The following is a 575018-nucleotide window of genomic DNA, read 5'->3' on the forward strand; positions in this document are numbered from 1 at the left end:
GAAATAAAATACTAGGATGCTGTATGCTGTATTACAGTGATCTGTTGTGATGTATTTACATTCACTATAAAGTGGATGAATTTGATTCATAACAAATGGGGCATCAAAGTTAATTCTAGACCTTCAAAGTGGCAGTCGAATGCCAGTTGAACAAATCTCTTTGCTTTTAAAGTCATAAATGCAAACATGAAAGCTCCACATGCACATTACATTGATGTGTAATTGTTGCTGTCACATTTGCATGTTTTCTAAGACTGAAAAACGCATATACCATGTTTTAAGTTACTAAGAACTACAGGGATTCTGTTGCAGTTTGTGGCATTGTCATATGCTACTTGCAAAAATGCATCTACATCTGCATTGTAACCCCGTTGTTAGTTTTAGAAATCAGCATTTTAACGCTGCACATTTCTGCCACCCACAAATATGAAGGGAGACATAATCATAATATCATAATCTTTTACAAACTCTAAACAAGTGTTTTTTGCATCTAAACCAAAGCACATCTTCAGCACAGCATTGTCTCAACATAATACTGAAAACTGAAACTTAAAGAAAAACAAAAGCTTCAACATATCAAATGGAGCTGTTTAAGTTCCAGCATATATATGTTGGAACTTAAACAGCTTCCTCTATGCTGGAATGTACCTATGACACCTTCCTTTATGTTGGAATGTCACATTCCAACATAAAGGAAGGTATCATAGCTTATATCATAGCTGTTATATTGTTCATTTTTCTTTAGCCCTCATCTGTTGGAACTTAAACAGCTCCACAAAAGGGATGCTTTGCAGACAGTCTCTTTCTAATCTCTTTATAGACTGTTTAGTCCTGAGAACAAATTGTCAGAATGAGTAAATGGCCTGGCAAAAAGAAAAGAAGTAGGGCGTTATTATTATTATTGTGGTGACAGATTCCTAGCATGTGCCAGCTGGCTAGCATGTTAGGTGCCAGCGACAGTCAGTGAACTGTGAGTTCACCAGCTAGCTCTGTGCGTGGTCACCAAGCATCTGGGTCTAAATATTTTGCAGACATGTCAACTGATTTTAAGGGATTAAGTGAACTTCACTGTACCACTCTCTGGTGTGAGCAGATGTTAATGTATGTCTGTCTGACTCAGAGGGCCTGATAATAGAGCACTTAAATAGAATGGAGATCTCATAAATGTGTTTAATTACAACTGTGGTCTATCTGTTATGACAAGTCAGAATTCTGAAGTTGCTCTTCTGGCTGTACAGGTTTGCTTCCCCCAACTGCTTCTCTTTGTGTATTCATGCACTCTTAAGATAGAGAAATAAAATCTAATAGATGACAATCTGTGATAACAAGCTATGTGAGTGGCAGACGAGGGTGCCATAAGAGCACCACAGTAGTGGTCAATACCTTTAAAGAGCTTTCATGACTTGATTTGTGCTTTCTTTGTTTTCTTTATATTGAGCTAAGACTGCAGGGCACATTCACCATCCTTGCATTGTATTGGTGACTATAAAATACAAGCATGATGTGTGGTGGTGGAAGACATTTGTCAATGGCCTATGCCCCCTAGAGGATCAAAGAGCTTATGTAAGTAAGTATGATGTATAGTGCATCATGCTGTATTTGTGAGTGCTGTTCACTGACAGGTACACAGTCTGCTCTTCAGTACTACCTGTAGTCCTCATACGGCTGCAACATGCGCAGCATTCATAGTGAAAGGATGGGTTGATGGGACCGTAACTTTCTGTATTCTTATCCATCCATAACTATTACCACACCAGTCCTCTGCCTCGCCTCTCCACACTGGAGAAAAAAAAAATCAAAGAGGGTATTAGGCAGCGGGGTTATTCCCGACACTTTGCTGGAGGCTGGCGTTAATCTGTGCGTTTTGGAGAAACGAGGTTAGTTAAGCATTTTAATGGCCCTAGCCCTGTGATAATTAGGCCTGCCCTGGAGGGAGCTCCAGTTGAGCCACTTGGGCCTTGAAATGGAGCCAGGGAACTAAAGCCCTGCACGCACACAATGATCCTGAACTAATTCCCTGAGTAAATATTTTCTCCCGTTCACTCCACAGCCTCTTTCTCTTTAAAGTTGTAAAAGGCCTGTTTCCTTTTTCTTCTTTTTCTCTCTCTTTTTTTCTGTCCTCCCTCCCTCCACAGATATTTTTAGTGGGAGGCACTTGGAGCAGTTTTCCAGAGATTTTATTCTATTCTTTCATTTTTTCCTGTTCTTTTTTCTTTTTTCTTTCGTTCTGTCATTGTGTCCCATTTCATCATGTGATAAAGCTTATACAACACAGTTTTAAACAGTTTCTCTGCATGCATTTTTACACAATCACCTCGCACGCAGAGACGAGTTTGTCTCTTCTGACTGGCGTGGCCCTTGACCCCTGGGCCCGCGAAGGGGCCCTCTGACTGATTGATCCGATCATCCTAAAGGGGATAGGTCTCTGAACATTGTGTATCGTCTTCTCTTCCTGCCTGTGTCTGGGGCTCCCACAACACAGAGAAGCCCCTGAGCTACAGCTGCTATTGTTTCCCAGCACAAAAGACAGACATCACATTAAAAGTCCTCTGCATCGTCTTGAACTCACATCGGTCTTTGTCAACAGAAGAATCAAAGGCAAGCATTGGCTCGGACAATTAAATGTAAAAAAATATATATTCATGAGTATCAGAGACATGTGGTAATAAGTCTATTCATGTGAAATAAATGCACAATTCCTGATTTGTTTTTGAATGAAAGCAGCAGTTTTTCATGTCTCTATTAGAACTCGTGATCTAGACTGAAGACATCCTGCCATTAAGTTGTCAATCTACAAGTTTGTGTCTGGGTGATAAAGTTCGTCAGCTTTCAAAGTGGTTGTTTGGAGGATGTTTTGACTGACACGTGGCCCTCGAGCTACAGAAGTCGGCATCCAGGTTTCCCAGGGACACTACTTGTTTGGCTCAGGGAACCTTTGTGAGAAGTATCTTCATCTCACTGCTGCTCAGTCAGCCCATTTCTCCAGGCCACAGTGTCAGGCATCATTTATCTCTGACAGTGAAGCTGTCTAGAGTGTGTGCATGTGTGTGTTTGCCTGTCTATGTGAGTGTGTGCGTGTGTGTTTGTGCATGTGGGTCCGCCTGTGTCTCTGCATTGGCTGGGTGCGTGTTTTCGCATGTCACATGGGTGTCCCAAGGACAATCCTCTGAGCAGGCCACACAGCGGAATGAGTAGACAAGATGAATGTTTTCTGAACATAGGAGAGTATCATTAAAGCTACCTGTGCTGCGCTTGATTGATTTGCTGAATCACAGTCACTGAATGTTAACATAAGACCTGCAAATGGCTTCAATTTAAATATGTAACTTATCAACACTCCACAGTCCATCAAAGTAAAAATCCTCCGGAAGCTTTAATGTAAAGGGAAGTGTGTCATTTTTCACAATACACTAATTAGATGATATTAATTACAAAACATCTGTTAACTTAGCTGACACGTGAAGGCTGCCAGAATGACTAATATATATGATTAGGTTCAACTCACCATACAGGATTGTAACCTTTAATGCAGATGTTTTCAAACTGTGGGGTGTGTGTGAGAGAGTTAAAAAGAGACCAGCTTTGACAGGGTCCTAAAACAAGTGCAAAATTACTGTTATTGTAGCTCAGCCTGCATACGGTTAGCAGGTGCAGCTCGTGGAGGCGTTTAAGGTGCTTTTATGTGATTGCTGAGATTTGTGTTAAAAACTGCACTCTTTCTCTGAGTCACAGGTCAGTCTGGTCTGACTACGTATTTTACATATTTTAAGACACAAATTCTGTGTAACTCCAGAATCCTCATAATTTTAAGTTCTCTTCAATATCAAAGTAATCCTTTGATGGTTTTCTGTACGTTAACAGCAAATTGCAAATAAGAAGTGCTGAGAGCTAATTCAGCTTAATTTTAACAGTGCCAGGCATAAGGGTGAAAAAACAGGGGTGCAGTTGTCTTGATTTTGTCTAAGCTGGTGGACCTGCCAGAATAGGACAGACATAGGAAACCTCACCTTAACAGTTTTAATTAACAGCTTGAAAATACTGAAGGCAGCTCTTTATGAACATACACGGCCACATCTTATCCCAGTATATTAGTCTAACCCTTGCCGTGCACATTCTCTCTTTGTCCTCCACTTTCTCTACAATCCCTCTATTACCCTGCATGTCCTCCGCACCCCACCTCTTTGTCCCGTCTCAAGGCCATGGCCAGTCATGGGCTCAGGTCCATGCTCCTAGCAGCTACTGACCCTTTGTGCCACCTTTATCACAGACTTCTTTACCGTGGGCTACTTAACCACAGCGCTAACTGCAGGTCCTGCGGGTCTCTGTGATTGTGCTCTGCATTGAGCAGAGAGATGAGGATTAACACCGACACTCGATAAAGGGGTCAGAGGTGTGCAGTGATTATTTGTGTGTGTGTATTACGGGAACGAGAGAGAGGAAAAGAGACACAGAGAGAGTGTGTGCAAGGTAAGCCTGTGTGTGTGTGTGTGTGTGTGTGTGGCTCTCACAGGGTAGAGGATGAAGCAGGTGGAAGGGGGTTGGGGACATGGCTGCAAGGTTGAGGTGAAATAGATGGATAAGGTTAGCTGAGTTATCAGACAGGAGCATCACAATCAAGCTGTCAGCTCAATGCCTCCCTCTCTCTGCTCTCTCCCTCTTTTTGATAAACAGAGGAATAGGATTACAATTTGGACTGGTCCCGGGGCAGCGAGGAAGCCTGCCCTGCCTTTCAGCTGCATTCTCTGCTCTATGAAAGGAGCACAAGAAAGGCACAAATCTGCCAAACAGGGCTTTCTGGGTGGGGAACCCTTGTGGAAGAGGGAAGAAGGGCATTTTGCCAAAGAACAAGGTGTGGAGGTTGGCTCCTAATAAAAAAAAAAGGCTCAATCCAACGCAATTATTGAAGTCTGGTTTACTGAAATTACAATATGAGAATTTCTCCCATCACCTCAAGTGGTATTTGGCCGTCCATACACAATATATCAACAAGGCTTTGAGATCACTCAGATCTCAGTGAAAGGAATGCAGTGATGTTTATAGGATTACAAAATAAAATAAAAAAAAATCAACGGCAGCATGGCTGTTTAACAGTGGTGTAATGTTACTAAGTACATCTATTCAAGTACTGCATTTTAGCAAAGTAACTCCATCTTATGTTGCTTGTGTCTGTAAGGACATTTCTATTTGAAATATGTGAGCTAGTTACTTTACAGATTATTGTAGGGGTTTTATATACTAAACATAACATGCATTGTTATGAACTAAACTACCAAATATATGTAAAATAATTCAAATCAGCTCCACCTCAACGAGCTGCAACATTAAAATGCAGATTACACATGGTGCATCAGTTATAATAACGCAATAATGTAATGTTCAATTAAATAAAAACAGTCAGCATTTTCTGTACATAGTACAATTCAGAAAATTACTGAATCTGAATCTTTATCTTGTCAAAAAGCTGGTAACAGCACTTCACTCATGAAAATCAACAATAATTTTACCTATAATAATGGAACTTACTTGTAATTAATTTTACTTTGTACCATTGTTTAAGGAAATAATCAAAATGTTTCCTCAACCACTATTTATTAAACGGAGCAAACTATTTAAACAAATGAGTACTAATCAACTTTAATTTGAAAATATTTTCAAACAATGGAAAATGTGACAGTCAAGATAAGATAAGATAAACCTTTATTAGTCCCGCACTGGGTAAATTCACAACAGCTAATATTTAAGAGACCAACTGTCTCCCACATTGTAATAAATGAGGATTAATTGGAAGTTGATTTTCTTTTGTAAAAGTAACAAACATTATTCCTGTGATGACAACACAAAGACCATGTTGTGGTTGTTTTGTCTACTTTGTTCAGGACACAAAAGGCTCGCTGTTCTTCCAGTCCCCCTGCCGACTGATCAGAGAGATTTTTTTTAATGTTAAATCTGCAGAGAGTGGAGAAATAATGTTGGGACAGCGACCAGAGCAGCAGGGCAATTAAGACAAATTAATTATGGTGGGGGCATGCGAGCAGTGCCCAGTTAAAGTGTGAGCCCACAGAGGTGTAAGAGCCACATATAAGAGCTCCCCAAGATAAGGGCTGTGGCACTTGCTCATTTGCTATCTCATTATCTACAAGGAGAGAAAACCCCACCTGACGTAAAGAGACCCCTGGTCTTTGACTGTAGTCACGGCGAGAGAGCAGCCGTCTGCTGTTCTGTCTGGTGAATGCATGGCTGAGCAGAAATTAAACTTGTGCTCCTGCTCCCTCAGCCAGGTTTCTTCTCCAAAAAGATGGTTCATCGCCGTCGCTGGCCCATTTTCTTCCCTCTCTTCTACATGTATATAAATTCCCCTTTCCTGCTTAGAATTGCTCACCGAAATATCTGTTATTCCTCCCTTGTTCCCTCGTCATTTCATTGGCTGGGGAGTCCAGGGAGCTGGATGACCTTCCCCTTTCTTGACTGTCTTGTCTGGAGTGCAGGAGAAAATCACACAAGTGTCCTCTCTTTCCTGGACAGCCAAACTCCCCAAAAGTTCGAGGAGCTATCTGACTTTTTACATACATTTTTTATATCTTAAACAGCGTGTCGTGTAAATATCTCCCATGTGCTGTATTGAAGTGAGGGATTGTGCAGTTGAAATAATGAAATGGTGAAGACTAAAGGGCACATTTTCTAATTTGTATTGCACTTTCCAAGCACTGATTCATGCAAATTAATTAGCATAGTAGTAGTAGCAGCTTTAAATGATCATATGCATGTTTTCTTGTGTTCCTGGAAGTGAAAACTTTTTATTTGGCAGCACTAACTCAGAGCAGTGACAATTGTTTTCTTCAAATAGGATCAGGAACAGGAAGAGAATCATAAACATCTCATCATAAGCTGAGGCAACAAGTGAAAACATCTCCAAAACCTGAATGAGCAGAGACACTGACACAGATCCATGCTCCATTCTGTTGTAAAAACCAAATCCCTCTTTTCCTCCTTTCTCAGCCATAATATGGCTTCCAAGCGAGGTCCAGCCAGAAATCTTGCGGCATGGCCATGAAATAAAGGAAGTGCTGCCATGCCTGACTATGCCAGTGAATAAAGCCAAAGCAAATTGCTTAGGGAGAGTTTGGTCCAATTGGATGCCATCCCCTGGTATGTAATTCCCATGGCACGTCGTTGGCAATGGCGTTGCACGCCTCAATCAGGTGTGGGGGCCTGGAGGAGGCCTGGCTCATTTGCATGTCCAAGTATGAGGGGAATTCCTCTTAGGAAGGAGCCAGGCTTTGATGTGGGCATTCCCACTTGGATTACAGGACTAAAATAGACAGTAATGGATCAGTGAAGTCATTCATCACCACTGTGCGGTTTGCCCAGGCCTCCTTCACCTCCTAAACCATGCTTGGCTTCAAAGAGAGCCGTCCATTGAGCTCCTTTTGCCAGACACTTACTGTAGATGAGATTGATGTAAACGAGCCAGGAAGTGATGACATTAATTTGAGAGTGGTTTGATGATCCATCACTGTCATGAGGTCACTTCCACATGTTGTTGGCAGAACTGGGACACATGGCTAATGCTGACTTACTAAAAGGGTAAAAATTACTGTGTTTAATGTCAGTTAAAGTTTTCTGCCTTGCAAAGGTTAACTTGCCAAGTTTCATGTTTAAACAATAACTGTATAAATTAGAAAACGTACTATCCATTGCTAGCTTGACGTAAAGAAACAAAGTGAAATTGTAGACTGCAGAAGTAAGAAAAAACACTTCAAATTCATGTCGACATTTCTATTAAAACAGAACTGCTCACAAATCACAATAATGTAACATTGCTGGTAACATAGTCAAAGTCAACACACACGACTTCCCAAAACTCCAAACTCATTTCAGGTAAAACAACACCAACCTGATGGACTACGGCCAGCGAAGTGAAGTTGTGAGAATGCACAAGACAGACAACAGCTAACAGGTAACAGTTGGAAACTGCCATTAGTGACAAACATACAGTGACATAGTGAACACATGATGCTCCTCCATTTTGTAGATGTGTAAATCATAGATCGGTTTAACAGAGATTAGCTTGGAGCACACAGTGGATTTGTCAGAGTTACCTGCCTTCTGTGACTGGAAACAGCAATGGTGAGAGCTGTGAGAGTGCACTACATCAGAAAGTTGAGGCCCGTAAAACCGTGAATAGTCACACATAGTCCTTTGACCTGATGACCTATAATCAGCAAATACAATGTCTACAAAATCCATTTCAGAATGCTAGCTCAGAAAATAACTTTTACCTTCATCTCTCTTTGCACAGTCTTGTGGCTCGTGCAGAATATGTGTGCAGGGTCATGACAGCTGACACACAGACAGCTGCTTATTTAACACCGCTCACTCATCCATGACAAAATGAATGCTTTATCACCGTTGAGCTGCTCTGCTTGAGACGCTCAGGACACAGGGGGGACGAGCACTTGTGCGTGTGACATTTCACTCACTGTTGTTTTAATGAATTAGGCGAGGAATGGTTGAGGGCCCACTTCTTGCTTTGGCGTCTTCGTTTGATAAGCTAACATATAAATAAGCATATTTCACTCGCTGTCAAAGCAAAGCAGTTCGCAGTTGAGAAGTTGTGTTTCACTGTTGCTCAGCCCAGCTGCATTATATTGGTTAAAACCTGCTGTTTTGATCTTTCACTGAATTTCTGTGAACATGAATCCTCCCGCTTTCCATACAGCTTCCAAAAGAGTTTTGTTGCTGTGGCTGTGTATCTCACCACAACAGGTAAACCGAGAGAGGACAGTTGTAGAAGAATGAAGGAGAGGGAGAGACATGGGAATAAAAAGATAAACAGTTTGACCTTCTGTTTCTGCCAATTTCCAGTGGTCGCCCCCCTCCTTAGCCTTCTCTTTCCCTCTTTCGCCCTCAGCCCTGTGTCGGACGAATCCTTTTTGGAGGGATAAATAGCACTGCTGCGCTTTGATAGCCCCAGTCCCAAACAGCAGCTACCGATAAATAAAAGGAACTTTCTCCATTTATCTCTGTGAGAAAGAAGTTCCTATTAGGGTCCCCATAGCCACGGGGCCTTTCCCTCCTTCACTGCACAGCTTTGTAGATTGCCTGCTTGGTTTAAGGTGCTATTGAGTGCTCACCAGGACAATTACATGCCAGGACCCCCCTCCGGAAATGTCCCTCCCCTCCACTTCCCTCGTCCGTCCTGTACCTCTGTGCCAGTGTTGCACGAGATGCTATCCGCGATAGGGCTGGATGGGGAATGGTGTGTGTGGTGCGTCGCGTAATTGCGTGCACATGTGTGTGTGTGAGCTCCCTGCTGGAAGAGGGGACAGGGGTGGTGGAGTGATAATGGCCCTCTGAATGGTATGGAATAAAGTATCATTGCTTAGTGCCTGGAGTCAGACAGTGATGCTAATGCAAATGGTTTTTACCCCCACCCTTCTGTCTGGTATAATGATAGCCCCATAAACAGTATGTATGAAGAAACAGAGCGAAGGAGGTATATAAATAAAAATAGAGCACACCTCAGTGAAAATGACTTTTTGTTGCCTTCAGGGAACTTAAGACACACCTTTACACTTTCCCTCCGGGCCTCCTCTATTTCCTACTTCTCTTGATATTTTTTTTTTATCATTTGATAACACATAAAGTAGAGATTTCTGCAAGGAGCAATATAGCAGTGAAAAAAAGAATCGTGCTGGGTTTTAGAAAGACTTGGCCCTCGACCGGCAATGTCAATCTCATTTCCAACAGCCACACAAAATCAAGGTGTTTTCAACACATAAAATGAGATGTGTGTATAGTTGTTATAGGGTGCAGAAGTCCAAGGCTTCACCTTGAGAAGATACTGATATTTTCCAGCATATTGTTAAAACATAAACAGCCAACTGGATGACACTGGTGTGCTTTTCAAACACAGCGTCTCGCCAGATGAATGGTCACAGGAGGAAATACTAAGAGTCCAAAGCCATTGTCTGTCTTTCAGCCAGAGTCTCTGAGGAAAGTATCGTCACAATCTTAAATGTGTGGAGTTTGAGCCAGAGGATATGCAGAAGAAGAGAGAGTGGGGGAGAACGATGCCGTAAATCTCTGACCACAGAGGAGAGCGCAGGAAGGCTGATCCAGGATCGAGCCGAGGATCTTAGATTCTAGAGAGCCACAAAAGCGTCTATCAGAACAAGGACAGCCTCTGCGCTCACAGATGCATCACGGGGAGGCTGAGAACACTGGTGCGTTGATTGGAGCAGCACCACCAGAGGAGGAGTCCACGGACCTGCTGCCGAGAGGTTTCTGCAGACGGACAGACTGTGAACTGATGGAGGGGGCATTGCTAATCAAGGAGCCTGCAGGCCCTGATGCTGCTGCTCAGGCCTCCTCTATATCCTAACTCCTCTGTTTGCTCCATTTACTCAGTTCTACTCTTGGAGCCTAAGCTCCTTTTATTTCATGGTGTCACTTTTCAAAGGCTTGTCTTTTGTCTTGTGAAAAGCTGTGCGACTTAGCAGTCCATTTGTGGGGTGGACTTATTGTTGAAATTGTGTCTGGTACAGAAACACGAGCTAAATCTTAAATGAAAGAAAATACACAGTGATATAATTCATTATTAGAATTAACTGTGTATTTGTATTGATTATTAGCACAATAAAAATTTTCTGTGTTACTTAGGCTAAAGGATAAAATGTCCACCTTTCTATTTCAGTTAAAGGCCAAAATAGCAACTCTTCTGAAAGCTGGGGCAGCCTTATATAAATACTATAAATGGTCACCCCTTCACACAATGCCTTTGTAATATATCATTTGGCTTCACAGTGTCCTAATATCTGGGTAAAGTTTCATAAGGGTGCCTTTTGGCGGCCTGAGCTAAGTGGTCTTAGCTGCCTGTGATAGGCCTGTGTGCTGAGCAGGTTCTGGAGATAGCAGCTCTCTGGTGGCATGGCTTCTCTCATAGGTCCCTCCCTGGCAGAAAGCAAAAGAAAGGGAATAAAGAGGGGCTGGGAGAGAAAGGAAAGAGGCAGGAGGGAATTGACACAGAGCTTGGCGAGGAGCCAGAGCCGGCCTCCTCGCGTCTAATGTACGAACGGGGATTTATTTAAACAGTGAGAAGAGAGGACAGCTTCACAGTGCCAGATTAATTCCGCTTTTTATTCAGAAAATAAAAGAGACTTTGAATTATTAAGAGATAGCGGGATTAGAGGCCTCTCTTTCCAACCCCAATCTACGCTCCTTTTAATTTCCACTTTATTAGAATTCTTTTTGAAGTATTTTAATGTGGACAAAAGGAGAAGAAGAGAGAGAAAGCAGAAAATATTAAATATCAGTTAAACTGCATTAAACATAAGCCCAAGCCTCCATTTTTTTCACAGTCATATTGATCCTACTCTTTCACTTCTCAATTATCAACTTTTATTGTAGGTTCAGCCAAGTGCAGAGGCCGATTTTGAAATGAAACGGCTTCTATCTTCTATTCATCCTCGGGGCTGTGGGGCTGTGGTGGGGTTTCTCGCTCCCTCACACTCTCTCTTCACTTCACTTCCTTAAACCCCACTCAAAATGTGTCAGCGAGGGCGATTGTGTAGCGCCTCGGAGGAGGAGTGGAGTGGGGGGGGGCAGGCGTTCTCACGTCTCCTCGGCTCGGGTCAGCACAGAGCGTGGGGGGGATCAACAGGAGAGGACAGACACAGGTCAAACTGTCTTGCATGGTGAAGTGCACTCCAGCGGACAGCAACAGCCGTAATGGTTAAAAAATAAAAAAACAAGTCAAACACCATCCTCCAGCTGCCATTCTCAGACACGATGCTATATTTTTAGTCACCCTGTGTTTACTTAATATGCACTTCATGCTATATTTGCTTCTTAGCTTTCCATCCAGGGAGCAGCTTGCCCTCACATTACTGAGTAGTACAGCATTGTGCCCTCTACAAATCTCAGCAGCCATAGGAATTTGATTGTGCCGGAGGATTCTCTCTGTCAGACAACCGGTCCATAATCTCTGGCAATTCTTTGTGCAGGAGGATTACCACTGAAAGTGTTACCACATATTTACAACTACTCCACTAACTCTCAACAGGCTCTCCTGCATCCAGGCCAGCCAAAGCTAAGCCACGGTTAACATAGGAAATCAAGCTGAGATTTAGGACATCTCTCTCTGAATCTAAGTGTGCGCTCTATCTGTACAAATAAGATGGCGCAGAGCGCTTTTTCACCGTTGAGTAGAGCACCGATTTAACCTCAAGGATTACCTGTGTTTAAAAAAAAGGAAACACATCTGTTTATGTGTAAAACACTCGACATGGCCCTCCCCAGGGATAGATCAGTTTCCCCACAGTAAACACAGAGCCATTCATGTGAAAATTATTGCCCTGGAATGAACAATTCAGGTTTACACAGGAATAAATTGGTAGAGAGGGTGCAATCCTTTCTCCCTCCCCTGATTTTGATTTCAGTACTCATTTTTTAAATAAATAAATGTGAATTACCAATAAATGATTAAATACACATGTGCAAAAAAAATAAACAAAAAAAAAACAAGTTTGACTAGCACCATAAAACTGTGTCAAGTTTCATTTGCTCTTCTTGATAATAAAGCAAGGCGAGGGTCAAGAGGCCGTTTTAGCCGTCCTCCTTTTTAGCATCTGTGTCTTATCGCTCCATCAGAGTCCAAGTGTTTCATTCAAAGTCTGACTAGATAGGCCTTGTGTCTGGCTGTTGTTATTGAAATAAACTGGGCCTGAGTTGCCACCCCGGCCTACCCCCCTCTTGCCCCTGTCTATTCTGAACAAGTGTATCTTCAGAAACACGCCAGCTTGTTATGGTAATGACCTGAATGTTCCCCCCCTTTTGTGTGTCTGTGTGTGTGTGTGTGTGTGTGTGTGCATAGTGTAGGGGTGAGGCTTCACTTTTGGGGGGGTTTAAAGGGGCAACCCCAACAGGATGTGGTGGGCAGGATGTTTCGTGACAAAACAAGGCACAAATTATCCAAGAAACCACATCCAATCAGTGTACATGTACACATATTGTTCTTTCAAGAGGCACTGAACATAAAATAGGATGTAAATTAATAACTTATACTAATAATCAATGCCTTTAAATTTACATAGAAAAAGTATAAATATGTAGTATGTTATCTATATAAATATTAAATCTCCTAATACCTTTTTGTTGTCACTGATAACTGCACCATCTCTCTGAAACACACACACACACACACAGACACACAAACACACAAACCAAACTATTATGTCAGCTAGACTTATGGCATATGTAAGATCTTATTTCCATCATTACAAAAATGCTGGGCACAAACTGACAAGCATAACCTGTGCACTAAATGGAAATCATCCAATATCTGATGCTAACAACAGCCAGCAGTGAGGGGAATAGTGTCGCTTCTTTGACAAGAGAAATCCCTGGCAAATAATCCGCTGGAATGTTGGCTGGATGGGTTTAGGAGGAAGAACTACAACTGTGGCCGGGCAAGAAATATTCCTCACACAGTGTGTCCTGCTGTACTGAGCGGCTGTAATTAAAATAGCAATGAATTCAACCTGTGGACAGGAGCCTCTCTAAAAGCCAATTGTGGTGCTAGATAGCATTAAAAATGAACTGTGTGCAAAGAAAAATAAACAGAGAACAATGTCAAAACTCTGTGTTGAAAGAATAGTGATAACAATCATCTATTTAAACAAACCTAATGCTTGACTGCTTGTTGTGAGCTACATTTCATACATAAAATATGTTCTGTCACTGATATTGGCCCTTATCTAAAGGGAGAGAGGCAGACGGAATTTGCAGCCTGTGTGCAAGCAATGGGCTGTTTGTGGAGAGTGATAGAGGCCCAGAGCTGGAGATGCACAGCAGATAGCATCTGTCTGTCTGTCAGGCGTGCAGGCGGGCTGGGGAAACACAGGGAGAGGGAGACAGAGGAGGGGGCAGGAAGCTGAGTGGAGGGGGCGCACACAGCGTGGACCGACACACCAAAAGGCCCTGCCTCCTGAGGAAATAGGTGACTCCCAACACACCACACCACCCCCTCCTCCCACATCATACAAGCCCTGTCAAATGCCAGTTCACTTGTAGGATATTCCCCAGTGGACCATGACAACAAAGAGAGGAGAGTAAACAATACGCAAGCTGCCAGTGCTCCGGTGGGCGGCACATAGGATGTTGTGAACTTAACAGAGACTGTGGGTCTTGTTCAGCGAAGTCACAGCGGTTGTGGGGTAAACCATAACGTGGTCATCTTTGAACCTTTGCTGAGATCCAGTCAGAGCTTTGCCTTTATCATGCTCACTTCACCTCATTAGGTAATTATGATTTCTAAATAGGGGCATTATCACAAAGCAAGTCACAAACATGCTTTATTGTTTGATGTTTTGCGTTTAATATATGTAGGTGTGTGAGAGGGCAAGGCTGCACACATGTATAAGTATGCATGTATATTCATTTAAATGCAATTGCTGCTCTTTCCCCACCTGGGCTGTGAAAACCAGGCTGGATATTTAAACAGGATTATCTGTTGGAATAAGGTCTGAGATGCAAGATGCTACCGTGCTGAAAATTTCTATTTGTCAGATCACTGGCTTTCATGAATACTTAAGAATGGAAGGGGAAAATCAACTGCTGAGTATCCCAGACTAATTACACTTGTAGAACACAGTGAGGCATATGAAAAATAAATATATGCACTTAATTTAAAGAAAGAGAAGCAGTTTAAAGTCAAATATGGTATACATTTAGAGGATTGTAGCTACTCGTGCTAACCACACAGGTGAATGACAGAGCAGGAGGGATTACCAGGCGATGTCACGTTGCGGATGATTGACCTGAAGATGAACACTGCTGCACTTCCTTCTTACCTATTTGCACATAAACTCTTAGCAGAAACTCAGCTGAGGAGCGAGCCTGATATAAGGGGTGTAGAAAAACTCATTGGTTATCAACATGCAAAGTACTGTGTGAAATCCTTTTGGCTACCATTGTATCACTATTGTCCAGTTAATTTGAGGCTGCTGGGGCAAATGCACCATGGTTTATCTGAAACATTGGCTGAACTGATCAATATTCACCTGCTCTCTTGTATAAATTCAGTTTCTTCCCAAGAATGTCAAAGTCGAACTGTGGAAACACAGCTATGCACATGAAAGTCACTTTAGCTGGTATTCAATACATCAGTCCACATTGATTAGACCTTGAATTGACATTCATACATTTTACACAACATAGCTGAGGACCTTAAACTTCAAGGAAAAAAAACCTTTGAGATTACTAAGATCTGATATGACAGCAATGCAAACAACTGCCTTAAAAATCAATATCATAGCTAAGCTCCAGTGAGTAATTATTTCTGTGATTAGTATTGATCAGCAGCACAGCTATTTCAAGTTTCCATTCTACTGGTAGAACAGTGCTGAGACACCTAAGACAGTGTTGGACACATGTGCTTGTGTGTGGCGGCATGCCAAGTAAAATCAAAAGCGTCTATAAGGAGGTTTTTTCTTATATGATGGCTTAAATGAGAATGTTTCAGCCACTCAGTTGTTTCTCACTCAAGTTTGTTTTCTTCTCTGTGCATTTAAGAAGACAAGGAGGCGCCACACTTATTTGTTTTACCAAATGTGCTTTGCAGAAAATTTATCTCTGCCCTGATTATTTTCACTGCCAACGTGAATCAAGAATTTCTGCACACTACATGAAAATGAGTGACCGGATAAAGGTCGAAGTGGACAGTGGGTGGGCAAAGCACAGGACTCTGGAGACTGAGGTTTACAACGTGAAGCTCTGTTTTCATAGCTTCAAAGCTTTTATAATATTCTTACTAAAATTAATAAAAATGTAAGTTGTGATAATAGTATAGCTAAAAACATTTATTGTTGGATTGGATCACAGGACATTTATAAGCACTTTTACATAGTTAAAAAGTTACTATAAACTGTAACTTTAAAACTTCAGTTTTAACCATAACTAATAAATAAAATAAATGCCTCATTGTTATATATTGAAGGTATGAAGACAGAATAGGGTCTCATTGCTGTTCCATCTCTGAGCCAGTAGCAGAGGCAGTAACAGCACAGAACTGGCAAACTGAACTGAAAAACAGTGAGGCTAGCCGACATGACGGGACAGGGGTATGATGTCTTGATAATGTGTTACGTGTATGACCCACCACCTGGGGGATAGAGCTAGCAGCTTCTGCAGCTTTTGCAGTTAACTAAAAGTAAAAGAACAGCATCATGTCAAAAATGTCAGCAGGAAGTGCAGTAGTTCCTACCCTCCCGGCTCAGGATGAGATTGTTAGTGCCATGTTATGCCATTGTTACTTTTTAGAATGCGACATGTATGTTATACTGTACATCTCACTAGACGCTGATGCTGTTGTGTCACGCAACTTCAGCTTCTAAAATTCCTACATATTATCTAAAATCACAAAAATTGGCTCTGTACAAAACAAAGCCTGTGTAATGATGATGATGATGATGGTCTTCATTGCAGCAGTATTGCATGATCACTGTGTAAAAAGGGCTGTTGATAAAAGTGTAAAAAAAAAGAAAAGATGCTTTAAAGTTCTATCGTTGTGCATTATTGCATTATTACTTTGTTCCACTATTAAGCGTATACTTCAAGGTTTGAGTCACACGAGCACACATTTCTCCTCCATCATTTTCCTCTGTGGTTTACGCTAAAGGGAGAAGAGGCCAAGATCAGTCAGACAAGTGGGTGATCTATAGTTTTTACTGAGACAGATTGTCTGGAAGGTTGCAGAGATTAGTCACATCTGGGGCTTTTAAGAATGCTGCAAATTGTGGCCTTTCTTTAACGCAGCCGATAAGGCATTAAATGAAGGGAGCTGCCTTATCAGCCCACTGCTACCCATAAATCACAATTGCCTGCTCCCCTCCTGTACCCCTGGTGGTTTCTATCTGCATCCTGGGGCTGGCAAGATCCCACCATCACCGCCACTACCACCACCACATCACAAAATAATCACACTATTTGCCTCCTAATTCACCCTCTACAGACAGTGCATTAGAAGCTTTCTTCCATTATGTTTCCCACTCATCCTTTCTCTCTCTGCCTCTCTTTCTGTCTGTTCTTCTCTGCCTTTTGCTGTCTGTCTTTCCTTGGGTGTATTCACAAGTCTTCAAACGGGGGAATCATTCTTCCTGCGAGTGCTATCAGACTTTAATCCACAGAAAAACACTGACACTTCAGTACCAATTCAAATGAATAGGATGTGGAAACAGCCTTTAATGGGATATTGTTCTCCCTTTGTCTCATTCAAACCGAAGGGAAAATAGAGTGGATAGCATAAGCTTTAATGAGCCTGTGTAAGTGAGTCACATTTAATTATTTCTTTCTTTCTTCCTCAATAATTATATGGCACTGACAGTGATTTTGTTGTGCTTGCCTTACAGTTTAAATTGCCTGAGCCCAGGAGTAACTGAAACAGAAATACACCAATACAGTTCATCCCAGGAACAATTTACAGGAGGAAATTCAGTTATAAATCTGGATTCTAATGAGAGACAGACATACAGAAATAGAGTAACTAATAAACCAAGCCGAAAGTTGGCCACCCTGTTTGATTCAATGAATCAAAAAAACTAAAAAAAAAATAAAAAAAATTACAGTTCACAACTTAAGAGGAACGGTTTAACATGGGGGGAAATATGATTATTTACTTTCTTGCCAAAAGATAGATGAGGCAATTAGGGTAGCTTAAGAGAAAGATGGCTAGCCTGGTTCTGTTATAAAATACATCAATGTGTTGTTGTAGGAGAGACACATGCTGGAACATTTTCTTGACCAACACTGGTTTATCCATCTGCCTGGCTGACGTTCATCAAGAAAAAGTGCACAAAACTCTCCATGAATCCACAAAATGTCTTCTGTTTGTTCATTCATTTAAAATGTGTAAATTACTGAGCTGTATAGGTTTTGGTTTGTTTGCTGCTGTATGGAGCCAGGCTCACCGTTGCCGTGCTAAGCTAATCATCATTTTGCATTTGAACTATAAAATGTTGGAAAACTGAAGCCCATATCAACCCAAAGTTATTCCATGAGCAATTGCAACAAGCAAAGAAAATAACCAAATCCTCACAGCTGAACAGAGTTGACTAATATGAGCTTAACTCATCCTAAATTGTATAAGAAAAGTGAAAAATTCAGAAGATATGGGTAAGCTGCTTCAATATTAACAGTCCACAATGTGTCTTCAGCAGTGGTGAAATAATGGACATGCACAAGAGCTCTAAAATTTCATCCTAATTACTGGGAGACCTTTCCATGGCTGTGTGTGTGCTTATCACTGTGTACCTGTGTGGCAGGTGATAGAGGTGAGAGCGGAGACAGCCTACATGGCGGCAGCAGCAGCTGATGGAGCAGCTAAGCCTGAGGAGGAGTTAAAGGCGCGGGCCTGGCCTGTGTTTTGTTGGTGGAGACCTAACTGGAGACAGATTAAGGACTGTGCATTTATCTTCGCTTGTAAATGAGTGACTGGCCAGTGTTGTTACTGCCAGGCCAGGGTATTGGAACAAGAGGCTTAAGATGTTATCAGAGAATGCTGTGCCTGCAGGCACTCTGAAGATTATAAGGCATGGAAAAAGACAGTGGGAAAAGTGTTGACAAACAACCAGGGGTTATTTAACATTAATTATATGCTAAGCTAACTCTCTCCCTGACCCATCAACACAAAGCTTATGAGACCGCAGGGGTTCAGCGTCCCTTTATCAAGGTCAGAAGTCATCAGTTCAGTTTGATTGGCTCTGAGCTCCATGTGTTAAATAGACAATGAGTATCATGATGTAATAAAACAACAGAGACACAACACAATTCATTTGACCACACAACATGTAAATCACGGCACAACTGAAAGCAGTGGTCATACATTGGGTCTATTATTTCCTAATAATTGCTTGTAAATAAACATATAACATTTAGTTCCAATTTGAAAGGAAGAAGAGGGAACGTTTGTTTTGTTTAGCTGTTCAGAACCCCCTCCCCCCCAAAAAAAATGAAATGCTGGTACCAATTGATCACTCAATAATAAATAGTGGACAGAGCAACCCCACTGGCTTGTGGATAATTGCTCGAAACCTTAAGTCTGTCACTATTCACTATTCACTAGTCACATCATTTGGACCAGAGGGTGAAGCAATGGTGGAACTATCCTTATCTGACTGAGAAGACAAGAACGTGCTGTGGCAGCAATTTGTCAACCAAGAGGTAGCCACGCCCTGAATCATACCTTGCTTGATGGTTGATTTTACTCTAAATGGGACCATCATTTACAAACAAACATCAAGCTGTATTGAGGAAGACTTAAAACTCGCAGCTGAGACCATAAACTCATTAGGAAAGTGTTTACTGAGGTAATACATCAAGTGAGAAGTGGGCCCTTTTTCTCTTAAGCTTATATACATATATGTGCAAGTTTAAGGCACTTTAACAATGGCTTTACTGTTCAGACCTGGAAGCTTTGTTTACTGTCTATGATCTGTATTTTATATACAACATTTATAATACAGTTACATAATATTAGATTATACATCCTTCCATTTTCTATACCGCTTATCCGTCAGGGTTGCGGGGGAGCTGGAGCCTATCCCAGCTGACTACGGGCGAGAGGCGGGGTTCACCCTGGACTGGTCGCCAGTCAATCGCAGGGCCAACACACAAAGACAGACAACCACACACTCTCACACTCACACCTAGGGGCAATGTAGAGTAGCCAATTAACCTAATGTGCATGTTTTTGGTATTGTGGGAGGAAGAAAACCCACGCAGGCACAGGGAGAACATGCAAACTCCACACAGAAGGGCCCATGTTCAACACATTTGAGCATACATTTTTAATACAATTGTTTCTTATTTCACCACCTGTTATAATATCATATCACCACAAGTCATAAATTAAAAGACTTCATACTGGACGCATTACATTAAATCTGATTTGCAATGCAACTTGAATTTAAACGCTCATGACTTACTTTGAGTTCAACATCAGCAGTGACACCTTGACACCTGTTCCTCCAATCTCCTTTTGCCTGGTAGATAAATAAAATTCTTTTTTTTTTCAGTTTCACATCCAGTCTAAACTAAAGCCACCAGCAGCCATTAAGAATAGAGAGTGTATCGAGATTACCTCCTGAAATCTCCTGTATCCCTTCTAGACACCACCCAGCTGCAGAGACAGCTACGAATTGGCATTTGGAAGACATGCTTCTGCAGATAATTAGCTTTACTTTCAAGGATTACACAGGAAACAACAAAACAAGAACTGCAATTTGTGAGACCTGAGGGTTGCAGATTGCATGCAGAAATGCAACAACTTCAAACTTTGTACCATTTAAGATTACATAAAGAAAAGTTAGACAGAAGGGCTACTTGATGAGGTGCATGAGTGAGAAACTGAGGTATACCTGTGCACCTGTCGTGACACAGCCCAAATTAAACAGCATCAATTTTTCCTTTGAGAAATAAGAACTTTCTTCTCACATTTTTTTTAGTAAAACACACCTACTCAATTGATTTAAATGTATGTTTGTTATTGACATTGCTCTGAATTATATTTACGAACATGAAGGGGGCAGAATATTAGATATGTATTTTAGTATAACACAGTATAGCATCCCCACTTCAACACAGAGTTGAATTAACATGTCTCTGAAAAACTCAACAAAACTGAATTTGTTGAGCACTTCATAATGCTTCATATTCATATTGCACCACAGTGGCTACTATATGAACTACAATCTCTGTTTAAAAAGCATTAAAGGCTGTATATGTTATACATTTGGAATAGGGTTTTATTTTGTGCGCATGGTCAACTTTCAGTTAACCTCAGCATGCTCTGTTTTTCCATGGTGCTGTTTCAGTACATATTTTATATTAGTGATTCTGTACAAAAAAAATGAAAATAATAACTTAAATAATTACGTTACAAAATTGTGTTTTTTTCTTCTGAAATGATGCACTTTTATTACGAAGATGAAAACCAAAGGGATGAAAGTTCCCCTCATTTCCACTGAAAAATTCTTCAAATGAAACAAACTGATAGAGAAAATTACTGGTTGATTGAAATTGCCTCATTTTAAGGAGTTACAATGCAGTGACAACAGTGATAACTCACAGCCACAGACACGAGGTAGCTCTCAGTTGTGGTCAAGACGTGTGGAAGCTGGAGGTGCGTCGCAGGGATGGAGTGGTGAGAGGGAGGGCTACGTGTATTCTGTGGTCATGTTTGGACACTACATTCATGTCATGACACTGGCTGACCTCAAACTGTAGGTAAGGACACAGATAACAGGAGAGATGAAAAAAGCAACAGATGTAAAACTCAGGGCTTGTGGGCATTCTGATTATGTTTGCACTTCCACCTGTGCCTTCCTCATTGCACTGTACTTCAAATAATCTTGCAGGAGACTGTTAGTTGTTAACTTTGCTGCTACTACTCCTTAAAAAGGGTTACAAACTCTGGGAGTGTAAGTCAATAGTGCAGCTTGGATGTGAATAACCGGGCTGACACTGTCAGGTTTTTAAAATTTTCATTACAGGTCACAGCAAAGCAGGAGGACATCAGTGTTAGATGTCATGTTTTGGTGTCTGCCCCGCACAGTCAAAGAGCAAGGACTTCTTCATACACTCACAGTACTCACAGCACAGTCTCACACAGGGAGGAAATCTGATTGATGGACACATACCAATTCCTGCACAGACTGCACCTTCAATAGACCATAATGCAATTCAGTCACAAGAAACTTTCTTTTCTCTTTTTATTTTTTTTGCAGTGTACCCAAGCTAGCTGGCCATATGAATTAGGCTTGTTGAGATTGTGTATGTGTAGCTCAAAGAATGAATTATATATATATATATCAGGAAAACTCAGTAGATCTAAATTGTATAGACATGTTTCTATTTCATTAATGTTTTTTATTATATTTCATCGTGGATGTTCACTGGCTTATTGAACATTTCATTTTTGCTTGTCTGTGAAATGGGATAGAAAATTATATGTGTGTATGTATAGATATACAAGATGGCCAGTGGATCAACCCTAATGACTTTCATGAGATATCTTAACATCTACCAAATGGATTGGCATTCATGGTTCTCTGATGATGAATCCTTAATGACTTCAGGGATCTCCTGATTTTCCCTTTAACACCACCATGAGATTGACATTTTTGTTTTTGAGGATGAATTGTCATGACATGTGGTACATGTGGTGGTACAGACATGTACTGCATGCCATGACAACCCATCCCTCTGCACTTCCTAGACCAGAGCCACCCCTAAGCATGGGCCATTTAGGTGGTTACCTAGTGGGAAACTGCGTGGAGGGGGCACCATGCATCAGACATTTTAAGAGATATGTGTTTGTACATTTGTATGTTTCATTTATCTGATATCAACATCTATTATGTTAAGATTACACTAGGCAACTTTCTTAGCAGGGGACGCTGCCAAACGAGAGACCACTGTTCAAGACCACTTCAGCCAAAAGCTGTGTCATTTTTTCCAGGTGCGTTTAGTGGCAACAAAAAAAAACAGATATTAAAACCAAATTGAAATATAAAAACAGATATATAACATAACCCTTTTTTAAAACATTAACCAAGTATTTTTTGTGCCTAACCAGACATTAAGCACAGCTTTGTCACAACATAAAATTTAAAATTCAACATAAAGATACATTAAGTTTAAAGATATGAGCCAGTGTTTGTCATTTATTATCTTACATTTCCAACTTCTATTCTGGAGATTCAACCCAGCTGCCAAAATAAATCCTGGCCCTCTGTATGCTTCTGCAACCATAGATTATATTCAAAATTTACATTTGAAGTTTTGAAACATTTTTAGTTACATTTCTGTTTTATGTAGGGACAACACTGACCTTAAGGTCCGGTTTGGTTTAGGTGCAAAAAAACACTTAACCCTCGCTGGATAATCTCCTCAAACATTGCTGGAAACCACTTGAACAATGTGTTCTTGAAAATATTTGTGTCAATTACTCCGAGCTGGGGGCTTTGGTAGTTTGCAGAAATGTAAAGTGCTGAAAAATACATTCTGGCAACTGACCTAGCCCTCTTGTAACTTCTGCCGTTCTTGCGGATATCATTTTGCATGTCTGTAGTGAGCCTCACTGAATGTTCAGAGAGCAGTGAAATGACAATAAGGATATTGTGGAGAACATATATACCAGTTATACTAAGCTCTGTTTATATGTTCACAAGCCCACCTTCATTCACATTGCATGACCTTCTTTCTTTTGCAGCTAGTCATTCTGTGAAACGTAGCGAATTACCAACTGTAGCGGGTAAGCCAGGCTAAGAGAAATATAACAAGCCGATTGAGACATAAGACTGTAACCACAGTCAAGACTGTGATGGTTGTGCAGAAAATGTTTTTATCTGAGCTCTAATCTGAAAAGTTTAATGTCTACTAAAAATCTGACAAATTTTATTGATCTTAAGTAAATAATTTTCTGCACCACACACAAAATGCAACTACAATAACTATCTGACAAGACAAATATTTAATTTACCATAGATACATACAGTGTAATTGTTAGCCTGGCTGAAATCCTGTTTGTTGTTGCATATTTTCCACAGCACAGACCTGATGAGGAGACGCGCTGGAACAAGAAGAAAGAGAAGAGGTGGTTTGGTCTGTGTCTTTGTCTACTGTTATGGAAATATTTATAGTAATTAGTATTTATTCTTTCCATCTAACCTTACTTAAGTTTTCCTTTCAGTTTTGATATGTGTGTCATTTATAACTATGAAAAAGATCTTTTAGAAAGTATTACCATTTTATGTTACTTTATACTTTTACATTTCAGAAGTACATATTTTAGACTTTAGTCTTTTTTTAATATGTACAGCATGTGTCTTACAAAATGCTTTTGTTTAGTTTATACAATCCATCAGTATGCATGTTGGTAAAAATCAAAAACTTGATTACATGCAGTAATATAACAGTACTCCAGCTGTCATAGTTTAAGGTGTATATTGGTTAGTTTCCTGTTTAATTTGTAGTTTTTCTGCCCTTGTGTCTCTTCTAGCTTTTCATTTCCTGTCTTTGTCTGTTTTCCCTCCATTTTTGATTGCTTGCCCCACCCAGATTGTTTTCACCTGTCCAGTCCCCTTTTGTCTATAAATACCTGTGCGTGCCTCATGTGTTCTGTCAGCTTGTCTGTGTTTGGAGTCCTGTTTGCTCTGTTATCCCCACATTTGTGTTTTGTTCCTTTGTCTTGAACTATTGCTGCCTGGACTCCACGCTTCCTTTAAGTGCTTCTATTCCTTTTTGAGTAAGTTTATTCATTAAAGTCTTTTGTTCACCTCACATTATGTCTCACATATGTCAATATCTGCACATTATGTCCTCTTTTTTGCAACTCTTAAAGCTGGTAATTAAAATCAGAAGATAATACTCAGAAATGGGCCACTCTGCGTAATGAGTGCCAATAATACTTTAGGTACTTTGATGTTAGTGTAATTAAGAATTGAGGACTTTTGAGTATTATGACACTGTGGTGTTAAGTGAAGTACCTGAATACTTCTTCCAACAAATGCTGTGAATATGAAAGCTTCTGAATGGGACTGAACCATGAACATACTGTCGACGCACAGAATCTGTAAAAAGGTGACAAGCAGGTGGCCGGGTTACTCATTTATAACATTTGCTGATGTTCTAACTGAATTATGCTCTTTATGGCTGGTATGAATTGAATCAAATGTGAAAAATCCTAGCAGTTAAACCAGGGGGATGTTTGTCAGTTTACGCATTTTGTGTTCAAGATGCAGCTTGATGTTGGTTGGCTGACTTGAAGAGAGCTGCTTGTTCTGATCAGAGCAGTGAAGCTTGCAGCCATGTTGACATGGGATCTGTAAACATAACCCTTACCTGCACTGACAAAAAGATTAGGCAGAGGTTTAAAAAGAAAATGCAAAAACTGTGTGCAATGCATTAAAAAAAAATGTAATCAAAATATTTCAGGAGGGTCAGTATCTCATTACGTAGTCGGTACATTTAGGCTTGTTTATATAAAACTGGAACAGCTACATGGAATTCAGCAATCATTCATTTTATTTATATCTGTGCTTTTTGTACTGTGACATGTAAAAATGCCTGCTGTGGAAAAGGTCCTATTTGCATTTTTAGGACCAATCAGAAGTCAACTGTTAATAAGTAACAGCAGCAGCATATTTAATGTATTTCCAGACTTTCTACAAAATATATTTCTGCTTTCATAACATCATTGAAATGAGAGGCTTGTGCTTCATCTCAGGTACATAAAGAAAAGTCTTTAATGTTTGACAGAACATGACGAACAAGCTGCATTTTCTTAACATTAAGTTAATTACTGTCATTTGTAACAAATACTGTAGGCTGGATAGGAACTCAGGTGGCTGTGAGGCAAATGGTAGATCCAGGTCCTGGCTGAATATGAGTAATCTTGCACAATATTAGCCATCATTTTTTTGACATGAAAAAGAAAATGAGAGATTAGAACCTACCGATGATGTTTTTTCATTACTCCCTTTTTATTTTTCAAAATTTCAACAATTGACATTTGAGATTTTGTGACTTTGGATTGTTATCTAGAAGGTTTTCATAATCATGATTTATTAATACCAAAATCTAGACAAGTCACTCAGCATAATATTTTGCACTTGTTTCATAAAACCACTGTACATGTGTAAAGGTTAGAGGATGTTATCAAGTTGTTTGCCCTCCTCAGGGGCAATCCTAAATTCATTTCAGCCCCTTGCAACCTTCAGCAACGCTCAGCTGCGTTTTCCTCACCCCTTTTTCTCTCAAAGCAACATGAAACAAACCAGAGAGCAAGCAATTTTATTGTTCAGTGGTATCTTTAATTGTGATGAAAAAGGATTATGTAGATTTCTGTAAGCCTCCCTGACAAGACATATTTTAAAGTGAATAGGCCATAGAACAGGAATATGTGTCAGTGGTGGAGGCTTAGTGGAACGTCTTCTCAATAATAGGGTAATCCCGGAGTCTAGGGATCCCTCATTTACCCTCTCAGCCGAGAGACGATGTGCACTGGCCTCCAATTATAGCCCATGGTCTCTTTAAAGACAAAGAAAAGGACTCAGACTGTGTGACTAAGCGTCATAAAGATATTGCCTTTATCTTTATTACTTCTTCTACTATAGAGCAGCTTTGCCAGGAAAAGCAATACAAATGTATCTCTTTCTAGAAAAACAAACCAAATAATAATTCAGTTTAGATTATATTTGGCAGACACATCTGTCCAAAAGGATTTACAACAAATACATTTAACTGCAGTAGGAACATGAGTTAGATGTCAAAACTCAGTCATGATTGGTATTTGTTACGTAAAAGCTGTTAAAGCTGTTCAGTTTGTGAACACTTTTTCAACTAAACAGATGATTTTATACCTCATGAGTAGCTCTTTAATCCCATCTATACAAACTTTACTCATCGTGCTCATTGAGATTTGTCACTGGATGAATTTCCTTCAGCCCTGTTGCCAGAATAAAAATTCAGTTCAAAGCGTGTATATGTAAGTTTGTGCATTTCATACATATATCAATATTTGTGCAATCGATATTACATTCTAAGTAACACTCTCTCGGGAGAAGGAGGGGACAACAGTGGTGTGAAACCTAGGTCATTAGTGATATTTCATCAGGACATGAACTGAAGTTGTAGAATTGTCATAAAGCAATTACCAGCTTCCTGATGTAGGTGTGGGCTGTTTACTCCTCCAACTACGCTGAAACAAAGAGTTTGAAATAAAGAATGAAAAGAGTGGTGTGATTTGTGTAAAGGATAAACAAAGACTAAAACTAATTGCTGCTGGAGGTCAGCATTCTGAATGCATATTCAAAGCACAAGGTGTTGATAGCAGTCACAGTTATTTAATAACCTGAATAGACAATTTCGCAGTGAATCTGCAGAGAAAGAGGACATGAAAGTTGTGAAGAATTAATGATGGACTCTTTGAGAGTGTGCGAGATAAAATTGACCATGAAATCTGAAGCTTGGAATTAAATTGGTTGGAAGACGAGGGGGTAAAGGTGTGAGATGTGATCACACACACAAGTATCTCTGTCAAAATGCCAAGGTTAATTTGCACGTATGTTAAATGTGTAATTAAATAGGGTAAGATCTGTGTGGACAGCGAAAACTAACAAAGTGAACTGTAGTCAATAGCTGAGATGGTTAAAGTGATTTGAGTTGAGTCTGACATTTTGACATCTTTGTATGTGGGCGTACACATCTCCCATTTGTGTAGATTCATCACAAGTTAAACAAATAAAACAATTTTGCAATGGATATAAGAACAAGAAGAGACAACAGCTTGTATTTAATGATCTGTGAGAGGTTGGCTGGGTTACAAAAAAATCTCTGCACTCTGAACTTGTAAATATTTGAGCTGTGAACAGATAAACAAGTAGCTCTTCTATCACATTTCTCAAGGCATTTTGCTGCCTGCTTCAGATGGAACCAAATGGACCATCTACTGGTCTCCATTAGCGCCAATCCCATATTAAAATCCACTTGTAGAAATTTGAAACTTAAACTTGCTTGAGACATTTGAATGGCACAACTTTTGCTTTTGCCAAGGTTACATTACAGTTAAAATCTTCAGGTGCTCTTTGGAAGATAAAAAAATGAAAAATATATTTTTTTTCTAAAAAAAAGGAGAAAACCAAACAATTATGTCTTTGCCCTGTGCAGTGATTGTTGAATCTCATATTGCAGTGGTGAATGACAGTCAGGCCAGCATCCGAAGTGTATTGGCAGCTTCACAGTGAGATGTAATGACTTTTACACTGACATTGTTAGCATGATGTCACTTTAAGTGACGATATGCTTTAAGAGCGTTCATTGTGTAACATGGGCTATTGATTTTGTGTGGGTTGGTGAAGGAATTTTGAACGACCAAGGATATCCACTGATATCATGATAATGACACTACAACAATGATTTTGTTAGAATGTAACAGGCTTCTGGTTTTGAAAACTGACAGGAAGTGCTGAACTTTTCAAACAGCAAAGTAGTCAGTGAGCCTTTAAAGTTCTGCTCCTCCAACACTTGAGGAAATGTGTTAAGCTCTCCAAAAACTATGATTGATCTTACAAGTTGTGCTGCAACTGTACCTAATAAATGTTAGCAATGGTGAATTTCAGTGCATTAGAATAATACCTCTCTGTCAAATTATTGCTGAACAGAGAAACCTTAACAGTGACAATAAGACTGCAAAAAAGGTAATGAGTAGAAAATGTTTCTATTATACCTTTATAAATTCTAAATGATCCTGCTGCATGGACAGAGAGTTTGACTTGTATTAAGTAATATTCTCCTTAAATTCAATGTTAATTTATTGTATTTTAGCTTTTTTGTAGTGTGTAATGATTAGGACCTTGAGATCTTGCTTTGCTGCACAAGCTGTAGGTCATATCTTGAAGAGAGACCCTGGATCAAAATGTAGTTTCAAGTCCATTACTGTGTCACCACATGAATATTCATTCATGTATTTCTAATATTTCATAGTAAGCATATTATAAACAATGTACAAACAAGGTACACTGCAAGGAGTCTATTGGGACCTTGCAGGTCATTTTTGCCTCAATGTGCAAAACTTACAGCTACAGCAGATGTAAGGTATTAAATCATTTTGCCCAATCACAGTTATCATACGCTGGAGGTATTGTGTACTGTATATACGGAGCAATTCACCCCAGTCAGATTGAGCAGAGTCAGAGATGGGCAATATCAACCAACTCATCCGAGATTGCTTGATTTAAAAATGGGTGTCTGACTGAGAATCAAATCAACCCTCTCATTGACATGAGACTTCGTCTACATCAAAGTCACTTCCTTGACTCACTTGAAAGAGTCTGGTTAGGACCAGGGTGTGATCCCTTGCCCGGGGAAGGCCCTTTGTGCATCATGGTAATAGAGAACAAAGAAGGCCAAAACCTTATGCTATTAAAATAGATTCACCAAAACCAATTGTAGTATATTAGCTTGGAAATGACACAGAGGAACTGACGAGGGTTTTTAGTGGCAGATGGAGTTTCCCCATACCATGAAATTTGTATACTTGGCTACTAAGAAAACAATTCTTGCTGGTACGTTGAGCAGCCTTCCTGTTTTTACTGAGCAAGTGACACTGGAAGAGTGAGAGAGTGTGAAGCCTCTTTAATTGCCTTTGGTCACCCACAACGTTGAACCGGAGCACCACGCAGCTTAGCAAAGGAACCGGGCAGAGGGCCTGATAGATATTTTATCGCTCGAGTTAACGGTTAATGAATTCCCAAAGTGAAATCTGTCACTTCAAAAATAAAGAGGAAGGCAAATTAAAGGGAGATAGAGAGAGACAGGGGAGGAAAGGGACTGGAGAGGGTGACACAGTTTTAAAATGCCCTATCTTTTGGCCATCCCCGGTTTTTCAATAGAATAAAGAAAACTCAGCCTCTTTCTTCTCCTCTTTTCTTTGCACACTTCTTTTTTTTCTCCCTCCCATCCTCCTATCTCTCACTCCGCTTTTCTCTGAAAAAATTCTCATGAATGATTTATATGTGTCTTGTTATCAGCAACGATTTCTATAGACCCCAACGCATTCACCAAGACATTTGTGGCGTAATTGTTAATTTTAATGCCATAATGGCTTCAGATGGGAGCTCTGATTAGACATTTATTACACAATTAAATGAAACATACTCAAGAATCACAAAAGCCTTCCGTAATTATTTCAGGCCATTAATAAAATGGGCATTAAATTATATTGGACACAAAAGAGAAGTGAAATAGATTTCCATTAGAGCAATAGAGGCAGAGAGGGGTAATAGATCCTGCCTGAATTCACTCTGAAATTAATTGTTGCCCGGCCTATTTCCACACACAGTGGAATAAATGAATGAGAAAAGAGAGGAAGAGAAGAACGAGTTGGTGGCCGTGAGAGTAAGGGGAGGGGGTTACATTAAGAGCCTCTGATAAAAACCTTTTGTTTGACATAATACAATGGACCCTCAATTCAAGAGAGAGAGAGAGAGAGAGTGAGAGTCAAACCAATTTCAATCTTTCAGTCCACCCCTCTAGAGTTCTGAGTCGAGGTTATATTCTCTTTTCAAGTTTGGTTTGCTTTTGAATAAACACCTATCAAAGATCGACCTGCCAATTCACACATCCAAATCTGACACTTATTAGAAAGGAGCCAGAGTGAGTGGAAGACAAAAAAAAAAAACAACAAAACAAAACAAACAAAGAAAAACATGGAACAAATGCATATGACAGAAAATCAATCTTTTCTTTGATTAATAAATGACTTGCTGGGTCCGAAGCAGAGTCTTTGACACGTTGACAGTAAGTCACCTTCCAGCTATAACATGATGGAGGTCAGGCAGCACAGACTAAATGTTAACTGTGATTCAATCAAAATTTTTATCTTTAAGCGAAAAGAGGTCAGTCTTTACAAAATTAGATTCAGCTAAGCTATGTAGAAGGAGAACTTTTCTGAAATAACAGAATTATGACCATTATATACTGTATGTACACTAGTTTAAACTTATCAATACCTTATGCTGTATATACTATGTACACCATAGAAAGAAAAACGTATACAAGCAACAAAAATAAATGTTTTATACTGATACTTCCATGGTTATCTTTTCATTTGGATGCATCTTAAATGTAACGTGAAATCAAGAAAAAAAAGCTTACAATGGAAAAATGTAACCAAATTTATTTTCCCCATCTCTGAACAGTAAGATTATGGCAGTTAAAACACATCAAAGCCCAACTAATGGCAAAGACTTTATGAAACCATTTCCAGTGGGAACTCTAAATTGAACTGTCTTTTGAACTAGCGGTCTCTTGAGATCTTCTGTGAAAGTGTAAAAGAAATGGAAACTGATATCTCACAAGGCTAGAACAGATCATTCAACAAAAATTAATTAATCATTCACTGATACTGATTTGTAGAATTGTGTTTTTTTTTTCTCTCCATCAGTCTGTCTGGCTTCAAAGGCTTCTACATTCTTTAATGGCCTATTTTTCATTATCTCACTTGTCTCTGTTTTTGATTTTACAAAATCTACTGTCCAGCTCAGATTTCACAAGCAGCTGTTTGTCCAACAAAGGTTGTCCCACTTCAATAGTTTAGGATGACAATTCTGTAAAGAGGGAGAAAAGGTACAAGAGGGGGTTGATTAATTTTGAGACATTCAAGAGCAGGACAGTGAATTCTGATTTTCAGTTTCGGTTTTGAATTCATCACCTGAGTCATGGGAGCTCTGCACCATGTCTTGAGGTTCAGGTCTCACACTTGAGCCACTGGCAGTCCTATGAAGAGAGATTAAAACAAGAAGTTGTATAAAAAGAAAGCTATTCACGATGTTAAAATGAATACAGGCATAGGATGTTCATATGTTTTCACTGAAAATATTGACCTATCCAAATATACTGTGATCTGGCTTTTATTTGACTCTTAGTATGTAACTCTCTTTACAGTTTCACATAACAGTTTATCACCCAGATGAGCTTTCCTAGTAAATGCCAAATTTGTTTTACCTCTGGGTGTCTACACTGTAATAAAACTACCAAGTCCAATTAGTCAAAACATTTACTTCACAATGTTCAGTGTTGTATTTATTAAAATGTATTTTTCCAATAATTAAAAAGGACTGACAGAGTCTGAATTTCAATGCTGGGCACACACTTCAACAGACAAATTATGTCCACTGATGAGATACAGCTTAAGGCTATAATGAGAGGTAATGAGTGAGCGACACTTATTGAGGCTTCCCCCCCTCGCTATAGCGTTTTATTTTCTGCGAGACAAGTAGGAGGAATAGCAACCATCTTTTCTAACTTGTTCACCTGCACTGAATGCACTTGCAGAGATTTTTCAGCCTTTGAATATTTAGCCATCTTATTAGAACTTAACAATAGACTCTAAAAGTGCACTTATTATATAAGTAATTTTAATGTGTGATTTTACCTTGCATTTAAAGGATGATCAGATTCTGAGAGCAATCGCATGTATTACTGCATTATGTACCTTGTTACTAGACTACATTTTACCCAACATGTAAAGAATGCCATTTATTTCCAACTATGGAAATACACTGGACCTACTTTTTACAAAGGAATTTAATCCTTATATATATATATATATATACTGTATATATATGTGCTTAGTTGATATACTCATTGAGCGCACATGGTGTATAACAAGTCAAGAGACCTCCTTGCCTGTGTTAAGCTTTAAGAAATATAAACATGCCTTCTCGGTTTCTAGGACAGCATATTCCTTTAACTTGGTTAAAATTAATAAAAACAATTCACACTTTTTCTACTTTTGCTAAACTCATAAAGGGCGACTTAGACCAACTCATCTTTTACTAAATGTTTCCAAACCTGAAAACTCCATATTAGATTTTTGGTGCTGTCATTCCAATGAGACTGCCTTGACCAGAGTAGTAGTCTTGCTTGGACTTACACCACCTTAATTATTTGAACTAATTACACTAGTATGGCTCCTTCACTCTTTTAATGCAGTACTCCTGAATATTCTTTCACTGAATCAGTATTTGATGTGACCTCCCTTTGCCCTCAAAACAGCATCAATTCTTCTAGATACACTTGAACACTTGAAGGAACTTGGCTGGTAGGTTGTTCCAAACATCTTGGAGAACAAGCCACAGATGATCTGTGGATGTAGGCTTCCTCAGATCCTTCTGTCTCTTCATGTAATCCCAGACAGACTCGATGATGTTGAGATCAGGACTCTGTGGTGGCCATACCATCACTTCCAGGACTTCTTGTTCTTCTTTGCGCTGAAGATAGTTTGGGGTCGTTATATAAATTTGAATAAGTAATAAATTTGGCACCAATCTTATGCCTCCCTGATGGTATAGCATGATAGATAAGTATCTGCCTACATATCTCAGCATTGAGGACACTATTAATCCTGACCAAATCTCCAATTCCATTTGCAGAAATGCAGCGCCAAACTTGCAAGGAACCTCCACCATGCTTCACTGTTGCCTGCAGACACTCATTATTGTACCACTCTCTAGCCCTTCAGCAAACAAAGCACCTACTGCCATTTTTCTGCACCCCAGTTCCTATGTTTTCATGCATAATTGAGTCACTTGGCTTTGTTTCCATGTCACATGTATGGCTTTTTGGCTACAACTCTTCCATGAAGACCACTTCTGGCCAGATTTCTCCAGACAGTAAATGGGTGTACCTGGGCCCCACTGGTTTCTGCCAGTTCTGAGCTGATGGCAGTGCTGGACATCTTCCGATTTTGAAGGGAAATAAGCTTGATGCATTTTTCATCTGCTGCATTAAGTTTCTTTGGCCAACCACTGCGTCTACGATCCTCAACGTTGCCCATTTCTTTGTGCTTCTTCAAAAGAGCTTGAACAGTACATCTTGAAACCCCAGTCTGCTTTGAAATCTTTGTGTGGAGGAGGCCTTGCTGATGCAGTATAACTGCCTTGTATCTGGTTGCTGTGCTCAGTCAGACCATGGTGTCTGACCTGTGACATGAACTGTCTTCCACAACCTCACCTTGGCAACAGAGTTTGGCTGTTCCTCTCCCAGTTTTAACCCTCCTACATAGCTGTTTCTGTTTCACTTAATGTCTGTGTTTCAACCTACACATGAAATTGATGATCATTACCACCTGCTTGGTATGATTGGTTGATCATACACCTAACTGTAATCCCACAACATCTCTGACTTTGTGCAAGTGTACTGATGCTGATTTGATATTTTTGACAGAATTCTTAGTTTACAGCACAGGCCTTTGAGAAGGTTATGTTACTCAAGTTAAAATTTTGCCACAGGCCAAGGCCTTTGCTCAACATCAAACTGTTTGTTTTTCAATGTGTATGTCTTTCGCAGAATTCTATCCCCACAATTGCAATAACAAAAACTATTTTTTTTATAATACTTTGACACACAGGACTCTCATTTGGTTGGCACTGTCATGACAAGAACCCTTCTCTGAAGCACATCATTCAAGAATTGTGATGGTTGCGGACCAGAGCTGCAAGCAAGGATCCTTTGGGACCATCAGTGAAGCAGGTATTGCAAATCCCTGTGTGCATCAGCTTTGCACCATCATCAGACAGCGGACAATATAGTTGGACTTACAGTTGATGAGGTGCGGTGGCAATGTTAGCTTAGGTTATTTAATTAGTTCAGGGAACTGGTGCAAACTCAGCCAGTTAAACAAGACAGTCACAAGAAATGAAAGGACAATTACAGATGTTTGGTGTAGACCTATGCCTTCACTCATGGACTAGGAAGATGTAGGAATACTCAGATTGTTGTTGAGGAGTATTAAGATCCTAGAGTTCATCTCTTCAAGTGATAGATTCTTGGACATCAGGAAGTAAAGAGTGCCCTCAAAGTCCTTGTTGTATTGTGCCACTAGGCTACTGGACTAGCTAAAGACATGGGAGATAAGAATGATGGAGGACCTCAAAAATCAGCAGAAGGCTTTGCAGAACCAACCTGTGCTGCATACAGTGTTAAGAGAAGATAATGTAAGAACATTTGATTGATTATGCGTTCGACTGCTTCACTGGCAGAAGAAAGCTAAAGGTTACAGAACTAAATGGCATAGCCTTTGAGGAGTTGATGATGGTGATATCTTGCAGAAGGCAGAAAACCAGAGAAAACCTCTATGGAGATGTAGGACCATCTGGGTAACACATCAGACAGAAGAAGTCTGGAAATATGAACCCACTGAACACCATCAAAACCATTGCAGGACAAAGTAACACATGTGACTGACAATGGGATAACAGGTGAGCTTAGAGACCCATTGGAGGGCCTCAGTTTGTACAGTTTTGGATCATGGGGGGAAAATGCATCAGGTTTCTGATTCCTGAACACTGTAAAATTAAAGTGGAATAGAGACCAAATGAAAAGAAAGCAACTTCTGGACCATAAGAGACTGTTATATAGGCAGAACCTTAATTAGAGGCATCCACCGCCACACAAAAACAAAACAAACAAACAAAAAAGTTAGGGCATCATATGCTCAGACTGCGGGTCCCTCTATATTGGTGAAAGTACCCTGAGTTATCACAGGGTGTGGCACCAGTGCAAAATCACAGACATAATGTGGTTCAGTAAATCTTCATTGTAGCCGCTCAGACATGTAGGCTTAATCCATTTTTCCCACTGCCCTCAGAAATCGTGTAACAGTAGAGGCATAGAAGTTAAGTCTCTAGTCCTTGAATCAAGCTTTCATGGGAGGATCTGCGGGGCCTTGCATAACTGTCAGTTATTCTCATCTGAGTGATCAAGATGTCAGCCATACAAACAAAAACACATATGCTGATGACACTCTAAAGACATCATCAGCCAGAGGCAGATGTGTCATGAAAAGTGAAAGGGATGGCCTAAAACTGATGAAAAAATCGGTGAAAAGCAGATTCTTCTTGTATGGAATGTCTTCGTGGAATAGTGTTTCTTCCAGGAGACAGAGATTGCCCAACTTTTCTTACCATATTAAGCTTGAAAAAGTTTGGTGTGTTGTTTGTTTCAGTGGGGATACTGACAAAGTAATGTTGCTAGAGGGCATAAGTCAACGACCTTAAAAGTTCTGTATATGAGATTTTGGACATTAATATAACAGCAAACTGCTATTTGCTATGTAAAGATTTAATGGGGTAATGGTGTCCTGACACCTCACAGTCCCTCTGTATGTGTCGCAATCTGACCTTCTCTGTTTTTTATTTTGGTGGTCCATCCTAACATGTGCATGTTAAAACATGTAACTCTCTACCCGTGAAACATCTGAGCCTCCTATACAGCATTGGAAAAGTTAAATATCCGAGAGCTGGACAAGCATTCAACTGAAGGCATTCACATTGAGTTGAAACCATCAAACTTTAGCCTGAAGCATATTTTACTCAGTGTTTCAGATAGCTAGCATAAGTGGGATAGCTGTCAAGCTAAGAATTAGATTTGGGGAAAAACAGCATGTAAGACCAGAATTTTCACATCGACCTCTGTGAATTAAGGGCTTGTTTGGGCTAAAGTAAAGTTGGAGTGACAGTTGGAATAGTTGAAAATTTTGGTTTTGGTGAATTTTATTTTGTCTCTGTCGAGTTTCAGTGAAGGTGAATTTAAAATGATCTGTGAAGTAAAATTACTGTTTTTGTGAATGGAGTCTGGTGGCTTTCATGAGAGCAAAATAAAGTCTATTTGTGGTTAGGAGGAGGTGTGGCCAATGTTCCCCATTGTTTTGGTCTGATATGCTGGTGCCTTAGTGTGGCATCTAGTGGCAGTGAGTGTCGCATATAGAGCTCTTAATGTCTGAACTATGTAAGTGTGAAAGACAGTTGCAAGAGTTTAAAAAAAATGCTTATAGCTATGTTTAAAAAATGGTTTAGTCAAGATCGGGATCAATGTTTGGTGTCCAAAATATATCTTAACAGTAAACTCTTGCTATGTATATAGCACAAAGTCTTATGAAATCAGTTTTTAAGAATTATTAAAAGGTATTTATTGCATGATTTATGTATACATGTGTCTTTCTATTATTGTAATGTTTCTTTCTGAAAGGATATTTTTTGTATTTGTTTAGGAGTACTGCAGATTCTCATTTATACATTTATATCTTATCTAGTGAGTCGCAGTCTCATGTGAAAGGCTCAAATCCCCCTGCAAAGAAGGCTAGCTCTAAATGAGTTTTTTTTCTCTTAATGAAGGTCAGGAGAGAGTCACATCTTTCCTTTTGTGATAATTTATCCCTATCTCCTGTTATCTCTTATGCCCCTTTAATCCTAATTGTATTGTATAATTGTGTGATGTGGACCTTGTGGTCTTTGAAGTATTGCCCCTATCCTTTCATTATTACCTGATGCCTTGAACCTTTGTTAATTTTTCTCTGCTCTGTTCCACTGTTAAATAATGGCACAATAAAAGCGAGAATAGCTTAAGTGTAGTCATTTTAAAAGATTTCATTCAAGTCTGATTTCACTGAAACTATCACCACAAAGATGTGATATATATATATTTATTTTTTTATCTGTAACATATGCCTCGTGTTGCAAAGACATCTGACATACTGCTCATTGCAGTTTTGATTGCCTCTCAGTATCAATGAATGGTATTTGTAAGCGGGTAATGTAAAAACATCTACAGTATTATGTGCAGAATCTGAGTTATGAAATTATTTCTGTATCTGTGAAAGGAAGTATTTTTCTCTTAACAGTGCAAGTATAAAGAGCAACAATTCACACATATGTATACAGTTATGTAGGAGGAAATATGCCTAGACAATGAACACTCAGTATTTTAATATGAAAACATAAATGAGGCAGATAGAGAACTTTCTGGAACCACTGCTGAAAAAGATGTGTTATGTACTCTGGCTTTTCAGTAGTCCCATTTCAAACTGAACAGAATCTGAGCAGTGTCATGTGAGGGCTCTGTATGTGTATGTTATGTTGTTCTTTGAAAAGTGTGGGTATAGCTCTGAGGTCAAAAATGGTAAAGATAACTACAAGTGAAGATTTGGTCTTTGTGTATACATGTGAAAAACTGTATCAAGTTCTTTCAGAGTTAGTTAAAAGTTAAGGTGTTGCACAGCACTTTGTAAATTTCATATATATATATATATAAAGCACTAATTCACACTGAATTCCACAGAAATGCAAAAACATACTTTCACACATAAAATGTGTTTATGATTTCTGAATTATGATATTATTTATTCATCTTCTTCTACAAGAAAAAAATCAGGCTTAAAAACATTCTGCTGAAGAAAAAAAAAAGTTAGGAAAGTTGTAGACCATGTGAGTTGTCTCAGTTTCTAATGTGTTATTTTTATAGAGAGCCATCACTAAATGGGATGGAAATACAATAAAAGGCATTGAAATGTCAACCCTAGCTTTTAAGAGTTTTGAGGGAGGACGCAAGTGTGCAGTAAAGAAAACCTCTTACCGCTTCAGCACCATGGACAGTTACGGTAGGGAGCTTACCTCAATGCTCTCCACGGGAGCCCAAGTTGGCTAATATGCTCTGTGTGTGTCAGGCCGCTCCCCATTCATTTTTTAAGGCGAGATGGATGGACATGTGTCCTAAGATTATCCTGGTTTTGTGTGTCTGTGTGCGCGTGTTTGTCGGAAGAGAGCGTCGGGCGCGCGCCAACGCGTATCTCTGTGACTTTGAGCTGTAATTGTTAACGTAAACTTTTATCAGTCAGTATTATAATTATTAATAGGGCTGTGACTGGCCAGTTGCTTTCAGTCTTTTCTAAACCAAATAAATTAAATAATGCATTTATATGGAGAATCTCTTATATCCTTATTGGTTTATATTCTCAGTTATATTTTCATTCTTTTCTTACTCTCGTAAGAGATCCAGTCGTTTCGTATTTCCTAATTCCTGAAGTTTGGAGATAAGTTTTCATGGTGACGCACACCCAGGTATAAACTAACAACTATTTTATTCATAAACCGTAAATTTACGTTTTTATCTCAGACAGTAGATCGTCTCATTTGCAGTAACGACTACATTTGTAACTGAAGAGAAGCTGCCGATGGAAAAATAATCATCTCAATCCTTGACAAATTAAAACCTATTGCATTTCTCATTATCCCGTTAAATTGTCGAGGGAACTTTCAGGCGTGTATTTATTAGACAATCCGATTTTGAATAAGAAACATAGTTGACTTCTCCCTCGTGAGTGGGAGGCTCAGCCCCTAAAATAATTTCCCGTTATCTAATTCATTGATCTCAAAATGAAGCCTAAGCTGGTGTAGGCTATAGCAGCCTGAGCGCTACATGTCAAATTGCATACGCTGTTCAGCAAAAGATAGTATAACACAATTTAAAACTTCAAAACACGCTGAAATATACAGTCCGAACATGCAGTATACTACCTCACGGTTACTGATGAACATCATAGGCTGTCGATTGGGAGGATTTGAGCAGCTTTTTCTTTTTGCAGGCATCCGGTCGGCGCTTGTATTAAAAAAAAAAAAAAAAAAAAGTCGGGGGCGTCCTCAGCTGTGGGCTAAATTGTTCTGTAGGTCGGTGCTAGGAGGATTACTCTGCCAAAACGAAAATTTTAACGATAATTTCAGGGTTTGTAAAGAAAGATATGATGGAAATCTTCTCGTTACAGGCTTCCTCTTGACGCATGCGTGTGTGGGGAGACGAGGAGCGGAGAGAGAGCGTGAGAAAGAGACACAGATGGTGTTAAAATATGGGAATATCACAGGCAGAAAAATCTGCTCCATTTTGTTCTAGTTTGGTTACCAAAATAAAGTGACTTTGATCTGCACAAGATAGCATCCCTCACTTTGTCCAGGATGATATCTTAATGTCAGTGCTGAAAATAATTGACCCACAAATGTGTATATCCTAAATACAGGGTTTTTGACTGAACGCAGCTTTTAAAGTGATTTCTTTATTTAGTCTTAGTAGGATATAGGGATATTAGCATGTGGGGATGTGATCATCTTTGAAGCGGTGTGTGGCCTATTTGTGTGCACGGGAAAGATGAGATGATAATTGCTATATATAAGGATGTGTTCCGCGTATACGTGGGTGCATGTGCGTATAGACTGGAGAGCCTTAAATAAACGTAGGCCTGCTTAGCGGTGTAACTAAGTGAAATTGACTGTGTTCATTGTAGCCTGCGTCTCCAATCACAGCGTTTTGACGGTGTGAAAAAAATCAGCTGTCTGCGTTTCGTTTAATAATCACAGCTGAAGGAATCATATATCAGGCACATTAGCCCGAGGGCTATAAGGCAATGGTCCTCACTGAAATTAGCATTTTAAAACGATCGCTCTGTGCGTCCTTAAAACCACACCGTCAAACTGATGTGAGCTAATGCAACAATTATAGGCTCACATCGATGCTTTTCTAAGCGTTTACAGTTGATGTAATATTTTCTTGGTGTTTGTAATTCTGTCATTACGCGCTCGAGCTTTACATAGGTTCGCTGTCAATGGCACGCACGGGCTTGAACTGCGCGCGCATGGGTTTGTGTGCATGTGCTCGCGCGTGTTTGTCTGGTGGGCCCTTTAAACTCGAAAAGAAATACTAGTTTGTTTGTTTGTTTGGAGTTGTTTTTTATAGTAAGTGTGACATTTTTTTTAGATTAAAGAGTTTAGAAAAGGTTACACTTGCAAAAATGCTGAAGCTAAATTAGACATCCCTTTCATCGCCGTGGTGCCCAAGGACAAGGGTTAAAGCCCTGCTGAAGTGTCCTTGAGCAAGACAAGCCCGGCGGGTACAGGTGCTTTGATTTTGACATCCAAATGAGGGAATCAAAATTTCTTTGATCACTTTCTTTAAGCATATTCATTATTGCTATTGTGATTATTATTGTTGTTGTTGTTGTTATTATACATATCGTCAAAACTAGACTAAAACAAACAAACAAACAAACAAAAAGCAGCTGGGTTAAGGCCTGTCTATGCATTTTGTCGACAAACCATAAAAGTGCTCCACTATTTTTCCCTGTAAAGCTATGCAGTAAATTGGTTGCACGGTATAGTCACCTCTCTGGATTGAAGTCAGGTTTTAAGTGGAAAAGAGGTTGAAGGTCCATGTTTGTTGCGATTCATTACATTAAATGGAATCAGGGAGGGATCCTGAGTATTACCCCCCTCCACACACACACACACACACACACACACACACACACACTCACACACACACACAGCCCTCTTTTCCTTATTTTTTTTTTCTTTCACTACCACCCGCTCTTTGTTTATGTTGTAATGTACATATATTTTTCGTGAAGGTATTATAATAGCCGGTCTTCGTGCTGATTGGGCGCTCAGGTTGGTGAGTGAACGCCCTGCAGATTATGTCAGATTGCGTGCAGAAACCAAACCAGCCCAGCCTTTGAACTTCACCGCTTTTGGCTCGTATTCACGCTCTTCCGCTCATTTCCAAGCCAGGTGCTTGACGACAAACCTCAGAGAGAGAGAGAGAGAGAGGGAGAGTGTATCGCAGAAAAAAAATAACACTTTTACGACTCCTGCTAACTGACTGCGGAACATTGCTTTCACCTTTGAGGATTTTCTTAACGTGTGTGCATTTTTTTTCCCTGTATTGCTCGCCGCAGGTCTGAACGAGAGTTGTTACCGGACTTGAACGAACGCGCGTCAGTGTTTTAACCCGGGAAAAGCAAATCGGGCTCTGGATTTTCATTTTGTTCTATTTTGTTTTTGCTGTCTTTCCAGACTCAGAACATTCCAGACGTGGCATGACTGGTATTTGGCATCTAGACAGGTGAATAGTTTCCCTTCCTTCCGATAAAGAACTTTTCCTCGTCATTAACACTGAGGATAAAATCCCACTTTAAAAGATGTCAAAGCCTGCTGATCATATCAAGAGACCCATGAACGCGTTCATGGTTTGGTCCCGGGGCCAGAGGAGGAAAATGGCACAGGAGAATCCCAAAATGCACAACTCGGAGATCAGCAAAAGACTGGGCGCCGAGTGGAAGCTGCTTTCAGAGTCTGAGAAGAGACCTTACATTGACGAGGCCAAGAGGCTGCGAGCTCAACACATGAAGGAGCACCCCGACTACAAGTACAGACCCAGGCGCAAACCCAAAAACCTGCTCAAGAAGGACAGGTACGTTTTCCCGTTGCCTTACCTCGGGGACACCGACCACTTGAAGGGACTTCCCGTGTCGGCCGCGGACTCTCTTTTGGGCCCTTCGGAGAAAGCCAGAGCGTTTCTGCCGCCGACGTCCGCTCCTTACTCCTTCCTCGACCCGAGTCAGTTCAGCTCCAGCGCCATCCAGAAGATGACGGAGATGCCCCACACGTTGAGCACAAGCACTTTGCCGTATGCGTCCTCGTTGGGATACCAGAACGGCGCGTTCGGCACCCTTGGGTGCCCCAGTCAGCACACCCACACCCACCCGTCGCCCACAAACCCGGGCTACGTCGTCCCGTGTAACTGCACAGCCTGGTCAGCGTCAAGTTTACAGCCCCCGGTGGCCTACATACTTTTTCCAGGTATGACCAAGACTGGGATAGACCCATATTCATCCGCACATGCCACTGCCATGTAACCCTCAAGACTCTTTTCTTTTTTTTTTTTTTAAATTCACTTGAATACTGAAATGCATGTAAATATATTAAGGACAGCGCGCCCCATTAAAAGGCATGAACAGTACTGACTGCCTTGGACTTGTTATTGCAACAAAAGAAAAAGAACAAACTTTTTCCAGAAATCCAACAAGTTTCTGACTTGAGCAGAGGAGCTGGGATTTGGTGTAAAGGACGGTGCCCTGTGAACTGTAAGAAATGTAAATGTTATAACGTTTATGGCAACCAGAAAAGGAGGCCTTTAACTTTATTTATTGTGTACATTTCAATGCTGAAATGCTGATTTGTGTTATTGATAGGGTACTCTTTTATTTTGAAAAATTGGCTTGCACAATTAGTATTCTTATTTCCTGTATAGGCCTAAGTAGTCTACATTTTGACACTCGTAATTTTATGATGTTCTGGATAGGGTCAAAATCAGGACCTATAGGCTGGATTATATACGGGTTATATTGTTTATATTTATCAAAAACTGGCACATAAAACTATTTAAGATGACAAAAAGAAGAAACGTCATTCACATCCAAATGTTTTTATTTCGCATTTTTACTGTGGTTCAGTGCTAATATAGTCACACGCGTCATTTTTGTTTTTTGTTTTTGAGGATAACTTCTATTTGAATTCAAGGAGGTATATGTGTATTATCATTTAAGATGGTAATTTAAAAACCTGTCATGTTATGGAAAGGATAATGTATCTAGAAGGTTGATACCTCCTGCTCTTTGTTCAATTGCTGAACAAAGACATTTGGAATAAAGACAATCTGTCTTCAACGCTATCAATTTCCTGTATTTGTAGGCTACTGGGTACTTGAGATGGCAAAGATAGTGAAATAATGTGTAGGTGCTGCGGGGATGGGTAGAACCTGCCAGAATAAAGGCCTCATTAAATAGATTTTAAATGGTAAGAGAATTTTAAGAAAGACTGAAACGGCAACTATAATTCACTAAAAAGCGAACTTAAGGTTTAAAAAAAAAAAAAACTTAAAAAAAAACAAATGAATTGAGAGAATTTTTCAAATGTTAGACTCAACTTGACCCCAAACTGATCAATACTGTTGATAGGCTAAAGACTGGCCATTAACAAGCCCGCCTTACAACGGGACAATAAGATGAAAAATCAATCAAATCAGTCGTGTCTCTCTCGGGTGTCGAACTCCTCCAGTCGGGTCGTTTCTTCCGCAAGGCGTAATAGCCTCCGCGTTTGGCTGCTGCTGCTGCTGTTTTGTTGTGTTTTTTTTTTTTTCTTCCTCTCAGTTTGGAACAGGTTTCAGACATGTTCAGCGGTACAGTACGGTGAAGGTGTTTTTGTGACACTGGGATGAACCGGTTGTGATCTTTTGATGTTTGACAGTTCAGGAGAGGCCTCCCTGGAGGGATTCCGCCCGTACGACTTGTCTGACTGCTTAATCACTTCAAGGAGGGGAGCCTTCTTCTTAATTATAGGTTTAACTAATGGAACAAACTGAATGTGGGGTGATTTTTTTTTTTTCTTTTGTAACTTACTGGCTGGCTGTAGAGCAGCCCACCACTAGGCTATAACGCGGTTTAAATATCTCTGCGTGTGTGTGTTTACTTTTCAAGAAGAAAAAAGGTTCTGCAGCCAAAACCCTCAGCTAAAGCCTATTATCATCAAGTCATCCACACGTGTTTCAACCTGTGTAAACCCGTGAACGATCGGCCCGACTCTCATTAAGACAATACAGACTGAACACAACCCAGAAACAGAAGGAATTATACGAGCATTTAAGGATTTAAATGTGGATTCAGCGCAGTTTTGTCTTCCACTCTCTTAATGGAGAAGATGATTTTGCGGACCGCGGTATGCAGCCCATACCCTCCTATTAGACGGCTGTAGTATTAATTAAAAAAATTCATTCCACATCCAAATTGTTTACTTATCTGCCAGGAACATGTGCTGAGAGAAGTTAAGATCCACGATTCTGCACTATTGCCCAAGGTGCAATTCAATCCTGGGAGGAAGGAAGGGAGGGAAGGAGGGAGGAAGAAGGGAGGAGGACGGGCAGATTTTTATGACAGACTTAGTCCTTATCTGGAACTGTAAATTAGGGTGATACTTCATTGAACCGAATGTGAAGTTTTACATCAAACCCCTAAAGCATCCTAATTCAACTTTGAAATGAGAAAATTCTAATTACTTTCAGGAGTAAGAGCAGACGTGGATGTTGTGTGTGTTTTGCTTTTTTCATGATGAAAATGAGGCGAATAAGCTTTCATATTGTTTCAAACCACTGCTAGGTTTTTCTTTTGTATTTTCTACATTTTATTAAAGCTGTTTCAAGTTTTGCCGAGCACAGTTCTCTCACTACCTGTAATTATTCAACTCAGTCACGGAAATTGACTGTGGTTACAACACCCTGAAATAAATAACCTCAACGATAAACGGCATCTGAGAGGTATAATGGGAGGGAAATTATGATTCGAAATTATAGGGTGGGTTTTAAATCTCTCTTTAACCCCCCTTCCCCCCCTTGACGTTTTTATTGGAGCACAACAGAGAGAATTCAATCTGCCTTATCTCTCCAGGACTCCTTTTCAGCGCCAGATCAGAGAAAAAGGAGAGGATAATTGTTCTTTATTTTATTTAATTTAACGCGACAGCCAGAGCTTTCAGGTCATTTATATGCTTCATTTAGTGATAAAAGTCAACGAGGAGGGAGACACCGAGTAAAGCAGGCGTTTTTACTTTTCTCTCCATCACACTTTAACCCCCCCACCCTCAAATAAAAAGGAGAAGAAGAAAGAAAAAAAAAAAGGAAAACGTAAAACAGATGAAACAAAACTAGTGATAGGAGTGCAGGACAAGACATTTTTAATTAAAAGCCATGGGTCATTTACATTATTGTCTCTTAATGTTACCCTGAAATCATCTTCAGTAAATGGAGTTTGATAAGTGGCTGTTGAGAATGTGGTTTTGTATTAAGGCGTACTAATTTCCCAAATCAAAAGGAAAAAGTCCCCTCGAGAAGAGAAGGGAAAAATACTATTGATGATGATGATGATGATGACAATATCACTGGCGTTGCTTCTCCTGATGATGACTTAGGAAAAGTGACGATTATATGCTAAACAAAGGCTCTCTTATCAGAGATGCATTCATTTTGGCTCGTGTCAACGCGAGATTTGGCACAAATGTATATTTTTTGTAGGTTTTTTTTTTTTTTTTGATGGGGGCGGGGATATAAACTGATCTCATTTCAGCATATTAAATATTGTCTCCGAAAGACCAAAAAAAAAAAAAAGAATCATCACTGGCTAAATCCCAGTCTATCTAAAATTGAATCTGGGATACCATTTTGACGGGAGAAAAAGTGAAACCGTACAGTTGTGTTGTTTGAAGACGCGGGGGCTTGAATTTGGGGGTCCCTGAATTCTCATTTGAAAGAAATGAAATCGTGAACGAGCTGATAAAGAAGAAAGGGAACGGATGAGCTGAGAGAAAAGGAATCATGCCACGCTTGTTTAATGTACTGTGCCAGACGGGGAAGTGATTTACACCAAGACTTTATTCCCTCCGACACACATAAAGACAGTGCATGTCTTTTTCTTATTTATCGGGCACGCACACACTCGCGCACGCACGTGGGCCTGTATGGTCAATTGAGCGGAGTTCATCGGACACAGATATGGAAAGCATCGGCAGGATACTATTACATGCTCCACTTAGAAGCGCGCCTGCACACTCGCTTCCGTCAGCTTCATTTTCTGTACGGGACGAAAGTTAACTCTGCACTTGTTTCGTGACTTCCAACACTGTTCCCAGCCTGATGCGCTTTGGTTAACTCGTTCTTTGTGGATGAAACTCCTCCGCATTCTGGCAGCTTTCCTGCAGCCGGTCAGGCCTTGAAAGCCAGAGCCCGGGCCGCCCTCAAAGAACACAAGAACACAATATTCACATGGTGTTTTTGTACTGCGAGTGTACTACACTACACTACAGTGCTACTGCAGAATATTTCCATTTGCTTAAAAAGTGCACAATTAATATCAAGTCTTGCTCTCTTCTTCAGTATTCAAATAATTAAAATTCCTCCTTATGTAAGTAAACTTTGAATAAAATTCGACCAAATGTTTTTTTGTTTGTTTTTTAAATCATATATGAAGTCCTCATAAAGAAGTGCTCCTTATTTTATTCTTGTTTTTTTTATCTCATTACTTTTGATCATTTAAAAAACAAAAAAAACAAAACAAAACAAAAACAAACACCTGAGAATCTGTCATTGAAGCCAATGGGTCGCACTGATGACTGCTGTCAGGTGGATGTCACTCACCTGCAAGACTGATCATAAAAATCCAAAATCTTCTAAACCAAATGTTTCCAACTTTTTTTTTTTTTTTTATATATCTAATCACCCCTTAAAATTAAGCAATGTCTACTTGTGACCCCCTCGCTGCAAATGTCAATGAGTTCTGTTCAGGTGCAGCACAGAGAGGTTTTATCTGCTCATGTTCTTTTATTTGAAAAGAGGTAAAATTATCCATTCAGATTAAATTAAAGTCAGGGAACATATTTTATAATTTTATGTAGCAGGACTAGGAATTTAGCCCTTTCTTATCTTATATGTCACAACCCCTCGGATTCATCACGTGACCTCTTGGAGGGGTTCTGACATTCAGGATGGGGACTGCTGTCTTCACCACATTCTGCATGTCTTATATGTTTAGGAAAGATTAACCTGTTTTTCCATGCAAGACCACAAGGTTAAACGCCTCATCGTACGACCCGACTTTTTGCTTGTAGCCCTTTAAATTTACTTCAGTCTCAGAAGATGCTGATTCAGAGGTGCGAAGCTTGTGATCACACTCTTCTCCACGTGTGACCACACACTCAGAGGTCACTTATCAGTCTACTTGATTTCCTCGTGCAAATTTATTATTGCGTGTGACGTGCTTGCTCAGACACTTTCCATCAAAATGTGTGTCATAATTTACAGTAAGTGTGGGTGTGTGAGGTGTGTATGTATGTGCGCTTCATTTACACACTCTGCTTTGAGTTATTGTGTTGTGTCTTTGTCGCTCATGCGCTCTCTGAATTTTTATGCGGCATAAACTTTCCATACATCAAGTCACGGGGATGAGTGAATGTTTTTTGTTGCTGTCTTTGCCCATTAACACTCTGCATGCCTCTTGAGTTATCAAGTTTTTTTTTCATATTCGTAAAACTTGAGGTCATTGATTAAAAAAAATAACTGCCAAATGCTCAGCACAGATATCAGGTGTCTACTAAATCACTGTAGTCAGTCATTCTTTAAAATAATTTAGTTTAAAGAGTTGCTGAGCTGGAGATGAAGTCATAGAATTCCAATAAGCTTCTTACTGGTGTATTTGTTTGGTCATGTTAGATACACCAAATCTGCATATTTAATTTGCAATAAACAGACGTTTCTACTTAGTAAAAACGATGAAAACTGGACCTCGATGAAAATGAAAATATACTGTGTTTATTCTAGGAGCTTAGAGGAAGTCAAGTTTAAAGCCGCAAGGTGTGTTGCAGGCATCAAAAAAGTTTGACAAAAAGGTTTCCATGACCACTGACCATTATCCATTCATCGTTACAGTCATAATTCTTTTATCTATTATTATAATTATTTATTTTTTTGATAAAATTCACGGCAATGAGTTTTTTCCTTGACACATTTAAGATATTTTTGAAAGATTTGTGGTGGTTGCATGTGATGAGGAGTGATATGTGGAGATGTGCTTTATTTGTGTAGTTGTTTGAACTGTGCAGAGCTCCTCACACATTACGTCAAAAACATTAATATTATCATTGGCGTGTTTTATTGAGCTTCTGAACAGTCTGAGCTTATGTGCTCACATGACTCTCTCTTTGTAAACTTCATCAGATCTTTACCAAACACACTGATGTATCACACCAGAATGAAATACTAAACAAATAATAAATAAAACATAACAGTGGAGTGAATGCTGAAAAGAAAGATGGATATAATCAGATCTATCAAGATTCAAACTGGAGTGAATTCCTCCGTTTATGGCCAGACGAGATGGTCACCATGTACAACCCACTGTGCAGGACTGTCGCTACCTCTGAGGACATCAAGGTCATGGCCTCAGTAATATTTCACTGAATTTACGGGGTTTAATGACATAAAACGGTGTTTACATTCAATGACTGCACACATGTTGCTAATGTTGGAGCTTTTTAAGGTTGATTCTGGCAGAATTTTTTTTCCCCAAATAAATAGCTTGATATTTGACTGTTTGACTGAATAAATTAAAATAAAGAAACTATAATTGTACATTCAATTGAGGAATTAATGATGTGACTGTGTCTCATCAATTATTTGATTTAATTTAATTTAATTTAATTTAATTTAATTTATTGTTTCTTTGGTGGCAATGATTCTGCTGAGGGAACTGTGGTATCATAAAATAGAGGGTTTTGGCAAAGCTGTCAATCAAATATATTTACACTGATATACCACAAAGAAGGTAAATGCAGGAAACATATTTCTAATATCAAGTTGTCAAATACACACCGATGAAGGTTGGATGCCAACACAGACACAGACACACACACACACACACACACACACACACACACACACAGAACTACCTGGCTGATTTAGTGCCTTCAGCGACTCAGGTTGAGGGCAGCACTGGCAGTCCAAGCCCATGGAATCCCTTGGTAAAGAGGATGCTAATCGTAGCTTCTTGTGCCTGAGCATGTCTTCCTGGGCCAAATGAGATTAGAAGGAGTGGGATATGGCGAAGCGACGTGCGTGGGGTTCTGGAGGTGAAAGGTAAAGGCACTTATCAGGAGGGTTCCCCTCGGGGTCCTCGACGGCTGACTCAATCAAAACCCTGCACGCACTTCTCACTGGATTAGACTAATCAGGAAGGAGCAGGGGATGTATAGACCACTTATCTGAAAAAAAAACATTGGGCTCTCTTTCCCTTTGAAAAGACCCTACAGAAATGTTTGTTAATTTTATTTATTACAGGATGCTTGTCGATGTGGCAATCTTCCATGGAATCATTAAAAAAGGCTCTTCCACTCACTGAAGGCACGCACTGTTTACATGCTACAAAGATAGAGAAGCCTTTGATGTTCCAAATTTCCCCCCGTTCACTCATTGTCATAATTATTTATATATTTACTCAGATTTTTTTCTTAATTTATTTTCTCCATTTGTGTTTCTCATGCCACAACAGATCAGACTGATGGAAGGTAGTCAACATAACAAAGCCCCTGAAAGGTATATGAATATTTATTACCAGGATGACTTCAGAGCCAGACAGGCCGTTAGCAGTCAAAGGAATAGTGAGAAGATAACAGCAATTTTCACACTTATGATTACCTTCAAATTAATCTCTATTTCTTGAAGGGATGTGGGATAGTTGACTAGCATATCTTTCATTTCTCCATTAAAAAAGTTATTTAATCCAAGTTTCAGCTACTTGTTAGACAAAATAATCCAAAAACAATTGTACATTTTAATGGGAGAACATGTAGAAAAGGGTAAAATACTGGGAAAAAATGATCAGGGCAATGGAAATCTCACAACACCCTAAACTCTTATTGAAGTGAGGCCTTTTAATTTATCAGTTATGACTGAAACATAGTTTATCATTTATTATGATGTGCAGCTTCTTACTAGATTTCAAATGTCTGTGTTTGAAAGCCAGTTTACGGAACCAAGTTTACATGGTCTGGTATAACCAATAGCTAATGGCGGCAAATGTTGAGCTCTCTATCAAGGCTTCAATACTGCCTTTTGTGGCAAATCCCTCTGCTCTCATCCAGACGCATGAGGTACTCTTGACCTTTGGATTTAATGTATCTTCAATGCAAACACGTCCATGTCAATACGAGATGATCAGAGCAACTGCACAATACAACGTCGTTTACAAAGCATGACACTCCTGAGAAGGGTAGAGGTGGGGGTTTAATTCTAGAGTTTGTGTCTTGTGTGAAATTAAGCACATGTCACCAATCTTTACCCAAACCTAGATATGCAGTTTTTTGTGCCAAAAACTTTAACCGAAGTGCTGTTTCAACTTAAGAATGTGTTAGAAAGGCTTTAAGGCAGGAATGCTTTGCACTTCAGGCACAGATACTGTGGCGGATGTGATACACATCCACCACAGCACAAGTGCATGACGATACATCAGTATGTGACGAGCTGAGATGAGGGAGTGCTGACATATTTGACTGCTAACGAGCTTTACTGAGTCAGGGAGTTCACAGACTGCATGACTCTTCTCTGTCTGTGCTACTCTGCTACATGGACAAAAGTATTGGGGCACCTCAACATTATGCCAACAGGGACTTCAGTGACATTGCAGCAATTATGCCATCACAGCACAATTACAGAAACAATTTCGTAATATGTAAACCTAATTCTGGTTGAATGGCCTGTTTTTCTTAACATTTAACATAACATTTAACCTTTAACATTTGCCTGTCTGGGAGTTATATGATTTGTAGCATATTAAACATTATAACCAAAAAAATAAATGTTAGCATTTGCACTGGCCATGCCACTATACATGGTCTGATGTGGTAACTTGTGCTTGTCCTTGCCTATTATTGCTTTATGTTCTAAGGAGTGGAAGTTGAACCGTGCAGCTGCAGCATTTCATGAAACCAAAGGAACGGCCTTGAGTGCCTCTAAGAGGTGGTTTATAATTACATTGGTCATTCTTAAATTGTTCATTGAGAATTCTTAAATATATTAGGACTGAATTTGCATGACATTTAGATAATTTGCAGGAAACCTTGTAGGGAAGCAATAATCTTTTGGTCCGCTGTATTGATTTACCTTGGCTCAGGAGCAAGAGTTTGAATGAGAGACGCTCCCTTTGCTTTCCATTCAGTCTATAGCAGCACAAAAAGATGTGCACTGTACAACACTGTTATCACCACAAAGCGGTACAGTGCTGATTATGCCAACTAATTACTCCAGCAAATACTTTAGGAAGCACAGAGCAGCAGATGAATAAGATATCAGCCTTGTAGAGAGGGTTGATTCGCTGTATTGTGGAATAATATAACATTCAGGTGCCTCCCAGTACCTGACATGATAGTGAGCGTCATACAAGATGCCTGGTTAATTTCACATTGTTTCAATTGTAACATTGTGTTTAGAGGCCACATCATCCCGTCACAATGTTCAAAGCTTATAACACACGTCGTGTTAAATATGGGCTGTAGTGTATGTTCCTGAGAGAGGCTGTGAGAGACACATAATTGTCTTTGTGGCAGTTTCTTCACGTGTCAGTGAATCCAGTCATACCCTGTAGCTATTACATGACTCAGAGAATCTGGTTCTACAGAATAGTTATGTTACTCCCACACATGTAATTTTGTTTAGTCAGGTAAGATACTGCTTTTAGATAGTAATATATAACGATAAAAAATAATAATTTTGAAAGTACAGTGTTTTTTTAATTTTTAAAAATATTGCTGGTAATAGTAAGCATGTCCACCCTTTAAGTAAAGCCAACCCCTGACAAATCCATTATGTCACTTGCACTGGTGAGATAAATAATTGCAGCATGTTCTGTCAAAATGAGCTCGACAGTGTTATAAGTTCTGTGTGTGACAAATGGACAAAAATTTAACTCTTAGCGAGACTATTAACTTAGTTCCTTCAGGGTTTGCCTGTTTGCATTCTCACCTACAGTAAGAATGCTGGAGTGGATCTTCGTGGTTCAGATGGAGGTTAGCAAAGCGACATCACTTCTGTACAGCAACAATTCAACAGTCCTTTGTGTTTTGTTCCATTTTTAAAGGCGAGAGTTACAAGTTTTTGTTTTCCTCATTTTATTCATGTTTATAACATTGGTGGCAGACAGTGCATATAGTGCCTGGACACTGCAATTATACTCCATTCTTCTTTGCAAAACTGCTGAAGTCTGTCAGGCTGCACAAGGACCAGGTGTGACCAGACCTTTTCAAGTGGGCCTGTAACTGAGAGGCATCCCCACAGCATGATGCTGCCACCACCATCTTTCACAGTGGGGAGTTTGTGTTTGTGGTGATGCACTCTTGTGTCCGCCAAACGTAGTGTCTAGTCTGATGGTCAAACAAGCTCTCATCAGGTTAAAACAACCTTCTTCCTGTTGACCTTGGAAGCTCCCACATGCCTTTGGGCAAACTCTAGTTGAGATTAAATATGAGTTTTTGTCAACAGTGGTTTTCTCTCATAAAGCATTGACTGGTGAAGAACCTGGACAGCAGTTGTTGTATGCAGAGCCTCTCCCATCTCAGCTGCTGAAGCTTTTAATTCCTTCAGACATAGACAGTCATAGGCCTCACCAGCCTCCTTCTCAGTTTGTGAGGAGGGCCTGCTCTAAGCAGATTCACACGTGTCATATTTCTTCCATTTCTTAATGATGGATTTAACTGAAATTCAAGGGATGTTCAGTCACTTGGAAATTTTTGGGATCCATCCACAATAACCTTTCCTCAGAATTGCTTGGAGTGTTCTTTTGTCTTCATGGTGTAATTGTAGCCAGGGATACTGATTAATCAGTAACTGGACCTTCCAGACACAAATGTCTTTATACTACAATTACTTGAAAAACATTCACTGTACTCAGGTGATCTCCACTTCACTAACCGTGAGACTACTTGCATCAGTTGGCTGGACCTCTGCTGAATTGGGTCAGTCACTTTAGAGGGGGTGAATATTTATGCACTCACTTATTTTATGTCATCCATATGTGTTAGATATACTATATATTTTTGATTTATTGACATTACTTTGTAGAAATCTGTTTTGACATTAAAGGGTTGTTTTTTGTAAATTTTTGTCAAAGGAGCTCAGTTATATTAAGGGAAAAATTTATTCTGTGGTATACATGATGGAAATTTCGATGATGTAGAGTATGATGCTGAAGATATTAAATCTTTAAAATTCTTGCCTTGCACTTAGACATTTTTAATATACAGTAAGGATGTAACTTCCCAGCCAAAAGTGTTGGTGACTTTTAAAGAAGCTGCAGTGGCCCACAGCACTACACCATCTTGGGGTATTATAAAGGCCTCTTTTGTCTCTGTGGAAAATGTCAGAGCGTAATTGATATATTTCTCACTGTGCCCTTTATCTTTGTACCATGTTTCAGGCTCTATGATCTGGGTTCATGCTGACCTTTACCAGTGCACTCTTTTCTCTCGCTTTTTGGGGGGCCTCACTGAAAATAGCTCAATAGGATTTCAATGGGATGTCTTTCATTTGAGACAATCTTCTCTTCCCTTTCCTACCCCCAGTTCCTTTGACAGTGGCTATTTATTTTGAGATCCAACTTTTCAGCATGTTGTTTGATGTGAGATTTACCCTGGACGCTTTGTCTACCTAGGTCTGAAAAAGTCATCCTGTTCCTCAGCGGTGATAGAGATGTGCTGATGCTACTGTCCTTGGCTGTTCATCTGTGTTAAATGTTGCATTATCACTCTAAACAAAGCTGCAATTATATTCAATAACTCATGGGGCAACAGTGAGACTGACACTTTTAGAAAGTAAAGATGCAAAACATGAGGACATTGCAACTCAGGCGCAATACAAAAAGAAAATGAAGAATAAAATTACTTGTTGTTGTCTGTTATTTCTTACTTTTTTATTGTGTTAAAGATTTGGTCTGACACCGTTCCTGCTATTTTCACAATAATATTTCATATTAATCAGTCTCTTTGTCTTCTTTTCCTTTCTAACCACCTGACCAAGGACTTGAAACTGAAACTATATTTATTTCCATGTGCTGAGAACCTCTATTTTTCGCCAGGTTAATAGAATTAAACAGATAAGCAGTAGCCTCCATGAGCCCTGTTGTATCACATTTCACTCACTTTGTGCAAGTTCTGGAAAGACAAAATAAAACAATACAATCACCCTTTTACAACATTACATTACTGTGGTTCAGTTTTCACCTTGATATTTCATTTTAATGAGTCTCTTTGTTTGCTTTTTTAACCACCTGACCAAGGACTTGAAACTGAAACTACATTTATTTCCATTTGCTGAGCACTTCCATTGTTCACGAGGTTAATAGAATTTAATAGAATTAAACAGAAAATCACTGGCCTCCATGAGCCCAATAGTGTCACACTTAGCTCACTTTGTGAAAGTTCCAGAAAGACTCAATAAAACGACATAATAACCCTCCTACAACTCTAACATTACTGTGGTTCAAACACAACCTAACCGTAAACTAACCAAAAATGTTTGAATTTCATTGCATTATTAACAAAAGGTTCAGAAAAGGTTAGGTAAGACAGATTTACAATGTGGTTAACTTCAACAAACTTCAACATTTTGGCTGGATGTTTTAGTGATTAGCGGTTGCAACATGTCCTACATCTGGCTTGATGGGACAAAAACAGGGCGTGTTAGCGTTTACCACTGAACCTGTAATCCGGAAGGAACAGCACAACGTTTGGCAGATCTGTGGATGAAATTACTGACTGTCAGTCAATTTTCAAACAGAAAAAAACACGGTGTCTGGTTTGACAGTGTGACCTTTTTTTTAATAAGAACTATCACAAAACTTCAAAGTGCAGCTTCAAAATCACACCTCATATTGCTCTGCTAGGAATTCCTCCTACTTCCAAGAGAACTACAAAACCCTATAATAACCTTCAAGTAGCCCTGCTATTGCATAGTAGCAGGAAAGCAATCATTAAGCTTTTCTGGATCACAAATATGCTCGAACACAATTGTAAAATGTACTGGACATTGTGACACTCAATTGGCAATTGATTAAAGAGAGAAAATCATATAAAGTTTCAGTAGATTGTTGACACTCTTCACCATGAACATCTACTGTTGCAGCAAACACTTTAAGCTGTTTGCTGACCATCCCTAACAGCCCTGTGCTGCTCTAATGTCTACAGATGTGGACTCATGTGTGTGACACAACACATAAAATGCTAAGGACAGCTTTTAGTCATCTGTACCATCAACAGTCAGTGCTGTTCTGGGTAGCTAAAAGACGCTCATCCGAGGCTATAGCTTCTGTCCTGCTGTGACTGAAGGAGCAGGTTTGACAGGATTGACCTTACAGGCATTTAGCGTAATTTTTGTCACAAATGTATAAAAAAAATAAGAAGTCAAAACAAAGGACACAGGAGTATATTTGACAGGTATACAAGAACAAGCCAGCCTTATTTACATTGTTTTAGGTGACTTAGCACCAGCACCATCTCAGACTTTCAAAGAAAAAAGAAAACGTTGTTGAATAAACTAGGAGATCTGAGGTTAGACAAATGAAAAGAGATCTCTCACTTGGATGCTTAGGCGTATTGTAGGTTTGGGGATGAATGTAAAAATGCACATCTGATCAGATGAGACAGTCAACTTCGGATTTTGTGAACACAGCATGAAATAAGTGGACACAAACTATGTGCAAATTAAAGATGAAGTTTGCAAATAGAAAGTACAGTAAATACTGAGCTACGTACACTGTTTCCTAACTGTGCGTGAGCATCTGACATTGCATCTGATGCTTGTTGTCCACACTTAATCTGTCAATATGCAGTTCTGATAGGTCAAACAAACAAACCTAATCCTACATTTGTACTTTCAGACAGGAGAAACAATTTTTTTGTGATATTAAGATATTTCCTTGATACAAGTGATATACATTGTAGCCAGCCGTTGGCAGGTTATTGATGGTGATGGTGTGTTTTCCAACCCAAACTTTAATCTTCCTGGTGATCTCTCTCTGCACCCAGCTGCCACCTTGTTTTGGTTTTGGTAGTAAAATGAGATAGTAGTGAAAAGGACTGAAACAAAGTTTCCATTGAAATTAAAAGTTCTTGTTACAGATAAAGTAGAAAATGTATTACTTAAAACTAAATTGCACCTTTTATTTCCATCGGTGTGTTTCTTTTAACTGATGATTTTGTTGTGGGTGCACATCATTTCTTTGTAGTTGTGAAGGTCTTTTAGCCCATTACTAAAACTAAAGCTAAGAATACACTACCGATTTCTTGTACATGACTCAAAGAACTCATCCCTCTGTCTCCTTCTTTACCAGTCACTACTTTCCGTAGCCTCTTGGTATCATACTAAGCGATAGGAAAGCTCGCAGTTGTTATTACCACTAGTAAAAAGTGATGCAGGATACTCACTTTCTCCACATCATCGCAGTCCTTAACTCATGGTTATCCACACAGACTCTAGCTGTACTGGATTCCCTCTACTGCAGCATTTCTTATGTGCTGGTGAACTTTAGCTGCATCCGAAAATCTTTATTCAAGCCACCAATGGGGAGATTCAGCTCTTTTGTTTGTGGGAAATAAATCTACAGCGGTTGCTGTAGTTAAATCTATCATTCAATAAGCATATTCTCAACAGACCAAGGTGTTGTTAAATCTGCCTTTAATATAAACCAAAATGCTGCTCAGACATAAACATTGAACTGAATAAGAACTGGTCTTAGATCTTTGAATATGTTTCAAATATTAATGTATTTGATACATTGTAAATATATTTTATTGTATGTTTAACGTATTGTTGATTACATATGGAACAGTATAATCAAAAGCAAAAAAATTACCACAATGTAAGGTTAAAATAAAGCCAATAAAGCATATGTTAGGGAAAGTTAATCATTGAGTCCAACCAAAGCACTTAACATTGCAAAGATAACAGTAGTGGCTTTACATACAATGGTAACTTTGTTTAACAACACTGTTTTGAATAGATAACTTAGGCAGAATCAGTCTTTGCTTGAACTGGTCAGATTTGGCACATTAGACATTTGAAATGCCTACTAGAGATCAGAGAGTAGTTATTGCTTTGTTTTAGGGTGTCACAAGTCAGAATCACTAGCAACCACTGACCCAACACACACACACACATACACACACACACACGCACACACACACACCTGTACAGAATATGATAAACAATTAAAATATTTAAGTCTGTATTACATGACTTGCAAATACATCTCTTGTATTGTATTACTTTATTCAGTGATCTAAATTGTTTATGTGGTATACCAAAATGCTAAGGTGTTGAAGACAAAATGTTTGTATTTCATTTATTTTATGACCGTGTATAGGGCTGGGAGACTGGCTGGACGAGCGAAACAGCAGAGAGAGCAGTTATTAGCGGATATAGGACTTGGGTCGCTTTGGTCTTCCAACCCTTAGCCTAGACTCATTTTGTGTTTCTCTGAAAACTATGAATGGATGAATTAATTCACATAAAGCAAAATCAATTTTGATGAAGATCATGTGATATGATAAAAAGTTTCAGAGTGGCTATCAAATGGACCTGGAAATTGTTTTGTTGGCTCAATAACATTACATTCAGTGAGGAATACTGGCAGATTTTTATTCTGAGGCATGTGCAACTGTTGTCATTTCTACAAGAGCTGATTGTGTAGTTGAATTTGTAATATTTGTAATCCCTTTTGAAATGCAAAAATACGGTTTATATATGATATGCTTGAATGCATCCAATTATGTCCTTTAATTTTTAAATGATTGCTCTTGAAACGTATTCCAGGCAAGTGTTTCTTGCTAAAGTTCTTGGTCTCTTTAATCTTGCTGAGAGTCTGAAATCAAGGGAAAACTACATGCAACCAAAAAGGGTTTTCACAACTTAAGTGAAAATCACCCAACCTCACAAAAGTGTTAGGCTGATGGCCTTGCAGTAGTGTGTCATTAGCATTCATTATAGCCCTATAAGCCAGAGTAATTACAGGCCCAAGTGCAGGGAGGAATAGCAGTTTACACTGCTAGTAATTTGATTTGCATCTACGCTAATAACTTCTTTTGTGTGTGTTTATGTGCCGTGTCAGAACACAAGTGCCATTTGGCTGCAGGCTGTATGAGAGGAAAAAAAAGCCTTTTAAATTCTAAGATTGAGTTGCCTTTGCTTTCAGCACTCGAAGCTCTCAATCTGCTAAGGCGTTCAGATTAGTGTGATCACAGAACAAGTGATACTGCATTTTTCTGAAAGTCATTTTGATGGGTTTTGAAGGAAATGTGGGGCAGTACAGGAACAGGAATGCAGATGGGCAGCTAAATGTTTCTCACTGCAGTTTCTCTGCACAGCCTTCAAAATGTTCAAATCGAACGGCGAGGTGAAATGGTATCTATAACCTGCTCAGAACAACATTGTGAATTAAAACATCTGATTATCATTGCAAAAAAAAAGCATAACCACACACAGGCATTTTCTTCAGAGGATTTCTTTGTACCTACCTGCTTTCTTTATGAAGCTGTTAAAGGCAATTAAAGCAAACACCAATGTTGCCAGAAGTTGCAGTGCTTGTATCCCGTTCTTCAAGAGCACCAGTTGGCCCTGAGGGAACTAATACCTGTGGTGTCTGGGCAGTGTCTTGAAAAGAGTCAGGCTCCCTCTTCTGATGACTGACTGAGAATAGAGAGGCATTCCCTGAAGCCGATGAGGTCACAGGGTTAAGATTATGCTTTTGTTGCGAGACAATGACATCCTATTTACCTGGCGGGGTCCTGCTTTCTTTTCCATGCAACTGTGACCTCGGCGGGAAAACCAGACCTTTGTCTCTTTGACAAATAGAGGCTCAACGTTCAGATTCGCTTGGTTACACCCCAGTGGCCCCTATCTGCAGGACCTACGGGCTCCTTATGTGGCCACAATGTTAGCCTTTGCTGGAAATCAACCTGGATTTTTCATTAGGTTTACAGGTTCAGGCAGCATACCCTAGAAACCCATATACATTTACCTTTAAGATCTTTTTAATGGTACTGGAAAACCAAACAGTCTGTACAAAGAGTATACTATAGGCTGCTTGACCCAATTCTTGGGTCTGTAGGAATCTTTTATGTTAAAGCTACTACAGTCACTAGTTTATATTTTTTTTTACATGTCATGCAAAATGTGGTGCTCACAACGTATCAGCAGAGAATTAGATGACTTTCTTCAGTAATGAAATGAAGTGTTTTTTGTGCCTAAACCTAAACAGACCATAAGCACAGCGGTGTGATAAAACTGAAATGTGAATAAGCACAGAGTTTCTGCGGATGCCTGATTTGCTGAAATGTACAATGCCAACATTTATTCCGGCAGCTGGGTTAAATAAACATACTTAATGCTGATTTCCAAGCATCAAACAGTAGTAACTAGCAGGTGAACATAATGAAGTACTTGTCAGCTAACAAGTCAGATGGTTCCCTCAGCAGTCAGTGGAGACCAAAAATGAAGTAAAATGAAAGCCATGACTGAATGGATGTGCATATAAGTTACTGTTTACCTTTTTTTGTTATCAGCATGCATATGCAGTTTTTCAAAGCCAGATAAACCCACTGAAATATACCTGTAGATATATTTGCCTTTCTGTTTTCTTTGGTGTGTCATATTCAATGCCACAAATGTACCAGGAAACAGTAGAAAGTAGGAGAGAGGCAGTGACAGTGTTAATGTCGTTACTTCTCTTTCAAATTTGGCACCAATGAAATGAGGGTACAGGAATTGAAATGGATGGAAAACAATTGCTAAATACACCAACATCCAGAACTTTAAACTATGCGAGAACATCAAGCTGGAAAACAGCAGAAATTAATGTATACATATTAATAATATAGGAAAACAGGCATATAGTGCCACATACCCAAATTAATGTGATTCAAGTCGACTAGTTATGTGAAAGCATACTGACTGTTAAATTGTGAGTCATAGCAAACAATGCAGTTTTACACACTAAAGTTGCTTGAACTGTGTTTTAAATGGGGTTTTAACACAATGATTGCACATTTCTGTTTTGCTAACATTTTTGGCAGCTTAATCTAGCAACATGGGGCAAAAGGCTAACTGTTAAATAAAACCACACTAACTGTTAGCTTGTAGAAGAGCAATATAATTTGTTTTCCTTAATCTTGCCATGGAATTACACAGAAAATATCATAATACAGAAGCTGGCACTGGGACTTCTAGTCACTTCTTTATTGTGCATACTTTTTCGCAGCTCCTACCAACTTGGGGCGTTCAGCGAACTCACTCACCCTGATATATAAAACCTCTCTGAGCTTGTTGGTTGTAGTAGCGAACAGAGCATTAGTCAGAGGTGTTTGGATATCAGTTGCCAAAAAAAATTACACAGGTATGTCACATTACAAAAGCTAAAGTTGTTCTAACAGCTGTTTCACTACAGACTGTAGTGAAGATTGTGGCTGAATTTGCTTCTCCATTGGTGCTTACTTTATTGACAGCTTCTCAAATAATTTCAAGACATGCTTTATCATTATTTCCTGTTACAAATGTATTATTTCATAAAGCTTTCAATTAATCTCCTCGTTAAAAGTCTGAGAAATATACCAGAGTAATACTGGATTGTTTACCAGATGCTAGTGATGGAGGCTTATGGACATTTAGGAACCAGTGCAATTGCCAGCAGTGAAGAGTCTTGTTAAATGGGCCGATGCTGTGACCATAAATTTAGCCTCCTATTTTGTCTTTATGCTCTGCTAATGTAGTGGCCGTGTCAGTGCCAGGATAAAAGTTAATGCACAGAAGGAATGCAGTCATTTCCCGTCAAGGTGAAACAGCTCATTCTCAAACTGTCTTTGACAACTTTCGTAACAATATATCAAAGATGACCACCTCTGCTCACTATTGTTTTCTGGTCTTTTTTCCTAGACTTTGACTGGATATCTCAATAAAGTTGATAACTTAAACCTAGTGCTGGTTTCTAACCCTTTATGGTCATCTGAGGTTGTCAGTTATGAAAGCCACCTGATAGCTTACCCCTGGAGCCTTTCCTTTTCCGTTTACCCGCTCTCCTAATCCGCCGCTAATGGTTAGCAATGGAGACCCTGAGGAAGATTCAACCGTTGGTGTGTGGAAATCCCTGCTGGAGTGGGAGTGTCGCGCTTGAGGAAGTACTCAGCGAAGCGCACCAGAGACAGTGACGGGACCCTTATGCCATGTGCACCAAAACGCTCAAGGTGACCCGACAACACAAATTTACCAACCACACACTCACATACACACACACACACAAAGGAGATGCTGGAACACAAAGAGACTCACTTTGATTGTGATCATTGGCAAAAGCTGTGCTGTGAAAAGGGGTCTTCTTTCCTAAAAATGTTCCAAATCTGACACATTGTTAGAGTAGAATTTAATTTGTTGTGTTCTCTCAGTTGTTGAAGTAGTTCTGAGTTTTCATGTATTCTGAAATGAGGTTATCTGAGACAAGAATCAACTTTAAGAGAGCCTTGACAATGAGCAAAAACCAATACAAACAGAAGGCCCTGAGAAAACTGTTCAGTATCAAGCCTACATTAAACTGCTCCAAGCATTTAGGGCAATTGTAGAGAAGTGGAGGCAGAGATGTGATATAGCATGATAGTACATAAACCGCTAATTAAATGTTTCAGGGTTGCAGCTGTGTAATTTCTTTCATCTGCTGATAAGAGACTTAAAGGTTTGTTCTCACCGTCTTCCTTGCAGTACTTTGGCCTCAGCTTTGTTAGCCTTTGATGGATGGTTTCATGTCATTATTTCACAGGGGAACTTTTCATATACCGTTATTGTCACATGCACACAGTGTTTAAGGAACCTGGCACAGGCCGTGTTGTTTCACCTCATTGTTTTAGCCACGGGGCTCAAGGTCATGCTTAGACACCATTTGTTAGTGTCTACACAAGTGTTGGAGGTCTGAACTTTGACCCTGCTTATGTCTGAGAGGGATGCTGGTGTCAGTGGTAAACAATGGCAGGGTGACAGGGGGACAGACTGATATGGTGATGTCGAGGATGTTGCCACAGGCCTTTTGACCAGCACCGCTGTCAGCATGTGAACACATACAGAAGCCATCTTTCAAGACAACCAGTGCTTCCCAATGAAATTTTGATTTTTTGATTTGATTTTCTTTTTTTACCCTTTAGGATGAAACTACTGTGTAATTGTGCATTATTTCCCAACTTGATAAACTTAGTACTTAGTACTATTAAAGCTGACTGCCACAAGAAGAAATACTGGACATGTTCCAGTTTTAAATGTTTATGTATGAAAGCATGATATAGAATTGATTTGCATGGCACAAACTTTATGTGCGCTTTAATTTTACATGTGTGCCAGCAAAAATACCAATTTATGGTTTTAATCTCTTAACAGCAAAATTTGTTACACACTGTTCTCCGCAAAACAACATTTATGTCAGCATGGAGGAAAAAAGAGATGTGTTAATCTCAATGAAGAGACGGGCAAAAAGAAGATTGATATTAATATCAAATCAGGGCACGTGTGGAAGAGCCAGCGTAGCGCGAAATGCTCAATCTAAACCACAGGGACGTCCGTCAAGGAAGCACTAAATGTGGACTGACCTCCTTAACCCATCCACCAGGATCCTTTTTGCTGTAATAAATAATAGAGGATTGGCTGGGTCAAGCAAAGCACCACTGGGTGCCCTCTCTTCCCACACGAGGTCCGTTTGCTGATCACCCCTGAAGACACAGTGCACAATGTGTCCCAGAAGCCTCAATCAATTATTGATGCTTGATGAGAGAAGAGCCAAGACAATCTTTTCACTTCTAACTTCTTGGTGATATGAAAGTGAGATTGAATGGTCCTAGAGTACACGGCACACCCTTCAGGTTAATTGTGGTTAAGCATCATTTGTGTGCACGCAGCATGATTGCTGCCCAGCACAGCTGAGATGAGACTGACCCCGAAATGGGTGCTTTGAAATTGGTTCCGAGCGCAGATTTTGTCTGGAGTCCTATTAAATTGTGAATTTATTTGAGCTCAATCCAGCGAGGGTGCATGCTAAAATCCTTCAGCTTGCTTGCAAGTTTCAGTTCTTCCCCTTCCTACCAACGTTTTCCTTTCTCTCTGCAACTGCCACACTCACTATTCATCCCAGAAACCTGTCACTGCCTGATACAAATGCTGAACAAACATGTACAGATCAAAAACAACTCCCATGTAGTCTCACATTTCAGCCTAAATGCATGTAGTGTCCAAAACAGAGATTATCTGGGCAGCTGATCTTGATTGTCTTCCCCTTTTCCCTCCCAGGTGGCGGAGCGAGGTCCACATGTTTGCACAGGCACAGCAGCAGTCCCTTGGGGGCAATGCTACTGCAGCTAAACTCTCTGATGCTTCTGATTGTGCATCACTCTGTGTGTGTGTGTGTGTGTGTTTAGCTATCTATGCATACAACACACAGACACAAGCGCACATTGACGGTGCAGTTGATAGACTATATCACACCCCATTATACCACAAAAGACTGAGATAGAACCTGGTTTGTACGATGCTAATCTCCTTCGTGGAAACACAGTCTTACCTGAAACTCACTAGATAATCAAACACGAGACTTCTTAATCTGGCTGTTAGATATAATAGATATAATATTATGATAAAGTAATGAACAATAAAATTGCATTAGTGGCTTTGTGCTGTGAAAGCTGACTGATTTGCCATCACTTGGATCCATGACAGTTGTTTATTGATGCCTTGGGGCCAGATGACAAAATGATGAATAGAGTGGAAGTAATCAGAAGCACTCTTGAGATGCACCACAGATACGCTCTCTCCACAGGGTCTGCTATACTGCTATATAACAATCAGACTGCAGGATGGTTTTGTTAGTGTTATTCACATTATAATTGTCAAAGAGAAAAAAAAAACATTCATATTGACCTGAATTTTCCTGCTTTCTTCTTAAAATCAAATTTAAAATCACGAGATTTAAAATCTACATGTGTACTGCACTGGAAACAATGTAGAAAAACCTGTTTATTTCCAATTTGCAAATAGCTACTTGTGCTACTTCCTATTTTGCCATCTTTTATCTTGAGGTCTCATGCAGCTCTGGTTTATATGGGGATATGGGTGCCCAAGGTTAAACACATTACATCTGTGTTCAGCAGCCAGTTTGCTCAGCTTTACACAATTAAAGAGAATTAAAGTCTGTTTTTTTTTCCCCAAACATAATTACAGCTTATGAAATGAGTCATAGCAGAGTGTTAGAGACTCAACAATGGTGAAGGAAAAACTTGTTCATCCGATTGTGACTGCCAGAACATTGCCCCGTGGAGACAGGAGGGAAACAAACACACACATGCAGAAATAAAAAGAAATCCAAATTCATATCCTCATTCTTTTATTTGAATACACATGTATTCAGTCCTGTGTTACCCTCTTTCAAAAATTCTCATTTTAACTTTCTTTTTAACAGTAAAGCTGTATTTACTGTTTAGGGGATACTGAATGCCAAAGATTTCGTCTTATTGTAACAAAGTGCAGAGTGCCCCCCTCCCCCCGACGTGAACTCCTTCTTTTCTCCAGTAAATAAGAAACACAAGGACACAACGTGTGTGTGTGTGTGTGTGTTTGTGTGTGTGTTGGGGGGGGGGGGTGTTGCGAGAGGTTGTTTGCCCTGTGGGAGGATTTGCCCATGAAAATATTTTGCAATCAAGAAGGAATCAAATAGATAATAAGTGTTTAAGAATCTGTGAAGCCTATGGAGAGTGTTCCCTTCCTTCTTATCTGATGCAACTATCGGTTGTCTTGTCTTTATCAGCTTACAGTATGGGATGCCACACAGCAGCAGCAACAGCGGCAAGAGCACATGTTGGAGTGGAAAATGCTTGGCAGCAGTGCCCTCTTGTGGCAGCTGTTGGCATTTGTGTTGGGGAAACTTTGGAGAAGTACTCAAAGAGAGTAACTTGAAGGAGTGCGGTCATGCATCAAGTTGTGTTCAGCCAGAAGAATAGTAAATATGTCAGAATGTCTACTTTTCTCAAACACAGAAACATATATTTAAAGTTTGCATTTTTTTGATCATCTCTTTTGGAATAGTTCCGTCTTGACGCTAAGATGCAGCAGATCACAAAGAGACGAGCGTTTCGGTCAAGTTTAAAGTGCTGAAGTCACCCTCTCCGAGCCAAAGCCTTGTTTGGATGCCTTTGTCCACCGTCTGCCCAAATGAGCCTCCCTGCCTGCCATGGGGATGAGAAGACAGGAGATAGGATTATGCGATGACTTGTGTTCGCCGATGATGAACAAGCCCTCGTTAGCGAGCACTTTAATGTGCGGACAGATAGCGCGCTCATTAGCTCTAGTAATGACCACTTCACAGTGTATTGCTGCTCTAATTGCGTGTTTTGTTCTCTGTGAGGCTTCGACGCTGCAGAGTGGAAGACGTCTCTTTGCTTCCTCTCCAAGAACTGGGTGCTATCGCTCTCTAACGCTCTTTTCTCTTCCTCTGCCTCAGCCATCTATCACAGTTTGGGAAAGCAAGCATATTTGTGGTCACCGTTCTGTCTGAATGAGGCATGGCAGATTAGAGGCTCCGAAAATCATGTCGGCTAAATGGAACAGATGAGACTGGATGAAAACCCTGGTATTGTCCCTGTAGCTAGGGCAACAGAGGTTCCAACTCAATTGTACTTCTGCCGATTAATTCAGTTATGCGGCAGTAATCATTTTTGAAGATACTGAACGATACCATGGAGCACTAGAAATATGAAAAACTTAAGATCTCACCTTTTGATGCAGAAAAAAAATATGACTAGCTTCCAGCATCAAAAGCCCTAATCACATCATATTTTCTGAACATAAAAGGAGCTCCCCTTTCCCCATTTTATTTCCTCTGCCGTAGTGATATGTCATGTCAATCGTTATATTATGCACAAGTGCTGTCTTTTTTATTGTGAATTCCAGATCGGGTGGGACATTTGATATGGAGGCTCTGAGGATTCTGATGCCCTTCTATTTTCCTTGATTTCGTTACCAGTGGGACATTTTTGCCTCCATATTCTTTCATGTCCCTCCCTTCTCTGAAAGTAAGTTGTTTATTCTCCATGATGACTATCTCTGGCTCAAAAAATATCTTCTGAAAAGACTTCTGAGCAAATCTGTCCAAGCTTGGTCCCTTTCTAAATCTAAAGCTTGGGTAGAAGCCTACAATGGCTTAGAGTCCTTGGAGGAGGCAGCTTTCTTTTACTCTCTTTCTCCATTCCCAGTCATCTTTGTGGTACTTGTGAACACACAGCTTTATGACAAGGAGCTAACTTAAATCAATTTAAAACAGCTTTTGAAATGCCTTTCGATATGCCATTGTGTTTACTTGAAAAAGAATGAAAAGAAAATCTGAATTGTAACATCTGTCATATTGGATGCCCCCCCCTCCCGTGCAGCTTTCGTCACACACACAATGAGGTATTGATCGATTCAAGTCCATTTTGGTTTTGAAATAAAAAAAAAAAACAAACAAACAAACAAACAAAAAAAAAAAACGTATAATCTATCCGGGCTAGAAAGCAGTCAAAGCAGGGAGAAAGAATCGGAGGGCCTGCAGGCAAACAAACGCATTAAAGACATCCAGAGCACAGAGGCAGCCAAGCTATGCTAAGCCAGCAGGATGATTCATTTAAGCACATCTCTCGTCTCTGTAAGCACCACAGTCATTGTTGCTCAGCTGTGTACACTGCGGCGAACAGCAGCTTTAAGTGCAAGAGAACTGCGGTGGTCATTCTTTGGAACAACAGTAAAAACTATCAAAGTTTGCTGAATAAAGAGCCACTCGCTCACTTCATCTGGATACTGTATTTTAGACCTATAGGCTTGAGCGCTTTTTGCTCCCTGAGAGGATCAAGTGCCTCTTGGAATCATAGGAGGTACTGACCATGAAAAAGACCTTAGCCTCATGTTCCACATTATATCTCGTGGACCATCAGCCTGGCACACAATGCAACTCAAGACCCTTCAAGTGACATCTTAGTACGAACAGAGTGGGAGAATTGCACCGAAATACCTCTTTGCAGAAGCCAACCTGAGCTACAAGCAAATCCTTTTAATCCAGTACAGTATACTTAAGGACTGACCATTGGTAAACCTTAGAGAAGAGAGAAGTATTAATAAGCTGTCACAAGGCTTACTCATTCTGTGATTTCCACAGACACTTAACTGCCATGGTGAGAGGCAGGGGAGGGCTCGGGGATGAGTGCTAACCCCTGATCTTTACCCCTCTTAAAGCAGTAGGGAAAATGGAGGCAGGCAGGGGATTATGGAGTGCAGTAATTGTGGAGAGGTGTTGGAGTCAGGATGCAGCGTTTCTGCTGGATTAAGACAAGAAGACAGGCTAATCTTGGATTGGGAGAGGAGACACAAGGGTCGGAGTTGTTCTGGAGCCCCAAGGCCGTTTGGAAAGCTTAAGTGGCAAAAAAAAGGGAGGGGACTGCTTATCCATACCTCTCTTGTGTTGCAAGACGGCCCTCTTTAAAATCATCTTTTAGCATATGAAATGCTTCCATACATTGTCATTTAGTATGATAGAAGCAGACTTGCACTGAAGTCTAATTTCCTTGCTTCTAATGTTGCTAATGCAAAGGCGAGGATGAGGTTTTGGAGAATGGTCACTTTCTTTTTTTCTGTATTTTATGCTCCTGCTGACATTCAGCAGCCCTTGATTCTTATTAGCAATAATAATAATGATGGAAAATGCTTGCAAATTGCATTTTTTCCTACTTTATTTCCTCCCCTTTTGCCTTCCTCTGGATGCCTTTGTGCCAGCACAGTCCCCGGTGCTTCCTCACTCCAGTTTGTTGTTGTGCTCCCATTGTCTCCCTGAGGGGAGGTGACCCCGTGTCTGTTGGTTGTATCAGCAGCCCTGCATTGTACTCAGGGGGGGATTTAGACTCTCAAAGCATCTTCCCGCTGCAGCTTTCCCAGCAAACACCCAAAGTGGTATCTCGCCTTTTCTCTCGCTCAGACATTAATCTTGCTCTACCCTTCTACATCAAAAATGCATGTATTGTCAGGGAGCGCTAATGTTTGCCTCCTATTCACTATATATACACATATATGTATTTTTGTGTCTGAGGGAATCAGTCGAATGCATTGTTCCCAAATCATTGTAATATCTATTTAGAGTGGCAACAGCACTGGCTGCCGATGCTCAGTATTCATGGAGCATAAACCAGCCTTAAGACTTAGAAAAGCTGAAAGGGCTTATCCCTATATTCTTAAACTCCCCTCTTTTATGTTGGTCTTAGGCATTAAGGATAGGATTGTGAATAGCAATTGTTCAACTGCTGCACTGAGAGTGAGTGTGTATATGTGGGTGGGGGTGTTTTATTCCCTGGCAAAATCCTTTCCTTTTTTCCCAATTTTTTCAACTGTAAATATTAACTGTGTTCTTAACTCTTAACGGTGTATGGGACAGAGTAATGTGCTTTTAAGGATATATTATGTGAAAGATTTTCCACTGCATACACTGCTGCTTGAAATAAGAAAAGGCTATTTTATGGAGCCTGAAAACAAATTTGCCACGGCAAAAGAAAAAGAAGGAGAGGAAGAAAAAATAGATAGAAGTTTGCAATATCAAGTCGTCAGCAAACAATGAAGGAGAGATCCCAAGGGGGCTGGGCGAATAAAAAATTATTGCATCCTGCTTTTCTTTCTTTCTTTCTTTCTCTTTTTTGTTCCATCGCTATGTTTCAAATCCGTGCTTGGTCTTTCTTCAGAAAGTGTCTAGTGCTAATGCATTTCAAAAGCCCTTTTTCAAAGCACAATAGAATATCGCCATAGAAGTTTAGTGGTTCCGCTAAAGAAAGTGGCTCAGTCATTGAGAGCTGTAGTCCATTGTGCCAGAGCCTAAGACATTATAGCCGAAAAGTCGCCATCATTTTTCAGTTTTCATAGTTGCTGCTGGAGTTAAAAGGTTGTCAAAAAAGCTTACATATTTCTGTGTTGCCTTATAACCTGTTATTATAATTATCTTTCTGAATCTAATTGTGTGTGGCATTACTGTGTATGAGGAAGTACAGTTTTCAAATAAAGTTAAGCACAAGGCAGAATCAGAATTATTGTTTTAGAGACTTAAACCCTGATCTGAGCCTTATCAGAAGATATTTCATTTATGTGTAAGAGAGGGATTGAGGAAACCATGACATATACTGCAAAGTGCAGTCACCTGCATATAATCAAAACAGAGAGCGGCACTTGGGGTATTGTGACAGCTGCAGCCACTCCTGTTGATATCAAATAAGACCTTTTGAAACCTTAAGGATGAGTTAGCATGTAACAAATTGCTCCTAATTGTCAAGAGGATAAATTGTGACTGTGAGCGTTTGTAATTCTGTCAGCTACCATTTGCCACCTCATCTCCATTTACCAGGGCCCAAGTGCTTTAATTGAGAGGGTCTAGACCGGCTGAGTGAAGTGGTAATAGAAATAAGGACCCAGTGTGGATATTTTAATCAGCACTGACTTCTGTACCGGAGCAGAAATGAGCCCGCGCACCACGAAGCAGCAGGCCATCCATCTCCAGACCCTCAGGTGGAGATGGAGGAGTGGCTTCTCCATTGGATGTGACAGTCACTCAGATGTGCTAATAGCTCAGCACTCACCACTGATGGTTATTGGGATTTATGCTCCCCATCAAAAACAATAAAGTTACCACTCTGATTCAGCACAGGCAGCACTATGAGGGATCCTCACGGTGAAACGCAGAAGGTGTGCTGATGCTACCCAGTGGTGTCATGTTACTACGTTTAGTCAAGCACTGTATGTAAATTTCAAAAGTACTTCCATTTTCTGCTGTCTTACAGACTGCTTGTACAACGTTTCACTGGGAAATATTGTACTTGAGCTACATTTATCTAAAAGCTCCAGTTACTCGTCAAAATTTTGCAAGCACAGCATGTGGTCAGATATGATGTGACGTTACCCAAGTAGTATATAAGATAAGTAATGTACTGTTCACCAGATGTTTGATGTTTTCAGACAGAGCCTTGACTTACCATTCTTTGTGCAATTCCAAATGTGAAATGAAGTTGGAAGTTGTTGCATCTTTGTCTGTAATTGCTAACCCTGTAATTGTCAAAGTAGAAGTCAGACTTTAAGAGGTGTACCTGAATGCACCATGGAGTCCCTGTGTGTGTACCAAACTCTGACACAGACAGACAGACAGACAGCAGAGGACAGAGGCAAGCGCACCTGTAAATGGCACCAAACTACCGTAGATACTCTCAGCTTTTTGGTACAAACATTCACCCACCAGTGTGTGACAGGTTTGATGACCAAGTGGAAAAAACTGTCACTTGGTGGAGGTTAATTTTGGACCCATGGGAAATGAAGGAAAGTAACCGATTTGCAGTGTGCTTTTTAAATAACATACTTTTTAATCTTTAGGCTGAAGGGAAGCTGTCAATATTTTCACATCACAATGGCCAAGCCCAAATGAAGTCACACGTCATTGATGTTAAAGTTCAGGTGGACGTGCAAGTCTTTTTTTTGATTTTATCAAGTCTAAAATTAACAAATTTGTGACTGGAGTCAACACCTCTCCATGACTGATATTACACTCGTGTCTTTAAGCAAAATTTGAAACTATGGCCAGGAGTTAGTTAGCTCAGCTTAACAGACAGACTAGGGGAAATGACAAGCCTGACTCTGTCCAAAGGTTAAAATAAACTACCACTTCTAAAGCAAATTAAATTGTTATGTGCTCGATTCATTCAAAATCTAAGTGTAAAGTGTTGGCTGGAGTGTTGGTGATGACAAGACAGGAACTCATTGCACCGGCTAAGACACTGACAAACAAGCCCTGTGTTATTATACTATCAAGACATCTTTATAGGATTACTTTTTCGTTTATTAGGAGCTTTCTTACCTCTATGCAGTGTTAGGTCATCTGTTTCCTACTCCCAGTGTTTAGGCTAAGCTAACATCTCCAGGTTGAAGCATCATTTAATGGGCAGATATTAGAGTGACACCAAACCAATTTCCAACAAAATAAAAAAATAATAACAACATATTTCCATTTCAAACTACTGTTGTAAGTATAGTTTTCAATACATGGACTTTTGTTAAATTGGTGCATTTTTACACAAGTAAATGATCTGAACTCACTGTTACTAGCTTAGTTATGGTTTAGTGGTGCTGACGGCTGGATATGTAATGTTAATCTTTCACTCCATGTCTGCAATTTTATTACAAATGACAGCTGAAGCTTTTGTCCATATAAAAACACATGCGCTAGTAGTCCATAAATAGGAAGACAGGACTATTTATAAAATTGGACAACAGGGAACAGATCAGAATGGATGTCTATTTATTTAGCTCCAGGATATTTGGTGTGGCCCACACATGCTAACTTCTGCATATTGTAATTTGTCCTTGTCATGTTTATCATTAATCTTTGGCCCTGGTTTGCTTGAGACATGGTGATTTGTTGAGATGTCCCTTGGGAGAACTAAAAACATTCTCCAGTATGATAATGGCATTATGCCTGCCTCAGTGAAAATGTGTCATATAAATTGTACATTATCAGTGACTACATGCATCATATATTGATATGACAGTACTCATTCTATGGCAAAACACTTGGATGTGTCACTTTTAATGCATTTTCACAATCCCTGGACTCCAGTTAGGTCACCTATCAAATCTCAGGTGAGCTCTTTGATTATAAATCATATAAACAAGTCATATTTATTCACTGAAGAATGCATAGACGTCAGTACAGCCAAATGACAATGCTAAAACATAAAATAATATACTCCAAGAATGTCACTGACATAGTTGGCTTTTTATCAAGCGGCGCACATGATTTCTTTAGCATTGAAAGTGATACACAATCCTAATTTTACTATTATGGGGTGAATATACTGACAACAACAACGCTTTAAGTTTTGGAGGTTGTTGGTAACAAACACGAGTCTGTTTGAGGTGATATTAGCTTCCTTTTCATTTATCACTCATTAGACAGACGCATAAACTGTTTTGGGCTGTCGCTTGACAAAACTCATCAATCAAATGATCCAGTACGGCACACTTGATATTATTGGGCATTTTTCACCATTGTCCCTCAGTGGCTACACTTTTTGAACATTGTAAGCTCATAAATCAATACCATGCATTGTTAACTGTTAACTAATGATTATTTACCAGCCAGAATCCTAAGATAAAGAAAGAATGGTTATTCATGAGTTTTTCTAGTTGTTGTTTCATAAGGCTGATGCAGATGTTTTTTTTTGTTGTTGTTGCTGTTGTTGTTTGTTTTGATCAGTGTTGTTTGTGTATAAAAAAAGCCAAAAGGCTCGTGTCTGGGTGAATCAGTGGACCTACAGGCCTCATTTTGGTGCATTGGGCAAGAAACCGAAAGTAGAGACAAGCTGCTGGCAGAGATGAATTAGAGCTGTGGAAAAGCACTCTGATACTAGCAGGTGACATTTTTCGCCCTGCCTTTCTGTTCTCTCTCTCTCTCTCGTCCATTTTCTCTCCACCAAAAAGGGAACAGAGGGTAAAAAGGGTTGCATTGTGAAAAATGGGACAAAGTATAAAACATACTCAAAGAAAGTATGAAATTCTCCAAACTTCAGAAAGCCATTTAGATCATCCATCCGAGTGACGTAAGGGAAAATAATATTCTTGACCCTTTTGTCTGTGCACTTTGAGAAGTTTGTTATAATGGCAAGCCCTGTAATAATTCACTGTACCTCATGTATATTAAGTAGAAATTCACTGGCTTTTATGATAAATTGCCAGGGTAACGCCAGGACACCTCTTTTGCATTTCAATGCGAGAGAGTGTCAGATTCTTATTTCATTACCAGGCGACACATTAGCTGATGGATTTTAATTTTCTTTTTTTTTTTTTTTTTTTTTCCTTCTGCAAGCAAGAATCCACAGAGACCAGGTCGAAACAGAAAGGGTTTGAGTATAAGGATAGGTAAGAAATGAAATAAATAAATACAAATCAGTGTCAAGAACCTTTATTGCAATTTTGAGACCATCACAGTCAAAAAAAAAGGAAGCTAGTTTATGTTCCTTTGCATAGCATACCTTTGCGGATTGCCTGTCCACAGCTTGAAATGATGTATCCCCAATATCACCAGGAGCTCTCTTGCTGAGTGGACAGAAAATCAAGGTTTAATTCATATTGTGATAAAAATCTGGATGTGGTTGAATCTAAGACATGCTGAGCAGGAGCTATGTGGAGCAGACGTGAGAGCGTAGCCTTTTCAGAGCGTCACACAGCAGGGTGCTGAGCTGCTCCTCAGCCCTCTCTGCCTTCACTGTAAAGCTAAAAACTCTGCTCAGGGATTCTTTCTGCTCGACTACAGGGAGAGGAGCACAAAACACAGGTACCAAAAGTAATTATCAAATTACCTCAGCCTTTCTTGCTCCCATTTAATCTGTTTGTAGCACATCAGGCTAATAATACATCAGGATATTAAATGTGGCCCTCTGCTGAGGTAATAATTACAGTGGCTTTAGTTTTCAATGAAAGGGAACAAATGAACAAAATTAGGTCAGTGTGAAAACTCTGCTAAAACATAAGTTCTCTTTCAGGTCTTGGTCTGTCTGGTGTTTGGTTTAATTTTACTGAGAGAGAAAAGTAAATGAGAAGGACTTTACAAGTCTATCAACAAAAACATTTAACGTTTAATAAGTTTGTTTGCACTATAGTAAAGCAGCATATTCTTGCCTCATACCTTTAACTGACAGCACATGACTAGTTACAGTATGCACATGTACAGCATGTATGTGTATTATTTTTAGCATATATCATGTAAAGGTGTTTTTCTATTTTTCCAACACAGGGAGTGGGCCAGTGGCACTCCATCAGTTGACACACACACTCTGCACACACTATACACACACTATGCTCCCACAAGCATATTGTTTGTCCTCACCTTAACTTTGACTGTGATGTTTCTAATAAATTCCATTGTATGCAACTCCTTCTCACCGTTTTACAACTGTCTTTAAATAACTGTGTATTAAAGTGATGATATATAAGGTGTGTAATGATAATGTACCATCAAATTTGATGCAGCAGACTGAGTTTATTCAGGCAGGGTTTCCTCATGTTTCTCACAACACAGTACATTTTAAGTTATATGACCCCTTGGGATTTTGTTTTACCATCTAAATTAAATGTAGTTTCAACAGTGTAATCTTTATCTCAAATATGTATAGCAGCTGAGTGCAGAGTGGCCAGTGCAGGTTAATTTTCTCAATCCCATTACCTGCTCCAATCCCAGATTGTAAGAAACTATACTGTACTTTGGTCTTCCCTAAAATATTTTGCTAAAGAGGTATGTAGCACAAATGCCACTGAATGATTACAGAAATATAGAACTGCTACAGACAGCAGTAAGTCTCCCCTCACTCCTTTGTGACTTCACATTGCTACTCGACACTTTGATCATGAAGGTGACTCTACTCCATAAAATACATGCTATAATATAGTATAGAATTAAGTATCTATAAGTAATTATAGTAGTATATTATAGATCCATGTCAAAACTGACAGAATGTCTGGACTGAGAGAAAAGAGCACGATTACAAATCTGCTACTTCAGCACCACTGCCATGGATTTATCAATGTGCTGCACACTTAAAGGAACAGTTCACCCAAAAATGAAAATAAAAATTCAGTTATTTTGTACTTGGTCCCAATGCCGATGAAATGATGAGTGAAATTTCTTAGTCCACAGAAACATTTCAGAAACTTCACAGCAAAACAGTTTTGTAGCCTTTTCTTAAACAAATGAAGAAGCTGAGGACTTTAAAACCTTTAAACAAAAATGAACAAACAAACAAATTTTTTTTTTCTTGGGGCTTCCAGAGACTTGGATTATGCCAAATGAGCTGAAGAAAGCCATTTTATATTTTATTTCAGTTTTATTTAAATTTGAACTTTAATTTGATTTTGACCCCTTAATAACACATCCCACAACCCATTTCTACTTACATTAACCTACAAGACTGGGTTGGACTAGTTGTTTATCGAACTGTTCCAAAGTTATGTATTACTGTTAAGTTAACTACTAAATTCAAAGTAGCCAGGTTGCACCATCAAAACATTAGAGATCTCTTTCAGACATTACTTTGTTTTATTTGTGCATACATGTGTACATGTTTCAGAATGAGCAATAAGCAATTAGCAATGCTCATGCAGTTTACAGTGTGTGGAAAACACTGTGCTAATATTATGCCATTATGCTAACCTAGCAACTGTTGGTTCATTTGGGCTAATGTTGCTTACTCTTCAATCTCAATGGGCCATTTCTTGGCAAAGCTAATGTACATATTAATGTCAATGCTAATATTAATTTAGCATATTCAGTAAGCCCTGTTAGCAACAGCTACAGCTGGTAGTTACTGTGTGTAAAAATAGCTGTACCTAACTGCTTTTTAGAGATGTGTGAATCTCCACTTAAATATTAAATATTTAATAATATTTATATTTATAACATATATTTATAACTGAACTTGTGGAGTAACTGGCTGAAGGTGCTTCATGGCCAAAGTCTTTTTTAACTGGACATGTCCAGTTGGATAGTGGGTCATCATCAATTCCATGTGTTTAGCTGTTGGTGTTTGGCCTAAAGCAGCTCTCTATGTTCAAAATTTCCATAACTGTATTCAGAGGAGCAGCATAGCAGCCTTTCTGCCTCCCATGTCTGAACATATTCACACTCAGTGACAACGAGAACCTTCCTCCTTTCATAACCATTCCTCCGTCTGTGGAACGCGTTCCTACCATCCATTGTCACTGCATTAACCGTAGGCTAGCATAAAAGTAATTGGAAACTGATGCAAGCCAAAGCTTCAATTAATGCACCACCAAAGTCCCCGTTCTGTGTAATCGGCAATAATGGTTTCATGTTTGGGAGGGCGTTTGGTCACTCGCATTCAGCACTCACCTCCTGACAGAGACTGTTAAACCCTGCTCAAAATCCCCACTCCACAGTAATCTTCATTTCAGTCATTTTCCTTCTTCTTCCATCTCTGATGACAGCTCTAGTGTCTTCGCATTGCTTGCAGTCAGATCGTGCGCCCGAGTGAACAGGAGGTGTAATTGACTACTGACAACTCAGCGACAGGATTCTTAATTATTACTCTAGGGTATGGTGGCTGGCTGGCCTGGGTTCAGCTCTCTTACTGAGTATGCTAACAGAGTCATTTTCCTCTTCTCTGTGAATATTGAAATGCAGTTTTGTTCGCTGCATGTCCGCGTCAGACCCCGAGACTTTTGAATTTAGAGGATGATTGCAAATGAAATGCATGTGCTGTTAGTTTAATGCTGCACAAATTTTACTCAAGTGCACTGCAGGCTATAGAAGTGGGTCTCTGGCACTGCAACCATATCATTTACTGACCCTATCAGTGCTGCTGCAACCTAGTGTATTACAGTTGCTCTTTGTGAGAATTCAGAATTTGATATACATGTTTTATTAGTGACTATTACTTAAAAATATATAATGTTTAGAGTCTACATGATACCTTTTGCTTGCTTTGCCTTTGTGTGTCAACATTTCATCTGCCCTGACAGTGATAGGACATTACAGTGACACTTCTTCTGTAACTAGTTCTAGACAAGAGCATAATTCCTCTGGTCCTTGCCTGTTTGTGCCTGCACTGGGCCTGCTCAGTGTGATAGTGCAGAGTAAAGCGGGTGAGCACTGCTTTGTGCTGCAGTCTGTATCTTTTGTGCGGGTGGATATGGAAGAGGGCGTGAAACAATTGGACAAAATGGCCCTAATGTGCTTAAAGAATCTTCTGTCTTTAATCAAAGCTCACACACATGCACCACAAAGGCAGACAGAGCAAACCCAATTCTCCGCTGCTTCTGCAGAGTGACTGTTCCTCTCCTGGCTTCAGTGCTTCTTGTCTTTGTGCTGGGAATCAGGATCAGGTTGGCTTTGTGTTTTGTTTTTTTTTTCCCCTCATCTGTCATTCTCATAGATTCATTGCCTCATCTCTTAAGGAAGAGACAACAGGGATTTGGCTTTAAGAACAGACAGCAAAGTGCAACTTTGTTTATGTGTTGTTATGACTATATCCCATTGTTTGATCCCTTGATCCACTCAGAAGCCATCATTTGCCAGAGAACTATTTCACATATTCATTACATCTTAAATAGCTGAAATTAAAAGTAAATACTGTCAGGATTTTAACTAAATTGACCATTAGCTAAAACCCTCATCTTAAAGGTGATTGTCTACTCAGACCTTTGCAGTGGTGTCTCAGTGGATAAGCTTAGGATTTCTGCATGTGCCAAAGCAGTGTGCCTGGGACTGAAATCAAAGTGGTACACTGCACTTAAACCTGCAGTGCGGGACTTTTACATATAAATTAACACCCGTTAAATTAAATCCCTTGCCAAATGAGTTCACACAATGCTGATTAAGCCAGTCACCATCATGCTTTACCTGAGTTTTTGAGCCTGTGGACACTTTTCTGCACTGGCACACTGGTAATGATCCTTTACATCAACCAGTAATGATTACTTTGCTGGAGCTGAATGGGGTAGCAATGTAGCAGTGGAGTAGGCAGGGCCTATGGTGTCATAAACATGTTGATAAGTCTGTGTAACCGCTTTCACTTTAAGTTCTGCACTGCAGGTTGAAAGAGTTTGAAAGGTAATGTCTTTTTCTTTAGCATTTCCAAAAGCAAAAACACAAGAGCAAAATGGCAAGAAATGAATTAAACACTTTGTTTGTCTGCTCTTACATAATTTGAGATTGTTAGCAAGTCTGTCTAATTAGCTTACTACCTGAAGTAACCTAAGAACCTTGCTGCCTCCAAGGCCGAGGAGAGCATGCAGCTGTGTGCTCCTGGATGTTGTCAGAGTTCAGGCTAATGTTAGCGGCCCTGTCCTGCTCCTAACTGGAGCTTTACACTTGAGGAACCACAGCCAAAATTACCCAATAACATGTATTTACCACCATCATCCTAAGAGCCTTAATTCTCTTCTAACATCAAAAGTGAAAAAAACATTTAATAAGAATGTAAGCCAACCAACAGGTGTATGTTAATACATTTGTATGTCCTGTCGTGGAAATTTTTCTCTTTGCTGCTGGTGAATAATGAAATAGAGACTTCTGCCGGCCGACAAGGTTTTATTTTCTTTGCAAAGAAAAGGTCAGTCAACACGCGAGCGGTCAAAGTGAAGAAAGACCCCGAGCATGGGGAGACCTAAACATTTATACATGAGGGACAGCCCCTCATCATGTGTTTTACAACCTTTTGTCTTAATTCGAGGGGCACCCCCCTCCTCTCCCAAGTTATGCTTCTGACCTCCTGCTGGTGTGCTTCACCCCAGGTTGTCCTGCATGACCTCGCACCTAGGTGCAAAAGTGGGTTTTAGGGTTCACATCCTACAGAGATAAGAGGATCTTGTACCTTATCTTAACAGCAGGGAGGTTGAGTGTCCCAAATAGGTTTGTGGGACTGTGGGAACGGGGAGGTTGTGTGTCTCTCGTGACTGAAACAATGAAAGCTGGATTTTTACCATTACAATTCTCCCTTTTGATTATTTAATAATCATTAACGAATTTGACCTGATCGCCAAATTTCAGGATACACGGTGCAGGTGAATGTTGTATTTTGTCCTTCTGTAAGAGTGACAGTTTTGGCAGGTTTGTAGGTGTAGGCTTCTGTTAGCACAGTCCAACATGCTAGGGTCAGGGTCAGGTGATACATGGTGTTTGTGTTGTTGATCAAACCGGGGGTCTAGTTGGTGGTTGCTGAATCTACGGAGTTATCCCTCGTGTCGTGCTTTTTTTGCGCTTGTTCGTCCTCGCGTTGTCCGTCTCCGCGGCGTCCGTCCTCACGTTGTTCAAGTCGACAGCTGGATTCCTCTGTTGGTTCAGGGACCTTTTTGCAGTGGCTGGCGTGAACCCACGTTGCTCTCTCAGCGACCTTCACTGCCGTGTGTGTTGTCAGGAGTACCTGGAATGGGCCTCGCCAGCGTTTGGAGTGCCAGTGTTTTCTCCTGAAATCTTTTATCACCACCCAGTCGCCAGGTTGGAAATCATGCAGTGGTGTGGAGGCTGGTTGTGGAAGGGCTGATTTCACCTGTTGAGAGATTTGAGAGAGAGTAGATGATAAGTTTTTGCAATATTGTAACATGTCATCGTCACATAAGCCGGTAGAGGGGAGTGGCCTGGTTACAGGTTCCACTCCTAGGGATGGGGGTCTGCCGAAAAGAATTTCGAAAGGGCTCATGTTCACTCTAGATCTTTTCCTCATTCTTATGTGTGTTAGAACAATAGGCAGAGCTTTTGTCCATGGCAGCCCCGTTTCCTCGCAACATTTTGCTAGTTTTGACTTCAACGTGCCATTTTCTCGTTCAACTGCACCTGCACTGGCAGGGTGGTAAGCACAATGTGTTCTGAGGTCGATGCCAAGAAATTCACTGATTTGGGTTATTGCAGTGTTGACAAAGGGTGTACCATTATCACTGCTTAGTTTAGTTGGTATTCCCCATCTGGGAATAATTTCTGTTAGCAGAGCCTTTGCTACCACTTGGCTGCTTTGGTATCTTGCTGGGAAAGCTTCAACCCATTTTGACCACATATCAACCATCACCAAGCAGTATTTCTTCCCTTCTGCTGGTGAAAGTTCTATGAAGTCCATCATCAAGTGTTCAAATGGCCTATCTGGTGGTGGGTGTGCGGCGTGTGTGATTGTTTTGGTTTTACCTGCGTTATGTGTTGCACAAACCATGCATGATTGACAAAACTTCTGTGCATGAACTGAAAAACCTTTGGTGAACCAGTGTCGAGTTATGATATCCAACATCCCCCCTTTTGACACGTGGTCCAACCCATGTGTCAACTTTGCAAAGTGAGGAAAGAAATGTTTGGGCAGACAAGGTTTGCCGTCGGGTCCTCGCCACACTTCTTCTTTCTGTGTGGCACCACAGCGTCTCCACAACGTCTTTTCTTGTGGTGTGGCAAAGGTTTGCATTGCTGTAAGAGAGCTTGGAATAGAGACGGGGGTTGAAGCAAGCAAAGGATTAAGGATGGTGGGCTGGAGTGCAGCTCTTTTTGCAGCAGCATCAGCTCTCGCATTCCCTAGGGAAACCAAATCTGAGTTGTTAGTATGGGCAGGGCATTTGCAAACAGCAATTGAAGTTGGGAGCAAAATGGCATCTAGAAGAGCTGCAACCTTGTCATGATGGAGAATGGGTTTTCCATCAGATTTTAAAAATTGTCTGTGTTTCCACAGAGTACCGAAATCATGTACCACACCAAATGCATATCTGGAATCAGTGTAGATGGTTACAGTCTTGTTGTTTGCCAGTTTGCATGCCTCTGTCAATGCTGTGAGTTCTGCTGCTTGTGCAGAATAGTGAGAGGGAAGTGAGCCTGAAACAAGAGTTTCATGATTAGTGACAACAGCAAATCCAACTCTGTTGCGACCTGTCTGTGGGTCACGGGAGGCAGATCCATCTACAAAAACAACCAAATCAGGATTAGTTAATGGAGTTTCTTGCAGGTCCGGTCTTGGAGAGCAGACCTGTTGGAGGACGGCAACACAGTTATGTTCTTGTCCATCGTCAGGTGTGGGAAGGAGAGTGGCAGGATTTAAAACATTGCATCTTTTTATAGTGATGTTAGGCATTTCTAAAAGCACAGTGTTGTATCTTAACCATCGTGCTGTGGAGAGATGAGAAGTTTTTTGTTCGAGCAAAATCATGGACACAGCATGTGGGACGAGGAGGGTCACATCAGAGTAGCTCACAATGTCTCGGGAGGCCATGATTGCCTTTTCAGCAGCAGCCACAGCTCTGAGACATCTTGGGAGGCCTGCAGCCACAGGATCTAGTTTTGAAGAAAAGTAAGCTACAGGCCTTAGTCTATTTCCGTGATCCTGCAGCAACACAGAAGTCATGTATCCATTTTTCTCGTCTACCGTTTGAGTGAAAGATTTGGTAGGATCAGGTAGACCTAATGTTGGGGCGGTCTGTAAGGCAAGTTTCAGCTCAGTGAAAGACTGTTCTGCTTCAAGAGTCCATGTGATCTTATCTTGTGATTGTAGACCTTTGCCATGAATGAGGGAGGAGAGTGGAGCTTCAAGAATGGCATAGTTTAAAATGAATTGTCTACAATAAGAACACATGTCCAGAAACGACATCATTTGTTTTTTTTGTGATGGGTTTTGGAATATTCTGAATTGCATCTACTCTTTTTGGTGAAAGAGTCTTCCCTTCAGAAGTGATGACGTGTCCTAAGAAAACAACCTTTTCCTGAACAAACTGAAGTTTGGACAGACTGGCTTTGTGACCAGTGTTAGCCAGATGCTTCAAGAGTTTTACTGTGTCGGCTTCACATTGCTCTTTGGTTGGGCTGCAGATCATAAGGTCATCAACATACTGTAACAAAGCAGAGCCTGGGGAGAGAACAAGAGGTGCAAGACTTTGTCTGAGAGCTTCATTATAAATGGTGGGGCTTTCACAGTAGCCTTGGCATAGGCGAGTGAATGTGTAGCCTCGTCCATTGAAATTGAAAGCAAACCAAAACTGGCTGTTAGGATGAACCGGAACACTGAAGAAGGCATTAGAAAGATCTACCACTGAAAAGAACTTTGCGTTAGATGGAACCTGAGACAGGATGGTATAAGGATTTGGGGCGTTTGGTGCTCTGGGTTGGACTGCTGCATTCACGGCTTGCAGGTCCTGAACGAAACGCCATTCCGTTGGTTGATCTTTATCTCTGATTTTCTTGACAGGGAACAGGGGTGTACGCACTGGGGAGTCATCACAGGGAACAATTACTCCTGCCGCTTTTAGAGACTCAAAAACGGGTGTTATGCCCTCAATGGCTTCTTGTTTAAGCGGGTATTGAGTCTTGCACGGTCTAAAGTCTGATTTCGGAGTAATCACAACAGGTTCACAATTTTTAATGAAACCAACATCATACTTACTAACAGCCCACAGTGTCTTAGGGACCTCCTGTAGGGCCGTAATAGTGTTTGCTTGTTCTTCAGACAGAAAAGAGAAAGATTTAGAAGCGCTTTTAGCTACCAGCTGGATTGTTCTTTGAGTGTGCACACTAGATGATAAACTCTTAGAAAAACACTGCAGTGTAGGTGAAAAAAAAAATCGATCGATCGGATGTTTCTTGCCAATCGGCTGCGCGCTGACATGATTTTACAAATGGGCCCAAATCTTCGCAATCATCGGGTGTGTGTTTTGTAAGTGTGATGTGTGGGACCGAATGGTCTATGGTATACATATCACATTGGGCTGGTGTGAGAGAAACTGATATAACACATTTGGGTTGTGTCCAATAAATGTGTGTCAGTGTGAGTTTATCAGACCTCTCTCTCAACCAGCCTTCCTCATATGGCTCATCAGGTCCTGTTGACACATGAGAGGTACAATGCAGATCCTCTGGTGTCATAAAGTCTATTGTCGCTGTTGGAACTATCTCCCTGGCTAAGGTGAGAAGCTCAGATGCAGTTGATGGCTGCAATTTCCATTGATATGCACATTGTAGATCTGGGGTGTGATGAACAAAGGAGTGTGAAAAGTTTTGCTCCAGATCAGATAATCTGTGAACTTTGACACCCTCTGGGGTTGAGATCAGACAAAGGCCTAATTTGCACATCAAGTCCCTTCCCATCAGGTTAATGGGACAGACTTTTGAGAGCAGAAATGCATGTTTAAAACTTATATCTGGCCCATCTGCACATTTGAGTGGGACAATAAAGTTCTCTTTAATTGTTTGACCTGATGAACCAATGGTGTACACGTAATATCCACTCATTTTTGGCTCTGTATCAAACTCTAACGTTTTTATCACAGAACGTGTGGCTCCCGAGTCAACTAAGAATGTAATCTTTTGTTCTGCAATGGTTAGCGTATGTTGAGGAAACCTCTCGAAATTAGCAGATGTGTACTGAACATACGTTAATGCCACTGCATGTCTATTGTCTGGATTTTCAGCAGATTGTATATTAATCTGCTCAGTATGTGTGAGTGAGTATGGTGCAGTACCTTCCTTCGATTTCACAAGTTGGTTTGGCTTGTCAGCAGGAGTCCATCCCTCTCCGACAGCCCTTGACCATTTTCAGTCCGATTTGTCCACTGGAATCGATGAAGTTTTTCTGGGACACTCATTTTTCCAGTGTCCATATTGACCACAGATGAAACAAGCATCCTGTGTAGGTCTTTTTCTATGTCTGTGTCGACCCTGTGCTCTTCCTTTTTGTTCATGGTTCGGTTGTTCACGTCCTTGGACTGTGTTATACATGGTCATTGCTGCCATGTGAAGCTCCTTCTGTGTTGTCTCTTCTTTTTTCTTTTTCTTTGAGAGTATTTGGTCGTGGGCGTGTATGGCATGTCTGCGAAGTTCTGACAGACGTGCGTCGTTCCATCCAATACAGGAACTTTTAACAGCTGAGGCAATGTCTGGTTTTAGTCCACTTAAGAAACTGTTGCAAAGATGAATTTCCCACACATCCGGAACATTGTTTGGTTCGTCAGGTAGTTGCAGGCCACTGTAGGTGTTGAATACCTCTGTCAGGCGGGTGAGATATTCGTCAGGGTTTTCATTATCCTTCTGCTTGCAGGCAGTGATTTTCTCCATGTTGATTTTTACAGGAAAAGCTTGAATAAATGCATCACAGAGAAGACGGACAACATCTCTATAGTGGGCATTAGATTCATGTTCCCAAGTGATGTGCTTACAACGGATATCAGCATCTGGGAATTTCCCAGCTATTTTTGCCAATCTGTGGGTTTCATCTTGGTGATTAGGAGTCTTTTTAGTTCATTTACGGTGGGTTTGAATTCTTGGCAAAATGTGGAGAATTGCTCAGCAAACATTTTGCCTGATGTTGTTGGGCTGGGTAGATGTTGTGAGGCTGCTGTGATGTCAGCAGAAGTCCATGGGCGGAAAACCAACGTTGTACCTTCTGGTCCAGATACTTCAACCATGGGCATGTTGAAGGCTGCATCTTGATTTGGATTACGTAGTCTGTGTGCTATTGGAGAAGCTGCTCCTGTGCTTGTCTGTGGCGTGATGGAGTTTGTTTCCCTTCCTTGGTTGGGTGTTGTAGTGTTGTATGGTGGTGGAGCTGAAAGATGGATGGGTGGGCTGCCGTCAAGGTCTGGGTCCAGCTTCAAAGCCGCCAACTGTGGAAACAAAGAAGAAGTCTGCGAGTCTTGTGTTCCTTTTGTGTGTTAGATTTGCTTTTCATTTGTTTCAGGGTATTCACATGGAAAAGGGAGTTGTTTCTGCACTGTTTTCCTACTTCGCATCTCTGCTTCCCCTTTCCACATCTGAAGACATTTTTTTTTTTTTTTTTTGATCTTCTATGTTTTCTAATTTCCTTACAGAAATCGTATTTTTCCTTCTCATTTCTTGTTCTTTTTTTTTTTTTTTTTTTTTTTTTCAGTTTTTCCTCTAATATCGATATGTTTTTTAAACTGAGAGATCCCCCTATTGGGAATCCAAACTCAGCTGTCCAGACATTCAAATATTTTAAACTTTTATCCTCATATTTCCTTCTCATGATATCCACAATCGGCCCCTCCGGAGGACCCACCTCAACAGAGCTTTTACTCCCCATCCCGAAATGGGGTTTGTGCACAACCAATTACGATACAGACGTCTCTGTAAAGGATCACTTCGTTTAAGGAACAAGTGATAAAGACCCGGTCACTTCGTTTAAGAAAAGACCTGACCACTTCGTTTAAGGAACAAGTGATAAAGACCTGGTCACTTCGTTTAGGCTACAAGTGAGAAAAACCAGTCACTTCGTTGTAAGGAACAAGCGAGAAAAACCTGGTGTCATTCGTCGTTTCGTTTGGGCTACAAGCGATAAAAGCCAATCACTTTGTTTCTGGACACAAGTGATTACAAAAGACCCCCCGCTTCGTTTAGGCTACAAGCGATTAAAAGCAGAACGATTGTGGATATGTGAGAAACAAACATGTAAAGCCAAATTTTACCCCAATTTATAAAAAAGAAATAAAAATAATTTGTCAATATTTCAGTGCTCACCAGATGAAATTTGCTGAATTTTGTTGTTGTTCGTGGAAATCCCAGCGGCGACGATCCGGGGCGTTTGCGGTCAGTCCTCCCTTCTCAGAAGAGGATTTTGAGGTTGGAGGCTGAGAAGTTTTGTCTCCCAGGATGGCCTGTCACTGTCCGCGTCCCGTCCCGGACGATCGCTCGAGGGATCCCACTTCTGACACCAAATTGTCGTGGAAATTTTTCTCTTTGCTGCTGGTGAATAATGAAATAGAGACTTCTGCCGGCCGACAAGGTTTTATTTTCTTTGCAAAGAAAAGGTCAGTCAACACGCGAGCGGTCAAAGTGAAGAAAGACCCCGAGCATGGGGAGACCTAAACATTTATACATGAGGGACAGCCCCTCATCATGTGTTTTACAACCTTTTGTCTTAATTCGAGGGGCACCCCCCTCCTCTCCCAAGTTATGCTTCTGACCTCCTGCTGGTGTGCTTCACCCCAGGTTGTCCTGCATGACCTCGCACCTAGGTGCAAAAGTGGGTTTTAGGGTTCACATCCTACAGAGATAAGAGGATCTTGTACCTTATCTTAACAGCAGGGAGGTTGAGTGTCCCAAATAGGTTTGTGGGACTGTGGGAACGGGGAGGTTGTGTGTCTCTCGTGACTGAAACAATGAAAGCTGGATTTTTACCATTACAGTCCATATCTCACATGGATCATCAACTGCATCAACTGCTGCCCTGGGATATGCAACGCTAGCTTCAAACTTTTAGTATGATATCATGTGCATATAACTAATAATGAAGACCCTCGCTGCGGATTGTTTTAAAACGAGTCAGCTACAACCATTCTCACAAGCATTTTCATACCTCTTAACTTCTGGATCTAGCTTAAATTACCAGAAACAGTTCAGTTGAAACAATGGTCATCAGCTAGAAATAAGAAGCTCCATTTCCTGTGTCTGTATGAAATCAACATGAAGCTGGGTGGGACGTCCGCAAATGGTCAAATGTGACTTTTAAACGTACTCAGGCTTTGTTTGTGATCACTGAGCACCATTCATGTGGTTACAGTGATTACCAGATGGCCCACTGACATCAAATTTCTTTAGTCCTGGTTCTGCCTATCCGGCACAGTTAAGAGATCAAGAGAGCGATCAGAAATGGCAGCTCATCTCATCTGTAATTTGACGAAGAAATAGATGGGAATGAAAGGAAAAAAGGGAGCATACCTAGGAGCATAAAAAGCATGATGGTTGCTTCATGACCGCTCTTCTTGCCCTTAGTGTAACATTCAGGGGAAGAGTGTCCCTTTGTTATCACCCCCCTCTCCCTGGCAATTATCACAAACTCCACTTCCCCTGCCCTCCGGAGCCCAGAGAACTGAGCGGCCGGAGTGGGAGAATAGCTACATTTATAATTTTTTTCTTCTCTTTCCATAGATTAATTTTCTAGGAAGCCCTGTCACTGCTGTACAGGAAAGCGGAGAGAGAGGAATAGAGCGTAAAAGGGGGAGATGGAGGGGTGGGGTGGAGAGATTGGGGCTACAGTGCACAAGCCTTCTCGCTTTTTTTTTTTTTTTTCTTGACAGATCATTTTCCATGCAGGGGTATCAGGGGGTCTGGCCGATAATTGGCATGCAGATTGCAGCTGATGGCGTCCCGCAACAGAAGAAAAGAACTGGCTAGTTAGAATAATGAGCCAGCCTGCCTGATGGATGGGCGAGGGAGGAGGTCATACAAAATGTTTCAGACACAATTCCTACCCCCCCTCGCCCCCCTGCACTGCTACCTGCACCTCCCATTTTTATTTTTCTATTTTTCACAAAGCCCCGATATTTCATTATTTCCACCTCTCTCTACCCTTCTAGGGCAATGAAAGCATCCCATCTTGCTTTTTCTTCCCCTCTCTCTCTTTATATTTTTTCCTCTTCCTCGCCCAGCAGTGAACACTTCCTTTGCGCAGGATGCGTATAGGTAGCGCACAGTGACAGTACAGTTTTGGGTACGCAGAGCCTCTATAATGTCACAACTCATTAGGAGCCTGACACTCTTAAGAGACTCCAGTGTTTTAATTACAGTAAAGGAGTTAATTACTGGCCTCTCAATGGATTTCTGTTTCTTACCCTCTGCTAGTTGGGAGAGTACAAGTTTACAGGAAGGAGGCCTAAATATAAGCTCACAAATGTGAATATACTTTTTTGTTGAAAACTTTCAATAGGATTTGCAGGTGGGTATGAATCTATGTTGCCTTTACTTGATTGTTATTCTTATTAATGAAGTTCCTGCATTGAAAACAGATCACCAAAGGAAATATATTAGCCATAATGAATACTCAGAGCACGGTAAAATCACAGTAAATTAAATATGATCTTTCACATGCAGATAAAAACCATTTGTTCAGATTTGAGGTTGACTTTTGATATGGTTCCTTTGTTTGGATGAGTCATTGTTAGTATTAGCTCCTAGGTCTTCCACTTAGAAAGCCTGTTTTACCTCTTCACCAGCCTCAGGGTTACATTTTATTGTGAATTCCTCTAATCCTTGCAGCTTTACAGATAATTAACCCAGACCGTCATTTTACCCTGCATGTCACTGCACTTTTGATCTACCTTCCACGTCAGGTAGCTAAGTAAACAGAGGAATATAACAGCCTGTAAGAGTTATTAAGCACCTCGTCGTGCATGAGAGGATCAAGCACTTTTGCTTGTTTTGTTTGTTTTACTGGCACATTATGCTGACTGATCTTTACCTCTGCCATGGCGCACCACCCCACACTGCACTGTGGTGTTTTAGGAAAGTATTAAAATAGAGTCAACATCAGTGTACAAATATGAGCAAACTACAGGTATGTTAAGCTGCACACCACAGTAATATGTGCAAAAAATACACCCAAACAATCCCCAAAACAAAACACGTATATTGCTTTGCTCCATTTTGTAAATGACAGGAGGCTTTTCAACAATTATAAGTGATAAATGATTACTTAGTTTATTGGCATTACTTAATTACAACATTATGACTACTAAAAAGAGCAAATAATAACTATAAGATTTGTTATCATACCACAGAGAGAAAAAGGAAAAGAAAAAGCACTTTGTTAATGTAGTTTTAAGACAATTTAAGACAATTTTTCTCTTCCCTGGAATATTTTGATACTTTATACCTTTGAGCTGAGTTTTTTTTTCCCTGGCAGGTCTGTCACCCTCCTCTAACACTTTGGCTGACCACAAAGAGAAACAACTTTGAAATGAAGTTTTTTATGAATGCGGGTAAACAAACTATGGTATCAACTCTGCCAACTTCTGCCAAACTGTTTGCAGTATGTCCCATATACTAACTGTCATAGTATTCTGTTAGTATTGATGTATAACTATTAATATGAGTTAGTATACAAAAGATATCAATAGACTCACATGCATATGCAATACACATGGACGTGGATTTTAAATAAACTCAACTCAATTTGATTTAAGTTTATTTCTTTAACTTTATTTAGATATATTTAAATGATATTTAGTGACTACTACCCAAGTCAATACACAAACACACACACACAACAATCCAGAAAAAGCAATAATCAGCTTCCATGGTAATAAATGTATTAATAATTCAATATGTGTGTAAATGAATAAATATAAACCTCAAGTCAATGAACCTTTGACTTAAAAACACCAATCCCAAATACCAATTTGTGCTTTGGGTTGGTGGCTGGGGCCAATCACCAACCCAAGCTGTCGTTAGGCCTATTTGAGGAACTGGGAATGAGACTCTACAAGTTATCTTACACACTCAGTCTTTAAATAAAAAGCTATTTAGTGGGGATTTGGGACACAACTCCTGTTTAGTCCTTTAATATCTATTTTTAAATGCTTTTTTGGCTGGCGTACTATGACGATATTGGCTGATCATGTTTGAAATGCATAAAACACAGGAGACTCTTTAAAATGCCAACATATAGAACATTCATGTTCTCATCAACATCAGTTCAGATGCACTGAACTGGAGAAACTCTGTTACAGTGAATGTAAAAAAAAAAAAAAAAAGATGAAAAAAGTCTTATGCTGGGATGAGCAAGACATCTCACCGTTGTTTGATCAAGTTCTGTGGCTGCAGCAGCTCTCCCAGCAGCTCTGCAAGCTTAATCTCACTTGCACCCTCATCAACACAACACAGAAGGGAACAAATTTACTGTTTCATCCTCATTCTTCCATGCACGCTAAGGAGCTGTATACAGTACACACCAGATCAAAGCCTTAATTGAAAAATAATTATAGGTACTTAATCACAGAAAGCACTGGGCTAATTGAAGTGAAAACAAGGAGGCAAACGCAGGCCCTCAGAATCGTGGCAGAAAGAGGATATTGTAAAAGCTTCTTCTTCAATCCCCATTGTCTTCCAGATTAAATAGGAGAGGGCTATTAGCAGAGTTAATTGGCTCTCTAATTTAGATCTCGCCCCACTGAAAGCATAACGGATGCGAGCCTGTCGACCAATGATGTGTGCACTCTGTCACACTGTCCTGCTGGACTGTGATTGGTTAATTGCTCAGGGATTTTTGAAGTTTTCTCTCATTCCTCAAATGTAACAGATGTGTGTGTGTGTGTGTGTGCGCGTGAGTGTGCATGTGCGTCTGTGTGTGTCTGTGTGCTGGACGAGGCTTCTACTCCCTGGCTGCCCAGGTAGTGTTCACTGGTTTGAGGTTTGTGCTGGGTGAGAGGGGGAACTCAGGTGACTCATTTACCACAACTAGATCACTCTAGCTCATATAACATATATATTATAATTCATACTGATTTCTGTCGCCCTTATGCACAAAAAGAAATAAACGCTGAAATCCTGATTGTCCTCCTCCTGACTTGCTCATATTTTGCAGAAGTTCCTGATGCCCTCAGAGAAATAGCGCATTCACTCCAAGCCTTGTAGTGTGAAAGGCCCTCTTATCACACTCCCAGCAAGTTTGCGCCCTGCTGCGACAGCCTCCTGTGTTGTCTGCACTCACTCTGCCCTCTAGTGTCCACTGAGCAGCAGTGCACTGATCAATGAATAAAAATCCATTTAGACACCCAAAAGGTGGAAGAAAGTAAATGGGCCATTTTTCTACAATTTTCCAGGACAGCCTTTCATCATTTCAGCACAGCTCTTTTCTAGTGTTTTCTTATTGTAGCCCGAGTGGTAATGGAGCTCTTGACTGGAGTTCAATGTGGAAATTTTCTTTCAAGGTCTGTCACCCAAACTTTTCTTTTTCTTTTTTTTAAACAAGAAAATGGTGGCAGATTTTACTATATACCACGATTATGAGATTTAATATAATTTTATCCACGTTTGTTTCCATTGAATTAGCTTTAAGCCTGGTTGGCTGTTCTGTTAGTCCGTTGGTTCACCACTTTGGTGCAGGATGACTTTCCATGAAATTTTGTACAGACATTTGTGGTCCCCAGACAATGTATCCTAATGACTTTGCTGATCCCTTGACTTCTCCGCTTGTACCACCTTAAAGTTGACATATACTGTATGTGTTTTGTAGAATGGAACAGCTGCTCGGGTTGCCATGGAATAACACACATTCATTCATTTTCTTCTCTGGATCAGCTGCAATCACTTTACCGAGCTCCTGGTTTTCATCACACCCCAGAGCCACAACCCACTAACCAATACTGCCGTCAACCTTGTGGTGAAGCATTTTGATACTAAAGAACTTAACATTTCTGGGAGATTCCTGACAGACAGCTACAACCTGCGAAGTGAGGGTTACATGACTTTGAGACACCCAGTGTCTTCAGTAGAAATTTTTATTCAGTTGTGGCCTTGCAAATTTTAGAAATGGCTCTATGCAATCAGTGAAAAATCACACAACTCAATTTGATAAAAGTCCTAACAGCAAAGACAAAAACACAAGACTGCACATGAAGTATTTCATTTACCCAAGATTCAGTCTGACATTTTCTGTATCTTTGAAAACTTTTGAATGTCTAAATTCAAGAGCACTGATTTACTTCCTGTACTTAAGAGAACGTTCTTATTCACAGTAAAACAAACATCTTTACAATGAATACATTGTATAATTGTAGCTACTTGGCAAATACACATATGAAGTAGCTTCTCTTTCATGTATATTTGTAAAGGCAGCTCACGATAAGTAAACAGTGGCTCCTACAGATGCTAGAAAGACTGTTTGCTTAAGGTTCAGCCTGCTGGGAGGCAAATGGCTTTGCACAGCAGACAGCAAAAATCATTAGCACAGCATGCTAATGTTATTCCTATAGACAGTGATCAAATCAGGTCACCTGTGTGTGTGTGCGTGGGAGAGAGAGAAAGAGAGAGAGAGAGAGAGATAAAGATAGTGTGTATACAAGCATACAAAAGTGTATGCTTCACTGGGTGGGTCATTTCAACTGCTTTCCCAATACTTTCATCAGTGATTCAGGCTGGTCTGACTTGCAATGGCTGATAAAACCAGAGTGGCCTGAGATGCCGAGTTTGCCTTAAAATACACTTGTATTCATTAAACTGTCATGAGGATTTTCCTCAGAGCAGCATGATTGTTTATTTGAGACTAGTTCTCGCACTCAGTGCATTATTATTCTCAAATTACTAAGCAATATTAGAATTTAAGTGAGAAAGTTAAAAAATATCGCAACTAACAGTCAAAAGGTTGTTGCTGTTCGTGTTCAAAAAGCAAAGGAAGAGGGGGAACTATACAAACTTGTAACACAGTTCTTACATGTCCCGAGACGTGTTAGAAAAGGCCCATTTCAGTGTGCTTGCTTTACGTAAATACTCGGTACAGACTGTGTGTGACAAGGCTGAATCCAACCCAGTTTCGATTCAGTCCCGGTGTCTCATATGTTCTCCTCAACATATCAGCCGCAGGCAAATTGGTTTCAGTTCACTACAATCATATCAGTATTTACTTTTGCCTGACTGGCTGCTGGTGCCACAACGATGCAGAGCACTCGCCCCAACAACAGAGTCATCTAGTATCGCTTAACACAGCTTAGAAATGATATACGTCAAAAACAAAACAAGGTTACAAAGTGCACATTATGAAAGAGACTGCATGACTGCCTCTGTTTAATACATCAAGATGTTGCCTACAATCACATTAGCGGCATGAACAAACCAACTGATCTAGGCCTTACATATATTTTTATGGTTTCAAGCTCATATTAATTATTTCAGGGTCTTTTTATAAACCTTCTTATCCTGGATCAAAACAGTGTAATGCCCAGAGTGTTACTCTGGAATTCTGCAAAGTAGACTGACAGAGAAAAAACAGCTTTAAATGGGGGAAAGTATTTTCACGTCTGTGTGTCCTGTGCAGTCTATCCCATCACATCCAGGTTTACCATCATTAGGGCATAACTCAACCGAGATGCTGTAAGCAGGATACAGGAAGCTTGATATACATGGTTTCTGTCAGACATTAAAAGATAGGACTGTGTGTGTAATGTCAGAAGATCAAAAAACAGTGGCAGCTGAAGAGAAGCTTTTCTAAAGCTAAAGTAAATCTTGTGCTGTGTACTTCTCTGTAACATTAAATATTCATGATTTAATAAGCAACAAAAATAAAGTTTATTAAAAGAATGGTTTGACATTTTGGGAACCATGCTTATTCACTTTCTAGGTAGGCTGGATGAGAAGACTGATACCACTTATGATTTGTATGGTAAATACAGGGCTACAGCCAGCAGCCGGTTAGCTTAGCTTAGCACAAAAACTGGAAACAGGGAAACTAAGGTCTCAAATGGACAAACAAGAGCCTCAAAAAGTCACACACACATTAAATATCATTTGTTTTGTCATCCACCTAATCCACCAGTACTAACTTATTGTTTCCTGGTTCTAAGAAAATGCCAGAGCCAAATAAAAAAAGTAAAAGAAAAATAGAAAATGTCAAGTCAGACTTCATGATGTTACTGGTGCCATCACAAATGTTGTAAAATGCATTTTTTTTTTTTTAATATAAGGATTAAGGAGGATGAGGTATCAGTCAAATGATCGACAACATAAACACACAACCACAAAATTGTAACATTTTGATTGTTTTACCAAATTATTATTCAAAAACAATGACAAGAACACGGACAATAAAACTAATATATCAGTATTTCATGTGAAATAACCAAGATGATGATTTTGGAAGGAAATTGTGCACCCATGCAGAATCCAATCACTCACAGTAAGAAGTTACAGGAAATAGGTCTTCATGGTCTTTAAGCCTGATGGTTTATATTAAAAACAGCTTCAAACAATTCAAACAGTTTGAATTTAAAGCAGAAGATTTCATATAAATCTGCTGACAGTACACGTGGGCAGCAGCTGTGCAACTGTAGTCGCAGTCATCAAAACTCTGTCCAGATTCAGGTGAAGGTTTTGGACAAGCACGTTGACATTTGGACAGATATTTGCAGTGCTCACGAGCAGAGAATTATCCATCCACACGTAGGGGCAATTTAGAGTAGCCAATTAACCTAATGTGCATGTTTTTAGTATTGTGGGAGGAAGCTGGAGTACCCGGAGAAAACCCACGCAGGCACAGGGAGAACATGCAAACTCCACATAGAAGGACCCAGACCGGGATTCGAACCTGGAACCCTCTTGCTATGAGGCTACAGTGCTAACCACTGCACCACCGTGCCGCCCGCAGAGAATTATATGACTGAACAAATAAATAAATACATGTTGATGGGAGTTACATTTGTTTAGTGACTCAGGTAATTAAATTATATTTTGTGTAGATCAGCACCAAAACTGCTAACTGCTTTGCTACTGTAATTCAAACCTGACATTCCTTGTACTTTCACATAAATAGCAGGGTATTTTATTTATTTATTTATTTATTTAGGTATATGACTTATAAACAAGTGGGCACTTTCTGGATTAAACTCAGCTGAGTGGCATTTTTTGCTGATGTGTGACTTGCATTAACAATTCTAAACACATGTATACATGTATGTATATGTATTATATTTTGTTGTACTTTCATGTAGTATGTGTGTTGTCTACTTTTCTTTGTAGCTTTAGTAAACCAAAGGAAACTTCTCCTTCCAGTATCTTTCCCAATGCTGAATATTTGCAATTTGAAAACAATAAAGTAGGTCCATTAATAATTCCTGGTTAGAGAACGACAACATAGACACCTCTTACCAACCAGAACTAGTAAGTAACATTAATCAGATTTTATCGATACTAATACGCTCCACCCAACTTCAGTACATGAAGGTGTGTGCAAACAACCAGGGTCACAGCTGAAGTCCTTCTTGACTTCATACCTGCTGATATCATATTCAAACACACAGTCGCAGTGCTGAGGCTGCCAGCTTTTTCAATCCAGAGCGTTTGAGAAAAGACAGCACCATGGCAGCTACTCTTTGTCAGGTGATGGGCTTCCTGCTGAGTATATTAGGGTTGGCGGGACTAATTGCAGCGACCGGGATGGACCAGTGGGCTACAGAGGACCTCTTTGACAACCCAGTGACGGCCGTGTACTCGTATTCAGGCCTGTGGAGGTCATGTGTCCGACAGAGCTCCGGCTTCACAGAGTGCCGACCGTATTTCACCATTCTGGGACTGCCAGGTATTTTTATCTTCCCATGTTTTATTGGGATGGTGTGAAGAAATATCATGACTGATCAATCAATCAAACAGTTGTTATTGTTAAGGTCTCAAAAGTAACACAGGAGCAACATGGACAAAAGACTTAACGGAATCAAAAATAATTAAATAAATCAATAGATTAAAAGATTTAGATTTATAGGTTGAAAGTGGAAAATCATCAAATGTAACTTTATTATCATTACTGAATGTAAAGAAAACAGGTCAGTAGGACTACATTTTTATGTTCTATTGTACAACTACTTATTTATGTTAAACTGAAATAATAGTTCATTTTACAAAATAAGCAGTTATATCATCAAATTGTCATGGGTAAAGAATTAATGGTCTGAGAGGAATAATATATCTAACCATTTCAGTTCCGCATTTCCTTTAAATGATGAGAAAATAAAGACAAAAGGTCAAGCCACACCCTTTGTTATTAACGGATGGAAAGTCTCAGCGCAACCGTTTCCTGAAACTGGGACTCATGAAAATTTGAGGTAAACATCTGATAAGGGCTGTTCCTTGTTGAAGCATGTATAATGATAAGCAGGAGCTCAGATGCTGCCATTTCATGACTCCACGACATTGACTGGCCAACTTTGTTTGAGCGGGACATCTAAAATGGCTGCCACAATGATTCAGTTAATTGGATTCATGCTGTCTGCACTGGGGCAGTTCTTAATATCAGCTGCAACGGCAATGGACATGTGGAGCTTACAGGACCGATCTTTTACAGTTGTAACAAACGTTTACACTTATTCTGGGTTATGGAACTCGTGTGTAGGGACAGCGTACGGGACAACACAGTGCAGGCCTTATTTTACCATACTGGGACTGCCAGGTAAGAGAATTACAAGTAGAGAGAAAGGGACATTTATCGAATATTTCTCCACATGTTGGATTAAGGAGAACATTTTCCAAAGGACCTTGGAAGGTACTTTAGAATATTTTGGAGGTTTTAGGGCAGATTTTCTCCACCTCCCCCACCCTTGCATAAAAATGCAGTCGACTGCAGAAAAGATGGTGTCTCTCGGGAATCAAATGGAAATTTGATGAGACATCCAAAGCTTAGCTGAGCAAGCACAAGCTTTAGCAGAGTGTCACACAATGTAAAGTACATTTCCACACTCTGTACTTAACAGCTGAAAGCAGTGTAGAGCATATTGTATATAAGGTCTTAAAGGCTTAAGTCTAGAATGGTACAGGTACAATATTTCAGACCATTGAAAGATAGCATTTAGGTCAGTATGTTTCATTACATGGTGCCTTTTTTTTATTAATTTTGATATCTCAGCTGCTGGAACAGTTTTGTTTTTCTTGCTTTCGTTTTTCTTAGTTGTGAACTAATGAGTGTTAAGCTGTATTAGGTTTTTTTCAAAATATATTTTTAATATATACATTAGTCTTTGCTGCCAATAATTTTCTTTGTAGATTCGGAAAACAAACAGTTTCAGAAGTAGTTCATTTCTGTTGATCATATGTTTGGTTTGTAAACAAAGTACTGTAAATTAACCAGTAACTAAAGTTGTCAACTAAATGTAGTGCAGTAAAAACATTTTCCACTGACATGTAGCAGAGTTAAATCATAAAGTAGAAAAAAACATACTCAAGGAAAGTACAAGGACCTCAAAAACTTTTTGGTTCACAACATATGCTGATGGAGGGTCAAAATTGTACAGTACAACACTTACGTTGTGGGTTGTATCAGTAACGGCATAAGAAATGTTCTAAATGATATAACTTTGACTTTCAGCTCTGCTCCAGGCTGTCCGGGCCCTGATGATTGTTGGTATTGTTCTTGGAGCCATCGGCTGCCTCATCGCCATATTTGCACTGAAGTGTTTGAAAATGGGGAACATGGAGGACAACATCAAAGCCACAATGACTCTGACGGCCGGAATCCTGTTTCTAGTAGCAGGTCCCAAAGTGCTTTGTTCACGATGTCTAGTTCTCTAACTGCAGTTAAACGGTTTGGTATTAACTTCGTCTGCTCTTCATTGTCAGGTGTCTGTGGCATTGCTGGAGTGTCTGCCTTTGCTAACTTGATTGTGCAAAGTTTTCGGTTCACAACGTATGCCGATGGAGGGTTTGGAATGTATGGATCAGGGAGTGTGGGTGGACTCACAGGAGCTCTGACTCCAAGGTAAGGTCCAACTAAGATGATGTTTTATCCTCTGCAGCTCTTTGCTATGTGCTCCTGTCATCATTGTCTTCTCTCAGGTACACTTTTGGCCCCGCTCTTTTCGTGGGCTGGATCGGCGGAGCTATCTTGTTCATTGGAGGCATCATGATGGCTCTGGCCTGCCGTGGAATGACTTCAGACAGTAAGCAAAGGTACGTTCCCTCATCGAAGGCAGCGATAGGCTGTGACATTTTCTGACCTGTAACGGAAACACTGGGGATGGCTGCAACTTTGGCAAAACTTCCCTCCTCCTGTACAGCAAAGCAACAGAGATGATTAAGCTGCTAAAGAGTAGTGATCCAACTGAAATGGAAATCTGGGTTTTTGACAAAGCTGACCAAAAATATAAAGCATCCTGCATGTATTTTCTTGTGCTGTGGGCAGTAACAATATTAGTTCTTTCAAATTTAAGAACACATATTCAGCGAAATGTAAATGACAGTCCTTTGGGGTGTTTCTCTTTTTTGGATAATGCAGAGTTGCAAATGCTTACATGGCTCCTCGCACAACGATACACAAAAGTCTTTACAATCTTCTCCTGGTCACACTTGTAGTTCCATTCCTTGTGATATGTTTTTAATTATGTTGTCTCTGATTATTTTAATATTCGCACAAAGAGGGTGAAGTTAGCGTCAGTGTGGATGTTAGAATTCCATCCAGAATCTTAACTGGCCTCAGACTAGATGCTTCTTTGTGTTTTTCTGTTTTGAATTTAAAGCTGGTTGTTTTCTAACGTTCTTCAGGTATGATGGGATGGCCTACAAAGCTGCCTCTCAACACACCATGTACAAGTCTGATGTCAGGTCCCGTCCAGTCTACAATGACTCCTACAAAGCCCAGAGTGTGGAGGGAAGGCAGTCCAACCAGAGATTTGACTACGTGTAGAATAATTTCACTCCATACTGTACCTCTTTTTTATGTTCTGCAGCTCTATTATGATCCATGAGTTTTTCACTTATTTTTTGCCTGCATTCATGGGAAGAATGGTTATTTTTTTTATTTCTCTGAACTTTAATCTGGAAGAAACATAAACCTTTTTAATAGCATCATATACTTCTAATTATGAAAAGCTGTTTTGTGATTTATTTTGTTGTTGTTGTTGGTGGTGTGTTATTTCTTTTTGTGTCAAATAAAAAACTGTGATTCTTAGTTTGTCTAATTCATCATTATAACCTGATGAAACACAAAATAAACATAATGACAGAATAATCAGAAGACACATCATTAAAATAAAAAGGGTTACACTAGTCCATATAAACTGGATAGACCTGACATTTTGTCAAAATGACCTTAACTTTTATGACATTTTCAAAAAAATGAATTCAGTGTGACTCAGGTTAAGAAACATAAATGACCAAATAACATGGGTTAGGTTAGCGTCATCAGATAAACCAATGTCTCCATGTTTTTCACTATCTATATATACATAAAACAAAGTCATGCTTACTTGATTTACCTGGTGATGTCTTTTGGTCTCTGTTTTATCAGGTCACTTACAGCTTGTGATGCTACAGTTAGTGTTTAGCGTAAGCTCGTTGATTTGAGGTCAATGTTAAAAAAAGGTGATGCCTTTTTTTCTCCACTGTTGGGTGTGTCATCCGTCTAATTACGTGCTGATAAACGTCACATGTGTAATTCATGGCACAGTTCAAAGTGGATGAAACAAGTTTCTCACCAGCAACTACACATTTTTTCTGAAATCCCAGAAATCCCATAGTGGCCTGCTGGAAGAATGGGATGGACTTCATCTCTCTGTGGATGCTTCCTAGTGATTTACAGTTAGGATGCACATTACTAAAGTCTTTACCAGCAAACACATTTCCTTAGTTTTTGCTTTGCAATTCAATTTATTAAATCGGTTTGAAACTAGCTTGGTGTTCCAGAGAACTTAGAAAGGACTTAACATGTGAACTTGGCAGTAGATTTATGATACCACCTGCAAGCCTGATAACTATGTTTGTGATGTGTGATGTGTATTACGTCATGTTTTTTTATAGGAGCGATTACACTCAAACACACATTATGTAGCTTCTGCCTCTCAATAATAACATTGTTAAACCACCACCACTGCTGATGAAAATCTACATGATGTGACTCAGACAGAAACATTCACTGACTTCCTTCCTCATTCTCTGACTCTCCCTGAAGTTTGAAACCCAGATTTCTCTAAAAATTGTGTATAATTTAACTACAAAACTCAACAAAATGCATAACAGCGGTCTAGCTGTTATATATAGCTGAGATGCCACATAATATAAAACATTTAACACATGTAAGAAAATAATATAGCTAACTCTCAGAATATAATTTAAAGTTGAGAGAAATGATTTAACACTGCACATTTGCAGAGAAAATATTAATTTAATCTGTGCATATCCTGTCATAAAAGAGAGGATCAAAACAACTGAAATAAATATCTGTATTGATTATTGTGTTGTTGTTTATCCTATTAGTGTTATCAACAGAAAATGAAGTGGTCATCGGTTTATCCATGGTAGTTACCTGTTATCTCTGGCCCCCCAGCACCATATGATAAATAAAATAATTGTCACATTGTTTCAGGGTAATTGAATAAAGTAAATGGCTCCGCTCAGATAGACAATGCCTCTTTGATGTAAGTCTTGCTCATTGGTCTGACGCTGTGCTCTGTATGTATCTGGACTGGTCTTTGATGCCAAGCCAGCACAGTTCCTGCTTTTCCTTTGGGATTTGTCTGTATTTCCCAGGGAACAGGCAGAAAAGGATTCAGATAATTTACATAAAATCATGTTTCTTGATAGTTCAATTAATGGAAGTAATAAATAGGTGGTAATGTTTTATCACGGTAAAAGTGAGTCATTAACTGTTTAATTAAATTGCAGCATAGTGATGGCTCTGCATAAAGACAGTGTGACAAAGCTCTCGTTCCTGTTAGAGGGGGGCCTTGGTCTGCAGTGAGCGCACTCTAAAATATTTGTACACAGTCTGTAACTCCAACTGCCTCCTATAAATAAGTTTTTGTTTTGTTTTGTTTTTTTTTTTAATATATTTTCATTGCATCTTAGATTGTAGGACAACTGATATTGACCTGGCTGCTTAAATCTCTTTATCATTAAATAAATCTGTAATGTTTCTCTAAGAGAAACATGTCATGAAGTTAATATCTATTATTTTTATCTGTCTCATATGGCTCACAGTTCTTCAGGAATTAACTTATTAATAAAAAAATGAAATAATTATTCTAACTTCTATTTGAATTTGTTTTTTGGTGGTCAAAAGTGGTGGCTCCATTCATACGAGTGAAGATCAGACCATCACATAGCCAAGAAGCCTCTTTTAGCTCAAGAAGGAAGTGGGTGTGTACAAAAGCAAATCCGCTTTTAATTGCCCCTGCTCTCACAGAAATGAAATTATAGCCCTTATGAATGAGATCCTGCAGCATGACATTCATTGCAGACATGTTCAGTTGATCTTAAGGTCAAACCTTGAAACTGTTTTGTTCCTTTAGTTTGCCACTGATTTTTAGTTCAAGCTCACTCTGAATATATATATATATAGTGTATATTTTGTGAGGTTGGACCTTGAAGATCCAACTGATGTCTCCTCATTCCTCATTCTTGGAACTCTGGCACCACCTACTGGCTGAGAGTTGCATCACTGCTCTGTTAGTGAAGTGGGGCGTGATTCAGTGCTCGTGATTCAGGGCACCGATGGAAAGTCATTTCCATAAGTTTGAGGTGCTCGTACTTTACAAACTACAGTTTAGAAGCAAATATTATGTTATACTATACTAAGTTCAAATTTACATGCATTTTTAAGTTCTTGTGGTTACTACTTTTACTTAAGTACTCAATTACCTCTGAGTATTTAACTTACACTGTATTTATGCAACAGAACTTCCAAAGTTGCACTCTGCTCAGATACAACAATAAAGAGGTGACGACTGGAGTCAGTTAGTATGTCAACTGTGCCTCAGTCTTTCTCACTTTCTCACTCGCAAAGTGTCAGGTCTTAGAAGCTGCAAGCAGCTGCCACAATTTGCATTGGGCAATGAGTCAAGTTCAGCCAACAGCTGTGTGCCAGGCAGGCAAAGACAGAGCAGAGTCTGAAGGTAAGTGGTGAAACAATGGAGCTGGGCAGCTGTGGGTGGAGCTAGGACACGCCACATCAAGCTTATCCACATTAATCCCTTCAATATGCACATTAAAAAGCAAGGAAGAAAAAAGTGATGATGTTGGAGCTGATATGTGCAATAATTATTGGCCTTTTAAAACAGCCCCAGAGGCTGACTTTTGCCAGTCAGTGTCAATTCCCTGGGAACGCAGATCTGCGTGGACAAGGGATCTGCACGGGCCAGTAATGATTCCATGTGATTTCTGTGCATCTTCAATGACACAGACAGGGCTGTTGTGAAATAAAGAACATCAAGGTAAGTTCGGTAATGTAACAGATTTGAAGCTGAATGAGTTTATTCCTTACACTAATACACAGACTTGTTAATTCTACTGCCATCTTGCATATTGACCAGAGACTGTTAGCTGATGTTAGGATGGCTGTGCAGGTGATGGACTCAAAAACAGGACCTTCATTACAATGTGCAAAAAAAATGAACACTCTGACCAGATTGTTTACCTCATTGGCATATTAGTACCCATGTGTGAATATCGTTGATTTGTATCAAAAGGGGAAATGAGGGGTCTGACATTGTCACATGCTGCCTCAGATAAAGAGATAGTTCTGCTTCATGTGGAAGAGTCAAATGCACATACTTTTTCATTTATTTGGATATAGACTTCTGGAAACTCTACAATAATAATAATAATAATAATAATGATAATATTAATAATAATAACAATAATAATAATAATAACGTTTCTGCTTCTTTATTTTTCTACTGCATTACAGTTTGGAGATGTATATTGTGCTTTTTACTGCACTGCATTCATTTGCCAACATTAGTAATTAGATTTTGATTATTAGTGCAAAATGTGTAAAGGAAATTCTGATTATTATTGTTACATATTATCTACCTGGCAAAACATGTTATGCTTACACAGTAGTCCATCAATAATTATAATCCTATATAATCATAAGCCTATATATTTTTCATTTTGGGCCATGCAAAATTGAAAGCAATTTTATTGCTGCTTTTAAATAAAAGATCTGAGTACTTCTTCCACCAATGTTTGTAACCAACCTGCCAACGTTTCTGTCCGAGTTCAATCTTTCATCTCATGTTTAGAAAGAGAAAAATCCATATAAACTCTAACTAAAAGGCTACTGTAAGAAAAACTGATGAGTCATCCTTTAACTATAAATATATTTTTCAGTAACATCCAATAATACTCAACCAACAACAGCTCACACAGACTATTACTCCACTGTACATACTATAAGTCCCCATCATTGGGTTATATTGGATTGTGATACTGTAGGTGAGGTGCAAAGCTGGAATTCAACAGTCTTGGAAGTCAAGCAAGGTCCATCGGTCAACTTGTAATGAATCACTTGATGGTGAAAATCTTTACGTATGAGGCGTACTATTTCTTTTTTCCAGTGGGCCTTACAGCTTGTGTATGTCACTCTCGTCATAAAATAGTGTCTGTGCAGTACTGTTCAAACCACATTTCTTTGTAATGTTGACAGTGTTCATAAAGCAGATCACAATTTGGGATCCAGAAAAAAATATAAAATAGGAAGAGAACTAATGCATCCCCAACTGTCTGATAATATTGTCTGGTATCTCAACATACTTCCCTCCTCACAGTGGATGAGGAAGCAAATACATCTGAGAATCACCTGCAATCAGTGGTGTAGATAGCAGAGTTTAAGCTTCTCCCTGTTGCCGTGCTGAACTGGACATTTGAGGTTTTGGATCAGGTGCTACGATAAAAGAAGGACTACACTGTCAATGATGTTCCTCTGACATCATTATCACAACAATAACTGTAAAATGTTTGTTGAAATTCATGTTGGGTGATTACAAAGTGCTGTCAATATTACCTGAGCTGCTCATAATTGTGTATTATATTATAGGTTGAGTGCCTAACAAAGACACATGTGACCTTGGTGTATTATGCAAATACAACAAGGTCTATATGCCCAATTCATGTTTTCCTTTGAAATCCCCTAACAAAAAACTAGCAAAGATTCAGAGTCATAAACAAACTATGGCTGTCATCTCAAATTGCAAGAATCATAGTTACATGTGTAGGTAATTTGTTCTATTTCATCAGTGCTGACCACCAGCAACAGTGCTTTTTCACCTCAAGGGCTTGCACAAATGTAATTATATTTAACGCTTGGGCACGTTTCGTGTCTGTTTTGATTGGAAAGAGACCTTCAAATCTGTGTCAGTGTTGTTAATTTACTGGAAGACTGAGAACATGCTCTGTATTTTAATAAATATAGAGATGGAGATGTGAGATAAGATTAATGAGGTAGGGCAGGAGCGGAGCTTAAAAAGACTGCTGAGAGCAGGTGATAGATCAAAGGAAATCAAAAGATTAAACGTGAGCTGACAGTGTGATATTTCTGGAGAGGATAAAAGGCTTAGACATATGTTCTATATTTTGTTTGTCGGGTTTTCACCCGCCCCACCGCCCCCTGCTCACAGTTTTTTTTTTTAATCAATTACTGCCGTGGGTACACACTTTGCTCCTGTAGGTGGCGATGAGCATTTATTTTTACATTGGTTTGTTACTTCCCTCAGTTAAGAAGAAGAAGAAGAAAAAGGAGAAGCAAAAAACAACGACGACGAAGAAGAAGAAGCAAAATTCCAGTGATGCTTTTTGCTGCAACAAGCTTCTGTACTCTTCTGTACATAACTATAGTTTGGAATATTTCCTTTATGTCGTATTTACATGGACAGGGCTTCCGGGACACTGTGGGCAGAGTTAAAAGAAGACTGAATTGACAATGTGGAGTCACTAACGTCTTTGATTTTTAAAGAAGACGTTAGCATAAGCTTTAAGTGGCTTCATAATGATAGCGCAGAAGCGAGCTAATGTTAGTTTGCTTGGCTAACGTTTCGTCAAATCAGTTGAGTATATCGACTAATGGCGCTAAACAGCTAACGTGAACGAAATTTATCATGATTTGCTTGATGTCATTCAACTCAGATTAGTCGGTCAGCAGTAAGCAGTTGCCCCTTTTCTGGATCAGCCATTAGCAGTGGATCTGAGGCATTTCACTGTTCAGTTGTATCCGCGGTATGATTCATCTGGTTGTTTGATGGGGCTTTTAAGGATCATGATGCCTCCCAAGTTCCAGCTTTTGGCTGTTTTGGCATTTGGAGTGGGGATGCTCTTTATTGAGAACCAGATTCAGAAACTGGAGGAGTCCAGAGCCAGACTCGGTAAGACCAAGACAAACTGTGTAAACATAGATTACTGTAGACCTCTCCTGTGCAAAGTGTTTGGTTGAAACTTTATAACAACATTCCAGTCGAAGATGGTGGTGACAAAGAGTGCAGTTGCATTTAATGTTAATGCTTGAGCAATATGACTGAATTGCCTGCTAATAATTTTCTTGCTCCAATTTTTATTTTATTGATGTGATTAGAAATTATACCTCCTGTCTTTGGCAAAATTCTCCAAGACAACCGTTTTCACTAATAAATATTTGAGAGAGCAGTTGTTAGAAAAGACAAAATGATACTCTGTCCAAGTTTGATCATGAGTTATTTCCATTTTTTTTTTCATAATCAGTTATTTCAACATGTCCTGCTTTGCTGTAGGATCAGTTTTTTAAAAAATAAAACTGCTAAATAGCAAACAGTGCATAAGTGTTCACTCAGATTTTAATCAGCTAATAAAATAAAATAAAATCAGCTAATGTTGACATACTGCACCATAGTACTTGTTAGAAGTAGCTCGGTGCAGAAAATTCTGTTTCTTAATGCTTGCCATATTGCAGGTGAGAAAGGTGAGGTGAATGGTGAGTGGATTGAGGCATGTTAGTGCATATCAGAATCAGAATCAGAATTCCTTTATTAATCCCTGGAGGGAAATTCTTGTTTCTACAGACAATTGCACATGCAGTATTCCCGACCAAGAAAGGAGAAAAGTGCAGAGTATAAAAATAGGATAAACAAAAACTGAAATCCCAAGTACAGGTATTTACAAAAACTGTATTCAAAATTTTTTTAAGAAAATTTAAAAATACAGGTATGTACAATGTGTAAAAGACACTGGAAGGAAAACAGTGATGTCTGTGAGAGTGTGTTATGCACACGACTGTACTGTGCTTTTAGAGAATAAGTGTTTGTGTTTAAGCATAACATAGTGAGCAGTAACTGACTGCACATTTGCTGCATAGTATTTGCTTTATGGCCAAGACGCCATCCATCAGCCTTCAAATGCAGACACGTGCTTCTCTCTCCTCATGGTGTCAGACACTGAAGGGCTGCCCAGGCAACAGGAAGCCTGCGCACAAGGCCATCCCTGTAATTTGTTTTAATTAACATTGCAATAGAGGAGAGCAGTGGGAAAATGCTTTTAATTATACCTCCTGTCAATATTACCATTGAAAGCTTAATTACTTTTTTTGTTATTGTGTTCTGAAGGCCTAAGTTGTTTTTCTTAATTAAGGAATGCTATGCAGCCTCACTGCCTTTTAAAATGCTTATTCATTTATACAGCTGATATACCTTTACCTTTGTGTTCAGTGTCGTGTTGGTGGCCTGTCACCTGCTGGGTGTGCTGCCAAATGAGTATAACAAGCCAACCAACTAACTTTTGGCTCACTAAAATCCAGAGAATACCAGCCAGTTCATCATCTTGTAAACTGAAGATTATAGTGATTCAGTCAGAAAGACTTGCCACAGACAGCCAAACGCTCCACATTTCTTTCAGTGCCATACATGTGTGATTGTAAATGTTAATCACACATTCTGCCTGTACAGAACGAACGATTGCGAGACACGAGGTGGCTGAAGTCGAGCAGCGTCACAACGAAGATGTTGGGCGAGATTTGTCACCGCTGGCAGACAAAGATGACACGGTCATCATCTACAACAGAGTACCCAAGACAGCCAGCACATCCTTCACTAACATCGCCTACGACCTGTGTGGAAAAAATCGCTTCCATGTCCTGCACATCAATACTACCAAAAACAATCCTGTCATGTCTCTACAAGACCAGGTGAGACCAGCCGCCGTTTGCATGTTTAGATGCAGTGGTACAAATTAATCCTGTTGCCATTAAACACGGAAAGTCTGTTTTATTGCTAGACAGAAACTTGACCCCATCTCTCACATGAGCATATTCCTGCCATTCTACTAATAATATTGCAACAGAGAAGCAAAAATAGAAGAGGCCTTTGCTGGCATAACAGATGCTCAGCTTATGACGGGCTTGTGGGCACTTTGATCAGAAAATCTGGAATTAAAAAGAGGCCAGTCTTGTGGACAGAGTTGTACTGGTTGTAACATGAAACACTTTCAGATGAATGTGGCTTTGATACTAGGAAATTTACATGGAGGCTTAGAGCCTGCTGCTCTGTCTATCACTGCAGAACAACCAGCAGTGTTTTGTAAGTCTTGGACTCTTTCTGTAATGTTCTGAATAGCACCCGCTTATTGCTCAGATCTGTCAGTGAATTATGGAGATGAATATGGAGGATGAAAGGGTGGAAATTTCTGTTAAACACTACAATTTCTTTAAATGCTACAAGATCTGCAAACAGACCAGTGATATTTGTGGTTTAGATGTTTTCAAAGCTTTACTCCACTGAAGGTCAAGAATGGATGGATTGATGGTCAGAAAGGAAATCGGAAAAGTCAGAAACAGGGCTGCCATGATTAGTTGATTCATCAGTTACTTAGACTGATTGCCAACTGTTTAATAAGCAGTTAATCGTTTTGTGTCATTTTGGCAAGAAACATCTTCAAATTCTTTGATTTAAGCTTCTTGAATGAGCGTATTATATGGTTCCTTTAGTCCTCTGTGTCAGTAAACTAAATATCTTTGGTCTGTGGACAAAACAAGACGTATGAGAATGTCACCTCGGGCTTTGGGGGGAAAGAGTTCATCATTTTTCTGGAACAAACAACTAACCAATTGATCAAGAAAATAGGGCTGGGCGATATTAGAAAAAATGATCATACGATTTTTTTTGTTCAAAATGTTCGATAACGATATATAAAACGATATACATGAAATCACTATTTTTTCATTCTTTTTTAATTGGATTGCTGTCTGCGAGAAGTGCTTGCGGCCTGGGAGTTGATAACGAGGGTCGATCACTTTCATTAGATTTTTAAACCCGGCTGTTTCGACAGTGCAAATTGGCTGCATGCCTTTTGCGATGAATTGTGTGATGGCATGTGTGATGTCATTGTGCCGTTTCGATGTTTTTTCATACACCATGGCGCTGGAAAGAGCGGACTGTATGGTTTGTTGATCAGCCTTCCTCTTATTGCTGGTCGAGGGGGCTTTACCGACCTGGCAGCACTCTGTGTGCTCTAATGGGTGATATTGTTTTAAATGCTGAAATAAGTTGCTGGTGTTTCCTGTTTTAGTAGGGACGTGACTTCTACACATTTTACACAGGACTTTGCTCTGTTGTTTATCCGATTTCAAATAGCCAAAGTACCTCCAGACAGCCGAGCCCTTCTGACCCTTCTTCTCAACGATTTCCTCCTGGGAAGAACTGAGGCTTAAATGCTGTGCAGAACTCTGCCCAGCCGAGTTTTCGCTCATTTTTATACAGTCTTGCCTGTTTGGTTGGAGACACGCCGTAGTGGCTGCAACCACTACGCTATAGAATCTTTGCCGCAAACTTTGATGAGATGCTTCTGTTCTGTTAGCCACCACAGCGGGCCGTGTGTGTATGTTTGTACACACAACCTAATGTGAGTGACGTGGTGGCTCTCTTCAAAAACTGATGGGCTACGTGCGTCAATTTTTAGTTATGATTGGCTACTCGCGTGCCCGTGTAAACGTTGGAGATTTTTTTTGTGAAGGCGTGCGCTATCGAATGTTATCGAATGTGTCTTAATTTCTAATCGTATTAATTATAAATCGCGCTTAAAATCGAAATCGAAAAATCGCCCAAGCCTACAAGAAAATGATAGATGGATTCATTGATAAATAAATAAAATAAATAATAATATTTTGCAGTTGCAGCTCTAGTCACAAACTATTCCAGCTTTTTGGATTTGATAGGAATAATGACTGGAGGTTTAGTTCTGATTTTGGCTTTGACGTTTATTGAACAACATTATTTATCCTTTGCAGCCACAGGCCTCAAGCTGCCTATAGACTGTGCCATGACAACAATCCTAAAAGTTTGTTTCATGTCTTATTGTGCAAAACTTTTAATAACGTCTAAGGCCCCAGTCTGTATGATATCAGTTTCATAGTATATCAGATGGTGCGATGAACTCCTGGTGAATGGTAGCATCGTGATGTAAATACATTTTTTTAAAAAGACGCAAGAGATGTGTCATCGACTCACATCATCCGTCTCCTCTAATCTTCACCTCAATGCATCATAAAACCTTAATGGAGGAGGAGGAGGACACACTGAAGCCCATTGCAGTCAGGAGAAGAGCAACATAAACTGCTGATGTGCTGCTTTTGTTTTGGCAGCCACAAAGTTCACCCCAGGAGTCAGCAAACACTGAGTGTCCTCCCTGATGATGCTCTGCCAGGCCTGAACTGCAAACATACTTTCTTATAGCTTCTCTTGGGAGATGTTTTTGCCACTAGTCTGGTCTGCAGCAGTAAAACAGAGGATCAGTTGGGTTGAGTTTATGTTACTCACTTGGCTCAAGAACCCTCCACATTGTCCTGCTGCACTGTTCAAAGGACTAGTGTCCAAAAATGGCCCTGAGTCTTTCACTGTTTGTAGGTATGTTAGCCTCAGTCTTTAGAATCAGAATCAGAATCGTCTTTATTGCCATGTAAGTGAAGAGGTTTCACATTACTAGGAATTTGTCTTGGTGATTGGTGCATACATAGAACGTAAGAACGAGTAACATATAATAGTAGAATAAAATAAAAAAGAATAAGGTAAAACAAAATAAAATAAGATTAAAGTAAAATAAATATGGTTCTGGAGGTAGTACAAAAGTGAGGTAGTACAGGGTGGAAGTATAGTGCAAGTAGGTGAGGTAAAGAGTGCAAATGGTCAACAGATGGATGATGACATGAGCATATATCAGTGCCTGTACTGAGGTAACTAAAGTGCAGAGCAGTATGTTAGTCAGTTGGTGTTCAACAGTCCAACAGCAGAGGGGAAGAAGCTGTTCTTGTGGCGTGAGGTTTTGGTCCGAAGGGAGTTTCTCTTACACTTTATCCTCATAGTTATTAGGGGTGTTTGCAAATACTGATACACTTAAATATTGTCATATTTTTTTTTCTGTTTACGTGCAAAGATTTGTGGTAGTGGCTCATTCTGTGTTGTTTAAATTGGTGATGGCTAGACAGCAGTCTGGTAATCAATCTTCAGCCGTTTCGAAGTTAAATACATACTGTATAGCTTGAGGAAACACAAAGCACACAGGCATATGGAACAGCATATTGCCCTACTTACACTATCGCAGTACATGGAATCGTAACCGCTGTAACTGTAACCGCAGATGAATCACATGAAAATTTAAAAAATTTTTATGAGTTGAGATTTTGTTTTACTTGTCTTTTTAGTAATGTCGTTCTCATGTTGTTAACTGCTTTCCTGCCTGTACAACATCCACTGCACGTCGGCCCGTCCTGGGTGAGGGATCCCTCCTCTGTTGCTCACCTTGAGGTTTCTTCCATTTTTTCCTGTTAAAGGTTTTTCTGGGAGTTTTTCCTTAGTCGATGTGAGGGTCGAAGGGCAGAGGATGTTGCTGATGTTATGTTAAGCCCTTTGAGACAGACTGCTTGTAAAAATGGGCTATACAAATAAAGTTGTCTTGTCTTGTATTGTGATATGTATCGCCGATCTATAACCCTTATAGTTTTGTCTTGTGTACGGACACAAACACACAATATACTTTCTGACTGCACTGCTGATGGATAAAGAAATAAAAGTGAATTAGCAGTGACTTCTGTCTCAGTACACTTGTATTCACAATGAAAAAGGTTGATATTTTGGTTTGAGATCTTTGTATCAGGAATCTGATGTGTCATATGCTCACTTTTGACCAGCTGGATAAAGTCAGTTTCAGCAAACCCCACACTTGGTGGTAGAAGTTTAGGGAACAGTAACAGTTTGAATGTTGTTTGAGCTGGGGTTCGTCAGACGTGTGTCTTTCTCCTGGAGGTGGACTCTGTGCATGTTTAAAAGCTGTTTACTGCCTGTTAGACTGGGTGCCTTCATATTGCTGCCAGTGCATCTCAGGACACGTAGTGTAAACCCCTCAAAGCTATGTTATTTTGGGCTGCTGGTGCCAAGGTTATATCCTGTCTCCCATCTCACAACAGGCAGCCTGTTTCCTCTGCACAACAGAGACGAGAGGGGAGAATCAGTCTCCTGACACATCATAGACCACCTCCTTGTACACCAACATTTGAACTCGTATCCAGTAATAGCATTTAGCTTAGCCAAAACTGGTCAGTATGTTTGACTTGGTCATATTTTAACTCTGTCAGACTGCAGAGTGTGTGTCATAGATAACAGTAAGAAATGGAGATGGTGTGCTGCTCTGTAGAAACGCCATTCACAACCAAAATAGCAGTAGGCTCTTCCACTCATTTGTGGTGAGAGAACATACAGCTGTTGAAATATGTCCACTTTATTTTGATGGAAGGATTAAAGTTTAAAAACATTTTAGAAGTTGAGATATTGTGGTTTTGATTTTATACCACTGACCAAGGGTGTTGTTTCCACATAAATCCTACTTTCACCTTATCCAACTTTTATACCTTCACTTAGATTTCTTAGAAAAATCTCTCTGAAAGCTCTTCTTTAATCTCTATCTGTATCGACCCTGAATAAACCATGTAAGTTGCTCCCTGCTTGTTACTGGCACAGGAAGTCTGTGACCTGTTCAGTCAGCTGATTGGTTACTTTTGCAGTGCACTGTGATCTCCATACAATGAATTTCTCATCTTTTGCAGCATCGACTGCAAAGACTCACTGCAGCCTTTAAAACGCATGTGAAGAGTCGGCGTCTTTTGAACAGAAACACAAATGCATCAGTGTTACCCAAAGTCTTGCACATTTTTTTGTTTTTGTTTTGCTGTTGCTGTGTTGTTCCATTTGCTGGAGTTTCCATGCTGCTCTATAATTAGTTTCCATTATCTTTGGCTACAGGTGCGCTTTGTCAGGAATGTCACCTCGTGGAGAGAGATGAAGCCTGGCTTCTACCACGGCCATGTAGCTTATCTGGACTTCTCAAAGTAAAGCCCTTCATTTCCTGCAATACCATTAATATCCAGATTAGTTACAAACAGCAGAGCAGATAAAGAGAGGTCATGTATTGATTGCTAACGTGTGCTTTAGTGCTGATTAAATGCATTGTTGTCCTTATCTCCCTTGACACTATCATTTCACTGATCACAGGTAATTATCCTAATGGTGTAAGTATTCCTCAGTGAGAGAGACCCTGTTAGCTCTCAGTATCAGTTCTCCCTGATGATGCCCAGTTTTCACTGATGGAAAAGCTGATTCTTTGGTGCAATGAACACCGCTAATTAGGTGCAGAAATGTGGCTTTACCATGCTGTTGGATTTGCAATTAGTCTTCTGTTAAGTGCCTCTTAAATGCAAATCAAATCTTCAACCCTTTCTTTTTGTTTAGATACGGGACAAAGAGTAAGCCGATGTATATAAATGTTGTGCGGGACCCCATAGAGCGCCTGGTGTCATACTATTACTTCTTACGCTTTGGAGACGACTACAGACCGGGTCTTCGGAGAAGGAAACAAGGGGACAAAAAGGTTTTTATTTCGAGCCCATCAGTCTTACTTAAATAAATCTTTATTGTTTGTGCTCACATAAATGAAGGCTAACAAATGTCCCTGTTGTCTTTCAGACCTTTGATGAGTGTGTGTCATCAGGGGGGTCTGACTGCGCTCCTGAGAAACTCTGGCTGCAGATCCCCTTCTTCTGTGGCCACCATTCAGAGTGCTGGTGAGTGTGCTGCACCTGCCTCATCACAAACAGAACACATGATGCTGGAGAAAATGTCTCTTTTTTTTCATATTACACTCTGCCTTTTATTTTGTCGCACCACAAATCACACTCTCTGTGGCAGTCAGTGAAGAATGAGGGGCAGGAAACCCCCCAGCCTTTAATGCCGTCCCAGACGAATGCGCTGCTTTTGGTGCGACTCCTCTTTGGAGTATGCCTGCTTGTGCTGTAGTTTCATAAAAGCTTGTGATTGTCCCTGGTTACTGCAATATCATTGAGTAGCACATTGTTTTGATTGTTTGTGTCTTTAACAACAAGGGTCCTCCGCGTGCAGCTCACCAGCTGCTGTCAAAACTGAACTGCAGGTTAAAAAAAAATGTTGATCGATTTTAAACATCCAGCTGATGAAGGAAGACAACAGAGCAGACAGAGAGACAGAGAGAGAGAGAGAGACATAGAGACATACACTGACACACACTGGTGTATGTATAGCAGATGTGTGGCATTATCTTGAAATAAGTTTTTACATTTAGGAAATATATCTTAATGCACTAAGAACAAGCACATTTGCCTACATGTTATACATAAGCGCTTATCCTTTGGAGGGATGCGGGTAGGCTGGAACTGATCCCAGCTGGAACTGGGAGGTGGGATATAACCAAGATGGGTTACCATCAGCAGCAGGTGGTTCCCAATGCCCGACTGTGTTGCTATGAGGTGATAGTGCTCATCTGTGTCACCGTTACTTCATGTCAAATTGAGTACAATCCAGTGCTATCATGGTTGTTTTAAAAGAAGCCACATACTCTGGAATATACTTATTTTAAGCACAGTATGTGCTGTTAGAAAATAAGTAAGTACAAATGTACTTGTCTAATACTAGAAATTAGATTGACAAGAAATCAGTCTCAGGCAATTAAGAAAATGTAAAACATATGGCAAGGTAAAAAATGTGTTTTAAAATTCCTAATAAAAACACCTCGTCTGTTTATCAAAGGATATCAGATCGCCTTTTTTTCTGTTCTTAATGTGTGAAGAGATGTGAAGGGCAAGATGCTCTAACCTAAAACCTGCCTGATAAGACAAATTAACTTGTCAGACAATTAAAGCAAGCCAATATTGCCTTGATGTTACCTATTTGGACTTACTTAGATCTCAGTTTTTTCAGTGTAGAAGGATTTCTTTTTTGATCATTTGACAGCAGCAGAAACCAGGTGTGAATACAACACTGACGTATCATCGCTTTCAGACTTTCTCTGATTGGATGATCAAAGGTCAGCGTGCTGATTGGCTAATCAGCTCAGGCATAAAAACAGGGTCAAAACTGGTGCTGGTAACTCGTAGCCTGTAAAGAGTCAGTGTCCTTCACACAGATCTGAGATTCGTATGTCTGTCTCTCAGACTTTGTGAAATCTCACCGTTGAAATTCATTTTAATTACACAAACAAAATATTTCAACAGCTTCAAAAACTTTAAGTTTAAAAATGTACTCATTCAGATGCATTTATGCAATTTTGTTTTTGTTTTGTTTTTTTTTTTTTTTAAACTTGTGATATACAACTGAAGGCTGCAATTTGTTCACATCATTTCACAAGCTCAAAATATTAATAAGCCTTTCTTGCTTCCATACAGGAAAGGCCCTTAACATTAAGCAACTGCATTACTTGTTGAGTTTGAGTTTGTGATTGTGCTTGGTACGGTTGTTTTTAAAGTAGATCACAAATACAGAAAACTGACATAGTAACAAGACAAAATACAGCTTAACTTGCAATCACAGTATTGATATTTTCCTCAAGTAGGTCAGCCCTACAGCACATGTTGAAACTTACCATAGAGCATTCAACAGCCGAAGCAAATCATTGACTTTTCCTGCCCTGTCTACAGTATGTTATGGCAGAAACACCAACTGATTGATCGCAGGCCTATTGATGATATATCATATGCTTTTCTGTGTGCAGGAATGCAGGCAGTAGATGGGCCCTGGAACAGGCCAAGTACAACTTGGTGAATGAGTACCTGTTAGTTGGAGTGACTGAGGAGCTGGAGGACTTCATCATGATCCTGGAGGCAGCACTGCCACGCTTCTTCAAAGGAGCCACAGAGCTCTACAAAACAGGTACCAGGACACAACACACACCCCTTCACATGAATTCAAAACAAGGATTTATGTTACTGATGTGTTTTTTGTTTAGATTAGTTTAGTTTTTTTTTTTTTTTGCTCACCAGCCTGTGGTAACCCTGTGTTGTCTAGACTGCCACACTCATTAAACCTTGATGTGTTCCTCCAGGAAAGAAGTCCCATCTGCGAAAGACCACCGAAAAGAAGTCCCCCACCAAAGAGACAATAACCAAGCTGCAGCAGTCCGACATCTGGAAGATCGAAAATGAGTTTTACGAGTTTGCACTTGAACAGTTTCAGTTTGTGCGTGCTCATGCTGTCAGGGAAAAGGATGGAGAACTTTATGTCCTGGCTCAGAGCTTCTTCTATGAAAAGATCTACCCCAAAGTGAACTAAAAGTGGAGCCAGAGAAGAGTGACAAGGGCTGCACAGGGACTCTATTAGAAGTCATTTACACTGGGAGGAAAAGGCACAGAAGTTCTGTTGAATGCTCAGATGCTTTTTCTGGGAATCAAATTTTGACCCCTACAGCACAGAAAATCACTTTCAGATGGTACTGTGGGATTTCTACAAAGAATGTGTCTAATTTTTTTTTTTTTTTTTTTTATTGCTGGTGCAGCTGTTGAGAAAACTTAACATGGATAAACTGTCATGCTGAACTGTGAGAAAGAATTCAAGCCCAGAGCAGGGTGAAATCGTGAATCTGATAAATCTTAAAATCCAAACACAAGCAGCCTTTCATTTACAAAGTGAGTTTGGTTTATTGGTTGAGCATCACGATAAAAGCAGCAAACCTCAACTAGTTCAGCAAACTTAAAAGCGTACTAAAATGTGCTTTTCTATCCCCTGACGGTTCTGAAAAGGAGTGAGCTCAGAAAGCTGTTCAGCTCCATGTTATATTATCGGTTTTTGCAAACCTCATTTTAGATGAACAAAATCTTGTTTACAAGTTACAGAAGGTAAAACTGTTAGAAAACAAAATGATCAGAGCTGCATTTGTATATATTGTATTAACATGCAGTGAACATGTTTTTGGACCAAATGGTAGCAAAGTAACATAGAATGGACCATTGCATCCTTTGGTGCGTGATGAGTAATTTTTTATTCCACTGAGATGTTGTCAATTTCTGACATGTTTAACACATTGATCAGTATTTTATCACAGATATCTTGTTGTACATCGTTGATACAGCTGAAAACTGCTGTTTTAGGCTGTAGAAGGACCACAGCTGCAGTAGGAGAAGAATACGAATCAAAAATGAATCTAATGTTTTGAGTACAGGGTTTACCAGAGTTTTGGCTTGGTCACAGGGTCATTTCAGCAGAGACGGGACCAGAGGTTGAACTGATAGTGCCTTTCTTACAACGTTTAGGACATTTTTTTTTTCTGTGTTCATTTTCCAGTCATCCCACAATGATGTTTTCTTGTTTTTGTGTATATTCTTACAAACTGCAGTTCTCATTTATCTTCTGTTTCTCACTTCCTTAACATAAAGACATAATTGCAAATTTCTCGTCTCACTTTATTCTTACTATTCTTACTTATTCTCTAATAAGAGCGTCTGATGTTGTCATGTTGCTCACTAATAAGCAGGATAGAGCTTGGCACATTGATGCCTTGCATTAGTTATCGCTGTGAGGCCGTTTCTATGAATTACTTCAGCTATTTTCAATTACACTTTCACAAAATTTATCAGAACTGCTGGTTCACTGACAGACAAATTGGCCAGTACTGTAGCAGCAGAGACTTTTAGACCCTGGTATGGATCAAGCACACAGACTGGATATAAAAAGGATGAAATTCCGCTCTGCTTGCCACTGGTTCATATATTTCCCATAGTGTAATTGGAAGCTTGTTTTGTTAGCCGACACCTACCCGGAAGTTTGATGTGAAGATATGATTGTTGAGCAGAAATAGTATTTTTCATCTCCAAACACTATGCCGTTATCAGTTAATTGTATAAAATTTCCTCATGACGATCTAACACCAGAATTAGACATTAACATTAACCATCATATCGTCTGTTATCAGTGATTTGATAAATATTTTCATTCCTCAAAGTTTAATCAGACAGAAGACTTTCAAAATAATCTTGTGTGCCTCATGAGCAAGCCTATGTGCCTGTAGGCAGCTCAGCACTGTCTTTCAATGTGTTCAATACTTTGAACTGAGCACACTGAAAAGATGAAAAGTGAAGGGGTCATATTAAGTAATTACGTTTCTTCCTGAAGCCAACAGGAATGCATGCAGAAAGTATCATAGCAAACCATGCAAGAGTTGTTGAAACATCTCACTCAAACTTGCACTAGAAGAAAAGTTAGGGGATCACCAAAGAATTCATACTCTGGGTGTCAAAGTATCCATCCATTCAATGGGATGGACTGTCTCTTCAGTCTCTTCAGGGCAAAACATCCTGACTTTTAGACAGTAAATCTGGTTGAGCTTCAAACACCCTGAATGCTATATTTCGCATAATGGGATTTCATAATTATTCAATTAATAAATCACTTAGTCAATAAACATATCTGACCATAGTGACAAATGATTGCTTGTTTTGTCTGACAGTCTAAAACCCAAAGATATTACAGTGATATAAAGATGAAAGCAAAAAATCTTCACGTTTGAGAAGCTCGAAATCAAGGGAGTGTTGTGCTCGAAATTATACTAATAAATGAATTATCAAAATAGTTGTTGTTTATTATATAATGCCCTATATACTGTTTATATTTAACTGCATTGTTTGATTAGGGATGTTTCAGTGGAGGTTGAGTATTTTTTTTGTTGTTGTTGTTGCTGTCAGGATAGTAGGTTTTATTTCATAGAGTGCATGGTGACTGCTCACATACGTGGACAACCAGGCTTGGTTTTTCACCTTTTTTCTCTTGCAGTGACTTGAGCCTGCTCACTCTTGATTTCTTGTGTTTTGGCTCCATAATTACAGAATAATTGCCTCGCTATATCTTACTCAACAGGGAGTACTTAACCACTGAAACCGTGAAATAACAGACTGGGGCGGGATGATCTGCTGAAGTCAGCGGTAATTCCAACTCTTGCCTCCTCTCTGATGGGAGAATAGACAGAAGGGAGAGAGAGCGAGTGTCTGCGGGGAGAAGCACTAGCACGCTCCACCAGTCCACAGCCTGTTCTTATGTCTACGCAGAGACGATCACAAAGGCCCCAACCCATATTTGACGCTTTGTGGCCATGGACACAAGGAGAGGCTGCCCGTCTCAGAAAATAGAACTCAATTAACAGTTTAGCTGCAGGCATATTGGAACATTGTTTCATTAACGAGATGAATACAGTCTGATAATTACTTCATCTCAATTAGAAAAAAGGCTACACTCGATATTGATTGTGGCTGATGAGCTTGAAGGTTAATTAGGAACACAATATTTCAAAAGTCTATCCAGCTTTGCTGCTGTGGGAACTGTTTGTTGGTGACTCTTTGCTTTTGCGGAGCAGCTTTTATGGACTGTGCAGGCCTCCCTGCTTGATTTTATCTATTAAACAAAAGATTTGTCTTTTGTTTCAGCAAAATAGCCTGCCCCATTACTAACCTTGACTCCAGCTTGTGTTTGAAGTGCACAGTTTTTGCATTAGTTTCTATCTGGCTCTTCTGCTTTGATCCACTAGAGGGAGCCATGGTCCTTCTGAAACGGTTCACCAAGCCCCCATTAATGCACCTGTGCAAAGCCAAATGGAACAAACTAATAGTGCATTACCATTAACAATACAAATTACACCATTAGGCATACTTGGCTCTTAGGCCTTGTGATCGCTATAAATAGTTACATTTGGTCTTGGACAATTTGTGCTGTACTTGCATAATGACAGCACTCAAATTAAATCATGATGTGCAAATAGTGTCCCTATATTACTGCTTGTTGTGAAAGTGGACATTCTGAGCCTTTTTAATGATGTACCTCTTCCTGCAGAGCCACCTTTGCAAGAGGAACTGATCAGCCCTAACATTAGTAAAGTGTCTCCATTACAATCCATCTAGAGCATTTGATCCTGTTATTGCTGAAGCTGTGCAGAGTAATGACCTCTTTTTGTCAATGAAAGTTGGCTGGACTACTAGAAATGGCCCTCTGGATTGGTTTTGGACCCTTTTTCAGCAGACCATAGGAGACCCAGCACAGTTTTTACAGCTAGCTGACCTCAAAGTGGTTTCACTACTGCTCCATAAAACAAACAGAGCAGAGCAGAGCAGAGGTAGCTTGACTGCCCCTCACTGGGACTGTGGACAGGACCTTAAAGCGCTTAGCCAAAGGCTGTCATTATGCATACTCCTTTTTGCTGTGTTTTATGTAAATGTGCCTTGCTGAAATGGAAGGTAAAATTAAGCCAGCATGTCAGAGGCACTGGGCCAAGAAAATTTTAAGTGATCCTGATATTCTTATTTTACTGGAGCCTGGTGCAGATGATGGATTGTAGCTGATGGGGGGAGAAAACGAAGGAAGCCATCACCATCGTAAAGCATTGCCAGATTCATCCATTAATGGTTTCTTGCCTTCTAGCCTGTTTAACATTGACATTTGACGATGTCAAAGGATAGTTAAACAAGGCTAAGAATCTACAGTCATGCTAGCAGCTCTGCATGGCTTCAGTACATACCTCTCACGCACCTCTAGAAAAGATAACATATGAAATACATGAATAGTGCAAGATGGGGCTCAGAACTTCAGTGCTCTGCTCACATACTCACAGTAACATTGCCAACATGCCGATCTTTAGCAAATATACCATGTTCACCATCTTAGTTACTTTATCTTGGCTTGAAGGTCAGGGCAAACCCAAGTTATTACAGTTCACCCTGAGGGAAACATGGACATCTGTACCAAATCTCATGGCAACCCGTCCAATAGTTGCTGACACTTTTCACTCAAAACCAGAAATGTGAACCTATGATGGTGATACTGGAAAAGCAATCGCAGTAGGATGTATCCTCTGGCAACCATGAATGTCTGTAAAAAATCAATGCTGAGATATTTCACTGAATAAGTCACTACTGTTAGGCCGTGGTACAAATCAGGGATCACAGTGAGCATGATTCATCCTCTGGGGACCTTAAATGTCTCTTCAAATTTTCATGAAGTCCATTCAATAGCTGTCATAACATTTCACTGAAAACCAAAAATATTAACTTTGTGTGGTGGCGCTAGAGGAAAAGTCAGGCCATTGCCCCAGTTATTTCAACTCATCCTCTGGGTACTATGAATGTCTCAACGAAATTTCATAGCAATCGATCCAATTGTTGAAATTGCTGGCCCCAAAAAAAATGGTCCCAACAACCCCAACAAATCACAGACAGCATCTTAACTGAGCAGTACATACGTACATACATACATACGATCAAAGAAAGCTAATAATGCTACTGTTTTCATAGATACACTCCTATCAATTAAAACAACACAGCCAGAGAGATCACAGCCTCACATCCATCATTTACATGTAGGAGAACATGATGTAATACATAATGGACAACATGAGCATGTGAGCACAACAGGGAGGTTGACCCTCTACAGGAAACTCTCTGATACTCTTAATTAGATTGCTGTATTATAGTTTGACCTTGGTGGAAGACACTCTACACTACTCTGTCTCTCCCCTGCTCTCTGTCTTTCTCCTGCTCTTCGTTGTGCTGGCAGGTTGAGAGCACATAGTGGTGTATGGGCATTTTCTTCTGGAGGGTAGGAGAGAAATGCAATCAGCAATTCAATCGTGGCCATTGTGTAGCAGTGCTGATGAGCTTTGCAGAGTAGATAATGGATTAAATTATTTATCCCCCCCACCCTCCTCCTCAGTGCTTATTGTTGCCTCCCCTTTGTGCTGCTACAGCAGTACACGGACGTAGGTTGAAGGCCGAGATCACTTGCTGCCTTTCACAGATCTAATTTTTCTAATTAGCGCTTGAATGCAGAATGTTCTCTCCGCCTTTACCCTCTGCCTCCGCTGCAGAGTTCATTGTCAGATATGTTCCACGAGGTGAGCATGTGAACCTATCAGCGTCCAATTCAATGACAGAGAATACCACTCAACCACCACATCACCGTCACTCCTCCCCATACTTCTCTTATTAAAACGCTAAGCGATGGTGATAATAACCTAATCAAGGACAGTTTCTTCAAATGAATGTTATTAAGCTACAGCAGCTGTGCAAAAGACTGGCTAATCTGAGATCAGGAACACTTTGACCAAAATGTCACTCCTCTAATTGTTTTTAATTAAGTGGTGACCATATGGAGGATCCAGATCATCTACAAATTGAAACATGGACAAACCGTACTTGTCATGATATTGATTATGGAGACCATCACCCCGAGCCTCAGTATACGACTGAGATCTTTGATGCTCTGAATTCATGATGTGGCAGTTGCTGACAGTAAACAACATTATCATTAGTAGTTCCTTAACTATTGTAATATGCTACTGATTGTTTCAGGTTTAACAAGTAAGTAATTAGATCAGTGATTAAAATCTGTCTTTCTGAGTTCTCTACCCTGTTATTGGCACTCAGCCTCATACCTGTAATTTCGTTAGTCAAACAGAAGCAAACAGTGTTGAGGGCTATTGATTAATACAAATGTAGTGAACTGGAGACTATTTAAGGGAGCAGGATGATGTATGTGGGATTTACTCAAACTACGGTGTGTGTTCATGGTAATGAGGGAACACGTCACCTAGTGCAACAATGTGGCTCACTGCTGCGTTTCAACTGTTCCTGGACAACAGTGGAGCTCTACGGCAGAGATAGCTTTAGCTAAACAGACTATACTTGGTAGTAAGATCAATTAATTGTTGTTTTGTTTCTTTTCTTTTCATGCTGACACTAGACAAATAGAGGGAATAGAGAATAGGGATATAGAATGTCATCAGACATTAAGATAGGTCGATGTTAACTCGTCCACCAAAATATGTCTACCAAAACTATACATATATAGATATCGTATAACAATATAGTATGAAAACTAAGGATAGCCTAGAAAACACAAAGAGAGACAGTGACATTTCATTTATCAGCATAATCTGATAATATATTCCTATCAAACTAAACCACATCTAGGTTTAAGTAATACAGTAGGAGACTTTGTGTTGCTGTTATTAGTACTATCAGTACAAGCAACAGTACAGTCCCTTATACATTTGCATATAAGCATTTGTCTCAGTGAACATGCAAACAAACAAATTCATCTTTCCACTGCTGATATCAGACCTGTGTAGCAGAGCTCATTGCTCTTCTCTAACAGTTATACAGGGCCATTTTAGAGTGATGACAGATGATGCAACTGTTGTGGTCACATCCAAAAAAAAAGTGCCACTAGTGTCTCACATGCAACAGCGATGCAGACTCTGTGTCTACAAACACTCCCTATTATTCTTGTTGTGGCCAGTGGAGGCTTGCATGTACTGTAAGTTCCATAGCAATGTGGCCTGCTTGTGTTACATACTTTTGTGGTCTGCGTCCCTGACAACTGGCAACAAAGGATCCATTGAGCAGAGGCAGCGACGACGGGCTTTGATGGGTAATCTGCATGCGTTTGTAGAGGGAAACTGGAGCTGGGTTAAAGGAAACAGGTGCAACTAATTACAATATCCCCAGTCCTCTTTTCCTCTGGATTTCCTCCTGCCTTCTCTCCTTCTTTCATTTTCTTCATCATTCTTGTTTTCCTTATTTCAAATTCTTTTACTGGGGTAAAATTCCCTATTGAGACTCCAGTCTATACACACACACACCTACCTCAATAACAGAGTGTGCAGCTTCATTTGCGTCTTCCTCGCAGGTCAGACATCAAAGGGGAGAGTTGAAATCTAAGAGGGAAGTAACAGGAAGACACTTTAATTTAATACATCACACCACACGTGTTACAGCTTTGTTCTTTGCACGTCATCAACATGCTTTCCAACCGTTGATAAAATGAAAGTGTGACATCCTCCTCGGGACAATCTGTTTTCTCGTTGTCGAAGTGCATGTATTTTGTGTGCAAAACTGTGTGCTTGCAAGCTGTCTACACATTGTAAAATAATCAGAATTTGAGAGGTTTTTCAAAAGCACCTGGCACTGTTACCTCTACAGAAGATGTGACTTTCAATAGTTCAAGTATCAAGCTCTCTGAGCCTAACTCAGTGTTCTAATACATGAGAATTCATCCTGTGTAGAAACACTAGATATAAATTTAAAACAGGATCTATGGTCAGACCTTTTGCTTCCAAATGTCGCCTTTCCTCCATTTTCCTCAGAACTTGACTTGAGCAGAGACCATTTGCCAAATCCATAGAGATAAATCATTAAAATAAGCTGCTCAATACATAATGCGTTATGTGTTTGGCATCATCTGTGACTATTTTAAAATCATAAGCAGATTTTTTAAGGAGTTATGGGCTGATCGGAAATTTGGCAGCATGAACCATATGAAGGATTTCCATGTTGATGCTGAGCCGGACATGAAATTGACATAAATTGACCATTCAACTGATAGCTCAGCAACTGTAACTTGGCAAGGCAGGTCTGTCAAGGTTTACATTTCTCCACTTGGCCACAGCGGAGAGGAAAAGCTTCCTTTTAGAAGGCAGAGACCTCAGAGAAGAGACCGGCCCTAGCTGGGCGGCCATTTGCCTTGACCATTTAGTCTAATGTTAGCGGGTTTCCTTTCTGCATCCTATCTTATGCATGTATGCTAAGCATCCAAGTGTGTTGAAACAGCATAGCACTCTGACTCTAAATTTATCTGCAGTATCCTATAAAACTAGGGCTAACCCCTGTAGTTAAAAAAATATTACATACTTCTACCTGACAGTTTTTTACTTTTCTCATGTTACTTACAGTTAGCCTCAGTCTTTTTGCATAAGATCAGATGCAGCCATCAAGTGCATATTTAAACACTCAGTATGTAACTTCTGCAGCTACGAGTCAAAACATTGAAAACATCATCTAAGTTTATGTCTTTACTGTGAACCACCACTGCTGATGAAAATCTATCAGCATGACTCATATTTAAAGTTTCGTTCACATTAAGTCCTGTTCATTGTCTTTCCTTCTCATTATGACGCTTTCTTGGAAGTTATAGCGAGAGGCAACCAAAGGAAATGCAACAATGAATACAATTACAGATTTCTCTGAGATTAAACATAAATAAAGGAATTCTGATTCTGATTGGAAACATTTTGAATAATTTAAGTACACAACTCAGCAAAATATATAACAAAGGTCTAGTTATTTTTTTTTGATATTTTAAAGCTAAAATGTTAGATATTATATCTTTAAGACCCGATAAATCAACTCAGGTATAAAAAATGACCATTGCCAGCTAGAATGCACAATTTGTTTTTGCCTACATCTAAGTGAAATGATGAACTCATTATTTCAAAAATCACAGAGAATTTTGGGCTGTGAATCTGCCTCTGTTAATATTTTAATGTGCGATGTGAGCACATAAAGCTTAATATTCATAGCAACAATTAAGGGCTAAGGGAGGGCAGTGCTTAGCGAACAGTCCACTCCATTTGTTTTTTTTGTTTTGATTGTCGAAAAAAATGTCCAGTGTGACTGACATGCGGCGTAAGAACCGAATACACTGTGATACAGTGGTATGTTGTTGTATAATGATACAACAATTGATACAACAGAACACTTCATAATTCATATGTTTGGACACATGTAAGTATATGCATTGATAGCTTTTAATAAGCACATTTTTTTTAGATATAATTGACACCATTGAGCATAATATCAAAGTTAGACTTATGTGTCAGTACAGTTGAAAAATGACTAACAGACATTTTGTTAGACTAGTCAATTTGACGAAAAAACTGTATCAGGTTGTTAACTGATGCCCTTAGAGCTCCATCCTTTGTTCTACTTTATCTCATTTATCTGGTCCTTGAGTTCTCCTTTATGTCTGTGTGCAATCAAAATATGGAGTCATTAACTTGCAATTCTGTGTCATGAGGCTTAATTTGCTCCAAATATATTCAGACATTCAATAAAACAAGGTGCTGTATGAGGGTTCTCTGTATATGTTGGAGAGCTCATGTAGTCTTGGCAGATACAAAAAAGTGACTCCGAAAGAAAAAAAAAAGCTGTTATTTAATTATACAGATCATTCAATTCATGGTTAGTGAGTCACATTTAGACAATTCAAAGCCTGCAATCTTGCAACAACACATTCCAAAGTCTGCGTTTCAGGCAGGGTGCAATATCTTCTCCTGCACCGCCACACCTCCAGGACAGATTAGCTCCTTCTATGTGTGTGTGGGGGGAGGAAAGGAAAACAATCTTGCACTAACAAAACCATTATTAGTTCATTATGAATTAGAGAGCCACATCTGCAACTAATACATGGCCAGGTGGGATTTGTAAAAAGAGTACAGTGTAGAGTTTGTTCCACTAATGCATTATAAACACTGTGAGAACATGTGGCCTTTGAGGTTACACTGAATATGGAGCTTGATGTTGCTCAGTTATAATGTTTCTCACTTGGGTCAACATTTTTCATTTAGGCAATCTGGGATGAAACGAAGCGGTGCCCTTGTTTTGGCTGACAGACAGCTTTTATTTCAGTTCTTTGGTCTTACTTTGTCCACTTTTTATGGATTTTCAGGGCTTGAATTCTCCTGTTTCTGTTTGCTTTTGTCACAGACTCTGTCCATTTGTGAATGAATAGAGCATTAATCAAATCCAGTGATAAAGACAAAAGAATGACCACAGCATAAAGACTCTTGATGAATGTTTTATCCTGCATAACAAGATGAAAAATATATCTATAAAAGAATCAGGAGTCTTTTCATGGCGACTAGAATTAAGACAAGAGCCATTTACTTAGTCTCAACATTCATCTAAATTCCATTTAGCTCTTAGTTGTCCTGTCAACTCTGTGACTTGGAAGGTGGGTAAAAGGCCATTTTCCCAGGCTGCTCAACCAGATTTTGGCTTGAAAGAGAAGCACCGCAATGAGAGAAAAGGGACATCAAAATTGGCCTCTTGTCATCAGGCTCCGGTATGATCCCCATTTGCCTTTCTCCAGGCGATCCGTCAGCAAGCCTTGATCAAAAAGGGATACGTCTTCAAGCATTCCCCCTTTGCAAGAGATGAGTGTCCCTCACTGTCCCGCTGCAATCACTTCCTGTGAGCCAGGAAGGCCCAAACAAAGGCCTGCCTCTTTCTCCTGACCAGCATGAGTGCAGAAAAAGAAATACAACACATATTTATGAGATTATCTGGCATCTCATGTTTCATTATAATGAAAGAAAGAATTGTTTCAGCCCCACAGAGTTGAAACATGTGACACCAGGAAATGGTTTGGTGCTGTTACTCTCTTGTCTGAGAAAAGGAGTGTATTTTTTTGGCCAGAGGAATACATGATGGTGCTAAATGGCTGGACAGGTTGGAATCGGCAGGGAAGAAAGTCCATATGGAGAAATATTAATATCCCATAAATAAGAACAATAACTGTATTTTCTACTGCCCTCACTCACTAAAACTTCTGAAATAAATTTAAAGTATATTTTGGATAAGTAATATGATTCTTTTTTTCTTGTTTTTTTTTTTTTGAACCAAGGCAGCAGTAGCCTAAAATTTGGAGAAGTGGGGTTTGTATCTGTTGGACTGTCCACATCAGCAAGGACATTCTCAGTGCTGAAAAGGAATTAGTAATGTTTCCTCCTCCAAAAACAACCACTTTGCCCCCATTTCTTCCACTAATGCTGCTCAAAGGCCAAATACTAGATGTCTGTGATTACAAGAGCAAGAAAATAATATGTATGCTTATTAAAACCTGTTCTATGATAAATAAATGTAAAACATCAGCAACCATAGAGGCAGTTATTCTGTCTGTGTTTGGTCTGGGTGTCTGAGCAGGACACAGGACTCACTTTCAGTGGGGTCATCTGAGGTAAAATCCTACAGTTTCACATACAGAGGAAATGAAATAATTGGTCTAAATAAAATTGTCCTTATTTAAAACTCCTCCATTAGCATACTGCATGAGCAGTGCAAAGAAATAACAGATTCCAGAATTTAACATGTGCCTGAGATGGGATTAAACTAACCAAAACTTAAAAAAAAAAAACTTTAGTTCTATCAGAAGCTGTATCATTATAATATAACCGTGTTATAACAGGATTATAACAACAATTGCTGAGATTTTTACCAACCCGGTCTCATGGTGTCTCATCCAGACACAGATGGTAACCTTTAGTGTCTGGATGAGACACATCAGAGAGACCAATCATACAGGTTGTAAATAAGCCCTGCCAGGTTAGCTACAATTTTATTCACAGAAAGTGAAAGTGATAATAATGTTGCTACAGCAGGAAAAGCGGAGGAAAACCGTGACTGTGCACAACTACTGCAAGTATAGTAGGTCAATAACATCACGTCAATAAAAATTGCTTTTCCAGGCACTCAAGCAATACAGATAATATTAAGTATAGTATGTTCGATGTTATCTTTATATGGTTTTTACACATATTATAGATTTTCAAAGATTAAAAACTCATAATGAAAACAGTAATAAATGATCTATGCATGCTGACTGGAACCCCTTGGGTGGATCAATCAATATTTTTCCGTAGTTCCAGGAAATACATGTGTGGCAATCAAAACAGCAATCCAAAAATCAAACAGACATATAGCCAGCTGCAAACTAGGAAGGGGAACTAGGAGGTGGGTACCTTGTTCTGTATCCTTGCAGCATGCTAGCGTCCAGAGGTTAACTGTAAGAGGTTACTGCATATACACATGCATTTCAAAAAGAGAAGGTATGCTAGAGAAAAGTATGCTTTGAAGCAACAGTCATGTCAGGTGTTCTTTATATTTCCATTAAAGATGCTAACATGGTCATTTTGCTCTTGTAGAAGGGTAAATGTGACAATGTAAAAGTAAGCAAGGCTGCAGCATGGAAAAGCATGCAGAGAAGGGCTGACCGATGTAGTGGTTGGTGTGTTGAGGTAAGATGTTTATTTTCTATAATCAAAAGCTTTCACTCAATGCTCTTCATTAAGAGTCTCATAGTAGAATTACTTGTGTGACTCTGATGTGGCAGACATAAGGTCTCCTTATGTCTTTTGAACACACATAGAAGGAGTTATCCAGCTCAGGAAAAATGAACTTGAAAGATTGAAGGATTTACATTACATAAAGGGCTGTGTTCAGAATGGAGCTGGAATTAAAGTGCTGTGAAAACTCATGCAACCTCCTTTGTAGCTCTACAGAGATGTTATGGGAGTTAAGGGTAACCATAAGTGACAGATAAAAGTTCAAAGTAACTAATTACTTTTACTCAGGTTCTGTACTTTCTTGTACAATTCTGAGGTCCGTACTAAAATTGAGTTGATTTCTTTTGCAGGGACTGCTGAATTCACTTCCATTTTTTAGGGTAAGATGACAAAATTGATACCATATCTCTGTGGTAAACACTAAGATACTTCTAGCAGCTGGTTAGCTAAGGTCAGCATAAAGACTGAAGACAGAGGAAATACAGAGAGCAGCCACTTAAACAGATTAAACATGTTAAATAACGAGCTTTGGAGGTGCTGGTAGGTAAATTTTGCTTCCTTTGGATGACACCTCTACAGCCATGAAAGTGGTGTGAGTCATCTCAAATGAAATCTAAAATGAATATGCATATTTCTCAAAATGTCAGACTATTTCTTAAGCAAACAAAACATACAATAGTATTATAAAATAAACAATTTTATCATACATTGACTAATGTTGTGTTACATTACAACTTTGAAGTTCCAATTTCAATTAGAATGCCCCCTGAAGTTGGATTTTCCATTTGGAAAGTTGGGGGAACCTCACCAGACGCAACCTAAAATTCCAAGATGGCTGCTCCATGCGTCAGCAGTGGTGAAAGCTGTAAAACATACTGTTTATTAGCTCTCCTGTCAATGTGTGCATATGTTGCTACAGGTGTTTGTATGTACTATAATACAGCAGAATGCATTATTATTGCTAACAATGGTTAACCCAGCTAGAGCAATCCATTTTCATCCTCCAACTCCTTGTTCTGAAACGAGGTCAACTCGGGTGTGACATCACTCCCAGCTCTGACTCCCAGCTTCCGTGGTAAATTGAACGTAGCATAACACTAGACATATTTTTGGATGCTGCTAAATGTTACATGTGTAAAGAGAGAGACAAATAGTCTGAATTATCCATGTAATTAGCTCTAATTTATATGACCACTAATGTTACTGACTAAAAATTTAAATCAAGAACACCAACTTAATCTACAAAGATTCTCAGATATGCGTATGAATGCAGTTCTTTTTTGTGGGCCATTACATTGACCAATGTTATTTTAAGTTTTTGCCTTTTTACTTGCAAGTCAGACATTAGATTAGATCTAATTCTAATCTAAATTCTAATCTACTGTATACAGGTCTGTCTGTTCCTCCATGCAGAGGGAGTGTTATTGTTTTCTTACTTTACATATATTTGTCTGTGTGTTCCCATCTCAAACACCTTGGGTACAAATTTACAACACAAAAGAGTATGTTTTTCATCCACTAATTGATTTTTCTTAAAAGCATTTATCTCGCCTCACTTATCCCAATCAGAAATCACACAGAAAACAGAAATATGCTTTCAGTGAGTAATTGCACTTTCTGACATGTCTGATTTTTCTGCAAATCCGATGGAGCATTCACTTTTGATGTGACACAAAAAATAATAGTCCAAGGTCTCCAGAGGGATGTTTTCCCTCGATCTGGGGAAAGAAGTGGAAGGGTGAATGTACACTGTTATCTGCTTTTCATCACAAGCAACCTAAGCGGCTATAAATGAGGCAGGGCAGTAGAGCTTTGCAATGGTAAATAAGGTGTCTGATTGAAAGATTGGCCCACCTGGCTGTGACTGTCAGGAGGCCTCATCCAAACGCAGGCAACCACAAAGCTCAGCCGGCACCCATTTCCCACTCTGTGTCGCCAAAATAGCCTGGGACGGGACCTGTGTCTGAGGAGATTGCTTTCGGAGCACTGTGACTGGACTCTGATAGAGGAACACTTATTGCTGGGTAATTACCCTCCATGCACAATGAATAAAATAAAAGACAGCTCAATAATCTAAGGTCTGGCAAGCTTGAAGATTACACAGCCAGTCATATTATTTGCCAAGACTAATATGCAATGATGATAAGTAAGTGAGGTTATCTTTGGCTTGTCTTAATATAGAGTGGGAGTTGTTCAGATTTATTTTACACTGAAATATATTTCATTTTAATTCGTGGAAAACACATATTTGGAAAACCACTCTTACTGGATCTGTAGTGTTCCCTTGGAAACATAAAATGACTTTGCTGTGTATGCCACAGGGAACTGAACCTGCAAACTTGTTTCAAGCCTAAAGTCCACCAACTTGGGCTATGTGCACACAAAAAATATTTGATTTCACTTCTGAGGATGGTGAGAGTGTTTTTGCAAAGTCACTTCATGCTTTTGGATATTTTGAGATCTCCATAGTCTCCTGTCTTTGTGGAGGGTATAAGACTTCACCACTCTATTGTTGAGCTTTGTAATTGGCTGTGTGTTCATGACAAAAGAGGCTCATAGAGGGACCCTGATGAGAAACTGCCTCAATCCAGTTCTTCTGTTTCTGGATGGGCTTAATTAGAATTGCTGCAAAGACCCTAAGGGCCAGAGAGAGGGCCTATTTCATTTTCCTGTTGTCTTTTGTCATCCTCACATCGTCTTCTCTAATTATTTCAGAGCCAAGAAAATCTGCTCAAAGGACTGGATAAGTGTCTGAAGAGGTCAGTCTACTAGATTACTCTGAAATGTATCATTATAAGAAATAAAGTTTTGGTAGAAAGGACACACATTCCAACAAGGTGCTGAAGAGATCTGTCATACATAATTATAGTGCTGTAGGGTTTAATCCATGGTATATCCCACAGTCCAACCAATAGAATTCACATATAGCCAAATATATTCATTATATAGATGATTCTCGTGGTTCCTGTAGTGTGAGTTGGATGATAAGACTGATATAAAATGATGCAGTAAATATGAAGCTACAGTTAGCAGCTGGCTAGCTTAGCTTATCACAAAGAGCACTGACATTGTCTTCTCTACGATGATGATAAGACACCAGGAAGTCTTCACAACTGCCCATAATAGGTCTGCACTTAAACAATAGTAAAATCACAATGTATTGTTTTTACAATATTGTACCTTTGAACATTGCAAGGCTAGTCTCTAGTTTCCTCATTTCCTACCTTTGTGCTAAGCTAAGCTAAGATAGCCAGCTGCTGACTGTAGTTTCATATTTATCATAACTGGACACTCAGCTAACCCTCTGCAAAAAAAATAAATAGGTGTTTTCCCCAAAATATCTGTTGCTATTCAGGGTTTAAATATATTTATTTCCTGAAGGTCAAACCCAAGCCAGTGAGAACTTTTGGTATCCCTTAGATAGGTTTTATCGCAAAACTAGATTTGTTGAATAGCCCTAACCAGCTATAACTGCTAACAAGTCAGGATGGATTCAAAACCAACTTGAGGATTTAAGAATAGTTTTTTGCAACCCACTCATTGTATTAACATGATGGGACTTGACATTACAGCACAGAGAGCTTTGTCTGAAACTGTATACACCCAAGGTGCAAAGAAGACAGACAGCAGTCAGCACAAATCCAGTCACATACGTGCTACATCTGCATACATGGAGTGAAAATGCATCCTGGCATAAATAGCCCCTGACTGTGCAATCTGGATCATGGCATTAATGAACACAGATCTAATGAAATGTGTGAAAGAGGCTGCAGTGCTATTACTGTACACAATATCACTGATTCAGTGAAATTGTTAGTTGGAGCAGTTAATCACTTGACATAAATAGCCTTAAGGGTAACAATTTACCTGCCGAATTTTACATGTAAAGTCAATCACATTCTTTCCTACTGAATGTACTGCCTGTACTGTAGTAAAAGCTGTTTAGTGGGGATGTTGCGCTGTATGAGGGTGATAGGAGTAATCAAGGAGGGGAGGGGGCTTCTCCATAGGAAGTTCCTGCAAACAGAGTGCACCCACTTTTTAAACCCCATTTGTCTTGTTAATGCTCCCCTCTGATTACCTGATTGCACTGGATGACTGTGGAGAAATCTGATTGCGTAAAATTATATAGAGCAAACTTTTGATTGGGGAGGGATCTGGCGAGCTTGCTGCCACCATTGACAGGCTTTGTGAAATTTGGCCTTGCTGATTTGAAATCAGCTAAGTGTCACGTCCCGTAATTGTAATCAGAACTTAATTTTTTATCCTTGTTCTCTTTCACAGCACAACTTTTCTCACGCAAACTTTTAAAGCTTGAACAATACAGCCGCTATGTTCTACATACAATAATGAAAAATACACTCATTCATTTCCGTGGTGATCTTTAACTGAGACACACTTTGTATCAACATGGGTCAAGGACAATGGAAACTCATTATGTTCTATCTTAAAGCAAAGTTCTATCTTAAACATAACAGATAATGGTTTCATAAGCTTCTTCTCCACTATTTAATCATATTGCTTTAACCAGTTTAGATGTCTATGGTCATTATATATGTGTGTATATATGATATATAATTAATACAGCTAATTCGCCTGTGTCTCACTGATTCAATCACCTTTGCAGTCCTCTCTCTCCTGTTTATCTCCCATTTGTCCTGTTTCAAGATTGAGGGTCCTTAATAAAAATTTATTACAAAAATTTTTAGCCATGACAGATTTCAACTTTATTCATCTATTTTTTTGCTCACAAGTCAAAGGGAGTTCAGAAAAAAATATTCAGTATGAGTGGTTGGTTGTCTGCAAAGCTAAATATTTTCCTTTATTAAATTAGAAATTCAAGGTAAATTAAAGGTAGGTTGATTTTCTATGAAATGTAATGTTGGTGACATTTCAATGATTGGAGCACAATCATAGGCAATCGGAAATCCATTCTTCACAACATTGCATACTCTTCATTAATTAACTTCCTATTGATCGCTGACCTTGCCACTTCAACTTATTTCCATTTCACGCGTGAGCTTACAATTCGGTTAATTGTGTTCTGGTAAAAGACACTGCATGAGTAAGACAAAGCGGTGACTGCAGGTGGAAATGAATTTAATGTCATTACATTCTTTTAGGTAGTCCCATCTTCAATTTGGAGATTTCAAATCTTGTTTTCATTAAAAATGCCAATAAGTTCATCCTGTTGATAATGGATTTTTCAGACATTTAAAGTGCAGGCTTTAGACTTCAGCTCAAGGACTCAGCCAATAGCATGTTCAAGAGGGTGGAGGATGTTATGAATTCTTTGCAGGGCTGACACTGTTTTGTTTCTACTCGTGATCAGAGCTCCATTTTCAAGATAAAATGTTGAATCCCACAAAACCAGAAAAATCTGATCTGATAATTTCAGGTAATATACACATGTCCAGCATGCTTTAATCTTATTACTTAAAACACACTGACATCAACTCAATAAAATCGCAGACATATTTATGGAGTAATTAAAAACCAAAACAAAAAGGAAAATTATAAGCTATGACGCTGTGTGATAAAAGAAAATGATTAAACAGTAACCAGTATGGGACGCTTCTCCTTCCTCATAACAACATCATAATGATGGGGTCTTAAAAGGGATCTTAAGAGCCCTTAAACTTATTACAACACACACACACACACACAGTTGTGTTTCCATCACTTTTGGGGACGTCACATAGACTTAAATTCATTTCCTGGAGGCGTAAAGCAACCTTAATATTTAAGGATTTACGTGGTGGGGACTTGCATTTTGTCCCCATAAATCACAATGTCATTGTGTTTACAGATTTTAGTCCCCACAACTACAGGAATATGCATACACACACACACACACAAAACAAAGCTTTTAAATCTATGAAACCTGATTTTTGATACAATTTATTATGCTATGTTTTTTTTTCAGCATTAGCCATTACAAATGTTTAGTACAAACAAATCTCTAGCCTTTGATTTTCAAATTGAGCTGTCAGTTGAAGATAATATATTCTGTCATTGTTAAAAGCTTATTTAAAGACACTGAACGCCACAGAGACAAACATAATATGCTAACTCTGTCACAAATAATTGGCTGCTGAACCATGAACATTACATAGTCAGAGAGTTGAATCTTAGGATCGCAATGATTCAAACAAACTTTCCGTTATCACCAGTAACCACATACTGTATATACTAACTAAAATCACATTTAGTCTTTCCTTTTTGTATAGTCAGATATAATCTCAATGTGTTTTTAAGTGCACTGTTAATATTTTTTATTATTAAGAGAATTGTCACAAATGTTCTGTTTCATCTCAGGCTACAGGTGGGGCATATCTGCGATTGACAGCAGCTGGCAGGCTGCCAATGTGCCAGTGTTACACTGTAGGGAATGAGGAAGAAAGTGAAGAAGCTGTAGTCTACCTGTTATGGGCAGACAGCAAGTTGTTATTGAAGAGTAAAGACAACACCAGCATCTCAATGGTCTGAAGTGACATTCACAGCTATGTTTACATGCTGTTTAATGTGCTGCAGCTGAGCAGCTAATCTTGCTATCTAGTGTCAAAATTGACATTAGACGTGTACTTTTCTTCTGTAAATGTTTGTCTGGCTGCTAATTCAATAAGCTGACAAACAAGATATGTGTTCTTTAGCAGGAAAGCTAATGACCATCTGCCCTGCCTATTTTTTTATTTTTTGACATTTTGACTTTTGATCAAAATTAGGTCTTCAACTATGCATATAGAACCCTTATTTTGATTTAAACATAAAAACTGAACCTTAGTCTTGAAAGAAAATAAAAGACTAATCAATAAAATATTAGTATCACATTTATAGCACATTTCAAAATAAGGGCCACTTGTCGATGGTTTGTAGAAGTACTTGGAATGTGAAAAAGGTAATAAAGCTGCTTGTTTCGAGTCCTAAATTACACAATGGATACTGTGATAGCATATACAATTTCCTGTATTTAGGATGGAGTTAGTTCAGGCTTTCACAAAGCCATAACCTTGGAGCCTTTAATCTGGGTTTGTTCACACCTTAAAGTCAAACATCAAGTCCACTGCAGTGCAGTGTTAGGTATTCTGTAGCAGGACAAAAACTGCTTGTTTTGTCCATTGTGCCTTTCCAGGTCTTTATGTTAGTTGTGAGTGTCCTAGTGACAGCTATACTGCACAGAGGAAACACCATTATAAACTCAACAGCTCCTCAACATTTTGGATCATCTCCATGCAGCATTCTTTTTGGCTTCTGAGCCTCCAGCCACCTGCACTAGTTGTAATAAAACTGTCACAAATGAATGAAAGTCTGGAGGAGGGGGTGGGGGGTTAGCACAGATGTCCAAATAAAGTGTGAATGATTCATTTTGCCAAGATTAGTGGCATTCTCCAGCAGAAACTTTCCCATGGCAAAGGAACTCTGCTGCTTTCATTACTGCCCTGTGGATTGTCATCATAAATTGATTTTCTCTCCGTAAGACAAATTAAATTGCATATGAAACACAACAGAAAGAACAAGAAAGTGTCTGTTTCTCAATTTTCTACCACAGCTCCCATTCCCTCCCTTCTCTTTGTTGTCCCCTTTTTGTCAATTTCCCATGTCTCTCACATCTAAGTGATCCAGAGTGTTCAAACTTAAATTAAGATCTCTGGCAAGATAAACAGTTAAAACCAGTTCCCATAGTTACAGCTCACACAGCGTGGTGATTGCATTATAATCCGACAGCAATCAACTCTAAATGAAACAGGGATGATAAGGGTGCTATTTTCTGTGTGTGTGTGCGCGTGTGCGTGCATGCGTGCGTGCATGCGTGCTTGAATGTAGCTTATTTCTTTCCTTTGTTCGACTTAGATTTTTATTACCTTCCAATCAGGTCAGCTCCACAGCAGAGGCTCTTTGGACAACATGGCCATGATGTGGACGGAATGTGATTAAGAAACTACAACAAGGCCTCAGTGAAGGGCCTTCTACTTTTGTGGAAAATTCAGTGTCCCCTGATAACTCAGAAAATGCTTCAATTGGTACTAAGTATGAAAGGGAGTTTGCCCTTCAAATTTAAGCAATGTCTCATCCTCCAATCCATTTGCTCAGAAAATGAAAAACATATCCCCATGACATCAGTCTGGACCTGCTAACATTACTGTCTCACAAAGACACAATAACTAGATTTCCAAAAATGTAATGTAATTTGCCTTCCTTATTGAATCTTATGAAACTAATGAAAAGATGTAAGTTTATTACATTTCTGCAGTGTGCTTAGTCCTTGGTAGTAAGTGTGCATAACATTTGAATTAAAATAACAGTTTTGCCAGAGAGGACAAGTTAATGGTACAAGATGCTTAAAATTATAAAATTAGAATACTGAAAAGTATTTCAAGGAAAATTGGCGTCCACGAGTCAAACCACAAGAACAAAGAGCAATAAATGGATAAGCGTAAAAACAAAACTCACATATTTACTTTGTTGACACACCAGCAAATCTACCCACATCTGAGACAGCACGACTGGAAGCCCTTTCATATTTTGCTTATAAAACAGCTAAAATAAATAGAAGGCCATATGCTAAGCTAATTAAATAAGTAACTGGGCGTAGTGGTGTGTTCGAAACAACTCAACTTGAGCACATTAGTGAGAAAATTTAACTCCACCTGAATCACTTTAGATGATGCTGTTGTAATAGTTGTCAAACAGTTGCTGTCACAAGAACTTTCAGCAGTTTAGTGCAGTGTTTCAGCATTTTATAAAGCTCTCAGACTCAAGGATCTATCATATTTTGATATTTCATTATTTCACCAATGCATCCTCTTGTTTTTTGATTCTTCTTTTAGACGGGGGGCTGTTTTCATCCAGTAATATACCAAAAAGGGTACCAAAATTGCACTTTGCTGCCTGATCTACATAAACTAATCTCCATGTGTGTCTCTCTATCCACCTTGGTATAAACAGCATGAATGAAGCCCTAAAAATACTAACAAGATGGCTTTTTGCTTGAAGAATGTTACACTGCTACTGTACTAAAGCACATACCAACAACTCCTCCAAAGTAAATGAATGATGAAATAAATCTACCAAAGTTAAGGTTTGGTTCGGTTTAGGAAAACAGTGTAGTTTGGGTTAAAGTAACCCCCTAAGTTACAGTCAGGGGGTTAGGGAGAAGTTACGGGACAATTGTTGTCATAATTTTAAAAAAGCCAGTGTTAACTGTTAAAGTAAACAGTTCTGTCATCTTAAATTCATATACTTTATTTCATATGCCCATCCAAACTGACTTATTCCCAGTAAGCTTGTGCTACAACAAGACAGAACACAGGCATCATTGAAAGCAAAGAAAAGTTCATTTTTAAAAAAAATAAAAAATAAATATGGGTCATAATATTTTTGATCACAGAGAAGGCTTTTTTCAAGAGAGGTGTTATTGAAAATCCGGAGCAATAAACTGCTGAAATTGTTTTGAAATGTCCACGCATACTGGAGGGTCAGAAGCCACCTTATTTGTCCTTGGCCTCTAGTCTTCACAAAATCCTGAGGCTCAATCAGTTCTCGAACCACCACAGTTACTCAGTACCATAAGTTTTCCAAGGCCTTGACACTAAAGAGACAAGCCTTCCTGTTCATTCTTAAATGTCTGAGACTTGGAGTCTCTGTGGGAAGAATGCCACTCATCTGAGATGTCCGCAGGTTGTCAGAGCATGAGGGAGAGGAGCAAGGGTAAGGCGAACCCCAAGGCAGCCCCAAGACAAACAAGAGAGACATCTGTGCGTGGAAGTCATCATCAGTCATCCTAAAGAAATTATCCCCTCTACCAAGAGCCACTGCTCAACAAAGAGCTGCAATGCTCAGACCACAGCCTCCTCACAAAAAGACAAAACCTTCTTTCATTATTGACTTGTTTTAATCTGCATTAAAGGGAGCAGATATCACTGCTTCTTAGGACTTCTTTCATTTGAAGTTTTAGATGAATCAATAAAAGATGGGCCAGGTAGATTTTGCCTTTTTGAAAGAAAGATGAGCATATTCTGAGAAGGTACAATAATACCATTCTGAAATATGCAGCCTAGTTTAAACAAAGCAACAACATAATCTCTCACACTGTACTGTATTGTGTAAGAGCAACTATATGCAGTACAGAGCATGGAGCTGTAAATAAAAAAGGGAAAGAGCAGTCATTCAGTAAAGTGGGGTTAGAGCCAAATGAAATATGCTCCCAATTATGGCAATGGGTGTAAGGAGCTAATAAAGTGAATGTCCCTACAAGACACTGAACCCTAATGGATCTCAACTAATTTGCTTTGACTGATGAATTTCCCAGTCAAGTTGTGTGGGGTTGAATAATTATGAAATTTATCACAAGACACTGAGACTCATTAAGGATTCACGACATTTCATTAAAGCAATGTTGTCAGAGGCAGCACATGGTGTTCTGTTTGTGTTTGTACGTGTGCACATGCAGAGAGTCTGAAATAGTGTGTAGAAGCAATTATCCAACGATTAAAGCACTTAAAGGAAAGGCTGTTTTTGCTTCTCTGTCATTTGGTTTCTGAATTCCATCAGTCCACATCTCTCACTGTGTATTGCTCAGATGTTTTCTGGCTGTGCTGTGCACATTCATTACTGTCAAGGGCTTCTCGTGTGTTTGAAAATGTTCACCCTGATTGTCAAAAACCTACAAAATCCATGACATTTATATGAAAATATCATGACAGACTTGACAGGTTCATTATATAGCTTTACAGGAAAAGTTTGCATTTGAAGTCCAAATCCTATACAAACATGGTCATACAGCAAAGTTATTTTGTGGGAACAAAGGTCCCTTTTCTTATAGATTGCTATCAAATGAGAAAAGCTTTGTGGAACTAAATTCACATTTTCTGTGAGATTGACAACCAGTGAAAATGCCACCAAGAAACTGTTATAGACAGTAACCATGATCCCCTCCATTGATGGGAAGTTGACTTAATTTGTTATTAACCCAAAATTCTGTAAAGCCTTTCAGTTCAGTCCCATTTTTCCAGTGGACAGCTCAAAAACCAGCTCCAAATGCAGCATACTGTATCTTGTTCCACACTACAGTGACTTGTTATGTAAAGACATATGGGAAAAATATACCATAAAGATATTTGTTTGATCTGCTGTAACACTGAAAAATGAAACTACAAGCAGGCAGTTAACATAGTAGAACATTTCTAAAAGAAATGGTTCTGAAAGTAAAGGTTCAACATTTTGGGAAACAGATGTATTTTCTTTCTTTTTGTGGTAAGTATTCAGATGGGACATGGTTCATCTAGTTTATTATAAAGACTGGAGGCAGCCTGTTGGTCATGCAGAAATAGGATGAAAACACTGACATAAATTTTAAATTGACATAGAGATTTTAGAGCAAACAATTACATATTTACACATCCTACACAGCACAGAACAACATCAGCATTCAATTGAACTCATGTCTATGTCCACCTAATGAGCTTAAGTCTAATATTCACTGTCATTTAGCTCTATTTTATCGTAACCCAGAGTCTGTGGAAAAATGGTTGGCTCTTTAGCTGCTAATGCTCTACTATGTTTACCAGGTAGTCGCTAATTTTTCCTGCCATTTGGTATTGGGCAGGTAGTTTGAAGTATGCTGGAATGAGAGCATGGTTCGTACTGACCATCAAACTTGTTTCCAGTCAGGGTTGTCCTTTGTCATCAGTTCTGTTCACAATCTTTATGGACAGAATTGACAGACAGGTGGCAGAGGGTGTCAGGTTTGGTGGCCTGAGGATCCATCTCTGCTTTTTGCAGATGATGTGGTCCTATTGGCGTCATCGAGCAGTGTCCTCCAGTTCACACTGGGACAGTTTGCATCTGTGTGTGAAGCGGCTGGGATGAAGATCAGCACCTCTTAATCCAAGGCCATGGTTCTCAGCTGGAAAAGGGTGGATTGCCCACTATAGGTCAGAGAAGAGTTGCTGCCCCAAGTGAAGGAGTTTAAGTATCTTGGGGTCTTGCTCATGAGTGAGGGTAAAATGGAACAGGAGAGTGACAGGTGGATCGGAGCAGCATCTGCTGTGATGCGGATGTGGTACTGGTCTGTTGTGGTGAAGAGAGAGTTGAGTAGAAAGGCGAAGCTCTCAATTTACCAGTCAGTCCACATTCCAACCCTCACCTACGGTCACGAGCTGTGGGTATGGACTGAAAGAACAATACCGCAGATACAAGTGGCCATAATGAGTTTCCTCCACAGGGTGGTCGGGCTCAGCCTTAGAGATAGGGTGAGGACATCCGGGAGGGTCTCAGAGTAGAGTCACTGCTCCTTCGCATAGAGAGAAGCCAGTTGAGGTGGTTTGGGCACCTGGTTAGGATGCCTCCTGGACATCTCCCTGGAGAGTTGTTTCAGGCATCTCCATTCAGGAGGAGACCCCAGGGCAGACCCAGGACACGTTGGAAGGATTATGGTATCCCCATGAGCTGGTGGAAGTGGTTGGGAAGAGTACAGTCTGAGCTTCCCTCCTGAGGCTGCTGCCCCCGCAAACCGGATTCGGATAAGCAGAGGGTGATGAGATGAAACGAGTTTGCAGTTGATTTAACATAGATATTTTGATGGTGTTGTTTAAAAACAGTTGCCTACTGTGGCAAACTGCGCCAATGAGAATGGTGAGACTGAGGCAAACCAGTTAAGTTGCAAGCCAAAACAATGAGCTGATACTAAAAGATGCTAAAATGCTCTGTAGAGCTGAGTGGAACTTTGGTAGCCTATCAGGACACAAACAGTTATGTCTGTGTCCATCACTACGGTGGACAATTTTAACATTACGCTTACTCACTTACTTAATTCATCCAATTTAATATAGAAAAATATTTTATAGCTGTTATAAGTTTTTGTTGTCACATTGAGCAGACCTAGCTAGGTTTCCCTGTGTTTCTAGTCTTTATGCTAAAATACAGTATGATAGAGATGTCATGACTTCAGCTCCATTTAATGCACAGATATGAACTTAATATCAATCTTCTTATTTTAATCTCTGGAAGAAAGCAAATAAATGTACCAGTATGTCCAATACAGGGAACCACATAGATTGTCAGACAGCTGTACTTGTTCTGATGCATTTACAGAGATGTTGCACTGGCTGCAGCTGGTAAAATCAAGGACTACGAGCACAGACTTTGAGGTAAATAGAAATCAACAAACAATTCAATAAATTCCCACTGTATATCATAGGGTTTATTTAAGCTTACTTGTTCTCTGTTTAATTTCAAGCAATAAATGAACAAGATCAATACCAAAAAATAAATGAGGCATTTTTTGAGAGGGGAATATTGAGCAAAACCCTTCTGGCTGTTTCAGTGTTTCGTGACCCAAGTCAAGCTGGAACCACATGGGAAAATGGAAGGAGTACAGAGAACATACCACAAGACAAAACAGCACAGCCATGAACTCAGATTGAAGGGTTTGATTACACTAATTAAGTCATTGTGAATGTGCCTGTTTTCATGCCATTTTGACACATTGCATGACTGTAGTCTCCCCAAACCATGAACCTCATAGCATCCAAGAAACTTTTGTTTCTTTTTTTCTTTTGTCTGTTAATTTTTTGTTATCGAATTTACTGCCAGACTTTAATATAAAAACTGTCATAATTTAAGTTGTCTGAATGCTGAGGAATGATTGAGCAAATTGTTTGATGTTTTGAATTATCCAGAGTTAGGTAGAAATTGATACCATTGTCATGTCTGCAGAGCAATTGTGAAGATCTACTGCCACCAGATGGCTAGCTTAGCTTAGCAATTAAGGTTGGAAAACATTAGAAAAAAGTTAGCAAAATGCAGCTACCAGCACCTCTAAAGCTCTGGAGGGCCAAGAAATAACACTGTACATAATCTGCATAATCATAATCATCACAATCATAAACCCTTAAAATGTTCAATTTTTTTTTACTTTGGCTTTTGTATGGATTAAACAAACAAGATAATCATCAATACCAGAGAGAGCTAGGTCAACTTTGTTTCTGTTTCCTTGTTTCCTGTCAGCTGTTAATGCTAAGCCAGGCTAATAAAGTCCTGACTCCAGTTAACAACTCACAGGTATGAAATTGATATCAAACCAGATTCCACCTTCTCTCTTTCTCTGTGTTCACTTTGTATGCTAATCTATGCTAACTGGTGGTTGGGTTTAGCTTCATATTTAAGTAACAGAAGAGTGGTATCAATCTTCTCATCTAGCTGTAGACTAGAAAGCGAATAGGTAGGTTTTCAAAAATGTTGAAATATTCCTAATGTGTTTTTAGGTGAGTTGCCAGTTACTTAGAAGATTTCATTTGGAGATCTTTCTGCCGAGTCTGCCATCCTCCGTTCAGTCACTCTCTATCTGTAGATAATCTGTATTCTAATCTTCCCCCATCAGTTGGCTCAGCTAAGTGAATATCATTCTCTCGAAAAGACAGCGTGCACACACAGACACACACGCACACACACAGTAAAGCAAGTATGACGCTGTATCACAAAGACAGGGCAAGGCCACACATTACTGTGGTAAACAAACCAATATGATCTTAAAAAATGAGTGTGAGAGAAAGTTATGGAGATCTGCATATTGTTTAGTCAGAGGATTGCCTGTGGTGTGTAAACTTGCAGACTGAAATGGACCTCTTTATGGTTCACTCTCATGTTAATAGAATATAAGAGAGTGAATCCCAATCTGAAGTTAACCACTGTGTTGAATGTGGCACTCTGCTTTTTCCCACAGGACAAGCAACTTCATTATGAAGCACCATAGTCTCCTTTTCATCTTGGTGAGATCACCCCTGTGGGGAGTATCAACACTGTGAGCCACATCTGACGGTCCCTTGTTCCTGTTTAAACATTAAAATAGTGTTCCGCCATATTGTTGTGTGTCAGTGTGTTTTTTTTTAATCTGGTCTGCTTCATAATGCAGCTGCCAGGAAACTGAAATAGGACTGGAAGATCTCAGTGGAGAAAAAAGATGATCAATTTCTGAGGGAACCCCCTCCCCATATCCAAACCCTCTCCCCCTTAAAGCTCCCTGACCCCCCCCCCAAACACACACACCAAATCCCACCACAAACACACACACACACACACTTCAACTAGCCATAATTATTTTGCAAAAGAGCTTCACAAAAAGAACACGCAGAGTAATTTCTCTTGCCCAGTTATGAAAAGCTCATTAAAATAGGCCCGGAACAAACAAAGCTTTTCCTGTGAGGCCCCTTTTCAAATTCATTTCATAATTTCCCACTGTTTTAATCATTTATATCAATTAATCATTCCTTGGTGGAAAAGATATTCTTTGCCATCTTCTGTGGTTTTTTGTTCTAGTGAGTGAGAAGCTTGATGAGAGTGTCAAGAGAACGTGGCTCAAACCAAGGTGGAGTAGCATTGGCTTTGCCAAAGGGAAATCAGCTTGATGCAGCACAATCTCTTTGGAGCTGCAAGAATAATTACACAATTAAAGTCAAGAAAAAGATCATCTTTATACATCTGATGTCTTTCTAATGAAGCCAGGGGCATCTTATAATGAAGCTGTTTTGTCATGTAAAACCACTCAACCCAGTGAATCTCAAACAACTTTTCTCTAAGGCAACTTTCCTCCAATAGGAACACTTTTTAAGTCTTAACAACACATCACTTGTTTGTTGCAGAACAGTTTTGGACTGCTACACTGCAGCACTTCGGCTTTTATTTTGGTATAAGCTGAATACAGAAGAGGAGGAGTTTCCTTCTCTTTCAACATCATGTCAGAAAACATGTCAACACCACATTATTTTTATTAAAAGGTGTTGCAATCACTTTCAATTTATCGTGTCTTTGAAGTCTCACATGATGGCGAAAAAGTAAACCTGTAAGACTGAATGAATTAAAGGATTTCAGCCAAATCGAGGTCATGCAGATTACCCTTAATAGGTGTTGAAATCAATGACCTAAGGCTTAATGAGGTTGTAAACGACAGCAGGCCTTGCTGCGATTATCTTCAGTGACAGACGATGGCGCCACTTCGCAGCTATTAGGCCATGATATTTCCCAGAGGTTGGAGTCACCCTCGGTAAACTAAGTAGTTATTGAATGTCAACTAATTAAACTCAGACGTGAGATGAATGCAGTTCACTGGATGTTGCCATGCCGCTAGTACGAAAAAAAAACTAGTCTGTTCCTATATGAAAATACTCAAAAAGGAGACCCACCTGTTTTATGATGTTTATATTACAGCAAATCACGCCCTTTGTGATTATTATCACAAGATTAGAGTGGGTAATAAATCATACAATTTATTGTTGAAAGTAGGCTAATTAAACTGGATACACACTTCGAATAAACTCATTACAAACGTTTTGATGTTTTGAAACCTCGTCCCTGCAAAATGTTTGTAAGAGTGTATACATTTGACACTCTTCTCTTCGCTGTTTCTGTCGCACCTCTGTGGTTCATCTATCCACTCCTCCGTTTCCATCCGTCTATGCGTGTCCAAGTTAATCTGACCTCCCTCTGATTGGCTGGATTTGTTATTCCTCTTAAATGGACTGCAACATGATTGGCTGCGACGGCACCTTCGTCACACGCTTAAAGGGGGTTTTTACTGGAGGTTTCTTCCTGTCAGCGACACATGTAGAACAAGCAGCTAACGGGATCCAGAGAGCAGACCGGAGGACAGTCAGTATCCCCTCTGCCAGCCTCGTTATTTCTTTTCCGTTTCTTTTGCCAGAACCCTTCTCGCTCAGAGGAAATTACGGCATGCGTAGACTCGTATTCACTTCTTGCAATGGACTCCTTTTGTTCCAGCGAAAAAAATAGCACTAAAGCAGCAACAGTAAAACGGGAACCGTCCAGTGGAAATACTATCTGATAACTCCATTTGCTCGGTCCTCCGCTTGTTGCCAGTCAATATCTCAAGCTCAAGTCGTCACTGAGGTTCGCTGTCGCGCGGAGCTGGAGGCCGACCGCGCGCGATAGTGTGTCCGCATTTTACCTGCACTTTTTGGGACTGTTGTAGCCTACGTGTTTACCTACCAACGCGTCAAGTCATTAACTTTACAGCCATTACCCTTAAAAGAGACAAACGAGGTGGGTGTTTGCTGATATTATAGCTATGTTGTATGGTGACTCGTTAAAATGTCTGTTTTATTTATTCTAATTGTGGGCAGGTTACACTATGAACTAGCCCCGTCGCTTGTAATTGTGTCTCTCTGGTATGTCTTTCTTTTAAGAACGCTAGCGGTGATATATGATAGTCTGTGTTATTCTTGCGACATTTTCCCCCTCCTTCTTATCCCCTACTAATGCATTTATCCCGCAATAACAACATCGTGATGTTACATTTGTTTCATTTTCCATTAAAAAGCATCAGTCACCGGACAGGACCTTTTAGCACATGGCTGACTGATATGGTTTTATCACCCCCTCCCTCTATTTCCATGACTTGGTCTCTGCGCCCAAATTGCCTGCCCGTGTAATTACTTGAGTTAGCCCATTTAAGTTAAAAGCCGCCCCCCTCCTCTTCCCCTTCCCCTCCTGTCCCCTCCATCCCTCAGCGGAAAAAAAAGAAACTCCTCTCTGAATGAAACTTGACGATGGTCCGTCTTGTTTATCTAGGGAGTCACTTTCAGGTCGGCCTTTTGATTCATCTCCTTTTAGATTTAATCAGCACTAAGGTACGCTGTGGTTTGTCCCTAAGAGCCATCGCTAATGGGCTTACTGAATGCTTTTCTGTGTGTACTCCACACCACCTCCACCACCCTACGCCCCAACTCTAATTAGCCTACCTGCCTTTCAACAAAGATTTGGCTTTATCCACGAAGTCTGCCTGACCAAATTGGAGAGGATTACATTTGAAAGAACCCACGTTAATTTTGTGGGTGAAAATGCCTGCAGTGCATTAGATTAGGACACTTAGTATCATTACAGCAGGTATGTGGTATATCATGTCCTGTTAAAGTACTGTTAAATGTTGGGTTTTAGTTCAAGAAAGAACATATTCATCGCTCAGGTCAAAGGCCAAGCAAGCACCAAGTGTTGGTAAACACAGAGCCAAGAAACCAAACTGTTTCACATGTCAGTTTGAAGTCATTTCTGTTTCAGCCTTTTCATACAGTATTCCTTTGTGTTTTGCAGTAGTCACCACCTTCCATCTATTCAAACTGCAATAGAGTGAGGAACTGTGTGGTGAAGTATTGTGCTATTTAGAATTTCTTAGGACAGCTCAACAAAAGCCCATGCTGCATAATAGTTCGCTTGGCTCCCGGTGTTATCAGCTAACAGACATTCATCATGAGAGATCCAATGAAGCAACAGCATGGGGATGAGACAGAGATCAAGGGCAGATTAGTTCACTAAATGACTCGTGGCTCTCTTGTAACAGAACAGGACACAGAACTGTTCCTTTTATGAGACCAGCTATTATGCTTTGGTACGAGTTGCAGTCTGCAGCTGCTTCAAGACCACAGTGATGCAACAAGATTTTCAAGGAGCTGGAATTTTAAATAGGGTAATTCATAAATTCACTTTTGGGGTGTGATATACATTATTTCAAGACTGTGCTGTATTGGGATCCAAGCCCCGTGACCTTGGCCTGGTCCTGACGCGACTGCATACAAAACCGTACATGCATGGTAAAAGTATGAACAAGAACGTTCTGGGTGTGACAACCAACGGACTGTTAGCTTCGACTCTTCTGTGTGTGTTTGTAGGGACAATGGTGAATCCAGGAGGCAGCAGCCAGCCACCAGCGGTGGGCACGGGTTCTCTGTCCTGGAAGCGGTGTGCAGGCTGCGGGGGCAAAATTGCAGACCGCTTCCTCCTTTACACCATGGACAGCTATTGGCACAGCCGATGCCTCAAGTGCTCCTGCTGCCAGGCCCAGCTGGGTGAAATCGGCACATCATGCTACACAAAAAGCGGCATGATCCTCTGCAGAAACGATTACATCAGGTGAGACTTTGTGACGCATGCTGTTATTTAGAATAATAATAATAGAGTACTAATTTTCAGGTGCTTGTCATTGATCGTTATTACCACAGGTTATGTGAAGTAATGGCTCTTCTCTTGTTACAGTAAGTTAGGTAATTCATTTCACATCTTACACGAATTTTTAAAGAAAACAAAGAAAATTGTGTTTCTCAGAAACCAGATAACTTTAAAAAGTCCTGGAATATATTAAGAGAGGATAATAAATCAAGTTAGAAACAGACAAAAACGGGCCTTTGAAACTGAATTAACGGAGATCTTTGCTGGTCATGCAATGATCAGTAAGATTGGATGTATTTCTGCGGAACATGTGTCTCAAATTGTACTAACATCATCAGCGTTCATTAAAGTCTCCTGGTTGAAGCCTCCCCCGTCTACCCTGAAGGAGGTCAAACACGCTGGCATGTTGACAGAGCACAAAGCAGAAGAGTTTTCCTGCAGGCCATCTGCATGTCGGTCCTGTTTGTTGTTCATGGTCAACTGAAGGACAGAAAATTTGTCTTGTAAGATTTATGTCTGCTCTGCATGACACGTGTACAGTGTTTGTGTTGGGCACAGATTATAATTTCTTTTTTTTGTTGTTTTTCTTATATAACAGAAAAGTACAATTTAATTAGCAAATAGAGCCTTTTTAAATATTCTAGTAGGTGTGCCAGACACCCAAGCAGAGCTTATTGATGACACTCTCACTCTGCTACTGCAGAGCAGTCTGACGTGACGGCACAAGGTGCAGTTTACTGAAAGTTCAAATAACTTTCTTGAATCACCCTTGAGCACGAGAACCGTGCTGACTTTTCATCTGTTTTGACTATTATTTTCTAACACATTTGATTGCTTTCATATTCAAGACATTTTTTCCAGTTGAATGTTTCTGTTTTTGGAAGTTTAAATACAAGCGAACGATTGTATCTAAGTTTGGATACAGTACATTTCTTTTGCGTTAATAATCTAAAAAAAATGGACCTGCACTACAGTCAATGTCAACATGCAACACTGCTATTAAATCTGCACGCATAATTTAGAATCTAAAATGTGCCTATGCGCTCTCACACCCACCTCATGAAAAAGATGAGGAAGTCAATGGGGTACTTCATTCATGATGGGACTATAACATAATTAAAATTGGAAGGGGAGGAAAATGTGGATAAACCTTTCCACTTGTAATGAAGAGCATGCTTGGTGGAAGAGCTAAAACGCATATTATGGAACCGTGAGATCTCTGTAGAGATAAAGATAGGAGCAGGGAAAAAAAACATCTGACAGTGAGTCTACACAATTAAATGCTTTAATTATAGTCCCCCTCCATTTCCTTTAGTCCTGATGGGTTTTATCTAATGAGATCTGGTCCCTGGCTTGTATCAGCTCCCAATGACGTGTCCGAAATGAATGAGAGCCACACTGCAAACAAAACATTTAATTAACCAAATTGGCTTTTGAGAGAGAGCAAGAGAGAAAGACAGATAGAGAAGGGGGATTATTGCGAAGGCCATTTGCTGTTGTTTTTTTTTTTTCTTCTCATCTTAAAGGGGCAGCCTCACTTTTGTAATAAACTGCTGAACTGCCCATACGACATAGATTTTAAGCTCCAAACTTGTATTAATACAGCTCATATGAAAAGGCATCACATCACAGCTATTGTGGGTGTATGTCTGGCCTGGGATGATACTCATCTCCCGTCAGTCAAGTAGGAATATTCACAGACATCATTGGACAAGCGCCATCCTTGTTTTTCATGCACCACTGCCACTCCAAAAGCTTTAATGTCAAACTTTAAGCCAAAGTTGCATTTGCTGTGGGGATCATGTTGTTTTAAGCTGGAGGTGATATTATTTTTGTGGGCTGCTAGTAGAGGGAGAATTAATTTACTTGTGGCTGCTGGATTCAGGGAGAATGCTGTCCCCTTAATTGAATAAGCCTAGGTAATTAAATGGCACTTTTCCAATAGAACGTGTGAGGTAAATCTAATGGTTGGTTATTTAATATCACTTTGAAGTCTGCCCACTCAAGCACTATGACAGCACAAGAGAATGTGAACTATTAGGCCAGGAAAAAACTGGGATCTCAGAAATTAATTAAATCGCATGCAATTTAGGGGAAACGTTTATCTTGATTTGTCATAACAGAATTAATTCAAGGCCTTCAATTCACTTGGGGCCAGATCTGTTACTCTGAATTAACCAAGTGTAATTTGGCTGATCCCCCACCGCCACCACCACCACCACCCACCCTCCACCCTTACACACACACCTCCCCATCCCCCTCTTCCCAAAACACACGCACGAACACAACACAGATCCATGTGCGCCCTCCCTCATCCTCACAATCTCCCCACCCCACCCCGTCCCTGGCCCCTCCACCCTTTTTCTCTAATGCAGCTCTTGCCATTATGCAAAGCCCCGCTTCAGTATCAATATGGCCTAGTGCTTTTAAGGTGCTTTGGCTGCTGATGTAGAGAAGCATTTTTAATGGACTGTGTTGCAGAAATCATTGTTGTGGGGTAATTTTACCCTACTCAAAGGCCTTGGTGAATGAGGTCTGCATTTACCAGACAGCCCAGCAGCAAGCCATGCTATATTTCACCTGGCAGTCATTGCTGAAATGAAATCCAATAGTCGTTGCCTGTATAGGCAACAGACAGCTCCAAATGTGTTTTTCTCTTTGTTATTTAATTTAATCAGACACGTTGGTCGTAGCAAAGTCAGATCCGTGGGGGAAGAAAACAGATGAATCAAGATAAAACCATCCTACAGAAACATGGCACAGATTTTGTTAGGAGGAAAGAAGCTGAAACCAGATGTGTCACTGCAATTAAAGAGTCCCTTGGCCTTAATTATACTGACCTGGGGTGTCTACTTCACCTCAGCGCTGTAGGTCTCTGGCAGAGGAGGCCATTAGTGCCCAAGTTCACACTGATATAGCAACTTAATTGAGCACCTAAAGGCTTTGACTCCTTAAATCAAACACTATCAAGAGCTATCCCCTGGTAAAATAATTAACCTAGTGGAGTTCCACACTGTGGTGAAATATAAAAGGCTCTGGTGAAAACGTCCTGTTGTCTTTGTTTCGGCACCTCTCAAACGCATTGACACTCCTGGAGGAATAAATTCGACGCGAACATGATGATGCCTTCTAATTTTGAGCAAAGTTTTTGATATGCAGAAATGTCTTTGTGAGAGAAGTTTAGTCTTGCTTTTGCACACACAGCAGGAACATAAGAGTCTTAAAGCAGGGCCTATATGTTCATTTCCACTACCATGTTTGTCCCAGTGAAAGCAGAGAATTGGCAGTGTTGTGACGACAGTCTCCAGTTAATTAGTTTCTGAAATGGAGTTTTGATGGAGCCTTTCCAAATGATGCCAAGACAAAATTTGCTTCTGCCTAGGCTGTCTTATTGAAAGCCATTTCTGTGTCCCTTTGCAAAGAGCTCTGGCTTGTTTGTTCGTCAATATATCTAACAACTGCTTGGGTTATGGTTGGGATGCTAGAAGCATTTATTCCCTCGCTCCGTCTCAGCGTGAATTTGTTAAATCCTTTTTGTAAAATAGTCATCAAGAATGTCTGAGCAGAACAAAAATGTATTTCTTACAACATTCTTTTTTTCTTTCCTCTTTCTAAATTTTAAGCCAAACAGCTTTATCTGATGCACACACACCAATGTTAACCACTCCCCCCTATCCCTTTCTCCTTCCATCCCTCTCTCCCCTCCTCTCCGGAGCATGTCAGATGCCGTGGTCTTATTTGATTGCTTAGGAAAAGTGCAGTGATAGAGCAAACACCCGGTGAGATATGATGACAAATGGGTCCAGATCCCAGTAAATTACTTTCTGCTCAAATCGAAATTTCATTCAGTTTGCTGCTCACCGAGATGAAGTAATCTAAATTGTGGACTCAGAAGGAAGATAGAAGGGAAGCTGGAGCAAGCATTTCATTATCAAGAGGCAGAGAGAGAGAGAGAGAGAGAGAGAGAAGGTTAGGGACGAAAGAGATGAGCAGAAGCAAATCTAAAGTGTTGACACCATGATTGAAAAGGTTAACCCATGCACATTATATATCAACCCGAGTAGCTACGGGTTTCTAATGGAAACACGGCACTGACAGAGCATTCACAGGAGTCCTAATGGCAAAAGCACTATGTCTCCGCCTGGATGTACAATCAAATCCTCTTAGGTGCTGATTGCTTATGTTCCAGGTTATTATTAGGTTGCAAAAAAATGTGCACCAAAAGTAATATGCGTTTTCAGTGCTAGAGTGCTGGGGGATTCATTTTTCTGTCAATATCGTGATGATTTTCTGTTTCTCTCCTCTTTTTCTCCTCTTGTATGTTTTCCCTTCAAGTTAGAAATGGAGCTGGGGAATAGTGACGTTAGCGTTGAATGTAGTTCTCAGTCAGTCAGACACTCAGCAGACAAAAAGTGTGGATGTTACAGTGCATTACACTAAGATAAATCTATGCAGATTCATACAGAGGTTTCAATAGTAACGACTGCCCTTCTCCCTCTTCCCGTCTCTCAGATTATTTGGAAACAGTGGAGCTTGCAGCGCTTGTGGTCAGTCCATTCCAGCCAGTGAACTGGTGATGAGGGCACAGGGCAACGTGTACCATCTCAAGGTAAACTCGAGTTTCCTCTATGGAGCACTGTCGGGATAAAGTAAGAATGCAGCGCACGCTTTCTAAGGGCATAGTCTTTGTGATTAACAGTATGTTTTGTTTTCCAATTCCTACTTAGCATGTGTATATCTGTTGATTTGGGTGGCAAGCTGCTGCATTCAGCAGCCCTTCCTGGGATAAATAAAGTTGTACTTGCATAGTATCACAATCAAAGTGCTGTCATCAAAGTAGCTGTAGACTGGCTCCAGTGCGGCGGCCTGTTGTCTGTAGTCACCATTCTGTGTTCTCACTCCATGTCCCACCCACAAGGCTATCTGATTGGTTACACATCACGGGTAATAACCTATCAACACTGAATAATCTGAATCAGCAAAGTAATTGATAGGTTTGACACCAAGATTTTTATTTTTACTGCAAATGTTTATTGAATGTATATCAAATATTACTTATTGGTCTCAGTATCATTAAAGCCCTGAAAAAATCCACATTATTTGATCCCTACATGAAGACATTATCGATGTCGTATGTGATAGTAAATTATATGTGTTGGATATTTTTGTTGGACAAACAAGACATTTGATCATTTTCTGACCGGTTATAGACCTAACCATTCAACTGTCAGTCAATAAAAGGCCTAAATTGCTGTTAATTAGCTGTAGCAGTATTTTCCTCTTTAAACTGCCCCTGACACCTGCACACACACAGTTGTGCAGGTGTGTGTGTATATGTCTGCATTGACAAGCCTGTGTGTTTGCTCCAAGGTGTTATTACATAATAGATTTGCGTGCTGCCTTGTGTTCCTCGGGCCTGTTTGCGATCACTTTTGTCTCTGCCCCCCCCCCCCCACACACAGTGTTTCACATGTTCCACCTGCCGGAACCGACTCGTCCCCGGGGATCGGTTCCACTACATCAACGGCAGCCTGTTCTGCGAACACGACAGACCCACAGCACTCATCAACGGCCATTTGAGTTCACTGCAGACGAACCCACTACTGTCCGATCAGAAGGTAAGACCACCAGCCGCCCTTCTCTCTGCATCAGTGAAACATGATGGGGAGGGCTCTCTGATGGTGGAGAGTGCTTAGCTCTCTCTGGAATCATTTAAGTGACATAAGGCTGATAACTTCAAAGTAAAGTACAAGTCAGTAAAACTTGTCATCAGTCAGTTGGAGTCATTAGCAGGAAAAGAAAAACATCTGTAATTTTCACACCAACATTTTTCACTCTGTTTATATTGATGTCGTCGATTCAGCATCACTGCAGGGCATGCAGTGGATATTAAATCTTACAGAGCAGAGATAAATTTTATTTTTAGACAGCCAATGGATTTTTCCATCATTCTTGTTGGAGGACACAGAAAATCTGTATTAACCGTCAGCAGAAAACATGTGAAAATGATTTTGTTTTTGTATCACTGTCCTCACACTCGGTTTGTTATGAGCACATACATATTTGACTCATCTTGAATTTATTTGCTGTCCCGAGCCAGACTTCCAATTCTGCCGAAAAATGAGGCTTGCTGCCATTAATACGGAGAGCTTAAAACAGCTTTTGAGTGCTGTATCAACAAGACTGGGATCACCTGGGCTAAGTTATCACTCCAAGGCCAAAAATATGTATCCAGGGCCCGAGGTTGAACACAGACAGCAAGCTCCAGCAGCCAGTATATCATGAAAGCTGTCATCATGGCTTTCTCTGATTTGATCTTGATGCCTCCAGTGAAAGCAAAACAGAAGGCCTAATCATATACGAAGGATAACTTCATTCTTCAGGATAGCTTCATTCTCTCCGTAGGAGATATCATCATTTTTGCCCCACAACAAGGAGCTTTATTGATACCTTGTCTGCACACACAGCACACAGAGAGATATGGGAGGTGTTTGGACTGTGTCTGACTCTGACTGAAAGAGGAATTATATTGTTGGGAGCATGCATTTCACCTTGAGTGGTTTTGTGAGTAGAGGAGTGGTAGAACTCCATTAAGCCCCCCCTCTCACCCCCCTCCCCTCCACGTCACAGGCCTTTTAAGGGCTTGTCACTTCTACAAATCAGCTCTTAGAGCTCTTAGAGCTCCTCACATTTAAATTGAAAGCCGTTGCATTATCTAGCTTAATTTTAAATGTCTGTTTAAGTCCTTACTCCCACCCTCAATGTCTCTTACAGCATGGCTGGTGTAGTAAATATGAGGCCTCATTGTTTATTTATGCGCTAACATCAATTGTAGTGAAAACTGCTGAATTATTGATGCTAAAATGCAATCTGAATATTGGCCCTGGCGCTTTAATTATAGCAGAGAGAATTATTAAATAAACAGAGACACATCCCTCAGTGGCAACAGTCTCAGGATGCTTTTGTTATCTCCACGAGTGAAATAAGGAGAATTATCCTGCTGCTGAAGCACTTCATCACACAAACATTCTCATTTCTTTTGCTCAAACAGAATTTGGTCGGCCGCAAATAGCACAGACGTTCAGAAGGATAAGAGCTTTCAAAATCAATATACCTCATGTATCCTCAACAGCACAACACAGGGAGAATAAAGAAACACAGAAAGGATGAATCAGTCAGTGCCTGAGCAGAAACACTGGGTTATATGCTGACCATTGTTTTGGTTATGCGCGATTTTGCCATGACATAATTGGTGTTGTCCGTTCATGGCACAAAACATTTGATGCTCAGTTATTAAGCTTTCTTCCCAGCTTCTTCCCAAAGTCTTTGTTCAAAACAAACAAATTACCTCTCTCATACGGAGCTGCTTTGACCCAGGGGAGTGAGACCCTCCCAGCGTCAGTCACTTTAATTAGCCCCCAAGTAGGAGTTTGCAATTGCTAATAGACTGAAGCCCTCCTAGTGATTTGGGGGATGAAGGGAAAAGTAAATCACCCTTAGAATCATAAAGGAAAAAAACATTTTTCTGTTTCACAGGACTGAACACCTCCTGCAGTTATGTTGGAGCATGGTTCTAATTATACCAAAGAGAATCACTTCATGGATGCACTTTTAAGTTAATGCAAAGTAAATGGGACACCAGATGGTTTTCAAAGCCTGGCTGATCAATAAATTAAACACTGGAGCTGCTGGAAGGTTGATTTATCAGGGTGAAACATTTATGGCATTTTGTAAACTAATAATGGCAGCCCAGATTTTTAAAATGCTTTATCTTTCATCTCTCACTATTCAGGTGTGTTAGGCAGGAGCCACGCAGGAAGCAGGATGTGTGCCTTCATTTTAGCCCTTACTCATTGTCACCTGAGACCGCGTGGATCAGCAGCCCCCCACCCCCACCCCCAGCCTTTTAGCTGTGCTCCCAGGCCCTCTACCCGAAAGGAATCCTCGACCCATCTTACCAGTAACTTGACATTTTTTCCTGCAACTCATGCCCAACTCTCAGCCTTCAACCTTGGCTTTCCCCCAAATATGGGTGGATTCTTGCACTTAACGCACCTGAATCGGGACGCTGAGGACTTCGTGACCTTGGAATTAAAAAAAAAAAAAAGGAGACGGATGAGAATCCAAGGGGACTCCCAGGATAGAGAAAATTAAATAACATTCAAGAGGATGTACTGACTGAAGTGAGGGAAAGAGAAAAAGACTAATGAGGTTAAAGAGATGCAGACTTTTCAAATCTGCATATTTGTTTAAAGACATTTGGGGGGAAAACTGGGACCTTTTCATTTTTCCTCTTTCTTTTCTGTCCTCAATTCCCAACAACATGGTGTTTCCACTTTTCCACTTTATATATTTTAAGTGTTGTCAAAGGGGAATATGTTGCTTTTGCTTCTTTTGTTTTTTTTTCTTCAGTGATATATACACACACGCACACATATATATGTATATATATGTGTGTATGTATGTGTGTGTGTGTGTGTGTGTGTGTATATATATATATATATATATATATGTGAAGGGGATTTCAAAACTGTGGATTTTTGTGGAAAACAAATCATGAACACTTTCTTGGTGTATTTGTAAATCTACCATGTATGTACAGTATGCATGTAAATGTCGTTGTCCAGGTGTGGCTACAGTACATCTGACCCTCAGCTCCAGTCCTCCCTCCTCCCCTCCAACCCTGAAACCATGGAAAACAGAAGAAATTTGCTCATAGTCAGTAATGTAGAGACCATCACCAACATATAAATGCTGAATGAAAGAGAAATTTATTTGTGATATTTTCCGAGACATTTGCTCCAGTATGGTGTATTTAATTAATAAAAATATTGAAGATTTAAAAGCCTCCTTAAATTTATTGTAAAGATTCAGAATCTGCCCTTAGGGTGTTGATTTGCTAAACAAAAATATGTTGTTTCTAGGTTTTGTTGTTGCTGAGAATTCTACTTCACATACTAAGCATTGTACTAATATCTTGAGTCGTGTGTTTTTACCAGTGAAGCATGTCAGGGGTGTCTTTATGTCTGACTTGCATAATTACTACAAGACTCCATTCATCAAGTGCCCAGGAATTTGTCTTTCATACAAAAGGCTGATATTTAGTGGAGAACTTGTCTGTCTTACTATTGAAAATCCTGCAGGGCTGCCATTCAATTTCCAGCCGCGCAATCATCAAGGCACATGACGAGCATCTTACTGAAAATGGATAAACATGTATCCTCTCCTTCTGTTCAAATGACCGTTTGCTATTCATCACTCTAATACCTGACAGAAATGGAGGAAAATGTCCCTTTGAAGATTCAATTACTGCAGAGAGGGAGAGAGGTGTCTCTCTTTGTCAGGCACAAATTGAATGGGCTATTTGCAGAACAAATTGGTGTTTGAAGTCCTTGCAAGACCTAATAGGTCTGAAGGAGGAACCCGGTAATGGCTGATGCGCTTATCAGTGCAGTCTGGGCCCCTCACGTGCCCGCCACTGTCGCTGAAACAATGCCGCCATACAGGATAGGACCTCCATGCAAAAATCAACTCGCATAGAAGAGAAATGGGCCGAAAGAGAAAACAGACTTTTGTGTTTTAAAATGGTACTTATACACAAACCTTGCAAAGCTAGACGAAACAGAGCTGTTCTGAATGCTAATGTTTCTGAAAGCATCTCTCTTAGTCAAACACTTAATATGATGCCTCCTAAATGCTGAAATATGAGGCCTGTAATATTTTCACAGGTGGTCAATGTTGGAGGACTTTTTATTTTGAATTACTGTGGATATGTCTGCAGCTTTTACATATATTTGCCCAAAATATCAGAAATGTCATCTTCATGGCACATATTGGTCAACATACAATAGGTTCTTATTTATGAGATCTGAGCACCTCGGTGTTCTGGAGGAAGAAAGCATGTCAGAAATGCATTTTGGCCAAGCTGTTGCAGAGAGAGCTTTCTAATTTGCATGGGTTTTTGTAAGTTTTTCAGATCATGTTTCAACAAGAGTTTCCCGTTGGATTTTTTTTAGGCTAATGCTGTAATGCGAAAAAGGCCGTGCGCAACACCTTAGCTAACAGCAACACCAACTATTTAAATTTAATACATTTAAGATAGAAGTTTGGAAAAAATTAAAAACATTGTTTTGCTTTGACAACAGTAAACAGCACTGTTGTTAAAGTGAACTCTTGGAATCTTATTGTAAATGTACAAAAGCAATATGGTCGGATTTCCGAAAAAAAAAAAAAAAAAAGAGACCCACTCACAGGATAATTCTGCTTTTTCACATGACATTTAAATGGAGCTTTGGCTGGAGGTTGTCAGAACCACTTAAAACTGGAATTTGGGGGAATAGCTATGTAAACACCATAAAAATGTTGTCAGCATTAATACTTAGATGACTGCAAAATGCTTCAAATACATCATCCTCATTGAGCTTAACTGCTGCATTTGATTTAAGGTCTTTTAGGATGATTTGAGCATGAATTATGAACCCTGTTACAGTCTGCATCCATGGTTGGTGTTTGGGAGGTGATAACCAGAGAACCATTCCACTTTCACCTGCTTATTAAATGACTCTCAGGCCAAAGAAGCCTTTGAGTATCAGATTTTTAAAAAATGAATTATCCTTTAAGTTGATTTTGCTTTTAAGTGACCTCAGTAATCCACATCTTAACAACACTATTCCGTGCTACACGAACGCTGGCCTGTCCCATTATGAAATCCTCTTGGTTCCATTAAGCTGTTTACTCACACACATGCACACATAAACACACACACATATGCACATAAATATAAATAAGCTGCGCTCATGTGACGAGCTCACACACTTTTAATACGTCATCAACTAATTGAACAAATCTAAACACTCAGTTTCAGACTCACTGATATTATATTTAAAAAAAACCCCCAAAACTATTTACACATAATCCATATGTGAGAATGTGCTTTGATGTGGTAAACCAGGGTGAGGGCTAATGGATCTCACCCACAACAATGGAGCACACTTAAATGGCATGTCTGCCTGAGGGAAATCACTCTGCTTCAACTCCAGCGCCTTCCTGCTCTCACTGGGGAGTCTGCTGATGCACCACAACTGTATTACTTATGATTAGTCACCTTGTATTTATTTGTAATTAGTTTAAGTCTTCATTCTGCCGCAAGTTTTTGATCATCAATAATCTCAGTGTGATTGAATGTTTTTAATGGATGCATGCCAGGCTGTGCATATTATATTCAGAAATCTGCCAAACTAGTTTTCTCTCTTTTTGTTTACTGTATCAAAAACCATGCTAGCATTGGACCATCTGCCCAAAACATAATATAATGATCTATTTATTTGGACTCATGATCCACACTCTAAATTGCCCTGTAGACTCCAGTCAGACTTGTAATAGCCTATAAATTTGCACCATTAAAACAATATTGCATTTAAGATTTTTTTGGCACGAGCTGCTAAACAGTCATACCGTATACTTTACATTACAATGTTTACTGCATCACTCTACCGGTTTGTTCACATAGTGCAGATCTGCTAGTCAATTAAGTCATATGAAGTTTGGAAACAAAAGTAAGAAGGCATTAAATACGGTAATCTCTGGATTCACCTGAAAAGTAGATTATGGATGCCTTCCAGATTCCTCACGCCTACAATACACATAACACCTTCCAGATGCCCCACGATAACAACTTGAACACATTTTGTAGATTTATTTACTGGACAGATTCAGGGTGTATGGCAGTGTTTTTCTCGAAAACTCATGTAACACAGGTCTTAGCACTTCCAAAACTATGAACTAGGGCTTCTATCGAATGTCAAGCCATCATATATATGATCCTGCCACTTATCATAACCTACCTCCATCTGAAAACAACTATTTAGACAGGAACAAATTAGCATCTTGGCACCACAAACTGCGCTCAGTTCTACCTTTTAGCATCAGGAGAGTGAGCTCACATTTTGTAACAAATATCCTGTTGTTGTTATTTATCTACTAAATGTTTAACATTAAAACTACTACTCTGTAAAAATGTTGAGAGAGAAGAATAGGTTTCAGGGCCTTTAAAACTGTTGTGCTAACAGCTACAGATTGATAAAGCAGTGAAGTAGTTAGCTGTGTGCTTGCAAACTTCTGGGTGGTTAACTGTTCATTTCATGTCATCTTATGTTTCCTAAAATGTACCTAAAATAAATACATGCTGTATCAGCCATTTGCTGTATTTTTTAAATAGATCTTCCTCCATACCGTCGTTCAAATTTCATTTCTTTATTTGTTCCTTCACTCGCTCATCCATCCATCTGTTTTCTTGGCCAGTCTTGATCAGATTTTGCCAAAACCTGTGAAAATTATGCATCTCACCATCGCGTTCCAACATTTCTGTAATTACACTGATTAGGTCCAAGGGGTGTTGTCTGTTCCTTTGTTCATTTGTATCTCATAAACCATTTATCAGGTTTTGACAAAACTTGGGCCAGTGAGGCATCCCATCACCACATCATAGTTTTCTCAGATTATAATACATACAGGTCAAAACATTACAATACTAAATAAAAAGTACAGTTGACTGACTGCCAGTCTGTTTCCATGTTCAGTAACTTCTCTTTCTCTCTTACATATCAAACAATAAATTATGAAATTAAATCTAGACAGGTCTAGATCATCTATGAGCATGATATTCAGCAGGTCAGAATCCAAGCTTTCAGTGAAACCTGAGGCCCTTTAAAACACCATAATGGTGTGAAATGTGGTTCATAATTGTCTTGTTTTAACCCACCATAGAATCAGCAAACAACTTAAAATAGTGCCTGGATTGGGGTGCTCAGTTACTTAGCAGGGTGTTCAATGACACTAAGAGGGACATGCAAATATTAGTGAGGCAATTATAGGCAGTCATGTTTGGCCTAAAGTAGCAGGTAACTCTATCCTCTCCATTATGTATGCTGTGAACTCTGGCGCAAGAAGCACCGTTAAAGCTTTGCTTTTTACTTTTAAAAGGCTTACCTCCTGATGAAAAGAGGCTCACTTTTCACTCAGATGTCCTTCGCAGTGGAAATGCACTTGTAATGCAACAAGAGAAACAAGGCACCTCCTGCCCTCAGGACTCTTGTCTTCTTAAAGCCACATTTACTCAGTGGAAATTGTTAACATGTGGTACCGTTTCTTGTAAGATCTATATAACCAACATATAAGTGAATCCATAAACATGCAAAAATATCTATTTTTTTCTTACACAGAACTTCCATATCATAATGGCAAAAGGCACAACTATTACAGGACAAAGACGTTTATATGGGTTTATAATCAAATAACCACTTCATCGTTTTCAGTGAAAAAAATAAATACGCAAATGCAATGGAAGCCACTCTTTCTCTATTAACACAAACGCTTATTTCACCTGAGTGAACACCACAAACATGACATGTGGGAATGCTTTTATGAGACATTACTGAAAAAAATGAGCATTAATACAAAAGGACAAAAGGAATGACATAGTCAACACACACACACACACACACACACACACACACACACACACACACACACATGTCTTCCCCTTTTACTGGTTTGACTTTTGAAAAGCATTCCTTGTTCCATTTTCCCCCATTCTCCTCAAGAATGTAGTAACAATAATAATGCATTAAGTGGACTGAGTACTCCAAACACTCAGAGCTTCCTCTCACAGTAAGTGCAGAACCAGTTTGCCTGCTGTTGAAAGCATCTTACATGGAGACCTACAGTGAAGAGTGCCCCCCCCCACACTTTTTTTTCTGTCTCACACACGCAAACATGCAAAAGACTCCTACGCACTGCCTGTGACACTGGATGATTAGCCCAAAACAGCGTCAGACTCAGGGTCTCGCACTGTCCAGTGAATCAGAGGGCCTCAACATTTGATGTCATCATTTTTGCACAGGCGCCCTGTGATGCCTGCAGAAAAAAAAATAAAAAAGTCCCATCTGAGTTCCAGCACACATCATGCTCCTGTCTGCTGGAGCCACCAGCATGGTGCAGCTCTGAGCAGGGGGTTAAATCCCCCATAAGAACACCAAAAGGTCACCAAATGCTGTTGTTTATCAGCCATCCTAAAATGAAGCGCAGGGTGGGTATCCTGTGGATTGATTTTAGCCTCTCTGTGCCTGCAGCTACGCAAACAAACCATAATGATGATTCCAGTAGTCCTGTTTACACAAATGCATTGTAAAAAAAATAAGCACAGATGTAAACTTAAAGGAATTTCATGAACTGACTATTGAAGGTGTTTAGTAGTCAGCACTTTGTTAATTGTTGATGACAATGACAATTATTACAATTCCAAGTAACAAAATAAATTCAATTACAATAACAATATAATGCCTTCAGTTAAAATTGTGGCACTCTGTTTTGTTACTGTTTATCAAATGGACAGAAAAGTTTGAATATGAAATATGGCAAATGCTGCTTCACAACTGAGAGCCTCACCAGAGGACAGAAATGAGTCTGAAGCTGTATGGTAGGCCTAGGACTTAATATATCATCATTTTTCTCAACTCAACAAAGAGGCCTACAATTTTCCTGTTACCAAGTGAACATAAAATATATTGCATCAGCACTTTTTTAAGCCTGAGACTGTGGGCCTGCCCTCAGACAACTTTTGAAAAAAGGTAAGCCCTCACCCACCTTAGTTCACTTGCTTAGTTTTGCTCAATTCCCAGATGCCTGTGGGATCATGATTATCTTTTTATCCCACAGTAACTCAACAGTTTAGTCAAGACAGCCTAATATTGCTGTGTGACAAAACTTCAGACTACACCAAATACATGAAAAAGAAAAAATACTGTATCTGGACTGTCTCTTTAACCAAATCACACACATTTACACGATTCTTTCCGATCCATCCTTTTGATAAATAATGTAATAACTAATGGGATATTTTTTCACTTCCACTCACTGGGCCTCTCTTAAAACAGTTTGGAACTCAGAAGGCCCACCACTCCGGTATCCCCTGTGTTACACCAATGTCTCGACAACAGACTCAACTTGTAATGATGTTATGTAAGAAGGTTCTCTGCTGATTTAGCATTGTACTGGACAGTGTCACAATATTTGAAAAAAAAAAAGTATAAAAATTGATGCAGAACCAGAGATGTCATCTTTTTTTATTCCACGCATTAGTCTTTTTTGTCAAAAGGAAGGCTTATTCGGCCTGTAGCCTGCAGCAGAGATGAGGAGTGGGACACGGTCTGGTCAGCTCACTTCTTTTTTAGCTCCACACCCCCATATTGGTTTCATTTTCTTTTAGTCTTCAGCCCCAGCAAACACAGACTCCAGTGACATTACTTGAGGACATTTATCAGATTTCACACAGCTCCCTCTGGAGACACAAAATGCTTTACACAACTTTTTCACGTATGTGTGGAATATATGGTAGAATTTTCAACACCTGTAAACACAAATCGGGACACTTCCTCTTTGAGATAATTAGCGTACTTCAGCTTCATGGGCACTCAGTTTGTTCACTGTAGATACTTTATTAGTAGCTACTTTGCTCACGGTAGCTTTACACGGTGGATTTAGACCTGAAGCTGGTAGTTTGGTGTTAGAGTTAGTGTCTGGATGGCGAACTAAACTGGAAAACTGCCAGACAACATCTCAGCAGGATTCACGTTGTTTTTATGACTCCTGCAACTTTTTGTTTAAATTAAATAATAAAAGACAAAAGTGATGGGAACTTGTAGTTTCATTCATTCTTTTCTAGAGGGAAGCATGAAACACATTATTTTTCAGTTGTTTCAAGTCCACATGAGTAGCTCAGCAGTACAAGAAGAAACAAGGAATTTCAGAGTCTTTAAAGTTGGAGCCATTAAAGAGCACTAAATCAAGTTGCCAGTTGTCTCAGCAAAGGACTGTGTGATTTGGCATTATCTTTGCAATTACAAGGAAGGGAGAAGGATCTGCGTAAGATCTCTGTCTATGCCCTTTACACACACACACACACACACACACACACAGGGAGGGAGAGAGAGAGAGAGAGTTAGTACTCCAGGCACAGAAAATATACCTGAAGGATATCCTCTGTCTTTGATTTCATAGCTCTGACTGCCTAACTCCTAAATTAACTTAAATACCACAGCATCATAAAAAAAGAGGGTGGGGCAATGGGATGTTGGTGGGGGCATTTTGTGTTCGTCTGATTTATGACTGTTAATCATTGCCGTTTTAGCCCAAAGCGTTGTTTCTTTTTGTTGCATGCGTCAAAGTATATTAAAGGCAGTACATCCTGAATGTAAAGAACAGCAGAGTTTACAAATACTCCAGACAAAAATGTAAAGCATAAGACCCGAAAGTGAAATTTCTATTCATCCCCCGGTCATTGACCTATACATGTAATTATGGGACCAGTTCAAGCAGCATTAGATATACCCTGAAGAATGTCCTGAACCATCACTTCATTGCCTCAGAACTGATGTTTTGTTTTGGGTTTTTTTTAGGCATTATAGTTTGCTGTTTCTTCATATGTCACAAAGATTCAGAATCTGTGACCTGAAACAGCCTGAGGGGAGCGACTTCACAGGCAGTTTCCTCGGGGACTAATGTGTTTTCAGAGCGGCGACCATCTTTTTTGCTGTTTAATGAGCTCAGTCATAAATAAATGCATGGCCTTAATTAGCCTGTGTGTGGCGGGGGCACTGGAATTAGTGTGGAGCTGTGGAGATGGAGGCTCTGTGCCTGCCCGAGTTCTTCTGGAGATGGTGATCCGGGCGTGGGGAGGTGGCCTTTGAGCAGATGCTCTCACTCTCTGCTGGTTGAGGCATCCATGATTCCCTCCTTTCATCTAAATCTATTAAGCTGCTTCTCACCGAGCTCTCCTTGGCCGGTGAAGAGGCTTATATCGGACAGTGTTCCAGACCTGGGCCAAAGACTAATCTTTTTTTAAGATGATTAGATTCAAATGATGAAATTAAGGAAGTTTAAAGTTTAAATCTCGACTATTTATGTAATGGGTATTTTTTTGTTTTTATTTATTTATCTGTTGTTTATCAAGGGAGAACAAGGGTGAACAATATAATTGTCACTTATCTGTCTGTTAATACATTTATGGGTCTTTACAATTTTTTTGATCAACTATAATATATTCAGCATTTGTACAATTTGGAAGACTATAATCATTTCATTTATAAACATTTAAAGTGTATAAATTGTCTGATTTGTACAAAATTGTTCTCTATTTGCTACTCATTGTGCACTGAACTTTACAACAAGTAATTTGTTGTTTGAGTGTTTGTGTTTTAGGTTCCTGGCTTGAAAATTTAAAATAGAACGAGCTGGAATTGACCTTGTCTGCAGTTGTGTGTCGTGTTGTGTCGCGTCAAGGACATGCATGTTATTATGGTGGTCTATGGGGGGGAAAAAAGCTTTTCTTTTTGAGGGGCAATGGACTTGTTTTGACAATTCCATAAGTGGCCACTGGGCAAAATTTGAAGCAAGGCTGAGAGGAGCCACCATATCCAGTCATAAATAATAAATTCTGTGTATCAGTGGCAAGTAATGCTAACCATGTGGAAACAGCATCTATTTTAACCTACCTGAAGTGCAAATATACCAACTTTATATTTAGTCAAGTATAGACTTGACTAAATACTGTGACATAGTAATCCTAGCCACAAACAGGTGGCCAGAAATACTAACATTGCTAATATGCTGACCATGTTAGCCTACCTGACAGACAAACTTAGCAACTTTTACTTCTTAAAGTGACAAATCTTCTGGAGAGTGAGTAAGAGACTAAGCATTATACACTCCACTCAGGGCATTTGACACTTAATGCACACAGATTAGGTTCCTGGGCTATGCTTCAAACAGTTTATTTACTTCTGTGTCAAAGCATGGGGAATTATGTCAGTCTGTTCAAAACTCCTGAACCAAATGATTCACGTGCTGCTTCATGAAAACTTTAATGTAGAGATTCTTAAATATATATCACTGATTGAAGGATAAATAGATAGATTGATTGACTTCAACCAAAAGTCCAGAAAGGAGATGAGTCTCTCAGGTCAGTACCAACAGGTGAGGTGGGCAGCTGCGATGAGAGACAGGACCATTTACAGTACACAGGTGGTGACAGAAGCATTACTAAAGTGGGCGAATGCCTGTTGGGGACGTGGTGACTAACTCCGCTCTCACATTGCATTCTAAGTTACAGTGCAACTGTGAGAAGGCTGGGGGCTCCGCCGATCTGACAATGGCTAAAACCTGAGCGCGCGCACACACACACACACATATACTGATGACTAACCAGCTTCGCTCTGATGAAAGCAGAGAGGGGTCTATCAGCTCTCTTGACCACTGCATCCACTGCCCTCAACATGACTGCTTTTGACCATGCAAACAGCTCGAGTGCTGTACAGTTTTGCCATCTCACCACACATCAACATTTGTCCAAAACAATTTGTAGAGAGTGGCCCTGGATCAGGATTGTAAAAATACATTAGGAACAGACATTAGTAATATTGCTGGGCCATATGTGTGGCAGACCACTGAGGTCACCTGACACTGAAGGTCACCTTTTTCAGTACAAATTATTAAGTGCTTCCCCTCTAATCAGATGAGACGTCCCACATACTGCCCATGCACACAGCAACCAGTTTATTTATAGGCTCCAAACTGAAATGACCAGTTGGTTTAATTTAATAGTGAGCAATAGGATTATACATGGAAACAAATTACCTAAGTGGGGGTACACGCTACCAAAATCTTTTAACAATGATGGAAACCACGGACATGATGTCTCCCAGTATTATTTCATTATTAGGTTTAGCCTCTGCATCTGTCAGCTAGGCCTGGCTTCTGGATGGGCCCAGCTTGTGTCCAGACTGATGCACAGCTGCTAGCAGCTCACATAGACCCACACCCCAGTCATCCCACACTCCAGGGTCATTAAGGGGAAGGGCAGCATCCTATCCCACCAGCAACCACAGACACAAGCCTGTTACCCAATTACAATTCAATTTCATAGCCTGCTGTGGTCAAAAGAAACTAGTCAGACGTGAAGGTTTGACATGTTTTCTGCCCTGTATATTAGGAGTGATGCTTGTCCAGCCAACAATGACTTTATCTGCACATCATGATATCTGTTATTGTGTCTTCCACATGCTCCTGGTAGAGAGCAGAGCGTCTCTTCTGATGTTGAGCCTTGTAAACGTGAGTAAGCGCAGACATTATTTAATCTGATGGAGTACAAGTGTCCAGCATTAGCGTATGGGCAGAAAGCTTAAAGATGTTGCAGTAAACCATTTCTCCACTAAAAGAGTTGTGCTGGTGACAAGATTTTTTTTTTTATATCAAGGAATGCAATTAGGCTTCAGCCTTAATATCTCAGAGGCTGTCTCATTCTCAAACTACTCTGCTATGCTTGCCAACTGCAATCAGAAATAACTCTGTCCCTTCAACTTAATGAAAAACAAGTACTTGGCTATAAACTTGTAGTCATCCTCTATCCAATCACATTGTCTTGAGTAATTAAAATGATTAGCTTAATTAGCTTAATTAACTAAATTTGACTACAGGACATGGCCATATGGTGAAGAAAAACAAAGATGGGAGCTAATTAAAGTTAAAATAATGCAGGTTTTAATTAACTCAACCCTTAGGCATCAACATTTTCAAATTTATCCAAGCTGATAATTAAAAAGTCCTCTTGCCCAAGCAACATTTCTTCTCTGAGCTAATTAAATCTGGAAATAAATTAGCAACATGACGCTCCAAATATTAATTCCTGCTAGAAGATGACTTCACTTTCTAATGAAATTAATTAGCTGCACTGGACCCTCAATCAGATGCCAGGCGCTGTCCATGAGCATAGACCTCATGTAATCTAGCGCCGGGCTAAGGGCCCGGGGGCAGAAATTTACAATTGTAATGAACACTCTTTAACTGTGTGTCTCTCTTAATATACCAAATGAACATGTAGATCTATTTATGCCAAGGGCTTCCTCATTTATAAAGGAGCGGTAAGACCAGCTAGTTAAAACTTTCTTTTTTCAGAAAGAATGTGTAGTGCGAGGGAGTGCATAGCTGCCAAAAGCAATGCCAAGACCAGCTTCAGCAGCCTGTAAGGTTCCACAGGCTGTGCCTGTGTGTGTGCCAGCCTATTACAGAAGACCCTCATGAATTCACCCCCCTACACTCACTTGGCAGCTTAAGGGGATGACACTGTGGACGGGGAAGATGCAGTAAAATGTATCCGTCTGCATTTTCTAGTCCTTACTGTCCCCATTGCTGATGCATATAATTTACGGGATATACTGGGGCAGTGTTGTAAAACAAACTTCATCATGGACCATTATGGCTCTGTTTGAACAGATGTCTGGTGTGTGAGGTGCCTTAAAAGGTCAGCAAAGGCATGATTTAACCTGATATTCTCATATATTTAAGGACACCTTAAGCATTAGAGTTGAGCATCAAATAGATACACTTTACTGCATCAGAGGAAAAGCAGGTTACAACATATTCAAACAGATCTTAAGATTATGATTAAGGAGATAAGATCAAGATGAAATTTTAATCAACCCCAAAGGGAAAGTGCATAAAAATTAAATAATTGCAGCAAAATTCTAAAGTCCTAGAACTCAGTGCCACTACAAGAAGTCAGGTATGATAGTTTGCTATGAGTAATAATAACGTAATGTAATAACTATTTTCCCCAACTACTGCAGTAAAATAACAATTTGTAATGATAATACAGATTACACAGTTGATTCTAAATATTTCTCATAATACCAACTGCAAACTCTGGTGGATGTCTTATGTTCACTCAGGAGAAACAATGTCTTCACAAGGCCTCTTCAATGTGCTTATGTTAACAGGAGAGTCTACCTAGAATAAACGTGCAGAGCTGTATCCACTTCCTTGTTAGCGCATTGCTTTATTTTCAGCAATGAAGTCATTTCGCACTAAGTGACACTGATGAATGTGATGCACTTTGTTATTATTCAGAGCCTGACACACAAACAGAGATGCAGGCTGTGCAGTAGGTGGCTCTCCAGAGGCTGTACCACGTCCCTTCTCAGACGCTTGTTACAGCCCATTGGGAAACAGCAGCATGAAAGGCAAACCTTCATTTTACCATGGTGACAGAAGATGCTGTGGCCTTTGTGTCGAGCATGTGCTCTCAAAACAGGCTGCAATGTCTTTAAAATTGAGATAATTGTGTTTACTGGGCATAGAGTGGCTTTCAGTCTGTGCAGACAACAAACTATGAAGAGGAAAAAGCTGCTCTTTTGATTCTGTCAGTTTTTCAATAATTAATGCTCTCCTCTGGCAATTTTGATCCGATATGTAAATAGTATCTCATCCCATTATGCAGAGCATTGATGAATATGACAAAATTCCAAGAGATGACAGTCCAGCTCGCACAGTTGTGGGCAAACACGACAATACACTAATGACCCGCGCCTTTAATGCCCTCCCATCTGAGACATTAGAGAATTTGAAATTAAAGGTACAGTTGGCACACACGACAAAGTGGCCCTCATCTAAGTGGAATACCCACATCAGTCAGGATGCAGCCATGATGCGCCCGAGCTGAGCTTAAAGCTAGTTATAGCTCACATCAAAGGAACGTCATCATGCCCAACAGCTACCCTTGCCATTTGGATCCCACTGAATCCGATCCTTTAGTTACATTTTTCAAGCTATCTCTCCTCCAGCTTCCACGCTTAAACACCATTAAAATGGAAAATATAGTGTTTTCTGCATCAGCCCTGGCCTTCGTTATTTCACAGACTTGTCCTTGTTATCTTGATCGCAGTAAACAAGCAGCATATACTCCTCTGAGTTCTCAGCTCTAGTGTGGAGTTGTCTGACAAAGTGGTCAAGAATGTAGACACAATTAGTGCTTCAAAGAAATGTCTAGATAGCAACGAGGTGGTGCAATGACCTTTAAAACAAAGGATTATAAACACGGGGATCATAGAAATGCACTGGATGCTACCATAAGGGTCTAACTCATTTATTTCAGGTGATCTTCATATGTTCTGCTTTGAGGAATAATAAATGGCAATGCTCTAATCATGCTGCTTGGGGCTCAGATTCTCCCTTCAGATATTAATAACAGAAAAATGTACACAAGCATCAGCGATTGGGTCAAATGCACACGCACACAACTTTTATAAAAAAAAAATAGTATCTGATGGTGATTGTTAATGTTCAGAGAGCTTCTTTCCTAATTATCCTGCTGTGGATTATATTATAGAGAGGTTCTTGCTTTTTTTTCCCCCTTTTTGACGCAGGTTCTCTTTAAACTGGGTGAATGGAGCATGTCTGTGATTAACTTTAAAAGGTCATCTAAAATAGCTTTCAGGAACAATGTGATGAAACCTGGTTGAACGTTCCTAAACGATGTACTCGAAGATGAAGACGCTACACCAGTCTTGCCCAGCGACCCCAAAAATAGACTTTATGCTTTAATAACCCCTGACAGCATACAGAAGCCATTTCCAGACCTCCTGGCACATGTACCTGCAGAAGAAACAAGCCATCTTCCAACAATAATACATCAAGATTCCCTTAAATGAGTCTTAACATGTCTCCAGCTGCACCTTTCGTGACCTACCTCAGACATGAGAGGTTAATCCATGACAGGGTTAAAAACTTATCTGGCCTTTCTGGTCACATAACATCCCAATTACTTTAACAATCTCACAGTGAACAGGGCGAGAGAGAGGGAATGAAAGAGATGGCAGAGAAGAAAAATACAATAGATAAAAGTCTGTCTCCGAGTAAAAGATAAGTTCTTATCTTAATCTAATGACTCCACAGCCTTAATTTGTCAGACCTGGCTTGCCTGGAAGGAAGGAAAAAAAGAGAGAGTTCCTTGTACACAGTGTTAATAAGGGACATCTCTCCAGTCTCGGTGTCTGCGAGCAGAGGAGGAAGGATCATTGGTGGAACATTCAGTTGCAACGGGGAGATGTGCTTCATTCTGCGTATGTAAGTTGTTTTTTTTTTTTTTAATTTCTGCTAACAGTTGCTAATTAGCACCTTATCACCCTCCAAGTAGCTCTATACTGTGGAGACGCCAAGCCCAGAGTATTTATAACCCAACTCCAGTGACTGCGGAGATAAACAGCTCAGTGTGGGCCAGTGGCCAGATCAAACATTTTGCTGGTGTTATGAAACTATTTTGCTGCATTATTCTACAAAAATGTGGGATTTATGAGGAAAATGATGTCTTTTAGATCAATTTTACATGAACTTACTGCTTCAAAGGGTACTCATTTACATTTAATATAAGCTACAACCCCAGTGATTAAAGATATAATATGCATTTCTGCCTGTCTAAAAATCACTAGACCTTCGTTATACACATTCTTGAACTGTGCACCAACATTATCCCAAATGTTCATTTCTGTGTGAACTTTTCTCCTGACTCACATCACCAACAATGGCAGCTATTTAACAACAAAGACAACAACTCCCATGATCCAACACTACTTGGGTCTTTTTTTAGTGTCTACTGAGAAACTACATACTATGCATTTAATTTCATTAATTATGCTTAAAACCAGAGAGTATTCACACCTTCAGAATATGTCACTAACATGATAAACCACTCCTGTGTTATTACCAGGCTTATGCTTTGAGTGTACTCATCTGTGGCACGGATGGTTCCTTTTGGTATCAAAACCCAAAACCTGGCAGTGGTGGTGACATGCTTTGCTAATGGAGCTACACAGAACCAGACTGACGGAAATGACACGGGGAAAAAAAAACATGCCTCTTGAGCTGCAGTTTCTTTAATGAGACAAAGAAAATAGAATGTGAGCGTTGTGTGAGAGCAAATCTCAATAGATTAATTTGAAGTGTTCACTGAATTGTGATTCCTTTTAATTAATGATAGAATTAACTGCTTTGTTAATGCGTTCCTGGAGGAAATGAGCTGCTGGCAAATTTGCAGTGAACAAAAGGAGGACACATCTCTCTTGACATTTATACAAGTCTAACTTTGCCAGTGTCAGGGTGCAACGGCTCATGTTGGGTGAAATTTATCTTGAAGGAATGTTTTTCTGCACTGTTAGAAGACAATGATTTGAAATCACGTCTGTATGTAAAATCAATAAAAACAAAGCTCCTAAAACTAACTGAGAATTTATGTTTTCTTGGTGGCTGAAGGTAAAACATGTTACAGGGAAGTTGATATCAATTCGAAAAAAACGTATACATACTGTTCAATCACAATAAAATATCTAAATTTTTGTTCAAATGAGGGGAAAAAAGTGGCGGCACGGAGGTGCAGCGGTTAGCACTGTGGATTCGAGTCTGGGTTGGGGCCCTTTTGTACAGAGTTTGCATGTTCTCCCCGTGCCTGTGTGGGTTTTCTTCCTCCCACAATCCCAAAAACACACACATTAGGTCAACCGGCTACTCTACATTGCCTCTAGGTGTGAGTGCGTGTGGTTGTCTGTCTTTGTGTATTTGCCCTGCAACTGTCTGGCGACCAGTGTGTACCCCGACTCTCACCTGTAGTCAGCTGGGATAGGCTCCAGCGCCCCGCAACCTTGACGGTTAAAGCCATATAGAAAACGGATGGATGGGTGGATGTGAGAAAAAAAACCTAATATGTAAGTATAAAAATGTAAAAGTTCCTGGTCTGAACAAAGAGGGCCAATGTGCTTTAAATCTGAATAATTTCTAATGGGCAGTAGAGGGCGATTCCTCTGGTTTCAAAAAGAAGACTGATTGTATATAAGCGTAAGAGAAAATTAGCCTACTTTTCACTTGATGTATTACCTCAGTAAACACTTTCCTAATAAGTTCATGTACTCGGGTGCTAGTTTGAACTCTTCTTCAATACAGCATGATGTTCATTTTGTAAATTATGGTCCCATTTAGAGTAAAATAGACCATAAAGCAGGGTATGATTCAGGGCGTGGCTTCCTTAGGATTGACAAATTGCCATTATGTCATATCTTTCTGAGTCAGTTCCAATCAGGATAGAACTCCACCTTCTCTTCCAAATATGGTCACATCTGGCTCAAAAATCCAAGATGGCCACTGCTGGAATGCCAACCTTGAGACTTCAAAACCATAAACCAGTGTGTGGATCTCAGTAGCTCCATGCACTAATTATTCTTAAGTCTGTGATACATGCTCAATAAGCCACGTGTTGCCCTCCAGCAGGGTACCGAAATTCTGAATTGGATTTAAATGACGTTAGTTTTCATTTGCTCACAGATGAAATTTTGAAAATGTGACATTCTTACATCTGGCCAAGTTGCTGGTTGGTTTACAGCTCATGTTTCTTGACCCACTGTAGCTATTTGGTTTAGCAAAACTGGTGAGCACAACATTACTGTATCAAAAAGTAAGAAAACCCTGAATTAAGATAACAACAGACCAGAATCATCCGTCAAGGTTCTCCCCACTGATTTCAATTTAAAAGCACAATGGCAATTAAAAAAAAAACTGTATTTAACATGTTTCTTCACACAAACATGTTATGTCCTGTGGCTGTGTGAAGATGGACCGATGTCACACTAAAAGGCTGTTAAGTCCACCTCACCTCCATATCTCAGTGTTCACTTAACCAAACACTGCCTTTGTAGGAAATGGCTTCAGCTTCTTTTGAGTGCCGATGCACTTCTAACATCTGACAGGCTTGACGTACTGATAGCCCACGAGGACAAAAAATCCTGATTACAAGGTAACACTACATGGACCAGAGAGTTCTCTTACATGCATAAGAACGACAAATGGCAATTTATGTGTTTTCTAACCATATGTATAGAAAAGGCAGTGAGCTAAAAGCACCAAAGAGTTTTCACTGAACAGCTCCTGACTTAATACTGCATCAGTGTTGACAACATCAGTACACTGTGTGCTCCCTGACAATAGCATCAAGATATGCTTGAGAGTGGATTCTATGTTTCAGAACATTTTCTTTTTGACAGCGTACTTTGTGATGATTCTGTGTTCGCCAAGACATGGAGACAGAAAATCACTACGATTTCAGAAACAGCGATATTGGAAGTGGAATTGAGCGAGTGTTCCGCGCTACATCCCTGCAGTGGCTTTTAACACGTACTAAATTACTCTGCGTCCACGCCCAAACCCCCATATAAATCCATCAAAAGCAAGAGAAAGAGAAAAAAAGCCTCTGTGTGAGAAGCGAACATGGCGCCGTATCTTTTCATCCAGTCATTCTTGGCGTTTAATGAGCTATTTGGAACGTGTCTCTCCAGTGAATTCGTTCAGGAACAGCAGCATGTCCCTCAATCCTCTACCACTGGGTGTAATATAACAAAACACGTCTAAATTAAAAAGGCTTTTCACTCATTTGAGCTTAAGCACGGGATGTTAATGAAGGAAAACCATTCCTGGCTCCTTCAGGGAACACGATTTCAAGATGGTTCGGCTATCAGGCTAAGAGGAGCACATGTTCACGGAAATGTCACCTTGTGTGAGTAGTGCTACCCCCACCGACCCTCCCAAAAACAAACAACAGCTGCATATTCTATTCAAGAGCAGGGCGACGGGGCATCCATACGAGTGTAATATCACAGAGCAGGCCATTCCCCGCCCAGGCCTGTCGAGCATGATGTACGCAACGCACCGGTATCTTCCCCACCAGAGCTCAGATTGTTTTGATATTTTTATTAACATGTCCTCAATCATAAATCACCCCGGGGACGGGAGGATGATCCCTCCTCTTTTCGCAGCATCAGATTACAGGTAGAAGACAAAGTTATCGGACACCTTGCCACGTGTCTTGCGTTTAGCTGCAACGCTTCTTCTCGTGTTCGCGTCCCCTGCAAGACTTAAATTCAGTTTACATTCAAACATTAGAACGGTGAGGAATACAATATACATAATATTATGTAAATAGACTTTCCCATATAGTGGCTAGCCTTCTAGCCTTCATCTGTTTTTATCAGAGCTGGAGACCAAAACCAGGACCTGGACAGGCAGTAAACATGTCTTGCAGTGTCAGGATTTGATGTCATATCGCTTTAAATAACCTCGCAGGACATCATTTTGATTATTGTGCATCTTGTGATTTTATCTGCTCAAAGGAGACGTATTAATGTATTGTTTAAGCCCAATACTGTGTCTATTTACATCACAATAAGATTCCATGCTGTTTTTTTGAACTAAAAAACTTCTCAGCAAGCCAACCACTCAGTGCCCCCCGACTCGACTCAGGCCAAGCAGCAGCTGAGCCGTTCTGGAGCCACACACATTTTCATGTCATACTAACTTGCCAGTGTGCGCAAAACTGTCAGGCTCTCTCAAAGGTTCTGGATGCTATGTGTAATTCCTTTAACACAAGGCCATGCAGATATCCTTATCATTGGTGTAATGGCGTGCTCATGCCACCCTGCATCCTGTGAGCTTGCACAAGGCAGCTGGTAATTCATTTAATTTATTCAAGTTGACCCACAGTGGATCAGACTGCGCTTGTGTTGTGTTGACGGCCAGAATACATGGCCAGACGCTCAGCAGCCTTCGTCCTTCAGAGGTGATCTCAGGGTCAAATGTGATCCTATCACGGGCCAGAAAAACACCATACATGACTTCCTATCTACAGCCATGGTCTCTGATTTCATGAAGGATAAATGTGAGAACACTCCTAGGAGAGAAAAGTCTTGATCAAAACCGGTGATTTATGAAGAGGTATAGAGTTGAGGAATCGCACTTTTAACTATGGCCTGTGCCGCTGAAAGCATTTTTTGCCATCATCACAACAGAGAATGCCTTGTTTGTTTAATATGTAAACACCATCTGTATTTTGTTTAATCCTCCTCAACAGGTAGCCAACTCTAAAGCAGATCCCCTGTCCCCCACAACCTAGGACATTTGGCACTCTGACACAATGATTCAAATCTGTGTGTTGGTGCTTCAAAGCAAATATCTTGTTCACATGTGGTCTGAAGCACTGCGGGTGTGTTCAAATGGATCTCAGTCAGCGCAGAGTGAGAGATTTATCTCTTCTGATGGATCTGGCCACTCATTATGAGGTGGACTAGTCTAATGAGCTCTGATTTCACAAAGGCCTTGGCTCGGGTTCAATCTGAGAGTGGGGCATTAATAAGTTGACTTGTGTTCAGCGTGCGCAATGAAAAATTAAATTTCACATTGGAATAATTTCAGCTTTTCAATTTAACAATATACATAATACATTTTACAGATAAACTTAGCAATTTGAAGATACATATGTCTGACTGTAACACAGATTGTATAAATGTAATGAAGTGGGTATAATGATGATGTGCTCATTGCTGAATAAAAGAACAATTACATGCAAACATGAAAAAGGTTGTTTATTACAGTCTGAAAGGTTGACAATATTTTTAAGGGTAAAGTTTTTTCTTTCAGTCTATTTACATTAAGTAATTATCTGTATATAGCAGTTTTCATTGTGAGTTCGCTATTTCCACACCGTATTCATACGCCTACTTATGCATGTACGTAATCAAAGCACGTAATCCACTTTTTGTAATTTTCTCTCGCTGATATCAGCCTCGCTGTTTACGGTTCCGTCCTCTCCTAACACTGTGTGAAGTCACTGCTAACACTGCTAAACTCAGCTGAGACACATTAACGTTGGACAGAGACACACGGTGGCCTTTGGTGTATGAGGTCACAAAAAATGCAATGTATTTGTCGCTGAGGGTCAATATAACTATTATTTTCATCATTGACAAATCTGTCAGAAAACAGTAAAAAACATTCATCACACTTTGCCAGAGTGGGAGGTGACCTCCTCAGACTGCCTCCATGCTTATATTAACAATGGGTCAAATCACTATGTGCAATGTGGAAAGTGAAGTGCTGTTTGTAGTGATTAACTTAGAGAGAATCACCACTCGGTGCCTCTCAGTCCGGTGGAGTTTCGCATCCTTCAGCTCACTGTTTAGGTTTAGCGGCACACAAGTGTACTGTTTACCGCTCTCATCAACGTCTTTTTCAGCAACAGCAGGCTGCTGTTTTCTGTGAAATACGTTGGAGAAGGTGAACGTAATACCTACCCAGCACCAAACAGCACATTAGCAAATAGCTGGTGAACAGTGGAGCATTTAACAGCTACTGAGCCAGATATTTTCTCAGGAGTTGAGAGAACAAAGCTAAAAGCAGAGTGAATATTTGACTTAGATTCATCAGATGGACACAAACACGCCTCCAAATGAATGCTAATCATCCTCTTTATATGCATGATGAATAATCAGGCAACCATTTGCTAACACGCTTGCCATATCAACTATATGAGGTGATAATATTCCAATGTTGTTCTTACAAGAGGCCAAAAAATGAATACTGCTTTATGCTGATTGACTAGATGATTAATTAACTAATTGTTTCAGTGCTGTTGCCTCTCGCAGTACAGTGTTGCTTTCTATTGTCTGCCTGCTAAACTGTCATGTGATCTGCTTGTCTGACCCAGAATCAGAAGGAATCAGAATATAATGCTGATGGTGGTGACATGTTCATATTACGGGCAGCTGTAGCTCAGGTAGTAGGCCATTAATCTTAGGAGTGGCAGCCCAATTGGCAGCTCCTCTTGCTTACATTACAAAATGTCCTTGACCAAAATGCTGCACCCCAAACCGCATCTGAAGTATGTGAGTGGGGGAAAAAAAATGCTTTGACCAAACTACCACATAAAGGACATGTAAGAACACAATAGTCACCTGTGATACCTGGAAACAGTAAGCTGTTGCTGTCACACTGAAAGTTAAGGACAAAAGAAGACACAATGTATGCCAGAATTCAGAGGAGCACTTGTCTTGCTGGATTGTCTAGTAACCTTTCGGTGTGCCACTTGCGGCGATGCCTTGTCGGTGGATATAGATGTAAGAGAGCCCACTGGAGGGGTGCCCGCCCCACGTGCCCACCTGCCTCTCTTACCGAAGTCTGCTGTACCATGTGGAGCCCCAGATGTAGCCGGCAGAATAATCCACACTCATACACTCATGAAAGTGTCCATCTGGCCCCGCACGCACACATTAAGCCCCCGGAACCATACAGGCACGGGGACACTGGGAAGCCTCTGCGGTCCTGTTGCTGTGGCATTTACCAGATACTGCAGTGTGAGATACCGCTGTACTTCTTCTATTCTGTCCATAGAAAGGCTCGAGCTGAGGTGGTGCACAGGTGAGAGTTATTTGGCTGTGACCGAAAGGTGAAACGGAGAGAGTCTGAGCAGGATAAGCCTGCGGAGCTCACTGCTAGCAGAGCAGAGCAGAGTGAGGAGGATCTTTTTACACTAGCTGTGCCTCAGGCACATGCAGATAAGAGCAAAGCTCCTGCCTGGCAGAAGAGGCACCAACACTACAGCCCTGCATCACAGCTGGCAATGTTTATCCAATCAAAATAAAAGATTTCTTTTTTATTTCAAGCTTTTCTTTGCAGATCTGAAAAATATCTTATGTATTTTCCTTTGACTAAATACAGATATTCCCGAAAAGCGTAAACATCAGATAGAGACCTGCCTCAGGTTTCATTTGTTTCCATATATAGATAGTTTTTGCAAAAATATTATATTTTAACAATTGTTTACAAGAGCACAACATTCAATTTTCCTAAATAACAATTTCATACACATCCATATAATTATTTAGATGATTATACAAACATTCCTTATTAAAGGGGAACTCATGTAAACATTTGAATGTCTTCTGTGGCTCTGCAGGAACGTCAAGTTCAGGAAAATAATCTGCACGTTGTCGTCGGGTTGTTCAGGTTGCGTCATTGATGATGCCAGCAGGATCCTGGCTTGTGTTTTCAGACTACAAGCCTAACAGGAAGATGCTCCGATGTATTATGAAATGTGGGGTTGATGCATATTTGGAGCAAGAATTAGAATAAGATAATTACAATAAGAATTTCTTCTAACCATATTTACAGGATATTGTGGTGATATACTGGTGATATTATATTTTTTATTATTGTCAACAAATTCATGCTCCATTATCCTTCATAAGCCTTATTCATTACACACCGTAGTTGGTACACTGTAGTTCATAAGAGTTTATTTAATTGCTTATTTAGTCTTCTGACATATACCATTCTGCTGTGTAAACGTGTGATAATCCCAGAGTGTAAAATTAAACCTGAGACCAAAATTTAAAACACAAAAAAATATTTGATGTTGACATAATGTAATGTATAATTTACTCAGTTTAACTGTTTCCTGACAGTTGAGCAAACCGATTACTTAATTTTGTGCTACATTACAAAAGAATATTTTCTTTTATTGACTCGGTCTAAATACTGAACCCACAAAATTGGTGCTTTAAAGTGTCACTTAATGAAATCATAAATTAGGAACACTGCAATAAGAATGTTTTCCTCTAATCAAACACATTGTCTCTTAATACCCACAGATATCCAAATAATGCTACTTAATGGTTTTAAGATGAGTATGTGAATGTCTCCAGCTCTCAAAAAGCTCCTGATGTGTAAAAGTGTGAAAATCTGATCTTTCTGCTGTACAAAACATATGCAGTGGAAATGTAGTCAGCACGCTGGCTGTACTTTGGCCTGTCAGGCTAGTAGTCCTGGGCAGACATGTTTGTAAATACTGCAGTGAAAATGCAGTCATGTAAGTGCAACCTCCAAGCTCTCATAAAGGGTCCAACGTCTTGGTTGTAGAAACAGTATAAAATTGAAGCACCAGCGGGAAAATAAAACCAAGCGAGTCTACTCCTCCTACTCTGTGCTGTACAGCTCGGTGCTCAAACTATTAACTTGGGGTCATCTTTTCTCCATTAAGCTCCATCAAGAACTTTGGCACAAATTGAACAAGGGCAAATGCAGTTAGTCTGTTCTTTTTTTTTTTTTTTTTTTTGGATATTTTATGCTGAGTGTGCATATGAGCCCGAAGAGCACAATAAAAGCTGATGCTACTGAAGGGCAACTCGTCCAGGACTTCTGTTCCTTTGGTGACTATCTTAATGTCTTTGGTGGATGGAAAGGATCCTGTTTAATTTTTGTTTGTTTTTTTTTTTACACTTAAAATAAAGATTTACTCTCATATGAGTCAAATTACTGAGCCTTTAAAAAAAATGTATATTTGTAACCTTAAACCTTAAATCTTAGATCTACTTGAGCTTGGGGCTGAGAGTCACAGACAGTACTGAGGTCAGTCAGTAATGAGAAACAGAGAGACTGCACTGTTTTTGGATTTGGTCTTTTCAGACTGAATAGAATACAACTTTATTTTCCATTAGAGTGGAAAATTGCCTTTGGTTCTTAATAACTGAGAAATATAAAAGCAGTAACAAAGTAACAAGAAATGTGGAAACACAGTACACAAGAAAAATTATATATGTATATATATATATAAAGCTTAAAACCGACACACAAAATAAGTTATATACAAAACACGTTTTTGAAAATATATTTTTTTAAAAATATTTTTGGCTGTCAAAGGTACCAAGAGTACAGAGTCTCATACTGAGAAAATAAAGGATGAGAACAGTCTGTCAGGATGCTTAAGGCTTTATCTCTTGTCCTAACAGTGTGCAGCCCAATTATTTTGTTGGCAATGCCAACTATTCCAGCAAACTAACTCTTAAGCCTGCAGTCCAGTCAAGTGGAATGTAAAAAACACTCTCAGTCAGGGTTTTGTAAACAATTTCTACAACTTACCAACTCACTCAGAAACTGTTAGGTAAGATGAAGCTGTTGTGCACATTTCTTTAAAATATCATTCAGGTATTAAGTATTTAGGTGCTTTCAGAGAAGTTTAGTTGGTAGTTCAGGGCTGCACTTTCAACAGTTTCAACACGTTGGCTGTCAAATACAATAGGCCCTATTGTGAAATCCTGCTTGGCAAAAATAATCATTTCTCCAGTCTTATCAACACTGATCTCCAAATTGCTACTTTTGAATCATGCCTGAGGAGTGTGTGTTCAGGCCAAATACTGAGCCACAGAGGAAGTTAGATGACAAGCTACAACTCTGCAAGTTTTCACAAAGGAAAGAAATGATGGCTATTAGTCAGAAGCCATTCAACATATTTCCTTTTGACTTTCTGGGCACAGGCTTAATGATAGAGAGCATCCATAATATAGGCAATACCTGGACAAGCGCTCCTGTTAATTGGAGGACACAGTCTGTAAGGACATGAGCCTTAAGTCCATCTGGGTCACTAGCCTTTTTTGACTGGCAGCAATCTTTTCCACTTCCACACTCCACACTACGAGTGAGGTTGATGGGATGCTGCTCCATAGTCTGTGTGTAATCCACACAGTCACATCTACTGTAATGAACATTCAGCTCATTAGCAAAGCACTGACTCTTACTGACACAACACTCGACCTTCATAAACACGGACAGTTTTTGCCTTACACACATTACTTCCACAGGATTCAATACAAGATCAAATATCACCACCATACTTTCACTAGTTTGCCCTATACTCAAGGAAAAGGTGAATAACAAAGTGGTCTAATCTCCCAAGTGGCGGGCTGCTAACAGCCTTATAGGTATCTGGGTTGTTCCCAAAGCAAAGATCAACTGTGTGTGTGAAATAAGTGGGACAGCCCATACATCGCTGGAGCATTAGTAAATACTCAGATAAATCACATGAATTAAAGCCTGCAAGAATAAAATCAGGTTGATCAACAGAGTGAGAATGTAACTCTCTGCTACAGCATTATGTGGACCAGGCACGTAAGTGAGAATGAGAGTGATCTGTCCAATCTCTCAGCTAAGACAGAAAGGTCTACAAGAGACTGATAAAATTTAGGCCTGGGAGTGCATACTTGCTTGCATATGCAGAAGTGTTTTACCAAGTTCTCGTACCCAAAGAGACACTACCCGCTTCCTATTGATTTTGTTGATCTATGTCCATCTCTGTCTGCTCTAATTGTTGTATGCCCCTTAGATATGCAGCTGTGTGACCTTTGAGCCATACCTCTGTAAGACAGGTAAGATTGCTTTGCCTGAATACTCTGTCATACTCAGCTCTGGCCATGATTTCATCCAGTTTGATAGCGTGATGACAGCCACGTTTTCAACCTCTGGAGCACCGTGTCTTTCTTTTCTTTGGCTGTCTTATGGATCTTAAGTCACTGCGCTCCCCTGGTAAACTTAGGTCCGAAACATCAGGTGTTCATGTGTGTAGACCAGGAAATCGTGCTGAATTGTCTCCAGACAGCAGGAACAGGCAAAGAATAATTCACTGTTGTGCTAAGTTCACTGTGATTCTGTATTAGGTCACTCCCAGTGGGTGTACGTTAATCCACAAACTCAGACAAACAAACAAAAGTCAGGTGAGCGCACAGGGTCAGCAGCAGAGCTGTGCCCCCGGAATTAATTTATCATCATCATCTTTTCAGAGTACGAAAAATCTAGAATTAGGTTAGAAACCTTTCCTAACCGTAAAGGGTTTGACATTTTCCGGGGGAAAAAAAGGAGTACTGACAGACAGCCCCCCCACACACACACTTTCCAGTTTGTGCAGAGCTAAGCTAACCAGCTGCTGGCTGTAGTGATCAGTTTTCTCATCTAAATTGCACAGAAGCATATTTCCCTCATTGTCAAACTTGTGCTTTAACTGTTACTCATACTTCAGTTGCCACGTGCAGCTGCTGTGGGAACACACAGCTGAAAACTGTTGGTGAATGTTTCATGGCTACTTCCAGTATGGACGGTCTGTCTCACACACTGTAGAAATGTGTGGTGTAGCATTTCATCCCCCTCCAAATATACAGGAAATGCTAATTCAAAGCTGTTACATATGAACATAATCTGTAGATGATATGATGCTAATACAACATGAGTGCTACTTGTCAGCACTTCTTCTATCTGTATGATAATGGTTTACGCTTTAAGAACAACAGCAGTGTCTCACTGGGAAGCTTCACTCTTTTTTCTGATTCTGAAGCAGCAGCGGGACAGACGTTGCTCTCACCCCCATCACCGTCACCACTTCACAGGCTATTCAATTAGCAGAAAAAGCATGGTAGATGGAGCCATAATGGAGCTGATGAGATGCACAAGGACAGGTGACACTAATCAGAATGGCGCCCCATTGTCTCTGTGTGGACATCATTAAAGAAAGAGAGTGATTTCAGGCTTTTTTTCTCCTCCGAGCCTGAATACACTCATGAGAGCTGCGTGCATTTTCTTCCTCATGATCAATTTGTGATATATGAGAATACATCCACTGAATAAAGTGAGAGCGTAAGGGTTTGACATAAAGGAAAACAAGAATATTTGACACTTGAAAAATAGGTTTTAAAGTGCAAGATCTCATATATGCCACGCTGATAAACTGATGTGATATCTTGAATGGCTATTAGAAACATCTAAAACCCAGAGGATTTACTCTCACCCCATATTCTGTAAACTCCTTCTGTTAGTGGTTCAGAAAAGGCTGAGAGACTGATTCTTCAACACATCCACTTTCCTTTCGTCCACTTGACTTGGTGAGGCCCCTGATGAAGTGTGGCCTGCCACTGCTGAAGTGGCCTCTGAGTGATCCCAGCGGCCCGGTCTGGTCATGTCCTCCTCAAAGCCTCTGGCCTGGACGGTGAAGGAGCTCTGCTCAGCCTGCCGGTAACGACTGCTGAGGTAGCTGGACAGACACCTGAGAAAACACCACGCAGGTACAAACACTAGATGAATACGCACTCAGGAAGTCCAGATCTCACCGCTTCATCCCACATATTTTTGTCCTGAGAGTCCAATTAGCTAAATTCATCCCAAATAACGTTAATGTAGTTAGTATAATAATATAATCCTAATCTCATGATCCCTCTCCTCCTATTAACAGAGTCTTTAGAGTGTGTGGGAAACTGAGTCCAGGGTGCTGTTTGGCCTCCTGATACGATGTACGTAACATATAGAATCGTATGCACATCTGCGGGGCATCTAATCTACATTTTTATATTAAACAATACATGAAATGAAGTGAAACACAAAGGTGTGTACTGTAGGGATGAAGCCACTCAGCTCTAATGGCATGGCAATGTCTACAGGATCCATCATTTCTATGCTTCCCATTCAGCACAACAGACGGTCACAGTGGCTGCTCCTCTTTTGCAAATCTGGATGATCCAGCTCAACTCACCACCTCTGGAAACTCCCAAATAGCTTTAAAACTAACCATTGTCTTTCTAAAATTAAGCAAATGCACGACTTATTTCTCGCCTCAAATATCAGGAACATTTCACTGATTTCAGTAACATTTCTCACATGACTCAGGCAGAAATGTTTAACAGCTTTATTCACTCTAGATTAGTCGTATTTGAGTACTCCCTTCCTCACTCTCCAGCTCTCCTGGAAGACAGAGCCACAGGTGACCAAATGAAACGTACCGATCTCTCTGGGGACTGAACATTAATGGAAACATATGGGATGATGTAAGTACAAAACTCAACAAAATATATAACAAAGATTGAATAATTTTTAGATATTTTAATGTGGAAATGGTTGGCCAAGAGGTTACCTCCACCTGGTCATTCCGCCGAAGTAATGAGCACATGCACTTAAACCCCCAAAAATGAACTAAAGGATAAAACTGTTCAACATCAAGGCCTTACAAAATGCATAGTGTTCTCTCAGCTGCTCTCATACTGGAATAATATTCATGTTATAGTCGTGTGGGAGGATAAGTGCTACCATGCTTCTTCACGTCGGTGCACACTATCACAGCAAAGAGCTAGATATCATGAGGTTCATGTGACTGATGTGGGAGCTAATCATGATAGCTTGACTCCGAGGCGGCTGGACAGCCTCATATTGTATCATTTTCTACAATCAGTGGCCACTTATTATCAAGACATACACCTTCCTGGCAACCTAACGGAGGACCTGAGGAATCAAGAATGATGCTCGTTATTTCCATCATCTCTTTACTGTTACAGTTAATAATACATTATAATCAATTTTAACTTGTTCAGAAATGCTGTGGTGCGGGCTAATACACTGGACAGAAAAGAAAAAAAAGTAAAACATCTACCGGCAGATCGACTGAACGCATAACCTCAGTCAGTCCACATAGTAATTGGCTGCTGAGGCAAATCAATGGCTCAGATCAGAATTGAAGCATTCTGCTTGTTTACAACATCTATCATTTGTTCTTATCAAGTGTGATCAGAGCAATTTTCCCTTCCTTAATATAGGTTTGATGGGACAAAGAAAAGCTCAATTCTCAGAGAATCGGAAAACACATTTCTTGTGCTTTGTGGTAACTAAACTGTCAACAGATAAGAGAGTCCATAGTATCAGCTCCAGGGTAATTCATCTCACAATTGTGCTGTTGTGTTTTCCTTTGGAACAGCTTGGAAATATGGTTTGAGGCCTTTGCTCAAATGTCACAGCAAATGCTTCATCCAAAATGCTCACACAAAGAAAAATACAAAGCAGAATGCAAATACTTTAAGCACTGTGCACTGTCTGAGCCCAAATTCTCTTATGTGTTGTTTTTACATGAAAAAAGCACATCTGCACCCTTTTGTACCCTTCAGTGTGCAAAAGGGCGATGAGCTACTCGTCCTGAGGCAGATCTGCAAACTGCTGTAGACAGTAGCGTGAGGTGAGAGAGCAGTGTAGGCCACTTTGTATCATGTCAGCGCTAGCGGTTAGACGCCATCTCCACAGTGTCCCTTGTCACCAATCACATCCTTTTAAACCACCCAGGGAGCTCGACACCCGCCCTCACACACACATACGCATACACACACTGCCTTATCTGTCAATGCTGCTTAAATAATGTAATTAATGACTTAATTAACATTTCCATAATCTATTTTAATAAATCTAACGCGGCATAATGAGAGTTTCTAACCTCCAGGCAATGGCATATAAAAATTCACAGTGCAGAGCTGCATGGTCAGGGCACTGTCTCAGCGCCCCAACTCTTACCATGACAGTAAAGGAAGGAGAGGATGCATATTGTGTGACAGCCCTCTGAAAGGCAGTTCAAGCCTGATAAATGTCATGTGACTTTGTGAATGTGTCCAATAAGAGACCTGCAGTACATGGAGGAGAGCAAAAAAAAAATCCTATCCTGGAGGTTCAAAATGTTGAAAGGAAGCCAGAGTGCAACAGATTTTCAAATGAGGATTTGTCTTGAAAAAAGTTTGTACACACACTGTGATGAAAAACACACGACACAATGTTGAGCGTGAACACAATTCACTGGGTCTCCTTTTACATTAATTTGTAGCTTTTAGCACTTGAGCCTAAAGCTGCTCTACTCTGTTTTCCTGCTTCTGCTAATGATGAAATGTCTTTATAACAGTAGGAAAATTACTTTCCATTTTCGAGAGACACAAAATTGAACAGAAACACAGTAATTACTACCAGTGATTAGTCTGACATTATTCAACAGTTCCCTTTTATGTCAACAAATTCCAAAAAGACAGTGGGTCCCCACACACACGGGCAATTATTAAAAACGGGCCACAAGTTACAGTTGATTCAAAAAAGGCCCAGTAACTTCATAAAACAACTGGGCACTGCAGTTTTTAGCAGACGTTACACAAACACATGGAAATGGTGCGTTAGTTGGTGATTATTTTCAGCCGTGGATTAATACACATTTGGTGCATTAGTGAGTATTTACACCAGCAGGATTGTGTAAGTGGGGCTGAGTCAAAATAAACTATGGTGTGTGTGTTCATGTTAATTAACAAACATGTCACCCAGTGCAACAGTGTGGCACACTGATGTGTTTTTAATAGTTTTTGGACAACAAGGGAGCTCTGTGGCACAGAGGAAGAAGGTATCGCAGGCTTTGGACACACAGATAATGCTGGCTATTAGGACACTGTTCATTTTAGCCTTTTCATGGGTTTTGTTGACAATACGAACAGTGCAGAATTTTACAATAAATAAAAAAGCCCACTTCACTAACAACAATGAGTAATAAAACATAAGCTCTCATTTTGGTGATAAGAGTCATTTGGATGGGAACACAATGCTTTAGCTCTCCCGTCAATAACAACACATCATAGCATACCATTTCATAAAGAGTGCAATTGAATGCATGAGTACATAACATGGATCCAACAGAATAAAAGGTCATTCTGAACTGTTTACTCGTTAGTCTTTGTCTCATCACCGTGGCAAAGACTTGCAGGCCATGCACTGGGTGAGAGACGAGGGGGTTGCTCCTTACAAGGACTTCCGCCCTCGGGCTGAAGAGTGACTGAAATGCACCCTGACATAGGGCAGCAGGAGGCTGGCACATCCCAGGCAGCAGAAGCACCATGGGGCACTAATCCTAATAAGGGCACCCACCAACCTTCCTATTGTACCAGTAATAATGACAGCATCCTTTGACAGAAAACCTGTTTGGTGCAGTGGGATACCTCCAATGTCACATGTTGCTCTCAAACCCCACAGTACAGTATATAATGTACACTATATAATGACTGTTTCTGTTCCATTTAATAATCAGTACCTACTGTATGAGAAATGGTTTTACTAAATTAATTCAAATCTAATATATATGTATGTATTTGTTTTCTGCTGCTGAGCCATCCTACACATCATTGGACAGCTGAGATTTGGCCTTTGAAGCTCCAAAACAGCCTTGTCTCGTCTCATCACCTTCTGCTTATCCCGTTCGGATTGCGGGGGCAGCAGCCTCAGCAGGGAAGCCCAGACTGTACTCTCCCCAGCCACTTCCACCAGTTAGTCCACGGGGATACCAGACAAGCGCTACAATCATGTCATCATGTCCTGGGTCTGCCTCGGTGTCTCCTCCCAGAAGAACATGCCCAAAACAACTCATTACATCTGGCAGGCATCCTAGCCAGGTGCTCAAACTACCTCAACTGGCTCCTCTCGATGTAAAGGAGCAGCGGCTTTACTCTGAGCCCTACTCGGCTACAAACTTTCTCAGTGACAGGTGGAGATCACTTCTCGATGACGCCAATAGGACCACATCATCCGCAAAAAGATGAGATGAAATCTTCCCCCCAAACCTGACACCCTCCGCCACTTGGCTGCACCTAGAAATTCTCTTCATAAACATTATGAACAGAACTGATGACAAACCCTGACAGAGTACAACCGTAACTGGAAACAAGTTTGACTTGTTGCTAGTAACCCAGCTCTCACTCTGGCAATACAATGATTGCACCCCATATTCTTGAAGAACCCCCACAGGATGCATCGAGGGATTCGGTCATAAGCCTTTTCCAAATCCACAAAACACATGTGGACTGGTTGGGAAAATTCCCACAACCCCTCCAGTACCCTTGCAAGGCTGCAGAGCTGGCCCAATGTTCTATGACAGGGACGAAAACTGCACTGTTCCTCTTGGATCCAAGTTTCGACTAATGGACAGTCTCTCCTTTTCAGTAGTAGCTTTTCCCAGGGAGGCTGAGGACTGTGATCCCTCAATAATTGGAACACACCCTCACCACCCTGGTTTGTCACTCCAAGGGCACCATCTCTGATGACTATCCAATGCCGCCAGGTTTATCTGGCTTCCTCCCCCGCCACCTGATCCAACTCACCACCAGGTGGTGTTCAGTTGACAGCTCTGCTCCTCTCTTCACCTGACTGTCCAGAAGATATGGCTGTTCTACAGCTACAATGATATATGACTACAAAGTCAACAATAGACCTGCGAGCCAGGGTTTCCTGGTGCCACTTATGGACACCCATGTTCGAACATGGTGTTAGTTATGGACAAACTGTGACTACCACAAAAGTCCAGTAACTGAACATCACTCAGGCAGGCTGTTCCTCCCAATCAAACCCTTCCAGATCACACTATCATTGCCCACGTGAGCCTTGAAGTCTCCTGGTAGAGCAATGGAATCCCCAGTAGGGGCATCTTCCAGCACCCATCCCAGGGACTCCAACAAGGATGGGCACTCTGAACTGTTACTTGGTGCATAAGCACAAACAACAGTCAGGATCCGTTTCCCAACCGGAAGGCGCAGGGAAGCAACCCTTCCATAACAGTATAAATATGAAAAAATAAGATACTGTATTTTGAATGCTTCATGGACATTCACAAAGTGTTAGTATTTTAACGGTATAGCTGTTAGCAAGACAACATATTTGAAGCTCTTTGAACTCAAACAATGAATACCTGCAGCTGAGATTTGCCAAGAATGTAGCTTGTCTGAAGCTGCTGAACGTGTTGTAAACAAACCAATATCCTGTCATAAAATTACAGCTCATTACTAGCGTGGATAAGGGCTTCAACAACATAATGATGCAGAAGCACATTACCAGTGCAACCACATTGATTAATTACCACCAGTTCACCAGCCGCATTCCTTACGAATGCAGTTAATGGGGGAAAAAAAGTTACGAGCCTTGTTGAGTTAATTACAAACAGCCTCTCTTATTTTAGTTAAGACAAATACTGCAGGAAGAACACATGCAGAACACAAAGTTTTAATTTTGCTACTGGCATAAAAAACAGTTTTGGTTAAGTGGAGGGTTACATCACTTCTACTGCTGCCATCACATTTTACAATGAATTTTATTAAAGAGGGGAGTTTGTCTAAATCCCAGCTTTCAATTGGTTAAGGTCTGTCAGTAACGTCACTTCACAAATGTGATTTTATTTTCAAATATTCTATTAGGACTACTGTAATCCATGAAGTTTTTTTTTTAAATTTGCAGCCTGATTGAATTACTGCTTTAGGTAATTACAGATTACATAACCTGTATTTGTAATCTGATTACCATGTTCGCCATTTGTTGCTTTCTAATCACAGAGTAGATATTGTTTATGCCAGGAATCTAATGCATTATTTACAAGCTAGATGTTCATAAAAACAGACTGTTCATTTACTAATGGTTTACAGTACCTCAGGCATCATTCCAATTAGCAATATCAAAATGGGAAAGAAGACTAAGTGAAAACAAGAGAGATGGGGGAGTGTCGGGGGTTGGACAACAGCATGTTTTCAGAAATGATTATCTGGTTGACATGGCCACTCACAGCTTCTTGTTTTGAAACTCACATAAAAGTGAAATGTTACTTGAAATTATTCTTTGCATTTGGCAATTGAAAACACATCTTACACCAGAATACAACCAAAATAGAGACACCATCATCACCATTTTAATCATTAATATTCTGACTATGTTTGGCATGTGATATGGAGTTCAGACCAACGGCACTTCAAATGTAAAATGTAAAGTAAAAAATAAAATACTCACATGATCAGCAGAAACTCTGCAAGCAGACCAAAAGAGACTGCTGCCAATTTATAGGTGATGGGAGGAGGAGGGTTGGTGAAGGCTGTCAGCATGCAGTGAACCACATAAGGCACCAGACCCAGCAGAACAAATTCAGTGATCAACAGGAGCCACGTCCGCCACTGGGACATCATGGACCACCATGGAGACCTTCTCTGGAGCTGGTACTGGACAAGAGAAAGAAAAAAACAAGCCTCATGACATCACACTGTTGTGTCTAATCATCGCAAAATCTTATTAATCATCAAAATAGTTCCCATTTCTCAACAACTACTGGATGGATTTCCATCAAATCGTGTACAGTCATGTGTGCCTCTTTGAATGAATCTGAAGAACTCTGATGATACCCTTAATTAATTTAATGGCATTGCCAAAAATTTACTTTGTCTGAGATTTGGGTTTAAGACACAATATCTGCAATACTACTGACATTCCCATCAGTCCCAATTAGCATGATAAACCAAGATGATGCCTATGGTGAATATTAGTTGGCAAACATCCACATTTCAATTGTTAGCATGCAGGCATTAAGACTTAGATCAACTCATCACTGCTAGCATGGCTGTAGATTCTTGGCCTGATAATCAGACTGAATTTCAAAGCACATTATTCAGCTTTTCATGATAATTAGTGAAATAATCCACTTTATGGGTTGTTATTTCTGTAACTGACTTACAACAACCCGTACCTGTATTTATGGAAGAAGGTGTAGGTAGCTATCTATATAGGAAGATGATTTAACCACTCTTTATCCGGCCCTCAGCATTCTGATCACCTGTCAGCCATGCCTCCAGCCAGCTGAAGTGGCCAATGATGGGCACAACATCTGACATATCTGAATCACTGAACAAACTGAAGAGCAGATTTGGCCTAATTAATGTCGACTTTTGGTGAAGTACGGCCACAGTAAAGTATGCTTAGATTTAGAACTGGGTATTGTTTGAATTTTATTTATTCTTATTATAGTTTTTCCGGTTCTCATTTGTCCCCACTTTTGAGTAGTAGTAGTATTAGCAGTAGTGGTACTATAACTATAAAGAGGTTGGTAACAAAAATATCATTATTATTCTAAGAGTTTACTTTGACTTTTTTGTTTTATTAAACTAAATTAGACTTCATTCATTAAATAATTTCCTCCCGTAACTGACTAAGGCAAGAATTTTGTACTATAATCCGTAACATTAGATGATAATGTACACTGACTGTCTATGGTGATCTGGTCTGTTTGTCACAGACTATGCAGTAACTAGTGTAGTGGCCACTGGGTTTAAAATAGTGTAGCATGATTCCAGTTTAAAACAACCAGTGTACACTGAGCTGCAGTGGCAACAACTAGTTACAATAAGACATGTTTCCTCCTCATAGATATCCTCGCAATTGTTGTATGACCCCATAATGAAGAGTAAACAAACCCCTATTGTTGGAATAAATTCAATAAGTCAATCTCACACCTGTTCTGTACAAGTAGTCCATTTTTACCTCTGGCTCAGCACTTCAAAAACTGCATGAAATAAACAGCTAAACAGAGAACAAAAAACAGCAACATAAATACCACACAGGCACATACATAACAGCACTGAAGCACGCAGTCATCAAGCCAGCGTGCAAACACCTTAAATCCTCGCCAAATATCGCCTTGCTCTGGAGACATACCAAACCACTTGAACGCCGTTTGATTAGAGTCTGGAATTCATCTGCAAATGCACACTTGCCTTGTCCTCTTTCATGGGTGCTATTCATTAATTAGATTCTTTGTGCAACTGAGCTATCCTCAATGTTTAAGGTTACATCAGGCCCCAGTAAGTGGCTGCCTGATAACAGAATGCATCCATCTTCATTATTCAGCCCTTTCTGTCTAGGCTTGCTCCTCCACAAGTGAGCTATGTCAGTAGGTTCTAAGGAACTGATACATTTCATTGCATTCAGATCTTGAACTTTTGCCTCCTTTGATTTTAGTCACTCTGATTAAATTACTGGGTTGTGGTTTCCACTCATATCGGGTTCTTTTGTGGTGATTTTTCTTTCTCCAGGTGGAAAGGTGGTGCAGCCATTGAAATCCAAACACTGTGTGTTTTCCAATTACAAACTCTCTTTATAAATGCATGGTAAGGGTTGTCAGATAAACATTAATTTGTAAATGCTATATTAATGTCATATTCCATCCTGTCCTACTGGATCAAATGGGTGTGAACCATTGTAGTCTTGCAAACCAGTAAAAAGAGTTTCTTTTTCAATTGAATCTGGTCTAATAAAACTATTTTAACTGGCTGGCTGATTTTTAACATCACTCTTGACAAGTCACAGCTGTAGATCAGGTTCACAGGTAGGATATTACATTTAAAAAATCCATATTAATTCATTTGAACCATGGCAAGTAATAATTCAGAAATGATTAAATCTGAAATTGGATTTCTATCAAATTAATTATTAAATTTATCATATATAAATCAAAAGCTAATTTTGAATTTAGAATCTTTTTACATTTTGTTTTATAATGCAAACCATTTTCTTCTCTCTGCTGGTACAAAGGCTGTTAGAGGGAAAGAGAAAAAAAACTGTATAACTGCTAGAGCTTATTCCATCCTTTCTGCCAAAGAAAGCCCAGACATTCAGATAAATGTCTTCACAACCCCAAAACACGTGTTTTTAATCTTAGAAGAAATATGAATAGAATCAGCTCCCAAGGTAGCAACAGAGAGAATGTGTTGCCACACAGTAAAGGTTTTTTTTATTTTTTTGTAATTTAGGAATGGAAGCTGATAACCTAACCTATTAAAAATGGCACTAAATATGGTGGTCAGTGCTCAAGGATTGGGAAACTCAAAGCAATTGAGCACATTTTCATGACAATCCTGAAAAGGCACATTTAAATGAAGCTGTTAGCATCCCATCCATCAGTAGAACTTTTAGTCATATCACAGCAAAGCCAGTTTGACTCAGGTTAAAAGCAACTCAGTATGTTTATCGTACCCCCACAGCCAAATTGAGTACTTGTGAAAAAGCTGAATAAACTAACCATAAGGAGACAGACCATCACATCTGTCTTGTCTCCACACGACTCTGAATGGAATGTGGGCAGGTTTTTATATTTCGGAGGCTAGTGGTTCTGAGGAAAAGGCGACACTACAGTCTATTTATTCTTTGAAGGACACCATGATTGAAGACACACTATGGATCAGACACTACAAGGACATGTATCATGGGCCTGGCAGACCTTCCTGTCCTTCTTGGTGAGGACCACTGCCTCATCAGTTCCCTCTGCACCTATTCAAATAACATATGGTAATTCAAACACCAGAGTGAGAAGCAAGCTATAACTTAAGTCAACAGACTAACCACTGGTTAAAAATCACAGTGTGTTAATTACATCCTGATGTTTTATGACTATGACCTTTATACATTATACCAATCAATCAATATAAGAGGGAAGCAGCCTATTGGGAATATTTAGATCCACGGATTCAGAAAGTAGGGCACTATTTATCCAAACACAATCATTATTAATATCCGGACAGTCAACCCAAATACATTTTCTGCATATTTTCCACATTACCCCCTCTCCCTCTAGAGGTACAACCACAACACATTGTCCAGCATGAAGATAATTAATTAACCAGAGCAGTCACAGTGGTGCAGCATAGGAGACAAAGGCACAAATACAATATTATTTTTTATAAATTCATGGTCATACATGTTTGACCCACTATTAAAATGACCATAACTGCTGGTCTGATATTTTAACAAACTCCAAAAAAAGGTATCGCATAGTCAGATTAATGACTGTTTCATCCTCCTTTGTTACTTAAGCTTTTAAGTTGAGGACAGTATGCATGCAGTTTACAGCCATAGAAGAGGAAGATTTACCGCTTAAAATTCAATGTAATTTTTTTAAACATTGTGTGCTTGATTTCAGACAGAGATAGACAAGAGCAGGCTTCTCATTTTCATTAAGTTGCTGTCACTGATGCCAGCTGAAATAACAGCTGTTGCAATCACATTATATCAAAAGTAACTAGCTAGCTAATTAAAGTTAACTCTCTAAGTTGTGTAGAAATTGAATCTCTGGCTGACTATTAATGTTTTCTGCTGACTCATTTGAAGATGAGAACCCTGTAAAAAAGGCAGGGACTCATGCTATTTAAGCGGTGCAAGCAAAAAATGCTGCTAGCAAAAGCTAACAGCTCCAAAGCAGAAAATCAATCTGGTTGTTTGGAAAAAACATTCAGCACACAGGTTAGATTTATGGGTCATTAACGGAAATACCGTTGATTTTGATAGTATTCTGAATAGCACAGCATGCTAACTTATAGCAACTTTTTAAAAGCAGACAAACACATGGCTCAACCAGTTCTTAAATTTTTTGTTTGCTTTTGTACTTTTGTTTTGGAAAATAAAAACATTAAAACTTGGCTAGCTATACATAGTTACTGTTGCTAAGCTATGGTTAAACATTCACTGTTTAGGGAAGATGTTTAGCTAAGGGCCATTTCCCCAATTCCTTCTTCAGGTGTCAACTATTACTGTACATGCATTCAGCTAAATAAGTAATCATACACATAAGTGAAAACTGCTGCGAGAATTTATACCATGAGGATCTTGTGCAGTAGAGATTTAAATTTGTTTTTTTTCACTCATTACCTCGTAACTGGTCATTATTGATGTATTGACAAACTTTTGTTAGACCACCTGATTTCAGCTGCAACACAAATTAACTGTGTAATGTGGAAATACCAAGCAGCTCCTGAGATTCTCTCACATACATGCTGCTTGTTTGCTAACAACAGGGATGAAGTTCTACTTAGCAGGACCGGACTGGAAAGTCTATTAACTTATTGAGATTAAAAGCCTGATGCCTTCCCTCCCACTCGACCCTCTGTGGCCTCTTCCCCCGGACAGCATCACACCTCCAAAGGAGAAAGGTGATTGATGAGAGCCATCAGGCAGCTTGGAATCTCTTCTCTCATTACACTCCTTATGCATCTAAGCTGTTTCAACACACACTGGGAGAGTAGGGCAGGGGGAAGGGAGTGAGGAGGAGTCCATCCTTTGACTTTTTAGAAGATAAGTACTCACACTAAAATATTTACCTTGTACATTAATCTCTGGGAAATTAATTTGCCATTACACTTTCTCCCTTTTTCCACAGAGAAGTGTGGTTTCCACTCCCTGCTCTTCATGCTCAGTGAGCTTTCTCTCTTTTGATTCACTCACGGGACTGCTTGGAAATTAATGTCCCTGAGGGAGCAGTGTTTGGACAGTCAGGGTGGATCTTATCATCGACCAGTCTCTTGATGAGGGTTAGCTGGAGTGGCAGAATAGAAAGAAAAGAATGCTACATATGCATATCCCTAAAGCAGACATGCTCAATCATATTAATGCAAGTGCAGCACATTATTATGCACTAATTGCCACTGGATAGCAGCATTACTATAATACGCTGCTGAGTGTATCACTGCAAACCAAGTGGGGTCCATTCTGTTCAGATAAATAACCTCATTGTATCTAAGACAATAAACAAGATAAACAGTCAGAATCAATGCCCTCTATGGAAACAATTTAGTTTGCTTCAGCTTATTGTGTTCACTTTTATTTTGCACACTTTTTGAATCAAGTGAAATGTTTTTGAGGCAGCACTTTTGATAAATTAAGCTAAAAGTGAATTGCAAATAACATGTTTGCCTTCAAATGGTCATGGTCTTCTCATGCCACTGGCACCAAACAGTGGTTGTCCGATAATAGCAAGTCCAAATAACTCATATGCTCATGCTCAAAAATTGTGTTTGGCGTCTGTTTTATATTTTTCTCTTTCCAGGGCAGACCTAGGACATGATGAGGGGATTATATCTCTTGTCTGGCCTGGAAATGGCTTGGTATCCCCCCCAGATGAGCTGGTGGAAGTGGCCTGGGAGAGGATGGTCTGGGCTTCCCTACTGAGACTGCTGTCCTGTGAGCCAGACCCAGAAAACCGGGAGACAACAAGACAAGGCTAGACTTTTTCTAAGCCAAATGCATAACAGCAACAATGTAAAGAATGGATTAAACAGTGTGTTTACCTGCTCTAATGTAAGCTAAAATGTTGGTTTGTCCATCTAACTATTTTACTACCCACAGTAGTAACTGCACCTAGAGTTACTTTCAAGGCCAAGACTTAGTATATCATTAGCTAATGTGATTCTTTATCAAACTTATAATACCTGGGCAAGTTACTGCTATTCTACAATGTCAGAGTGATGGTGTTTCTTTATATCCGTGTTTTCTAAATGTATTATCAACTGGAGAGCATAAAGCCTTTTTTCCCTTTGTCATTTAGCTTTAGCCTCAGCCTTTAGCTTGGTTTTATGCCATCCAGTGCATATTTAAAACTGTTTTACTGTGTTTTTGAATAGCTCACAGAGCTAAGATGAGCTTAATTAGCTAGCTACCTAGAGCGAGCTTCCATCAACAGTTGTCATTTCAGCCTGCAAAACTGAAGCTAGCTGACTAGAGATAAGAAACCTTCGATCATGTACCTCTATCTATTGCAAATATTGATAAGAATTTTGAGTGGTAAATCAATCCATTATCATTATAAATGACATGTGCCAAACAGGCACACTAACTGAGACTTGGCGAACGCTCAATTGTGGCTGCAAGTGTCCTTGAGGAGAAGTGTAAGACAGTGTGAGAGGATGTGCAGGAGTGCATGAGTGTATGTGAGTGGGAAAGACAGCGAATGCATTGTGTGAAACAGTTAGCGTGTCAGAGAGAGAAAGAGAGAGAGTTTGTCTGTGAAGGGTGGGGTTTTGGTCATCTGCCATCGGATAAGATATCCTGACAAGGCAATCAGAGAGAAACAAATTCTGCAGCCACACGGGTTCAACGCTCTCGTTCCTCACCCTGATGAGCTTTTGAAAAATGGAGTGCAGTTGAAATTGGTTTTGTATGAGAGGCTTCAGATGTGTCTCTTGTCAGGATCATTGCCACCTGTCTTCATTGGCTGCAAAGGTCTGTTAATTAATCTGCCTCTCCTTCTTAGTGGCCGGAGAGGACGGGGTGAACAGGGCACTGTCTTCTCTCCTCTGCACTGCTCCTCTGTGTGTGTCAGATATATTCCAAACAAATACACATCTACTTTGTGATAAGGGTTCTTTGATGTTAAGCAACAGCCCTAATCAGTATCATTAAAATACTACATCATGTCCTTCCTTTCTAATTTTGAGTGAAGCTCTTTGATTGGATATTTAATTTAATTTAGTTAATGAAGGTCTTGGGAAATTTTGTTTGAGGGACAGCGATATCTCTTGTGATCAATGAAGCTGCAAATAGAGCTCTCCAGAGATCCTTTCCCGACTAATCATGTCTATGTCTAACAGTGAAACTGCTTAGTACAGAATATTAATAAATACTGTTGCAAAAATGACTATTTGCTAATATGGAAACACACACACATAAACACACATATTGCATAGGAAGGTGATCCCTAGTAAAACATGTCAACTAAATGTAAGTGGAAGCCTGCAGTTAAAAGCACCAGCATGTGATCCAGCATTGATTAATTGGACACGGATAGATTAATATGCCACTGGATACCCATGCCAAGCTCATCAGAGTAAAAGTGTTATTACACAACCATCAGCTGTGATTCTATAAATGAGCAGGAGAGTGTGGAGGGATTTACTTAGCCAGGATACTGCAAGACCAGAGACAGGAGAGAGAGAGAAAAAACAGCTCTGACTTCTTTCTTTTGTTGCATGAGACCCATCACAATCCCACAGGAACTTGTCATTGCCCTCCAAAGTGTCAAATTGATCAAGTGTTAGCTGGGATTGACTGCTGCCGAGTGTCCGCACCTGTGCATTCCTCTAAGTGATGAGATCCCAGCGGTTCTTTAAGTGAAGTTTGAACTTGGCTTGCAGCTCAGGCGTACCCAGACTTGCCTGGCTGAGAGCAGCTTGTATTGTACACACTCTCCTGTCACTCTCCACTGTTCCTTTGGAATGTAAACCAGTAGTGTCACACCAGTGTGATATACTGGGGCTGCATGCTTTTTGTTGCAGTCCAGGTGCAGTTTGGAGTTCAGCACTGAAGTACTTTGCCAAGCTACAGCATGCAAATGTTAACAGTTACTTGAACTTAACTGCATGCACAAAAAAGTTTTTCTTTCCTTTACAAGTCTAAACAAAGAAAATCATCAGATAATGTTCATTACACTTCCCTCTGAATGCATGCCACAGTACTGTTAATCAGCAGCACTTTTACATATGTTTGATTAAAGCAGAAATGAGCTGTTGTTTCTCCAAGGACATCGTTTCATGTGAAGAATACTTTTTCATTTAGCAGATGCTTATATGCAGAACAGTGTTGTTGCCGCCCACAGGTATAATCAACCAGAAAATTAATAATCACTCTGCAGGACTACAATAAATCATTATGCTTTGGACAATTAATAATGGAGGTGAAGCTTGGGATGTCTGATTACAATAGTTATGATGCATATCATCAAGATTTAAATTTAACATTTCACAATGGAATTTCAGACACCAGTGCACATTACTGATGTTTAAATTTGGCATTAGGGCGTGTCAGGGGGTTGAGAGATGGTGTGCATCTCCATCTACCACTCTGACTAAACTGCTATTTCAAAAATTATAGTGTAGTACTTTCTGTAACTATAAATTTACATTTTATGGATAATATGAAAAGGCTTGACTAGCGATTAAAGGAAAAAGTTTAAATAAAGTTCTGTATGGAGCACCCTATCAGACACATTCTGTATAAGTGCATTAGGGATTAAAGGGACAGTTCACTACAAAATCAAACATACATATCCTCTTTCCTTCAGTGTTATTTTTCCATCCAGACTGCTTTGTGAGTTGTGTGAGTATAAGTCAGTAAGTTAATTGTAATATACAACCCCCATATTCATATATGATCAAAAATACTCCCTAATAAGACTAATCTAAAAATAAATATCCATCAGCTAAGCTATGACCAGCAACACAGCCATTCCAAACAATTATTTGCTAAATTTCATCATAGTCATTACAAAGCTTAACAAACAGCCATTATCATTACTGTTATAGTACTGTGGTGTGCTGCAGTTCTGCGCGTGGTTTGTCCAAGTGGTATGCCCACACTCCGGCATAAGATGTTGCCTGACTGCTGCAGGCAGGTACAATCAATGTCAAACACCATAGGCTATTGTCTCTCTATTTTGTTTCTACAACTTTACCCTTAAATGTAATATAAGACCATATCAAAGGAAATGAGGTTCTTTTTTTTTTTTTTTTTTTTTTGTCAGGGGGAGGCCTCCTGGCAGTTCAGATTTCAAGTTATGGACTTGCAACTTGGACTAACAACTAATGGGGATTAAAATGAACAATGAAAAAACAAACAATACCAGATTAAACAAAACTTTTAGATGAGATAAGATATGATGAAACTTTATTGATCCCCTAGGGGAAATTTGGTTTTTAAAAAGTTTATGTCGTTGTTGTTTTTCCACTCACTAGCTGCTAGCTGCCATCGCCTATAACAGAACCACGTGTCCAACAAAGCTTAACTTCATAACAAACATTGGCATTATTTTTGCACTGCTTTCCTAACACAGGTGTGCAGATAATTTGCATGCTGTGAGGCTAACTAACACTGGCTCAACTCAGTTTTGACATCCAGCTTTCAAGAAACAAAGAAGAAAGACTGAAAAGCACAGGGGTCTGATATCTGAGTGGGGTAGTTGGCTCACTGAGTGGACATAAACTTCCTTCACCTGACATGTGGTGGGAAGAGGATTAGTTGGACAGCTCAGGCTTGGCTGACTCACACTTTGTGGAATCACAAAGTAATCTTGAGGCACATTCACTTAGGAGGCAGCTTGATGATCCCAGGCCAGTGATTTATTCATCTTAGACATGTTGCGAGGCTGTAAGAATTTGTCAAGTTAGAATCCTAATTAAAACTGTTAATCACAAATTCCTGTTTGTTCAGCACTCGAGTGAAATGAAATATGTGATCAAATTATTCATTGCTCCCTTTCAGACAGGTAAGTCAGCACAGCTCCGAGCATCAATGTGTCGCAAGTTTTTTTTTTTTTCAACGCTTATGAAGACTTTAAGCCCTGACTTTTTAATTCATTTGATATATATACGGGCAGTGGTTAGCACTGTCGCCTCACAGCAAGAGGGTTACAGGTTCGAATCCCAGTCTGGGCCCTTCTGTTCAGAGTTTGCATGTTTTCCCTGTGCCTGTGTGGGTTTTCTCCAGGTACTCCGGCTTCCTCCCACAATCACAATTAGGTTACTGGACTGCTCTACATTGCTCCTAGGTGTAAGTGCGTGCGTGTGTGGTTGTCTGTCTTTGTGTATCAGCCCTGTGGTTGACTGGCGACCAGTCACCCCCCGTGACCCTGACAGACAAGTGGTAGAGAAAATGGATGGATGGATGGATCAAATACGTACAATTTTTAAGTTGACACCAGCAATTTAATCACCTGATCAGTTTGGAGTTATCTATTTGTGTTGATCAGCATAAATTGAGACATACAGAGAATGAGCTCCAGGCATTAAGAAGTATGCAGTGGACTAGATCAAAGCGCATGTTCAGAACTGCTGCTGCTCATATTGAGAGTGAAGCCTGGAGCAACATTATACAAAGGCAAAGTGACTGAGGAAAGACAGCTTTATTTTCTCAGATCTAATATTTCATACTGTTTACATACGTTTTGATTCTGTCAATCTAATGAAATATTCTATTTAAAAATATTGCCTTCACTTTTAATTTCATTTTCTTCAATCACTATTGGCAAGGGTTTTTAAGCACATGGAACAGTCAGAAAAACAATGATGATGACAGAACAATAATAATAATAATAATAAAGTTTATTTATAAAATTTAATAACAAATCTGAAAAAGTCTCTATGTCTGAAAGAATAAATCTTCCCTCAAAATCCACAATCGCACGGTTTATTTTGCTTAGTTGTGTCATAGACATGTACAGTACTCCTGATATAACAACATAACTGAACTGAATTGAACATATAGCCATCAAGCTTGAGGGAGAACCCTTATATTCTTCTAATTTTAGGGTAGAAAGGGAAAGCAAGAGACATCAGGGAGTCTTGAAGAAGGGCCGAGCAGCACAAATGGTTGTATCGCTGCCTGCTGTGAGGACCCTATTAAAAACAATGTGGACACCAGCAGGCAGTCAATCTAAAGACCACTAGTGAGACCCCTTTGATGCCCAGTAGCCGCCTGATAACAGCTCAGACAGTGTGACCAAGACATTCTTCTTCGTGTGAACACAATGTGTAGATAATTGAGAAAAATCTACACTTCATGACAAATTAATGGTGAAATTCTTAAATAAAGAATTGCATTATAGTTGGAAATGTATTCAATCCATGCACGAAGGTGTCACACAGAGTAAAACCTAAGAACTAAATGGTCTTGGCAACAATTCATTCATAACCAAATTTAAGTAATTCATATCAAAAATGTTAGTTCATGTCATACATTATTGTTGAAAAACAGTTACTGGATGACAAATATCTTATGTTTTCACTCTCAAATATTGGTATTGGTGTTGGTGTTCTAATTCTTGGTAAAGAGAAGGAAAACAAAGGCAGCTTTTGGCCATTTTTTTTGTCATGAACTATTCAGTTTGTGCAGGATGGACAAATTCCACCCTCTCAAGACAGTGGGGTCATTATCATGTTTTATATAAGTGTGGCACTACAAATTAGTCTCTGAGGCAATCAAGCTGATAAACACAGAATCTATACACCTCTTCAACTCACTTTGTCAGTTTGTAACAGATATGAGGGCTTCCACTAGTGATTGTAAGGATTTGAAAAAAAACAAAGAAAAAAAACAACGTGTCTTTATAAACAGACTTTTGGAGCCCATTGAAACCTGCCACCTGTGTAGATTTTAAAATGCATCACATTACCGATGTTAACACATTCGTGCATTGCTAATGTTAAGTGTTCAGTGCAAAATCCAGGTGAGACACAAACTGTGGATATGCTTAATCAGTCTGTATGCCTTCTGAGATGCCAAGTGCCTCTGATGTGGTACATAAATGTCCAATAGTCAGCTAAAATACATATGAGAGGTGTTTAATATTCTGATGTTTATTTAAAGTGGGCTGTATTCTAATGCTGACATTGTAACTCAGATGAACTGAGGAAAGGGACTGTTGATACCCTTAATACCAAGTATTATCAGTTTAGTTGTACACAACAGTACCAATTAACAGTAGCAAGTCATGGTGGTCAGAAAGAACAAAGAAGCGTGAAAATGTTAACTCTGCAACACGTGGGGAACAGTAATTTCAAATCAGTCAAAGGAACTGCCTTGGGCAAATGTGATTGCTAAACCTGGTTTGTTAGGTAGTTAAATTTTTGTTTGAGGTTGACATTACAGTATTGATTAGTTTTGCAGCCCAGTATGGTTAAACAGCTCCATTTGGTTCCTGATTAAACCAAATGGAGCAAAACTCATGTTGGGTTCAGTTGAATTGGACAGGTGACAACATTTAAACTCCAGAAACCACAAGATCCTCCTCCAAAGACATGGCTAAGACACTTACCGGAGACAAGCCAGGGACTCCACTTTGGGAAACACCTGGTTAGTGGATAATAGAGAAGAATGTGTGGGTGGTGGGTGCATGGTGGTGGTGGGGGCTGTAGTTTAATTGGCCTACTTCCTCCTCTGTGACATCCTGCTTCTTTCACCATAGAAACAAAGCTTTTGTAAAACTGTACAGGATAGGACTTGCGCAGAGAAAAACTCTGCCTCATCACCGCCATCCATAATGAAACCAAACACATACAGTAAAGGTACTCGAGGGGCCTGATGCTGTACCCTGAGTGCCTTTGATAAGATAGAAAGCATTACATCATGACACAGTGTGTTATCAACATGCAGGTTAATCTCTGTATTACTCTCCCCCCACATGAGGTAAAAGCCATTCCAGTGAAAACTATTAAAAGGACTAGATTTACATATATAGGGGTAAGTCTACCTATGACACAGTACACAGTAGACAGAGGTCTGAGGAGAGATGTGAAATTAAATACAATGGGATCACGTTTATGGATATCACTTAAGCAGTAGTGGAGTTCTGATGTAGACAATGAAGAGAGTTAAAAACTGAAAGCTTGTTTTACCCACATGTTAAAATCATCTCTTAGAAGGGAAATTTTAAAAAATGCTGTGGCCTGCGCTGGCTCTGTACACACTCCAGATTGTTCTCCACAGTTTGAGGGTTTGGCACTGCCTCTGAGTAAAGTTTTGGAGACTACTGACGACATAAAAAGACACTATGGTAGCCTACATAAACATCTACAGCCGTGCCTCATGGCTTTATAATTTAAAAACACCTGTAAAATATCAACAACAGCCTATTTGTAGTCTTCTCATCTGAATCATGATAATTTGACCATAATTGGAATCATAATTTTCATAATTATACAGGCACAATGAAGAAGAGCAAAAAAATTCCTTTACTGTTCCTTTTTTCTACTGTGCACAGAGGCAGCCATGGCCTAGAGGTTGGAGTGATTAATTAATGCCACCCACCCCCCACCACAATTAGTTGGCTTGAGCAAGACACTTAACCCCCAATTGCTTCCTGGGTGCCTGACAATGGCAGCCCACTGCTCCTGTGTGTTTCACTGCATGTTGCATGTGTGTGTTCAATCAGTGATGGGTTAAATGCAGAGAAGAATTTCAGTGTATGTAAAAAATATCCTGACTAAAACAAAGTTTGAAGTTTTGAAGTGAAGTTTATTAACAACAACTGAAAATCTAGTGTCAGCATGCTGACATAATCACAATTACAATGTTGATGTTTGGCAGGGTTTAATGTTTATCATGTTCACCATCTTAGCATGTTTTAGCAGTTTCACATTTGCTAATTAGCTCTAAACACACAGTACAGCCGAGGCTGATAGGAAGGGCATTAGATTTTTGGTTGACAAAACAGAAGTATGTTGTTCACTAAGGACGTTCATTCTAGACCTTGAAAACACTATGCATAACATAACAGATTTAAAGGTACAATTACTACATTTTTGGAGCTTTCAACTGCATCTCATATCTGTAACAGGAAGTGGAATAATCAAACAACCTAATGTCTGTATCTTACTCAGTCCCCTGAAAATGGAAACTTAGTCTTCCAGCTTATCAGACTGGATGGACAGATTTACATATTTAAATTTATTACAGAATACATTAATCTACATTAATCAGCTGGTGTGCTGCGCATTACCTGAAAGACTGTAAGTTACGCTACTTTAGCATTGCACTGGAGCTAGTAAGTTGGAGGTGTAACAAAAGAAAACTGTCTATTACCTAAAATCGGAACCAAATCACATAGTTGATTCGGTGAAACTTCTTTCTAAGTTATTGATTATTAGGAATTTGTGGACTTGTAAAATAAAGCAGGATTTTTTTCTTTACATGTTAATACTATCAAGAAATTGACAAGAAAGAAGTGAAAAATGTCTAAATATGTTAATATAATTTTGTGCAGCATAGCATGTTTTTGTTCTACTTTTGTACCCTATTAAGCGCTGACCTGGTCCCAAAGCTGAGAACCACTGGCAGAGTCAGTCATATATTACATGTCTGTCACCTAGAAGTCAGTGGCATTTTGAAATAGTCTGAGTCAGATAATATGTGCAACTCAAACTGTACTTATGAACAAAGCATCTAACTGTTGGAATAATTTTTAAATGGATGGTGTCCTTCATTTCAGTAATTAGTAAGAGCAGCTGTCATTCAAGTCCTCTTCATCTGTGGCAAATACCCTAGCCCTCAGTCATCTTAAGGTGTTCATTCTACCGTGTGACAGCACTGTAGGTGAGTGGGCCCCACTCTAAAAGCCCATCCAGACATAGATGCATAGCACTGGTGACCTTTAATTTCTTTCAGACTGTGTACAAATGACTTCAGCATAGCCCACTTAGGGGAAAAGCCTGTGAAAGAAAGTCTTTGCAAGATTGTAGCTACTTTGGGTTTCGGCACACTGGCATTATCTACTCCCTAGCTTTAATGACTTCCCGCCGAGAGGAGCCACGGTGAGAGCCTTGGCAGTCAGACTAAGAATAGCATTAGACACAAGGTTATCTGGGCATTACACTCACTGTAACATGCAATTAACTCTACTCCTCCATTTTCATTACACAATTATTCATTAATGTCAATTTAATTTTATGCATTGTTCTACATGACCAAAGCCTGATTACGGGGCCCTTGCACTCCAATATCCCAAGTTAACTGGTGCCAGCCTCACTTGCAGGCCGACTAATTGCAATTTAGCCCTAGACAGCACCTCCCTCTTTAGGCTGTCCTTAATGGAGCAACTGATTCACAGACAGGTAACGATTGGAAAGACAAAGTGCTTCTCTCTCTGAATAGAAAACAAATGCACTGCTGCTAAGCTGTTTTCTTTGTGATAGCACTAAGGTCTGCCCTTTGTATTCAGAGAAGGACAAGAGGTAATATGTTTCCTTAAATCCTATTTGTCTTCCAATTCTATCTCCATATAGGAATAAGAAGACCCCATTAAATCACACAGGAATGTCTATACAGCAGGAGAAATGGAATTTAGTTTATAGACAGATAACGATTTGCACTGCCATGTCAAGATTAAGGTACCATAAGTAAGTTCTTCATTATAAACAAGCCAAAAGTATTTGAGTATGGTCTAAAGTTAAGAGGAATAAAAACTGTTGCTGTTCCATATTCTCAGTGCGCAGTGGGTCATCAAAAAATGACTTCACCATAGTTGGAGCATCTCATGCTTCTTACAAAAATTCAACCTTCACCACCTCTTGGTAACAATGGTAATGTATTGTGTAGCGCAAACTAGAAAGCCAGTCTGGCATATAAAGGATTAAAAGTATGGTTTTGGTTGATACTGAGATGAGCCAATCAGGTGACTTCCTCAAGTCCAAGGTAACCAACCAAAAGAGATTATTCACACTTGTTGGCTTATTGAGGGCCAGTATGCAAGTGACTGCCATCCTGATGCTGCACAAAAGTCGTGTTGCTAAAGCTACTGATTTTTTTTTTTTCTTGAACAAAAGCTCAGAAATGGTTGAACAGTACTGTGCTGCTGGAGACTGCGATCTTTTATATTACTCTGCATTGAGTAGGCAAAAACTGTGCCTAAATGTGTTGAGTTGGTGTGATTTCTCATAGATGAATGTCAGCAATGTTAACATGTACTCGCAAATGAAAACGTGGTAGAAGGACTCACATCCACCAGCTGCTAGGCTAGTTTTTCGTGTAATTTCGTCATGTGGCCAATGTCAGGGTTTTTTTTAATGGTGGAAGAATGACTTTCAGACAAGTTGATCACTACGAAGAACATCCACTGAAGAACCAAGATGTCCAGTTGACTGGATGACCAGCCAACAGGTGACACCTGAAAGAGGAACTGAAGTGACTGTTCATGATGGATTCCAAAACTGACTGAACTGACTGAACTCAGGGATAAACAAAGAAGAAAGTTTTTTTTTTTTCCTTTTGTGTGCGCCCTTAATTATTTTTTCCATGCAATATGTTGTTACAGTTTATGTGTTTTATAATATATGTGTTCATGACAAAGGGTTAAAGGTTTTTTCTGGGAGTTTTTACTTAGTCGATGTGAGGGTCTAAGGGCAGAGGATGTTGCTATGATGTTATGTAAAGCCCTTTGAGACAAACAGCTTGTAAAAATGGGCTATACAAATAAGTTGTCTTGTCTTGTCTTTTACATACTTAAATGTAGATTTGGAATAACACCACTCAAAGGATGTTACAATTTCGTTGTATTCCTTGTACAATGACATTAAAGGCTTCTGATTCTGATTCCACTGGTGTTGAAATCTCAGTAGTGTTTCTCAGAAACCGGGGCTCCTGCCATCCTACTTTGTCTGTTACTGGTCCATAATCATTTCACAGGTAAATACTAAACAGAATTGGAAAGTATATCAGAAGATTAGGCAGAAAAAAGTTACATGCCTTACAAATTGCCACTAGCAAGGTCAAATAAAGATGGAGAAAACTAACGCAAGCCGAGGCAATGAATCTGATGTTGACTTGACTCACTTTTACAGATCTACTTTCTACTTAGTTTTTGCTAAGATAGCTAACATTGTGTTTGTTTCTGTACTGTAGTGGCAGGAAGCTGCTTTTGTTGTAGGGGGTTTCTACCATCATCTTGCTTTAGTCCTATTGTTCCCTGACAAATCGCTGAATGTTGTGTCATACCTTATTAAATAACTAACACTGACGTACACAGCGTTTCTTACAGTTGATAAAGTTTCTCCTAACGCAACAACTCATAATTGCGATATTTTTCAACAGATTCTGGGGACTGTCTCTTAGGACAACAAAGTAGCAGTCTGTATTGGTTACTGTTTACTGTATTTGTGTGACAACATTAAAATGTCCTCTTTCATAAAATTGCTTGAAAGATTATGTTCAAACAGTTGCTAAATGTCGGCAGGTAACTTAAGATGCTCTAAAGACATGGAGCTGACCGGCTGGTACAGTGATACAGCGACAATTTAATTGATACAGCAGCAAAATAATATAATGTATTGAGTTTAATACTGAAAAGCTGCTGTTCATGAGTGGTTGGATCACCCAAGAAACATGTCAATGCCAATTGTGAACAGTCTCTTTAGTGCAGTATTGTTGACTGACTAATTATAGATTCTAACTGGGCTAGCAGCCCATTCATGCAACACCAGTATGTTTACATGTGCAAGACTGAAAGACCCTGTTCAACATCTATCCCGAGTGATCCCATCACAAGTGGACAGCTGTGAATGCTGTCCACTTGTGATGAGGATGCACTGAGATCAAATGGTTCAGATCACATTTGCAGGTGGTCTGGGAAGCATATGGCAACATTCTTTCAGCCGTGTGTGCAAATGTGTCCTGGGTCACATTAAGGATCACCTTCTGAACCGATGTTTGCTATAAGTAGCATACACACAGTCTGATTTCCATTTGGTTAACTGTAATTCTGTAATTACCGTACATATTTTGTCTTTTTCAACTGATTGTACCTTTGGACCAGTAATAACAATATCTCCAGACTGCCTTAAAAATCACTGTTGAGTGAGGAAAAATGTAATAAATTATTTCTAAATCTCTACAGCAAACATTATTCGTGAATCATTCGTGCCTTCTTGTAAATTTAGCATTAAATGCAATACAATAAGTTGACTCTTTCTTTGTAAAAAGTGTCATTTTGTCAGGCACATCACTGTATCAGCTTGTGTCTGTCTTTCTTACCTGTTAATATTTAGCAACTGTTTGGACACACTATTTCAAATTATTTTACTATTTACACCAAATTTAGGGAAAAAAACATTTTAATGAAGGTAAACGTTAAACTTTAGAAATATAGTGAACAGTAACCAACACCCTGTCAACTATGAAAAAAGTCACTGCATTAAGAAAGTCTGCTATTTGATGAGAAACTTGAATGAATTTTGCGAAACACTGTCCATGACAAATTTATTACTCTTTGAGCCTTCTTGTAAATGTGCGTGTGTTTATTTGCATATAGACTTGGGAAGTGAGATCTGATTGCAAATGGTCACTTGACATGCATGTGGAGAAGCACTGCAATGCCAGGTGTGAACTGACCCACTTAAAGTTGTTCACTTGTGACTGGATCACCCAAGACACATGCTAATGCCAGGTATGAACAGTCTTTTTCTTGCTCTTAATTTAACTTTCATACCTAGTAGGACCAGAGAGCAGCTAGAGTGATCTTTATGCAGTTAATAATATAAAGAGCTATAACTGACCTTGTTTTCAGTTTGAGGTATCCACTCAAACTGAAGGTATGAATTCAATTCATAACATTTATATGTCAATGGGGAATATAATATATATATTATATTTTTGGGCAGCTGGGCATTTTTCTGTTGCAATACTGTAAGCAGCCCCTGGGTGAAACTGGCAGCAAGGCTGAGTGGCAGTGCTGCATCCAGCTTTCTTAATACATCTATGTTCACTAAGCTATGTTAGCATTAAACCCGAAATGACGTTGATGGGAAATTGTTCATTCTGCTGGACACGTGGAAATTTTAACCTGCTGAAAGCACCAGATGGAAGATAGAAATCCATCCAATCCTTTCATGTCGTTAAGATATTTTACTCGGGGAAAAAGTATTGAACCAAGGGATGGACAGCCCAACATCAAAATCCCTAGAGCTGTGCTGATAGCACGGCTAAAAAAGGCTACGACTGACCTTTCAGTTCCATCCATCTGATGGTAATTAGATGCTGCAATCTCATTGTTTATGAAGGTATTAACTCAACAACTGTTTGGGCTTTTGCTCCATCCTGTCTCTGTCCTCACTAATGTCTTTCACTGCAAGCAGCAGTGTTTTGTGTGATAACTTTAACCATATTTAGGGGCATCAAATTGTTTCACACTCTTCTGTCAGGAAATTTGCTCCATGCAATAATGGTAAAAAATTATTAACCACAAGGGACCATTTTTTTATACACCTGACATGGAAGACATGATTAAAGAGTGCAAATTTGAGGGTCACCCCAGGCCAATTGGACCTGTCTTTCATGCACTGATTCACATCAAAGAGTCTCAGGCAAGACTCCTTAAGGCATACGGTATGTGATCAAAGCACTCCCCTCTTTGTAAATTCTATTTTATCCATGTTGTTCATATTATGTTTCAGAGTAACCATACAAATCTCATGCATAATTGGGAGGGTAAAGGACATTTTAATTCTTCCAGAACCACATTCAATGCACAAAACAAGAAATTGTAATGTAAGATAATGATTAATGTACTTCTTTGTTGATTGACCATTGAAACGACTACTCTTTTATTCTTCTGTTCTGAGGACTTTGTAAGCAGTAGGGCAGCAATTATTGTTCATTTTCAGACCGGGAATAATCAAAGCCTTCAAAAGAAAATTAGATAATAAGCATATAAAATATGAAAGGAAAGAAACAGCCAACTAGAGTCTTCACTCAGAATAAAAGAAGATGTGATTAGCATGGCCAAAGGTTTACAACATTTTGTTTGAATATAATAGATATAATTACTTTCATGTTGAATTGAATTCACTTCATAACAATATATCAGAATTAGGTGAAGTATGTCTGGATTAAAAATGTGATATTCTTTGCTCATAGTGAATCTTTATCGTTTTGCAGTCTGTTGTTATTGTTATATTTTTTTTTATAACCATAGAAAAGTCTTTTAAAAAGTGTGATAATTAGATATTTTTTGTGTCTGCATCAGTATACATATACAAACTTTTGGAGGAAAATTACTTGGGTTCTGCATAGTTACTCAACATGTATGACATATATAAGGTATTTTAATGACCTAATGGGTGATCTTAATGAGGTTTGACAAACTTCCTCCCCCTCATATTTGCATTTATACCTAATTCTTCTCATGCAAGTGGGACCATTTAATTGAACAGTAGCACTTCAGATACATACTGTGTTTGAAATGTAGAACTAGCTTACAACTAATGCAGCTACAAGCAAAGTTTAAGTTGGTAAAGCTGCCACTTCCCAAAATATGACTGATTACAATCGCAATGACTGTAAATAATATAAACTCTGTACATATTCAGGCTAGCACACTACAGTGTGAAATTTCCAAAAACTCAAAAAAGAAATTCCAAACTCGTCTCATCTGTCTGAGCGAAACAATACTTTTCAATCAGTATTAACTTCCTCACATCCAACTCAAACTATATTGAGAAAAAAGTACATATTAGACATAAAAAGGTGTAAGAATAGCTGTTAGAAATTATAGGTAATACTTAATAAGGTTAACTAAATTCTGAAGAGTTACCAAAGAATGAGTATGGATATATAGTAGACGCAAACTTGAGAACAAACTGTTGCATATGGTGTTAAAGCAATATTTTAATGTTTTGAATAAATACTACAAAGATGAAACCAGTAGATGGTTAGCTTAGCTTATTAGAAAGACTGGAAACAGTGAAAACAAGCTACCTGGCTTAATTCATTTCTTATTATACTGTATTACTGGCTGCAAACCACATGAGAAGTTAGCAACCTAATTGATGAGCAGATATAAATTGTGGCAGACTATAAAGTCCATCATTCATTAAATGTTAATGTTCATTTTCTCTTAAACAATTTCATTTCTTTTTATTATTACCAACAGTGAACTTTTAGATATTATACACTGTAGTCTATGATTCTCTTTCCTTTGTTGCTACTTCTTTGCAGCTAATTCATGAGCATTTCATTTACTCATCAAACTACTCAAAATTTGTGCACCTTTCTTCAGTATTAACAAGTTAATTCAGATATTGACTGTCTTCTGATTTAAACAAGCCTTGCAAAAAAGTGCTTCCTATAGCTCCCTTCATCAGCTCTTTCTCTCAGTGTCTCTCATCTCTATAAAGCTAGAAAAGCGCACTCGATACAGTGCAGATCTCTGCCAGGTGTATCTGGCTGAAACAGAGGAAGATGACATAACAGATGGCAAAGCAACTACTGAAATGCTGCCACAACTGCCAGATGCAGCCAGTGAAGTTTGGCAAGGCTTTGAATAAGTTTTTAGTATTGAATAGTACAGGATAGTAGTATAATATGGTATAGTGTGGTAAAGGCCTGGTATAATATGGTATAGTATAGTGTAGTATAGTAAAGTATACTATAGTACAGTGAATGTTTTCTTGTTTAGATGGATGCAAAGTTTGAATATTTTTGAACAGTGTAATGATATTGTAACCAAGCTTCCGAGTTTGCCTAACCGTTTAAACGTAATAAGACACAATAAATGACAAAAGACAGTCAAGATGGCAGCAGAGTCAATAAAACCTGATATCACACCTGAATATAGTGGATCATAACATATTGGGTATGGAATTATTCTGCAGATGCTCCAGTTGAAGACTTTTCAACAATTTTGTGCTACAACAAAGGCCAAAATGTTGCCTGAAACAGGCTGGATAAAGCTTGTTTTTATTTTAATGATTTTTGCTACGTCACAATGAATATCGCAAATTACTTAATACAAGAGTCAAGGGGGGTATAAAACAGAGCAGTCAAAAAATTGCTTTTGCATAGTCATAACTGCCCACAAAAGAAAAATATTAGGCTGATGGGTCCAGTAGCATACGAGATTAGCTGCGGACAGATACACACACACACACACAAACACACGACCAAAGGTATGATTCCCTCTAGGCTTACACCTGGTGGAGATAATTCAGTTAAATCCTCTGAAAAGACCAAGACCAAAAAAAAAATGTTCGTCCATCCATCAATATTCCCTATCTGTCTGTGGCAATCAGCCTTTTTCTTTTTTCGAAATTAATTTTATTAGTAACACCTGTGTGCTTCCTAGTATGACATGTGAAAATGCCTTCCATGAAAACCTCTATGTAAGCAACTGTGACCTCCAAAATATCCAGTGCAATGTGATGAAATTAGTAAATTACAGTTTTCTGAGCATGGACATGAGTTTCATTAATCACAGGCACATTGCCAACTTTATTTATAGAGCACCTTTCAAAACATATTTACACCGTGCTTCACAAATGGGGTATACTGTTAAAACTGTGAAACAGGATTACGCAGTACATTTATATAGCAGACAGAAGTAAAACCAGTGAAAAAGAAGTGCAGTATGTAGAATGTGATGCTACGTCGGCAGAATATAACCTACAAAAAAGTGCTAATTTAGCAGACATAAAAGCTTTCATCATGACTGCAAATGTGGATTTAGATCAGTGAGGGAGAAAAAAAAGCAGTTATCAATGTGCGTGCTCACTAGTCACTTCATTCTGTTGACGGCTGTTGTGCCATCATCACTCTGACTGATTGATGGGGACTGATTAACAGTTTTTGCATCCTTCAACTTCTGATTTCTTTTTTTCTTTTAATTAAAACTTTCACTTCACCTCTGGCTGTATTGTGCCGCACTATAACAAAACTAAATGAAGTGAAGCCTAAGGGTAAGAGCACTCCTCATAAGATTATAATTGTCAAGATGAAACTCTCCTAAACAAGCTTCAACTAAACACATTTTCAGACATGAATTCAAATTAGTGCAATCCCTTGTACAGTGATTACATGCATCCAATATTTTGTTATTGTTACATTATTAATCCACACTATTAAATAATAAATGCCACTCTAAGTATCTTGGAGAATGAGACATTTTTCACAGATTTTTTCCCCCTCCGTCTTTCATATTTTACAAGCATTTGGATGAAACAATACAAAAAACATCCAAACCAACACAGACAATCTTTTTCATGACAAGCTGAAAAGCTTTAGCTACTTTATATAAAAAAAAAAATTAAAAAAAAATCACAATTCAGAGATGCAGAACGTTCTTGCAGATTTTCTGGGTAATCTTGGTAAGGACAATAGGATAATTACATCCAGAGGACAACGTGCTGCGTTTAAAATGCAGTGCTAACATTAGACAGCTCTTACGCCGCATATTAATGTTTCTGTACAATTAAAAGACATATGGGGAAGCATTAGTAAGAGCACAGGAGGCCCTGGATGCTAATGGGAGGCTGAACTGTCTCTGTACTCAGCTCTTCAGTTGGAGTGTTGAGATCGGTCTGCTGATTGTCCACTGAGAGTTGTTTACATTTCTTCAAAAGCTCCATTTAGTTTCCCCTGACAAGGTGGAATAAGTGACTTGGCCATGATGGATGAAGGCACCTGTCCTAATGGTGGCTCAAACTGTGCCCACTAGTGCACGATACATTGATAAATTGACAACAGTTGGGACATGCTCTGCTAGCAGGGAGAATGGGGCTACCAGGACATCCGACTGCTCCCCATGTTTCCATGTCGCTGTAGTGGAACCTCATTATGGGGAAGTCCCCAAACAGCTGCAATAGAGGAACAAGTGCTCGAAGGGGTTTTTGACAATTAATATTTGATCTTTGTCACTGCCAAAAGTTTTTAAGTAGTCTTGAACCATATTTGTGTGGAAAAAAACAGACTGAAATGTTCAATTGTTAGTGTGTTAGTGATTTGGTTCAGTCTCTCTCTCTCATCAGCAGCAGGAAGCCAATTACGAAACACCAAATGGTGGGCCAACATGAACATGATGGACATGATGGAGCTGTGGGCAGCTAAAAAGCCAAATATAAAAAACAGTTAGTTAAAGAAACTTTATCTGTGTTTACAGTCGGTATACAGTATACTGACAACAGGTACAGCAACAGCAAAAGCTAACAAACGGCAGAAGGAACAATCCAGATTATTAACATCTCAAATTTCATATTTGTTTCCAACAAGTTCTCATACCTAGACCTCAAACCAGGCCATTTGTCATGTTCTTCCAAAAAGCCTGATGGGCGCAGTTTCAGATTTGGCATCGCTATCATCCAACTCTTCAGTTTCCCTCAGCTCTACAGAAGGTGTCTTTCAGATCATTGTTTTATTTTTATCATTATTATTATTATTGTTATTCTTATTTTTTGGCTGGCAACTTTTCTGCATGGTTCCATCTGACTGCTCTGATAAACCTGTTTCCAGCTACAGTTGGTCAGCTCTGACATGCCCACTGCACACTACCTGCCCAGCACCAAACCACAAAGTTGGCAACTAGTTGATGAAAATAGATAACTAAACAGACAGAAGTTGACTGAGACAAAAACAGAGCTATAAAGAGAGTGAATACTGGATTACAGCAATTCTTTACAGACACTTTTGTCACAAATTCACAGGACGACAGGTCTGTGTTGGGTTTATAGCTTGTTTCACTACCCCAAGGCTGCCCAATAACAAAGAATCAAATAAAAAACAACTATTGCTGCTTTAATTGTTTGAAAAAAATGAACAACGTTGTAATTTTTTGAGTTAGGACAACTTTTTAAGTAAAGAGAAGTGAGTGACAATAGATTCAGACCTCCTCGTGGTTTGAGACATCATCACAAAATAAAAGCGTTTCCATAGAGAAATTGAGTTCTTCTAATAATGACTATACAAACTGAAAATGGTTGTTTAAAAAGCTCCAGATAGTTATGCAATCTGTAATGCTGACTATCTCTCAAACAACTCATACAGTTTATAATGAGCGTCAGTTCAGCTTACCTCAAATGAGACTCATAAAGCTTCCCCTGGCATCCTCCCTGCTGTCTGTTTTGCCTTAGTGTGATATGGGTTCCATAACAATCAGCACAGCCCTAATTATTTTTGGCACTGAAAACTTGCTCTGAAGGAGAAAAGACCAATTTGAGGCCTTTAAAATGCCTTAACCTTCTTTTAAAGAGCCAATTAGCCAGCATAAGCCCAGCATTACACCATTTCTGTCACTTCTTTGGCGAGAAACCTATTTTACACAATTAATGAGGATACTTTGCAGCTTGTATTTCAAGGTCCAAGCCCTATTGTTGTCTGTGTGAGTTTGTCTTTCAAAATCTCCCACTTGTGTGTCAGCACATATTCTCTTACTAACAACACAGACCCAGTTTTAAAGTGTGTTAAATTAAATTAGAACATGAACACGGAACTTTGAACATACATTCACGCCATCTGATAAGTTTCTAATAGCATATCCTTTTACAGACTGCGGCAGGTCATGCTACACTGACGAGAAGTAGGGAAATGAGATAGGTCAATCCTCCTATCACCCCTCATTATTGACAGAGTAACTTTGGCAAATTTAAACAAAGTTATTTGGAGTCAGTCTCAGCAATTATCTCACATCTGCAATAGCTTACTTGGGTTACTCTGGTGATTAGTCAGACTCCTCAGGCCGTATGAGATCAAATCCAGATGTTGCTGTTTGTTCACATCTATGAGTGCTTAACAGAAGAAAACATCTATCTATCTATCTATCTATCAAACTCTGATAAAGATCCCCATTTTTAAGAATAATTTTACTGCCCAAACTGTATACTGAAATGTAAAGAGTTTACTGATATTTCTAAGTATAATACTGTATCTGAGATGCTAAAGGCTATGATTTTTATAGCGTATCACAATACCATCACATTTGGAGGCTGTCTACACCAGAAGTGTCTCATGATTGTTAGTCATTTGTCTCATGGACATAAATGTCATAAATGCTATCATTTCAATTAAAGCTGTTGTCTCTTGGCTCTGTGCAGGCGTGCATTCAGCTCTGTCACACGTGCGTCACTGCAACCTGCAGCGTCTTGGAACACTTCAGTTGATACACAACACCAGTTTGTGTTTACCTATTTGTTCGAAATTTTCCATTTATGATTTAAGAGGCTGTGATGTTTTGTAACCCGGAGCGATGACTTTTGAAACAAAATGTCTTAGAAACAAGAAACCTCTCTCCTTTGTTTCTCTTTTCCTCCACTGCTCCACAAATGCAGATGCTTTTATTTTCAGTGATCAAATGAGCGCCATCTAAACTTCACGGAAACTAATTTCACATATGTATTAATTGGTTCTCCTTTGCAGCAGCAGTGCGTTCTGTTGGCAGACAGCATATCGCTGTAAATGAACTGAGAGAAATGTCAGTTTTAATGGGTCTCCAACAGATGTGACGCAAAATAAACGGTGTTACCTTTACCATTCTCACTTCAGCGTGTTGTGTTGCTAAAAACGTAATAAATGGAGAAATGGCTGACAATTTTGAATGTTTGGACTTGACAACTGTACTTGTTATTCAGTCTTAACAGGCCAGACAAGACAAACGCACATGAGAAGCAGCAAAATTATAATTTGAACTGTTTTGTCTTTCCTATTTTAATTTGCCTCCTCTTTCAAGTTTTTCTTTAATTGTTTTTTTTCTTTAGGAATCTTTGCTCTCCATACACAGTGGGCACTGTTTTCCCAATGTCAAAACGATTTTACATTACAAGTTCAATTTAACATTTTTTTTTCTTTTTTTTTGTGATACGTAATGATGGTATTCACCAAAGCTTTTTCAGCCTCAATGAGTGACTCAGATCAGATCACTGCAAGGATGTTATCTGAGAAGCAGTAATTGTTTTGCCTTATTGTTATTTGCTACCTACAATTAAAATTAAAGGATAACCATTACATTGTCACTCTTGTCACTTGTGTTTGTCACGGACCTTTTCCAGTAAAGTGTAAATTATACTATCTTTAAGCAAGATATCGTGTCAGTTAGGCTTCAAATAAATGCAAAGTGTCAACCAATGGAAAATTTGTGGATTTTTCATGTGTATGAAATCAAGACGAACACAGAGAGAAAGTGTGTGTTGGTGTATTTTAAGGAAGAGGTGTGTGTGCAATGTTAACGTCACACATTCATCCCCCCGAGCCTAAAATCATTATAGGCCCATGAGCAGTTTGCTTTTCTTCTGCCTGGCTTTTGTCATTTTAGTGATGTTGTCATCAGCTTAGCCTAGATGCTGGGAATTATTGGAAATTTTGAAAACATGTGGCAAGCTTTAAAGTAGCACTAATTCATCCTCTGAGCTTATCATACCTTTCACTTTTGTAAAGCCACATAACCTACACGATTATTCAGCATGTCAGACTCTTTAAGCTTTAGCAATCAAAGAGAAAATGCAGAAAGTATCTGGCTTTTAAAAAAAATGCAGAAAAATTAGAAATGGCATATGCATGAGCGAGGAGTCCCAGCTTGGTAAACCTGCACTGAATCAATCAAACCAAAAGAAGAGGTGATTGCCTATCTCATAGATAGCTGCAGGGCAAAAGTTGCAGAGCACAGGGCCAGGCAAAAACAGAATCTAAAGGCTGATCTATTTTCTTGTTTGGAAGTAATATGAGTTCCTACATACCTTCTTGTGATTTAAATCAAGGTCATTAACTGTGATGTGTTGGAGGATGCAGAAATTGGGACATTAATCCTGAGGAAATAGTTATCTGCCTGAGAAGGTGTGATCAGAATGCAATCAGACTGGATAGTAGTGGATGAAAAATGTGACAAAAAGTCTATGTCACCAGACATTATCTTCCACAAGTTCTGCACACAACTCCTGAACTATTCAAGATGTCACTGAGGGAGGAAAATCTAGGACCGTACCTCTTGTTCCCACGAGCCTCATTTTCTCAGCTATTTATTGTGCATTGCTGAAATACTAGGCATACTTCTCAAGACCCAAGACACATTAATGACAGAATTTACTTGCATTTTAGATAAGAGTAATGGTAGAATCAGAAATATGAAAGTCTTGAAACAGGGTTATATCAAAAAGACAGTTATTTCTAATTCTCCTTGTTTTGTTATATACTAGGAAGAAACTTTCTAATCCTAATGTTGCCTTCACAGTCTCCAGTATAATGTAGATGTCCACAGCACAAGGACAGAGTCATGATGCACTCAAAAAACGTTGGTACGTTGGGTGGTTGGTGGGTCCACCACTTAAGACTGACAACTATTAGTCGAATTGCTATGACATGTCGTATACATTCATAGTCTCTAGAGGATAATCTCTAATAGCATTGGAGATCTTTAGCATTTTCCCCAGCGCCAACAGAAGGTCAAAGTTTTAACATACCGTGTGAAATATTTCAACAGTATCTCCATTTACCACTGTGAAGTTGGTTTTAGGTTTTTATTGAAATACCTCAGCACCTATTGGTGCAGACAATCATGGCTCCCAGAGAACAAGCAGTAATAACTTTGATCTCCTGATCTTTCATCTGGTACCATAAGCCAGTTTGTGTAATTTACAACCTACAGAAATAATTTTCATCAGCCTCAGCTGTACTTTGTGTTTGCATGCTAACATGCTAACATCAACATGCTAGCATGCTGATATTAACATTGAGCTCAAAGTACCACTGTGCTTTACTTCTGTTTCACAAAGTCACTAGCATGGCTGCAGACTTGTAGCCTTGTTATGCACAAAATATTTCCATTTGTGGTTCCAGTTGTCCATTTTATTTTGTTGTTTTTTAGTTTTTTTTTTTTAAAAAAATCATGGTTTAGTTGCTGTCAAAGAAACCCAACACTTCCTTCACTGATGATTCACTTTTAAAACCGTCCAGCGACTCTAAAGGCACAATCCACTGCAGCGGCAGTAATTGGGATATAACAGTGATCTAAAATAGTAATTCTGCTAAGAAGAGAGCAGCAGAGTGAGTATGACATGATACTGCTGTTGTACTGTTGGATATAAAGCCCCATGTCACCAGCATGAGAGGGGCCGATGAGAGAAATACCTCTTTTGAGTAAAGTATGTGAACTGTCTTGTTAAACTTGAAGAGTGTAGAAGCAATGGTCTGTCAGTTAGCAGTTGAGACTGTTTCATAACTCTTTATTGATTTACATGATGATGCACAATCCTGAGTAAAATTTCAAAAATCTGATATACACATGCTGTAGGATTATTTCTGTTTCGCTATTTAAATACAAGATTAAAACTATACATCAAGAATCTCAATGACCCAGCCCTCACTAAAACGTGATCTGTAAATTAAATCCATTTTCTCTTCCTTCAGCTGCCTTTAAAATCACATAAGTCCATGTGTTACAGCCTCTTCTGTTTTTGCTCTATTGTAAGGAGATTTAGTTATTCTGTGCATGTATTAATTAGACTGGTGCATCTGCAGCTTGTGGCAAAGGTAAATCCCCTTGTTGGGAATTGGCAGGTGTATAAAATGTCTGAGAGCTCCTTGTGTTTTGCGTGAGTCACTTTACATTTCCTACATTTCTGTACTGTAGGTTAGAAAACCAGATTAGATCTGTGGATAAAATGGGATTTCTTTCCACATCAATCTTAAATTATGAGGCGAGGAGATTAGTAAAGCTAAACTCAATCTAATTTCAGCTTTGCTTTCAAATTTGCATATTCTGTAACTATAAGATAGGATGATTCACCTTTTACACTTCCACAGATGGGATCATCAAGGATCAACTGATGCATCAATGTATTTAGATTTTCTTTTTTTCATGTATTAAGTAGCTTTTGATAAAGTCTTAATTTCCTTACTACATCATTATTATCGTTTGATACCAACGTGCCATCTGGCAAATGTTAAAGCACAAGCAGATAAGAATTCATAATGAATATGGTTGACTCTCTGACAGATTGTAATAAAAGAGAGGGGCTGTGACAATTATCGCAGAGACGGAGCGTGAGGGCATTTGACAATGTGGCAGGCCTGCACTTGCTAATTGCAAAGCTGCTCGTACATTTCCACTATCTCACCGACCATCAGAATTCCTTTATGTGCAATCACATCTTTTTTTTTTTTCATGCTTCCACTCCTAAAATTCCACTCTCCTGCGGAAGTCAAGACTGTGTGTTTAAATGGATTTTTATTTAGTGGTTAAATTGAGTTCAGTGATATATAACAGAAGACCTATAACACTCTCCCACCTACACATGGTGAGAATGAATCCAAATCGTTCCATTTCGCAGCCATGTCAACTCCTCCCCAGCACCACCTGTCATCAGGATATTTTGCAGCAATATCAGAGGAAACACTTCTGAGATTGTGTGAGCTGTGTGCTTTCATCAGTGTCCCTTAATTAAATCTACCTTTCCCCAGGCTCTCCCATGATCTCTGCAAATAAAATACAGAGTAAACACACCTAATTAAAGAAGTTAAAACACAACCCAACCAGGTTCTGCCTCAGTGTCAGTGCCTGGCATATCTGCAGAGGCTCTGCACTGCACTGTAATTCCTCCCCGGCTCACAGTCAGTGCAGGCTAAAATCATGTGTCATTAGTAAATTACACAGGTGCCAGACTGAGTTATCATCTTGAGTATGAAAAGCTTCATAATAACCTAAGGAGGTGCTTCTAAAACGGTCCTATCTTTTAAGCTAAATGAACACGCCACACTGATATGAGATTATCCAGCTTTAGAGCAGACACTGTTGCCCCGAGGCCTGAAGCCAGTTTATGATGCACTATTTTCCCGTAATCTTTTTCAACCTCAACAAGCACAAGTACACGGTAAAAGGAAGAAGAGAAGAGAGAAAAATGTCTTGTATAGGTTTAGGTAAATTATAGTGTTTTTTAATGCTTTTTTAACTCACTGCTGTATCCAGAAAAGTCTTAATAGACTGTGGGAGTGGAAGGCTTCACTGTGCTGCTAAGCAGATGTTCAGTGCCTTTCATCCAGACGCCTCATGGAGGCATAGATGTTTAGCGCGTTGTTCGAGCAGTTGCATTATAGAAACAAAGCAATTTTTATTCTTATTTTATACCTACGTCATAAAAACTAATTTTGGGATCAATATTCTTGATCTGTCTTTGGTTTAAAAAAATTACTATATGAAATTAATCACACAGAAATGGAAATTATACTTAAGGAAATCTGTACTTCATGGGGATATGATATTCCTATAAGATATATTTATCTTGCACAAATTATCTGGGATGCCCATGTGTACTAAATACAAGGGATGTCAGAGGTGCTTGAAACACTTAGACTAATCATACAGCCAAGGCCCCCTAAAAATGTAAAAATGATTTTCAGATTTTTCATACATTTCAATTACATTCTATTTGCTGAAACTTGAAGTTTATTTTCATGTTGAAGGTGATGGTGTTGATGTTTTAAGGAGAGGAACTGTGTGACAGAGACCAGGCAGACAACAGCTTACATTGCTGGTGAAACACTAAGCTGGGGTTAAAGTCGTGCTTTAGAAATAGATAAATATATACATTTGCCTCATCGCTGCACAGGCTCACCAAAAGGGCTGGACAGGGCTGGAACCGCTCACTGTCATCACTACCTGCATTCAAACCTCATGTCTCATTCACAAAAGAAAACACCTAACATTATCATAATGAATGTAAACCTCGACCATGGCTATAGTACTCACAGCTGTCAAGATAGCATGTCAGTGTTGGGAAATTTTTGTGTAAGCCTTCGCTGTAAGCCTTAGCAATATTTCTACCTAGCCTTGAGGGTGACACGTGCAATGAGGGGCACAGATGGAGTACATGTGGGTAGGCAGGTAGGCCATCCAACATTTCCCCCAGGCTAAGGGAAATGATTCAGCAGTCAATCTGATCAAACCACACCCATAGAATCTGGAGATAAAAAGTACAATAAAATAAAAATTAATGCTTCCAAAATACACTACCAAAACTATATATACCTACACATTCATAACTAATGATGGAACAATCAAATCTGATGTGGAAAAACAAAAACAATGACAGAATGTGAAAGCAGCTGATCTGCTTCATCAGGACTGTGTGGGTGTGGTTTGTTCAGACTTGACTGAGAGTGCTGGCAATGTACTGTAAGCAAACAACCTCTCCAAATAAAAATCCTGTTGGTGCATAGAACTAGGCAACATCACCTTTTCCAGCTGATGCCATCTTATTTCAAACCAGTGAGAAGAGCACAGAAACAAAAAAATCTGTTGTTAGACATAACCCAAACTGTTCCAGCACAGGCAGAAAACGGCGTGTTCATACTTGACCTCATCACTCAGAGTGAGAAGCTGACTCAGGACCCTGAAAGTGAAATAAACTATCCTTATTAATGCCAAAAACTAACCAAAGAAATCAGTATATTAGTACACTTAATATAACTGCATAAAGATATATTTATTTGTCAGAACAGAAGATGTTAATGTATCTGTCTGATCAACAATTTGTGTACAGAAGAAACTAGGAACAATTCTTTGTACTTTTTAAATGAATTAATGGATATGATGTGAGTCAGCTGTAAGGTGAAAAAATGCGTGAGCAGATTAACAGTGCTTGCCCCTATCCGAGTCTGTATCTTATGAAAACATGTTGGCCTAGCAGTCTATAATTTACTCTACACTTCTATAGGCCTGGGTCCAGCAGCTCAAACACTGTCAAACAAAGATACTGCCATATTTAATCAAGATGAAAAGAGATAAAGTGGCACAGGTGACTGTGAAAGTACCCAGGACGTTTAGTTCAGTGCATAATTCATGACACTGCTGCAGCATGTCTGTTTTACAGTACAAATGTTAAAGCAAAAGATCTGTTTGTCCAAAATGTTTGTGTGACTTTCTTAGCTCACAATCATACATTCTTACAGTCTTTTAAGTAAGCCTTTATGCACACATCAATGAGAGCATATGTGGATGAGTTTCAGCACATCAAACTTCATTAAAGTTGACCCACATGTAAAAATTCCCAGTTGGGCTGGTAAAAATTGTAAAAATGTTAGAAACATCAGAATTAAGATGATGGATGCTACAAATGAGAAGTCTTCATGCTCAGTAAGTTTAATTGAGAAAGAATGCAACAAGTGCTGAAGGAAACTGGTCTTTCAGAATACAACTTTATGATGCACTACCTGCTACTGCTTCACCATAAAACAACATATTCAAACTGCCACTAACATCTTCAGACTTCTTATCCAAAACCAAAGAACACAAAGAGCTGGGATTGACTGGGGTTTATTTACTGTAACCAAACAGCTCTGTAACCGTCCCCTTGTATTACCACAGCAGCTGATGAAAATACTACAAGTGTACTTTTCACTCCACTACATTGATCTGAATTTACAGTTACTAGTTATCCGGAAGATCAAGATTTTACATGCGATCAGTAAAGTATGATGCATTATTATTGAGTAAAATTATATCGGACTTATAGCCACAAAAGTATATCCATTGCAACAGAATAATGAGAAGAAAGTAATGTAATATTCATAATCATATCAAAACAATAGCACAAGTACTTTTATTTTATCTTTTTTTAGCATTTAGACATATTTCGCAGATACTACGATAATCGACACTGCTGTATTACTGCTTCTATTTAAGTAAAAAGAGTTTAAAAAAAAAAAAAAACACTACGTGAACAGCAACATGTGTAAAAAGTTGTCTCCAACTTAGAAAAAAAAATAATAATAATTTGACTGTATACTTTTGTGTTTGTCAGTCGATTGCACTTCCACTTGCAAAGCCTCCAGTATGTGACTGTCTAAGGCTTATCTCTCCAGGACTTATAGGAGTTAATGAGAGCAGCTTGACAATGTGAGACTACCTGGAGCCTGAGGGTCTGTCGAGGAGTGAGTAAACCATTAGCCTTAGCCCCGGGGCAAACGGCTCCCCAAAAGTGGAGAGCTCTGCAACACCATTTTATTACTACATCTCCATGCAAAGGCTGATACTGTGCTGGTATTTAGTGGAGACAAGCTGCTCTGTCCTGTTACTGCCATTGCAGATATCTAATGCTGTGTACTGTCAGAAACCTGAAGCCCAAGCTGCTCAAAACATGCCAGAGATATGACAGACACTGAAATACAGTAATTCCTGCAACCAACACACATGCACTGTTTTTCTTAACAGGGCAGTGAGAGTTGATACAGACAGGAGTAATGGGTCTCTCACCTGTAACATGATTCTGTCTTTAGAAGGAGGCCTGAGGATGGGTGGGTGTGCCCACTCTCAGTCCTCCCAGTTGGACACTGCTATTTTGCAGCTCATTGTCTTTGTGTGATGGGTCAAGAAGATAAATCCTCTTAGCTCTCTGGTTTTGCAAACAGCCACAGAAAAATGATAGCCCTGGGAGCATATTTTTGGCATCATATAAATAAGAAATGAAAAAAAGAAAGAAATTATACCCCAGAAAGAGTCATCTGGTTTGTAATCTTTGTAGGTATTCACAATCATAGGCCGTGACTTACTTTTAGATACCAAAACATGTTGGTTACACTTTTATAAGCTGTGTAAGACTAAATTGGAACACATATTGCTGTAAGATGTAAGTGTTTATCTATGTATTTGTATTTAACAACTCCTACTTTAAAGCATTCATAACTGGTTTACACAATTTAACTCCATGTAGTATCCACGGAAACATTTCCTAATGTCTTACATTGATTTGTGTTGTATAAAAATTCTTGTTAACCATTTATTACCCTGAAAAATGGGGCCTAATGTAAATCCATGAGTCAAGACGCTTGAAACATCGGTTGTGTCATCAAAACCTATCAATGGAAACATGGGGTTTGAGTTCATGAAAATATTTAGAAATATAACTTGAATATAGCATAAACACATTTTTTCACTACTTATTTGCATAAAAACAAGTTAAGTGAAACTATCTTTCTTTTATTTTACAGTTCTTATAGACAGCCAATGGGAAAAGCACTGTAAAATGAATCAGTGTAAATTTTATTAATATGTAAGCACATAATATGAATGAGTAGCTCACGATGTAACTGAGCTCATGATGTATGTAACAAACAGAAAACAATTAAGGGCTCTTCAGGGTTTCCTCTGATCAAATTTACAGACATTAATAAACGTGGATGTGGACAGAAATTTACTTTGAAAACAAAAAAAGATCAATGAGGTGAAGTTATGAAGCAGTTTTTATCAACAGTTTATTTTACTTTATTTTGATTGAATTAAATGCACAACCTGCATTTGTTGTATAAAAAAAATCCATTTGGCCCAATGCAATTCTGACTTCTGATTTTCCAGCTATTTAAACCTTCTGTTGCATTTCCATTCTTTATTCCCACCATTTTCTATAAATAGATCATGAGTATTAAAAAAAAAAGCAATTTAGTGTGCACACAAGACATTTTGCAACAACTTCCTGTAGAAGCCATGGCCACTTCCAGCACAGTGTAAATCCAAATACTGACATTTTTGTGAAATAATCAGATGAAAATACTAGGTTTGAGTTATATCCATAATATACCCTACAAAAACATACAAAATTATAGTGTTATAAGCTATTTGATAATTATTTATATACTGGTTATAAATGATAAATGAGGGAGTTCATTTGAACCTCCATGTTGAACTGTAAAAACGTTCTATATAGCCAAGTGCAATTCTTACGGCAAGACATTCTTTGATGCAAGTGAAAAAGTTGAGTTAAACTTTCCAAATCTTGACTCTACAAAGGTTAAGAACATCAGCTGAACACCACACTTGGAGTCTTTTGAGTATATTACAATTATTCTAAAGCACATGAAACAATTCTAAACATGGAGGTGATTTATTACATTAGCGGCGAGCGGGAGGGACCAGCACAAAGGGAGATTGTATGAAGATTACCGTGATGAAATAGTCAAATTTATTATCTTGACAGCTGGATATTCCAATTTCTTTGCCGCTGAGCCATGTAGATTTTCCAGAGTGCAAACACGTTTAAGTACTTCTTCAGAGTCAATTAAATCAGATACTAGTTAAATTACCATTTTTATTAACCTACAGGTTCACATTTTTGTAATTTTAATCACTATTGGAAAGACTATTAGAACAGCTTTCCTATGAAGACAGAACGGAGGGTCATTTAGAGAGCGGCAGAATTAATCACACAATGTCACTTCGAATCTACCTTTCAATTCACTTTAAAGCTCGCTCTATGATTTACATGTGCATGGAGAATTATCTGTGGTTAGTTAAAGGACAGATTAGGAGTGGTGATGGACTGCAGCCACCTAAAGCTCCAGAAACTTGAGCATCACACCTGAGCCAAAGTAAGATTATTGAAATGAAGGCTGTACAGTATTTCAGAAGGCTTAGAGCATGGCCCTTAAATATCCAAAGTTCAACTACTGTCAATATAATGCTACAAATCATTTATCATCTCCCCCATACCTGTGGAGTCTCCTCTCCCTCCTCCACTGTGTGTGGTGTTGGCCTGCCTCTGGAGCGTGGACAGTAAATAATATACCAAGAGAACATTAACCTTTAGTTGCGGTGTTAAGATGGAGCCTCAATTAACAAGAGTAAATAATCCTTGTGATTACTTTTGGCTGGCCTTTATCTCATACATAACCTAATTAAATGGACCATCCAAACATAAAACCACAACTAATCAAGAACTTTGCTGAAGCATTGCAATATGACTGTGTGGGATTTTAAAAACACACCCACGCATGTGTGAGCGTTCATGTGTACCCTACACACACACACACAAAGTTTCAAAAGTCTTAATGGATAATGAAGAGTTTTTGTTTTGGAATACCAGTAACTCCTCACAGTTCAGTTAATTAAATCTTACAAGGCTTTTGTTTTAAAAATAAAACTACTTTTTTCAATGGGATCAAATTAAGTTCAATAAAAGTAGAGCAGAGTCAACCTTTGTGGTTTCAAACTAAATTAATTAATCCCAATTATTAAGATAGCTAATAAAATTACTCTACATACACACTCTTCTCTGAAGGTTGTTTCATTAATTTACTAACTAGCAGAATGACCTTAGGTGGTTAGTGGGCAAGTTGTTAATAGCAGAACCAATGACTTTGGCCTTCAAAATATATTGCTAAATCCATTGAAGAGATACAGAATTAATTTCAATTTAAACTAATTTAAACAAACAAGACCACAGGGTATTTGCAGCTGCAGTCTTACATCAGTGGTATTATACTGCAATAGAGCAGAAATTTACAGATAACGGTCATTTTGTTCAAGTCAGTATAAACTAAACAAAATATAAAATTCTTTTCAGTCTACATCCACTCTTGTGTTTCTGCCACATTGAGCCTTAATTCCAGATTTTCACTCAAAGCAACATGCAACAAGACGGTGCTCATGCTAATGCATTAATATTTACAATAAAGCTATTTAAAACACATTCTTCCACTCACTAGTCAATGCCGGATAAAATCAGCAAACAACAGGTAAGTATTGCTGTAAAGCTGACTTGAATGAGTGACTTCAGTGTCTTCATGACCTTCCTCTGTGTGTGCTGCTGTTACGTTGTTTCACCACTCACCATCATCACCATCAATTGTAACTTGTGACCACAATGTGCATGTAAGGTTGTTTAAATGATCTTTTTAAATTGTCTTCTTCACTTGTTCCAGCTTTTCATTGAAGCCATAAGACGCTTCCAGAAACAGTTAACTGAGTCGATCTATGGGAAATTAATTGCTTAAGCAAAAATGTCAACATGGCTTCAGCCTTTGAAATGTGAATATTTGCATGTTTCTTTTATCTTCCACTAAAGCAAATATCTCTGTGGAATGATTTTGTTTTAATATTGTTGTAGCTTTATGTACATTTTCTGAGGTACATCTATATTACCAATCTGACAGAGGAACATCCAGATTTGAAGTGAGGACACTGTCTTTCATGGATGGCAGACTAGCAGTTTGGGAGGATAATCAGCAGACTAACTGCTAATGTTAATAATCCTGAATTGCAGCTTTAAGTCAATCCAGCACTTCTTTATAATTTAGCAGAACAAAAAACTTAACCAGGCCTTATGACATTCTCATTGTAAGTCACTCTGTTAAAGAGTGACAATTAATATCTATATATAAATGTATATTACAGCAGCTGCTAACACTTAAGGCCGTTTGTGTAGGACAATGATGTGACTATAATGACTTACAGAATGTGATGACATTATGCAACTAAGGTAATTAATGTGATAAAACAGAGAAGGAAATGGCATCTAAGTAAGACATAGGAGGTGGATATGTTACACTTCCATATTATTTTTGAGAAAATTATTTTAATTGTGGATTGCAGTTATACAATCTGTAATCTTACTTACAACCGCTGTAGTGCTAAAACACTTAAAAACACTGAGCACATCTTAAACCTCCCAAAATGTTTCTTAACAGTTTCCCAGTGGAAAAGTTGAACTTATCTGAGGCCTTAATGCAGTAATATCAGATTTGGTTTCATGGTGTTTGCAGGTTGGAATTGGTTTAAATAGGCCATAGGAAATTGACTCCATTTCATCTGAGCATTGAAATGTAGACCGTGTAATCAGTTCTCGTTCACTTGTGGGCCAAGATAAGACCGGTTTTATTTGTGTGTAAATCTATCCTGAGAGGCCTCATTCTTGGCTGTGGCTTTAGTAAGCCATGCCTCCAAGCTATAACAGCGTGTGTGTGTGTGTGTGTGTGTGTGTGTGTGTGTGTGTGTGTGTATACATAACTGGTCCTTCACTTGGGTCCCCACCCTCTGCCTCAGGATCCTTGTGTAATTGAGAGATGATCTGGGCATCGCACACAAAGCATGGTCACACTGCCTCAGGAAGTGAGCACAATAATCTTTGTAACAAGGCAAGGAAGCCTCTTCCTCCCTCATTGTGGAAATAAGGAAATGTAACTCAAAGGGAGATAATATAATTCCATAAGTGTATTGTTCAATAAGAGAAGCAGTTCAGCAGAGGTTAACTTTAAGCAAACTAACGCTAACACCTCAGAATCACTATGAGCACTCTTTGTTTCACTAAAAGTTGCAGTGTAATACAATACGTGTATGCATTCTTAATCACGAGCATCCATATCTGTTACTTTCGCCTGGTAGTGGCACAATGCATTATGAACAAAACTTGATTGTGAGTTGTCACCTGAGCCTCATTCCCTTTAATTACATCTGTTGTGTGGACATATATGCATACAAATGGCTTATTTGAGGAGTGGATGAAAAGGAGTTCATTTGAAAAACTACAACAAAACCATTTGTTCCCAACAAAACAGCACTCGCTGTATGACAAATGATGCTTTAGTCTTATGAATAATTCTCAAATTCTAAGCAATCAAGTTTTAAAGATATCGTAAATCCTGTTTAAATGGCCTCATTCATTACACCGCGGATATGGGAGGGATGCTAATAAAGTGTTACGTCTGAAATTGTCACTGACTTCATGCGTCGCTGGGAGATATTCAGCTCAGAGCTGATGTATGGTGCGACTGACTGTATGGTGATGGAAATGTCGCTGTGGCCTCGTTAGCATTCTGCTGTAACCCTCGGGCAGGGGTGTCAGATTCTCTCAAAATTTACAGCTTGGTTTGGAACCGAAAGATTCTGTTCATAATGGCTGTGAGGAGCCCTTATAATGAAAATACTGATCCATACTAGCAAGTTCTGCTTTGAGACAGATGTTGATGAATGAACAGCTACGTATGTGAAAGGTTAGAACTGATCAAATGCAGCAAAAACGTGAAGCTGAAATAGCTGTCATTAAATACAGTTTATGTTGTTTTCCTTTCCTTACGTTATTTCAATCACTTCAGTCGCTGAGACAACTGCTCTGTGTAGTTATGTCCAACATCATATTCGAAGCTTGGGGCCTAGTGCACTAACTATCAAGCCAAGGTAGTTATCAGCAGGTTTTATGTGCAGTGTTTTTAATGCCTACAAATCATTATAATGAGGCCACCATCACACTGTCTCATATCTCATGTCTTATGTGTTGCTATAAGCAGAAAACAAAACCAAAACAGCTCATTTGACAGAAATAAGACTGAATAAACTTAACAAAAACCAATATCCTAATAATTAGGTTACAAATCATTGTTAAATGTTGAGGCTCGTTCTGTTTTTTAATTTTTTATATAAATATTTCACTATTGTCAACAAATCACATAAAAAGACAAAAAGGCTGCTGTGTGTCATGGAGTATCACCGTTGTCCAAGAATTATTAAAAACAAAAGATGAGCTATGCTGCTACACTGGGTGATGTGTTCCTTCATTCCTTCATTACCATGAACATGAACACACATACACACACACACACACACACACACACAAGCAAGCTTATTTTGACTCCATCCCACATGCACTGTTTTGTTTCAGAGCAGCGAGTGTGCCGTGGCAGTTGTCGGTTGTGCTGTGGGGGCCATCCGGCTTCACCCTATCGGCGCTCTGGGCGTGTGGGCGGCCTCACCCAGGACGGGCGGCCTCACCCAGGACGGGCAGACATGCAATGGATGTTGTACAACAAACATCAAAGTATATGACTGTGTTAAAGTCTTGAGTAAGAACCAATGAACTTGGGGTCACAGACAGGGCAGAGAAGTCAGAGGGTGTTAGGAGATGTGCTGAGACATTGTTAGGTTTGGTCTTTTCATTGAATATGTAGAATATAACCAAAATAAAAACTATTGCCGTCTTATTTCAATTCTAATTCCAGTTACACATATGGATTTATGTTACTGCTTTTGGTCACATGGTGACCTATATAAGACAAAGTTGTATATAAATGTAAAAAAAAAGGAACAAATCAATAAATAAATGTATTAAATAAATAAATTGTGAAGGCCTTGTGTATTTGTGACAGTGTGTAAATGTCGTCAGCTGTTCAAATGTTCCTGCATGCCGTGCTCACTCTTGCTTTAGACGTCTCATTCCATGAGCACTGTGCTAAGAAGGGTAGAAAATGTGAATTACAACTAAGCTACTTAACCACAATGAATTAAGGCCTAACATTTGAAAATTTGATACTGAAATTACTGTCATTATGGTGCATTATGTCTGAGCATAATGATTGCTTTGGCGCTGTTTGAAGACAAAGGCAGACTCTGGGGGGAAAGCACAGGCATGGGAAAAGTTGATTTCATGGCTGTTAATGATATGTGAACTTCAAACCTTAATTTTAGCAGCCATCATTTCCTGCCATTTCACAACTCATCTTTTGTTAGCTACCTAAATAGTAGTGCATCTGCAAATGATTTCTCTCTCTCTAGACACAGAGGGAGCCATACCAACAGAAAACTACTTGTTAGGGAAAAAATGACCTTTTTTTTTCTCTTTGTGCTTCAGTGAAGAACAAATAACAGAGAGCATACTGTAAAGGCTTAACATGGATTCATAGTGTTCTAACTTTTCATCACTAATGGATGGATTTGATGGGTTTAGAGAGCAGCATACATTTTTGAATCATATACATCTTTTAGCAAAAGTAGGAATAGTAAGATGTACTGTACGTGCACAGCTTTCTTTGGCCTGTGCTGTGTTTTTGTGGGTACAACGTTTGCACCAAACATTCAGGGTGTTGACAAAGAGATGAACTGCATATCAAGTTATGGGACCACACAGTAACTGTGACCACGCTTTCCCTCACAGCTGTATTACTGAACAACCAAAACAGACACATGGAAAATGGGACTGACTTAGCCTCCATTTTTTTTAAAGAATGTTTCCAAGGTTGCAAACAGTGCAGAGACCAATTGGAGCTGTTATTAATTCTCCATCAGTTTCAGTTTGGGTGCCTGAAAGCCAATTAAAGGAAACTTAATTGAATCAGCCGCAGGACCCTCCCAAACAAGGAACTCAAATGAAATGTGCTTGGGGACGGATAGCAGGAAAGAGAAGGAGGGCATGGAGGTTAAATAAAAAGGGTGAAATTACCCACAGTCCAAGTCTTTGCTTGGAATAATGGCTACAGACTGACCCTGCTCTGATGTAAATTAAATCTTGGTTGCAACCTTATCCCAACAAACCAGCCGCTGCAGTTTTTGTTTTTTGTCTGGTGACATCACGACTCTTCAGTTTAAACCTGAATATTTGTGGAGACCAGACATATTTACAGCAAGGAAAAAGGAAGCTTCACTTTTAAAGTTGAACTGAAATTAAAAATAATTTATTCTAGGAAATTACAATATACAACACATATCTTGGTGTTTTGTTTTTGTTTTTACGTAACTGTACTTTGTAATTAACTGGTCAGGAGCTACACTCAGTATTTTTCCAAAATAAATAAGGAAAAAAACAAAACATAATTTCAGCACTTAGGACTATGAGGTTGCCCCACTGTTTGTACATGCCAAGTACAAGGATGTCTTTGGTCACAATTGCAACAAAGAATGTAACAAAAAGTCCTTTACTGGGTTAACATTAAAAACATGGTGATTTGACTGGTTCAACATCAGCGTGGGTGGGCAGTCAATCCTGGCAAAACATGCAGCTGACCATTTGGGAGGTTATGGTTGTTAGCTCAATTACATCAGTGAATGAAGCATTGACTATATCTTTCTGTGTCATACTTCAAAATTCTGATGTAACATATATAGTGATGCATTGAGCTTTCACGGTCTGGTCGACACCTATTGCAACATCTGACCAATAAAAGAGGGACAGCTAACACTTGTGGGACCAATACAACACTAAAAATATGTGAAAAAAGTAATGTTTAGTGTAGAGGTGCTCAAACTTTATAGCTCGCAGGGCCAAAAGCAAACACCTATTGCATTGCGTTGTATTGTTAAGATACAAAACAGTACTAGGATCCAAGCTCCCTTAATTGACTTTCTGTGCAAAGTGTCACTCTGCCTGTTGTGCTCATATTCTAAAAAATATCCAGAAGTATGGCTAACTTCCACTTTCCAAATGAAACACAAATGTGATGGATCCTTTGGTGGATAACTAATATTTGATGGGCTTGTTGAAAAAAAGAGGAAAAAAACAACACAGTTACTAGAATACAAAATTCTCTGATTTAATCCTCATTCCATTCTCTCTTGCCAGTAGCAGATCACAGAACCTGACAGCATGTCTGCTAGCTGCATCTTCAAATGTCAAACACTGCCAAGAACACTTTTATTCTCTTTTGAAAACCAGAAAAGAAGCCAGGAACAGATATATAGTTCATATTTACTCACACAAAAAGTGAGAAGAAATACCCAGTTCAACTTTAAGAAAAATTATTTACATTTTCAAAAATAAATTGAAACATAAAAAAAAGTCTGTTCTATTAAGCAACACACACAGATGCACACTTACTACCTCAAGGCCATGTTCCATTGTCCTGGGAAAGCCATGAGGAGGAATTCCTTTCATCTGTCATCTCCTGTCACAGTACTGTCCTGACAGAGGCTTAGTGACATACAAGAGGCCTCGGCAGAATGTCCTGCTTTTAGTCAAATGAAGGGTCTGGCAGCTGCTGCATTCATCAAAATCAAAGGATAATCTGCTTTCCATATAAAATCAAGTGATGATTAACATTTTTTTTAAAAGAGGGGGATGGGAGTGAAATGCTAGCACCTTTAAGGAGACACTTGAGAGACATGGGGAGGGAAAGGTTCCTCAACAGTGCAGAATTGTGTCAGAAGATGTGAAGTTAAACAGAGCATAAAAAACTAAGCACTTGGGTTAGAGTGTTGGTCTGATTTCTATATTGTAACTTTAATTAACTACTGTCTTTAAAAATCTATTCATGTGTGTTACACTGTCACTTTGAAATACCATTCATTCTTAAAGCAGACATAAATCAGAGCATGCTGGCTGTGAAATCCTGAAACTACAATAAATTCTATTTTATTGTCTGCAATAGAATGTCTCAAAAATATATTTTTTTTTATAAATGCTCTAAATTTAGAATTACATTTATTCATTTGGTGTTACTTTCACTGTTCAACATTTCTTAATGCCTTATGCTCCAAGGGGAGGGACATATAAAAGGGAGATGTATTTTATTTTTGAGTTATAGACCATATTGTGTTAGAAATAACATCTATTATTAATAAAAGGACTATTGAAATGTATTTTACTCAACAAATGTGTTTCAGTTTTAATAATCAGAATAACAATTTGCCTGTTGATCTTGGCATTAGCATGTTGCACAGCTACTGTGTACTGTACAACTCTGTCTAAAATAATAAGTAATGACTGTTTTTTAATGTTATTTTTTGTGGAACTTCATACTGCACTGCTAGGTCAGCTAGGTCGTTAAGATTTGTTGTTATATAGAGAGTCATTTTGTTCTGAGATCCCTGCTGCTGAAACGTTTCGTGAAAAAGAAATTACAAAACTGCAAGAATTCATTTGGCAACTTTGATTATCATTTCGGATACCAGGTAGAGCAGACTCAGTCTACTGTGGCCAATCTAGAGAAAATGTGCAGACAAAAATGTTGATGGTCACTATGTGATTTAAAATAGTATTTATATTGCCGATTTAATAGACTCACATCAGCAGACCCCATAATTTTTAATATGGTCCCTACAGTTATCAGGTGAGAAACCCCTACTGGTTTCAAGAGTCCCTTTAATTTTTTTTAATTTTAAGAAGAGTGCATCATTGGACACATAGGGTTAATCAGGGCCCAGGAAGAGAACAGTGAATCTCTCTTCCTTCACAACTCCCCAGCAATGTCTTCTCCACCGGACTCCAATCAAAGGGAGTAGAGGTCATTAGGCAGCTCTGGACCTCCTTTTCTATATAATTACACCCTCCTGGATTGACCAAGCACCAGCTAGCCCTCTGCTATTTGCGGTAATTAGTCCAGAATGTGAGCTGTCAACATGCAAAAATCGTGCCAGTAGGCCCACAATGCCACAGCCACCCCCACTGTGTTTAACAACAAGCACCTAGCCTCGGCCACTGGAATGCATTAAGTTTCTCCTCTCTTTTTTTCCCTCGGCGACTCATGTCAAATCCAGGTCCCTCAGAACAAAATCTTAATAATTAACTGGCAAATTTTAACATGATTGCTTGTGACACACCTACTCTGGTAATTATTGCTTTGAGGCCATGTGCTAATGAAATTAATGCATTCATTGCCCCAACAAATTAGCATAACTCATACAAATGGCCCACATTTGAGACCCCGTTGCAAAAAGGGAAAACTACACACAAGAAAAAAAGCAGCATCAAAAAGAAAAAAAAAATGAAATGAAATGGTCGGCACACTGAACTGGAGACTGTATGATGAGCACTGCTTGCTAAAAGTCTTAATAGCTAAAGCCTCTTAACGTTAACCAAGGGTGATTGTAGTAATGCATTACAGAGTGATAGCAGCACAGGACCAAATGATTATCACTATCATCGTTATAGTCATTGCTGATCTACATATCCATCCCTCTCTGGACAAATATTAAATGGCGGTGCCACCAAAGACATTAAAATGTTATTATACTGATGCATTAACTTGCTGCAGCAAAGTTCATATCAATATACAGTAGGAGCTTCCCAACAATCATTCTCTAAATGGCACAGCTGCCACTTGCAGCATTCACTAGTCCTGCCACTAACCCCTGTTCATGGCTGTTTGGGCTCTCGGTGGGACGTCTCTCAGACATTCACTGCTCAGCATTAATAATTGATGATGATGCCATCGGTACAATGGACGAATACAAGTGCAATGGCCAGTTGAAGATGCTGCATAAGTGCAAGAAATGTCCCCTCTAAGGTAAAAGAAGAGCAGAGATGGATGCAACATCTAAAAAAAATGTGTTTGCCTGCAGCCAAACACTGTCAGGGGCAGAAAAAAAAGAGAAAACAGCTTCCATTTAAACACACTGAGGTACAGGTGAGAGTCTGCGGGTTAGCATGACAGCTCGTTGGTAGTATTTCTGTACCCTCCATGAGTTGGACCTCATTTTGTACAGAAAATCATTAAATTGCAGCACAGAATCACTCATGTTTATCTTAACTTTGAGCCAATAAATGATCATACCGATAACAGGGAATTGATATTGTCAGCTATTTATCAGCTATAGTGGAACTATAGTATAAAGCAACAATGCAAAGTGAAACTGCTTTCACTGCCGTGCTCCGATACAGCAGTTGGCGGTATGCACCACGTTAGTTTACGATCTGCCAATAAAATTAAAACATTAACAACCTGTGATCCTCCCTATTGTATTTGATATTTGTTTTCATTTGTTCTAATTTGTCAAAACTGTAATTGCTAGTAAAAATTAAGTTTTATGTATTTTTCTGCAGTGTCAGTGCCACTATAATAATGATGTTAATGGGGAAAACTCCTGAGTTTTGACGGTATAGTTATTTGTTGTCATAAAGACAGACAATAACAGCTAGCTACCGTCTCCTTCATCTAGTGCTGGAGGAAAACAACACAGAGTATGTGGGAGCTGCCAATTACTCAGCAGGCGGAGGAACAAAAATATATCTAAGTGGCATATACTGTATATCATTTGACATATATCTGTAGCACATGAAGGCAAAAAAGTTTGAAAAAAGCCCCCCAGATCCTCTACACAGCATCCACACTGCGTGGCACACTGTGCTCACCAGAGATACCACTGGCTGAGCTGCTCACCTCCGGTTTAGCCCTCTGCTAACGTTAACAAGGCTAAAACGATTAAGTCATTTGCATTTTCTAAACAAATATTACCATATTACCAGACAAAATGGATCAAATTATGTTACTGAAATGTTATTTTGTGGGGTTGTGAGTCCCAAAAAAAAAAAAATCCACAGCTGCTTCTTTCGTGATGTAAGTGGTTTGGCCTCTGTGTCAAAACGGCTTCAAAGCCTAGCGCTTCTCCCGAGGGCAAAACATTGAATGTTGCAAAGGGATGTATGTTAAATCATCATCAGAGTTCACAGGATAATGATGACGTTCTACACTCAGGAGAGCAGCATACAGGTTAACAGCACATCTCCTGCCAATTCTGGTTCTCAAATGTCAGTCAGCCTCTGCCACTGGACACACCCACCCTGACGCTTGAAGTTTAAATTTTGTTCATCAACAATTTTTGTCCTCTGTAGGAAAAGTTCAAAGTTCATTTAGATTTTCTGACCTGTGCCGTAAAAAACAGCCAACATTCATCACCGTGTTGGTAAAAAACTCCAGATCTCCACATCTTACTCTGCACAAAGTGCTCTTTGGCCCCAAATGAAGAAAATGTAGATGAATAACAACAATCAGCGCAGGCGTCCCCACAGACTTAATGTTTCATTTAACTTTCATCAGTGTGTGAATGTGTGTGTGGCTGTGCATGTGCATGATTTCATGTTTAAAATATCTTAAAATCCTGAAAGGTCGTTGTCAGAGTTACTGTGACATTTTCTTCCACAGAGTGAACCCCTCCCATACATACACACGAGAACAGACAGCAAAGATCACATTTTCAACCCGCCGCTGTAGAGAAAACAATGAATAAAACACTCAGTAGCCAGCTTTTGATGCTTTGACCCACGGCACAAGCATGAATACATACAACACATCAACAGCACACTTCCTAATCTGAGATGGTTAGTAATGTGGCCACCTTATCCAGTGTGCAACCCCATCTGTGATGACACATCAGCTCCACCATTTCATACAAATAAACTCACAAACACAAGACACAATGTGTTGACTGAAAATTTACATTAGGAACGTACCACAGGAAAGCGTGATTAATTTCTGCTCATGAAATGAATACAGATTTTGTCATTACATGGCTTGTATCCTTTGCCAAATATTATAATGTTTCTCCCTCCTTTTCCGCAGCGAATGTTCTGCTGCAATAATAAGAAATAAAAGACAGCTTACAGCTCATGAGCAAGACAACTGCTGGCAAACCAGCTAAATCACGGAGCAAAACAAAGACCTGATTGCTCATTAGTATTATGGATCTGCTCTGTTTAAATCTGTTTTGTGAGATGCATCCACTGTTTAATGACTTAAACAGTGTTTGTTTAAATGCTTGCTACCTACATTTCACACAGCAAGATTAAAAGAATGAGCCATCATCAAATACCTCATTGAATGTTTATAAAACCCCCTCTCAAACACATACACACACACACACACATCAATACACTTACCTTGGCTTTGCAGACAATGCATCGCAGCCTGTCTTTACTCCCACATCCCTGTAAGGAAGTAATATTTAAAAATAATTTAGTGAACTATCAAAACAACAGTTCTAAAGATGGACTTGCTGTAGAATGACATGCATGAGAGACAAATCATTTGTTTGTGTTTAGATCGATAAACTAATTACGTTTGTTTGGAAAATGTGATTGCATCTTTAACCCAAAGGTGCATTACACATAAAAACGCTAATTTAATTACAGTGATAAAAACCTGTATAGTACGGTGGCCCTGAGGCACAAAACAAAACATCTCACAAAACAGAAAACATTTTATAAAACACAACAACATTTCACATGACTGTAACTTTAAAATGTTGTGTTTTGCACTTCTGGGCTACCATAGAGCCAGAAATCAGTAATTTGTCATCCATACCAGATGCTGCTCAAAAGCCCAGACCTCATGTACCACTTCAGATGACAGAATTCCACATGAAACATAGATGTTGGTAATAATCTTCAAGCTGGTGCTAACTATCTGAAGATGCTAATAACAAGAAAAGCATTTGTACAAACACAAAGTGCCAAATCCATCGCTAATATATATGGCATGTAGGAGCACATTTTGATAGATGTTAATGGCATATAATTATAGAGCACTGCTATTAGGCCATGTGATTTTTATAAAGAGGACCATTGCCCCTGGCACTGTGGCCTGATTGCTGTGAGTGCTGGGCTAATGAATGTAAACCAAGTCTGTTTGCTGTGATGAGAATTATCAACCCATGAGAGAGAGACAGAGTGAGCAAGGGTGGTGTGTGTGTGTGTGTGTGTGGTGGGGAGGATGTGTAACTATTCACACCACTAGCAATTATAGAGAAATATAGGCATGCACGCTCACAGTCAAGGGCACTCACACTGACACACATACACAAAAACCCTTATATCACATATGAAAAACATATCTAATACATGTCAGCATGTAAATGCAGCTTCTCATTATGTTTTTCATCTGTTCACACTTTGGCCAATGGCTCAGTCCCCACTGAATCAATGCTATATTTAGCTAGCAAGTACTTAGCATTTTCAAAATCCCTCTTCTCGTTTCTTTTTTCCCTTTTCCCCCCAGCTATGTATTTTATTTCAGATGGATAGGATTACAAATTCTGAAGAGCATTTTTTTTCCACAATACCATTCTCATTAACTTCAATGGAGTGAAACCAGATGTATAAAATGAAAAACATATTTATCTGTCTGGAAAGCGAGTGTATACCATTACTTTCCAAAAGCCTGTGTCCTTGCTCTGCATATTCTCAAGTCGTTGTTGGGTTAGGCAGCGAGGCGCACCAGGCCACACACTCAGCTGGTGTGGTACGAGACTTACAGTCCTCCCATGCCCTTGTACTTTGTGCTGTGAGGGGTTTCACCCCTCCAGGAATGCACTCCCTATAATGAGGGTCAGGGGTCAAAGTGCTGCTACGCCTGGAGGCCAGGATCTCCTAGGCACACTCAGTCACTGACTCTGTCCCTATATTTAAATCCTGCCTCAGGACATGTTTTTCAAAGGGCATCTCCTAACTAGTTCCTGGTTACTAATTAGTTTTGTGCCATGCTATTTGTCTTTGGGAACCTGGGAAAGGGAGGGGGGTTGGTGGGTGGGGGGGCACAAATGAGGCACTCTAAAAAAAGATAGCGTATGGTTTGCCTCAGTGCAGATGATAATCACTCAGATAGCCCTCTACTGCATACGCGCTGAAGTATGTATCAACAGTTATGGAAATGAATGTCAGTGCTGTTTTGTTGTGTTTGAATTCAGCCTGCCCACTGTTTAGTGACAACATCTGTGTGATTCTCTTGTGGGTGAAATTAAATAAGGACGTGGAATTTGCCCTTTTTACTTCAAGCTGCTTTTAGCAGTGGTAACTGTACATGCTATCACTCCCAGCTGGCTAGCTTTCTCTCTCTCACAAGTCAAATCATTATTGGATTACATTTTCTGGCTTCATAAAATGCGGTTAAGAGGCACTTTAGACATATGTGCATGACCTGCTTTCCAGAGATGGCTATCAGAGCAAAAGTGACAGGTCAATTGCTGATTTCTGTTCCGTAAAAGGGAAAGGGCCTCCCTACTCTGAGCACTCTAAAAGGTCGCTCCCTCTCCCTCTCTCTTTCGCTCTGTCTGCTTTCTCACACACAAAATACTAAAGTAGCCTTGTAGTCTTGTGTCTATAGGTGTGTATTTGTGTGTGTATATGTGTGTGTGTGGACATGCTGGCGTCATGAGCCTGAGCTTGTGTGTCTGTATATAATTGTATAGTGGGAAGACACACACTTAATGGAAGTGGCTCTTCACTCTGACAGCTTGCTGGTGCAGCTGAAAGGTCTGCTGCACCATGTTACCCACCACTTGTGGAGTATCCAAAGAGACCCAGAGCTCAAAGGAGTGGATGGCATGACAGCAAATGATTCAACAACAGACCCACATTTAAGTCTTAATCAATATGCAAACATTGCATGTGATAACTAGCTCATACATTACATTATCATTTAGAACTGCACTCTGTCTGTACGTCATACAAGGCCAGGCATTCTGAAAAACCATACAGATAAGTTCAGATATTGTACAGCCCAGAAGGGCATGAGTGACAGAGACTGAATTAATTTTCAGTTAATCTGCTTTTTGGCTCTCTAGTCAAATCAGTGCACAAGCAATTTAATATTTCACTTCTACAGTATGAATCTGGATGACTTGTAAAATATAAATTTAAAACTTAATAGGCAAAACTGGTAGAGCAGACTCAAGATTTCCCGATTTTAAGACCCCCAACAAATATTAGATACTACCAAATACAACACCATCTCTTCATCAGACCCCGTCTCTCTAATGCACATATAACTCTGTGCCCCCAGTTTGTAACACAATCTTTGGTATTAAAAATGGCTTCTTTAAATCCAAGTCTAGATAACTCTGATGACCTCATCAGGGTTATTTATTCAGGCTTGCCAATGGTTCAACGGAGTGACAAAAGACAATATACTTTTTTCTCAGGCTGAATAGTACTCCCCCTGGCTAGTGAACTAATCTCGACTAATGAAATTGGTGTACTTCCCTTTACCTGCCTCTTTCATTATAGCAGCTAAACCACATATTAAAATTTGTGTCATTCAGTTTTTGAGACAGTTTAAGTTTTCAATAAAAAACCCCACTAAAAATCACATATGTTTGATTGGTTATTTGTTAGCCAACAAATGTCTGTTGATGCTCCATGTAAAATTATTAGTAATCACTTTGAAAGATGTAACCTGATAAATGTAATTACAATATTCAAACTCCTTTTAGCTCTGCTTTGGTCTCCACACACTCCTGAGAAAAAAGTCTGGCTTTTCTTTGTTTTGTCAGTCTGCCCTTTGCTGATAATAGGTTATGCTGAGTTTTGTTGCTGTTGTTGTTGATGATAATGATGATGACAGCTAGCTGCCTGCTGCTGCTGAAACAGGGTGGATTACAGAGGTGAACCAAACAGTAAAGTGGCTGGGAGTGCGCTAATAAAGGCTAAAAAGCTCAGTAGAGTTGAGGGGAACCACAGAGTTGGGTGATAAATCTCTGTGGGTGACTCATGACTACAAGCGACCATTTTCGTATTAGACTTAATCATTTGATCCATTGTTCATACAAAATAATGGATAGTGCAGCTTGATAGTACAGATTATTGCATGCTGTGTTGACCAGTGCTTTCAGACAGTGATTATTATGATGACCTCGAAGGTAGTTGAACAGTGTTACAGCATAGAATCTGTCCATACAAACTAACAGACTCATAAAGCACATTTTCATGTCTTCTGACATGAAAAAAAAAACAAAAACAAATTTGCATAAAGAGAAGGTTTAACGATTCTATGAAAAATTGCAGCTTAGGTCTAAAAATATGCAGTTAAATTTACATTTCCACATCAACACACCTCTTAACTCACTTTTTAGCTTTCCCGTTTCACTTCTGGGAAAATACTTATACAGAGGCAATTATACATTTTTACAATTCTGGCAGCAGCAGCACCAGTTGGCTGGGAATTAATGGAGTAAAAGTAATTAGCATGAGCAGCAATAAGCACCATGACTGAATGGGAAGAGATATGCATGCCACCTACAGAAACGTACATGTCATTAACTGAGAAGAGCATCAAGTGTTCTTTTTGGAGGTACAGTGCAAAAACTCTACATTAGTGACCGCTGTATAAGTACAACAACCGGTTCAAGCAGTGCTACAGATGTTGATGAGATATTCTGCAGTGGGTGACAGGTGTCAGGTGCATGGTAGCTTCCTGGATTCCTGCCAGTCCATTATGAGGCATTTCTCACTGTTTCAGCCTCTGTGTTACAACTGTTTAACGATGACGTGTTATCATTGTTAGCAACCCTCATTAAAACTAATTGGTATTGCTATTTGAAAGGTAGCTCATTACCTTGAGGCAAACAGCTACATTTTGTCTAAATAAGGAATGCAAACATGGAAAACACATTTATTCATTGTTAGATATCTAACACAGATCCCAGATCCCTCCCCCAACACACACACACACACACACACACACACAGTTCTTCCCTTTCACACTCTAAAAATGGATGATGAGGGAAAACATGTTAAAATAAACATGCTAAAATTCAAAATATCAAGGTTCTCGACATGGAAAGTATTTCTTACCCTCTGGATCCATGTAGACAGACACACGTGATGGGCAAGTAAATTCTTGCAGTCACAGAATTTCCTCAGTGGGTCACTGGCTTGAAGTTCAGCATCCCTGCATATAAAGCACTCTGAGGCCTCTGTAGAAGTAGAGGAGAAGATAGAGGTTATAAAATGGTTTAGTACTGATTCCACAATGCATCAAAGGCTAATCCCTGATTCACATTAATATGCACTGCTGGTCAGGAAGCTGTTAATTGGCTCAGAATTGGTCATAGTTGTAAATTGTGGCATTTTGAATGAATATTCCCATTTATACTAGCATTTATTTCGTCAAGCAGCAGTTAACACACAGTGAACGTCTCCCTGGAGTTTAGACCTTCATTTTGTCCCAGTGGGAGTGTGGGCTTATAAAGTAAATGTAGCAGAGTGACAAGACAATAAACCCTGAAGTGCAGAGGTGAATGATAATCAGAAATACAATTCTTTGCTGATGGTGCTGTTATTTTACTTACACAAAAAACAAGAAATTTGTATAGATTTTCTTTTTTTCATAAATTTCAGCAAAAACAAATGCAAACATCTCAAAATAAATACATCCTCAGAAGGAGAGGAGATTTTATATTTTGGCTCAGAGAGAGTGATCAGACTGATCAGACTCAATACCCAGCAACTGCAGAGAACTATATGTCATATGTGTTTTACTGCTTGCCATAAACAAGCATTTAGAAACAGTTTGAAAATTAAACCGACAAGCCAGATCACCCTGTGGCTGAATGTTGTACTGTTGATAAGTTAAAGGCAATGCAGCAAATACATGAAAATACATATAAGATGACTCAATAAAGAGATAACACAATAAAGCTGCCCTCCCACATCTTCCATACAGCAGTCATAAATCAAGAATCAAAGAATAAATGGGCTACTCTGTTCTATGAACACAACAATATGGAGAGTTTGGCTATTACTATCAATTAAATCAGAGTTTCTACAGTATGGTCTGGAGTCCACAAACTCACTCACTCATTTGGTACTGCACAATGGGTGGATGAGAGCTTTTTTGTTAAAAAAAAACCAAAAAAACAAAAACGGAAACAAAAACAATCAGCTTCCTGTGGCTGGAAACAAACTTGATGAGAGTCGTGGGCACTGACACCAATGAACTGGAAGCCACTTGACCCATTGTTCACATAAAAAAAATGGATAAGTGCAAGTTCAAGTGCCACTTACTCTTCCCTTCATCAGCATCACATTTACTTTGCTTAAAGTGTGGTGAGATTTTTAGTGAATATTCACAGCAGTAGGAATTAGACACACAATAACACTTATATCAGTGATGCACGGCCTTTAACGCCATCAACCACAAGACCATATGGAAATATCAAATCCACACTGCTCAGGGCCATGTGGGGCTAAAGTGCATCTCAGCATGCACCGGGTGAGAAGGGTCGCTTCTTGACGGGTTGCCAGTCTGGTCACTGACACTATAAAGTCAAGGATTTTCACCAATTTGTCTAAACACATTTCTTTAGTAAGCAAATTATCACACAAAGTAAAAACAAGACTTACAAAATGTACCAAAGCTTGACCTGATGTAAGATTGTGTTTGGCAGCAGTGTGAAAAAGAAGGATCAGAAACATTATTTTCTGCCTTCACAACGTACAACAGCTGCTTTGAACTCACAGCTGAAACCATGCCTAATATCTTGCAGTAAAATGATCCGTCGCAGTTCAATTAGGAGTGCACATAAAAGGTAAGCAGTGGAATATATCACGCACTAGCTGCCATGTGGTCCTAGCCCAGGGCTTTAGGTATCCACAAGATCCATTCACAGTTTTACGCTCCTTTGTGCTGCAACCAGCATCTCTGATGTAACCAGCAAACTTTGCCGATATCTCTATCACTGATAATGTTTGAAGCTAAATGGACAGTAGCTAGAAGCCATATAAGTAGGTTTCATCCCACAAAAACAATGGGAGACAGCAGTTAGAGTTAGCTGTCATCGGCACGCTTGCCTTACTGGGGAATAAACTGCTGCCTCAGAAGTTCCTGTCTCTTTTGGGCTTCTCGTTGAACCAGATTGCTTCAGGTGAAAATCCATCTTCAGATAAAAAATCTTTTAATCAAAGGGTGGGTTTTTAATGTAACCCATCAGATTCTGTGTAAGCAGATTTTATTACTGACCAGGCATATATCTCACCTTGCATTAATATCTCTGAGACAAGCTGTGAAACAGAAAAGCCAGATAAACTTTTTTTCTTTTCTCAACACCCAGTTTGGTGAAGTCGAAAACCAGATCATTTCCAGATAAATGTGTGGTGCCTGGCTGCCACCTCCTTACCTTCCTGTTACTGACACCAACCATCTGGCCTAAAAAAAAAATGAATGAATCATCATTCCAGTGAAACACTTTCCAAATACAACTGGGTGTCAAAATTCATATGTTTGCTTCCTTTCAGACTGCCTGTCTAACAGTACATCAGATTTAGTTAGTTTTCACTCATTGTCAGAATAACTATGTAGGAGATTTTGCAGAGAATAATGGAACCACACAGAGACATACATATTGAGCATGACAGCCTAGCTACCAGGCAGTCTGAGTCTTTCAACAGCCTGACTGAAAATATTTCCAAAGTTACTGTGATGGCAGGTTCACCAATTATACCCACAAGTCCTTTTTTTATCATTTCATTCCTCCAAATCTGTGCTGCTTTTACGATCATTATGGCAAGCCCTGAGGCACTTCTGGAGCTAAATAACGGATGCACCGCTGCTGTGAAAGTAACTAGAAAACAACATTACAACAGAGATGTAAACATGCGGCGTGTCAGTCGTAGCTGAGCTGACATGTCTGCGTGATCTGTGACTCCCATAATTAACTGTCAGCGGTGTCATTGTTCGGCAGGGTTTCACATGAAGGTGAATGCTCGACTAAGTGGCTGAAGTCACCATCTCTACATGTTTTAACAGCTCACAAAACTTCCTCTGTGCAGAGGCAGTGGCAGCAGCTCCGGGCTGTGTTGTTTCCATAGAGGGTGATGATGTTCAAAAACAATGTAGGAGTCAGTTGGAGATGTTGATCTCTCACTATCACAGAGGAACATGTAACAATAAGAACTCTGTCAAGGCCTCTGCTTATACTGCTATATTGTCTGAAAATGGCTTTAGTGGTGGGCGGATGTCAGCGATGTCTTAATTCCCTGCCGCACAGTATCATGGACATGAATCATAAGAAAGAAAAGAAAATTATAGAAGGACAGTCAAACTGAGCTGTTTGATGCAACGTATGGTACACCGTACAGTAAACAAATGAGGAAAGTGCCAGATTGAGATAATTTAATTGTCCGTTGCATTGCTAACGACCTCATTAACAAAAGAATGATGGGAAATCAGCATGGTCTGGGCAAGGAACCGCCTGTGTGACAGCCATCTGGCTACAATGGGGGGAGGGGTTATGTGGGGGTTGGGGAATTGGTAAGTTAACACCACGGCCGTCATGACTTCCAAGCACAGGCCAAGAGCACCTCTAGATGGAAGCAGGGATTAGTGTTTTACTGACCAATGTGACTTCCATTTTCATTTTTTCAATTAATTTGTTTCAACTATAATGTGATTCAAGTCCCAAAATAAAGAAAACTGAAGAAAATTGAAAGTAGAAAATAGTTTAAGACAAAAAGGTTTTTCCTATCACCTTGACCTTTAAAGCAGGAAACTTCTAAATAACATGCTTACAGTTCATTTATGTATGATGGGTCTGATTTAAGGAAGCATCTCACAGCAGAAATCAGTTCTTAAAAAAAAAAACCTTTTTTAACCTTTTGTGGGATGCAAAAAAAAAACCCCAAAACCTCTGCAAAAGAAGTCCTCACAACCTTACTACAGTGAAAGGACTACAGGACTACAGTGAAAATGCAGCTTTGCAAGATTTAGGTCTGCAACAAGCACAATTTCAGCTGTAGTGAATCAAACTTTGATCATCAGATAATATTTAAATCATTTCCACAAGCTGCACTCATGCAAGTCGTCAGTTAATTATCTATTTCTTTAAAATGACAGATTATGGGATAATGCTTGAAAGACAATACATATTATTCCAACGCATTATTACCAAGACTGTACCAAGACGGTACAAGAATAACATTTCCCGCTACTGTAAGGGGACTTAAGTTAAATGGCAATTTATGACTACACATCTATTAAGTTGTAAGACTTGTAATAAGCAGATTTTTTTTTTTTTTTTTTTTTTTTAAAAAGGTTTAAGTCAAAGAGACAGAAGACAATCCAATTCAATACCAGCATTCTGTTGGAAATTTGCAGTATCCAAGTCCATGTCAAAACAGTTTGTAGTTTCCTAACACGAGAAAGCTTCCTTTAGGGTCAGAAGCTATCACATAGGTTCACAGGCTGAGGAATAATCTCTGTGGTGAGCAAACTAAACCTGATGTGCAAAATCAGTGGAGTGCCCCTTTAGCAGGAAGTACTCCTGAGAGAAGATTGGCTGTTGTCCAGGAGAGGTGCTCCACTCAATAGCCATCTAAGGGTTTATTACTGTGTAATATAAGCACAGAAAAAGAATGTGAAGGCTGACTCAAAATATCCATTAAATATTAAACTATTTAAGCTAGCTTCTAATTCCTGTATAATTTTTACGTATATAACCTACATAATTTAGGCCCCAGTATTATTTGATTTCATAAAAACCTAATGGAAAAAAAGTGGTTTCTGAATTTCAAATTTTACAACTTTCAGAGAATATATACATGCAGCCTTTCTCATTGCTTAAAGGTACAGTTCACTACAAAATCAAAAACACATACTGTTCCTCTTACCTACATTGCTCTTTATGCAACACAGTTGCTTTGACATGAGTCACTAAGATTTGGTGATATGACCTGCAAATTCATGTAGGACATTTCTGTGCAATGATACAATGTAGTCTGGTTGAAAGAAAGTTTAATATATTAATAGTAAAATTTAAAGCTTTAATTGAAACTCACAACATGCTCTGTGGATTATCTTAAGTAACCAGTTTGTGAGGCTTTTGCTTGTGACAGGACAGAACATAAACAATAAGGGTGTCATCCACAGCTGAGCTGTAATTTAAGCTAGTTTAGTTAGCATTCAAGAGTAGATCCCTTTTTTCTTCTGTGTGATGATACAGAAAGAAAAACATTCATACATGAAACTGTTCACAACAGGATCTGTGGATTATTCTGAGTAACCGAGTCATGGCTTGTGGAAAGAGTCAAGTGTTTCAAGTGGTAGGCAGTGCCATCTTGTTCCATCATATATGAGAAAGTTGAAATCTCCAAAACTCAGAAACCCACACCAAAACAATCTAAATGCACAACAGGTGAGAGGAAAAATATGTATTTTTGATTCTGGGGTGAACTGTGAACTTAGTGCAGCAGGCTTTATAAATGATCCTAAAGTTCTGCTCTGATGTAAGTGGTTTGAGTCCTACTCTAACTTTCAACTGACACATACAGGCCCTCGTCTGCTACCTTCAGAGGGAAAGAAAACAGATATTTTTGGATGAAAAAAACAGTTAAATAATTAGCTTTTAACCATTAATGTATGGAAAAAAATATTCTTAAATGTAACATACTGTACATATGTTCCTAAGTAATGTAACACTTGAGGACATACATACCGATGAATAAACTTCTGCATGACTCTGCTGAAGACAGTGACTGGTACTCACTGCCCATATTTCACTCTTTGTTGTGGCTGAGAGACGACTTCTACCACTCAGTTCTGAGTATTTCCAGACACCAGCAGCTTCCTGTTCACATTCCTGTTTTCTCTCGCTGGGGTTATATGAACATTTAGAGACAAACCTGCTTGTCAAAACAGAAGTTTACCACTGTTTATCTGTACATTCTACTGCACACACTGCACCGTCAGCTGATCACTCTGGACATTTTTTGTTTATGAGGAAGTGATGAAACTGAACAGCCAATCACCGCTGCACCCCAGTGTGAGTCACAACAGGAAACTAAAGGGAGGAGGGGAAAAAAAAGAGAGAGAAAAAAAATTCCATTGCATTCGCTGTAAAAAGAATAGACATTGCAAGTCAGAAACTGCTAACTGTAAAATGCCACAAAGGTAGATGCTGTAATAAATTTCCACCACTGCATTGCTTTGTTTATAGAAAAGTGTTGTACAGGTGGCACACTTTCATAATAAAGGAGATTTCTTTCCTAAAAGCAAGATTGTGTTGCAACACACCATCACGTATGTTCACTGCTGGGAAATGCCAAACAGAATGTGGAATTTCCCCATCTTTTTGCAAATCGAGGGAGTACAAATGTCAAAATAACAGTAACAGTTGTGACGTTTATTTATTCCCTAATTTTGTGAACTAAAAAAAAAAAAGAAACAAAAAAGATCTATCTAGAAATCACACAAATTACAAATAAAAAAATCTTTTCTGCACCTTGTCTTATTAAAACAGCATTTAAAGCAGAAAAAACAGGGAGTCAAAACAGGAGTTTACCACTGTTTATCTGCATGTTCTGCTACTGCACACACTGTCAGCTGATTGCTCTGGGCTCTTTTGTTTTTGAGGAAGTGGTGAAAATGAGCAGCCAATCACAGCTGCACACCAGCGTGAGTCAGGACAGGAAACCAAAGGAAGAAAAAAAAAAAAAAAGAGGAGAGAAAAACATTTGAGTCAACTTGATGCATTCGCTGCCGAGACAAAATAAACGTTGTGAGTAAGAAACCGATAATTGTAAAATACCACAAAGATAGATGCTGTGCTTCTGCCAGTACACTTCCTTGTTTATGGAAACGTTTTAAAAGGTTAGCACAATTTCATAATGAAGGATATGGAGATTTCTTTCCTAAAAACAAGAATGTGTTGCAGCAAACATCATATGGACCAAAGGTGTTCAATGGAGTTGAGGTCAGGACTCTGTGTGGGCCAGTCAAGTTCTTCCACACCAAACTCATCCAGCCATGTCTTTATGGACTTTGCTTTGTGCACTGGGACACAGTCATGCTGGAATAGAAAAGGGCCTTCACCAAACTGTTGCCACAAAGTTGGAAGCATAGCATTGTCCAAAATGTCTTGGTATGCTGAAGCACTGAGATTTCCCTTCACTGGAAGTTAAGAGGCCGAGCCCAAAAGAAGAAGAGAGGAAAGAAAGAAAAGAAAGAAAAAGAAGCCCCATCCCAGTACTTTTGCCTGTATAATATACGCTCACTGCCAGGAAATGAGTTTCCGCATCTTTTGCATATTCAGCGAGTACAAATATCAAAGTAACAGTAACAGAAAAAAAAGATTTCTATACAAATCCTGCAAAATAACAAAGCTTCAATCTTCTCAATAACTCCTGTAAATCTGCAGTGTAAAATGCCCATTTTCTTTATATGTTAGGTAATTTTCTGCACATTGTACAATTAAAACAGCATTTTAAGGAGAAAAAAAAAACAGGTGGCAACATTGCAGTTTAGTGCGTAATAGTAAACAAGAAATAATAAAGGAAATAAAATATAAGACAAGGAGCCAAAATACTGCTTGGTTTAAAGCAATGTTAGTGGCTCTCTCCCACCTAAATTGGTTTGAGGAATCCCGCACTTCAGAAACTGAGAGAAAATCTGGGGTGAATCTAAATCTATAATTGTGCTGCTTTTTACATAGTTAGCATCAGAGAAACACAGTTATGATAGAACAACATTTCAACCCTAACTAGGGCTAACTAGGGCTAACTACCTGACAATACAAAACAATGCTGGTTATTTATTTCCATGTTTTCTACACAGATCATCAGCTATGACTTTCAGCATGGAATATGTAGCCTTAGCTTTAGTCTTTTAGCACTATATCTTGTACATATACATCATGTGCATATTTAAACCTGCAGAGTGGGACATTTCTCATATAAAGGAACATCCCTTACAATAACCTCTTGCCAAACAAACAATCTTAATTACGCATTCGCCACCAGATAAATTGCTCTGTATTTCATAAATCTGTTGCCTGCCATGACTGTTGACACACAGTGTTTGTGTAAATTATTCTCACTGCCAGTATTAAATAGAAGTTCTGTCTCATGTAGAGTTTTCAACCAACTTAAGGAAGCCTGTTCTCATTTACCATTTAAAAAAGTTGTATGAATGTTAACCATCTATCTGTACCCAACCCTCTGTGGCTATTTTAAAGAAGTGGTTCGTCCCAGACATACCATAAATTTGGTTAAGGAATGTTCTACATGCTGTTAATACATCAGCAAGCAATGTGACACATTGCAAGTTTCTAATTTTAAAATAAGGAAAACGTTTCCATCACTATCAGTGTATCAGTGGAACTGCTATGAAAACCTTTCAGAACCCACAGTGTTTTCTTCATACAGATGGAAAATCTGAAGCGTTCCACACCTTCGCTAACAAAGCACTCAGCTCCAAATAAAAAAAAATAGCTCAGAGAAGTTGAGCAGATAGGATAGGTCTACACTCTGCCTAATTAAATGGCATGTCTCCTACTATTCATGAAGAGCACTTATTAAAACAAGCATTCACATCCAATCCACTAGATAAATGACTTTACACCAAGTGCCACGAAGCCCATTAAATTGCTTCTTTAGAGATGGATCAGGTCCAAACACACAATCAAAGGATTTGACTGGGATTATCTCAGATTAGAAACACTCAGGGACAAATGAGGAGATGACAGGATATCATACATTGAAAGGATAAATTAGCAGTCACATACCAGACCAAATTTGTGATGGGTGTTAGGGAATAAAGAGCGGGGGAAAAGATTGAGTGCTAAAAAGCAAGGAACATCTCTTTAGTTTTTAGTAAGACCAATGATACATGGCCAATGTAAACCACAGTAAAAGCTTTTCCCTCTCCCTCTAAAACCTCCTGCCATGTAAATAAACCCCACATCAGGGAAAGAATCAACCACTACAGACGAAGAAATGGATACAAAGTAACTTGGGACAGATTAATCTCTTAGTTTGTGACCTTATGGTGTCACTATGAAAAACATATTGTATTTAGGACCCTTTCTCACACACTTTGATTCTGTGGTTTTTGTACATTTTCAAGTTTATGCACAAATCTAACAAATATTTTCAACTGGATTTGAAGTCATTGCTCAAACTGTATTGAAATGTATGAAATACATTCCTTGAAATTCACATGTCAGTATAGCCATGTGACTGACCAATTATTATTTGTTTTGATATTATTAAGATGTTAAAAGTTAACATAGAGATATTCTGTCACCTTACACCAGAGCTTGCGATGACTTTCAGCCATAACTGAATGTTTCAGTTGAAAAAAGATTAACAATCATGACTTCCTTAAAAATATGCAGTCGTACAGAATTTGAAAGAAACCAAACCATTTTTAACCAAACACATGAAAAACTGTGAGCTTAATTTTAAAATCGAATGTGAAAGAACTCTTTTGTTGCATGGTAGGTATTTTACTTCTGCTCTACTTTGAATATTTAAAAGTAAAGTAAAAGAGCCCTAGTGCTGATAAAACACTTTTCTGGAGGATAAATAATGTAGGAAGTGGGTTAATGTTAGCATGTACTTCTTTGCATATTTTAAAACCAATGAGGCCCTGTGTTCTATTGCATTAAAGTAAGACTTTCGGTTCTCCCAGACAGCAATAAAAGGTACGTTGGAGGGTTTGTGCATTAAAGAAATGTGACCTATGAACTCAATGTAATCCTCTCTGTCATATGCTCACTTGTCATGCTCTTTTCCCTTTGTGCTATGACTAGCTGGCATGGACGGTTGGAAGCAACAGCGTACCTGCAGAGACTGTTGAAAGCCGAAAGACTCAATTCATCTACTCTTTGATCTGTTTTATCGTCTTAAATGATTAATGATGTGACTTACAGGTTGTCTTTGTGCCAGATTTCATTTGAGTTTCCTCACTGTAGACTCAAAGTTCATAAGTTCACTATCCGTTAGACTGGAGCTCTATCTGTGAATATTACTGTATGTACTGTATCTTCAATGAATTTTGACTGGAGACTAGCGGGTGCGCAATACATTTTAGAAATTAACAAATTATGTCCTATTCTTAATGTCTACACCATAATACCTTATATTGTGAAAGTCCTTATAGGCAACTTTCACGACTCAGCAGCCATATTGAGCCATAACCTCACTTTTTATGGTCGCTGGAACATAAAAACTGCATGTCTAGAATCATGAGTCCCCTCCGGTTAAAAAACGATTATTAAAGTTTGATGAATTAGCCCCAAAAATAAGGTTTAAAATGATTTTTTTAATGCTCCTACTACACATGCACAGTGTGTCAGACCATCAACTTCTTTTCGTCTTTGGTGATATGAAGCTGTCTGCTCATCCTTTCCTAAATATAAGATAACAATGGTAACATTTTAGTTGTCACTACCAAATGCTCACCTATCTACCTATATGCTTCTCTTCCATGCCTATTCCAAGTCCATCTGCTTCCACTCCTACCTGCCACCAAATTGGGTGAAACTGTCATGATTCTTAACAATACACTTGCATCAGCGCATCAACATGATTGGCTAGATATGTGTCCATTTCAGCTGTTCTTTTGGAGGACAGGGCAGGATATGTGTAACAAAACCTTCATCTCTGGCATTACAGACTTTTCTATTCAAATTGTTTCTATGGTTTGTCACGTTTGCCACGTCTCTAATATTACAAGCCATTTGTAGTGCCCGCCCACAAAAATACTTAACCAGTAAAATTAAATTACTGCCACCTTAAATAAGTACCAAAAATTCACGCTCCCTAACAAGCACTAGTACAAGGGTCGCTATTATTGCAGAAAAATCAACAAAACAAAAATTTTATATTTATGGTATTACTGATTTTGGACAAAGAAACACAAAAAAAAGTCAAAACAAAAATCATGCACACACGTATATACTTCTATCTATCTATCTTTGAAACATTATTTTTTTTCTTTTAGTTTTAAATCTCCTAGGACACCTAGGAGTACTTCTCAATGGAGCGCTGAATGCCTTTGATCACTGAACTTGATCACAGCTTTAAGATGTCAGCTGCGTTTGAGATAGGGAGAATTTGTCATTGGCTGCTGCCAACTTTCTCGCTGTCATCCAATTTTGCTGCCTTGATTTACAGCAGAAGCTGACAATCTGAGTGTGAATGAGGGTGTTTCACAGACACATAACTCCATATCTAACACCTTCTCATAAACAATAAACTGCTGAAGTTATTTTGTTCTTGCCTCATCCTCCACTATTAACAAGGATCTGTTAACAAGCACTGCAGGGAACAAATTCTGATCTTTTGGATTGTTCACTGAAGCTCTGCTTGCAAAAAATAAAACAGTTACTGTCACAAAGTTCTAAAGCAAGGTCAGATGTTCAAGGTTGCAACACAATTAAAATATTCAGACTTGACCATGTAAAGCTTCAGGAGGTAGAGTATTTTCACTCCATTAGAGAGGGGACAAGCATAATTATGAAAATGAGATAAGGGAGAATCAAAATGACCTGATTGAAAAAAGAGAAAAAGTCCTCCAGTGCAGAACTTGGTTTGATTGATTCAGAGCAGATGAGCCCAGGGCTCCACTGTTGGCAGCCCAGGGTTCATGCTGTAATGATAGCTTTATAATTAAGATTAAAGACCAGAGAGCACAGACAAGACACTCAAGTGGTGTTGGGGGCTTCTCCGATGACACTGGGAATAATTGGAGAGAAGTATCTACGATCCCTACCTCCCCAAAGAGTGGGAGACTGCGGGTATCACTATATGCAAACAGTGGATGTGGCTGACAATTGGAATGAGGTTGAAACATCAAGATCACTGAATTCTTTCAGGCTGCGTGACGATTCTCCGCGTCATTGTAGATATAAAAAAGAAAGAGCTTGATTTCTGTATTACTGTAGTGTATAATTTTAAAAAATTGAAGCAAAAGGCATGTGTTAAACAGCAGATTATGTGTGATTATGATGATTCACTCTTTACATGGGGCAGATTGGAGAGCCATCTGGGCAGCAGTTATGACTGAGACAGACTGACTTCTGTTACTAATGAGTTGGACAGGATGAAAAGAACAACCACATTCTCAGCAACTTTCCTCTGTTATATTTGAGGAGATGGTGAGACTTTTTGTGCATTGTTTTAAACATTCTACAAGAAAATCATGTGGGCATGGGAGAGCACGAAAAATCTCAACACAGGCATCCTTTGTTAAATAACATTTTCAGTCAGCTGTCTGCTTTTCAGTGTTTCACTGCAGCTTGTCAAGGTTCATGTTCAAAGTGGCCATCATTTCTCACCTTCGCTGACATCTCCTATCTGATGAGGGTGAAGTCAAGTCGCTTAGATGACTAATAATCATATCAAAGGTGCCATGTCATGCGGCAGATTTAAATAAGAGGGTTTGGGGGAGCATTTGCATGCATCTGTATGCCTCGGCTAAGAGGCTAATGTCATAAAGTACGGCGCAGACATGATTTAATGTAATCTGTCATGTCATATGCTAATCTTCAGTCCTCTCAGTAACATACAGCATGTTAGCACGGGGAGATTTCAAGGAGCACTAAGTCATAGGAGTAGCACTGAACAGTATAAGATTACCTACAGTAGGGGTTTGAGTTGATACCGTGAGGGAAATTTTCTGTTCATGTACATTAGTTACTGCTACTGGCTGTTGCAAAAACATCCAGAGATGAGAATGACTAAATCTAGTTAGTTCAACTACAATTTGTGGGGCCTTACGGGATTATTATTCCACTCTTACTAAGAGAAGTGCAAGTTGTCACCTATGGCCACTGAAAACTCTTTCACAGCTCTTACTGACAGTAAAAATCTGCATTTAGGCACTGCTTAGGGACTACTGTAATATATAACCTTCATCAAATACTGCACAAGTCAAAAAAGGGGAGGGTGGCTGTCAAATATGCGATGTGGAAACTGTTTAAGTACAATGTGGTGCAGTGGGTTTCTTTATTTTGTAGTTATTATCTTTCCACAGTTCCGTGACAGCTAAGTAACAAGTGGTGCAGATGTAGTGAATATGTCAGCCTACAACATGCAGCACCTACATCATCAAATGTGTATGTTGCTGCAAAGAAGCTACAATCTCCAAAAGTGGTTGCTTCACACCCACTTCAAACCTGGCAGCACAGAAGATCTATACAGTTACCACAGTTTCAAAGTGAACACCCAGAAAATATTCTGATGTCACAGTGAATTTGACCTTTGACCTTTGGGATCAATGTCATCACTTTTTCATTTTATCCTATTAGATATTTCTGTGAAATGTTGTCATAATAGGCCCAAGGATAATTGTGCTAAATTAAATGAAAAGTGCAGAAATGCCCTCAAGGCCTTCCTGAGCTATTGCTCTCACCGAAAAGGGGCATCCATCTAAACATACAAACCTGGAAACTGTCATTCAGTACAATTTATTTTTCAATAACAGCACCTTCAAATATGTTTAATGTGATCCACTCCAACACATTCCAGCTATTTGTAAATGTGGTAAAACTAAAAACAGCAAGCTTTACACATATCCTGTGCCTTTCAAAAACATTGATAAACTTACTATGCATTATGGTGGTTCAAGTTCAGTATTTGGTTGCGCACAAGTGTTTTCAATATGTTACTAAATCCTAACTTATGCCATTTGATGCATTTGAAGCTAGCAACTGCGTGAATATTTTTTATGGTAAAAGTAATAGTAAGTGGATCACACAAAAAAAGCTGCATGGTAAGTTTAATTCTGTAGATGGATCTCACATTCACACTGCTTCAGAATTCCTCTCTGTGTTTTAAAGTGAAGCACATATAAAACAATGAATCATGAACTGATACAACACTCAAGCATTTGCCCGTTCATCAGTTGCTCAATGTGACCTTTTCTTGAGAGGGGAAACTTTTTCTCTTTCTCTATTCATGCAAAGTGCAATTTTCACACTCTTTTATCATTGGTTCACAGTACACACGGTGGGAGAAAAGAACTAAATTTGGTCACAAGTGGCAACGCTGCCAAAATACCAAAGAATGAAAAATAAATTCATTGGAGGAAAATGTCAGGTACGAAGCTGTGAGAGGGACTTTGGAGGTCTGACAAGACACAATTACAGACCGGCCCCCCTCTGAGAACTGGGATGTGGTATTTTCATGTTGGTAGTCTAGCACGTAAGCCCACAGCAGCGTGGCACACCCCTCTTTGATCTATGTGGAGGGGGTGTGTGATGCATCCCTTTTTCTCTGCTGATACAGTGTGGGAATGAATGTCAGGACAAAGTCAGCGAAGGGCCAGCCCCTCCCAAACACACTCCCTATGCACACAGCCATTAAAATGTGTAAACCTGCATAACCGTGAGCCTTCTGTCTATTGTTGATGATCTCTGAAAGGGAGGACAGACTGTGAATAACTGTAAAATGGTTGCATCTAACACATGTGACTGCGACGTTATCAACTATAATAACTGTATTGTAGTAAAAACTCATATTCCATATTTCCTTCAAAGTCTCACCACATTCAACCAGATATATGTACTGTAAACTTTCTACTCTCGTCTAATAATCTTTCCAATTATTCATACCCTGAAGACAGCCTGATAAATTACCTGTGGTAATTAAAATGATTAAGTGAGAAGTGCAAAATGGTAATTTATCCTTGCATGAAAGAGTTAAGTAAACCTGGTTATAAAACTTGCCTAATTAGCTGTCATAAAATAGAGCAGGATGGTAAAGCAGTGAACAGACTGGTGGAGGGAATGAAGTATTTGACTTGGGATTTGCTAGGATTTCATCTTGCCTATTTCTTACCTTAACTGCCTAAAACTCTTTCTTATGTTAAATTATTTAATGAGTGCCTAACATTTAACACTGTCACAAAAAGATCATCTATTTTTTGTGTATTGTCTGCACAGTGGAGATATGATGGGCATGAATGAATTTTTTAAAACAATGATTTACAGAACTTCCTACTGAATACTTTTGAACATTAATGTATCAGCAAACAGCTGTTTGCTATGTATGATATGGTGGAGTAATGGTGCCCTGGGCAGAGAATGAAGTCACACTCCCTTGAGTGTATGGTAATCTGAGCTTCTCTGTTCCTTGTTTTGGTAGCTGGTCTGGTCTCACACACGAATGAGGTCCCCTCCCTCTGAAACACATTGCACATCTCTTTTAATGTGCAATTATCTCATTCACTCAATTTCTTACTATTTATTCATATTTTAATTATTTATTCAGATTTTAAATTATTTCCGGGCGTCTTTGAATTGCATGTGATCTTTCTTTTTTCAGTCTGTCTTCTTTTTTTCTGTCTTTTGTTCATTTTCATAGATTGAATGAACATTCAGATGTAGCACACATGATCTTGTATATTTTTGTACGACAATAAAGGCTATCTATGTACCAAACTAAACTGTCGGTCCTCCCTGTCTTTATAGAGACAGTAAAAGTGTAACCTTCCACAACACTGCAAAACCAAGGAGGCATTCACAATCTATTGAAATCATCACAGCTTTCTAAAGCATATTTTACTTCGGCAGCTAGGCAGCTAGCATTGGTAGCATACTTTTACAATGTGTGTTTTACAATCATCCATGAGCTTAACTGTTTTTGTCAATGAAGTCTAATTAGTTTTGACAGAGCTTGAATCTCAAATAGGCTATGCACTCTGTTCAATTGTTTCTCCTGAGTATCTGAAGTGTTTCAAATTTTTAAATTTGAGTTTAGTGAACTTCAGTAATTAGAATGTAGTTTTTAAATATTGGATCTTCTGTCTATTTGTGAACCAAAAAGTAAATAAATATTTGAAATAAATGAGAAAGAAATTCAGATCACACAAATGTAAACATTAAGTAATGAGTAGTAATTACATTCCAAACTATATTCAGTTACTTATATTAATCTTAAAATATTACTGGCCAGTATTTGCTTCAATACGTGGCAGGTGTGGACTTTATGGTAATTTCATATAGCTTGTAAATGAAATTTTTCTTCACAACTTTCAGTCAGTCTTTGTAAGTGTCTGAGAGAAAGTGTGAAAAATGAGTTCCATAAATATTTCTCTTCTCCTTTATGTTTTATAATATATAATATAATTCGGCAGGCCTCTCCTCAGTTAAGGTAGCATCTCTTTTCCTGTCCCGGGTTTGATATGAAGTTACACTGTCAAGTCGACAAACAACATGTCGCAGCCAATGCACAGCCCACAGACACATGCACAATAACCTTTCCCAACATCGCCTATCTCAGCACGAGTCTGTCATATGCTCAATTGCATTGCATGTGACACTACACTCGGGGGCAGATTTCTCTCAAATATGATTTGAGATGATTGAAAGCTTTTTGATTTAAAAGTGTATTCTCTTAAGCTAAGTGCTCTCAGAGACCATCAAGGAAATTTAATTGCCTCACTTAGAGAAAAAAGCAGGTTTTCTGCCCCAAATTATATCAGATCTTAACATCTCAATAGAAACACATGGAATTGGATGGTCAACTGGGCGCCTAATGTCATTGGGAAATGCAATTTTCTGATGGCATTTCCTACGTCTGTCTCACCGAGAGCACAAGATTGATCAAAATCTTAATGAGCCATTTTCAGAAGTGGACTTTGGCTTTGGCCTTATGGTGGATTATAAAGCCAAACAATCATGAATGTTGACCTTATAAAAGGAAAGTTTCTATATTTGAAGAAAAGTTAGGCTGACATGACTACTCAGTCACTGTGCACTAGTACAAAGGCAAAGGATTTAAACATGAAATTCATAAAGAAATAGTCAAATATACAAACAACACAAATTGTGCACTAAGCGCACACACACACACACAAACAAATGTAGTAGTTTTTACTATATTTTGAATTTCATAAGCTCAGACACCAATCTGATCTTTTCTCCCATCTGCGTCTCCATTTCTAACATTTCATATATCTGAACAGAGCACACAAAAGTTGAACATGTTACATAGCATGATGCAGCCTAACACTCTCAGTGGTATTATGTTATATTATGTTCAACTTGGCTTGACTCTTGAAATTAGGGACTATCATCAGTATGGCAATGTTTGCCAGTGTTGTCATCAAATATTTGCTCCAGCCCATTACAAAGCCTCTGTCACCTTTAGTTTTGATCATATTCATTTATTATTTTGTGCCTGTCACTCATCTTAAGATTCACTGATGTTGAAAAGGTTAATTGGGCAAAATGCTTGCACCTCAGCTTTAAAGTGTCCTGTGAAACAGATTTTCAGCAAGGCTGTAGTTTACCTTTAGACACACATCTATTTATTTTATGTCTTTTTCTTATATGTGGTCATCCTACCATGGCTATTATGAAATGTCAAGGCAATGGTTCAGACCACTTCTTTTTCTCTCATTTTTATCATAAGCCAGGTCATATGGTTGTGTGTGTGTGTGTGTGTGTATTTGTCCTCAGCTAATCTTGCATACTACTAGACCCATTAGCCTGATATTTTTTATGCACACTTATGATAGATGTTCATCTACGTTGGAATGTGAAAGGCCAATATAATAACAATAGTTTTGAGCAGAATAAGGCGAATAAGTAACCATATGTTAGTGTAAGTAGTGTACATATTAGTCAGGTCTACATTGTTCCCATAAGTTAAACTGTACCAGTTTACAGTTTGTGAACCAGACTGTGAACCTTTGCAGTTTTGAGTTTTACTGGAGCCATCTACCTGTACCACTACAACATTTTCTCCTGTTCTTACTGTGGACTGCTCTAACAATATATTGCTAGTGACTCGGTCGGTGTACAGGTGGACTAAAACAAACTGTCAGACATTTAATGATTGAGATAACAACATAAGGGAGTAACAGAGACTCATAGTGGACATATTTTATTTCTGCTCTCTTCGTGGGTTCTCACATTGCTTTGTGTTGAAGAGCTGCTTGTGAACTTGTCTTCATGAGACGACTGCATGGCACAGTTGTTCACGTTACAACCTGAAAGTGGACTTGCCAGTTCACCCAAGCTTAAGACTGTTAGGTTACATATGCCCATTCTTTTGTCAATGTACTCTTACGAGTTGTGCCTCTGCCAGTTTTAAAGGTGGTCACTGTAAAGATCAAGTTTAGTTTACCTGCCTTATATCTGCAAAACAGAGACAGCATGCTTTTTGGCAGAGCAGCAGTCTCAATCATTCTCTCTGTTCTCCATAGGTATAATATAGCAAGAAAACATTGCAATGACACTCTGCCAGTTTTATCTCCAAGTGAAGAAACAAGAGATTCGCAGTTCAAATAATCTGGTTGAAGCTTGTATACATTTTTTTTAAGCGCTTCAAGATCCAGACACTAAAGTAATGTCATGCAAATGGTATTGCAAAAGTTGTCATATTGACATTGTGTTGATTGACTCATGATGTTAATTCATCCGTTAGAAAATATTCAAGAAAATATCTTAAATATTACTGCAGAATGAATTTAAGGGTTAGTATTAGTCTATAGCTACTTATCGCCAAATAGTTAATATGAAAGGGCAACAAAACATCCTTTTATTCATCATTCACTCTTTGAAAAGAAACAACACGAAGCCAGTCTGTTAAACTGAAAGCCAGCTCCATGCATTCACAATGTTAAGGAAATTAAAGTTTGGTTAGCTATGTTTTCATAGTCTGGCCTGTTAGATGATGCCTGTACTGAAGTAAGTAAATATAATTTCAAACACAAACTAGTTGTGTTCTTTTGCCTATATTGCTTAATACCACACCAGTTATAACTTAGTACATCCATGATATATCTAATAATACTTAATCGGATGTTTGGCTTGTGTAACATTTTCATCATGTTATGACTGATAATATATGTAAATTTGCCACAATGGGAAGACTGGTTACCATATCTTCAAAACCAGTCGGGCATCCATGCATGTGCATCATAGGTGCAGTCCAGCACTTAAACAAATAGTACCGATGTTACACCCCTGCTGTTCCACACCCACATGTCCTGGTGGAGATCTGCACTCTCCTGAGTGCACTTTTCAAGTTCACACTGGTTTCTTGCAGTGTTTGTGGATGAGAAAAATAACTTGTTTTTTCCGTTATTTTAAATTAAAGTAACATCCAAATACCTACATGTGAAATGTGACCCAACAACAAAGCCCCAATAATGGGACTGTGAAGGAAGAGAAGAGGCTTAATGAGGGATTGTCAGTGTTAACTATGCAGCCACTAGCACAGAGAGGAGTGGTATGATGAAGAACCAGGCTTTTAGCCAGATATTATGAGAATCTTTACAAGTGTTTATCCACTATACACTCTGAGTCCAGTGGCTTTCTTTTTCATGCCTGGCAATGAGTGAACATTGTAACACAGTAAGAAGAATGAATGAAACTGGCCAATGTAAACAAAATTTTGGTGGCTGGAGCCTAGATGATGAGGGTCAGAATTAAGATGCATCCACACATATGCTCTGTTTTGGCTTTAAACTACTGAAAATTGGCGTATATCTTCATCAGTAGGGAATCTGCCCATGCCAATAAGCATCGCTTCATTGTTACACCAGAATAACATTTTAAAATCACTCCAGTGTGGACTCTTCAAACACTTTCAGACACTACTATGTAAAGTTAGCATACATTTTAATCCCTATTTAAACAATTTACAGAAATATCACTGTGCTGCATCAATATCTATTTTACAGTGATTCACGCTAAGCCTGTTTTTTCACTCGGTTAAACAATATATTGCCAAAGCACCACCAATCTAAAGTGATTATTTGGCAGGTCCATGTTCTGGAAACGCTGTCCTCTTTAAAACATTAAAAGTCCCATCACTAGTGTGGTGTCTGGTGCTGGTGTCTGCATGCTTGGCTAAAGGTGGTTTCTGACAGAAAGAAACACCACTGCTGTCTACTGTTCTGATAGTTCAAAGAAATAAATAAATAAATTACAGACCCATAACTTCTAGCTAGTTAACAGTTAAACTGTGACCAGCAGCAAAAGCTACTGGATAGTAAACAATAGTCAGAAACCTTCAGTCCTTTACATTTCACATCAAAATTTTAATCAGTTTAGTCAGGATCTCCAGAACATTCAGAGCTGAGCAGAAGTTTCTATTGGTCTGTCAAATTAGAATGTTAGCTTAGCAGCTAATGTCAGATGGAACTTTCAATAGAAACATTCAGGTTAGTAAACTTCTGCTGGGGGGTACATGGAAATACTGCCGAGTAACTGAAAAACTATATTTTAGTAAATTTAACAATATTCAGTAACTTTCCAACTATGATGGGTGCACTGCACAGGACTCACTTTTGCTACAGTCTGAGTCAGTTGTAGCAAGTGATCACCACATGCTGCAATGGAGAGTGTATAAAAGCTCATTAGCATGTAAGACAATGAGTCAATAGGGAGAGCTAATGTGGCTCAAACAGCCATCTTATTCCACCACCAGTGGTAGTTGTATGTATGCAAACTTTATAGAACAAAAAGAGAAAATCAGACTAAAACTAAATATTGATCATTCCGGAATCACTAAGTATACTGTATAAAAAATGTTTTTTAGAATTAGCACTGCTAATCAACACTGAAACCACTCAAATGAATACATTTGGAAAATGACTGGTGGTCATCTTGTGGGGCTGTAGGGGTACATCAGACAAAAATGAATGTTAATGTAGATGATACCACTGTCATAACATATCTTCAGCTCTAACTGTCAAACATGGTGCCACCAGTAATTTAGCATAATTACCATACAACACAGGAGTTATCACTAAATATAATCCTACATCCAAATGTAGCGATAGCCAGAATTCCCAAAGTCATTTCAGGCACCCCAGTAATGTGGCTAAGTGTGACTAAATTTGATGTGGTTTTCCTTGTAGTTGACCTGAGGAAAATACTGAATTGATTTCAGAGGAACAGACCTGGTTGAAAAAAGAGCAGACTTTTTTGATTGCTAAATTTTCCATCCATATGATTTATAAAATCAGAATTTCCAAAATGAATTCTCATTTCAAGATGATCAGTTGAGAACATTGTATAAATTCTCATATCAGTTTGATATTTTGCAGCATTCAGTGATTAGACAGTTTTCACATTATAGTTTATCACCCCCTTTAGCAAAGTGAATTCTGTCTGATGTCTCTTGCACTGGTTTTGAGGACTGTTTTACAGTTTTGCTACAGTCATGGTATATTTCAATATTTGCATAATATTTAGAAGTTCAGCTGCAGTTTTATTTGTAACCCGTTGAACACAACATTATTTTGATCTGTGCATTATGATGTTTACAGACATCTCTGTAGATGAAGATAAGCAGAGAAGTGCAATCTAGTCAAGCTCATCACAGACTGTCCTTGAGGCTTTGAAACAAGATCCATTTAGATTGGATGGCAGAGTAAAGGAATATGGCCTATAATATCTACAAGAGCTTTGTAGATAATGATCAAATGAAGAGGTCTTAGGAAAATAGCTTGAACCCCAATGCTGATTAGGATCCAATTATAGGGAGAGAAAAAAAACTCCCTAATTAACTTTAGGATGGTGTATTTCAGACTCCAACCGATTATTATTTTGTGATTTCTTTTGATTGTGATGACAAATTTCTTCAGATGATTAATTGATGACAGTCATTCAGAATAAAAATATCTGCATGACAATGTAATAAAAATATATCCCATGGAGCATTTGGTTGCATTGAGCACTGTCCATTCCATTGCTTTACATTTTTAAAACAGACAAAAATTGTTGGTTTATTAGATTTTTCCAGCAGTTTCAATTTGAAAATGTCCTTTTCCCAAAGTTTCTTATTTTATAAAGCCACTTTTCTTGTGAAATTCTTTGCCAATGAAGGCAAATGGCCTTCGGCCTGTTATGTGACTGTTGCTTTGGTCAGCAATTATTAAGAAAAAAAAGAGAAAAGGAACATGTCTGTGAACACGGCAGATAGATTTTGTGTGAGAATGGTGATTGTTTAACAATAAATAACAACTTCCATGATCCCACACAGACTACAGCTTTTGTTAAAATTATTTTAACTGAGAGACTCCTAGCAACAGAAATCACATTCTATGTGTTTAAATAAAAATGTAGAAATAATATGTTACGAGTCATATGATTCTTTATGTCAGAATTTCTTTTTTGTTTATTTAATGCTGACTCCTTTGGGTTTCCATATACACATGCAGACACCTCCTTCAAACTACAGAAAATGCATTGCTGCGTTTAGCCTCATGCTTGTTATGATGTCATCATCCAACTATCTGGAACACTACAATATAATAGATTTTATTATCTATACAATAACAGTAACACTAATTTGCATTATGAGTATGTACGGGTAACTGACAGCCTCATCAACATTTCTCAATGACAGATTGCGAAGTGAAATTTGTAGTTTTGTATTTATCAACACAATTGCTTAATGTTAAAAAAAGAAATTTAAATAATAACACAAGTGAAATATCTCTGAAAGGCAGGATACTAGCACTGAAATTTCAGACAACCAACAGCAAAAACACAAAAAAATTGATTCCACACAGATATTATCAAATCAAGGTGTAACAAATAGGACCGAGTTAACCAGCATGGTCCTGTAAAGTCATCCCAGGACTGTAAGGCCTACTATGGTGTTTGTTTGCCATGTAGTAATGAACTTGCTTGATTCACTAAAACCGAGCTGCCGATGTCATACTGTGACAGCAGAGCTCACAGCTGCCCGGGAAATAAGATAAACTATTAGCAGATGAAAAAGAGCTATCGGTTCCATCTGACTTGAATAAGGAACTTGTTTGCCTCTGCACAACCTTCAGGAAATGCACAGGGCCTCGGCTGGTACCACGAAATGACGCCTAGACACAGAGTGCAATTAAGCCCTGCATGGCATGGGCAGCCATTATGTATGAAATCAAATTACCTTCATTAACCTGCCAAGTTGGCTGAAGGCGTCACTACCCACTGGTTCTTTCTCCGCCCTTGCGGAGGAAGATGAATGACAAACCAAAAGAGGTGTAGCATGCTGATATCCCTGTGGAGTTCTAATACAAAATCTCCTCCCAAAATTTTCTAATGCATTCATACTCATGGAAACCATTTCTGCTGCCTCCACCATGTATGTTTTAATGTTGCAAAATGAAATGCATGGCTTGAAAACAACACCACACGGTATGAGATAATTAGCTCTCCTAGCTTGACAAATGGGTCAATACCTATGTGCATACATGCTTTTGAGCACTGCATATGTTGCCTTCATGATTAGGCATTGTGCTGCATTCCCAGTTGTAATCCATATATTTGTTGCCATAACTCTTAATGCCCGAACAATGGCTGAAAATATATGGCTCAAGTGCACCATGCCACCAAATAAGGAACAGCGAATAAAAATATGGGATCGTGGAGGAGACCCACAGCCACATCACAGTCACAGAAATACAAGGAGGCATCTCTCTTTTAGTGTTTTTAAAAAGCACTATCTACCACTGACATCATTTTCCAACATGGAGGATGTCAAACAGTGTTGAATTTACACATTTAAACAGAAAGAAAATCTCCCCCACAAATGGTTATTTCTCATAGGAAAACACGAATCAAGTTAACAACAAAATGCAATCCTGTCTGGTTGTGTGCATAATCATTTGGCCTTATGTAAAATTGGCGGCAGAGGCACCAGGGGGAACTGATATTTGTGGTGACTGGCTATCAGAGCCTGCATCAGAGGTAAGTGATTCTATTTAGATAGATAATAAATATGCGGTCATGGGGAACCTATATCCAAAACCCACATAATGACTTTCTGCTTTGGCTGTAGGAAGAGGATGCCGATCAGTCCTTACAATATTTAGAGCAGTTTGCTCGCCTTCATCCTTCTCAGTGCTAATTCTATTTCCTCTTCATTACAAACACCATATTTTTAATGAGAGAGCCCTTTTCCCAGCGAAATGTCTCCTCAATTCTTGTATTTATCAATCACACAGAGGCTTTTAGGCTGGAGGCACACTGGTATCACATGGTGAAATCAGTCTTGAATTTCACTTAGCTGATGCACTGACTGATTGGGGTATGGTCTTGAATGCTGTTTTGAATGATGGTCATGCAAGAGTCAAAAGACAACCATAGAACAAAAGCATTAAATGCTTTAAAACTTAATGTGCCTGCTATATATATTTAGTTTTCAATCGCAGAGGTCACCATGTTAAGAGATAGACTGCAGAGATTTACACTGAACCTGGACTTGCATGTTTATTTATGCAAATTCCCTCCAAAATTTTGGAACTGTGACTACTAATACATTATGTATGAAAGCCAATGATGCTTTGTCTGAACTGATTTATTGCAACTAACAAATTTTACGCCCATGCCACCTGGAGCTGGCCAATGTATCAATATAATATCCTCAAATGAGAGTAGATTATCTGGGATTTCAGCTGTCGTAATATTGTGATGTAGCCTAAATGTTTTCTTTTCCTGGTCCTAAAAGCTGCATTACAGTCGATGGAACAATTTTCCTTATTAGACTCTTCCGGCTGAGTGAAATGAAACATGCCTCCCCCTGCCAACTTGGTTTTCACATTCACGTTCTAATGATCATTTCTAAAACCTTTCATATCTTCTGAAAGCACCAATAGTCATTCCCAAAATATCAACACATTACTGATATCAGTTGATAATAGTGAAGTACCCCCCCCTTCACACACACACGCACACATACCTGCAGCCACAAATGACAAAAAAAAAAACAACTTGATTTCACATAAATATAGAATATCTGTCTGACCAGAAACCATTCATCAGTGGTTCTGTGAAGGGTTTTTGTGAGGACACCTACAAATGTGCGACTGTGCTTATCCCCCATCCTGGAATTTTGCATTTTTGGCACCTTCCAGCAGCAACTAGTATATCATTTGGATTGCTACAGATAAGATTTTATACTTTGGGTATTGGAGAGTAAGAAATAAGTAACAATTCCTTTTGAGGTTAAAAATGAAAGGATAGTGGCATGTTGACTAGACATGTAACTAAACCCTTGAGACAGAGAAGCAATGTTAATGTCAAGTCAAGCTTAATCAAACTGTAAGGCTGTATTGGCTTACAATATTGTCATATGTTTTATAGGTTCAAAACAGCAGCTGTTTTGGGGTTTCATGGCTAAAAGTGAAGCAAATCTTCACTAGCTGGAAAGGTTTCAACCTGAGCGGAAATCTGGACACAACTTAATTAGTTTACAAATATAAAAACAGGAATAACTTGAACAATCAGTTAGAATCTGAAGTGATGGAGTTCACAGGGGGGAGGGGGAGGAGAGAAATGAAATACTTTTACCATCTCATTTCACTTCTCAAATGGACATCTTCAAAATCATGGCAGACATGCAGCATTACGGTAACTAAAGGAATCCTGGGTAGTATGTCATTGATTGACTCTAATAGGTTACGGTAAATCCCATTTTTTCCCCCCTCATCAATTACTCTCATTTATTTAGTGAAGCATAACTCTATTTGTGAATGAAAACCTTATTCAGAAGACAAGAAAAATTAGTGTGTTGGTGCTGGATTGTTGGAAAAGGAAGAAAATTAGGTGTCTAACCCAAAGTGACATTTACAAATTACCTGTTAATTTCAACTGGGTTGAGGGATGATAGGACTGAATTACACTGACGGGAGGGTAACTGGGTAATGAAAGCCAAGTCTGTAGTGGCCAAATGGGTAACCGGCACTAAGAGACAAAGTGGGTTTATTCCAAGTGAGCACCTGAAGTATTTTCAGTGTCTCATCTGAACTGTATTCTGTCCACACCCACCTGAGAGGCTTGTTCCACCCTACATTCTACTTTTGCTCCAATTAAGCTGAGGCTGGATGATGAATAGTTACAATCAGCCTTGTTTTAGAGGCCTGTGCTCAGGAGGATACTAACCATGCAGAGAGTGCAAGTGAACGTCCCGGTGTCAGAGTGCAAGGTGAAGTGGCAAGACTTACAACAGTGTCACCTTGAATCTGCTAATGTCTGCTGGAAAAAAAAGAGTCCCTCTTAGCACTGAGACAACAAGGCACAAAAACTGGTGTCCCTCACCCCCCACCCCCATGCCCAGAGCAAACATTAGGGATGAGAAAACAGTGCCAAGTGGAAACGGGTGACATTTGAATTGAATACCTCAATAATGGATGCAATCTCCCTGTAACCTCCATTTAGCTGGCAGAGCTGTAGCGGCGCAAAATCAAGACAGGATCCCTCAGGTCAATGGAAACAGAGGACGTCAGTTAATGATGCCTGTGCTCCTCTGAAAGCATCATGCTAGATGCAAGAGGGAGGATAAAAGCCATCCATGTCTATTAGCAGTAGAGAGAATGTACATTTCTGATGGCTTTCCTGGAATCTGGATTTAAGCACAACTATAATCCCCAGTTTTATGCTGTCATGTTTATTAGCTTCTCTCATAGGTCAGTAGTTTCCTACACATGTGAGAGGAAGGAAGAAAGACACAGAAAGAAAAGAGATCAATTAGGGCTGTGTGTTGATTTGCCTTAAAAAGGTCACCCGAGTCTTCTTACTATTGTAGGATACTTGCTGGAAACTCCTTAACAATCTCTACTGTGGCTGTACAGAGCACTAGACTCCACCCTGACCTCCTTAGTGAAGCCGGCCCTGTTTCTGCCTCACTCTCGTCTGACCGGAGAAAACTAATGAGTGTGAGGCTGTGGGTAAAACCTAATGGGGCTCAGTAGTTTTTGCTCCGGGCTGACTGCTGAAAATGAACATTTAACCACAGCTCGAGTAATTGAAAAAATGACAAGCACTACATACAGGCCATCACCCCACACAAACACACACACACACACACACAAAACACACAAGAGCCCAAATTATTATGATTATTTGCCACCTCCGGATTAGTAGCGCCTCTCCACACTGTCACTTACATCACCAACCAGGAGTAGTGTCAGAATACACAGGAAGAAGCAGAGATGTGGAAGTAACATCAATTAAAATGAGAGTGTTAGCCTCTAGTTATGCCAGATATGGAGTAAGTGCAGAGAGGCAGGGTCTCAATATTACATACATTTAACAGTATGGACGCAGGCTGCACAGCGATGATATAAATGTAATGTTACTGAGAGTTTTTCTGAGATTAACTTTGCTCACAGCTCCACCTGCTTGTCATTTATTGACACTGACACTTGGGTCTTCTGAAAGACAGCCTGGAGTGATGGCGTATGAGTGATGTAACCTTTCACCAACAATACATGCACCTTGTGCAGTGTGTTAGTGTTAAGTTCCATATCACAACAAGAATAAATCAGATAACAGTTTTAAGAGTATTAGCTTAGATGCTTCAGTGGATTGTGTTCCATTGCTGAACTTTATTTAACATCAAAACTAAAACTAAAACACTATGAAGTGAATAGTGGCCATTAATGGTACAAATTGTGTAGTTTTAGTAATCGGTGAACTGGTTTCTTTCTTTACTAAGAGCAGATTCCGGAGAAAGCCTTTAGTAACAGTAGAGTTAAAGTAGTAACACCACCATTGCAAGTAAAAGGTCTACCTTAAAAATCCTCATGACATCACAATTTATTTGGAGATAACTATGCTCCAATATTCAAGTAAGACAAGTGTGACGTAAAAACCTGAAGCTTCCAGCACCAAGTTACTGAGAACAGACTTATCAGTAAAGGAGACATCATGTGGCCAGCAGTTAAACCTTTGAATCAAATCAGACTCTGGGTAAACTGCTGATGTTTTGGAACATCTTTGTGTTGCAGTGGTACCAGATATAAATTTCTGTTCCAAGCATAGTATTTTTGTAAGTCTAAAAGTACATCATCCAAATGAAAGGTTGTCACAAAGCAGGTGACATGTTACCACGTAATTACTGTTGGATTGTTATTCCAGGTGCATTAACACATATGCAGCATTTTATGTCATACACGGCTATGCTGTGGTGAAGGATTTTATTTATTTCTAATTCTGCACATTTTATTAGGCTGGTAGAGATGGCCTGATTCACATTATCACATTTTTAAACTATAGCTGCTCAATAAATGATTTAGACCTCTTGTGAACTATAAATATGCCTTTAAAAAAAAAAAAAAAAAAGTTGTTAAATACTACATCTTGGAATGTACATTGGTACAACAAATAACTCAGTCCAGAACGTGTATTTTACGTTTCACGTTATATGTGCTGTAAATTGTCATGTTATCAGTTGTGCACCCCTAAGTGCCTCAGGAGATAGCTGTGATTTCAAATATATAAAATAAGACTGATTAGAGCCAAATTATTATCTCAGACATTAACCAGATGGAACACGAGCACTGAAACCATGATCCATCATAATAGTTGGGCATTATCTTAAATGTCCAATGGCTATTCCATTTATGAGTGTTATGCTTGATGGATGATGGCAATTAACAAAATGTAATCTCCAAAGAGTTCTCAGAATTCTCCCCCCACACTTAAACACACTGACACAGAAAAGGTAAGACCTTGTTTGGTATGCCGTTCTCTTGTAGATTTACTATGTCATTTGAATGCTTTAAAGGAATTCTTGTGCTTTCAGTGTCATTTTTTAAACGTTATCTGCGATATCAGTCACTTTCTGTGTTTTTAAAAGACAGTTAATAGCGCAGCCTCACATTTTACACGTTGTTCCGATGAATATTTTTTAGCTAACCCTGTTTCAATCTGAAAAAGGGGCTCCTTGTGTTTCTGGCTAAAATGAGACCTCAACATGTAGCTAGTCTGAGTGCACAGTCTGGGTCTCTCAGAGACACTGGAGATAAAGTCACAGTCCACACCCATGGTACATAAACAGTAAATTACGTGTCCAACTAATGATGCAGTCGTGGGTCTGTAACATACTGCCTTATTCCAAGGAAAACTAAAGATTGATATGATTTTTGCAGTTCAGGCTGGTACACTGTTGGCTTGCTTAACAGAAATACTCTCTGTCCATTGCTGACTATTTTTCTGCAGGTTACAGAAAGCCTCCATTAATCCCAGTTTTGTAGGCAGGATTAAAGATAGGGATGCCATCTTACTACAGCTAGATATATCATGACAATGTGACAGAAAAATGGCCACAAAAATGCCAACAAGGTATCAAAGTGGCTTTACACATTGTTATGAGGAAAGTCATGTGAACCCATAGTTAACTTAATTTGTTGTTGTAAAAATCATCAAGTTAACTGCTCCTAGCAGCTGCTACTGTAGCTTCCAGGACGGACGGTCCGACGATCAGGCTAATGCAGAGATCATAGCATCTTCAGTGCTGCACAAAGACAAACACTACAAAGTTACTCTTTCCTCTCTCATCTTTACTCCTTTTAAATTCACATCCAAACTTCTGCTTTGTCCAAAGTTTGCTGAAGTACATTGTAAACAGTTGCTGCTTTGACTCAAAACACAATCACAGCTTTTAGCAGTAACATCAGTTATTGACTACAAAGCTGCTTTCAAAAAAAGGGACTTTTTCTACCCACAATAAACTACTGACTGCTTAAAGTGAAGAGTTTTACAACTGCATGAAAAGCTATATAAGCCATAAAGAAAAAGTTAACCATGCACTTCCAAGGATTTATCTATTGCTTTAATGATTGAGTGAAAAGAGCAGGTGAACTTTTCAGCAGGTGGCACATAAGGCCACAACACAGTCAGTGAAGTCAAAGCAGGTATTTTGTCTTCAACAGTTGATCGAAGATGCTGAGTGTGAGCTGCCACATGCTTTAAGGTTTCAACACATGGACTGCAGTTGTCCTTGTCCACTCAGATTCACTCACGATATACAAGAAACATAGTGAATTTACAACACTTAGAGCTATTGTAGGTAATTTAAGTAAAAGCAGCATTTTTCACCATGTTTGTTGGAATTGTCTGAATACCTTCTAACAGCATCAATGACTCAAATGCTCTTGAAATAGACTAACCAACATTAAAAAAAAAGATCATTTAGGTTAAATGAAAAGATTGGACACATTACCTGCGTCTACCTATGAACCTGCCTACTTCATGCACTGTTCACATGACCAGAGTCTTCCAAAGAGCTGGGTGGATATATTGCTAAAGCTATTACGAAGTCAGTCGCACAAGAATGGAAGAGATATTGCAGCCAAAGCTCCACCGACACCTACAAAAGTTTGTGCTGTTAAACAAAATCAGGAGACAAAGAAGCAGAAAAGGCTACGACCAGAATCAGACCATATGAATCAAGAAGTCAAACTGGAATCCACATCGGTATGGTTAGGCTTATCGACAATTAGATCAACTAAACAAACTCTTCTGATAATCATTTATATCAAAATATTCTGTAATTTCTGTTTACAGATTATGTTGGTCTAAGAGAACAACACATTTAAAGAGATCACATTTTTTTAGTCTAAATAATTAATCTAGAAAACATTCAGAAGATTAAACAATAATTATAATTAACCATTAGTTGCGGCCCTACAGCACATACTGCTTTTTCTGCCTTATTATTTTTGAATTTCATCCAAAATCTCTTATTGCTTTATCTTTTATCTCTTATTGCATATTTTTTGAGGCCAAATAGTTACAGTCTCACCAGTCATAACGGAAAATAATACTTTCCCTTTCTGAGCATCTTCGATGTTGCAGAATGTCAAACACTAGAGTGGTATAAGAGGTTTAAAACACATTAGTCATGTCCGAAGCAAAGTAATCAATAACTACAACACCATAACCTGCCAAGTGGAGTCAGTCTGCACCTAATGCTGACAGGTGAATTCAAATTATAGCTTTCAGATTAGTGCAATGTTGAGCCACACTCACAATGTCAGTGAACTGTCTATGCATTGGTTAATGCTTAGCTACTGGCTGCATCTGTCTTATTCAAATCAGGCTGTTCGGGCTGGCAGATATACATACATACACACACACACACACACACACACACACACACACACACACACACACACACACACACACACACACACACACACACACACACACACACACACACAAAGACATAATAAGCTTTTTTTTCTTTAAAAAAAAAAAACAATTTAACACACATTCATTTGTGAACTAGGGAAGCTGTGCCTTTGAAACAGGTCTGCAGATGAATTTTTAATCATCCAGACATTACTTCTTTTCATTATGCCACTTCTAGCACTGACCTTCTTTCCCAAGCACTCCACCTGTTTTTCCCTCTCCTCCCTCTTCAGTGTAGCTTTTTCCCTTGGCCTCTGTGGTGTCTTCATTACCACAGCATATAGATGCTGCTGCCCTGACGGCCTGCTGTAATGAGGGAGAGGCTTTGCGCACGGACACCAGTTCAATGCAGACTTACTGAAATTGTTTGTTCTTTTATTTAAAAAAAAAAAAAAGAAATGCTCCAGAGGTAATGAGAGGTCAAGTGATTGAGTGTTGGACAAGCAATACAGTTGATAATAATTCATTCAAATGCTCCTTCTGTCACTGTCTTCATGTAGCACGGTCCTCATTCATAACTGTCAAGACCTACTCATGTGTACCTCCAGCTTATTTGGGTGAAAATCACACATAAAATGTATTTTCCCTGCAGATAGGACAGAAAAGAGAACTAATCTTATTTCTTTTGACACTTCCTTATAATAATTTTTTTTGGAGGGGAGACAGTGGAGGATAATCCTTGGATGGATATGAGCCTAACCCATGTCTGCAAGTCTGGTAAAAGCAGGAGACACAAGCTGACTTTCAGATGCACCCTCTAGCTTCAGCAGCCGTTGAGGTTGGGGGGTTGGGGGTGTGGGGGGTAAAGGAGAGGTAGAAGACACTAACAAGATCATGCAATATTAATGAGGTGAGGTGTTGAGATGTGGGACATGGAAGGCAAATTGGCCACTGTATATGAAGAAAATAATATCTTACGCAACCATGAGGACTTGGATTTGTGAAAGAAAGGGTGATTACAAAGACAAAAGGGTTATAACAGGTGTGAATGTATATCCACTGAAAATGGTCTGTTTTTTATTATTATACTGGATTCCATATCTTGATATCTTGATGATCAGATTTAACATTGTACCTAGACTTGTAAGAACCGAGACTGGCATAACTTCAAGCTTATCTCAGAACTGGACATCTTGAACTAACTAAGAAATAAAAAACATCATTGCTAATTTGTATTTTCTTATGCCAGTGTTCATTATTGCCAGGAGAAAAATGTGGTCTGTAGAGTGTAAAAAAATTAACATAAGAATAACTGTATCAGCATCATTCTTAAAGGGACAATTCACTCCAAAATCAATTCCCCTTGTCTGTAGTGCTGTTTATGCATTTAGATTGCAGTGGAGTGAATTACAGAGTTTAGGAGATATCGGCTGTGGAGATGCCTGCCCTCTCTTGAATTTAATGGAACTAGAGGATACTATTTACATCCTGCCCTGTCACAAGCATGAGCCTCTCGCCCATGACCAGTCCAGCAGATGCATATTTTCTTCTGCGAGCTGTAATAGTGTAGCATGTTGGAACAGTTTCTACACAACACTGCTCATAACAAGGGCTGTGAATTATCTTGAGTAACCAGGTCATCATTTCTTGAGAAGGTGTTAAGTTTTTACAGAGTTAAGTTTTTCAAATGTATTTTTGGAGCTTTGAGTACCACAGGTGAAGTGCTGTTTCTATTATTTTCCAGAGAAGGTAGACATCTCTACACTCAGTATCTCCTAAACTCTCCAACTCACACCAAAACAATCTACATGGAAAAATAGCACTAGAGGTCAGAAGAAAAATATGTGGTTTTGATTGTGAACTGTCCCTTTAAGAAATTTTACACTTGGATTGTTTGGGGCAGTGACCGAGCAATCATTTTTTAATCCTTCCCTCCAATTTTGTCTCTTAACTTCCAAGCACTATTGGCAGCAACAGTGACCCTTACCTTCATCCAGCTTATTGTGTGTTGTAGCAGTTGTAACAGTAGCCAAACAGCTCTATCATTAAAATCCAGGTTAAATCCAGTGCAATCATGCAGGTTATTGACATAAGGGATTATTTCACTTCCTTGTTGCTGACAAAAACAAAATAGATACACTTGTTAGCAGAAGTTTAATCTGAGCAGGGAAGTGTAAAAGCAACACTTGCAATCTATACTGATAGTGTACTGTGTAACAGATGGGCCACTTCTACAACATTAGCCGACTTGACCTACAACCTACTTTTTAGAGATCTACCAAAGTAGGTCAGCAATCACACATATTGGTCCACCTCTTGGTCTTTCAGTTGAAACATATAGATAATAACTATTTTATCCACACAAAAAGCAGACAAAATCAAATCTGAAAATGAATTCTACAATCAGTATTACAGACACTATGAGTATTTCTAGGATAGATGTTGTAGGAGAAAGCAATGCGACAGTGCTGCACATGAGAGAGAGACGGTCCCTGTGGGAGAAATGAGACCATCTGCCCCTCTGCAGGTGACTGTCCCCGGATAGAGGAAGGAGTTAAGCTGAGACAGCGAAAGAAAGCAGCAGGGTTTACCGTACTGCTATGAAGCTGCTGTAGCAGGCAAAGCCCTCTAATGGGCCCACTATTGTTGTATCTCAAGTGTTACAGGGATAAAATTTCATTTAGAAATGACCATGTGCCACAGGGGCCACAAGGACACTGCTTCCACTGCTCCACTGCTGAATGACAACCTCCTGGGTGTCGCACTAAAGCTGACACGGTGGCCATGAATTTGTCACTGACTTTGAAAGGTTAAGAGTGCCACATACTGGGAATACTACAACACAGTGACACATCCTCTTCAGTAAGAAGCTCATGAAAAACACACACGTAACAATAACACGGCAAAAATAAGGTTTAGGGAGCCATAAATGGTCATGAACCACATTCCTGTTTTTGGAGAGTTGCTCTACATTTGATTTGTAGCTGAAAAAGAAAACTGGTATCAGTTCTACTTTTAATTAGCATAGTGCTGTTTACAAAGTTCCATTTTGTTATCAATGTCTTGCAAACATTGCAGAAAAAAAAAAAAAAAAACATTTCAAGAAACCAACTCAGCTTCAATCCTGTGCACTGGGCTCAACAATCACTTGTTATGCAAATACGTAGCCTGAGGTGATGCAAACCTAAACAGCCAAAGCAAATTAGACAATACAATTCTGCAGAGTAAAGACACTGCAATTTACATCTTACTTAATGATGTTACTGTATATTGGATCAAAAGGAGCGAGGGCTGTGAGATAACCTTGTTTTGCTTTCATGTTTCGATATGCTGGTTTAGATATGCTGGTCGGACATAAGAAATAATTTGCCCAGAAGAAAATAACTTACCTAGCACCAGTGTGTGAGCAAACGTTGCTGATAAGAACACTTATGGCAATTTGACATGCCTCTGTTTACCAGAGTTTATCAGCAACATAAACTGGGATGAACGTGGGCCACTTCATCGTACTGAAGAATACAAAATGTAAATATCTACCCAAGTAGCTGGGCAAATACATTAAATAAAACAACAGAATTAATTAGGCCAGGATTAATCTATGGCAGATAATTAAAGCTACCCTGTGGAGTGTTCATTGGAAACTTTCTTGTATTCAGGCACTTCTTACCAAATGGCTTGTGTGGATCCTTTAGGCCTTAAAAACATGCAAAAAACAGTGATGGCAGAAAACTAAAAAGCAATACCCTTTGTAATTAAATTAAGGCAGAAAAATAGATGAGGCCATGCACGTCATTACAGTACAATACTCAAAATATTCCTTATTGTGATGTAAATGTCAGGAGCTGAAGTACAAACAGTGACAGCGGCTCACTCATTAAAACACTGCACCCATTGTGGTCAACACCTCAAGGGATATCCTTATCACATTGTGTGAGATTCGCTCTTCAGAGGAGTCTGTGTGCAACTGTGAAATCAAGTAATGATTAAAGAAAGAGGAAAAACATCCATCAAATGCTAATTTCAATTAAGCAATGCAGTAACACTTAAACTGTCTGCCTGACATGGGCTGATGACATGACAACATGGGTCCTACCTTTTTTTTCTACCACCTGCAGTAAACAATTAGAACATTTCTATATTAATAAGGCACTCACTCTCCGTCTCTGTGATGCTCTCATGCCAATAACTCTCTTAACAGACAAACTCCATTAGCTAAAAGCATATTTTTCTTTGCTTGTTATAACTGTTTTCTAGTTGACTATTATTAGCTCCAATGCATCAACTGTAACATTATTCTAATATCATGTCTTTTAAAAAGGTCACCCCAGACATCTCTGATAATAAGCAGCCCATTTCTCAAAACAGAAATCATCAAATAATGTCTTGATTGCATCATAATGCTATAAGGAGATGAGCGTGTATTTGGTAAATGGAACATGAATCCACAAAACAACAAACCAAATGAATATCATTCATTGATGGAAACATCTGTGAATCATTATGCAAACTTAGGTTAATTCTTTAGAGTTCGATTCATTAAGGACTATTGTTAGTTTCAGTGGCTGAGCCCTTATTATCATGCATTTAGGAAATGAGGCAAATAGAAAAGGCATAAGAGCCCAATCAATAGCTCTTTTCATTTTGCCTTAATGGCCACGTCTTTTTTCCCTTGTGGACTGAAAGGAACACAGGGGAGGTTGGTGTTACAACTATAAAATGTAATTTCTCTGCAGGAAAAAAACATAATAATGCCTCCTATCCCCTTTCTGCATATTCCTATAACATTCTGCCAAATTGAGTATGGATTTAACATCAAAAGGTTACATGAATTTTTCAAATGAGATGTTAAAGTCAATATTTCAAGCAGAGGATATTTCAATTCAGGGCTTACATGATAGGGACCGTGTGCTAAGATGAGCTGGCTTGCAGGCATGGCTGCAGTTTTGCCAAATTGACTTGCTAGACAAGTCAAAATCAGGGATTTTAACATCAAACGCGGTAGGAAATTTAAAAATGCTCAAAATCATGCCGCTGTAGAAGGACAAGTGAAAACAAATGTGTATGTTAACATGCCAAAGCACACATTAAATAATCACCATGGGAGAAGGAATAATGAAAACAGCTTCGTCTAAGAGGCCATGATGCCTTTGGGGTTCTTCCCCTTACTGAACATTTTAATGTTTTCGGCGCATTTCAGAAAATGTCAGCAAAGTTAAAAAGTCACACCAAAAGAATTGCTCTCTCCTAAAGAAGAAAGCATTGCTTCTGAACTGCTTGGAAAGCTTCATATGTAGTACAGCATTTACTTCTGTTAATTATTTGCATAATACCCACCAAGTGGCTAGTTTAGTACATTCTTAGATTTCTCTGTTGCTCTCTGAAAAAGTCTAATCCTACCATCTGAGGATGTCAAGACCCAGTGGATTTTTTTTTATTTCATTTTATTTTATTCTTTTTAAAAAAAAAAAAAAAAATGTGAGTGTGTATATGCTTTTAAAATGAGGGCCAATAAGGGTACAAGGTTAAAAGATACCAGCTGTCCCTGACCCAACTTCAGTCTACAAAGCCTGGAGTTTTGCCATATTTAATGTTGTTTTACTTTTTATTTTGTAGGTTAATTTGTTGTTGGCTGATGTGGTTAGTATTTATTACTCTCACAGGCCTGGGATGATACAATACTGAGGGACTGTCAAGAGAAACTGTGTGAATATGAAGTCTCATTTGAAGGCAACGGAATGACTTTACACACCAAAGACACTTTTTTATTCTAATTTCAAATTGTATTTCGAACATCAACATATTTTTTCAAACTGCTGCGTTTGTCACTAATACTTTCACATAGTGAATATTACGCATTGAAAAAGCATGTGGTTGATGTTTCCGAGCTTTCACACCGCAAATTAAAGGGTCAACAGACTTCACGTCATAACTCAAAATGACAGTGGCGGGCTTCATCATTTGTTTTTCTCATCACCCTGTGTTATATGACAAAGGACACAAAAATTAAAGACAATGTGACAAAAATGGCTTGGAATGAGTAACCTCGATTATGTTCTGCACAGACTGCTTTTTGCGATTTGCTGACCAGGAAATGAATCATTACATCCATCTGCGTCAAAAGCCATCAGACTAAAACAATAACTTTACCCTGTAGATCACAGAAGTTGCTGGTCACCAGCGGACTTAATTGGTGAGTTTGTTTTTGACATTGGTGTTTTCTACGTCTTAAAGGACCGGCAGTAGGATCTCCAGGCCCTCTTAGAGCTCTGCAAGCTCCTGTCATTTTCCGCCAGTCCCTGTCTGGCTTGGTCTGAGAACTTTACACTGCATTCAAAAGGCCGTTCTGCTCTGGGATCCTCACCAGTATTGTGCGTCTGTGTGCATTGCTTTGTAACGTGCTGGTGAAGTTTATGGTTAAGTTACTGTAGTAAAATTTATGGTAGAAGAGCAGCTATATTCTCCAGTTTGGAAAAATGGTACAATATGAGGAAATAATTGTGTAAGTGTTTTTCTGAACATTAAAGCATGTAAATCTCTTCTGGTAGACGCCACGAATAAAGTATGCATGAAAATTCAACAAAAACAATCAATTCGCAGAGTCAGGCAATTTTCAATGGGAAGGTGAGGGTGGGAGCAGTGGTCATTTTGGGGTGGCACAGAAATCACAATTAGATACTTTTGATGTGTATTTATGTTCTTTGGTGTAACATAGAGCTCACAAAGAAATAACTAATTAGAATCATTATTAGCGTTGCTACACTGCAAACAGACCACATGTCATGAATTATACCTAACAAGTAGAGACAGGAAGAAAACAAGGTGTCTTGTACAGTAATAATTCAGGGCTTATTAGTGTGGGATGGCCGTCACATACTTTAATGAAGTTAATGAGCTGACAATGTACATGAGGAGAATACAAGCACAGCAGTTTTAACATTAATCAGGGCAAATACCCACACTTATGTGCATACATGTTGCCATAGTCACCAAATGACTTTACATAATTATTTGGCCCTATACACAGCTTAAACAAATTAGAAGATTCATGGAGTGTTCATGATCAGCAGATCATAATTCGAAATCTATTATTTTGCTTTCACAGCACACATGAGTTGCACCACAGGGCCAACTGGAAGTGGACTGAGACCGAACTTTTCAAGTAGCCTCAGTCTTGTTACTTGGTACAAACCAGGACTTGACTGACTTTCACAACAGCCCAAATGAACCACACTAACCAGGCAAACCAAGTGTCTGTTTTAACCAACACACAGATTTGGTGAAAGAGCAGATATGACTTGACCACAGGTTTTGCATGATCCATAAAAAAACTAGTCAAAAGGTAAAAACACCCAGAAAATAGTCAAAATTGAACACACAGACAAAATGTTTGTAATGTTCAATGTTTTCCAAAGTATATTGTGTACATTATGAGAACCATTTGAAATCCCAGTCTTCAATAACATCTTAGATGCAGCAGATAACTGGTGTTGTTAACATTAGTCATAGATGCTTGTTGTTTTTATAAAGCAACATTTAACTATGAAGAGATGACATTTCATCTGAAATGTCAACATGTGATTCAAATGTAAACTGTAGCAGCTAACTTAAAGCCACCGAGGCGCTGCACAGACAGGCTGATAACTGATGCGTTCGCTGTAGCGCCGCTTAACAGCCACAGTGAAATAATCAGACTAATAGCAGTGAAACAGTCCGACTTCTGCTTCTTGTTTTTGGTGGAATATTTGCTGCTCACCGTTAGTGTTCTTGAACGTGTTACATGAAAGAATCCATAACCAGTCTCCATAAATATCCACATAGACAAACATCTCACTAATAAAACAACGCAGTGTTCATCTAGCAAAGCTCCCAGAAAACTATTTGTGCTCCTCCATCTAGCAACACCTGTCAGCTGAGTCACAGTTCCTACCTAAGTGATCCAAAGGATGAAGGTGACACTTACTGGACCAACATAGCACCCTACATGCATTTAGCCCTAGAAATGTCTCCTGCATGTACATTAATAAAATAATAATAACTGGTTCAAATAACCAACTACTATTTACAGTGTTGACTAGCAAGGGTAGCAACATTGAAAAGTCGCCTAATTGCACACATCCCCAGTTCAGTTAGAAGAGTTGAGGAAAGAGGTTGGATGGTAAAACATGCATACTTGAACATATATTTGAATGTTTGCATTTAAATATATAAGGAACTACTGAGAAATTATAGAATGATATAATAGGTAAAAAATAAATAAATAAATAAATATTGAACCCACCTGTTAAGCAAGGACTTTTTTTTTTACATTTTATTACTGTGCAATAAAAGTACCACTTGTACTCTAATGTATTTGACTGTAAAGCTGTTCATGACACTGTGTTACTGCACTGGAAAATAACCCTTAAACATGGTTTGACAAACAAACGTTTAACTAAACCTCTGCACACATTAATGAAGCAGAAAGTGGACAGAGTCATGGGATTGGGAACAAAGATCCTGCAAGAGGAGGTCCATGTTCCTACAAGAGGAGGTCCATTATATACTGTTAGTAATCAATCTCTGTAATCAAGTCCTAATAACAGAAATGATACTCACAAAACCCTGCACCTAACGGCTTTTGTGCCAGTACTGTTCACTAATATTTTGACTACAGGCTTAGCCTACTGATTTAATGGACTTGCTATAGATCAGATCACTATTGTGTGAAGAGGCATGAATTAATCTTGTTGAGCAAAGCGAAATCACTTCTCTGTTCTCCCAGACTAACAGCTGTATTTTCAATATGGCTAATTAAGAAGTAGGAGCTGATTCTAGCAAGAAGCGATTCAAAAGAAACTTTTACCTCCTCTTGATCGGTGGGGGTATTCTTGAGGGAGTAGGTCGTGGGGTGCCCCTCTTCCCAAAATCCTCCACGCCTCATCCTTCATCCGCGGCTGCTCGTCATGTCCCGTCACCGGCACAGTTACACCTGAACACTCTGCTGCTGCCAAACACCTGGCTCCATCTCCCACTGTCCAAATGAAAAATAAGCATAATCTGCCTTTCTGAGTATCCAGCAAATGAGGGATTTCATGACAAATTGGGTGGAGGTTTATTATGCAAAGGGGAAGGCAGAACATAGCCAGACTGGGGCTAAAATAAAGGAAGGTGTAGTTAGGATTGAGAAAAAATTGTGGTAACGACTGGTAAAATTTTGGCTTTGTTGCTAATTACGGTGCATATATCGAAAGTCTATGCCATGTTTTTTTTTCTTTTGTAAAAACAAACAAGAAAGTCACTCTTTATCTGAATTTTCACTAAATGCTTATGAAGATCATCCATTGTATGATACATTATATTTTTGGCACACTATATTTTAATGCCTATGCATTTTATATATTAAAATAATTTTCAAAATGCACTGCATAACTACAAAAAAAATCTGTAAAAAGTCTAGAAAACAGTAATTTCTGTTTTAATCCAGCTTGGGTAAGGACCTGGCACAATGGAGAGAGACGTGCATCTTCCAGAGGGAAAACTGGGATTCGCACTGCAATAGCACATTAACTGCCTCAATAGCTTGATGGATGTGTTTCTTAAAACTTAATTAGAATGAAGATAAGTGGCCATTCAATAAATGTCTGGCAGTTGAATACAAGTGGTATTCAAAAACATTTCAAACTGCATAAAACTGAGAGGGCGCAGCAGGAAAAGAGTCATGAAGCAGCAAGAGAGGTATCTAGACGGTTGTGATTTGCAATACTTATAGAGGCACATGAAATATCCCAGAGCCCTGTTTATATAGCAGGAACTAAAACTGTGCTTTATTTCTTCATGCTTAAAGCATGAAGTCTGCAGTCTTTATTGCTTTCTCTTTAATTATTTAAAATGGGTGATGACAATTAAATCAAAAAAGAAAATAAACCTAAGCACACAAACAAAAAAATCTGTTAAACGTTTGATTTGCACAATTAGCATTCTAGTTCTGTTGTCACTGCCATCTTTACCTTCTTACCCCAGTACCCTATGTTACATCCTGCTGTACAATCAACTGCAGATCATTTCTCTGCTCTTTACACCATCTCACTACTGACCCATTTTCCACAATACTCCCACTTACCTACTAATGGATGAAAAAATAAGAATAAACACAATATAGGCAGGTCCGCTTCCCCCCATTCATCTAACTTATCAAAAGACACTTTTACATGTTTGTGCACATGAACCAGAGAAAGCAACAATACAAAACAAGTACAGCACAAAAGAATATAATATATACTATTTATGACTCTTATCTTTTTGGTTATAATGCATATGTTATTTTCCATTAGAGCTAGACAAATAAATCATCCAGACTGATATATCAGATGATATTAGCCTATTGCAGAGACTAAGAATCAGTGTAATGTGTCTGCAATAAGAAACAACAAACTGCTGCACTGAAATGCCAAACTAAGTTTGCGGTAATTTAGAAACAGTATTACCATTACATACTTTGTCCCACCAGAGAGCACCAACAAGTTGATTTTTCAGCTGTAACATATCTCACTCAGAATGTATCTTTGTCACAGCTGAAAGTAAGCAAATATAATTTTATCAGATAAAACTCCAAAACATCAGTAAATGCCTCAAAATTTAGTATTGTGGGATCCATGTTCCATATGCTTATATACAGTTGGTGTAATGTTGACACACTGCCTGCTCCCTTCAGGTGGCCACGTTAACTAACTGGGCTGTTAAGTTTAAGACAGTGTGCAGCCCTGATCTAAATACCATTATTACATCTGCTATGTCAACTATTGCATTACCACCCAACTCTGTTGTCTGATATCAGCAATGTCATATATGTCATCAAAATATGTCGTAAGACATACTAAATATGTCCAGAAAGTTGACTTATTTTGTGTTTGCCCAGATGGACACTGTTGTGTTAATGAGTGCTCTGGTGAGATCATATCCCTTTTGGGAGCGTTGTAATCCAAACTTGAACTGCAGTGTCTTTTTGGACACTCTGTCCAACATTTAATGTCTTCGGTGATATTTATCCATTTATCTGTGTTGAAACTGTTAGCCTGAACGCTAGCTGTCCACTGGCAATCCCTTCCTGCTTGGACTGACACTGTGTTTCTGATTGAGAGCCTGCAATAGGCTATACAATGTCGTCCAGATTGCCTAGATTTGTAATTAACAGCAATAAACTTGAGCTTCAGTGCTTTGAATATCTGCCATGAAACACAACCCTCTTCCATTTTCTAATGCCAAGAGCCATGCCTATTGTCTTTTTTTCTTGTGAAAGTAACACAAAAAGATGTGGAATCACACATTACTCTACAGACACAGAAATATTAAAAAAAGAACTTATTACTTTCAAGTGAAAGTAATTAGTAATATGTAATACATTTTATTGTGAAAGGAACTTTTCCAACACTGGAACCAGTATCACTGCTGTCTATCATGTGTGTTTTTAATTACATAGCTATACCACATCACTTCAGTTGTATTTAAAGAAAGCGCAAGAGAGACGAGCAGAAAGACACACAGAGACACAAGCAGGATAGAAGTCCATCAATGCAGATTATCACAATGTGCTTCCGGGGTGAGCACTCAGGCTACCGCTCACGTGAACATCGACCTGTCTAGGTGCTTTGCAGCGCTGTCACCTCCTGGGTGTCCTCTGGTATAACTGCACAATGCAGTGTTCTAAAGGGAAACCTTGTTCTTTCAGAGCCGTTTTGGCAGCACAAATGGGGCCTACAAAATATCAAGCAGGTGGTTTTAACGTTGCAGCCAATCAGTGTATGACAAAGGGACATTCACAATATGAATATTTAATATAATATATATATTAAATGTATATAACTTTAGCCTTAATTTGTGTCTTACAGTTACTTATCCTAACTAAAAATTTTCCTTCCTGAGGATCAATCAAAGATCATACTAATGGTGACGGTAAAGTTTATCTCTTATCACTTACTTTCATCCTGTAACACAAATCTGAAAAGGCAGCACCCCTAAAAGCTGTGAACTGTTGACTGTGCATTAAGCATCATTTTCATAAGGATTCATTCCAATTACAAAACATTTATGTGTCTTATACAAAAAATCAAACTTTAATACTTTAATATATAGTGTTACTCTTCTTATAGACATTTACTTTACAGAGTATTGTGAATTGAAAACAGGGTGCTAAACTACAAGTTAACCTAACCTCCAACCTGCGTCTCAGAGCATGCAAAGCCTCCTTTCTTTCACCAAAGCAGATAATTAAGAAAGTACTAATGAAGTTAAACAAAGCAGTGGTACCAGAGCCTGACAGAGTATGCAATTTCTGCTGATAAACTAAACACAGCTGGAGAAGAATAAATATCAACTTAAAGAGAACTGGGGATAAACAAACAGCAAGGGGAAAATGGCTTCACTTGCAAAATGGGACATTTTTAAAAAAAACAAAACGCTGATATCTTAAAGGTAATTGAATTTACATACCACAAACTTTCATCTGGGGATGTGAAGAAAGACTCCACCACAGGAATCATTTAATATTTAATAAATTAGAAACAGTAGCTATGGCTAATTAGAATTTGCACATTTACAAATCAGCCCTGATAGCAAAACAAATTATGAAATATAACGGTGCTCTGCAGATTACCAAGGGAAAATCAGATGATAGACAAAACAAATGGAGTATCACTAACAACATACTGTCAGAACACATCACATAGCTAATCCAGTTTGGGGCAGGGGGTGCCAGAGAGGCTTTGCTTTAAAATATTGATACGCTATTCAGTAAAAAGCTTTTTTTTTTTTCTTTCTTTGTGCAAGACTACATTCAGTCTAACACTTGCTTATTGCTCATGGGTCATTAGCCTCTCATCTTCTGCTGCTTGGCCAGTTTGCTTTGAAAGAAAGGCTTGTGATCAAATGAATGTGTTTGCTCTGGTGCTCCATTAGAGGAGGTCTAGATGCTTCCATGGTTTATGTTATGGATACAAAGGCAGGCAGTGTGTAAACTGCTGTTGTATTCATTATTAGATTACTTCCTGGTGCAATGGCTTTTGGTAAAAGCCACAGAATTCTTGTAAGGGGACTCGACATGAACTCAGAGGAAAAACATTTATCAAACAATAAAGGCCAAGGCCGAGGCATATTAAACTTACGTAGTTATAGAGTCGATGCCATACAAAATCTACATCAATAAAAGTCAAATAGAGAACAGAGGAATAGCACAGAGTGGATTGTGGCTATTCTGCATGTCAGGTTTTAGGCTTTTAACAGAAGTGAGAGCATATTTATCATGATTTAGCAAACACATGATGTAACACTTTAACTCCACTTAACTCCATAAAATACTTTATCAAGTTTTCGCTGATGTGAGGCTTGCATGTAGTGTCTACACACACAGCATCTATGCTTTAAATGCTCAGACTGCAAGTGTGAACAAAACAAAAGTGATGTGAGCATGATGAAAATGAACAGAATATACTGTAGTAAATACTGAAAATGTTCATATCTGGGAAGTCATTTCATTTTCATAAGGGCTGATTTTGTTGATAATATAACTGCACATCAGAATTTCATAATAACAATAATAAATACACCAAAACACAATGGAAGCCTGCACACCACTGGTGCTAGGGGGGTCGACACACCGATTACTCAATTTCCAGGCAACGCACACACGCTAAAATAAATAAATCAGCACTTTCAGTCACCCCTGGTTTACAGGTGCAACTCTCCCTGATGTATCAAAGGGCTGAAGCACTTATATGTAGACCTACTTGCAATAGTGTAACAATGGCTTTTAACAGAGGACACAAAACCCTTACCATGGGGGCAAAAATTACGGCACGTGTTATTTTACACAGTCCATAAACAAAAGGCCTGACTCATGTTCTCATTAAGTTACTGTCATTTACGAAAAGGGTCTTCTACGAAAGGTGTTCACCTTGTTATTTTTTTACACGGTTGTGATAATTAAGGCCGAAAAATCCATGAACATGAAATAAAAGGAAGACTTGATGCTTTATTAAAGGCTACGGTGCAAAACCTTTGCACTCCTTGACAACGGGGGGTCAAACAATGCCCTTTGAAAGAGAAATGTGTTGTGACACTGTCAGCATTAATCTGCAACTCTGTTATGATAGTCTGCTGTTAGAGAAGGGATGGTTATAAGGGCAGAAAAACTACACTTCATATGAACCTAAAGTTTGCCTAATCACTTCAAAGATAAGCTGCATAATGATTTGACCAGCATGTTAAAATGACCCAGTTTCATAGTTTTTCTTCCACTGAGATACTTCTACTTACTTTAGTTTGCACACACACAGATGCTCACTCTTTAATTATATTACATGTAGAAGAGAAAATAGATAAATATCTCACGCCAGATATTCACTCCTATGAACACACAGTAATGTGTTGAAACCGTTTCTCAGTGCACTAATAGCTAACGTATAACTGAATTAGAGTACATCACCTATAGAACAATGCATAGTAGGAAAAAAGTTTTATATTTTTCTCATTTTTCCACAGTAGTTGCTTTACATATACACGGTACTTTACCGTATGAGATCTCAGATAATCCCAAAGAAGAATGTGGATGTGATGAGACAGACATAAAATGAATGTGAAAATAAAATACAAATGAAAAATCTTGCTAATTGTGTCAGCTGCAAGGCTACCAGAACTGTTAGGAAATGTAACAAACTGCACGTTTCAACGGCGTCCTTAAAGAAATAAACAGTGAACATGGTTCTTTTATTCCAATGAAACTGCTAAACTGTTCTTCTTAGTTTTAGGTTCCTATTTTAAATGAAAAAAATGTGCAAAATAAAACGAATGGAATGGGAATGTGATTATTAAAAGTTGGGTGCACCAAGAGAAAAGTCCTTCAGTCAGCACTCAGGTTGTTTTAATGAGCAAGCTGAAAACAAGCGGAAGGAAATGCACCTATTGTCCAGGATAATCTGCAGTTTTACTTTTGTTTTACTTTTTAGAAGTTTTCTGCTATAAATTCTCTCAATTAGTATCTTTTAATTTGTTGTTTTTACTCTTTTCCTTGGACCGTGTTCATCTTTTGTGCAATATTTTGGGCACCAGTTTTACAAAATCAACAATTTTCCCCCCTTTTTCTGTTTTTCATTACTTATTGTAAGACCTCACTCAATGGCAAAGTCTACTGTCTTTAAATGCTTGTGGATGTTTTTGTTTGTTTGTTTTTTAATTCTCAGGGAAGCACACATCTAGAACAATCTCTAGACTCACAAAGTGCACTGAGATGAGCTTTCATCTGCTGCTTTTCAAAGCTCAGTTTTTTTAGAGTCAAGGCTAACATTTCGTCAGGAAAGCAGACTTCATGACTTCATGCCAAGTGAAACCAAGAAGGTCATGTCCAAAATAATCTTGTGTTTAAATATGTTTAAATATGTACGTACATATGTTTACTTGCTGAACGTTATGGTAAAATGAAATTGGTATTCGTGTGGATAAATGATTCAAATCCACACTGTAAAAAGGCCCGTCTGAGACGACATGATGCATTCATCATGTCAGTGGTATTCACGAGATAATCTAAAACTGAATTTTTGACATGGATATATGTGATATTTTAACGTTTGAACTTTTAGTTTTTAAACTGGACAGAGGTCGAGTTGCAGCAGATGGAAACTCCCAGTATAATCGCTGAGACTGGACTGGAGTCTGGCATGGGCATATCTTGCCACACAAGGTGGACATCATTCCTGTTTTCATCTTTTTGCATGTACCCTATCACAGACAGTCACTCCCCACTCTGCTGTTCCTATCTCCCAAGCCCAGATCTGAAAACATGCACATCATACAAAGTTCATGAATGTGCATGTTCAAAAGAAAATGCTAAAATTTTCTGATTCAACCCTTTTAAAAAACATATGATCAGAAGTCTCGCTGCCAGTTAGCTCATTCCGTAAAGAATTAAATATTCTCTTGCCACCACTGACATCCCATTGATGTTGTGAAATTAAGTTTAATATTTAATTTGCAGTTTAAACAACCACAGATCAAACTGTACAAGTTAAAAGACAAGGGGTCAGTCTGTCACTGGCAACTCACAATGATTCTCTTTCAAATGGAGGGTGTGGGGGTGTCATTTGGAATCACAGTGAACATCCATTTAAAAGGGCACACTTATTTGATTAGCTGCCACGATGGGAGGGCCCAGAGAGGGCAAGGCATCCTTTATGAAAAAAGTAGAACTGGCTGAAATAACAACAACAAGTAAATTGTTGTTACTGCTGCCACTTGGTCCTGGTAAGGAAGTAAATAAAATCATTGCTGGAAATAACAAACCATCAAATTGAGTAGAAGGTGACAAGATGCAAAACAAAAGTTAGGTGGGTGGTTCCAGAGGCATTCTCTGCCAGAGAAAAATTTTAGCAATTTTAATATGCAGATGAAGCCTTTTAGTGTGTTTGGAGATTAGATAATTAGATAATACAAGAAGAAAACATCTTTTCAGCAAACAATGACAAATTAGCCTTATTGCATTTCAATTCTTTAAATCAAAAGTCAAGATGGGCCACAGGATAAGATAGCACACTGATGGGGACTCTCTCTCACTAACACACACACACACACAAGGGAGAGACCACAGAGGCCCAGAAGAAGAGGCAGAAGAGGATGAGATCAGTGGGGGTGAGAGACAAAGTACAGACAGAGAGGAAGAGAGGCACAGAGAGGTGAGGTGGGGTGAGGTGAGGTGGGGTGAGGTGGGGTGGGGGTACATTGTGCTTTTCTTGCTTTTTATTTTTCAAGTGTCTGTACCAGCATTTTGCATACATGCCTTAATACCACAGTATCAGGGTCTTAGACTGAAGTTTAAGGGTGCACCGATTAGGCTTTTGGCCAATGCCAATAAAATGTTGTTTATTTACTTTATCATCATCAATAGTTGTTATTATCATCAATTGTTGTTAGTTGTTAATGACAAAGTAAAAAACATTAAAATGTTGATTAAGCATAAAATTGCATACACAAACAAATAGGTTTGAAACAATATTAAAAGTTAGCTATATATCGTAAAAGAAAAACAGCATTAAGTAAACACTGAATTTAGTAAGATGGAATTTGTTAAAAGTTTGATGTCTCAGTCTTTGTACTCTGAAACTACTAGCTGCTAGCTCTAAAATACACCATAAAGTTAGCTAATGCTAGCTATTCTAGCTAACATTACTTATCAGGAAGAAGGCTCTCTTTATTTTATGTAACATGTTGGTTACTGTGCTGTTACTGGCTGTTTACCAGCTGAAGTTGCAGGTAATCAGCCTTGCCATGGACAGTTATTCTTGCGTGATTCACTTTAGCCTAAGCAAATAAAGTGATCTCCAGATAACTTTGAGCCACGGGATCTAAATTTGACAACAATCTCCAATGTCAACTACCAGACTGTAGTTATACCATCACATTATGCACTACATGTAATTTAGACAGCATCTAGAGCTCAGCATCAGTGTCAGTAGTTATTTCTGTTGATGCATGACTTACATCACAACTACAGATCTCTCACTTGATGCCAGTGACATGGATCGTGTTGTGAAGATACTGCATGTAATGCAGAGAAGATTGCTTTGCCCTTCATGTGGAGCCCCGCAACAGGCACAAGCTGCAGGCTCCACCCCTCCATCCCCATGTGCCAACATGTCAATCAGTAGTAATTGCCATCCTGGAGGAACAATATCAGGCCGCGGAGCTCTAACCACACAGATTCATTGCAACACCTAATCTGCTAATGAGCTCAGCATGGTTATTTTCAGCATTGCCGCAGACATCATAGCCATCGCTGAGGAGGCCTGGCGCGGCTTCCAGTGACAGCAGAGGACAGTTGGCCTGTTGGAGGAGGTACAAAGCAGACCTCAGTCTGCACGCTACAGGACAGCACAGTCTCTCCAGATCCTGTTTGGAGGAATATGTGTGATTCTAGCACATCACACTCGTTGCTTAATATTCTAATTTACACAGGAAATGTTTCATTTTTTCAGATGCTGCGTTGCGTGGTGACATATCACACTGAAAAAACATCTTCATGTAATCTGGGTTAAAGCTGCCGCTTAGTTTCATTGTGCTTACAAAATTATTAATGATTTTACAATCATACTGGATAAATAATACATTAAATAATGGGCCAAAAAGACAGAGTTTGTTTTCCAGCGGGCTCTCTGGAGCTCTAAGTTTTGCTGTTCAAGAACAAGAGCAAGAAGAAAAAAAGCAACACAAACAATCCTTAATGGAACTGATACAAGAGGCTTTTTAATTATCTAACTCAATCAGCTAAAGACCAGTGGATCAATGAATCCCCATTACACTCCCCAGCTCTGTGCCCAGACAGCAGCAGTTTACATCAGTTCAAACAGCAAGGCATGCTGCAGCTAAGTGACAGATTACGGGTTGTGGCTAATCTAATGCGGCCACAGCATTTGTACAGAGTACATCTTTAATTCAGACTGCAAGCTTTTCTCATTGTGACCATGTCACTTAACTGATACAACCTCTCTGAAATATTTATTGTCCCCTCCAGGAGATGGGACTTTACAATTTGAGGGCTTGTGGGTTTGCTCAGCAACCTGCATTATGGGACTTGGAGAACAAAAGAGACCTAATTTTGATCCGATTTTCTGCTTTCCTGATTGCATTATTATAAATAAGCTGCAAAAAATAACCAACTTATTAAAGGAGGGGTCAAAGTGCAAGTCAAAGCTTTAAAAATCATTCATCACAAAATTTTTGATTTGGGTTGCAACACAAACACCTAATGAAACAACATGAACATGCAATTATAATGTTTTGGTATCTGTCTTTTTTTTTTTTATCATGCTGGCACTATACTGGAGGACAGCGAACAGAAGCAGTTTTTCCAACTTGATCTCAAAGTTAACAATGCAGAAATATTATTGGAATGCACATAAAGCTAAAATGATTAGCCTATTACTTGATTAAATAGTAATTTGAATTTTTATGATAATTGATTATTCGTTATGATAATTTGTTGTTCGTCCAGTTTCTATTCTTGAGTGCTGGTCAGTCAAAACAAGCATTTCTGATGATGTCACTTGTTTTCTGACATTTGCACCAATCAATAAACTCATCAATTGAGGAAATATTTGCCTAATTATTCAGTCATGAGTATAAGCATTCGTTTTTTTATTTGATTTTATTTGATAGTACAAGCACTGAACAAACAGCATCATTATTAGCTTATTGTTGATGTATCAGTATGGTGGCCAAGAAACAGCAGCATAGACACGCAGAAATATTTCAGGTAGTTTTCAGGTTGTTAACCAAAGAGGAATAAAACATGTATTTTCAACTCTAAGATGAGAAATTTAAGGATATCTTGTAACAATGTTGTTATGGGTTTCATGCAAAAAAAATAGTATTAGCTGACACATCATTATCCAAGTCCTGATGTTGGTATCCAACATCACTTGGCAAGTATAAACCTATAAACCTCTCTGAGTATAGATGCGTATTATGTGTGTGATTATGTTTAAATTCTGGTACTTAGACACATCTGCACCAAAAACATTACTTTTCAAAACTTTTCTCTGTAGATGTCTTTTATTTAAGTGACTGGTATAGACCCAATGGATTATATTAGTCTTGAATTTCATTATGTCGATTTTGAGTGCAGTTAATTTCATCTGAGGATGATTGAGGCCCAACATGTCGATCATGTTTGGATTGCAAAAAATTCAATATTTCTCTGCAGGAAATGATCATGATCCAGACACATTCACAAATGTGTCTGTACGAAGTATTTTCTAAAAACATAACATGACTGAAATCCTTAATGTATTTGTCTGTGGATTTGATGTAGTTCTATTGAATGTAAGATTAAATCAAAGTCAAATGCTCAGACCGTTTTATCGAGATGACAGAGGAGCATGTGACATTGAATGGGCAGTGTTGCTTTTGTCTTGCCTCTGCCCGAGTGCAGAATTTGTTTCTCATTTGTAGGCAGGCATCCGCACAATTATTTTGGGTAGTGCCAATTGAATATCTGATTGGGCTCATGAATTCAGGGGATTAATTTCACTGCAACAATGCATCAATTGTTTCCAGTAAGAGACACAGAGGCGGTGTTGTTGTGCAGTAAACTGATCATACACAGAGTGTACTAATGCTTCTGTGGTGGAATCCATTGATCTGCTGTCCCCATGCATAGTACTTTCCTAATGATATCTGAGACGCCACTGTTACAGAAACGGAGAGCAGCATTTCCCCAGCCCTCTAGAGCAATTTATTGTGGGAAGGTAATAATATGTCTATATTTGAAAAAATGGACTGGATGAGCCCTTGTCTGAATGTGGGCCCTGAGCCTGAAACCACAGCGGCTCACGGTGGCACTGGGAGTCATTTTCAATTTTTCTTCAGAGGAAGACATCATTGATTGTATGAGAGGAGTTAAAACGAGAAGCTGTGCTGTCTTTGTTAAAATTTTACTGATTTTTTTTTTTAATTCACTGTTAGCGAGTGTACAGAAATTGATGTGTAGAGCGAGGACTGAACAGAATCACATTATTATAAGATTTCAGAAAAACTAAGATCCTCCTCAGCATTATTTTCTTTGTTCTTCTGACCCTCCCCTTGACTCACAGGCCCTTCTTCCCATCTGAAAATACATGCAAATACAATACAATGGTGAACATTCCAGAGATGCTGAATGAAAAGTTGCTGCTGGTTATTACAGCCACAGAATGTGAAAGGAGCACAGGCAGCAGTTCTGCGGCTTCTGCTCTTCAGCACCTCAGTACTTTGCCACATAATGAAAAGAATGTATATAAAATAGATCACATAATGTTACAATCTCCGAGATCAGATGTCTCAAATTACACAGTGCCTGAGTCATGTGGATGGCTGTTTCTTCCTGAGAGCTGTTTCAGAATGTATAGTGTTAAATACCAAAATAAATGCCATCTTTATGGTGTAACTATTTTTTTTTTTAAATTCCATTTTTTTAATCAAAAAAGACTGAATTTAACAATTTTTCACCGGTCCCTTGGTGATTTCATACATGACCAAAATCCTTACTTACTTAAAACATATTACAAACTAGATATAGTCATAACAAACTTGTGTCACTGGTCGCACTATTAAAACCTTTGAGCCTACATGATTTTTCATTTTGCAGCTCTGTGTTAAACTTTTTAAAAATGAAAATCTTATCATCTGGTTAAGGCAGCAGCCCAACGACAGGTCCAACAATAAATATAACAGTGAGTGCTATGGAATTTTGAATTGTGTTTGTACAGCTGATGGACTGTCCTGTTTAACGATGCAATCACAGATTTGTCATATTGAAAAATTAATTAAGCAACTAATACCACCATCAGCAAACATTCTTTTTTTTTCTTTTTTTTTTTGCGCTGGGGTGACGTGCTTCATTGCTGCAACATCAGCCACTATATGGTAAACATAACACTGAAACAAACCACAAGTTTCTGGCCATTGATCTTCAGTCATTAGCTATGAGGTCATGGCGCCACTCAATGACCAGCAGGACTTCCAGGGTAATATAAGCACAGACCGCCATTATTGATCTTCATTTTGTGTCAAACAATCTTAATAGAGGGTGTCAAAAATTGTGAAGGTTACACGACGAAAAGTGGTTCAACCAGAGGGAGATATGTGCTTGCAGTGAGACTGCAGCAAAAGTCAGCAGTTGATTAATTTGTCAGACACATAAACAGATCTGCAGACAGCAGTTAACTTTGGTACCTGCTTCTGGTATTTAGTCTTTGTTTTAGTCTTAGCCTTTTGACAAATAATACCATTAAACACATTTTAGTCATTCCATCATTGTAAGATTCTTTCAAGATTGAAAATAATGGGACTTAACACTTAAAGTTTATTCTCACTTTTGTGGCAAAAACTTGTGATTCATCTGAAATTCAAAAAAGAGACAGAGAGACAGAGTATGAGGCAGAGACAGAGACAATAGTATGAGGCCACATTGCTTTCACTGACTAAACAAGCACATCAGTTCAATACAGTAGGTTGAAGTATACACTTTTAAGGTTGATTTGCAAGCTAAGAAGAAGGAGAAGAGGAGAAAATATGCAGCGCATTGTTATCATGTTTATCAAGTCAAACTTTTGCACCTGTTCAGAGCCAAGCAGTGTAGACTAAAGAGCCAACGTCACCAGCGTGGGTGTTTCTTTCACAGTTTCCAGGGAAAACAAAACCATCAAATTTTGCAATATATTTTCAGAGAGGTGAGGAAAAGTCTATGACAAATTTTATTAGGGCTGTGGAAAATTTAATAATTTGTGCTCTCTACATTTTAGCCTTTCTTATACCCAGGTGTGCATAAACTGCAGGTCCTCTTATCAGTATCATTAGAAGTAGATAAATATCAGCACTGGCCTATGTCTTAGAGAAGTAATTAACGTTTGTGTAGGTTTAATTTAGCCTTTATGCAAAAAAAGAAAAAAGGTCTATCACCAAAGTGATCTTGTTAAATGTATGCAATAGAACCAATCGAGTTTAGCCCCTTTGACCTGTCGCCAAAGTAATTTGTGACTGGTGTTATGGACCTGAAATATCATGAACTCTTATTCAATCTTAAGTTCTGAAACTTCACAAAAGGTGATTTTACTGAAAATATTATGAATGTCACTGATACAAATGCCAGCCATGCTAATGCCAGACTCATGTTTTAATTACAAACTACTATTTTGTAACTATTTTGATAATCAACTAATCATTTAGTCATTTAAACAAAAATGCCATAAAATTGCTGGATCCAGCTTTGTAAATGTAAGGATTTTTTTTTTTTTTTGGTCATTTGTAATACTAAATGACGAGTCTTTGGGTTGTGGGTTCTGGAAAATTTTGCTGATCTTGTCCAGGCAAATATGTGGACAAGAGACTCTGAGAAGCAGTGAAAAAAAAAGAGCAGCATACAGCAGCACAGGACCATGAGATGATACGTTTAATGTCAGGGGAATACTATGTACAACGCTGCTGATGTATGCAGGTTGTTAAATAAGACTTTAAATGAATACAGTAATTAGACCAGTTATAATATGTTTCCTCATTGTCTTTGTTTTCATACGTAACTTTTTATTTCCTTATAGTCTTTTGTCATGGAAAAAGGTTGTCAGGGAATATATTTCATCATGGTTTTCACTGACCAAATTAGCTCACATATTCAGACACACAGGCAGATAGATTCTAATAACCCATAATGATTAGAACTAGCAATAAGATAACCCAAATGGAATTTATTTTTAAAAGAACTGCCAATCTAAATTCATGCAATAAACATCAAGAAAATCCATCTCTAAGCATCAGTATTTCCAATAAAACTTTCTTTCAGTGAAAAGATTATTAGATGGTTTCCTGAGATCTATTATAGAAAAACACTCACTTTCACTGCACCAGATGTCAAAGACATCATTTCAAGTTCTTATTTTACAAAAAAAAAGTGAAACTGCAATGGAGCACAGTTCAACCCTTGGGCTAATCGTGGGGCCTTTTATCTGTGGTAGAAAGAGTGTCTTTTGTCTGAGAGCGCACCATGAGTATGGAGTGAGGAGGAGGAGGAGGAGGCGGAGGGAAAGTTCGGGGTATTGTCTCTCCAGAGGACACTAATGGGTTTTGGTGTCATGTGTTTTTCACTCAACACTTGACACATGGAGCTGTTCTCCTTCAATCACTCCACTTTAATGTCCATTACGATGAGGTATTCTAAAGTAACAGGCTGACTATTGGTCACTTAGACTGTCCAAAATGAGAGTCTATCTAACACCATCCTTTCTTTGCATCCCAATATGATAAGTTGTCTTGGTAACACACAGCCATACTGTATCTGGTGTGACACCTTTTTTTGTAGTTTCTAGTGTGTTGAGTCAGTGTCTGTCTGTCTGTCTGTATACCTTTGTGTCTGGCCATGCATGTAAGCAATGAGAAAATACTGCTTGTAATTCTATTCTCAAGACACTAGACAGTCTAATGAAGCCCTGAATGCCAATGAGGGTGGGGGAGGAGGCTCCACAGTATTTGGGGCAATAAAAGATGTATTCTGTCTGAAGAAAAAAAAAAAAAAAAAATTCTCCTGAAATACAACTTCTCCTTGTCCTCACCTGGCACAATTTAAATTATTGCTCCATCCCAGTAAAGTAGGACACTCCATACCTCCTAATCCATTAGGCAATTAATTTGGGAACTTAAAACATTGCTGCAGATTTCAGTCGAGCAGTTTTCATAGTTGTACTAGACAGAGAGCACTCAGGGGCAGTCCCTGGAACTTGAGTAGATGATTAAGTGCATTTCTGCTCCTGAGAAGAGATTATGTCTTGTGCTAGAGTCAGAGGATGGAGCATGGCTGTGGAACTTGGCAATGGTCGAGGCACATTGAGATAATGATGTACCTGTCCTCAACAATAACGCTAATCATATCTCACCTCTAGGGTATCGCTTTAAGGTCAGAACAAATTCACTACCATACATTAAGTCCTTGTATTGTTTTAATGAAGGTGCAAGAATTCCTGCCGCTTCGGATTGCGCTTACACCTCAAATACCCTGCGTGTATAAATGCCTCCAAATTCTAATTCTCTTCTCACTTAACAGAAAAAAATAGCTGGAATACAGTACACCTCGGAACACCAAACATTATGAGTCAGGAGATTGTGACATACAAGACCACAGGCCCATTTTTAATGAATGTGAAACCTGGCCCAAGTTTACACTGAACCGCAGTCTAGCACCCTGAAATTATAGCCATGTACCACCTTTCCACTCTGCGCACTCGTAAGGGCAGCAGCAGCTCTCCAAATGTATGGGGCCACTAAGACGAGCATCTGTGTCGACGCCAGGGCCTGATGGGAGTTTTTCATAGAGGGAGCCGTAGAGATATATTTATGTTTCTCCCCCCATTACTGGAGCTTTAAATAATAAAGTAAAATAAATAGCATCCATTAAACTGATCACATTGTGCTAACTCAAATTGTGTTTATTATGCTAATGGTACATGAAATTAAGAAAAAGACCTTGATGCCAGTGGATTTAATTAATGGGCTTTGGGAAAGGCACTGAGACATAATTCATTTCTGAGTAAGTAAGTCTCATTTGCAGTTCCATGGGTCCTCATGCCGCTGATTGCCTGAGTTATTCTTGCAGATGTGCTGCTCACAGCATGTCCCTCCATTAGAAATGAACACCTCATTATATAAACTACCTAATTAAACATAATACAGCTCCGCATTGACTCATTAATGCGTAGCCCTCTTTTCTCTGAAGGAAAGAATGTGAGGGGGGGAAGAGAGAGAGAGTGGGTAGAGATAAAGCAAATGAGAGATAGAGAAAGAAGAAAAGACACTGAGAACAGTACAGGCGAGTCCAGTGTAGTCCAATCATACCAAATAGGATCTACACCCTTTCACAAATTTCAGTCATTGTTACAAACACAATCAAAAAGTAATGAAAACATTGGTTATAGGTGTGACAGAACTGCTGAATAGTGCATTTACTTTGTCCTAATAGTTGATTATACTTGGTGAAACACGGTAGGAGCAACAATAAAAATTTTAAATTGTATATCACCTTCGCATTACCAACCAAGTGCTAAAAACACCGGTCAACACAAACTCAGTTGCAAGTTAAGTGAAAAAGTGAAAGGGGGAGTAACAGGGGCCACGCAAGCTCAGTGAATAAAAATGAAGCCCCCCATGTCTGGGGCTCAGTCACTCCCTAAACCTTAAACAAACACTGACTGTGTTAGCCTCAATTAATCAACACTAATGTAAAAGACACAAGAATATAGAACAGTGGCAGAGCGAGGCAGTTTTCAATAGGGTGGCCAGGATGGGACCGGTGGTGATTTTGGGGTGGCACAAGAAACCAGGGGGCCATGTTACGCACTACAACATAGCCCTCAACATTTGGCTTTTGGGAACGGATCAAAAGACTAGGTCAAAAATTATTCTATATATCCGACATGTAGAGTACCAAAGAAGCCTACAGTGGTGAGTGTATCACAGTTCTGAGTCTCTCTTCATTTTTATTTCTCTGACATGACTCTGAAACTGCCTGTTCAACTTATCAAATCATGACAGATGTCTCTGTAGCAACAATAAGCTAATTATTTTTTACTGAATGTAGCTAATCTCACCAAGGTCAAAACTTGCAGCAGATGAAGGTACCCAGAAGTTTCTGCAGCACTTTAATGCTTCTGATGTGCATGTTTATGTCCTTCGGTGTCGCACAAAGCTCATGAAGAAATTATTATCAGCATTATTAGTATTATAGGACTGCAAATCGACCACATGTTATGAATAGTCACTGACAGGACAAAAGGGAGGTTTCTTGTGCAGTAATGATTATCCTATTGTGGGGCTTTTGCCACACTATATTAAACAGACATGAAATGACAAAAACACAGGAATGACACAAACACAGCAGTTCTAACATTACTCAGGAGAAATACTGGTCCTTACATGTATATGTGTTACCATGGCCACAAAAGTATTTAGGCCTATACACAGCTTTAAAAAAAATTACAAGATTGCTTCTCTAACTGCTCGTGATCAGCCGATGGCTTTAACAGCAATGTGAAATTACGCTCCTGTCCCACCTTTTCAAGCCGTCTTGATTCAGTCTCTTTTAGCAGAACCAAACAGGTTAGGTGTGACAGTACAGATATAACTTTACCTTTTTTGATTTTGCATAACGAATAAAAAAGCTAGATAATGCTGACTGTTTGCTGTATTTTTCCTCCTGCAGTGAAGAAAACTTCGCTAAATAACTACAGCCATTGATGAAATGATGAAAGTGTCAAAAAGCAATCATAAGTAATCGTTTGTCGGTTTGTTAGACTAGCCAGTGGTAAAGTCCTTGTGCCATCATCACACACACAACATAATACAATCATTTGCAATGAACTGTGTTTGCTGATGACGTTTCAGGTGTTCTTGAGCCCATGTGGTCATGTCTTTGATACAATAATGTGTTTCAAAAAGAGGTGAACTTTGGCCCATCCTTGAGAACAAGTGAGCGTTTTGAGGATGCCCCTCTCATACCCAATCATGATCCTACCATCGAACCTGTTTACCTGTGGAACATTCCAATCTGATGTTTTTACAGCACCCTTTTGTCGCTTCTGTCCAAAACTGTTTGAAACAAGTTTTATCAAATTCAGAATTAGCATACATTTACAAAAATCATTGAAGTTGATGTGGTAAAACATTAAATACATTGTCTCTGTATTATTTTCAACTGCGTATATGTCAAAAAGCATGAGCAGATTAACACATTATGGTTTATATTTTACACAGCTCCACATCTCTTCCTGTGATCACAATACAAGGTGTTACAATTTTGAAAATTATGAGCATTCACAAATGCTCTTTTTTGACTTCAGTTCTAATTATAGCTCCCCTTTCATCTCTGTTGATATGATTTACTCCTGCCTCCACCCCCCCCAATCCGGCCTTACACTATCAGACAGTCATTGCACTGCTGTAAGAAGTGAAAATGATTGCAAAACAAGCCAACAGTGGCTACGTCCAACATGTGTGAAGCCACATAAACCCTGCCTTTGACCAAACAGCAGATCTCCGCTCCACTCTTCCCTCCAGATAGAATCAAGAAACACATTTTGGGTATATCACACAGACACTGCACCACACAGAAAACAGCTCTTCCACCGCAGGAAGCCAGTGATGTTGCAGACAGAGACATTAACAATCAAACTTAAAAATGAATATTTAAATGGATTACAAATCTACTGCTTATTTCCTGTGGGAAAGCTATAGAAATCAGTCATAAGCCATTGCTCTTACCTCACTGGATTAAACACAACTGCATGTTCTCAGCTAGAGGACTTGCACACTGCACTAAATACTGACATTAGATCATCATTATACACTATGTGGACCTTAACTAGTGACATTTCTGATTTTAACTAAATCAGGGTACAACTATAACAGAACAATAGCAAAAAAAATTGAAATACTAATAGCTAAGTCATAACTAATAAGACAAACTTACTGACTGATTAATATTAATTAGGGTATGAAAACTATGGCAAACCAGCCATCAAAATTCAGTTGCAAAAGTGAACACAATGGATGCCATTTTCACCTTAACAATATCTTGAGGGCATCTCCTATGTAGTAATATAGAACATTTCAAAACTGAAAAGTAAAAAGCTTACTGTATATTCAAGGTGCAGCATGAAGGATTTAGTGGCGTGCAGGGGTGAGGTTACAGACTGCAAACAACTCTACAGCCCTCGTTTGACCTTCCCCTATAGTGGCCCTCTCTAGAGAAGGTGTTTGTTTTGTCCATTCTGGGCTACTGTAGAACATGGCAATACAACATGGCGGACTCTGCAGAGGAGGATCTGCTAGATATAAAAGGCTTGTTCTAAGGTAACGAAAACACAACTGTTCTTTGTTTCAGAAGATTAAATACTAATCATCAGACAGTTACACAAACCCACTCATCAACATTATAATCCGTTTCTGACAATAGATCCACCCCAATCCCACACACTGGACCTTTAAACTCACACATTATTTTCTCTTTCATTATCTCTCTCTCTCTGTGTCTCTCTCTGCCTCTGAAACGCACATAAAATAATATTTCGTAAGTGGTAAGGCTTCATTAAAATAGACAAAATAAAATGAAACCAAAAAATAAATCAAAACAGGGACTGAGAGAGACTGACCTTATAGCAAGTAACTTAACTTAACAAGCAAGCAAATTAGTCGTTTTAACATACATACATCGTTTTAGCATTTATTTTATTAATATTTAGTCAAAAGTTGATTTTGTTTACACAAATGACTTTATGTGTTAATTCATATTTCTTTCATTCACAACTACACAATACAGGACTGTAACTTTGGCATAAAATAGGCTTCTGTTGTTGTTAAGAATTTACATTCTTAATTATGCTGCAGTTATGTCACAGCTTTATGGTGTTGTTATGCCCTGTGGTGTTTTGCAAACACATAACCCAACAACTCATCCCTGGACAATAAACTCCATATTAAAAGTTCCCGCATAGTCACAAAGAGAATTTGCGACAATTGCAAATGCTTATAATTAGTCTGCAATTGCAAGAAATTAGGCCATTATGAAAACTGCAGCCACCCCCGCTGACAACTTCACTCCATGATTAACTGTTAATAATGTTGCTTCCCTGCAAAAAGGCTTTTCTAACCGACTAGGTTGCATCCACAGCCTGCCCAAATAATGGCACAAAGAGACAAACATAGCCTGTAGGGCCTACAGAATGCATTCTGTATTTTCATCCACACTACAAAATACATTTTATTATCAGTTTAATTGCATCAACCCAGAACAAATGGTAGTGTAAGCCAGTGTAGAGGTAATTATCTGACACTCAGATGTCAGTCAAAGAAGAGCATCAAAACATTTGAAGAAAGGTCTCAACCCACACTTTGAGCGCAATCCATGTCTCGACAGTATGCTCAGTATATTCAGTACAGGCACATCCTATATCAGTGGTGAGCAAATTACGGCCCACGGGCCTCATACAGCCCACTGCACTGTTTAATCTGGCCAATCAAGCATTTACAAAATTGTCATAAAGACTGCATTTATTTCACCTTTCTCCTGTAATACCCTGCATTTTCCTTGGTTCCACTAGATGGCACACTCCAAAAACTAACGACCTTTGCTAAAGCCGAGTCCGTCGTCTCTGCACAAATATTCATTCTTCACATTTGCCATTGCACTGAGCCCTAGCCTGGAGCAGTTTTTGGCCATGGAGTCCATAAAGGGGACAACACAAGGAGTGGACTTGTATGACAGGGTGACTGGTGTCATTGAGAGGCTGAAGCTACCATGGTGTACCATGGCGAATTGTCACCTGAGATGGCTCGCCAAAGGTAACAGGAAAAAACGTCGGCCTGCTGAAAAGAACCCAGGATAAGGTAAAAGAAAAAAAACTTTTGCACAATGCACAATCCACCAGGAAGCCCTGTGCAAGTCTGTATTGCAGCTTGATCGTGTTGAGAAGGTAGTTCATAAAACTCGTTAACTTCATACAAATGAGGGGACTTAGCCATCGTCAAACCATTAAATTCCTTGAACAAACTGATGCTGATCAAGAGGACTTCCATAACCACTCTAATGTCCATTGGTTAAGTTTGGGGAAAGTATGTCAGCGAGTGAGGGAGCTCAAAGGGGAGATAAGCTCATTTTTGGAGTTAATGGGGAAAGCCGATGATTTTCCTGAGCTGAACGACACATATTGGCTTTGTGATTTTGTGTTTGCTGTGGACATACCGGCATTCATGAATGAACTGAACGCAAAGCTACAAGGGAAAGATGAATTTGTGCATGGAATGTATACAAATGTGAAGACTTTCAAAGCCAAATTGATGAAGAAATACAGCAGGTCACTGGATGACCTGCATGGAGAATTCTGCCGTCGATTCTCTGATGCTGAAAAAAATGGAGAAGTCACTTCAGTTGGTGTCATGTCCCCTGTCACAGGACTCTGAAACAGTGCCGCAGGAGTTGCAATAGGAACTGATAGATCTTCAGTGTGACTCCGTCTTAAAGGAGAAGTTCAACTCACTTAAACCGGATGGGTTTTATGCTTCACTAAACAAAACCAAGTTTCTAAACATCTGGCAGATGACACAGAAGAGGCTGGTGTTGTTTGGCACCCCACAGATTCCAGTTAACTGACACCTGAGAGCTGTCCTGAGAATTGCCACAACTAAACTGACACCAAACCTGGCAAAAAGCTGGCAAAAAAAAGAGTGATGCTGAAAATGAATAAAACTTTTTTTAGGTAATGAGTTTCACGTGCAAATTTATATTAGTTCACACCCCTTCTATCTGCTACTCACCGTACCGTCTGTCAAATTTTAAAACCCAGTGTGGCCCTTGCGCCAAAACGTTTGGGTGCAAATTCCTCAGCTTGCCAAAGCTCACTGTGAAAGCTGCTTGCCCCTGTGGGAAAAGAAAAGTTTGTCCTGGATTTTTTTTATATATAATATTGTCATAAAATTTAATGTGACCCCACAATTTAATATAAATGTTCAGTATTTAAAAAAGGGGCTCATTCAACCAAATCTCACACTCAGCACTGGTGAGATCCAACAGCTTCCAACTTTGCAAGAGCGCCAATTATTCCATCTGTTTTAAGCCAAAAACTAGAGTTCACGCTACCTCCTGAGCCAAACTCTGGTGGACAGCTCGACCCGTGGACGTCTTTTGTGATTAATAACACACCTCTAGAGCAATAGGACATTGTTGAACTGCTTGTAAATGCTTCCAGCTCTCTTCTTACTTCACTCAACAGTGATAGAACAGCACATTTTTACTTCCACTGAAAGAGCGTGAAGCAAGGTGACAGTTTCACCTTGCTTCACAATGCTCTGTTGCATGCATCAAAGTATTCCACTGTGTGGCTAGCCAGTAAAGGCCTTAAAGATGAAAGAATAACGGCCCCCTTCCTCACCTGACCATAACCCTATTGAGAACTTGTGGGCCCTTTTTAAATGGGAGATTTACAGTGAAGGAAAACAGTACACCTCTGAACGGTGTCTGGGAGGCTGTGGTTGCTGCTGCACAAAAAAGTTGATCGTAAACAGATCAAGAAACTGACAGGCTCCATGAATGAAAGGTTTATGACTGTTATTGAAAAGAAGGGTGGCTACATTGGTCACTGTTTTTTTGTTTTGTTTTGTTTTTTTGAAATGTCAGATTGTCAGATGTTTGTAAATTCTGAATTGTTTGCTTAGTATTCTCACTTTAAGATAAAAATAAAAAGTGAAACGGGAAATTTATCAATTTTCATTTAGTTGCATAATAATTCTGCACACTAATAGCTGCCCAATAACTGTGCGCACATAGATATTCTCCTAAGAAAGCCAAAGCCTCACTTTTATCTCCTTAAATATTCAGGTTAGAGGTTCATTAACATTTTGGATTGAATGAGAGCACCGTAGTTGATCAATAATAAAATTAATCCTCAAAGATATAAGTTGCCTAATAATTGTGCACAGTGTATGCTGAATAAGAAACTAGGCCTCACTTCATCTTGCTTGTGAACAGAAGGAACAGCACTTTATGAGGTTTCTTCCTTTATGTGAGTTATTTTCATTAAAACCGAACATTCAGTTCAGTTCAAGATTCACTAACTGTAAAACAACAAACAATAAAATGTATTTGTAAACAAGGGTATATCTTAACAATTAACATGAAGAAGAGTCACTAATTTTACTCAGTACACTTGAACATTGTAAACATTACAATAATGGCCATTAGAATGTCAGGCATTATTTGTGTTTTCCACTTTGTTTTGATCTTATGTGGTCAGATGAAGAACAAAGAAGAAAAAGAGTATCAACAGTGAAAATATAACCTGAAAAGCAAAAGCTGACATGTTGCTACATTTCATCCTGCTGAGTCGTTGTATTGCCTTTAGATACAAAGTGCATCTGTGAGTGATGTGATTTATTTTTGATCAAAAATAATAAACGGGAAACTTGACTGACATAAACAAAAATCTAAGTAGGTATATTAAGATGTTGTCATTATCAGCAGTTAAATGCTGTTAATAAAGACACTTACGCTCAGTGTTTTAATTACAGTTGGTAGATTGTAATCTTTCTATGTACCATCTTATTGTGTGCGTTTATGCTGTGTATAGGCTGCACTGCGAATATCGCAGGGAGGGCCTCTGGTCATTGCATGCCAGCCTTTTCAATGTAATGCAAGACCTTCCTGAAACTCTTGAAAGCTGACAGTGCTTGACGTGAGCTGTGTTAATTACAGTAATGGCACGCATTCTCATTAAGTCATTGTTTACGTATCCCGGGGCCTTATGGAGCCTGAGTGGTGCTCTGGTCTGCTCAGGCACCGCCGCCTCACTGGTCTGTGTGGCTATGGCCTCGTTAACACAGACAGCTGTTCCTCCCAGCCACAGCCATGGCCAACATGACGAGTGGCGCCGGACATGCCGCTGAACACACCCACTGCGGGAGCAACTGTCAGAAATAGAAGTATCCCACAAGGCAGGAAAATGTCAATGAGTAATCAGCGAGAAACTGCTCCTCGGGTTATGTTTTTCCGGCCCAGCCCCCAACCCCTTGTGAACCCCCCTCCACAAGGCTGTTCGTGAACCTGTTGTACTCCTTTAAACTGGTGCAGTCAAAGGTGCACTTGGTGTATAATTCCACCAGTAACCTGTGGTGAGGAAAGCCGTGTGCATGAGATAAACTGTGTCATAGGTTCCTCATAGGATTTCTCAGCCAGGGTATGCAGCCAAAGAGGAGCCGTATTGATTTTGCAGGAGTCAAAAGAAGCAATAGCCAAGTTCAGAGCCAGTATTTATCAAACTACTATAAATGAGATCAAGTAAGAAACCTTAATTTTTACTTTTAGTCATGAACTTAGGAATACACTTCTTCTGACTCTAAAACTCCTAGATCTAAGCAAGTCCCACAGGTCTCTTTAGTCAGTAAGAAGAGGTCAGCAACACTGATTTTGTTTGTCATAACTTTACATTCATCTTTATTATCTTCACATGTAGAAGTTGCGCTAAATTCATCAGTTTGGTTTAATTTTATTTCTAGGTATTATTCTCAATAACCTATAAATAAATTACGGTAAGTAATATTAGATTGTCATTCATTTGACATATCATATTTGTGAGTGGAGATATTAAGGATTTCACAGAAATGAAAGAATTAAAATATCTGAATTTGGTTTTGCAGATTTATTTTCAGTCACTCTCCTAACGAAGTGCACATGGCCCCGAGGGTGGCAGTGTTGGTCAGTTTGTCGTGCGGACAGCTGGTCAGTTCAATCCACTAAGACCATACAGCACAAGCAGACCTTTCTCATATACATTCTCATATGTTTCATATTTCAATTCTCAACTTTATTTTCCAAACAAATTCTACTCTGCTACATACTGTTCTCGCTCTTACATGGAACAAAGCTTACAAGATCAATAAGCATGATCAAATCCTAATCAGTCCATCGACACCTAACAAATTTCCCATAACCTACATAGGGAATTAACAAAAAGAGCTTGCAGAAATTGATTAATGCTTTCTAAACTGTACTGCAACATCAAAATGTCCAACTTACAATGCCAGAAAAGAAGATGGCAGCGATGGCTTCAAGACACAGAGACTGAAATGTCTTATAAGCGAACACTGCCTTTCCTCTAAATGTGTGAACTATGAAAGCTTTAATTTCCCTATCATCGGTAGGATCTAATACCAATCTGTATTCTTTATTCAGGCCGTCTGTGTTGCTGCCAGACAAAGCCTTTGAAAAGCCAATTCCTGGGAATTACAGAAAAGAGATTAAAATATCATTAAGTGCGACATAATTGAATGTCAGTTTTGGAATAAACTTGAATTCAATTCCTGGTCATTAAACTGAATGTGCTTTGCCTTTTTCCAATCATAGTTTTGAGCCCACAGATGAGAGCGAGCTACAAACTTCAAAATCATTAAATTGAGGGGAGTTTGTTTGGCCTTGGCGTGCCAGACTGCTTTGATTCTGGCTCAGAGCAGAGGGACGAGCAGCTGGAGGAGAGATCAAATTGAAACAAAGCTTCAGAAAATTGAAGGAAACATGAGCATAATAATATTTAATAATTAAATTCTCCCAAACAATGGCAACTGAATGAAGTAATCTGCAAAAGTGTGCAACATCATTTGCATAATTGACACAGTCCCCCCCCCCCCCATCTCCCTCCTGTAAATGAATGATGAAGACAATAAAAGATGTTGCTAAAATTGGGAACAATAACAGCAAAATTTCATCAAGGCCCCCATGCACTGATTAATCTGCACTTGCAAATCAGTGCAGGGGAAAGAGAGAGAGAGAAAGAAGCAGGGAAAGGGGGGTTGAGATTGGGGGGGGAGGCAGGTGATTAACAACAGCAGGGATTGCCGCCGTGGACAACGTGCCCTGTTTTGCTCAGCTCGAGGGGCACCATACGAACCCTTCCACCCAGCTGCTGCAGGCACTGGCTAGCTCCATCATCCCCCGAAATCCGCCTGAATGAGTGCAATCATTTGTATTGTCATTAACCCCGAGTGCACTGTCTCCATGCCTCAGCACTTAGACACCCAATAATTTCACTCCTCAACCCCAAAAACAGCTCAGACAGAGGGGGCATGTTAATACAGACTTTAAAAAGTTCCATGACATGAAAAAGCAGTCAATAAAATGAGCATGATATCATTTTATGTAACATTCCTAAATGTTTCTAATCTTTCTGAGCTAATTATTTGCTATCAGAGTACGCTGGCATTTTTAATTAGTCAGAATGAAGGAACTGTAATAAATGAAAACATAACACAATGAGAGACCTATTTTATATTCAGGATTTCTAATTAACGGTTTCTCTTTATACACATTTTCTATCTCTCTGATCATTTAGATTACAACTTTCATCATCATCTTTTGATGTTTACAAAATACAAAAACCCGGCATCATCTAGATTTATGCTGCATATTTGGCTGCTAATAACATTTGCATTTACTAGTCAATTAACTTGATTAAATTCATATTCCAAGTCTGATTCAACTTTGGTTGCAAGAGACAGTTATTGCTTGGTGAATTAAATAGCAACTTGAGCAAAATGACGCAACAGAGAAAAGGAGGTGGAGGGTGTGTGTGTGTGTGTGTGTGTCATGTTCCATTATGTTGTAAACAACACAGGACAACACAAATGACACGTTCCTCTTGTGTAGAAAACTCTGTCCTTCGCTTTTATCATTTTTTCCAGATGCTGATAATTTACATTTTCATCTTATAACCTGTCTCTTCTCTTCTTGAGACTTCAGCACAAAAAACTACATTCTTGCCCAGTATCAGCCCTGACTCTGTCCTCAACACAAGCACCCATTATCTTGCAAATTTCGTGCAATTACTAGCCTTAACATACCAAGAGACACTCATTTGATTTTAACCTCCTCTGTCCAATTAACAAAATGTAGGTTGGAAAATAAATGGCAGACGCCGAATCAAATTAATTATGTGTCCACCAAGCTGTTAGGCCGTGTGCTCCGAGCAGGGGCTGGCAATAAGAGCTGGGCACACACTGCCATATGGCCTGTGTGAGAGCGGACATCATTTGGGGGTGCAGTGGTACAGTCCTTAAATTCTCACACATATTTATGTCTCAGTCACAATAGATGATACAGCATATGTTGTGAAATGCTGCAGAATTAGTCTAATATAGATGGTTTTATGACTGCCGTTTCAGTGATTAGTACTTTATTTTGATCCATCCGTGATCCCTTAAGCCATTTTTACTTTCTGTTCTAAATTATAATTGACTGTCACACGTTTTTAAGGCCAAATCGCGTTAGCTGTTTGTAAATGCTGCTCCAAACGACTGTTTTCGTTCCTTGCTCAAAGAGAACTATTCGTATTATTGAATGGTCAAATCACCAAAAAGTTTTTGTTACTTGTCACGTGGATTCCCAACATGGTGCGTATGAAGGTGTGTATGTTATGAGAAAAGATTTTGTTTGAGTGAAAAAAAAAAAAAAAAAAAATGATGATGATGTCACAGTGATGTCAAGATCAAATCAGTTTGGGCATTAAACTTTAAATTTTTAACAAAAGCCCTGCATTTCAAACTGAAGCTGTGGGGTTTGGAAATGATGGTTGAGATGCATTAAGAGAGCATTTGTGAAGAATGACCCATATGAGAGACTAAAGGTCAGGATATCTGCTTTTTCAATCGCCAAATTTTATAAGTCTTGTACTAAATCCTTGTACTAGCCCTTTAAGAGTGATTTTAAGAGCATCATTTCAACCCAAATCAATCCTTCTAATTTAAATACAAGAACCTGCCACAGTAACTTCTTCTCCTTCTAGAAAGTGTGATGTAACCATACTGATCATTAGCACTACATCAGACACATAAAGATGGTTGACAAAGTTTGGTTAAAGAGCAGGACGAAGGGCACTTTGCATCCTGCTGCAGAATATGATCAACATGGCCACCTAGAGGTGACATAAAGTAACATGAACATCTGCTCTCATTTTAAGGGCAACAATAACCTAAATCCTCCTTCATTACAGGATCGTGACATTAGATTATTGGCACAATAATTATAATTAACATACATTATGATGGTATTATGCTGACAGACATCTAATCCACAGGGATCTGGGAACTGCACACTACACGTCTGACAACAGCAGCCAGATTTTTAACTGCAGTTGTTGTGTTCCCAGTACCAGTTTTCACAGTACATTACAACTATGTAACATTATATATTTATGGTACTGGATACTCCTACACATGAAAAATTCACAAGACATGGCACATAGTGTATGAGTTAATGCAGATGCTGTTATGTAAAACAGAAATTGAACAAAGGGGAAATCTATCAATAAAATAAAAAGCCTGTCTGAAACAGTATGGGACAATATGAAATGAAGCATAAGCAGGTTAAGTCTCACTAAACATTTAGAAACAGAGGTGCTTTCAAGTAAATCATGTAATAAATTGAAAATAAAAAGTCGTTTGTGCAGGTGCTCAGGGTGTGGCATTTAAAGAGCTGTAAATATTGGCTACCAAATGTTTTGCATGGGAGCTGAAGCTTCTTTACTTTAAAAAAATTGCATATTTTCATTCAGAACCCAAGAAGATCCCGGCATCATGACAGCCCTTGGACAGATGTTTGGCATTCCACACCCTAAGTATCGTGTGCTCTGCAAATTTGGAGCAATAAATAACCAACTCAGGTTATTTCCACCTGTTATAGACACCAGCAGTATGACTGCACTTGATATGGTGAAGGAAACATTATCTGTTGAAACTCTTTTAGCGGTAGCCTCAGAGTTAATAGTTAATGTTCCGAGGGACCTGGCATAAAATTATGCCGCAGGTAGGGACAAGAGTGCTCTATTCTGTGAGAAAAACGGGGAAGATGAGGAGGGGCTTGACCCTCCAACCCCTACGTTAACATCTACGCACCATGAACGTGTGAACCTCTACATTTATGTAGGCTGCTGATGTCATGGAAACACCAGGTTTATGCATAATGACAGAAAAAAAACACACCTGTCTGCTTGGACAAAAGATCCATTTCCTTTGCATGTACAGTTTTGCAACTAAGTCCTTTACCCTGTCTTTGTACTGTGTCCGTTACAGAATGTCAACAGCTAGCTTCTCTAGTAATTTGATCTCTTGGTCTGTGGTACTTTGGCCTTCTAATTAAAAAGTTACAGCTAATAATTTCTTGAGGTGGTTTACTGTATTTGACTTACAACACTAAACTGGTTAGACCTGTAACAATATTTGCACAGATGGCATGTGTCATGTTCACAGCATTCTGAGTGCTACTTCAGATCTCTGTTTCATGAGAATGGTTCCGTCTATGTGTCGTCATGGATTTTAACATTTTTGACATGACACAGCAACATTTAACTTGCCTATGAAACACTATGTGCTTTTGGTTTGGATATGGTGTAAATGCACACTCTACACGTATATTTAAATATTTTATTTATTTATAAGCAGTGGGAGCATCCAATTAAATGTTCAGGTAAAGTGGACACAGAATTTTCAATGAAACGCTAACAGATACCTCTCAACCATTACAGTATACATGCCACAGAGTACATTTACACTGCTATATGCTTAAATATTAAATAATAAATATCTAAATAAATATCTAAACACTAAATCAGTTGGCTTTTGCTTTCCTTTAGCATCACTGTGGCAACATGTGAAGACAGATAATAAATACTACATTAAATGCACATTGTCAGGTATTGTTACATTCTGATGTACTTTGTCTCCCTCAAGTGGTCTAAAGTATAAACAAACCCAGATAATTACTCAGTGCAGTGTGGATCTGATGTTACATACATAAAGAGAATCTTTTCTAAGAATACCTAAATTAATATTTAATATATTAAACAATTCTTAATATCCTACTAGTGACTGGCATTTTGATCAGATTGATTATACTGTATATACCACAATTAATGAAGTTGGAGATGGTGTGGATTCACAGAAACAAATAAGACATACACAGTATTCAGTGTAGAGAGCCGATACAGTTGTGCCAAAGCATCATATGTGTAGACTCTCTTCTAACTGAATTTGTATAAGGTGGGCCTTTGGGTGGCCTCACTGCATCACAACCCAACATTAGTTCACTATGTACAAGTGTCTGCATACATAATGGATCTATGGTTTATGTGTACGTGGTAGGCGTTTGCCTTTTTTCGTTGCCCAGTGGCTCTCTGCCCATCATCTCAGCTCATGCTGAACTTGACATGCCACAGTCTGGCTGACAGTGAGTTTAGCCTTTCAGGGAAGCACAACTTGGTCTCCAGTTAATCTAATGTGCATGTTTTTGTGAATGAGGAGGCCAGAGTAAAACCCACACAGGCACAGGGAGAACATGCAAACTCCACACAGAAGGGCCCAGACCGGGACTTGAACCTCTTACTGTGAGGTGATCAGTGTAAACAAATGAGAAGAAGCTGCCAACTGTACAGGCTCACAGGCTTTTATACTGTAGATTTTTGACAGCCTAATTCTGACATTTCTCCCTTCTTTACTCCTCCAGCTGAGTCAGAGAAATGAGCCTTCTGATTGGACAATATCTTGAGCTTTGACTGTACAAATCAGATCGACTGCTCCCATGATAAGCCTTTTTCACAGCAGAAATTTTGATATGCCATAACATGAAAATGACAGGTGTTACTCAACATTCACAATATCTCTATTCTGTTCAATTGTCCCCACAAGCCATGTCAGTGACAGTTCCCCATCATGCACCATTGCAACCAAATCATCTAAGTCAGCCATGAATCATTTTGTTACACCTGTACTTTGGGGACTACCACCGTTTTTACTTCCTGTGCTCACCAATGCATGGACGCCATACAATGACTGGCTAAGCTGCACTACTTTGTGTATGCAAAGATACACAATATGCACATCCTATCGCATTTTGTATGTGTAGTTTGTGCATGGATGCAATAAGTGCAGTGCATATACAGAATGATCATGTCACTTTCATTCTCATGTCTTCCTTCTTCCTACTGATGAAGCAGAGGGAATAAGGACATGCCCATTACAGCGCTCATGACACACATCAGCATTGGTTAATTAACAGGATTTAAGTAAACAAAAACAACAGGTGGAACGGCCTGTACTCATTAACATTGTGTTCCTGTATACAAACTGGCAACCCTTTGGCCAGCGTCAAATCAGGCCTACCAGACCTTTTGGTGGTAGGGCTAACTGAAAATATTCAGACAGCTTTTCATTTTTGTTGAGATACAAAGTCAGAGTTCCCAAAAACTCTTAAATATCAAATTCAAGGCTTTTCAAGGGTTTTCGATGCCAAAGTCCTTTTAATTCAAGGACCCAACATGGAATAGCTTGAAACATGGATCACTGAGATCCATGAGGATGTTTATAATGATTACCAGCTGCCTATACAGAAGCTTACAGAGAGTGAGATACAGAAGCTTCAAATGTTAATATGACAGGTTAGCCTATTAAAATGCTATAAAGCCTCTCAACAGTTTAAAATCCACATGACTCAATTATTTTGAAATTTAGATGAGCTAGAATTCTCATTATGGAATCATAATAATGATATTTTAGATATCACAAATTGTATGTTGTCTGAGAGCTACTTGTAATGTAAGCCGAATATATTCAGTTTCTCGGACCGCTAAACCACAGTGCAAAATCTAATAAAATCAAAAGCTCCCCAGATAAACATAAAGTGAAAGGTTTCTACAGAAACAGATCATGTTGATAATCCAACATCTGAACCACTCAGCTCACAAATAAGGGAAAGCCAGCTGTTCTCCATTATGCCCTGTAGTTTTGCCACTGGAGGGCAGAAACTTCAGCTGCCTAGATCTCATGCAGTTATCTTTGCTTACATTTCCAACACAACATAGCAGGTCAGGATCAAGTTGAATGGAAATCCAGCTAGCATGCATTGTCCAGATATCACGTCTGCGCAGGCCTGGCTCATCTCAAACAGGCCTAATGTGACAGTGAGCCAAACTTCACAATATCAAGAGCATGAAACACAGAAATGGAACTCAGCTCTCATTCATTTTATTATTTAAACTTGTGTATTTCCTACTGTTGCGATTCAAAATGTTCATAAAAAAAACAAAACAAAAAAAAGCAAGGTGTGTTCAAATAGCAGAAGTTTAATTAAGTTAAAAAATACCTGTGTGGCAGTCTCTTAAGAGCTGTTCCTGGAAATGCTATTTAGTGAAGTTTTTATCCTCCACACGTAATTCTGCTTTGTCACATCTACAGCTGCACTGATTAGTAAGTAAGTAAGCATGAGTATGAGTATCAATCGAAAGAAAATAAGCTGCCCATTACTTTGATTATCAATTTGCTGGTTCTGACTTCTTAATTATAAGGATTTGCTGCTTTTCTTCGAGTCTTCACAACAGAAGCAATCTGGCGTTTGACTTTGCACTCGCCCTGCATTGTGATCAGCATTTTTCACTATTTTTTGGCTAAAAGATTAATTGACTACTCATGGAAGTAACTGAAAGATGAAGCAACATTTGAAACAATCATTTGTTGAACGTCTAAGCATGTTTGTCCACGAATGCGACCCTTTCCATTCCCAAAGCCGAAAGACTGCTTTCACAAAGCTCTCAATTACAATACACCAAACGTGCGCTGTGCATTTAAACCAGGGAACAGCACTGCAGCTTCTGACCCTGACATCAAGATCAAGTAGTAAAAGTAATAACATTAGCCAAAATTAGCTTTAAAGTTCTCATTGTTCAGCACTAGTTATCATTGTTTTCAAACGACGTATATCAACAGTGCTGCGGTCGTCACATCGTAAGAAATACACTCATATAGAGTAAAGCACAACATTAAAGTGCTATATTCAAACACCAAAGGAAATACACAATAAAATATGTCAAACACTCCTCCTCCTGTATAAAAACTAAGAAGCAACGTTAACGCTAATGGCGCCTGCACTTTAGAGGTTGAGCGCGTTCTCAGTACGAAGTCGGCTGTACTTTTCTTCATAAGTAAAAATTAAAGTAGTACTATTTTGGGGGTAGTATTTCACCTGACCCAAAAAGCAAGCAAAACAGAAACGCGTCTTCCAACATACCTCTTCTCTAATATTGTGTTAGCTGTGAGTTAACGTTAGCCCTGATCCAGCACTACTTTGACTAGCTAAAATATGCTCTTACCTGATTTAACAAATGACTGCACACAGGGAACCTCCGAAAGTTTCAGGCGATTTCCAGGAGTAGCATTATTGTTCTGCAACGGCTCTTTCAGTTTCCTGAATGACACACCGTGTCACATCGTGGTTAGCTTCATGTGTCAATTAATTAATACATTAACATTAGCTTTCTCCTGTCTACTCCTGTGTAGAACTGAACTCGGAAATACTGCACGCACAACAGCGCCCTCTTCTGAAACCGCAAAAGGTCACGCGATAGCCACGCAATCACTGACGTCGCAGAGCTTCAAGTAAACGCCATTTTTGTTTGTTTTTACTATATACATTACTATATGTTTAATAATGCTAAATTATAATTTCAAAATGTTTATAAATGTAAATCATTCTTCTAATTAGGGAAGACATTTCTTTAAGTTACTTGGTTATGGCTTAAAATATTATTTAGCCATATTTTGTAGTTGTAGCATCTTGCATAAAATCTAACTTTATATGATACATAATTTGTATATTTTGTAATCTATATGCCTACTACGACACCTTAACAATGTACAAAAAAATAATTATAACCTCTTGACACAAGCAGCTCTCGCAAACCAGTCCAACCAAGGGTTCCAGTTTTATTAGAAACTAAACACAGGACACAGTTACAGTTAGCAGCAGGTCAAAGTCAGGATACAGGTGAATTTATGGACTAAAATAAGATTTACTAAAAATGATTTTGCTGTGAGCATTTGACATATCTCAGGATTATGTATAGTATTGCAGTCCAATGCCATGCTTCAGTTCACCACAAAGTTCTGCTGAAGTCTGCTATTAATTATTTGTAAACTGTCATTTGTCATTTGAAAACGATCCTTTTCATCTTAAAATAAAGACCTATTTATTAACCTCAGGATTTATGTCATGTACATATTTATTTATGTATTCATTTCTACATATATTTATTTATACTGAATCAAAAGGCACTTCATAGTCTTCACAAACTGTATCTAAATTTTAGTCCAGTTTTTCAAGATGTCCCCTGCCGCATCCAGAGTGCTATCTTGCTGTTAGGAGAAAGACAATTGACAGTTATGAAAGTATTGTTTTTCAGCCAAGAAAAGAATGGCTCAGCCACCAATAACTGTTACTACATCATTTTGAATGTGTTGTGATTGTTGTTTGTAAGAGACAGATCTGTACTTACCTTAATGAAGCAAAGCCGAATATATTTCTCAAACTGTTTCTTGGACTCATCTCCAACAAATGCTGTGACTGGAATGGCTGCCAGTTTCTGTCAGACATAAAGCAATAAAATAATAAAAACAACGGGTACAACTACATTAGAAAGGAAAAGTACTGCATATCGCATGGAAGTCAATTTCCATCAATGTGACAAATGCCGTACTTAGCTGAAAACAATAAATTATATAATAATGAGAAAATGATAATTACTTTGAGAAAGTTTCCTATTAGTTTCAGATACTATGTCATTATTTGGATATCCCAACTCATTATAGTGGAAATAATAAGTCATTGTTTTAAGAAAGTTTCTCTTTTTAATAACTTACAGGATCTCTTTTTTTCCATCACAATAGCAGAAATAAGCTTCCATAATTTTATGGAGCAAATAAATGAAACTAATTTACCTTTTCTTTAATCATCCACTTCACAAACTTGTAGTCATAGGCTTCATCATCATCAGCCATATGTGACAGGTCCAGATCTACAATGAACACAGAGCACACTTGAGTACTGAGTAGTAGGACTGGTGTAGAACTTGGTTCCCAAGTTAAAATAAACAAAAAAAACACAAAAACAGGAACAGGAACTTTAAGAAGTTTAAAAATGCTCTAACTGCAACAATTACCAGTGTATATGTGCTAATGCTCAATAACTCACTGAGAGATGAGACGTCTGCAAGCAAGAAGTAGCCGCCCTCTGGGATGACAGGAGTCATACCAGCCTCTTTCACAATGGCAGCCATACGATCCCTCTTGTCCTTAAGCTCCTCTGCCAGTGACGAGAAGTAACATTCCGGCTGACCCATAAGCTCAAAGTTGCGAAGCAAACCTTGTGCCACGGCCTCCTGAAGAAACAGTCACAAGTTTTGCAATAATAAGAAAATTAAATCATCCTTTATTTTATGGATTTCAGTGACCGTTAATGTGAGAGCTATGCGAACTTGCCTGTATAGGTGTAGGGCAGGTGTACAGAGAATTCTGCATGACGGTCTGAAGATGCTTTATCAAGTGCTCAGGTCCGACAGACCAACCAAGCTACAAAACACAAAGTTCAGCTACAGCATGTGCAAGAATCGACAACTGAATCTTAGAAAGCAAGCTCTAAATATACAAATTAAAATTACCTTCCATCCAGTAACACTAAATGTTTTCCCTGCACTGCCAATAGTGACTGTTCTATCCCACATCCCAGGCAGAGTGGCTATAGAGAAATAAAGAAAAAAACAAAACAAAAACAACATCAAAACCTGAGAAAATTGAAATGTACTTGAGAAAAAAGGTTAGGTTGACATTTTATCTTTTCAGGCCAATCACATTTTTTAAAATTGTAAATATTTATAATATAATCTTATGCCAAAAGTATTTTTTTTTCTGTAGAACTTTCTGAAAATAAATGCTTTACTTTAAATGTTCTTCAGGTTAGGAAGAGGCAACCACAATCTACTTGCAAAAAACAGTATTAGTAGCGGTGATATTTCCAGGAAATATGTAAACTGGCCCTCAGAGTTAAACATAATGCATGTGTTGAGTGTATAAATGAAAGAGGATATCAATATTTGCAACTGAACCCTGAGACTGGATCATGAAGCAAATGTTGGGGCTTGTTTTAGAGGTTTCCATGTCTGTAGCTGTGTATGAAGAATGGAACGGCTTCTATTTGGTAGGAGGTGGGTGATGAAGCTTGGTTCTTATATAGTCACTATACCATCCTCTTGTCAAAAAAAGTATGCTTGAACTGAAACATACCAATTTTGATATGTTGGTGTCCCCTGTAGATGAGCCACTCATAAACCTCATCACTGAAGCACAGTGTGTCATGTTTAATACAGAGGTCAGCGATCATCTGCAGCTCATCTCTGGTGAAAACCTGCAGGAAGACGACAGGAACTACAGAAAGCACTCTTTTTCTGTTATGTTAAGTCAGCAAGAGTTCTTATTTCTCAAACATAATGAACGACGATGACTGATGTACACTCACCTTCCCAATAGGATTGTTTGGGGTGTTGATTATGATGGCTTTTGTCTTAGAGTTGAATTTACTGGAAAGCTCATCTGCGTCAAGAAACCAGTCAGCACTTGTGATTGTGCTCTTTCCAGGCTTCTAAAATATTGCACAAGACACTGCGTGTTTTATACGCACCAGTGGTAAAATAAATACTGTCAGATAAACAAACATTTATGACAAACATCATTAGCTTGAGGTTAAACTTACAAGACGTAATGGTATTAACACAGGCTTTGCCCCTGCCATTCGCACCATAGGTACATAGCAATCGAAGAACGGTTCTATTATGATGACCTGGGGAAAGAAACATTTTGCAATAAATACACTGTAAATATTGGGAGCATGTTTATGAATATGTATATGAATGTTTGTAAATATAAAACACACGTATGAGAGAAATGTCCTTACCTCATCTCCTTCGTCCACCAGTCCTTGCATGGTGCTGAATAAAGAACCATAACCTCCCACTGTGACCAAGATGTCTTTGAAGGGGTCAATCTGGCGCCCACAGACCTTCCCATAAACCTGAGAAAGTGCCTTCACTAAAGATGGATGACCCTAGTAAATCAACAAAAGAACTAAGTTAAAGAATACGACTTACAGCAGATATTTCAGTGAATTATGTAGTTAGGACTAAATAGACAAATAGACAATATGGCTAAAGAAATACAAAGATACTCAAACTAAACTGCTGAAATGCCTCCTTTTGTTCCATCTCTTTTGGGCATGAGCTTCTCATTCACCATGTTGTGAGTTAGAAGTCATGTTGCATTATTTATAGTACATCACCCAAAGTAGAGCCAGTTAAAAGTAATTCATCCAACATCTCTGTATTGGTTTGTTTATGTAGCACAGATCTCCTAGTCAGTGAAGTCATGTGAAGTTTAGAAACAGAAGAGGGCATTAAATATCAAAATATCTAAAGCTGGCCTGAAAAGTAGATTGTGGACTCATTCAAGATCAATCACAAGCTAAAATTGTCAGATCAGAATACCTACAGTGGCTTGCAAAAGTACTCATACCCCTGGAACTTTTCCACATTTTGTCACATCACAACTACAAACATAAATAAATTTTAGTGGCATTTTATGTGAAAGACAAACACAAAGCAGCGCACAACTGTGAAGAAGACGGACAATTATACATGATTTCCAAATGTTTTTACAAATAAAAAACTAAAAAGTGTGACGTGCAAAAGTATTCAGCCCCCTTTTCCCTGAGTGCAACCAATTGCCATCAGAAGTTGCCTGATGATTGCTGAATGACCAAATGTTGACCTAATGATTAAATAGAGTCCACCTGTGTGGAATCTAATCTCAGTATAAATACAGCTATTCTGTGAAGGCCACAGAAGTTTAAGAGAATGTTGGGGAGCAAACTGCATCATGAAGTCCAAGGAACACACCAGACAGGTCAGGGATAAAATTGTGGAGAAGTTTAAAGCAGGGTTAGGTTATAAAAAGATTTCCCAAGCTTTGAACATCTCACGGAGCACTGTTCAATCCATCATCTGGAAATGGAAAGAGTATGGCTACACACCTACCAAGACATGGCCGTCCACCTAAACTTACAGGCAGAATAAGGAGAGCACTGATCAGAGATGCAGCCAAGAGGTCCATGGTAGCTCTGGAGGACCTGCAGAGATTCACGGCTCAGGTGGGGGAATGTCCACAGGACGACTATTAGTCATGCACTACACAAATCCGGCCTTTATGGAAGAGTGGCAAAAAGAAAGCCATGGCTGAAAAAAAGTCATAAGAAGTCCCATTTGCAGTTTGCCAGAAGCCATGTGAGGGACACAGCAAACATGTGGAAGAAGGTGCTTTGGTTGAACTTTTTGGCCTAAAAGCAAAACGCTATGTGTGGTGGAAAACTAACACTGCACATCCCTCTGAACACACCATTCCCACTGTCAAACATGGTGGTGGCAGCATCATGCTGTGGGGGTGTTTTTCTTCAGCAGGGACAGGGAAGCTGGTCAGAGTTGATGGGAAGATGGATGGAGCCAAATACAGGGCGAACTTGGAAGAAAACCTGTTGGCGTCTGCAAAAGACCTGAGACTGGAGCGGAGGTTCACCTTCCAGCAGGACAACGCTAAACATAAAGAGCTACAATGGAATGGTTTAAAACAAAACATATTCATGTGAATGAATGACCCAGTCAAAGTTCAGACCTAAATCCAATCGAGAATCTGTGGCAAGATCTGAAAACTGCTGATCACAAACGCTCTCCACCTTATCTGACTGAGCTTGAGCTGTTTTGCAAAGAAAAATGGGCAAAAATTTCAGTTTGTAGACTTACAGCTGTAATTGCAACAAAAGCCAGTTCCACAAATTATTGGCACAGGGGCCTGAATACTTTTGCAGGCCACACTTTTTAGTTTTTTATTTGTAAAAGAAAAAATTGGAAATCATGCATAATTTTTCTTCTACTTCACAATTGTGTGTCACTTTGTGTCTGTCTTTCACATAAAATGGCAATAAAATTTATTTATGTTTGCAGTCGTGACATGACAAAATGTGGAAAAGTTGCAGGTCTATGGATACTTCTGCAAGCCACTGTACAAGCTACAATACAGTAGGTGAGGGGTAACAGAAAAATATCAAATTATCAGCTATCTTATTGGTATTGGCCATAAGAAGCAGGTAATGGACTGGTTGCCAAGCAGAGATTTTATCATATCACATGAAAAAAAAATCCTTATTGTGTATCCTTAAGAAAGAACAACGTATCAAATTCTGTCTCGACACTCATTCAGGTTTCAAAAACAGTAGTAGTGGAGCATAAATGAGTGGTAGAACATTTGATCAGTCTCACAAAGCCTCTGGTGTACTGGTTCATCCTGTCCACCGATGCAGCCTCTGCTAGTGCCTCCTTGACGTAAGAAGGTGGAGGGATGTCTGGAAAGCCTTGACCCAAGTTTACAATGGATGGGTCCGCTGCCATCGATGTAAATGCCACCCTGAATTGACATTGAATAAACCTTTACTGAACAAACCAGAGACCACAAAACGTTCCTGATCGATGTGACATTTTTGAGCAAAAGAATCACAGAGTATATTTTAAATCTAAAGAGAAGTCATTCATCAAAATACTGTGATATCAGCTAACAACTGCATGATTTTTTCTGCCTCAGGCAAAGTTTTCCATGCACGTTGTTAACATTATTATAACAAAAGAGTAACTAAACTGAACTAATGGTAGCATGACAATATAAGTACATAAATCATTTTGTATACAGCTCCCCCACCTAAACTATGTATATACAGAAACCCAATTACAATTAAATAAACAAAAAGCTGGGCAACCGTACTTCCAATACAGTATTACAGCATTACAGTACAGTACAACAGTATTATGTACAGGATTTATGTGCACGGATAGTAATTTTGGTTAAAGTTAGGAAAACAGATTTTCAGTTTGTAAAACAGTTACAAGACTTACGCTACAGCACTCACTTTGGTTAAGGTTAGAGAAAGATGACTGACTTCAATAATCTCTGGAATACATTTCTATGGAAATGAATTTTCCATTTTTAACTTCTGTTGTCTGTTCTCTCTATTCGTGCCCATATCCACCAATCCTACAGATTAAATTTCATCACTATCACACAAACTGCCACCAGACTTGCTTGGCTCCTATATAGCAACAGAAATCTGACTGGGTCACATGTAATAACAGAATGGTGTAACACAGAAACTTGATCTTGATCCGTAAACAAAACTCTTCTCGTGTTGTGCGACACAAAGAGATGAACGTTCTGTGCTTTCACTTACCACACATTCTTGTCCAGCCCCTCAATTCTTTTTGAGTGGGTATGCCGGGACACCATTATATGCTGCAACACAGGATCAAAATACACCTAAATTAATGTCTTATTAAGTATACATTTACATTTTCACCTTTTGAATTACGATATATATATTTACTTGACCAATACACTGTGTGGTTAGATAATCATAAAACTCTTGCAGATGGTGCTGTTCATTAACACGGACTCTGCTCAGTGGTTTTGTACGTCCTGTGGCAGCGCAAAAAATATTTAACTTTATCACAAACCACAGATTTCGCAGAGTAGTCACATTCAAAGGTTCCTGAAGTGGACTTACCTGTGAGGTGCAAAACCTTCGTCTGAAGTTTATGTTAGCTGAATGACATGCAAACTTGGACCAATTCAGGACCTGTCGTGTTATGCTCATGCTACACAAAAAGAGAGATGAAAAATAATAATGAAAACAAGTTTTCTTGTGGTAACTGGCAATCCTCTACATACACACTTTGTTCTGACACACTGGTCTTTTGTTCAGTTCTATGTTGCTTCATGTACATCTACTTGGAGTTTTTATAAGGTTCAAGTAACTGATGTTTCCCAGTGCGCCCCTCTTTTTAGGACCCTCACTGCAACACAAGTCACTAATGTATGACTTCTCTTCTACCAGTCACCTTGCCAATTTTTAACAGAAAAGACACTCTGTGGTTGTACTTTTGTACTTTTCTAGTCAGTTATGGGTGAGATAATTCTGCATAGCTTTGTGGTTGATTAATTAGTAAAACAACAAAAATGTAATCAACATAAAAAGGTGATTGTTTGCAAAGGTAAAAACATTTACTAACTCCAGCTTTTCAAACGTGGGGATTTAGCGCTTGTCTCTGTTTTATATAATTGTAAATCGAGTTTTAATGATAATTAGAAACCCCCAAAAGTAAGCTATGTACATAAGATTTAAAGAGCCAAAAACTGGCAAGGGAAATTAAAGAAAATAAATAATACATACAAATGTACTTTCAAATAATTTAAATCAGTAATCTTACTAACTTGTGGTCTTTGTGGTTTTCTTTACTGTCGCTTGAATAGTGTTGGAATATAGCTGAACACTATTAAAAATGAATTACGTTTGCATAGTTTAGCTGATCGGAAAAATAAGTATTCGAAGAGGTCTCCAGAAAATAATGAGTGGCTTTCCCCGACTCTTAATTTTTATCTACTGTAATCGAGCCAAACTACAACAGCAGATGGGGCCAAAATGCTACGCTTTAGTCCAACACAGACTCCGCTGCCTCAGCTCGGTATTAAAGAGCCCTTGGCAACAATACTGTTCCTAATAGACTGAAAACACTCGCAGGAGTTTTTCACAATATTATTTGCCGTCCACAGGTTTGCTGTTCCACTGAACCACATGACACATGCAGGGTGTTACCGTACCATGCGCTACAGTCACCTGTGTTACAGAGTAATAAACATCGCCTGGCTAACGCTAGCACCGTCTAGTTAGCTTTAGCCAACGGGAGCAACATTTAATTACGGCTGCTAAACTAGCTATTTGTTCCTACCGCTTTCTCTGGCAATGAACCACAGTGATGACAGCTGCCGCTGTAAGCCCCCTTTAAGAAACACGTACCATGCACTCATAGAAGTTAAGTCATCAGAAGGTCAGCAACCACAACTTACTCGGAGTGACTTACACTGCATTGGCCGAACAGAACTCCAGTGAAACGCAGCGGTCAAGGGACGGATACGTCATCAAGGGCGGGAGAGAGTTGTGCTGCGTTTAGATTTGTGGGAACGTTTACAAGTAGACCACAGACAATGGACATGCACGGAAGAAGAAAACATGGCTTCTTCAGATATCTATGTGCTTATTTTTTGGTTTATTTGTTTGCTTGTTTTTCAGAAAATTTAATGGTAAATGTTACGAATCTGATGTGATTGAAATTACATTTATATTGATGACGTTACCTTTTCACTAACGTCCTTTTATGGCATGGTTTACCTAATGTAAGGTAGGTAGGTAGGTAGGTAGATAGATAGATAGATAGATACTTTATTGATCCTGAGGGAAATTCAAGCATCCAGTAGCCCATTACAGCAGTGTAGGTTAGTCAAAAGTAAGCAAACAAACAACCAAACAAGGCTGTTAGTGGGAAAAATAGACTAAACATACTAAATAAACTAACATATGTTACATAAAGTACAATAGAGTGCAGAAAAAGCAGGACGACCAGATTGACTGTGTGTAAAAAAACAAGAAACTAAAAAGCCACAGTGTAAACACATGTAAAAGGATTGCTACTCAGAAATGAGTTATAAAGTGCCGATTAATTGTCCAAAAAAAATATAAGATAAGGTGCACAGTGGAATAAATGTCCAATAAATGAATGTGATTTTTACACCTGATGTGACAGACTGTCGCTGGGATCGTGACCCCTGAACACCCAGAGATGTGTTGTAGAGTCTAATGGGGAACAAAGACAAGTTCCTGAGTCTGCTTGTGGATTTAGTAATTAGTTAGTGTCTTTGTTTTTATGATTGATGTGTTCCACTGCAACATCATTACAGATTCCCCACCCCTCATGGTGCAAATATTAAATGATTATGATATTTCTATTTTATTATAATTTATTTCTATTTTATAAATGATATTTTTTGAGTCAGAAAGAGTACAATAACGTTCAGGACCCCATAACTTCTTGTGCTCTGAGGTGAAAAGTCCTGTCAAGTAATTGTTCCTCCTAAATGCAGTCCAAGTGTCTTCTGTGAAAGGGAAGATTGATAAATGGAAAACAATGGTGACTGTAAGTAGAATGTCAACAGAAGATAGTAAAGTATTAAAACATCTCTCGGTAAACCTCACCTCTATGAAACAGTTCAGTGTTTAGAAAAGTAAAGTTGTTGTGGCTGTTGTATTAGTTTTAGCTGAGAATACTTATTGTACTGGCAACCCTGTGTATGTTTCCAATCCATGAATATATGTATATTAAAATCTTACCAGTGCATGCTGGTCCAGAAGTGCAAAATGACTCATGAGTGATTGTCTCTCTCAGGATTTTATCAGTCCTTTGAGTGCTACCAGTTCCATGAGATGCTGTTATATCAGTCAGTTGCATTTTATATTATTAATGTGATACATTGGACATGCACTATGCTGTCTCGCAGCAGCAAAAGGAAATCTTTGTAACAGCTATTAAGTCATAAAGGCCTGAAAGAGTGACAGTGCTCAAAACAGCATAAAAGCCTTCCTGCAGATGGAATAGATGGGAAAGTGAAGTGTGAAGGAGTCGTACTTATTGAGTTATTGCTAAGTGGAAAAATCAGCCTTATATATCGCATCAATGAGAGATGGAAACCTCTAACATTCACTCAAGTGCTGTAGCTACTAAGTAACTATTTTGATGCACATATACTTCTACTTTACTTGAGCATTTCCATTTTCTTCTATTACTTCTACCTCATTACATTTAAGAAACAAAAGTTATTTCACAACTATATTATGCTTCTCACACTTAGATTTTACATTAAATGAACATATGATGAGTTTATCAGATAAAGTTCATTTATAGAGATTAAATCAGTTGATTGACATAAAAAGTATACACTTTTGGACAACAATAGCCCTATATTTCATCCAAAACATTACTTGGGCGTGTTAAGAAGTGTTGTACTGTTTCCCTGAAAAATGTGATTTGTATAAGTGAGCGTTTGTTATGGTATAGCAGAACCCACCCAGCATAGAGCACAATGATGAGTACTTTACTTTTGATACGTTAAGGGCATTTGGCCGGGAATACTTGTGCACTTTTACTTTTTATTTTTGAATGTAGTAGGCTACCTTTATGTGTAATCAGTACTTTTGCGTTGTGGTATTGATACTTGTACTTGGAGGAAGTAGCCTATAGGTTGTGAGTACTGTGTGGCATACATAATTTTTCATTAACTTAAACGCCAAGATTGGCTGCTTTTTAAATGAAATCAACACACGGTCATCACTAACAGTAAAGTCCCAGCCTGGTGCACTCACAAGTCCACGCCCCTGTGGCAGACAGTACATGCCTGCATGGTCTGTCTGAGGATCCGGGAAGGTCCGCGGACAGAGAGGAAGGGGGACCGCGCACATCATGATCCGAGACCTCAACGCGTGAAATCTCAGCACACGATTCTTCACCTCCAGCTCTCATCTAAAGGAAGGTAAATCACTGACACTGTAAGGATGTGAAAGTAACACAGGGCATAGATCGTATAATCGGCGTACAGATTGCGCAATCTGCAGTCGGCGGTTAACGCTGAGATTACCGTTACTTTACTTGATATACGAACAGTAATTGTAACTGCGCATTAGGTTGAGTTTCAAAGCCGCGAATTTTAAAGCCGCGTTGAAAGCATTCAACTCTCGGTCGTAGCAGATTTTATCACTAAATTTCTCCTCAGTATTTAAACGAGGATCTCCAGCTCCTAACCGGATAATTTACTAACGGTACTTGGTTATGACAGGATGTATCAGAGCTCCTCTGACTCTATTCGCACTTTCTCGGGAGCTTCTTTTCCACGGTAAAGTCTGCTGAAGTGTGCCTCAATAACAACACCCACGAAACATTTTCTGCAGTGCGGGTCGGGTTTTTTCCATGTCCTAAACGAGACAGGACTTTTGTATGCCTGTGGTTGGGTGTGTTTCAAACATGTCTGTTTTTGGATATCTGAGATTCAGTCAAATTTCCTGTCAGGAAGGGACAAGGATATGGCCTGGTCAGCTCAACTCAATGGCTGACTCATCCAGTGGGAAGACAGGATTTTTCCTAAGTAGTCTAACACAAACTACAGGCTTCAGCAACTGACTCTTAAACCTATTTATGTATATATATATATATATATATATATATATATATTTCTTTTGTGAATCAATACTAAGAATGAAAGATTTTAAGGCCTATACAGTCAAATTACCAAAAAAAAATATAAACAAATAAAACAAATTTTCTGACTTACACACTTTTGGCAGGTAGAGATCTAGTTGGATTTTATTAGCCCAAGTTTGAAGGAATCAGCATCTGAAGTGTATCCTTTAACCTGCAACCTGCGTTATGGGAAACAACCGATCTTTTGTTTTTTCAATTTTACAAAATATCGCAAGCTCTGTTGCTTTGATTTTGACCATTCTTTTGATAATCTGCGGCTTGTGATTTTCCCACCCTTATAGAGTATCTTAAGAAGATTTGTGGTGCTGACAGCGCTGAAACATTATATCTAAAAAACTCACTATTGTTTTATTGCTTTCACTAATGGCAACTCTGGATAACCCCACTGAACACCAGCAGGGGAAGAATTGTTCAGACCCTTTACTTAGTAAATGTTGCAATACCAGAATGTAGAATATTCAGGTAAGTGTAAAATGTAGAATCAAAATGTACTTAAAAATGTCAAAAGTAAAAAGGATGCATTATGCTGAAAAGCTTTCTTCAGAGTGTTAGCATAGTGTATGTTATGTTAGGGGATTATCAGTACTGATTAATAAAATATGTCAGTAACATGTTATTGAGGTAGTTCAGGTTCAGATAAAGCTAAGTTTAACTACTTTGTAGCAATAGGTTGTCTCATCTGCCAACTTTGCAAGTCAGAGGTTCTCAACCCAGAGGGTGCAGACAACTTCTGAGCCTCTACAGGAAATTTTATTTTTTCTAAAAAGGAGAATAATACTCTTTAACTCTTTAACTAGAAGCTATTTTTGTAGTAATCACCTTGTAGTCTGTGCTGCAATTTCCTTTATCACTAACTGTTACGCCCCAAACAAAAATATACTGATTTTGAACTGAAGTAGGTCATCAGTATGCCAGATAACCAGTCCATCATCACCACCTTTCAGCATTCAGCACGAAATCTGTGTGCGGCTGAGAGGTCATGATATTGTCGACCGAAAAAGGTTTGCGGTTTGGAAAAGGTTGGGAGCCCCTAAAACTTACCTTGTGTTTTGTGTGTAAATTCATTACTTTCAAACAGTAATGCAAGCTGTCACACACAGTTAACACTCATGGAGCTGGAGCTTCATGGAGCTGATTTCCTCTGTAAAAAGTACTTCCCCTGAAAACTGTTCACAACAATGTCTGCTGATGAGTAAGTCATTTTCAAGTTCTAAATGTTTTTAATAGTAGAAACAAAATTCCATTGAGATGATCGTCTCTCACATTGGCAAATCAAATGATCTGCATGGCCAGATAGAGCTAAGTGTGAGACATTGCGCCAGTGTTTTGCCTGAGCTGACCATTTAAAGTCAACCACCAGTAAACATTTAAGTGTAAACGTTCCCTGAAAGGCTACTCTCCATTGCTCCTGTTGTTTTGACATTAAGATGGAAGAATCAATGCAAGGTATTTCGTGTTGAAAAAAAAAGAGGCTTTTAGCAACCCATTCAGCAATGTCTTACAGCTATATAGATAAATTCATTAATAATGAACTAAATTTTGAAAGTATGTGAGTAGTCAGCTTTTGACACCATCTGTCTCTTTGGCACTGTAGACCAGCAGCTGATAAAACACTGTAACATTATGGTCTGGCACGTTGTCGATGATTCATTATAGCTGCTTAGACATTTAGACACATACAGCACGTGCTGGTATTTGGACACAGTTTTGAATTTTTAGCATTTTTTTTCCACCAGCCCATTTAATACATCATTCAGTGGTTGTAAAATGGAACAGAAATATGCTAAATAGATTTCATGAGTTGTTTCACTTTACAAATTACCAGTGCTTATGCAAAATGTCACTGACTTTTAATTTGAAGCCTTTTAATTTGAAATTTCACTGCATCCGAACTACTGCCAGATAGCTATTGGAAACAGGACACTTAAGGCTGCAGTAAGCACTTTACAGAAGGTGACCACATTGAGCGTGAGCAGAAAACAGCATTAAGGATACACCTATCTATTTTAATGCTGCTGTTAACAGAGAAAGGGCTGGCTCCAGTTTAATTAGAATTAAACCAAATAAGTTTGGTCAGTCAACGTGTTGAACACTTTTTAAATCTCTCTTGGGGATATTAAATTTTTACACTCTCTACTTCTCTACACTTCTACATTCATAGGCCCAAAACACACACCCACTCACACAAGACCTGTAGAAATACACTGATTTGCCACAACATTAACACCACTGACAAGTGGAGTGAATAACATTAATCATCTGTTTAAAGTGTAATCTTCTGCAAGGAAACCTTGGGTTCTGACAATCATATGGACATTCTTTGACACACACTACCCACCTGAACACTGCAGACCAAATACCCCTTAGGTGGAACCTCCCACCAGGAGTCAACTTCTGTCAGCTGAAGGTACTCAGGGACCTCTGTTTGTATTTTGTGGTCAATGACACTGGAATGTTGGATCCTTTGGGTCCTGTGTATTGAGGGTGGGGCCTCCAGGACCATTGTCCAGTGGGTGGGGAGGCTGCTACTGACAGGAAGAGTCGTTGCCATGAGGGGGTGCATTCGGTCTGCAATGTTTAGGTGGTTGGTGTGTGTCAGAAAGCATCCACAAGATTGCCAGAACCCAAGGTTGACAAAGTGGCTGCAATGTAGTGTGTGATCCAGTTGGTCGGAGGTTTGGTGCCTTGTTGCTCAAGGGCATGTCAGGCATGTCATGTTACTTGGAGGTGAACTGGCGCCTCTCCAGCTGCCAGTCCACACTTTGCACCACCCTCCTGTACAAAAAGTGCCTACACTGAACTTAACGTCAAAACACTTGTCACAAGCTCTACAAAATGACTCATTTATTTAGTCTTTTTGTGGGCAAGGACTTTTAAATAATTACATTTGTAATGTGTATTTGTATAATACTGACGCTCCAATAGAGAAGGAGTAACTGGAAGTTACGTACAGCGAAGCTTTAGCTAAACACCAACATCAGCATGCTAACATGCTTATATTGACAGTGCTGACATGCTGATGTTTATCAGATATGTTTATCATGTTCACCATTTACCTTAGTGTGTTATCATACTAACTTTTGCTAAGCAGCACTAGAGATAGGAATTTTTAGGAGGATTTACTTGATGATGATAATGATACTGCTTATCAATTCCAATATTTAGTGATAATCTTATAGATAGTACTTTAATTTGGTTCAAAAAATAAAGATATGATATGAAAAGATTCAGCAGTTATTTTATTCTTACTTTTTGGAGTAGGGTGGTAATTGCAGTTTTTTGGGGGGTGGGGGGGTGCTAGCAGGCTGGCACAGCAATGCTGCATCAATCTGACTCACTTTAAACAAAGAAAAAAAGAGCTTAATATACTGCATTCAAATCAGAATTTACAAGAATTGCTGTTTCCCATAGCTTTTCAGGTTTCTGTTCGCTTATCAGCTCTTAAAATTGAGACAGGAGGCTAAGGACATTGGTGCAGCAGCTGCTGTGCTAAAACAGTCAAACTTGTTGCACTGCTTTAGATTTGCGGAACATTGTATTTGTAGGTGTTTCATGAGGTTGTTGGCCAGCTAGACATGATGAACTAATGAACTAATGTTATATAAATACAGTTTGCAGTGCTGTTTTCAAGGGACAATTTAGTACGGGTTCTCCATCACTCTCTAGCGAGCACGGAGCACAAAATACAGCTGAAGATGATGAGAATGTGATTGGTTTGTGCAGGTATTTGGGTGTAAACCACCACAGTAGACAAACTGAAAATGTAACCTAACACTTGGTGAAAAATTTGTTGTTATTTCAGCTTATCTTGAGGAAATCTTATACTATGAGCTGTTATAAACAGGGATATCCTTTACACTGTGAATTAATTAATATCATTGTTTCTCTGTGGCCAAACCATTTTTCCCATTGTATGGACTGAAAGTCATGTGGGATCATTTTCTATTCTTTTGTAACAGGCATCATGATTCCTGTGATGGAATTCCGGCAGTTCTCTGAACAACAGCCAGCGTTCAGAGTCCTGAAGCCCTGGTGGGATGTGTTTACCGACTATCTGTCTGTAGTCATGCTCATGATTGGTGTTTTTGGATGCACTCTTCAGGTCAGTAGCAATGCCTCAACATGGTGTCTCTGCTTACAGGAACAGACTCTATCTTAAGGTGTTGCATAAGGTTTTGTAATGCTTGTGCTTGCTGCTTGTGTTTCCCCTATTCAACTGAAACCAACCACCTATTTTAAAGTGAAGGAGAAATGTAGTCAATGCACAATAAGGTAATATGAGTTTGAACTCCAACATATTTATTATTTAAACTGAGCTGTCCTTCTGTCTTTTTCCATTAAATCTAGAGTAATGCAATTCACTAGAGCAAGCCTTTCAGCTCTCTTATGCACCATTACTGCTCTGCCTCCTGCCTTGGCACCAACTCAGAACCACTTATTTCCTGATTTTACAACCTGGACTGTGCGCAGCAAAGGAATCATTCAGCTCGTCAGATGTTTACCAGTGGAAACATTTACCCACCCAGCCCCTCTCAGTAAACACTAGTAAAGACTCCACCCTTCTTTGGCCTAGCGCTTAACTTCTTTCTGTGTGGAAGAGGGACATTTTTTGGCTTCTGCTATGCTCTGTAGTGTAAACCCTGGAAATAACACCAAAACATTTGTAGAAAAACTGTCAACAGGATATTTATCAACGTGAGAGCAGCTATTGTTTCCCGCTCTCACTATAACAGTGTTTGGACATGATCTAACAGTTAGAAAACTGCGTGGATAATTAATTATGTAGCCAGGTTTACTTCATAAATCAGAGCATTATCAACATACCATTTGGAGTTGTTACTTCATACTGTAATCTCTGCAGAGTTAGAGGGAGAAATACAGACAGAGCTTGAGTTTGTAAAATTTTGCAGTTCAGCTCTTCAGAAATCTGTGATGTTCTGCAGCACAACTGCATCGCCCTTACTATAGTAATAATGTAGTTTATATCTGGAAATAGTTTCAATTTCAATAGTCATGTTGAGCATGAAGCAGATAAACAGAATGCACAAAATGTCCCCCCTTCAGACCTTCCACCATTAACTCAAACTACCCATTTCCTGTTATTATCATTGAAGAGTGAAGCAGCTTTTTTTCATTATTTAGATTACAAGTAAACACATGTTAAAGACATTTGTTGTTTGCTGATTTCAGTTTGGGGCGAGCATTCAGTATATTCACATGCACTCAGTGAACAGGTTGCTCAGAGAAATCAGTTTTGCTTTCTGCACAGGCAATCTTTGCTGTTAGCTAATAGCATAGGCACACAGTTGGGATTCTTGCATGGTTCTCTCAAAAACAAGAAACGAAGAAGAAGCGAGCTGGTGACGAGTCAAGTAGTTAAAAATAAGAGAAAATGTGACCGACACATAAATACAACATACAAAAAACAAGTGAAAACAGAGGTAAAATGTACCCTGACTGATAATATATACAATGCCTGTGATGTATTCAGGTGTGCACAAGTAAGTACAAGTTTCACCAGCAGGCCTGTCGCACACACACTGAACATGGGCTGCTAACTTCCGTAGTTATTTTACGTTACATGTAATGGTGACGCTGTGCTATGTGGGACTGTGTGTTGGGGCAATGAGAGAATAGGCTGTGTAAGGAGAGCTCAGTGTTTCAAATGTACCTAAATTTAAATAGGCTTTTATAGGCTACTTTGTATTAATTTCATTGAATGTCTAAAAGTCGATCATGAACTCAGTTTTGTGTACACATGGCCAAGAATGTGGCTTTCTTCAGGAGAAATCTAACTGAGAGATGATGAAATACAATCCAGGAAGTCCAGTTAAAGTAATTGACCCTGAAATCTGAAGGCTTATCATTCACCAAAAAATTGTTCACATGATGAGAAAAGATCGTATTCCCATGGAAAGCTACCATGCACCTGAAGCATTTTATCATCACAATGATCACAAGGTAAACAGTAGAAATATGGCAATGATGTTCCAAAATAACGTACCAGGTATGTCAGCTTGGAGGTATGGCCAACAAAGTATTTTGCCACACAAGATGCAAGTTGGGGCATGTTCATCATTTTTTACCAAACGACACAGCAGTTTTTGGCCATCCGAATAAACACCCTCGCTGCAAATTCACCTATCAGCACCTCTGACGCTAACTAATTCATTAACATTAACATTATTGCTTGTTTGTTTAATTTGTACAAAAAATTAAATGTTAATATTGACTACAAATTGTGGTTTTATATGAAATTGGATGCTGGACCTCTCTTCTTGGCCTGGTGCAGTTGCTGTCTCTTAATTGGTGTTGGCAGGCAAGCATTCCTTGTAATCATTGGACAGACCTATGGTTGCTGTTTTTCCCGCTACAAGACTGTATGCTAAGCTAATTGTTTGAGAGTGATACCAATAATTTTATCAAGCTCTCAGCTACACTAAAATAAGCTACTCTCAAAAATGTCAAACTACTTTTTAAGCTCATTTCCTCTTGCTGCTTCTTAAAAGTAGCCTGTGTACTAAATGTAAATATGTACTTGATGATGATAATGTATCTAACTGAAGACCTCACTTCAGTTTAGGCCAGCTGTCTTACACATGGTGTGGTTTATATACTTAATGTTGCCCTTATAAAGTATTTTATTTTCTTCAAGAGATTAGTTAGTTCCCATGGGCTGCAGCAGCAGAAATGCATAAAACAAAGGCTATATCAGATACACTATATAGACATAAGTATCCAGACACACCTCTTTATGGAGCTGTTTTTCAGGGGTTGGGCTAGGCCCTTTAATTTCAGTGAAGGGAAATTTTGAGCATACCAAGACATTTTGGACAATGATATGCTTTCAACTTCGTTAATGGCCCTTCACTATTCAAACAAGCCATTTTTGTCCATCTGAATTGGTACCCTTGTTGCATCAGCAAAGTGGTCTCATTCTGCCTTAGTTCTCATTTGTTTACAAAATCAACCAGCTGGAAAAAAATGACTTCATCCTGGTTTCTGCCAGCACAATGATTATTGTTTCCAAGTGTGTGTAAGTCTCCTTTATGTAATTTTGTTAATCTTTTTGTTCGATTGTTTGTTTTAGGTAATGCAAGATAAAATCATATGCCTTCCTCAGAGAACATCATCGTCTTCAGACAACACAAGTGGCATGGAAGCGAAGTCACTGTTACACCTGCAATCCAATATTTCTGTGGTACCAAGAGAAATGACGGGCCTGAAAACCGATCTGGATCTTCAACAGTACAGTTTCATCAATCAGATGTGTTATGAGAAGGCACTGCATTGGTATGCCAAGTACTTTCCTTATTTGGTTCTTATACACACTCTAGTCTTCATGATGTGCAGCAATTTCTGGTTCAAATTCCCTGGGTCCAGCTCTAAAATAGAGCATTTTATCTCTATGCTTGGCAAGTGTTTTGACTCTCCCTGGACCACACGAGCTTTGTCAGAGGTGTCTGGAGAAAATCCTGAAGAAAAGGACCATAAAAAGAGCAGCACTTCTAGGTCCAGCATCACAATGTCTCCTGGAGAAGGAAGTTTGGAGAAGACACAATCTCTCCGGTCTATCCCAGAAAAGATTGTAGTCGACAAGCCATCCGCAAGTGTTCTTGATAAAAAAGAGGGTGAACAAGCTAAAGCTCTTTTTGAAAAGGTAAAGAAGTTCCGTTTGCACGTTGAGGAAGGAGACATCTTATATCTTATGTATGTTCGCCAGACAGTATTTAAGGTCTTTAAATTCCTCCTGATCATTGCCTATAATAGTTCTCTAGTGAAAGAAGTGCAGAATAGAGTACGTTGCGAAGTTGAGATCCAGGACATGACAGGCTATAAAGACTTTGAATGTAATCACACCATGGCTCATCTGTTTTCTAAGCTTTCTTATTGTTACTTGTGTTTAGTGGCTGTCTATGGAGTGACAAGCCTTTACACCTCATACTGGCTGTTTTACCGCTCACTGAAAGAATACTCTTTTGAGTATGTGCGACAGGAAACAGGCATCAGTGACATCCCAGACGTCAAGAACGACTTTGCTTTCATGCTACACATGATTGATCAGTATGACCCGCTCTATTCTAAACGATTTGCAGTTTTTCTGTCCGAGGTCAGTGAGAATAAACTGAAACAGCTCAATCTCAACCATGAGTGGACTGCAGAGAAATTGCGTCAGAGACTCCAGACCAACACCAACAACAGACTTGAACTTCAGTTGTTCATGCTCCCTGGCTTACCCGACACTGTTTTTGAGTTGACGGAGCTGCAGTCACTCAAGCTAGAGATCATCAACAATGTCACCATCCCTCCCTCAATCTCTCAGCTGGAAGACCTTCAGGAGCTGTCTCTTTACCAGTGCACTTTAAAGTTGCACACAACAGCTACCTCCTTCCTCAAAGAGAACCTGAAAGTGCTTCGTGTGAAGTTTGATGATAACAGGGAGTTTCCACACTGGATGTATGGCCTGCGCAACTTAGAGGAGCTCTATCTCACTGGATCACTAAGCCCCGATGCCTCCAAAAACATTGTTTTTGAGTCACTGCGGGAAATGAAGTCTCTGAAAACTCTCTCTCTTAAGAGTAATTTGACCAAGGTACCCCAGTCTATAGTGGATGTATCCAGCCATTTGCAGCGGCTGTACTTACACAATGATGGCACTAAGCTAGTAATGCTCAACAACCTGAAAAAAATGTCCAATCTGATTGAGTTGGAATTAGTACGTTGTGATCTGGAGCGTATACCACACGCAATCTTCAGCCTGACAAATCTGCAAGAGCTTGACCTGAAAGAGAATAACCTTCACTCAATAGAGGAGATTATCAGTTTCCAACATCTTCGAAAACTCACATGCCTCAAACTTTGGTACAATGGTATCATGTATATCCCGGAGCATATCAAGAAGCTTGGTAGCCTAGAGCGCCTCTACTTCAGCCACAACAAGATCGAAATATTGCCTTCACACTTGTTCTTGTGCAACAAGTTGCGCTACCTAGACCTGTCCAACAATGATATCCGATTCATTCCTCCAGAAATTGGAGTCCTCCAGAGTCTACAGTATTTCTCTGTCACCTGTAACAAAATTGAAAATCTGCCAGATGAGCTCTTCTTTTGCAAAAAACTCAAAACATTAAAGCTTAGCAAAAATTCACTGTCCATACTCTCGCCAAAGATTTCCTATCTAGCTCTACTGACATACTTGGAGCTCAAAGGCAACCACTTTGAGATTCTGCCTCAAGAGCTTGGATGCTGTCGTGCTTTGAAGCGCAGTGGCCTTATAGTGGAAGAGACATTGTTTGAAACTCTGCCTTCAGATGTCAGGGACCAAATGAAGGCTGAGTGAAATGCCTTACTTTAGCCATAGTGCCTGCTGTTTGCTCTGTCTAGCAGTTCAGAGCATTTGTTTTGTATGAACTTATTACCATACTTAAGTATTACTCTACTGTTAAGAAAGTTAAGAGTTATTTTTCCCCTTTTCCTTGATGGAGGGAAAAATTACATATTCATACATTATATGGTCACACATAGTGTGGGTGCAACAAGGTTGCTTATACTGTTGTTATTAATTTTTTACATCTTATCTTATCTACCACAAAGCCTTCTTCACTCTCTTGCTTAGTGTCAGATGAGAAGATTGATGATCAGCCTCATACGTTAACATGAAGCTACAGTCAGCAGGTGATTTTTTTTTTTTTTCTTTTTGGTCTGTTGCAGTTGCTGGAGTCTCTTAATTGGTATCGATAGGCAGACATTGCTTGTAATCATTGGACAGACCCATGCTCGCTGTTTTCCCTGCTGCAAGACTTGATGCTAAGCTAACTGTCTTAAAGTGATACCAATCATCTCATCAAACTCTCAGCCACACAAAAATATTATATTTTCAAAAATGTTAAACTACTTCAAAAGCTCATTTCCTTCCGCTGCTACTTAAAAGTAGCCTGTGTACTAAATGTAAATCTAACTGAAGACCTCACTTAAGTTTAGGCCAGTAGCCTTACACATGCTGTAGATTATATATTGCTTTTATGAAGCATTTTATTTTCTTCAGGAGACTGTTAGTTCACATGGGCCACAGCAGGGAAAAACAAAGGATATATCAAACATACATACATGTAATACCTTGGCAAAAAAAAATGTGTATTTTAGAAAGATGACATTTTTAGGTGCATTAAACTTGAATTATGTCGTGAAGGATTATGCCACTTTAGTGTTTTTCTTTGGCTCTTGAAATGTGCACCTGAAGTATGCAGCCTTATACAAACATGTATTTTTATATTGTTGAACAATAAAACCTTATGTGCTGGTAAACTGAATTTTTTAGGTTGGAATTTTGTGAGAGTTCTAACAGCACAAAAATCCACTATTCAAAGAAGATTGAACAGATTTTGACAAAAAAAAAAAATGCAATTTGCAGTTATTCACTATAGTGACAGTAATTGTGCTGAAGGACTAGAATTTTTGAGAAAAATAAAATTCAATCTAATATGTTACTTTACAGCTGAAATGGGTCCCTGCTCATTGTATGTTCTCAGTTGTATGTTGGAAACAGATGTCACCTGCTGGCTGTTGAGGATTAATTGACAAAGAAGATTAATCTATTATCCATACACAAGGCACCAATGAAAAAATGAAGTTGAGTTCTAGAGTGTATAACAAAAATAAAAGATATTTGAGAAAAGAAAATAAGGAAACCTCATTTGAACACTCATTGTACCTCCGAATTAAGCGGTTGTGACTGCAGTAGGATTAGTCCTATTTACAAAAGATTTTAAATTTTGGAAGGAAAGTAAAATGAAGTGACTTGTGATAAAAATTTAGCATAAGAAAAACAACTATGATGGAACACAAACTAATATATAGATCACTGAATTTAAAAGGGAATTTGGATTCATCTAAATATATTTATTTTTCAATGTTTATTTCATATTTTATGGGGACAATGTACATTGATAGACAACTGTAAATGCACCACTATTAGCCAAATAGCTAATTTTCAACTACTGTCCTTTATGTCACAATGCACATAGCATGTAAAGGTGGTCTGAAATGTCTATGACAAAAAAATTACAAAGCTAAAAACTGATCAGTGCATTGCTGGTCTGTTAGGACCTGTATGTCACAAGTCAGATTCAAGCGTGACGAGAAACTGGTTTTCTTATATTTAGGCCTAATATTGAAACAGTAAAACTGTGAAACTTCCACTAGTCTCTTGAGTAGTTCTACTACTGAGAGATCCTGAGTAATGTTTTGGAATAACAGAAGAAAATTGTGACAGGCCTCTAATTTAAAATGAGATCCGTTGCACTTTTACGACGGTCTCTTACTTCGTGTCCATCACAAGTGCAACACAAGGCGAGATTTATCACGCACAACAGACGAGAAGTGATACCAAATGGTACAACGTATTGACAATAAACCTCAGCGGCTGTGTGAAGAACATCAAACCGGGTAAGCTACACTTCCAGCAGCGGGTGCTGCAGTGCCGGCTGCGTTGCTAGTCGGAGGCAGAGGACGGGTCGGAGTGGGGGTAGTCAGCTAAGGAGCTTACAACGCGGCCAGCAGGCCCACGGTCGAACAGATGCGAAGAATGGACGGCTTCACCATCGCAGCGAAACATGGCATATAAAGGGAGGCGTTGTTCGGTACTGCTGACATCGACATAACTGGATCAGACCTCCTGAAGGTGCGTCTCTCTTTGCGTTACAGTAGTGGTCCTCATCTGGCGTTATTTAACATCTACCAATGTAAGCGCTATGCTCTAGCCCAGTAGGTGTTAGCAAGCTATATGGTGTAGTGAAAAAAATAAGCAGGGTTGGGGAGACTATTATCTGCTGTGATTTTAGTGCACTTAGTGTAATCGGAAGGACTCGATTTTCATTAACCATCCACAGATTTTAATGCTGCGTTTAGAGGCTTCACGGACATCAGGGCCTCCTCTTGTTCAGTGTCCATGGATGCGTCCTGCTGCTGTAGCCGGTCCCAGCCTGCTCTGCAGCCTCATTGAAAACATAGTGACCTTCATGTTTTCAACTCAAACGATAGAATTTAGTCGCAGTGGTGGCACAGATTGCCCTTTCTCATTGTTTAATGTCATTTTATAATAACCCAAACGGAAAACATTGATATATGAACCGACTTTTATATAACAGCATATTCAGGGTAAGACTCACTACATACATAGAGCTTATATGGTGGGACTGCTGGCAGCGTTCATTATTGTAAACTATGAATATAGAAGGTAATTTGAAGAAAGGTAGTAGTTTGTATGCACAGAAATGGCTACTGCAAAAAAGTAAAGGAAAGGGTGTGTTATGGATAATTCAGGCTGCATTTAGATTTGCAGAATTTGTGTTGCACATTGCATGCACTGTCACTCTGCAGACAACTGCGTCCTAGTTCAAGGGCAGTGTCCTCTCTAAATCCATAACAATCTGATAAGGCTCCTCTGCATGTGCCTGGGAAATGTGGCCTTGCCTAAAATGGGAGGGCATAACGAGTATACGGTACCCTTCCAGTACTCTGTATCCCAAAAGTCATTGTGCATCAGCCATTGTGCACACAGTTCCTCATCAACTCGTCAAATGTAGTGTTTATTATATTTGATAGAGTTGTGACCTTTACCATGTAATACAAAGCAATAGTCTGTGCTGTCTTCCTAAAAATATTTAGTTTTTGTTGAGATGCCACTTCAGTTGTTCTTTGATTCTACTTTGTGTTGTGTTTGAAATGCACTGTTTTGTTTCTAAGACTTTGTTCGTCTTGTAGAAATTAAATATTAGAAACATCTATAAAAAAAAACAATTTGCAGTTGTACATAATGTATTAAAGAGGCACAACATATTTGTGACATTTACCACTTTGTCATCCATCCAAGAGCAAATTCCTGCATTGAAATTTTAGATTTTACAAGAACAGCAGGCAGTTCTACCCTCTGCAGGGGCAGTGGAAGCTGTATATTTGTCTTAAAGCTTTGTCCTAACATCACACATAATGAGTTCACATTCTGAAAAAAAAAACAAAAAACAAGTCTGCTGATGTGCCCTTGAGCAAGGCACTTAACCCCCTCCCCCCAATTGTTGCCCGGGCGCACTCCAGTGTGTGTTTCACTGCATGTTGCATGTGTGTGTTTCAATCAGTGATGGGTTAAATACAGTGAAAGTCAGTGTAAAAAATACACTGACAAAATAAAGGTTGAAGTTGAAATTGCAAAAAGATAAAAAAACATCTACTGGAATAATTTATGTACTTTTCGCACTGAGAATAATCAAGGCTTATGTTAATTCATATTCTCTATTTCAGGAATGTTCACCCTCACAGAAGTAGCATCCCTGAATGACATCCAGCCAACCTATCGAATACTGAAACCATGGTGGGATGTCTTCATGGATTATCTTGGTATTGTCATGTTGATGTTGGCCATATTCTCTGGAACGATGCAGTTAACTAAGGACCAAGTGGTTTGTCTTCCCATTCTGGAACAAACTCCAGAGGGGGTTGGAGGCTTCTTAGGACCCCAACCACCAGAGACAGCTGACAGTTTATGGAACAAAGAAAGCGCCATTGGAGAGCAAGCAGCTCCGTTAATGGCTAAAAGGCCTCCTGATGGCATCACCCCTTCAATTCGCTTCACCCAATCGAGTGCTTTTGGCCAGCCTCAACCTACGGGTGTCAGGACCAAGCTGGATTTTCAGCAATATGTTTTTGTCAATCAGATGTGCTACCATGTTGCCCTTCCCTGGTATTCCAAATATTTTCCTTACCTCGCTCTAATTCACACTATTGTGTTGATGGTCAGTAGCAACTTCTGGTTCAAGTATCCAAAGACAAGTTCCAAAATAGAACATTTTGTTTCCATACTGGGAAAATGTTTTGAATCACCATGGACTACCAAAGCACTGTCTGAGACCGCATGTGAGGATTCAGAGGAGAACAAGCAGAGACTGGCCGGTGCCTCCTCTCTCCTAAAGCATCTGTCCACAAGCAGTGAGGAGGGGAGTCCAAACCAGTCCGCACCAATGCTGAATAAATCTGGGGTGACGTTTTCTGTTGAAAAGCTTGTGAGTGAAGTTCCCTCCATGACCATACTGGACAAGAAAGACGGTGAGCAAGCAAAAGCCTTGTTTGAAAAAGTCCGTAAATTCCGTGCCCATGTAGAAGATAGTGATTTGATTTACAGGCTGTATGCCATTCAGACAGTCATCAAAACGGTCAAATTTATTCTGATTCTATGCTACACAATGACTTTTGTTGCCTCTATAGATTTTGACCATGTATGTGAGCCGGAAATAAAGCATTTGACTGGATATACCAAGTTCCATTGTACGCACAACATGGCATTCATGTTAAAGAAACTCCTTGTTAGTTATATTGCTATTATATGTGTTTATGGCATAATCTGTATATACACACTTTTCTGGCTTTTTCGGCGACCACTTAAGGAGTATTCCTTTGAAAAAGTTAGAGAGGAGAGCAGCTTCAGTGACATTCCAGATGTTAAGAATGACTTTGCGTTCCTCCTCCACATGGTCGATCAGTACGACCAGCTGTATTCAAAGCGTTTTGGGGTTTTTCTCTCTGAGGTGAGTGAGAACAAACTTCGGGAAATCAGTCTGAACCATGAGTGGACCTTCGAGAAGTTGCGACAACATGTGACGCGCAATTCTCAAGAAAAGTTGGAACTCCATCTTTTTATGCTCTCTGGAGTCCCAGATGCTGTGTTTGATCTCACTGATTTGGAAATCCTTAAACTAGAATTAATCCCAGAGGCCAGGATAACAGCTAAGATCTCACAAATGATAAACCTCCAGGAGCTTCACTTCTATCACTGTCCAGCCAAAGTTGAACAGACTGCTTTCATTTTTCTTCGCGATCACCTTCGGTGCCTTCATGTCAAATTCACTGATGTTGCTGAGATTCCTAGCTGGGTGTACATGTTGAAAAATTTGAGGGAACTGTACTTGGTTGGTAACCTGAACTCTGAAAATAACAAAATGATCGGACTCGAGTCTCTACGAGACCTTAGGCACTTAAAGATTCTGTATCTCAAGAGCAACCTCACAAAGATCCCAACAAACATAACAGATCTGTCTCCACATCTGATCAAGTTGGTTGTTCATAATGATGGTACAAAGCTGTTAGTGCTGAATAGTTTGAAGAAAATAATGAATCTTGCCGAACTGGAGCTTCTGAACTGTGAGCTGGAGAGAATCCCTCATGCTATCTTTAGTTTGACCAACCTTCAGGAATTGGATCTAAAATCCAACAACATTCGTACCATTGAGGAAATCATCAGCTTTCAGCACCTTAAGAGACTGACTTGCCTGAAACTTTGGCACAATAAGATCATCACCATTCCATTGTCAATTAGCCATGTCAAAAACCTTGAGTCACTCTATCTCTCACACAACAAGCTCGAGTCTCTACCCTCATCGTTATTCACTCTTCTCAAGTTGAGGTACCTCGATGTTAGCCATAACTCTATAGTGGTAATACCACTGGAGGTTGGCTTTCTTCAGAACCTCCAACATTTTGCCATTACAGGCAACAAAGTCGAGGTAGTTCCCAAGCAACTGTTCAAGTGCACCAAACTGAGGACCTTATGTCTCGGCCACAACTGTATCTCCTCGATTCCAGAAAAAATTGGCCAACTTTTGCAGTTGACACATCTGGAACTGAAGGGAAACTGTCTGGATCGTCTCCCAGCTCAGCTTGGTCAATGCTGCCTCTTGCGAAGGAGCTGTCTGATTGTGGAGGATCATCTCTTTGATTCACTCCCCATGGAGGTCAAAGAGAGCGTCAATCAGGAAACTAGTGTTTCTATTACAAATGGTTGTAAGTGTCTAAGTGAGGGGCGGTAGTCAAATCCTACCATCAAATATTGTACATTTCATCATAAGTATACAGATGTCTTTTTTGAATCATGTCATTAGAAACAGTAGTTCAGGATACAGTACTGGTATGCTTCACGATTTTTAGCAGCTTCTAAAATGAACACACCACAGCACATACAAGGTTGGTACCACTGGAGAAACTTTAAATGAACTCCAGAAATTATCATGGCTTATGACATATATTTATATACATATATTTATTTTTCTTATTTTTATTTGGTTTTTGGTTTATGTAGGTGCATAGTTGCAGTCAAATCACTGCTTATATTTTTTACTTTTTGTATGCAAAAATATCTATAATAGAGCAATGGAAATTTGTGTAATTTTGAAATAATCCACCTTTTTATCTCATTTTTCATTTGTTTTTTTGTTGTTTTTTTTTTCAGATTAACTATTGCATATATATTTGATTGACCTCAGCTTAAAGAGATTGTTTACTCAAAATACATCTCACTTTCCTGTAATGGTATGTGGCCATGCAGACACTTTTGATTTTGGTTTTATTGAAACCGCAGAGTCTAAGAGTCTAACTCTGTGGTGCTAAGTGCAATAAAATTAAATGTTATATGTGAAAAAGTTCAACAGCAACATTTCTTTCCACAACAACATATTCATTAACCTCAGTAAGACCTTGCAGATGTTTTTACACCTACATTTGATCAAATTAATATTCATAGTGAAACCTGTTTACAGAGTGTGTACAAGTGCTTTGATTATTTGAGTGACCGGACATTATTCTGGAAAGAAATGTTGCTGCTGAAATGTTTAATGCTGTAAACATCATACATAAAATTGGGTGCACTGATGCTTAAACTATGGTTTATTTAAGAAAGTCTCCACTTCACAGGGAAGGCTGCTAAAAGTATTTGAAAGCTCCATGAAAAGATAATAAGTGGACCTCGGGTAAAGATTATTATTGCCTACTACTGCTTTCAAGGTCAAGCATGACTCTTTATAACTACAGTACAGACCATACAAAGAACAAACTGAAGAACTCTGTAGGTATAACCGTATTATTAACTGTATGCATTCCAGTTTGAATATGCTTGTAATACGTTTTCAAATGAAATACCCAAAATAAAGGGTCCTTTTTGATGCTTTTTCTTTCTTCCTGAAAGGTACTGAATCACGCCATCGCTACCACTATTTGATATAGCTGTTTTTTTTTAAAGGAGTACACAGTAGATTGTTTTCTTTCTTGTGTACAGCCAACCCACAATGACTTTTTTCATTAGTTGTAATTTTGCTCTCATGTTTAATTATCTTTTATTATATCTCTCCCCTGATACTGTATTTATGAGGTATTTTGTGTGCTCTTTGTTTGTATTTATTATCTCCTTGTGTTTTATCTGTCCTCTGCACAACACTTTATCAGTCTGGTTTTAAAATGTGCTATATAAATAAAGGAATTATTTAATATATTAAGGTATGATTATTACTATTATTTAAATCTAGACATACAGTGCAAAGATGTTTTTGCACAAAAACACATATTTTGAATTGTTCTGCAAAATTGCACAGTTGAATCTTGATACCTGAAATATCATGGACATAGTTATTTTTTTCCTTATTATAATATGAGCAACTGCTTTAAACACAATGTAATCAGGCCTGCATTCAGTCTGCCTACCCTGTCATCAGGACCAAATCACAACAACAATCAAAGTGGTCTTACAAAAATCTTTCATGTAAAATTTAATGGAGAAATAGAAATTATTTTCAGTGGACAATAATAGTAAGATAGACATAGATGTTTTTCTGCAAATAGTTTACTGCAAAAAAAGTTGTATTTAGTACAACAGATTACATTTATAAGTTGTTACTGTTTCACATTTGTAGTTTTTTCCCTTCTATGGCCATCTGCTTAACATAAAACGCTTAAAGATTTCTTGCTATTTTGAATCTCAAAAATAAATGAAGGAGTGTTATTTATTTCATAGGCCAATTCATTTAGCATAATACTTACAAATGACATCTTTTTGTTGAACAAAATAGAATAAATGTAGGATGACTGTGTCATGTGTACAGTGTTTTTCACAAAATATTTAATTCTCTTTCATGCTGATCATGCACGACACTGTGTGCATATGAACGCTGAGGCAGATCGACATATTTGAATGGAATTAATATGGATTAATATAAGTAATGATCTACACTATCACCCTGATTTGAACTTTTGGTGAAGGCGTATTTAGCCAATTCTAGTATTTTTTGTAAAAAAAAAAAAAAAATAGCTCTGAACTTAAACTTTAATGAGACAGAAGATCTGCTTTATGCTCCTAATACAAAGCTTCCACTTATGCATTTTAGTGTGAGTTTGTGACTCCATAAAATACAAGTTAAATCAAAAACTTATTATGTCATGCTTATTTAACATAAAGATATAAAAGCTTATTATGGCCATACACTATAGGATCTGTTTCCTGTGAATAAATGCAGTTGATATGGTACAGTCTTTAGTCATATTGGGAGTACATGGGAGAGTAGCAGAGAACATCTGCTGTCTGGCCAATCTCCCCATAAAGTGTAGATAAAACTGATGAAAGACTCAAGCTAGAGAGAGACCACACTTAGAGAGAGGTGTCCTGGTACCTCACCTGAGAGAGTGTGTGCACCATGTGGCCAGGTCATTAGTTCAATACCAGCCAGGGCCCTTTGATGCATGCTACTCCCAGTGTTTATCAAGCGGTATTTTGCTGTTATATGAATTGTGTTTGCTATAGTGAATTGAATTTCATTTCAGGATGTCATTGCATTATCACTTTCAAGCCATTTTGTTTACTCTTGAAAGAGGTTAAAATGGAACAGTAACAGTCTACAGGTTATTCTGTAGACTGTAATCATATGCCTCAGTGCCTCAATAGATCATACAGTTGCACTTTTTGTTTTCAGTAGACCTACTGAAAACCTACATGTAGTTTAAATTGTGTTTGGTCCAAAACATGATAACTCTTTGAAGCTGTGGATATCTCAGTAGATGCCTATGTCAAAACCTGAACCCCTTTCTTGTCTAGTGTTGCCCTCTGGTGGTAACATATTTCAAGTACTTTTTTTTTTTTTTTTTTTTTTTTTTTTACTGCTGCTGCTGAAAAGCATGCGTCATAGCAAACAGACTAAATTATAGTGTTCAGCCAGGCATTTATTATTATCCTGCTAAGTACTAGTAATTAATTAAACCCTACGTTTCCTCTTGTTAACTTGAACGGACAGTTCACCCTCCAAAAACACAGACATATATTTTGTCTAACCTGCTTAATCCTTTTTATCAGAGGTTATAACTCTGATTCCAAAGAAGTTAGAGCACTGTGTAAAACATAAAAAAATAAAAATTGAGTAAGCAATCATTTGCAAACGAACTGTGTTTACTTTCAGCGGTTTAACGAACGGTCCCAGCGCCCATGTAGTAATATCCTTGATACAAAGATATATGTGTGTGTCAGTGTGTCATAAAATGGTGAACCTCAACCCATCCTAGCCTGTAAACATACCCAATCATGATCCTATCAGTTGTTACCACTGAACCTCTTTACCTGTGGAACGTTCCAAACCACTTTCCCAATTTGTTTGAAATCTACCACTGGCATCAAATTCAGTGTAGATGTATATATCAGTGAAGTTGATGAGATAAAACACTAAATACATATAATACATACAATACGTTGTACTGTTTGCAACTGAGTATATGTCAGAAAGGATTAGCAAAGTATCATATTCTGGTTTACTTATGTTTTACACAGCATCTCAACTTTTTATTTGGAACAGAGTTGTTATAATGTTATCAGTGATTCTCCCTCATCTATATGTACACGTATTTCACCACTAGGGGGCATTCCATTTCAGTATTGCATGCTTTTAACCTATGACATGCCTAGTATGCACTAATTTAAACAAACACTCTGTATTACATACAGTACACACGTCATCAAAACAGACTGATTGTAACGATTGTGCCATTTGGCTTCTTGGCTCTGGGCTGAGAGAAATGAACACATGATGTCGTGACAACCCTGGTTGAGCAATAGAGACAGAGGATGCATGACTTTAAGCTGGCCTGACACTGGGGTTGTTAGAAGTCTGCCATCAGGTGAATGAAGTAAACACACCGCCTACAGTCCAGCCTTCATTACTTCCTTGGAATCAAGCAATGGCCTTAGCCGTCGTCACAAACACTTAGCATGCACTTTCCCCTTACAGGACTACACTGCCAGCCATATTTGCAAGAAGTGGTCGTCATAGAACTGATGGCCTATTGCAACCTGGGGACAGAGCTAACATGATGTCAATTCAAAAGCTTGACTGGCTTCTCAATTGGTGCATCTCTGTTTTGTGGAGCATACAGTTTGACAGCTGAGAAGACAAGTTATTGCTGTAATGACCTGCTGTGTATTCTGCGCTTCCTGGTTTGATGAGTGTTGCCAGGTTTGTCCTTGGCAGACAACATATTTGTAACCAATGCAGGTGTTTGTCGAGGATAATAAGCACTCGATTTAACTCCAAGAGGAAATAATTTAAATTTGGGTTGTTGTGGCCATTTTATTCTCCTCTCTGGTATTTCTGGTAATAAGACTAAAGCATTTATTTTGAGTAAGTATGGCTGTACTGGGAATTTTGGGTCTGTATGTGGCCTGCTACTCTGCCGATGGCCCGGAGGAAAGCAGAAAGCAGCAGATCTTCAGCGACAGCACTTTGTGAGCACTTGCACAGCTGATGAGCTGTAATTATGTTTTAATTATTTCTGTAGGGCATCATTCTCTCCTGACGTGAAGCCAACCCCCCTCCCCCCACCCCTTGCAAATTAAGACATTCAGTATTTTGAAAACATTTGGTGATGAAACTCTCCTCAGCTAAGTCCACTAATTACTGCACAGCCTCGTGTCAGCACCCATAGAAGGCAGCTTTGATGTCTACTGCCCAGGATGATAATCAAGGGCACAGATCGCATGTGATTGGCTGTAATTGGGACAAGTTGTTTAAAAAAAGGGCACCACATGACTTTGACGGCTGCTTTGCACAGCCACTGCTTTGAGACACTCACCCCACCCTCCCCCATCCTGTGCCCACGGGTGAGGAAGCCTTGTCACTTATTAAGCAGGCTGTTGCCATGAAGTGACAGATGTCCTGATGTGATCTGTCTGCATCTTTGGCCTCCATCTGTCTTGTTAGTACAAATAGTTAAGGATGGTTTGAGGAGAGAGCTGTTGTTTTTTCATATATGTTAAATGTATTGGAAGCTCTTGTTTCTGGGAGCTGAAACTAGCTCCCCTGGCAATCCCTCTACAGCGATCTCTCAGCTCTTCTTTTCCACCCCTTGTTTTTCAAGGTTTCTTTGCCTCCTCCACCACTTCTGCAGGCCCTGATGTTTAGGGTTCAGTGCCACTGAACCATATCTGAATCTCCATTTTTTTTTTCTTGCTCTGCTTTGCTCCCTGCTTGGCAGAGAAAGATTAGGGGCTCGGGTCCTGAGGTACGTATCCCACCCTCTCTCTGGTCCTCACACCCTCCCTCTCTTCACCCATCCTCGGAGATTCAAATCCTTTTAGCTTCTTCCTCAGGTAAAATTGCCAAGGACCTTGTGAGCCCTAGGTTCCCCTGGAGGTAAAATCTATAATGGAGTTTTGATTTGAGCAAGAACAGCCTTGAAAATGGACTTCTTTAACCAGGTAGCTGCCTCACAGAAGGTCAACAGTACTCCAGGTGGACAGAACATGCCACAACTGTGTTAGAAAAGGGAAGAACAAAGGAACAGTTTTATTCCAAAGAGGGTGACCTGTAGACACTGTTGTAAATAAAAAATCAAAGTGATGCATTGCTTTTGTGAAAAAATTCAAACTGAATTATTCAGCATCACTTACAGTATCAGCATCAGGTTGTACCTAAGTCTCTGTTGTTTACTTAGTTTCACTTCCATCATTGACTCTGGGTCACATAAAATGACTGAATTTAATCATTGATCACTCCAAATGAGCGAAACTGGCAAAACAGCAGTTCAGTTTACATCAGTTTATTTTTGGTCAATAACAATTTTTTTTCCACCTTGACTCAAAGATAGAGGGCACCAAAGCCTCAGTTTTTGAAATACTGCGGTGAAACATCAGCACAGACATTTCCAGTGCTTTGAGTATTTGGTGTAATTTGGTTTAGTGTATTTTGCAATTTTATACCAACGCTAATATAGCCTGAGGGTTAGGTATAGGAAGGTACTTTACTCTAGATGAAATATCTACAAAAATAATTCAATTACAAATTACATATAATAATAATAATAATAATAATAATAATAATACACTAGAAATTGTATTATTATTTAGTTTACAATTTTTAGATTTGTTTGTGGACATATTTGAAAAGGTGACATTTTGTAAAAATCTAATGAACATACAGTAAGCTCTATCATAACACCAGATGTTATATGCTGCTAGAAGAGTGATATAGTTTCAGGATTAGAAATTTCACACAAATATGCTTCATTACCACTTTATTGATGTACCCTCTGCTGACTTTCAATTATTCATCAGCCACTCAAAAAAAACCAAAAAAAAAAAAAAACTGTTTGCTCTGCCTCATTTTATGCTCCGTATCAAAACAGAAATCACATCCCTGCTGCAGCTATAATCTTAGTTAATCAGCATCATTTAATGCACTTAGCAGCGGCGTTTCAAATTCAAATGAAACACTTGTGCAAAAGCAATTGCCGTCTGCCCTAGTTCTCATCGATGGTGGGTTTGTCAAAATGACGCAATTGGTCATTACCTCACATCAGACGCCTCAGAGACATAATTCTGCCTGACAGTTGGATTCTAGCTTTGACAGCCTCAAACTTGTTGAGTTTTCTCTAAATACTTGCCATTGCAATGAGTTAAACATCCCCCGGAGGCACCGCAGAGTTTTCCTTTTGAACAAACACCCGAGGGACGCCAAGCTGGGACTGCACGAGGAACTGGAGGTCTTACGGAGAGGGCTGTTTGGGTTTATCTAATGGTACAATGGGTAATTTCTTCTGCCACTGCAGAGGGAAGGGAATAAAAGAGGGATGAAAAGAGAGAAGAGAGTATGTTTAAGAGTGAATCTTTATCTGGGCTTAATATCCCATGCTCAAGCAGAGTGGAGGATTTTTTTGTTGTACAGATCTCTTTTGTCAGATCCTACCTACCCATGGAAGACCCAAGGGCACTCTAAGAACATACGCATCACCTAGATTTGCCTTCCAGCCCACTTCTCTCCAGCGATTGCACCCTCTCCCCGCTGGCTTCTTTGTGTAAAGGAGACGAGTGAGCATTTTAGAAATCAAATCTCAGTTTGTCGGCGTAAAACTGGAGCAGACTTCAATTTGAATAGATTTATTTCTACATAATTGTTCTGAGCACATAAATGCACAAAACCCCCTTCTTCTGTGCTTTGCCTGCTGTGATGCAAAATGGTGCTGAATGGGAACCACTGTGAAAAATAACGCGTCTCTCCTTGGCTGCACCATTGAGAATCCCCTCAGAATGGCAAATGTAATTTTTCTATATAAGTTATATACAATCAAAATAACACAATTATCATCTGAAATCCACGTTTTCTACGTTTATCTCCTCCTGGCAGCGCTAGTTTTCAACCTATAATCATCAACACCCTGACAGGCCCAAGACCTCGAACAGAGTGTGGTTGGTCTCTGAAGGCCAAGCCACTTTGCAAGGGAGAATTCAGGCAGGTACAGTAGTCATCATTGTCAAAAAGAAGTGCGCAACACTGCTGGGACAAAGGAAGGTGCTGGTGAAAACATGAGGTGAGTGGAACAGGCTGAGGTGGAGATGGGTGGAGGGAGGGGATAGGAGGTTGAGGAGAGTCCCAAAGCTCCCTGCCAGTGATGACCAGAGTGTCCATCAGTGAGGTCTCATGGGTGCCCACTGAAACAGCAGCGCTGGCAGAACTAAAAAACACCCACCCTGGGAAAGTGCTTTTTCTCCCACCAGACGTCAAGTGATGGATTGGGCCGACCAGTGCACACAATGCATTTGTGGAGGGAGGGGGGGGGCAAGGTCTGTCAGAAAAACACTTCCACTTTACTCCTAGAATGTACTAAAATATTTAAGAGTTCGATATTTATTTCATTATTCCACACATCGAATGTGAGAATGGACATACACACAAATAGAAGCATACAACAAAAGGTTTAAAGCCACATACTGTATTGCACAGTATGATGAAAGCAAAGACAAAAAAAATGCCAAGTTGAATATTGAAATCAAAAATTAAGAATGATTAAAACACTTTGAATGAGGGCTGTGAAAAGCTGGGAGTAGATATCCAGTTTGGCAGTTTCTTCCTGAATGATGGAAATGCTTCTGCTGAGAGGTACACACCAACCACACCTGCCAACCTCAAGAGTCAACAGTATTGATTGAACCACCGCATCCTCTCAAATCCATCCACATTTCCTTTGAAGGCGAAAATCATCCTTGATATCTGCCAACAGCTTACTTACTTAGGGATTTCTTCCTTTCCATCTAGGTTATATTAATTAATGCATGGTTTTCTTAAATTAGCTCTCTGAGGAGCTATAACTCAAATTCCTGTATTTATGAAAGTAATAGGTTGGAAAAAAATGCTAAACTGAAATAATTATGCAGTCCAACACTTTGCTTTGAGAATAAACTGTAAGAAACCTGATGAAATATGAATGTGTATTGGGTGCAAAGATAGTTAAATATTTACAATCCTGTGTTAGTCCACAACCCCAGTAAAGATGCTAGTCAACTGCAATAATTGCTTTACTGCAAAACTTTACGCTTGATTCATGGATTCACGGGGTGTTAACAAGTTCAGAGTACTTTTCTTTTTCTAAATGCACACCCACTAAAATTATACATTTTTGAGAGTGCTAGTGCACCTCATACAATCCTGTATACATTCCATTTTCTACTTAGTATAATCAGGAAGGTAGTTGCATCACAAGCAGCAGCCGCCACTGCAGTTAAGAAAGGGCACACTGCAGTAAGATGTTGAGCGAGCCCCCAGAGGGACTGATCTTATATCAGGAGACTGTATATTTCTCCGCTAAAGAGGCTATTCAAACCCACCAATGCTTGAATTATTAAAGATACTGTATGTTTTTCAAAGCCTTGATTTAGCTTTTTTAAGGGGTGGGATGTGCTGTGTCGGGTAGTGGTGTGGCCAAGGGTAGAGGATAGTAGGGAGGAGCGGGAAGCTGGTGGGCAGGTTGTGGGCTATCAGAGGCTGGATTGTTTCTGTTTTCACCCCTCCCACTGTTGGCCTCGTCTGCTAAAATGGCCTTTTACTTTCTAAGCATGCTTTTACTGCCTTTGAAGGGTTATTTTTGTTGATGAAAAGGATACATCGCCTGGGTTAAAGTGAACCCCAGCTATTCACAAGGTTGTTTAACACTTTCCCCTCAGTTTGGCTTATAAATTTATCATCAGTAAAGTATACCAGCGGTTTCATGCCATAGTACAGGCTTCAAGCTAAGTGGCTAAGGTTGAGTGAGTGAATGAAGGACAGAGAGAGACAGACAGAAGAACATGGAGAAAGAAACAATGAAAGAAAACGGTGTAATAGCGGTTGATCCTTTTCTGGAGTGGAGAGTGTGTACTCAAGGTTTTAAGACATTAAAAGTCTTAAACTGGCTTTATCGATGATTCTCTTGATTCCTAGATACAGTACAGAGGCCTCGCTTGTTAACAACTTGTATGTTAATGACTTGTATTAGAACTGATCAATCTACTTTGGATGCAAGCGATTCCCATCACTTTGAAGTGAATGCATTGATTGGTGAGAATATAACAGCATTAAACAATCGGTCCTCCTAAGTGCTGAATGGAACAATCTGATATAGAAAGCCTGCTTTTCTCTCTATTAATAGATCTCAAAATCACATAGTTGGTAGAACACAGATTACCATACTGACATTATGTGTAATATACATCATGTGACATTATGAAGAACTGTCTGTCAAGTTCTTCCCAACACAAACTGTGGCACTAGACGTGTCTGCAAAACCTGGATTACATGCAGTTATTATATGTTTTGGCACTGAACATAAATTGGGAGGACCGGAATTGTCCAATATGAATGTAATTCATATGGGTGCTGCACTGGCTTCTCCAAACCAAACATGGGAAGTCATTTCGGTAACACTTTTGCTTGCTCACAAAGCATTCATGACTGTTTTGTAAGACATGACACAACATTCATAGCCAACCTTTCATAAATGTGGAAGACAGAATGGCGATAACTTGTCAAAATAAAAGTCCAAAGATCTCAAAGCAGCATTGCCGTTTTTTGTTTTAAACCTTTTACCTGATCATGTCACATCTGAGTCAATGGGCAAGTCCAGTGCCAAAGAGATGGAACATGGGTAAACATATAATTTTTACGTATCATAAAAATGTTTTAATGTTTTATAATGTAACCTTCAAATGGGAATGTCCAACCATTCCAGGGTCCACAAATGCTGGTCAGCTCAGGGTAGTTTACCTCCCAGTTAAACTCAGACAAGTGATTATGAATACTTTACAACTTGTATAGTAAAGTGACATTTGAAGTAGACTTCATAAGATATTCATGAAATACTTACAAAGGCTGGAGAGGATTAATTTAATAGTATCCTTTATATGGAATACTGGATGTAATTTTAAAACCTTTTCCATATTAAAATATTAATGATTAACACAATATTGCGTGAGAAGAGTGTTTTTTTTTTTTTTTTTTTTTTTTTGGAAGTGCACATTCCACCCAATTGTCAGGCTTTTTTTTACAACATAAATTAAATTGGCAATGGGCAACAACATTGTATCAACAGTATGACAAGAACAACTTAACTTCAAATGAAAAAGTAAATAAATAAAAAAAAATAAAAAGATTAAACATTATCCTCAGAACTAATTGTTATGGAGGTGCTTGAGGTGGTGATATCCATTGGTCTTAGATCTTAATATACAAAAATAATGTTAAACAAATGGCATTACTCATTACAATAGAGGCAATTCCATAGAAAGTGGACCTTTTGTCTAATCAATAACGCAAGCTGTTGGATGGCCAAATTCCCTCACCTACCACAGAAGCACGATCCAGTCCTGTCGAATGCCGAAGTCAGAGAGATAGAAACTGTAAGCAGAGACGTTATAAGTAAGTAAAACTAAGAAGTCAAACCCAAAGTACGAAAATTTTGGAGCTGTCCACATATGTTTGGCCATACAGTCTATTTGTCTGTGAAGACTCATGTATATCCTCACCTAACAAGACTTCCAATTGCTTTTATATACAGATATATAAATACATACAACATCCACCACCACCATGCTGACTCTCACTGTCTGTTCCCTACATTTTAGTACAGAGTAAAACGAATGGATTCTGATTATGGATGCAATTCCAGGTGGAATATTGCTGAAGCATTGCCCACCAAACAGATGTCTCCCTTGAATTCGTTACCTCAGGATCCTCCCTGAATACCAGATCAGGGGAAACATACAAGTTGTGCACAATTCTGATTTATTTATCCATTCTATGCCTCATGCACAGACAATAGCATGCAAATTAATTGCATTTACAATAATTTCATGGTATATATCATCAAGTAGTATGGATATAGAAGTTTGATGCTTTATTGTCTCTATTTCACAGATAAATTATACAGACTTGAATTAAAGGTGCTGCTGCTGTATCTGACATCATCACACGTTCAGGATTTGAACGATCGTTAAGAAATCTGTGAGCTTCCATACAAAATGCAGGTTACAGTTGTATTGCAGTGGCATGATAAGGTGGTCTAGACTTGTTCTCCATTCAATCATGGTTACATCATTTCCTCCCTTTAAGTGGGAGGGCGTGAAAAAAGGTGGAACTGATGATATCCATGATCTCACCCCCCTCTCCTCCTCTTCCTCCTCCTCTTTTAGCCGACCACATGGCCCAGCCTTTCTTTATTGATAGTGGGATGCTTGACAAAGCAGGGTAATTAAAGCAATAGCGCTGGTTGGTTTTCATTGATAAAGATTGGAGCCGATGCACCTCTCTGTGGTGTGTCAGCAGCAGAGAGCTCCCGTCCCCTGGATCCCTCCTTCGCCTTTCATCTCCCCCACTCAGCCATGAAAAATTCATCCAAGACCTCCAGAAATATTTATTGTAAAATCTTAGGGAGAAGTGGTAGCACTGAAAAATTCATAGCCTTATTCGCCTCCAACAGCTGTGGACCCCTTAATTAATTTGATTGCTCACATTACACAATAAATTCATTTATACAATATTTATTTGTCCTTTTCCTCAACTTGGTCTGATCAAACAGACATACATACAAAGATTGTTTTTTATTCTTCTTCACATACAGCACAGTATATATTGCTGTTTTAATTTCGTTCTAAAGGAGAATATTTTTCTTTCATATAATATGACGAAGTGGGAGACCCCACAGTATAGATGTGACAGTATATGAAACCGTTTCCGCTATTTCATCAGGATAATATGATGTCACTAGAAAATAATGTCTTCTCAATTTTCTTATAATGATAAAATCTTCTGAAATAAAGACTATTGTTTGTTATTAAAATAATGACAATAAATATAATGTATGATGTTACTAACAATTTTATTTACTTGTTTGTGTTAGCATGCTAACATTTTCTAATTAGAACTAAATACCAAGTGCAGCTGAGGTGGATGGGATTTATCTATAGTAATGAACTGTAGTATTAGCCAAAGCTTGACCTGATGATGGTGCTAGATGACAAGTTATTAGACTTCATCATCTGGGGACCATGAACTTGTATACAAAATTTCGTAGTAGTTATTTCAGTCTGTATCAAAGTAGTGAAATGACCAACAAACAAGCTGATGGACAAATACTGTCAGCAAGGCTAAAAAAGACCTTTCAAAAGGTAACCACAACATAAAGATGGTTATTTATAATTTAAATATAATTTCTGGCAGACTGTTAGATGAATTGCGATAATGATCATCAGTGCTATATGCTACTTTCTACTGGGATGTCCATTATTTTGCATTGTTTAATGTGTATTTTTCATCTTTCACATGTAAAGCTTGACGCACATCAGTGGGACTGCTGTTTATAATGATGACTGGTGACAATCATCTTGCTTTGCTAGCTTTCAGATGTGTCATCACATCTAATTTAATGCTGATATATACTGCAGGACAGTCATTTCAATCTGCATTTAAGAATGCAGTCTCTCATCTCCAGCACCCCCAGCAAAAAAAACAGCTTCACCAGAAACTTTGAATAAAAATTATTCACCATGTATGACCAAATGCCTCCAAAGTGATTCTAAATGACTTTCCAGACTCTGTAATTCTTTTGCCTCTCAAGGCTGTAACGTTTTGTTTCTGAAATTGGGATTTGGGCGTACATAAACAAAATTTTACACTTCAAGATTAGGTTTGTTATTTTTTTATTCACATTCATATGAGCAGCAACCAATCTGTTGGAAGTCTTGACAGCAAGTAACAGCTAGTAACAGCTCGATTTGACAGGTGTCTTCCTCTGCTATGTAATCACAGTGTGAGGAGCCATGCTGTGCAAAACAGACAACAGTTTTTATAATGATGGAATATCTACAGTGTGCACACTTAAAAAGAGGACGCTCAGGGGTGCTTCAGATGCACTTTTGAATTGCATTTTTAAGTCAATGGCAGCAATATGTGAAGCACAACCCCTAAAGGTTGAATTTGCAGTTAGTGAATTGGACTAGATGAGAGATAATAGGGCCTATCAGACAATTCATTACCTGTGGACCCAGGTATTCACTCTTGCTGCCCACTGAGATTTGGTACCGGTCCAGTCCTGCACCAGATGTAAACTTGAGGGGAGTGCTGGGTCAGGGTTAATGATTATACCATAGTATCATGTTCTGCTCTGTTGAAGGCCACCCTCTCACTCTGCAAAGAGGGCTCAGAGGTCAGCAGGGACATTAGTCTCAGCCCTATTCTTCATTAGCCTTGCTAATTACAGGGCTCCTCTACAGGGATGGCAGCTCATGCCTGGGACGAGCCTCCCACTCCTCTGCCTCCTGTCTTTACTTTACAACACCATGGGCCCTGCCATATGCTGTGCTTTGGTTAGCACCAACAATGGAGACAGTTATTCTTGACTCAATGCTTCTCCCGCCAGTTTAGACATATGTCAAGTCAACCTATGTCCACACCCAAAATCGCTTGCTGGACTACGCTCTCTGACATGAAACCCTAGAATTTTACACGCTGACAGGCCCTATTTTCTGCTATGAGAAAGCTCTCTTACAGGTCCTTTGCACTGTTATCGATGGAGGGGTGGCCTGTGACATTGCCTTTGGCCTCTTATTGCCTGTTGTTGTTATGTGTAAGACAGCTCTTCTAGTGCTGGCGGCGCTCTGAGGAGCAGCACTGCCTGCTGGGAGAGGTGTCAGAATGATGATTGCTTTCTGACCTTGGCTGCCTCAACATTACATCCATAATGAAACCTGCTCTTCCTCTACAGCTGCCTCTAAATGGTAAAATGATCCTTGCAGTATGTCTTTGCCTTTGATTCCATGTGGATGCTGGCATTTGATCCTTAACATCCTCTTTTGGTGACCATGTACCTCTGGGATCTACCATCATGGCACAGTATTTGAGTGCCTTCATTCATCCAGCTGTGGCCTTTGTTTGCAGCTCTTTGATTGGACTAGATGAATGTTGAAGTCATATTCTTATTATTCAAAGAATCTCTAATATTACTTTTAAAACACTATTAAAATGTCACTTGGTGCTGGTGGTGTCACCTGGACTCAGTGATTGATTTGGAGAAAATGTCTAGCAGTTCAGAATTTCTGACCAATGCTGCAGTTGTCTATAAATTAAATTCCAGGTCTGCACTGTGTACTGCACTGAGCCTGGTATCATTCCCAGTGTGTTTTATACCACCATTTTGTCATGTCCTTCTGTGTCTCTGGCAAACCCAGATGGCTCCCTTTAGACTCCTGGATGAGAAACTCCAGGCTTATATGTACCTCCAATGCAATCTGCATGAAAATCAGATGATCAGAGCAAGCATAACATGATGTAGTTTACAAAGCAATAAAGTCCCAAGAGGTGTGATGGTCAGAGCTTGTCTTGTCCTGTGTGAAACCAAACATCACCTGTCTTTTCCAAGATGCCAATTCATATTAGCTACGTATTAGGAAGGCTTTGTGGCAGGAAGGATTTGCATGCCTGACACCGATGCTAAAAGGTACTTTGCGCCTGGTGAAATGCTGGTGTAGGAGTATATAGTGGGAATCAAAATACGAGTATAATGGCAAAAATGTTTACATCATAAAATGATGCAGCGCTTGTTGTTAAGGTACTGCAAATTTTCATGATGTCACAGGTGTCACTTGTAGACAACAATGCACATTAAACTTTGATGCAAATGCACCACGATTAGCCAAAATGCTATTGTTCATCTAATCCAAGGGCAGATGTTACTTAGTCACTCTGAAAAACTATGACAATGACAAAACAAGGAGTTTCCTCTCTGTTGTTCTTTTTAACTAGCACAAAGACACAGTTCAGTCAAAATAAGAAAGTGGTGCTTCTTCCTTAAGGAAATTATAAGTGTAAATAGTACTGACACCAGCATTTAGAGAAAAACTTTATTCTGTTGTCTTCTTCATTGTTGTCTTTAGATGACAATGAAAAGTTTCCTTTTTTTCAGTTTGGCTGGCTCCCACAAAAATTCACCTTTTGATAACAGTCTTTATAGCCAGGGAAACTGGCCATTGTATTTTTGCTAAAGATTTTTACAGCTTGTTTGGACAACGTTAGTGTAGTAATGTTATTAAAATGGCAGCTTTTGTGATTCGACTCTATGAAACTGCAGTTTTGATATGAAAATGATTAGTGATTCAACAATATTATCAGCTCTTCGCCTGAACAGTTACATTTACTAATTCCTTCTGATTAAATACGACTTGAGCAAAACACTATGAGTGGGCAGCAGACCAGTTTCCACTGCTGCGTGTGTATGTTGCTATCTTGGGCTTTTGGAGACAAAAGAAAAAAAGAGATGAGTGGTTATTAACAAGTGAAAAAATTGGAAAGGGGAGCTTTTGAGAGGCACAGAGGTACCATCCCATAACTTCTCTGCACATAGGGCTGTCTGAAAAGTCCCATTGATCAGCTCTGAGTCTCTTGTTCAGCACTAACCGCTATCCCTCATCCCAAACTGTCACAAAGCCATCAAGATCAAATCCCGCTTCTACATGGCAGGCCTGAGAGTGCGTTTCCCTCTGATACCATACAACCCCAATAGACAGGGGAGCAATAGAAAGAGCCCAGTAGAAAACTAGAACTGCTGCCACATCTTTGGCAACCATTACTGCCTTTTTTGTGACACGGTTTTTGATATGTCACCTTCTGATCTGATGCGGGTTTCTGCTGGTCTCGCCTCAAGGGGTCGGGGGGTAGGCTGTGCTTGCAGAAAAGTCAGCGAGAAAACGAGCACTTTGCATTCAATTGCTCCCCATTTGGTACTTCTTTCTCTGCTGCATCTGAGAAAGAGAGCAGACAAACAGATATCCAGAGGAGCTTTCTCTCCTTTTTCATCTCTATTGTCAAGTTAATTTACAGCAGAATCTTCCTGGATGCAGGATGCCATGTGAGTTATTGATTATTTTCCTCCCTCTCTCAGAGCCATCATCCTGAGCCTTGATGGAACAATGAGGGAGGGTTGGGCCCCAGAGGAGTGATATGTACAGCTCTGTACACGCCACTTTACACTTGTAGTCACTGTCGGGAACATACAGCAGAATTCAATTTACACCGCTTTTAGACAAATGTAAACATACCGCACGCAACGCGCAAGTTCAAATCTCAGTAGTCTAGGGTCATCAGACGCAAGCAGGCAGAAATGTGAACTGACTTCCACTAAAGGATGTGTAAATTAGAAAGGAAAAGATATGTTTTATGAAAAGTAAATTCACAAAACAATAGCTGTGAAAACACTTTTTACTAGTTGGGTCATTTTTACTGTGATAAAAAAAGACTATTTGAGAACAATATCAATACAAAAAAACTGGCATGCATTTTCAGACTATCAACACATTGATGCAGTTTGGAAGCAACGCAGATCTTCCTCTGACTTGTTGTTAATTTGAAATAAGTAAATGAATTTGCTCCTTAGAGAATGACTGTGAGAGTATCAAGGGAAGCAAAGCTGCGTTTCAGGAGGAAGGTGAGGAGTGACCCTGTGGAACACTGTCAGAATGTCAAAAAGCCTCCCTGACTTAACTAATCCCCTGGCCTATGAAGTACTCCCTCCTGTGATTAACTGTCTAATGAACATGCACAAAGACAGCAATGAAATAGGTCAGAATAATGCTTCTTAGGCAGTTTGATAACACTTTTGTTCTCTGATGTGGTACAGATTAAAAATTCTTTGGTGATTCACCCGAAGCCAAACATTTAACCAAAGGATTAGGCAAAATAAAACGCTTGGCCATCGCTAATGTCGTCCATTAATTTGAGCTTTTACCTGAAAACAACTGGAACTGTTAAAACGTTTGAGAAAAAATACTTTTCAGCCTTTACTGGCACAAACTCATTTTCATTTCAGATGTGCAATATAGTTACTTGATATAATATAGTTACTACAATGTATAGCACTTCTCAGCCTGTGGTTTTCATCAGTGTTTGTTAACAGTTGGCTCAATCGGTTTTATACTGTGTCATCAAAAGAAAATCAAACAGAGGGATTGTTGCTTTTGATGTGAACAGATTAAACCATCAAAGATTTTAATTGTTTCTAAAACGCTTTCAGATCTGTAGTATTCCCTTTGCTGAGACTGTCTTCCATCTGTCTCCCAAATGCCAACACACACACACACATGCACACACACACAGAGTTGTGTTTCCATCACAGACTTACATTCAGTTCCTGGAGGCATAACCACCACCTAACCATAACAACAAACGTTACCTACCTAATGCTAACCTTTACCTTAACCTAACAGCCTAACCTGTAAGTAAGTATTCACTGTAATATTTCATGATTTACAATGTGGGGACAAAAAAAAGTCACCACAACTACAGGAATATGCATCCACACACTTACACAAACCTATACACAGGCAGAGGACTAAGTGCAAGGCTCAGATAATTATCCCCTGCTTTTAGCCTCTGATGAATGCAGAGGCTAAAAGTTCTGCTGCGGTCATTCATTTTTGAACCCAAATTACTGGTTCACCATTAACGATATGGTACAGATCAGAGGATAAACATTTCATCTGTGTGTGCATACTGCCCACATGCTCCTTCTTGTCACATTCACACAGCAGTTGATGAAGTTCAAGGAAAATGACTATATATATGTTTGTGCTTTTGAGTACAGAGCTAGAATCGGAACGTGGTTAGTCTACCTTAACGTAACTTTAGACCGAAGCCAGGGGAAACAGCTGGTTTGCTCCAACACGTAAATGACAAATTGTTTTCTTTCACTTAAGAATCCTGTTTCCGTCTTCTAGTTTTTAATGCTAAGCTAGGCTAATAGTGCTTAACTAGCTAACTATACTGTGTTTTTTCTCCAAACATATTTGGACTAACCTTTGGGTTTGTTTACAATCTGTATGATTGTCTGATTACTTGTGTTTCTTGCTCAGTTGGACATATTGTTCTGTATTATACAGTTTAAAGATCATTTTTAGCCTTGTAAATTGATGAGTACATCACCATGCAACCAGTGGCTGGAGCTGTGAAAATGAACTTTCCATAGTTTTCTTTCAAAACCTGAGACTGATATTGATCCTGTTATCTCACCTTTGAAAAGAGAGCAAATAAGCACATTTCCCATAATGCTGAACTATTCCTACAGTTTGAAACGTAATCTCGTTATGTGTGTGATGTCTGCTACCCTTTCCCACCTCTATAAATAAGAGCCAAATTGGGGCAATTAGGGGACGTAAAAGTTGCTGGAGTGGTAGAAGTGCCAAACTTAGCGCTGGCAGTAATCTTGGCTTCACAGCAAGCCTTGGCCTTGGCTTCAACCTCTGTCTTTTATCTTCCCTTTGTTGGCGTGGCTGCGTTGAAACAGAGGTTCAACACATCTCCTCCCTCCTCTGGTGTGGTTCCACAAAGATGATTGCCTTCTAGTAACAAGCCTCTGCCCTGCATCGCCGCTCCCATCATCACTATACCTCACCCCACCTCTCCCCCTTTCTCCTTCTCTTTCTCCCTTCTCCCTTGTTCCCTAGTTCTATGCTTAGCAAACATCAAAGGGACCTATCATACCCCAATGGCTTAAATCTTTTAACAGGGAATAACAGCCGGAGTACATCCAGACCCCTTGCGTCCCACAGTCATGTCACCATGTGTTCCTGCAATGATCGCCAGGGGAGAGGCTCTGGCCGGGTGGAGATCTTTTCTGGTGGTGCGTGTTCTCTCTGCAGGACCGTGAGGGGGCCCCAGCACTGTGATCAGGGCCCTGGCCAAATTCTGTTTGAAATGTGAATGGGCTAATTTTCATCAGCCTCCCTCACACTAGGGGAGGTCCCAGGTGCCACAGCATGCCAAGGGTCATCATTAGAAGACAGCTGACTTCAAAAAAATAAAATATATTAAAACAAAGCAGGCACACCACTGCATGTTGTGGCGGTGTTACTCCTTTATTCTTTTATTATTTCTCTGTTAAATTCATAAACATTAATGAACAAAATGCATACTGCCCACATGCTCCTTCTGTAAGGCTCCCACATCTTCACTTCATCTTTCTTTATCTGATTTCTTTCTTTTTATTTCACCCTCTTTTTTTTTCCTCGGCTGATGTATAAACAAACAAAATAGTGACTGAAAATGTGAAGACGACCTAGCTCAAGATATATCGGGGGTTGGGGGGTGTTCATATCTGATTTGAAATTCAGACGGATTCCATGATCAAAGGAGGCTCAATATCTCTCAGCTGTTCAAAGGGACTTGTATAAAACAAATGTGATGTGACCAAGTGTAGAAGAGCACTCATTAAGAGCTAAAGCAGATAATGACAGGTAAGATGAGGAGATGGTACTGTGCTCTAATTCCCCCCCCACCCCACTGAACAGGCATTTGTTTGCTTTTGCGTGTGTTTTTGTGTGTCTTCCTCGTGCCTGCGTTTTTGTTGCTTTTGATATTGATTAGGGAGGGAATAGGAGAAGAGGTACACGAGGGTTTCGCACACTGCTATCCTGCTCCCTTTTGTCAGAGACAGCCCTTGAGTTCTTGCTGTTGTTCTCTGCCATGCGCCAGCACAGGGAGTTTGTGTTGCTTTGCACACAAAGTCACAAGGAGCTAAACGCCTCCCTTTAGGGTCTGCAGGGTATAAACCACCCCATTGTTTTCTCTTTTGTGTTGTTAGGAGAAGTGAGTGAGTGTGAATTTTACACCCACCACGTAACAAAGAGCAACTTTTTGCATTTACAACTAGAAGAAAAATACATCAATATAATGAGCCAACTGTGTCTGGAGAGAGTGGGAGTCTCAAGTGATGTTCTATTCAAAATGTTTTAAGTTTATAATCGACACCAACAGACAAACAGGAATACGCAAACTAAAAACATGGTATTATTAAGCATTATATATATCTCTGTTTGATGTTTGGACTTCTTATCAGACAGGTCTTTTGCCTGTGTGTTTTCAGGTCCTGACCTTCGGCAAGCGCAGGGCTCCAAATGAGCCGGTCAGTTTTGTAGTCTTTTTGTGCTTGGAGGAGCCATGAAATATTCAGACTTAGTGCTTCCCTGAGACCAAGCTGGTGGCTGTGGCTTTGTTAGCGAGCCTCACCATGCACTCCCGTCCAGTGTCCACTCTGCACCTTGAACCATCGTCTTGAGGGGGTGAACACAACAGTTCACTCCCTCCAAACATAATGTCCCATTTTCTGCTCATCTTCACCGAAGAAGGTTTTTCCTGCACTGCTCAACGAGAATTCTCCATGCCATCATGCAATTCCTCCCACCTCATTACTTGATAGTAGTATATACGTATGGCTATTTCCAGCAGGTAAGGGTGTGGGATATAGCTCTATGTGGACTTTGTCAATTCATGACCAATGGCGAGGTCCTGCATTATACACTAAGCTGAGCAGGAGAACAGGTTTGTTTTATTCACAACCTTGTGAATTCAAACAGATTGCTCAGACTGGGGAATTGAAGCAGATACTATCATACAGGTCCAAGACATTGAGAGAGAACAGGTAGGAATAAACTATGTATAAAAGCACTGGTAAGCCTCAGCCTTAGGCAAAGCTACATGGGCAACAATGTTACCCTCCCCAAAGCCACAATCAATTCTTGGCTTCACCGTATCCAAATGTTTATTTTTGTTCGACTGAAATATAATGACACGTCGTTCTGAGATACAATTGTACCCTTGGCTCACATTGGTATTACAGAGCACCTTGGTTAGATCTACCTTGGTTTGAGATGAGTTCATGCTGATCAAATTTGAACAATTTCTAAACAGTTTGTTAATAAATAGAATAATGTGAAAAGCCCTTTGCCTATTTTAGAACTGAGCACATGAGCTGTATTCCTAGATAAGTTAACGGCAACGAATTTCAACAATTCAAATCACTCCATATTCCAAATCCTGCATATCAGAACTAACAGGTGTAACATATTACTGCTCTATCCCTCCTCTATAAAATAATGCCCCATCACATCCAAAAATATTATCATCTCATTCAAATTCATAACACTGATGGCTTTCAAGCATCATCTATATAATCCTGGAATAATTTCCCCATGCATCTGCAGTCATAAATAACTGTTCTGTGACAAAATCCTTTGTAAAAGGGCAGGATGTATGTGGGTGTTGCCGCTGTGTGTCCATCTTGTATGATACATAAACCAGACTATCTGCTCCATCTAGCCTGACATGCTCTAAATCCAGCCTGACGAAGGGATGCGCTCTGTCAGTTAGCGGGGGCTTCACTGAGGCGGCTAACCCCAAATCCCACCTCCACCCCAATCTTTCCCTCAGCCACAGGCACACTACATCCATAAGTATTCCATTAACCCCAAACCTACCTGTCTGAAGAGCTGAACATGGCTAAATCAATGAGTGTGTGTATGTCTCTGCTCATATGAGCTTTGTCTGTTTGTGTCTTTGTCTATGTTAATGCATCATACCCAGCCATGGGTATGAGCCACTCGTATTTTCACTCTTTGCATGTTGCCGGTTCCTTGTCAGCATTGAGATACTGCTATAAACAAAGTTTTTGTCGCTTATTAAAGCGCTTATTGGCTGCGTATACGCCCCCTTCACCTTTGGCTCCTTTAATGCAGGGCCCTGTAGGCCGTGATCCCCTGTACAGCAGTTTACATGACGGTAAACAGAGCACCATGTCAGAAAAGTAGTTAGATCAATTCCTTGGATTCTTTGTGTAATCTAGCCCTAACAATAATGTGGCTGTGACTCTAACCCTAGCCTAAACTTATTGAAGTCCATCTTTTGCTGAGTTTATCTGCAGTGACAGCACATTGTGTGCCCCCAATCAAACCAGCGATTCCCTTCTTGACCAGTTTGAATCTAAAAATGCTACCATGTTGTGGCATTGTTCAAAAACACACACACAAAAACAAACAAACAAACAAACACATGATACCAACAAACTATTTTGATAATCACGTATTTTCCTAAATCTACATATTGCATTCTTGCTACAATGCATCTCTTAGTACAGCAGGCTCTCCCACAGGAGCAGGCTACCAGACAGGCACTGATTTATCCCTGTAATATGTCATGCTTGCACTAGGGGGCAGTATGTGACTTAAAACATGAAGCCAATGCCTGGACAGGCCCATGTGCACGCTCAAAAAATTAAATGAAAATTTAAAGTGGAATTGATGTTATCCTCTATAAAAGCAATCCTCACAGCACACATCAACATTCCTACATTGGGTATGAATTTAATGGCCTCTTAATAGTCATATGTCTTGCAGTGAGGTTTCATACATACACAGAGTTCTTTTCAAACAGTACCTTAGCAGGGTTAGTGGCAAGCCCCTTGTTTTCACAGAATACTTTTACAGATAGTCATTTACTATTGTGCTATGTCGTGAGATTTATATATCAGAAAGGTAGTGGTCTTTGGGGAATGTACACACAATGAAGACTTGCCATAGATAGAAAATGTTTTTAGAATCGCAGACCTGTGTGCAGGTTTATAATAAGGAATTTAGATGGAGACAAATTTTCATCTTTACTTCTTTATCAATTTAAATGTAGTTCACTGGCTGCAGGTGTCTGGATCTTTCACATTCCACTCGTGTTGCGGCCGTAAATTGACATTGTTTTAACATACACCGTCGCTTAGTCCCATCCAGCGTATGCAGTGGAATCCCCTTTGGTTCATATTATGTGATAAAAAGGATGATGCTGTGAAGAGGAGCTCTATGCTTTATCATGTGCAGATAATTCAGATAATTTACAGTGCTGCAGTCACACACAATTGATCTACTCGGATTAAAAAAGAAAAAAAAAAAAAGATGAATGGCACAAAACATCCGTTTACACAAAAACACAGACGGGCATGACCACGGCACTGACACATGCACCGATCTATGAACAGAGTCAATTAGGAGTGGTTGCAGATTATTTCTTAATTAAATAGGGGCTACCTTAACCACAGAGGTACAGCGGCTCACACCTCACAGAGCAACACTAACAGCTGCCAGGCCTTGTTCTGTTGAGAGAGAGGGGGCTGTTCATTAGGCAGCGCTATCTCTCCTGGGCTTGTCCACCTGCCTTGATCACGTTTGCATTAATAATGCATCGCCGAGTGCAGTAATACAACCATTACATTCGCTGCTCTTCTCAGCCTCTTGCTGGCAGCTCTGCCACCTCAACATGGGGGGAAAATTGTAATCTTTTTCTCCTTTATCCAGGACTCCTCTTATATTGCCACCCCAAAGAACACATTTCTGCTGTATACACACACCAAAATGGCTTTACCCTTTCTCTTTTGGGTTCACTACACTTTGAAAACAATACAGTAGACATGGCTTCAGCCAGATGAAAGTTGACCATTTGGAGTCATAGTCTGAACAATGTTCAATCCTCCACAATTCCTCGTCTGGTATGATATATATTGTAGCAACCGAAAAACAGGAGCGTTTGTTTCGCAGTGCCGACTGATAGGATTCTCAGCCGCAGACATGCCTTTCAAGGTGACCATGAATTTTAATGGTCGTACGAATTGTTTGGGAAGACTCCCTTCAATTATTGGGCTCGCCTGATAGGAATAGATTGGGGAGATTTGCATAGATTTCAAACACCTGTAATTAAATCTAAATGTGGCGTGGCCTTTCTCAAACAGCGGGCTTTACGTGCAAGAGGTCCAAAAATCGGATGAAAAGACACCATTGCTAGGGATCACATTCTTGTTAAAATTCACAGAATAATTGTCTTTGTATAGGAGAACAGTATATCCAAACAGTCAATAGGAGAAACTGAACCAGTTGCAGAGCACCCATGACTGCTTGCTGGCTGGGTAAATATTACTTATTATTTTCTAATGTAACACTCCTAAGCCTGAGCTCAGATTTCCATTTGGAAGCAAACATTAAGGAGATTCAGGAGCCATCCAAATGGCCAAGTAATTAATGTTACCACGCACGCCCAAGATATTAGAATGTTAACAGTGTTGGAGCCATGTGATTCCGAATACAGAGTGAGGGCTTTATTACTACGGCCCAGACAGGGGGTGACATCCCTCCTAATTGGGGACATCAGAGTTCCTGCTGCTGCGTCTTATCCTCAGTTCAGATCTCTTCTTTTTTTTAATTTATTCACTTTCCCTCCCCCCCTTCTTTCTCCTCCTCTCTCTCTCTCTCTGTCTCTCCCTCCCTCTCTCGCTCCTTATCACTTGGATCTGCTCTCATTAGCAGTCGGCAGCGGCCCCCCTCGTTTGCATTTCAAGTGGCGGCACTGTGCAGGATCAGCCCTGCGTTACCAACAGGCAGGGAGAGAGAGAAAGAGTGAGAGAGGAAGATGGGGGGCGAGAGCAGGAGCCGTCGTACGCAGTTGATGCTTCATCACGGCACCGCATCCCGACATCTGGGGCTGTCTTTTTTTCCCATGAGCACCAGTGTGTCATTAACAGGATTAATCTGGGCCCTAATTTCCTAATGATCGCTGTTTTAATGTATGTGAACGAGTGCAGTCTCTTGACTCATTACCGCCAATTTGCCTGAGACACACATAATCAGACTCTCTAACAACCTACCAACATTTATTTTTGCTAATATGATTTTTTTCCACTGTGGATAGAGCAAACACAGTTTAGTTCTGGCTGAGTGGATTTCCCAATCAGTGCTGACTACAGTCTTTACCAACACTGAACTACATGCAAATGAGCAAAATCTCATTTATCTCTGGATGTATGGCCTACTGTAGTATTAAGCCTGAGGTTGAAGTACTGACGTAGCAGCACCATGCACATGTGGTACAAAAAATAGGCTTTGACCTCCTGCAATAACCTTTTAGAATCTCTCCTACTTGCGATTAACACATCGCCAGTAGTATGAGTTTGAACACACACCACACAAACCAGTAAGCCTACTTAAACATTAACATCAAGTGTAGCATTGACTGGGGAAATGGTCAGGTTTTTGTGGTTAGTGGTAGCACACCAGCCAATAAGCACGCAGATGTATTCAGGCCCCAGGGCAGCTGCAGGGCAGACCTGTGAAACCTGGCCATGGTGTTTCGGTTTAAGGGAACAGTCTCAAGGATCCTCACCCAGGAGGATCCTCTGTGGCTTCTGTGACAGTTGACCTTTGACCCCTCCCAGTCTCAGCAGCGGTTGAAAAAAATAGTGGTTCAAGTTGCATCTTTGCAGGTCAGCAGCCCCTGTGTGATTTCATAAAGCTGAACCTCGACAGAAAGTCAGGATGACACATTCTTTAATATTAATGTTTGACATATGCAACATTGTCCATAAATGTTTGGTTTGAGCTCTGAGGTACATAAAATATACAATTACCTTTGTGAATAGCTACCACTGAATTATATATACAGGCATTTTATTTCATGAAGATAAAATCCATTGATGCTTTATTGCTCTTTATGCAATGACACGTTGAGGTATACTGTAGTTCATTTTGGAGTTCTTCTGGCTATAAAAAAACAACTTGTGTTTAGGGAAAGAAACCTGTTGTGGTAGATTTTTGTTTTGTTTTGCAACATTTGAGACAGAGGACAAAGTTCTTTTTTTTGCCAGGTAATGCTATATGTATACAGTTATGTTTTTGTCTGGGAAATATTTCACCGTGGCAACTGTATTTCTGCTGCCCCAGTGGAGGATGAAGTATTAGATCTTTAGCTGAAGCAAAAGCAGAAGTAAGTACTACTAGAAATAACTAAGTAAAGTAAAAGAGGAAGTAATTTCATCAAAATAAACTTCAATGCATTTAAAGCAAAAATAGCATATGCAGTATGCTGAATGGTCCTGTTTTTAAAAATGCATGTAACTAGTATGTATGCATGTAACAGCAAATCATAATTATACTGTAACTGTGAGATAAATGCATTTTAGTAAAAAGCCAAAGATTTGCTTCTGAAATAGTAGAAGTAGAAGTTTAAAGTACCTAAAAGTACTAACTAAAAAACAGTACAAACTAACAAACTACACAGCTTTTCCTACACATTTACTGTCAGGCCAATATGTAAACCACAATCAATAGTCATGTGGGTCATTCGGCAGGCCCTGTATGTGGATAGACTGATGACAGCTGCCAGCTGAAATCCTTAAAGTGATATTACATCTGTCATATACTGAGAGATTTCTGTTATTCACTATTTATAGAGGAGCAGAGTTACAAACCATAATAAGAAATCATTTTTTGTTTAACAAAATAACAAATGCATGAATTAAAAGAAATCAAACCTGCTTTTAACATGGCAAATTTTCTGCGACAGCCTAAAACATGGCCAGAACAGCGCTATATAATAGACAGCCTCTGATGTATTATATATTTATATTCACAAAATAACATACACCGTGTAACAACTTTGCTTCTGTGCTACAGTGCGCACCCAGCACATGTGTGAAAATGTGAAGTGTCAACAGATGAAGCTAAATCTCCTGCTGACGCACAGCTGCCAATAATGCAACACTCAGGACCACGATATTTGAAAACTGGTGTGAAAGGTATTTAAACATAATTGATATCTGATTTCATCTGTGACGAAATATTAATTAAAGTCCTCTAAATGCCAGCCTGCTAATTGGTTTGCACCTGCATACGAGGAGCAGATTTCATGATTAATATTACCCCCAACTCACCCCTCTATCCCTGGTAAAAACTCCTGGTACAAGTAGAGGAGTGCAGGGTAAATATTGAATCTGGGACTAAACTCCTGCCGTACGCAGCAGAGCAGAGGAAGGAGATGTGTGAGAGTTGAGAAGCTGTCCTAATTAAGAAGCTGTAATCAGACTTGGAGCTAGGGGGTAACTCCCTGGGTGTCATTTGTGATATTAAACTACGCCGTCCTCCTCCTTCTGTTTGTTGTGCTTCACTGGCTGGAGCTAATCCCTTTTAATATAGCCGCAAATATGCAAATGGCCGTTTCAATATACCAAACCTTCGATAGCTATCCTCTTTTAATTCAGCACAAGTTAAGAGCAGGACCTTGTCAGTCAAACTCCCTTTTCCTTCATAACAATACTAATGTTTTCCCATTACGCACAGTCCAACTAATTAAAGCAAAGTTTGTGTGGAGAAGGATTTGTGGCTCCCAGGAGAATGCAGGACGCGGCTTTTTCACTTCTTAGGGTCGGCCTCTGGTGGATCTGAAAGTTGTTTGCTTCCACTCTTCAAATCTTCATAAAATAATGCAAAACTGGAAATGAACATAACAAATGGCTCGAGTCCAGTGCAGACCAGCTCCCCTGGCAGATGCAATAGCCTCCACACAAGCAGTGGAATGAAAAGCTCAGCATCACTGTCTGTGAATAGATGGTGCAGTATGTGAGCGAGGTTCGAAAGGCCAAGTACCCCACAATGAGATAGCAGCATTTATATCCTTGCGACACAATTCATAAATAATGGATGAATCTGTAGATCTCTAGCACCCTGTGCATCTACATGTCACAAGTGACTCAATGATGATACCATAAAGCAGAGCTAAAGTGGTTTAAGGTCTATTCTGTGGAAGTCTCAGGATAAAGAGGGCTAAGAGAACCAAGGGACGTACTTCTGCCGCCTGCCGCCTGTGGGGAATACTAGAGGAAGAAAAACTCTGCTCTCAGCTGCTTAACCTCCCAGCTAAAAGCAACCCAAGAACACTGTTAGTGCCAGTCGATGGTGGCAGTTTGACACGCAGACCAGGTTCCTGTAGAATTCACACCTCATTTCAGTCATGAAGTCACCAATGAATAGGCAGATGAAACGCTTTTTAACTTCAGGTATAGCATCACTGTGGGAAGAAGCATCGTTATCTGTTGTGTACACCAAGGCCGTACATGCAGTCAGTATTGTGTGTGTGTGTGTGTGTGCACATGGTGTAAGATAGGTAATGTTAGTGAAGGTTGATTGTTTAGTGGGCAAAAATGCTTCCACTAAATCCAATTAAGGCCACTTTTTAGAAAAATATTATTTATTTCCACCATTACAGGTCTGGTACAAAAAAACATTAACGTTACCGTCTCATGCATGTCCTTGCTGAAGTGAAATGCTATTTTTGGTGCAACAAGAAATGTCCCATCAACAACTGATGGTAACAAATGGTGATGGTTGAAAGTAATGAAACAGAAAGACACTGATTTTACACACTCACAAAGCCTGAACAAATGCTTACTGCTAGTAATAATAATGAAAATTTTAATGATGATTGTGATTACATTTCCATGGTTGCCTGTCATAGCATAGCATAGCATTTTTTAAAATATTGTTTACATCAATATATTGGACCTTGGTGTCTGGGGGACCGGAGAGCTCAGTGCTCTGCGGCTCAAGAAAACTAATTCAAATGGAGAAAATGCAATCAAATGAAGAAGCGAGTAAGTTTTACCATTCTGTTTGAATGATTCAGATAGAACTTCCCTCTAAGTTTTTACTAAGAGCTAAATTTACTAAAACGGGCTAACCAAACAAATTAGTTCATACATGGATAGAAGTTGTTTAGACTAATATTAAATTTATTTCTGAATAATTCGATAAATATTTAGATCCTGTAACTAGCAGGTACAACATGTAGCCACATGAACCAACTTTCAAAACTATTGTTAGTTTGCTAATGTGACATGTTCAGAGTAAAGAGTAAAAGGTAACATGGAGGACATGAGTTCACAAGTGAGTGCTTCACTTTTTGCTTTCATGCAGTTTTATTTTTCACAAAATAAAAATGTTAATCCTTCAGTAAATAAAGACATATCTTTTGCATTCCTTTTTAAGCATGCACCTCACTTACATTATTAAAATCTTTACGTTTTTTAAGGTTTGTGGTGCAACCTGAGTTAGAAAATCACTAGTTTGAAACCAGCTGCTAATGACTACAGACTTATGAAGGACACTCATACTTAGCAATGGATTCATGAATAGCTGGTAAAAGCAAATCCTACTCCACAGAAAGTGTATATAGTGAACAGCCTAACATGGCTGGTATCACGTTTAGTCATGTAGTAAGCATGTAAGCAACTAAGCATGATCAGTATAGCTCAGTTTTAAAATCAGCTTGCTGTGTTTCTGGACTTGTTTGCGGCTTCTGCTTTAGCGGCGCTTCTCTTGGATGCAAATCTGCACATCCCGGTATTCTCTGTAATTTGGTTGCGTTTGCTGCATTTCGTTGTGCTGCACATGTTGAATTACTTGTACGAAGCCCGACATGACTACAAATCCTGACTGAATTCACGGCTAGCCTCAATCACTGTGAGATGTTAATAGGCATTATGCCTGACTTGACAAATTGCTTGAAGGCGTTACCACTGGTAGAGTGCAATGTTAGGCTATGACCTGTTGTTAATAGTAGTCAGATGCATCCCTGTAGGTGTGAATGAGGTGAAAATGAGGATTGGTTAGAAACGGCTGAGACCATGCACTTACTGTGTGTTTGTATATCATATGCTGCTCCAAACAGATTTAGTGGATAAAGCTCAATACAGATGCCCAAAATGGGAAAAAAGGGGGGGAAAAAATCACACAGCTTACGGAATAAATCATGGGTAAACCTGCTTCTGCATCCCCCTCAGCAGCAGCTGTATTCAGTCTGGCAAAGCTTTCCGACATTCATTTTAACTTGCTGGGTAAACTCAGCCACCCTTGTGCCCCTTCAAATAGCTGTGGAAAAAGCTCCTTCAGTGGCTGTTCAATTATTGATTGACAGTAAAAAGCTTGTGGGTTCATTAAGATCATAGATGTGCTGGGGGTAATGCTCCAAAACTGGGGTAACTGCACAGCACTTAGTCACAGATGGCCCGGTAACAGTGCTCAATAGCTAGGAGGAAGGAGCGCAGACAGGAGCCTCGGTATCACACTGAACCTGGTATTGGTGTACCATTAAACACTGAGCCAGACTGTTTCTGCTAAGGATCTGTGTATCTGCTTGAGGGGAGCTCAAAGCAACAGCCACAGACAGCCTCCTCAAGGATGCCATATAAACGTCACCTCTTACTCTTGTTAGAAGGAACCCTCTGTCTCACGATGCTGTGTGTGAATTAAGTCTGCCGTCTGCTAAAGTACATGAATATCCATATGGATGATCGAGTCAAAATGTGACTGAATTCTTTTTGGAAAGGCAGAATGGGAAAGTGCCATAGCCAACACTCTTCTACCCTCATCTGTTCTGAGCAGCAATGGCACTGAATGACATTATCTGACAATCTTGTCTGATAGGCACAGACACTGTACCTCCAGAGTCAGTTTACTGGGGAGTTTACATTTAGGGGATTCAGGGTAAAGGCTGGCTGTGACACCGTGAAGCCAGGTAATGGCTCTCAGTTGGACCAAGTGGGATAAGAAACAGGAAACTACTTCATTAAAAAAAAAAAAAAAAAAAAAATGCTATCTAGGTCACTTGAACTAACTGCGTAAAGATCACTGAATTATTAACTATAATTGGGGCACTACGTTGAAAAGGACTGAATTAAATTAGGGAACCTTTACTAGTACCTTATTTTTAAGGATTCTGTTTACAATGCCAGCACCAATTGAAAACATACTCAACTAAAATAATTCAGTTCCTTTTCTCATAGCAATTTGGGTGGTGACAATAGACATGCTTATAAATAGCATAATGACTGTTGTTTGTTCACATTGTTGATATGAGAGGATTTTCTTGAATCACAGTGCTGTATGTTCATAATTAAGTCAGAGAGAGGACTTTTCCATTCCCCCTGAGGCAGACCAGGTTAAATTGAGTTGAAAATGAGATTTTAGCATCTCCTGCAATAATAGCGGGGAGCTGAACTTGGGTATGATCTCTGTTAATAGAGTGAGAGCACAGGAGAATTTGGTGTTACGCTGTGAATAGAGGCAGAGCAGGTGGAAACCAGGATCCTTTTCATGAACAGGCATGAAGTCAATTAGACAGGAGAGAAGGAGTGTGAAGAGTGGTGGGAGGAACATGTGTGTGTATAGGCAAGAGGAATCTGGAGCCGTAGTTAGTAAGGTTTTGGTAGACATCACGTGACAGGGATAAGTCAGACTTGGCCCGAAATTAGAATTGTAAAAGATAACAAATTGTGCTCAAACAAATACTGATGGCATTCTGAGAAGTGCCTTTTTTTGGTATCTTCCCAATTAGGCTTGTAGTCAACATTTCAGTGAAAACAGGTGGTATAGGCCAGCATTGTCAGGGCTGAGTGGGCTGATACATCCACATTATCCATCTTAATTCGGGACTTTGCCAGCATAGCCTTTTCTATTCTTCTGGTACAGTGCTATAACCACAATTTCTATCTGCTAGCATGTTAACATTTCCAGAGCTACAAGCGTTTAGCAGTTCAAACTAGTAGTGTCATGGCAGAGCTGCATGATTATAGCTACAACGATGAGGATAACATGTTTCTACTATCGACATATCTAAAACCAACAGAGTGTGAACCCATCTCTTCCCCAGCCTGCTTATGGCTCATAGTCTCAAGTTTGTTGTTTCCTACTGATGATTTAAGTTAAAACTGGTCACAAATGCATACTTTTGTATTTAAAGAGGGCTAAATAATTCTCTAAACCAACCAAATAAACTACAGTGCCCATGTTCATCACACAGCAGAAACACACCATCTAATGTAGTTTGACACCGATGCATTTCATAGTTTTTTGACAATGCTGAAAGTTCATGGTCCAAAGGGATAAATGTATGAGGTATCAGCTGCACAGACACATTATATACACACACATATATATGTGCTAGGCACAGAAACCGTAAACCGACATTCATATTAGAAGTAGTACCAATAATTACTCCTTATGTTTAGTATCCAAGCATCTAGTTCTAAATAAAGTTTGTGACAAAGAAAATGGTGTAAGTGCTTTCTTATGAGTGAAGTTTGTATCTATTCTGATATCAGTATGAAATCAAACAGTGAGCTAACACTCATCCTCTTTGATGCATCCCCACATGTGTGCCGAGGAGATTGTTTACGACACAGTCACTGTGGGGGTTGCAGAGTGCCTTTCAATTAAACCCTGTTGTCTTTAACATTCCAAATATGCAATTACGCTAATTTGTAAGATGACTCTTTGTGATCCATTGTGGAGGATGATGCGGAGCAGGTCTCATCAGTCCCCTCTCAGCCCAATTCGTTGGCCTTTCATTGTAATCTGCTTCACTGGGTGCACTCTTGCCCTCCCCATTAGGACTATCCCCAGTGGAGAGCCTTTTTCTGCATTACACTGTAACAGGCTTGTTAATAATACATTAATGAAGAGCTGCTCCTCCAGATTAGGTGGTGGCCCCTTGATAATGGGGAGCTGGAGGAGGGCCAGGCAATCACCTCACTGTTGTAATCTAACCTTGGGTTAAATAAGCTTTTGCTAGTGAGAGAGAGAGCATGAGAGACAAGGCGGAGGGGGGGTGGGGGTGACAGAGAGCATTCGCCCAAGGAAATGTAAATGACTCTTTTGTCTCAGACATGGGCAAAAATATGAAACGGTGAGGAAGCAGAACTAAAGCTTGCGGCTGTTCTGTGTGGGTTACCGTACATAATTGTATGGTGGAAACACAATTACCAGATACTTTAAAGGATGACAGATGATTGTTGCTCTCTTCCTGTGAAGTGTGCTGCACACATGGTGAGATGCAGCACTGTCAGCAAGTGCGTGGCAAGGATCGTTCCTCATATGTCAAATTTTTCCTGTTCTCCGTGAGTGACGGTCCAGGCTTTCGCACAAGATGTACTGCTCCGGGTTTGGAATCCATGCTTGCAAATGTATTCCGACGCCAGCAATCAACAAACAATAAACACCAGAAAAACATGCCAAAGAGTTCGTCTTAAATATTTTAAATACCCTCCATTCTTTTTGAATGGTATTCCGCTCACAGGATGTATATACTTGTCTTGCCTGCCTGGTGTTTTGGCAGTCTCTTTCCCCTGTCTGTCTCGTAATAGAAATCTTGATAGAAATATCAGAAGGAGATTTTAATCACAGGGGTGTTGTGCATGCTTACTTATCTGAACCACAAAGGAAGAAAGAATTTCCAGCCCATGCTGTCACCCTTCTCATACTGCAGCCTCTGTCAGGGAGAAATGTGCCTTAAGACATATCTCCAATTCAGAATGCGTAACACTTGCCAAACTGCAGCAAACTTAACAGCAACCAAGAACAAACGGAATGATGAAGCAATAGGAAAATAAGATTGAATGAAATGTTTCCTAGAGTCAAATACAGTATGTTAAAGGAGAGCCTTGAGAGAAAATATTCAGGGGGAGAAGGTAAACACAACCATTAAGTTTCGAACTGAGACAGAGAGCACAGAGAATTCGGATTTGGATTGCGCTTTTGTTTCCTGATCACCTGCGCTTCCTCCTACTCCCAACCCAGTCTTTGTTTTGCTTTATTCTTTTGGGTGTTTTTGATGGGGACAAATTTTAAAATCCACCAATCAAGCGTTTAAGTTGAACCTCTGAAGATGAAATACAGCGACTACTGTGAAGGGGTGAAACCCATGTCAACACATTTCTCTGCTCCCTCACCTCAAGAAATCACAGCAGCCCTGTGGTGAAAGCATCTTGAAGCTGTAACCGTAATGTCCCCATCTGTAAAGTTGCTGCCAAGAAACTCGACTAAATCCAAGACATGTCTTTTACTTTTGTCTGTAATAAATAAATAACGGGAAAAATAAAACTTTAGGGAGTGGATTAAAAATAGAGAGTAGAGTCAGTCATGTTCAATTAAGCCCTAACAACCAATGTTCTTTCTAAAGTTGGGGTAATTTGAAGCTCCCTGATGTTTTCATACAGGCCCTTTCTACTCATCTCCACATAAAAGGGGCAGTTCAGAAATTGTTGTCCCAAAGTAAGTTCTAAAAGACCTTCAAATCATTAAGTATGAGTTTTCAAAGAGCTGCCGATTGAAAGCCAATGGGAAAGTCCTCACACTTTTATCTTGGATGTTAAAGAAAAAGATGAGGATCTTGAGCCTGGGCCTTTCAGATAAGTGAATATATTTAATTTTTGAAAGAATCACAGAGTTGGCGTCTTTGGTCCTCATGCCTACTGGGACCAAGGCGTGAAGAAGTCAAAGTTTTTTTTTTCTCCTTCTCCCCATCTCTCACCCTGCTGTACTCATAAAGAGGAATAGGCCCTGAAACCTCACTGGGCCTCTAAGTTGATTTATTTATCAGGTCTACTCTGCTCCCAAGTGATGGCTGTGTGTGATGGATACCCAGGGGTGGGTCTTCGCAGAGCCATCCCCCCCTCATCGTCCTCCTCCTCGCTCCCTCGTCGTGGCATCAGAGCTCACGCCTGACACCGGGCTTTCATCGCGGGGGCACGGCTCAGGCCTCTTCTCCTAATGAATGCTGAGAGGGGCTGCTGCTGCTGCTAGCATTTGCAAGAATATGACTGACCAGGCCATTAAACACAGGCAGGTTAGGTTTTACATTCCTACAAGTCCCACATCCCCTGTGCTGTGTGGCTCAGATGTGGTGCTGCGCTGTATGTCCTACCCATATGCCACAGCTGTTTGTTTAGCCCTGAGAGAGCTCTCTGTCACCCAGCCAAAACTGCACTCCAAGAGACTCCTGGAAACCACACATGCAATATAACAAAAAAAAGAAACTCCCTCATCAACCTGATATGAAAGGATAGACAGACAGACACAATGAAAAAAACTGTAAGTGTATAAAAAACACTGGCATTCTTTCTCCGGAAAAACACAACTTTTAGGTCTCCTGCTGTCGAGAGTCCCGAAAAGTCCTTTTGTTATTTGTTCCAAAATGGCTGCTGTTGGTAACAGAAAACACTTGTTTGTTGTTGTTTGGTTTTCGTCGCCGTGTTCCAACATGTTTACGGCGCGGGACCCGCTGATAGAGAGAACATCTGGCTTTTGTGCATAGCTGAAAGAACACACATATATTATACATGACGTTCTGTACATCTGCCAAAGAGCCAGCTTGTATGTTCCTCAATCAGTGCAAACACAAGAACACCCAATAACACACTCTTTCTCTGGTGTTTGCATGCAGCACAAATACTCTCTCCAAATACTCTCTCATTTAACTTTTCCAAATGATATATCATCGCTTTAGGTTTGTATGGGAATTATTCTAACTGAATTCTTAGCTCAGTGAGTTTTGTTGCAGTTAGAGGCAGACAGAGTTAAATATTTTCCAATTAGAGATATTCTCAGGGAAAACAGATGGACTGTCAATGGTGTTAGAGGCAACACATGAATTCTGTCATAGCGTGCTCGGGTTGGGAGGTAAAATTACCGGAACCATCAACCACAATAAGCACATTTCGTATTTGCATAAAATAAACCTTTGTGTTAGACTGCATTGTACAGTAGTGGATTTATGTTTCATTAAGATAAATTAAGATAGACAGTCCTTCATCTAATGTGGACGCCTGTGGCAATACAAAAATGTTTACATCAATTAACTGCCACTCAGGTATGATGAATAAATGAATGACAAAACCCCAGATGTAATACAATGCCTGAAAATGCTTCAGCTAGCCATGTATGAATACTGCAACATGCATGCCAACCATCTGAACACTGAAACAGGCACTGAGTTAGTGAGGTTCCACACATCACTCGTTTCATGACTGCTCTGATGATAGAAACTTTCTCATCTTTGCTGGCCACACTCTGGGCAGGTCACAGGGCTCACATACAGAAGCAAACAACTATTCACGTTTACACCTACGGGAAATTTAGATCAACCAATTAATCTAAACTGCACGCGTTTGAACTGCAGGAGGAAGCCGGAGCACCTGCAGGGACACACAGGGAGAAAATGCAAATTGCACACAGAAAGGCCCAGCTGGATTGTGGGTTCAGATCCAGAATCTTCTTTCTATGAGGTGACACTGCTGTACCGCTGTGCCAGCACAGCTAATTTACACTAGCTAATTTGCTAATTTACATTTGGAAATTGTTTTGTCGTAAATATAATGCTAGCTAGATTGTACTTATTATCAATATAATGATGTAAAATGTATCTTCTCCTGGTCACTAAAGTATAATTAAAACATTAATGGTTATTTAAAGGAAAACAATATTTCACTACAATTGGTACTTTATTTTCAGAGCTACCATTGGTTTTATCAACTGAAATATCACTGGAGTACTTTCTGAGCTCTGGAAACGCAACGATTAGTTCAATGGGGTAAACAGCACAGGAGGTAAGTCACAAGGTTGAAAACAATCCGTCAGGTTAGTTCAGTTTATTTGGAAGGGAAAATGAAGGCAAAAGATTACAACCTAACTTGTCATTTATGAACATCCATCACATTTTACAGGCCAATTTCATGATTCACCGTCAGGTTTTGCCTCCAGATAAAATCTATTAGGTAATCTTTTATCTTTTTTAGTGTTTTTTCCACATTCTAGTACAAGATGGAATACTCCATGTTAGCTTTTTTTAAAATTAAAGTAAAATTTCTCCCTCGTCCTAACCATAAACAGAATTTTCTTATTTATTTCTTAATACAATGCTCATGTTATGTACATTGAAAATATTATGATCACTATGATTTGCCTTTCCGTGGTGGCAATGAAGCATTTTTTTTCCTTTGTTGATTTGTAGCAGTGTCTCATAAACCCCATGGTGTAAATGGTATGTAGAAATCTCAATTGACAAATTACTATTGTCCTCTGGTGTCTACACCCATTGTCAAACTCCGACTGAAGGTAAACCCCATAGCTCTCCTTTTGTTTAAAAACCACTGTTCATGCTAAAACGACGAAGGTCACATGACAAAAGTTACCTGATGTTGTCCTTTCCTGCCCACTGAAAACTAAAATGTGGTGTAAAATAACAGCGGGCTTAAAATGCATAAAAGGACGGTCCTTAAAAACAGCATGTTGTTTATATGCCATCCCATGACATCTTGTTGGCTTTGAGATGGGACTCATCACCAGTATAATGAGTATGATGACAATGATGACACTGACCAAGAATGAAAGCCAGCAATTACATGTCTTCCAAATCACACTGAAAAAAGCAAATTACTTTTATATAAAAGTATTTGGGTATGAAAACACGGTCGCAGACAGCAATGCTATACTACAGCCTTACACTGTGTACTCACAAAATTTAAATAGATATGATGAATTCAGTAATGAATTCATTCATTGAGAACTGCATCTCACTGTTGGCTCGCAGTCCAAATCTGTCATATTGTCTCCTGACATAACACAGCACACCTCATTGCCTTATGTGTCACATGTACTTGCTGTCAACTGGGGCAAGTGAGTACTCAACATGTAGCATGATCCACACTTCTGTTCTCACAGGAAAGTTTCACTGTTTCATGCCGTCGAGCCGCGAGAGTGATAATTGGGTAATGAGTAAATAAACAGCTGGAGTCCCTGTGTTTTGGCTCTTCATGTAAAAATGGTTAAATGTATGACTAGAACTGTGTGTCAGACACACACACACACACACAATCCTCACTCCTTCCAACACTACTGAGGTAAACTTGTCATAGCGGGAGCAACTATTTGGGGGCCATCTTGTTGTGTGTGTCTCCTTGGCTGAACTGCGGGGAACAATGACAGGAAGGAAGCCGGCTGGAGGTGAGTGAGGTGTGAGAGCCCTAAGAGTGTGTATCCAAGCCCTAATTAACTCTCTGCTGCTTCCTCCCTCCCTGGCATTCCTGCCTTCCTGGGGCACATGCCAGTTACACCGATGGTGTGTATTTACGCGAATGTGTGTGTGCTGTGTGTGTATTTGCAAGCACCATAATATCACTGTCACCATCGTTTGTTCCTGTGCTCTCCCCCAGTCTCCTTCCCTCCGCCCCATTCGCCTGGCACGCCTGCCCTCCTGTGTCAGATTGTGTGAAGCATCCCGAAGCCACCGGATAGAGCATAATTACCCTCTGCTCGCCGTGAACCCTTGTCCCCCAAACAAGAGCTTTCTTAGACTGTATCCATAAACAAACCAGCATACACACACACACACACACACACCTCCTCTTCCCCCTGTGCCACCCACTCATTACGGGTGCTCCTCTCACTGTAGACCTGGTCAGAGAGTGCCCCTGACTCTGACAGCAGCTTTTTAATGGCATCTCAACATGGTAAATGTTCTCTAACAATACTGTCTTGTATAGTAGGTTCTGACCCTCTTCTTTAACCAGGAAAGTCAGCTATAAGTCTGAACCGACAGGGAGCCGCTGCTTACTGGAGATGTATAAGACTAAAACAAAAATAAACGATTTATTTATCCCAAGGTGCACCAGCCACCCAGCCCCTCATTTTGCTAAGCCCATTGCCTTAAGTAGCCTTGTCAGAACTTGATGCCAGCCATTAAAGGCGGTGATGATGCACAACGGCACCCCCAAGTCTGACAGCCGCACTGTCGCCGCCAAGCTGCAAAGCTTTAATACATGACTAGGAAGGCGTCCAAAGACCAGAATAAATAAAGCAGGGAAAAGATGAAATACATGCGACAGTGAGGCAGACAGCTGAACAAACGCAATGACTTAGAAAATGGGCCTAACAGCTCACTCTTCCCCCACTCTTTACACAATCAACCATGTAAATTATTGAGATATCATGAAAAATAAATAGTTCAATAAAAAGAGGCTTCATTTTAGCTGCATATATCAGTGTTTTCACCTTGCTAACGAATGGAATGGAAAAGACTATTGTTTATGTGGAACAGCGTGGAGATTTAACAGATCCTGCAGTGTCTCAAAGTATGGAGTAGATCCAAAGCAAAGAGGGCTCAGACCACCACATAACACAGCTAGCTGCCAGCCTTTATCTCTCCATCCAACAAGGTTATCTAAGAAATCAAATCAGGTGAACTTGACATGGCTCACTTCCAATCGGAGTCAGGGTAGCTCCGTAGCTGCAGAGGCACTGTCTTTGAAGCATTAGCTGAATGAGTCCTGGGGAAGGGAGAGTGCAAAGGCTGTGTTAAATGTCCATTGTTTTAACGGTTTGAGGCTTTATCCCTGTGTTCTCCAGTAGCACTTCCTCAAAGAGTAATACCCTGGGAGTCCAGGCGCTTTGAGCTGGGACTAGCCCTCTTCCTCTGGTCCTTACATGTGATCTCCTTGATTTTAATGAGGCCACATGGACCCCCTGTGATGTGCTTAGGAGGATGGGGAGATCCCGCCACTCACTCTGGGGCCGTGATGGTGGTTGAACACCAGTGACCCCGTCTCCCCGCCCCTCATTGCAGCCGGGCCTCTCAGGCGCTTCTAATGTTTTATTAACCAAGTTCACTGGTTCACACTCTTCTGAGGAAATACAACAGCCTGTCAATCATCAGTGTGTATAAAGTGCATTGTGGCTTCACAATGGAGCCTGCATGTATCATGTCATGCTCAAGATCGATAAGAAATCTTTCTGACTGCTTCACAGAAGATGTTGACAATGTTGCTGCACCTGAATATTAAACAGACCTTGGGAGTTGTACATTCACAGCACAATGGCAGTAATTATACAAACTCACTAATTAGTCCTGTCATGTAAGCATGATGAAAATGTCTAATTATGCTTGTAAATGATCACTGAGTACATCAGCAGCACTAGCACACTGTCAGTACCACGTGAACCTACTGAGACGTACAGCTGCAGCAATAAGTCGATTAATCCAATAGTAAATCGAAAGAAAATTAGCTGTCAACTATTTTGATAATCGATTAATTGTTTCAGATGTTTCATACACTAAACAATTCATTGTGAAAAGAAGATCAACTGATAATGAAAATAATCATTAGCTGCAGCCCGACTGAGCAGTTAAAGTTGCTGTGCTGACATTTGTACCGCAGTAGATATGCTGGTCTGTCCAGCTCTTTGGTGCAGACATATTTAGACAAATAAAATGTGAATTGGATATTCAAGTAATTTGAAGGATAATTCTTAATTCATTTGGTGATCTTTCACTTCTACTGTCACATAATCAAAAATAAAGTGGATATAACTAATATTTTTTATATTAACAATAAATCAAATGTCAATGGAGTTGCTCTTATTGGAGCAGACAGAAAATCATCTGACAGTTTTAAATTATTTTCACCCACATTTTGGAAAAGTTAGTTATACTGTAATATAGTGACTAACAGTAACTATTGAAGCTATAATCCTCAGTGTGAGTAGTTAAGCTGCAGAAACTTGTAGTGTTGACTGAACGTTGTTGCTCGCAGAAGCCTTTGGCAATGCAAATTTTCTTCTTCGTCCTATATTCAACTTGTAGTGGCCCTATAGCATTTCTACTCCCTAGCACTGCTCACCACTACCATCAGTGTTGTTTGCAGCGTCAGCAGGCAGATGTTGAGAGCTGTGAATATTGGCTGTACATAGACCAGCAACAATAAAGCATCTTTAAAGAAAATTTAATTTCCACTTTACCAAAGCATTGGTCCATTATAAGTTTAATCAAAAAGTAATGGCTGGATTTCAGCCATGCATATTCCAAGCCCTATAGCCTAAGGATCAATCTTAATAATTATGACTCTCTGACCAAATTTCCCACTTCCACATAAGAACCCAAACCCCCAAAAGATACATCCATGTTGTTCGAATGATAAAAAAGTTCTTTGATTTTAATTTTTAAAATCCACCTTCTTGTAGATGTAGGAATAGCAAAACAATTACTATATTGTTTGTTCTATTAAACAAGTTGGGATTATGCATTGAACCAGTGTTACAGCCTCTATCCTCCTGTGCATGTGCATACCTGTATATCTACTGTATGACTTGTAAGACGGAGAAAGGAGGCATGTTGATGTCACAGTATTATGTATTTTATGTGTGTAGGTGTGCCCTTCTATTGTCTGCTTTCACACACAAACTGAGAAATGGCACTGAGTCAGAGGTGACACTGTAGATGGTGAGATAGGAAGACAAAGGTACGACATGGGAGAGAGAGAGCAGACTGAGACAGGATCTAAGACAGCTCTGTCATGCCAGCATGGGGCTCTGCACCTTCTCTGACACAGCTGTACACAGCTACAGCTATTTAATTAGTCCTGTGTTTACAATTTTACCTTGCATTATAGAAATCCACCTCTTTTGTCAAATTGGAACTTTGCAGAAATATTAATTATAAAAATGTAATTTCAGATAGGAACACATTTGTGCTGCATAAAAAAGAGGATTGTGTGATTTTTAGCTGAGGCCTAAGGTGGTTGACAATGGCTAAGGAGCTACAATGACACAAAACATTCCTGTTAGGAGAAATTTACTGCAGCTTAAGCATTGATGCCTCATAAATGCATGTGAAAATCCAAACCAAATACAAAAATGGAAACGTGAGAGATAGAAATTAGGAAGCGTAAAGTTCAGTAAAGTGGTGACGTGTTTTTGAATTAGCATTGTCTCTAAAGTGGCAGTACTTTGCTCTGAATAGAAGTGTTTTGGGCCATTGTAGCTCATTTGCCCTTGTCAGCCTCCACAGAGGCATGGTTAAAGCACTGCAGACAGAAATTCACTATATAGACAAAAGTATTGGGACACATTACCATTACACTGCATTCTAAAATACGTGGACATTAACATGGAGTTGGTCCCTCCCCTTTGCAGCTATAACAGCTTCCACTCTTCTATTCTTTCCACAAGATGTTGGAGTGTTTCCATGGGAATTTTTGCTCATTCATGCAGCAGAGCATTGGTGAGGTCAGACACTGATGTTGGACCAGAAGGCCTGGGTCACAGTCTCTGTTCAAGTTCATCCCAAAGGTGTTGGATGGGGTTGAGGTCAGGACTCTGTGTGGGCCAGTCAAGTTCTTCCACACCAAACTCATCCAACCATGTCTTTATGGACTTTGCTTTGTGCACTGGGACACAGTCTTGCTGGAATAGGAAAGGGCCTTCAACAAACTGTTGCCACAAAGTTGGAAGCATAACACTGTCCAACATGTCTTGGTATGCTGAAGCATTAACATTTCCTTTCACTGGGAGTCAGGGGCCTAACCCAACCCCTAAAAAACAACCCTATACCACATCTGAATTCAATAATGTCCAAAAACTTTTGTCGTTATAGTGTATGATACATAGTTTGGCACTTGAGAAAATTTGTCAATGTGTTAATCCAAGTAAACAAGCATGGATTCCATCTACAGGTCATTTTGAGGGACAGGCAGGCGAGGAGGAAAAACTCTGTAAACATGGAAAGCCTCTCTGGAAGAGTTGTTGCTCCCAAGGCAGGAGCCAGAAACCCACTTCACGGACCAATCAATGATACTCTTCCAGTTGTGTCCTCCCACACTGCCACACAACCCTGCAGCGATTGCTGCAACACTTGATTCTGTCTGAGGCCTAACTGGTTGGTCTTGCCCCACCTCCAATAAAGTGCAGCCGATATATACATAGCCGATTCTCTTAGCTTTTCTGCAGAAACCATGCAAGGACTGTCTCACACAGGATGGTAGACAGAGGGAATATATCAGCTGAACTTAAAGGGGAATATAGAAAAACTGATACCTTGACTTTGCAATGTATGCCAATGTGTCTGTGATTTCAATTCACAGACATGCACAACAGAGCCCGACAGTCTTCCACTAGTTAATAGATGCTTAGACAACATAACACATAGCCAATGAGGACTGGTATCTCTTCACACAAGCACAAACATGCAGCCTCACCAGACATTGTTTTTGCTATATATGAGAGAATATATTCATGGCCTCAGAGCTTACCATAGTCATAAATAGTGACCATTCTAACCCCGGAACTCACAGCAGCCCCAAAATCAATTCAAAAATGTCAGCAAAAAACACTGACTGCAAACAGTTGGTCCCTGTAAGCATAGATTTACCAAACACACACACACACACACACTTACACTCCACTCACGGACACCAGAAGAGAAGTCTATATGAAACTGTTCCAGTCACGCCATCTTTTTCTCAATTACACCAACATTTGAATCCACACAAGTAATTACTGCTCACCTAAAACATTATTACCAAACAGAGAAAGGGCTGCACACCTTAACACATTTTGTAAATCTAATTTCGTTTTGAAACTCCTCCACACTGTCTGGATTGGGTCAGCAGTTCCATCACTGACAGTCTGCAACAGTCTGTTTTCAATTGCTATTCTAAGTGGATAAACAAACCTAAAGAAGCATCAAACACAGCTACACTGTTGATAGCCATTTATTGTGCTGTATGCCATTGCTTATGTATTTCCAGCTTGCTTCATTAAGTCTGAAAATGTATGAAACAGCCCACTGACAAGTCTTTGTCAGTCCAGGGCCATAAACACATCAGTACAAGCAGAGCGAGCTCCATTTTATTAAAAGAAAAAGACCTCTTGACTCCACTCAGGCTGTAATATTTTCATATATATGTATTATTCTGCCTAAAAGTATTTTCAAATTCATAGTGAAGGTTGTTTTCTTTCTGTAATAACTACAGTGAGGAAGGTGTATCTTCACAACTAAAGATGGGACTATTTTAGCACTTATGTTATTTTTGGAATGTAGTGAGGATATATGATCAACAGAAACAGTAATGGAGTAAAAGTAAGTAGAACTTTTTATTTTTTTTTCTATTTTGGTTTACTTTTGGAACTTTAATAATAATAATAATAATAATGATAATATAAAAACAAAATATGTAATATAAAAACACACCCAAACATTCAAGATTTAGAATGACAGGAAGCGAAGCAAAAACTTTACAAAAATGTATCCTAAAGAGGCCATAATTTATCTGATTTGTCCTGTTTTTCTTTCAATAAATATTGCATAGAAAGTAAACAGATGAAGATGACAGTAATGGCTACAGCGGTGAGTTTACATTGTGCTTTTCTTTTCAAATGGACCCTCAGCGGAAAGGAAAAGGCCTCTGTCTGTGACATGTCCCACAATATTGTGTTGAAGGGCAGGCTCAGGAGAGGAAAATGACATTTCGGAAGAGCTAAAACAATGGAACAGTAGTGCTTTAATGTCTCATAAGACGTCCTCTAAACATGGCTTTTCCATCTGAAAGCATCTCCATGCTGAGTCAAGTGCACTAACTGTGCATGAAAGAGCTTGTTCCCTCAGGACAAGGCTGTCTGATACCCGCAAGAATAAACTGGCCTTTAACTGCCAAGCTCCACACAGCACAAGATACACAGAGTAAAGCTCCCTGCGCTGAAGGGACAAAACAACACCAAACCAAGGCTACAAATCTGTGAAGTCCCCACACTACATTCCAGACACTGAATAAGACTTGATAACTAATGTCAGGAGTAGATCTTTGATCTCTCCATCTGTCGTGGTTTTCTATTTACAAAATGTCTTGACATAAAGAGAAATATGTATCAGATAAAAATTGTCAAGTAATAATGGCAACATTTTGTCAGAGAGTTTGAATTTTAACTTGCTGCTAGTTGTACCAGCTGACCATAAATACTTGTGACACAGTCAAAAGGTTTGACATCTCTGTCCTACTAAAGAATATATTTGCAGAATAATTCTGTGGAGGCCCATTTTGAACAGGGAAAGGTGAAAGTAACATACGAATGTCAAAAAAATAAGATTTGTCAGAACTATTAGACACCAAAATTCAAGTTACAAAATAAATCTTGACAACTTAAAATAATAATTGCTAAGCAAAAATTGTGACTTAAAGCTAAGCATTACAAAGTTATAATTATGAATACATCATGATCAAGACAAAAGAAAATCAAAATGTTGATTTGTAAAATAGAAGCTGTGACTTCTTTTAAGTCAAAATTATGTCTTGACTGTTTTACTGCACTATCTCATACATAATTAACCTTAGCAGCTCATAACTTTGACTTTGACTGATTTTGTCTTACTACTAAATGATACTAAATAATTACAAGTTTATGGAAGCCCATGCGAGCCAGGAAAAAACACGTGGAGGTCAGGGATACACATTTTAGAAGGTGAATTTTACATAAAACAAAAACTTGAGATAGAAACAGCTGTGGTGTGAAATGTGCTTTTGCTGTAAACATTGCAACAAAAATAGCCTGTTTTCACAAGGAAACTGAAAAAAGGATTGAAAAGTTAGAAATGACTAAAAGTAAAAAATACTCAATACATACTCTATAATTATGATTTATCTTAATTTTGACTAACTGATCTATATTTTGTTGGTTGTTGTTAGTTTTTCCTGCAATAAAATATAACCATACTGCACCATTTAGCTAAAGGATACAACACGGTTATAATTTTACTGAAGGCCTCCTCCACCTCAGAGGAAGAACAAAAAAACACTCAAATAGTAATTAAAAAACAATATTTTCAGAAGTCACAATTAACAAAGTCAAACTTAGCCATAATTTGGGGTATTTTTATTTTGTCACTGGTAATGTTTCATTTACTCTTTTCCTTTTTTAAGCGGAAATGAACTTCCATACAATATAGTGTTTAGCGGTAGTTTTTTATATGACAAACATTATCCAGTAAGAGGAGAAGAAAGAGATCTTGCCCCCAACATTACGATGATTTGTCCTCTGAAATATAAACACAACACTCAAAGATTTGTTGCATTTTCCTACTCTGTATTTGAACTAATGCTTTCTAAGAACTGTCTTTTCTCAAGCCCAGATTAAAATTAATGGGAAAAGACGGTCAGTCCCACGCCCCGATGGGTAGCTCACAACAGTTTGGAATGGGATGCTCAAGAAAACAAATATTTTTTGCCAAGCGGCTGTGGTTGTGAAGTACATACGTCCCGCAGCTCTGATTTTACATCCTGTCACATTAATGATTCAAAGCACTCAATATAAATATTAAAAGTAATAGCTTCACTATTCAGCTATTACTCCATCATTCCCTGAAATCATCATAAAACATTCAGAGCCTTTTAGAAAATTTACACACTTGAATTTGATGGCAGGGAAAGCAGGCTGTCAGAGTGCGAGGTCCTGGAAGCTTAAATAATAGTGGAAAGCTGTTTATGGAACATGCTTTATTTATTCATCGTCTCAGAGTAAAGTCTTCAATTTAGAAGGAGAAGGAGAAACAGTGGGAGGGTGAGACAGAGAGAAAGTCATACAGCAACATACAGAAAGGGAGAAAATCAAAGTAAGACCTGTCTGGGGAAAAAGCTGAAACATAACTCTTCCCACAGTGCAATAAAAGAGGGAAAAATGCAGAGTCCATGAGATTCTCAGCACAAGGTCAATCAATGGAAGGACTCTGGGTCCAGAAGCAGCTAATGGATTGTGAAGACTCGTAGCAGGGTTATGAATTTTTAACCAGTTCCTCCTTCAGCCCAGACCTCCATAAATCAATGACGACTTATTGGAGAAGATCAATTATGCAAACTTAAAAACATTTAATGACAGATAATGAAAAGGTCCCTGGAGGCGGGCTGATGGGGTGGAACCTGACTGGTATCTCAGTAAGCATTGACAGAGCAGGAGTTGAACCGGGCTTCTTAGCACAACTTTCAAGGCCACAACTTAAACACCTCGTTGACAACTTGTCTATGCAGTTAAAAAAAATACTGGTGGAGATTACTAATGCGCGAATTAAATCTGAATCTGTCCGAAATGCTACACAGTTTTGAATGTCATCATCTGAACAAGAAGCCCATCAGTTTAAGTCCAAGTTTGATGTTGTGTAAAAGATTTTCCCTCTGCAGAAGAAAAAGATGGACACCTTAAAGAGCTCAGCGTATGACTGACCACATTTTCCAAAGCTCATCATAAAAATGCCCTCAGGCTGCCCCCTGTGGTAGTAATCTCAAATCACTGAGCTCTAAACAATGTTAAGCACAAGCGCACACATTAAAAGACTCTCTGCAAATCTGTCCCCTCCACTCACATCGCACACAATGCCTGTGACCCTGTCACCACATGCTTTTATGTAGTCTGTGTCCTTCGAACAATTCATGTTTAATGTATCACTTCTCTTTTACTTGTCTAGCCATCCACGCACACTGTTCAAAAGATTGTACAGCAGCTTTACTGCTTGTTATATCTCTATAGGAAAGTAATAATGCACCATTTCCTTTTTAAATTCTGACATAAAGATGCCTTTAAACAGGTGTTCAGGATCAGCCAAGCTTTAACTAGTGAGTCATTTGGGCATACTGGTGCTCCTCACACCAAGTGTATACAATCCATGGAACTATTTGCAATTATCAACTTTGCTCAAACTGTGCATGCACTGCTTATGAAACACATGAGACGGAGAGTGAGGAAGACACAGATAAGGGAGGAGAGGGGATCAAAGCGGATCTAAGCAAATGCATCATGGCTCAGGTCATTTGTGTTTACATCACGGCAGCGAAATTCATTTTTCATTACTCTAGGTACTGTATCAATCCCATTGACAATTCTTTCCAGATGTGTGTCGGTATCCCAGGGGTGTCTGAGCGGCATATACAGGGCTGATGGAGAGACTTAAAACCAAGCTCACATCTGTCCCTCTCGCCATTTTTATTTTCCCTGGGAGAGCAACCTTTTCATCACTCTGACAGCGGAAGAGAAAGTGCTTTCCGACTGTACTGAATTCCACTATAAGTACAGTACATTCTGAGAAAGTGTTTGTCTTTTATGAGTGACGTGTGTTTGTTTCTCCTCGTTCGTAGTGCCAGAAGGTCATTCTTTTCCCCCTCATCTCTAGTGGCTGAAGGAGGTAAAGAGGCACTTAGCCGCTGATGGGCTTTACTTCAGACAGGCCTCCCTGTGATTTCTTCGCCCCATTTCCTCTCAGTTTTTTCAAATGTACCTCTGAGACATGTCGTCAGATAATTACATATCGTTTGAAATGACATTTCATTTACTCATTGGCTATGTTATGGTGCCACATTTTCTTGTCATTTATTAAAACCCTGTTACAGATAAACTGTATTTTGTGAATCAGTAGTCTTGTCGCCATGTTTTTACTTCTGATTTCGGAGGACATTTATGTTTGCATATCAGAATCTGAGTTGATCACAGTTGTTGTGTACTGCCTGGGGATGATGTGATTAGAATAATGGAGATTTTTGTTTTGTTGGTGTCAAAACAAGATGGAAACTTCAAATTTAGAGGAGGAGGAGGTGATAAAATCTACACAATCTACTAAGTATGCATGTGCTACAGGATGCATCAGCACAACAATTAAGCAGGAGGTGGTAGGGCTAAAAGGAAAGTCTGAAGTGACTAAGTCTGTCTTGGGGTTTGTGCAGGTACATCTTCATGCTCTGCTGGGTCTGGTCGAGACAGGAGAGATGACCCAGAGTCAGGCCAAAATGTTTACTGGCAGATGTGTTTTAAAGGAGCTCTCCTTAGCTGGTCATGGCAGCGGAAAATACCCTGCTGTTCGGTGCATCTGCAATTCGCTGCTCTTCCCAATTCCACCTACAAAATCCTGACCTTTTAAAGGAATGATGGATGAGCTGGCCATGCTACTGTTTCTTCCCCTTTCTCATCTTTTTCTTTCTTTTTTTTTTCCATTCCATTGAAGATTGAAGCTTTGTCTATGTTAGGCTTCGAGGCAAATTCTGCCCCTCCTTTGCTCACTGTTTCAAATCACTTTAAAGTCTGATGCTGGCCAGAGCCCTTTGGCACTTGGCTTCTGTGCAGCGGTTCGCGTCAGGAGCTACGATTTGTGATTTGTAGATGACATGAGCAATGCTTCGCTTGTGGCTGTTAAGGTGGTTCTGTAAAGCAAGTAATGTGTGATGTGATGTGACTGGGCTTCACATCACCACTACTTATAAATTGATTCAGCTGCTAAAAAAACAGTTTTTGGTTAAAAAATAGTCAGCACACCATGTTTATGGTGCTGCGTGGCCTTTCTGTGCATATAGTTTGAGTAATCTTTGCACTGAAGTGTATTTTTATATTTCTGTAAGTGTTCGGTTTACTGTCTTCTGTGTATGATGATGGCTGTGATAATTTAGGCTGCCTTTAATTCTGTCACAAAAATTTCACTTTACAGCATTGTATCTATTTCAATGTACTAAGATGTTCAATGTATGTGATAAATCTGTTCTTTTTCCCTGTGGAGCATCCCATAAGCACATCATTGCACATAAAGTAAGAAAACTGTTCCTTTCTTCTGGTTGGATTGCCGGATGTTCACTAGCAAGTTACAAATACTTTTAAACTAAAAATAATGCTTCATTTTTTAGCATCAATACACTTTACTAAAGTAATAACAGCCCCATCAGACAAATTGGTAAAGGCTGGCTATTAAATGGTAATCGTTTTTTAAAGCTTTTTCCAAGATTAAAAAAACAATCATTCTGCGTGCTAACTCGTGCCTCTGACTGCCTGAAGAAACTTCACACACTGATGAACATCACCGTCTCGGTGTGATGAAGCTCTCTTGCTCTGCGGGTCTTTCCACCAACCCCTGATCAGCTGTAGCAAAGGTTACAGGTTATGCGATGTATCAGCTGTGTTATTACTTTATGTTTGGGTAATTTTACAAGCAAGCAGCTCACACTGACTTCTGACAAATATTTAAATATATTTTATGTGAAGACCAAATTCTCAGACAGTCTGTATGATCCCAATGAGGCTACAGCATAGCTTAGCACAAAGGCCCTAAAGCTAAGTAATTAGCACATTAAATCTTGAATGTTTAAATATTCTAAAAAGCAAATGAGAAGTTGTAGTTACATGAGGGGGTTATGCTGCAGATTATTCCTTTGCCAGGTGCAGTACATCTTGGAGCCAGATGTATAACACAAATAGCACACACATAAAAAAGACATGTATAACCTGGTAATTATAAGAGATAGAGTGAGATGAAAATACATACACTTTATGTACCAACATAGCATCAGGACAATTTGTCAGATAGTCATGAAATATAATCTACCTAATTCACGTACATGGACATGGATATTAAATTGTTTAGTGACTCTGAGCTTGTCCATCTTTCCTGCCTGCACCACATTCCACTAAATGAAACACAACATTTAGAAACCTTGCTGGATTGCATGGTAGGTGGACTGCAGAATCCAATGATTCGAGTTTTGGCACCATTTCACCAACTGCCATGACACTGTATTGGATTTGTAGTGTGTCTCTTGTAAAATGGACACATACTTAAGGTTACTTTAAGAGCACAAGGCACTGCAACTTACAAAAACACATGCAAATAGACAAAACAAGCGAATGAAGAAAACATCTTCACTTATTTGACACGTGCACAAAAACAGAGTACAGAAACATGCTGCACACACAGAAAACACAAGCAAAACTGTTTCCAGAGGGACATTTAAAAGTGATGAAGACACTCGGACACTGCTGGGACGCTGCTGGGTCCCATCAAAATAAAACATTTTAGGTCATCTTCCAACACCACTTATGGATAGAAGACTTCAGTAATTTCTTGAGCCACAAAACATGGCAACAACAACCACGTCCCAGCTGTGTTCATCACTTTTTACTGTCCTTTGGAAACAGTTTCTGTCATCTGTGCTACTTGTGTTGTGTTTCTGTATTTGATGTTGTTTTCTCATTTTGCATTTATTTTATCAATGCTGCCTGCATGCTTAGTTATTATTGAAGATGTTTTCTTAATCTGTTTTTGTCTATTTGCATGTCTACGGTGGCCCAGAGGGTAGATACTGTACATTGTGTTTGTCCATACAGTGTGGTAATAGCAATGATCAGCATGCTCTGCACACACAATCTGGCCTCCCAGCCCTTGTGAGGGGTCAATCGTCCCACCTCTCCTGGAGCTTATAAAATGTCCCTTATCAATATTTTAGCACATCAATTGTAACCCTTGGTAAACACATCTCCTCCTGAAAAGTAAATTATCAGTGGACACTGTCACTGGGGATTGACTGTCTGGGACGCTGTCAAGGCTTTTTTCTCTTGTGTTTGCTCTATCTCACACACTCTGTCAATTCAATCTTTGAGAGGGGGACCAATAGAATCCAGCAAAAGCTCCTGTAGAGGATTTTTCAAACTAAACAATGCCCTGGGCATATTGTATTCTCAGGAGAACTGTTGGCCAAAGTAAGATATGCTTCAGTTCCCAGAATACTGAATATGGTACAGAACAGTTTGAAGTCCATGCATATAAACAGTGTTGACTTTACCATTTCAGTCAGACATCTATAATATATTGTCATGTTGGTACATTTTGCTTAATTGCTTTCTTACCTTAAATGAGAAGATTGATACCAAACTGCCTGTACTGTAAATATCAAGCAGCAACCTGGTTAAGATGGTTTTCTTAGCACAAAGGCTGAAAACAGGTGGAAACAACAGTTAGTCTGGCTCTATTCTGAGGTACCAAAACCCATCAAAAGGTTGTTTGTTTAATCTGTACAAATTATAAAAATGACACTTTGAAGTTTTGAGAGGAGTGCTGGACAATTTCCTAGCGGGATGCAGTAACCTTAGGAAGTCTTGTTGTCTATATGAGGTCGCCAAACAACCAGATGAGACTGCAGGACTTGATGCATAAACCTGTGTGTACATTCCACACTAAAACTGCATACTCACAAAAACAGAAATATGCATATAGCGTTAAGTGGATGTGGAAATGCCTTTGTGAAGCCGTCATTACACTCTGCTGTAGCTATTCATATCAGCAGCGATAGTATTCATTGTAATTAAACATCAGAAATAAGCTATATTTAATTCACAGTGTTCATGCTAAAACAAATTTAAGAAAATGTGGATCATTCATTAACACAAGGAAATGATGACTCCAATGTAAATAAAGAATAATTAAAATAACGCATCATTCATAAATCATGAATTTGGAAACCCTGGAAACCATAATTCAGGTCCAGACTCCGGTGTGTGGTTAGGTTTAGACGACAAAATCACTTTGTTCCCTCTTCTGCTGCAGTGGCTTGGAGAATTAGCAACACCAGCTGTTTAATAAACAAATTCCTATGATCACTTAACAGGACAACATTTTCATTTCCTGATTTTCTAATTCTTCTCAGAGTGTCTCATTTTCACTGAGAAGATCTTTTTCATTGCCACTGTAATGACATTTAAAAACATGATGAATGTGAAATCAGCATACAGTTAATATTTTCCAATGCTGTTCTAACATGATTGACTCAGTTCTACTGCAAATAAATGCTGACAATGGTAATAGAATCGATCAAACTGCGCCTTATGTTTTTGAAGTGCAAATGTGATGACACGGTAGTCCTGATGGCTATGCCGATGACACATGTGGCCTGGGGCGAGGTCAACAACAATGAGCCCTTCATTGTAATGCCTGCTCTACAGGGACCCTTGGACACATGCCTCTGCCCCTCCAGCGGTTGTGAACCAGCCCAATCCCACAATCCCTCACTGATGAGACATATACACGCTGCCTCCTTTGTCCACTGGCCTTGTGGATCAGGAAGGTGTTACTCTGGCTGTCAGACGAGGTGAGCAATATTGACTTAAATAACTTGACCCTGCTCATCCCTGATGGCTCTACCTTATCACCCCAACCTCTGAACTTTTCCGGCCACTGCATCATTCTAGCGGTGCGCTCACAGTGGAGCCAAAAGCCTGCCCAGCCTGCCCACTGGGTTGCCCCCTGTCCAAACAAATAAGATTGCAGTCAGGAGAGGCATGAGTAGTAGTAGAAAAAGAAGAAAAGTCATGTCTCTCTAGTTTAATGATACAACTCTTCTTTTTAAGGCCTTGACAAACAGCAGGCTGGATTTGGTCTCCTTAATCCCAACCTACGATAAACACATCCCAGACCTCCACCATCTGACCCAGAGAGGGAGGACTGGGGGAGGGTGCTGACATTGTCCCTGCAACCTATTTTCATTTCCAAGGATGGTGAAGAAATGACTCGCCTTACTGTGCCTCCGATTAGCGAGTACTCGTTGCTTTGGTTGGTTAGGTTTAGGCAAAAGGGTGATTATTGGTTAGGATTCGGAGAAGAATATCAGGGTAAGCCAATCAGTGGCACAGTAAGGCGGGTCATTCTTTCACCATCCTTGGAAAAGCAACATGGATTACTAACAGGAAATGGTCTGTTCTCAATTAACTACTGTGAAATATACCTCCTTATTTTTTTATATTACTAGTTACTTCTATTCATAAAATTACTCATATTCGAATCACATTGATACAATTAAAGTCACATCTGCAGACTATAATGTAGCCAGTACAATAACCCAAAATGATATGGCAGATTATTATGTTATTAATATTAATATTATATTTTATAAAGTGTAATCACAAATATTATTATGTTTGAATTAATTAGCCCAAATATGTGGTGCACCAATAAAACATCCTGGGTACACTACAGGGAAAAATACAATATGTAAAAACAAGGGAATAAGTGTGTGTTTAAGAGGAAAGAAATCACAATGAAAGTCAAGGTTGAGGAGGCATCTTTCTCCGGACTGGACACCGAGAATGGATTATTACTCTATGTCACAATAAAAGACAACCAAATTAGACTTCGCTAGAATCATGTTTTATTTTCAGAATTAACATAAATTGTGGTGTCCCTTGAGCGCTGGCCCTGTTTGAAAGGCTCTATAATATTGATTTAGATACAAGATGTAATTTGTGAAATTATTTATTTAGCCTCCAGTTTACTTACAATGTTTGTAATGTAAACTTTCTAAAATGCAGATAAAAGCAAACTAATTGCAGGATTTCTGAGGGCCTTGCCTGCGTTGGGTACTACTCTTCCCCTCATGATGGGGCACCTGTCAGTAACTCTTTTATTGGTATCCTGTATGTTCAGATTATTCATATTGTCATTTTCAGCAAAGATAATAAGATTGCTGTTATTGCATGCACATTTTTGACTGTATCCTCATAATCATCATTATTGCATATTTAGGCATGTTAAGTACCAAAGGAAATTCATTTTTAAGAGGAAGCTTTATTTATTTGTTTATTTGTTTACTGAGTTTGTATGAAAGCACCTGAAATTGATGTATGACGATGAGAAAAGTGTTCAAGTTCAGCTACAGACTAGCTCCTCAGTGTTGTACTGTGTTTTACAAATGTTTTATTACTGAGGTTTAATTTAAGAAATGACTTAAAATGACTGAAACTACTTCAAATTCTCCCTACATTTGCTAAATGTATTTGTTATGAAATTAACAGTGTTGTCAGCATTTTAAAAATCTCAATACAGGAAAATGTTTTGATTTCATTTTCAGCTTTCAGGTAATTTCTACTGACTGTGGCTTCAGGACACCATTAGATTTCATGTGTGGGGTTTACCATGTATATTTAATCCTTCTCTCACCTTATTAGCGGCATGGTTTTATTGATTTCTTCCCATCTTTTTGTCTTTCAGGGCCAACAGCTGCGTTTTCTGGAAAGCATTTAACAAGCTGAATTATCTCAGGGATGTCCTACAGAGAGAAACTTTGTCCTGCGCTGACGAGCTGTAACAACGGTATGCAAGATAATATACCATAGAGATGATCAAAACGTCTCGTCATGCTCCCACACATCCTCTGTTCTGTCAGGCTCCAGCTCCACTGTAGGACATTAATGTGGCGAGCATGTCAACATGGTCAGATGAAAAACAAAAATAGCTCTGCATGTACTGACAGTGATAATGACACATAAATTGGTGAGGCTTCTCTGCTGAAGGGCCATCTTTTCCTTTACAAAACACATGGGAGAGGGAAATTGTGACAGAATAAATTGGACATCCAAAGTGATATTAACACTGATTTACTTTTGAAGTTGCTGCACACGTGTGTATTATCAGCTGGCATGAAACACACAACACAGGGATATTACTGAAGTCTATACAGTACATATGGATTTATGTATTGCAATGATAATTATTTGTATTCTTTTCAGTGTTATACATGGAGAAACAGATGAAGCAGCGGTGGTGGTGATGTGGACATTAAGTGAAGTGCTCTCACAACTATCCTCTCTAACTGATAGGGTGCATGTGTGGACAAGCACAGCTTTAGGGTCCAATAATTGTATCCTTGATGTGTCAAAACATGGTATTCTTCCAGTATTGTGCCACGCTGAGGCATCACGCTTCCTGGTGAAAGGTAGATTTTAGATGTGCCCTGGCTTGTGAAGGCCCCGGGTCTTTTTGCACCATGAGCTAATTGTGTATATTATCACACATTTTTAGTCTCTGTCCAGTCCACAGCAGTGAAACAAGCAGGACGCCTATCAAAACCATTATTCCCAGGTGTGAAAAGCTGTCACCTTCCTATGTGTCACTTTTGTCTCTCTGCCTTGTCCCACTTACTGGCCCATTTTGCCTGGGCAGGTGAAATATGTGCCACCTGCCACTGCTTGCCCGTTTGGCAGTGGGATTGATGGAACACATTCTCGGAGAAGGTGATGGTAAGTGACAGGGTCTTTACATCATTCTGCGTGGAAAAAGGGGCAATGACCATCAATCAATACTATTTTCACGCATTGAGCAGAAAGAGACAGGGCTGATTCTATTTCCGAAACCTTGCCCTTTACCTCTCTCATGCTACAGTAAACAAGCAGAAAACAGAGAAAAATCAATTTCATTTTTCTAAAGACTATCATTTCTTATCCCACAGCTAACATGGATTGTATCGGCAATATTGTGGACGTACACCACAATGAGTGTGCTAATTATCAAGCTGGTAATACCAATGACAGCAAAGGCTTGTTTTGTGGTTATGTCTTGTCATAACAGCTACTAACCAAGAACCCAGGCAATTTTATGCTACATTTCATCACTGTCTGACCCATAAACCATGTGGTGAGCGCAGAGAGCTAACTGCCACACCCTGTTAAGTGAAGGCACGCACCAGTGGATGCCAACTTTCCGTTCAGACCACAATCTAGTATGCACAGTCCCCCCCCCCTGCTGACAGGCAGCCTGGAACACTCACTGATACCTCCTGGCAGGTCTCAGCCTTAAATAACTCACCTATCCTTTAAGAAATGCCATCAGTCCACCTTTTAATTTCACTTTAGAAAAAGATTTCCACAACTTTCATTTCTTTCAATCTCATATCAGGGATGCAGCGAGTGCTGCTGAAAGGAATCGCAACACAGAGCAAAATCCAATCTGTTGATTAATCATCTAGCGTTACAGGCAAGATGACTTCCGCTCCAGCACACCGTTAGTGGAAAAGCTTTTGTCATGCTTTATTTAACAGAGAGTCATTTTGATTAGTGTGGAAAGATACTTTGAGAGGCACAATGACTAAATCAGACCTGTCAGTGGCTTTTACTTACTGAGGGGATGATATTGACAAGACAGGCAAGCCAGGCAGCCAAGGAGGTGACTACTCAGGGCATAGCTGTGCATGGAGACAGATTGCATAGCACGTCCTTTTCTATATAATGTTGTTTTATCCATTTACAAAGAACAAAGATTACTCTCAATTGAAGGACATTTTAACTGTGTACTGAAATCCTAAAACGTAGTCTCATTGAATGACATGTGAGGGACTATTTGATTTGATTAACTTATTTTTTCATGTTTTTCACCACTTTTCCATCCTCACAAAATGCCTGTAATAAAAGATAAAAAACACAAACTGACACCCTACATTAACATTTCCAACAATCAATCAATCCGCCAACCACTACAAGGCGGCTCGACGTTTATGGGTTTCGCTCAGCCAGACGGCTTGACTGGTTGCTATCGATTCATGCCCCAGCCACAAATGTCAATACCACCTCTTTTGGGTTGTGTCACCAAAAAAAAAAAAAAAAAAAACACATCTTCATTGATCACAGTGGCTGGTGAGCAGGTGGCTCCCTTGCACTGTGCCATAGCGATTGGAAACACTGGTTGGTATGCTGACCAAAATGTTAGACAGGCAATTCATGGTCCAGTAGGTCACCTGTCAGCTGCCGACAACAGTTTTTGAAGACACATCTTCACTGACCTGTGGCCGCCATTAAGAGGACGCCACATGAACCCCCGCGTGCACGTGGGAGCTCACGCACGAAAGCACGCACTCGCCAACCATATCTGCTTCAGTTAAGAGTGTGTGTTTAGCAGGAAAGATAGTCAGAAAAAAAGAGCACAAAAAAGTGTGTGCTTGGTGATGAAAGGTCAAGTGAAAGGTAAATGCTGAGGCTGCATGTTCAGTGGCTGCTAGATTCCACTCATGTTAAAAATCCATGTTGTTCTGTAGTCAGACTGAAACCAGCTACAAACAGGCTGAATTCCTGTCAATGTTAATTCAAGTGCAGCTCAAAGTGGGGGAAGAAATTTGAATTCATACATAAATGAAACATTCACGCCAGATGAAAACAGCAACATTACTTCTGTATGTCTCATATTTATTTTCACAACAACATAATTTAAAATATTTATAAAAGTGGAAAAAGCACTATAAGAAGAGCTGCTCTAATTTGATACACAGTTTACAGGCTGGACAGAGTCACTGAAGCATTAGAGGATGAATTAGGTACAATTGTGTGCATGTTAATGAATTTAAATGCAATAAAAAAATATGATGATGAATTAAACATTAATTTTAAGCAAATGCCATATTAATATTATTGAACCAAAACTATGTTCAGTAGATTTGTCACTTTTAATATGATGGTGCAACAAATCTGATCCTTAGTCTGTGTAGAAATAATCATAATAATAGTAACAAGGGGCGGTGTGGTGGTTAACACTGTCGTCTCACAGCAACAGGGTTTGGAGGCTGACCAAGGGAAGCACTACTTCGCAAATGCTATCAAAAGTATGAACTGACTGTAATAAATAAACAAAAAAAACCCCCAAAAAACCTGGTCATAGCATCTAAACAGGTTGAAAAAAACAAGGATCAAAATGTCAGTGTACTACTACTCTGGAGCTGTTGTATACCCTTATAAAGGTGGGCAATTTTAAGACTATGAGCTACTAAGAGAGCTTCATACAAGCAACAGTCCCTGTTATCGGTATCAGCATTATTTGGTGACGTTGTCTTCTCCCACTTCACGCTTGAGGAAGGCAGAAATTGGAGACAAAGAGCCTCCTCTTCCTAATCATCGTGATAAACGATGAAAGCACTTTTGCCTTCCAAGTGTCATTCTCTCATGGAGAAAATCTTTTCCACTTTAGATTGGGACGTTTGAAGTCGCTCTCTGTCTTCTTGTCTCATTAAACATAAAAGAATGAAATAAAATTCAAATGAACTGTTTACCCTGTTATTTTAAAATGTATAATTTACCCTCACTCTGCGAGAAAACTCACAATTAGAGTGGGTTGGCTCTCCCATATCCGTTTAGTGTATTTTCTATAACAAACCCCTATTAATCATTTCAGAGATCAAAGTGACACTGCAGAAGAATTTTAAATATTTAAATCTCCACTATTCAAATCTTATATCAGATCAAAGAATTTTTCTTTAATTTCGGGAGGCGTGCTGCCAGTAGATACAGAGGCATACACAGAGATGCACACAAACTCCAATTAAATATTGCAAATTTCAGTAAATCTCCATACTATTTTCATATCTGAGCAGGCCTCACACTGGGTGCATCTGAACTGCTGAAGAGGAGGCAGCTACAGACGTAACTGATTATCACACTCGGTTTTCAGATACTCCTTGGATGACAAGCAACTTAAAAGTACATGCCATTTATGATGGGATGACTCTTTTCACAGGGTAGCACAACACAAATATATATAATATGTCATATGAGAAAGGTTTCAGATTTCACTGTCTGACCACAGCAAAGTTTTCTCTCTTTTCTTTGATTTGGAATGTTTGAACTCTGCCATTGTACCAGCACATATAAAGTACATTTGGAAAGTGTACTCACTCACTCACTTTACTAACATATTTAACGCAGGACGTTTACTTTAGCAATGATACTTTAACTTGAGTAAAGCATTTAAATACAAGATGGTACCACTATCACCACAAGGGTTCCAGGTGAATACAGTACAGCAGGTTGAAGTGTGAAGATTTCAGTTTGCAATCCTATGAAATCCAAGTGAAGAACGTCACACGCTGTTTGAGAGTCAGCTAAGGGCAAAACTACAACAACAATAATCAACAACAAATAAGAACCTCCGCTGTTAACATACATACAACAACTCCATCATTTAGATTTAGCAACAATGGCAACACCGTTTACACACCCTTGTCTCCTCTGTCCTCTCCTCTGTCCCACAGCCTGGAAGTCAGTTGACATCTGTTATGTTTAAAGATGTTCAAAAGTGTGGTCCAATACATAAGTCTTTTATTGAAATATGTGATATCTGTCAGATCCCTGCATGTGGTGTGTGGGTGTGTATGTTTTTGTCAGATCCATCCAAGTGACATGGAATTGTTGTAAATTTCAATTAGACTGTTACTGTTTTCCTCACAGTTAGTGACAGAGTTTGGATATAAGAAGTTCTTAGTAGTTTCCCAGCTTGTCAGGCAGTAGTTTAGATTGTGTTCTGCATGTATGCCATGATTAAATTAAAAGTGTTATTTCATTTCCCTCTTCATTTGAATCCATGTTGATTAAAATTTCAACAACATGCCTACAGTATTTGAAAGGTCCACTGATGAATGTCTATAAAATTGTGAAAAAAACCTTTAATGATAGAGACTTGTGAAACACACTTTAAATCTGAATGATCTTTATTCACAAGCTATGTGAGTGGATTAATAGAAGACATCAAACAGTTCAGTCAGGCTTTTTAACATCTGTCATGCTGAATGGAAATGAATGAATGAAACAGAAATAGGTTGATGCCTTCTCACCTTGTAAGAAAGTAAGAAAGCGACAATAATCTCATAAAAGTGGAAACTCTGGCCAGTGATAGTGAACCTACATTGTGGTATACATACCAAAACAAAATGTCTTTTGAAAATGACTTTGCTTTGTAAAGAAACTTTTTATTAACTGAGTTTAATAGAGATTCAGACCAAAAATAAAAATAAGTAAAATGAATGAGACTTTGAGTAAGTGCTCGATGGCTGCTATGGTTATTTGACAGTTTATCAATACTTGGTGTCATGAACACAGCCTGAGTCAGAAATGACTGAGATCAGTTCAGAACGGCACTTCAGCCATTACATCCTTGCATCTCTCCCATGTGTTGTAAGTGGGAGGAACTAAGATGTTAACTGCCAAAAAACCTCCAGAGCCAAAGCGGCGTCTGGTTATTCCCCAGAAGCTGTGTCTCGATGACGCACATTAGGCTGGATTGCCGATACTCCTGGCTGTGGCCAGAGGCTCATCCATCTCTTTTGCTAGTGATCTCACATTCCCCATGACGATGATGGAAGATATTAAATCTCCTTTCTATCGCTCTCACCTTCACCTTTGCACTCTTCTCTCTCTATTGCACCAGCAGCTTGATTGGTAGACTCTTTGCCCAGGGCCTGCTCCCAGCCTCAGGGCAATCAGCTGCTCCCAGACGCCAGTAACATTTAACATACTGCACTACAAGTGAAGGAAGGTGGTGTCATGACTTGAAAAAGTAGGTGAGATAATTTTTGAATAATAGAGAACAATGTGAGGGTGGCTGAAACAGCTGTACACTGCATTCTGTTCTGTCTTACAAAAAGTAAGAGTATAATATGCAATACAGTCGGGTTCAAGTGAAATATACTACCTGGTCTAATTAGACTGTGACACTGTATGCCTCACAAAGTAATTGCCGTTGTGTCTCTGTCAAGCTGTCTCATTATCAGCACAAATTGGATGGATCTCTCCCAATCAGATTACCACTGAGCGATCAAACTTCTCAGAAGAAAGCACGCCAGCCTGGCAGGTGGAATACCTCCTTTTCGCTGAAAAGGTGGCCATGCAAATCAGTCAGCTGGCACGGTGCTCGGAGGAGTTCCTTGTGAAAATTGCATAGAAATTTCTAAATAACGGAAGGCATGATACCTCTTTGAAAAATGCAAAAGTGAACAGATGGATGTGTGCCACCAAAAGCTCTCATTGCGGCGGGCTAATACTATACACTTTTGACTGCAATCCCTGCTTGATGTTCTTCTTTTTCTATTGTGTTTTTCCATCTGGAATGGGAGAAACGTTTTCCCCGTGGATTGGAAGGTTTTCATGAGCAGGCAGAAGGAGAAAATATTGTTGACATTAAACTGTTTCTCTTAAAGGGGATTGTTGTGACAAGGTGGAGCTCCCATCACTCGAAATAGCAGCTGTGTGCTGTTTACAAAGGGGCCCAAAGCAATGTTTGTTTCCATTGAAACGGTGGCACCTTTTTCTGTCTTTGTAATGGAGAAGCTTCTGGCATTATATGTTTGCTCTCACATCTTCTGTCATCATAATACAATATTTTTATAGCAATAGTGTTAGTGTTGTTACAACTTCTGCTGTTATAATGATGGGTTTTAATTATTACCACAGCCTTTCTGTTTATTTTTCTATTCTCATTCTTGTTAAGGACTGTATGAAAATTATTGGGGTGGGGAGGGTTGCTTAGGATTAAGATTAAGAGTCCACACAAAATGTCAATGAACCTCCTCTTGACTTAGAAAATAACTGCAATGCACCATATGTATTTAACGACACCAATAGCCAATACTTACCTGCCAATGTGAAATTATAAGATAAATTATAATTTTACATTTTTTTACTTTTAGAAGTTCACAACCTGTAGTTTATGCACACCTGAGGGTAAGACAGGCTAAAAAGTAGTGAGCAAACATGGATGACCTAATATCCTTCATCTTCTTCTTCTACATGTTTATTGGCAGATCACAAACCAACTTTAAAGGTGAGTACTGCCAACTACAGTATTGGAGCACGTAGATGTTGTACTTGTTTAGTTAATGAAAGCAATTCGGCTATAATTTTATCATCAGGTGATAGCCAAGAATAGAACATTTCCATAATCCGTCCAGGTATTTAGTATTTTATTTCTTTGATAAATGCTGTGCATCCCTGCCTATAATACCTCAAAATAATACGTGGTTAATTGATACATCTTAAATTTTCTAAACATTGTTGTCCAGTTTGTAATGTAATGTTTAAATGCAGTAGTGTAATCAAGGACATTTACTCAAGTTCCGTACGATTTTGAGGTACTTGTACTTTAGGCTTTGAATTTTCTGCACACTTTCACTACTGTTTTGGGGCAAATACTGTACTTTTTACTGCACTATATTTATATGATCATTTAACTGCTTTGCAAATTGCATGCTGCAAATCAAAAGTAGTCTTAAATCTTTAAATAAATTAGTTTTATCTGCAAATGGAATAATAAAAAGCTGAATGTTGGATCAGACAATCGCCCAAACCGTAGTGTACACTATGTACATACATGCAAATACAGGTATCATTTACTTTTACTCGTACTTTTGATGCTCAAGTACCATCTATATGGGTGACTTTCATTTTTACCAAAGTAATATTTGGCACAATATTTTTAAGTATGACTTGTAGGTAGTTTTCACAACAATGTTTAAATGGGACAATAATTTTCACAATAACAAAAGTCATCATAATTTATGCCAAACACAAAACAGGTTGTTCAAACAGCACAAGAACTCGTTTTAAGCAAAAACCGAATGAGCGAACACGGCCTGGCCTATGACTAAATTCAGAAACTCTGAGAGAAGGAGATGCAGACACCTTCTATCTCATGTTTTTGTTAAGGCAGTTAAAACACAAACTTGGCTTACTTGACCGACCCCTTGGGAAGAGCTGCAATGATTTGTCAGTCTGAAGTCTCAGGCAGGGAGTCCAATCAATGAGCTGACCTGGGCTCTTAATTACCGCTCCTTTTGCCACTGTAAGGAGAAATCAATTATGTCAAGTATTCAAAGCAAGAGACAAGGCTGCAGCACACTACACAGAGCAGACACACTTCATAGCCCCTAGCCCCTACAACCGCGAAAGCCTTCCTCCTCCTCGATTCAAAGGTGTTTTTCCAAAAGCCATAACATAATTGAAAGTGACAACAAAAGCAAAAGATGAATGTATATGTGACCCAAGGATGGCTTATTGATTTAATAATGTATACTAAGAAAGTTACTACTAAGAAAATAATGCAGTGAAGTTCCTTCCTAAACACTGCACCATTTTATTGTGAAAGGTATTTATTACATTTATAAATTGTTGAGAGACAGAATGTAGATGTGCACTGTACAACACAACACAGATTTAGACTCTCAACACGTGTCCAAATTAAACATTTAACAAACATTTTATGTAGGTTCTAGATTGCCTTTTTTGCCCTGTACTTTCAATGTAATCTAGTATAACACATGCCGCTTTTCTTTGTTTCAGGTAACTCCATGTGGATCTCTGAATGTAACTGAATCACCTACAGATTTAATAATAAATTGATGTGATGGTCATACAAAAACCTGATTTAAAGTTTTACTCCAACCTTCTTCAGTCAAATTCAAATTACACTCAATGCTATGTTTAATGGCTGCTTTGCTGGCCTTACAATGGCAGATGATGAAAATTTCATGACCAGTGAACTATTCCGCTTTCACATTAGGGCCCCACAAAGCTGAACCTGAAAGCACACGATGTGCATCTCATCCGCTCTCATTAATGTATGCATCGGTCCATCTGTGATAGAAGTCGGCTCTGTCTTTCATGCTCCAGCGCAATCCACTGTAAAGGAAGTCCAGTGCAGTATCTACCCTACACACTTACATATACAGTATATATGCTTGTAATGCAGTCCCACAGAAACTGTAGACAGCGCTTTTGTCTCAGCAAGAAGCCAGTTTTCTGTCAGCAGTTACATTCAGTCTTGAGCTGAGTGATACATTCCTACTGTTGGCACTTTATAAATCATATGTGGACGTCACATTCATTTGCCTCCCCGGTCTATCTGACTGGTCCAGCGCAAGGTGGGAAAGCAGCACTGTAGCCAAGCTTTTATTCAGCATATTTCTATGACAACCAATATATAGGTCTAGTGATAACTTACTTAATGCCAGTGATTTAATTTAGTAAGAATGCATTGTGTAAAAAAATCACTGGTAAAACCTAGAGGGAAACCCTAAATAAAAAATAAAAAATAAAATTCATTGAAACATTGGGACATGTACTGATAGTTTCACCTCTCACTCTGTATATTAATAATGACCAACCTATTCTGAATAAAGTTTGTTCCAGACATGAGACAATATAATGTTGTGATTTCCTTACTGGCATACTATTTCACCATCTGAACATGTTCTTATAACATTAATTTGCTAAATTAAGTTTGTAATTTAGCAATATTTAGAAATTACTGGTTTTTACTGTCAAAAATATCACCAGCCAGAAATGAATCAAGGATGATGTGGTTATATGGTGTAAATCCTAACCACTTGCTTTCCAGATGCCTATTTGATGTGTTTTTCAACAGTTTTTGGACAAGAATGGAGCTCTGGCTCAGATGAGTAAGATGAAGTCAAACAGGACATCGAATTGGCTAATAATTAGTTTGAACTGAATATGTACCAATAAAACATAAAGTCAGTAGCTCTTACTGTATTTTTCTTTTCGGGGGGAGATCATTTACCATGTATCATGTCAGCACCACTTACAGTCACTAAACATGAGACAACTGTGTTAACACAGCCAGCACAGTGTCTGTTATCACATGCTGGACGGACCTGGACGTCCTCATATTCATAAGTACATGAATTAGCAGGTACATTATGGTGGTGTTGAGTAATGACTATGAGTGGGATATTCTAACAGGATTAATGACAGCAGACTGCACTAAATCCTAATGGATTCATTTATATGCTGAACATGAAAACGTATCTTGCATTAACAATGTAAATGCATCATTAGCACATTAGAAACAATTGAGTGTAAGGGAGAATACCATGACTTGTTACACTAATTGAATTAGCAGTTCTGTTAAACATGCATAGTGCCTGCACTCCAAGTACAACAAGTGCAATCGAGGTAGTGATTCCCTTTGTTGTCATTTCCTTTTAGAGGAAGCTTTATCAGCCAGGTCTGCTCTCATTTCACTTCAGCCTCTCTCTGTAGCAGATTATACGATTCAGATGCTGTCATTTAACGATGCACAGATCCAGGTTAAACTGACCTGTATGTAGAATTTGTAGGTACCTTTAAGGTATTATGGGGAATATATTTTCTTAACATTTTCGAGGATAAGGATGCTGGCGAGTCAGCTGGTGTGTCGGTCACCTCCCACCTCCATCCCACAATGTTTCTTTGAGGATAAACATTAGCGAAAATTTCAACTTAAAGACACAGATTAAAAAAATGTAATGGGAATATTGCCAGGGTTACTCTACAAGTTTGAAACCTCCAAGCTGGCAAACTCTCAGCATAGTTCTTCAACTTGGCCTCGGCTTCTGCACGTACCACCTCACAGATCTGCATAGTCACTTTGCTTGTAAAGTTAGCCGCTACTAACAGCAGTAATAGTAGTAGTAATAATGATAATAATAATAATATTCATCATCATTTGAGATTCAAACAAACTCACTTAAGCAGTAAGACAAATTTCCACAGCAAAAATACTATCTCCTTCAGATCGTAGTCTCAACTGAGGGACTTTCAGCAGAATTTTGTAACAAGATCTGAGGTTTAGTGCAAGTCCATGCTCACAAATATAGCATGGAGTCTGGACTGTATAGTGCTTTAAAAAATAATGAGTAAACCCTTAACATCAATTCTAATATCCACTGGAAGCCAATGCAAAGAGGCTAAAATGGAGTATGTGAGAAGTCGTTTGTTCCTGCCAACAGTCAGGCTGCATTGTATAACTGGAAGGCGTCAGCGAGCTTTGCCACTCAGGCAGTTAAAGAGAGAGTTAAAGTAAATCAGGGAAGGTTGAATGGTCAGATTTTTGAAACAGGGGTGGAAACAGGTAACAGGATCAGACAACACAGGCATTATTTCCAAATGCTCTATAGTGCTCTCAAAAACCTCTTACAGTGAAAGAAAAACACAGTGTGCATGCAGGCTACTTTATTATAACAAAGCCCCAATAAAAGGATTCACGTTAGGTCTGAAAATTTGTGCAATACTACACAAACTATGATTAATTAGAGTTAGTAAGAGGAATCTCAATTTACTGCTCACTGTAGAATGAACTATTGAGAAGTACTTTTGTTTGATCCGTGACCTGTCAAACGCCTTGAAAACCTTGAAACAGTGCCTGCTAACTCACTCCCATGACTGCTGTTATCAGTTACACCTGTTCCTGTCACAGTGTCCGCACTTAAAAAGGTCTGTCCACTGTCCAACAGGATGTTCCTCATCGTCCAGTCAAAGCAGGAAATACAGACTTGAAGCAGTGACATGTCTAATGAAATCAAATTATGAGCAATCACAGAAGATTTTACAACACTGAGCAAATTATTTGAGTCTCAATTGTGCGAATTTAAATGTTTTTGCAGATATTCAGTAATTCCTCCACAAACAATTGGTTATAACGCACTAATCAGTTTCTCTTTTGGCTTTAGTCTTAGATTTCTGCTGTCAATCACTCACTGCAGCAACTGAATGAATTATTTGAGTGCTGCCAACATAAACTGGACAGATAATTAGATTTCTGTAATCCAACTGTTGATCTTAACAGAGAGACAGTGTAGCTGCCACAATTGATTTAGGTGCTGCAGAACACCTTCTCTTTCCTGTTTAGTTTAGTATACAACGACTGAGTCCTGGCGTGCGTACTGAGATCTTGTGGGTAACAACTCCAGCACTTAATAAGAGAGTAATAGAGCCACAAATAATTTATTGAATCTCATCACTCATCAGTGTAAAGTGCTTACAAGGTTAAAAGTACTGCTAAGTGCTCACTGTGCACTGATTTACACCAAGGAATTTATTATTGTATCGCACTTGGCAGTTTCAGGATTTCTAGTCGTAAAATGTGCTACTTAAATGACATAATTGCAACTTATTTTAATGTTGGAATGCTATACTATGAATATTCACAAACTAAAGTTCTGCAGCTCCAACAACTCATTTGCAAGAGAATAATTGTTGGGACCATACGTTCCAGTTTTATGTGGTGATGGTGCTGTATCGGCTCGGGTCAGGTTTAGGCACAAAAAACATCACAGAAGAAACTGACTTTCCATTCAAAATATCCAAAATATTGATTTTTTTGCCAGCCAGGTGTCACACCACCCTTCCAAATCCAAATGATAAATAAAAAATAAATCAGCTCAATTTTTGTGCAATTTCAAGGTGATACGACACATATTGCACAAATGTCGAAATGCTACATATGAAACTAACATGTCCCTGGTCTGCAGAAACATGCAGGGACAACATTTTGTTCTTTAAACTTGACTGATTACAAACTACATTTATGGAGTGCATTTACCAAAATTACATTTCACTAAAAAGCATGAAGACATAGAAAATATTGCTGTGACATGTTTTTTATGGTTTTAAGCATTAGCCTAACAACAAATTCAGTTATTCCAGTTGAATGAAGAAAATGTTGTATGTTACATTTCTCACATTCCAAATCAAATCAGTTTCATGGCCAACTTGATTGAGGCAAACTTATTCTTTTTAGACATTCAAACGCACAACTACAGCAAGCTTTCCACCCCGTGTTCTTCTGAGACTTTCTCATGGTATTGTTTTCACCAGAAAATAAATAAATAACTAAAAGAATGTGGCTTTAAGCCTCAGACCCTCAATCACACACTGCTCCTCTTTCGTCCCCACACAGTGCCCATGGCATGCCCTGACTTGATTTCTCACTCACTTCCACCAAACAGTGGAGGCCAGGGCCAAAATAATTTGTATCTGTTCAATAAAACATTAAAGACCATCATGCCATGTCCTGCTCTCTCTCCTCTCCCTCTCCCCTTCTCCCCTGCTCTCAAAGGTCTTGTTAATGTTTCAAAACTGCACATAAGACAGACCAGCCAGACGATTAATTTGAAAGATACCCACAGGGTACCTGCAGGATTTTTTCTTACTCCTCTTGCTTCTGTAGTGTTAACACCTAGCTTTCTTCAGAAACGAGAGTGGAAGGTTGGCAGGCCAGGGAAGGGGGTGAGGGTAAAAAGCGTACAAAGTGTACCCTGCAGTTATAAAACAGAGCGCTTTTCAAAAACAGCCTTTTGATATGTGAAATACGCTGAAGCAAAATGGGATAAATGTTTTAAATGCAACAGTTTTTTATTTGTTAGAAGTGTGACTATTCAGTATATCCACACTAAGTAGCAGATTGCTTTTTTTTTTTCAATTTATGCTAATTTCCCCCATTTTCTGCCTCCTTAACATTCCTAAAAATATGATCAGTATACTCACTTCCACAGCATTCAACCTTCTTAATTGGGTACAATATTCTTTGTATAGGCGGCTGTCCTACTTTCCAATGTTCACAGTGATAACACTTTTGCTAAATAAGCTTATAAACATTTGACCTGATTAAATTCAATTAGATTCAAACAGAGGACACCACTTCAAGAAGATTTAAATAAAATAAATGCTAAATCTTGTGTGTGCCTGCTGACTCGTGGAAAGGAGTCTTGAAATATTTAAGACAAACGGACAAATCAAGCTGCAGAGAAATTCAATTTTTGATGCATGACACGCAGGTCAGAGGTGGTCAGTATCCTCAAAAGAGGAAAAATAAGCCTGTTTATTTTTGTAACCAAGGCTTGAATGTGCTGTAACACCATGTTCTGCTTTATTGACATTGTCTGTGTTTCTCGGTTCGAGCTTGGTTATTCCTCAGTTCCTCTTTTAAAGCAGCTCTAAATGCTGAGTGATGAAAACGAATGCAGGGTGCATTCATTTTAGATAAATAGTTTAAGCTCGGGTGAATAGATGATTTATTTAAACTCATAAATAATTTCGTCAAAATATCCCAAAGCACTTTTTGCCTCATTGTACATCATTTTCTAAGTATGCTAGATGAGCCCTCATTTATTTTCAAATATCACACCATGTCTCTTGTAAATATGTATACTGGTCTTTCTACTTATTTATTTTACAGATCTGATTTTAATATTTCATTCTCAGCATAAAGTTCTATTTGTTTCCAAGGGCATGATACCATGAAATAAATATCAGAAGTATAATTCCCAGCCTTAACATATTGGAGGGCATGAATCATTTAAGAGAAACAGATTTGGTACATAAAGCCAAGGCCTAATTTTCGTAGCTGAACACTTTGAAAATGTTAATCAGTAAACTCTGGCTTGTGTTTCTAAAAGGCTGCATCTTGACAGCACAGTTTAGGTGGATGACTGGAGGGTTGCAGGCTCACACCATATGGCGACAAACCTGGTGATGATGCCCCAAGCGAAGGATTTACTGTGGATTGCTTTTGTAAATATTCCTCTTAACTGTATAACGATGCACAACACAGACCTAAAAGGAGGATTAACTGTTTGGACCCTGCCAGGAATTTAAAAGCCCGCTTCAACCAATGATGCACTCACACTTCTACATCACATTGCATCTAATCCTGTCCTCAAGAAAAGTATTAAGAGTCATTTCACCCAATAACACTGTATCTCAGCTGTCACATACAGATTTTAAGGAACGATTTCATGCCTCAAAGTTAGAAATATTATGCACATAATCTGTGAAGACATAAAGTCAACATATATTGAGACATATAGCTTGGTAGTTGACTTTTCCGAGGTGTGAGTGAGTAGGAGGACATGTACAATACTAGCTAGCTTAAATGTCTGTTCTACTCAGACGCAGACGTGTTTCCGAGCAGTTGCAACTGTATAGGAGGTTTTCAGACACTGAGTGGGCTGACGGAGCATTCACACATGAACAGTAAACAAGCCACAGCCTGCCCTGAGTGGGACACAACATCCGTGTGCCCAGCACGGGCTTGATGCTGTAGCAAACTATTGAACTCTATAAGTAGCAAGCTAAAGCAGGAAAAGTGTTAAAAACAAAAGGCTAAAACCATTTTTCTGACATGAAAGAAAGAAAGGACAGAGAAACAGATTTATCATTTGCTGTCCACCATGAGTCAAACAGGAGGACTGATATCAAGTTAAGCATTCAGTGCAGAGACAGGTCCAGGCAAGCTTAGCCTAGCTTAGCCTACCCTACACAAAACTATTAAAACTATCTTGTTTATAACTCTGAAGTTAGCCGCCAAATTTTTAACATTCAAGAGCCGTCTGGGCCTCAGGTTTTCACTTAAGTTGCCAGATAAATTCTCTTCAGGACACATACTGTGCTCGATATCTTCCTCATGCTCAGTTAATTATGTTATCATTCATTTTAGTACAGGCAGTTCCATGGCATTGATCACTGAATTAGCACATCTCTGCTCATGTTAAACTTAAACAGTGGTGTAATTAGCCAAAATGGATGAATTTCTAGTGACTGCTATAGTAAAAGAGGCTTAATACTTATGGAATCATTACAAGAGGCTAGAAAAACTGTGTTTCTTTATGATTTTGGACAGCAGGAGAAAAAGTATTGCACATGTGAACTGGGTAAGCATGTATAAATATGTAGCTTTCAAAGGGAACAGAGAGGTGACATTTTGAAATCTGGTATCTCCCTCTCATGAGACATCTGTGGTACTGTCTTTAAGAGAAAATCTAAATAAATCTACATTGCTTTGTATGGCAAAGCATTTGTGCACCAACAGAGACTTCATGTGTGTGATTTTAGTTCAGGTTTATGTGATCTTAGGTGATCTTTTAATGTCTCGTATGTGTGTGTAGCGATGATGTTGAGCTCTGTCACAGACAAATTTCTGTTACCTTTTGGTGTCAGACAAATAAAGATTCTGTTCTTCTATTCTATTCATCATGGTGCTTTCAAGCACATCTCATAAACTCAGCAATCAATACCTGGATGGCCAGGAGGGTTGTTTCAAACAGGAAAGTGTTTATATTTTTCCTATTTCCTTTGTTGAAAAAAAAAATCATAATATCCCATTTGTGTCTACACTGGCGTTTTATAGCAACATTTTTAAATTAAATTCTAAAGTCTAATTATCCAATTGAATATCCATTATGCACACATTTTGTCAAAAAAGTGTGCATAATGTCAAAAAATGTGCTTCGTAAGTTTTTTCACCCACCATCCAACTTGGCTGGTAAGTCAAAAAGTTATTTTCAGACACGGGTTACACTACAAGTGTCAGTAAACTGGGCAACTTTACTGCAACAGATCTGCTCCTGTTTCCTAAAAAAACAGTGTAGAGGCTCACACACAATGCGAAGAAGTGTGTGGTAATATCTATGAGCGGAGACATTGCTCTCTGCCTGTATTTTCTAAGTATTTTGCTGTGTTTGTGACTATTCTAGGCATCAACGATTTTTGAGAAAGATAGTTGATTGTTGTTGTTGGGCTGAGTAGTGAGCGTAAACCAATAAAGTAAACAGTAAATACAGCAGCAATGGGAAACTGCAGAATTAGGTGGTCAGTCTCATCACCAAGAGTGAGCACTTTCACGTTACACATTTGATCTACAGTTAATGCAAAGTTATTAGATAATGCAGTTTCAAGCAAGGCTAAACAAACACATGCTCTCAAATCACCGTATGCAAATGTATAAAATTAGTATTCATCAATTTGCTCAGTTCTTACACCAAGCAAATGTATTTTCCAAACTGTTCTAACACAGCCCTAATACATCTGGAGTCAGATTATGGGGCAACTCACTAAATAATTTGAGGAACCACCAATCAATGACATACATGACAAACCACGCTGTTGAAACCTTCAGTACAAGCGCAGGAGAAGTTGGGTTTCAGCAGAGGACAGTAATAACCTTTAGAAAGTGTCCACCATGAATGATTAAGTGCAGTGTCAGTTTTAGCTCTCATGCCTCTGCTCAGCAACTGCTGCAGTTTCAGCTAAAAGTGAAAGCCCTTTTCCTGTAGTGACTATCTAATCTATCTGTAACAGCCTATGCTCAGAGTAAAAATTTGAAGTAGGAGTAACGTAAAGATTGCACATTGTAAATCACTTTATTGGACATTTTACAGGGTATTACTTATGCTCGGTTGCGTGACGAGAAATCAAATATTCCGATGTTCTCTCCTGCCTCTCAGCCTGATGTGTGAGTGCTGAATCGTTAAGTTCACAGCAAGATGTCCGCTGTGGTGCGGTACACAAGAAAGCACTGCAGTTAGTGCATTTACACCAGCGAGAGGAGATAAATGCCTTCCAAAAGGTTTACCACAGAGCCATCAACAAGAATCAGCAGTGGAGAAAGATCCTTGCTTGCCACCTCATACAGTATGTATCCCTCAGTCTGATACAGGAGCATTATATCCCAGGTACAGTATAACATATCCATCCTTTAGGTACAGAAGCATATACTTACTAATTCCTTATGACAGTTCAATACTTTCACACCTGTATCTCACAGTTTTTGCAGCGATTATTCACAGAGTGCTTCAGCGAGTTATGACGATCACTGTGAGGTAGGCCTAATGCCTGCACTGTAGTTTAAAGTCAACCGTGCCTTATTTATGTATTATGTATCGGTCCTGTCATTCAAATGCAATTTTGTCGACAACATCTTTTATTTACTACTGTGCTGATGAAATGAGGATACTGGCCTTTAAGTAGACTGGGTAACTACCACATGTGAGTGTTCCACATTAAATAAATTTCCGTCCTGCTCCATGCAAATATTTTATTGCTGTTTACTAGCTGCTTACACGTTTCTCTGACTAATTTAGTTATAATGTCTTCTGTGGCTCTGGAAAGAGCTTTCCAAAGTCTGACCAAATAGCTCATTATATTACAGGAAGTGTGTCAACCCACTGCTGCACCATATATACAGATGTTACAAATGGCAAAAATAAAAAAGTGATTGTGCCAACCTTGTTGTTGTCATAATAATAGATCCTTTATTTCGTCCATTACGTTGTTCTTACAGTCTCTACTGCAATGTATTAAGAGCTCTTGCAGCCAGTGAGCTGTATATGAAGGGCTAAATGTCAAGTATTTTAAGTTGAGGGGCACTCAGGATGACTGGAGGATATCAGGAAATTAATTATCCTGTAAAGTACATTTTTATGGCAGGGAGAAACTGACACATTGATTAATGAGCCTGAAGGTGTTTGCTTGTAGGAATATCAATTAATTTTTTACATCCAAGTGGAGTCATTAAAATGAATGAGAAGACCTTGACTTAGGAAACCCAACAAACATGCAGAGATCCACAGCATGATCACAGGGAGAACAGAGCGAGAGAGGGCTGCACGGCAGTTGGCGAAGCTCCCAGGTCACATGCTTGGCCCGCCCCTGACGTGTTCCCCTTCTGCAGCGCTCCACATCAAACCCACATGCCGTGCCAATTAGCAACGCGGCTGAGCACAGGGGCCGTGCACTACCCCTCTTTATTTACCTTTTTAATGAAGCTCAATCATCACCTTAATTTCCCTCTAAAAGGACAAAGCAGGGAGTAAGATTAGAAGCATTAACAGAGGAGACAATGGTAAACAGAGATATTAAGAGAATATTAAAGACTTGTATTGGTCCAAAACAACATTTTCTTATTTTCTAAGTCCACAGATGTGAGCTGGCCTTTATCTCTCTCAGCAATATACTTGATCCTCTGCATTTGGCTGCCTGCAAGGGTTAAGAAAAGTCTTCCCATCATGCATTGCTCTGATTATTTAAGATGGGCTTAAGGTTGCATCTTGGGAACACACTGGGCTTTAAAAACAGTCTGAATGCCCCTCTCAGTTACAACAGAGAGCAAGGTGGAGGATAGAAAGGTGGGCCATATCAGCCTTGGCCGGTCACCGGGGAGGGTTCCTCCGTGGGTCTGACAGTACAATGAAGAACAGGCCAGGTATCAAGGGCAAGCTGTTCCTCAAGACTACAGCACCAACTGTTTTCAACTGCCCTCACACTCGACCTTGTGCCATCCTGTTCTCTAAAACTACGCAGGCAAAAAGCTGTTCACAGACAAGTTAAAAGCACTATAGATGCAGTATGTGAAGGAAATGCAGAAACTTACACCGTAGGAGATGAAGACCTTTCACAAGTGTGGCAAATTGAAAACAAAGCAGCTCCATCCACTGATCTATCATCATGTGCTGACGAATAAATGATAAAGTCTAGATTAAAGGTGTAAGACAGCATGTAAGTTGTCACATTTGCATTTTTTCGATGAAATGATAAATCAGTAATATAAAAAAAGAATATGCATTTCATCTACTGGACAGATGTCTTTTCTCTAGCCTATAACTCAGCATATCTATTGAGCTTTGATAAATGCTGTAATCAAACATGGTATAAGCCAGTATACCTTTTGATTCTCTTTTACAATAATAGACGCATTACTTTGATCTTGCTTTAAGTGGAAGGCTACGCTATTACCAAGGAACAGCCTATTTTATAGAGAATGATGCTGTCACACACACTCCCACACAGTAACAAAAAAAAAAAAAAACATCAAATGCAAAATCATATTCAGATCAAGAGCAATCATATCTTTCAACACATACTTCTGGCTAGCATGCTCTTCCATGATCATTAACCAAGGAGGGAGCATCAACATAATTCATGGTAGTTCACACACTTAGCTATTTGTTGGCAAGGAGAATACACACATTTGTATCATGGAGCAGCCATATTGGCTTTAATTTATCTACGGCTCTTTCACATTTCTTTTTGCACACATTTCTAGTGAAATCACTGCATCTGAATATATACTGAGCGGACACAGTGGATGGATATAAATAAAGCTAGGATCAGGTACATAAGAGCCTGAAACCCATTAAGAGACTCATGTTAATATTTCTCGATGTCAAAAGAAATGTCGGAGATGTGGAAGCACATTGCTGTGAGTCTGTGCTTGTGCAGAATAGTCTCATCCTGGAATGGCAACCTGACTTACTTCATTACTTACTTCCTTAAAATGTCTCTTCTGAAAAATGTGGCTCTGTGCTTTCAGATTTTTGGAGCCCAACACTGCTGCTAAGTGTGGTATATATTTTTAACTGTGGACAATAACCATGGTATTACTCACACATCGCAAATGCCATCATCTCTTGATACTATGCTTGTTTGTGTCTCCTCCTCTGTCAGGGGCCTCTCCACTTGGAATCCACTGCAGACGACTCCTGAGGGCCAGGTGTTACCTACATGAAACAATGGTGTAAAGCCATCTTAAATAAGCAGATACTTTAGCGGGGCCCTCGGTGCAGCAGAGGATCATTATTTTGAGGTGGAAAAATCCAGTTTGACAGATGAACCACGGCCACAGAGAGACACATCACTGATAAGCCACATAACAAGATCTCAGAAGAGTGAAACACTGACTCATTACATATCAAAACAGACTGGGAGGAAGGATTTATTTGTTTTGTTGCAGGGGGTGATGATTCTATTTCATTGGAGCCAAAGCTGCACACAAGACAGCCACAGGTTCAGGGGTGTTATCACTGACCCCGGTGATGAGTTACAGAGTCCATGGCGAGCCCCCCTTCCCAAACTGGGAATAGCACAGGATCAACAGAGATGTAAGACCAATTTAATGGGTAAGTCACTTAGGTGTTATTAAAGTGTGCCTTTTGCTGCAGGGCGGGGGCAGTGTTGTGGTGTTTAAGAGCAAACTTTAGATGACCAGCATGGAGTAACAGTTCTTTCCATGTACCCTAACATGCTGTCCCTAATTTGCTTATGCTCTTGTTTTCCCCTGCAACTTCTTCAAATATCCCCCTTCAAATATCATTTTTGATGCCTGACTTTGATTTTGTTTTAGTCTTTATGTTCTGGTAAAAATGTGTGTTAGATCTAGTCGCATTTTAATGATTTGATCACTGTAGTTTTAATCTAGTTTTTTTATTTCAGCCTTAGTCTTTGGTCCTGCATTTTTCATTGTCATCTCTTCTAAACATCGCTGGATTTTATGTGTAGTGCCAGGTGCCATGGCTAATAGCTTTTTGTTTAATTGCCAAACCCTGGCTGTTTCAGAAGCTGTGTTTGCTCAGTAAAATACAGTTCACTATGGGGTTCACTGAGTACTTGAATGAAAAGATTTTGGTAGAGACAGTGTACTCTGTACGAATACTTAATACTTAATGAATAAGTGCCATCCGATTAAAATGTGTCAATACTCATGATGAAGGAACATCCTCATTGAGTGGCTGGCTGAAGTTCATTCAAGTTCATAAAAAAATAGTTCTTACTAAATCTTACTCTGAGCATTGATCTGACGCTAATTCCGAGAGTGTTCTTCCAAGAGTTTTCTAATAAATAATATAGCAATTTCTGACCAACACATATCAATTTCAGGCTTTACAACTTCTGGTTAGTACCACCTATTTCTGGTTTTAATATCATCAGCCTCTGGTTTAAGGCACAAACATTCAGAGTGTGGATACAGATACAGATAATGTAGTTGGCTGAATGGATACAACCTCAGTTAATGTTACATTAACTTATTATTAATGTTTCGGCGTGCATTTTTCATGTTTTATCGCAGTTGTCTTGTTGCCACCTCTTTTCGTTTGTGGATGCATTTATTCCATCACTATTGTGTCATTACTTCCTTCCACAAAATGTATGCTCACATTACTGGCAGAGACATAACAATACTGAAATGCCAGATGCTGCTTACCAGCCTGACTGGGCAAACAGGAACATGTTTTACCAAGCAGGAGTTGGTCCATGCATGCATGCAAGTTATATATTAATGCAACAACAATAATTAGTTTATATGTTCATTCATCCAGTACTGTTCTTGAAGAATCAATGTGTAGAAGCTTCATAATTTATTTATTTACTGTTTTTTAGGTTAGGACTTAATCTTGAGGCAGGTAATTGATGCAAGCCTCTTTTCACACTAAACTATCACACTGCAGTTAGTATAAATTGTATTTCCTTGCCTAATGTTTCATTTCAGAGCCTTAGCCACTGAAGCCTGTCAGTCCTCACAGTCAATGTAAGCTTTACGACTCCAAAACACAAACTTTGCTCAGCCCTCTTTGTCCAGGCGTAAGTGTGCAGTTTAGAGGGCGATTAGCCCACTGTACCTGCAAGGCTCTATAGCCAGACAGAAACATGACCAGTGGAGAGCAGGGTTGTAACCCTCACGTTTGTCATCACTGATTAATGTCTCATATGAATCAAGCCACTCTTTTCCACTATTGCTCTTTCTCTCAACCCTCCATCCCTCTCTGTGCTCAAGACCTCGTGATTGTCATCAGATGTGACGGCACTGGTATTCCCAGGGTCAGCTTGTGACTGCAGTTTAACCTTGTTTCTACACCCCTACTCTGTCCTATCACCCTAATGTATGTTGTGCATCCATATTTTTCCACTGGAAAAAATGCATCTGTGATGGTTCTAAATGTGTGTTCAAACCGAATTTGAAGCAAATTTCAGGGTCTGTGAACCGTCACGCAAAGTTACAGGTGAATATTAAAAGCTACAGATTCGCAAGCATAAATTGGCCTGTGAGAGCCAAAAATATTTCATGTTTATGAAATATCAGCTCTAATCCTGAAGCCTTTTGACTCCACTTTGTGAATGAACAGAAATTATAGGAAAATAAATAATGCAGAATTAATTCTACTCATGTAGCTCACTGTTGGTGTGTACTTCGCTAGCTAGCTAACAGCTAACACAGTGGAGATTAGTGGTGAATGAACATGAACTGCAACCACAGTACGGTGTCTGATCAGGACATTTGTATCTATGCACCACAGGAGTATAGAGACATTTTTGGCTTGTATTATTTGTGCAAAGTGACAGATGATTTGCTCCAAACAGCTAATTATTGAGTGTACAGCTGTTAGCTGTACGCTAGCAAGCAACATAAACACGAACCACGTGTGTGTTTGTGTGACAGTTCAGGCTCTGACTGATGTCAGAACTCATCAGGCCCATCTTTCTATTATTTTCATCCACTCAAAATCCTTGTGTTTGTTTGTGTGTGTGCATATGAACTTTTTTTTTTCTTGCTCAAGTCGAGGTCTTTTCAACAAATTCAAATCTATTCAAGTTGTGTGGATGTGTCTTTGGATCAATTTGTGCTGGCCCAGGAAAAAGCATGTCTAACTGCATCTCTCTATTGATTTTGTATGCAATTGCACAGCCTCCAAAATTTAACAAGTGGGAACTGGTCACGGGTGGATGGTCCGGTAAAATAAACCATACAACTTGGACATGGAATACAGCCCTTTGTACACCCTACAATAAGTGCTTTTTAAATTTTGTTTAGTTACAGTTGTTTTATTGTTTCATTTGGAGGACAAGGTGTGTAGCAAGTATGAAAAGTATCCCAGCAGTCCAGAAATAAGTCTCCTTCTTTTCTGTCTATGTACACATTACATGCCTTTCCTCAAACCACAAAGTTTGCCACTTAATAACTTTATCCTTTCAACTTTACTTCTGATGTATTTTTTTAAATTGACTTTCAAACAGTATCTTGCCTTCAATTAAACTGGCGAGGCCTTTGATTTAAGTTGCAAGGTTAAGAAAAAACTTCTGTATCAATCAATTTGCTTCACTCCTTTCATTTGTAAAAACATGTAAAATATACTTTGGCACCTGATGGTGGGGGAGCAAGGCTAAATCAAAGTGTATTAATAATTAACTCTAATTAGCAGAGTGTGGGAGAGGTGTGATGCCTGTTTCAATGGTAGCGCTCCACTCCCTCCTGAACTTCTGCCTGTTATCGAGATCATCCACTGCGAGAGATGACAGACTACAGAGACAGGAAGACAAATGTTTCTCAGCAGAGATGCACCAGGTCAGAAAGACAGGACTGAGTTTTTTTGTATCTTCTCTTTATTTATTATGTTCACTCTGAGAAAATCAGAGAAAGAGAGAGAGGGGGAAACAAGGAGATAAAGGCAGAAAGAGCAAAGCTACATACTAAAATGTAACCATTTGTTACGACTTCAAGTTAATTAAGGAGCTTGTTGTGAGATGAAGGGGGCACCTGCAGACGCAGGTTTCAACTGAGCAAGAGCATTACAGGGGCAACTGATGAAAAAAAGGAGCTGAAAGGAGCTTTAATTAATGTCTCAGCAGGGGAGGAGGAACGTTGAGACGAAGCTAAAACCCTCACAGGCCCAGACCCGAACTGGAGCTCTACTAGCTGGGAGAGCATTTCATTTCAGAGTATTGCATCATCACGGATTATCTAACAAGCGCAAGTGTCACTAAGCCAATAAACATCTCTAGGACCTCGAGGGGTAAATTAGTCTCTTTCCTCACACCCAAAGTGTAAAAAGTAACATAACAGAAATCTCCCAGCTCCTTTAAAAAGCATGCCTTCACTGAATACTTTAATTAGACTGGTGTATTTGTATGAAACACCAAATCCTCCATTTCCACAGATACAATTTGCGAACAAAGACAATTCATCTCTTCATCTTCATATTTGGGGGGGAAATCTGATTACAGCTAACACTTTGACCCTCTTTGCTGTGATGAATCGAGCGAGTCATATATGCGGATTTTGATTTATCTTCCTGACCTTTTGTATGCAAAGGAGACACGTTCTGTATAACCATAATGTGACACATCAGAAAAAGAGGTCAGGCCTGTGAGAAAACAAGCCTCCCTCCCTCTCTGCTCCTCTGTGATGACTCTATTGTTTTGCCTTGTACTGGTGCTTCTATATTGCTGAGCACTGAAAGTTTACGTTGCCTCCTGCTTAAAATTTGTGCCTTGATGTGAGGTAGCCTATAATGTGTGATGCTTTTCTTACAAACAAAAACTGAGTAGATAAAAATATGACATTTATCCCCTATCAATTTTGAAAACAAGACCTTTCCTTTTGATGGCTCTTTAGAAAAACATTCAGTTTTAATCAGTGAGCTGAAGGGGTGAGCAACCTTATAAGGGTATTTAGTCATATTTTTACTTTATTCATAAGAAATGTTTTTTGTATTACATAATTGGCGATTGATTATGATTATGATTTTATTTTATTTTTTTCGAAGCTTTATTTAAAGGCCCCCTATATTTCTGTTCTAATGGCCAAGCAGGCAGTTAACCAGCTGGGGGGTTAATGTTTTGTCTTCAGTGGTTAACATACATAGGCTGAGGTGACATATAAGGACAACTAGGAACAAAACAAAAAACCACAGCAAAAAAATGTGCACATGGCCTCTTAGGCTGTCGGTAGTTGGAAGGACTCGTTGCTGTGCATTTTGACAGTCTGGTCATTTGCTGCCATCCAATTTCAAATTTCAGTTGAACTTAAGAATCACCAGTATTTATGTAGCAAGGTGTATGGATCTTTTTTTAACATGAATGTTGAATGTAATGTTTATTAAAATATGTCTGTAGAAATTACACAGGATTCATTTTACCCTCTGCATTACAAGACATACTTAAATTTGAATGTTTCAGCAATCCATGCATCAAACAATACATACATAATACTTGATAGTAAGTCCCAAATCAGGACTGGATTAAGCTGAGGAGATGAGTGTACATATGTGTAAGAGTGTGTGTGTGAGAGAGGATGGCAGCAAAGCACTTTAAATATTAATACCTTTTCTTCTTGTCATACTTCAAAAAGGCGACAATAATGCAGGGTTGCGAGGAGGCACCTCCTCTCAGAGGACAGGTCTATAGAGAGAATGAGAGAGAGAGAAAGAGAGAGTGTCCTGTTATAATTAAACATGCATGGGCACTTATTTCACAGACGCTGTTTGTTCCGCTGGCCTGGGCTTTGACAGGACGCCAAAACAAGCCCAGGTGGAACAGGGTGTGCAAACAAGCTTGTGAGTACAGGCATGAAACACACAAATTAGCACCTAGACCAGATGAATATGCAAGTGCTGGGATCAGGGCCAACACGCCGTCCCATGATCAGAGCACACAGCCAAGTCAGGTGAAAGTAAACAGAAAAACAAAGAAGAGGTGTGTGTTTCTCCAGGTAAACAGGGCACATTTCAGTGAGGTAGATTTTGCACAAAAATATCAGATTTACCGACACATGGTACTTTACTAACTTCAACATGAAGCCACTGACAGACAGAGTTTCGCTATCACTCTGAGAACACTCATTTATCAGAGAGAGCAGCCAAGAAAGCAGTGCACAGCGAGTTAAAAAATATGAGATTGCGGCCTTTGCTATTTCGTTCAGCCCTGCTCGACTCCATCCTGCTACTCCGGTAATTGATGCAAGACAGTATGAAACATTGGTCAGCAGGCAGCAAACCATTTGTGAATACAGGCCTGCCAAGCCTAAAAGAAAAACAATAACAAGTCAGGATATGCTGGGAAGACAACAGATGGATGTGAGAGTCTGGTGATGGATGTGATGGGGGGCTGGTGGAGAGCTATAGAGGGAAAAAATTAGGTTGAAAAAATTGATAGAATCGAAAGAAAAAGAGACAGAGAAAGGAGCTATGGACACTGACAAAGAGTGAGTGGTCGGCTCCGAGTCCCACAAGAGAAATTGTAAAGTAAAGCTGAGTGAGTGAGCACCACCAGACCATGGACATCTTGCAGGTTTTTTCCGGGCCGGACACTTCGGAGTGCATGTCAGGTCCCCGGGCGCCGGGGAGCCAAGGCACTTCCTGACATAAGCAGCCTCCCAAAGATGAACAGCATCACCTCGGCTACAGTTAGAAGGTCGAGAAATTGCTCCCACTGCACATGGCCCTCCTTCCCCTTACATCATGTGACCTCTCCTCATTCGCCCAGAGATGTTTCCCTCCTCTCCCCGGTCCACTCTGGCCTCTCGAAAAGGCAGCTTTTACACTTCTTAACTCTTCCACTTGGTGGGACACGGAAACCAGCGCAGCACAGCAGACCTTTTTCCACATGAGTTTACCCGTTAAGGCTGTTCTAAAATAAAGCCCTCTTAGTCACACATGAACTGAGGGTGAATTATGGATGGGGCCTTAGTGATGAAGTTGTGGGATATCTTAAAGACACCCAACACGTCTCCCTTTGACTCCCAAGCTGCCGTGAATTAACTAGCTCTTATAATTAAACTAGGGAGAGAACAAGCTCAGTCATCAATAAATCATCACTGGCAGCTTTAATTTACTAGCCTGCACTCAGTGATTGTGTCGTCTAAAGTGATTCTGCACGCTCCTCAGGGTGGGTGTACACTCTGCCCTAAAGCCTCATTTCAACACAGCATTCAACTAATAATAAGCACTGAATGAATAACTTACATTAAAACACTGTTATTGTGGATTAACCACAATAAGCAATGGTGAATAATAAAAAATGCCCTCTTTACACGTCAAAACCCCATTCCACGTAACCTGTGGCTATGAATGCAGACTCAGGGCATGTAATGACACTGTTGCCTCACTTACTGCTCCATTAAGGCTTTTTGGAAGGCTCATTTGAGTGGAGGCGGTTGTGTGGAACACGCCAAAGCAAAGGGAAACCAAGATACACATCCATTTATTTGCATTAGAAAGCTGGGTGCCGCTGTCCTAAATAAGTTTGCAGTGTATACTTCAGCACCCCATCTAACATTCATGTCTCCTTTTTATGCTTTTATCACCTTGGATACGTCTGACTTAGCCAACCGTGTTCGCTCTCCCTTATCTGCCAGTTCCAGGAACATCTAGTGGTCCTCCAAAGTAAAACATATTCAGAGCTCCGTGTCCATGATTTCGCTTTTTACCATTTAGTGGCATTAACATCAAAGTGGATTACATGGCTGATAGATAACAAATGTGTGCCATTTTGATAGCTTTGGTTTGTTTTGGGTTTTTTTTTCTGTAGTTAGTTACTACAAAAACCACTGCACTTAATTTTAATTATAATTTAAAAAAATGACTAAAATGATCATGTGACTTAATGTTTCATACATGAAAGTAATTAAATCAAGTTCTAATATTAATACCAAGCAACAGTGCCACAACAGCGTTTTAATGTCTGTGTAATGTCAGGAAACCTAGTAATTTCCTAAATGGGCTCAGTAAAATAAATGAAAGGTACCTTATTCAGTTTGGACTGTTAAAGTCTTTGCATGAAAGGAACCGTAAGGCTGGAGGCCTCGCTGAGAGAGGCTGCAGAGTGTGAATAGAGTGCAGTAGTCAGTATGATTGAACTTGGCTGTCTTCAGGGAGGGGGGAGTACATGTGCTAATCCTAATCAGGACCTGTTCCCTGCCATGTAATGGAGTAGGAACAACCCTGAGCTCCACGCTGGACATGCTGAGGCTACATTAGTGAATAATGTTTTCCAGCATGGGACACCGTTTCTATTACGCTCCACATGCAGGAGGAAGAGGAAGCTGTCACTGTGAATTAACCGCAGAGCATGCCATGCAAACATATCCTGTGTAATTGGAGTAAAAAAGTGAGCGAGGGGAAGAGGGGTAAAGGCTTTTTAAAACAACACTCAGCTCCTCTACATCACTGAGACGGTATGTTTGAGACATTATGAAGCTTTTAGCAAACTGTCAACCTTCAGGACAAAGGAGTCTTGCACTCCATACTCCGGAGGCTGTTTTATTTACTCATTCTGCACCGGTCTGTGGCTCGACAGAAAAAGCTTCTGCTGGTATTTGTTCGCTCTGAGCGCTGCTGAAGTGTTTCTTAAAAAAATGACCAGTTTACCTGATCATATCGACAGCTCTACTGTAAAATCTCCTGGCATCAAAGGTCATACAGACTATGTTTTCTTATTGTCTCTCTGAATTCACTTCCATCTAGAAGAGAGTAAATCTCAGAGTGGAATCACTTTTCTGACAATAATTTATAAATTATGTACTGCTTGTGTTTGAATTGAGAAAGGCTTTCATATCTCTTCCATTAACTCAGATTAAGATTTCATACTGATGCTGGGGAGAATGCTAGCAATATCCCCGTCTCATTTCAATGAAATTTTTATTAGTGCTTTTTTCTGTAGTACACTCCTATTGGGATGTCTGTGAATCTGAAGCTTGGCTTTGGACATGAACTCCCCTCAACCTGCCTGCCAGTGGCTCTGAAGGTATCAATATTTTATGGGCTCTGGCTAACTCAACCGTGAGATTCCAGCTGCAGAGATTTAACTCTAATGTAAAAATTCTGAACGGATAAAAACTGGGGTGTCATAAGTAATACATCTGTTCCAAGAGGGGCTGTGGTTATCATCCTTGAAAAAAAACAAAAAAAAAAACAATAATAAAATAAAATAAATAAAAGAACAGAGAGGAAAAAGGCATTTAAGGATGAACACTCTGCCCCATTCTTCCTCTTTGTATTTCTAAAATGAAAGACCTAAAGCTATAGAGCTAAAATATATCAACCCTAATCTCCTAGTCCTCCAATTGACTCCTAATTGTGTGCACTTTTTACCCCTTTTTGTGCAGCCATCAATAAAACCAGTCCCCTAATGTCATCCTTCTGAAGAAATGGGCATCACGCCACTTACACTTTATAGGCCAAAGCCATTTCTTTGAGCATCTTGCCTTTTTCTTTCTCGCTCTCCTAACAGAATTCAAAGCATTTGGAAAATCTGTCTATTCAGCGTTAGCGTCCCTGCGTATTCTTCCCCAGAACCAACTGAGGTCAGATGAGATGGGTCTGATGAACTTTCCCATTTCTCCCATCCCTGCAATCTATAGCTTTCTCCCTTGAGCCATATGTTGTCCAGTGTAGTCAAGTCTGCTTGTAATGGCCCTGCTAACAATGCACTCTTTGTGCCGGATAAGGAAAGGAAAAAGCCTGATGCCAAGGGGCAAGCGCAGACAAGAAACACTTTTAGTGCCTGCTTATATACTTTTTTTTTTCCATTCCATTATACAAGTGGACTCTACTGGAAATATTTGTCTTGACAGTAGTTTAGCATCGCTCCGCACTCCACCGCCCTCACTGAAAGATTAAACTATTGAAATTGTCATAAGCACAGATGCCACGCTCTTTTGTGCTGCAGAGTCTGCAATGTCCTAAACTAACATTTCTTAACAAAGTTGTTTGTCAGCTTTTGCCCAATGCTAAAAGGTTTCTTTTGTTCTTGGGGAAAAGACAGACAGAAATTCATCTATAGCAACTCTCAAAGGTGCCTACACCCAGTGGAGTGTAACTCCTATGGAGGCATATGCTTCCCTCACACTGTATTTATCGCTTCTTATTACCAATAATAACATTGCTCCTCTGGGAGCTCAAGGGTAAGTATGCCCCCTAGCACTGCAGCCCTTTTAGAGACTCACTATACTGGACTGAAGTCAGTCCTTCCTTGCTTCCTTGCTTACAACTTACCAGCATTCTCAAGATGGTTTGTGCAACACACAGATTTATATCTGGAAAAGATCAACAATCACTAGAGAATATTAATTTATATATATTGGGAATAGTTCCCATGCACGTCCGATAGCAATATTTTTTCAATGTGCATTACAAAACATACGACAAAGCTTATTTAGAGTGACTACACAGAAGATAATGATAGCAAGGCATTTGACAGATACTAAAGCTATGTCCACTAAAGCCATGCTTTACAAATCAATGGGATTTGTAGCCCCAGAGGATACTTCAAATTAGCTCAGCTAATCAGAATAAAGGGGAAAATTTGATTTGATTCTAAAAATAAATTAACATATTTGTGAATATACAGGATTCCAAATTCCAAATTGAGATTGCAGGATTCAAATCTTAAGTGAGTTTATTGTCACATTAGACCAGAAACAGTCAGTTACAATAGACTGACTGGATAATCCATGTTCCTCACCAACCTATAAGCAAGTTATAACACCTTAACGCTGTTGACAGTACATGAAAACTAGGTAGTCAGCAACCTAGGAATACAAGAAGATTTGAAATAATTAGCCAAACAAAACGGATGGTAACTATAACTAATGGATAATGCATAAGCTAGACCAGTATTATTATAATATCCACTTTTTGGAATGTAGCTCAACATCCACTTTAAAATCAAGTGAAACGAACACATTTGAAACATGACAGGTGGTGTTGATGAAGGGGTACTTATCAGAGCTCCTCTGATAAGAGTGTGGACGTACATCAGATAAAAAAGGTTGGGAATGGCAATATTTAAGCAGAGCACAAAAAGTAGGGAACGAAACAATAAGCTTTCTTGACATTTCAAAATGTCTGAGGCTAACTATCATAACATTGCAGAGTCTGCGTCTGAAATGTGTCGTCTCTCTTGAAAAGATGATTAATGTATCCCTCAGAGCCATTTGAGGGCCAATTTAAAAAGAAACGTATCACTGGGAGAAAAAAAAAAATCCAAGTTTAATTATAAAAAATAAGATATCCATCTAATCCTGTTGAGTTGGTCGGGTTTGGTGCTACTGTATTTAATTAGAGTGATGCTGACATATATAAAGATACAGAGGCTAAGCAAGTAAATGTCCAGGTCACTGTGTGAACACAGCTGATTGTCTGGGACACCCTTGTTATCTAAAAGTCGTTTCCATCATTAACACAGAAGGACACATGTCTCCTCTGGGAGTAGACGGACAGCTCCAGGGTTAAAAGGCACATGCTGAACTATCAATAACTTCCACTAATTGTATGCTTTGTAATTAGAAGCATAATCAATTATGAAATCGTTTGTTCTGACACTGGGACAAGATAACAACGGACTAGGATTAAATTTGTCTACAGTAAAATAAATAATAAAACTGTACAGCAGTTCATGCATGTGAATGCGGTGCATTATATGTCAAAAAGAAAAACTGTATTTTTGAAAGGCGGCTTAATGTTCCTGTGACAGAAAAGAACTTGATCATTTGACCTCTACATTGTTGAACTGCAACTGATGTGCTTAATCGTCAGCTGTCACTTCCTATCTTAATTAATCCTAATTGACTATTGATGCGACACAACTGTTAGGCTTTATAATTAGTATTGCAATTTAGACCGGATAATCTAACAGGGCAGTCCAATTACTCCAGAGGAAATAGAAAGCTGTGAGGCAGTAATTATGAAACAGTCAGTGCACAGTGGAAAAAAAAAAATCTTTTTCTTTTGAAAGAGAAATCCATGCATACATTAAACAATAAATGACAAACCCTACCACTGCTAATCTCATCAGCCATTCAACGCACGAGAGACGACTAATTGAATTGATTGCTGCTATCAATAGCAAACAAATCTGTTGAGTTGTCCATGCTCATATAATCTGACCTGATTCCTTCAGCTGTCACTATCTGTGAGAAAGCTGCCACGCTATGCTTTTCTAAATCTGTCAGGCTGGGGCATTTACATGTCTGTGTTTCCATGTTGATAGGGCAATTAATAAAATATATGTTAATAGGATCTTAATTGTTTTACAACAGTGGTTTGACAAGGCTGAGGGAGAGGAGAGTTGTCAGTGATATGAAATGCGTGGCTACTCTCAGCAGCATAGCCCTCAGCCTAACATATGGTCTCCTTTCCAGGCTTTAACTGTACCACATAATAGGAGCCTGCTGTTTATTTTTGAAACATTAGTGATGTCACTACTCCTTTTGTCTCCTCAAGACAATAGCTGCTGTCTCTGCATCGCAAACAAGACAGCCCCCCCCCCCCTCAACCCGCCTTAAGATGACATTTGAATAATATCAAATCCATCACTAAAAGCTACCACCACACATTTCAATTATACACAAAATATGTCCAAATTCAGAGCTATTTGTTTGAAATGATAAAGAATTGGGTTGATTTTTAAAACCATTCTTGTTTACTCATTTTTGCAAAAACAACCCTGTAATGTAATTAGAAATGGATTATATTATGAGGCGCATGAAATTAGGCAAATTATTATGCTAGTTTTGAATGCTAATTTTTGAATTCTAATTCTGTGTTTTTACATTTTCTAAGGATGTTTTACTAAATATAATAAGAAAATGCAACACTCGTGTTATAACAAATAAATAAATAGATTATGCTGCATGGCATCTCATATTAATAAACTGGATCAGGCTCATTTTGCTAATTAATTTGGCAAATATAATCATTAAAAGACAAATATAAATAAAATTACACTCAGTAACTGCTTTTAAATTTGGACAGAAATTATGGATAAAAGCTGTGTTTTTGGTGCTAGAAATGAGTATATGAGTATAATATTAATGCTTTCCTGTCAGTCCTGTCAGTGTTTATGTGGGCCACTTTCTGTATCAGAGCTGTGTGTTCCAGTGCAGAGCGATGCCAAGTGATTCATACACAAATGACCTGAGGGAGGCAGCAGTGCAGCGAACAAATGTGAACACAGCGTCTCACACTCTGAGTGTGCTTTAAAGGCCATTTACATAGTGAAATCTAATTACCCCAGCTCTATGAGAGAGCATTTGATCTCAATCTTAAACAGAGCAGAACATATTATAAAGAAAAAAAGGGCTTTTCTTAGATGAAGGTGGCTTACTGAACAGAGGAATCAGCTTGTACACAATTCAGAACTCCCTTTTTAATTATTTTCCAACACAGATGAAAAGGGAAGAACACTGATTTATTTGTGTTCTGGGACACAATGAGGGCTTTTGAGGCATGAAGACCAATAGAGGGAACTTGGGTGGACAATGGTGGGAAAACAAAGTCGTTCTCATTTGGTTGTTTTTTGCTTAAAAGGAAATCAAAAGTCCTCTGTTTTGCTCTTTTAACAACCTTATTTCTGAGAAACATGCTGTTTGGATATCAAGTACCAACGCAATCATAATTAGACCAGAACCACATTGTCTGCCTTTTTTTACACGAGCCACATAAACCGATGTCCGTAATTCATCACATTTTATAGTCACTGACTTTTCTCATATTTCACAGGTCTTTTGACATGAGTAGAGGACAGAGAGATAAATCTTTAAACATTACACCTAGTTCCTATAGACGTACTCAACAATTAAAGGCACCTCCAGCATGAAAGTGCTGAACTGAGACAGACACGCCCCAACTGTACAAAAGTATAAGTCTTAACACCATCGATAACCATTGGTGTCCCTCATTTCCCCCTTTATCAAAACAAATGTTAAATGAAAACAGCTAAATACAATTTTTAAAAAATGGGTGGAATTTGACTATTACGTGTATTTTGCAATGAGATAGAGTGTTGTTATAGTTGAAATTCAGTATATCTTAAAGTAAGGTGCTATTCTCTTCCATTCTGCTCATTTTCCCGAGACAACAGAGTAGACTAACAGGAAATAAACAACAGAGTCATGAACATGCTATTTTTGGAGCTGAAAATGCTATTGTTTCACTTTTGGTCAGTGTTGTAGCACAATGCATGGACATAAATTATGAATAATTTCTCATTAGCACTGCCTATGGAAAGCTGGCAGGAAGATTTTTGTTGAAATACTGAAATATCAGTGTGGACACAGAGGACTCTATTAACACCTCTCTTTACTTTTACATTCATTTATATTGTATGTACATGTATGTATTATGTACACTGTGGTGCAGTGACTGGACCATTACAGAGAGGACACATGTGAGTGAGCTCATTTACCACCATGTCCACAAGCTTATAAACATGTGTCCAAATGTCAAGTATGTATGCATGTGTGATTGCTTACACACACACACACACACTTGCCTACCTTCTATGCTTTTTGTTCCCTCTCTTTGTTGTGTTAATACAATTCCAGCGTCTCACCAATTTCAGACTCCTTAATCTACAGGATGTTTTTTCCATTACTCAAGGATCGTGTAGTGCCTCTAACTTGGCCTTACGTTGTATTACAAAATAAGAGCTTTCTGAAAATTACAGCAAGAATAGGGCCCGTGCTCTTTCACTTCTTTGTTCTCGCTCTTGCAAAAATCATATGTAATTGTCGTCACTCTACGAAGGTTTTTTAGCTTTGACCTTTAGTGCACAGTAATACAGAAAATGATGGGGAGCAGGTTTCCTGCCGGAGCCTCCTCTCCCTCTCACCCACATTTCAGTCTTTGACAGTAAGGTGCTGTCTAAGGGGCATGCTGATACTATTAGAATTACCACTATTATAAAAGCAGTATTGATATAGTGGTCGTATTATCTTATTAATATACTACAAATACTCTGTTTTGAATTCCCTGTCTTAATTTTAGAATTTTAGAAACTGACGAAAAATTCATAAAACTGCAACAACAAGTAACAAACAACAAGTAAAAAAAACAACTAATGTCTTCTCCTTTTTTGAGTAATAACAATGAATGCAATTGCTTTTCCTTGCCAGACTACATTGGTATAGAAAAGAACACCAACAAATATTCACCCTACATAAGAATGAAATCTTGCACTTTTTCTGTCTAACTGTACTCAACACCTTTTCCCAACACAAAACTGACTTTCTGTGGACCCAGCAGGGATCTACAGGATAGTAACATTTGTAGGAGCCTATGGATTTGCTGTATAGAGAACTTGTTTGTAGATGTTAGCCATCAGAGTAGTGCATTGTGAAGCCAGCATGTCTCTAGATCTAATGGCTTCACGAGGGAAAACAATCAGGATGACTTCACTGTATCATCCAGGGTGGTGGTAATCTGCAGGAGCATTCCCTTAAAGCAATGTGAAGTTTGCTTCTCCCCAATAATCTGGGCTGGGATCTCAAAGTCGCGACAGGGAGCATTGTTGTTCCCTTGGTCTATCCACAGACCCAATATGTGGTATGCTGCTCATTTCCGTAGCTGCCCATGGCTTCTTGTAGACTTTTTCAACTAGCCACTACCAGGAGCACCTTCTCACCAATTACAATAAAAGTAACGCCAATCACTTTTTAGGCACAGACACACTTTATTTTATGCTACTAGAGATGTGTTGACATGGTGCACAATGTTGGCAGTTTTACAGAACTTGTCCACTTAATATTGTCCACAAGAACAACAAAGTATCTTTACACACATTTGTTTCGGTGAAGGATGTGAACATTTCTTTCACCACTGCTTAAGGTAATTTATATCTGAAAGCACAGCAGGCATCGAGCATTTCTTGTCGCGGATAAGTTTGTTTATGAAGCTGCTGATTGTACTGCAGCAGGTGAATATGTATTGATCAACAAATCAATGACAAGACTTCAACTTGTATTTGAACTCAAAATTGGTCCATGAATTGCTTCAGCTGCAGGTCCATTGGTGGAAGAAGAACACAGTTCCTTTAATTCAGTAAAACTTCCATGCTGTATTAACACTGTAATCAGTAAAAATGTACCACTTGCCAATAGTATCAAAAGTAACTGATACATAACAATGGACCAGGTAATTACTACCTAGTTGCATATTATGAATTTTCTAATTTTAACTAGTTTTTCCAATTGTTGGGTAGTTTAATCTGCAAGATTTCTGTAACTCATCATATTGTTTTATATTCAAAATAGTAATTTATATAGTTATCAGTAATTATGGCTGTCAAATAAATGGGGTAAGAAGTACTAATATTTGCCTCTGAACTGTAGTGAAGTAGAAGTATAAAGTACATAACATGGATTGGCAATCTTTGGTAAACCTGCCCACAACCTGTTCAGATTTTTATATGCGTCAGTGATTTTCTCACCCTTGTGTCACCTTTCTCCTGACAGTGCTTAAGCTGAAATGTAACTAATGACTTTTTTCATTAATGGCTCTTTCAGGTCATTTAATGAGGACTTACAACAAACTTATCAAAAATTAGAGCTTTAAAGAGCACACTATTTAAAACAGCTGAAAGCAGATTTTAAATGTTAATCGTTTTATGTGTGCAACCTGGGGCCTACTTGGACCTATGAACTGAAGCTTAAAGGGTTCTTGCCTGGACATTGTTTTTTTTTTTTTGTTTTTTTTTTTAAACTGAGCAGCAGAAAATCCAATTATTAGCAAAAAAACCCAATTACTTTCCCCTCAGACAGCGGCTCAGATCCAAGGTTGGATTTGTGGATTAGCAAGGTTTACCGATAGACTCCTAAAAAGGGAAGCAACAATGCTGAATTTCCTGGCCGCCTGTGCTCTTCCGGGATTTGGAGTCAGAGGGTGACATGATCATTGAGAGGTGGGATAATGACAGAGTGAGAGAGGGAAAATGGAAGCAAAGAAAAGGGAAGACAGGAGCGGTCTCTGGACAGTAGATCACAGTTAGCTGAGGTCAAAAGTGCAAGTAGGGCCTGTCAATGGAGACCTAGCCACTAATAAAATCATATTGACTTTACAGCCATGCTTAATGCCGTGAGTTACTTGACACCTATAGCACCGCAGCATTTGTAAGTCAATTAGAGGGGGTGGATGAAGTGCATGGTTTGGCTGTCACTCTAACCTGCTAAGGATAAAGGTGGACACTGACCTTTGACCCCACCCGTCCTCTGACTTCTAACATCTGCAGGCCACTTCGCTGGAACGGCAGGTTGTAAACGCTCAGGCTCAGTGGTTTTATTGATCACTGAAGACACTGATTCATAATTAAATAGAATATTTAAACAAAGATGAAGGCGGTGTCAAATAGCGACTGGGACAGCGCTACACTCAAGGTTATGAAACTACCATTAAGAGGCTTTTTTAAAATGCTAGACGCCGTACTTCGGCTTCTGTCAAAGTGGGTCAAAAAGTAGCAGGAAATGAATTACTCATTAAATGAAACACTTCAATCTCTCTAATAAGGAGATCCATGAATGATATGTGCCACCTGCTAAATTCACAAATATCCCCTCTAAAAGCTTTGTAAGCTTCATCAAACTAATCGGAGTGGACAGCCACCAAATAGAATCTATTCTGAATTCTCCATTTGTGACTGTGCAGAGCAGGGGAAGTCTGGCAATAATTGACTGGAAGGTATGCCGTTCTCTATTAATGTGCAAGGATTAAATTTAACACCCACCTTATATCGTTCATATTGCGCTAAAGCCCACAGTAACCTGAGGTATCTCTTTCATTATTGCCTAATTAACCTGCTAATAGCCATGTCCTTACTGCTTCTTCTCTTTAATTATCTGGCGGCCTGCAACGCGTTCTTACTGAGATTACAACTGTGCCAGTCAGCTCTCTGTCCCATCACATCTTTTATGAGATCAATTTCCATTGGCTTTATTTTAAAAGACACTGTTTAATTAACAGCTATTTTCATCCTTGCAGAACATACTATTCATGATCAGGATATTATTCTCTACAGCTCTTGCCTTAGACAGTTATAGCTGTAAGGTTGTGCAGGTTGCAGACAGGATGAATTGGAGATAGAGTGAGTTGGCTGGGTGTGTAACCACTAGATGTCCTTTGCAGTAAAGCGAACAAGCCTGACTGAGCCTGGCCACTTCACTGGAGAAAAGCCAAAAAGGCAAGAGTCATACCGCTTCATCACATGTTAGTCATTCAGCAGAGAGCCTGTCACTAATTGTAATAACAACTGAGTGTCAAGTGTCTGATTCACAGCCAATGCATCATGTAAATATTTTTGTAGACTCAGCATAGTTTCATTTAAGCATGACTGCATTTTGCTTAACTTCTCCCCCCTCAGAAGTTCATAACAAATGTGGGTAGCAGTCTAATAAGCTCTGCTTTATATATGTACGATATACTGTAAGTTGTAAGATATGATTTCATTAATGGTTAATCCATTTGCTAATGCCATGTAAATAGGTCATAAGACATTAACCTTTGTGGCACAGTTTTCATTCCCTTTATTTACAGGCTTTTAGAAGATTACTACATGTCTTAGTCTTAAATATAAGACTGCAGGGAGCAGCGAGTTAGCTTAGCTTGGCAAGAGTGAAACATCTATCTTGAGAAATGAAGCAAAGAAACAAAGTTTAAAAATTAAAATACTGATGGCTGGATTTTGTTTTTTGAAAGTAGTCAGACTAGCTGTTTGTCCACGGTTCCAGTCTTTATAAGCTAAGCTAACCAGATGCTGGCTGTAGCCCTTTATTAAATGGACATTGGTCATTTAATCCATACAAAAACTGAAGAAGAAACAACAACTTTTGAAAGGCACTCCTCCCAGCGAAGGAAAAGTCTAGCACACAACATCTGTAACACTATAACTTGTTTATACAATTTAGATTTTGTAGAGATTCTAGAAAAAAATGAGTAGTGAACTTTTGAGGTGCTGCTGGGCAAAATTATTAGACCTGCTTCCAGTATTTTTGCAAAGCAGGCCAGCTGCTCAATGTAGCCTTATACTCAACAGACAGATATATCTCCTTATCTTCCTTTGAGGAAGGAAGCAAGTAACATGTATTTCCCTGAAGGTTAAACTATTTCTTCTGCAAACATATATGGCCCTGTAAATATTTCTATATTTTTCTAATCTAATTTATCTTGTATGTTATTTTTATTTGATTTGACTTTATCATATTGACTACACTGACAATAAAGTCTTATCTTTTAAAGACTATATACCAACATTGATAACTGCAAAGTAAGTGACTTATTAAATAGTGAGAAACTTATGAGTAGGCTATTCATTAATTACTTGCCTATGAATTACTCACCAGCAAGATCAATTCTTCACAATCTGGCAACACAAAAGCTGTTCTTATTAATGACTTATGACTGATCTATAAAGAACTAGTAAATACTTAATTAACCATTTACAACACTGTTAGTGATATACACGTGTGAAAGGTGCCTTGTGGGAAAGTGGTACCCAAAAAGTTATTAAAAATGTCCTCCATAATTCCTTTGATTTTTTTTTTTTCAAATAACAAAAGGCACATTATAAATATGAATAGTTGTGATTTAGTAAAGCAAAGATCATATCACTGTATAAGACCAAGATGGGAGGCAACAGTGCAAGTAAAAATGCTAGTATCTGCTGTCATTTCCCTCTAGACATACAACCACTGGAGCATTTAAGTCGCTAGACGCACAGCCAAGACTCAGACAAGTGAATTTATGTGTTAAGTTGGTGTACCCCTCCCTCTCCTTCACTGTCTCAAAGGCCCAGCACAGATAGTGAGTTCCATTAGGAATTTCAACTCGAATTAAGGTGCTTGGGGAGGACACATTAACACATGTGCCGCTTCTGTAGTTAAATGTCAGAATGGGAATGAGGCCTGTGACTTTATATTCCATTAGCCACTGCCTCATGTTTCCCTGCTGTGTATCTAAATAAATAATCAAGACAGCCTCCAAAACACGAATCATCTTTTCACAATAATAGAAAATTAATGGCTCTGCTTGGGTAAGTAAATTACACCAAGAACATCCCACAGCCTAAATCACTGCTGAGAGATGATGACAAAGGGTGCATTATGGACCACAGGAAAAGAGAACCCACTCGTCCAGAAAATTCTGAAATCTGAATAAAATGTTGGGGCTTTCAAGCTCTTTACAATCACCTTGCATGAAAGTCTAATTCAGTTTGGCTGCTTATTAATTCATAAGCCATTAGTAACATATTTCTCTAACAAAAAGCCCCTGACAAAGGAAAAAAAGTGGTATGTGCAATTAACATTTAAGCATGGGCGATTAAAAAGAACTCAAAGAAATGGCTTAGAGTGGGGTCTTGAAAGATTCAAATGACGGAACTATTTTATGGGGCATTAGCCAGATATATTTAAGTAAAGCTGAAGTGTATTCCTGCCCTATAGTAAGTATAACACCTGTCATGCTAAATCATGTACACAGTGGTCTACTTTTAAGATGAATAAAGCCAAGCTACAACAGAGTGTAAACCACTAGTGGGAGTCTCAACATTTAACTACTATATAATACCTGTTTACGGCACCCGTGTTTGTAACAGTGATTGTGAAAATTATGCCAAAACAAATTTCAAATTTTTGAAAAGATATCAAATAATTCATTAGTTGATGAACAGAAAAGTGATGACAAAGTTAGGTTTTAAGTATCACGTCTATACTGGCATTTCTATGAGGTTGTACATTGTTATAGCGTTGGTTTCAGTTGAAATATTTGTTGTTGAATATTTGTAACCAGAAAAGCAAAAATGCCTGCCTCATGGCGCCAATCCTAGAAGTGGGGATATGTTATTGGAAAAGTGATAATTTTGACCCACTGCTGGCACCAGAGGAAGAGTCAGAGGATCAGCAAAGTGAGTGAGAGTCATCATCAATACCATCAACAATATCTGTAGCATAGTAATTAAGATTAGATGAACTTTATTGATCCCACAGCAGGGAAATTCACTTGTCATGGCAGCTCACAATAACAGTAGAGTGCAAAAGTGTGCAAAACAGTTTCAAAAATAAAACAGTTACAAATTGACAGTTTTTAAACACTGTACAATATCCTGCTTTACAGGCTATATACATATCAGCATAGTGGTGGAAGGTGATGATTGTGATTGATTGTGGGAAGTATTGCAATTCTTCAATAGTTATCACGATGTTTAAGTAAAAATCCACCAATATCAACGTCTTAGTAAAACCAAATGTCACAGGACCACCAGAGTCTTTGTGACCCATCTTATTGGAACCATGAAAGTCTCAAAAAGATTTCACAGCAATCCAACCAATAAATGCTGAGATATTTTAATGTGAACCAGTCTACTGCAACATTTCTGGTTCCGGATACTTCTTGTAAATTAAAAAGTATATTTGTTTGACAGTTTATTTGCTAATGAATATAATTTAAGTTGTATAATATTATTAGCAGGCTCTGGCTTACTTCTCTTACTTTTTTCACCCTTTCTTGTCCATGTAATGTCACCTGACCTCATATGCTCATTTCCAGTAATGTCCTGCTTCAAATTAACACCATACCAGACATTCACACCTGAGAGCTGACACATGTAACCACATTTTTTTCTCCACTGTTGGATTCTTTCTCAACTAAAGAGATACATACCTAATTGCCACATGGAAAATGACCAATCAAACCGATAACAGTGAAAGGATCTCTGATGTGCAAAAAATTGCCAAAAAAATGCCTGAGGTAAAATATGTGTGGTAAAGGTTGCATTCACTAATTCCGTAGTGGAGGAGGTGGTAATGTCATCTCATTTCCCCGCATAAACACCTTTCTCTCTCCCTGCACATTAATTATTAGCACAGATGCAGCCTACTGTTTACTTTTTAAACAGGATGAGTGAGCTGCAGCATATGAAAAGGCAAAGAGCTGGTCTGTGAGCCAACCCAGGTTACAGTGCAGAGCAAAGAGACCCGGGACAGGGAGCACCAGAAGAGTCATAAATAAGTCACACAGCCCCTGGACCTTCCTCCGAAGGTACTGAGGCTCTGGCTTTTTCATCTGATAGCACCGAATTGTCCTGAAGATGTGGCAAATTCACATACTCACAAGTGGATGTACTGTATATGCATGCAGGCTGTCTTGTGTATGTGTGTGAATACATCACAAGCCTGTGGATCACACACACCAGGCATCTTCATTCATCCTCTAGAGACCCCAGCAACATCCAGTCAGTTTTTCAGTGGGTTTTTCTTTCTTTTTTTTTTTTTGCTTCAGTAAGGCCAGCATGGTGTCACGGTGCCAGCTGATTTTGCTTCCAGTTCAAATAATGACTGTAATTAAGCAATTAAGACCTGAGAGGCAGAGAGGCCAAGAGCTGGCTTTCCTTACACATCTAAACAGACGGCAAATGAGGATTCACCAGGGAATATAAACATTATGGCTAGGCATATGCTTGTTCCCTTTGGTCCTGATGGCAATAGCTTATGTCAAAAGGGTAGAGGGAACAAGCAGTGGGTGAAATGAAGATAAACGTATTTTCCCAGAAATTTAGAAAAATTGTGTTTATTTCTTTTTTCTAATAACCTCCAAGATCACATATCATTTGATGACAAATACAGTGCTCTACATTTTTTTAAACCAAAGAGTATTTACAGAATAATCTCTTGGTCATAGATTGTTTTCACTTAAGTACCAACCTGAGATACTGAGGGTTTTTTTTTTTCTTGGCTGCTTGAATAGCCTTTCAAGGACCGCAGTGAGACACTGGGCAGCAGCAATGAGATATTTGGCATGTTCAGGTAGGAAAAAGTCCAAGCTGGCCTTACATTCAGAAATAACACAAGTTCTTAAACTATTGACTGCACTGAAGCAGCAGACTTCAAAAGGTCCCTCTGACCTGTTTGCTGAGGAGCCTCAAACCAAGTTTTTTTTTTTCTTCTTCTCTCCCTCCCCAGTCCTATGCGTTTCATTATTAATTTGTTTTTTCTCAAGTTTCTCTCTGACCCAGGACATTAAATAAAACATTGTATGGTTCATGAAAGATTATGAAAGAGCAGAACGTAAGCAGCAGGAGGTGTAAACTCAGCACAATTCATTCTGGTATATAATGTCAATGCCAGCAACCCCCCTCTCAACCTACCTCCATGCCCTGCAGGCATATTGGCGGAACTACCAATGGATGCTAAGCTTTTTCCGACAAAGCTCCGAAGATAAAGTATCTTCCTTTTATCCCTTCTGCAAATCAATTCTGGGCCTTACAGCAAAATCCCATAAAATAACTTCAAACACCACTACTTACTCCAAAAATTTGTATTATGGCTATATCTCTTTGAACCCTTACCAGTGAAGTTTTGGAGGAAAATGATTTAAGTGTTATCTGCTAAGACATCAGCATGTCAGCACTTCACCTCAGTTTTTCTTCACATGTCAACCTGAACCTTGTATTCCTCTCCTTGTGTTTGGTTTTTGATTGCTTCTAACCATCCAGGCCTGGTGATAAATACAAATGCTGCTTGTAAACCTAATGGCTGCAGTAAGTGCAAACAAGATGGTATGAAGCCCTGCTGGTGCTTCATGCTCACTCAGCTGCTGAAATATTAATCTCCCTTCACTCTTCTTCAACAATATGATATAAACTGAGGCTGAAAAGACAAGTCTGAAAACCAATGTGTCAGTCACGATGAGATTTCTGAAGGGGCCACAGCTGCTACTTGATGAGCTTGAACAAAACAATACCTGAAGAATGTCACTGTTTATTACTGAACATATGTTTAAGTATTATATTATTTCTGAAACCAAAAATAAACAATGATATCTACTTGTACAGAAGGTATTGAATTACATCTGACAGAATAATCAGTCACTTATTGTGTCTTTGCAATTAGCAAGATGCAAGCTAACTAGCTAGCTTCCCAATAGATAGATCAACTTTCTAGAATCAAAGTCAATATTTACACGCATTTAAGTTGTGTCCCATGTATGTTACTATGCATAATTAATTACTTAAAGGGACAGTTCACCTCAAAATTAAAAATATATATTTATTTTATTTAGAACATTTATCCATCAAAATGGAACTAAATGACAGTCAACTTGTGGTAAGGCTCCAAAAAGAAAAAAGAAAAAGAAAAAAACTAAACAGCAATATCTCTTGTCAGAAAGCATGACCAGATTACTCAACATCATTCAGAGGCCTTGTTTTAAACTGTTTCAAGTAGAAACTATTTTCTTTTCATACTACCGTGCAGAAGGAAGTGTGCATCAACTCATGGATGAGAGGTTAGCTAAGCCAGCTAATGTTACAGCTCAGCCAAGGAGGATGCCATTGAGTCCATGAGTAAATGCACATTTCCTTCTGAGAAGTCATGCAGTCTGAGAAAATAGTTCCCACATGAAACTGCTCCCAACAGGGTCTGTACATTATCCTGAGTAACCGTCTCATGATTTCTGGAAAGAGATGTTGAGTTTCTTAGATGTATTTTTGTTGCCACTTTGAGCACCATTAGCAAAGTATCATCTACTTCCATTGTATTAGAGAGAAGTCAGGTATCCCTGTAGTCAATATCTCCAAAATCTGACAACTCACACCAAAACAAACTAGATATATACATAGCTGGGAAGAAGAAATTTATTTATTTATTTATTTTGCAGTGAACTGTCCCTTTGAGGTCTTTGTAATTACCAATGGTTGCAAGCTAACTAGATTGCTTCCTCTTTTGTCCAAATTAGATAGATAGATAGATAGATAGATAGATAGATAGATAGATAGATAGATGGGTGCTTGCTCTTAACTACTGCATTTGGAAGCCAAATTAGCTACTCCAGGAAGTCACTACTCAGTTTATTTAAAAAAAGAAAGATGTCAACTCCTACATGCTATATTTTGATGCCAAATCCACACGGTGTAGCCCCAAGCTATCTAAAACTGCTACACTGCTGATGCGAGACAGGGTAGTGTTCTTACATTTAGAGTAGGCAGCAGTGCAAATTTAATCTTTCAGCACAAAACTGCATTTGATAGGCACTTCCCCCTGCTGTACTAACAACAGCGACTCATGCATAGGCACATTCAACCTTTATCTTTTCAGTTGGCCTATCTGTGGGATGTGCACAGAGCTTTGAGATAAGAGGAGGCTTAAAAAGATGACCTGGCAATCTTGTGCAGTGTCACATGGTCTTTCTCCTCTGCTCCTCTGACCTGTCAGTAACACAGCTCCAAAATTTCACCTTAAGGAAAAAAGAGGAGACATTGGATGCCCACAAAATCAATAGCTTTACTTTTCTGAGAGGATAAACAAAAACAATTTCACAAGTCACATTCATGGAGAAATTTCCATGTTGGTGGGGTCCCAAATTTTCTTTAGGAAGACAATACAAATATATGTTACAGTAGTACCAAAAAGTCTTCTTGACACCCCTCAGCAGTGGAGCAGAAAGCATTAAGCATCACAACTCCTCAAATTAAAAATACCAAAAGTAAAACTTCTACCTTCAAAATTTTTCTTACACTGTGTACAAATTATGACCAGTAAAATGAGCCTGAAGTAGTTGTAATCAATATTTTATAATGATAATAATATATCAAATGACAATGTGACAACCATGTGAAATGTGTCAGTCATAATGATCAACATAGGGAGATTTATCATCTCATTGTGCAGCCTCTTGGTTCATAGAGCTGGTATCAGTTGCAGAAGGCAGCAGTTTCAACACAAAGGCTGTTACGTAACACTGTACGATACAACATGTAATATAATGATATACAGAAATACTATACAGTAGAATAAAAAACTTTAAAATAAAGTACAAGTATCTTAAAGCCTTCGGTAGTGTTAAATGTATTTAGTGACTTTCTACCACTTCCCCTCAGATTTATCTTGGGACCCCTTTGGGCAGTCCCAGCCCTCAGCTGGCAGCCATTGATTTACAGTACAGAGCAAGCTTCACAAAAGAACTGTGTGCTACTTGCTGTATAATAATGTATATCTACACCCAAATTTTGGCACTCACTGCTCAAAATACAAGCATAGTCCTCTGTACTGTGTTGAATAAGAATTACAAAAGAGGATATGTTTCACCATTTAGATAAGTGTTATTTGCCATCAACAGCGTTGTAAAGTTGTAAGCTATTCATGAGAATGCATTTGAATAATTCAGAGTGCTCTTGGTGCTCTTGCCAACTGCTAAGGGAGGGCAAGCGACAGTCTGTGAATTATCCTTTGATCAAGGACTCTATATGAGCGCAGCATCGGCCACACTGGAGAAGAAGCATATTTAGGGCAATGCGGACGCACAAATAAACGATGACAGAGCAGCAGAGCAGGAAGTGGCATCCAAATCTTTTTACCAGCTGCAGAATATGAATAAGGTGCATTTGACATCATGTTAAGCAGAAAAGATCCTTCAAATAAAGCCATCCATCTGGTGGCAACAGATTTACTGACCAAAGAGCACAACCCCATATTCCCAATGGTTATTGTCTTCTTGGGAATTAAGTAAATTCTCCCTTTTTTCTGAGCTTACACAAAGCCAGAATGCTACAGGTTCAGCTGAAGGGGATTTGTACACACAGGATCCATTTAGTTAGCAAAGAATTATGAGCCAATTGACTAATAGCATAGCTGCATTTACAATACAGTGGAAGCACAGCATTCACAGGGTGACATTCTAAATGTAAACCTCAAAAGAACACACTTAAAAATATACTCCAAATGCACAAGATAACAGAGCATCATTAAAGAAGGCTTGATATCCAGCAAGCACGAAGTGTTAAGATGAACAGAACAAAGGAAAATGGAGCACTAAGAAGTGCTGCTCAAATTCCAGACCCAACACCTTTGGACAGCAAATCCCTGGACGCATCCCGCTACAAACTAAATCATTCCAATAAACCCTGTCACGGAATCAAGCACTGCACCACCCAGGCATAAGCTACAACACAAAAAAGTCACCCACTGCTCTGAAATGCTTTGTCACTAAAATGAAATGTGATGTAGAGCGATTTTCCATGCATTTGCCTCTCAATTATGGATTGTGATTGTAATTAGTTGAGATGGCGCCCAAACACTGAACTTCTGTTCAGTACCATTACAGTTTGGGAAGGATGAAAAATATATTAGGTGTGCATATATACACTTTTTAATGCAACTCTTGCTTATGGTTAAAGTACTTATGCCGCAAAATCCCATAGAGTCTCTTAAAGAGTTTTTTCTCCTTCACAGTTTTGCAGAATGATCCAAGGCTGACTCTGAAACAATTACAGATTTGAGTAAATATTCAGCGATTGTAGCTGGAGGACTCCAGGGCAAACTTATGATACTGACAATCCAGGGAAGGCTGGTTCTCTAAACCCAGTTTGGGGATTTGGAGGTGTAGATCCTGAATTCAGCGACAGACTGCTGCATGGACAAAATCCATGATGGAGAATGATTTTAGCTGACTGGTTTAAGGCCAGCGCATCTATGTCTCCTCCTCAACAATGGGGCTCCAGAGTAGAAGAATCTCTCTGTGCACATGGCTATAAGTGCTATTTGTTGTCAAAAAAGAAAAAAAAATCTACTACTCAGTTTCCTGGATTAAAAATGCAACATCTCCTGCTTCTTTCCTATTCCTCCCAGTTTCCTCTGCTGTAAATGAGTTTAGTCAGGTTAAATAAGAGATACAGACTGACTGTAACAGGAACCTGGCGGTGAATAGACATGTGCTCAGCTCAGTACAAACAGACCTCTGAGATTGTCAGACATTTAAGCTGTCATTTTAATTTGTGTTACAACGAAAGCTGTAACATAGACTGTAATGTGTCTTTTTTTTGTATGTATATAGGAATATAACAACACAGATTGTTCCTATGGAGGTTACTAGGTTTTTATCCAGAAATGTCAGAAAATGGCAAAAAGTGTAGCTCCAACACAATACTGTTACTGTTAGACTAGCTACTAACAGTACTAGATTGGTTCAGGGTTCAGGGTAGCTTAAAACACATAGCATTTTCATCTGCCTTCCATCCTCAATTTGTTTGAGTTGAAGAGCTTTGTTCACACTTTAGTCAAACATCATTATGTAAAGAGCCCGCCTGGACAACTCCCTGACAAAAAGTAAGTTGAAGTAGTGTACAATTTCAAATGTGGAGAGGTACGTGCTACAGTATACACACATTATTTCCCCAGGACTGAATTTTGCTATTCTGCTGTCAGGAAAGGGTCATGAAAATGCTCTGAAATGGTCGTCTGTGTTAACACACGATCATGTTCAGTGCCTGCCAGTCGTTCATCACTGAAAATGTCAATAGTAGTTGAGTGTCAGTTGCAGTTCTCGCAACTATACAGAAGCTTGGTGTGCTGGTAGAAGCATTTTAGTACTTCAGCCAAAAAGTTACCATCCCATTTCTACGCCTGGAAAACACTTTTTTACTAATTTTATGACTTTGGGAGGGCGGCACAGTTGTGCAGTGGTTAGCACTGTCGCCTCATAGCAAGAGGGTTCCAGGTTCGAATCCCGGTCTGGGCCCTTCTGTGTGGAGTTTGCATGTTCTCCCTGTGCCTTTTCTCCGGGTACTCCGGCTTCCTCCCAAATACCAAAAACATGCACATTAGGTTAATTGGCTACTCTACATTGCCCCTAGGTGTGAGTGTGAGAGTGTGTGGTTGTTTGTCTTTGTGTGTTGGCCCTGCGATTGACTGGCGACCAGTCCAGGGTGTACCCCGCCTCTCGCCCATAGTCAGCTGGGATAGGCTCCAGCTCCCCCGCGACCCTGATGGATAAGCGGTATAGAAAATGGATGGATGGATGACTTTGGGAACCCTGTTGGTTGCCTTTGTGGGCTGCGTACCCTCATTGCTTCGCAGTCACTTAAGGGTCTTCTAAATGTGTGTAAGGGTCTTCTAAGACTGAGCAAGTCTTAGTCATCATTTCGATTGCTAATGACTCCTAAAAAAACACACATATAAACATATATATCTGTCAGAGGGTGCCAGCAACAGGCAAGTCAAACCTCCATTGTCTTGTAGTTAACATTGTAAACGGTCACCGATTGGTTAGGTTTAGAAAAAAAAGATCATGATCCTCATTACCCTAAATGTATATTTACACCATACTAGGCCGCTTGCATTTTTTTTTTTTTGGTGAGGACAGACTTGCAAGAGATGCTATACTTTTTGCTTTTTCATGGCTCAACAACAGCCCACTGATGTCTCTCATGCTGGTAATTGTGATGATGACAATAATGATTCTTTGTGGTTGTGATTCCAATTACTGTGCTGTTAATTACGATCATGGGACTGATTTGGATTTTGCCTGCTTATTATTAACAGAACTTCAGCCACAGTGTAACTTGTCCACCAGTTGCCTTTCCCTTGCTGCTGCCATCCACTAGAAAGAGCAGCAGTAAGCTGTGTTATCTCATCTGGGCCTTCTGTGCCATGTGTGCAGTGAGCAGAGACTTGGTGGGGAAGCTCTGTAAACACAGCGTTACAGGGAGCACACATGTCTACCTTCTGAAACATCAGTCTCACACTGAGGCTGTCAAAGAAACGAGGCGCAGACTCACAGCACAGCACACACACAATGGGAACGGACCTGTGGCATCACTTTCAAATGCAATCAGAGCTCTGCAAACCAAACAATAAAATGAAAAGGCTCCGGGTATTTTAACTGAATGTGTCACATCTGAAAAGATAAAAATCTGTGTTTGTTTAAAGGATAAATGAAACCACGACCTGTGTTTAAGGCAGGTGAACTGAAACAACTCATCGTCTTAAATCTCAAAATACAGCGAGCAAACAGCTGCTGATCTAAAGCCTATGTTGAGGAAATGTAATGACGATGATATCTGAATGAAAATAGTCACTTTCCTTACATTTACACCAGTGAAACATACAAAGGGCTCACAGTCACACTGCTGAGAAGAAGTATAATCGTTCATAAACTTGGTGTTTTACCAAAACTAGCAGCGTTCCTGTCATTGTTTCAACATCACCCACTCAGAAGCCTAACAAAACAGACAGCAAGAGAGTGAAAACTGTGCCATTTATGGGATGTCTTATACGCTGAGCACATATTCTGCCATGAGTCTGAATGTTTGGAGCTTTTAGATGTTGTAAAAGCACTGGATAATGATTGTCAGAGACTCTACCACTCGCTGTTGTTCTCACAGAGACACGGGGCTCTTAGTGTCACCTGTCACTCTCTGCCTTTAATTGAAACCATTTCCTCTGCTATGTCTCAACGCCTCATCACAGTTTCCAATGAACTTCGTAGAGGTGCTTTAAGGCAGTCCCGATGCTAAAAGGATCAGACCTCTGGGGTGATCCGCAGCCAGAGAGCACATCGTTTATGCAACGCCTTTAAAGTGACTGTTTTCCTGGCTGCGTAACTGGCTTTGGTCCAGGCTTCCTGTGACTGGGACGGTCAGGGAGCCAATGTGGTGCAGCCACTGTGATGTCCTCATTTAAAAAGTTCTCACTCTGAGTTGTGTGCTGTACAATCCCTTGCCACTTAGGGAGAAAACAGCCGCTTGAGAGTGCTTTGATATGTAGAAATATGAAGGCATCATATTTATCCCCTATCCCCTTCGTGGAGAATGTTTGGATGAAAGCAGCAGTGGGAGCGGGCTGAAGGCTGAGGATTAACAATGACATAACATGAAGAGGGGTCTGTCAGCACAGTGACACCTCGTTTCGCCTGCCATTGTCTGATTACCCCAACAGCAGCCCACCAATGACAGGGATGATCACAGGAAGGCAGGAAGAACACAACTGTCAGGCTTAGGCTGCAAAGCCAATTCCCACCATTTCTGCTGCTTCAAACCAGATTTTAGACAAGAAGAAACAAGAGAGCAGTGGAGAGTGAGCAAGAAAGGGTGGAGGAGGAGGAGAAAGAGAGAAAGTGTAAGGGAAAAGGACACACGGACAGCTTACAGGGGATACAAACCAAAAGATTATGGTAATCTTCGCTTCTTTGTCCCCTGCGAAATGTTTTCGTACTACGCCTTTTATCTGTGTAAGAAGGGATGTGAACCTCTTCAGTTAGTGACAGTGGGCACTTTCTGTGTGGTTTCTGGGTAATTAGCACCAGTAGCAGGCCCTTTCTTTTTCTCTGCTCAAGCTTATGGTCTTCTTAGGGATGGCAACAGGGGATTTTCCCCCTGCAACCCTCTGTCTGCTTTTAAGGAGCGATTCCCAGCCCAGGCCGAGCTGCAACAACCATCTGTTAGCGCTAGAAGGATCAAAACCTTCAGAGCCTCTCAGCACCACTGACAATCAAATGGACAGCTTAAGTTCAGACAGGTGACTGAATTAATTATTCTATTCAGTGTTGCAACAGAGATGTTTTCAATAGAGTAGTCAATGGACTGCTCATATGCTCTGCTTCAGCTTTTTGTTACTTTGTCCATACTGTGAAAAACAATTAAATGTCTGATTCTCTTTAATTTCAAGAAAGCCTCAAAATTTTAACTCAAACTGGTATAAACATTCAAACTAACTAACTGAATCACTTAGGAGCACAAAAAAAATCTAATATGTCTTTTGAAGACTCAAGCTCTGACATTTCAATTTCCCTTGGTGGTCATTTTGCAGGGGGGTACTAATCTTTTTTCCCATGCAGAGTGACAGAAGCCAAAGGATAAATTGGCTGCTGGCACCACAAACACGCCTTTTCAATTTGGGATAGTACCAATATAAGATCTAAAAGAACACCCAAAGCTTATGCTCATCATATCAACTGGGGCTTTTCAAAAGGGGGTCAAAGGTGGCCCTCAGATAAAGTGCTATACAAGAGATCAGTGGGACCGGGCCTTCCACACCTAATAAAAGCACTCACAGTGTTAATAGTGATAACTTTCTTGATCAGAAGTGTTGGCACTTCTGCGTGAATCTGTCGTCTTTTCTTTGTCCTTTGATGTTTTTTCTTCTTCTCATTTTTTTTTTTCTTCAACAACACCTCTTCTCTGCACTCCAGTGGATGAAACCTCTTTTTGTTGTGGTTCAAGCTGCATCTTATTGTCTCTGTCACGGGTGCTTTGTCTTACCAAAGCCCACTGCACCCACAAAAAAGCAGGGGGGCTTCATCAAAGCTCGGGCGAGATGGACTCAACAACAGTGGATTAAGGTCTTCTGCATGATAAAGTCCCTACCTAGGGGTGGAATTAACCTAATATGTGAAAGAATGTTATTGAGAGGGAATAAAGTGCCAAAAAGCTCTGTCATTCTCTTCGTAATGTCCTAATCCAACGCCTGACACAGAGACCTTTGGCTGGAGTTTGTTAATCACAGAGATGCCCATCTGTATTCCCTGTCCTTTAAGCTATTTAAACTTCGCCTAAACTCAATTATTGTCCCTGGGAGACCAAAATGGCATATTAAGTTACGTGAAAGGGTATTCGACCAGGGGTAAAAGGGAATCCCAGCCTTAAAACGAGAAGATGTCGGCGCAGCCAATTTAAGTACAGCTAAACAGATTAGAGGCAGAATCTATAGAGCTGAAAAACAACGTGACAATGAGTTAAAGAGAGGAGGAATCTCACTTTCAAAGCACCCTCTAAACTGTTAAGCAACCTAATCATGGAGGATCTAAGAGACTGTGCCCTGGCATACATTTCTCTATTTACAGCTCACACATGGCTAAGATCACTGAAGACCTTAGATAGTCAAGAAATATACTGACTGTGGATGGAATTTATTACTCAAACCAGTATGACTGATGATCTTAGTTAGATTTTAAAACATTCTGTAACTTCTTTATTCAGTCAGTCCATTTTAGCTTGTCTCATAGTTTAAGTTTATAGTATCAAAATACTAATAAAAATAAAGCAAGCTTAAAGCTTAAATACAGCTAGCTACTTTTAACACGATTTTCATAAAGAGGTGATTTTTATATATATTTTTCAAATGTATTCTTGTAATAATAACAGAAAGTGGTTTAACCATCAGTATTAACAACAGTATCAACAATATGCAAAAATAAATAACATATACATGTATAATATATGCATAACAAAAGTGAAAATAAGATACATTGAGACTTGTGTTGCTCAGAGTGCCAATAAAAAATACATTTGAAAAGCTCAAAAGTTTCCACAAAGCATGACCAGGTCACTCGGGATAATTGACAGAACCGATCAGTTTCATGTTTGAGCTGTGTTCTTTGTACAGTATGACCACGCAGAAAGAATCATACATCTGTTCGTGTACTACAGGTACTGTGTACTTCAGCTTCCCTCAGCTGAACATAGGGTTTGTGTGTAAAATCTGGAAAATAACTGTTACCTGTTACAAAAATGTAGTGAAGTAAAATAGTCTCTCTGTAATTGGCAATGTAAAATAATGATGTAGGAAAAAAAAATAATAAAAAAACAACTAAAGTACAGGTCCCTCAAAACTATACTCAAGTACAGCAGTTGAGTTAATGTATTTGATGTGCAGATAAATGTACTCGGGGCCAGATCGTATTAACTGCAGGTGTGTATAAAGTGCATATCGACACAGACTGACTCCCAACACTGTAAAGTGAAGTACAACCACCAAAAAACTGGATGCAATTTCGCATTCAGCAAAGCATATGAACAACAAATACATGTGACAGCAGTTCTGTTCCATATGTAGCCTAAATGTCCCTTCATTTCAGGCACATGGTCAAGTGAAAGCAGTCGAGGCAAATGGACTAACTTTGTGGCACACAATCATGCCAGATCTGTTTAGAAGCAGAGCAAGCGTCATGCGATTTAAATCAGTCAAATACTTAAATGCAAGCATTTGTGCAGCAAGCTCAAGAAGTGCTGGCCTTTATCAAACCATCCGTCCAAAACAGCCAAATGCACTCGAGTCTACATAAGCATGGTTTACATATTCTGTCATGCAGGCAGTAAATGACATAGGACTTCAGCAGAACTCTGGAGAGGCTCCACTTCTCCCCATGTGCCCTGAATAGTGTGATATCGCTCAACAAACTGTAAACAGAAAGATTAACAAGGTTTGCCACACCATGATTCACACATTTGCTGTGAAGCTAAGAAATGTGACTCGTCCATGTGATGCAGATATGAGTTTATCAGTGCCTGCATAACGACAGTGATGATAAAATTAGCTGACCATAGACATTTGGTGAGTATATTAAAGAGGTCTAAAATAACTATGGTGTCGAAACATGTCTTTGCATTCTGTTTCACTCTTTTGTTCTAGAAACATGGCAAACATCACCTACTTTCTCACCTTCACTCAAACTCATTTACCTCTGATCATAGTGTCAAAATTAGAAAAATACTCAGACATTTCCTGTGGTTTTGTTCCAGTGGAATATTCCTAGCAAACAGGTCTGAGCTAGCCGTCACACCAGTGTGCACATCTAGTGGAGAGGATGCTTCTGCTGACATGCTGTATGGAGACATTAACCTGGCCAACCATCGTGCCAATGGTGAAAGCTCCTGAATAAAAAGGAGGACACGATTGTCACAGTGCGTTTGCTCTCTTTGCTTCCCTTGTCTGAGCCATAAGGCCCTTGCAGAGAGGAGAGGAAAACCCACAAAGAGGGACTCTCTAATGAAACGAGATGCGACCAGGACACTGAACACGCTTCAACATCAGTATAGACAGGAAGAACTAATTGTGCAGTGTTTACTTAATCTTACTTCTTTTTATGCTGGATGGATGGATGCTGTAAACCTGAAAATTTCTTTGGAATTGCAGGCTTATTAAACTAATGGTTAATACTACACATCTATAGTTGTATCTGGAGGAAAACAAACAACAGTAGTGTGAAAGTTGGCTACTCTTCCCTCTGGAGAAACCTTTGAGTAAAACACCACAGGCTATGAGAGTTATGTGTGTCTACTTAAGAGCATGAGCAAGTTTAATTACTGTGAATAAAATGGTTATGCCATGTGGCCTGAAGGGAGCACCACTGCTTCAAGTCTAAATGTTTCTTTATCATTACAACTTCTAACGCTTTCAAACATCAAAATCCATGACAACATTCATATATATTGTCATACAAGTGTAGCTGGCTTTATTTGTCTCACATTTGTCTAATACAGGCATCCCAACTCCAGCTGTAGTTATTATATTTGTCTTTATGATGGTAATACAATCAGAAACATGTGCTCCAATCTGTCTCAGTGGTCATCTCCCAAAAGACACGCAATTGCCTCCCATCGTAGAGAAGTCCGGCCCTTGGCATTCAATTTGGAGCTCTCTCCGAAAGTATGGATCTCCTGCTTGCCCTCCAGTCTTAAGGGCGGCAAACATCAGATACAGATATTGCTCTAGCACACATAGGACCAATGTCAAAGATTATGCAAAACTGCAGTGCATGTTTCCTCTGTTTACACATTTCTATAACTCATGTGTTTGCTCGTGAGGACCGTAATTAAAGAGATAAAACAGGGTTTGAGGGCTGGATGGGGTAGAAAGTGGAGCTAACAGAATAAAAGAAATGACCTTAGGACAGTCAAGACAGAAGAGAAAGCATACATCTCTAACTGACCACTCACGCTCCATCAGAATCATATTTTTTCCACTTCATGCTTGGTTTGCCAATGAACCTTTTCCCCCTCTGTAAACAAAACACATATTTGCACAGAAAATTACGTATACAAGGAGATGTGCGTTTTTTACACTCAATGCTTTGGACACTGCAGCTTCTCCAAATGGAGCAAAACAAGGGCCTTTATATCTAGTTACGGACAAAGTGCACTTCAGCATGGCTAAGTGGTTTTAGAGGGGGTAGGGACAGAGGTGGAGTCAAGATCCATCTTGACATTTCTTGCACCACAATTCTGTAGGATAGAGAATTCAAAGACAGATGTGAATACTTACAGAGACAAGCTTTAAAGAGCATTAAACAAATACACTTTGGAATTCAAACCAAGGGGTGTCACAAATGCATTTTCTGAAACAACTGCAGTGGGAGACTGTAAGAATTTTGATGTTTATAGGTTATAATGCGGCCTCCTTGTTGAACAGTCTTCGATGTTGTTGGAGCACATGGCACAACAACTGAAATGGAATCATATCTGACATGTATATATTCCAACTACAATTTATAAATAGCTTAATAAATGTTATGCTCTCCCGCACCACAATGCTATTACACTGGAAATAAATGAAAGGTGACATTTGCCCTCTGTCTCCTCAGCACATAAAGAAAGGAGAGTTGTTAGTAGGTAGGCTGGGTATACTTGCATCTAATATGGAAGCTTAGAGATGAAAGAAACCTGAACACCCAGATAGGAAAAAGTCTGCTCATTTAACTCAAATCCATAAAAAGCCAAGTTAAGAAACAAAGTTCTTCACACGTACACTCTAAAACGAGAAACACATTCACTTTTCAACATTTCCTCTCAGCTTAAGACAGCAGTGAAAGAGCCAGTGATGGGAAAAGGTCAATTAGCTTATTAGAGCCTATTCAGATAAAGGTGATTTCATGCTGTTGACATGTAATATTCCCTCCCTATCTCTGATTTGACAGTGTGCTTACAGTCAGTAACATATGCAATTTACCCCAAAGGTAAGGATGAAACCTGCAGTCCAGCATCCAACAAGACAGACAGACAGACAGATAGGTCAAAAGATACACAGATGGATACATAGATAGCATGGGATCATATAAGTAAACAACCAAGTTTACCAAAACTAGCTAGTTAGCTAATGTGCCAAAGCATATTAAATAGCATGTAAGCACACCAAATGTCACTTTGATCTATTTATGGTCCATCGTCATAAGTATGCCATGAAGCATAATTAGTCAAAAGACCTTTAGTGCAAACTAACTAGCTAGCCTCACAGTTTGAATGAATGGATGGATGGGTGGATAGATAAATGGGTGATTGCTCTTAACTACTGCATTTGGAAGCCAAATTAGCTATTCCAAGAAGTCAATACTCAGTATATTTAAAAAAGAAAGATGCCGACTTCCACATGGTATATTTTGATGCCAAATTCACACAGTGATAGATAGATAGATAGATAGATAGATAGATGGATAGATGGATAGATAGATAGATAGATAGATAGATAGATAGATAGATAGATAGATAGATAGATAGATAGATAGATAGATAGATAACGCTTCATAAAATGTGTCATACACAATATATTCCAACCTGAATATATATCATTCCACTTATCATCAGTCTCAGTACTAGTAGGGCAACCACTGAAATCCACAGTTCATACCTCAACAGCCTCTAAATAAATTGTGGCAAGGTGAGGAAAAGAAGAAAAAACACACAATTGGAAAAATACCTGCTGGCATTGGCTGCAGAGAGGTCAGCTCATTGATACTGCTGGCCTGTCAACTGTGTTCTTTTTGAAACAAGTCCAGTCCCAGGGGTCACTGCAGGGCAGCCACTGCCCGCCAACATTTGTGTTACTTTTCAACGTCAGCCTCAGAAACATAGACTTAAAATAATTTTCAGCTCCAAAATATAAACTTGAGAAAATTTTGGGCTTTCTCTTTCCCCTTTCAGTGTGATTACATATTACAATTGTTCAAGTGCACTGGTCTTATTTTGTCTGTAAGTGGTAATCATATGGATGCTGCAACACTGTATGTTTATCTCATAACACATTTGGTTCTAACCAGCCTTAATTAAGCATCACTTAAGTTCCATAAATATTAGTAGAAGTTAAACGTATAATCAAGTTAAAAGACAACTGAAATAATGGTAACTGGTGCACAGTTATAGTTAACCCCTTTTCAGTTTTTTGCATAGTACAAAGAGGTAGATGTATTTCCAATGCAGTAATCACAAACTTTCCATAACTGCTTTCCCCAACTTTCTTTAGATTACTTATCTTGCTGTTACAAGTACAATAATTATATTGATGCAAACACTTAACTGACCACTTGATACTGTTCCCTCGTAAGCACAGTTTTTTCGAGTGCAATTTTTTAATTTTAACATATATGACAACTTCCTCATCATATTTTACTACTATTTATCTGTACTATACATCTATATTCCTACTTTATTTTATTCCATGCCGTTAAATATAAGTATAAAAACAGTAAAGTTTATCTTAATTTACTGTTGTTGTATGTCTTGTTATCATATGTGAGGATGTGATCACGACTTTAACATGGATTAACATGCTGTTTCCTCTGGAGTGCTGTTTTTGTTCCATGTGTAACGGACTAGATAATGAAAAAAAAGAAGCTTTGATCCATTCTTAAAACAAGTTTCCAGTTTCCAGAATAACCTGGAATCAAACTCCCAGGTTATTCCAGATAATGATGTGTTTCTGTTCCTCCAGAGTTCAGACAAAAAAACTGTTCTAAAGAAGATGTAATCTTAATATAGATGTTGTCGTTCTGCTCTCGCTATGGGATTTAACACTAACTCAGGCGGCCAGGCCTGCTCCATCACCATGTCTTCCTCTAATGAACAGTGAAACGCTCCATTGACCGGGAGAAGGGAGGGCTGTGGTTTGAGATCGCAGCAGATCTGTCTACAACACTAATGATCATTGCGGCTAAATCCAACTAATTAGCCACATGCATGCCTGCTGAATTTGCTGCTGGTTTCAGAAATACGATGAGAAACACTGAGCTGGTGGTTTCAAACACGGAGACATCTTGAAGTGCAAAAAAAGATTTCCCCCAAAGGCTCCAGTGGCTGTGTTCATGGCACCCAATATAAGTTAAAGACATTCTCATGCTTATGAGAGAGAGCAGGCAGTGTAATTTAAATTCTGTTGACATTTACTGTCAAGGAGTATTAATTCAGAGGCATCCTCTGCTGCATGGGCTTACTCAGCACCAGCGGGCCGCAGGCTCTGGAGAAAGACATGCTCCCTTTACAGTACTCTTAGCAGATTTCCCCTCAGACTGTTGCTGTGATTGGAGGCACACAACCCCCAGCCCATAGGTCACAACCGCAAAATGCAGGGATATAGCCTGGTGGAATGTCATATATACAGGTTGTGTCCTCTAAGCACAGAGACACCTTCAGACTGCATTTCAGGGGATGTGCCTCTCTCATCATCCAATGTCACAATAGAGGAGATCCCGTATTTCTTTAGTGCTCCACTTAGTGGAAAATATCAGCCCAGTTTGTTTAGTGTGAGATCTATTTCTGCTCAAACTATGACTATTATCTGACTAAGCATTATAGCAATTCCCAGAGGGTAAAAGTAGCACAAAAACACATCTATTAAGACCTTATAGCTAGCTTCTGCTCTTTGACTGCTCCTACAATTCATGTAGGGCATAATATTTTTCAAAAGAGAGAGGAAGAGAGAATGTTCAATGGGATATGATGTATTTCTTAAATCTCACAACAAGCAGATCAATTCCCTGAGCTCATCTCTCTCCAATTTACTCCATTTTGTTTACTTTTTCAGTTCACTGTTCTTAATTCATGTCTTTACGTGCACATGCTCATACAAAATGTGCATATGCGGATGTGTTCATATGCTCCTTAAAGCACAGTTTTCCATGCACGTAATTCCATTTAGCTGTTGAAATAAAGTGTCTTGGACAAGGCTTGTGCTTGGTTTAGCTTCTAGCAATGACACAATCTTGAGTGAATAATACAGCCCTAATCAGCAGATGATCTGGGGCTAAAAACTTGAGGGAAAATCAGGAGCCTTCAAATGTAACAGAGAACAATTACTTATTTGCGCAGGGCTAATACATAATTGACTATATTTAAGGAAATGCGTATTATGCATTGAAAAAAAATCCCATTTGGAAAGAATCAAAGAGCATAGAAAAATATATTGGTTATATTAATATGTGCTCAAATAAAACACAGTGCAGCAGAGAGATGCTTCTGCTCTTCAGTTGTTATTCAATTTCACATTTAAATATTCTGGATGCAGGAATCGCCAGGAAACAGGGAAATATTAAAAGCTAAAGCCGATAAAAAAAAAAAAAGTTCACTTTTAAAGAAGCAACAGCAATTGTGTTCCTTTTATTTTCTTAAATTAAGATACTACTGAACATAAACCGTGTTTTTACTGGTGGATTGTGACCTAAATGGAGGATTAAACTGTGTATAACAGAGCCTTTAACTGCCTGTGCTGGAGCTGTGACAGGTCCTTGGGAGATACACAGAGACTGCTTGCAACACATGTCATATATCATAGCTTCAATCTGTACCCCAACCACTACCTGCAAGCTACAAATGTGCACTTCTCCTGTCATTTCTGTAGAGACAGAAGAGCAGGGAAAGGGGGGAGGGTGTTGTGAGCTAAAACCAAACAGCACTGCATTGTTTGTGTTTGTCTAGCCTACATTGTTTGAGTCTGGGTGAAAAAATGCTGTGATTTGAAGACAACCATGCATTTACTGGGACTACATTTCCATCATGAGCGCTGATTGATTGGAAGTATTACGTAAATTTAATTGTGAGCAGCAACACTTAACAGCCCAGTTGAAAGCCCTGACCTGTGTGTTACACAAGTTTGTGACAAGATAATCAAGGTAGAAGTACATATTTTGGGAAAACACTGTCACAGGAAATGACAAAGTTTCTAATTTTTCTGAAACTCAGTTGCAAACGGCATCAGTATCTCATTAACATGGAAATGTACATGGGAAATGTATGCAAGAGTTGACAGATTTTGATTCAAATGAATAAATGAATTAAAAGCTATTTAGAGAAAAAAAAAAACTTGTTTCATCAATATTTACATTTTATCTCAAAGGGCTTTTGAATGGACCACCAGCACTCAGGGTTCAGTGTCTTGCCCAAGGACTCTTCAACATGTAGACTGCAATGATTGGTGGACAATCCAAGAAGAATATACAATTGGTGTGTAAAAAAAAGCACAATATGGATAATAATATGAACATATACAGTCTCTTCAGTCATTTTGTGTGCATGATGTGAAGTTCCACAGCCTCTAACTTCACCTTGTCAGTGTCCTGTTGAGTAACCAAGTCAAGCTTCAATATTAGAACATGAGCTAAAAATTATAGATAGTAAAAGTAGGATCAGTAGTAAACACAGTAAGCATTATAATACAAGATCCCAGCAATAAATACTAACATTGTTAAGATTATAATGTTCGCTTTTTGTTGAAGCTTTTTTAAATAGATGTTTCAACTTCATCATTGTGGAAACTGCAGTTTGTAGGAGTGTCAAATTGTATCCCTATCAGTGGTGGTAGTCTAGTCTTGACCATCTCGGGCTTGGTGTTTGTATCTCAGAACTTGTTTTGAATTGATCATTTTTTAAATTAGTAACATGTTTATCCAAATCTCACTGACAATTCCAAAAAATGGGAAACAGTCAGCCTAGCTGTGAATGAGGGCACTCAGGTCAGTTTATGATATTGTGTAATTCAGCGCTACTGAGGGGACTGGACACCAACTGTGTTTGCAAATTAAATCATTCACTAACCAATCATACCACTCCAGCTTCAAGAGCAATGTAAGTCACACCGAAAATCAGAATTCTTTATGGTAGACCCAGCACCTGCCAGTTGACTTTACTTGGTGGATAAACAGAGTTTTCTTTCTCTTTTTCTCAGTCAGTATCATATCATGCTGCAGCAAATCAAACAGATATGAGGAAGGAGAGCAAAACACGTCTTGTTTCAACAGAAGAGTCTTGGCTAGATGAACAGGTGTTATGGCTGAATACCAATGCAGTTTCAGAAAGAAAATGGTGCGATGCTAAATCCGACACTGCAATGACTAATTTATTTTCAAATAAGCGTTTAAGAGCACTAATCAGAAGAGAAAAACGAATTGGTGAAAATTTTGCATCTATAACAACATAATTAAAGAGAAGCCTGTGTCGTAAATCAATTTTTACTGCTCTCTTGAATTAAACAGAAATGGAGGGTCCAGGTGGTGAATTACATGCAGATATTTTCACTCAGCTTTTGTAGTGTTTAAAACTTTATTGAATGTTTTTTGGATGCTTTATTTGTCTATAAAGTATATTATACTCTCTGCTCAAATGTCATGTTTTGTTTATATTATTATTATCATTGTTTTAATTAGCTATACTCAGAAAAAACTGAGTAGAAACAGCAGGTGGAAACTATGATAAACGGATGTTTATAATTTCGATCAGGCAAAGCTTCAGTAGGGTTTACTTTATGCTTGTGGAGTGATTTGGGATTTAAACACTTCTAATTAGATTTTTAATATTCTTACAAAGTTTAAAGGTCACATGGTGCTCTGTGACATTAATGTAAAAGTCATAGAGTGACAAAAATGATCACATTACAGATTCATTATACATTACACATTTAAAAAATAAATCTGATGGCAAATGTATGAAATTAAAAATCCTCATGGAAACTATGCACATTATTTTATTATTAAAAATTATTTTATATTCATTTATTCATTTATTTATTTTATATTTAATTATTGTGTCAAATAGTATCTCACCATAGTCTCTTAAATAAAAAGTTGACTAAATAGATATTAAAAGCCCCAAGTTTTGAAAATGTCCCTATATGTAGATGACACCATTTTATATGTGTTTTATCATTTCAGAGTCATGGCACAGCTGGAAATTGGTTTTATTTATGTATTTTTCTTAAAAAAGTGATTGTGTGGTTTTAGTTGTGTAAATTTTAGTTTACTAATGGTAGATAAAGGCAGTTGGAAGTACTTGGGTAATCACAGACACAAACATTACCCTTTGATACTATAGTACTGACTGTATGTTGAAATTTAAACTGCTCTTATAAATATCTGTATGATAACAATGAAGAAAATGACAAAGAATAATGTAGAATATATTGGTTATTGTAGTAAACCCACAGACTACTATCACCTGACTCTACTGTTATCTCTTTCAGCATCTTTCAGCTCTCACAGCTCTCCATGGTATTCTACCTAACACAGAAAGGCAAAGTTACTTGGTGAACACAGTGAAGCATTTAGCAGCTAAACAGTGGCATTTGTTTTCTAAAAAAATGATTTTAGACTGACTGAATGAGTTTCACCACTTTATAAAAATTGTTTTTGACCTGAAAATGAACATTAAAATTGGAAACACGGTAATAAAAAACACCTGCAAGAGAGATCTAGAAATCACACCGCATTTATACCTTATACTGTAAACCCCGAGTTCCTGGTGAAGTTAACTGCAAAACTATACAGAGAAAACCACAATTTAGACCATGCCCGGTTTAGAATTTCTAAAATGCACTTAGTAAAGTTAACCAGTTTAATTCATAATCCTGAAAAAATAAGAGACAGCATGAAACAAACAACAAAAATAGATCTCCATACTGAAGAAAGTATTTTTGCGACCGCTGAATTTTAATTATGTTTTCAAGAATAGGTCACCATACAGTCAGTGTAGATGCAATTTACCAAAATGTTTGGAATAGCTGAGCAGAGTTTTAAGCTTTACGGTATAGTCAAAGAGGGCCAACAAGCAGCTCAGCACCTTCATATAGCTCCTGTTAAACATCCTGGACTCAAGCACATTCATTTTTAATCATAATATGACTTAAACCTTGATCTTCTGTCCACTCAGCAAGAGAGCTCCTGGTGATAGCTGTGGACAGGGAATCTGCATTGCATCTTGCATTATGTTGCTGCAATACCTACCTCAGCTAACTAATTTGAGCTGTTTTGCACATGAAGTTTCAAGCCAGGAGGACATTTTGTTGAGTCTTACCAAAAAAAAACAAACAAAAAAAAAACAAAACAAAAACTAAGACCTCAAAATGAGCAGACACTCACAAAGGCAGATATTAAGTTGAAAAGTCTTCACTTACAATTGAAACCATGAACTCAGTCCAGCAGTGCAAAGTTTCTAGGGAGCTGATTCAGCAAGGAACCAGGCAGCAGGTGAGTGCATGCGGATGAAAACAGGTAAGTACAAAAATCAAGGGGAAAAAAAAATCTAACTTCAGACAGGAAACACAAGGAACAATACCAGAGTAAAAGCTGAGCTGGATGGGCAGAAGCAAGGCAGTGAACGTGAACACAGAAGACAAAAGTTAATTCACAATCCCAAAAAGCAGGACAACAAACAGAAAACAGGAACAAGAAACAGGAAAGAGAGAGGGAAGGAGAGAAGCACAGGGGTGGAAAAAAAAACAAAACATGAGGAAATAGACACATTCTTGACACATTTTAGGTGTCCTGGTTCATCCATAGAACAATTACACACTTTTAGAGGGAAAAATGACAAAAAGTGAAAATGATCTTCTTTGGCTGTGATAATCAATAATAATAATAATAATAATAAATATCTGGTCAGTCTGTTGGCTTAAGTCTGCTTACTTACTATGCTAGTCCCAGGCTGACTTTGTCAATCAGACCTGAGTAATTTTTCAATTATTATAATCTAAAACAAGCTTTGGTAAGTACAACGCTATATAATATCAATTTGTTTACTTGGTGATGCAGCGAGGTGACTGACTGTGAAACTAGTATCTTCACAAAGATGGATCAAATTAAAAAGTTCTGAAGGGATTCATTACTGTCAAAAAGTCTGAAAAAATCTCAACATCTTACACACAGACAGGTTATTTAATTTGTTAGATCCATGTCAAAAACATTGCATTTCTTAGCTTTAATATACTTTACGTACGTCTGTTTCCTTTTTTGTGCTGAGTAGTGCTGTTTGCAAAATACATGACTTTAAGGCTAGACAGGTGACAGCAAATGTTACACAGGTAGTCAAACTGCAATATAAAGTAAATTCCAAGTCACTTTGTAATTTAGTGTTATTTAGATGAAAGTTGTCTTTAAAGCCACCTTTAGGTTTGCTGTCATCACCGGAACTACCTAACACAATAGATATCCCAAGGTATTCCATTTGTTTGATTTGTACCTTTCTGGTTTCAAGTTTTGGTAGGGAGCCATTCATATTTATCATAACAGTGTGACACAATTATACAAAAGATAACATTGTACTTTTTGCGCAATGACAATAAAGGCATTTTTGTACACTGACAATAAAGAATATTTGAATTGTTAAATCACTTGTTTTCCCCTTGATAAACCACACAGTGCTTTAGGCTTGTGTTACACTTTTTTTTAATTAAAAGTTTGAGTGATCATGATCATGTCATGCCAGAAAACTTTTATTTCGTGAATTCTAATCTGATCCCTGCCACAGAGAATGAGCAGGTTCATGCTGGCTTCTTAACTGCTGACACTGCCGGTCAACGAGATGATTTTTTTTTTCCTCTCCACGGGTGTTTTCTCAACTTGAAATAGAGTGCATTGGCAGGACTTAAATTGGTGGCATTTTGTGGTCTTTAAAGACAGGGGACTCATTAAAACTAACCCAGAGACTAACCCAGAGAAACCTCCAAGTTTCCTCCATCATTAGCCAGTGTAACAGCAGATAAGAGAAATATAATTATAGATCTGGGTAAGTTGTGTTGTCAATTTAAAAGTGATGGAGCTGCATAATCCCCAACCTTGTAATTGGCTGATAGCCCCTGCAGCGTCATCCCTGTTTTTAATGAGTGTGAGCCTGAGCAGAGGTTGAACTCACAGAGCTGGTCACTACTTATAGCCACATAGTATTACTTCTGTTGTAATTCACCCAGTGCTAATCTTGTCACTTTCAAGTCCCTCAACCTGTTTTGTTTAATATGACTTATGTTATACTGTATATATCACTAAATGTAATGATGTATATATCTGTTAAAACAGGCAACAGTAAAAGGAATTTCAAAAATTCTGTAGAGGATTTTCAAAGACCAGCGTAGTGTCATGGTGTGCTAAGACTTAAATGAAAAATGACTTGTCATTTCATGCAATTAACAATTTCTACTGACAATTTCTTCCCATTAAGATTTCAAATATTAATGAATAAAATTAATACTTCAAAGTCACATTTCATTCACTGTCAATATGGCAAGCAGTTTACCATCACCATGGCAGAAAGTCAGGACTGATATTTCTCAAGGTGCACAGTCATTAACATACATACTCAAGACTCCCTTTAGAAAGGCCTGGTCTTCTAAAATTCTTTATTCCATAATACAGTAAGAGTAATCCCATTTATCTATGCTTCGTTGTTTGTTAACTTAAAGAATCATTGTTTCATTGCGGAGTTATTAAAGACTAAAGATGTTTGGGGTATATTTGCTTCATTCATGAGCTCTCCAGCTTATCACATGCAACACAGCTGTGGTAGTTGCAGCTTGTACATGCCAACTCACCAACACCCAGGCTTTGTGCTTTTAGTCCCAGCTGCACTTTGCAGATTCACAATTTAGCAGAGACAGTAGTGACTGGGGGACATTATCAACAGTATGCCCATGACAGTTTATGAGAGCATAAGCTTAAAACATTACAAATATGTTTTTCACTAAGAAGAAGGGAGTATTTATTTTTGATGCTAAACAGATGAAGAACCTTCTCATTCAAATTATTACTGAAGTCACCAATGTGAGTTTTGTAGAGGCCATTGGCATTTCACGAGAAGGAAACATGTTGATGGGAAACATCCACTGCCTACACTTTTGAAAACTGTATGATCTACAGCTATGTTTAAAGCTGTTTGGATTGATTTTCTGGCCACTTGGGGGAGACCAACAAATTGTAAGCGAAACACCACATCATCATCAGTTGAAGTTTTTATGATGCAAACAGTCTTTTTACACATCCAGAACACACTGAGCAGCTTCCAACACTCACTTGGCTCTGGTGTAGTTTCTTCCAAATCCTGCGGGAAACACCTGCTTCTTAACAGTTCCACTATGCTCACCAGCTAGTTGCTAACTTTGTCTGTCTGTCGTTTGGTGATGGTTGTTATCCTCTGACAAAAAAATAACTGCATGCTGCAGCGGAAAACAACAGCGATGAGAGTGAGAGAGTGAAAGAGTGAAAGAGTGAAAAATCTTCCAGAAGGCTGAGGGGACCTGCAGGGTCAGCTGATAATTCTCTGTGGGTTGATCACAGTAAGTCACCCGACCTATTCTTAATTTAAAAATATTGATCAGAACAGCTTTAAGAAAACACTGGTCAGTAAATAATTCAACAGTTTGTTTAATGATTTGATGTTTTGATAAATTTCTAAGCTCTGATGTTTTTATTTCTAAAGAAGCAACAGACTACACAACTTTTAAAAAATGCCTTTTAAGTCAGAGCTTGATTTTTTTGTAGGTAATACAACTTAGTAGATCAAACATTCAGATATACTGTGATTAATCAGTTTTGTAACTGGGGAAAACACATCTCATGTAGATTTGTCAAAGAGGTTAAAAATCATTGAAAGTATGTTTAAAATATTCAAACTTTAAAAAAAAAATAAAAAGTTCAACTACTAAAGTACACCAATAATTTAAAAAGGCTTGGACATAAAGATGGAAAAATAATCTCTGAAACTAAATTATAGAAGAAACTTTAACTACAGCCATTAAAAGTTATTTCACTGCATTATTTGGGAAACACTAAGCATGATTAAACATTAGAGGATATGGCTCAAGTAGGCATTTTACCATAAAATTGCAGTCACCCCCCCACAGCCACAGATCAAAAAGAGAGGAAAAAAGGAGCTACACAGTAGTGCCACACATGTGGTCAAGGGTTTAAAAAATTAGCAATGCTCAACTGGAACGGAAGTAGCTTGCCGCGACTGCCACAGCAGAGTTCCTCTAATCATATGTAACATCTACCTCTGGAACGTAGCAGAGAGAGTTTACAATAAGCTTAACCCCTACTTTTATATTGCACTCAGCAGGTTTTCCCCTCCATGTTGGGCACTTTGAACACTATTTTGTTATTCTGACTCCACTTGGTTTAATAATCCGCAGGTCCCTTTTTGTTTTTTTGTCTTTTTTCTTAAAACTCTACCTCGCTGGGCTTTGAAGTTTTGTGGAATACACACTGTAGCCGCTGATGGGTTAACTATAAAAAGACTTAATACACAGACTTACATACACTGACTTTCATTCCTAACCATGGCTAAAATATTACTTGAATGACATAAGCGTGAAAACTGATTTTTGTAGTAAGTTCAACTGTTGATGACGAGAGAGTAGGGGAATTAGGAAATCTCCCTCCCACTGACCCATTTGATATTGCACAACGGAGGTTGTCTGAGAATTTGGCAGCCGTCATGGCGCAGCGTGTTTAGCGAGGGTCGAAGTCTGCAGAAACGTGGGAAGAACGCGCTGGAAAGTGGATGTGAATTAATTCAACTCTGTACATAATTCTGTGTCAATGGCCTCCTCTGTCCCTGTGCTGAGGACTGAGAAAGAGACAGGGTTCGATTGCTCAATATTCATCTACATTTTTTCCTCTGGATAAGCACAATATGGCGGGCTTAATTAACTTCCCACAAAGGTGAAGCAGTGCGCACCATCTGCTGTGAGACAATCACATTTGTATGCCTCTCTGAATAATCCCGTTACTCTATTAAAGCAAAGCAGTATGCAAGGGTGGAGAAGTCTGGGCAGAATTTACACAACTTCTCAATCATAAATAGTCTTTTAAATTGCTGAATTGGTTTCTTTTAGTTCACATACTGCACCTTTATCTTTTCCGGAAAAAAAAAAAGTTGGTGGTGATTTAAATTAAAACTTAACCAACTGTCCTAAAAAACCAAACAATTAAGCATGAAATAAGCATCATTCTGTGATCGTTTCATACATGTTATGGCAAGACAATTCAAATTCTTTAATATATCTGAAGGACCACACATCGCAATCAAGGGCCTACTGAACTTGCCCTAAAGCTGGGTCATTATTTGATCTTTGTGCATCTTAATCTGATTATCTCATTGTGGAGGTAAACTTCAGACTCAATCTTGTTAGCAGCTGGCCAAGATGGATTACGACGGCCAGTGAGGTGGAAAATGAACTGAGCAGTTCAGCTTTGGCCTTGCTCTCTTTCAAGATACTCACCACCACTACTTCAGCTCCTTCTGCTTTTCTTTCTGCTGGCCCTTCAAACGAGATATTATCCTCAGGAAAAGCATTGGCACACCCCCCCCCACGCACCCTTTTCTTTATCTCTGATGCTTTAACCAAGTGAGGACAATGGCGAAAAATCCTGACCTCTCTTAAACATTCAGATTTTCAGACACACCGTGTTATGAGAAGATGGTAAAGTGGCTCAAATCTCAACTTCACAAAAAGACGAATCTAGCCCCGAAAGACTTAAATTCTAAGACGTTGCTTTTCAGATGCTGTTGGGCCATTTTAACCAAAACACGCAGTAACCCGATAGGTCGAGAGAGGTATGCGTTCCCTCGATTCTCATCTTAAATGAAGAGGGTTGGTTTTTTGCCTTTTCTTTATTTTCCCCTCCTTAAATTATGCAAATGCCTTAGATGTGTGGTCCTGCTTAAGACACTCAGTTTTGCTTGTGGTCTTATTGCGGTATTGAGTGCCTTTACAGTGAATGCACACCACAGTCCACAGCACAAAAAGTCCCCCTAAAGGCTGAAAGGAGTTCAAAGCATTCAAAAGACAAAAAGGACTAAGCTGGGATTTTTTATGTACACTGAAAAGAAGAATAAAATATAAGTTCCCTATTGGTGCCTGTTATGGCAGTGGCACCCATATTAAAGCATTATGTTACGACATAAAGGCCGCCTGAATTTTTTTTCTTGCGCACCATATGCAAAGAAGAAACGGGAATAATTCAGAAAGGGGCTGATTTTGTAACACGAACCACTGAATGCTCTTTTTGACACACTATTGAGGGAACAAGGAATTCAAAAGAGGTTATATTCGATCAGGTTTTCTGCCTCAATAGGTTATAATCACTCCTAAAGTATTGAGCACTACACAGAGAAGAGAGCTTCTAAGGAGGCTAATCAGCAGGTTTTCTCCCTATTATCGTTTCCCATCTGAGGGTAACAGCGCACAGAAGTACCCCCTTCTATTGATTATCTGGACTGGAATTTAAATATTAATACACTGCCCGGCCCTGCTTGGCACTCTCTCTAGAGCTGGGCTGCATGGCAAAGCACTCATTCCCCAGATTAAAAACCCCCTCGTTTTTTTTTTTTTTCTTTTTTCTTTTTTTAAGCACAATCCTGCTCTCTTTTCAGCTATAAGAAAAAAACTTCAAGGGGGAAGTTGAGAGGAGAAAGGGGCCAGAGCTCTGTGTCTCTGCAGTGAATTCAAAGACGACACTTTTCCTTCAGGCCTGGCTCTGCTGAAGATGCAGGAATCACATGGCAGCCATTTAACCACTGCTGTCTGCCACAGAGAAAGAGAGACTGAGGAGCTATGTCTTCTGTTTGGCTGGTCAAGTGAAAACTAAGGATTCATTGAGCTTTTAGCCCATTTAAGCACATGAATTATATTAAAAATAAGGCAAAACATGTTGAAGCAAAAGTTGGCAATGTGAACAATCTCAACAAGAGCTGGCTAAAATGGTGTAAGAAGCAGCTGATATAGATGTAATGTGATTATTTCTCATATGTTCTGTAAGTTACATCCATGAGCCCAGAGAGCCTTGTCCACTCGACCTTGTGAATGAGCACACTTGCCTCCAGGGCCTGGTTCTGCACAGAGGGGACAGAAGCATGTTGGCATAAGTATCAGTGGGGCAACCCAAATACACAAGTTATAGCCCCACTTGACACAAGAGTGAAGAAAATAACAGAGAAAATAATGTGTAACATAGACTGAATGAGTGTGGAGCTAAAAGGGTAGAACCAACTATGGATGCAATATACCACCAGAAGCTTTTTCTCAATCACAGACACAACACTATGCATCATAGTAACAAAGACAGATAACAGGTGTATGTGGTTTAATGCCACCCCCTGCCCCCATTTCATTTCCACACGTGCCACTTTAATATACACCTCCGCATTGTTTTACCGTTCACATTATGAGACAGAGGGATCGCCAAAATCCTGGCGTAATCCTCCAAGAGCCATATAATGAAAAGATCAACCCGGAGCACAAGACAAACAGTTTAGCATGACGTTAAGTCCCTGACTCATACAGTGAGAGAGATGTCCATTAATACACCTATCTTGATTTGCATTCACACTAGCTGGGGCTAACTGAATGAAAAAAATGGTTGGGCCTCTAAATCAGTCAGCTCTTTTCATTCTGAAAGTGGGTCCGAATATACATCAAGCTTTGCTTCTCTGTATGAGGTGTATTGAGGCTGTAATAGAAACTGTTGCTGAATTTGAAATGACAGACCGCCCCTCTGGTGGATGAAGCATTCAGATACTTTACTCCGCTACAAAGTAAAAGTTCTGCATTCAAAACTTGAGCTAAGCAAAAGTATTCAAGTAGGCTATCATCAGCAAAATGTTTCTTCAAGCATGAAAAGTAAAAATACTCATTTTGCAAGTACCTTGAATTTTTACTTCAGTGCAGTACTTAAAATATGCTATATTCACTGCCACTAGATATCGTACTAAGGGACCAACAACTCAGACCGAAACAAATGTGTCATTCAGACAGTAAAATTTGACAGAATAAAAGCAGCATCTGGACACACACTGCTCACCAAAGTCAGACCAAACTGTAAAATTAGACAGCGCTAATCAAATCAAGATTCAAGAATAGTTGTTGCTCCCCAGAGGGAGCTGTTAAAAGATGTTGGTATTAAAATTTTCAGAATTGGTCACTTCAAGTGTGAGACACTTGACACTATGGTGGGAGGACTTTTAGTGTTTTTGCTTCCGTGTTTCTTCTGGCTTTTACACACTGAGTTTATAATAAAACAATTAATACTGTTAAAAAGTATAAAGGTTATATAGTTTAGATTCTTCAAAAGTACAATGTGTGGTTGTTAGCTTAGTCATTAGCAAAACATCCCAGCTGGGGGTTTATGACATATTTTCTTTGGAAGTGGTTGCCCCATGTGAGAACATATGTCACTGATAGTGATTGAGAGACATGAGAATGAGTTGAACATTTTGTTATATAAGGATAGAAAAAATGCACTTATAGAAATGCTACTAAAACAAACAGAGAAGCCCAGATTACAGAACGCACACAGAAGGATTGCGACTTCAGTCTCTGCTCAGGACACTTGTTTTAATAAGCTTTTTATAAATAAAAAAATACTCATAAAAGCACAAAACTCCTGCACTCTATCACATACAAGTAGCCTATGCATATTCCCCCTGAACACTTAATGCAGCTAAATAATTCCATTTTGGTGTATATGCTGATTTGTTTTCTTTAGGAGAATGAGAAGATCAATCTCATGGCTGTGCACAGTATGGAGAAGGACTGAGTAGGACTGGTATGGCAAAGAGGCATTAGTGAGCTAATCTTCTCACACATTACTGCCTTTATAGACCACACCTGCTATGGGTATGACAATTCTGTGAAGAGTTTTTATTAAAGAAATGCTGTAATGATACATCGCAGTACAAACTGTGTTTTTAAGTTTTTAACTGGGCAACAAAAACAACCCATTAAAGAGACAGGGAAGAAACATTAACATTGTGGTAATCTTAAACACTGTGACATGTTGCAACAGTAACTGACCCTAAAACTGCAGTCATTTTGATATATTTCTCATAATGTACTGCTTCAAAAATCAAGATAAGACTGGGATCTGAACAGTTTTGTCTTAGGATAGAGCCATGGTGTTTCTCCCTGCCACAAGCTAGGCTAAACTGCAGCTCTGTGCTGTACTTTATACACAGCCATGAGTTATTTTTCTTCTCACTGAACTATTTAACACTCTTTCATATTAAGAGAGCTACTTCTGCTTATTAGAAGCAAATCAAATCATATCAGACCAACATGCCAAGTCTGTGGTTCTAACAATATCATTTGTAAACACTGCTGACTGTACCGTGGGTGAATACAGAACTTTTTTTTGTCCCATCGCACATCAAAGTTGCTCATCCTTGCACGTCCTAATTATCTAACCTCATTCTGAGTATTATACAGCTTTTTCTGATTAAAGGTGAGGACCTCTTCATACACCTCTGCCACATGATAATGTGACAGCAAAGGCCATTAATGCAAGAGCACAGAGGTCATTAGCATCACTCCATGGTGTAGCATAAAGTAATCACCTCCTGAGATCTGTCTCCTGTGACTGCTGTACTGTCTGTCTTCCCCCTGTGGTTATTCTCTACACGTGTAAGGTCAGTTAATGATTGTGGACAGAGATATCTGACCAGGGGAGGGCACTGGCAGCTGATTATGCTCTGCTCCTGACACTTTTTAACCAGCAACGAGATGACAAGGCCAACACTGTTAAGGATTTTTAACACTCCTTGCTGCTCATCAAAGATTTTGCAATGAGAGCAGGCTCGCCATAAATTGAGATTTAGCTCGTAGGTGTGAGTCTACGGTTTTCCTGCAACATTTCCGCCTTCCGGAGGGGTTAATGAATGCTGTGTTAGTATACCAGAGATCAAAACATTTCCTGATTCATTTCAATGTAAAAGTGTGCAATTTAATGTCTCTGAGTTTTTGTAATGGGGGAGAAAAGGAAAAATGTACGAATTACATATGAATTAGACACTTCTGCACTTGATCATGACAGGATTTACATCAAACGCCAAGTGCCAATGGAAAAGGTGGGTTCCTTTGTATGTTGAAAAGTGGAAAATAGGAGGTCATGCTGATGGACGGAATTTTCACGTGGAAGCACGGAATTCACGTCTTTTCACTGACCAACTATTAATATTGTTCTATCTATTAGCTGCAAACAGCTATTTATACCTAATGTAGCCAAGTGTCCCTGTTGGCTAAAAACTTCTGCACCATAATGATGATCTTTGTCTAACATTGCACAGATATTAGGAGTGCACATACTGATACCTTATGTATTGATTCTGTTGATACTCAGCCTTGTTTTAAGTATCAATACCGGTGCTAATAAGATAACCAAACCAAAAAAAAGGATCTGTCTAATGTCAGATCATCTGAAAATGTTGACACTTTTCATCAGCACTCCCCTTAGAACTGTACTTGCAATCCAGTTGCTTTCGATTGAATTTCCTTGAGACAGTTCTGAGATACTTGTACTCAACTTGGGTAATTTAATTTTCTGCTTCTACAAAAAGGCATATTGTACTTTTTTCCCAACAATTATCTGATAGTTTTAGTTGCCTTTTATACTGAGAAAATAAAAATAGAAATCAAATAATAACTCTTCATATATGTGATGCGTAAAGCGTACTATTTTCAAAGTTCTAAAAAAAATCTACTCTGCTAATTAAATTCAATTCAATTGTAAGACAACTGCATTCCCCTATCAGTACTCAGTTTGAAATGGATGTGTCATTACATCGTGTAGATATGATTGCCCAGAACCATCTCCGACTGATTTGTGCTGATAATTGTGACGATTTGTGCTGGTAAGTGTTTCGTTGTGAAGCAAGAATGGGCATCCTTGATGTCTTGTCATGTCATTCATATTTTCAAGTGTGTGGTCTGAGCATCAAGGGCGTGATTGGATCAAAGTAGATGAATTCACCAGATCTAAAAGCCAAGTTCCTTTCAGCACCTTCAAGAAACCCAGAGTGGCATGTTAACATTCCTGTTGCTGTGAGACCAAATAAAAGGAGACAGCAGTGACAGTTTAGCATGGATGACAAACAAAGATACAAAAGAGAACATCATACCAAAACAATATATCACCACAGCTGATGTTTCTCCTTCACACAAATGGCATCCCAGTCATTTTTCTTTGAAATGTGTGAATGATGTTTGCAACCATCTATCATAAAAGGACATAATGGAGGATGGGGAAGTCGGAGAGACTTGGACACTCCAGGGAGCTCATTACTGGACCTATTAATCTGTTATTTGACCCCTGCGAGAGCACTCCCCAATCTCAAAAAGACCTATGCTTCCTTAATCCAAAGATAAAAACAAAACCTCTACTGTGTCTCGGGGATCAACGCTCCAATTCAGACAACAAAGCCGAGAAATAACATCAATGCCTTAGATTGGTTTGTTCTCAGTGTTAGATAAAAGCAAGTTGATACATTTCTTCATCTGACTGAGTGCTTTGAAAATGAACTCCAAGCAAAAGCTAAATTATTGATATTCAAGAGAAATCTTAATGTTGATGTCTGTGCCGAACCACAGTGCAAATAGAAAATGAAGCTGGGGAAAGGGAGAGTATGAAAATCATCGTCCGGTAGACTTTTGTTATGACTGAGGAGCTAAGCACAGGAGCGTTGGATAGTGAGTGCTCACCACTTTCCCTTTAAGGAAGAGTCCTCCTGCCATTCTGTGTGTGCATCCTTCCTTCAGGGGTGATTGTCTCCTTGTTAGTGGCCTGCTGTTGAGCTCAGCACTTTGCCAAGTCAAAAACAATGTCATGCCTTAGAGGGCTGTGTGTCTCTCTCTGTCCTTAAGTAAGGCTTCTGCACCACTCAATTAAATTTGCTTTATGCAGCAGACAATTAGATACAGGTATTATCATACAAATCCTATTTTCTACCATGATTTTTATTTTCCTCCAGAGAAACACTTTTACATGGACTCCAATGATTTTGTGAAGTGACACAATTTCCTAGTCATTCACACCTTCATCACATTATCTTAGCCACATTAAGATTTTCTCTTGGCAAATTAACAGTGATGGATCTTCTGTCAATCTTTTCTTATTATCCTTGTCACATACGCACCTTCATTGATTTCCTTCCGTGCTTTCACACAAATTCTAAGCCACAAAGGTGAGTCAGTAAGCCAAAGCAATTCACCTGAAAGACAATAGTCAAGGCATTATTTTGTGCTGAGAAAGTCATTTTTTCTCAGCTTACATGTAACATCTCATGTTTTAAACGTCGATGCCACCACCATCATCATTCCTGCTAGCTTCTTTTTGAATTCTTTATTAAACCAGTCACGTAAGATTACTGTAAACCATATGAACAACATAGTCAAACTATTGCCTTAATATGGAATTGAAAGTAGTCAAGCTAGTTGTCTCCATGTAAACATGTTGTCTTTGCTCAGCTCAATAGCTTAGCATTTATAGCTTCATAGCTTAACATTACAAATAAAAAAAATGTATTTAGCTGCATGGACCTCAATCTCTCCTTGGCTGTGAAAGCTAACCCCACTGCAGAATGATTTTTTTGAGATAAGCAACATCATCTATCATTTAAACAGTTAGGAAGAATGAACTGTCTACTGGTACACAAAAATCCATATGTGAATCAGTCAGTCAGCACCAAATTTAAATTTGGAGCAAATGTTGTGGTAGTAGCACTGGCTCATTGAAGACGGACACTGGGTCCGAAATCGCAAACAATCTCAAAATGAATTCTACTGTTCAACATAGCTTTGCGTTTTTGGGCACAATGCTCAGCCCATTTCAATCACTACCTGGCAGCCATCTTGCTCGTTGAAGACGATTAACTGTGATGACTACAAACTTATTACATCGAGAAAAGCGAAACCTTACACGTACAGAGGTGTTAACAATGTTACACCAGCACTGCCTTGGCTGCTGTTTGCCACTGTTATGTTGTTGCTGTTGTCTACATTACTGCATTGCATTGTGGAATATTTATGCAGGCACAATGTCTGCTGCTTGCATACTGTAATATTACACTGCCATTGATACCTCATGCTGTAACCACTGAAAGTACATTCAGGGTCTTTGCTGCCTACTGCAGTAGCTTACTCAGTTGCTAACAATTTGAAATTAACTTTGATGGGTGGATCAACAATTTCAACTATGCTAACTATACTACTGCAGGAGAATCTAAAGAAAAGCAAGTTGTTTTTCTTTCTAAGCTGGAAGCAATGTGTTAAAGTTTTGGTATAGAAGAGTTTACGTTTTTGTTAAATTAAAATTAAATGTGATATTGTATATTGCAGGTAAACACAATGAGGAGTGTCTGGTTCATGTGAAGTTCAGAGTTGGTAAATATCAGTTTTAGCTGATTAAAATATAACTAGGAAATGGCGAAGGAAATTTGCAGTGCAGTGTGAATGCCAGATGTCAAAAATAAGGCACATTAACTATGAATCAAAAAACACAGGCCCACAAGCATGACAAATTAGTGGGTAATGTATTGCAACAAAAATGACGTGATAGAGGGACACAATAATATGGAAAGTAGGACAAATAAAGATTTAACCAGTTCTTCTGATACTAAAAAGATGATTATGCTTTTGAATAGTTTCTTCATGATCGGTGATGGTGTTGCTGAGCCTGTAGTGAATGTGTTTTGGAGGTCATGAAGGGCTGTGTGCAAGGTAGCAGGTTAAGAAATGATGACACTCCATTTCAAACTGATTCTCACAGAAACTTTGAGCTTTGATTTCCCCCTCAGATGGCTGGAATGAAAAGGACAGTTATACATATTTCAAGCCCCAAGGATCCACAAAGGGACTTAGGAATAAAGAGGTATGAACCTTTGAACTAAACAAAGGTCCATCACCCACATTTCATATCACATGTGCTGTGTAGCCCTTGTAAAGACGTGGATATGGAAGGAAGGGAGAGAGGGACCAGCATGCCCTTGCAGACAGTTTGTCTGAGTGTTGTCTGCATGTCCGATGACCCCCATCTTCCCCCATGCCTCCATCTCTAACCCACACAGCACTTGTTGGCCACAGAGGTCTGCGGAAAAGCCTGCACGGCAACGTCCATCTGTGGTCCTCTTTGAATTGGACCAGAGGCTCACAACAACAGGCAGTATCAGTTGCATTAAGTTGATTAAAGTGGTTGGCGTACACAGGCACTTGTGCGCTCACAATGCCAGATGAAAGAGCAGTGTGGCGGCGGCCCCTCTTCTGGTTGTCAGAGAATCCGCCTTTGCTCTCAGTAGAGGTCAACAAAAGACCAAATAAGCCGAGAGTGAAAGCAATCGAAAGCTTCTTTGCCAAATGATCTCTAATTGGCCCTTTCTTCCTTGTGGATCAGTCATATGATTTTGATGGTGACAGCCGACTTACCCACAATTCTACCTTTAAAAGCTTCTCTTGAAAGTGGACTCCTTGAAAGAAGTGACCATTACCTTAACTATAGTTGTGGAAAAAGAAAAAAAAAAAACCAAAAAAACACCTAAGCATAAGTAAAATATATATACATGACTTATCAAAAGCAATACATAATTGAATAGTATTTATGAAATATGACAAAGATATTGCAGTCAAAGGGAACAGATGACATAATTAAAAACAGTCTTCTGTGAATTGTGGTTGTATTCCTAAAAGAACTGCGCATTTAAAAAAAACTGAATCTGATCAAGATCTGACAGCACTTCGGTTTCATTTACCAGCGCTCCATAGTAATTTATTCAAATAATTACGATGCCAGATGCCATCCCCTCTTTAACCATCAAAACAGACTACAAGCTTTGTCCCTCCCAGGCAGCTGAAGAGGTGTCATGCGAGGCAAGCTTTTCTTTTCATTACAGATACGATTTGAGGAACATGCCATATTCCACTTTTGGAAAGAAGTCAAGACAGAAACTGACAGTATTGTTCTAGTATCAGTGTAGAAAAAAAACAACAGGAAAAACAAACAAAAGCTTTGGCACTAAGGAGCTGTTCCAGGGATGATAACAATAAAAAAAAAAAAGCAAGGTGATCAATGCCGTTCTGGATTTTGATAACACATTGCTCATGCCTGAGACAAATGATGGAAATTCTTAAGGAGAGAGGGCCTGCAATATGCCAAATATGCTCCAAATTAGCCTTCAAGAACAACTCTCAGTGCGTATATGGGAGCTGCGTGAGTAAATAAAAGGCCAGCATAAATTACCTTTGGATGTCAATCGTGATAGCGCACCCTGTTTTCTTTTTGTTATCGTGTCGCCTATTCGTCTCGCTGGCGGATGACATGATATGAAAGTATTCTCTCTCTAGCACCACCAAATAGTACTCAGAGCGCTTTCTGACACTTGAAAACGCTACGGGTTCGCGAAACCACAGCTGGGCCCCTACTGATTGGCTTGCACACAGGCTGCCACTAAACTTTCGCTGCTTGAGGAGTTGTCTGCGCCGGGACAGGTGGTGTTTATGCAGATGAATGAACACATTACTGTGTGCTCTTCCTTTTGGTTTAAACATTAGCGTTTCAAATGTGACAAATCAGATGTTCGTCTCCTGCTATATGCAGCCATTGTGTATGCTGCTGGGAGACCTTTGTATATGAATTCCCGTAGGTGTTGATGTGCACATCCATGAAGGATGGACAACGTATACTGCCTCAGACTATGACACATTCAGGGATTTTTTTCTGAATATCTGCATTCAGGCATGGTAGTAATACTTGAGAGTTGTATTTCATGTGTAGCTCATATCATAGTTGCTGTATGTTGTGATGTTAACTAGAGTCTGGCTTGGCTGTATTTGGGGGCTAGACTGAGTGAGCTGAAATGTATTTGTCATACCGCAGATGAGTGGTTAGTTAGATGCTGGGTCTTATTTATTTATTTATTTATTTGTGAACAACGTGCAATTATCTCCCTATTATCGCACATATGTTGGGTCATAATTGGGCCTCTCCCCTAGTCATTTCTGAGGAGTGAATCACTGACATTGAATGGCAACTTCTCAACATATTACAATGTCTATATGTGCCAAAAAACCTAAAGTTCATATAATAAGAACATAATTTCTGTCAGTGTGGGTTTTAAAAACTCATGGCATTCACAGTATTTTCATCACTGATTCATATTTTCATATTATGTCCATTAAAATGACAGAGAATAGTGAATAATGCCTACCATAGTTTCTCAAGCTGACATATTTAAATGTCTTATTTTCTCCAACCAACAGTCCAGAATCAAAAGATATTCAGTTTACTATCAATGAAGACTTAGAGAAACAAAGCAATCACATAGTCATATCAAGACAATTAATTCTTGGCATGAAAACACACACGAATACAATTAATAAACTTGTCAGAATTGTTGAATATTAATTACCAATTAATTAACTGACCAATTATTTTTGCACTTATTCTCTTTACATGCATGTTATCAATTGTAGGATTGGGTGTTAGGGTTAAAATCAGTATCACAGTTTTAACAATTTTACCACTAGACAAAATGGTCCACACATTTAATACATAAGTATAAGTAAGTCAAGTTGTTCATTTTTCAGTTTAATTTGCTTTAAGTTATTCATATGGAGAAGAGAATTGTGTAAAGTGTTGGGTTAAAGTGTTTGGAAGTCAATAAATGGTAATATGGAATTATCACACAGCTCTGTTTTCCCAGCATCCTTATTGTGCTTGAGCATTTATTTATTTATTTATTTATTTTTTTTGCCACAGTTGGCTTAGATAAAACCTTCTTTTGCAAATAAGTGATAAAATGAACAAATACATTTTCTGCAGTAATTTGCATCAAAATCATAAAGGGAATCTAGAATAAGAAAATAATAGCTGGTACAATATTTTGCCAAATACTGAATTTTTCTTAACAAATTCTGAAAATGGATAAAAGGTCTGCTTGACGAGCACTAGCAGATTAGACCAGACATTTATAGACTTGAGGCGACGACTTATGAAATGTTTGCTCCACTTGCAGCGAGTTGCTTTGTTTCTGCGACACTCTGTGCTGTGGGTGAGACACTAAAGTCCCTATTGTCTGAGTCAACTTGACCTGACCTAGCTGGTTAAGCTGAGGCATTGTGAACAGCAAATCGCTTCAACTAGGGGGGTAGCTGCTTTGTGTGGCTATGGGGAAAATAACCTTATAAAAAGCCCATACCCATAGTTAATGCCGAGAAAGACCAGTTTTGTCCCTGGAAAAGCTCTGTTTATTTCCAACAGCCAGTGAAAAACACAACAATTATTTCAATGCACCGGTCTGACTCCCTTGATAATCTTATCCATCCTTATCCATTTAGCAGCACTGTTAGCAATTTGAATCATTTATGCACAAGCATTTCTCCATGTTTCTCACCACTTTATGTGTATGAGATAACTGACATATGTTTGCACATGCATGTGTTAGAGATACAGTCATTCCAATCCTTGCAGGAGATGACAGTTGTGAAAATTCTAGAAATGCAGCGCCAATCCAAGTGCATTCTGGCCTCAAGTCTGCAGCAGTAAAAAGGGCCAGACACTGCTTAGCACGAGCTCCTAATCACATTTCACCACTCGGCAGGCCTATGCTTGCACATCGCAGGTACTTGTAAACTCCTATCAGTCCTTCTCTTCACACCCAATGTTGCTCACAATGTCACTCTCCACCAAGCTGATCTGGACACAGCTTTAATTTAAAAATATAATTAACTGTGCCACAACATAACCTCCAGGAAGCGCCTGCTGCTTATGCTTGTGATTCAAAACAAAAGCAAACAATGTGATGGAAATGAGGTTAACAACGTCACCCTCGCTTTGCCATTTTGTAAAATCAGTTTCGGCTATGCTTTTGTTTCGACAAGACTTCTTTTTACTGCTTCTGTAGATATTACTTTTCTTTACAAAATGAAGTTGATTGTTATTTATACAGTTCTCTCTGGGGTGATTTCATCACTCTGTAATTTTGGACTAATTACATACAGAACACTGTTGGGCTTTGATAGATAATAGTTGGGTTTTAACAGTTTGCTTGAACAGTGACAAATGACAACAAATGACAACTAGTCTTGTATAAAGACATGAGGATCTTTACAAACACCAGTCATGGCAGGCAATGTGTCTTTACACACACAATCACACACATACACGACTATGAAAAGCAGAATTACTGGTGGTTTAGTCCAGACCAGTCTAAACTTGTATGATTGTCTGAACTGGGCACAGCTCTTGTTTGTGGTCTCCCACAAACTACCGAATGGGCACAGAAGGGGGACAGCCTTTCTCTCCCCATAGGCCCAGTGCCACCTCCTCATTTCCTGCTGGACTTCACCACTAGACACCTCTCTGACTCTAATTACCACAGCCTTGGTTGCAGTTCCAGCAGCAGCAGCGGTCCTCCCAGCAGCGCCTTATCCTTACATTGAACCACACTGCTAATTGTTCCATTACACCAACAATAACGCATCTTAAAAAGAACAAAAGATTAAAAAAAAGAAAAGAAAAAACACCGAGGTAGGGCCTAACTTGACATGCTAATTTTCATTAACCCTGATCTTTCTCTTCTTTCATCATCCGCCCTCCTCCTCATCATCTTGCTCATACGGGGTAGCGAAGCACTCAAATTATCCACAAGCATTTCAGCTATCACTAATTATCCAAAGAGTTCCTCATTAGGCTATTTCAAATCCAACCTTAGATCAACACTTACTCAGACCTCAGGGATTCTTGATTCCCAGCAGCGGTTAAACAAACAATCAGTTCAAAGGATCAGGTATTCTACTTTAAGAGGAGGAAAAAAGCCAAGGGTAAACAACTGCTCGTTTAAAAGAAATGACTCCGGCGGCTCTCTGGTGTGGATGCACCAACCTATTATTCATTTTGCTCAAATACGTTCGATTTCTCTCTTAAATTGGGTCATTAAGTTATGAAAAGGTCTAAATGAGAGAGTGCAAGCTTAGCCGGGATTAAAGCCAAAGCTCTCAACTGCTTACGCTCACCTTTGCCATGACTTAAAGCAGCCATAATCAATATTTTACATTAACAATGGATTGAATACGATTACTTGTATGTGAAGCTGTACTTGCAACGATGAACCCACAGAAAATTACTGCAGTTCCCTCAGCTCTACAGGATTTTATAGCTACTTTAAGCATATTGTTTCAATTGTCGGGCTTGCAACTTACTTTGCGGTTTTGGTTCAGCTTGACTACTCTCATAGTACATCTAGCATCGTATGCTACCTGCCCACTACCAAATGACCAACTGATCAGAAAAAGTTAGCAGTTAGCTGGAGAGGATAATGGAGTATTTATCAACTAAAGACGAAGGTAATTTTCTCATGAGATGGTGGAGACCAAAACCAGCGCTAAAGGGAAAATGGAAATTGGACTTACATTTACCAGGTGGCCATATAAACACTCTGAATGAAGGCTGGTTTTCTAACACATTAGCATATCAACGTAAACGTTATTACAGGTTCAATACTATACAAACATGGCTCCTAACTTGGTGGTCAGGCACTTGGTGATACTTTCTCTCTTTTCTTTGCTTATGTCTGGTAAAATACTATAGCATTAACTTTTCAAATCTCTCTTGTTTTTTTCAAATGAATGAATCTGAGAGGCAAAAATCATTCAAGTGGTCACAAAGGGATATTGCTTCGATAGAAAGGTTCCCGAGCAATAGGGACCCAATGCAGCTCCCAGTCACACAACAAACAGCTAGAGCTGCTGAGCTATTGAGACAAGTGCAAAGTTCTAACGATGCAGATATTCTGGATGTTTCACATATTGGACTAATACTTTATACCCTTGAGGGCCAATAGACAATTTCCGAATGGAGTAACTGAAAGGATGTCTGCATGGTAGTACAACAATGGTAAGTACATGGTACACTGTCCTTTGTTTCCACTCACAGAGGTAGACCCAAACACTAGTACCGATGTGTGTTCTTAAGAGAGTTCCTGCTATCACAATCCTAATGTGCAGTAATTTCAATTTCTTCTCAGCCCGCATCCTCCTGAGCACACTCCCTTAATGTCAGCACTGTGCTCTGTGAAACACCACCAGAATTTGAGACTGTCACTTAAAATATAATGCCGTCAGATCTGTTACTTTAACCTTGAAGCAATTAGCTGTTGCTGAGCCGTAATGAATCCTGACATCACTCCGCTGTGATGAAACCCCTAATTGCTCTGTAAAAATTGAAGCTTTTGACATCACTGCTGACAGACTTTTTTTCTTCTTGGTTGTGCGGTCGCATGTGACGGCGCCTGGTTGAAACTTGAAAGGTAGCGGAGCTTCTCTGCCATCAGCTGTCCTGTCACTTGACAAAAAAGAGAGAGGGAAACTGGCTGGATTTGCTGAAATGATGAGGCCATTTAAACTATGATATGTCGCAGCTATACGGCATCATTCAGCGGGACTGTTGCAGATGTCCGTGCTAGTCTAGGCTCAGCCGTGACTTGGGTGTTTATGAGATGACAAGTGGATGGCTTACAGTCAGCGAGTCTGTTCAATGGATACTCAGTGCTCCATAACAATCAAATTTTAGCAGTGTCTTTAGGTAGAGAAAGCTATAAACTCCTTTTTTTTTTTGCAAATATTTTCTGTCATTTTGTTATATCAACACAGAAGGAATAAAGGTAACATACTGCCAGGTCAGAGAGACCAGAAACTCTGTACACCTTATAGACATTTTTTGTCTACAGTTGAAGTGCTGACCTTGATGCATTTTAATGTACCAAAACCCTGTACTCCACTTCTAGAGTTATATTTGTCAGTTGAAAATGAAACTTCTGTTAATTTTGTAGGTACATTCCACGCACTACGGACAAATAAGAAATGAAATCTCAGTAGATCAATTTTGCTTGCAAGTTGTCAGAAAAGATATTTTACTGAGCCCTAACATTAAAACAATGAAATGTTGCACCTGTATTATACTTGGGTAGAGAAGGCTTAAAATATGCTTCTCATGACCCATAATGCCTCCATGAGAAAGTGTGATATTGCATCATTCCTGTAAATATTTTAGCATTTTCATTGATGTTAATGCTATCTGATGTTAAAAGACAGGACGTTTTTCTTTCCTTCAAGGTTTTTTTTTTTTCTTTTACTAAATTAATGGAAGAGGTAACACGCAAAGATGCTTTTTGATAGACACCATGAGAATAAGGCCTATTTATTTTTACCTGTCATTTCAAATATGTGGCACATACTGCATCTCTTAGAATCATCTCCCAGCTAGAGGCTAACACTTTGGGGTTTACTTATTTATTCATTTTTCAAATAGTGCTGATGATTGGGAAAATATAGTCAAAAAAGTGCCCACCGAGGAAATATCAAGGCTGACCAACTAAGTCTAGTTTCTCTTAGGTTAGCTTTTATGTGTTTGGGACCGTGATAAATCTGCACACTAACTTGATGCATGCAAAAGCAGCAGAGTACCTAAACCCCAGTATGTAAATCTGATGCATGTTTTGTTTATTACTATTTCAGTAGAAGATCTACCTTATAAATAGTGCTGGTCAAACTATTATTATTACGCAAAGCTTGAAATTCTCCTGCAGGCTCTTAATGAAAAGAAGCAATGCAACACGCATCAAGCCACAGTCAGGCAGGGGGGACGGCACACAGCAGCTGATGATAATGGTGTACATGATGTACAGGAGAACTTAGCGGCAAGATTTTTGGGGAGGGGGGTGGGGTTAAATTTGTGTTTAGTGAGTGATGTAGGAGATGTGATAATGAGAGGCCAAGGAGAGCAAGTGTTACCTCATTATTGTAATGAAAAAGATATGCCACCATTACATCAGTTGGAAAAAGTGGCAATTAAAGTGCCCAACAAGGTTCCTCGAGGCAAGAAGAAGAAGAAGAAAACGACTCTCTGAAGCCCATCTGTTCTGGATAATATGCGCCATGTAAAAGAAAGGCCTTAATCCACTTTATTCAAGTCTGCTGCCCTTTTTTTTTCCACCAGTGATTGTGTTTTCTCAAGTATTCCTCAGCTTCTCCGAAATTCACAGGGAGATGTAATCCAAAAAATAATAGGTGAATAATAATAATAATAATTATTATTATTATATCTAATTTAATGTTCTACTGGAACAGTTTTCTGCCTTGCACACCTTACCTTTATATTGTATGGGTCGTAAAATATTCTAAAAATATTCTGGCATTTTTACTTTTGCAACGTCTTAAAACCCCGTCGAGGATGAATCATAATAATAATAATAATGAGAAGCAGAAGAAGAAGAAGAATGATAATAATAATAATAATAACAACAACAATAATAATAATAATTTTACATTGCCATTGACCGAGTCCATAACAAATGCAGAACAGACCAGTCAGCTTCATGCTGCCAGTTTAACGCAGACTCACTGTGGCCCAGTTTAAACCAACTGAAAGCTGCATTGTGTTGAACTATACATTTGCGGATTTATGAAAATAAACAAATAAATAAAAACATTAGATACAGAAAAATCTGATTGTAGCAACGCCCAACATTACCAGGTAGCATGAGACGGTAGCAGCCTATTAATTCAGCGCTGCTGTGTATGGCTTAGGCTATTATTAATGAATTGGAAGAGCCCGCACAACCGCCGACACCCCCACCCCTCCCACCCGCAGAGCGCAATAAATAAATAATGCTGTAGAAGTCATGCATATGAACAACGTGCGTCGGCAGTATACTGCAGTAATGGGTAGAAGCTGTAGGGTCAATATGGTAGGCTAATATTTTTCAACATTGGTGATACAGGCCAGAGCTACTTTCGCTATCATTTCCAATTGCTTACAAGGCCAAAGAGGGAGCGATGCACCCCCCCCTCACCCCCCAACAGCCTGCTCTCCAAACGCTTCTTCTGCAGCCTGATGCGGCTTCGCTCCATAACGCACTGACCCCGAGATTTAATGATCCGGATACTGTATTTGGTGTGATTACTCTGAACGGTAGTGAACGAGGAGCGCAACATAATTGTGAACACTCGAGCCAGTAATTTGGTTAAATACGGTGGGTGGGAGTGTGGGTGGGGGCAGCACGTCGTGGCGCTGTATATGTCCGTCCAGGAGCTGTCCGAAACGCAAGCTGCAGAGGTGAAACCAGCGGGACTGAGAGACCAGACATGTGGTGAACGGCCAGCTGACGGCTTAAACAGGCTACATAAACATGTGTTCAAAGTATTAAGAAACAGCTCAACTTAAGCCTGTTTTCCTGATTCTCCTGGAAAGTGACACTGCTGGCTCATGTTGTCGGCTGTGCGCAGTCTGCAGGCTTTCTGTTTTTATTATTATTATTATTACTATTATTATTCGAGAACAAGCATTTATATTCTGCAGTGTTCTTGTTTGCTCTCTAATATAAGCGGAAGGAAAATCGTCAACAAAAAAAACAAAACAAAAACACCAAAAATAATCGCTCTTGAACTCATTAAAATGTTATGTCTAAAGAAAAAATAAAATGGGTAAAATAACACGTTTATGGCTACTGGAGGTTTGTATGCATTCCTCATTCTTATAGGCCAGCAAAGATCAATTTGAGTCGCTGAAATAAGCAATGGGTTCAAAGACAAGAAACCCAAACAAACGGGCCCCGAGGCGCTAATTCACACGGAGCGCACCCCCGCCACATTCTCCGGGGTGCGCGCTTATGGGAGGCTAAATGCAATCAAAGTATTTTGATAACATTTCATTTCAGAGCCGGCGCTGTATTTGTTTAGTTTTTGCTCCCGAAGCAGCTTCGTGCAGCAGCAGACCCATTCAGAGAAACACAAGATGTTCATCATTTAGTCACTGGACCGCAAACACGCCAAATAATAATAATAACAATAATAATAATTTGAAGAAAGGTGCCAAAGCAGGCTGATGCAAAAAAAAAAAAAAAAAGAAAATGTAAACGATGCAGAAAAAAAATAACCGCAACACTGAAAAATACTAGAAATGCGCAATAAGGTCACTAGAGATTATTTTCCCTCAAAACTTCCTGAAACAAAGTTCGCTGACGGCTGTTGGTTACTGAGAACGAGCAGATTATCAGCAGGTTTTTGCTTCTTTTTTTTTTTTTTTTTTCTTGCAGGCTTCTTCTCCTGATCCTGCGCCTGATCGCTCACGCTGAGAAATCCAGGCTTATTGTCTGCTGTGCTCCCAGGGAACAGCTGCTAAGCCAAGGCCACATTCCCAGTATACCCGACTCATCAAAACCATTCAGCCCACCACCAATCAGCTGCGGCGCATCCATATGTATATGTGCTGCTAAACATGAAAACATAAAGGCGTGGAAGCTGACCTGCAGTCGGTGATCACTAGTTTGACACTAAATTAAATACAGTCCAATTTAAAGACCATATGCTCCTAGAGCAAATTATTTACGCCGATCCACTTACATCCTAAAAAAAAAAAAAAAATGTCAGTTTAAAAGAGTGAAGTGAGATCAGGTGGGTTAGACGCCAGTATAGTTCTGGTGGATGTTAAAACATATAAATTACTGCAGAAAAGTGACTCTAATAAAATAAAGGCCACATAATAGCTGTAAATTATTTTTTATATACATAATTTAAAAAGATTGAAGCGCTATGACACTATTTAGAGAAACACACCCGGTTTATAATCAAGTACGCGTAACTGATGAATGAATAGCTTCAGTTTTCGCGTCTTCTTCTTCTTGTATGAAAGTGAATTTTGTACTCGAGTTTCCATAGAAGCGTCCGCAATTCAATTAGTATCATTACTTCTTTATTCATTCAGTTCTTCTCCATCTAATAAACTTTATAAGTTTATTTGCTAATGTAAGTGTATTTGTACAAAAGACAAACAAACAAACAATCAGACATGAGCAGTCCTCGTGTTCTGTCTCGGCCAGGACAGAGAGTCTTTAGGACTGGGCTTAGGCTATTTGGGCCTATATTAAATACCTCCTTTACTTCTGTAAAATGTCTTTAAATGTGTCTTTTTTGGGGGGGGGGAGAAAAAGTCCTGCAATGTGGTTCCGATGCAGTTACTCACATCACGTGTTCAACCAGGTTTCTGGTCATCGTCTTTTCTCGTCTTATTTCGCGTTTTATCGCGGATGCGGTGTGCCGGGCATGGGGTTAGATAGGGGGTTTAGTGCGGGTTGCCCCCCCGGCCCGAGACCATGAATGAGCACCCTTGGGACCAGAGGTCTCTGGAGGCTGGGATGCGGCGTGGAAGGAGTCCGGTACATACTGCTGTACATGGCCGCGGCCGCCGCGGCTGCCGTCGTGCTGTCCACGGTGCCCAGCAGGCTCGGGTGGTAGAAATAGGGCGAAGGGAACATTCTCTGTAAGGCCGAGTAGTTTCCTGCTTCAGCCAGCAGCTCTAATCCGACCGCCGTTTGCCTCTTCCACTTCGTCCTGGAAATCAGATCAAAATACAACAGTTGAATTATTTAGTTCGCTTTCTCGTTAATTCCCCAAACGGCCCCTTAATTGGTATGCACAGGCCTAATTATTGCAGGCACCAATTTATGGTTAAGGTTTAATTAGGCACAAAAAAATAGTCTTAGGTTTGCCTGATGATATGCTTTGGTCCAAACTTAACAAAACATGTCCAGTCACAATGACATGAGCTCTTAAAGGCATCCTTTATTTTGAAAGAGTCCCCAATAAAATGTAAAAGTAGCAGATTTTTTTTTTTTTTTTTTTAAGAAAATCAGACAGGAAATTAGAGAAATTATTTTTAAACTCAAGGAAATCTTATGTAGTTTTTGAGCAGGTAAAAAAGCATACAGTATATACAAACATGCATACGGTGTAAGAAAAAAATATATTTGTTTTGCAAGCGAGAAAAAAAAAACCCTTAACGAAAATAGACATTTTCAGAAAACTTTAAGCATCAATTTGTTTCCTGCAAAATCCACCTTGACACGAGACTTTCATTTTTGAATCGGTCATAACATCAGCCTCAAATGTGTCTGAATGCATTCATTATTTAATAATAATAATAATATATATATATTTTTTAAAAACAAATGCAGAAAATCGCCGGGCCTTCCGTGACCGCGGGACCGATCAGAACGGATAAGCAAGCGCCAAAACATAACCTGGGCCTGTCAAACGTCATGTGAGGAGGACTGGCTGAGTAAAATAAAAGTAAAATAATTCAGACACTTCAGTAAAAACAGTACGGCTCGTGTATGTGAGCTAAAGAAAAAGTGGGAGAACTCAAAGGTTGCTTCCGGAAGTTAATGCAACTCCCATCGTGAGTTTCCAGAATCTTGGAGATGAAGCACTCCGGTGCGGCTCCGGATCTTTCTCAAACTACTGACACGGACAATAAAGAGAGTTTTAGAAAAGGGCTGCGTTGCTGCACCTGTCCGGCCCTGACCCGCTCCTGTCCTGTGTGTGTGTGTGTGTTGGGGTTACCTACCGTCTGTTTTGGTACCAGGTCTTGACTTGTGTGTCTGTCAGGTTGAGAGCCGCGGCCAGGTCCATGCGGTCCTGCACGCTGAGGTATTTTTGTCGCTCAAAGCTCCTCTCCAGCTGGTTGAGCTGGTGGTCGGTAAAGGCTGTCCGTGCTTTGCGAGGCTTTTTCGTGCGCATCGGTGGACTGTCTCTGCTACTGGAGATCTCCCGGTCACCTTCCTCTTTAGTCCCTACACACAGAGCGAGGCGGGAGGGGGTGGGGAAGGGTTAGACTGGTGGATAAAAATACACGATTACTTGGAAAACTTTTTACTTACTGTCCCGAGTTTGATTTATTCTTCCTTTCACTATCGGGCCCATAAGACAAGAGGAAAATAAATAACCATACGGAGTGTGTGTGTGTGTGTGTGTGTGTGTCCAGTCTCCACACCTCCAGTCAAACTTTCGCCAACTTGTACAAATACTTGCTCAAAGCGACGCACTCCTTTAACAACAGCAAAGCAAGAGCGATTTAATAATAATAAAAAAAGAAAGAAATTTGCGTGTTTGTCCGCTGAAGTTCTTTTTTTTCTTTTATTGGTGGAGTTCTTTTCCTTCAGAAAACGAGAAATCAATATGTCAATCCATCTCTATTTGTAGCTGATTTTCAGTGCTCCGTGATCCCCCCTCTAGGAAGAACAATAATCTCTCTAATTGACCCACTAGGGAGGGCCCGCGCACGGGGGAACATCACCAGGCTTACATCTGTTTTCCCATCTATTACACTAATAAAGCAGGATCAAACTAAGACAAAGAATCACGAGGCAAAACATTGTTATTATTACTATTATTCTTACTAGAGTGTGTTAGTTTAGTTAGTGACCTAATCTTCTGTTTAATCTCTGGTCCCTATTTGCTTTTGTTAAATATAATAATTCACCTCAACTGTCATTTCCAGTGAACCAAACAACTGCGAGAACGAAGCCACATGGCGTCTTTCTCACACAAACAGCATTTCCTCAGTTCTTACCGTTGCATTTCATCTCAGTTTGAATGTCGTCTCTTTTGTCCAACTTGCTTCTGGTCTCGTCTTGTTCCAGCTTTGGCCTGAAGCCGTCCGGAGCCGTGGCACTTTCTGGTTTTGGCGTGTGATGTGGTGAGGATACACTGGTGCTGTAAGGTGCGCACGCTGCCAGCGGTTTACTGTCTCCTAAAATGTCTTTGATTAGAAACGAGGAGGTGGCAGTCCTCGGGGCGCAGCCGGCCCCGGCGAGAGGCTGCTGCTGAGGCGACAGCGGCAGACTCTGCTGGTTGTGGTGATGGTGGTGGTGATGCTGAAGGCTGTCCTGGACCAGATGCGGATCGGCGGCGTGCTCCATGGTGACCGAGATGGGGGATGAGGGGGCTGTTCCCACAGTGTCTATCTCCGAGCATGGCGACGGGGTTGCCTGGCTCCTGAAATCCGCTGTCCTGCTGTCGCCGAGCCGAAAATCTCCGTTCATTAGCACGGGGTTACCAGAGTTAGAAGCGCTGGATAAAATAGTGTCTATCCCAAAACTCGACCCGCTGGATCCTTCCATATTAAGAAAGGAGTGATGAAGCCTTCATAACAACAGTGAGATGCTTCTCCTCCGGTGCAAATCAGAAGAAAGTCAGCAGGATTAACTCTTACAAAAATACATCAAAAAAGAGAGGAAAAGTTGACAAATTTTTTTTTCAAATAAAAAATAATAAAAATACCCAAGAGAGAGAGAGCGAGAGAGACAAAATCCCGGTTTACAAGCTGCTCAGATGGTCCAAGATGTTACATTCAGTGAAACTACGGAAAAGCAAAGTGTGGGTCTGCGTAGTCCACGTCGCTTTTTGTGTTTGGATATTGAACTTTGTGTTAAAAGTTGAGGCGTATAGAGAGATATACATAGGGCTGACTCCTCGACATCAGGCTCCCCCTTTTTGCTGCTAATCGCTCCAGTGTTGCTCTACAATGACTTCCTATACTGACGTCACGGCCCACGGCGAGGGGGAATTAATATTTTCTCCTTTATAATAAACACTCGACGCCTTTTCTCCCCCTCCCCACCTCCCTGCGCTGCCATTGGCTTACATCCTGACCGGCTCCGGCACCTCACCAATCAGGGAGTTGTTTCTTTATCTAGACAGTTCAAGCCAACCATTGAATTGAGTTTAATTCCAGAATAGCTCTTTTAAAAAAGGAGGAAAAACATGCATGTGCTCTCAGGCCATGCCGTAAACACTTTTATATGTAATACCCGAGCTGCGACAGAAAAGGCTGCGATTAGTGGGAGGGTGAAAAAAAACCAAAAAAAAAAACTTAAGAAAAAATGTAATTATGAACTCTAAATAATTTGATTAAGTCTAACTTACAAGAAATGGAATCACTATGGTAGAATCAATAATAAATGTCCTCCTTTATCCCTCCCCCCACATATTATTTCAATTTATTGACCCTCTGTAGAATATCTCTCTGTCTCATCAAACTTGGCAACAAAAGGCTCGACTGTTGCTTTATTTTATCTTTGTCTGATTTCGAATTGGAAAAAAAAAAGAGGAACAGCATTAGAGATATGAAAATCGGGCAGAGATGGTGTCCCGATGAGCAGTTGCGGTGTCACGGATGGCATCAATCTTTATGCACAAACAGCCTCAGAGCCGCAAGGTCGGCATATTTAGGAATGAGGAGTGGTGCTGCTGGTGGTGACTGCCATGACAGCGCATCTTGTTAATAACCATGTCATCCTAATGAGTAAAGTAATTATGAGGTGCTAATGAGCGTTCAAAGGTAGTAGAAATTCAGCACTCTCTCCCCCCCTCTCCCGCTGCACCCCACCCCCCCCACCCCTCCTCCTCCCCCCCCCCGACGTGAATTTGAAGAATATGGAGGAAAATGTGCGGTGCGTTCAGCTGACAAAGTGTCTGCAGAGAAGAAGAGGCTGCAGGTCTGTATGTGCACAATCTATGGATGATGTGTGTTCATGGGAACCGCCACTTGTCCCACACATAGCTTAGTGTATGCTGTTTTATTTTTATTTTTTTTATTTTTTTTGGCCGATCGTGAAATTTCTCTCAGATGGATATTTTTCTTTCTCATCAGCCTCCACACTTTTTCCGGAATTAAGATGAACGGGCCGGCTTATGTGCTTATTTCCGTTCTTTTTCCTCCCCAGCAGGTTGATACTGACGATGGTGCTGATGGTGATTATTGATGTGAGACGCGTGAAGATTTTAGGCATCCGGACTTTTAGGTTTGTTCTTTATTTAACTGTTTATTTCTTTAATGTAATTCTGCATTAACTTTATTAATTAAAATGTCATTTAATTATTGCATCTTTGTTTTTTAGTCAGTTGGTCTTTGCATGCAACACACTGGCAAGAAATCTGTTCTTGTTATCGTGTGTTATGCGTGTGTGTGTGTGTGTGTGGGGGGGGGGGGTCATCAAATCAGAATAAATACTACAGTGTCAGACTGTTTAAAGTTTTTTTTTTTAGGGGGGGGGGGTCGATTTCTTTTTCGTTTCTCTGCACTCAAACGGAGATGCACCCGAAAAGGAAACTGTTGATTGAGAAGTTAATTAAAACTGAAATTCACAACAAGCTTTAAAGCATCAGACTCGAATTAATTAATATTATTTTGGCATTATTCACATATGCTAAAAACGCGTCAACGTTAAATGATTCATTGTTTTCCATACAGCAAGCTGTCCTCTGGGATTATATTAAACAAAAATGTGCTCATTTCAATTTGGATATTTCATTCAAAAATCGAAAAGAAATAAATGAAACGAGTTTATTTTACTTAAATGTCGTTCGGTGTTGTTGTGAGGTGACCGACAGGAAAGCTTTTCCTGAGCCTTCCTGGCGTTCACGTGAGGCTGCACGAGTCCTGTGAGCGGGTCTTCTCCTGCCCCGGATGCACACACACTCTGAGCACAAGGCGGCGACAAAGCGAGGCCGGCAGTCTGCAGGAGTGAAGTTCATGAGCAAACCGAGGCCTTTTCAGGCGGACAACTTGATATGAAACGAATGCGGACTTAAAGATAATCATCCAGCAGCCGGCCCTGGGTGAAGCTCAGCATAAAACAAAGTGACAGGCAACAAATATAAAAGACAAGCATCTACAACAGTGGGAGCCAATTTGGATATCCAACCTGTAATCAAGCCTTTTCTAAACCTTATTCCCTACAAATCGCTCGGTTCAGATCAAAGCGATGCTTAAACGTGTCATTCAGAGGCTCACGAGCTGCTCATCAGCTGAAAACACGAGCGATCAATCGCTTTATTAGGTTTACGGCGCCGCAGGATGCAAATTGAAAGCTACCAGTTAGAGTATGGTCTTATTGGCCCCAGCTGATGGTCGATGATGGGCCAGTGTAATAGTGGCTGGCACCATATTGATTCTCTGGCGGCTTTGCGTGTAAGCTGTCACTTCACCGCTGGCGACCTTTAGGCCGCACAGTTGCAGCGTTTACAAAAGAGACACCCCGCATTTAGAGCGTCAGTCACTGCGCGCGCACACCCGCGTGCAGGACGGGCTCTGCAAGTTTCTGAGTTCCCTTACATGTCTTCATAAAATAGCTGCATGTTCCCGCCTCTTGATGAGGTCTGGACGTCTCCGTTTTTTGTTTTGTTTTTTAGTTTGTTTTTTTTTTAAATTACAGTGTGATCAACGTCATGAAAAGCAGCAACCAATCAGAAAACGTAAGGGAGAATTATTACAACGAGAATAAAACAAGCAGAAAAATGACTAGTTATTTGTTTTGGAAGGATTTGTAGGTATTAGCATACAATTAAACATGAATATTAAATGCTATATTTTTATGAAATATTAATGAAACCATTTGCTACAATTTGTTTTGAAAAAATTCAGGGGCCAGTAAAAAGTTCACTCACAGCAAGAGTGGCTGACAATATAACTTATGTTCTTCTTAATCTTCCCTGTTTTTAGCTTATTTAAAATATCAAGTTACATTTAATGTGAACAAAATTGAGTTTAAAATCCATTACAGTCACTACAGAAATAATCCCAGTCACATGAATAACACATGATGTTATCTGAGCAATTAAAACGTGTCGATTACTGAAAAAATACCTTTTGTAGAATTATTGTCCACTTATGGTCATGTATGATAAAATATTTTCATAAAAAACACATTAAAAAAATATTAGTTACAGAAGTAACTTGAGATGAATCTGAAGGAATACATTTTATTTGATTTAACTTGCAAATCTTTACGGGGACTTTTCAAATTAGAACCAGCCGAGCCAAATCTGGACGGACTCATTGCACTTCCGGACTCATATTGTCCTGGCACAAAACTGGCAGAGCAGTGGCATGTGCAGGGTGCAGTCTAATGTCTCACTGACCATCCCGTCAAAGTGCTGCGGTCCTTGGCAGATGGTCAGGGAATTGCATTGATTAAAAGCTGCAAAAAGCAGCTAAGCTGTGTACCCGCGTGTAAAGTCAGGAGATGATAGTGACTAATCAAACCTGTATCACCAAGATGTCTCCTCTGTTTAGCGGCCAGTGCTTATGGAGGAGAAACGCATTTAGAAAATGCTTTATTTGTCCATGTGTCAGAACACGGAGCAAGCAGCTGTCAAACCCCCATCAGGGCACTTTATAAACTGTAATCCCTGCTGGATTATTCACAATCCCAAAAACTAAATCCTATAAAATCCTTGAACCATGTTGGTGCAAATCACTGTGCTGCAATGAAGACTTACTTCTAGCAGGGAAAAAAATAGTGAAAATGAACCTCTGTAAAACATCTTCCCAGACTTCAAGACCATTTTAACACCTGGGCACAAGGAGGTCTCATGTGTTTTCAAGTATCTGGCTCCAGCAAACATCACACACTTAATCTTTTTTCTGTGTTTGTGTCATTCCCGAGAGGTCACGCCGGTGAGGCAGGAGAGAGCGTGTGGTTTAGAGAAGGACTGGTGGAAACAGGAAAGGTAACTTCACTTCCAAAATATCTGATTAGTTGCAAGCAACTGGTAGAGAAGTTCAGAGAGAATGAAGACATGCTCATCTGTTAGCATGACATATCTCTGCAAATAATCCCAATCCAAAATCCTGCTGAACATCCGTGTGGATAGAGTGAAGCACACGCACACACACACACACACACACACACACACACACACACACACACACACACACACAGTGATATCTGCTGAAAGGAAATTCAGTGCACTTTTATCAGTGACAACACCTGTTTTGTATACTTTAGATGTTTGCTTCAGAAACAAATTCATATCGCTGAACATTTCTATCACCTCCCAAACTAGCTGTTTACACTTACATCATGTGTGGTTTCTACAGCGAGGGGACAGCTGCCAAATCACTTCATCTGAATCATTCACTGGTCTGAACCCAAATCACTTCACAAATGACTTTTTTTAAAAAAAATCTTGTAATGACAGAATGTATACATTCCGTGCACTTTTGATTTCTCACATAACTGACTGTACGGTGCTGTAATGTGTTGGGCGTGGAAGTGCTCGGTGCAAAGACTTGAATCTGACATGGAGACCACTTTGGGAATGATGTTGGTGCAACTAAGGCAACAGTTTGCCTCAACTGTCTATCAGGGGAAACAATGACTAAGTTTTACATCAACTGGCAAATAGTGCAAGCAAAACAAGAGAAAAGACTGACACAATGAACATGACTGTCTCTGTATGCTGGCAAAAATTAAAATATGTGCATACTTCAGTTTGTTTTGTTATAAATGACCAGACTTGTCCTCTTGTCTGCTGCTAAGGTGGACCCAGATATTCTATTTTACACCCTACTATAATTTGCATTTTTAAATTTAATTCAGTTGTTCAGACAAACACATGACTGTCTGCCATAGTAAACACAGAATCATATAAGCTTGTAAAACCATGAGTGTGTTCACCAACACTGTGGTGGATGTTGTGACAGTTGGTGGTATATTCACACCAATTACTCTCTTTTACACGTATACTAGTGGTTGGATTACACTCGCAGGACTGCATACTTCTCATCTGGCAAATGGATGACGTTTTTCATCTCTATGGGATGGAAAAAGGCTACAATGACGTGATGATGGGAATCAAATTTCAATGCAAAATTACATCCTGGTAGCTCTAGAATGAAAGGTTGCAGCGTGAGAGTGATCTGACATTTAGGATGGACATATTGTATGGTATTCCAACCTCTGAACGTCAGTTCCACTCATGCAGTAATGAAACATTTGACATTCAAGTTCAATTTGAAGTGCAGGTTAGTATTATTCCATGCCATACAATTCAAAATATGATAAAACAGGAGAGAGTAAAATCTACTTTTAGTCATCAAGGGTTAGTATTAACATTTCCAGTCTGCCATGAGAAGAAAACATCCTAAATTTGCATTATGTGTATGTATATTTTTTTTACCACTTGAGCATCAAACAAAGCTATTTGCTGCCACTACAAATATCCCCGAACGTCACTATAAAGGATTCTGTTTTTCCTCCCTCTGTGTGAGGTACATGATCAGAAATACTCAGGGAGTGGAGAACACATTGATTTGAGTGTGTTCCAAACGCAGACTGGCCCTGACAAGGTTGTTATAACAGTCGGAGGGGTCTATACAATCACTTAATTACCAAAGCTGTCAGTCAAAGAGGGTCGCTGCTGGCTCCATCCATGGCTGCGAGCGGCATTCCACTAGCAGCCTCCCTGAGTGATTGATCCATGCTGATGGCATCGCAAAAATAATTACAACTCGTCTCCTGATGTGTGATTCCATACCACGTTCACGCTTCACAAAGGTAATCGGGGGGATCAGGAGGGGTCAGTGCCATTTCCTATTACCTGAAGTCCAAGCAAAAGGGTAAAACAATGCAAACAGAGCGAGGCGAGGAGAAAAGACGGAGGAGGGGAGGAGGGCGAGGAGGGGTGGCCGATGGACGTTACGAATGGCCGAGGAGGCTTGCGAGCACTTTGTCAAATTGCGCCGCTGTGTGAATTATTTTCCTCCTCCCCAGAGCCAGCAACAGCACATACTGTAACAGATTGATGGTGTCCAACATGGGGTAATGAAAATTCAAAACAATCACAGGGTCATTAAGTTGATTGGCATCACAATTGTCAAGCTGTTGGAGGCTAAAAGGGAAGGGGAGGGGGGGGGGCTCATTCACAAGAGTCTGTGGTACAGGCATCCTCACCCCATACATTTAAGGAAGGAAAATGTTGTATTGACACCTGATAACATGTGATAATTATCAAAAACCCCAAAAGCCTTGACTAAACATGAAATTCTGTCCCAATGCAACTTGTATTTTTGCTCCTCCTTAGCGTATACATATAAACATGGAAGCCCATTAATACACAAATTACAGTCAACCTCCAGCTTAAACGTAATTGTCCCTCATAATTATGTCCATTATCAATATTGCTGCGCCTCCTATCAAAAAGTATGGAACTTATTAGAATTAACACCTCTGGAAACATGCCAGTCCACCTTATTCATCACAGATATTTAGAATGCGTTCAGTATCAGTGACTCCATAGCAACTGACAGGCAAAAAGAGCTCAAATCACAAGTGGAATCTGCCAAACGTTTTCAGTCGCACTTTGTGGAGGCATTCATATTCATGGTTGAAGCGTTAACCATCATTAGCCGTCTCCCCGGTCCTGACACAGAGCTGCAGCATAAGGACGACTGGCAGAGACGTGGCGCATTTGTGCCACGCGTTATCCGTCCTTCAATCCCCGGCAGCACGCTCACTCCCTCCACTGCAGAAGAACAACGTCGAAAAACACTAACAACACAATGTAAATTGTGAATCAAGCGAGTAAACAATGTATGGTATCTGCACCTGAAGGGATCATCCCATTCTCCTTGTGTTATTGTGAGCAGGCATAGCAGAGGCATGATGTCACTAATGAACCCTGCAAAATACGGCGGTGAATAATGAAACACAACATTGCATTTTGCAACAGAAAGAATAAAAGGTGAAATCATCAGCAAGCAAGGGAGGAAAGAGTGAAAGAAAGCAAGCAATGATTAAATGATCAAAAGCTGGCAGAGCGAGTCTCTGTGTCACTGCAAGGCACACTCATCTACCCACAAGTGAAAGTTAGGTTTCAAGCACAGTGTAATTATAGCTGGGGATGTCAGTTTGACATTAATGCAGCCAGCAGAAATTCCCTAATTGGCCTCAGAGGAGAAAGTGAACCAGAAAATATATTAACATTTTAAAAAAGCATATTTTGCCTAATCCTTTCACTTTCCAACAATATTTGAAGACCAAAATGCCCCAGGCATGAGAATTTAAATGAGCAATTTTGTTTTTGAAGGAAACGGCCAATGAGACAGAAAATAGACTAAAGGGAAATCATTAGTGTATGAGAGATCCTGACAGGCTCGCCTTGCTGACTGGCTGGCCTGTCACTAGGAGTCTGTGTTCTTCAGCTCCACGCTATGAGCTAAGCTGATAACATGAAAAGACCCATAAACGTGCAGCCAGAAGTCAAAGCCTATTATCTAGAAATTCAAATGCGGGGGTAAGGATGAGAGAAAAAAAAAAAAAAACTGGGAGGGTGGGAGGGGGAGGCCTAGCTCTCTCTGTCTCCTGTAGGGGAAAACTGGCCAGATCGAGAGATCTTGTAATAGGCCCTGTTATCCGACACAAACGTGTGGCAGCGGCGCTGCCAGAAAATACTGCAACAAATCATAACATCACTCAAAAAGAGGAGGGGGGAGATAAAAGCAGAGAGAACATGGATGGCAACAAACTGCTTAAAGTTAGTAAAGAGATGCAATGTCACATGTGCCCAGGCTGATGTGATATGACCGTATCAGAGACACACAGCTAAGTGCAGTCAGGAGACGTTAGCCCAGTCCCCCGGTGATGAAGCAGCTGAGGCAAGCATCGCCCCTGGCGTGGGACTGCAGGGCAAACTGCTCAGGCTGGAGAGCCTTGCCCTTTTGAAACAAAACAGAGAGGAATGGCCAGGGGAAGCGAACCGGCCTCAGCAAAAGGGGCCAGGTTTATTTCCTCCAGCACTGAAGAGAAAAAAAAGAATGATTGAGAAGACAGAGGAAAGTGAGAACAACAACAGATCTCAGTGCTTGCGTCTCTTTTTGTGCGACAACAAAGGGCATATGATATTCCAGCCTGCTTTACAGCCGGCTGGTCAGAGGTTTCTTCTGGCACCTCAGTATCCCTCGCTTTATTCTGCTCACAATCATACAAGGACGGCTTGCCAAGGTATAAGGATTTGATTTTTTTTTTTTCTATTAGGCTGTTACCCTGAACACAGCAATTTAATCAGGCCCTTTGATAAACATTTGACACAAAGCAGTGGGCTTCTGTCTCTGCTGCCTACAGCCCAGGGCAAGAGATTGAGACTGACGAATTTTCATCCACAATTTTCTCTATTTTAACTCCACCTGTCAAACAGTATGCCAGTCAGTGTGACACAAAGATGGGGGAAATCAAAGCCTCTCTCATCTTAAAGGAATACAGACATGAAGAGGGGCTGCAAGTTTAGCGGGGATTACAACGACGCACACACAATGAGCCCATGCAGATCAGTGAACGTAAAGAGTGACATAATGTTAATCACCAATCAACACCCAGCTCATATTTACAAGAAGCACACACAAAGATGGAAGCACAATCATCTCCTTGAGCAAAATGTCAAAAACATCCCAAATCCCTCCTTGTCGGAGATACCTCGAATCCTCACAGTTCTCAACAGTCATTTGCAACAAACATCTAACTAGAGGAAACTACAAACTATAAACCATTTGACCCTGAAGCACAGAGTATGGAGCAACCCTTTCTCACCCAACGGAAGCAGGCTCAGGTCACCAGGGTCAACACCTTCTTTACTGAGCCTACAGCAGGATGGAAGCCTCGAACTCGTGTAAACACCAGGGGACTTAACATGGCCTGAGAGCTTTGTAGACCGGCAGCAACGCTCCCCAGAGACCGTGGAGGATATGTGTGCTACAATAAGGCAACACAAGCAGCAAATCTAAATGCAAAATGTGATTATCTATTCATTAACTCCCATAATTGAGGTGAACGGTGCTAGTTGCTAGACTGTCATGGAGGCTGCTCTCATTCGCCCCTCTGGTACCAGCCTGCACTACAACACACAGAAGCAAAACATAACACATACAGCATTCCAGAGGCATCAGTGGTGAGAATAAATGATATGACCTCTGGCTATAGTATGGCCTTCAAATCTAAATCCTACCTGACCAGCAAGAATCATCCTCCTTTATTCATTCTTCCTGCATACCAAACACACATCTCCATGAAGCTTTTGATTCCTTTCAATCAGTTTCAAGGACTGTAAACAATGGGGCTGCGAATATGATAGGGAAGGAAATCTTCCTCAGCTCAATTAAGGAGCTGCCCTGCAGCCTCCTGCAGCCCTGAGAGATAGAAGCTATAATTAGAAGAGGGCAGTTAACTTGCAGACATTATTGATGATCCGCTCCTGACACCTCCCTCATGTTAGCATTAGCATTTTCCCTGAGCTGGGGCTCATGTCAAGAGAGGCTGGTCTCTCAGAGTCCATGTCAGCAGGGGGGCTATATATGAGCTACACAGCGAGGCCACATTATGGCTACAGAGAGGGAGAGAGAGGGAGAGCGAGAGACACCCAGGCTCTACTTCAGGCCCCTCTTGGTGCTCGTCCACCTGATGGGAACACGGAGACTTGGCTGTTCTCCCCCTCATCAATACAGCAGGGCTCTTTGTCAGTAATTTGCAATAAGTGTCCGCGCCACATCTTAAGGGACCTGGAAATCATTACTGGCTGAGGCCCTACTCTGCTACTAATTGGATGCGTTGGGCCTTATCAACTGAGGATTTTCCGAGACCTTTGACAGATACCAATTCGAAAATCATTGTTCAGTTGTCAATTTAAGAGACCGTTAAAAGAGCTTATTTTAATTTTAATTGGAACTTCCTCCTGCCTTCACAGTGTGCTGCAAGGATTAAAAATGAGCTCGGAGCATGTGTGTAATTATGTGTGTGCGTTCACGCTCCCTCAGAAGAAGAGGGAAACTATGCAGGTTAAATTGACGGGTAACAGTTCTGACCGGTGTACGAATGAAGCCAGCACGCAGACACGTTTAGTTTACAAGAATCCCCTCCTGCTTTCCTGGGACTTCATCATCAACATCAACTAAGTCGGAATCCGAGCTGCAAAGCTCCCAATTAGGCAAAGGAACCACATCCGCTTAAGATGTTTGTTGGGTGAGTGTGCTGGGACCATCATCGATCACCCCCAGTAAACTGACCAGCTGATAGTGCTGCCCTAACATATTTATGTGCTGCACTCTCTCAATGACCCTGAACTGAAACACTCTCTTGGCTTTAATAAGGCCTGGGAAGGCTCAGCCCTGACAATGTATGCAGCTGCACAGGGGGAACGGCTGCAAATGCTGGCGGATGAGGCAAAAAGCTAATATGCGTAAACGGGCGTATAGGGTTAAAGTGAGCCACTGTGGGTGACACGACCACCCAGGAGCACAGGACTCAGGGCGGAGGGCGAGGAGGGGACGATGACTGGCAATGAAAAGGAACTGAATTGTTTACACATCACCGATAATTTAAGATGTCAATGATCCCTTTTTTAAACTGCAGCGAATGGTGACAAACACCCCCCCAATATACGACCAGTGCAAAATTGCTAAATTTAGCACAATTCAAACAGAGGCTCTATGAAAGCGTGTGATGTTAGACAAAAAAAAACCAACATGTTTTTCTCTCCTTTAAAAAAAAAAAAAAGTAAATAGAGCTGTCATTTCATAATAAACCTGGCATTAATGTTAATTCTACCATCCAGTATTTGCAGTATTAGAGGCTTAGAGCAGGAGAGCAATACTGTTCAGAGGGTAATAAGTGTCTAATTAAGGACTAGACAGGAGGGAAATTGCCAAGGTATAAAAGAGCTTTTTTCCCTCTCTCTCCTGCTTTTTCACAGCCATGTCTCTGGGAGCCGGCGTTGTGTTTGCCGGCTGTTTCACTTGCTGTCAGAAAGGATTTGAAGCAAGGAGCCATCTAAGCATGCGTACGAGGGGATTCATTTGACCTCATTATACATCAATAAAGAAGGAAGCCGGTTTACTAAATATCACCATGCTGCCCGCACTTCTTGTCAGATCATGCAGGAGTGTGCTAAAAAGATGATTCCAGAAACGTCTGGTGAGCAGAAAGGGAAGGGGAGGGAGGGAGGAAGAGGGGAGAGAGGGTGGGGGGAGTGGGGGTGAATCTTGACTAGCCAGGAGGGATTCTGACAAGAACAGAAAAAAAAAGCAGATACGCAAAGCCCTGTTTAAGAGCAGAGCAACTGAAGAAAAAGATTTATGCTTTTAATTAATGGCAATTAAACCATGCCTGTTGGGCTGGCCTATGGCAATTGTTCTCAGTAAAAAGGAGGCCGAGCTGGTGACAAGCATTTGAATCCACTAAGTTCTACCAGGGGAGCTGACACTGCAGGCATCAAACCTAAACTAAATCAATAAAAGAATTAAACTTTTATAAATTGCATTTTGACAAGCATCAGATAGCGCTAAGCTTTGATATTACGAATTCCTCCGAGGTGATGCAAACAAGGAGAGGCACACTTAGAGATCCAAACAATCAAAGGGTCTCGTTAGCATGTGCTGTCAGATGCAGCAGTGCTATTAATTACTACAAATTAATGTGACTCTCTCCACCTCTGCTGATTGGAATGATAATCAAGCTCGGCTCTGCACAGGGAACATATGCAACCCTGCCAAAAATAATAAGGACAGAAACCAACAGACACTCCTCTATGGTTGTGTTTACAAGCCCAAAATGCTTGTTGCTTATTTTATCCTGCAGCCACACACACGCACGCATGCACACACGCACGATCCTGCTCTGCTTTGCTGATTTAGTATGTAGGTACATAAATGTACATAATGCATTTTTTCATTTGATTTTTCAGTGAAGCCCTAAATCACTGGAAGACATAAACAGACTTCAAGGTTGCTGATCAGCTACTGCGCCTTCACAACACACACACACACACACACACACATTTCTTAGACAAAAAAAAGCAGCAGTTAAACTGAGCAATATGTGTTCAGACAAAAGTGGGTGTGACACGGTCTAGAAGGGGAGCAAAAAAAAAAGGGGGAGAAAAAAAGTAGGAAGTGTTCAAAGCTGGCATGACAGCTCAAACGTCCTGTCACTTAAATCACTGTTCATATCTGCTCATCACGAATCCGGAAAGGCATCCAGCATCGTAGTGACACCATGCTCCCGAGTGCCAACAGGCTTTCTAAATGAGACTGAAAGCAGTAATTACTGTACGCCCCCACGCTAAATTGTTTACCATGAGACTGATCCAGCTCGCTAGAGCTGCTTACTCACCCAATTTTTCATCCTTAATATCAAGATCTTTCATGGCATTCAGCTAACACTCGTAGCGGGGCACACTGGAGCTCACACCAGTCTAATTTGTTCAGCAGTTATGCATTATTCATTATTATTCAATGCATTTTCAGAGTGATTTGCAAATTCTATCAGTATACTTAAGTTTACACACATAATACAAAATGTAAGATTTTATGTTTCCCTACAAGACACAATTGCTTTAAGGGAAATACATTTTACAAAAGTTGGCAATGTAAATTTAATGGCACAGATAAATGATACTCTGCCTTGTGAACATTAATACGTGGAAATTATTTTAATAACTGCAGACAGCAAATGCCCAGCATAGCATTTGAAGGGAGACACGCAACGCGAGGCCAAGTAATGAACTGTAAAGGAAAAGTGAGTGCGTACATGATCTCGTTCTTTTAATATATTTGTCCCAGACTCCACCTAGCTTTGGTAACCCCGTGACCCCGCCAGATCTGTGCACCCCTGAGGACCTTAATCGTGACCTCATGGAGACTTGGAGCATGTCATTAGCTACTGGTTTGTATGTGTATGGCTCTGCAGAGCTGGAGAAAGTGCAGTGATTTGACTGAGGAGCCTGTCAAGGTCCCAGCGGCTGAGAAGATAACCTCTCCTCTCCCATCTCTGACTGAGGAACTTGGGAGGGATGGTTCCACTTTCAGACTAATTTCTATGCAATTCTCACTCTCTGATCTCAAGTTAAAAGACAACGTCGACACTCTTAAGAGCACGCTCGACTCTTTTGTGCATAATATGCCTTAAATTCAGGTCATCTGTTGTATTTTTAATTTTTGACAACGTATTCTACCTTTATGAAGAAATATGTAAAACAGATGCTCATGCTCTATCATTAGTTATTCCCATTGTCATCGAGGTGTTTCAACAGTCATGAAATGTGCTGCAATGCAAATGAATGAAAAAAACATTAAGTGTGGAAACCTATAGAAATATGCAGAGATTCTGTGCAATTTTTAATAAAGAATGTATCACATTATGTGTAACCTCCTCCTCTGATTTTAATGCTTAGCATTTATATGCAGTTAGACCTCATTATGATAATTTGATATTTTGACTGAATTGCTAGAGGCAGGATTATAAGAGCAGTGTGTTTTAGAATGTTAATGTCTGCCTTTGAAACTAATGCATGTATTTATTGATTTTTCACTCCTAAGTCTATCCTTCTTAAGTTGTCATGGTTTAGTTGGAGGAGAGGGCGTCTTTTTTTTTTCTTTTCTTTTTTTAAACAAAGTGGTCAGGGCTCAAAGTGGGGAATGCGAGCATGCGTAATCATTAACATCGAATCCCTCACAATCGTGTGTTACGCCTCATCTTTTTTTTCTCTTTCTGCTCACACCTTCAATGTCACATTTCACAGATGTAGTATTAGCTACGAGACATAAGCAAAGGCAGGAACGCGGGAGGAGAGGGTGGAGAAAAACCTGGCGGAGGAGAATCTGAGAGACAGATTAATGCCTCGCTGGTACTTCAGTGTATCAGGACAAGGATTACTGCGGTAACAGCTGCGCCCATGAGTCCCCTGACTGAGAAGAATTACAAGTATTATCACCTACATCATTAAAGTAGGGTTCATAGATGTGGAATGGCTTCAATCAATTCATCCCCAGATAACACCGAGCCAGCTGGACCCCCTGCATGAGAACTTGACTTAATTGGCCAATAAGTGGCGGGGAAGGGTGCATGCTATTTGATCAAATTACGAGGCCCCAGCAAAGGGATTACAATTTTCGGATGAGTGCAGAAGGAGGGCTGGCAGTGGAGGCAGACTGCAGGTCAGGGCTACCGTTAGCACGGGCCAAAATAAGCCTGTCCGTGGCTAAGTGTGAGGCCAGTGAAAAATGGTGGCCCACTTGGCACCGGGGAAGGGGAGGAAGAAAGCCGTATTCAGGTCAGCCTTTTGCTTGGGGAAATATACTCATTTATCATCCCCCCTTGGCCTCATTTCTGGCTGGTGATACTTGTAAACTAATAAGTTCCTTGTGCTATTTAGTTAGGATCATTATGTTACAAATTCAGTAGCTTTCCTTTTATTCATACAGTGAGGGGAGAAGCACATAGAAGAAGTGTTACAGTGGAGGAAAGAGGACAGAGACATAAAGAAGAGTTACAAAAAACTACTATACTACAGTGAACTTTAATTGGTACAAAAACATGTTGTTTCTAAGGTTTAGATGCTTAGATGCTAGCATCCCCCCCCCCCCCCCCACACACACACACAGCAGAGTAGCATTCACCATGCTGCACTGCTATTTCAGCTGATTATTCAAATGTTTAATTAGCATTCAGATGTATGGCTAGGCTCTTGTGGCCATAATGCATACACAACTAAATCTGCTCCAGTAACCATAAAACCAGCCAAAATATCAGAGCGATAACAGGAATTTAAATTAGTTAAAATGCCAACGCTTCGCTGAAATTACCTCTTTGCAATATTCATGGGTGAAACGGCTTGGCTGAGAGGCATTTTCATTATCATTATTTCTAAGTAGAGTACAATTTAGTCATCAGTGCCTGATTCGGTTGCAGTTGTTTTCGGAGGTGGGAAGGAATTCACCTCTACAGGACACGAGGGTAAAGAGACTCTAATTAGTACTGGGGCCCTGAAAGGCAATAGAATATCTAAAAATGAGTTGGACTGGACTCTGTTTACAAAATGGGGATTTATGATGCAATTTCAGCTTTGTGCTTGTGTGTGTGTGTGTGTGTGTGTGTGTGTGAGTGAGGGGAGGAAGAGAGAGAGAGGGAGAGGGAGAGAGAGAGGGAGAGAGAAAACACATCTCCGCAGCCATTTCTCAAGATAATTCCTTTCTGGAGAGCATGTTTGTCATCACTGTTAAAGAGTGGTGCACATTAATTCTACTTTTGCCGTAGTGTAATTCTGGCAAAATGAGCAGCCCTCCAGGGGGCCCTGCATGTAGACTAACTACTGGACAGAATTAGACTCCGCAGTCCCTGCTATTCATAATGTCATTAATATAAAGGCAATTAAATGAGTTTTTAACCTCCAACCTCTTATCGTTATTAATGAACAAGCGGATGGAACAAAAACCCACCCGAGATGAGGCTGGTAATTATCTTTGCATCAGGCCTTTGAAACAGGTTTGAAAATTAAAGCTCAGCAAATGAATTGTTGAGGTTTGTTTCCAGGCAAACCCAGAGGGAGATGATGTGGTTTAATTTAATCACATGATGTCATACCAGGAGGGTTAATTAGATGGGTTTTTACTGTCGCTGGGCTCGATGGCCGACGCGCTGGCATCCTCAAATACATACAGCACCCCTCCCTCCCACACACACAGACACACGCTATCAAACTGTCAAACTGGTCATTAGTATCTCATACACTTTCACTGCTAAGAACACTTGTGCGAAAGAAAAAAACAGAGCATGATCGGGATAATTAAAAAAGGGATGGAGATGGAGTGCCTGAAGGTTGTGTTTCTCGATATGCTCATTATGGCCTTATTACAATATAATTATGTAAGTGATTGTGCAGCTCAGCCAGTGTTATCAAGTTCCTAACATTCTGACATTATGAAGCACCGTGGCTCGCGGTGAGGTAGAAGAGGAATCCTCAGCGGCGGCAAGTCTTCCTGAGGTTGACAATATTGTGAGGAGATGCAGCAGAGTCACAAAACTCATTTGACCAGGAGCAGAAAGTGGAGGAGCAGCACAGACAGGGCAGGTTTTTCTTCTCTAACCCTCACTGTTCCCCAGACGGCGTGGGTGAAGGTCAGGGGTCATTGTCACTGTGTACCCAGTTCTGCAAACAGCTCATTAGTGAGTCGGCAGTCTCACAACAGACAGCACTCTTGGGAGCGGGGTCGCGTTGGTACCTGCTCCACGCCCCGTTTGTTTAGAGGTCTCTTTAGGGACTCTTTCATGCTTTTCTCTCTTCTGCTTCATGTTTAATTAATAATTAACTTATGTCAACCGCTTGTTTACCCACATGGGGTAACAAAAATGAGATGAAAATGCTGCGATGCCATGACAACGATAATTCGCATTTATTGTTAGCTTGTTAGCTTGAGCGCTTCTGGTCATGTAATCACTGTTCTTTGATTGCTTGTTTAGTTATAAAATTCATGAAATGTACAGAATAAACATACAGTGTTTTATTGACGGCCGTCAATAAAAACAAAACTGGTAAATTCTTTCATGCAAGATTCATTCTTATTGTGAAAAAGATGACATATGCCCAGTGGGTACTGTGCAGCTGGGGGTGAACCACAGCTTAATCTCACAATTTCCAGTCTCACATTCCCTGCATGGCTCTCAAATTGGAAAAATAGGTGTGAGTGTGATATTTCACAAGTCTTTGGACTGCTAACTAAGCTGTCAAACGAGTAAACTGCGCCCCATCTCGCTGACAACAATCCGCAAATGAGCTACAAGTAATTTACTGTGATTATACTGGCAAATGAGTCACTTTTTTTTTTTTTTTCCAGACAGCCCATCTCTGACAGGAAGACAGAAAGGCTACCCATCAAAGTCTTCACCTCTCCTCATTTGGCTAATGCATTTGTTTGAAATCTCAGTGTTATTCAGCAATCATGACAATTACTGGTGAAATGAAGAGTGACAGGGGTCAAAGCCTGACGTCTTTATTACAGTTGTCTCCGATCACGGGAGGCACGGCTGTGGTGGGAGCACTGACTCTCGCAGTGAGACTTGACAGTGTATAAATCTGTCTGTCTGAAGGTCAACAGAAGTGAAGAGGTTCCCCGACCCCGTGACCCACAGGTCTGACTTGACAACTCTATCTATAGCCTGTGCCCATGACAAAGGCACCGCTGACAGATGGAAAGAGAAAATAAAAGAGCAGACTGCACTTCTGATGACCTGAAAGCTATCTTTTCCTAGGAGGATAACCGCATGCTTAAATGCCGGTTCTATAGCTTGAGTCTTTATGTGTTTTGATGTTTAAATGTCTTCTACAAATGGTTTGTATTTTAAATGTAATGTTAACCAGTAGCTAACATTAGTAGTAGTAATCAAGTAGTAGTACAAGTAGTAACCAATGGTGGAAAGTAAGGGCATAAAAAAAAAAACTGTATAGTGCTTCACTTGAGTTTATACTTGTATTCCACTACTTTTAAGAGGGAAATATGGCGGTTTTTAATTAACTACTACTACCTCCCAGCTGGTTGCTTTGCAGATGAACATTTTACAGACAAAATGTATGATAAGCTTATTAAATACAATGCATATGAGTGCTGAATTATCACCAAGCATTTATTCTAAAAATATTTAATTCTTATTACCATATAATCAGTCACATGCTTGTAATTTCTTACAGAAAATCCTAGTAAAACACAAAACAGACATCCCAACTGATGTACTACTGGACCTAGTACTTAAAGTTTCCGATCTAAGAAAATCTGGCTGTGACTGTCCACACCAACCTGTTAGGTCGGTCCTGGGTCCACTGGACAACATCCTCTTTATGCTGCATCCTCTGCAGCCATACTTGAGAAAGTGTTGATTAATTGGTGCCACACTAAAAGTAGAAAGTGTCCTCTGATGTGTCTGGGTATTATTTAGCCAGCACATGCTTCTGGCTCAGGCCCCCGTGGCTCTGATGGCTTTAATTGACTGTCTCGCTGTGATTAATGGTCACATGTTAAACATGCACATCGTGGACATTCTTACACAGATGCAGAAGGCAATTTGAGGGAGAGGGGCCATCTCTGGAGAAGCACTTATCTCTGACTGTGAGCTCAGCATTTGGAATGGGATGGGAGAGGGGAGCACTGCTCCGGTCTGCCGGCCCCAGAGCCGACCTGCGCTGCATCGCAGTCACATTGAGGATATTTAAAGAAATGGCCTCCCCCCACTGGGCCTCAGACAATGGGCTGGGGTAGCAAGGAAATTCATGGCTGAGGTATGATAAAAGCTTGGAAAACAGAGGCAGGTCTGTAGGTTTATCAGTCCTTGACTCTCTCTCAGACAAATAGGAAGCAAGTACTCATGCTCATAAAATGTATATAGAAATAAATGTAAAATATCATGCTAAATGAAACCATTTCATCTTACAAGCTACAGTGTGTGTCCATGAAAATCCATAAACACTATCAACACTATCACAGTCCTGTGATCCCCCTACACCCTTCCTTTTGGTCACGGCTGCAGATTACAAAGCTCGCCACTGATCTAGGCTTTAAGGAACTAAGGGATTCACCACAGTGACAGTGTTTACACAGTGGGGTCGACATGGCAGGGCTCTGTATGGAAGCGCAGGCCAGCATCAATCAACCCAGCACCAGGCAGCCACCAGCCATCAGGACCAACCACTGTTCAGACTTGATTATCAGGGTAGCTTTTACATCATTAGCCCAACCCCCTGCCCCTTTACCCCACCTCCTGACGACCAACAAGGCTTGGCAGGCCACCACTGAAATGTCTTGGCCAACATAACCAAGGACCCACCATTACCCGGAGCCACATAAACACCAAACAATTTGACCCTGTTCACCGAGGGGCAGTCGCGGCAACGTGCAGGGACGATAAAATGCAACAAAGCCCTTGAATGAGAGAGGTCAGTATTGGAGCATGTGATTGAGCTAATTGAAATCAACATCCATGATTGGACATGCAGGCTGGGGCACTTGGCAGCTTGTCTCATGCCAACATCAGTCACCATTCACACTGCCCTGCTGGCAGTGAGGGCAGCCTGCTGAGGAGTGGCAGGGGTCACAAGGATGTCATGAGCGTACAGAGCGAGGGATCATAGCCGAGCTCCAGTAGCATCACTGGTGCTCTGCACACCCTCATCAGCGCTCCTTCACAAGGACACTGCAGATACGGATTGGAGGCAGCTCCAAGCCTTCCCCCGCAGTCTGGACCTGACTGGGTCTAGAGCACTCTCACTTCCCAGCAGGCTGCCTATAGGCCAGTGTTAATGGTGGCTGCTCCACAGAGCCATGCCAGCCCCCACACTCCCCCCAGCAACTCTGGCACCACACTGGCCCAGGGCTGCACACATTAATGCTACACTAATTAGCAAAGGAGCTGACCAACCAATTATGCACAGTTCAGTCAAGATTCAGAGGTTAAAGGCTATTCTAATGCTGCATCACACACTTCAAAATGATCTAAATGTACAGCGCAAATGAGCCAGCTGTGGGGGTCACACGCTGTATCCCAAACCTACCATCCACACCCTAACAAGATGCAATTTCAGCTCACTAATTCAGACTCACACCTACTTTACTTTACACTGCACAACAGTTACAATAGCAGGTTGTCTTTAGGCTGGATGGAAAAATTGCTACATAAATTACACAACAAAAGCTAAGTTGCCAGAAGGAACCCTCTGGTAGGAAAGACTTTGTTTGAAATACTTAGGCACAAGGTTATTTCACATTCAATACAAATTATTACTTACAAACAAACCAACATTCATCTAAACAATATATTCTTTTAGTGAGATGTAATGAGTACACTGAGCTCTTTTTAAACAGATTGCATAATACTGCCGTCAATAACATTCGTCACAAAGTCAAATGTGCTTTTTCACACTGACCCAAACAACGGCTTCAGAATACCACAGCAGCCTGTAATTTTCAACAGTATGCCGGTGCTCTACAGGCAAAGGAAGGATGACATGTAACACAAGCAGCACATGCGGGAGCTTGTGTCCCGTCCTGCCGTCTCACCCTTCTTACACAAATGGTGATTCGGCTCTGTTACCACCTCCGCTGCTGGCTAAATGGCAGGACAACGACGCTGCCTTGATCCCGTGCTCTTACCTTTTACACTGAACAGTGGGCCAGAAAAACAGCAAAAACACCCCCGCCTTGAACAGGCTGTGCAAAAGGGACAGAATACGCAGACTATTTCTGGGGTTTAGTTTATGGGTGTTTCAGTGCAACCCAAAGAAAAGGATAGCAGCTTCATTTATCGGTCATTGCCTTATTTAAGATAGGAAAATACAGTGACCCATTTCTGCCACATGCTTTTGTCAGGGCCTGTTACACACTGTACGCTGTGCAAGTCCAAACACAGCAGCATATTGCATTGACAAAATGTGACAGAACACGAGCCTTTGTTTGAATTCACTGAACGACAGTCTGACAGTCAGAATACATTTTGATGATACACAGAAATTACAGCCCATAACCAGAGATCACCACTGTATAATTAAGAACTATCACACATATGCCTTACACAGTCATTCTGTTTGGTTTACCATGATTATTCTGAAAAAAAAAAAAAAAAATCTTATCAAATAACATAACATAGTAAGCTAAGTAACACTGCTGCTTACTGCGTTACTTGATGTTGCACATAAATAATATGCAATGTGCACATGTTCCAGCTGTTCCTTTGGAACGTCTTCCGGTGCAAGCTTGCGTTTTTCTCATGAACCCTTTGCGCACATGAACATAATTTTAGTCCATAAAAGAATGGTGGACTCCGCCACTGCTTGAGAGATACAGAGATATAGTGACTGCAAATACATCTAACAGCTGTAGCTTCATAAACATCAGTGTTCAATACAAAAAGTTGGGTTCGATATGATGAAACAAAAAGTTTTTTCTAGGTATAGTATCATTATGAGGCTACAGGGTAATGACACCATTGGCATTTAGACTGTTTCCATATGACCCTTGCTTTCAATGTAAAATTCTGTCTGGCAACGGGCACAATATCTCTTGGGGACATGCAAGCTGACTGGCGATCCTTTATTACTTGAGGTTTCTTTCCACTTTAAGTAATAGTACAAAAACAGAAGATAAAAAATATTTTAGGAGAATTCTTTACAATCTAATAAATTAACCCCAACTTGCTTGCTTGAGGGAGTAACTGCTGTTAAAGCCCTTCATATACTTAACCACAAGATAACAGAATATGTTTGCTCCAGAGTGGTGTGATCAAACTGGTAACCAAGGGAAAGCTGGTCTCCTGAACAATTTCTGAAACCTACCCACAGCCCAATTAGCAGAGATGTTTAAAAGACCAGACTTGTGACCAGAAGGTTGGAATCCCAGCTGGGACGCTGCTGTGTATCTAAGGTACTTAACCTGAATTGCCTCAGTAAATATCCAGCTGTATTAACAGATATAGGACATACAATGGGAACACACTTACCCTTCATATGGGATTTAATGGGCAACATGAGCACACTGTCAGTTTTGCGGCTTTCTGCGAATAACTTCAATAACTTTGCACAAGTGAAAAGTTTGCAGTCATAAAAGCAGCAACAGCAGAAGGCTATGTATTATCCCAGAGGCTACCATTACTGCGCCTTTGTCCTAACAGGGATCCACAGTTCACTCAATTGGACTGTAGTCATTTGTATTCTGTTCACATGGCACTGATCATCTGCCACCATCTGCATAGTTTTACTGCCTGTGATCATAGTGCTGTTCTGAGGGGCTGTCATTATGCTTTACAGCAGTGTTAAAGCCAGCCTGGGTGCAGCATCAGAAGAAATGGCTCATTCAAACATGTCTCTCCCCTCTGCTTTTCTCTGTATATGTTCAGATCAAGGGTTAGAAAATACACCTCTTCTGCACACAGTGCCTCAAGACAAAACTGACCAGCACTTTGCAAAGTGATACACGGAGCCACCGAGGCGATTTAAAAGGTCTACATTTTTCAGAGCTGTGAGCAACAGAGATTTTGACTTTTTTTTATTCTTTATTCGACAGACAAAACAGACACACACACACACACACACACATAAAATATCCCCTCAGACAACAGTACCATCATCCAGCTGCTTATGTATACTGTAAATTGCTCCAGTGTGAAATACATCAAGCCTAGAGTTATTATATGTAAAACCATATTACCAATTCAATGTAGATAAATCATGCATTTTAGTATGCTATGAAAACAAAAATATAGAACTTCTTTGAATAATGACTTTCCAGTGATTTAATGCTACAAGTCTACTTCCTTCTGAGGGTCCCAGGTGCTATCACTTTGCATATTGTTGTGAATAACATCCGTTTGTATGATGGGGGAGAACCTAGCATGGCCCCTTTGGCAATGTAAAGCAGTCCTTTAGTGCGAATCACATAGCCGGAGGTTATCACTTCAAATTCTTGAAGTTAGAGGCAAATCAAAGGCCTGATGTAAATGTTAATATTCAAAAGACAGCTAAATAGTTTGTAAAAGTGGGTATTCATGCAACTAAACATTTTAAATTCATCTCATGTGCAGCAGTGCTTTTAATACTTTGAATCATGTCATTAGCAAATCATTAGTAGTGCAATGCTTATAGATGAGGTGCAAGTTTCTTACCTCACATGAAAGACAATGAAATACTGTGCAAGTGTACTCTGTAAACAGGATGGATTTGTGTTATTAAGCTTGTCTGTGTTGTTGCCTGTTCTGTAAATGTAATATGAGAACAAAAACATATTCTTTTGTATGGATAAATGTTTACAGATGCCAAGAGTGTGAACAACATCAATACACCAGAGTTTACTTGGATTGTATTCACATTAATTCAAATGAATTATGTTTGCAAGGAGAGAATTTGGCTTCAAAATGGCCACAAATGTACAGGATTACATGGTCTACAAATGCAAAAAAATATTAAGATTTTCAAATGTGTGCAACGATTTGTGCATTATTTTTAAGACTCACAAATGCATGTTCTAATCCACACACAAATGCTGAGTAATGTGAATACATGTTAAATAGTTTACCAAAAAGCATCACAGTCTCAACAAGTATTAAGTGCAGATTTTTAACTTTATCTTCACAGATGTGATCGTTTTCTCTTTCGAAAAGCTTCCTGTGTATACAAACGTATACATGTAAAAATATTTGTGACATTCATCTGTATTCATTTACAGGAGTTCTGAGACACTTTTCCCAGTCTCCAGCTCCAGTCTCCAGCTCCACACGGATCATAAATGCATGCTGTATTTAAGCAACAGTGGTAAATTGTTACATCTGAGCTTTCAGTGAATTTGTGCATAATTTTAAATTACACACAAATAGAATAGACAGAATAGCTTGTCAGCCCTCATTAGAACACATACATTTGCAATTAAAAAAACTGTACTTAAAACATTTAAACTTAATCAGGTTGTCATGCATTAGCAAAACTGTTTTGTTCAATGTGCTCAGTTGTGCTCAAATTGCTCGGCACTGTGTGTGAAGTGGAACACGCATTTGTGCCTACGCTGCCCAAAATTACATGCCAATCATACACATTTTAAATTTTTTATTTTTCCATTTGTAGATCATGTAATACACATTTGGGACCACATTTTGAGACCAGTTTCTCTTCATATGTGAACGACTGTTAATTGACGTTTTCACATATGGTCTCCATGAAACACTAAAGTTCAATATCACTACAAACTAACTTCCCCACCAACCACCGAGTTACACAGAATATACTTAAACTAAACCTATGTCACTGTGGAGCACTAAAACTCTCTCTTGCTTAAGTCAGTACTTAGTCTAGCATGACCAGTAGTTTACAGGGGCTTTAATAAAACATATTTTTCTTAAAAATACATCAAAAATATTTCTCTTCGACCCCCACCACAACCCAAGCTCAAATAAATTTTAAATATACTGAAATGATTGTGTAATCTGGGTAGCATATAGCAGTAGTAGTAGCATCTGTATAACACAAGTTATTCTTCAACACTGATGTTGCTAATTTGACTGAACAGGAAGGCTTAAAGATTTCTAAAAACATTCTAAAAGGTCCCAAGCCTAACTTTGGTTTGACAGCTGGATTTGAGAGACTTTGAACTACTCCAGAACAAGGGTGCTGAAATAACTTCTACAGCACTGGTGTGGTCTGGACTAAGAGGGCCTTAAGGAGACATTCAGAAACAGTTGACAACTCTGCTTCAGTCGGCATGGAGGGCCAACCGTGGGCCACAACCGTTAATGGTATGGGAGGATGCTGGAAAAACGCTTGGCCCAAATTTGTATGTTAAAAAAAAAAAAAAAAGAAAAGAAAGGAATGCCAATGGCGCATTCGGATAACAAGACAACAGAGGAGGGGGAGGAGGAAAAGGCAGGGTGGGAAGAGTCAGCAGCATCTTTAATAATATCAGGGAAAACTCAGAAAATGAAAACTCTGCCTATAGGTATGGGGCTAATTAACAAAGTTTTGTCTGAGAGAGGAATCCAGGGCAAAAGAGAATGGTTAGATTCAATATTCCCCAAAGATTGTCTTCAAAGCTTAAACCGAGATTATTAAATGCATCAGAAATAATAATAATGCGAGCGTGTGTGTCACTGCTGGCGGCTTCCGTCTCTCTCTGACGGTAGGCAAGATGTGTGTGTGTGTGTGTGTGTTCACCGTGCGGGAAGGATGCTCTAAACTCATGAAATACTGTATTGTTTGCAATCAGCAAACAGCAGTTTCCATGAAAAGGGAGAATATCTTCATATATGCATATATTCACAGGCAACACACACACACACTTCCCCCTCTAAGAGACCCATCCCCTGGAGATCCCCCATTACTAATTAAAACTCCTGACAAACCGTCTGTCTGCCTGGGACATGGTCACCGTAGGACCCCTGCGTGTTGATGAGATGATGAACAACGCAGATGAGCAGAAGTTGATTTTCTAACACATCCTCCTCTAGTCAGAAGACACACACATTTATCTCCCCAGTAATTGAACCTGCTTGTGCCATCCTTTCAGTTTATCACAAGTCAGGACAGCAGCTAGGCTCACGGAAATATGCTGCTGCTGCTGCTGCTGCTGCTGCTAACTCAACAAAGCAGCTTTGTCTCTCATGTCGAATTTTTCCTGTAACATATCACTCTGCAAACAATGACAGGTTCAGCTCACCAAATTACAGAATCTATAAAAGACATAAAAAATATTGTCTGTGCAATGTAGATTATTTTGAGTCATACATCATGCATCATCCTGTGCTATAAATACTCACTAGAGCACCAAAATGTATTATCCAGGGCTTAAAACAGTACCTAACAAATGCACTTTTTACTCCTGTTTGAATACTCTTTGCTAAAAACTACAGCTCCCAGCTAGTGCAGGAAGTCCAGAAGGAACCCACGGACACTGTGTGTGTCCTGTTTATTAACAGTAAGAAAAATGCAGACAGTGTTGTTAAAAAGTACCCAACATCATAAAAGAATAAAAGTAAAGATATTGTGACAAAATATTTCTTTGGTAAATGTGAAAGTCTCTACTAAGAATACTACTTGAGTAAAAGTCTTAAATCTGATATTAAATGTAATTAAGCATCAAAAGTACACATAGTAAATTTTGCACACATTTACGTGTACATACTCAAGGTTTCCAGTGATTATTGGACTGACTGCTTATCACATCTGATACTCAACATTTTTCTGATTGTCAGAATAGTAGAGTTTTTTTGTGTTTTTTTTTTTTAAATCTTATTTGTCAATAAAAAAAAAATGGTGCTACTTTGGCATGCAGTCAGCAACAGTAAGGACTAAAGTTATCACATAAATGTAGTTGAGTAAAAAGTGCAGGATTTGCCTTATTTTGTGAAAGTGAAGTATAAACTAAAGTACATGTACCACAAAATCGTACTTAAGTAAAGTATTCCAGAAAAATTACTTAGTTGCTTTCCACAGCTGAACACAGAATAATACTGGCCTCATCCTCAAAGATTTTTTTTTTTTATTTCAAAGTACTGTTTCCATGGTGAATGCTCACTTTTGGTCTTACTTGCTCAGGTTTCGAGCTACATGTCTCTAAGATTCCTGCCCTTTCATAATTTGGGTGAACTGAACCTTTAAGATCCACTGCAGTGAAAGGAATCTACCTGAAGTGCACAGTACTATATCATCTCTGTGACTGGTGCCGCAGCAAACCCTGGTGTGGTACACTTACAAGAGCTTTCCTTTTGAGACGGCCCTCAAATATCTGAGGCCAATTCAGCATGGCAATAAGTGAAGAATTACCATAAAAGTAATCCTGATTCGAGCCCTTTAGGTTTCTTCCAGCAGCTTGTTTACAGTCGGCCTTGCTGAAGGTTGACCCCAGCTCTTGTCAACCTTGAGCAGGTCTCTGACTCCAGGCCTGTCCCGTCCAACGCCTCCATCCATTTGTGGATCTTGGAGGGCTGAGGGGTCAGCTCCGTTCTTACACCGTCAAGCCCCCTCGCCTGGATCCTCGCTCTGCCAACTCCACTTACTGTCTCCTGCCCTGTCTCCAGTCTGCTGCTACCTCCGATACATAGCAGAGCACCACAAGACATGTTTCCCTCTCAGCCAGCAGGGAGGGTTATGTGTTGTGTTATCTTCCACTATCTGTGCCTTTCTCCATTTTTTCCCTTGACTGTCGACTCACATTGCATTACAGCTGCGTGCTATAGAACTGGAAGCCATTGCAAAGGATCAGCTTCTATTAGGGTGCCTATTATCATCCCAAATCAGTCGCATTTTAGCATTTAAGTGTCGAAAGTTCATGCTGAATTTTCCAGCACTGTGCCTCAAGGTATAGAAGGCACATCAGGCAGCCGCCGATAACATGTTCTCTCTCTCTCTCTCTCTCTCGCTCTTTCTGCTTCTCTAACATGCTGACTGTTTGTAAAATTACAAGGGATTTCACAGGGCCAGAGTTGGGTGTGATGAAATGCTTGCTGAAAGTTTCTGGCACTAGCAATAAATGTTCACAATGCTCAGCCAGTGTTACATTGTGTAACAAATATTAAGCTAATCATCAGTCACTTTTGTCTTCTAGGCAACTCTGGAGCCCTCTTTACAATCCTATTTACCATTTCCAGTGAAGCCACCCCCTCCCGTACCCACTGCCCACCCCCTGCACCCCCCTGCCCCACCGCCAATCCAACCCGAGGCTGTTCATCTCTAATGAAAGAGAAGATAACGCACAGACAGTCGGGATCACACACTAAGATGCCTGCCCTACATAGTGCCTTTTCTTCCACCAAATATTTCACAAGATGTCACTGACATTATTTAAAGTGATTACATTTAGCAGAAGTGAATGCCATGCAACAGCACAATTACTCTTGTGGCAAATTTAGCCCTTTTGACAATCTCCCCTACAGGTTGGCCCCACCCCAGCCCCATCACTGCATGCACACATGCCCAGCACCATTTAACACAGAGATAAATGCAAAATGTCCTGTCATCCATACCGTGAAAACTATACATCAGAAAACTAAGAAAACGCTGGCTTATGTCTCAATCCAAGAGGAAACATTTGCTGCCAGGCAAGTTTATTTCAGTAAACAACACAAGGATGCTGGTGTTTGCTCTGTTACTGCAAGTTTACCACATTTTCAACATCATCATTGGAATAAAAATCAGAAAAACAGCATTTGTGGATGTTACTTTATGTGTATTTTTTTCTGAATGAACTGTTTTATAATTGCTTCTGGAGTAAAATGTCAAATACATTAGCTTGCTATGTACATCGCATCTACGAGTCAGTTCATTTATGGAACACTATTTGATGCATAGAATCAAAATCCTAAAATTAATTAGATTAATTAGAAAATTTGTCTGAAACAGAGGTAGACATGCACACACACATATTCATTCTCACTTACACACACAGCAGTAATTGAGATTTTTCTTCACAAGGACATGTGGAGCCTGAAGCCAGTACTTAATTGCACGAGCTATCATTACACGGAAAATCAACAATTTTAAAAATACACCGAACACCTTTCATCTTCACCCTCCTCTAATCGCACCAGTAAGAGCCGTCTGGAAGCGAGCTTGATGTAGTCAAACTATCTAAACAGCGCCAGCGGGTGCCTCACAATCAGCACCACTGATGCAGATACTTTCGGACACGGCAGAGTGCTGCAATGCTGCCTCGCACTGCTGCCATCCTCTCACCATCTAGTCTCCAATGGGGAATCAGATGTGACCCATGTGCCATGTTTGCCTGTTTCGCCCGTGGTGAACAGCAGACAAATGAACCAGAATCGCAGACACCGACACAAATCTCTCTCCACTGTGTTGCTCTCTATTCACTTCTGAAAAGCCATTTGGAGATTGGTGTTGAAACCAAACTGTTAGTCGTCTCTGTCTTCGTGGAGCTGCGAGGATGCACTTGTCTCCCTCTTTCCCAGCTGAAGCACTGCCCTCAGCCCTTAGGGAAATGATATAATGAGGATCCCTATGCCTGCACTCTTCCTCATTTCAATTGTAAACGCTGCACACACCCTGCACTTTGGACCAGTGATGGTTGCATTATGGGCTGCGCTCAAAATATGACAGTCCATCATGTCCGCACAACATACCGCTTCACTTTTCACTGCTGTCTCCTGCAGTTTATTTTAGTTTTTTTTTTTCTTTCTTTCCTTTTTTTACTTACTCCATCTTGAGAAGTCTTAATGTGATCAGTGATGAAACAGCCAAATGCCCAAACATGTGGTGTATACTAAGTAACTGCTAAATAGCTAACACCATTAGCAAAAGCTAACCAAGCTGCGTTAGGACTTTAGAAGCCTATTTAGAAATCCCTCAGTATTTTTGGTACACTTGAATGACTGATAAGTACCAACAAGGCTGAATGCAGCAATTACCAAAAACAAGGTTAGTGAATGAGTGACATGTCAGGTTAAAGGTCAAATCACATTTGAGGTAAGCGACGGCGCCAAAGTCCCAATTTACACACACACTGGCCCAACCTCTTAGCCTTAATATTGACAAATGCATAACAGCAGTGTCAAGTGCTCAAGGGTGATCTACTTTTTTTCCTGATGTGGGGCTCCCTGGAGTATGGTGCAGAAACATATTCTCTTCAAACAATCCCAATGACAGCCAAATAGCCTGCTTGTCGCTTGTAAAAAACCTTCTAATGATGCGTGTCGAGGGAGCGCCCTGCCTTCTTGTAGCAGACGACTCCCCAGTGTACGAGGAAAAGCAGAGGGAAAAAATAATCATGTTTCCCCCAAATCATTCCTCCTCATGAAACCCAATGACACCCGAGCATCTAAACAAACCTCTTCTTCTCTCAGGATCGCTCACATTTCCTTCCTCCTGCTTTTCTGATCTGCTAAGTCAACATTCATTACAATAACCATTAAATTTCCTTTTTCAAACAGTATTTGCACATATGCGCAGACTGGAATATCTATTTAAAAGAAATTGGACATGATAGGTACATGAGTAGAAGCACAGGGGTCTTCATGCTGCTATTGCATCAGTGTAACACGGAAGCAACTGTTCTATCCCTGTGCATACATTTCAGGTTCCCCCCTTCACCTTTCATATTATAATTAGAACAAAAATGAGAGGGAGCTGGATGTTTGCCGTCTGGGGCTTAATGTTCCCACATGAAATATTGAGGAAAGAACACAAAATTACATTCATGTATTTGTAATACTAGTAGACTACACATACACAATATCCAACTAGTCTTGGATACTGGTACTTGTTAAGAAGTTCTATACTGATGAATATTATATCTTTCATTTGTATTTTGATTTATTAATAAAAAATAGACAATCAAAATTTCCCATTATGCAAGTTGACATGGCTGATTTATTATATTTTTACAGTCAAAAATCCAAACATAATTTGTTTACTATCAGATAACAAAAAGAAAAGCAGTAAACCCTACATCAGTAAGAAGCTGGTACCAGAAAACGATTTTATGCTTGTGTGATTGTTCAGTTAAGAAAATATTTGCCATTTACTTGTCTTAAATGATTGACTGATTGCACCAGCTTTGTTACAGACATTTTTTTTTTTTATGAAATGTACACATCTACTACGGCATCTTCATTCCCCTTTGTTATGCACTCAATCTAACCCACCTCGATTAGACCATGTGTAACTACCATGATGGTTACTAAAGAGAATCAGCATGAAATTTCATAAAACAATAATTTACCAAGAAAGTCAGCACTTAACAAGATCATTAGAGAAACAACAGAACAGTATCTTGATCTTGAGGGAGCAGGGCAGTTCATTGTCAGATCACAGAGCTTCTATTAAAAACATATCTTTTTCATGTTCACTGAATAGATGACAGGGCGGCCAATGAGAGAGCAGGAGGCTCCGGGTCTTAATGCCAAGAAAGTGGGAGTGCTAACGGGCCCTGATTAGCTCCGTTTATCTCTAATTAATTACCTTTACCTAATTAGACGCTCTGTTTCAGTTAGACATGGAGTCAAGTAGACTAGATTATTAGTGTGCTCATCGGGCCTTTATAAAGGGCTGAAATTAATGTTACGTGCAAAAGAATCCGCTGTTTTAATTGCACAGGTGTTGCCTTATGGCAACACTTCATCATCCACTGACTACCCAAGATTATTAGAAGAGATTCATACAAAGGGACTATTCTGTGAACTGCAACGTCGCAACAGCTCATTAGTTAGGCTTGTTATTGTATTATTTATTACATTTGGCCTTCCCCCATTGCCCATATTGATTCATAGATTTTTTTTTTTACCTCCACTTCTCCTTGGCTGTCTGTTATTTTATAATCAGTTAGTAAGTCTAATTTCAAAGCCTGTTTTTGCAGAACACCAGAAGCCATAAAGACAGAAAAAGTGGAAGAGCGTGTTTTCATGTATGCATCTCTTTTATGGAGAAATGCCCCAAAACATTTTCAAATAGCTTTCCTTGACAAACAAGAAGAACACAACACAAAGACTGTGAATGGAGTGGCAAAATTAATTTAATGATAACTAACTTAACATTGATAAAATTACATATTTAAATCCCAGATGTGGGTTTTGTGAAGAATATTTTGAGATTTGTGAAGAGTGAAGATAAAACAAGCTAATTCCTTCATTATGACCCCAAATATCTATCTGTTCAACATATATTTTGTGTTTCCATACTAGTATTATACTAGTAGTATTTTGTCTTCAACAATCCAAGCTAGAAACAGCAAGCTAGCAAGAGTGTATAGGCCAAATGCTGAAAACAAAATATAGCCTCTGTAAAAATATTTAGCTCTCTTGTGAACATTAACTGTTAAACTTGAAGGAGTTTGACACTTTGGGAAATATTCACGGTCCAGCAGAAAGTTAGATGAGAAGACTCAGTACTTCTCAAATATACGACTTCAGCCAGAAGCTGGATAGCTAAGAAGAAGACTAGAGATGGGAAAAAAACTAGCCTGGCTCAGGTCAAAGATAACAAAATCCACCTTCTGGCATCACTAAAGCGCATTAATTAACACACATCTCCGTTCATTAGACACAGCCAGGCTAGTTGTTTCCCCCCTCAGTTCTTATCTGTTTGGTAAGCTATGCCAACCAGCTGCTGACCATAGGTACAATAGTTACCTTAGACCTACAGACATGAGAGTAGAATCAATCTTCTTATCTATTTCTCTGCAAGAAAGCAAAGAGGCATTATTACCCAAAATGTCAAACTATTCCTTTAGATAGCTGATGTGCTACATCCCAGTTCAGTGGAATGAAGATGATGAAATGGCACATATTGAAACCCTAGAACAGAGATTATTCAAAGTTCATATGGCCACAGAAGTTGAAAATCTCAATTGACATTGTTTTGGTAGTGAATCCTGTCTAGTATAAGAAAAAGTCATGGATGTATCATAAAATTGTAAGCCCATTTAACAGAGACTGCAATCATTTGTAAAAATCTATGTCACAGTGTGACACAGTAGTTGTGAGTAACATCATACTCAAATGGTTCTGACTACTACATTGTACCGTGACCACGTAAAGTAAAATATGGTGTGTGGCACATAGGTCCATGACATGCACAAAAAGAAAATGCTTTTAATGGGCAGCAGATGAAGCTAAATCTTCTTATTATTTCAATTTGATTGTGAGGTCCTTCTTTGCTCACTGCTCTTCAGCTCCACCAGCTGTTTTTTCTTCCACTCTTCCAATCTCACATCGTGTTGTTCTTGGGGAAAAGCAAGGCTGACAGCTCGAGGAAGTCTGATGTCTTGGCACTTATAGCCCTGGCAAAGGAGAGGATAATGCAGTGAAGTGAGGGATGTGCATAGAGAGCCTGAGGGAAGCCGTCTACTGGACATGCATATGGTCCTCTCCTGGTTAGCTTCTCCACCACTTCCTCCTCACCACTTATGGCCCCTCGCAATCCCGTCTTATGGCACCTTTGCCAATAAGAATGGGCAAGGCAGCTGTAACCAAGCATGCTTAAGGCCACTGACCTGGAAATGTGGCTCAACCTAACAAGCCCACTCACTAGCCCCTACTGGATTTGTATGGCCGGGAGAATATGACCCCCCCCCCCCCCCCCGCCCATAACACTCAGCTTACTGTCTGTGTTATTATTGTCCTGAAATGCATGTGCAAACACTCAGTCTAAACATGTACATGAGCATGACAAAAGAGATTAAAATGCCAATATCCTCCAACACATTTTGTCATGTTAGCGTCAAGTATTACCGATAAGTGAAGTGAACGCTTCAAAAACCCAGCAAGTCAAAAGTCTATGTTTGAGGGTTTTCTTTAAAGTGCTCAACTATAATGATCTTTAGTTGGCTGTGATGGATATAGTGAGATAAATTTCCAGCTGCACACACTCCTCCATCTTTACTTTATTTCACCACGTCTGTAGGATATCACACGGTGTGACAATTTCTTAACAAGGCACACTTCAAGTTTATTCAACAATAACCTATCACTTCAGAGATCTCTCAAAGAAAAAAAAAATGGGCCAGCCATGTTTGTTCAATGGCTCAGAATGAGTGAAATTAACAAAGATGATGTGACACGATCTGTCATCAGCCATTACAAATCAATGAGCTCTCCACCCGCTTGCACATATTCCCAGTGGTTTTACTTCCTTAAAAGTACAGCAGGTATTTTAATGCATGATGAAAGGCTCATTTCATAGGCGAGCATGAAGTATGAGGGACATGTGACGACTACGATGCGACCTCCTGTCTCAGAAGCTGCTCGTGGAGACGAGGCAAGAAATCAGGCGTCACTTCTGAGATGTGACGACTGGCTTTAAACTGAAGTATCTTAACTTGTGTCACGTTTAGAAACAATTAGAGCCCATTGATGTTTGATGGGGGAGTGGAGGGCTGCTCATTTTAGACGTTTAGCATTTCAAGAAAGCTGACATATTCGACTTAAGACAAAAGGCTGTGTTTTACTGATAAGTGTAATGACAGACATTCCTTTAGCTTGTCTTACACCTGTGTCGTAATCAGCTTACTTCAGCATAAAACAAGCAATGGTGACCCAAATTTGCTCCATATTGTCCATTGATGTTACTTCTTTCATTTTATTATGATACATATACACATGACAACATGGCACTGATTTGAAGAACAGTGTTCACTGTTGTTTGCTTGATCATTTAATTTGGAACTTTCTTAACACCAGCGAAAAGTTGGATGAAGGCCCTCTGCCAGACAAAGGTCACTCAGACAAGAGCACAGACAACATTCTACCACTTCCCATCCCATTTCTTTAGAAGTGTGGGTGGAGCATAGAGGTGTCTCTCACACTCTCTCTCCCTGACACACTCTTGCCGCACTGCTGTCCTCAGCATCTCCGTGGGGCGGTGACTAATTGCCCCCGTAAATCACTGTGCGGGCCTCGCGATCCTCCGTTTATTTTTCCTGACAGTAATTTAGTGCTTGCTCTTTTACACACTTGTCATCGCGTGTTTTTCCTCACATTAGAGGCTGGTGGAAAAAGGACGGTAATTAACGGTGCGACGCGCACTCGCCATGGCTCTTTCATCATAGTGTGATAATTGTGCTCCTTGTCTGTCACAGTAACCTCTCAGTTTCCCCTGGAACTTCCTTGGTGCTATTTGTCAACCCTGAGAAATAGGCAGGATTCTGGGGACCTGGCTGCGATTCGGCTCGCCTCGCTACCGGTTTTCCTATTTGTATCAAGACTGGGTCATTTATATTTCGCACAAAAGTTGTCATAAATATTAGCCTTATCCTGCACAGGAAGATAAAAGATATATGGTAAACACACCTGAGTGCTTGATAGCTGAGGAGTTCCACATCCTCCTCCGCTTTGTATTTCCTGAGTCTTTTTTATTCCTGAAAGGAAGGGAGGTCGCAGAGGAGTTGGCAGGGACAGCCTAATAAACAGTCCTTCAATTCATAGTGCTGAGATGCAAAAGCCAGGGCAGTGGGGATGCACAGAACAGCTGAGACCATAGAAAACCCATTCACTGAACTAATGTATTTACAGGAAAGCTCAGCTTCACTCATCTCTTTAGAATTTACAGTGGAGTAATGCAGTGTATATGCTGTAGAACATGTCATATTCTATTTTTATCAGCTGTGAGCAGGTGATTCACTGTCTACCTTGTTATCCTCTGCTGTTCCATGCTGGGGATGCACAGTATCCATCACCCATAACCTGCACCCCAGAGGTTAAGTCATCAATAACTTTGCTGCAGAAAATATTGCACAGGACTTGGAGGTTTGCGTAAGGTCCTTTGACTGGCTGTCCACATCCCGCTCCACGTCCCCCCGCACCCCCTTCTCCCAACTTCTCCAAGATTTTTTAATATCTTTATTCTCCTGTCACAGACAGGGGCTAATGGGATGTGTGGTCAAGATTTCAGGATCCATCACCGGCTTGCTGAAGAATTAGCATGGGCCCCATGCATCACCTGCCAGAGCTGTCAGGCCTGCTGTCTACCGTGCTTCATTATAGCACTGGCACTGTGCTGCCTGTCTCCCCTCTGCGCTTGCTTCTCCCCAGCCAGAAACCATGGCCAGGGGAAAAAAGAGGCCCTACCACGCCCCTCAATGTCAGCCCTGGTCACCAGCCACTAAATTAGGATACACTGTCGTGCTTTTAGAAATTAGGAAGAGGAGCAGACAGAGCTCCTGTCTGCAGAGGATGCTCTCAGAGACAAGCGATTCTCCCTCCCTCCTCTTATCCTTTCACTCCTCCTCCTCCCTGTGACATAGCTTTAAGTGTTTTTTTTTCTTTTTTATCTGGAGTAAAAAGTCTTTAAAAACTATTAGGGTAATTAAGCAGCATTTGGCCCCTGTCGCGCAGAAGGAACTATTTGATTACTCATGTCCCTCTGGTCGGGAGTAGGGGGTACTGCTCTCATTTTTGGTGGCTAACCCCCTTGTGTCTCATTCAGAGCCTGGGCCCAGAAAACCCCCTCGAGAGCCATTCTTTATGTCTCCTCTGCAGCGCAGATTAGACCAGCAGTGCTAAGAAGGTCACAGTGAAAATGAAGAGAGCAAAGCAGGACTACAGCTGGGGACCCTGCCCCGGTCCTTTCCCTCTCCCTCTTATTAGCAAATCAAAGCTGCCTCCAGAAAGATTCACACTCCTCACCTGATTTTGTCCTTTTCCGCTAATCACATAGCCACTTTGCCTTGACTGACAGTTTTCTTTATAATTGGCCCATGATCTGGCAAGGATCTAATAACCAGAAAATCCCCTCTGAGGGTCCGCCGGGCTTGGACAACCAGTCTACACACACACACTGCCTCCACCATCCCCCTAACACCATCTGCAAAGGGCCGTTGCCATGCCACACTGTTTGTGCACAACAGCAGCGAGCTAATCTTAACGTTCAATAATGGTGTGAATATTCAATGAGCAGCCCAGGCAGAGGATCCACAGTAGCACACTCTAATTACTGTTCATTTGCCAGAGTATCAAAGCCTAATTACTGTTCATTTTAATGCTCCAGAGAAAAGGGAGGAGAGTCAAGGCAGGGTTAGAGGAAGATGCCCTCGAGAGATCAGTCAGTCAGTCTTTATCCGTCTCCTTCGCTGTCTCTCTGCTCACAGTCACTTCATTGTCTTTGTGCAACGCGAGCGCTCGTGTCTGCGTGCGTCCTCCACGTATTCGTACGTCTGTGTGTTTCATTGCTCGAGCAAACATTCGAAATTTCTTCAAACAAACACGTTAATCAATCACATAGACAGCTTAGAGGGAAGGCAAAAAAGAAGACATGAGAGCAGGAGACGAAGGCAAGAGACAGGGTCCGTAATCCTGAGCTTATTGTTTCTTTTCTCTTCTTTATCTGTTTAATGTGTTTTGGGTAAATATCAGACAGAGGAAGGGAGGGGACTGCCTTCACACTGTCTTTGCTTTCACCAGAAGAAAGCTCCTTTTTTTTCTTCCCTCTCACCTAATCCTGACAGAAGCCACCACAATCACTATCTGCCACCCATTTGACAGTTTCTGTCACCAATTAGCAGCTAAATCAGCATCTCCCCAAACAAAAATGAAGCAATTTATATGTCTTATAAATCATTATTTAGCGCTTGTCTAAGTGGCTTTTCTTCTCTTTTCATTCACACTCCTTCACATTAGAAAACAGACAACAGTGATGCAGTTGCCGGCTCACTGGTCCTCTCAGATCTTCGGGCTCCCCGCTTCGGCACAGGAGGCCTCTATGGGCGGGGAATAAACCCTGTCTTTCTTTATCAGGAAGTTTGTCTTGTGAATTTCTACCCCTTGCTCCACAAAATTTACAAGGCATCGACAACCCTTTTAATGAGGCACACCAAGCTGTTCGCCGGCTTTCCCCATGATAGGATGTTAAATGAAAATCTGCGTGCAACATGCACGGTTTGTTATCATTCAATCTGCTTGAGACTGCAAACTGGTCATTATCCAGCCATTATTTTCCTTGATTTACAATCGCCGGTGGAGGAGGCTATTGCTGTGGCTTGTTCTCCCCTCGGTGGGACGGATGGGAACCAGCTTGAAAATTTGCATTTACATGATCCGGCTGAGCAGCTTATTAGATCTGGATATTTATTTTCCACTTAAAGCGATGTTTGATTACACTTTAATAAAGAACAGGAAAATCACTGAGCTGGCTGGGACTAACTCATCCCTGCCCAGTAGTTTCCTTGGGATTTTGTGTAATGAAATGAGAGGGACAAAACATAAGGAAGCACCAGCAAGGGGCTACGGGGGAAAACCCTGTAAAAATTATATCCATTCCCTCAGTACAGCTAAAGTGTTATCGTCAGGGAAAAGGCAATCATAAAGGATAACAAGGAGATTCAAAACCAACATTCATATCAGACAAGGATACTACTTCAGAAAGGTTGAACCTGCTGTTAAGAGAAAAACACCAAACATGCAGCCTATAAAATATGTCAGGACCCTCAACAACAGCAGCAAACACTAGAGACTGTCTCTGTGCAGCACCAAAGTGTAACAACACAGTCAAATTCTAAAGAAAACGCAAGTCTACGCGAGGACCAAATGAAGGTAAGCCACATGAGGGATTTTACCTTAACAGTGCAATTACATCTCCAAACAGTGAATGCACAGTATCTATTATTCTATTATACTGAAAACTAATAGAGAAAGAGCATAATGAACTATGTCATCAACGATGATTTGTTAAAATAATTTGATCTTGTTTTCATTTCCTCAAAAAAGAATCATTGGTCTGAAAAAGTGAGGGGAAAATAGTAAAAAAAAAAAAAATATATATATATATGCTCATTTCAATATAGAGCCTGAGGTGATTTCAATAAATTTCATTTATTTGTCCATTCAAATAGTTTTATCCAACCAACAGCTGAATACAAGTTGGACAGTTGAACAAAACCTAAATAGCTAGTTTTTTTTATATAAGCCATAAAATGCAGAATATCACAGACTTTGTCAAAATGTGGATGATGAGTTTTTAATAATCATGGTTTTCCCTAACATTAAAAGTCTTTCTTCACCTCAGCAGAATGAACAGAAAAGGGCTGTGCAGCTATGTTTTGTTGTCATTTACGGACACGTTGCTTTTCTTCTGTTTTTGGTGTTTCACACACACACACACACACACACACACACACACACACACACACACACACACACACACACACAATGCGTGAGAGAGACACTCTGAGATGGTTAAATTGTCCAACAAACTCGAGTATTCAAAATTAGCAGCTAAATTTAGAGCAGAGAAATATTCTTTACTTTTTTATTTGATGAAAAATATTGCAATGCTGTGTTCCACTAAATTCACTGACATTCATTAAATTTGGAAATTTTCTTATTGAACTGTTGAAATTTCATTCATCTACTCCATGATGAGACACTCTTCCTATTGACAAAATAGGCTTAGATTATAAAAGCATTTCAGAAAAATGAAAACAGAAAACTTGAAATTTAGGCAAAAAAACGGAATGTATAAAAATGAAAACATATTTCTTAGAGCTGCCCCATATTTAATAATCCCCTCCAGACATAAGGGATATAAAATGTTTTTCTTTTCACAAACTCCTTGTTCAAAATATCACGAAATTATACCGACTCACTGAAATATCCAGAAATACCAACATGCAAATATTATTCATTACGAAAGCTACTGAACCAAGATGTCTCTGACTTCTTCTTCTTCTATGTTAATTCTCTGTGCATTTGCATTGAAGGTTTCAAGTTTTCACATCACATTTCTCTAAGTTGCATGTTGGACCATGACTGGCTCCAAACTGCTTATGATGTCACAAAATCCTGTTGGTGCGCCCGCATGTTAAACTGAGACCTACGGTAACACCAGGGAAACTTTCCGCTCTCAGCAGATGGATGCGATAACAGCTTTCTGGTTTCAAACTTTGAATGTCACAGTCAAATCTCCAAGTGAGGTAACTATAAGCAAGACACTCCTTTGAGTAGAGGGGAAAAATCTAAGGACTAAATCGATCCATCTAGGGCTAAAATCATTCATTTAAAAGGATTATTTTATGAAGCTTTTCAACTGAATTACAAGGAAATGTACCATATCACAATATGCAAAATATAAATGATAGATATAAAATTTCACATCAGTGATAGAAGATTTTATCCATATCATCCATTCCTAATGTGTTAACAATATTTTTGTCACTCAGCAAAAATCTCTTTGTTTTTTTTTTTTTTTGTTGTTGTGTACATGTCTTTAGGGTCAGAGGTAAAAACTTAAGGGTACTGTTTATTGAATAACTATTGACAATGACTGTACAAAAGGAAATTCGGCCCCACCTGACAGGACATATGGGAATATAAAACAAATGAGTATGTCAGCCAAAGCAAAAATGGAAAATACTATGAGACTACCAGCCGTAATTGCTTATGGACATTTGCTTTAAACCAAGTGATGTTAGACTTGACTTAATCAATATTTGCCTTGAGAAGCCATTCATAACCAGGTCACAGTGGATGAATAAGTCACAATGAGTACAGCGTATCTCCAGTGTAAAGCAATAGGTCATGATCCATGATGGGGGTTGTGAAGACCAAGTGTGTTTCTTGGACACATTAGCTCATTTCTGGACTTCAAGATGATGCATTTGATCCCAACAATGGGCTTATTTACGCCACAGAGGTCGTGGACCTCACGGACAGCCGACATGAAAAGTGTAAGATAATGACAAAAGGTTCATATGCAACACTTTCTGAAATAAGAAATCTGAGTTGAAGTTTCACTATAATGGACTCACATATACACACATTTCCCCACACATAAACACAAACAAATACATAATTCCCCTCGTCCAGCTCATGTAACCACTGCTTGTTGTCCACCAAGGAGCACAGACACACAGAGAGAAAATGCAGAGGTGAGCCTTTGGCCTGGAGTGCCCCTCATTTAAGACGATCGACAAAATCAATAAAGTGAAGTATGTTTCCTTGCTCTTTTGGCTCTGTTCCCGCTCCTGAAGCATTCCCTCAAGTAACCTGCTCCAGCTGAGCTCTGGCACTGCAGCTCTTCCCCCACGTGTATACATCCTCAACCACTCTGTCTTCCCCTCAGCAAATTGAAAACTCCACCAACACAGACTATATGATGCTCTCTTAATGGCTAATGTGGTGGTGAAAAACAAACCAAGGCTCATAACAAATGCCAGAGAATGATCTGAAAAGCTTCACTTTTAGACTTAAACACTGTCCAAGCAAGATGTGTAAGTGTCTGACCAAGAAAAACATCTCAATGATAATGCAATAACAACTAACTTCTATCCATTTTCACTTGATGTTACAGCTGCTATTTGTATATTCTCTGTATTTCCATTTTTGAAAGCCATGATTTAGTTTAATGAGAAAAAACTGTACTTCAGCACAACCTGCTTTGAGCTAAATGCGAATGCCAATATGCAAACTTTACCACTACTGTAGCATGCTAACATGCTGATGCATACATCAGCATATATGTATGCCTAGGGATGATGTTTACCAAAGTAACCATCTTACTTTTCCATGTTAGCATGCTGATATTTGTTAATTGGCACTACAAAGTGCAGCTGATGGGAATGTGGATAGCTTTACCAGTATTTGGTGACACACCAAAGTACCAGATACAAATTTTGACCTGATGATGGAGCAAGATGTAAAGTCAGAGGATGACAAAATTTATGTCAGTTCACCTGACATGGAATTTGCCTTGACTGTACAAAATTTCATAGCAATCCATCCACTGTGTGCAAAGACATTTTGCTAAAGAAGTAAAACGAAAGGAAAAGCCAGGAGATCACATAAACCATTAAGGATTTATCCTCTGGGAAAAATTTGCCAATCCATCCAGCACATGTTAATAATCAATAACTGAAAACTGCTGGTGTAACTAGACGGTACGAGTCAGCAGACCACCAAAAGTCTTAGGATTTATCCTCTGGGAACAATGAAACCTGCACAAAACATCATGATAATCCCAGTTGATGGGATAGTTTATTCATCCCAACTCAGTAACTGGGATTAGTAAACAAACTGAACTAATTTAGAACCAAGTTCTGTGAGTGTACATTCCATATCAATCCCTGCCTCTCAAACCACTTCCTATGTACTTCCTCTGCTACTAAAAAGCAAGAACACCATAAATATAAATCTTTTAAAACAGATGATGCTCGCTACAAATCTCTCTGCACGGAGCTTAAAGAAGGCTTTGTGTTGAACCATCAGCAGTTTCAGAAAACATCACATCAGAAAGAAAGGTCCTGCTTTTCCCCTTTTTTATTCCCAGTATGCCCAATTAGCTAGCACCTTGCTGGGTGTGCACTGTCACCATTGGTTACTGTAGAAATGGGAGGGGGACTGAATAAGTCTTGGGATTTTAAATCTTTGATTGACACAGACGCGTCCCTCAGCACAAATCAACAGTAAAATATACAACGTACTAAAAACTGCGGTTCTGTTTTGATACTTTTTTTGTCATTTGATTATTAGTAAGATTATCACCTGTAACTCACCCAGGAACTGGCTTAGGTATTCCATATGATTCTGTATGTTCACTGTACATATCGTGTTTGTCAGGCGTCCAGTATATCCTGCCAAAACAAACGTCTGTATGCTGAATTTTCTAATTTTCTTTTCCAGAAATAGTTTGACATTGTGGGAAATTTGCTTACTTTGTTGAAAATTAGCTGAGAAGATACCACTCTCATAGTTGTGCTACATATGAAGCTAGAGCCAGAAGACTATTAGCTTAGCTTATCATCAAGAATGGGAACATGCATAAAAGTGCCAGTGTGCTAGCCGTTTCTCAAGGTTTTCACTCTTTAAGCTAAGCTAACCATCTTCAGGCTGTAGCTTCATATGTGCTATATAGACATGGTTGGTATCAATCCTCTAAGTTTCAACAAATTAACTGAAGTGAAACAGTACTGTCTGTCAGAAATAAAAGAGCAGCATAGCTGTATGTATTGTTTCTTGATTCAACTTGACTAATTTGTACAGCTTAATTGTTGTGGTTTTGGCCACAGAAACATTTGAATATATCTCCTCGATGTGTATAGAAAACAGTTTCAAAATACCTTTCTTCTGTCTAATAAGTACATGCTGAGGTGTGAGAGATGAGGGGGAAACAAAGCACAAGTCTGCAAGGTCAAATCTTTGGGTTCATAGACCCTGAGGAGGTAAATTGATTGTTGAGTGTTAGGGGAGGGGCAGGAGGTAAGCATTTAACTGCTGACAGACAAACTCTGGCCCTGCAGGGGAGTGCAGGCAGCACATTGCTTGACATCATTTCCACAGGCCTGTGTTCCACAATCCTCTTCTGTTCAATGGGGCAAGACCCTGTGCTTTTGTTACAATTAACCTATTAGGAGAAGTCTTTCATTCGCAGGTGATTCCACACTCCCTTGCGTGCCTCAATAACAGTATTTTGATCTGAGGGACTACGGCCTACAGACATTTCCGAGATAACTTCTGTTGAAAAGTGGAAGATGTTTCATCAAAAGAGATAGGTCAGCAGCAGCATGCTTCTATCAAACATAACCACATTTTGTTGAAATAAACTATTAACCACACTTTATATCCCTTGTTGTTAGGAATAAATGTGTTCTTTCTGCAGTGTATACGTAGTATATGACCTACAATAGAAACAAATGACTCCTACCCTTGGTGAAAAACATAAAAGTATTTAAAAATTGACCCCAAGGGTCTGCTTTGTCCGTGGCTGGAGGCATTATTATACCCTGGTTGTCACAAAGTACCCCCTCAGGTCATTACTCCCGGGCAGCCACAGACCCTTTGGCAGACAGAAGCCAAGCTCCATTATCTGGGACGCAGAGAAGGGCTGAGTGAAGCAAAGAGGAGAGGGGAACGAGGGGGACGCACTGGCCACGGATCTGAGGAAACAGAGATGTAGCGAGAGACAGCATCGTTCTGATGTGACGTTTTCTGGGGCCTCGCCCAGGCCTGGAATCTGCCCATTTGGGACAGGTTCTGGTAGTAGCTGGTATGTGCTGGCAGAGAAATACTAAACCCAATCAAGAACATAATTGCATATTTTTCATCTGCTTTTCATTTGATGCATATATTCTCTTTAGTTAAACTGTTTCTTTCTCGCCAGTTCCAGCCCATTGGAGCGCAGATGAGAGTGTTGTGCTTTTTTGTGTATTAAATCAAAGCAAAACCCTATTGTAAAATACACCAGCATTACCATTCTGAAAGAAATATGTGTCAAGCCACAGAGATATCATAGTGCTCACTGCATAATGTATGGTAAAGCAATACATTGAGTCTTAAAAAGGAAAAATACAGTGTATCTACAGGATACAGAGCGATGTCCATAGGTAGTTTGACTTTGGCATGTTGTTGGTTGGAGGTGTACTTCACCACATTGGATACGAAAAGAATGACTCTAGAGGTCAAGTGTTGACTTTAACGTGTTTGAAAAGGTGAGTAGCGGACGACCCAGAGCCTTTTTTGTAAACAGTGTGCCGATTTTAGAACAATGCAGCAGGACAGTGATGTTCATCATACATACCAGACAGCAAAGGAGTTTTGACCGTTAAGGACATTTTTTAGGCCTGACTATGTTAATCACGTGGCCTCAACCAAAATGATCTGATGTGCTTGTCTGCTTGAGTGGCTGCAGTGCAGATCTGGCACAAGAATTTGAAATCAGATATTAAATATGGCAAAGTGCAATAACTCTTTCGGGGACATGTATGAACAAGATGAACAAAGAGTGTACAGTCATGCTAGCCCCTCTGTGGGGCTTTACTTGTGTATGGTGTGGTACTAACTAAGCTAAACTAGCTAACTGCTAATGTTAACATTAAATGACAACAACAGTCAGAGAGAGAGACAGATAGATAGATGGATAGATAGATCTCTTTCTGTTTTACGTACTTACACACTGAACATAAAGACAGTTTATCAAAGTATTCTGTTGATAATATAAGATTTGTGTTACTATGAGGAGATTTAAAGCCAATAATGTGGTTCCATCTTAAACAGTACATACTGTTATGGAATTTCTGATAATTTCACTGTATGAATGCTGAGAGATCTGTTCTGAGGAAATGCAGAACCCCGCAGGTTTTTGTGTAATTACTCATTCATTACAACTCTGGTTTGAAGATGGGAGAACCACCATTCACCGTGTTCTCATTGAATCTCTTCCAGGGCATCACATGTGTATGTCAGAACGTCAATCAAACATGACAGCTATTTATACTCACTGAGTATGATGAAAGGTTCTTGGTCTATCACTCAGGCCCAGCTCACCTAAGAGAATGGGGAAGAAGACAGACAAAGCAGGAAAAAGGCCTGTAAATTTTTATATTCTGGGCTGTCTAGGATGCTTTCCTGTGGCAGGCACACAGCAGCCATGCGAATGTGTGCGAGCGTGTGCAGAGCTACAGCAGGAACACAGACACACACACACACACACTTTACTAATACTGCGGTGCGGGCCTTTGATGTTCAAGGTGCTGTATCTGTTGTGCACGTCTGTCCTCTCTTATCATTTCCAGCACTGGGAGTAAAACATGGAAACAAAGGCAAACAACATATTCAAAAGTGTCAAATGACACATCTGGTGTTTCATGTTAGCTGGATTATGGTGACACTGAAGCAGCTTTAGTCATTTAAGATGCAGGACAAGCTAATTGACAGCGGCTGCTGCTGGGGGTGAAAGGTTAGAGAGGCAGAGAGTATCCGTCTCTGTCATGACCTGTCCTCCAGCAAAACTAACTCTAATGAGAAGGTGGATAAATAGTTAAAGATTTCAAATTCCCTGTTGCAAAGATGGATAAAGACTCTCACCTGATGCACAGGGCAGTGGTTTTCACAGAAAATCAACAAGTATAATGTTAATAAATTAATTAAAATAGCGTTAATCAACATTAATTCTAGCAACTGATAAGTCATTCAAGTCATTCATCAAGCAGAAATGGTGAAACTCTCTGCAGCTTCTGGAATGTGTCAAATGACTGATTGGCTGGTAAACATAGTGGAGCATTCACTCTGCTTTTAGCTCTGTTTTGGTCTCCACCAACTCTTGGTGCAAATCTTGCTCTTAACTGGCTAAATGCTCCACTATGTTCACCAGCCACATCACCAGCTGCAATAGTTAGTGAACATTGTGATTTTTCCACTGAAAAAGAGTTTGATGAGAGCAGTAAGACTGAACCCGAACAGCAAATCTGCAAGCCATAAAACCAAAACTAAAGCTAATAGATATCAGAACAGATACCAAAACACTCCTTAAAGCTCATGGGAATGTGTGAAGCTGCTGGTGATACCTTTGACATTGCACATTTGTTCTATTGTCGGCATGAAAAGATTGATTAGTGCTGCTTTGAAGGTATATTTTTGTAATCAAAGGTTTGTTTTGGAGGAAGATATTTTGTACAGGCATGAGAGTCAGTTGGCATGCAGAACATTATTGGCCTGTCTTAGCTCATCACAGATATACTGGGTTCTATCTTAAAAGATGATAGGTTTTAACAAGAAACTGCAATACAGGAATACTGAAGATATGTTTCGGTAGTGTCGCCAATGCAAAATTTAGCCTTAAAAAAAGCATGGACAGATTTATTTTACCACTGTAAAATGTCCTGTTCGGCATATAATGGTTAAAGGGCTTCATTAGAAGATAAACAACTGAAATGTATACTGTCTTTCATTTTAGTAACGCATGAATTAGACAAACGTGTGTTTCTGTTTTACACAACAGGTAAAGGAACCAGACAAGACAACGGCAGATCCATTAATTCACTACAAGTTTACACTGAGTTCAGCAGGCAACCTCAGTGTATATGATGTAATAGTGTCATCTGAGTGTACCAGGGGCCACCATTTAGGCTTTTATGGCCACACTCTTTTTCTTGAAGGGGCATTTTATAGTGTGTACATTCAAACACAAGACTTCTTAGTTGAATAAATAGCAATATGCTCAAACTGAATATCTGAAGCACATGTTTTTTTGGTCCTACCACAGGTGACAAGATTTCTTGTCATTATTCCATAATGCTGTTGGTTTAAACACAATTACCTATCAATGTACATGATTGTAAAAATGTAACCAGCGACTCCATCATTTCATGTTGTTCACAGGAGACTGAGTTGATCAGTGACTCCCTGCTAAAGGACAGCTGTGACTTTCAGCTCCAGTGATAACTGCTCACTTCTGTGTGAAACAACACAAAGGCATCCATCTCATAGCGTGTGCCAGCAATGGCCTCAGAAATGATAATGAAATGACTCTGAAAGGTGTGGAGGAAAACAACTCAGTCAGCTTTATAAATCACTTCAGAAAATGATAATAGACGCTCAAATAAATTTGACAATTATTGGCTGAGGGGAAACTTTTCAAATAAACAGCTTTATGGTAAGTCATGTCTCTTGGCAGTTGATCATCATGATCACTCCTGGATCGTCCCAGAAGGTGGCATATTTATTAGCATGCAACAGATGGGAAGCATGCGTTTTCCTTGCTAAGGCTTGTGAAATTGGTCTTTTGGTAGCAGTATAAATATGATGAACTGTAGCCTATAACAGGCACTGGATTCCACACAAGGACAAAATGTCCAAATGAGCAGCAAGAGCTGCGATGAAGCTGTTTTACAGCAGTGCCGTCGGTGATTGATCTACGTCCCGCTGAGCCACTACAGGAAACAAAGTATAGAGCCTGTAATTTAGTTGGAAAACAATGCATGAGGCCGTCGGCTTGTGCATCCATTTCAACACAAGCATTCCCTGGTGCAGATAGATCATTAAACTACCAGGCGCTTTGCAATATGGTGCAGTCAATGTCACTGAAAAGATGGGACAATAAAGTGAGGTAGGGGGTTGCAACAGCAGGGAGAGAGCATGGAGATGTATTAATGTCACATAGGCTTTAGCCTGCCTCCTTAAGCCCTGCAAAGAGTCACCCAAGCCAATTTCCATTATCATATTGATTGAAATAGTTCATCATAGTGTAATTTTAGGTTTATCGCCACCCAGTTGGGAATAAGACCAAAGCATTATCTAACAAAAGCTATTGTTCCAGGGGACGTTTCACTGTTCCAGTTCATTGATGGAGTTGATTAAGTTTAAATGAAGCAGACACTGGATAAAAGTGAGGGTATTGACCAGCGAGCAGTGTGCCGCGCTTGAAAAAGCCTGATACATGCGGAAAAGCAAGATTTGCTAAATGCTCTAATCTTCAATCAAATCTAACATCAATACAGACAAAGTTTGGTAATGAGAGATTCAATGAAGCATGCAGTAGAGAGAATTAATCCCCCTCGCCTAAACTGAGTTCAACTTTGAAGCTTGCTCCTCAGGATAGATAGTTATCTAAATGCTAAATAAGAAACGTATTGTACTTTTCACAGCATACTAATCATTTGTTCATTTTGTCTCCATTATTTGTTCTCTCACACATCCCGCTTGTTGATCTGGTGATTAGATCAACCTTGGATAGTGGAGGAGAATGGAATAATGAGGCTGCCATGGAGATTTGATGCACAGCAGCACGTAATGTTCAGGCCTGTGGGAGATGCTGCCACCATGTACCGTTACAGTTCACAGAGTGGGGAATTAGGCAAAAAAAAAGAAGAGCATTTAAAGTGTAGTATAAAGATGACTTCACACTGGTCCACAGGTTATGAGAAAAGAATGCTGAATGTTCAGGGAGCTCCTTTAGTGGTTCAGTGGGGCACAAGAAAGCTAAATCTCAGTTTAGAGAACCTCGCATTCGTCTTGTTTCAGAAAGTCAACAATTACGTGCTTGTTATTCAACGCCTTATAGCTAATTCACATAGACCAGAGCAGCACCGACTGCCAACCTTTCACGGCTTTTATGATGAATTTGTACGTCACGTAGTTGGAACTTCTGAAAACATCCACAATCCTTCAAGCTCAGTGAAAAACCCAGAATCTGAAACTATTCTTATTTTTCATTTCAAAAGTTCCACTGCTGAACACACAAAGCCTCCTTCTTCACTGTAAACATCCATTCTGTTTGAACTGAAGCCTTTCAGTTTCCACATCCCACTTGGTTAAGTTGTATATCAGGCCACAACAGGCTCAAACCAGTTGTGATGTCACAAAATCAGACTCATACAGAGAAACGGTCCACCTTCAGATGGATGTGAAAACAGCCTTCTGGAATCAAACTCCTAGCATGGACCACTGCGCCCAGCGGAGCTGAGACAAGTGTAGCAGGAACATGAGCCATTGTCGATTTGTGCCCCATTGTTTCCAGTGTCATACTAATTCAGAGTGAACAATACACAGTGACACCGAAGCCCTTTGTACAGTCAAGAAAGTGTTAAATATCACAGTTTGTTTCATGTGTGAACGGTTGAAAGTCGAAAGCGCAGTGCTGAGTAGCTTTACCTGCATTCCGTCTGACGCTCCCTTAGCCGCTCACATGAATGAACTGTGTGCACTCTCTGGGATGCTCAAACACCTTTCTAATTAACTCCTGGCAAAACTTCTCAAATTATCGCGGTATTATCGGATTAATAAATCTGCACTAACAACCAATTTACAACGAAGGGTCCGAGGCAGGACTAAACTTTCAGTGTCTCCCAAAAAAACAGACGCTATTTATGTGTATTTCCTGGATTGACACGACTTCCTGAGGAAATCAAGAGTCACGTGACATTTAAAAGCCTGTATTTATTTGACTTTTTAATCATATGAACACATAGGAATCACAAGAACGCGTAGTGGTGCATAGTTAGTCATAAAAGTTAGCTATAACATTGTTTTTCTTCTGCAAAAATAAAATTGAAACAAGAAGATATTGGCCTAAAATGTACTATAAATTACATGGAATAACCACCAAATGACGCTGCTTTGGGTTGTGAATTATGGGTGTTATGTGCTTTTACGTGTTGTGTTTTTAGAACAAGGCGGAATCGGAATTTTCAACTTTTTTCAGATACATCACTTTTTCTCCGTCAGTGTGGCTGCTGCTGCGCGGGCCTGCTGTGGCAGTCCACGCAGGAGCAGCATCGTGGAAGGTGAGTGAATGAGTGAGTGAGTGGAGGCTGCTGCTGCCACGTATAACAGGTGACAACTCCCGGCACTTGAAGTAAATGTTACACATGCCGTGTAAGGTCTGATTTTTCTTCTTCTGCAGAAAGGCTTCCTGCTGGCTACGCCCAAATCCACTGCATGTGAACACTGACTTTTGGGGGTTTCATTTCTATTTTTGAAATAAAATAATAATAATACCTGTGCAGCAAAGAGCCGTCAATCCCCCTTCTGTGACAATATACTTAATTTTATTTTATATTTGTGTCTGTACCCTTGAAACGTATAAATCAAGATTTTTAGTAGCACCCATTGGGTTTTAAACCGACCAGAGTTGATATCAGTTTGTCTTAAACTTCCACTATTTATTTCCAGATGCCACCTCATTATTTGCATTTATTTTGTGCAGAATGACTGTAAGTGTTGTCAACCGCGCTGAGTGGATTTTCCAACCCCCTGTTTTTCATTGTTGAGATATGAGCTGTGGGACATGAAGTCTGAGCTGTGTGTTGTCAGAATCCCATCTAATCTGCATGTTTGTTTCTTAAACAGGGCATGTTCGCTTATCCCCCCTTCTTTTTCTGCGAATCGACAGGAGATGCAACCCGGGAGAAGTGCAATAAAACAAACTCATGCTCTCAAAGGTGTGCGCGGCTTTGTACCGGCGCGTTTTGCCTGTTAGCTGCACATCCTCTGTCTTTTCATCTGTCAGTTATTCCCCCTCATGTTTTGTCATCTGCTCTGTATATTCATTTGTCGCCTGGTATTTCTTTTTTTTTTTTCCAGTGCCTGCATACACCCGCCGTTGTAATTAAATTTCTTCCTCAAATGCGACAAAGGCAAATAAGAAGGTTTTTTTTTTCTTTTTTTTTTTTTTTTTTGTTCTGGGATGTGTTTGATTGCTGATGTGATGCTGAGACGATCTGTGCAGCACCCGCAGACTTATGCATCCAGAGAGCAGCAGAGTGTTTTTTTTTCGTGGGGGGCCAGATTAATAAAAATGGAGAGGAATCACCTGCAAAAGGACCTTAAAGGAGCTCACTACCCTTCACCCCGCAGAAGAAGGGAAATCCAATGCAGTCTGTCTGTGAGAGTGAGAGATCATTCCAGGAATGTTGTAGCCTATCAGCAATATCTAAACACATCGAGATAAACCGAACAGGAATGTCTCATACAGCCTGGAAAGGTGCAAAAAAAAAAAAAACAAACAAATAAAAAATATAAAATGCAACATTCTGCTGTGATAAGCTATACTGACTTTTTCTTTGTCACATTACCACCTTCGTTTCCTTCCCTGTTTTATTTTTATTTTCGTATTTATTTTAATTACTGTCGTTTGTTATCTATTTCAGTTTAACCACTTTGTGTGACCCGGTTGATATGTTTCTCCTGGCTTTCAGAACGAAATGAGCAGCGCCCCCTACCGTCCATCTGCGAAACCTCACAGTGGCACCAGCACAGAAAGCTTATGGGCCCAGTGTTTACTAAACAGTTTTTAATCCCATAGAGCCGCTTCACACTCCTTTAAGTGATTACTGGATACAATCACAAGCGTGAATATTCACTTTTTCTGTGAATGACTGCGGAATTTAAAGCACATGTTCATCCTTTTTTTTTTTTGTGGAGTTGGGAGATGTGGTGAAGGAAGGTGATGGACAAAATATGACTGAATCAGTGTGGATGGTAGTCCATATTAAGAGGGAAAGCGGTTCCAGCAGTCCGGGTGTAATATGATGGATCACTACAGACACGAGGCCCAAAAACAGACACGTTAAGGTCTGATTTTTTTTTTTCTCTCGTCAGTTTATTCTTTTGCTATATCCTGCCTGACTCGTCATTTCTGGCTCATATTCTACATTTCTCCCCTCATCCAAATCAAACCTCTCTGCGCTCCTATACGGCTTGTCAAGACTCCAGTTTAGAGAAGTTAAAGAAAAAAAAAACAAAAAAAAAAAAGGAGGTCAGTCTGAGCCCGGCGGGATGCAGGGCAGCTGCTCCCTGACCAGTCCCCCGTCACACCTACTGCAGCTCCGTTTCCAAAAGGCATTTGCTTGGCGAGTAATTAATAGGAAATAATGACGTTGCCGAAGGTGCAGCATCACCACCGAGGAGCTCCAGACTGGGCATATTGTTGACTGCGTTATTAATCGCCCTACTGTAAATGACACAGTGATGCTGGGCCTGTGTGATTGTAGCATACCAGACAAAGTGGTGTAAAATTAGACTTACAGGTAACGTTATTTGAAACGTGAAAATATTGCACCTATGGGGGCTTTTTTTTCTTTTTCTTTTCTTTTTTTTTTTTTTTTGGTTGTTGTTGTTGTACCATCAAAAATACATTTTAAAAAGAAGTAGCCTACGGATCAGCTCTATCTCCAGGCTATGAGCTATGACTGATCATTTTGTTTCTATATACAATTTATTTTAAACGTAAATCTCCATACACTATCAACATCCTCTACTGCCAGCAAAAACCCTCTGACTCAGGTAATTACAGCAAATAATGTAATCGCACCATAACGCACTTGTCTGCCCAATTAGCTGAAACAATTATTGCAACTTTGACTTTAATTACGTCTCAATTTGAAGCCCCGTGCCGGTCTATAACGCAGTGATTAAAACCCTCTTTGCCCCAGTGCCTTTAGGGCAGCGCATGATTAGGACCTGTCAGCTGCTGGAGAGGACGGAGGCAGCCATGCGTGTTGTGCAACATGACCCGCTGTTGTTAAACCTTGTCAACATATTAACCTGAATTCCCTAGTCATTATGGACTGAATTGCCAACATAAGAGGAAAAAATGTACACATATGTATGTGTAATTGAAAAAAAAGAAAAAAAAAGTAGACTTGTATTTTCTCAAGCAGTAATGAGGAGTCTGAAGCTACAGAATGTCCCCGGGTCCAGTTTAGATAATAAAAGCTTGAACGAAAGCCATTTTGTGGAAATATTATTGTTATATTATCTGTCTTTATGGACACAGAAGGTCACATAAAAGTACTGTCAGATTGGAATAGATTTTTTTTTTCCTAAAATTGATCTCAGAAATCATGAGTCATGGGATATCTGATCATTACATGTAGACAAACAAAAATAAAGAGGTTTGACAAGAGGAGAAAGGATGTTTGGGAAGGGCCAAAAGGTCCATCTGAAGCGCATTTGATCCTTGTCAAAATATATTGATTCACGTTCTTTGAGGAGACAGTTGATGTCTTCCTTAATTTCTGACTGGTCATCTGTGCTGACTGATGAGGGGAAAGTCTTGTTTTCTTTGTAGGTTAAAAGCCAATATGTCAAGAACCTAACGAGTCAGTTAATGACTTGAAAATGATCACTTCCCATACAACTGAGATATGGCATGAAATTTGCATTGCATGGTGAGAGACTGTCTCGATATCACTGTCGTATGTACCCAGAGCACATGCTACAGTATGTCACATATGTAGGTAGGGTTTTGCATATGTTTGCAGGAGTGGCCGAGCAGTGCATGCACACTGGGCCTTAGGTTTTTGGTTTTTTTGGTTTTTTTATGAATTTGCCCTCAGCCACAATCAGTGCAACCGAGTTTCCTTTGGTGTATCCAGAGGTGAATAATTTATGTGAGGATAAAAGCGTTTGTGGTAGAGAGCTAGACAGTCAGACAGTGAAGGAGGCTGACTGGCTGGCTGGCTGGGAACCCCCCCCCCCAACTGAAAGCCCTCCACCCCACCCCAACTGAGCGTGCCCCTTGCCGCGCGGTGGCCTCGCACGATACCTCCTCGGACGTCTGCTTGAAGTGCAAATCTGTGTTCCAACTTGTTCCCGGTGCCTGTCAGCATGTTTTCCTCTTGTCAGCAGCGATTGAGTGTGGGCCTGTGTCACCCTTGTACCACTGCTGTAACAGGATCATTGACAGGCCAGTGACACTGCCCAACCAGATAATGGAAACCTATTGATTTTTCTTCTTTTTTTTTTTTTCTTTTTCACACAGGCAGTCTGTGACACTTTGAAATAACTGGCCAAAGGACAGGTCATGATCAATGGTCCTGATCTCTGGATCACTGCTGCCACAAAAAAACACAAGACTGTGCTGACAAAAAAGTCCCACCCTTTCTCATTATGCAGAAACACTGAAACAAACTTGAAAATTTAAATTCTGCTGCTTTGGCTGATAAACAAACACACAAATGAACTCAAGCTTTTCTAATGTGTCCTCGCATTTCAACTTTCTAAATTAACAGCAAGTGTTTGTTCCCAATAAAATGCAGGTTTGCTCTGTTTTGTATGTACAAGGATTGGCGTTTGCAGTTTTAATGGACCCAATCTCCAGAGAGGAGGCCCCTTTGATACCCATGGCAGTGATAAGCATGCGTTGGCTGCCTACCATTGGATCCCCATGGCAGATGGTGAGTGTGGGTCCTGCAACAACACATTTCTTTATGTCAGCCTTGTCCCTCTCTCTCCCTCTCTTCAGCCAGTGGAATAATGAAAAGCCCAATTCTGGTCATGGCTAACTCAATCTCATTATAATCTCTCCTTTTTTATTCATTCGGCCCCTTGGGATGCTGTCTGCCAGCGATGTGGCTTTCAACCTCCAGAGAGAACATCTTTTGAAACAGCCAGGAGACCTAATGAAGTCACAGAGTGGCACAATTATTTCCCAAAGAAGGAGCATTAATGTACTTCAAAATTCCCTCCGGAGAAGCATGATGACAATTGGTTTGTACAGCTTTGATCGCTGCTTTAAATACTGCCCAAGATAAACTGCAGGGTTAGCCCCCTTTGCCACTGGTAAGTAGAAAACCCAGAAGTGGCTATCAAGCATTGGACACATCAAATACTCAGCCTGTAATGATAAAAACTGGAGTTTAAAATAGCACATAGCCCTTCAATTGATTTCTGCTGGGAATAAATGGTACAAAATCACACTAAAAACTCATGTCTTATTGTATTTTTGAAAGTTTGTTCTGCCCTTTACAGGGCCACCATCACAACCACAGACAGAAAGTAAACACAGAGAGTGAAAGATTACATGATAAACAGACAAAGTAGACAAACTTAAATTGTGTTTCATAAAACACACGGGAAATTGATCTGGTTTTTTTTTCATTTTATTTTGCCAAGATTTTTCTTCTATCATTACTGCCGTGTGCCTCCCGCAGATCACAATACTCAAATAGTGCCACCCGTGTTCACATTTTGTTTTTTTTTGAATGTTGATGCTGATGTTAAGGATCCTTAAGGCATCCTATGTAAAGCAGCAAAGGCAGCAAAGCTTCCAAAGGTTGAGTCATTATTGTTCCATCCATGAGTGAAAAACTGTCACTACATCAGTAATTGATGTTGCAGTATATCTGGCTGATAATACAACAATTCTCTAAATGCATTTGAATCAAATCATGAAAATCATGCAAGTTTATTATTAATGTCACTGATGTATCTATCCAAACCTTTACATACAGACTGTTGTGTTAGAATCTAAATCTAAAAACTACCTAGCCTGTGCAGGGAAGTCACATTTATGCTATACTAATGTTTAATAACAAATTGTAACGATACTACTGAATTATATATTTATATATAACATGTTAAGAAGTGCTACAATTTAAAAAAGTTAAATATCCTAAAACAAAGGAATAGGTAAGTAAAATGCCTAAGATGACATTTGGGTATCAGAGCTAAATATTTCTGCTGTCAATTCTTTTCTTTTTTTTTCCCTCACATTATAATCATTGACTTTTAATACACTGTGGGAAACTCATCATGGCCCTGACCTACTGAGAACAATAACATACATTCACATTCATTCAACACAGATGCTATAGTATATATTAATGTTCTTATTTAAATGTGAACTCTAACCAAAAATAAAGTATTTGTAAAAATGTGAAACTTGAGTTAGTCCATCCATGACTAGTCCACATTACTGTAGGTGCTAAGGGGAGATGGGAGGATGAACTGTAGTTTTGCTAAAAAGACATTTTTGTATGATGTGTAAACAGAACAAAAATAAAATCAGTGTTTTAAGTGCTGTCTTCCAGTGCACGCTGCATAGCACGGTTTCCTCACTGCTACCCTCCAAAGTAAGCTGACAAGTTGTAAAGTTTAGAGCACAAATTATGGACATGCAGATGTTCAATAACAGTGGTCTGAAATTTAAGCTCAAAGTCACTAGTCACAACACAGCTGCCACAATGAGAAAAAAATTCAAATGATATGTTGTTATAACTGGAAAGTTTCTCATTAGAAAAAGATGTTACTGTGGCAATAATGAGAGCGGGATTTCAGAAATTACACTGATGGTTGAATGTTAAGCAGAAGAACAATGAGAGAACAAGCTGTCCCAACGTAATGCAACATGCTGAATGTCACTTTGATTAAGAGAGATGTTCTCTCTGATACCGGCACAGAGAGGCGAAACCCTTCAAAGCATCCACAGATGAACGGCAGCCCTGTGTACACTGCTTAACGAGAGCTCAGCTTTATTTTATGCAGGCTCAAAAAGAAAGTGAGACATGAGCTTAGTCGAAACGCTCAGGCTCATGTGTTTTGCCAGTATAGGAGTGGCAATGCTCCTTTTAACTGTTCTTGTTTTGGCAAAAAGTTTCTTCTAAAAAGATAGCAAGATATTAAGAAATGTTTCTTTTTATAATGAGAAAGTTTTCTCTATAGGACCCAAAAAGTTGCAAGAAACTGAGATATTGTTCTCATTTTATAATGAAAATATTTTCTCATTGTAACAAACTATTGTGTCATAATAACAAGGCACTTTTTTATTATGACAAACATAGGAGAACAGTGGTAGTTCTGCACTGCCAGAATAGTTTATATTGAAGAAAGAAATCCTATAAGTTGTGTTATAAGTTGATAAGACAAAGCTTAGCACTGAAATATCTCTTAATAAACATTTTGCTTATATATAATATTGTTAACATATGCCATCTAGTCGTCTGGATTAACTGGAATATACTTCTATAAACTGCTACAGTACTAATCAAAAAATGTTCGAGACAGTAAAACTCTACTGAGGATCTGGGTGTGCACCAGACATGCTCATTTGTATTTTGTGATGAAGACCCAGAACCTCTACCAGCCCTGTCCCTGAGCGGGGCACCCTGATGTGCAGAAGGTGTCTCTGTAAATGCTTGATCCAGTCCTCCTGGATAGACTGTGGACCCTGGAAGACGAGATCACAGAATCTGCAGGAACAGGAGGAAAAGCTTGGGGTCACTGACCAATTTGCTATATTTGGGAAGCTGGGAGTGAGATTGTTGAATGCATAAGGTGTGGTCTGAATTGTTTGCTATGATTGCATAAACTCCCCAGCACCAAGGTCAATATTCTATCTGTACATGGACTGGCCTGGGTTGGTGTGCACAAAAAGAGATGTGCAGTGTATTGTTTTGACAGCTTTGCAATTTATTAGTATAAGAGAGAAATCTAAAGTTGATTCTCTCCTAAGGCTAGTTTTGGAGTTTATTGGGCAAGTATATTACTCTGAGGGGTGGTGGGATGAATGTGTTGGAGTTGTGCTTCTCTAAGGTGGGAGCTTAGGTTGTTTCAGGGCAACTGGATGCTGTGCTGGAAGAGGCTGTCAAGAATGGAAAAACGACGGTTAAAAGAGGGTTCACTGACAGCAGCTCAGGCCTTGGGAGTGGAGTCCACAGTAAGTTGGACATCTGTCCCTCCCAGTTCGATGTGGGGATGGAGTAATCAGTCTCACTGCTCCCAGGAGGTCTCTGAGTAACTAATCAGGTGGCAGCTGATGGGAGACTGGTCAGGTCGAGAACTAGGAGAAGCTTACTTAGTGCTTAGTGCTTAGAGCCTGCTTAAAAAGAAACAAGTCAACCAAAGTGAGCAGTGAGGGCAAGCAGACAGTACAGTTCTGAGAACCCACATCGACATTCTGTCCTTACCTGGCCCCGCATAAAAGTAATTTTCTAGGATCCCCTGGATATGACTCTTGATAATTCCATTCACTTTGCTTTGGGACCACCTATTTCCAGGTCACCAATGATCTTGATTGTGACTGATCTAGAGAGCAATGCTTCAATTAGGCAAAATTATAGTCTGTGTTTGACAAGAAAACCATCTTGGAGTAACCACATGGGTTGTACTCCTGGGTTACCACACTTAGTGTGTCCCATTCACATTTACAGTTTGGCCAGCTGTAACATTGGTTGCAAGCACTTTCTTAGGGGAGTGAGTGCTTGGGAGATGCCCAGTGGTAGCTATTCTATAAGCTATACGATTTCTTGCTCAAGCCTGACAACTGGCTCATGTTCTGGCTTACACATGTACCTACATACGAAATATGTAACTGGGTAGAGAGCACCCTTAAGTCACTCTTCACTGAAACAATCATCACATGTAAGCCTGAATTCTATGTACCTGCATGTGAGCCTGTATATCTCAGGATTCAAGAAGGGGAAAATCTTCTTTTCTTGGCCAGGCCTTAGTCTTGGCTTCTTCTGCTTATAATCGTAGCCTGAAAAGAGAAAGCACTGCACTACTTTACACTGACAAGAGGAACTGATAAATATTCCCAAAGCCAAAGTATTATTCACTCCTGACTATTAATGATGACTAGAAGAATCAAGCAAGCTGTATGTTACTGACAAACCAAGTCATCTAATATCTACCAATGCAGCGTTCATCTCAAATATTTCTTCTAAATATGGTTCTACAGATTGATTTGATTTTTAATTTTAAACTGCAATACTACTGATTGCATTGCACAGGAAACACACACATATTGCTATTGTATATTGTCAGAAATTTACCTGTTCCTTCAAAAATACCAATCCTCTTCCTGTGCGCGTAGGCTCGAAGACGACGAGGAAGCCTGGGGAAGGTGCTGTTACACTGAATACAAATCTTGTTGGACTCACATTCCCCTGAAAGACAGAACATTGAAAAATGTTAGGCAAATGGTGGATCAAGACATTCAGGCTAAAATTATGTGACCGCATTTTCCATTTTGTTATTCTTTGAGCATTAAATACATATTTGATTGGATGATGTTCATTCTCAGTACAATTTAGCTGATACTTAGGTTTCACACCAAGGTTTAGGATTATCAAACATAAAATAGCCTACTGCAGTATTTAGAGACAAAAGCTTTGTGTTTGAGTTCATGCAATAATTTTATTATCAAGCAAAACTGTTACTCCCAGTGTGCTCTAAAGCCTTCTTCTACATGGTTTCACTCTAAGCATCTGATTTACACTTTACAGTTTGAAAAGTGTTAGTGGTGAAGTTTAACACAATTTTGTCTTGTGTCTTTAGGGGGGCTATTTTCACATACACCACCTCATGAGAGTCACAGAGGATTCATAAACTATACAAAAAATCACAGATCTGTTAGTCCTATGACAGAAAACTGGCAATGACACTGCTGTGCACCATATTTAGAACTGGGATAGTTGAGTAGATATAACAAAAGTACTTTGAAAAGATTCTACTTTTCAAAACAATTTTAGATTAAAGGAATACAAAACCAAAAAAGAGAATCTTGGACTTCAGGTAAGGACAATAATGGGAATGTAGTAGAGTTAATAACCTAATGGTACACTACAAATTGTATTCTAAATCAGTTTTAACAGCAGGACACAAAGCAGAAAGCCATCTTTGGGAGTTTACTGCAGTGGCCACTGTTAACACCACCATAATGTCCACACAATTTAAAGCAGAACTTAATAAAAAGTAATTTGATTCTAAATCTTAACCAACGTCTTTCTTCAGTACCTGACTGAAATTTTGATTTGGACAGACATTAAACGAAACTGTGCAAACACAGATGATGGGCGTCCAACTAAAACATCAAGAGGATCTCATGATTTTTTAATATGGGCTTCAAAAGCACTTTGGCAAAATTCAATCTACCGTATGTGTTTTTCCCACAGATCAAACTGTTGTGAACTCTTCTCACATTGTTTAACTGATATCTACCGGTACTATACAGATATGTGTGAAGAGATGAATGTTTATAATGAAATATTCATGAAAATCAGATGACTGAATATCAGTGTCCCTAAAATAAATAGAAAACTTCTCTGCAATCAAACTGAGCTAAAAATGGCCCGCTTCTATGTTAAGAAAAGGAAAAATACATAGAGAGGAAAGGTTTTCACTTGATTTCAAAATCTTCTGTCCAAAAGAAGCAATGTGGACACACCACAATTCAAATTTAAGGAGGAGGAGGATAGCATCCCATCAAACAAACATAACAGAAATCAAGAACAACTATATTTGTATTATATCTGTTCACATCTTTTTTCCCTTTAAAAGTAGTGCTAAAGCATTTATACTTTATATCAATGCTGCAGTTAACATGTTTTTAAGATTTATTTGCTACTGTACCTCACCCTTTGAAAATCAACCTGCAGATATCTGAAACTTGAAAAACCACCCATGACACCCTGAAAGAAATGATCGAGCCTAGTGCATGAGACTTCATACCATGAGCCCAGTTTGGTTCCACACTGGTCACTGTTGTCTCTTCCACGTAATCTTGGGTCAAATCACAAAGCTTCATGGTTTCATGATCTTCCTGGATGTTTCTTGTATCTGTCCGTCTCATCTTAAGCAGCTCAGCTAAAGTGCCTGAGGAGGACTTTGTGCTTCTTTGTGCTTCTACTGAAAGCTTCTTCCTCTCGGAGAAAACCTCTATTTCCTGTATTGGTACAAAGCTGCCCAATATGTGATGTGGAGTCCTCATATCATAATGGATTTTCTCTGGGATGCCCATTCTCGTCAGGACAAGGCCTTTGCTGCTGATTAACTTCTGAGGGACAAAGACTTGTGAGGGAAATTGGCTCTTGTTGAGGACCTGGAGGATGTTGCGATGTTCCTTTTTGTCTTGTAGGAGTTCATTTAGGACGCACAGTGGGGACTTACTGGTGCTGGTAACACTTCGTCCAATTTGCTTCAGATGCCCCCTCACATGGTTGGACAGACCAGTCTTAGTGTCAAACCCACCCCAGCACAGGGGACATGTGTGTTCTCCTTGGGTTTTTGGCTTCAAAGCTAAAAGATAAAGTTTGTCATTAAAATTCAAATAAAAAACAAAAAGACCAAACTAATTTTTTGGATATTATACTTTTTTGGATTGCCACAATCATTTTTTTTCCCTTAAAAACATCAAATGAGACCATGGGAACAAGGTGATGATGTGAGCGGTCATTTTGTAGTGATGAAGCTAGAGAGAATTATCACCTGAGTCGGCATAGCTTTACAGCTTTATGGCGAGTTTCTGCTCACTGTTTAGCTGTCTGCAGCTTTACCCTAATGCTTTCACACAAACTACCTGATATAAAAAAAAAAATAGTTGGCAACAAGAGTGCCATATCAAAATAAAGGTGATAATATGTCTATGTTGTGCTCACAGCTTTCATATGCAGCCCCCAAGTGACTAAAAAAGACTACTGCATGTTTAAGTATCATGAATTAGTAACCAGTTAGCCAATACTGGTACCTCTTCTCATTTTCCAGGTGCCACAGGGGGTCCCTCTGCGGATTCGTGGTTGATGGTCCCGCAGTGCAACTTGCTCTGGGGACACCATGTGCCGAGCGTTATAGCTCAAGCCCACTCTGTGAAGGTGCCCTCGCACATGATTGGACAGACCCACTCCAGACTCAAACATGGCAGGGCAGTATGGACAGGGCTTGTGATCAACCCCTGGTGCGCAGAAAACATCAAAGTTGTCACTTGTAGAAGTACAAGGCCACTCTGGGGAATCATCACACACTGTGGTTTCAAAATATTCCTCCTTGATTACGAGTTGCTCTATGTCACTACAGTCTTCATCTCCATCATCTTCTCCCTTGAGTACATGAGGGCTTTGGTCTTTGGCTGAAAGCCTCTTTCTGAAATACCTCCGAGCATACAGGTTCTTTTTATTCTTGCTGCTTTCCAAGAAGCTGCTTGTAGCTCCACTGGTGTCATCACTGAAGTTATTGCTGCCCACACCTTTCTCTAACTCCCTATCTGCAGACTCTTTCTTGAGCCTCTGGCTAAGCCTTACCGATATATTACCATTCAAATTGTCAGTAGTGCTATGCAAGGGTGTTGACATTTCTTTCATTGATAGTGAATTTTGCTCTGCTTGTGCTTGTGCCCAGACGTTGTTGCTACGCTGACAGAACATTTGGTCTAATTTAAGATTTCTGGCTAAAATATCAGCGGTTGCAGGACAGTTTGCCTGCATTGAGCTGCCAAAAGCCTTGCAGTCATTGTTTTCAGCGTCTTCTTCTTCCAAGCAGGTGAGATCAGTTGACACATCTAATTTTTCTGCTGGTTGTAGGAGTAATTTTCCACTGCTGTCAACTTTCCACAAAGATGGAGAGAGAATGTTTTTGGTGCAGCCGACACTGCACTTAAACTGAGAATTAACAGTTTTGTCATTGGACATTTTAATGTAAATGTTCCTTTTTTTACAAGAACCACAAGGGAATTGAGCTGTTTCCCCAAAGGTCGACAGATTTGATTGAGAATGACCACAGTGTGTTTGCTGATGCTCCAGCTCAGAATTTCTTTCTAATACTACTTTGCCTCTTCCACTGAAAATACCCATTTTATGCTGAAATGGAACAAAGTCCGCTTCGTCTAGATCATTAGTATGAATCACTTTCTTGTACTGAAGCTGGTCCGTGTTGAGGTGTGCAACATGTAAGTGTGTTTCAAGTGCCTGCTGTGTCAGAGTGATGAAGTTACACTCTTCACAGAAGTAGTAGTGCTTTAGATTATCCTGTGTTTTAGCGTGCTGGACAAAGATTTTAGGACCTTTACAATCGCATGCACACCGAGGGTTCGATCTGTCTTTGAATGCAGTGTTTTTGAGACCTTTGATTTCCTCCATAAGTTTTTCCAGTCTGTCTTGGTGAATAATATGGCACATGAGGGAGTTGCTATCACAGAACAAACGCCCACACTCCCTGCATATAAAGGGCTGTGAAACATTCTCACTGTTCACCTGATTATGCTTGCCTAAATGATACATCATATGTCTATGGAAATGTATTTTTTCCTTGAAATTAACATTGCATATTGTGCATGAGAAGAAAAGCGGATCTTGTTCAACTTGTTCTGTCTTCAGGTGTACCACTTTTGGACTAAAATTGTCTTCACCTTCACGGTCATCTTCCTCATTACAGCCTTCCTGTGCTGTGCTATAAATGTAGTGCTCAGAGTCTGAAGCCGCGTTTCCCGAAAGATCTTTGAATTGCACAGCAGAATATTTAATATCAGACTGCGTACCCAAAGAATCATCGTAGCCAGTGTCAACATTTTCAACATCGCTCCCAGTGCAGAAACAGAGGCGTGTATGTGTGTGATTTGAGCTGTTGTTAACCTTTTCTAGAGAGCCTGACATGCTTTTTACATATGTATTGTGCTTCATCACTTTGGTCTCCAGCCTTCTGTCATTGTGCAAGAAGTGCTCTCTTGCTGAATCCCATCTGATTACTTCAGAATCATCATAATCATCTGAGGAGCTTTCTGACCATTCTGCATCCTGTTGAGATCTTGTTTTCATTGTCTGTTCTGTCAAAGGTTGGCTAACGTGCATTTGCTCTGCACTGTCACCTGACAGTGTGGAACAGGCCAGTTTAGACTCATTCTCCTCCGAGTGAGACAGTGGTGTGTTGACACCTGGCTGTGTGGCCAGTGTTTTTACGACGGGACGTGCTGTGTTCTTCCAAGCGTCTGATTGAAGCTCACTAGGTGGTGGTAACACCTCGGGGCTCGTGTCCTTCTCCGCTTGCCATGCTGCATCCAGGACACTGTTGGATAAAACAGTGCCTTTGTTCAGGACACAGTGTACCTCTGAGGTGGGGTGTGAACCAGGTCCATTAACAAGTGCTCCTGAAGGCAATGAATTGCCTGCATGGGGAACAGCAGGGACACTGCTGTATACAAATGGATTCGGCTGGGTTCCATTTAAAGGTTTTTCGTGTTCATCTGAGGACAGACCCGCAGCATTGTTCTTCAGGGAGAATGTGTGACTCTGTAATGGCTCCTGAGTATGACCTGTGCTGTCAGACACAGATTCCACGTCTTTGTCCTCTTGTGCATTTGGCTTCACATAAGACATAGTAGCAATACTTTCTGAAATATAAAAGGAAATCACATAATGATTACATGTACTTTGCATTTTTAATCAGAGCAAACAAATCAAGTAATGTTTCATAATCATAATGTTTCCCTTATTCAAGGGCAATATTCAAACTTCTCAAAAAAAATATTGCAAACGTAGATTGTAAAATGAAACACTGTTGCACAACAGGTTTAACAAAATCATGCTGATAATTTGAAGCTGTTAAAAAAATATTTTTTGGGGGGCTATTCTCCATAAAATGAGAGCGGCATTATTCTGTGCCGCATTATGATTTTCCAACACCCTCTTTCGCCACCTCTATTCACAACAAACCCTGCTGTTAGCCCTGAATACCCTGGTGAGGATGCTTAATTATGTGAGCGTACCTCTGGGATACAACCTTCCTGCTTCTCCACGTAAAGTTCTCAGTCGTCTGCTAAAATTGACCAATTTCCATGGGAACAAAGTACACCTCCAATGAGATCATATTGCGTCTTATCACTTTGTGATGGTGCCAACACAGATCCCAGCGTGAGACTGTTGTTACTTGAATCCTGACAAATTGGCAGGCACACAATCTGTCTAAAACTCAAACACAGACCCAAACAAAGAAAACATATGCCTCTGCACATACACATACAATTAACCATTTACTTCATTTTTATCTGAGCAAACCTAAAAAATTGATGGATTTGAGTCATTAACAGGATTAAAATAAGCATACAATTATGTATGTAAATATGTGTGTGCTCCATTTTATAGCAGATTACACTATGCTGTCCAGAGCTGATTTAGTTTAAAATGTATGCTCAGTGGATTTGACATCCACGGCTGGTCTCTCTCTACAGGAAGCAGCGTTGCTAACGAAGTGGTAAATTCAGTGTTAATGAGTGGCTTCACTGTTACCACCTCAGAGGTAAAACCTTCCGAGCTCCATATTCTCCCCATCTGTTGTGGTGTTAGAGGTTCGAAAGGGGAACAGACGCTCTCCATTTAAAGCGAACTTCACTGTTAGCCCCAAACCGCAGGGTGGCAAAACCATCAAAATATCTTGGTTCAAAAATGTGTAAGCCTCATTAGCAGCCAACTCACACAACTCGCTGCTATATATAACGAAGAGGGGTTCAACAGAAATATAATTTTTAAAAATTCATTTGCTTCTATTTACTTCATTTAGTCAATGTTAAAAGGCTGACTTTGCCTTGCCTGAAGATATTTACTGGGATTATAAGCTTTAATACAGTTAAGCTGTATGGGCAGATCAATCTGGTATGAGCTTTTACTCACCCCGTCTGCTAGTTTCCCCAAGATACTAGCCTCATTTTTCAGTTTTGTAAATGAGGGTCATTGTCAATGTTTACTGTTAAACAATAGAAAACAAACCAAAACACAGAGCAGTCTTTTGAATTTTTTACTTCCTTGTTTGTTTGCAGATTGTATTTTAATTCACTGTGAACTTCTGGGACAATACAGTTGGGCATATCTATCTATAATGGCCCTGCAAATACTTCTGTATATGTGAATTTTATATTGTTAAAGTAACCTGTATTTTTAAAGTCTTTCCTCGATGGATAAAATATTAGAAACAGTCCTCATACCCTCAGTAGCCGCTTTGTTAGGTACAATAGCACAGTACAATGCAATCCAATAGAACAACTCTGTATGTGAATAGGATGGGCAAAACATTAGAAACACATCCCAGAGTAATGCAGTCCATGACAGAATTAAGACATGTGTAACCTGTGTCAACAAAAACTGACATCGTAGAATTGGCTGTTAGGCTGTTGTCTTGGGCTGCACTGGACTGTGCAGCTGTATGTAATAAGCTTTAATTTGCATGAACAGCAAAAATGAAATCCCTTCGGGATATGGAGTTAAACATGATCTCCTGCAGCATGCTCTGATAGTTGGTGGGCGGGTGAGTATGCCATGTACTCACATCAGTATGTCTTTGAGTCTGGCTCACAACCTCACTGCATGACAAGGAATATACTCTTTCATCTTGCTGTCATTCTCCACCATGTACAATCTTATTTCATGAAAATGTATTAACATTCGCCTGTAAAAACTTTTGCCCTCAATTATTTGTGTCATTACATCAGGTAATTGTGTAAGCAAGAATTTTACGTATGTTCAAATCAAGAATTTGTTTCCCTCTCAGTGACACTGAGTTCAAAGGTCAACCATTATTGTACGACCCGTCAGTGTATTTTCTCATCTACATTTCAAGAACCACATCTACTTTAAGGCTGAACTGTATAGGCGTGTGAGGACCACATCCTGGTCTTTCTCACATCTCCTTTGTTTGATTGCAACACTGACACAAAGGAGCTCTGACTTTTTCATAACAGGATCTAAAGACATTGTACAAGAACAACTACGGTTGTGCAAATAAAACAAATATTCACTTTGTTTATATTAAATAAATTAAGAAATGTCTGACATGAAGCACAATATATTTAACCCTCTATGAATAAAAGCTGTATTTGTAAAGAAAAAAAAAGAAACTGCTACATGTATATATTAATTTATATTATATAAGTATAATGTGACGTGCATGTTACAGCAAGACTGTGTACTGACTAAGGTGACTAAGGTGACTAAGGCATTAAAAAATGCTGGATGATTAATGAAAACATCTTGAATGAAAAAATGATGCTATTGTTATTACAACAACATGTAATAATAATGTGTTATAATGTTACTACATTTTGCAATGAGGACAATAACAAACAAACTTGTGTCAAAAATAAATGACAAATAAAAGGCTAAAAAATGATATGGCAGTTACCTTCAGTGTTTTAGCTGATGCTGAGATGATGGACACTAACTGAAAAAGCACAAGAACAGTTTTAGGTTTGGAGCAGGTGGGCACATCACAAATGTCCACCCTGGTAACGAATGTTCAGATATGACTGCAACATCACCGATACCCATCTACCAAGCATCTGTGATACTGGTGAGCACAGAGCCCAAAAAAACACTAAAAGCCAGAACCCACCCCAGCCAGAGCCTTCACCCTGCTGCTGCCTGGCATTTGTCATTTTTGACAACTACCATTTCATTATAAAAGAATAGAATAAAAACAGAAGAGAATTTTAAATCAATCAAATAACTGACAATAACAATAACTCAATTAAGTGATAAGAAAAAAATGAATCAGCAATTGGTTGAGTCTATTATGAGGACATAATGCCGTTTTGTAGTACCAGCTTCTTAAAAGTAAGTATCTGGTGCTTTTTCTCTGCTTTGTATCATTGTAAATGGAAACTTTTTTGGGCCTTGGGCAGTTGGCTAGAAAAACAAGCCATTTGACAACATCACCTTGAGCACTAAAAATCTGTGAAGGGCATTTTCAAGACAAACCCATTATAAAATAATCTGCAGATCAATGAATAGTAATTCAGGACCATGTTCTGCTGTCCACTACAAAGGCAATATGAGGAAGAGTCTGTAGCTGTAGGCCTGTCAGGCTGTGAATGTCTAAGCAAATTCTTTCTTCCTGTTCGACTGGAGACCCAGGCTGGCAGCACAGTGGAGACGGCACTAAAAACCAACTGGGACCAGTCAGCCAAACCATTTTGACTGCTGGAGCTGTCTGTATGGATCAACAGCCAACCTTATATTCCTCTGCCATTGCCTTTGCTGGAAAAATGTCTAAACAAGAGGAACCACGGTCCCTCAAGTACCGCACTCCACAACTTCCTCAACTAATGGGATCTATTGATTTATTTGACACAATGTGAATTTATGAAGCCGCCTCTTAAGTGTGACAGTATCAAAGTGTGGCTCAAAACAAACGGAGAGATTCGGCTTGACACTCCGGTAATCCCAAGGTGAGTCTGTTCTCTCAGCAAAGGTGCCACAGTGAAAAGAAAAAGAAAAAAAAAACAAAAAAAAACAAACAGTTAACTTCTCTGCTATCTTAGCCCTGCAGTGCCAAGTACTAAATCAAACAGCAAAGAGGCAGAAAGAAATTAGCCACAATACAAATACCACTTTCCTTGATGTGACTCAGTGATTTGTTTGGCAGAAGAACGTGAAAGTAAAAAACACAGCAATGACAGATTCATGAAACACCCTAAATTTCTTTAATTTGCACAGGAGAAAATAGCGTCAGCTTCACACAATGTCTTTGTCTGTATTACATACTCTTTTATCCCACTCAATTCTTGTCAGCCAAAGGTCATTTCCATAATAATGGTCTCCATTCTCCCTAATGGGATTTTGGCTGTGATTATGTATGCCAGCGTCTTGTGCAGACACTATCAGCCCTGTCATCCTGAATTGCACAAATGTAATTACACTAAGCCTTTGATAACTAAACAATGTAATTTACTGCTTGAGTGAAAATATATACTGGAATTCTACGACTCAAATTACACACTAAAGGAAAACATATGAGTACCATAGGTGGTATGTTGGGAAGAAAATTGTGTTCTTTATAGTAAGGACAAATGAAATGCTAATGCATGCTTTAACCACAAGAATACTGGAGTACATTCAAGCAAAATTCACAGATAAGTACCCCTGGAAGTGTTAAATTAAAGAACTAGTTGGACATTGTTTAGGAAGTACTTGTATTTGCTTTCTTGCTTGAGAAAAAACAGTGACTTCATAGTGTCTGTTAGAATATCTGTGAAGAATACACACATTGTACATAACGGAGAGCTGCAATGAAACAGAAATCTAATGTCACAAGTTGATCACTGTCAGGTCAAGAGTACGCAAAGGGTTCAGACACGTCTGTAATAGCGGTAGGAAACAAAGGACGAGTGTTCTTAGACAGCAAAGTTTAAAATGAAATAGTGTAAAAAAAATAACTTTGATGAGGGTGTTGGTGAATATTATGGATATGAACCACAACCAAAGTAACAATTACATTAGTTTGTATGCCCACAAAACGTGAGAGAGCTCAATGCACCACAACTTCAGAAAACACGCAATACATCATTCACAAACAATACATCATTCAATACACAAATATGCTGCAAATACACTGTAGTGTCTGAAAAGAATTTCCTTTACACGTTTCCTAAATGCTGCACGTGTTGATGAAGATGTTTCCTTAATTTGCTTGTGTTTAGTCTATTTGCATGTGTTTTATAAAGTTGTAATGCCTTTAGCTCTCTCAGTCCCCATAAATAGCAAGCATCATAGTGGATGCTAATTTGTCTTTTCTAAATTCCCTTGTCTAATTTGTCTTGTCTTGAGTCACAGAAGTGAAACAAAGGCTAGCACAATATGATGTCAGGACCGTAGGACTTCAGGCTTTCTGATTTATAAGAAACTAGAGCTGCTCAAAGTCAAACTAAAAGTAGCTTAACATAAAGAGTAAAAACAGGAGAAATCAGCTAACACAGCTAACTCTGTTCAGTAACACAGTCTATCTACTGAAACAGTAGCTCCACAGCTCATTAATTAACACATTGTATCTTTTTTGTTTAATGTGTAAAAAAATGAACAAGTTGTTTTTGGTGCATTTTGTTACCTTCAGATAAAGCAAGGTCCCATTTTTAGTCTAATCTGAGCTAACAGGCTGCTGGGTCTATAAAGATTCCAAAATTAGCCAATTAATCAATAAGTCAATTGAAAAAGAAAATTAGTTGCCAAACATTTTGATTATAATTGATCATTTCAGTCATTTTTCAAGCAAAAATATCCAGTATTTGCTGGTTTGGCTTTTTAAATGTCATAATTTGCTGTTTCTCTTTGTCAGAAGTAAATGAGGAATCTCTGGGTTTTGGATTGTTGGTTGAACAAAAGAAGCAATAGGAAGACGTCACTTTGGACTCTGAGAAATTGCGATGAGAATTTTTCACTGTTTTTTGACATTTCAGAGAGAAAACAATAAATCGAATAATCATGATAATAATCATCAAATAAGTCAATAATGAAAATCATTAGCAGCAGTCCTAGCACATAGCTTCATATTTAGCAGATACACATGGGAGCTGTATCAGTCTTTTCATTTTGGCAAGAAAGCCACTGAGAATATTTCCCAAGATGTTGAACTATACTGCTTTAATAATAAGTTTATAATCTAATCATTCCCAAACCTGCCCACAACAAACTTCATCTTGCGTCGCCGCTCTCTGAAAAAAGTGGAATGAGTGAAATGGCTGTGATGGTAGATTTACTGATGAAAAAAGGTGAAGCGAGAACATTCGGAGTGATAAAAGGGGACAGGGAGCGAGTGACAGTTGGGTTAAGACAGAAGTCATGTTCAATAGCAGGTAGAAACATCAAACAGCGAGTTCACAGGAAACCCATGCAACCTTGTCTTGAAGGAGGATTTTCTGTTGTGTGGAGTAGATTATATCTGTTCAAGCTGCTGACACGGCCTCATTTGCTGCCCGTAGTGTTGGAGGGGGATTAAACGATATAAACTTTAAAGCTTTAAACAATACCTTTCAAAATTAAATGGATTAAGGGAGGGATGTCTGATGGGGATTTCCCAAGGCTTTGTTAGTTTTAAACTCTACTCCTTCTAAAGGGGGGGAAGAAGAAGAAGAAGAAAAAGAAAAAGAAAAAAACAGCAGTCAGAAATTTCTCAGGCATGTGACCGTTTTTAATGAGGTTGCTCTCACGTTGAGGAGGGCAGTGGGCACAGGAGGGCTGCCAAGCAGATGGCTCTCATAAACATCGTATCGGCTCTGTTTAGATACACGACTTCTCGTCTCCCAACACTGAGAGGAAAACAAACCCGACCATCACCACAAGCACTACCCACTTGCCCGCTTTTGGCAAGCTGTGCCGGCTCGTTGAAATGGCACATTTCCATTTCTTGCATGTCTGCTACAGAACAGTATGCATGAGCTGCGCAATTGATATACATAACCTCTAATCTGTTCTAAGTATGCAGAGAAGATGCAGCGATTGCAGTGGTGGCTATTTTGGTTTAGTGGCAGTTAGGATGTTGACTTTTATTAAATGTTATTATTACCATATAACTGAAATATACAAATACTAAGCAAGACAGAAGTTGTTGCTATGATTAGGTATGTTCAGATGTGTCCCTCCTCAGCTGAGATGGAGGAAAATGAAATATATAAAACTATATGTCAAACTTTTTTTGCTGCCGCTGTGCTGTAGACACGTGACCACTCAGATGAAAGTGAGTCGATGTCAAACTGCTCTCCAAATTGAGGACAGGCTGCACACTGCTGTGCAGACATCAGTGAGCTTAAATATGGAGGCATGTCAAGCATCGCAGGAATTAGGATGAAATCTCTCATTATCTTTCTTTAAAACATAATATGAGTGCACCACGGTAGCAGCAGGGGCAACCAAAGTGAGTCCTCAGTAGTCACCTTGAATTCTATTATTAGACCAGGACAAACAACACAAAACAGTAACTGGATCAAGTGTGTTATTTGCAGCCTCTGATTGGGTTTAGAGGCTTAGACGTGGCCAAAATAAGCACTGCTATGATCACACGGGGTCAAAGAGATGACATGAACAGTGGAGCCTCGAGCGAACAAAGAAGAATCGAGCCTCTGAAGAGAAAACTGCGGCTGTCAAAAAGTCACAAGGAATTCAGGGGCCAACAAAAGCCTATTTATCTAACTCTATCAGGAAAAGTGGACAGCTTGAGCGCAGTAGCCTTGACAGCAGTGGGATTCCCTTGTCATTTCCCAAGGTCCAAGCGCACACACACAGACACACACACACACATACACAAACACACACATACATACACAGACGCATGTAAGGCGATTATTCAGTACTGCTTGTCAATTGTACCTTTTCAACCCGGATCAATGAGTTGTCTTGCACCAGGGGCCCGTATCAGCGCCAGTCATTAACATGTGAGTGCCACTCTATCAGCTCCAGCTCCAAATAAATCAAAGGGTCGGCCACAGAAGAAAAGGGGCTAATATTTCCTCAATAACCCCAGAGAGACACCATGGAGAGATGCAAATTGCCTCCCAGGAGACCCCGGGGGATGTGAAGGAGAAACTCGCTGGGAGGCAACGGGAAGCTAATGAGTATAATGGTAAATGTATACAAGGAGTGGGAGAAAACCCTCTATTCATACCAATTAATACAATCTTATCAATGGAGGTGTACTGTAGAAGGAGGGCCCATGTCTAACCCCTTGCCCTCCTCCCCACTTTCACCTCGCAAGCGCCTGTATTATTCAACACAGGCCAGGCCACGGTCATTAGCCCTGTGGGAGACTGAGCCAGGCCTAGGGAGTTAAGGAGATTTTAAAAACCACTCACTCCTCACATCAAAACAAATCGGGCCGAATCAAAGGCGCTCAAAAATGTCCTTTCTTGGAGGGGTGAGGGAGGAAGCTGCCATTGTTGTGAAAGCCCACTTTCTGCAGCGTCAATAATAAAATACAAGACAGCACCAAGAAGTCGCTTCATCAGTCACGCTGCATTTAAGGAAATAAGGATCACTGATGATTAGAATGTCGTGACATAAAATAATATAATTTAAACCATAATAGTGTTAAATATCCTTGCATAATAACGAGAAAATGATAGCAGCATCACATTTTAATTAATTAAATGGTTCTTAACAACCGTGACATTTGAGCTTCCATGATTTTTTTTTTCTATATCATTAGCAGATTAACAGGATTTTTTTTTTGTTTCCTGTTAGAAAAGAACACTTAGTTCACTGAAAATGCAGCTGCTAACACTATGCCAAAGACCTGAACAAATAAAACAACGCCACATACCAAGTGAGAAATCAGGGGTAAGATTCTTTCACCTGTTTCTGATACAAGAAGAAGGTTGTTTCAGGAGGTGTCATTTTCCTTTCTATTGCGTCTTTCAAATTACTGACATTTCTAGTTTACTCATGAAAGAAGTGAACTTGTTTAGAAGACTGGTTAAAATAATCTCATCCAGCTGGCAGATTTTTATGTTTTGAAAATTTAGATTTTTTTTTAATTAAAAACAGAATGGTACTTCTGCTGCTTGTCTAGTATGCCACATGTGGACACAATAATAAATGCATTTTTTCTACAAACTTCTTGTTTCAGCTATTGCCTCCTTCGAGCAGTGATGTAAACTGAACCAAATCTATTCCAATATCAGACATCACCAACAGACGGCACCTGCAGCCACAGAAACTAGCTAAAAATGCAAAGTTTCCTATTCTTATGCACTTGGTAGTAAGGCTGTCATTATAATAAAATTTAAAACTCTGAGAGAATGCCAGTATAAAAAATGATTCTCTGTACCTTATCACATGGCAGAAACAAAAGTCCACAAAACAGAATAGAAAATATTTTCGTTTTCATGAACAACTTGCATACAGTGCTGGTACAGAAAAAGTCCATGAAAACATTAGAAATAATGTTAATAGTAGATAGTAGTTGTAGATCTGTTTTTACAAAAGCTTCAGTAGTTTTGATACTACATATGTGAATATCTTAACGTTTTACACTGAAAAATTTGTATAGTTAAGTATTGACACTTTTGTCCATCTTACTTGGAAGTAGATATTTAAGTCACTTTTCCTTGTTAAGAGGTGACTGATATTTTCCTAAAAGGTAATGCTATGTACCACAATCATGCCCTGTTGAGTTTTCTTGTAAACAAACAAAGTTTCATTCAGTGTGCACAATACAAACAAAACAAGTTCCCTCTCACAAAAAATTACTCCATAGTGCCAGCAGTGGACAAGAACTGGGACCTTTAAGCTACCTCTGAATCAATATGGCAGAACAGATGAAAGAAATCAAAGAGGTATGTAGTTTTCGGAACCATTTGAACTACCTGAGAGGGCAAACAAATGCTTCAAAAGCATATAAAGAAGAGGAAGAATTGCCTGAATCTATCATTTTGAAGGTCATTTATCAGGGTAGAGAAATGTACCCGACAGCAGCTGATTGGAGGAGGATTTGCCTCATATAGATCACCGAGGCAACTGAAATGAAGGTTAATCACTATATAACTTCCTACATGTGTAATCCTATACTCCAGATTTCATTGAGCATAGCTGTAAAAGCCCTCCGTCAGCATAATTGCGCCTAACCTGTGCCCCGCATGCTCACATCTCTGAAATATCACATCCAACTCTGAGAATAAGTGGGAAATTAATGAGGAAAGTGCTGAGCTCAACCTTAGATAGGTATCACAGAAAGGGTTAGCCGCCTCACAGCTCATGTTCAATAGAAGCTCACTAATCCGAACTCTCAAAGACAGAGGTTGTTTGGACTTGTGAAATGTTCTGAGGCGCAGATACAAGACCATACTGATTTGACATTCTTGCAGACGTGGGTGCATTTAGATTAGAATCAAATTTTAGATTTGGTTATTCAGCATAATCAATAAAACAACAATTGCCTCAGATAATAATAATGAAATGCGCTAGGACTATTCCTCAAAAATATGCACTAAATGACAAGCATAATACTAATAATAACAAAAATAATAGTATTATTGTTATTGTTGTTGTTGTTACCCCATGTAATGGATTTTTTCTTTCATACATTATTCACTTTGCGATTTCCTCCTAATGATAGCGACCGTGTAAATAAAAGTTTTTAAATAAGCTATTCTTTGAGTCCATCCATTATTCCTTTTATTATCATATGTATCAATTTACTGTGATTTCACAGGCCACATTACACTGACGCTGCTCTTCAATGTATCATCCCTTTTGAGTGAGAAATGAAAGCATCAGTGATCATATTCTGCCCCTTAGTGGAGGAAATGGTCCATAACTTGAGTGAAAAAGGATAATTGGAGGCTTGATCTGCAGAGGCTGAGCAGCAGGCTGGATTGTGGACATCCGAGGCTCATGACTTAGCTGCTGTTTCAGTCAGCCTTTGATGAGCAAAAACTGTCTCACCTGCCAGTCCCTTAGATTTAAGTAAATCGGTCTCTCCTTTAAAGCAAAGGCCTCTAAAATAAGAACAAGTCACTCTCATGGATCTTTAAAAGTGTACGTGTAAATTCAGGTTTATGAGCATAAAAAATCTCTAAAACTAGAAGCTAAAAAGAATGAAAATCCAAGTTTTGGTGTTGTTGTGACATAGAGCATCTTCAAAAGCTGCTTGCTTGAGGGTTTTTATATAATCAGGCAGCATCATGTGTTAGAGAATAAGAACCACAGATAAAACCCTCATCCCTGGAAATTCATCCAAAATATGTTACTACAAATCCCTCTCAGTAACGTTGTCTTCACTGCATGATTGTGTGTGTGTGTGTGTGTGTGTGTGTGTGTGTGTGTGCCACCAGGAAGCAAAAGCTTTCTCATATCGCTTCACTGTATGCTACTGCAGCAGCAGTCAATGTTCACTAATATGAACTTAAATGTAAGTAGGAAAAAAGACAAATATGAGAGCTGAAATTACGGTAAGAGGATTTAAGTCAGATGTATTTGCACACACGTATAAAACCAATGAAATACCTAAAAAGAGGTGGATTTATTACAAATCCTACTTGTAGCTGCCATTAAATATATTATGGATTCAGAAAGTATGGGAGTTAATGAGATGGAGCAAATCACATCTGTATGAAGATGTGAAATTCTATAATGGTCATTTGAATGCATTAAGGTCATCCTAGCCACTCCACACTCTCTGAAAACGCATGCCATACAGTTTGTTTGAATTTTAATGTATTTGTAGATAGAGGTTAAGTTGTAGTTGCAGCATGGAAGGAGGAAAGTCAGTGACAATAAGGTGAATAAATGTTTAGTAAGCATTTAGCAGAATTACAGAAGATATGTGTATTATCACAAAAGACCTGAAGATACCATGGCAGCACAATTTCTGGGCGCATCACAAAAACTGTTGCCAAAATTGTGAAAACATGACATTACTCATTTTTCTGCAGTACTGTAGGTCAGTGCAATTCTTCTGGACCTGAGGGGGGCAGCATAAACACCTAAGAGTGCTGTAGTCTGCTGTTAAAAGCCAAAGGAACAAGAAGAACTCCTACCAGCATGGAACCACAACATGGAAGATGGTGACAATGCAGCTGCAGCAACAGCTCGGCCTCAACCTGTGGAAACGAAAAACAGTAAGGGTTGTGTATGAGAGTGATCGCTTAGGATTAATAATAAATTTGTAAACAAAGCAAGATGCAAACTGCGCCATAGAACTTACAGAAAAAATGAGGAACTATTTTCATCATCATTCTTGATTTATTGAAAGAATTCATGGTGAGTTTCAGTTTATGTTAACATTACATTAACAACATATCCAATGGGTTATTTTTGTTATCATGAAATACATGTTAGCTTTATTTTGCTTGAGACTAATGGCATTGCTGTGTAACCAACTGTGTTACGATGTTTACAATGCCTAAAGACCGATGTTGACTCTAACGTAAAGTAACTATAGTTCTTAGCAGGATAACATCCTTACTGCTCAGTCTGTGTCATCTGTCATCAAAGTATAAATGAGTATATGGTGAAGTACATTCATTCATAATTTTGTTTTTTCTTTTTTACCGTGGCGTATTGAGATTTGTGGAATTTAACTGGTATGGCGTTGACTATTGCGGTATCATAACATCCCTGATGATTTCAATGTGGTGATAATTTCAACATCAGATTTCATGATAGTGGCTTACATTTTAAGAAAATACAATAGGGACTACACTAGCTAAACACTAGCATTGTGTCACTGATTCTGCTTTACACTAGAAAATAATCAACAGCCAGCTTGTCACTCCCTACAACCTGCCAAGCGTGGGAGTGGAAGCACTGACACATGTAACTGACATCTCAGATTTAATTTGACTGGTAATCACACCCAGCTATAGTTTCAGAGCATTTCACACATCTGAGCTACAGTTTCAGGTGTTAAGCCGGTAAGGAGACATACAACTGTGCCTCTAAATGATAACACCTCTTCAGAGAGTCACATTTTAGGTTTATGCACTGCCATTGTGATTGCAATAATGATAATTATTAATAACAAGAGCACACAACGCACATTTTCTTGCTTTTTGAGTTAAAACACAATCAACACTCATTTTGAATTCAGTTTTAACCACTTCAACTCAGTCGCTATTGAAACGAATTATTAACGTGTGTCACTTCACGGCAGGTCACTTCATTGTGATTCTTGCCAGCTTCCCAAACCATGAGCTGATTACAGCACTTCTGACAAGAGACAATATTCTACTAATTCCACCTGTGTTTGTGCCGTTTGAGAAAGTGGACCTCAGTAATCATGCAGAATGCTTCACAGTGTGAACTTACCAGTGCTGATTCCGCCACATTGCTCTTACAAAACACAGGGAGACCAACAGTCACAAAATGTTCTTTAACTTTGCTAATAAAGCTGAGAGATGCTCACTACACGTATCACTGATTTTTCTAAAAAACCAAATCAATAAAAGCACGTCATCTTTCAGAGAGACTTTGTGACACATCTGATGCAGCCTGCCTCAGGGAATGTGTCCCAGCAAATCCACACATGACAAGACGATATGATTTAAGCAGTGACATTAGTCCAGAAATGCGAAGTTGATGAATCAATTCACTAATTAAGAGTAAATTAACCACTGTAAATATATATAGATATATATACACATACATAGATACAGATATACACAGTGTTTTTAATTTACAACACATTTGTAACTCTATAACTTTACATCTCTTAAAAAAAATCTCTGGGTCCAGCTTTTCATAAGTATTTTTACTGTTTTTCTCTATCTTACAAAATGGCAAACTTGCTTTTGGATAAAACAAGCCTTCATGTTGGCCTCTGGGAAAACAAACATTTTTTTTAAGATCCTTTAACAATTTAACACGATAATGAAAACAATGTTTGGCTGCGGTTCCAATGGGAACTGGCAATTTCACATTGATGTCATAAAAGTGAAAACAGGAAACTGAACAGCTCGATATGTTTGTCACCAACAGAAACAACTGTGATAGTTATTAATTTCATGTCGATGATTTAATGAGTCAAAGATTGAGCGAGTCAGTGTGATTCTATGAAAACATGCCGCCCTTATTTCTTTGCCTCTGATATATTTCTGCAGAGCTCAATGTTCTTGGTAGATCCACCTGATTACTAAAATATCTCATCTCTGCAGCTGCTCCTCAGCTGGGTTGCTAATTCAAGCCAGTGTACTCCCATTTAAGTAGTCCCAGGTGTCTTCATTTATAGCTGTGTAAGCAGCCAGCCAGGCCAACAGAGAACCTATAACTGTTTGCTATGCTGAGCATTCAGGGACTTCAGGCATCTTGGTTAAAATATTTGACCTTGTCAAGTGACATATAATCAATTTGTGGATAACACGCCTCAACCAACTGATTTATTTAGTCGAGCAGTTGACTCCTTTACTCTCTGTGGTATTCTAATGCAGTAAAACCTACACTAGGCTGTTAAGCTGCCACTGACTTCTTCCAATAGCCGTGAAAGCTCGTCCTTAGACACCTGCAGGGAGTGATGGACCCACTTATGTAAGTATAAAATGTCCATTCCTGATAACAACTACAGTGTAAATAAACTCCTACAGATCCAGTGTTGTGCTGTGGTGTGTCTCCATTGAACTACTGAGCCAGAACAAAAATAACTATAAAATACTTCCACAATCCAGGAAGAGTACCATCCGGCTATTCCAAGAATTAATCCAAGTTCAATCAATCCCTGCATCGTTTGCTTTGTTTTGTTCAATGTCCATAATATTTCCACAGGAAAACATTCAAATCTGAGAAATTTTTACCAAGCATAACTCACATGCTTGGTAAAATGCATAACCCACACCCCCATACACGGTATACTGTATATATACTGTAATACACGTCAGAACGACTTAACTAATTTACCATAATAGTGTAAGAGCTGTATGACAGAAGAGCAGCAATAGCTCCTTTACAGAAGAGGCCAGTGCACAATATATGCATGGACAGTGTGTGGTTGAGCAGGCTGCTGCCAGGGATACATCCCTGCCAATTTATGATACAGATGAACATGGTTTTCACAAGCTTAGCAACCAGTAAAGGCCAGATATTAGTGAGAACTGTAGAATTAGATTTTAAGTACAGCCTTTGTAAATATAGTGCAGTATGTGGTGAAGAGGGAATGAGTTCACACACAGACTCACGCTTAACATGTTTGGCTGGGCCTTGTGAAGACCAAACAACTGGTCCAAGACTGCTTGAAAAGGTCCCAGTCCACTTCCAAGGGTAACTTTGTGATTTTGGCATTATTTGAAAAGCTAAACTACTAACAAATCCATGCACTGATCATGAAATCTGTTCCATCTTATAATCAGTCTGTTAGCATTTGGCTACTATGTATGCTGGGCACCTTGTCAGTTCTTAAGAATGTCTCAAGTCTGACAACTGTAAGTGATTTTGAATAGAAGTCAGTGGTAAAAGTTGACAAGTTACTACTAAGTTACAGGTATCTTAAATGAATATTTCCACTAGTAAGAAATTCAACATTTGTGTCAAGAATTAATATTTTGATTAGTGGGAAATGACTTGTAGATATATTTAATTAGAACTGCTACTGGCCAAAACTACATGATGGAATTCTAACTTAAAAATCAAGCGTTGATATCTATGATCGTTATTAACTGCACTTTCAGTGTTAAAAGTTCTTGAATACAGTAAACAGGTTGAATAGTGTTCCATCTGACTTTAGCGACTGCCGGAATTTGTGGCAGTTAAGACCTTCCATACCATGTGGGTCTTACAACCACATTGTCTTCTCCTCACTCCCACCGTTTCTACTAGGCCGATTATAGTCAGACACTGAAGGCAATTATGAAAGTTAAAATTTACGGTGCAAGCATGTCGCTTTTATAAATATAGGTCCACAGTATATCCTAGAACAGTTATCAGTGTAACAACTTTAACTCCTCTTTCGACATTACTTGACAGTTCTTCAGTCCAAAACGAAGCAATACAGCTGGGTTGCACAGTGCCATCTCCAGACGAGCTACGATTTTATCTAGACAGGCTATGCGACAGCAAACCTGACTAGACCTAAAAAAACACAAAACTGTTTCAGTAATAAAGTGTTGAAGTTGCAACAACGAAGCAATCCGAGTAAAGGTAAGACTACACCTCGCTCAGTCAACAGTCACTGCAGTGTGTTTACACCCTCACAGCGACCCAATACACCAGGCAACGATGTATCACTGCGCACATCAAGCTGAACAGCAGACTGAAAACCTACCTTTCCTTACGACGACCCGTGTCCTCAAGTTTGTCGTTACACTTGACGCCATTATTTGTCTTTAACCGACTGTCGCTTTTTTTTTGTTGCTTAAAAACCACGCAGGCTGCACTCAGGACAGAAGAGAAGCGTGTTCACGGCGGAGGTAGAGCAAAAGAGCGTCACACCGACCTCGACAGTGTAGTCCCTCGACAAACAACGTACATCACTACTGGCTTAAATTAAATAATTCACCTATAACATCCCACTAACGCGACAAATGTCCCCAAAATTTGGAATTGGAGGACAACGGAATGTGACAGCACAAAATTTTGTGAATTAAGTGCATGATCTTGACAATGCACGTTAACCTACTTTTCTAAAATCGAATTTAAATTTAGACAACTTTTTCCACCTTAAATACTTGACCCATACGCATACGTGGAAATGTCCTAGACTAAAGATATTCCATCACAAGTAAAAGTCCTTAACTTCAGTGTTACTTCAGTAAAGGTAGTCTACACAAGTATTATCAGACAATGTAATATCAAAAAAGTATCAAAAGTTAAATGTAAGCTTCAATGTTGTAGTTTTCAGTATAGAGCAAATTTTACATACCATGTATACTACTGGATAGATTATTAGTATAGTAAAACAATAATCATAAGAATATCTTGTTTTTATATACAATCGTATGTGCAATATTTCCATTGGACATGTAATGCAGTGGATGGTTAAAGTAGCATAGGCACTAGAATGGTGTTCAAGTTAAGTTAAGTCAAGACAATGTCAAAATTGCGCTTAATGCAGTTTACTTAGTTACATTGCAATGCGTGACTTGTGGTAAATCATAATGAAATAAAACAAAATAATAATTAATGTATTATTCATTAAGGTTGGCCTGTATCTCCGTAAACAGGACGAGTAGCTGCTGTTGGCCTGGGTATAGTTTCACAAACCACAACAGTGTCATCCACTGGATTAAAAGCAGGACGGGACAGACAAGCTTAAATTTGTCTTATGTGACCATGAACTGAATTTCAAACTGGCTGTAATGAAAGTTTCACTGGGGGGAATACACAGGCCTGCTGTTGTATATTTAATGTTCAATTGCTCTTGTACAAGTGAAGCAGTGAGCTTTAACCCTCATTTAAATTGTAGAATAATGATGCGCAATGCATGCCGAAGATGCATTATTAATGCTTTTGCATGGTTTTTCTCACCCAAGTCTTATTTCCGTGGTTCTACAGGAAAACCATCAGTCAAACCTCATGAGTCAGGGAGAAAATCATGTCATCCTTAACGTGTTTTAGAACAGGTGTAATTACAGTTTATTTTCATATTGGTGGTATTTTCTTCGTTTTAATTCGCATGACTCCCAACACACTTTCCAGGAACACAAGTTTACACAAATATTTTTAATCTAGTTTCTGATTTCCACAATGATGAACTTGTATGTTTCATTTACCTTCTGTCTCTGCTACGCTTATTAAAATGCATCCAAAAGGTATGGATCATGTTTAGATTATTTTTTGTCAAAGGTTAAGATGCAAGTCTAGCATGCTGAATTACATTAATGTTGCCATAACTTCACTGTAAGTCCACCTTATTATTCTATACAGAACACAATGAGGTTAAACCAGATATTTCAAACCCTCACATAACTTTCATTGGGTTGTATTGTGTTGTGTCTATGTGTCAAACATTGAGCAAATCAGTCTGTGTGTGGTGTCTGCAGTGGCTGATTGGAGGGGTAATTCTCATATTCCTACACATATGAAATATTGATTAGCTTAAGCAAAGAACTAACAAATCTTTGAATGTACACTGCTCTGGTGACTGCTATTATCAACAAGACGTAGTCTGAAGACAAGTACAATTTCTCCAAATCTGATGAATATTCATGGACTGGGCAAAATATGACTTATTTATTTTTGCTAAATAATTAAATGTGTGGAATGCAGATCATCAATCATTAATATTGATATATTGAGAAACTGTAAGATATAAATATTTGCGCATAAATATTTATCTACTCCATGCCAGTGTGTATTAACTCTAAGGTTTAGCTCCTTATTCAGCGGAGATATGTTTCTTTCAAAGCTGTTTCTAAGTCACTTACCGTATTTGCGCTTGCCTCACTGATCTCAGCTTATCACCATACCCACCTCGATGGCAGAAAACACAAAGCAGTTCCAAGGAGTGCGTTGTCTTTTTGTGTGAGATATGGGGATTGACACAAGCCCTCTGTTTTCAGAGCATGAAGTAATTCTTTTAATGGCCTGCCAACTGTGCACTCCAAAGTTTGATTTTGCTCTGTAAAATGAGAGCAAAAATCTTGAACAATTTATTATGCTGTTTGTGCCTCGCTTCACTAGTTATCGTCTGCAATTTATTTCCTACCTTAGGGTGCTGCGAGCCATTTTTCTCCGTTTTCAGTGGCTCACTTTTTTTTTTCTTTTTGTTTTTTTCATTTTGCTTGATCCTGCCCGCTGCTGACTAAACTCCTGCCTCCAGCCATGGTGTTGGAACATCACAGAAAACTACATCATTATACTGAAGCTAGTTAACAAAGAGAGACAGAGAACCAGTTTAAATCATGGGGCACAATACTGTATGAGGAATTACTGTCTTCACTAACTCAGATGCAGCGATTCCCGGCCTGTCTCTCTCCAGCTGCAAAGGTGAAACAACTCACTAATGAAGGCTGTTTCAGACCTCATTCTGAATTCAAGGTCAGCACCTGACCACTCTCTGCTATTTGAAATTCATTTTTTTCTATTATAAATTAAGCCTTAGTCCAAACATCAGTTCCATGTCTGCATCAGCTGAACACCGCTGATGACCTTTTTTCCAGATATTTATTAATACATGACTTACAGCTGTGCTTTTCCTACTGTGGCATGTCATAATGTCTTCCTACAATAAGAAACATGATTAATGCACAATTTAAAAAAAATAACAAAATTTCTAACCACGAAACCAGAATCGCACAGCATAAGATGTTACCTATAGACCTAAAGAGTCATGAGAGGAGCCTTGCCCAGTGCTGCACTATGGCCAGATGCAGATGCTCCAGCTAACACACCCAATTTAATCAGAGAAATCTTCAAATTGTTTCTCGAACTGAAAAGCAAGCAGTATGTCAATAATAAATCATCTGCTTAAGAGGGAGCAAACGTATACAGTATGCACTTCTTTAATAATGCATTATATTTTAGATAACGTAACTATAAGTGTTGAATAAATGTAGTGAAGTAAAAAGAGCAATATTTCTCTTTGTAATGTGGCAAAGTAAATGGAAGTGTTAAAGTCAATTGTACCTCAGTTCTTAGTTATATCCCACCACTGGTGAACTGGAAACTGTACAGGTTAAAATCAGTGGCTTCCTCCTTTAACTTTTACCTTTAATAACAACTGCAGTACACCTTACATGGGTATATAACAAGTTCAAAACTTAAAGTGAGCAACATCAAGAATATTGTAAGATCATGATAATATGTCTTGAACGCCCCTTCATTCATGCAGTAGTATAGAATGACCACAAGGTGGCAGAGAGAAGCCTGCTGTGTCCATTCTTAGTATGCCTTTTGAAATGAGACTTATTAACTACATTAAATCACTCCTCACAAATTGTATTTTGATATGCAAAACGATTTTTAAACGCATATTATATGCTGTTTTAATCCTTAATATCAGTAAATATGGCATATTAGGCCTTTTAATATTCTTAAGAGATTATCAGGCGCTCATTGCCTGTGTGCTTATGCAGGGTTTCAGCATTATCAAATATTAATTCTTCTAAACTTGCTCTTTTAAGAGGACTTCTTTGATGTTGATGTAATTTTTCATGGGCTAAGCAGATCTGTGGTATCTTTTGGAAAGCAGCGGGCCATAATTCATTGATGAGCCATGTGGAGTGCAGATACTCACATCCTAATGCTTATGCAAGATCTTAAACAGTTCTGGATATAACAGAGTGGTTTGGTGCTGGGCTGCTGGCTTCACTGGTACTGTAAGACTGACTGAAAGGACTAAGCAGGGGGTGAGGAAAACTAATCTGTATGAACTTTGTATTCATTTAAAATGTTTAAAAACCAAGTCATTTAAAACTGTGTCGACATTAGATTAGAAGACATCAAGGCTTCACAGACAAGAGCTTTGCAAGCCTTCTTTCTAAATCTGGCAACAGCTGAGGGTCAAAGTCATTAAAAATATATATATTTATTGTCATCACTGTGAAATAAACAAGCGGCACCACTTTGATTTCAGTCATGTCTATTTGTCACAGGAAAAAAAGATGAAAAATATTACACAGGCAATTACGGCAAAATAGAAAGTTTAAGGTTATCATGATTAAATTATTCATTTTTGACAATGTTGGCCCTTGGAGTTTGGGAATTGATCTCTCTGTAAACACGTTAAAGCGAGCGAGATTGACATAAATTGCAAAGACGGCGCCATCTTTTGAGCGCTCCGCGTTCACTTTCATGTTGCCTCACTGTGGGGGCTGAACATTGCTAATGAAAAGTGGGAAGGCCTTAGGCGAGTAACACAGGCTGATTAGTTTTGTGCACTGGAGTGCTTCGGAGTCTGTGATGATATTTGTTTTCTTTTCACAGCATATCTGAGGAAGAGAAATAAAGAGAATGCTTAAAGTTTCACCGATGTGTTTGTTCTCTTCAAAGCGGAGAGAATTCTTGTGAGTCTGTGTCAGATGTTGTGTGTGCATGCTCATTATTTCAATAAGCCCATTTTGCCTCCCGTGGTTGCTCTATAAAGAGAATAGTGGATGACCCTGGTTCTGTTGTTAAGTTAATGCTTTACAGGAGAAAAAAACAAAAACTGTTGCTGGTTTGGTTAACGGAGAGGTTATGGTGGGAGCCCCGTCATCCGCCTTGTTATCATGGACCACTGCCTCAAATGGACCAGATGAGACTGTGGCAGAATGTGGCCCTTTGGAACTGTCTGCTTGAATTAATAATCACACAAGACACACAAAAAAAAACAAAAAACAAAAAAAAAAATCAAGGGCTGTTTGGACCCTTTGTAAAGTTTTTCACTAATGGGATAATTGATTGACAGTCTTTGAGCTTTCATGCAGTTGTATTACTTACTCTTGCTCTTGCGTGCTGCAACACTTTCAGTTTAATTGAGAAACGATTGGGTCCAGGGGCCACACTGCCACAGGGGAAATCTTGCGATGGGACTGTTTTAATGATTCCCCCGCCAGGAAAGTTAGATCCACAGTGAACTGAGTCTCTTTACCCTCTGATCTCACAATGACAGAACACTGCGAGTTGCTCATAGTCATCATTTTTTCTGTGAAATCCCATCCCAGTTGAATATATATATGTTGGCATTCAGCTCGCTCCTCCATGTCAATTTCAATATCACAGATTAATTGTTTTGTTTTACAGACAGTGGTGATGCAGGAGTTTCACTTGTTTTGTTATGCTCAGCGGCCTCGGACAGTTGCTCCCAACACCTTGGAACAATGAGCATGCACAACGAGCCAAGTAGCTTCCTGTACATCAGCTGCTGTAATAAATGTGCTACAGTTCTCCGGACTCTACTGTACTGCTGTGGAATGCAGACGTTGGCTCCGGGTCGCAGTCTGAACTCCTCCACACACTCATCCCCCTGCAGAAGTGTCTCTCTGTGCTGGAGGGGTTCAGTCCAGTTCACATGCATCTCAAACTATACTGCACCATTGTTTTATTTTTTTGGCATTTCAGTCAGAGAGGGCTTAGTACACCATGTGCATGAGTTCAAAGGATGCAAACACTTTGAAGGACGAGCTGCCTCGCATACCATTGCTTTGTCCAGATCTTTGAAGATAAAATGTTATATTTGGCCAGGAACTTTTGTTTACGTTGTAGTTTTACATTGTTTTGGATAGCAGTTCTTTTCTTACCAAATTTGTGATAAACACATAGCAGCCATGGTAAAAGTGAAGGAAGGTGGGTGTATGTGTTGAAAGTCTCAGGAAAGGTCAAACCAAATATAATGAAATTATATAAATATTTAATGATATCAGAAAATTTGAAATGGGGCCACTGCTGCCAATGAATAAATGATTTTTCAAGATGCTTGCAGCACTGCTCACTGTTGACACTGTGATTTACTTATGCACCTTTTATCAGACATTCTTAAATTATTATTTATTATATATAAATTTACTGATCTAAAAACAAAAGTCAAATAGTAATCTATACAAAAACAGAGGAAAACCAGGATGACCCACAGAACTTGACATGATTATTTTCTTCATCTATAGGTGTATATCACACACACACACACACAGTTTATGTTCTCATGCCCAATGGGGACAGTACATAGACTTACAGTAATTTCCTGGAGACTTACTCTAACTATAACCATAACCATTACTTGCCTAACCCCAACCTTTACCCTAACCTTAACCTAAACCTAACCTTAAAGCAAGTCTTTACCCTAAAATGTAATCATTTACATTATAAGGACTTGCATTTTGTCCCCATAAGGAAGGTGAGTCCCACATGTAATTGTGTAAACAGATTTTTGTCCTCACAAGATACAGTGAAACATATCCACACACACACACACACACACACAGAGAGAGAGAGAGAGAGAGAGAGAGAGAGAGAGAGAGAGAGATACACACATATACCTCCTTAATTATCCGTGGAAATAATCAACATCTAAAACAAAACTTATGCTATCTCCTACTAAACTGCTGTCAGCTCTAATGGCAATTTATTTCCACTAGAGGGTGCTACAGATGAGCAAATTCATCTAAGTGGGTTCACTCTGCTGTCCCTCCATGTACTGGTTTTCTGATAAAAGATAAAGATAAGATAAAAGAGCTGGGGAGTAAATTGTGGCATCATGTTATTTTTGCCTTTACTGATGCTGCATTAACTATCGATGATATCTGTAGCACGTATGATAGCTACACTGTGAGTGTAGCATCTCTGCTTTCTGAATAACTCCACGGATCAGTGACTACTGTGTGCAAATGTGTGGGTTCAGTGCATGCATGAACATATGTACGCTTTATATTGTACTGTATGTGCATCCGGCAAGCATGTGTGTGTGCTGGACAGGACTGTGTCAGTGCCAGTGTGTTTGTGCACACATCTGAATTTCGTGGTGATGACACAGCTGTATAATGTAACTACACTGACACACATTAACCTCAAAGAGAATGTTGTGTGTGTTATCTCATATGAGCTCAGTGTTAAAGTTTCACCTCATCCTGATGGTCTCTCTTTTTTCTGTTGAACACATTGACATATGTATACACACTCACATCCCTGGTGTCAGCTTACTATGACAAAGTCTCTATGACAAACTCTGAGTTACACTCCACTCATAACCTTTTATTACAGT

General features: G+C 39.4%; 11 protein-coding genes and 1 long non-coding RNA gene across 24 annotated transcripts; 6 read left to right on the forward strand and 6 right to left on the reverse strand.

Annotated features, from left to right (window-relative positions):
- The first annotated feature begins 24158 nt into the window (after positions 1-24158).
- Positions 24159-42891, forward strand: sox14 (SRY-box transcription factor 14). The gene is made up of 3 exons (XM_046392503.1): positions 24159-24304; positions 33971-34092; positions 41235-42891. Exon 3 carries the CDS (start codon positions 41360-41362, stop codon positions 42074-42076), a length of 717 nt encoding a protein of 238 aa, XP_046248459.1. The 5' UTR covers positions 24159-24304; positions 33971-34092; positions 41235-41359; the 3' UTR covers positions 42077-42891.
- On the reverse strand, positions 31051-41788 carry LOC124061014. The gene is made up of 3 exons (XR_006843665.1): positions 41654-41788; positions 31271-31335; positions 31051-31166 (listed from the first exon to the last, which is right to left on the reverse strand). It is a non-coding gene; the product is annotated as an uncharacterized LOC124061014 (long non-coding RNA).
- Positions 42892-77904: 35013 nt separating the features above from the next.
- On the reverse strand, positions 77905-80965 carry LOC124060973. Its single transcript, XM_046392430.1, has one exon. It carries the CDS (start codon positions 80742-80744, stop codon positions 78579-78581), a length of 2166 nt encoding a protein of 721 aa, XP_046248386.1. The 5' UTR covers positions 80745-80965; the 3' UTR covers positions 77905-78578.
- A 14003-nt stretch (positions 80966-94968) lies between these two features.
- LOC124060750 (claudin-18-like) lies at positions 94969-97824 on the forward strand. The gene is made up of 5 exons (XM_046392029.1): positions 94969-95273; positions 96186-96350; positions 96437-96575; positions 96653-96766; positions 97358-97824. The coding sequence occupies exons 1-5, from the start codon at positions 94991-94993 to the stop codon at positions 97497-97499; spliced, it is 843 nt and encodes a 280-aa protein (XP_046247985.1). The 5' UTR covers positions 94969-94990; the 3' UTR covers positions 97500-97824.
- A 5479-nt stretch (positions 97825-103303) lies between these two features.
- On the forward strand, positions 103304-115284 carry hs2st1b (heparan sulfate 2-O-sulfotransferase 1b). Of its 3 annotated transcripts, none has more exons than XM_046392214.1 (8): positions 103304-103634; positions 103841-103950; positions 105499-105737; positions 110839-110924; positions 111325-111463; positions 111559-111656; positions 113615-113772; positions 113945-115284. In XM_046392214.1, exons 1-8 carry the CDS (start codon positions 103600-103602, stop codon positions 114169-114171), a joined length of 1092 nt encoding a protein of 363 aa, XP_046248170.1. In that variant the 5' UTR covers positions 103304-103599; the 3' UTR covers positions 114172-115284. The 3 variants fall into 3 exon arrangements, with proteins under 3 accessions (XP_046248170.1, XP_046248172.1, XP_046248171.1); XM_046392215.1 differs by having other exon boundaries at positions 103314-103412; XM_046392216.1 differs by having other exon boundaries at positions 103304-103950.
- A 5623-nt stretch (positions 115285-120907) lies between these two features.
- LOC124060757 lies at positions 120908-314032 on the reverse strand. Of its 3 annotated transcripts, XR_006843626.1 has the most exons (8): positions 313697-314032; positions 280330-280497; positions 240688-240809; positions 235999-236046; positions 187844-188049; positions 181035-181289; positions 121521-121591; positions 120908-121339 (listed from the first exon to the last, which is right to left on the reverse strand). XR_006843626.1 is itself a non-coding variant. In XM_046392043.1 (6 exons), the coding sequence occupies exons 2-6, from the start codon at positions 280412-280414 to the stop codon at positions 181067-181069; spliced, it is 684 nt and encodes a 227-aa protein (XP_046247999.1). In that variant the 5' UTR covers positions 280415-280497; positions 313697-314031; the 3' UTR covers positions 177866-181066. The 3 variants fall into 3 exon arrangements, 2 of the variants coding, with proteins under 2 accessions (XP_046247999.1, XP_046248001.1); XM_046392043.1 differs by lacking the exons at positions 120908-121339; positions 121521-121591 and having other exon boundaries at positions 177866-181289; positions 313697-314031; XM_046392045.1 differs by lacking the exons at positions 120908-121339; positions 121521-121591; positions 280330-280497; positions 313697-314032 and adding an exon at positions 246324-246609 and having other exon boundaries at positions 177866-181289.
- Positions 143349-154574, forward strand: lmo4b (LIM domain only 4b). Its single transcript, XM_046392046.1, has 5 exons — positions 143349-143830; positions 145453-145693; positions 150242-150338; positions 151192-151347; positions 153522-154574. Exons 2-5 carry the CDS (start codon positions 145458-145460, stop codon positions 153528-153530), a joined length of 498 nt encoding a protein of 165 aa, XP_046248002.1. The 5' UTR covers positions 143349-143830; positions 145453-145457; the 3' UTR covers positions 153531-154574.
- A 257-nt stretch (positions 314033-314289) lies between the features above and the next one.
- Positions 314290-322448, reverse strand: LOC124061032 (kynurenine--oxoglutarate transaminase 3-like). 4 transcript variants are annotated; one of them, XM_046392532.1, is made up of 14 exons: positions 322385-322448; positions 321031-321121; positions 320698-320759; positions 319739-319883; positions 317329-317478; positions 317128-317214; positions 316894-317016; positions 316662-316782; positions 316040-316116; positions 315861-315950; positions 315574-315760; positions 315321-315397; positions 314879-314965; positions 314290-314738 (listed from the first exon to the last, which is right to left on the reverse strand). In XM_046392532.1, exons 1-14 carry the CDS (start codon positions 322441-322443, stop codon positions 314682-314684), a joined length of 1413 nt encoding a protein of 470 aa, XP_046248488.1. In that variant the 5' UTR covers positions 322444-322448; the 3' UTR covers positions 314290-314681. The 4 variants fall into 4 exon arrangements, with proteins under 4 accessions (XP_046248488.1, XP_046248490.1, XP_046248489.1 ...); XM_046392534.1 differs by having other exon boundaries at positions 322371-322441; XM_046392533.1 differs by having other exon boundaries at positions 322321-322438.
- A 2276-nt stretch (positions 322449-324724) lies between these two features.
- On the forward strand, positions 324725-335919 carry lrrc8c (leucine rich repeat containing 8 VRAC subunit C). Its single transcript, XM_046392410.1, has 3 exons — positions 324725-324884; positions 329569-329711; positions 332700-335919. The coding sequence occupies exons 2-3, from the start codon at positions 329574-329576 to the stop codon at positions 334947-334949; spliced, it is 2388 nt and encodes a 795-aa protein (XP_046248366.1). The 5' UTR covers positions 324725-324884; positions 329569-329573; the 3' UTR covers positions 334950-335919.
- Positions 335920-336579: 660 nt separating this feature from the next.
- Positions 336580-342917, forward strand: lrrc8db (leucine rich repeat containing 8 VRAC subunit Db). The gene is made up of 2 exons (XM_046392647.1): positions 336580-337289; positions 338906-342917. The coding sequence occupies exon 2, from the start codon at positions 338908-338910 to the stop codon at positions 341461-341463; it is 2556 nt and encodes an 851-aa protein (XP_046248603.1). The 5' UTR covers positions 336580-337289; positions 338906-338907; the 3' UTR covers positions 341464-342917.
- Positions 342918-484738: 141821 nt separating this feature from the next.
- On the reverse strand, positions 484739-537047 carry barhl2 (BarH-like homeobox 2). 3 transcript variants are annotated; one of them, XM_046392352.1, is made up of 5 exons: positions 536826-537047; positions 532676-532721; positions 487466-488008; positions 486461-486686; positions 484739-485445 (listed from the first exon to the last, which is right to left on the reverse strand). In XM_046392352.1, the coding sequence occupies exons 3-5, from the start codon at positions 487935-487937 to the stop codon at positions 485133-485135; spliced, it is 1011 nt and encodes a 336-aa protein (XP_046248308.1). In that variant the 5' UTR covers positions 487938-488008; positions 532676-532721; positions 536826-537047; the 3' UTR covers positions 484739-485132. The 3 variants fall into 3 exon arrangements, with proteins under 3 accessions (XP_046248308.1, XP_046248305.1, XP_046248307.1); XM_046392349.1 differs by having other exon boundaries at positions 487466-488064; XM_046392351.1 differs by having other exon boundaries at positions 487466-488102.
- A 5910-nt stretch (positions 537048-542957) lies between these two features.
- Positions 542958-563519, reverse strand: znf644b (zinc finger protein 644b). Of its 4 annotated transcripts, XM_046392495.1 has the most exons (7): positions 563455-563499; positions 554334-554372; positions 548923-551553; positions 547908-548474; positions 546230-546343; positions 545838-545934; positions 542958-544645 (listed from the first exon to the last, which is right to left on the reverse strand). In XM_046392495.1, the coding sequence occupies exons 3-7, from the start codon at positions 551537-551539 to the stop codon at positions 544468-544470; spliced, it is 3573 nt and encodes a 1190-aa protein (XP_046248451.1). In that variant the 5' UTR covers positions 551540-551553; positions 554334-554372; positions 563455-563499; the 3' UTR covers positions 542958-544467. The 4 variants fall into 4 exon arrangements, with proteins under 4 accessions (XP_046248451.1, XP_046248450.1, XP_046248452.1 ...); XM_046392494.1 differs by lacking the exon at positions 554334-554372 and having other exon boundaries at positions 563455-563519; XM_046392496.1 differs by lacking the exons at positions 542958-544645; positions 554334-554372 and adding an exon at positions 544672-545235 and having other exon boundaries at positions 563455-563519.
- Between the last annotated feature and the right edge of the window lie 11499 nt (positions 563520-575018).

Source organism: Scatophagus argus, chromosome 6 (assembly GCF_020382885.2).
Source record: "Scatophagus argus isolate fScaArg1 chromosome 6, fScaArg1.pri, whole genome shotgun sequence".
NCBI classification, from domain to species: domain Eukaryota; kingdom Metazoa; phylum Chordata; class Actinopteri; family Scatophagidae; genus Scatophagus; species Scatophagus argus.

What these genes read in the sequence shown, in the direction of transcription:
- sox14 (XM_046392503.1), top strand. Translation starts at nt 41,360, where the DNA reads ATGTCAAAGCCTGCTGATCATATCAAGAGACCCATGAACGCGTTCATG.
- LOC124060973 (XM_046392430.1), bottom strand. Translation starts at nt 80,744, where the DNA reads ATGACTTCTGTGTTGCTGCAGGATCACGGAAATAGACTAAGGCCTGTA.
- LOC124060750 (XM_046392029.1), top strand. Translation starts at nt 94,991, where the DNA reads ATGCTGCCATTTCATGACTCCACGACATTGACTGGCCAACTTTGTTTG. An exon ending in AATCCTGTTTCTAGTAGCAG is followed by an intron (nt 96,351 to 96,436) that starts GTCCCAAAGTGC and finishes CTTCATTGTCAG; the next exon opens with GTGTCTGTGGCATTGCTGGA. An exon ending in ACTTCAGACAGTAAGCAAAG is followed by an intron (nt 96,767 to 97,357) that starts GTACGTTCCCTC and finishes AACGTTCTTCAG; the next exon opens with GTATGATGGGATGGCCTACA.
- hs2st1b (XM_046392214.1), top strand. Translation starts at nt 103,600, where the DNA reads ATGTTAGTTTGCTTGGCTAACGTTTCGTCAAATCA. An exon ending in GCTAACGTTTCGTCAAATCA is followed by an intron (nt 103,635 to 103,840) that starts GTTGAGTATATC and finishes GGGGCTTTTAAG; the next exon opens with GATCATGATGCCTCCCAAGT. An exon ending in TCATGTCTCTACAAGACCAG is followed by an intron (nt 105,738 to 110,838) that starts GTGAGACCAGCC and finishes CTTTGGCTACAG; the next exon opens with GTGCGCTTTGTCAGGAATGT.
- lmo4b (XM_046392046.1), top strand. Translation starts at nt 145,458, where the DNA reads ATGGTGAATCCAGGAGGCAGCAGCCAGCCACCAGCGGTGGGCACGGGT. An exon ending in TGCAGAAACGATTACATCAG is followed by an intron (nt 145,694 to 150,241) that starts GTGAGACTTTGT and finishes CCCGTCTCTCAG; the next exon opens with ATTATTTGGAAACAGTGGAG. An exon ending in GCAACGTGTACCATCTCAAG is followed by an intron (nt 150,339 to 151,191) that starts GTAAACTCGAGT and finishes CCCCACACACAG; the next exon opens with TGTTTCACATGTTCCACCTG.
- LOC124060757 (XM_046392043.1), bottom strand. Translation starts at nt 280,414, where the DNA reads ATGAAGGATGAGGCGTGGAGGATTTTGGGAAGAGGGGCACCCCACGAC. An exon ending in CCCCCACCGATCAAGAGGAG is followed by an intron (nt 240,810 to 280,329) that starts GTAAAAGTTTCT and finishes CTACTTCTACAG; the next exon opens with AGGCCTCAGAGTGCTTTATA. An exon ending in GCAGAGTTTCTGCTGATCAT is followed by an intron (nt 181,290 to 187,843) that starts GTGAGTATTTTA and finishes GTGTTTTCTCAG; the next exon opens with GTGTCTGTCCAGCTACCTCA.
- LOC124061032 (XM_046392532.1), bottom strand. Translation starts at nt 322,443, where the DNA reads ATGACGTATCCGTCCCTTGACCGCTGCGTTTCACTGGAGTTCTGTTCG. An exon ending in CCTGCCCTACACCTATACAG is followed by an intron (nt 315,761 to 315,860) that starts GCAAGTTCGCAT and finishes CTGTTTCTTCAG; the next exon opens with GAGGCCGTGGCACAAGGTTT. An exon ending in AGTGGATGATTAAAGAAAAG is followed by an intron (nt 314,966 to 315,320) that starts GTAAATTAGTTT and finishes TATGTCTGACAG; the next exon opens with AAACTGGCAGCCATTCCAGT.
- lrrc8c (XM_046392410.1), top strand. Translation starts at nt 329,574, where the DNA reads ATGATTCCTGTGATGGAATTCCGGCAGTTCTCTGAACAACAGCCAGCG. An exon ending in TTTTTGGATGCACTCTTCAG is followed by an intron (nt 329,712 to 332,699) that starts GTCAGTAGCAAT and finishes TGTTTGTTTTAG; the next exon opens with GTAATGCAAGATAAAATCAT.
- lrrc8db (XM_046392647.1), top strand. Translation starts at nt 338,908, where the DNA reads ATGTTCACCCTCACAGAAGTAGCATCCCTGAATGACATCCAGCCAACC.
- barhl2 (XM_046392349.1), bottom strand. Translation starts at nt 488,015, where the DNA reads ATGGAAGGATCCAGCGGGTCGAGTTTTGGGATAGACACTATTTTATCC. An exon ending in AACTGAGATGAAATGCAACG is followed by an intron (nt 486,687 to 487,465) that starts GTAAGAACTGAG and finishes CTCTGTGTGTAG; the next exon opens with GGACTAAAGAGGAAGGTGAC. An exon ending in ACCTGGTACCAAAACAGACG is followed by an intron (nt 485,446 to 486,460) that starts GTAGGTAACCCC and finishes TCTGATTTCCAG; the next exon opens with GACGAAGTGGAAGAGGCAAA.
- znf644b (XM_046392494.1), bottom strand. An exon ending in GGAACCAAACTGGGCTCATG is followed by an intron (nt 546,344 to 547,907) that starts GTATGAAGTCTC and finishes TCTGTCTTTCAG; the next exon opens with GGGAATGTGAGTCCAACAAG. An exon ending in TGGTATTTTTGAAGGAACAG is followed by an intron (nt 545,935 to 546,229) that starts GTAAATTTCTGA and finishes TTCTCTTTTCAG; the next exon opens with GCTACGATTATAAGCAGAAG.